Genomic DNA, 548989 nt, shown 5'->3' with positions numbered 1-548989 from the left:
TCAGGGGACCACCCCTGCAGTAGGTCAGAGGGGCCCCAAAGAGTCCATTCCCGGGGAGTACTTCTCTGGGAAAGTCCTACTTTGTAAGTCAGATTATTTAGTTACATATTACACTGTTTTTCCCCTTTTGTTTTTTGCTCTTCCTGGGCTTTTATTAAAGTCCTGTTTAAAGGTTCTAATCTTGACCTTGCCATGTTGACGGTGCCGGAGGAGGATCCAGGGTCCACCTTTGGACCAAGGTGGTACAGGAGAGCAGTTAAGTACCCAATGGGACCCACCTGGTGGCAGAAGGGAGACTCAGTGAGGGATTCCATAGGTGAATCTGGTGTAGCGCCCCGCCCCCCCAAATTTCCCCCACACATTGCCAACCTCAGAGAGTCAGGGTTTTATCTCATCAGGGTAGCTTTCCTTACTGATCCCCTGTCTGCATCTAGGACTCTAGCTGTCCTGTCACTTTACTTTGACAGAGCAGCCACCCCTGGCAACTTTCAGTCTGGGCCGCAGCTTCTTGGAGGAGAAAAAGAAATGGTCATGACTCGACACAAAAACCACAATCACCCCAAATTTCCCAGAGTGAAACCCCTACCTCTGTTAGGCCTCCCCGACTCCCACCCCAGCACCATGCCAGGAAAGACTCCCTACGAATTCGACATCATCCACCAAGTCAGAATTTAAAAATAATTATATTAATAATAAATATGTTAAATTACATTTAAAACAATAAATAGAAAAATAAACTGATAAATAAAATCAACAGGTACAAAATGTTTCCAAATTTCAACCAAAAAAACAGACGACAGACGAGACAGATGACATAACGAGGGTGCGAAATGCAATCACGGGGCCCTTCACAGTTTACGTCGCGTCTCCCTCCTCACCTGGTCACCCTCTTCTGTCCCCAACTCGGAGAGGAGACCGGGAGACTCAGTGGCTGATACCTTTGGGGACTCCGGCCAGTGCGGGAAGCATCTGGTCCCGCCTCAGGGCCCTTCTGCGAAGCAACCCCAACCCCGGGCGTGCGGGTTCAGGGCACAGGAGCGGGAGGCAGAGGCTGCCAGGCGGGTGGAGGGACGTCCCTACAGCGGCAGGTCGGTGCTGTTGTGCCGGGTTTTCCTGGCGGTGCCATCGTCTCGGGGCAGAGCCCTCTGCAGGTTGGACATGGCCACGGTCTTTTTGAGGTCAATCACAGCATAGGAGTCTGAGCTGCGGGCAGGGTGCGTGGTGGGCACAGGGGCTCGGGGGGCTGAGGGGTTCTGGGGCCCCTTGGGGCGGTCTCCACCCCAGCCCTTCAACTCCACCTGGATGTAGTTGAGCTGCCTGGGGGGCTCGGGGCCCGGCCGGCGGAAATCAAAGTTGAAGACCCTCGGGGAGCCTCGGTGGCGGGTCAGCGGCACAGGAAAGCTGCCGTGGCTGCGGAGGGCAGCCCGGGTGCTGGTGGGCTTCTGCAGTGGGGTCTCATCCTCCTCGCCTTCAGGGAAGCCGTTGGAAGAGGGTGTGAGCCCGTCCCTCGAGTCCCCGTCATCCCCAGCCTCCTCCCCCAGCTGCTGGGCCTGGCTCTCCCACACGGGGGGCAGGGAGGGCAGGTTCTCGTAGTGCAGCAGCGCGGCCCGGCGCTGGGCGAGGCCATTCCAGCCGGGCTCCTCCGGGCTCAGTCTCCAGCCTGCCCCAAGCCGCAGCCCCCCACTGACGTTCTCGTAGGTGCACTTGGGCCGGGCTGGGCACTCAGAAGGGCCCTCGTTGTTATTGTCGTGGTGGAGCGGGTGATGCAGGCTGGGGCAGAGGCCTTGGCACTTGGTCATGTGCCGCCGAGCCGGGGTGGGGCCCAACACGAACTTCACTTGGCCCGGCTGCAGGAACACCTGCGGGTCCCGCTGTTCGGGGCCCCAGGCCTGCGGGGCAAGGGGCGCCCGGCCCTCAGGCAGGGGCTGCAGGCAGTGCCGGCTCCTGCGGTGCTCATCCTCATTGGCTGGCGTGTTGACGTAGGTGTGGGACTGCGGGGGAAGAGTCCAAGGGCAGGAGGGTCCGAGGGCAGAGAGGAAGGAGAGAACAGGGGACAGGATGAGAGAAGAGAAGCACAGGGAAAAGGAGCTGCAGTCTCCTCCTCTTCCTTGTCCTCCTAACCTTCCAGGGAAGCTGCCTCCCTTTCTTGGGACAGGAAGGGACTCTATCAACTTTCTTCCCTCTCATGATCCTCACTGGGAGGAGGTGCCATATTTCCCGGTCCCCCACCCCCACCCAGACCCACAGGAAGACGCCGGGCAGCCACTTGCTCACCTGCTCATCAGGGGCAATGAGGGCATGGGTGGACTCCTCCCCAAGCGAGGGGTGTCGCAGGCTGCTTGTTGAGGGGCGCCGGGGCACTGAGAATCGCAGACCCTCTCCCGGGCAGCCAGGGAAGCCATTGGAGAAGCTGGAGACGGTGTAGCCTAGAGCTGGGCACACAGGAGACAAGGGGGTCCTTAAACCACCTGGCAACTACCTACAACCGTGCGTGTGGCATCCTGGGACTCCTCCAAGTGGAGGGGAGACACTCCCAAGACCCCCAGGGGGTCAGCCCCGCTGAACTGGCAGTCCCCCATTATCTTCACCTTGTATCTGTTCTCCAAACCCTGCCCTTTCCCTCACAGCTCAGCTTGAACCCCACTTCCCCATCACAGCCTTATCTGAAACACTTAAGGCACACTTTGTCGTCACTGGACCAACCCTTCACCTCATTCCAGCTCTGCCACTGAGCTCCAGGGAAGCTCCTCGAAATCAAGGACCGTGTTCCTATTTCTTCTGTCCCCCACGGGCCAGCCGATGGAGTGCCAGACACGGAGCAGGTGCTCAGTGTGATTCAGTGAATGAACAAGCAGAAATTGTGGGAACCTCTCCAGACAGCTGTGGGCAGAGATGCCTGCATAAGCCGTCAGGAAAGGTATATGGGTATGATCCAGTAGACAGAAGGAAGGAAGCAAAACAGCTCCAGACTGCCGTTTCCATGGAAACCCAATGTCTTCCTGTCTGTTCCCCGACCATCCATCAGTACAAGACCCTGGACTCCCCAGCCTCCACTTGAGTCACCTGACTGGCCCAGGCCAGGACTTATCCATCCCTAGGAGTCGTCAGATGATAGATGACGGTCCTGGAAGCCTGGCTCACCCAGCCATCCCCTCGCCTGCCTGCCTGACTCATGCCTCCAAGACTGGTGCTTCCTGGGGCTATGCTTGTACGTGCATGTGCGTGTGCACTGGGGTGCTGAGGCGGTGGGGGTTCTCCTCACCATTGGGAGGCTGGGGGGCCCGAGGGAGGTCGAGCTCAGCCGGGTGGCTGTTGCGGGTGATGATGACCGGTTCTTCCATCACATTGATGCTGTTGCACTGCATCAGATCCTGGAGGAGATTGAAGATTTCCTCGGCCCGGGAACACTTAAATGCAAATATTCCTGAAGAAGGAGAGGAAGAAATGAGGCTCCTCTGACCCTGTGTCCTATAGGGAAGGACTAGAGAGGCTGAACAGATGCACAGAGCTCAGGACAAGTCCCTGACCTCCAGTCCCAGGCCTGCAGAGGGGTGGGAGAGGCCCTCACACTGAGCATTCTCCCCAGCACCCTCCAAAGTCTAAGAGCCACAGGAGGAGCTGGCCCCAGGCCCCCGCGGCCCACCCTAACACACTCTATCCATTACCACCATCTTGAGATCTAATACTTCAGCTACATTCCTCCGAGGTTAAATCCTCTTCATAAGGATGTGTGTGCACCAGGGTGAAGGGAAGTGAAGTAAAAAACCAAAGTGGAAGGGACAGTGTCAGATGAGTGACCACTCCACCTCACATGCTGCCCCCATCTTCCTCTGCCTGCCACCCCTTACTCCCCGGAAAAATGAGCTCCGCCAGGGCACCAGCCCTCAGCTCTATGCCCAACAGCCTCTAAGCTCTTTGAGGGTGGGAGGGTCTGTCCTGTTCACTGCTTATTCACTGCATACTTAGCCCAGTGCCAGGCCAGAGAGTGACTGTCTACTGTGTATAGGCCCCTGGCCTTATGGAGCTTGAAGTCTGGTGCAGAAAGGAAGGATGGGCTGACTAGCTAAAGGACAAATATGGCAAGGCAACCATGTGGCTCCTCCATGCAGCCAGCCTTACAGCCCCTCAAACTCCAAGGCAGCAACTCACGGTCCTGGCACAGCAGGACTGGGCTGAGCACACATGACTCAGGGGATCCAAAGATGCTCTTGGGGTGTTGGGCCAGCCTGGGATTCTGCACTCCCCCTGTGTAACAGTGGGACCCAGGACTCAGGGGAAGCCACTTGGGATGTACATGTGCATGTTCCAAACAAAGACAAACTAGGTTGGGGTATGAGGTCTGCAGGAATGGGATGAGAAGGATAGAAAGGAGGGGAAGAAATAGGGCTATTCTTTCCTCATTCTATTCTATTTATTATAGCTCATTCCAAGATATGTCAAGAGCTTCGAAAAGGCTGGGAAAGCCTGGAGTTTTAGAAGAACCCTGTGTTGGGGCCTAGGGAGCTCCTCTGGGATCTCCAGTGTGGATTAATCACCACCGGGAGCAGAGAGGCCCCTTCCTCCCCTCTCTCTGCTCAGCCAGCGTTAACTGCTTCTGCCTCATGAGTTCCAAAGGTAAGGTGCACAGAGGGGCGGGCTCCCCCAGCCAGTACAACCTCAGAGACACACTGTTGTGTTGGTGCCTCATCAGAGGAGCTTGCTCATTCCACCCCTGCAGTCACACCTCCGCACTGCATTGAACACAATCCCTTGTGGGATTCCTTCTAGCAGAGCTTAGGCCTGTGTCCTCAAAGAAGGCCCAGACCATGCCACCCCTTCAAAGAGCCATGGCTGGCCCCAGCCTTGACTTCATGCAACAACCCACCCCTCCCTGACCTCTGGCTGCAGGGAGAAAGGGGAAGAAGGCAGAATACCTCACACTCCACCACCCACAGGTGACAGGAGACAAAGATTAACATCGCGAGGGTTACTCTGTATACCACAGACCTCCCCACATCTATCATTCCCATGCCACACAGCCCCAAGGCAGCCAGAGCCCTTGCCTGACCTTTCATTATACACAGGAACCAGGGTATATGACTTGGGGCTCAGTTTGTTCCTACTTAGGGGGCAAGAGGGACCCTGAAACTAGAGTAAGAGAGGGAGGAGGAATTGCTTGCTTTCCCAGGCCTGGGAGCACTAGCTCCTTCCCGTGGGCTGTGCAACAAATGACCTCACAGAGCCACCCAGGCCGGAGTTGCAATGATCGAAGAGAAAAAGCACTGGCCTGGGAGTCCACTTAGTTCTGTGTGCTCTTGGCCACAACCCTTCCCTTCTTTGGGCAACACCTGCCAAGTGGACCGACTTCCCCACTGTCCCTCAAGCTACGACTTCCAGCCCCAATACCTGTCCCAGGCACACAAGCCCCCATCCCAGCATGAGGCAGGGGCTGGTACTCACCCTGGCCAGTCTGACACCGGCGGCCACTCTCAAAAGAGAAGAGGTTGGAGTCATAGCCATAGCGCCGCAGGCAGAGGTAAGGCCAGCGGACAGCCTCGCGCCGATGCAGGTGCAGCACCAGCTCGCTCTGCGTCAGCTCCATCACTCCGGAGCCCAGCTCCACCCCCTCATCATCCACATTCGTCACCTGGCAGGGGCAGGGGACAGAAGGGTTAATGGGTGAGTCCAACAAGTGTGTCCAGGTCCGTGAGCCACTGGGAATGCCACACGATTACTGGGACACGGATGAAGCAGCACCGCTGACCCACTACGGTTCTCTAGGCCTTAGTTTTGTCATTTGGGCAGTGAGGGGAGGGGTGGTTAGTCGACCCCCAAGGTCAGATGGTTAGACGTGCAAAGTTAGATGACCCTAAATGGTCCATGGCTGGTATCCAAGGACCAGATGTTAATGGGAGAATAGGTTCTGTTGTAAGTTCAAAATCTTAAGACCCTGGGAGAGTCAAACCCAAGCAGAACAAATATAAAGGCCTCCACCACCTCCCCAACTGCAGGACCTTGCTGAGGGCTCCCTCTTCTGGTGAGCAAGAGAAACCTGGGCCTCAAGATGCCGGGGTGAGGAGGGGGCGCCCCCTACAGGGAGGTGGAAGGAGCAAGGCAGGGGTGCACCCAGGTCCACTGGGCCGGGCCTCAGCTTCCCAAAGCAAACAGCAAACACTAATACTGTGCTTAACATGTGTTAAGCACTGTTTGAAATACTCGACACATGTTAATTCACAAATACAGACTTTTGTTGTTTTCTCCGAAAAGTTACAACGTAAAGTTACAGAGATACACTGACAGGAGTGAACATTCTGAAAGCACAATCTTTGCTACTCTTATTACAGCATTTCTTCACTCTTAGTAATACCAAGAGCCACAAAAAAGGCAGTGGCCTGAGCCCGTTCTCCTTGGCACTGCTCAGAGGTCCTGAGCTTGCGAAGCCCACAACCTCAGCCAGTCATTTCACCTTCTCTAGGGAGGTTGAAGCAACTTGACAGCTCGGGCCGAGCCCAGGAGGCCGTGCTGGGAATGTGGGAGAGGAGGGGGCTGTGGGTACCTTGAACTTGCTGGGGTGGTTGTCTGGGACGCTGTCTCTGTTCAGGCAGCTGCAGCAGCTCCCCATGGTGTCAGAGCAGCCGGCCCGCCCTAGGGAAAAACACAAGGGACAGGAAGGTCATCGAGGTCAGCTCCCAAAGGGCCTGCTCTGGGGAACTCTGGCCAAACCACCTCGTTTTGATCACCTACTCTGTCTAAGACTCACAGTCCCTCCCTCAAGGAGTTCACATTCTCAATCCAGGGCCAGACACACACTGGATAAACATTAATTCAAGTTAGGACATGTTAAGGATTAATGCTGATGGAGGGATGGAGAGAGCTTCTTAGGGGCAACATTTGATCTGGACCTTAAGAAGTATGTAGGATTCTGACTGATGTAATGACAGGGAAGGGCAGTCTGGGCAGCAGGAAAAGCATGGTTAAAAGTAGGGACCCAGATGAAGTGATCTGCATCAGGAGTTGGGTGCCAGCCCAGTGCCCTCCTCCAGATTCAGTGAAGAAACTGTAGTTGGGAGTCCCAGACACTTTGGCCTGGACCTTTCTCCTTGTTCCTCCTTTTCCACCTCACTCCTCCCACATCATCCAAATCCTCTCTTTTCTTTCCTCACCACCATCCCAACATCCACCTCAAATTTATCTTTTTGATGTTCTCTTCAAATGAGATGTTACATTATGGTCAAGAGATAGACTCAGAAGATTGAACATTTAAAACAGAGCACTACTTATATAACCTTGAGTTGGTATTTCTTCATTAAAAAAATAAACGCTGGGTTTGCTCCCCTTTGTCCAAAGGGGAGAACAGAGGCCTTAGTATCTGTTTTTTTCCTCAAGGATTACGGCACTCGAATTAGACGCCACAACAGTTGGGCCTGTGCCTAGGATGGAGGTGATACCACCAGGCTACAGTGACCTAAGGGAGCAAGCAAACACATGGACCGATTCCAACCAGAAGTTATGGGTTTGCAACTTTCTGCAAGAAATGAATCAGCAGGATTAGGTATCTTTCTAGAATTCCCGCTGAAAGTGTAAAGCCTTGAACAATCCTGACTTGCACCCTCTACTCCTCCCAACTTGGAAAACTCCAGAAAAGTGGCTCCTATACACAGCTCTCACCTCACCCAGGCCATCGGGGAGCTGACCATGGGAGGGGCATGGGGAAGGATCCCCACTTTATTCCCCCTGTTCTTGGTGGGGTGTCATGGCAAGCAGTCTGCAGAGAAGTCACCTGGATCTCCCTGGGACACACCTGGGGCTCACCTAGCATAGGAGACAGAGACCACAGGTTAGTGGAAACCTTCCATTCTCACCCCCAATTGTTAATGAAACTGACTTGCCGTCAGTCCATCCCACCTGGATATCTATTCCAGCCCTAATGGGATAGAAACACCAATGAAGGAAGTGAGAGCAAGAGCAAAGGGACCACAAATTCTAAGCCCCATAGGCCCTGAGAGGGACAGACTCCCCTGGCATCAGTGACTTTGAAGTCTGAGGCAGCCCAGGACATTTTAAGTCACCTCTAGACCCCATCTGAATCCTGTTACAACCAATATCAAGATCTCCACCTTACCTTTGCTGAGAACTTGAACTCTACAGAGAGCTTTCTCAAAAGGACACTAAGATGTATTAGAAAGAGCAATGGCTTATGATTCAGGAAACCAGCAGTCTTTTTTGTTGCTACTAAGTATCTGGGAGAGTCTGCCAAGTAGATTCTCCATCACCACCCCCAACTCCCACCCCAAGGCCTTAGTTTTGAAGGGAAACATCTGTCAACTGTGGAACTTCTAGCTTCAATAACCTCTAGAGGTAAGTTTGTAGGACAAACATAGCTAAAATCAACATTTTCCTCTTCTAGGACAAGCTCCTTCAATCTCACATGTGGAAGCTTGATAGATTTTCTGTTCTCCAAACTCTGAAAGGCCTAAAAGTTAACATAAATGCTAACAATCAATCAAAATTTCAGTAATCTGAGCCCTAGGTGGACAAGTCGACAAGCCGGTACCCTGGAGATCCTTGAAATCCCACCCTCCTGCGCTGGAAAAACAATGTCATTTCCCAGGGCCCCTGGTGCTCTGCATCCTTGGACACTTCCCAGGTAAAAGGACGCCTACCCTCTTGGTCTGGCTTACTCTCTGGAAGAGGGCAGCAGGATGAGGAAGGTATGCACAGCCTAAAGGCAGACAGCTGGGTAAATATTGGGGCTTGAGCCACCAACAGGGAGTCTGGGGGTGAAGCCAAGAATTACAGGGTGCAAGATGGGGTAGGGCGCTGCACCTTTTCCTGTCCCCTTCACTTCTCTTTAAAATACCAGGACATATCATGACAGCCCAACGAGGGGGGTTACATCGGGTGGGACAGGAGGAGGGGTCGCTGGTCTGAGACAGGTGTAGATTGGGGGTGGGAGTTTGAGGTTATAGGGACTCAAAACGTATGAGAGGGATCAGGGAAATGTGGACAAATTTTTTGGATTTGAGCACGGTGCAAGGAGAATGGGGGACATGAAGACTCAGAGGAATTTCAGGGCGGTGGATGCATCTGGGGGCATCCAGGAGAGAATGGTGCTCTGTGAGCGTATCAGGGGAATTTGCAGGAGTGAGGGGTTCTGAGGGCTCCAGGACACATGAAGGTGTGTCCGGGGGTGGGGGTGGGGTGGTTCTGGGGGCTTAGAGACAGATTTAGGTAACAGGGTTGACAGGCGAATTTCTAGATACCGGGAAGGAATAGCGGAGGTCAGGGCCGCGCGTTGTCCCTGGTTCCCCGCCCCCAGCCCCGGGTTTCCACCGACCGCCCGCCCGGGGCTTCCTTGGGAGGGAGTGGAGACTGCGGCGCGGCGCGGTGCGGCCTCGGTGGAGCCGCCTCGCCCCCGCCCCGCCGCGCCCCGACTCACATCGCCCCGCGGCCCGGGCGGCGCCGGGCCCCGGTCCCGGGTCCCGCTTCAGCAGCCGCCACCCGCCCAGAGCTAAGGCCTCCCCTCCCCGTGGCGGCGGGGTCAGAGGTCACCGGTAGCACCAACGAGACGCTGCGGGCAGGCAGACCCGATCGGGGGCGACCGGCGCGCAGCCTAGAAGGTCCCTTTGGAGGACTTTGCAGTAGGGAGCAGGGAGCATGCGCAGACGCCAGAGGGCGCTCAGGGCCAGCGACTGAGAGAGCCCGGCGGGGGCGGGGCGGGGCGGAGCCTGGGGCGGGGGCGGCGGCGGGGCTCGGGGCGGGGCTGAGGGGGACCAGAGGTAGAACCAAAGGTTTCCACTCCCAGGATCAGAAAAAGGATCCGAGCGTCTGGCGGGGCGGGGGAGAAACACGAAAGATTGGGGGAGGAGCCTGAAGGGATGGAAGGGAGAAGGGCAGGACGAGGGGCCCCAGGAAGGGCCTGGGGACAAGGGGGAGGGAATTAGGTGGGGTGGGGACACACAGAGAGGCGCGGGGCTAGGAGACAAGAAGGAAGGTCTGGGGGGACCTGCAGGCTCTGAAAGGCGTTCTGTTCCGCGAGTGCTTGAGGACCCGGCATAACGATGGCTCCCGATGGTCTGCTCTGCGCCCGCCGGGACGCGGTCCCAGTGCTAAGCCCATGGGTACGGGGGCAGTGGAGCCTGCACACTTTCCACCCGAGATCCCTCAAATGCTTTCCTTCAGTCGGCAGCTCTAGGCCCCTCCCCCCGTCCGGCTCTACCAGCCCCGGAGGGGCTGGCAGGGCCCGCGTGGGGCGTGGGAGCGGAAGGCGCGCTCCCGGGGCGAGCAGAGGCGGGTGTCGAGGCCTGAGGGTGGGAACTGGGTGAAGGGCCCGACGGCAGGGTCTGTCCAGAACTGCCCGGACAACAGCGCGCAGCGAGGGTGAGACCCCGGCGGAGTCCCGTCCCTTCCCCTAAACTCCCAGCAGCCAGACTGGGAACCCCAGCTGACTCGGGAACCACACCGCGTCCCACTTCGGAGGTGGGCCCCGCATGCCCAAGAAAAAACTTTGGGGATCTGTCGAGAGGGCACTTGGCGGGACCAGACACTTCTCTTCCCCTTCTTCCTCTCACTGTCCCGGGAAACCTTCCATCCCTTACACCCTCCTCCTCCCCCGCCACTTCCCAATCCCTAGACTCTGCACTTCAGGGCAGGGGTGGGTTGGGAAGGTGGAACTCCTGAGACTGGTTACACCTGCGCGGGGGCGGGGAGGGGGTTCAGTCTTATCCCTTTTGTAAGGGGGGAGGGGAATTCTGGAAGGAATCCAGCACGTAAGTGGGGTCCAGTGCTAAGTGGACGTGGAGTTATGCCGCCCTGGGGGGATGAAGGGTGAGGGGTGAAGACTGATTTCTGAGTGTTGTTCCTGTGTGGGATGATTTCATGCAAACTAGAACTAATCTGGAAGAGAGGGTGCAACTTTCCTCTGGGGCCCGATACCCCGCTTCGATGCCCACCCCTCCCCCAAGCATCTCTTGTTGCCTGGAGCCCCAGGGGACATGGCTACTCCTGGCCCTGGGTGTGAACAGCCCATCCTGGCTGCCTTCCACAGGAAACCTGATCTGAGGGACAGAACAGGAAGGAAGCAGATGGGTGTGGAGCCAGGAAGCAGGGAAGGGTGGCACAGGGCGGGGGCTCCGGGCTGGGAAGCACTGTAATTGTCACAGTCCAAACCCTGTCCCCAGCCCCAAAGCTGGGTCTTATAGAGGCCAGGGATTTGGTGGTGCCCTCCTGTGCCCAGCTGCCGTTAGAATACAACCCAGCTCTCAAACGCAACCTCCTCCTCTAAAGCTTCCCTTAGCCTTCTAATGTGACCTCAGGCAAGTTTAACCTCAGTTTGTTTCAACCGTAAAATGGGATAATAGAAACTACCTCACAGGATTGTTGTGAGGATGGACTATATTATGTAACATGCTGGAAAAGTCCCTGGCACAGGGTAAACATTCTAGAAAAGTTTCCTGTTTTTTTTTTCTTCCTAGGGTGCTGTGTATATCTGCCCAGAACCCTGGCCCCATCCTGCCTGGTTTCATCTGTGCCTTACCCAGTAGACTATGAGCTCCTTGAGGGCAGGGGCCATCCCTTTTCTACTTCAGTAGTCACCTCCTATCCCCAAGATACTGTGGCCATACCAGGGCTTGCCCAGAGGAGGGCTGAAGAGATGCACTTTGAATTATCCAATGAAGTTGCCACTAGAGATAGAAGATAGAAGCACAGGATTTCGTCTGTCCTGGAGGAGCTGATAGACTAGATGAGGAGCTGAGAGAGACACAGGGAGCAAAGAGAAACATTAGGTGCTAAATCTTGTGGCACCCACTGTACTTATTTCTGGAGCTCGGGGAAAGGACAGCTGGTATGAGCTGGATAGGCTGAGAAGGGCCTCCCGGTGAAGTGGTCCTTTCACCCAGCCCAAGCCTACAGCGGGAAAAGCAGAGAGAGGTGAGGAAGTAGGCTCACTGGGTGCTGAGTGCACAGTGAGAAGTGGTGGGAGCTATGGCTGGGGAGGTGGGGAACAAGGGGCCAGTCTACCCAAAGGCTCACCAGAAAGGCAAAATGCCCTCTCCTTCCACTATGGGCCTCCTGTTTCCTCCATCCCAATCTTGGGAGACCCCAGAGTTTGAGCTTCAGAAACTCTGGAGGTGAAAGGTTTGGCCTCAAGATCCGGCTCTGCCATTTACTAGCTGTGTGACCTTGGGCAGACCATGTACACTTTGCAAGCCTCAGTTGGGCCATCTGTAAAATGGTGATAAGAATACCACCTGATTCACATAGCTGTTGGGAGGACTGAAGGAGATAACACCCATCAAGCATTTAGCCTGCCTAGCACACTGTCGTGGCCCAATAAATGGGAGGCGTCTTGTTGTTTTCTGTGCAGACTTTGCCACCAATGTCACTGCTGAACTCTGGCTGGCCCCACCGAGGGGAGAGGCTGACCCCTCCGGAGCCAAATCCACCAGTCAACTCAGACAGCAACCCAGGTCACGGGCCAGAGGAGGACCCTGAGGAAACCTCTGCTCAGGTGGTAGGGGTCCTGCCCTTCCCTCTGAGACCAACATCCCCTCCATCCTTTGGGCCTCTTCCCATTTCCACCAAGTGGGAGGTAGTTAGCCTTTGTGGCCAACTTCTTGCAGCCCTTTCTCTTTGCAGGAATCCCTGTCCCTACAGCCCTCTCAGGACACAGGGGTTCGACTTCTTTAAACTTATCCACATGAATACATGAATACTCTCCTAGGGGGTCTGTGCTGTCAAAGCAGAACCTAGGGACTTTGGCCCTAAGGCGTGAAAGGGGTGATTTCAGGCATAAGAAGGAAGCTGTTTTGGAGTGTGCCCCCCCTAACCTGCCTCAGTCAGACCACAAACATGGGAGTGGATCAGCTGTCTTTGTGATCTTGAAGGAGGATCCTCCAAATGGAGGGGGGTGCTTGGATGTTGTTCCAGATTGGCGAAGAGGTGGCAATGAAGAGGGAAGGAAAGAAGGGGAAGGAAGGAAAAGCCGAGCTCTGCTTCTCTCCTTTTGCTGCGTTTCCTCAGGATCCTGAAGTCCTGAGCTTGGGGAACCCTGGCCTGGACACCAACCAAGCCCCCAGCTGGCCTGGACTCCGGACCCTCCTGCAGCAGCTCCCTCCGCAGGACAGCGATGTGGGTCTCCCTCTCCCCAGCTTTCCTCTCTCTTGCCTCCCTTTCTTTACTTACCGTGGGAAGAAGTTTGGTCCAAAAGGCAGGGGACGTGCATTTAAGGCCTAGCTTTGCCACTAATTGGGGGAAGTCATCCCCCACCCCCAGCCTGAGCTTTCACAACTACATAATGGGTGCAGTAACATCTGCTCTGCCCACCACAATGCTTAGTTGAAGAGCAAATGAGAAAATGGACATGACCAGCTTTTGAAACTGATAATGGAATGTACAAATGTAGAGAGTATGGTGGTTAAGTATTTATTGAGGGCCTATGTGTGCCCAGTCTAAAGGCTTACAGTTCAGCTGGGGAGGCGAGGCAGGAGAATAGGGAATAAATAGGGAAAATACAGTGGGAAGTGATATTAAGCTACAGCTCATTGGGAGCCAGGATCTAAATATATGGAGATGGGCTAAGTGCTGTAGGGTTGTCAGGACCTGAGCAATCACCATTCTTGGGGTGGGGGCAGTGAGACGGAGGTGGACTTATGCCAGTTCTTTTCCCTCTTTCCCTCTCCTCAGTGCCCTCTGTGCTGTTATCTCCTGCACCTCCCTGAGGTTTCACAACCTTCCTTTGACCCAGCAGCTAAACCTCCCCTCTCCAGTCAAACTTCAACCTTCCCTGCTGGGGCTCTCCCGGTCACAGTGGACATCTGTTTCTGCAGGAGCGCTACTGCCTGGCCCTTGGGGAGGAGGAGCTGGCTGAGCTGCGGCTCTTCTGTGCCCAGCGGAGGCAGGAGGCCCTGGGACAGGGGGTGGCCCGCCGAGTACCTCCCAAGCTTGAAGAATGCACCTGTGAAAAGGTATGTAGCACCCTCCCCCCAACATTCCCCTTCCTCCTCTTTGCCCTCTCACTTCTTCAGAAGGGGCTGGCTTCTGGGACTCTGGAGGGGGAAAAGGGGTTTGGGGATTGACAGTTTGGCAAAGTTTAGGAAAAAGGGAAACCAAATTTAGGGGTTCTTCGTGGAGCCTGCAGTGGAGGTGGGCTTGCCAGAATATGGGGAGAACAGTTAGGTTGGGGTTGGGATGGAAGAGCCAGGAGAGAAGGTAGGAGGGTGGTGTGGCCTCTGACCAGCCCAGCACCCGCACCCCGCAGTGCAGGGAGCAGCTGAGGCCAGGGGAGTACGGAGTGTTCGCAGCTCGGGCAGGAGAGCAGCGCTGCTGGCACCGGGCTTGCTTTGCCTGCCAGGCCTGTGGCCAGGCCCTGATAAACCTCATCTACTTCTACCACGATGGGCGTCTCTACTGCGGCCGTCATCACGCAGAGCTGCTGCGGCCGCGCTGCCCGGCTTGTGACCAGGTACAGCCTCAAGGGGAGGGGCTGGAGGGGGTCTGCCCAGGGTCCAACGCGGCAGATGCAACGGGACACCTCTTCCAGTACCACGGAGTGGGGAACAGAGAACTAGGAACCAGCCTGGGAACTTTGTATTCCCTTTGCTCTGACTTGAGCTCTGGGCACCTGGGACTCGATGCCTTTGTGCCCTCCCTCACCGCAAGCAGAGTCTCCCAAATTTTCTTGGACTGAGAGAATTTCTCCAGAGCGGGAACTCTTAGACAGACGTTCATCTCAGTACGTCGGGTGCCCAGTGCTGGGCCTGCTCCTGCGAGGAACTCCCTCAATGTCCGCACAAGAGGCTGCACGGAACCCTGGGTTGGGCGTCCAGGAGACCCAGGTCGCACTTCTTCAGGCTGTGCCACCTGCTAGCTGGGAGATCCTGGCTAAGCCAATCAGCCCTCCCCGCATCCGAGAGTGGTTGAGTAGATCAAATGGGAATGTCTGTAGACGTGCTTTAGCGTCAACTGGGTATAAGGCGTGGTTACTGGATGAATGAATGAGTGAATGAATGAATGAGCCGTTCCCCTCTCCCTCTCCCAGCTGATCTTCTCCCGCCGCTGCACCGAGGCCGAGGGACGGCGCTGGCACGAGAACCACTTCTGCTGCCAGGACTGCGCCGGGCCCTTGGGCGGGGGACGTTATGCCCTGCCGGGCGGCGGCCCCTGCTGCCCCAGCTGCTTTGAGAGACGCTATTCGGATGTCGGCTCGAGTCCGGCCCCGACAGTGGAAGGCAGGGCGTCCCCGGGTAAGAGAGGAAGGTGTAGATCAAAGGGGAAGGGGGCAGCGGCTTGGGCTGGGCTGAGGAGGGGTTCTCCCGGGCTGGGACCCTCGTCCCGGTCCCACGCCGTCCCGCCCCTCCAGCAGCGCCCCCGTCCCCCCCACCGCACCCCCAGACCCGAGCCTCGGGGCCCGCAGCTCTCACCGCGCGTCCCTGGCCGGAGCGCTCCGAGGGCCTCCAGAACCCACCCCGCGCCGCGGTTGAGGCTGCGGCGCGGGACTCGCTCCTGGGCTGGGTCCGCGGCCGCCCTCTGCTGGGCGGAGGCGGGGAGGGGCGGGGATCCGGGAGAGGACTCACCGCGGCGGCGCGCAAGGCCCGGGGGCGGGGCGGGAGGCTGGGCCCCGACTGGGACTGGCTTCTGGCGGCCGTCCCGCCCGGGTCTGGGAGAGGGAGACTCGCGGCTCTGAGATGGGCGTTTCTGACCCGGCCCGGAACAGGGGAGGCGGAGCTCGGCGGAATTGAAGACGGGCACCGCGCCCCGCGGAATGCCGCGATCATCTCCCGGGCAGCCATTCTCTCTACTGCCGCCAGCTCCAGTCTGGAAACCCAGAGGGGGACGCTTGGATCCAGCCCGGAGCAGGAGTGTAGAGCTGGGGACCAGGCGGAGACACCCAAAGGGCAAGAGCAGGGCTGCCCAGAGACTCCCCTTGATCCCAAGGAGGACGCTTCCTGCGCCACCTGCTCCTCTTCCTCTGAATCGGAACCCGAAGGCTTTTTCTTAGGCCAGCGCCTTCCCCGGCCCTGGGAGACCCCCGGCAATCTCCAAGCTGGGGACAGCGACACCTCCAGGAAGCATTGCACCATTTGCTAGTGGCGCGGCCAGGAAAAAGGGTGGCGGGGGAGGTGATCTGTAAGGTGAGAGAGCAAAGCTCTCCTCCCCCTATAAAAATCCTAGACTGATCGCCATCAGGGCCATGGCTGGGAGAGGCGGCGAAATGATAAATTTGGAGTGCTTCCTTTTAGCCCGCACATTCTATGACTTTTCATGGAGACTCTTGGGGAGCCCCATTCCTCAGAGCTACGCATCCCCTTTTGAGTGAGACCCTACCCCACCCCCACAGGCTGGGCAGCCCCATCCTCAGCATCCTCCTCCTGAGCCAACGAAGTGATCACTCAGAGACCACCTGTGACTGACAGGGTGGGCCAGCCGAAGGCCAGGAGGGAGCCGGAGGTGGAACCCGACCAGGGGAGGTTGGAGCTGGACGGCGCTCCTCTCCCGGCAGAGGCCGCGGACTGGCAGCCCGGGTGTTCTCACTCCCGGCGTCTGACCGAGCTCAAGCCACTGCGCCCCCTGTCGGCGGGTAGCCAGCGGAAGTGCAAGACCGGAAGTTGCGTGATCTGCTGGCGCCGACAAGGGGCGTGGTGAGAGACCTTGCGGAGCGCTGTGGTGCTACTATGGCTTCCAGTGGGGCCGGCGTGATCGCTGCGGGCTCGGCAAATGAAGCTCCCGAAATTCCAGACAACATGGGAGACTGGCTTCGGGGCGTCTACCGCTTCGCCACCGATAGGAATGACTTCCGCAGGTAACCGAGGCACGGGAGCTTGGTCGCTCTCCTGCCCTTCGCGCACGTATACATACCTGCCAGGTTTCCTTCTTCGCCGAGGCTGGGCCCTCCGGATTTTTACACCGCCAATATCTCGGCCTTTTCGTGGCTCTGGCTGTGCTTTGCTGAGGTCCTTGACCGGGAGAGTTCCCGTGCGGCCAAAGCGCTCCTTTCAGTCACCGGGCTCTGTCTAGAGAATCTCACCCTGCCCGCGGAGACCCGGGGAGAGGAGGCGCCAACACGTAAACAGGCTTTTCGGCCCTGGACGAGTACTTAATTGGGTTTTGCATTTGACCCTACTCTTATTAGACGTAGAAACGAACCTTAAGTAACCATGTGGGTCTTGCGCAACCTATTATGTAACGATCGATGCTCTTGCGATTCTAAAGTGTTTTTGCCTTGGGAGGGGGTGGTTTCCAGGGTGGTGATGGGAAGCTTCCCCCCACCCCCCAGCCCATCTTTCACTGACCGAAGACACGTGACTCAGTGACCACAGGGTTAAAGGGAGGCATTTTTTTCCAGGAACTTGATCCTCAATTTGGGACTCTTTGCTGCCGGAGTTTGGCTGGCCAGGAATTTGAGTGACATTGACCTAATGGCACCTCAGCCTGGGGTGTAGCCGTAAAGGTAAGCATTAACCACTGTTCTGCCTGTTTTAGGGGTCCTAGAGACTGGGAGAAGAAATAATTTATATCAGCGATTCACAAAGTAATAGATAAGAGACTTGATGTAAAACCCTTGGCTATTCCTAGTTAGATGTGTCTCCAGATGTTCCAAGGGATTTGAGTCTCTTACCAATTTCCCTCTAGTAATTTTACATTTCTAATGCCACCTGTTGTCTGATTGTAGACACATGGAACCCCTGTGCTGTACTTGAACCTTCCAAAAACACAGCCTCCGATCTGTGACCGTCACAAGACTTGCCCTGATGGCGGCTGAAGTTTGATTCAGATGGACACCTTTCCTTCCCTGCTTGATTTCCTTTTCTTTGCTGAGTCCAGTCAGAACACCCTTCTCTGGTCAGCAGGTAGGGTTCAGCTAAAGTGTTGTCCTGTGTTCTGTAAAGTTCTGTACATAGTTCCAAAGTTTCTGCAGGGGATGATCTTTGCTCTTGTCCTGAGGAATATTCTAATGGTATTTTAACAAATAAAGACTGTACACAAAGACAGCCATTTTATTCTTTTAATAAGAAACTTCGGCTTACAAAAACAAGGTGTAAAAAGTCAAGATTTACAAAAATCATAAAAACATGATTTATATTTCACACTCGAGAGAGACAGGAACAAGCCCCAAACATGGATTGTAACAGAGATGGTTTGCTTCATATTAAAAAAGGAAACTGTAGCCACCGTTCATTGATGTTAGCATAGGATGAAGCATATTGTTGAGGAATTTCCATTTTTGAGCAGTACTAAGGGAAGAAGTCATTTGGTGTTGCATAGCATTTTAGTGCACCAGCTGGGTTTTCCAGGCACCAGGGAGGCATTGTTGCTGTAGTACACTGGGATTTGAGGGCAGTGAGGTGCAGGCAGAGGCAAGGTGTAAGTAAGCCTGGGCAGTGGGTACTGAAGTGACACTGCTTGAGGAAGCTGCTTCCTTCACAAGGAAATAGATTATTTTCTGACCGTAAAATTCATGGTAGTGCCACTGTCCAGGAGTTTGGGGTTCTTTGGAAATGGAATATGTAAGGAACTGGCATGGAAAGAATCACATAGGCTTAGAAAGGTGTGGACACAGTGACAGGCTCCCCTTGGCAATTTTTCTAGTTGATTTGCTCTACTAGGCATTTAAAAAAAATACATACTACTTTTCTGTGCCGAGTCTCTTACGGAACTGGTATGGGATTAAAGGACATGAATTGGAAAGGAGGGTCAGTATAAATGCACCATAGTGGCCTAATTGTTAGTTGACAGGTGTTGTCTCTAGCAATCTGTTCACTAAAGGTCAACAGAATAAAATGGTCCTTGATCCTGCTGGCATAAATGTGATTAAGAAAGCTGTTAGAGAATTAGATTTTTTATATCTTAAAGAAAAGCACCATTCTCTTATGAGCATTAATCAGGGAGGAGGTCTCATCTCTCAGGAGGAAGGAGTTTGAGCTTGTATGAATTCAGGTCTGTGGCTGGCTTAACATGAAGGCAGGATCCTTTTAAGAGTCTACATGGGGACCACAAATGCTCTGACAAGTTTATATCTGATGGGGAAAGGTAACATACATGAAGCAAGGCTTAGGTTTAAAGCCATCCCCCCGCAAATGGTGACCAGGAAGGAAACTTTTAAGAAGTCCCTTCAGCCTGCATCAGACCACTGCGCTAAGACTAGAAATACCAGCACCTCCTGTTCTTTATAGGAGTGAAACTTACATCCTTGAAGTCTGCTACCTGATCTAGTCATAATTGTGAACAGTTCTATTTGATAAAAATTTTCAAAGCTAAAAATCAAAATCTGGCCAAAATTAAAGACATGGCAGCTTCCAAAAGCATAATTCAAGTTTCATTTAATATTTAATGTTTTAGCTTCAAGTAACAGTGCCACTGTTGGTTTATAAAGTCATAAAGCTGGTAAGGTAACGTTTCATTTAAACTGGCTTAATTCCTGAAAGTGATAAGAATTTAGCAGATTAAAGCTACCAAATCTACAATTTCCTCAAATTTTGATGAATAATTATTAATTCCATAAATGAAAGTGCTGGCTTTCATCATTCCAACACAACATTTCTCCTCAAGGGAAGTCAGTTTCACATCCTGTCATACGGTGTTTAGCCCAGGCTAGTTAACACCATATGACAGGATATAAACACATAACATAGTATGACAGTACTATGAAACTCTCTTACACAACCTAGTTAGATTTGAAATAGAAACATGCCAGCAGAAGTTAGTATGGAGAAAGTCCACAAAAATGACCATTCACTTCAATGCTCTAGTGGCTGTGGTGTACTTAGAGCAGTGCTTGGGTTGAGTACACAGTGGTTAAAGTCAAAGCCCTAGACCAAGAAAATGGTGAATTTAAACGTGGAAGATATAAACTAAACTCACAGTCATATTTAGAAGGCGCTTTTCAGCTTTAGTGCTAACTTCAAAAAAGAATCTGAACCACCAGGGAGATTCATACTTACCTGGTAAAGAAACTAAGTGGCCACGGGAGGTTTTATTCCAAAGATACAACCTCCTCACCTAATTAGGCTGAGGGATCCAATTATTATATGTGCTTTGAGTGGTAAGCTTTTTAAACACCCTTTGGTGAAGTCTTGGAAACCTTAAGGTGGGAGTAAAAGGAACATGCTGTGTTTATAGCCCTGCAGGTGAGCAGGCTGGGTCTTTTCCCCTTCCACAGCCACTCAGCACCATCCCAGTCAGCAGCTGCCAGGGAATGGGGCTGGGGAGCTGGGACAGGTTCCTTGAGCCTTCTTTTTTGCATATTACACAGTGCACTGGCTTGCCTTACAATCTAAAGGTTCACATATAGGGGACTGTGTTCTACACTGCTTCCTGAAATTTTGTGCAAAAGAACTTCAGAACTAATGAAGGTACCACTTTAGGAGGAACCGTTTTTATTTGACTTCTACCATACGTTGCCCAGCATTAGAAAAACTAAAAGACCTTTTTCTGAATACTTGTGCTCTCCGAACCAGCTGGAAAAGCAACCCTTCCACTTATAAGATATAATCCCAGATAGGAATACAGTATATGCTTAGGAAGGGGTAGCCCTCCCAGCCTGATTTTAAAAAGGCCTGAGTTAATGTTTCGAACATAAAAGGGGTGGTAAAAAAGAATGGGGTACACAGTCTGCCTTGAAAAGGAGACATTGATGAATAATCAAACACAAAGATTTTGGATATTACAATAAAAATTTCAGAACTTGCTGGTAAGAATAATTTGCTTTCACACACACAAGATATGAAATGCTTTTAAAAAGTCTGACACCAAATGTCCTTTACACTATACAGACCCATTTGCCACTTGAAATGACAAGAAGGAATCCTTTCCCTTAATCTTTTCAATCCCATGCAAACCATAATTGGGTACAAGGCACCAAATTTTATGAATCGTATAAAATTAGTTCACAAAGCTTTATCAGTAAGTAAAACAAACTCCATTTCTCCCTCCCTGCCCACCCACATCCCAACCCCCAACACCCAACCAAGTTTTCATTCTGTACTACTGTTGACCTCTCTTGTGTTTATGCTGGGACCTGGCTAGGGCCATGCTCCACTTCCAGCCAACCCACCTCATTAGTTCTTGCACTTTGATGGAACTGTAAGCATAGCCTGAGCAGGGAACTCATACAATCACTGACTCTAGAAGCCTTGCCATTAAAAACAAAAATAAACTCTGCTATTGAGTCCATAGGACACATTAACACTTCTGTAGTTTCCAATTTTATTCATGACATTGTAAGAGACATCTGGAAATTCTTTACAGTGTGGCACTGCCCCCATCAGCCTGAGAGGGACTGGATGAAAGCAGGCAAGAGGTCTGCCCACCTTTAATTAAGAGCTTCAGTTCCTGGCCATTGAGGGCATTCCTAATCTTTTTTTTTTTTTTTTTTTTTAAAAAAAAACAAACACTAGCATGGATGCTGTCAGAGGCAACCACAAGTATGAGGGTCAAGCTAGACTGAGGTAAAATCCTTTTTTGAGGGGCCAGGGTGCATTCATCTTGGCTGGCTACAGCAAAAAGTAAACACACCAGCCAACTACAAAGGGTTCCTAGAACGGGACTCCAACTACTTGTCTGGGAAAGAAGCAGGCTCGTAAGGTTCAGTTAGGAGATCTTGGGTATGATTTGGCAGCATCTAGTCAACTTCTACCCGGTTCTTATTTTCTTCTCCTTACAATGTTTCGACTTAAAGTAAGATGCAACTAAGAAATTCATCTACTTCCAGTATGTAATAAATTAAAGGCAAAGGGACATTTCCCTCACAACAGCCATTGGCTTATGCAGCAGGAAACTCTTTTCTTTAATTAAAATCTCCATAAATACTAACTTCTCAACAGCGTCTAGTGCTGCTGCCTCTGGGTACCTGAGGTGTCTCACTGCAGGGGCACCTTCAAGTGTGTGCAGCTCACTGAGGACTCTGGTATTGGTTTCTATTCCAACTCATTTTAAATGATTTTGTTAATTTGATACAATGTGTGCTCAGCTAAGTTAAGCACTTATTTTACAAAGTCCTTTGCTTAATAATCCTTAATACTTGGTATAAAACTATTTTTAAGAATTAAATATGAAGATCTTTTAATTTTCTATTAGATGTTTGTTTTTCTTGTTTTCCCCTGGACAGCCTGAGGGATGAAGTAGATGCTCTATTAGTACTTCTCCATTTGTAAGTTCTCTTTTTCTAGAATAATAAATATAGCATTCAGTGAAAGATGAGGCACAATTTATATTTTCCTTCCCTTTTTACTTTCCTTGGGTTTTTTTGAGTTAATGCGCTTTTCTCTTGCCACAAAAAGTCATCACCAATCATGCCAACTTAAAAATGTGGATCTAGGGGATACAGCCTCACGTCAGAGCCTCTGACAGCATGGGCAGCTGTGACACTTTAAAACAGTGTCCAGGTGAGGGTAAGCCCGGGCCAAGCTTGTACAAAGAAGCCTGCAGTAGACAATACAAACCAAATAGCATAAAAAATGCCATACGCTATCGCTTCCAAATAAAAGCTAAATATTACAGAAACCTCACAGTGTTGGAAAAAGCAAGTTTAATTTAAAATATAGTCACTCCTCTTCCTTATCAGGGTGAGCCATTTTCTGTCTGATTTCCTCCAAGTCTCAGTGCTGTCTGGCTGGTCCTATGGGAGAATTCATCTCAAACGAGGTCAACAGCAAATGCTACAGATCTGCTCGGGAAATGTGGTTCCTCAACATCGCTAAACCTTTGGCTCTCATTCTTCAGCCTTTCTTTTCCCAACTTCCCATCCCTCCCCAAACTCCCTTCACATCTATCCTCTTCAGGTGGCAACTGTACTTCTACCTGAATTGAAATGTTAATATGACATACTCAGTCAAAAGATGAGCATTCAGAGTGACAGGCTGAGGCGGGCTGCAGCACTCCCACAGTGAGAGTTACAGTTTGCATTCACTTTTACTAGTGAGTCTAAGCGAAGGACTGAAAAGGGAAATTCAGTGGTGCCTGATAGGGCAGAGAGTTTCTATCTGGGCAATTTCATGCCACTTAGAAACTGACCCAGTTTAAAAAAGAAAGATATATTTTACTAGCACTGGAGTTAAGGACAGGGCACTCTTGCTTTTTTCTCTGATGGATTGAGTGTGGGTGGGTAAAGAAACAGTAGGGATTAGCAGATTTTGGAGGAAACAGGCCAGGGCTGTCAACAATAAACTGTTCAGACATACAGGAGGAGGATTCCTAAGCCTTAGAAAAGCAAAAGCTCCCACATCTTGTGAACAGGAAATAAGCTGCAGATTAAAAAAAGCTGCATGCTGCACCAAGGTGAAGTGGGTGACAGGCATTTAGATAAGCCCTGGACCACTGGCTATCCCCCCACCCCCACCCCCTAACTGAGTTCTGAGAAGGCCTCAGACAACTGACCCAAAGACCAATTTAAACCAAACTATGTGCTTGCCCTAGACCTGAACCAGGAATTTGCTACAGAACTAGGTAGCCAGGAGTGCCCTTAGGCTCAGTGTACCACAAAGAACATGTCATGTACCAGTTTCTTGCTTCCCCATGTGAACTGCTCCTTCTTTAGAATGAAGGGATGTTCATGCCATCTCAGAAGATGTGGTATGATTAAATGACAGCAGCAGCCAGGGAGAGTATGACACATGAAAAACCTCCCATTTCACATGGAGAAATTTCCTCCATGCATCTCATTCCACTCTTCAACTGCTATCCCCTAAAAAAGGAAGTCTGCAGACTTTCAACCCTTGAGGGCTACTTCCTTTGTAGGAAAAAATCCTTAGACTTCACCTCCTGCCTTGGAACCAATCCTATCCAGCAAGCTGCCAGCCCAGGGCCCCTCCTTGCGTGCTCTGTCGAGGGCTGCTCACATCAGGAGGGTTCTTCTGGTGCTGCAAGGAGTCCTGATTAGCAGGGGAATCATGTAATAGCAAGAACATGGCTGGATATGACCAATTTACTCCCTCTTTCCTCCACCCAGATCCCTCTATATTCAGAAGCAACTGATGAAAGAGTCTTCATAGAAGTTACTCCTTTTGATTTGTTTTAACGAAGGAGGGAATTTCTAAACCCATTTAAAAGAAAGTTGCTACAAATTTTATGATAGCACATGAGTCACCTGGCATCTTCTGCTCTAGACCCAGTGAGGCAAACCTAGTAATCTGTTCCTGCAGTAAACCTTATTTCCTATATGAGGAAAGATGTATAGAAACCAATAGTTTAAAAGCAAGCCAGTCTTTGATACGTGCCTCCCATTCAGGGGAAGGTCCGTGGTCTGCCCTCATCGTTGTTGCTGGACTGCACCTGAGTTTGGAGTTGGGTTTCTGAGATTCTTGCATTGCCCTGAACTGTTCTTTGAGTGTAAAAAAGGATGTAGGCTTGAGTTTTGCACACTTCCTCGACACTGCATACATTCAGCTTTGAGTCATTGCAGTGGACCCAAAAACCTAGGAAACCAAATGAAAGAAAGAGAGAAAATGACTACCCAACTTACATTTCAGTCACCAGGCAAACGAGGAGATGAGGAAAGGGATAGAGGAGTTCTGAATAGATCCAACCCTTGATTGTTGGTGGAGGAAGAGAAAAGTAAATGAAACCAACAGACTTCCCTGAAACCACTGGTTTTAACCCCACAAGCCCCACCACAATACTGCTTGTAGTATCGACCGACTATAATTTTTGTCCTCATTTCATTTCATTCAGGCTTCTTCACTGCCCATTAGGGTTTTCTACAAAGATAGGAGATGGGGGGCTAAGAGATGGGAAGAGGAGGAGGAGGAGGAGAGGGGAAGTGTAAATAGAGAGAAGTGATAAAGGAAAACTTAGAAGGAATAAAAAGTTATTTTTTACAGGCTCACTCTGGCCACCCCAAGGGCTGAGGGGTTCAGGATGGGTACACTACTGAAAACACATCTGCAGTCCACCTGCCTCAGCGCAGTAGCTGGGAGGCTCTGCTCTGAGGGCAAGGACTGAAAGCTCCTTGGGAAGGGCCCTTGTAGTAAGTGCTCAGTAAGTGTCCTCAGCTTTATTATGAGCTGAGGCTAGTGAGATTCCATGAAGTTAGATAGGTCATATTGTCTCTGCAAAACCAAGAATGAAACTGAAGTCTACAGCAGAAGTATTAATAACAACAATAACCTCTAGCATTAACTGACCATTACATACTAGACACCGTGCTCAGCACTTTTACATGTTAGTTCCTGTCAATTCTTAGAACAATGAAATGTTGTTACTTAGTGATATATCTAAAATTTGAATCCATCTTTCGTAATTCTTTCCACTGGATTTTAATGTATGTAATATCCCCCTATAGATTAAATAAAAGGAATGAAATGTGGACAAACCAACCCTTTTTTGTGTCCCCCACCCCACAGAGTAAAGCGCACGCACCTCCCTCTGTGTTGTAGCAATAGGCTGTGTAGTGTCCTGAGCCAAACCCTTTCCCGTGATGCATGACCACTGCGGAGAGATCATAGGCAAAGGTCTCTTTGTCAAGAGAGGAGAGCATGTCCCTGCAGCAGTAAGGTTCCATGGTTAATACCTGGTCAAAGACGACATGGACCCCAATCTTCTCTCGGTGATTACGGCCAGACCACCTAGAACATGGATATAAACTTCTTACTAGTAAGAAATGGCATGTGTGATCAGAGGTAGAGGTAGGTAAAACAGGGAACGGAGAAAATTTAACCTTCTGGATTTGGTTTTCTTTCACAAGACAGTGGTAATCAATGTTGACATATATTTCCTGTGAATATTGCATGTTCTCTGAAACTAGAAATCCCCGAACAAGCAGTTCAGGCAATACTCTTTTTGTACTTTACCTCCTGCCCTCCTTTTCACAGATTATCTCACACTTTATTCTGAAGATGAATCTATAAAAGCCCAAGCGAGGCTAGAAAATGTTCAAGCACAGACACCCAAGTGCAGGCTAGCTGATTAAATAGGACCATGACAGCAGAAGTCCAGTCCTGGCCCCCGACATCAGCTTGCTTCACTGGGCACGAACCATACACTCCATGGAAAGCGTGAGGCCTCTAGGGAACAGGCTTCTCCTCCCAACACCGAAGAAGACATTTGCCTTCGCCAAAGCCTTTGAAGTAGCTATTCCCACAGCTCACAGCCACCTGGGACGCCCCAGAGCAAGCTCACCTGAATCTTTTAAGGTGCAGCCGGAGGACCTGAGGTAGTCTGTAGATCATTAACTGCTTTCTAGCTTCACTCAGAACAAGGGGTTTTGGATTGGATTTTCGTCGTTTGCCTATATGGTTTGGGAAGGCATAAGACATAGATTGTGAGGAAACTCATTCTTTCTGAGCTATGGCAGAGACAGTGACTTGCCACTTGATATGCATTCTCCTTATTTCTCAGTATTAAACCTCAATTATATTTGGGGGAGCAATGTGACCCTCTCTAAGACTGCATTTCCCAGCCTCGCATGCCTGCATGGAGTGGCCATGGAAGTTCTGGTTGAGATGAAAGGAGTGATTGTGTGGCACTCTTGGGATGGCTGCTTAAAGAAGGCTGACTCAGTTGTAAGGTGCATCTTTTGTCCTTCCCACTGTCTGAAAGGAATCTCAGTTTCCTTTCCTGTGAAATGGGGGATAATGCATATATTTCAGGCTTAGGGAAAAGGTAAGAGGACACAGAATTACTAAAGGACAGTGTGTTTAAACAGACTTTTTCCCCATGTGAATTGCTTGTGGCCTATACAAATATTTAGAAAAGAAACTTTGCTGGTTTTATATTTTTAATTTTTTTAAAAAATATTTATTTATTTATTTGGCTGCACTGGGTCTTAGTTGTGGCATACATGTGGGATCTAGTTCCCTGACCAGGGATCGAACCTGGGCCCCCTGCATTGGGAGCATGGAGTCTTACCCACTGGACCACCAGGGAAGTCCCTGGTTTTATATTTTTATGCCGTACCTATTTTCTGAAACATGTTTCTTGGTAACAGCACACTGCTAGACATGCAGGACAAGGCTGACAGGCTGGCCAAATACACCCAGTCCAAAGCAGAACCAGTGCTTGAGACTCCAATTTTGTTTCTAAAGATACTGAATTGTGGGTGAAATGCATTTCTAAATTACCACAAGTAAACAGTGGAAATGAAGTTCTCTTAATTTCCATCAGAAGCCTTCTCTATAACCATTTACTGATGACTGCTCTGTTATTATATTAATTAAATCGGTGAATGGATGGGAATATAAAATTAGTGGTCCACTGTGGTGCCTGCTAATTGTCTTTGAGCTGTTGAAATCATGGTCTCAGTGTCTGAAGAGCTTGGCATCTGATTTCGAAGTCCTGTCTGTACCACTCGTGAAAGGTAGCAAGTCACAGCCAGATGACATATCAAGGAGCTTTCTGTGACAATAGGATGTGTAGCTGTTGCTTCTCATAATAGACTGCAGCTTTTACTAGGGCTGGTAGTCATGATATGTGAGAGCATGAGCGGAAAGAGAATTCAAAGAGGGGCCTGGCCTTATTTTCCATTCCTGTTCACCAGCAGATTTTTGAAAATTACTGCAGCTCTGCCAGGGAATCTTGGCAGTGACTGCTACTCTCAGCAGAGGGAGTAAGTGAGCTAAGATGAAGACAATAATAGAATATGGCTTTGTTTCCCTAAAATGAAATTCACAAAGAAAAAGATACTACTGATTCAGCTGAGATTGATCAGTTCTGTCTCCCATTTGATTAAGCTGGCCACACAGAAAGGTGGAAGACTGATAGGTTTGAAACTTTCACAAGCAACAGATCAATGCATCTCATCCCTTCACCATAGCTTTCCTTCCCTGCTATTTGAACCTGTCTATAGAAATACTGAAAAATGGGCACATACGGCAACCAGAAAAACAATCCTTTCTTGCAAAAATTAAAAAAAAAGTATTTCTTGCCTAATCTATCAAGTCCAAGAATGATAGAGTTAAGGCTGTTAACATCCTTCTGTTCCTTACAAGTATAAAGCTTTACGAATCACTATTTTAAAAAGAAAAAACAATGTTCTAATAAGATAATTTACGTCACTGCCTTTATATCTCAATATGGAACAGGAGAGGTGAGTTTATGGTTAACCAAATACAGCACTTCAAATTTTGTTTTAAAATGGCAAAATGATAGCACGTATGACTTGATTTTTATCCTGATTCTTCACAGAGAACAGGTTTCCCACGATGTACTACTTTAAAAAACCATGTGCAGAAGTATTAAAAGGGCTACTGTAAAATTATTGTTCCCAAAACTTGTAGTCCAGACTACAGTATGGTTGCAAATTGATTTCAGATCTCTACACAATCCATTCATCTTAGTTTCCAAATCTCTATATGCCAAAAACCCAAACATCAGCTTCAAAGTATTTGGTCTCCATTTCCTCTGTACATGCTGGGTTAGCAAAAGCAGTAAGTGTTAGTGTGGTAAGACATGGGGGTGGGGATGGGGGGTGCATAAGATACTCACAGAGCCATATGGAAAAAATTCCACTTTACAATTAAAGCCATGACAGAGAAATACTTCCTTATGACCCTTCTGAGATGTGAACCTTTCAGGCATGTGAAAATAACTATGAAGCTGCCATACAGCAATGCACCATACAACTTCCTTTCTTGGTTTCATTGTACTTTAAATCTACAAATTCAGGACAAAAGCACACTTTTCTGATACCATAGCCCTCAAACAGGCTATGCCACCTGAACTTTAAATAAGAACTGTCAGACTCTGTATTCATGAATTTAAGCAGGACCCCTGTGCACTATGAAGCTAAGTACTCACATTCTTGGAGTCCCCACTTCAGGATCCATACTTTCAAATGCCTCCCAAGATAACTAATGTCAATCACAGCAGGAGTCAAAGGAGGCCCAACTCCTAGGTTTTGTTTTGCTTTTTAACATATAATGTCCATATGCTTGTTTTCAGGAAAATAGGAGAAAGAAAATCTTTAAAAGATGCTTTAAAACCACTCAATATTACAGTGTTACTTTTGACTAAAGTGGCAAATGAAACACCTTAAACTGATATTCCAGTTACACACACCTCCCCCTCCCCCCAGCACTCACTGTTACATTGGTCACAAGCGTAGATTCTCCCTTCCAGGGCCTCTGTCTCTGTGAACTTGGCCAGCATCTCAGTGAGCAGGCACTGAGTCTGATTCAAAGGGATAAACCCCTTTTCTATGCAGTGATAGCGTTCAGGGAATTCCAGGGACAGATCCCAAAAGGGCTCGATGGTATTGGATTTGTAATTGCATGATACACATGTGACCTAGAATGAAAAGATTGGTTTACAGGTTATATAACTTCCATGCTTCCCACATACATTTTTGCTAGCACATAACAACCAAAACTAAGTGTATAGTTTTCCAAAAACATTTAACTGCAATATTAAAATAATAAACATAACTTTAAGAGAATTAGAGCATATTACTTCTGGTATGTATCTCTAACCATGATGCTAGCTGGAACTGGAAAACCACACAGCACAGTTATTACTACCTACCCCTTTCTCTCTTCTCTCATAAAGCATGCTTTGCCATTCAATGCTGCAGTATTACAGATGAAAGTTACCGTGGAGTCAAGGCATCATCAATCTGAGATGGAGAATTTGCAGATTCCTGTCTGCTTCTCTCATCCTCATACTCTTGTTCTCTCCAGACTTTGCTCCTTCCATCCAGTCCAACTTGCCTCTCTTTTTGCCCTTGTTTCTTGCAGCATCCCTACACTGATCCCTGTGTTCCAAGAGCCTCAAAGTACCTTGTGATTAGACCTCTTCCCTGGCTGTAACCTTCCCAGATGCACCTTTCTGCCTACAGACCCTCAGGGGGGTAGAGGAAGTGCCGAGAAACACTCCCCTTTCACATGCTGAAAAACAAAAGTCTAAATAAACTTCCTCTTCCCATCCTACTCATCATTCTTTTAAAACCCTAAATACCAGGACACAAAACCTCAGTAGTATAGTGTAGAGGTTTTACCTGAATTTCTCTTTTTTTTTTTTTTTTAATGTGTGTTTTTATTTATTTATGGCTGTGTTGGGTCTCTGTTTCTGTGCGAGGGCTTTCTCTAGTTGTGGCAAGCGGGGGCCACTCTTCATCACAGTGCGCGGGCCTCTCACTATTGCAGCCTCTCTTGTTGCGGAGCACAAGCTCCAGACGCGCAGGCTCAGTAATTGTGGCTCACGGGCCCAGTTGCTCCGCGGCATGTGGGATCTTCCCAGACCAGGGCTCGAACCCGTGTCCCCTGCATTGGCAGGCAGACTCTCAACCACTGTGCCACCAGGGAAGCCACCTGAATCTCTTTAAGTTGCCCACCTCTTTGCCTCTACAAATTCTTTCTGCATATTCTCACAAAGCCTTATCTATGAGTCTTCACTCATGTCCTTAGATGGCTAAGGAAATGAAAGGTAATGGGGAACAGGAGGGAGACTTGCTTACCCTTTGGCATCCTCCTAGCCACCTCCCTCCCTTGTATGTAAAGAATGCCTTGGAAAGTAGAGTGCTCTTTCAAACAACTATGGAACCAAGGTTATAGGCAAACTCTTCAATTTCCTAAAACTGATCAAAGGATGGCACGTCAACAATGGGTACTTGATTAGAACAATGGGAATATTATATTACTCGAATCATCATTAAAGATTACAGACATTTACTGAAAGTGAAATGATATGGCAAGTTAAACTAAAAATCTGCCTGTTAAGACAGGAGGCAAATTCACCAACAAGGCCGTCGCACAGTACAGTAAAAGGTGCAGTGGCTGCCCTCAGCTATGCATAGTTATGGCAAATGTCGGCTACCCTAGTTAGGCCAACAGCCTGGGGGAGTGATACGCACGGGAAGCCTAACTACTACACCAGCCCCGCTCCAGTGTGGTGGGCAGCTGGGGGTGGGCTGGGCACACACCTACCTGGCTGAGTAGCTGCCCGTGAAATATGGTGTTCACCACCTTTAAGACCTGTTTGGTGAGCTTCCTCTGGGAGAAGGGGATGAGGATCCGGCGCTTGGTGCCCTCGGACTCGAGTTCCTGCTGCACTTTGTGCAACAACTCGCAGAGAAACTCCTGCGCGTCCTGCTGGTCGTAGCCGCGGAAGGCGGGGATCAGGCTCCACACCGAGTGAAGCATGGCGAAGGGCGACACCAGGGCCCACTTCCCGGACCACATGACGCGGAAGAGGGTGTGCAGTTCGTGGCAGAGGGAGATGTGCTTCGAGCTGGGCTCCTTGTTCTGGATGAGTTCTAGGCTCCTGCTGAGGGAGGCCCCGCCATTCAAGCAGAGGCCCTCGAGCTCGCAGGCCTCGGCCCCGTGGCTCCTGGGCGACAGTTCGGTGGCCGAGCTGCCGGCCGGCCTGCCCGCGAGCGGGGCCTTGCCGTTGGCGGCCCTGGGAAACAGCTGCTCCGTCTTGGACGGGTCGAGGTTCAGAAAGCACTCACGGAACTTGCGCAGGTGGCTGAGCACCTGGAGGATGGAGTTCATGTAGCAGGTGTTGCCCAGGTTGCGCAGGCCCGTGACACCCGGCGCCATGGCGGGCGCGCGGCGCGGCGCGGGGCGGGGCCCAGCGGGCGCGCGCGGCGCGGCGGCGCGGGGCGCGTGCAGCAGCAGGCGCGCGCTCTTGCGCGGAGGGGAACTGGCCAGCTCCTCCAGCAACCGCCGCTTCACCTCGCGCCGCCGCTGCCGCGCTGCCTCCTTCTTGCGCTCCAGCGCCTCCTGCCGCCGCCGCTGCTCCAGCTTGGCCTGGCCAAGCGAGGTCTTCTCGAACCAGAGCCGCAGCGTCCGGGCCAGCAGGCGCTGGCGCCGATACCACAGAGCCGTGAGCATCTGCGGCTGTCCCTGAGGAGCGCGCTGCGGCGGGACGGCGTCCTCGCCCGAGGCCATGGACCGCAGCGTCCGCCCGCGCCTCAGCGGCGGGTCCTGCGTCTGGCCCCTGACCGCCAAGAGGGAGCTTCTCAGCAGCTTGAGGTCCCCTTCCGGGTTGTCGTTGAGCACGTAGTCCTTGCACAGGTAGCAGAACACGTAGAGATCCCGGACCTCCATGGCTAGCGGGTGTCCAGTCTTTTCGAAGTGTTTGAGGGCGTGATCTTCGATGTAGCGGCCGCAGGCCACGTGCGAGCACTTGAGACAAGCCCACACGGACTCGGTGGTGGCGCACTCCCGGCAGCACCACTTCTGTGGGTTCAGGATGGAGTGGTCCTGGGCTAGCCGCAACCGCCCTACATGTTTGCATCTATCCATGTCTTATGGAAGTCTTCACTCTTTCAACCTGTCACGATTAGGGCCCTCGAAGAGAGAGAGAGAGAGAAAGAGAAAGCTTTCAGCAAAATATTTTCCTAGAAAAAGGCTTGCAACCGGCATTTTCCACTCAATATTCATTAGTTTTCAATTCAAAACTGGTTCTTTTGGAAGGAAGTTTAAAAAAAGAAAAAGAAAAGCAATTTTGGCATAGACTGGGTATAACAGAAAGACAGTTAAGTTCCTTAAAAAGACAGAATCATAAAATACTAAACGACAGACCTTAGCCCTAATGTGTAAGTTTACATTTTCCAAGGCTGTTTTAATTCTTGAATATCAGCTAATTTTTACGTAAGGCTGATTTGGAAATGTCATTACCCTTATTTCACATTGCACCCAACTGGCCACCAGGGGAAAGAAACTTGTATTCTGAACCATCTCTGAATTGATGATGTCCTGGAAGTGAAAGCCTCTCTGTCTCATACTGACAAGATCCTGGCTGCATGCAAAAAGGGACAGGGCAGAGGAAAGGAGAGGAGAGACATAGACAGCGTTTCACATACCAGTAGGAGAGATGAAGACTCTCAAATAATTGCTACTCTCAAGTAGCAATCTCAGGTCGGTTTCACTGTATTTCAAAGTAGAGATAAGAAGATAGGGTAAAAAAGATAAATGGTAAGAAAGAGAAAGTCCTCTGCAGTACAAAGTATCATTTTTATTTTCTGGAGTCCAGAGATCCGGATAAGTAGGTAGACTGAGCCTCAATCTAACATTTTGTCCTCTGTGGTCTGAATGTTTGCACCCCATTCATATGCTAAAATCTTAACCCTGAAAGGTGATGGTATTAGGAGGTAGGGCCTTTGGGAGGTGCTTAGGTCAAGAATGGCTTGACCCTCATGGGATGAGCCTTCAAGAATGGGATTAGTGCCTTTATAAAAGAGCTCCCTCACCCCTTCCTCCATGTGAGGACACCGTGAAAAGCCAGCCATATGGCCATGAACCAGTTAGTCCTCACCAGATACGGAATCTGGTGCCATGATCTTGGACTTCCCAGCCTCCAGAACTGTGAGAAATAAATGTTTGTTATTCATAAGCCACCTAGTCTATGATATTTTTGTTACAGCAATCCTGAGGGACTAAGCCAAAGTGTCTTTTTGAAAAGAACATTTACATCTTGTAGAAAGGATGGGAAAACGTTTACCTTCCTTACTGAAAGAATAGTTAAGTACAGAACTAGACAAATCTGACTCGTAGGACAAGAGGTGTAGTGGCTACTGGTATTACAGTATTTAACCAAACTACCGAGACAAAAGGAAAAAAAAGCAAACCTTCTGGATGATATATGTAAAAATGCTTTTTATTTTTAAAAACATTGGTAACATACTGAGCTTTTTTTTTTTTTTTTTGTCTTTCTAACATTGCTTCTTCAACATTGTTCATCAGAGAAGCCGAATAAGCAATTTTTCCAAGGGAAAGAGGCTATTTTAAAAGAAAACCTTTTATTCTTTGGAAACTTGACTATTTCCCCCCCCAATACCAGCATTTAAATTCCCTAAAGGCAGATCCTCTTATAAACTGGATTTCCTTCACCCCATTTCTTGCCCACTTTCATTTCTGTGAGCAAATACAGTTCTATGACTATGGGGTCACCCAGAGAAGTTCTAAATCCAAAGCACTCTGAGTAGTTCCTTTAGCTGGTTTTCCAGATGCCTTTTTTGGCTTGGCCCTATTGCTAAACCCCACAAATATACCACAGGACCAAACCAGAGATCCTTCCCATTTTTAAATTGCCCATTCCAGTGGGCAGAGGCCATGTCCCTATATAAGAAATCCTTAAATCATACAAAGGAAAGTAACCTAGATTATCTTCCATCAAGTCAGATCATGCTTTTCCTTTGAGTACTGTCAGGATTTAGTTTCTACTATATTATTTTTCTAATTATTGACTTGTTGCTAAGTGCCCTTTAAGTCATTTCTGTGGATGTATTTCTCCATTTCCTAACCCTTCAGAGAGGAGATCATGTGTTATATTTCTTTCTTTCCTTTTTTTTTGGCCGCACTGTGCAGCTTGCGGGATCTTAGTTCCCTGACCAGGGATCGAACCCGGGCCCACAGCAGTGAAACCACTGTGTCCTAACCGCTGGACCGCCAGGGAATTCCCTATTCTTCTTTTTAAAAAAGAAAATTTTCTTTATAATTCTTTATAATTTCAAGACTTGTGGGTGCTCAACTCTTGAGTAGTCAAAGGTGTTCTGTCAGAATCACCTCTCCACACAGACCAGAACAGTATTGAAATAACCATTTCTGTTTACTTTTTGTAGGGCATAGCCAAATTAAAAAAGACATACATTTAAAAGATAAAATGGTAAATAAATGAATTGTCTTTTTGCTACTTATTACCAATCAAGAATTTAAGTTGGATACACATGATGCTTACAACCAATTACTGGGGACACAAAAGAAAGTCAGTAATAAAAGAATGAAAAGGGGAAAAAAAAATCAAAAGACTGGCAATTCCCAAGTTTGTCACTAACTTCCTATTTTTCAAAATGTAGTCTCTGAACCACCTACCAGCATCAGAATTCCTTAGGATACTTGTCATATGTACACATTTCTGGTCATGACTCCAAATGTGATGAATCAGATTTTGGGAGAGGGGTCTAAAATCTCCATTTTAAACAAGCTCTACAGATGATTCATTTGCACATTAAAACCTTAGAACCACTGTACTAATCCAGTAAATTATATAGGGATGAAGAACTCCTCATAGAAATCGAAGAAATCAAAGAATCAATCAAAAATTTTATTTCTCAAGATCTTTCACTTAGACATTGTTCAATAGAACTCTCTGCAACGATGGAAATATTCTTTATCTGCGTTGTCCAATACTGTACTAACTAGCCACATGTGCCTCCTGAGTACTTGAAATGTGGCTAGTGAAACTGAGGGACTGACTTTTAATTTTATTTAATTTTAATTAATTTAAATTTAAATAGCCACACGTGACTGGTGGCTGCAGTATTAGATAGCACAGATTTAAATACACCAGGACAGGGGCTTCCCTGGCGGCGCAGTGGTTGAGAATCTGCCTGCCAATGCAGGGGACACGGGTTCGAGCCCTGGTCTGGGAAGATCCCACATGCCGCGGAGCAACTAGGCCCGTGAGCCACAATTACTGAACCTGCGCGTCTGGAGCCTGTGCTCCGCAACAAGAGAGGCCACGATAGTGAGAGGCCCGCGCACCGCAATGAAGAGTGGCCCCCGCTCACCGCAACTAGAGAAAGCCCTCGCACAGAAACAGAGACCCAACAGAGCCATAAATAAATAAATAAAATAAACCCAAAGTTTAAAAAAAAACCTGTCATCTTTAAAAACAAAACAAAACAAAACACCAGGACATACTATCTTTAGCTCACTTGGGTTTTCTTTTTGTTTTCTTCCCTTTGGAAGATTCAATACTCACTGAATCATGTCTGAATAGCCTCTTCTAACTCAAAACCTGACAAATCCCCATTTTAGCCAAAAGGAACCTTGATGTGTCTTCAGAAATTTAATTGCTATTGAGATCTTATCACATGAAACATAGCACAGCTTCAAATCCTACAAAGAGAGAATATTTCTATTAACAGGAATACAGCAACACAACACCCAGGACACCGATACCTTATGAAATCAACTTCTGTGCTAGAAAAAACATGCTGGAACAACCAAAAGCCAAAATAGAAAAACACTAAAAAACCATTCCACACCCTCTTCATGGAATGCTGTCAAATGGAAAGGGCACTCTGGAAATTCTTTCTTCCAATTTCATTTTCTGATCTATAAATCTGCTGATCACGCACATCCTTTCCTGCACAGCCTTTTTCCCATTACAGATCTGTCGTGGCAACTCACTAACCTGCCATATGGCAGAGTAAATCCATTCAGGAAAACACAGGGCTACTCTGCACCTCACTACACTGATTTAACCTAGGCAGACTAGCTTCTCTAGAGGAAAAACATAGCTGATCATGAAATGGAAATCACTCAAAAGTGACACAAAAGTCAACGCACACAACAGAGAATAAAGAGAATACAATCTTGAGTGTACTCAGTTCAAGAAAGACCATGTATTTCACTCACCCCTCACACATCCTCTGACCACTTTATTTAAGAACAAGGCCTAACACTCACAGGCACAAAGAAGAAATCTATTCTACATTTTTCTGACATGGACCCCTTTTCCTTCATAATTGCTAAAGGTCATAAAAGTCCTAACACTTCCACTTAAAACATATATCATCCAGTGTGACAGGCACCCAGTATCCAAAAGAGAGAAACTTGCAGTGTAACTGGGAATGAACATGATGTGCCTAAATAGCTCTCCATCGTTAAGTAGATCAGTAACTGTAAATAAATGTCCTGCTCACCCTGGATCAATCTGCATACAGGGAAAGCAAACCTGACAAAATATTAGTGTTTGCTTCTTTAAGTAGTGTAGTTTTATTTTAAAAATCTGAATCAACTTGAGCTAAAAACCATAATTAATATTTAAAAGGATTCTACTATAGTTAATATCACCAAATAGTAAAAGAAGGTAATGGAATCTGTTCAATGTTTGCCTTTTGTTCTGATGAGAAACTTCTAGATTTATCACATCATTTTTTAAAGGTCTCTGTATGAGAGAGATGACTGAGCATTATAAAATCTTTCAAAAACCTATAGCTTGAAAACATGATTCATCTTTTAATTGGACTATTCCAATTATTCTCAAATAGCAGATTTCTTAGCTGATCCGAAATGGATAACAGCATCACCGGAAATAAAATTTCTGGGGAGAAATTCAACAAAAACAAAATAGGAAAAATTTAAGAGAATCTACTTTAGGGAGATTTGCATTTCTTCTCTCTCATCGTATTGATTTCTTCTCAGTTCTTGACTAAGGATAGTGGAAAAATCCTGCCTGATCTTGGTGAGACCAAGCGGCATAAATTCCAGCTTCAGAGAGAGTAGACACTATGGTAACATGCTGACAGCCTTCATTTACATAAAAGAATACTAATTACGTGGTATCATCAACATCTGCGATTCTGCTCACCGCCATATGCGACAGAGCAGGGTATTTTAACCCTTCAACCTGCTACACGTACCCTACATTACATGTCCCACAAAACCTGCAAAGGGTGCTTAAAGACACAATGAACACATTTTTACAAATAACAAGTGTTGAAAATGAATTTTATTTTCAGTTAACAGTTTATTTCTAAGAGATATGGGAAAATATAATTTAGTATCAATATCCAATTAAGAAAAACATTTTTTAAAACAAGGTAGAAATCACATTAAGATACAGTTAATAACCCAAAAGGGAAGAATGCTACATTTTAGAGTATTATATAGGGCTTTAAAAGGCTGTATTTTAAGTACAATGAAACTAGCCTTTTGAATTTTTGCATTATGGCTAAAATGGAAACAAAACAAAGAAATAGATACAAAATAACAAAAACAAAAACTAGGGGCAGAGACTGAGAAGGGTGAGGCTAGCCCTTGACTAAGGGCAGTGTGTAGGGGGGAGCACGCGGCGGGGTGGCGGGGGGGGGGAAGATGGCTGAAGGGGTGGAGGGTCCTCACAGCTGCTGCACTTTCCCTTGTTCCCCTTCGTTTCCGTTCTCCCTGAATGTGGGGGTGGGTGGGTGGATGGGTGACAGATAACCTGTAGGTCAGAGCATCCGTCCCTCAGAGACTCCTGCAGAGGCTGAATTCTCTGGGACGAGGTTGGAAGCTCTAACCAAATGTGTTCTTGAGCTCTTAAACCCAAGAGCGGAACGGCCACTTAAGCAGCGGCTCTTGGCCACAGGCAATGGTACGCTGATGCGCTGGGTGCGCCGGAGCCTTCCGAGGTTGGCCATCACTCGTCAGTAACCAAGCGCTGATGTTCGAGAATGAGCCTGTTTAATCACGAGTTACAGATTTAAGGTTATGTCTGCACAATAATGTCTCTCTCACTTGCATTAGGATCTGCTTTCCTCAGTGAGAAAGCAGTAGAGTTCATCTAGAGAGCCAGCCATCACACAACCCTGATTGCCACAGCGCAGGGAGATGACAAAGACAGAATGACCAGCACAGTACAGATGCTTTGCTCTGTGCCAAATACCAACTTATCTAACTGTATTAAGAGCCAGAATTGGGTGTAAGCCCTCTGTACCTTCAGTCTCTGCTCTCTTTTGTTTGCCTCCTTCCTCTCCAGCTGCAACATGCCCAAGTCTCTCCTGTCTAAAAAACAACGCAAACCCAACTTTGCCCTGCCTCTAGACTATCCTTGACACTATTTTTAGGCTCTTTCTCCTTCTGCCTACTTTATTTCTGGCAAGAATAATGTGCAGCTTCATCTTTCTCACAGCTCACTCCTTCGCACCTTCATTTCATAGCAACTGTTTTCTCAAAGGTCTCTGCAATTTCCTCAGAGCTGAGTTCATCAGCCCTTTCTCAGTCCCCATCCACATCTATTCTGCCCCTGACACTGAACACACACTCACTCCTGCATTTTAGGCTACTGTTCTCTTCCTATGTCTGTAAATACACCTTCTCTGTTTTCATGTGTGTCTCTCTTCCTTGAAATATATACTCTCCTTAAGATTCTGTCCTCAACTCTCTTCTTGATGATTTCGTCTGTTTCTAGAACATCAAGTATCATTTCTATTAACGTATTTTAATTCTCACAAACACTTTTTAAAAAACCACTTTATTGAGATATAGTTGACATACCATAAAATTCACTCATTTAAACCACACAACTCAATAATTTTTAGTACACTCACAGAGTCCCATAAATACTTTTGCATATAAAATCTGTCCATTTCCTTACAGAGGCTTGGTCTCAGGTTGGATCTTCCCATTCTGATACCTGCATTATGGTATACTACTGTTAATGCTATTTGCAGGATGAAGCTTCTGAATATGTTTTGCAGTTGTTTGTTTGGTAGCAGTGATGTACTGAGCTATACACACTGAGATCATGTACTGAGTTATACACACTGTTTCATCCAAGTCTCCTGATGATCAAGACATGGAAGATGACAGACAGGGGGTTAAGGAAATGCCATCTGTGGAACAAAGCTAGCTGGCCTTCAAAGGATCAGACTTTTTGATTCATTAACCTACTCTTGCCAAAGACGTCTGTGCCTAAAACTTAACCCCTTTTCCAGGAGGACAGTAGACTGGGCGCAAGGGGGCCAAGGAATACTGCTCATAAAAAATTCAGAGAAATTTTGAATACACTGGGAGCCTGTGCACGCGCATGTGTGCGTGCGCACACACACACACACACACACACAGAAATGTTACCTGTGACTCTGTGTGGAGAAGTGGCAGCCAAGAGTGGAGATAACTAGTTTGGCTGTGTAAGGATTAAACAGGTTTGCTTCAGAGCTTAGTAATTTGTGGCCCTTCCAGATCAAACCTGGTGATGCTTTTAGTATGATCTCCCTGACAAGCTAGTGTTAAGGCAAGGTCCAAACTAAAGGCTCCCTCTTCTACTCCACTGCCACAAGGAAAAATTCTACCGCTACCGCTGAGAGAATCAGGGTTTACCCTTTAAATATCTGACTGCAGGAATTATGGTTTGTCCCTGCAGTATGCCTCCAAAACACTGTTCTCTACAGCAGCTGGGCAGTCATCATAAGTGTGTACATATGTGTATACATATGTCAAAGTGTACATATATGTCAAACTTCTAGAATTGTGCCCTTTAAATACATGCAGTTTATTGTATGTAAATTACATCTCAATACATTTGTTTAAAATTGCATAGACACACACGCACAGACACATATACACACACAAGTGAATAATATACCCCTAATGAAATAATGGATCTAGTCAGTAGCTCCTTCAACCACTAGGTGAAAGCTGACAGGAAACTTTACAATGGATGGATAAGGCTGACAGCACCTGACTCCAGTGATCAATTTCACATTGAAAATAGGACAACCAGACATTATACGCTTCCCTGCTATGATGCAATAAGAGGTTCACAGCAGCATCACCTATAAAGTACTCTTGCTAAAAGAACTGAACCTGGGCTTCCCTGGTGGCGCAGTGGTTAAGAATCTGCCTGCCAATGCAGGGGACATGGGTTCGAGCCCTGGTCCAGGAAAATCCCACATGCCGCAGAGCAACTAAGCCCGTGCACCACAACTACTGAGCCTGCGCTCTAGAGCCCGCGAGCCACAACTACTGAGTCCACGTGCCACAACTACTGAAGCCTGCGCACCTAGGGCCTGTGCTATGCAACAAGAAAAGCCACTGCGATGAGAAGCCTGTGCACCGCAACAAAGAGTAGCTCCCGCTCGCCGCAACTAGAGAAAGCCCGCGTGCAGCAGCAAAGACCCAACACAGCCAAAAATAAATAATAAATAAATTTGAATAAAATGAATGAATAAGCATTTTCAGAACTCTAATTAAAAACGGATGAACTCATAAAAGTGCTAACAAAAGATCAAGATGAAAAAAAAATTAATTACATGGGACTGAGTGAACTGATGAGGATGATTATAATTTTTGTGACTTTTTGTTTGAATTAAAAACAAAAAATCCCACAAGGACTCAGAGGCAAAGAATATACAAATCAATTTTCACTGCAAAGTAAAGGAGCTGTTACAGTGGAGGATTACTGGACTGAATGTCTATACTATGACATAGTATGAGTGTGTTTCGTGTTTGGTAATTGCGATCATTGTTGCTTTTGTTGTGGTCATCCATTTACAATGCTTGGTGTCAGTCTATTTATCTCTTGTAAAAATAAAATACAGTGTGTGTGTGTGAAAAAAAAATAATAATGTGGTTAAAATGAGAGCAGTAATGCACAGTACGTTTCATCAACACACAACCTGATTCTCTTGAGAGAACAGATGAAAGGAGTCTTGCTCAGACTCCTGGACAACTTAAAGTGTTGCTGGCTTCTCTGTGGACCGATTATAGCAAGTTGTAATTCAGATAATGAACTTCCTAATGCAGGAAGTTCTTAATTCAGGAAACAGGAGTTGGTGAAATTGAAACCAATTTATTAAATAAAAGGAAAAGCATATACAGCCAAGTACTTAGAAGCTAGAATACTCAGTTTTTAAGGTCCGAAATAGAATAGTGTGGGACCTAAAATTCTTCAGTTTTTATACTGTACTATCACTCCGATAATTTGTTCTAATCCTCTGAAGTTGTTTAGAAAAATGCAACAGAGATCTGGAGAAATCTGTATTTTTAAACTTTAGCTCAATGTTTAGCTATACACACAAATATTTAATGGCATAAACTGGTAACAGCCTACATAATGGACAAGGCTTATATTTATCTGGAGAGCACCAAATTTTCCAGTCTTCTGGGACGAGCCTCCCCCACCTCCCTACAAGGAAAAACTGTGCCTCCCCCCATTTGAATGGGTCTATAAATCCCACCTGTCCCCTTGACCACAGGCAGGTCCATGACCAAGGCCAAGGCAATTGGAGTAATGCCTGCTGGCGCTAGCAATTGGTCCAAGAGTGAGCACCTGCCCAAAGGTGAGCCTTTCTGAGCCTTTCTGTTCCAGAGATTCCCCAACCTGAAGGTGAGAGAAAGAGCTCCCTCTCCTTTGGCATTGTTAAGCCTTCCCCAGGGACTGTCCTGTAACTCTGGAGCTGCCTGTGGTCAGCTCCATTCACGGAGCCATCTGAAGTGACAGAGAATGAGTGACTGTACCAAAGAAGCCAAGAGTTAAGGCAGAGAAATGGAAAGACAGTCATGATACTTCCAGTTCTGGATCCAGAGGACTCTGAGGCCAACCCTACCTCTTCCCTCCCTATATCAAGAGACACCAAGTTCCCCTTTTTGGATAAACTTTTTGGTATCAGTTTCCAACACTACAACTGAATGCATTCTGACCAATACACCTATATGTCCAACAGGATTGGTTAAGCAGACCACAGACTCAAAATTGTGTGGCCATTAAAATTATCTTACCAAAGTGTAACTCAGTAAAAATTAAATGAATAGATGGCATGCAAAGATGATCTGGTATATTAAGTGAAAAAAAGCTAGTTATAAAACAATATTCATAAAATAGGAAAAAAAAAAAAAAACAACTGAACCTGAGTCCAATGAAGCCTTTGGATCTAACACCAAGTTATAAGAAATGTGGGAGACAGGAACATACTACCACACGGCTGCAATTAGCCAACGCACCAAATCAGAGTGTGGCAAATGCTACAGGATCAGTGATCTGGAGTCTTTAAGAAATAAATGACATGAAGAAAAAAGGGGGGGGATAGATTTGCTACAGATTATAAGAAACCTAAAAACATATCAACCAACTGCAATGTGTGGTTCTTATTTAGATCCTGATTTGAACAAACCAAATATAAAAATATATTTTTGAGAAAACTGGGAGAAATGTTTTAAAATACTGTTTGCCTCTAGCTATACCACTATATTTTAACAGTTTCGTTGAGGTAGAATTGACATACAGTGAACTGCGCATATTTAAAGTGTACAACTTGATACATTTTGCATATACTTGTGAAATCACCACAACCAAAATAATGAACACATCGATCACCCCCAAAAGTTTCATGCCCCTTTGTAATCCTTTCCCCCAGCCTCCCTCCCTTAAACCCCCAGTCCAAAACTGGAGAAATTTAAACACAGACTAGGACTTCCCTGGTGGTGCAGTGGTTAAGAATCCGCCTGCCAATGCAGGGGACACGGGTTCAATCCCTGGTCCGCGAAGATCCCACATGCCACGGAGCAACTAAGCCCGTGCGCCACAACTACTGAGCCTACGCTCTAGAGCCCACAGCTATGAAGCCCAGGCGTCCTAGAGCCCACGCACCACAACTACTGAGCCCACGTGCTACAACTACTGAAGCCCGCACACCTAGAGCCCGTGCTCCGCAATGAGAAGCCACTGCAGTGAGAAGCCTGCGCACTGCAACAAAGAGTAGCCCTGCTCACTGCAACTAGAGAAAGTCCATGCACAGCAACAAAGACCCAACGCAGCCAAAACAATAAAAATAAACACAGACTAAGTATTAGCTAATATTAATAATTATTAGTTTGATGTGACAATAGTACTGTGGCTGTATTTTTTCAGTCTTCATATGTTAAGAGACACCTCTGAAGTATTTATAGGTGAAATATTACGATGCATGGAATTTGCTTTAAAATACTCTAGTGGCAGGAAGATAGATGAAACAAGATTGTCAAAACGTTCATAATTGTTGAAGCTGATTGATGGGCACATGGAGTTCATTATATTATTCCCTTTATATTTGTGTATGCTTGAAAAGTTCCAAAAAAATTTTTTTAAAGACAAAAAGCAAACAATATACTCTCTGATAGCAAAAGAAAACCTTGAGATATGAACCATTCACAAATTAGACAAATTATGAGACACCTTTCATCTCTGTCATCTTACCATCATATCTAGTCTTACCTTGAGATGCACCTTCCCCACCCCTCAAGACACACCCAACCAAAGCAGTGCAGTTTTTCTTGGCAGTGTTAGTCACAGAGATTGCTTGCATAGTCCTTTCGTCTGGGCCTCAAGTATACCCTTTAGACTTAGGTAGCAACTTCTTTGCAGCCCCCCAAACTTTGCTTCAAAAACTTCACCAGAATTTTGCCCACAAAAATTTCCTGAGGATGTTTCTCTTTTGGGGGCACAAAGCCACTTTAGTTGATCTGTTGAAATGTTCTTGCTTAGTGTAATGTTTTCTCTCTTTCTGAAACTTCCTCCTTTATTGGGAAGGAAAATCTCTTTAATTTTTTTTTTGAAATTCTGCTTCTTCCTCACTAACTCTGATTATCCAGGTGGCAAGGAGCTCATCCTATGCCTTTCTGAATTTCACTGTAGTCACAGCAAAAAACAGTAGCACAAAAATTATATTAAAAAAAATATTTCTGTTTTTCTGACTCCAGTCAGATAAAGGTTACTCCCAGTCCATGTGATGTCTGGGGAAGCGAAATTTGGCCACAAAGATCCAATACAATATTCACAAACATCAACCAACAGGTTGTTTTCAGCTGAGACTTTGGAATATATTTTCTCATAGAAGCAATGCTACAAATAGCACTTGGTCCAGTTAAAAAGCTTATTGAAAAAAAAAAAAAAAAAAAAGCTTATTGAGCCCATCATGTATCCTTGGTGTCGTACCGGAATACTAGCGCTACCACTACGGAAGCTAACTATCAAATGCATTATTCTGAGAAAATTAATTCAAAGTTTCAACTTAAAAATGCCAAGAACTGCTTTCCCAGCTGCAGCCCAGGCAGTGAAATTGGGAATCTCCCTCCTCCCACTTTCCCCACATGGCTAAAGAGGGCTTTCCACACATGGCCATTTGTATGAAAGACACATATATATGTTAGGAACTGCCTGCAGAGGAAAAGAAGGAACAATTTCTGTGAATAGAAAGTAAACCTGACTAGAATTTACAAATGGATCGTCAGGATTAGTTGGTGATTTCAGTGGCTGCTCTAAGGAAAGGAAACCCCATCTTCCTGATGTCCTGTTTCTTAAAAGGATAGTAGTATATTTAATCCTGTGCCTTCCCGAAGAATATACCAAAGCACATCTGTCAGGACGGAGGTCCATCATATTTTGCATAAATGGAGACACAACTTTTAAAAAAATGTATGTATGTATTTATTTTTGGCTGTGTTGGGTCTTTGATGCTGCGCCTGGGCTTTCTCTAGTTGCAGCGAGTGGGGGCTACTCTTCATTGTGGGGCGTGGGCTTCTCATTGCAGTGGCTTCTCTTGTTGCGGAGCTCAGGCTCTAGGCGCGTGGGCTTCAGTAGTTGTGGCACACGGGCTCAGTAGTTGTGGCTCGCAGGCTCTAGAGCTCAGGTTCAGCACAGGCTTAGTTGCTGTGCGGTATGTGGGATCTTCCCGGACCAGGGCTTGAACCCATGTCCCCTGCATTGGCAAGTGGATCCTTAACCACTGCGCCACCAGGGAAGTCCCGAGACACAACTTTTCAGCACTTTATTTCAAGAGCAAAGACAGATGTCCAAAGAGAAGGGGCCAAATACAAAGCGGTATTTGTTACATACATACAAAAGGAGAAAACTTGAAGCTACAAAGAAAACACTCAGGCACTTTAATTAAGAACAGGTTAAATAAATTATAAATTGGCCATATAACTGAAACCACCAGTAGTTTTTTGTTTTGTTTTCTAAAGAGGCAGGCCTATGGGTACAACAATTCAAAATACAGTATGTGAAAAAGAAAAGGGGTAGAATAGTGTATATAATATGCATCAAGACTAAAAAAACTACACATGCACAATCTCTCTCTCATATGCAATTAAGAAGATAAACAAGAAACTGGTAACACCACATGCCCTGTAGTGGCAAACGGGGGGTGGAGATGGAAAAGAGAGAGTCATCAACATTTGTACCTTTTGGGGGAAAAAAATCATGTATTACCTATTTTCAAAAAGGATACAGCACTGAGGAAACTGTTTCAATAATCTTAAAAATTCAGGCATCAGCAAGATGGCTGAATATAAGTGCGGGGCGTATATGATTTACTATGCTTTTATTAGAAAATAGGATTTAGGGACAGGCAGTCTGATGATATTTATGGCATATGGAGAACCCAAGGAATTATATTCTAGTAGCACTAATCACTGCAAAAAGAACCCCCCACTTCTTTTTTCACAAGCTTATGACCAGCAAAGTGCAGACCTCTTTGGCTTATTGCAGAGGGGCTTATATAGCACAGCCTCAGTCGGTCGTGTCAATCATTTGAAATTTCATATCAGCCAAGGTACCAAGGTAATTTCTACTCTGCTTCCCCAGAGGCCACTACAGAAAATTGTCAGTAGAAGGGAATCCTGTAAGCAGACCCTTCCAACTCTCAAGAGATCTTCATTTCCTTCATGGACAGCTCCTAACATTATTCCAGTGTACCGGGCAGCAAAATCTCTCTCTCAACACCCAGCCAACCTCTCTGAAGGAGCGTGGGTGTGAGAGTGTGGGTGTGTTTTGGGATGGTGAAGGCAATCAACTGAATGATGGAGGACCCCCCCCCCACACACACACACATACCATTCCAAGTATAAAAGTATACTATAAGCCTCAGTTTCTCAGGTCTATAAAACCGGGGAGCAATAATACCTACTTCAAAGAATTGTTCTGAGGGAGACTCAAATGAGATGGCCACGTAACTGCGTTCTGAAAGTGACTGACTCTAAACAAAGTATTGGCTGACTTGGCCACCTTGTCACTCATTCCCAAAAAGCTATTTTTGCTTCCACAGGGCTTAGAGTCAGGCTGGCTAATTGAGCAGCTTACAGTAACTGACTATCTGGTCTTGACTTTACCCAGATAGTTTCATCTAATAAGGTCTTCATACTAAAATATTCTTAAATGAGAAATTAGAGGATACTTTTATATTTAAAATGAGAAAAATCACTATCTTTCCAAAACAAATTAAAAGGCTTTATTATTTATTATCTATTTTTCTTAGGTCTTTAAAAATTGTGTTTAATAGCAACACAGAGCAAGGCTAGTAAAAGTCCAATTAAGATGTTAAAAACAAACCCAGAGCACCATAAAATGCTGTTGAATTAAAGAAGCAGAATCAGGCTCAGCTCACACTCTCCAACAGGGGTATGCCCATTGAATACTTACAGGTCCAACAGAATGTGCTGCGTGGCAAAAATATAAAAGGGGCCTTCTTTCAAATAAGGCATAGAAGGCATTTCAAAGACGTGAACTGTGCATGAACCCTCATCTCTCATTAAGAATAAAGCAGGAGTACTTCTGGGAACTCAACTATAGTGAGCTGGCACAAGAGAATAGAAAGCCAGTGCACACCCAGGCAGCAAGCTTCATGTAGTTTAAATCCCACAAGTCCCAGCCACTTCTCCTATTTTAAAGATATCAGCCTCCTGGCCTGCCAGTGAGTCCTACCACTTGGATTTGGGCACTGACACTCTCCTTAAAGGCAAACAGAGAATCTTATAAGGGAAACACATAAAGCCAATCAACTGCTAATAATTAAGCATAGATTAATTTACCATAGCAGGAAGCAGAAAGCTGGGTGCTAAGGGGCAGGATACTGCATAGCTAAATGCAGTGAGGAAGAAACTAAAGAGGGAAAGAAAAGTATGAATCACTGACTGATACCCTGTAGAAGGGAGACTTGAGCCTTAAGGAGTATTGGACAGCAAGGAGGGAGGTCCCTAAAAAACGGCATGAGAACAAAAAAATAAGCCTCACTGACTTCATCATTTTTTTCCCTGCATCCTTCCCATGTTGCCTGTGGTAACTGTGCTGAACGCTGTCCATACCTATCAAGTTATAATATCAGTGAGATGTAATGAAACAAGGTAAATACGTGATTCATTACGTGTAGCTTTAAATACATATGAATAACTAGGAAAGTAATTATTCTAAAGTTAAACCTTTCGTTTCTGAACCTGCGCTTCTGAGTCTGACATCTCAGTTTGTTATTTTTAAGTTACTGGTCACTAACAGCCTATAGCCAACGGTAAAGTCCCCATCAAATCACCCAACTCCACTACAGCCAATTTATCAAAACACATACATTATCACTATACCTATCACTCACACAAGAACTTAATAAGAATTAATAAGAACTAAACTGCTTTGATGGAACTATCAGTAAAAAAAATCATATCTAATATTGGCAGAAGCAAAATAATAAACATTACATATTCCAAGAGACCAATCAACAGACTTCTAAGGGACCACTTAATGCACTACTTATTCTAAGAGTCCAGCTTCTGAGTCTGCCAGTAAAGAAAATATCTCATAGAATTGTTCCAGATATGACCTAGACTTTAATGGAAAGTGGGGCAGGACCCATTAAGGTGCTGATGTCATTGAACAGGTTTAAGAAATAAGGAATCCTCACTTTGTGTTCATACATGTCAATGATATAGAATATCTCTAAAACTGCAGATAAGGCTTTATCTTCTGAGACTGAAGTTCAAAAGAAGAAAAATGTAGTGGACGCAATAATCCATCTGTTAAAAACACCAAAATCCTGAGGTCTGAGTGACTGCAGAGTTCTGGGGACCCCCAAACCCATTTATGAAAAGCCCATGGCTAACATCCTACTCAATGATGAAAACTGAAAGCTTTTCTTCTAAGATCAGGAACAAGGCAAGGATGCCTGCTCTCACCACTTCCGTTTAACATAGTATTAAAAGTCCTAGCCAGAGCAAGTAGGCAAGAAAAAAATCAAAAGGCATCTAAACCAGAAAATAAGTAAAATGACCTCTGTTCATAGATGACATGATCTTATATGTAGAAAACTCTAAAGGTTACAAACAGACACACACACATACACGCACACACACAGTTAGAACTAATAAATTCAGCAAAGTTGTAGTACACAAAAGCAACATACAAAAGTCAGTGTGTTCCTATACACTAACAATGAAATCTGAAAAGGAAATTAAGAAAACAATTCCATTTACAATGGAATAAAAAGGAATAAATACTTGGGAATAAACCTTACCAAGGAGGTAAAAGACTTGTATACTGAAAACTACAAAACATTGCTGAAAGAAATTAAAGAAAACACAAATACATGAAAAGACATCTCATGTTCATGTATTGGAAAACTTAACATTGTTAAGATGTCCATACTACCCCAAATGATCTACAGATTCAGTGAAATCCCTATCAAAATTCCAATGGCATTTTTTGCAGAAATAGGAAAATACATCCTAAAATTCATATGGAATCTCAAGGGACTCCAAAGAGCCAAAACAATTTGAAAAAAAACACAGTTGGAAGAACACACTCATACTTTCTGATTTCAAAACCTACCACAAAGCTACAATATAAAACAGTATGGTACTGGCATAAAGACAAATAGACAAATGGAATAGAACAGACAGTCCTGAAATAAACTCTTATATATATGGTCAGATGAACTTTAGCAAGGGTGCCAAGACCACTCAGTGAAGAAAGAACTGTCTCTTCAACAAATGGTGTTGGGAAAACTGATATCCACATGTACAGGAATGAAGCTGGACCCTTAACTTACACCATATACAAAAATTAACCCAAAATGGATTAAAGACCTGACCATAAGACCTAAAACTATATAATTCCTAGAAGAAAACATAGCGGAAAATCTTCATGACATTGGACTTTGCAATGATTTCTTGGATATTATACCAAAAACACAGGCAACAAAAGCAAAAATAGAGAGGTAGACTACATCAAATTTAAAAACTTTTGTGCATCAAAGGACACAATCAACAGAGTGAAAGGCAACCTACAGAGTAGGAAAAAACATTTTCAAATGTATCTCATAAGGGGTTAATATCCAGAATATATAAAGAACTTCTACAACTCAACAACAAATAAATCAAATAACCCAATTAAAAAATGGGCAAAGGGGCTTCCCTGGTGGCACAGTGGTTGAGAGTCTGCCTGCCAATGCGGGTTCGAGCCCTGGTCTGGGAAGATCCCACGTGCCGTGGAGCAACTAGGTCCGTGAGCCACAACTACTGAGCCTGCGCGTCTGGAGCTTGTGCTCCGCAACGAGAGAGGCCACGACTGTGAGAGGCCCGTGCACCGCGATGAAGAGTGGCCCCTGCTCACTGCAACTAGAGAAAGCCCTCCACAGAAACGAAGACCCAACACAGCCAAAAATAAATAAATAAAAAAAAAAAAAAAAAAAAAAAAGGGCAAAGGACCTGAATAGACATTTCTCCAAAGATGATGTATACAAATGGCCAACATGCACTGAAAAGATGCTCAACATCACTAATCATCAGAGAAATGCCCATCAATGGATGAATAAACAGACTGGTATACATACACACACACACACACACACACACACACAATGGAATATTATTCAGCCTTAAAAAGGAAGGAATTCTGATGCATGCTGTAACATGGATGAACCTTAAGGACATTATGCTAAATGAAATATGCCAGTCACAAAAAAAGACAAACACTGTATGATTCCATTTACATGAGGTATCTAAAATAGTCAAATTCCTAGAAACAGAAAGTATAATGGTGGTTACCAGGAACTGGGGAGAGGAGAAAAAGTGTATAGAGTTTTAGATTTACAAGATGAAAAAGTTCTGGAGATCTGTTTCACAACAATGTCAATATACTCAACACTACTGAATTGTACACTTAAAAATGGTTAAAATGGTATTTTTTTTACCACATTTTTACCAAAACTGGTTAAGATGTTAATTTTACATGTTTTTTCCTTTTTCTTTTTTTTAAAGAAAAAGCATTAAAACATTTGTTCAGCACAAATGAGACCTGTGATCTCAGCATTTTCAATCTCACATGGAAGATGAGAAATAAACACAGAGAACCTGAGTAGGTAATGGCCTCTTATTAGGCTGCCAAAGCAAACACACTAAAAGCTTTACTAAGAAGCAAGGTAAACTAGAGTTCAACTAGTATTTTCCTGAATGTGCTTCCAACTGATATGACTGATGCAATCACTTGGGAGTTCATTCTATCCCAAGGTAACTTCTCCTAACCCAAACAGGATCTAAACCCACCAGTCCATATGAAGGCATTCCCCAACTACTCTTCAGACCCATAATCCCACTGGCCAGGGTAAGATTCCTATCTGTTTTGTTCTTGGGAAACACTGTTCTTTGTTAAGATAGTGTATCTCTCCATGTTCTTGGTGTTAAGTGCCCTTTCTCTTATGGCGGTGATAACAGATGGTAGTTTGGGTTGGCATACACGTGTGCATGCAAGTGTGTATTTTATAGATCCATGAAATTAAAAAAAAAAATCTGGGAACCACTGTTTTAGATAAAGTCCTCTTGGACCAAAGCTTTGGAGAGTCTTTTAACCTTATGAATCTATGATTCTAAAGGTCACAGTCCTCAGGACTTCCCTGGTGGCACAGTGGATAAGACTCCGTGCTCCCAATGCAGGGGACCCGGGTTTGATCCCTGGTCAGGGAACTAGATCCCACATGCATGCTGCAACTAAGAGTTTGCATGCCACAACTAAGCAGCCCATGTGCCGCAACTAAGGAGCCCATGAGCCGCAAATAAGGAGCCCACCTGCTGCAACTAAGACCTGGCTCAACCACATAAATAAATAAATATTAAAAAAAAATAAAAATAAATGTCACAGTCCTCTAGAGAAGGGTTTCTCATGGTAATTGCCAACACTGGTGTTGGCTCTTGGCTATAGTTTTCTTTTGCATAGCATTATTTCCTTATTAAAAGTACTTTTATTATTTTATTTTCTGCTTCCTATAACTCTGTAAAATAGTTATGGTACATATTTTTAATGGGTCATTTACAAATAAACTGAGAGGCATTATAGCATAGTGTGATTAAAAGTTCAAGCCAAGCTGCTGGGTTTGGACTTCTAGCTCTGTCCTTATTAGTTATATATGGTCTTGGGAAAACAATCTCTCTGGGCCTCAGTTTCCTTATCTGTAATATGGGGACAATAATAGTTTTTACCTCATAGGGTTGTTGTGAAAACTAAATGAATTAACATATGTAAAATGCTTAGAGCAATGCCCGGCACAAGTCAGAGCTCAAGAAATGATAGTCATTATGTAAAGTGATACTGTGACTTGCTCCACATCACACACTGACACTGCCAACAAAGTTAGGACTATGACGAGGATTATGCTCTCTGCTGAGATCCTTCCACCTGACCCACACAAACTCTTCTTCCCATTGATCCAATATTATAAAGGTAATATACAGGTATTTCGGGGCAAATTATTACTCTGGACTCTTCTCAGTCACCTTACATTAGGTTCCTGGGCCCAATTCAACATGTGTGCGTATGGAGGCTTCCCCACACCAACAGGCAATTCCTGGACGCCATCAGGGTGCCTCAGAATTCAACTCAATTCTGACACTACCCAGAGATAGAATGAGATTCCACAGGCTCAGTCCTACAAAACCACCTCCGCTTCAGACACCAGTCGCAAGCCCAGTTTGTTACCTGTGCTTCTGACCAACTGGCTAAAAATTAGAGGTTCCCATGACTCCCCCTTTGGGTTCAATTAATTTGCTAGAATGGCTCACAGAACTTAGGAAAACCTGTTTACTAACTAGATTACCAATTTATCACAAAGAATATGAATCAACAACCAGACAAAGAGATACATAGGGTGAGGTCCCGAACAAAGGGACCTCTGTTCCCATGGAGCTGGGGGCCCAGCACAGTGGCACATGGAAGCATTCTGGTTCCCCAATGTGGAAGCTCTCTGAACCCCATCCTTTTGGGTTTTTATGGAGGCTTCATTACACAGGCACAGTTGATTAAATCATTGACCACTGGGGGTTGATTCAACCTCCAGCCCTACTCCCAACCCCAGAGGTCAGGGGGCGAAACTGAAGGTTCCCACCCTCTAATCACACGGTTGGCTTCATTGGCAACCAGCTGCCATCCTTAGGTGCTCTCCAAAAGTCACCTCATTAACATAACCAAAGACACCTTTATCATTCAGTACTTAGGAAAGTCCATGGGTTCTGGAGGCTGTGAGCCAGGAACTGTGGACAAAGACCAAATATATATGAGAAATATATTTTGGTCATCTGAATGATCAAATATATATTTCTTATAAAACACAATATGGCACACCTCTTCAAGTGGAATCCAACTGTTTAGTCCCTCACAATCTGATCCTGCCATTTTAACGCTGCAGGTTTGTTTACAACTTAAAACTACCTTCTTTCAGACATTTTTCAGATGGAAAACGTTTGCACAACTCGAAACTTGACGCACTTAACGCTTTAAGAACTTGTAATATTAATAAGCTCTATCACTTTCAGTAGCCTCTCTCTCAAGCATGCTTTCTGAAATGCTCAGCTTTGCATTCCTAAGTAGCTGCTGTGTGATGAGCTAAACAGAGATAACTCAAGCAGAATAGGAAAAAGAAACACTTTGAAGACACACTAAAGCAAGACTTAAAATGACACAGCACCACTGGGGACTCAGAGAAATCACAGCGGCAGATAAACCTAGGGAGCATTGATGAGCACCTGGAGTATTTCTTTCTTAAGAGAGGATGGCAGGTGCACACAGTGCCAAACTCAGCACATGGAGGCTGCAGCTGCAAATCACGGGCCAGCGTGGACAGCTGGTGGGGACCCGCTGGCTAGATGGTAATTACTGGTCAGTCATCTTCAGCTACAAAGGCTAAGGTGTAGCTCATTACATCTGTATTCTTCAACCAGTTATCTATCTCAGTGCTAAAGTGACAGTTAGCCTCGAGGCATGTTTACCCATCTGCCTAAAAAATAAAAATAGAATCATACACAAAGGGAAAACACACAAAGGGCTTAATAAAATTTGTATTGAGTCCTATGATAGATTATCTCTTCTCAATCATCTTTGTACCTTACCATAGAAAAGTCCCTTAAAATCTGAGAGCAAAGTTAGATAAGTTTTTATGAAGTCTGAAAGTAGGAGTTGGTCTTTTTGTTTGTTTGCTTTTACCCTGAGCAGCCACTCTTCCTCCATAGGGCCATGTGCTTCAGGAGAAGCACTAGCTCCAGGGGTGGGTCCTGTGAGGTCTCAGCCAGTTTGTGCATGGCACCCCCTGGCAATGGTCACAAGTCCAGCAGTGGGCATGTGGCCTAGGCTTGCCAATCAAACCGAAGGAAAGGGCATAATCCATGTGTAGGGCAGAGGTATTATCTTAGTGTTGGCATCTATTGGTTGTCTTTTTCCCATTAGTTGAGTTTTCCTTGTTAATTGTAGGTTGAATAATTTTGTACTGTTTTAATATTACGAGATTCTGACTCTTGCTTAAATCCTAAGGAAAATGTTAATATTTGTTTTGGCAAGCAATCAACCTGGTTGGATTCAGATCACAAGTCCCAACCAACCCTTCTGTGAGGTATGGTTTAAGTATCAGTTCCACAGTCAAGCCTTTGCAGAGGTATTAGGATCTGTCTGGCATGAGCGCTACCCAGTGGCCAGTCTAGGCCCTGGACAGAGATTTATCTCATAGTTGATTCTAATAGTTTTTGGTATGCTGTTCAGGATCAGATCCATGCATGTGCTGTTGAGGGGTGGACCCAGGAGTTCACAAATAATTCTACGGGGTTGCTTCCCTGAGCTCCTCCTTCTCCACTGTCTCCCAGGTACTTTTCAGTTCCTTGGAGCTTCCCTTTCTGTCTTCTAGCCAGAAAGCTGAGGCTTTTGTTATCCCATTCTGTCACATATTTTGAGGGCTAGGCAACAGGAAGACAAAGAGAAAGAAAAAAACTGAGGGGTCCTTTTTAGGACTATAGCTTCTCCAACTGGAGAGGAATGTTCCTCCCCCTTAAGAGTTTTAGGCATCTGTGGGTCCCAGCTGCTGTCACTGCCAGCACCAACATCACAAGATTGCCTGGCAGCTGGGGCCTGAGAGAAGGGAGGGAAATTTTTTAAAGGAGGAAGTTTCTACCCCTCTTTCTCTGAGTGTTAGAAGAGTGTTCTCCTCTCCCACTCAAGTCAAAACTGGAGGTTTTCTCCTGGAGCTCTCTCTGTCCATGCCTGGTGCCCACTTCCAGGTGTGGGCTGCACTCCGTCCAGGCCAGGGGACACTAATGGCAGTACTTCAAATCCTGGTCTTCTCTAATCCACCTGCTACTATTGACTTTTCAGAGTCCTCAAATTGCTGTTCCATGAGTTCTAACCAGGTTTTTAGCTGCATTCAGTGGGAGACACTGGGCTGAGTGTGCTTACTCTGTCTTATCCAGAAATGGAACTCTCCAGAGGCAAATATTTTTAAATGTAGTAGTCATATATGATTATAATGTGTCTTATAAAAGAATACAAAATCCATAACTCCATAGATATTTTTTAGGGTGAGATTCAAATAGGCTTTTAGGTTAAAAAAAAAAAGTAATATGGTTTACAGAAAAATATTAAGTAACTCTACAGGTGTTACTGGAATGTGGTAAAAATCATGCAGTGGTATACAAATGTCAGAAGTTTGAGAAATACTTATCTACAGGATAGAAGCCACTTCATTTTTAGAGCTACTTCTATATAGTTCTATTTTTATAATAGCATTATTATTTTTAATTATAAATAAATATAAACTACATATGAACCTGCTTATATTATTTGTTTTATTAACTGACCTTATAGTTTTGTCCTTCTGGCTATTATAGTCTACAGAATCCTGGGAAAGAACAAGGAAGGTCATTCAGGGACCTGTAAACAAAGTCTTCCTAGGGAAGATGGGTCTGAGGGATTCCCAAAGGACAGAAGGTAGAAGGGAGTGTTACACACAGATTAGGCAGTAAATGAAGAAGGCATGGATTCAGAAGTTACCTTCTTCTTTTAGAAGTTTGCGAGGGAGCAGGTGTTGCTCCTGGCCTGGCTTTGGGCCCCAAGCCTCTTAGCCTGGATCTTTGCACCTGAGCCCACCTGGCCAATGCCGTGGCCACAAGGATGTCTGGGCAATTCATGGGCATCAGGGAGGGCCATGGTTACAGATGATGGCAAGGAGCCATGCAATCTACCCCAGCTCTTTCACAGCTTGACTGTACATTAATTCAACCTCCCTAACAAAGTCTTCCAAAATATGAATGGACTCTCCTGAGACCACATTCTCCTTCAGTAATGTTTCACTTGACAAGGTCCTGCTAAGTGTTATCAGAAAATCTACCCAGTTTCACTATTACTGTGACATCTGAGGCTGAAGAAAGTGATAAAACTGTCTAGAATATCCTCAAGTTTACATACAGTGAAAAGTACCCAGATGAGGCACCCCTCTAGGAAATATTCTCCCAGGAACATCTAGAAGATAATGATGTCTCAGACATTAAAAAGAATTATTAGCATTACAGGCAGAAGAAAACCTTGGTATGGTGATGATCTCTACTTTAGTGACAGCTGTGCAAGAAAAATTAAGTGAAATGGCAGATCAAATAAAAACTATAAGAGAAGAAGAAAAGAAACAAAAAGAAAAAGAAGCAGAGGGGCTTCCCTGGTGGCGCAGTGGTTGAGAATCTGCCTGCTAATGCAGGGGACACGGGTTCAAGCCCTGGTCTGGGAAGATCCCACATGCCGCGGAGCAACTAGGCCCGTGAGCCACAACTACTGAGCCTGCGCGTCTGGAGCCTGTGCTCCGCAACAAGAGAGGCCACGATAGTGAGAGGCCCGCGCACCACGATGAAGAGTGGCCCCCACTTGCCGCAACTAGAGAAAGCCCTCGCACAGAAACGAAGACCCAACACAGCCAAAAATAAATAAATAAATAAATAAATAATTTAAAAAAAAATCTAAATGTTGAAAACATCAAGATTTTTCAAAATTATTTTAAAAAAAAAAAGAAGCAGAAGCAGCTGAAAAGCAATTATTTCGTGGCACTCTTGTTACAATTGAGAATTCCTTAAGCTGGAAGGCCAAGTTTGATGTAGAACTCTTGGAAATTAAAATTGTTAAAATAATCTTTAGGGACACTTTTTGGCCATTCACATTTGGCATGTCAGTTTCTTTTTCCATTAATATTCTAATGGTATTCCCAATCGTCTGCGTTTGGAAATGGCTGAAGTTGTGAGTGATACAAGAGACACCCAGCCGCTGAGCAGGAGTCTGATGGCCACATTAGTTAACCTTCCAGCCATTATTAAATGACTCAATCTAATGAGCCAAGTAATCTCTTTCTGTATAAAAGTCTATTAAACAAATTATAGGGTCTTGGGAGCAACTCACCAGGCAATGAAAATCTCACGCATATATGAACATTTTTCTTCAAATAATAAAAAACAATTAGAATAAACTTAACATCAGTTGGTATTGAATTTTTTTAAAAGTTAAACTTTTTGACAAAAGTGGCGCTAACTTTGAAAACAAAATAAGATTAAAACAACCACAACAAGGGTAACTGGATAGGCCCACCTTTATTGCTATATTGGGGTTCTAGGTAAGATTTGAAAAATCCCAGACCATTTGGTGCCCTTAAAAAACAAAATCACAAAATGTCAAGCAGTTTCCACTCTATCCTCAGCACTCAGCCACTGAGAGACAGCAGTCAGTGTTCAAGCTCCACAGCAGCTACGGTACCATGAGCTCAGACTCCCCTGAAGAGGGAGCTGTGACTATGGCAAAAGACTCAAAGGCTGGGATGGAAGCTCTGTGAGGGTAGAGGTTTTTTTGCTTTCATTTTTGTTCACTGACTTATTTCCAGCCCTAGCCCCTAGAATAGAACTGGAACATCGTAGGTGCTCAATTAACACTGAAAAATAAAAGGCTGTCCTGAAAGGTCCTTTTGGTCCTCCCAAAGTTGGGAGCAACCAATACAAAGAGAACATTCTGAATTTGGTATATATCAGTGGGGTCACTGATTGGCAAGGTTGGACAGTCTTCCTCCTTAAAACCAAACCCTCCTTTCACCTTTAAATGCATATTTCCACAGCTCCTTATAATCTGGGACATACCCTCTAGCACAATTATGAAAAAGGAACAGAATATTCACTTTTCTAGACTGGGAGACACAGCCGCAACCAATCAGGATGTCACTAGAACCTACGTGGAGGTGCTGTGTGGCAGGCACAGTCCGCCCAGTCACTAGAGACAGCACCGTGACTTTCTGCCCACGTTGGGGTCATTGTAATGTTCTAATGTAGAGGTAAACCTCAGTAATTCTCACTGTAAATCTAATGAGAAGAGTGGCCTTATTCTACATTTTTACAAATCTTTTTAGTGTCTGGAATAAGGAAGAGAGTCTGAATTCAGTTGATTGTACATCATGAAGTCTTTGGAAAACTCCACTGCATACTCATACGCAAGTATGTTTTAATATTGTTATGAAAACAGCTTTGACTCCCAAAAGGGTCTCAGGGGCTCCTGGGCCACAATTTAAGACATTGTTGTAAAAGACTTTGCCTTCCAATGCGGGTTCCATCCCTGGTCGGGGAGCTAAGACCCCACATGCCTCGCGGCCAACTCATGGTCAAAAAACCAAAACATAAAACAGAAGCAGTACTGTAATAAATTCAAAAAAGACTTTAAAAATGTTTCACATCAAAAAAAAAAAAGATATGTACACTAAGAGCCATAACTTTGATGAACATTCAGAAGGGATTCTCAAACAAGGAAAGAGAGTTCAAGAAGATGGAGAGAGGAAAACATAACTACTTGTAGCCACATTTACAGTAAAGCCAAAACATTTTATCAGCATACTCGTTGTTACTTTAAATGATGCTTACTCTTTGTACTTTACCATATTTCAACAGGAAATGAACTGTTATTTGAAGAAAAGAAAAGCCAGTATTTCTCTCTGACAAGACAAACCCCAGAACAAAAACCACCCAGTATAACTCCTTCCAGTTGCTATATAAATGTCGATTGTTAATTTACATTTACTTTTTAGACCATCACTTGTGACACTCTAATTATAAGACCCATAAGTCACCTTTCTCATGCCTTTTCTTCTCTTCAACAACTTCCTGCTAACTGTCATTCAAATATTATTTAACAGGACAAAAGAACAATTTCCAATTACCTATCAGTTCCAACCTGCTGCACAATTCAGTCTTCTGTCTGCATGTTTCTACGAATAGCAATTAAATGGTAATCTACAAATCAACTCAGTTCTAAAGATGTACTGTTCCTTAGCTAGATTCAGGTGATTTCTATCTACTACAAACAATTCATAAAGATGTAAAACAATTGTATTCATTTAAGTATGGTCAAGAAAAAAATAATTATTTATGAATCTCACCTCATCTCACACCATTACTTTTCCCAAATTTAAGAAGATACACAATTTCAAATTTTCCTTTCCACAAGTAAGCAGAAACAGATTAGTTATGGTGACTTTTTCAGGCAATATTTGGCTTTATTATCTTATTATTTAAATCCACACCCACCTTAGCAAACCTTCTAAGTTTATTACTAGGCCAGCACCCCACTGATCAACAGCACATGCTCTGGAGCAGAGGACCTGGGTTTGAATCCTGAAGCTGCACTAGCGACGTGACTGAGCAAGTTACTTAATCTGTGCCTCAGTTTTCTCAGCTTTTAAAATGAAGATAATAATAGCATCTGCCTCATAAGTGGATGACAGGATTAAATGAGATAATGAATAAATGAGTAAAGCACTTAAAACTCTGCCTGACACATAATAAATACTCAGTCAATGTTAACTTCTGTTTTTATATATTTGTCTTCTAAAATAGTCACAGCAGGGACTTCCCTGGTGGTCCAGTGGTTATGAACCCACCTTCCAATGCAGGGGACGCGGGTTTGATCCCTGGTCGGAGTACTAAGATCCCACATGCCGCGGGGCAACTAAGCCCGCGTGCTGCAACTACAGAGTCCAAGCGCTCTGGAGCTGGCGCACCACAACTAGAGAGAAGCCCGTGCACTGCAACAAAGAGCCCATATGCCGCAATGAAAGATCCCGCGTGTTGCAACTAAGACCTGGCGCAACCAAAAATAAATAAATGAATGAATAAATTTTTTTTTTAAAAAAAGAAAGAAAAAAACGTCACAGCAGACAGAATACTCCATAATAATCTAGAGCCCCAGAACAATACAGGAGGAAAATATTAAAAAGAGATGGCTGTTTTAGTGTCCTTCCTTTTTAAAATAAATAAATTTATTTATTTATTTATTTATTTATTTATTTATGTCTGTGTTGGGTCGTTACTGCACACAGGCTTTCTCTAGTTGCGGTGAGCAGGGGCTACTCTTCATTGCGGTGCATGGGCTTCTTATTGCGGTGGCTTCTCTTGTTGCGGAGCATGGGCTCTAGGTGCGTGGGCTTCAGTAGTTGTGGCATGCAGGCTCAGTAGTTGTGGCTCTCGGGCTTAGTTGTTCCATGGTATGTGGGATCTTCCCGGACCAGGGCTCGAACCCATGTCCCCTGCATTGGCAGGCGGTATCTTAACCACTGAGCCACCAGGGAAGTCCCTTTCCTTCTTAAAATAGGTAGTTGTCTGTATTACCTAAGAAAGTGCTGACAAGTCATGGAAAAGATAGCAAAGACATTTTCAAAACTATTATGATTCTATGAAAGAAGAAAAAAAGAAACTCAAGAAGACTTGTCCTTCAAAATAGATTAAAGGAATCTTTACAGAAAATGTGACATCACTATCTAGAAACAAGAGAACTGTGCATCCTTTTTGACATAGATATACTTTTATGGGTAAGATGAAACTATCATAGCCCGAAGACAGCTGTTTATTCATACATACCTGTAAGCATCATTTACACCGTAAGATATGTAGTAAGAGTTGAAGGTGTATAACCCTATTCTCACACATAATCTAGCAGCATACTCTGAGAGAAATGAAGCTCAAAGCCAAAAAGAAAACATTCATGAAAAAATTTAAAAATCCTTGCCATCAGGGTTGACCTTAATCAAGATGGTTTAACTCTTGCAGTGTATCAGAAAAAAATTCATCTGTGGAAGGCTGGTACATAAAAATGCTAACTGGGATACATAAGAAAATTATAGCTAACATTTACTGAACACTCACTATGCTCCGGGCATTATTCCAAGTTTTTTATATAGATTAACTAATTAATCTTCAACATCACTATGACACAGGCATTTTATTGTCCCCACTTATACCCAAGGAATTGAGGCACAGAGAAATTAACCTGCCCAAACGTCAAGTTAATAATGGCTAGTCAGGGACTTCCCTGGTGGCACAGTGGTTAAGAATCTGCCTGCCAATGCAGGGGACACAGGTTCGATCCCTGGTCTAGGAAGATTCCACATGCCACAGAGCAACTAAGCCCTTGCGCCACAACTACTGAGCCTGCACTCTAGAGCCCACGAGCCACAACTACTGAGCCCACGTGCCACAATTACTGAAGCCTGCTCACCTAGAGCCCGTGCTCTGCAACAAGAGAAGCCACTGCAATGAGAAGCCCGTGCACTGCAACAAAGAGTAGCCCCCACTCGCTGCAACTAGAGAAAGCCCACGCACGCAGCAACGAAGACCCAATGCAGCCAAGAATAAATAAATAAATAAATTTATTAAAAAAAGAAAAAATAATGCCTAGTCAAAAACAGTCTGGCTCCTAAGCCCAAGTTTTTAACCAGTAGGCAAAGAAGAAGACATATCATACACTTATATTATCTGGGAGGGGGGGCTAAATTTCAGATAGGTTTTGGTTATCTATAATGTTTGAATTATTGCCAATAAGCATGTATGGACTTATGTAATTTAAAATTTTTATATCTCATAAATTTAGTTACACCTTTTATTGGATTTTCTGTGGAATTCTATTTGATTATCACCTGACACACAATCTGCACTTGGCTAAATGAACAGGATCCCCAGGGTGAGCCTAACATCACAGCAGCTGGAAATATCTGGAGAGCGAGAAGGGGTTGCTAACACTCTTGAGAGGTCATGACAGACATAGTCTCTATCCAACCACCAGTTAGCTTCAAGACCTGCCCTAGACTTGTTTCAGTATGGGTGCTGGTCTCCAGGTCCCATCTTTATCTTCAAATACAGCTGTGTCCCCTCTTAGCTTAAGCAATTCATAGCATTCAGAAATTCACAAGGGTAAGAAAGGTGGTGAAAGCCTAGAATGGCAATAAAACAAAGATAGTGATGGATCACTGATCACTCACTCTAATAGTATACCAACCTTGGCCACCTATTACAGACTGGTCATACATAATACTATTGTGACATGAATAACTTTTTATTATAGTTTTACTTCTTACTCATTAAACAAGTTTTTTCCATCTTCTTCCATATTATTCCACAGTCATTGGTTAGGTTTCCTCTTCTCTATTACCTACAGGGGAAAAAAATTCTGTAAGGTTGGGCTGATATATAGTAAGAGAAAAGCAATTTCATGAATTTTATTTATAAATTCAAAAACAGGATCAGTGTATTACAATGCCATTTAGTGAAATCCCCACAAGTCCTCAAAATTGAGGTGAAAGAGTAAAAAAAAATAGCTGTGATCTTTTTTTCAGCTAAGAGCAACCAGACAGTCATTTATGAAGAGGCTGATGGAAGTACGAAAGGTTTACTTCCTGAGAAATGCACTTCTGCATTTGTTTTAGGTTTTAAAGATTATACACTGTCTTTGCATATAACTTGAAACTGTCAGAAAAACCAAAACAAATTCATGGCAACAAAAATAATCGTGTTTCAAAAGCCAAAATTCTTTTTGTATAAGTGAAATATGTAATAATGAAAGATGCCAGGAGGTGACATCTTTGTGTTAGATGGGTTCATGACTTTTAGGTAAGCAGCATGCATTCTATACGCAAGGACACTGTATTAGTCAAAGTTATCTAGAATGTAGAATTTGGACAAATTACATGCATAATCAATTTTTAGGTTTCTGACACTTTATTGAGAAGGCAGGACTCAATAAGCTTGAGATTAATACACTGTCTGCCACCATGTAACAAGATGAAAAATTCTCTATTTTGCTATCCTAATAACTAACACAAGAATTCCTCTTAGAAGAAGCTTTCTTTGTGAAAATATGTTCCCTCATTAGGGTCCCCCACCACTCATGTTCAGTCCCCTTAGGGTGGACGGTTCCCTGCAGAATGGCTGTCAAGATCCCAGAATGACTGTCAAGAAAGGGAAATTGCTTTACACTAGACAAGCGAAAGAACTTGTTATTTTATTTCTGAAAGAGAGAAGGATGATGAGGAGAGGGAAAGGAAGAGGAGAAAAGAATAGTTAGTATAGTGGAGCAAAGCTGGGGTTACGTGGGGGTGAAGTTCTCCAGTCAAGGGAAGTCTGGAACATTTTCAGAACAGGGATGCCTTAATAGAAGTTGCATTAATGCAATATAGGGCTCACCCACCTCTATTTTGCCTCCTTTCTTCAGTTAGGTGTACTAAAAATACAAATGCCCTCTATGAATAGGGCCTTTCTGAGAATCAGAGAAGGAGCCAAGTATCACATCTGAGGGCACCATGGTGCACATCAGAGGCACAAGGCAAGAAAAATAGGGGCCTAGGAGGCAGAAGCAATTGCAAGATGATAAAACCAAGGAAATGCACAAATATTTTCAGGAAGAGAAGAGCTTACAACTTCCACATTCTAGGTTGGGGGTTTGAGGCAACCTCATCCAGGAAGCTAAGCTGACATTGTATGGATGGGTGTTTTACATCCATAAAATTTCCCTCTTTACCTTTTTTTTGGGGGGGGGGGGCGCGCCACGTGGCTGTGGGATCTTAGTTCCCAACCAGGGATTGAACCTGCACCCTCGGCAGTGAAAGCACAGAGTCCTAACCACTGGACTGCCAGGGAATTCCCCATAAAATTTCCCTCTTTCCTATCCAAACAGCCTTACTTTCAATATGAGAACACCAAACCGTTAAAAGTTAACTTAATTACTTTTAAATCCAAGTTATTTGAATTAATTCTGGATGTTCTCCAAAAGCTGACCAAAATAATCAGTTCTATACTGAGCACCTAGAATACGTTAACTACACAGAGGTTAGGCTTAAAAGCCCTATGAAATAGCTATTAATTTGAGGAGTAATGACTTTGATCATTATGATGGTGATCTTGAAAACTGGGAAATTGTAACAGGTCAGCTTAATTCTGCAAACTTAATAAGACTACACACATTCAAATATTTTCCATCTAGGTCCCACTTATATTATTTATACTACTGTAATATACTTTTGAATGGGGGGGATGGAAATTCAGATATATAAAACAAATCACTGCAGTAGGAACTAAAAATGTGGATGACATCCCTTTAAACCATCATTAGAAATAAAGTCCCTAACAAGCACATTCCAAGTGTACCTATCATGAGTGAAACTTGCTGAACTCTCAGGCTTTGTGGCATGTGCAATGCAAGAGTACAGGATGTAGAGTAACAGAGACCAGTTATCATCACGGTGGCCGTACCAGACCTTTCGCAAGTAATTTAACTTCTCTGAGCCTGTTTTCTCATCTACTTCAGAGCACTGGTGTAAGGATTAAATGAAAATGCAGGTAAAATGCTAGCATGCTGCCTGGCACATAGCTGATGACTAAAAAATGTTTAGTTTCCTTCCTTTATCTTTCTACCTTTAGTTTAGAGTAATTTTCAGGGATTGAGGAGAAAATCCATTCCTGAAAACTTTACTCAACTTACTTTTATTCTGCCAAATAACAATAATCATGATGATGATGGCTGCTAACACTTATATAGCCTTTAATGTGCGCCAGACACTCATCTAAGCACTCTAACATATATTAACTCATTCAATTCTCACAATAACTATGAGGTAGGTATTATCTTTATTCCCATTTCACAGACACTGAAACAGAGGTACAAATAAGTTTGACAGCTAATAAGTGGCAGAGCTAGGATTCAAACCCAGGTTTCTGCTCTTAAGAAATACTAGCATTGGGACTTCCCTGGTGGCACAGTGGTTAAGAATCTGCCTGCCAATGCAGGGGACATGGGTTCGAGCCCTGGCCCGGGAAGATCCCACATGCCGCGGAGCAACTAAGCCGGTGCGCTGCAACTACTGAGCCCACGTGCCACAACTACTGTAGCCTGCACGCTCTAGGGCCTGCCTGCTGCAACTACTGAACCCACATGCCTAGAGCCTGTGCTCCACAACAAGAGAAGCCACCGCAATGAGAAGCCTGAGCACCGCAACAAAAAGTAGCCCCCGCTCGCCGCAACTAGAGAAAGCCTGCAAGCAGCAACAAAGACCCAACTCAGCCCCTACCCTCAAAAAAAGGAAAATCTAGCATCAGCGACTAACATCAAGGTGACAGCAGCAATGCCCTTTCTTTAAGAGATCTCTAATATTAATGTAGTCAGGTAGCAAATGTTCAGATGACTTACCAAGTAGAAAAGATCCATATTTTAGGTAATTAAGGTTATCTAAAATATATATATTTTATATATAGTTAAAATACAGATTTATATTATATACCTGAAAATATTTTAATATATTACAAACTTCATAGTTTTAAAAGTTTAAAAAGTTGAACAAGAGAATATTAATAAATTCAAATCAGATAAAAATTTAACCAAGGGACATCCCTGGTGGCCCAGTGGTTAAGGCTCTGCACTTCTCTGCAGCGGGCACAGGTTCGATCCCTGGTCAGGGAATTAAGATCCCGCATGCTGCACAGCAAAAAAAAAAAAAAGAAATTAACCAAGATTGTACCTTTTTCAGCAAGGTCAGCCATGTGGCACATTCCAAAATATAAACATTTATTATCCTATGTTGTATCTTGTCTGTAACTGCCTTCCCATAAGCTCCTGGAGGACAGCAGTAGCATCTTATCTTACTAATTGTGAACAACAGTGATGTCTAAAAAAGTGCCTAGTGCTCACTAGGCGCTCAGTAAATATTGATGAAAGAATGAAAACACTGGATATTAAACAAAGAAAAAGTTTTCAATTCCATCTGTTATTTCCATTTCCATTCTAAGGCACTAACACTCTAGGCTTATTTCCCACCACCCATTCACTCCTTAATTTTCCTATCATCAAGTCCTTGCTGGATTTAAGTGTTTCCCTTGACCCAGTCACATCTTTGCTCATATTCCAATTTATGAGCTCATGTAACAAAATGTCTTATGACAAAAGGTCTCAAGTATACAATTAATCAGAAGATTCGTGCATGAATGCACGCATGCAACATACTGTTATGGCACTTTATGCTTTTCAAAGTGCTTCCCCACATATCTCTCAGATGCCTCAAGACAACCCTGAGAGTAGACAAAGCAGGTGTGATAATCCAGGAAGCTACAGCTAATGCTGATTGTTTTGGAGTGAAAACATATTCTCATTGTCTCTGCCAAAGAGCCAGTGGCTCAGAACCTGAGTTAGATGCTTTCTCGGTAATTGGGCAGAAAGTCTATGAAATGACATATTTTTAAGTCATAATGTCATAAATAATTTTTTAAATCAAAAACGATCAGTCATATCTAATTAAAGTAAAAACGGGCCAAAAGGCTTGGAAGATACAAAGGCAGAGGAAACTCACACAACTAAATAAAGAAAAAGTTTACATGCATCCACAGCTAAATAAAGAGATCTCATATCGAATTTTAAGAAGAACACAATTAAATCTCTCTTGGCCGCTAAGTTAGGAAGCCCAGCATAGACTGGTGGGAAGACAGAGAGTGAGATTAGGTAGCAGGAAGTCTGGGTCTCAGTCCACACTCTGCCACTGAAGAGCTATGTGATCTCCAGTCCCACTCAAATTTAAAATTCTAAAATTGTGTACATATCACCAGGGTAAGGAATAAAGCAAAAAGAAACATAAAACATTGTGCAGTATGGACAGCACGAACAAGGGCTTAAGATCTGCTGACTTTACTGTTCTAAGATCTAAGTTATTAGTTTGCCACGGGTTTTACCCATTAACGGCTCTGAATAATGTTTTAAGTTCAAATTCAGGACCTCTGAACAGAAACTGCAAAACAGACAGATTTATGATTTTCTGTGAAACACAAAGTGTGCTAGGATTGCATTTATACACTTTGACCTTGGTTCAGAATAATCTAGGTGGTAAATTCTAAGTTCACTTGCCAAATGAATCTTATAAGCTATTTATTAAAATGCTTTTTCACCATTAGACAGAAATGTGGTCCATGGGTTTATTTTATTTTTTAAATATTTATTTATTTATTTGGTTGCGCCGGGTCTTAGTTGTGGCAGACAGGCTCCTTAGTTGCTGCTCACCAGCTCCTTAGTTGCAGCATGTGGGCTCCTTAGTTGCGGCTCCAGGGCTCCTTAGTTGCAGCTCACCGGCTCCTTAGCTGCGGCAGGCGGGCTCCTTAGTTGCTGCTTGCCAGCTCCCTAGTTGCAGCTCATCAGCTCCCTAGTTGCAGCACGTGGGCTCCTTAGTTGTGGTTCACCGACTCCTTAGTTGTAGCAGGCAGGCTCCTTAGTTGCAGCTCGCCGGCTCCTTAGCTGTGGCATGTGAACTCTTAGTTGCGACATGCATGTGGGATCTAGTTCCCTGACCAGGGATCGAACCCGGGCCCCCTGCATTGGGAGCGCAGAGTCTTATCTACTGTGCCACCAGGGAAGTTTTGGTCCATGGGCTTATGAAGCTGTGTTTTACAAGCGTAAAAGTTCCCTATGTGATCCTCCCTCATGTCCCACCCCAGGTTAACCACTGTCCTGACTATTATCAAGAAAGTTAGAAATTTGCTTCTCTTTATTATGTTTCAAATAACATTCTGGTCTTAATTAACTACTTAATAAGGAATAAAGAAAATACAACCTTAGCCAGATTGGGAATTCCTTCTCACCAAAAAATAAAATGACCTAAAAGCAATAGCATAATATGCTTGCATTCTCACTTATCCAAGATAAATATATACAAACAAAAGCAAGACCAAATCCCATTTAGTTTGTAGAGCAGCAGTGTCAGCCACAAAAATGACCTTCCATATAGCATGTGCTGGAGTTGCTATTTCATCACTGTGCTTAAATATAATCCTGTTTTTTATAATCTCCACATATGATAAATATTACTAATTGGTAGAGTTCAGTCTGCCAGCATTCATTCAAGCCATTTTTAAAGCATTAATTTGGTCATTACCAAGCACATTTTATAAATACCATACAACAATTTTGTCAGCACAGAGCAGCAATTTATAATGGGAAGAGAACACTTACAAACATTTATAATACTTTTACTAGATACCATGCTGTGTGAGGGGTTTTCATATATATTTGCTCAGTTAATTCTCACAATGAGGTAGACATCAGCGGCATTTTACAGATGAAGAATGGATACTCAAATGGTGATTAGATGACTAGTCCAATATCACACAGCAAGAAAACAGCAGCACCTAGGCCCAAGATAATTGCTTTAAGTTGCCAGTAACTCCACACCAGCGGCAAACAACATGAGGTTTATTTAAGTAAAGTTTTGTGCCATGGTAAAACTTAGCTGGCAGATAGCAATATTCTAGGGCAATTTATATGCCTTGTTCAGGAGCTACTGAGCTGTAAATCTGTACTCCTTCTACAGAAACAGTATCTAATTTTAAAATTGAAACATAAAGACTTGTCACTACAGCTAGCTGTTTTTAGAGAAAACACTGTAAAGGAAACATTAATTCACTAAATAGAGTCAGTAACTGTTGTATAAAGAAGTTATCTCTTGGTGACCATATCTAAACAAGTGCCAAAAATTACTTGTGTCTTACAAACATAAAACTATTTTTTAAAAGAATTTTGAAATATTACATTAGAAAATGCTTCCTATAATCAAAGCTCTTCTTTTAAAAGTTTAACTCTAAGTGAAATATCACTATTCACTACACTACAGATATAAGTGATATTGTTGGTTTTCCCTGAAAATTCCCATAAAAAATAACATTTATAAAATAAACATTTTAGGAGTGCTCTGAAATGGACAATACTAAACATATAATAAGATTTAGATAACTTGATGGACTGTATATCTGTGTCAAGCAATGAGAAGATATTTGATCAAGATCTAACGCCTGCAGAGCTTTCCAACTCTGTATTGTTCTAGCTTGTGATCTGGTTAGAGTATTCAAAGATACAAAACAGATGCAGATATTAAAAATATAAAATTGCATCAAATTATAAGACAATACCCTAATTAGGTGTAGTTAAGAGAGCAGGTTTAGGACTCAGATTGGCTGGATTAGAATCCCAGTGGGATCAAATTCCTAGCTCCATGACTCAGTTTCCTCACCTATCTCATGCAATTATTAGGGAGTTACAATGTGTCCAGAGTTCAGAAAACTCAGTGGCATGAGGTAAGTGATCAATAAATATTACCTATTATTTTTCTAGTATTACATTGTGTAAAACATAAAATATACGGGCTTCCCTGGTGGCTCAGTGGTTAAGAATCTGCCTGCCAATGCAGGGGACATGGGTTCGAGCCCTGGTCTGGGAAGATCCCACATGCCATGGAGCAACTAAGCCCGTGTGCCACAACTACTGAGCCTGCGCTCTAGAGCCCGTGAGCCACAACTACTGAGCCCGCGAGCCTAGAGCCCGTGTTCTGCAACAAGAGAAACCACCACAATGAGAAGCTCGCTTGCCGCAACTAGAGAAAGCCCGCGCGCAGCAACGAAGACCCAATGAAGCCAAAAATAAAAATAAATAAAATAAATAAATTTTAAAAATATATATATATATACATGTAAAAAGACTGAAGGCCTTTCATTACTGGGCTATTTTTCAAGTTTAGAAATTTAAAACATAATAAAGAGAAGCAAATTCCTAACTTCCTTGATAATAGTCAGGACAGTGGTTAACCTGGGATGGGACATGAGGGAGGATCACATAGGGAACTTTTACACTTGTAGGATGTTACTCCAGCTTTTGTTTTACTAGTCTTTAAAATGTACATATGTTTTAAAATGTATTTCACGTATGTCATATTTCACAATTTTAAAAAATTGGAAAAAGTAAAAGTTAATACATTTCCAAAGAATAATAATGAGAAAGCATTATTTAACCTTAGAAGAGGATGAGAGGAAAACAACAACAACAAGAAAACAATGCTTAATCATTCTAAGTGTTCCAGGTACTTCAGATTATGTATGCAACAGCTTAGCTCAGTCAAGGAAAGATTTCCATTGGATTCCACTCAATCCTAAGAGACATTTTTCTCTGTGGGTCAGTTGTTTTAAAGGGTGTCATTGATTCACTAGGAGCACCTCTTTATGATCATGAAATCTGGAGAGTGTAAGGAAGCTCAGAGGGCTTCTATTCCAACATGTTCACTTTCCAGTTAAGGAAACATCAGACTCCTTAGCTTCCAAACAACAGGCTTTTCCCGCTCTGCTCCCAGCTGTTATTACTAGTCACCAACGTGACACAAAGGAAGGGGCAAAGCCCATTCTTTCAATCGTCTCCTAATAGTGACTGGAGAAAAGGTGAGTTTTCCCAACCATCAGCACCTGTCAGTGTCCTAACATGTACCCCAAAGATGCTGGGACCTACAGAGGAACCCAATGCTTCAAAGAAGGCACTCCATAAATATGTGTAGAAGTGAATCTATTCAAAAGTATAAAGCAGGGTTTCTGCCCACAAGAATTTTACATATAAATGAAAATCACCAAAGAATCCTAGTCAACATACAACAAATTCGGTAGTGTTCTGGGGCAAATGGTACAAAGTACAAAATATAGGAGGGAAAGGGAAATAAGACAAAAGATTTATGTCATGGGGTAAAATGCAGGAAGGGGTCCTGGAAGAGGAGAATTGAGAACTGAGTTTTGAAAAATTGATAGAGAAAGCATTCTAGGATTTCTCCAAAGAAACTTGACATTTTTACAACATGTTTCCTTTTTCCACATTTTTTAAACATTTTAACAGGCATACTAATTTGTTCTAAATAATTTTATCTGCTATAATTACATTCAGGAAAGAGTTTCTGCCCTCCCTGACAAAGAACTTTTGGAGGCCACTGAAAAGGGAATAGTAGGAAGAAAAAAGAAACCTTTTAAATGCTCAATATAAATTCTTCAAAACAGAAACATCTTTAAAAGGGTAAGACACAAATTTTCTTGAGTTTTAAAGTTCACCCCAATAAAACCAGACCCCAATCTTTAACAGGAAGAAGAACATTAAAAAAAAAAAAAATTCCATGACTGCAACCTAAAGCCGACACTAAATTAACAGGACATTTGGGTGACATAAGCCATGATAAAAGGCTCCTATTTCCAGCTACTTTAATGAGAGAAGACAGAACCACATTGGCAAGGAAAAGAACACTGGGGAAGAGACTCAGTTCTAGTTCTAGACAGATAAGTGACCATAGGTAAGCCACCTCTGCTCTCTGGGTCTCAGTTTCCACATCTGAAAAGGGAATATTTAAGTTACTTAATGACCTAATTTCTATTATACTATCTGCAAACTTCCCGAAGTCGTTTAGATGTCATTTTCTTATAGCAAGCTATAGGCTAGGCATTAACCCAAAAGGGTAGCAAAGACCAAATGAATTTATATCTTGTACAATTCTGTTACTGTAGCAAAATTTTTCAACCGCTATAAACCATCTTCCTATTAAGTAGTGTTGAAACAGGGCATCAAAGAAATAAATTTGGATCTTCAATGAAAAATGATGCATTGAACACCTTCACATACCTCTGCTCTCTCCCTAAATCCATTAAAATGGCATTAAAAACATAAAATTCATAAGGACAAAGACTAGGAAAGGAAACAACTACAACAAAGTTTTTGGAAGCTGAAAAGCAGATTGATTAGCTATTTGATTTAGCACAATAAAGAAAGCAAAAACTAAGAGCATGTTAAGGGGAAGCTCAGAGCAAACTGAATTGTGCTGGGAAACACCAGAAAAGCTCAGAATGATCTGAAAGTGGGAACAGCAGGCAGGGCTGAATAAAGGAGCACAGGGTGAAAGTTCTACCCCAAGGTTCCCACCCTGACTCCAAGCAGCCACTGGTCACAGGAAGGGAATTTACTCTCTGGAAACTAAAGAGACTCTGGACTTAGGCACAACTAGGGGCAGGCCGACCAGTCTAAAAAGATGGGGATTCAAGGAAGGCTGAGATCCTGAAAGGTAGATATCCCCAGCTCTTTCCCCGTTCAGCTCCCCAAATGCTGAAGGCAGGTGTGTAAGCCGATGGTTGGAGCATTCTCTCTGGGGAAAACCTGGCTAAGAGAATAGAAAAACACCTACAAATACTGACTGCTGGAGGTGACCCCCCACCCCCAACACACACAAAATTGGGTTCCTGGCTAATCACTTTATAATGAAGACCACCATTTAACTTTTAGAAGCCCCCACTCAGGCAAATTCAGCTTTCAGTTTTTCAGTAGCTCAGTCTGGAATATGAGTAAGATGGCCAAGGCCATACATTTAAGGAAATTCCCTAAAAGAAAGACCAAAACAAGCGATCAAGTAAAGGTACTTTAAGGAAAACAGAGATGATACTGGAGGCTGCAGAAAATTTTTTAAAATTGTAACTAATATAAACAGAGAAGAGTTATTCCATCCATGAAACAAAAATAGAAAACAATAAAAAGCAGCATTCAGAGAAAAACCTCTTGAAAATTAAAAATGATAAAGAAAATATAAAACTAATTAGAAGAGTCTGAAGATGAAGTTCAAGACACATCCCAGAAAGTAGAACAGAGACCAAAAACATGAGAAATAGAAAAGATGGTAAAATTAAAGAACTCATCAGTCCACAAGTTCCAAACACAAATAAGTGTTCCAGAGAGAAAGAATAGGAAAACGGGGGGCAAAGGGGAGAAGGGGGAGGTTGGTTATAATTTAAGAATTCAAGGGACTTGCCTGGTGGTCAAGTGGTAAAGAATTCACCTGGCAATGCAGGGGACACAGGTTCAAGCCCTGGTCGGGGCAACTAAGCCCACGTGCCACAACTACTGAGCTGGCGCGCCTCAACGAGAGAGCCCGCGTGCCGCAAACTACAGAGCCCATGTGCCCTGGAGCCCGTGTGCCACAACTAGAGAGAGAAAACCCACACGCCACAACTAGAGAGAAGCCCGCGCGCTGCAACGAAGAGCCCATGCCACAAGGAAAAGATCCCGCATGCTGCAACTAAGACCCGACGCAGCCAAAAAAAAAAGAAAAAGAAAAAAGAATGCAAGGAAATCTCCCAGAACTGAAAAAAAATCTATGTTTCCAAACTGAAAAGGCTCTCAGTGTGCCCGGCACAACAGATAAAACAAGTGAGGCAGATTATCATAAAATTTTAGAACATCAGGGACAAAGATCAGATCCTAAAACCAACCAAGGAGGGGGAAAAAAATCAAGAATCAGAACACCACCAGCCTTCTCACAGCAATAATAGAAGCTAGAAATCAATACAGCAATGCCTCTTAAACTCACAGAAAATATTCTCCAATCTAGAATTCTAGAGCCAGGTAAACTATAAATCAGCTATGAGAGAAAATGAAGACATTTTCATACATGCAGATTTACATCCCATGTACCCTTTTCTTAGAAACCTTCTGGAGGAACTGCTTAATTAAAATATAAACAATGAAGGGGGAAGATATGGGGTCCAGGAAACAGGGAGTTCCAACACAGGGAGGTGAAGAAAATACCTAGGCTATTCAGGAAGGTAGATCCCAGGATGAGAGCTGTTCAGGTCTAGAGAAAACCCTATACAGATTTTTAAAAACAGCAGCTTAACCTACTGTTTAGAGAAAATGGCATTAAATACCAAAAGAACTGCTGGAGTAGAAAATGGAGGTCTCTGGAGAGGCAGAATGTTGGGGAGGAGAAAAGCAGGTAGTACACTTTTTATGCTATATTCAGACTTAGCATTGATAAATATTAAATTTTAAAAGATTCTTGAAAAGGTTAAAAAGAACATTTTAAAATCACATCTAAAAATATAATTTTCCAAGCAAGATTTCTGAGGAAAAAAATAATGAAAGAAGGGCTTCCCTGCTGGCGCAGTGGTTAAGAATCTGCCTGCCAATGCAGGGCACACAGGTTCGAGCCCTGGTCTGGGAAGATCCCACATGCCACGGAGCAACTAAGCCCGTGAGCCACAGCTACTCAGCCTGCGCGTCTGGAGCCTGTGCTCCACAACGGGAGAGGCCGCAACAGGGAGAGGCCTGCGCACCGTGATGAAGAGTGGCCCCCACTCTCCGCAACTGGAGAAAGCCCTCGCACAGAAACGAAGACCCAACACAGCCAAAAATAAATAAATAAATTTATTTAAAAAAAAACAATAATAATGAAAGAAGAACAGTAATTTTCAAGGCAGAGCAAAATCAAAGCACTTGGAAAACTCTCATCTTAGCATACAGTGTGGCTTAGTTTGAAAAAAATTAAGAGCAGGAAAAAATGTTTTGCTGATAGAAACTTACTCAAAAGACATAACCACAAAACCAGCAAAAAGAGAAAAAGGAGTAATTTGTTTTAACATATTATGGTATTATTGGGAAAAGTTCATGGTTTATGGCTACGTCAATCATGTCACAAATTAAAATTCCTTTTCCACTCAGCCAGGCAGATGCTAAACCAAAGTCAACATAACGATTTGATTGTATCACATCTTGGTCAGAAATGAAAACACTTAAAAACTGCATTGCTTCCTCAGGAAAGGAAAGTACAAATACTGCGAACCTGTTTGAACAAGGAAAGGGCATTTTAAATCAGTCACTCCTTTCTTGAGACCTGAAATGAACAGGAGTGAGATTCACATGCAAATCTGAAACTGCTGCCCAACTTTCTGGAAGACCCTGAGAAGTGGCATCTCAATTAGGAAATATGCCTTTCTCTATCCACAAACACTTTAAAAACCAAAACATCCATATTTTCTATTGCCCTTTCATAGAAAAATGAAGAGTATAATATGGTATCTGTTCATCATTTTTGATATTATCTGCTTATATTCAATGAGTGCTAAGACGGTTCTCCTCGATCAAATGCTGGGCTCTTCATGGAAAGGCAAGTTAGAGAAGGTGCTGCCTGCTATTTACTCAGTTTCCTGACATCTAGGGAGACTGTAAACAGGGAGAAGCAGCTGGATCTGATTTTTTTGATAATTGTCTACTGATTTTTGACCAGGGGAGATTTTCTTTTTTAAACTAACACAATGAAGCACTTTCCCACCAAATCTACTCTGGCAAAAACACTTGCTCTCAATGTTTAGCATACATGAAGACACTGAGAATAGATTAGCAAGATGCTTTAACTGTAGCATACTTTATAGCTTTTAAGTTGAATACTTAGAAAAAAGTTTGTTTCATCATCTCTTGGGATCAGGAAGAAAAACAATACTTTAAGATTCTGCATAAGGATGATATTCTTCCCTTTTTAAAGTTTGAGAAAATATATTAATAGCTTACAAAATACAATGCATAACCAAAAGTTCCTCCAGCTTGAAAAAAATTAATAAAATACTACGTTCAATCTTTCATGCTTATTTCACAGAAAGGAAATTGCTAACTAGAATACGAAGAAATGCTCAAACTTACTAGTAATTAGAAAATACAAATTAAAATGAGACATTATTAAATGGCCAAAATTAGAAATGTGAACAATACCACGTATTGGGGAGGTTGGGAATGCAACGCCTGTGGGGTGTAAAGGGATACAACCATTCAGCAGCCTGACAATACTTATGCCACAATGCCACTCCTGAGTCTGTATCCCAAAGAAATTCTCAAACGTGTCCATAATGGACATGGACAAGACTGTTTATTGGTAGCATTGTTTGCGGTAGCCTAGGCATCCATCACTATGGGAATGATACACACCACAGAATACCATGCTGAAGTTAGGAGCAATTAGCTAAAAGTACATCCCAATATGCACACACAGATCTTAAAACAGTGCTGACCAAAGAAGTAAAAACTAGAGTAAGATCTACAGCATTTTTACAGGGAGAATTCTATAGCCAAATTCTACACCAGCGTGGTATAATGAGCAATTTCAGAATTAAAGATACACACACACACAAAAATCACTAAGTATCTTATAAAGATGCATATAGAATCAAGGACATATGTCAAACACATTTGAGAGGGTGCTTGTGGGGTGGGAGAGGAAAATGGGCATGAAAACGGGAGCTGAACAGAAGGCCTTTATACAGCAACGCTAGGCTGTGCCCAAATCACAGAGTATAAAGTCCAAATTCAGAATATTTTTCATTCATGCATACATTAATTTATTCAATAAAAACTTATTGAACACCTCTTAAGTGCCAAGTGCTGTGCTTAAATATAAACTTTTGTTATTTCAGCTGAAGATTTTTTTAAAAACAACAAAAAGACATGTTTTAAGATACGTTTTAACTGAAAGTGGAAGGGGAAAATAATTTACATTAGAATATATACTATAAAATGAGAAATTCACCATTCTTAAAATAGTTTTATCAATATTTTTCATCAAATGTAAATATACCTTGAAGTTCTTTAAATAACAAACTTAAATGAAAAATTGAAATACGAAAAGAACTCACTTTAAAGCCGTAAAAAATTATGTCGTCACATCTTAGCCCACAGGTAAAACAACTTTTCTCATGGTTCGTAGTAGTGAAACAATTTCTTTTTGGTAGAAAATTTTCTTCTACTTTATTTTCCTCCCAAAGATATTTCCACTGCTCAGGAATACTTCTCGCCAGATTTCTGTTTTCTAAAAGATTTCACAAGCAGACTGCTGGCTGCCAATGAAGGTGCTGTAGCTAATATGCTCATTACATTGCACTGCTAACAAAAACTGATTAACACGTTCGGTGCAAAGTGACTTATCTATTCCATATCCCATGGGCACAGAAAATGATGTTTTCCCCCCAAATTACCTGTTCCCCTCTTTTTATAAGCCCCAAATGTTAGCTAGTATACATGATAATATTGGTAAACAAACCCAATAGCAACTGGTAGGACATCATATGTCTAAAGCTCTAAAATGTATTCAGATTTCAGTTTTCAGATTTTGATACTAAGTGTTAGTAGGTGGGAGGATCAAAGCTGAAGACTAGGAATGGTTAGGCCAACCATCAATACTACTGGAAAAAAACCCAAACTACATGTCTGTCAGTGGGGTTAGCAGAATCATCACCGCACACGATAAAAGACAACGCATTAATTTATTCTGGCTTACAAAAGATAATGTATTTTCATTCAATAATAATAGCTAACATTGAGCACTTACTATGTGTCACTGTTCTAAATATTTTATATGCGTTATTTACTTCGGTCCTCACAACAACCCAGTGGACTAGGTATTATTATCATCTCCATTTTATAGATCATTTTTCAAATCAAAGGCAAGCTCTTTATCACTGTCTTTAAAATCTCCACCAAATGTTCTCAACTTCCACTATATCCCCTCTTCTTGCCATTCCAGTCCTCATTTCTTACTTAAAAACTTGACTGATGTATCTCATATATCCTTTCTCATATGAAAGGAGCAGTTCTCTTCTCTAGCCAGCTTCTTTCTCCTCCCTTACTACCACGGAAGTTTCCTTCATGAAGATGTTCCCACTTAACCCCTTCTTCACGTGCTTATTAAAAGTGACCAGTATAGGAGTACATAGAGTAAAAAGTGAATACCTACCCCCAAAAAAGAGAACACCTCAACAGCACTCCTTAACATTTTACAAAAATAGGAATATTCTATACTTATTGTCCTATAACGTGACTTTAAAAAAAAAAAAGTTAACAATGGACATCTTTCTACATCAGCAAATAAAGATTCATTGCATTCCTTATTAGCTTAGTGGTATTCCGTTGTATGGACCCACCATACATTACTTAACCAGTCCCTAACTGACAGACATCATTTTTTTGCAGGAACAAACAATGCTATAAAGAAACACTTTGTACTCATATTTTTCATGCACATGTATAAATATATCTATAGGACAAATTTCTAGAAGTGGAATCTCTGGGTCACAGGGTACGCACATTTAAAATTCCAACAGAGGGCTTCCCTGGTGGCGCAGTGGTTGAGAATCTGCCTGCCAATGCAGGGGACACGGGTTCGAGCCCTGGTCTGGGAAGATCCCACATGCCGCAGAGCGGCTGGGCCCGTGAGCCACAATTGCTGAGCCTGCGCGTCTGGAGCCTGTGCTCCGCAACAAGAGAGGCCATGATAATGAGAGGCCTGCGCACCGTGATGAAGAGTGGCCCCCACTTGCCGCAACTAGAGAAAGCCCTTGCACAGAAACGAAGACCCAACACAGCCATAAATAAATAAATTTAAAAAAAAATTTATAAAATTCCAACAGACATTGCAAATTTACCTTCAAGGGAACTTACGTTCCCATCAGTAGTGTGTGAGAATTCCAATTTCCCCACATCCTCATCACTACTAGCTATCATCAACTTGTTTAATCTCTTCATCTAATAGGTAAAAACGTGGTACTTATGCTTTATGTTATGTTTATTTAAATGAGTAGAATTAGAATTTATAGCTTAAATAGGTTTGGAACTTATTATTAGCTGTAGGCTAAGCTGAACGGCCTATGGAGAAAAAAAATAATTCAAGAAGCACATTAACAGTATAACTAGGGAGACTGGTAATATTTAACCGATTTGGGATTTTAGCGTGGAGTGGACAATGACGCCACCACAAATGAGTTTGATCTCTTCACTAAAGCACAATACTTACCTTTCACTTGAAATTCATTGCTATCAGTTCTTCACATTATGCCATATATTTTAGAAATGTTTCTTTTAAAAGAGTATATTCAACTTCCTAGTGATACATTCACTTTCTTATTTTTACTTTCTCACAACATCCCTGAGTGATCAGGCCACTTTGATATTTTACTTTTTCATATGTTGTTTATTAATCTGACCTTTGACCTCTTTTGAATGTTAAAGCACAAGAGTGTAATCAATATCTAACCATGAACATCCAATATAATTAAGACAACTGATATAGGTGGTTATATTAGAACATAGAAAAAGGAGAGTAAAAAAAGTAAATGTTAGCAATGGCCAACCATAGAAACATTCTACATTCTGGATTATGAAAACAAAACACTAACAGAGCCCCACATACTCAGTGAATGCTAACATAAACGAGATGCCCTCTGTTCATGAACGCTGATTCACTGTCAAAGGCTAGGTGTCTATGATTATAATGCTATTAGCGACGATGGTTGAACTGAGCTATTCACACATTTTCTCACCTGATTTTCTTTGTGGCCACCTCCAGGTAACAATTTTTGTCAGGGAGACTCTAATTAGCTCTAACAGGGATTTTGACCTTATTATCCCGATAAATTAGTATCCATAACTGAAAAAATAAGCACCACAAATTATCTAGCATTCTAGAAAGGTTTTGGCTCAGAACTGACAAATCAGTAAACCCCTCTCTGCCCTTCCTTTCTCAATTTAAATTTATATTCTTCACAGAACAAACTGATACTTAAGACTTTATTTCAAAGTCAAAAGCTCGTGCTACATTAACATGCCCACATGGCCTATCTGAGTGAACACATGACAGATACTACACATCATCTTTTCCATGTCAGAGACTGAAAGACAGAGACAGAGTGGGGGCAGGAGAGAGCAGAACACCAGTGTGACAAAGTGCTAAAGGCAAGCTGTAAATTGTCTTTTGGTCACTCACGGCTGCATTTTGAAAAAGCTGACGGAAAAGTAGGGCCTATCTTTCCTTTGGAGAGAATCAACTGTCATATAAAAGCACCTTCCTAACTCACTAGCAACAGTGCTGCCCTCCCACCCCTCACATAACTCGCCCAGCAAGAGAAGCACTGCTGGTTTCTAAAGACAATGACAAAAAAGCTCTGTATTCTGTTGATGGGAGGGAGCAGTGAAGACCAGCTTCCTGGGCTCTAAACTATGCCAGACTGCCCTGCTAATCCCCCCTAAATCCCACAACGTTGGGGTGGGGGTGGGGGTGAGGGTGGGAGACAGAATAGAAAACAATCCAAAGTTGAATCAAGGGCAGTAGCTCTGGATTATAGGAGGTCATAACATTTCTGTTTGAATGGGGGAGGGAGCGGGGGACGGTGTGGCAGGGGAAGGGCAGATACAAAAGCCTGTATGTTTATAAAAATACAACACAAAAATAAATTTTATCCCTGATCCTTCTGATATGCTAACCAACATCTGCCCCTGATCATTTGCCAGCCCAGGCTGCATAGAAGGCACAGAGTAGCAGGCATTTTCACACAGCGAGGCTGAAAGAGATGTTACTAGAGTGTAAATTACTAATTAGCTCAATAGAAGAAAAGAGAGAAAATACCTGTCACAGAATGCTGTTTACAACTTGACACATAATAAAAACAACCCTGAAAATTTCAGGAGAGTGTCTTACTTTTCAGACTTCTATTAACATGTAAATGGCAAAGGAACAGTATTATAGTCTTTAAAAACTGCCCATGTCTCAGGGACAATAACACACGACTGGAAAGAATGCTTTCCAAATAATTTGTAATTTTCTCATCCTTATGAGAGCAAAGTGTTTTTCATTATTACAATCAGCTTTAATACAGAGCGATATTTCATAGCTTTGATTATCACCTAACGGAGGAGGGGAGGTGGCTTCAACTGCTGTATTTTACATTTGTCGGAATCCGGTTAATAATCCTTTCACTGAAATCAGACAGGCCTCATTCTGCAGGTCATGCCTTTATCAAACAGACAGGCCACCATTTTAATAAAGACCGAGGATGAGCTGGAGGGGCAATGGGAATGGGGGTCAGTGAAATCTCCTTATATCACGACAACTGAAAAGACTCTGCAAATTTCTGTTAATTTTGGGGGGAGGTAACAGAATGTTAAGATATTTATATTCCTCTCCTTACCATAAGGCAAACCTACTTGTATTAATTGCAATCAATATTCCTCAGGCAGTCTACTTTACACTTAGATCTCTTCTAGTTCCTTGAAGCAACATAAGGATCTTTAGGTAAAATATGTATTTTACCTACATATGTCTCAGTCACGGTGTTGAACAGCGCTGTGGCTCCTGTTTTCACATAATAATCACCCGTACATCATCAACAGCTAGCATATACTGAGGACCCACTGTGTGTGACCACATCATGCCAGGTGCTAAGGAGGTCCCCTACAAAAGGGCAGACCACGACAGTTTTTGCTAATGAGGGATGTTTTTCAAAATACAGTGAAGACAACAAACCATAAAACGACAAAATCCACTTCAAATCCAACCTTGAGATTCTTTTGCTTCACATGCTTGACTAAAATCAAACACATACCAACTTGCTGATATACTCAAAACATTCTTCCCTTTTCTTTTTAAAAGTAAGGCCTGGATATCCATTTTTTTTTTCAAATTTACTTGTTTAAATATACGCACATGACAGAAAATGATAAAGCAAATGGGGCAAAATAAAAAACAATTCGTGAATCTGAATAAGGGTATATAGAAGTTCCTTGTATCATTTTTGCAACTTTTCTATAAGGTTTGAAACATTGTAAAAAAATCCAAAGTCAGAAAAAAATTGAGTAGTAATAGAAAAGCTTTCTCCTAGGGTTGTTTTGAGTTTCAAACAATTTACCTACTTAGCTCATGCTGGGCACTTAGAAAACACTAATTATTAGTTATTTTTAAAAATGAGTGGGTCGGGGCTTCCTTGGTGGCACAGTGGTTAAGAACCCACCTGCCAATGCAGGGGACACGGGTTCAAGCCCTGGTCCGGGAAGATCCCACATGTCGTGGAGCAACTAAGCCCATGCGCCACAACTACTGACCCCGCATGCCACAACTACTGAAGCCTGTGCACCTAGAGTCTGTGCTCTGCAACAAGAGAAGCCACCGTAGTGACAAGCCCGCCCACCGCAACGAAGAGTAGCCCCCACTCTCCGCAACTAGAGAAAGCTTGCGCGCAGCAACGACAACCCAATGCAGCCAAAAATAAATTAATTAAATAAATTTTTAAAAAAGAGTAGGTCAATTGTAACAAATGAACCACTTCGATGAGGGATGTTGATAATGGGGGGAGACTATGCATGTGTTGGGGCAGGGAAATCTCTGTACCTTCCCTTCAATTTTACTGTGAATCTAAAACTGCTTTAAAAAAATTAAAGTCTTAAAAAAAAAAGTGAATCAATTATCTAAGCAAATTAAAGCACGAATAAATAGTATTTAGTATGTTGCTTGCATAGGCACACATAAAGAGAAGATAGAAAAAATCAGCAAGAGTCTGAACAGATTTTGCTTATGGACAGCCACACTGAAATCTGAGTTCCATTTTTTCCTCAATGGGCAATAATCTCTTATCTGCAAACCTGTATGGACTTGTTATATATCATACAGGTTTGCAGATGAGAGACTGTTGCCCACTGAGGAAAAGTCCAGGGCCTTTTTCTAGCTAAAAAGGTAATTCATTAATCTGCGATGCAATTAGGCATTTTATTGATTTGGGGTTGTTTTGTTTTATAAATACAATTTTGCAACAAAAAAAAATACGAACATGTAAGAACCGTGATGTAATCTTTGCATGAAATATGGCCCTTATTGGTATCTGTCCCAGGTTCCCATCTAGGAAGGAACTGAGAAACAGTTAATAACAGAACCATAGGGCTAATTTAAGGATTGGCAAACAAAACTGGTTAGGGTTAAAATAATGTGGAGAAGAGCATGGTGGGGGATCATTTCACAACAGTCAAGCAGAGGTAATACAGAAGCAGACTGCCCACAAAATGCCAAGGTTCAAATCCCATCCGCACCTTATTCTACTTTATAAACTAAAAAGAAAGATTAAATGTATCATTTAGTTACTACTTGACAAAAAAACAGCAGTATCCGTATTACAAGATTATCAACTATCAAACAAGTAGCTGTAGAAAGGTCTGAATATAACCTCCAGCAAGTCATTTAATCTCAAGGAGCCTGTATTTCAACACATATAAAATGGGAACACTAATAGTGCTGACCTCATTGGACTGCTGTAAGGAGTAAGTGAGTTACAATCTGCAAAGAGCTTACAACAGTGTCTGGCACAAAAGCACTATACATGGGTAGCTACTATTACTGAGTTTACAAAGAAATGGGGTCTTCTTAATACTATAGTAAAATAGTATTTTTACTCAAAAATCAAGAATGGGGCAAGAGAGAACAAACACAAATATTGTATTGTGTTCTGCTTAGACAGAAGACACTGTCCTTATAGAGAAAATAATTAAATGCTGGAAAACAGTACCTACAAAGGTTGCCACATTACCTCTGAAGATTTACACAAATAGGATACATTTTTATCTACCTGGAAAGATTTAAGTGGGATATTGACTGAAGTTGAAGGATAAACTAGAAGTCCTTTCAAGGTCTCTTCCCATCCAAAGAATCTACAATTAACCAGAAAAACATTTACTTATGTACAACCTACTTGTTGAATATATAAACTTAAAAGTTTTTGGCTTAGGGACTTCTCTGGTGGCGCAGTGGTTGAGAATCTGCCTGCCAATGCAGGGGACACAGGTTCAACCCTGGCCCTGGAAGATCCCACATGCCGCGGAGCAACTAAACCCGTGTGCCACAACTACTAAGCCTGCGCTCTAGAGCCCGGGAGTCACAACTACTGAGCCTGCTTGCCACAACTACTGAAGCCTACGAGCCCTAGGGCCCGTGTGCCGCAACTACTGAGCCTGTGTGCTGCAACTACTGAAGCCCATGCGCCTAGAGCCCATGCTCTGCAACAAGAGAAGCCACTGCAATGAGAAGCCCGCGCACCACAACAAAGAGTAGGCCCCGCTCGCCACAACTTGGGAAAGCCCACGGTCAGCAACCAGGACCCAGTGCAGTCAAAAAAAAAGTTTTCGGCTTAGCAAATAATATTGTAGCCAAAATAAAGTAAATTGAGTAGAATTCTACTTGATGAACAAATGAAGATAAAGCTTAAATTTATCACTGGATTCCTTATTGATAAATAGTATTATTTGTACTAAAAGATTATCCATTTTCAGTTTTAGAAATATCAGCTGAGGGACTTCCCTGGTGGTGCAGTGGTTAAGACTCCGCGCTCCCGGGGCTTCCCTGGTGGCGCAGTGGTTAAGAATCCGCCTGCCAATGCAGGGGACACGGGTTCGAGCCCTGGTCAGGAACGATCCCACATGCTGCGGAGCAACTGAGCCCGTGTGCCACAGCTACTGAGCCAGCACTCTAGAGACCGCGTGCCACAACTACTGAAGCCCGCATGCCTAGAGCCCGTGCTCCGCAACAAGAGAAGCCACCGCAATGAGAAGCCCACGCACCGCAACGAAGAGTAGCCCCTACTCACTGCAACTAGAGAAAGCCCGCGTGCAGCAACGAACACCCAACGCAGCCAAAAGTAAATAAATAAATTTATAAAAAAACAAAAACAAAAACTCCGCGCTCCCAATGCAGGGGACCCGGGTTCAATCCCTGGTCAGGGAACTAGATCCCACATGCACACTGCAACTAAGGAGCCCATGAGCCGCAACTAAGGAGCCCACCTGCCGCAACTAAAGACCCAGCCCAACAAAATAAATAAATACATGAATAAATAAATAAATATTTTTTTTTAAAAAAAGAAATATCAACTTAGAAATAACCACTCACAACGAGAAGTGGTGATTTAACACACTATGGCAGCATACAGAAACAATAGATAAGACCCAAACGGACTTTCCCTTTGTTTAGTTTATAGTTTATACGTTCTTCTTCATCATTATGAAATAAGTCTAAAATAATTTATGTAAAGATATCAGATACAAAACAATTACATTATAAAAATGGCGGGACTTCCCTGGTGGTCCAGTGGGTAAGACTCCGTGCTCTCAGTGCAGAGGGCCCGGGTTCAATCCCTGGTTGGGGAACTAGATCCCACATGCATGCCACAACTAAGAAGCCTGCATGCCACAACTAAGAGTCTGCATGCTGCAACGAAGACCCAGTGCAGCCAAAATAAATAAATATTTAAGTATTTATAAATAAATAAATATGGCAATACCACACACAGAGTACAACCTACCAGCAATGCCAGACACATCTAGAAACTAAGGGAACACACGCACATATCTCACAGAAACAGGTGCCTCATACCAAAGTTACTCTTCAGCTTGAAAGTTAACATTTCAGACTAATCCTCTTGAAACTTAGCAGGAAAAATAGTAATTTTTAAAAACCCTGTTAAACTGCTAAATCAATCTAGTCACCCTGAACACCTCTCAACAGCATCTAGAATCCATGAATAGCAGCTGCATCCAGAAAGATTTAAGATCCTAAATTATTCACATACATTAATAACCAATGTCTCTGATATCCACTAATCAAAATCTAATCTTTGCTAACTATCACAGATGCTATCAACCATTTGATCTTTGTCATTTATACAAATACCCACAAAACAGCAGCAATCCAAAATTTACACAACTTTGAAGAAAAAGCATCTTTGTGTAACTGAATGTACACTAACGAAATAACCTCAAATAAGTCTCGAGAATAGTTTGCATTTTTTTCTTAAGTAAATTATATACTATCTTTGGCACCATCAAATGCAAATAATCATTCATATTCTTAGCTAAACGTAAAAGCTTCAGAATAAAAATCATCAAAACAAAATACTTGATTAAGAATAACTTAAGGGCTTCCCTGGTGGCGCAGTGGTTGAGAATCTGCCTGCCAATGCAGGGGACACGGGTTCGAGCCCTGGTCTGGGAAGATCCCACATGCCACGGAGCAACTGGGCCCGTGAGCCACAATTACTGAGCATGCGCGTCTGGAGCCTGTGCTCCGCAACAAGAGAGGCCGCGATAGTGAGAGGCCCGCGCACCGCGATGAAGAGTGGCCCCCGCTTGCCACAACTGGAGAAAGCCCTCGCACAGAAACGAAGACCCAACACAGCCATAAATAAATCAATAAAAGAACGTGAATTTCTAAAAAAAAAAAAAGAATAACCAAAATTTTGTCCCAAATTTCTTATCTTCCTTTTAATTTCCAAAAGGGTCTTAAAAATCAAAAGCTTCTTCTAGAAAATATTAATCTTTTTTATTCACAACTACAAAACAGGAGAGGCAGTGGAGCTGTCCAAGGCTCCAGCGTGCATTATCTTAGAGGTTTTTTCATGATAAAAATTACCGATAAACCCATTATTTAACCTAAAATCCTCTACTATTCTAAACCTCCCTTTCTTTATTCCATTTTTGTTAACTGCGTGAGTTCCCTACTACAGTATAAAAAGTCCCACACAAAGCTAAAGGTAGCTTAGGAACTGGCTGTCCTCCTGCCCCAATTTAAATGTCATCCCCGGCAAACTTCCCTGGTTGGCTATTCGCCTTTCTCTGAAATGATTTCTCAATATTCTCCAGCCACCAAAAACAATTAGGCAGAAATCTGGTTGATCAAACAAAACAAAAAGATTTTCATCTTTCTCTATCTCAACAACAGTGTGTTCCCCATTGAAAATGAAAAGGCTGTCGATAAAGCACTGCCCAGCGCTTGTCATTTATCACACTGCTACAACACAACACTGTCACACCAGACAGGCACAGCCACACTGGAAATACAACCCATTTTCCCATTATCACAACACCGGTGAAATGCAGAGCTTCTCAGCACCCAGTTGATGCTTCATCATTCATACAAGAACAAAATCAAATCACAATGGGTCTCATCTTTTCAAAGTGGACATGAAAAGTCGATTTAAAAAGCCATGAAAGGTGGAAGCAGATTCAAGATTCCCTGAAGAGAGAAAGAGGTTTCTGGAATATCCTACTTTCATGGACAAAAGGACTCACAGTTTCAACACACTCACAGTTCTCTTCTCAACAAAGAATTCCTTTCCTTCACCCCCTACCTCCACTGTTACTTTTTGGTTTTTGCCCCTATCTCTAGGTCTCTTTGCACTCACCATGGTTCCTCCTCTTCTGCACCAAAGGCTCCCTACACTTGATCCTTCACTACAGCGTCTCTGCCCTGATCCACGAGGACCTTCTGGAGCATCTCCCCCAACTGCACACTTAATTCCCACCCCTGTGCAGTCTACCCCAGCTCTACATCCATCAGGCTTCCCCAAGCTGCCCTTAACCCTGTTCTCTTCCCTCACTCCCCATCTCATCCTTTAAATCCTGGGGCCCACCTCTTCCTTGCTCCTCTGGTGGTCCGCTTTACACCCTGTCTCTTAACCTCCCTGTTTGTACCTCGGATCTTGCTGAACCTCGTCAGTTAACACAACTCCCCAGTTACCCTGTCCCAGACCTTCATCACTTCTCACACCCTCACCCTCTTCTCCTTTCAGCTTTCTGGTCTCCGAATTGTCCTACAAACGCCCCATCTCTCATCTCTATTTCCTTTCACCCTTCCACTCCCACCGCACTTATTCCTAACTCCACCTGGTTCTAGCCCAGTGTCTCATTCCCCCTCCCTCACTTTCAAGAATTTACACCCACTGCCCACCCACTAACCCATACCTTTCTCAGAACCTCGCAGTTCCCACCCACCGCCGGTCCTAGACCTTCAGCTCATCTCGCTCTGCACTAGTTCACACCCTTGTCACGTCTGGCTCTTAATCACTCTCTCTCCTCTACTCCCAACTACTACCCCAGCTCTGCCCCTCCTTGCCTTCCACTTCCAACTCTTACCCCAGTAACCCTCACCCCACTACCATCCCCTTCAGAGCTTTCCCCTCCAAACCCCTGCTCTCACACCTAAGCCGAGGAGCCGTCTTCCTAGGCTCGGTCTTCCTAACCTCATTCCCGGCCCGGCTTCCTCATCACCCACCCTGGGTTTTGCCTCCTTCCAACCTCCTTGGCTGGCTTTTTCTCATTCCTCTCCCTGCCTTCTAACCCTTTCTCCCCTTAATCCTTCTCGTCTCATTCACAGACCCGTTCCCCGCAACCGCCCCCAAGCCTTCCTTCCCTTCTCCCCTCAAGGCTTTTACCCCAAACCCAGCGGTCGCCCACCCCGCCAAAATAAAGGGCCGGCGCTGTCGGACAGCCGGCGCTCGCCTCCCGCCAGCCCTCGCCCCGGGCGCCCCCAGCCCGCCGGCGCCGCGGTCCCGCCCCCTGCCGCCGCTCCTCCCGCCCGTGAGGCGCGCGCCGCCTTTGTCGCCCCTCACCCGGTGTGTGAGGTTTTGCTTCTTTAAAGGGGAGGGCCAGTGTGCCGGAGACTCCTGTCCCCGCCTCCGAGTCTCAGAATGGGATCCCTGGCCGTCGCGCCCTCCCCGGTCCTCGTCCCCCCACCTCCTGGAGCTATCCCCTTTGCTGCCTCCCCACCTCCTCCGCCCCCTCCCCTGACCCCCCCTCTATTTACCGCCATCATCAGCACGCGCGAGCTGTCACCAGGGCGCGAGACAACCGAACACGGCCACGCCCCCTGCCCACCCATTGGCCCGCCCGCCGGAGCCCCGCCCCCCTGGCCCCGCATTGCGCCAACGGCGCAGCGCCGGGCCCTGACCCGACACAGACATGCCCTCCGAGGGTTCGCGCCGCGGCTGCCAAGTTTAGGGTTAGCCACCGACGCGCGGCCGATTTGAGCCTGCCGTAAGGGGCGGCGGCGTAGAGGGGCGTTGTGAATCGCGGGTCGAAGTTTGGTTGAAGCACAGGAGGGTAAATAAGGAGGTTTCCAGACAAAGAGACTCTTAAAGGTACAGAGTCTTACGCCTGTCCCTCCTCCTTAAAGGGCCAGAGACTCACCCGAGCCCATCTCCGCCCCCTTCTCCCCAGCCCATTAGCCCGCGGAACTGTAAAGGAATTTTACGATAGCTCCCCGCACTCCTTTTGGATGGAGCGTCTTTGACATCGCTTCCCAATGCCAAGGGGAAAAGCCTTTCTCATTATCCCGTCTAGGTTTTTGTTTTGTTCTGTTAAAAGACTATTATTTTTCAGTGTCCGAAGGATGCAGCTTCCGAACTGTGGGGTTTCCTGAGGCAGCTTTTGCAAAAGTTACTATTGGCTCCCAGGCGAGTGAGCACGTGTCTGACTTTTGTCACTGATGACCCAGTCGGAATTCAGCTGTTTTACGGAAATCCCCCTAAGAGTTTCGCTGCTGTAAACTGAAGTTCGGCACATCGTGGGGATGGAGACCCCAGGGAAATAGAACAGCGGTTATTTCTACAAATCTTCTAAGAAAAGGCTTCCTTCCCGAGCAGCCTCTTGGGTGCACTGCCCTGACATAGCTTGGGATGGGGGGGGGGGCCTCCTCCAAATAAGACCAACAGTTACATCACCCAACGCAAGGCTAATAAAACAGGTAAAGGCTTACGTTTAAGTACAAGGGCAAGGAAAAGAAATAAACGCATGTGTTACCACCTACACTGACTCAAAGCTACACACCTGTAAATATGAAATAGAGACGCAACAAAAGCCAAAGAACAACAAATAAAATAAGCAGGGGGAAAGAGCATGTGCATGTGTAAGCAAGAATCTACAATGCCCGGAGCCAAACCTGTGAAAACATTTCCAAAGGTAGCTAACTTAGGCTTTTTAGACGTTTGATGAAAGGAGAAGACCTAGTAGTTGACTGACTGATTTGGTGAGGATTTGCCATGTGGTTCAAGAGCTCAGAGTTAGACCTAAAATTCAGCATTCCCTTTGCTGTCTAACACCTTTAACATAATTTTCTTTAAGGAATTCTTATCTTACATTATAACTCATCTATTTTCTCCTCTTAACTCCCCAGCCCCTCAAGAAAATTCTTGGAGAATAAAGATTGGATCTTATTCAATGTTATTTCCCTAACAAAGTACGTGACACCATTATAGGTGCTTTTTTGAGCTAAGTATTTTGGAGCCACTTAAGACTTCTGAAGGAAGGGGTGCTCTCAAAATAGCAATGGGGGCGGTGATTCTCAGTGCTGTGAGTATGTATTAGACCAGCGGTTCTCAAAGTGTGGCCTGCGGAGCCCTGGTGACTACAGACTTTTTTCAGGAGGGTCCCTGAAATCAAAACTATTTTCATAGTAATAAGATATTACTTGCCTTTGTCACTGTGATGACATTTGCACTAATGATACAAAAGTCACAATGGGTAAAATTGCTGCTGCCTTAACACAAATCAAGCCAATGGCACTAAATTGTACTAGCAGTCAAGGTATTCTTCACTGCCACCCATTCACAGGAAAAAAATAATATCTGTGTCACTTTAAGGAAGTCCTTGATGAAGCACTAAAATAAAAACTATTTGTTTTATGTAAGAACAAATTTTTTCAATAATACTGTTCTATGTGATTAAGTGGATGTAGGCATAAAGCACTTTTGTTCCTTACAATGTTTTTCTTGAGGAAAAGAACTTGTGCAATTTCTCTGAATTTTGAGCTGAATTAGCAATTCATGCAATACCATTTTTACTTGGAAGAACAGCTAACAGATAAACTATAGTCATTCAGCCTTGGGTATCTGAAAGATAGTTTCTCAAAAATAAACAAATTGAGCCTGACAGCATTGATCAAACTCAAGCTCTCAGGCAAAACTTCCCAAGACTTTTCTGATGAGATTGGTGGTGATATTAACAAATATGATTTTTTGATATTGCAAAATGAAATGTGTCAACATTAAAAGATCTGCAGTATTTCCCAGATGACCAATGCATGATGCTACAAAATTGTGTACGGGTAAAAGATCCCTTCAAAGTGCAAAATAAACCAATGAATGTTAATATAATAGAGTACAAAAAGTTCACTGATAGAATTTGAGATTCCACATTGCAACTAACCTTTAGCGGAGCTGTGATGTAGTATCAAAAAACATCCACAATTATCGGAAGACGGTATCACTATACTTCTCCCTTTTTCCAACTACACATCTGTGTAAGGTTGGATTTTCTTCATATTCTTCAACCAAACAACAAATTTCAACACACTGACTGCAGAAGCAGATATTAGAATCCACTGTCTTCTATTATGTCAGACATTCAAGAGATTTGCAAAAATATAAAACAATGCCACTCTTCTAAATTTTTTCTTTGAAAAAAAAGTTATTTTTCATTAAAATATTTTCCTTATGTTAACATGTGATGTGTTTATTGTTACTTTTAAGTGAATTAATACTTTCATTTTTCATTATAAATAAGTTTTAATAAGGTAAGTACCAATAGATATAACCTACATAAACAAAAGCTCTTTGGGGTACTCAGTAATTTTGAAGAGCATCAAGGAATCTTGATACCAAAAAGTTTGAGAATTGTGTATCAGATGGAAGCAGAAAGAATAAGAAGGCTATTTTAGATAATTCAAATATGAAAAGGCTGTGCAAGATAGCTAACAAAAAGGTTTTATTGTAGCTTCAGAGTTAAGAGCTTAGGAGGTTCATCAATGAGGAATGGAAAACAGAATCAGGAACACTGAACTTTCTTTAGACACAACTTTCTTCAGTCACCATATACACTGGCACCTAAAAAGCAGTTCAGAAGCAGGCACAACTAAGGCTTGGGAGTTGAGGGGAAATAGGATGGATGTGTTACACAAAGAAAATATAGTCATTTCTACCCCACTTTTTTTTTTTTTTTTTTTTTTTTTTAAAGCTCAGCTTCTTTTCCTTTAGGTTGTAGGAGAACAAGTAAAATCCCAACATTATGAGTAAATATTAAAAATATATTTCCATGCTCTACAAATGGTCCCTACAACTGTGCTCACTGATCTCAATGATTACAAAAATACACCTGTATGATAGATACTTTCTCTGGACTCTCTCTCCACATTGCTTGTTCTCTATTACAACTATTTCCTTTGCACTGGAGGAGAATTTTAACCTGCTACCAAGCAGTAATAACCCTATAGCTTCCCATCTCAAACATCCTAACTGTACACAATACCTTTAGCACCATGAAAAAGATGCAAGAGCAGAGACAGCATCACCTTGCCTCCAAAGCACTCTTTACATCTATTCTCCCTTGAGCCTCTCAACAAGCCTATGAAATACGGAAAAAGGGCATCATTACTCCCACTACACAGATGAGATCCAGAAAGGCCAACGTGATTGAAGTTACCTGGCAAGTTAGGGACAGTACTATGGCTAGCACCCAGACATCTGTCTCCTAAAGCAGTGTTCTCTTCCATTTAGTAGGCTGCCTCGGAACACCTGTCACCTCCACATTCCTAGCCTTGCCTTTCCCACACAACAGATGTCCAATATTGACTTCTGCCTTTGGGACAATCTAGGATATATAAATGTGGTCCCTAAATTCTTTTTTAAAGCCTCTAAAGAAAACTCAGTAGAATTCATATTAACCTTAAAAACAGGTCTATGCCATCTGATGGGGCAGGGATATGTTGGGGAATAAAACAGAGACTACAAGAGAATTAGGAATCTTTGCTCCGAGAGTTCCAAGAATCTTTTTTTTTAACTTGCTAATTTCATCACAGAGGCAAGGAACTATTTCCCTGCCTCATCAATCACACCATCCTGAAAAATGAAAATACGCTCATTAAGCAAAATGCCATTACAACAGGATGATTTTCAGATCCCATGGAATGTGTCATAATGGAAGAGTAACTCCTGGGGCCACAAAGAGTACTATAAAGATTGCTTCACACATATTTGCTCCTACTCATTTCTGAGAGGTTGTGTGTATGTATACGTAGTGACAAGATGAGAAGCAGGAACCTATAGGAAAGAAAAGAGCAGGAACACAGTCCAGCTTCCCAGAAACTGACTGAAAGGCCTGAAGACCTATAAAATGAAGGCGGGAAATCCCTAGATGGGACCCGAGGTGAGGGTTCAAAAGTCAGTGGAAGGTCTCGCTTGCAGTAAGTCAGCCGGATGTATGTCACACCTGCTTTATCTTTGTCTTCCTGCTCTTTCCCTTCACGATGTACTCCCTTTAGAGATTCTTTTTTTTGGACCACGGATCTTTGAAATACTCTAATGAACCCTATAAATCCTATTCCCAGAAAACTGCACGTATACACAAAGCCGTGTCCACTTTCAAGGCATCTTAGGCCTCCTGAGGCTGCCCTCCAGGGTTGAGAACCCACAGTGCATTTAAGAGTCACGGCTTGCTCATACTCTAGCCCCAACTAATGGTCTACTCCCTCATTAAGTACCACACAGTCTCCACAACCTGCAAGAGAAAGGACAGCTAGCAAAATGCTTTGCTTTGCTTTTTGTCTCAGAGGTAATGACAAAAATGAAATACACAGGGAACAGATTTCCCTAGATGAGGCCAAGTTAATGCTGCATGATCTCTGGGAGGGATGGTGTAAAGATGTGAATACTGAATGATGGTCAAACTGTGTGACCTCAAGGGTCCCTTCTAACCCAAGAGACTGATTTTGGAATGCTCTACACAATGGCAGAGTTCTCACCTTGGGGGAGAATCCCCCCTACAAGTGACTGTTTGAAGGCCAAAGACACCAGCCCCCCAGGAGAGGACCAAACTTGTAACCCAGCCGGTCTCAGCCATTCCACACAGCAACTGTGACCGGGGACTGCAGCCCAAGGCTCCCAGACAGCAGCAGATATGGAGAGGGAGGCTGTGGCGAGGGAAAGGCCACACATCAGTCCTGCCTGGCTCTAAATCCACTGTGAATGTCCTCAAAATGTTCAGCCTAGAGCCCTTCCCATATTTTAAGTCTCAACTTTTGACACCTGGAGGACACGCTTCTAACTGCTCCCCTCACCCTCCCTCCAGGATTCGGAGAGAAAACTTTTCACTCATCCTGAAGCCTGAGGAATGAACACTGGACACAGTGGGTTGGGGCAGACCTGGTGGAGGGGAGGAGTGGCCAGTCCCTAGGTATTCCCTCAGTGGAGCAGTGACACCAATACACAGTGGGGGACATGTGATGACTTGGTACTCAAGACCTGAGGAAAGCAAGCGGGAGGCAGCATGGAAACAGGTACAGAGAATCAGAACAGCAGAGGAGGAAAGAGCAGGAACTATCAATGGATACACGAAGTGGATGAAACTTAGTGTTTCCCCAAATGCTAGCATCCTCCTTCCTCCTCCAGATTTTGCCTTTTGCAGGTATCACCTGCACTATAACTTAACAGTTCCCTTTAAGTGGACTCTTCTTAAAAAACTTATTTACCCTCATCCTAAGACATAAAGTGCCAGTTATACTTTTCTCTAATGTACATTAGAATAAGGCATAAGTACGAAAATAAAGATGTATTCCACATTCCACCTAAAATCACCTGGCACCACACAGAGGTCCAGGTGCCACCCTTTGTCACATGCTGGGAGCCATGAGTCCTGAGTCTGAAGTTTGGTCCTGACTCCAGCCTCACCTCTCAGCATGACCCCCCTGGGAGCCACCACCTCCCCATCTTACAGTGAAGGAGAACCAGGTAAAAGTTAAAGCTGCCCTGCATGGTTCTGACAGTCAAGGTTGGCAGATTTCTATGTGACTCTGGCAAAGGTACCCACCAAGGTGACATGTTAGCAGAATCCCAGAAATGTCCTAGTTTCTGCTCTTTCAGGGTAGCTACAGACAGGGAGAGGGGTAAAGCATCCGAAAGCAAAGGAAGGAGTGACAGGAAGACAGACTAGTGTAAAAGGAGGTATGTCAGATTTGAACCCAAAATACAGCATCTCCATTTACTAGCTGAGTTTAAGTTTTTTTCATTTTTAAAATGAGGATAACCGTGCCTCTTTCCCCTTTATACAAATGCTCCTCAACTTTCATTCAACCTGAACTTTTAAAAACTATACACCGACAATCCTAAACTACTCTTGAAAGCCCCATTCAGACTTACATACAAAAGCTGTATGACATTTGGGCCCTTCCCTCTAGTTACCAGTTCAGTTTTGGCAACTTTGCTAGTGGAGTTGAATTTGTTAAATTAAGAAGTGTATTGCATTACTCGCCTTTTTTAGTAATAAGCTTTTTTTAACTGACGCAAAGGACAAAGATGGACAAAAAGTGGCAATTCTTAAAGCTTGATCTGATGTTTACTGGACTTAAATCTTGGTCAAATGTGTGCTCAAAATAAAGGAAAAGAACAAAAGTGAAGAATGCTGGAAATTTATGAGTCAAGATTATGTCTAAAAGGCATAGTTAGTTAGGGAGTTTATACTATTTTTTTAGTTTTTAAGGAACCCCTCCTTATAATGCATAAGTCTGGAGTTATATTTACCACACTCAATTTCTATATATTTTCGGGAACACATTATGTTCAAAATGCTATCTCATCTCATAGAAGATTTGAGGCAGCCTACAGAAAAATACAAATAGATAAATCTAGACAAAAGCAAACATAAATCAGAAGGCCAAAAACATAAAAAAAACTCTGCATTTTATTATGTGTAAATAATATCTAAAACATACCTCCATTTAAAAAAGTAAAAACAAAGCAAAGAAACAAACAAGAAGCCGGGGGAGGTGAGAACAAGAAACACAGATGACAGGTCCTACAGTTAGAAAGTTGAATTGAGCTTCCTGCCAGCCAAAGCTAAAAGGGAAACATGACGACTGCCTGATTCTTCTTACAGAGGCTTTAGATCTGACCACTTAGATCTGAAAACAATTTCTCTTTAGGTGCCTTCAATGAGGGACAGTATCCTTGAGGACAGTACTACAGTATATACATTAATACATTTCCTAAGACCATCTCTGTGTATCTCAATGCTAGCTGGACTGAACATTTCTGCATCAGGAGTGGGGTAGGCAGACAATGTAGGTCAAATGAGCAGCTGGGAGGCTCAAATGAGATGAGGAGAAAGAGCTCAGGAAACCATGAAGCACAGTGTGAGTACGAGGTCAACTGTCTAACCCTAAGCTCTCGGCGCATGAGAACTGGAGAGGTCTTGATGCTGAGACTTAGGCAAGGGGTGTGGAAGTGACTTCCCGTGCGACTAATCCAGCTAAAGTGGCTCTGGCATCAGCCCTATCACAATCCAACTCATAAACGAATGGCTTGCTTACAGGGGTACTTCTCTGCAAAGTAATAGCCAAGAACATTCCTGGGTACATCCATTGAGCTCCGTGTAGCAGAGGCTACTAACTGGGTCCCCACATCCATTTTCTCCTTCATCTTTTAGTCACAGAATCCCCAGCATTTTAACTGGGCACATGACCACCCAAATAAGAGGCTCTATGTCCCAGAGTTCCTTTCAGCAAGATGTGGCCAGAGTGATTTAAGCAACTCCAGGTCACGTCCTTTAAAAAAGGAACTGCTTTCTCTCTCTCTTTCCCCAGTGGAATGTGGACATGGAGCCAATGTCTACTTTGACTCACCCAAGGACAACACCCTAGGGGTGGCTGAACAAGACAGAAGGAAACCAAGTTCCTGATGACCCTGTGGAGTTCAATCTGCCCTGGACCATTTGATTACCTCTGTACTATTAGAAAAGAGAAGAATAAACTTCTAAGAGCCACTGTACTTTAGGTTCTCCTTGTTATAGCACCTTAGCCTGTGCCTTAATATAATTCACAACAGAATGGAAAGATGTCCAGAGGAAGACTTCAAAGGACTCAGGCAACACCCTAGAAAAGTGAACTCACAATTCGCTTCAGCAAACAGGTCAGAAAATCATAGCCATCAAATAAGCTGTGCCTCTTACTCCTTTTCCAGGAGGGGCCCAGCTACATCCTTTGAGCAGAGGGAGAGGCCTTTATTACAGCCGAGCCCAAACACAACCTGCAGCCTGTCCACTGTGGGCCTGGACCAAATCCCCAGTAGTTAGCAATACAGACTGCCTTCCCCATCCTCACTAGGCAGGGACACTCCCATCCTATCTTTTCCCCTAAAGCAGGAAAGCTCCAAACTTCTCTACTCTTCATAATTACTGTTCTTGAGGACAGGCCAAGTCCAGCTGAAACAGCTGTCGGGGGGGGCTGTGTGTGAGGGTCAGGGGAGGGGAGTCCAGAGCCCCAGAACAAAAGCCACAGCTGGGAACTAGAGAGGGAGGGAAACCTTCCCGTCTGCCCTGGGTTTCTGGGGTGCAGAGGCCTGAGGGTGCAGCACCTGCTCCTCCTGTGGAGTCCCCCTGGCGACAGCTCAGCCGGGCAGCTGCCAGTCACTAACGAATCCCCGCCACCGGCACCTGCTGCTGCTTGCGGATCTTGTTGAAGAGTTCCATGTACTGGACCATGGTGTCTGCTGGGCTGTAGACGGCGTCGTGCCTGTTCCCAAACACAGCGGGAGCCCCTGGGGTGTGGCTGCCTAGAAAGCTCTGCAGGAACTCGAGCAGCAGGCTCCAGCAGTCGCTAGCTACCACACAGGGGCCATACTCCACCTGGGGACCAGAAGAACAGAGATGGAGGGTAAGCGAGGGCCAGGACAGGTCGTCTGCTTCTCGCGCGCCTCTTGCCCCCTGTGCCCTCTTCCCCAACCCTGAGGCAAAGACACACACCTTCTAGCACAGTGCTGCCCCACAGGAAATATCCAACCCAAACACCAGGGATTCGACACACCCAGCATGGTTCCCTTTAGGCTCAGATAGTCTCATCTTGGGGTCATCAACCCACAGTCCTACGCACAAGACCCAGAAGCAGATTTAGGACCCTTTGAATTATCTCAGAACTATATAGTCCCAGCTATGCTGGATGCAGATTCATGGGGAGCTCAGGAAAATTCTGAGAGAGAAAATGAAGAGCAAGAGACAGAGTGAGTGTGTGTGAGTGCGTGTGTGTGTGTGTGTTGGGGGGATCAGTAGAGGGTAAAGTAGACACATGCGCTCATAAGTCACTTCAAGACCAAACATTACTCCCTAAGTAGATAAAACCTGGGCTCTGACCCTAAGAAATAATTTCCCAACCCATGTGACAGGGGCCAAAGGATACATATCTTAGGCTTTCTCATTTTCCTCTCCTAATTTTTCACTGGAGAGATGGCAGGGGAAATTACTGGTAACCATAAGGAGAAACAAGTAAAGAAACAGCCAGGGTGTGTTTGTACTAAAAAGTTGGAAACGTGAAGGATAAACAAACTGGGTTTCCAGTGGGTCTCAGCAAATGCAAGGTGTATCACAAATGAAAAGGGTCAGGAAATCTTGGCTCTAGAGGTCCTTGGAGTGTCATAGCAGTAATGACCACTAACGCCCTTTTCTTCACTTGTGGTGCTTCTTAGGACTGACCTATCTCCGGTTTCTATATTTTAAGTCCCTCCTTAAATGCCACTCCTGCAGGAAGCATCACAATCCCCAAAGTCAGCAGTGCTCTCTTTGGTCTGAACCCCCAGAGCAATCTGTGCCTCTTTTATGGCATTTCTTATAGACTAACTTCAAAAACAGTTTGTGTGTTTGGGCCTTGCTCTCTTACTAAATCATCAATTTTCAAAAGGTAGGCCCTGTAGCTTACTTATTATTTTTTGGGGGACCGTGGTAGATTGCAGATTCTCACTGGTCCCAAAGCCAGCTACTGTCACACTCCGTCTTTGTCATTTTCAGTGTATACATCAAAGATGAAGTCATCACACACACCATGAGAGTAGACAGCATGTCAAAAGGAAAGGCACATCTTTGCTTCACAACTTTTTTGGCCGTGGCGGCTTATGGGATCTTAGTTCCCTGACCGAGGATTGAACCCAGGTCCCAGCAGTAAAAGCACCGAGTCCTAACCACTGGACCACCAGGGAATTCCCATGCTGCACAACTTTTCCACCTCCCAAAAGTTAACTGCACTGAAAGTTGCCCTGGTCTGCTCCAGTCCTTGTGATGGGTGACTGGTCCCTCCACATCAGAATTCACCTGCTCCCACCACCGCCCCCCCCGACTATCCCTCCCCTTCTCCAGCAAGTCAGCCTTCCTAAGCTCTCTACCTGCTGTGAACCCAGCTTCCCATTCCTATCTTGGGCTAGAGAGTCCCTGAGTGATTAAAGAAAGGGTAAAAGATGCAGGGAGAGGAAGCGCAGCGGCTCTGTGGACAGGAATCAGGTAGGCAGAAACATCTGTTTGCATTCAGGGGCCGTGGAAATCTGCAGAGCCAGCCCCTTCAGCACATATGCTCCTATTTCACCGAGGTCTTACCTCCACGGAGATGCCTCGGGCACTGGGCCCCATTGTAACCGTGCCCACCTTCACTAGGAAGTCACAGTACTGGTAGCGGGTGCCCCGGGTCTCAATCTTGCTGGCCTTGGCACTCTGGAAAAAGCCCTTGAGCTTCACCATGAGCACATCAAAGTTGGTGTCGGCAACAAGGCAAGGGCCATTCTCAAAGAGGGCGAAGCAGCTCAAAGGGTACTCGGAATTGTGCATCACATACATCAGCTTCCCGGCCTGACCTGCAAGGGACGGAGATGCTACTCAGCATCAAGACCTTTGTCAGCAAACCGCGGAGTAGAGTCCAATGCACTGAACGAAGCCAGGTAGCGATCCAGCATCACCTCAACGGTCCTGGAGGGCGGTGGAGGGAAGCCCCTCGCCAACAGCCTTTTCCAGAGAGGAAGGGAGAGGAAAAGGTGGCATGTGGTATAACCCACCCGCTCTACAGAAAAAGGTGAGGGGCACGTGGAACTTCGACAGTGGCTAATGGTTTAATTCTTAAGTTGAGTGATGGGCTCACACGTGGATGATTAAGGATGATGACTAATAACTCAGAGAGGATTTACATATGGTCTTTTGTATAGTCATGTATCACATATTAAGGAAAATAAAAGTACCAGCATTTGAGCACACCAAACGAAGCAGCTGCTCTCTTTTCTGTCCATCCCTACCTTCCTTGGCCTCCTCCCTCTTTGAAACATAGGAAGTGGCCCCACAGAAGAGTATCTGAGCACGAGGCTGGAAAGGGAGGCCAGAGCCTTCTCTTCCATGCCCAAGTTCATTTAAAAAAAAATTTTTTTAAAGATTTTAAAAAATATATTTACTTATTTGTTTTTATTTATTTATTTATTTAGGCTGTGCTGGGTCTTAGTTGAGGCACACGGGATCCAGGATGCAGACTTCTTAGTTGCGGCATGTGGGATCTAGTTGCCCAACCAGGGATCCAACCCACAGCCCCTGCATTGGAAGGCAAAGTCTCAACCACTGGACTGCCAGGGAAGTCCCCGTGCCCAAGTTCAGACTTCATCCTGAAGGCAATGGGGAGCCTTTAGAGAATTTTAAGACATCTAGCCGACTTGGGAAGCAAGCAGCACAACTACAGCACGAAGAACTCAGGATCTAGAATCACAAGATCCAGTTTCAAATCCCAGCTCACCCATTCCAGTTTCTGAGAAATGAGTTTTCTCACTGATTACTATAGGTTTCCTGCAAGAAGGAAGGAAAGCTGTATAGATTTTTAGTTATGTAGAAAATGGAAGAAGGCAAAAAATGGAAAGCAAGGTTTGTTCACTACAAGAGTTAACGGACAGACTGCCACAACCCCAAATATTTATTAAGTACTTAAACTATCCCCAACACTGTGTCAGGGTTTAAGAGGCACACAAGCAGAGGGCTTGGCCCCTGGCCTCAAGAAGCTGACAATCTCACTAAAGACAGGTGGAAAACTCTTTAGAAGACAATAAAACAAAAGTGCTTGCCTGGGAGAGATCAGAAGTCTTGGGAAGGAAGGAAAGACTTCAGGGAAGGAAGTGATCAAAGTGGGCAAGAGTCAGCAGGAAAAACTTTCATGGAAAAAACAGGTTATGAAGAGAGGGTGGGATTCAGGCAGGGATGAGAGCGCAGCGATAGGAAAGAGTGAGGAGACAGGTGGGGGGCGGTGTGACCTCTACACAGGCCTCCACTGTGCTGCCGCTTCCTGAACACACCAGGCTCCACACCAACCTCCCCCCATGCCCTCCCCACTGCCTGCTGCAAATTCATACCTTTCACCTGAGAAATCCAGTTCGAAACATTTCAACCCTCCAGTAAAAAGACATCCAAAGCCAATCTGGCATTCTGTTCCTGTGCAGACTCACTGTGATTACATGCTTAATTCATACTACGGGAGTCTGCAGGTGTTCTCACTGTCTCGAAAACAGTCTGAAAGGCAACTAAAGATTTGGGTCCCAGATCAGCAGCACCAACCACCATCTGGGAACCTGTTAGAAATGCAAATTCTCCGCCCCACCCCATACCTACTGGGTCAGAAACTCGTGAGGGGTGGGGGGGTCGATCTGAGGGATAACAAGCCCGCCCTCCCACCCTCCAGGTGATGCTAATGCTAGTCAGTGTGAGAACTTCTGACCTAAAGGCACGGAGCCAGTAAAGCAGCAGAACCGGATCTCCAATCCAGGCCTTCTGAGCTCCTTCCATTCTACCCCACTGCCTGCTGAGAATGTGCTGTTTCTCCACCTAGACTGTAGTTCCTTGAAAGTAAAGGTCTGATCAGGAAAACAGAGCCCAGGCCAAAGAGCTTCTCAGAAGTAGCATGCTATCTTATGTCTATATACAAGTGTTTTGTTTTACAAATGCTTTCATAACCGTTCTCTCTTTTGATTCTTTGTGTTCTTCCTATTGCAGTCAAAACAAATGTTAACACTGCAATTTTACTGATGATGAAATTCAGTTCAGTTCTTAGCTACCATTTACTAGACATTTATTCCATGACAATCTTTGTTCTAAGTGCTTTGCATGTATTAACTTATTTAATTAGCACAACAAGACTAGGAGGTAAATACTGTGATTATCTTCATTTTGCAGATAAGAGAACTGTATTGGGAAGGGTGCAAAAAAACATAGCCCACACCAGACAGTTTCATTAGAGGGGATTTAATACAGGGAATGAAGTACAGGGGTTGGAAGAACTGAAAAATCGAATGGAATGGTGAAGCCACCCAAAGATTAGCAACACAGGGAGCCACTACCATCCCTAAGGCTGGAAGGAAAAAGAGAAGATGTGCTGTTATGAGAGCCAGGAACAAGGGCTGCTGAACAGGAGCTAGAACCAAGGAAGAAGCAACAGCCAGAGACACAGCCCAAGGCAGAGGGAGAGGGAGAGAGAGAGACTGGGGACTCTCTTTCTTCCATCCTTGAATCTTCCCCCGTGCCTCTCACTGGTCAAAGATAACTTACAGGGGGGCCTTGCAAATGTAGTTTGCAAGAGAAGTGCAGGTAATGGATTCCTGGGGAAACAGGCAAGTGACCAGCATAAGAACAGTCACAGGTTGCAGGAATGACCTAAAGTTGCAGTTAGTTGTGGCAGAGCCAGGACTCAGTTATCTGGTTCCACGACCTAGGCTCTTAGTCACTGTGCTATGGAACCATCCAAAATCAAGTTACTACAGAGCCAAGACTAAGAGAACCCAGGTTCTCTAATTCCTATTCAAAAATCCTCTTTACCTCCCTAACACCACCATCCACAGCCCATCTCACCTTGAAATGCATTTAAAACAAAAGCTGTTTTGCTGATCAAGGTTATGCTAAGGAGGTAGCCAAGGCCACTGGCTAGGTGTGGGAAACAGGAAGCCTTTCTACAAAAGTTCCCAAAACTCTAAAGCTCCAAAAGAATCATATGCAAAGACTTCTGAGCCTCAAAGGAGTCTTTCTCAACTTTAAGGGTGCATGAAGACCATCTGTGGAGCTTATTATAAGGTAGATTATGACTGATTACCAGTCAGTCGGTAAGCAGTGGGGGGTGGGGGTGGGGGCCAGGAACCTGCACCTTTAACAAGTAACCCAGAGGATTTTGAGGCAATTAGTTGGTGACCAACACTCTGAGAAACACTGCTTTAAAAGTGCAAAGTGCAAAAAGACTACAACACAGGCCCAGTCTAAGAGATGAAGTCAAAAATGAACGAATTCAGAAACTCATCTGCCGCATGTCCACGAATACCACCCTCAGCAGAAGAGCAGAAAGGTTTCAATGAACATGAATGTCTATTAACTCCAAGCCAGGTTCCAGCCATCCCATAGACCCATCTCTCACTGACCTTGGCTGCCAAGGGTAGAGGCAGCCGTGTGGTAGGTCTCACAGTCCACACAAAATGTTCCTTGCTTCTCTGCTCCAAGCATCTCCAATTTCCGGGTGAGGAGCTCCACGGTCTGCTGGACACTCTTGCCCTCGGCCACGGGCATCTGGGACACACTGGAAGGGAGAGGACCAAAATCATCACACATGTGTACTCATTGAGTCACTCACTCACCTGCAGAATCACAGCTCATCAGGGCCAGTAGTTACCTTAGACACCATCAACCCGGACCTCCTCATTTTAAAAACAGGGAAACAGAGGCCCACAGTCCCTGAGAGCTTTGCTAAGAACCAGAGCAGGTCTCAGGACTCAGGTCTATGGCAACAGCATTTCCCGAGTGTGGTATGTGTGCCAATGTTCAAGAGAAGATTTTAGGTGGCATACAGACTGAGCATGCAGTAACACTGAATTATACGATGAGAAAGGGATTTCCTCTGCATTTCTTTCAGTTCTGACTACATCAAGGAGAAAGCCTCAACTTGGGGTTATTGTTTTTACCAACTCTCTAACACTTTGAACGTGAGCTGTCCAGCACAGTAGCCACAAGCCACATGCGGCTATTTACACTTAAGTGAATAAAACAAATTAAAACTTCAACTCCTCAGCTGCACACTACCCACATTTCAAGGGCTCGACAGCCACACATGGCTGGGGGCTAGTGTACTGGGTAGTGCTGACACAGAACATTTCCATTGATGCAGAAAGTTCTAAGGATCCTGGGATCAAAGAGAAAGCAAGCCTCAAGTTTCTAATCTTTGGGAGTGAGAGGCAACAGTATGTACAAGAATTTAACCAGGGGCTTCCCTGGTGGCGCAGTGGTTAAGAATCCGCTTGCCAATGCAGGGGACACGGGTTCAAGCCCTGGTCCGGGAAGATCCCACATGCCACTGAGCAACTGAGCCCGTGCACCACAACTACTGAGCCTGCGCTCTAGAGCCTGCGTGCCACAACTACTGAGCCCGTGAGCCACAACTACTGAGCCCGTGTGCCTAGAGCCCATGCTCTGCAACGAGAAGCCACCGCAATGAGAAGCCCGCACACCGCAACGAAGAGTAGCCCCCGCTCACTGCAACTAGAGAAAGCCCGCGCGCAGCAACGAAGACCCAACGCAGCCAAAAATAAATAAATAAATTTTAGAAATGTATTTAAAAAAAAAAAAAAGAATTTAACCAAAACAACGAAACAAAAAGTTATTTCCAAGATTTCCTTCTATGGTGAGTGAAACTGGCTTCCCCTTTAGAGTGGTAGGAAACAATCGCCAAGCACCAACTATGTGCCAGGCAGTGTCCAAAGGCCTTTGGATAAATTAACTCTTTGAATCTTCACATCAACCTTATAAGATATAATATTATTATCTCTTCATTACCAATGAGGAAACTGAAGTACAGAGGGGTTGAATAACTCACACAAGGTCACAAAGCTTGGTGTGGTGTGGCGTGACCGAATTTCAAAGCCAGGCGAGCTGGCTCCATATCCGTGCTCTTAACCACTCTGCCAGAATGCTTCCCCAGGAATACAGTTGTCTGTTAAAATACTTTTAAGGAAAAGAAACAGAATCCAAAGAAGACATTAATAAATAATAGTTCAGGGGATTTCCCTGGTGGCACAGTGGTTGAGAATCCACCTGCCAATGCAGGGGACACGGGTTCGAGCCCTGGTCCAGGCAGATCCCACATGCCACGGAGCAACTAAGCCCGGGCACCACAACTACTGAGCCTGCGCTCTAGAGCCTGCGAGCCACAGTTACTGAGCCCGCGTGCCACAACTACTGAAGCCCGCGTGCCTACTGACGCCCATGTGCCTAGAGCCCATGCTCTGCAACAAGAGAAGCCACCACAATGAGAAGCCCGCACAAGGCAATGAAGAGCAGACCCCGCTCACGGCAACTAGAGAAAGCCCGCGCGCAGCAACGAAGACCCAACGCAGCCAAAAAATAAATAAAATAAACAAATAAATAGTTCAAGTGCTATATGACTATATAAAAATCATAAATACAGTCATATGTGGCTGAATTTGGGGAGACACTGCATTGCTTTATGATCAATCATAGTCAACTAAATGAAGCTATAAAAATAGAGTCCTACTGTTGCTAAAAAATTGTCACTATTCTCCATCAGAAAAAGCACTAACAAGCAATGATGATGATGCTGATGTGCCTGATTTTGAAATAAAAGAGAACCTCTGGGACTTCCCTGGCAGTCCAATGGTTAAGACTCTGCACTTCCAATGCAGGGGGCGAGGGTTCGATCCCTGGCAGGGGAACTAAGATCCCACAAGGCACAGAGAAGGCCAAAAAAAAAAAAAAGAGAGAGAGAGAGAATCCCTAAGGTAATGCTACTGGGGTCAGAAGTCCTAGAAGCCTGAAAAAGTTGAGAAGCATCCCAACCGACAGAGAGCCCTTTCCCTCTGTCTGCCTTCTGCACTGAAAGAACAGGGTTCCATGCCTCTGTGCAGCAAACTTTTTTTTTTGGCTGCGCCCCGCGGCATACCAGATCTTAGTTCCGTGACCAGGGAGGCGTGGAACTCTTAGTTCCCTGCAGTGCAAGCGTGGAGTCTTAACCACTGGACCGCCAGGGAAGTCCTCAGAAAACTTTTCATTCCCATTCCTCACATCCTTCTTACACTAAAGGACTTCGAAGGAAACTCATGATGTCAACTGCAGGAAGCAAATGTGCAGTCACTGACAAACCTGCAAGACCTGGGCTACCAGGAGGACGAGTTCCCACAGGCTCTTATATGAGAAGCCTAGAGCCATTGACTTCAGATACCCTGGTGTCTAGCCCTCTCTGACCAGAAAGATGCTCAAGATATATATATCTTTAAAGCCCTGAAATCTAGCATTTTGGAACTAATGCCTCCAAGAAAATTAGGCCCATATCTTTCCCTGCCACACTGACTTATAACATGTTAGAGATAATAAGTCCATAGAAACTAAACCAACCATGTAATTAAACATAGTAAGAAACAGGTCCTGAAGAGGTGATGTGCCTGGAATGCCAATCTCCTAATTCCCAATAGCTTCTTTTTTTCCTCTAGACCCAAGATCTTAAAATGGCCAAACTAGGACCAGACACAGGCTGGTGTAACCGCATTTAGTGGCTGTAGGGAGGGGCAGGCGAAAACCTTAAAAAGATACTGGCTCCCTGTTGCCTATCACCCCACCCATCCAGCCCTGCCTGCAAATGGGTCCTAGTCCCGATATCCTACTTCCGACCCTAAAGTTCCACCCCAGGCAGTACTATGGCCTCACGGGCAGGAAAACGTACCAAGAAAAAGGGAAGGAGGTACACGACAATTGATGGGTTCTTAAGATAAAACCTTTTACCTGCCGCCTTCCAGGAGGAAGGGGCGCATCTCCGAGGGAAAAGTCACGCAGATTCCGCAGCCCTCACGGTGGCCCCCTCACCCACACAACCCGAGGACATCTTGCTCAGCTCCCGGGGGGCGGCGGACCCTGGTCCCGATCCTCCTCCCGGGTACACTGGAGGCTCCGAGGGCCTTCAAGACCCCAAGCCCCGCCCCCACAAAATCCCTTGAAGTCCTACCAAGTCACTCCCATGGTGTCGGGCCAGGATGATGGGAGGATCAAACAACTGAAATGCAGTGTTCTCCGGCAACCCACACTAGGTGAAGCAGCCCAGCTAATGCAAGCTCCAGTGGAGGGAGACGCTCCGGAAATAACGTAAAAACAGAACGCCCAGTCTTCGAGCCCACGAGGAAAAGGGGCGTGTCTAGGCGCCCCCAGTGACGTCACTGCCCGACACCACCACTCCCATCCCCCCCGCCCCCCGGCTTCCCGTTCGGGGAATTTCCGTTCGACTGGGAGTGCTGGGCCTAGATCCGTGAAGCTAGGAAAGCGTGGCTCGGACTGCCACCACTTAGAGAAGCCAACATTAAATGCAATGAGTTTATTCGGGAGTCCAGCTCCAAGACCCGTGAGCTCTTTTAGGCGATGGGGCGGCGCTGGTGGCAGTCCCGGCCTCCCAACGCGAGGGGGCGCTGTGAGCCTCCGTGAGGCATCTTGGGCGCTGGGAGTTTACTGCGCAAGCGCATTCAGGGCTTTGCCTCCATCCACACGTGTGAAACTTTCCGGCCAGGCTTTCGAGAAAAATGCCCAAATTGAAGGCGGCCCGCGGGGCCGGGGGTCAGGAAAAGCATGCGCCCTTGGCCGAGCAAATCCTGGCTGGGGACGCGGTGCGGGCAGGGGCCCGGGAAAAGCGACGGGGTCGCGGAACCGGAGAAGAGGAGGAAGAGTACGTGGGGCCCCGGCTGACCCGACGGATTTTGCAGCAAGCGCGGCAACAGCAAGAGGAGCTCGAGGCCGAGCATGGGACCGGGGGCAGGCCCGCGGCGCCGCGGGAGCGCACCACGCGGCTGGGTGAGTGGCCGGGGTGGGTACGAGGAAGAGGATGGGTAGTTGGGGTGGATGGCTGAAAGGTTCCGGAAGGGGAATAGCTTGGAATAAAAAAACGGGGGGCCGTATTACACTCTTGCAAAGGTAATGGAATGGGACACCCAACCCTGAGGCGGAATGAGGGTGGCCAGTGCCCTCCACTCCCACTCCTAGTTTTAGGCACCCCCAAGGTTAGGCCAACGGGATGTGGTTGCTCACGCCACTAAGTTCTGCTGGTATGTATCCATTTGTTCTGTAAATACTTACGGGATGTCTACTATGTAAATTCCACCGTGCTAGGAGTTTAGATGGTTTAGGTAAAAAAATAAACAAGATAGACGCATACCTGACTTCAGGATCTTAAAATCTAGACCAGGAGAGAGACGATGAAATAGACAATTAGAATAATGCACTCCGTGATAAAGTGTAGTTTCTCTGATAACAATAGCATTAGTCTTGGGGGTCAGGCTTCCCAGATTGCTTGGCCTTTGTGCTAAGACCTGAGAAGTGGGGAGTGCTCTGAGCACAAAGAACAATATTGTTTAGGGGCTAAAGAAGGAGAGAGATTAATTAAAAGGTGGTCAATTTTTTTCTTATTAGGCTGGGAGTGTTGACCTCCAAGTTGCTTAATCTGTTTCTCAGCTCTCATCTTTCATTTGTCCTGTGAGCAGTGTTCACAGTGGAACACTAGCGTCCTGGCTACAGTACCTTTACTTGGCTTCTAAGACATCACATACCTGTTTTACAACTTCCTCACCTCTCAGTAGCCTTTGCAGGCTCCTCTTTTGCCGCCAACCTCTTGCAGTGGCATAGGGTTCCATCCTTGGACCTCTTCTCTTCACTTCTGTTCACTGCTCTGGTGCTGTCATCAGTTTCAAGGTTTAAATACCATCTGTTTGGTAACTGCTTCCCAGTTCATATTCTAGCCCTGATCTTTTCCATGAAACCCAGATTCTTATATTTCAGCTACCTCTCCAGCCTCTCCAGTTTGAAATCTGAGACATCTCAAATTTCACACGTCCAGAACAGAAATCTTGACCATCTTGCTAAACCTCCACCCGCAGTCTACTTCATCTCAGTTAATGGCATGATGTCCTTCCATTTGCTCCAGACAGAAACCTTGGACTGCTCTCTTCCTCACTTCACGTCTGATCTATTAGGAAGTCCTGTTGACTCTACCTTAAAAATATATCCAGAATCAGATCACTTCTCACCATCTGGGAACACCATCCTGTTCAAACCACCATGATCTCTTACCTGGATGATTGCAGTAGCCTGCTAATTAGTATCCCATACCCGCTACAGTCCACTCTCAGCTGCACAGCTCGAGGATTACAGGGGTTTACAAAGACCTGTGTGATCTGCGCCTTTTGACAGTCTGACCTTTTCTGCTTCCCCTAGGCCTGCTCTGACTACTCCATTAAAAATTGCAACACCCCTACCCCTGTCTCCACACTCCAGCTTCTCTACTCTGCTACGTTTCTTTTGTCGTGGCATTTGTCTTTTTTTAACGTAATATATGTCATATTAGTTCATCGTCTGTTTCCCCCATTAGAACGTAAGCTCTATAAGGGCAGAATGTTTTTGTTTCTCTTGTTCGCTTATATTCCAGCACCCAGAACAGTGCCTCACGTATAGTAGGCACTTGTTGTTTGCTGAATGAATGATGGTGAGGTAGGTCAGAGCGAGAGCTACAAATGACTTGTAGGCTGCCCTAAAGACAATGGGGAGCTATTGGAGACTATGGGGACCAGTTAGGGGATTGTGGAATTAATCCAGGCAACAGGTGATACTGACCTAGGCTTTGACAGGGGTGTGAAGGCTTTAAGAGGGATTCTGTGAGGTACAGTGGAATAGGACTTGGTAATTGATTGGATGTTGGGTGTGAGGGCAGGGGACAAGGCAGGCCTGCTGCCCAGGCTCTGGCTTAGTATTGGCTGGCTGGTGGGGCTATTTCCTTAGATGTGGAACACAGTGAGTAGTGTAGACCTAGGAGGGAAAGGGAGTGAATGTGGTTGATGACAGGTGAAGGTTGAAGTGCCTGTTGACCCAGCTCTACAGAAGGCAGCTGGAGTTAGGGTCTGGAGCAAAGGGAGGTCCACCTACAGGTACAGATTTGGGAGTTGTTAGCATGTGGAGACAAAAGATCTGGCACGTGTTCCCCTCCCCCCTGTTTAGCTTTTATCGCACACTGTCTCTGTTCTTAATGACCTGTTCATGTGTAGCGTTTTATCTCCCTACTTAGATTATTACCTCCCTTTTCAGACGCCCAGCCAGCTGTAGTCTTCCAATAATCAGTTATTCAGATGGGTTGGTCTGTTGAAATCTGAACTCACTGCCCAGCCTCACTTTACCCATCTAGCCTTATTTCTTGCAACTGTTTACTCTCTTGGGTTGTTTTTTAAAAAAAAAACCCATTGATTATAATTGGCCACACCATGCAGCTTGCAAGATCTTACTTCCCTGATCAGGGATTGAACCCTCGCCCTCGGCAGTGAAAGCGCAGAGTGCTAACCACTGGACCACCAGGGAATTCCCAACAGAATTGATTACTCTTGTAACCAAGCCCTCTTGCCAGTGTTGTTACCCAGGTCTGGAAAACACTCCTTCATTTCCCATATTGCCTGTCCAGAGCCTTACCGTCTTGTGCACTCATCATCTTCTGGGTGCCTGTGGTATATACCATTGCTGCCACTCATTTTGGCACATAATCAAGCCCTACCATGCGTGTAAAAGAGGTGAAGAATGCACAGTCTAGACATAGATTTCCTGCCTTAGGCAAGTCACTTAATTTTCCTGTGCTTCAGCATCCCCATCTGAAACTGGGTGTAATCATAGTACCTATTTCTTGGGTTTATGATGGTTACGTACAGTGTTTAGAAGAGTTCGTGCTATATAACTGAGTATAGTGTGTTAACTGTTATTTACTACTATCACTGTCTCATTGGTTCGTATGTGTACATTTTGTTTCTCAAGCAAGATTGTGCGCCCCCGGGGACTGGAAGGTAGCATTTGCATCACCTGTTTCACTTTGCACGTCTGTGTCTATTACAAGCCAGCCCTGGACCATATACATGATGGTTAACCTCTGAATTCCTAAGCCATCGCTTACCTTGCTCACCCACTTCATCTCCCCTCTTCCGCGTCCAGGAGTGCCACAAGATGGATCAGATGACGAGGAGTGGCCCACTCTGGAGAAGGCTGCCACCATGACAGGACCAGGCTACCACGCGGAGGTGGTTGTGGACCCCGAGGATGAGCGGGCCATTGAGATGTTCATGAACAAGAACCCTCCTGCCAGGTAGGGCTGGCATGGCCTGGGATTTGGGAGAACGGGTCCTGGTAGCAACTTTATAGAGAAGAAGGTTTATATGCAGAGAAGCGTATGTCCTGGCAGGGTTTTGATTCCGCACCTTTGGGAAGGGCCTGATCATTGCGAGTTGTGGGGAACCGCCTTGACAAAAGTGGCCCATCCTCAAAGGACTGTTCTTAATGAGGATGACCCAGACTCAAAATACCTCCTCCCCGCTCTGTCTGCCTGCCTTAGAACTGCCTGGATTACCTGGGCAGACAGTTGCAGGCCTTGTTCTTTCTCTGGGTGATCTGTCCCATTGCATTTGGTCTTGGTATGCTCAGTTTTCTTAGTGGTGAGCTCAGTTTCCTTGGCCACATCTTTTTCATACCCTAAGCTTCATTTTATCCAGGGTTTTTCAGCCCCAGCACTACTGCATTTTGGGCTGGATAATTCTCTTCTGTGGAGGCTGTCCTGTGCAGTTTAGGATGTCTAGCAGCATCCCTGACCTGTATCCACTAAATACCAGTAGTGACCTTCCCCCCAGCTGTAATAACCAAAAATTGTCTCCAGACATTGCCAAATGTCCCCCAGGGGGCAAAAGCACCCCCCAGTTAGAACCACTAATTCATTCTCATCTGTAGTAAATGCTGTGTCCAAAACATGCAGGCTTTTAAGCTCCTGTGTTCAAACTCCGGAGCCCGTGGATTTTGGCCCAGGAGAGGGGAGTCTAGGATAAGGGCCCTCGACCAGTTCATTCTGACCATGTGATGTTAATGTGACATTGCTCTTGGTTCTTCAGGCTCTTGGGTTCATGCATGTGTCATTGCTAGTAATACTGTGGGAAGGCAGGGAGGCTGAACGACAAGTTCCATGGCCGAGTATTTGAGGGGCAGAATGAAGCCATGAGCCCCTTTCCCAGTGTGATGCCAGCAGCTGAGGTGGATGTTACAAAGTGCGTGCTGGTCCCACCAGAGAGCCTCTCAGGTTCCCGCCCAGCGCCTGTAACTCCTCTTTCGCAGCCCATTCTGACAAGCTTGGCAGGATGGTTTTCCAGCTTGTTGTCAACAGAAAAGTAAAGCTACTAGGGACAGGGGCTCCTGACAGTCTTGAGGGGTGACAGCTGGCATCTTCAGAGAGCAGGCTAGACCCATGTGAGCTCAGCAGTCAGAGGCCATTTAGTTCGGGGGCACATATGTACTGTAAGGTGCCTGACCTTCAGAACCTGAAAGACCAGGCTTTGACTCCCCTACTCGTGAGCTGTGAGACCTTGGGTGAGTTACTAACCCCTCTGCGTATCGGTTCCCATGTCTGAGTAATGGGAATAACAGTACCTCACGTGGGTGTCACACGGACAGTGTGAGGGTACATCTGGAAAGTCCTGCCCTTGGAAGACAGGAGCCATGTTTGTTTTGTTTTGTTTTAATTAATTTTTATTGGAGTTGCTTTACAATGTGTTAGTTTTTACTGTACAGCAAAGTGAATCAGCTATATGTGTACATATATCCCCTCTTTTTTGGATTTCTTTCCCATTTAGGTCACCACAGAGCATTGAGTAGAGTTCTGTGTGCTATACAGTAGGTTCTCATTAGTTATCTATTTTAAGGAGCCATTTTAAATAGACTTCAGCAGACCCTGAAGACACCTTTATTGCACCAAAGCCCAATGTAATGATAATTTTGAATCATCATGGTCTGATTGTGCTTAAGGAGGCTGGGAAAAAAAGATCATTCATCTTGGTCCTCTTTCCATAAACTTTAATAAATTAAAAGGGGGGTAAGTGTGTGCCATCGTCTCTCCCTAATGATCCCAGCTACCAGAAATCTTGGTTTATAATTGAGGTGTGTCTGGTACTCTGGAGAGGTCAGACCAGGCTTTTGTAACTGGAGAGTCCTCAGCACACTGGCAGCATGTGATGGATGTGTTTGAAATAGGAACACTTGTCACAAACTTATTACTACTATCACTAATAGTTCCAAGTAGAGTACGTACACTAATTCTTTTACTCCTCACGTTAACTTTATGAGGGTAGGTACTGTTATTATCCCTGTTTTACAGGGGAGGGAGCTGAGGCATAGAGAGGCAGAGTAGCATGCCCAAGGTCATGCAGGGAGCAGAGGAGCCAGGACCTGAACCCAGGCAGGTTGACTTCAGAGGCTAGGTTCCTCACCTCCACACACGACTGTCAGCTCCCTCCTGAGCTGAATGACTGCCAGGTCCTCTGTGCTCTGCAGGGATTCTGTACTGGGTGGTTGGGCCCAGAGGGGACTGAGGTCATGTGTCCCAGCAAGATCGCAAGTTTATCGGGGCTCTCAAGGGACTGCGTGGGGAGTCAAGAGCTTCCTGGACTGAGAGCACGGCACTCCCACCCCTTCCCTCCCTTTCTCCCAGGCGCACCCTAGCTGACATCATCATGGAGAAGTTAACTGAGAAGCAGACGGAAGTCGAGACAGTCATGTCCGAGGCGTCAGGCTTCCCTGTGCCCCAGCTGGACCCCCGGGTCCTGGAGGTCTACAGAGGGGTCCGGGAGGTAAGAGCTGAGAGGAGAGCTGTGATGGGACACCCTCACAGGGGCTCTGGGTGCCCACATCTCTCGTAGAAATAAGGCGTGGTGGCCGAGAGCGGGCTCGGGTCAGAGTGCGCGGCTCCAGGGTCCTGCTCTCTTGCTTACTGACTCTCTGGTCTCAGTTTCCCCACTGGAAAATGAGAATGATAATAGCACCTCCTTACAGGGTGGTTGTGAGGATTAAGTGAGTTAATGTATGAAAGGCACCCAGACAAGTACCTGGCACCCGGCACCTGGTAAACATTGTGTATGTTAATGACTATGATGATTTTATTCTCTCATCATCAGGTGTTGTCTAAGTACCGCAGTGGCAAACTGCCCAAGGCATTTAAGATCATCCCTGCCCTCTCCAACTGGGAGCAAATCCTCTATGTCACAGAGCCTGAGGCCTGGACCGCTGCTGCCATGTACCAAGCCACGAGGTAGAGCAGATGGGGGTCAGGACTGCTTTGGGTCTGTAGGGAAGAGCTGGGTGTGTGGGAAGGACAGGCTTTCCTTCCCTTTGCCATTATATCTTAGCTTTGCCCGCACAGCACTCTCTTGTGCTTCTTTATGTCATCATTTTCCCAGCTTTTTCTGTTTCCTGTTTTGGGGCCGAGACCCTGTTAAGAATGTCCTGTGATGAGTTTCCAGGGGAGAGGCTCAAAACTACGAGGATACAACCCTAGGGTGTCAGGGTGGCCTCAAAAGTCTCTGGCTCCCCAGGCATGCACAAGTCCCTGGTGACAGCAGGTTAGAGGGGACCCATGATGGAGAGGGGAAGGTGAACAGCTGGGTACCTGTCTGCCTGGGAGAGCTCTGGCTCACCCAAAGACGGACACTGTTCACCCTGTTTGGGTACATCTCGTAGCCCCTCCTCGTCGTAGTTCCCTCTCTCACCTGACCTGGGTGTTGCATGCACCCAGCTCGCTTCACACACGCTCCGATCTCTTGCATGTACCATCCACATTGATATTTAAAAGGCCAGCTCCAGACTATCAAGTGACCTGGGATCTCCCCCCTTTCCTCCAAAAACACTAGGATTTTCGCCTCTAACCTAAAGGAACGTATGGCCCAGCGCTTCTATAACCTGGTCCTGCTCCCCCGGGTACGGGATGACATCGCTGAGTACAAACGACTCAACTTCCATCTTTACATGGCACTGAAGAAGGCTCTGTTCAAGCCTGGAGCCTGGTTTAAAGGTGGGAACCCAGGAGGCAGTTACGAAAGGGAGGGGTTGGAGCTCCTGCAGTACCTCCTTTCTCTCAGTCTCTCAGTCTGGGCTTAGAGTGACTGCCCCCTGCCCCTCCCCAGGCATCCTGATCCCGCTGTGCGAGTCGGGCACCTGCACCCTCCGGGAAGCCATCATCGTGGGCAGCATCATCACCAAGTGCTCCATCCCTGTGTTGCACTCCAGGTAGTGTCGGTGGGGGTGGAGGACCACTGGTTGGTGGATCTCCAGACGGCAGAGTCCCAGGACTGGGGATGGAGGGCGGGGGGCAGAGTGGGGAAGGAGCTAAGCATAGCCCTGGGTTTGCAGCTCATTTAAGCCAGTGGGTGTATCGTTACTCCACAAGAATGTCAGTTCCACAGGAACAAGGTCCCAGGGCCTGGCACATGGTAGGTGCTCAGTAAATAGTTGAATGAATGAAAGAATGGGGAACATGGGAAGAAAGTAAGTTAGGGGTGGAGATCTCAGGACTTTTGGACCTATTCTAGTTGAATACTGAGACAAGCAGTCTGAGCCAGACTTGGGGATTTGGCATGAGTCAGTGTAGTGCTGGTAACTGGAGTCGAGGGAGTTAGATAGGGGAGGTGAAAAGAATGCCGGAGAGTCCCCCTTTAGGGATAGCACAGTGTAAGGGCCAGCAGAGGAGAAGCCTTCCTCCAGTGTTTCCCTACCTCCCTTCCCCACTAGTGCAGCCATGCTGAAAATCGCAGAGATGGAGTACAGCGGTGCCACCAGCATCTTCCTGCGGCTGCTGCTGGATAAGAAGTACGCACTGCCCTACCGGGTGCTGGACGCCTTGGTCTTCCACTTCCTGGGTTTCCGGACAGAGAAGCGTGAGCTGCCCGTGCTCTGGCACCAGTGCCTCCTGACTTTGGTCCAGCGCTACAAGGCTGACCTGGCCACAGAGCAGAAGGAGGCCCTCCTGGAACTGCTCCGGCTGCAGCCCCATCCCCTGCTGTCCCCCGAGATCAGGCGTGAGCTTCAGAGTGCCATCCCCCGAGATGTAGAAGATGTTCCCGTCACCATGGAGTGAGGAAGCAGTGCTCGTCCTGGTCTGCAGGGCATGGGAGGACACCAGGATCCCTGCTGCCGACTAAAGGTGACACTGAGCCTTTATAGCTGAAGACCCAGTTCAGGGCCACGAGAGGTCACGGGCCTCTGATTCCCCAGTTCCTGACAGGGAGAACTGAGTCTGGCCGGCTCTTTCTTCCATTCTAGGCCTGCATCCCTGTTCAGTTCTGGGACCTTGAGACTCCACAGCCCAACAGTCCCACTTCCCAGCTGGGGGTTGGAATGGGTACTTTCTCTCAGGCTGTTTTGTCAGTTCACTGGGAGGTAGATAAAAACAAAAGGCAGGTATTTATTGAACTTCAGTGTTTTGATGTGGTGGATGGAGATCTTTCTGCTTTCCCTCTTTTGTGGAGGTGGGCGCTGCATCCCTGCTCCTGTGTAGCAGTGGATTCTTCCCCAGCTTACATGGGAGCCGTGCCCCCCTCAAACAGACAAGTTTGTTTCTCTAGGCTGTACCCACCCTGCCAGCCCCTAGAGGGCACAGCCTTTGCCTTCCCCTGACACAGGCTACTTTGGGAGAATGCCAGCAACCAGGAGGTTGTTCACAAGATGATCTCAGCTGTGGTTGGAAGAGCTAGGAGAAAGCACCTAGAGGAAAGTGGAGATACAGAGGCGAGAAAGGTCAGGCCCAGGGTCAACCACCAGACCAGTTCCCTAACTTTCTTAGCTAATGAAAGCTTTAGACCAAGGGTTGGCAAACCAGGGTCATGTGCCTGTTTCCTTATGGCCCGTGAGCTAAGAATTTTTACATTTTTGAATGGCTAGGGAAAAAATTGAAAGAAGGGTACTTTGTGATAGGTGAAGATTATATGAAATTCAGATTTCAGTGTCCATAAATAAAGTTTTATTAAGATGCAGCCACACTCATCCATTTCCATGTTCTGTCTGGCTGCTTTCATGCCACAGCGGCAGAGGCGAGTACAGTCTGGCTAGAACCCTTGTTATTTGCTTTGGAGAATGTGAATTTGTTCCAGCCTAATTACTGTATTTGGGAGGAATTTGATCATAAAGCAAATTTCACATTTATATGCAGTTTTGTCTTTGAGAAACACTAGGTGAGAGCAGAAAACTGTAGCCAGCTGAGCTGAGCCAGATGATACACAAAATGCACATACCTCAGACATGTGCTAGCGACACCAGTTCACCTTGCGGGTTGGCACCACACCCACATCTGGTGTTACAACCCGCCTTCCACATCCTTCCGACCTCCACTTCCACAGCACACTTCAGGTGTTTGTTTTTCAAGATAAAGGGCCGTGTTTATTGCAGTATATGTTTCTTAACCATTTAATGTGTAAAAGCACTATCTTTCCTTTTTTAAAAAAGTGTCCCTCATTGAGTATTGTGCCTCAAGCCCCATTTTCCCCATAAGCCCTGTGGTTTTTATTGTGCAATTTTGCATGGTGCAGTGATTTTTAGGAATGCGTAGATCACGTTATGAAGCAAAACTGACTATATCTGGGGCAGAGACCATATGGTCCACAAAACCTGAAGTATTTACTCTGGTCCTTTACAGAAAAGGCTTGATGACCCCTACTTGAGACCACTGATTTGCACCCTCTAGAAATAGGCTTTTGCCCACACTGCCATCCAATCCAAGAAGCCAAAGACAGTTTTATTTCAGAATCTTTATTAAGGTAGCATGATGGTCCTGGGCCACCAGCCTGGACCTTGTGGCCTCGGGAAAGACCTGTGTCAACAGGGCTTGCCTCCCTCTCCAGACAGGGGGCTTGGTCACCTCCAGGTCATCCCTGCTTCATCCCCCAGAGCCTTGCAGGATGGGGCAGAGGGCCAGAGGGAGAGGAGGGCGTGGCCCCACCCCAGGCTGTAGCAGCTCCTCGGCCACGGCCATGAAGATTCTCTAGCGGTAGGAGAGGGGAGGAATGCAGCAACCACCAGGGTCACCACCACTCAGGGTAGATGGGCCCCACCACACCCTCTTACAGCTGTACTCAAAGCAATTAATAAATTAAAACAACCTCTTCCTTCAGCACTGCCCCTCCACCCCCCAATCACACAGGAGAAGCTGAGCAGAAAGCAAAGCGAGGAGGTTGGTTCCTGCCCCTCGGACAGAGGCCAGGGCCCCTCCCTCTAGGAGCAGCTGAGAGCATGGATTATGCAGGGGCCTCCAAGTGCATTGAGAGGAGATGTCCACTCTTCCTTCTCACATGTGTCTAGAACATGTGAGGGTTCTTCAGAAAGACCCCAATCCAAATGCAGTAACTAGGGAATTCCCTGGCAGTCCAGTGGTTAGGACTCCGCGCTTTCACTGCCAAGGGCCCGGGTTCAACTTTGGCAGTTGAGAACACGAGAGCCCCAGAGATAAGGGGGCCCCCAAAAGGAATGCTGGTACATGTATTTTACAGACTTCAATTTCATCTCTGGCCAGCCTGGCCCACCCCCAGCTAGGACCGGGATGGAGCTGAGCTGGTCAGATGCAGGGAGGAGGAGCCTGACTGGCCACCAGCCGCAGCTGGCCAGGCCCCTTAGTGCACACTGCAGGGATAGGTAGGACCCGACCCCTTCGGCTCGCGACAGGCAAGTAGGAAGGAGCCCCCTCGGGCTTCAGCTGTGGCATGGTTCGTTCCTGCAGGCAGGGAGGGGGGTGGCAGTGTCCCCTCCTCTGCTGTCGGTGGCCACTCGAGGGGGCCTCGCCAGGGCTACAGGTGGATGGCTGTGACATCTGTGGGAGTGCTGGTCTGGCTGGGCCCCTGGCTGCTGGAGCCCCTGGGGGCTTTGGGCGCTGGGCTGGGGGAGGTCTGGGCGGCTTCCCTGAGGCTCTCCCTGAGGGCAGCTTCAATCTGCTCCTGACAGGCCCGCAGGCAGTCCTGCGAACAAGGGGGAACCGTGAGGAAGGTCCACGTCCCTCCCCCCATAGCATGTGGCAGCAGGTGCTGGAGGACACCTCCCAGCACACAGGGAAGTCTGGGGAGGTTAGGCCACAGCCCAACCCCAGGAATCAGCTTTCAATTCTCAGAAACTGGCAAGAGGATGTGGCAAGAGGGTGTGAGAGCAGCCCAGCACCTGACACCAAATCCCCCACCCCCACTCCTGCACACCCTTTGGCAAGAAAAGGGTACCCAGGGACAGTGCCCTTCAGCCCGCCCAAGACACTTGCTCTTCTCCAGACCAAGGAAGGAGATAAAAGGCCACAGAAGCCCCAAAAGCAGGGCACTTGAAACCAGGAGTGGAGACCAGGGTGGGGGGGCGACAGCTCCCTCTGCTGGAGGCTCAGGGAATAGCGCTGCCTCGTGAACTGAGGCCACTTGCCCAGCTGCCCAGCACTCACCACTTCAGTGCCTGTGATCCCTGCCAGCAGCTCTGTGAGCTCATCCCCAGATGTGGAGCAGGCACCCAGGCCTTGCACTGCAGCTCCAATGCTTCCCGTGGCAATCATGGATGGCGGGTACATGGCAAAGGTGTAATCTTGGAAAGAAAGGGGGGACCATGAGGCAAGGGTGGTTTCAAGGATAACAACCAGCACGCACCGTCTATTACCCAGAAAGTGCCAGGCCGTATGAATAGAGCAGGGGTCTTCTTGAAAACCCCAGCAGCGAGTGGTGTCAGATAGCTGCAGGGGAGAAAGGCAGGAAAGGGGCTCTTTCCTGGAGAGGGTCAGGTCCAGGGTGGTCTGTAAGTGATCCTGGCCAGGGACCAGGGAGTGAATGAGTCTCTTCCTGGTGTGGACACAAAATTAGGGTTAAGAGACCTGGTTTCTGCTCTCAGCTTAGTCACTGTAAGACCCTGGGCAAGTCACTTCTCTCTAAGCTCTCAGTGACCCACCTACATACTTGGGGGGTGGGGGGGTGGTCTCTTGAGATCCCATACAGCTTTGCTGCTTTTCTGTATTGAGACTGGGGGCTCAGAGGGAATAGAATTTTCACAAATAAATTTTGAGAAGAAATTTAAGAAACCAGAAATCTGTTCAGGATTTCAGTTCAAGAAACCAGAATCTCCTGCTTACCGCTCACCCTTCCAAGTCTTCTGATTTCCTTGGCTTGGTAAAAATGTGTGTAGGACTCTTACCTGTAGCACAGAGGGCCAAAAAAGTCTGGGCGTGCTTTTTGACCAAGGCCTGTCGGTCACGGGGCAGAGAGAGCCGGTGCAGAATCAGGGCCAGGAAATCATGGGCAATCACGGCGGCCAGGTCCCACTTGAGCTTTCCCAGGACCAGCACCTCCCAGTCCTGGAGGTTGAGGAAGAGGGTAGGGTCAGTGGCTAAAGAAAGGAAGGGGAGGGACTAAAGCAGAGGTCTCACAGGGAGGGAAGCCCATCACACTTGAAGGTCAGGACCCCAGTTCTGCTTTTGAATTTAAGGACTGGCACCGTGGCAGGAAAGAGGTGGGGGCACTTGCTTTGAGCCCTATTGATCACTTCCTAGATGCCAGAACTCCATGCTTTATTTACATGAATTCTCTCTTTTAATCCTGCCGGGTTATCTTTTGGGATCCAGTAATCCAGGCCTTCTCCTGACTTCCTGCAAGGCTCTGAGCACTTCTCCAGCCAGGGTTGAAAGAAAAGACTGCAGCAGCAGATACCACCACCATCACCATGAACTTGAGGCTCCTCTGGCATGAAGCAGAAAGAATCTCCATAATCCCAAGGATCTGTGAAAGGGGAGATCACTAGCCTGCCGCCAACTCAGCATCCCAGCCAAGTCCACACCTCTTGAAGCAACTGGGGTGAGCATGAGGCCACACCTCCTGTGACACAGCCACTGAGCCAACCCTGAGGTTCCTCAAAGTGGAGGTTGCCCAACCCAACCCACATCCCCTTGGTGGGACATTGGGGTGTGGGGCTGAGATAGAGCACCCCACTCCACCTCTTTGGCTGGAAGCCGTAGTGCCTAGTGCCATTTGAGTCTTAGGAAGAGAAGTGGAGGCCAAGCCAAACAGGATGGGTCCAGATGATCCCTGAGGGATCAAACCATCTCTCTGCCTGCCCTAGCCTCTATACCGCTGCTAGGTCCTGGAGGGAGGCTGGGAGCCTCACCCCAATCCACTCTTCTGGGGTTCCCAGCCCTGGCCCCGTTTCTGAGTTGCACACATGAGGATTTCTTCATTGTTTTATCTCAGGAAGGAACTCATGGGTTTGACCCCTTACTGAGGTAGAAATGGCAACCCCATCCAACCTCTTTTAGGTCCCCCAGTCACAGCTGTCCCTCTCCTGGCCCCCACCTAGGTGTCATCCTCTTGAACCTCTCACAGAGCCCCATAGAAAACAGCCTGGCCTGGAGTGGGAAGAAGTTGGGCAGAGAAGCTAGCATTCTACTCCTGGTGCTTGTCCCAGTGGTCAAACTCCTAACTCAGAAGTGAACAGAGGGACTTGCCTGGTGGCGCAGTGGTTAAGAATCCGCCTGCCAATGCAGGGGACACAGGTTCGAGCCCTGGTCCGGGAAGATCCCACATGCCGCGGAGCAACTAAGCCCGTGCACCACAACTACTGAGCCTGCGCTCTAGAGCCCGTGAGCCACAACTACTGAGCCCGCGTGCCTAGAGCCCGTGCTCCGCAACAAGAGAAGCCACCGCAATGAGAAGCCTGTGCACCGCAAGGAAGAGTAACTCCTGCTCGCCACAACTAGAGAAAGCCCACATGCAGCAACGAAGACCCAATGCAGTCTAATTAATTAATTAATTAATTTTAAGAAAAGAAAAAAACCTTTAGGAAAAAAAAAGTGAACAGAAAGCACCTAGCATCCAAGGAAACATCTAGAAGGCAACTTGGAGAGGGGCTTTCCCTGTGGGGAGGCATAGGGTCCTGCGTGAGCGAGGGCAGCCACCTTACCCTGTATCAGGGCAGCCCCTGAGAACCTCAGCCCTCAGTTGGCCGAGAACACACCCCTGGCAGCTTCCATCACATCCCTAACCTCTTAGGCCACCTGAGTGCTAGAACATCCAAATTCTCCTCAGCCTCAGTGCAATGCTGAGGCAGGACCTTTCCTTCCTTCTCTGGGCCCCAACCTTCTCTGTGGCACGAGGATTTGGACTGACTGGAGCTCTCTGAGGTCCCTTCCAACTCTGACCTTCTAGGAAGTCATTGATCGGCACACTCCACCCCCCAGCTCAGGCATGGGGAGGACTTTTGGCCTGTTCTGAAAAACTCTCCTCACATAAAGGCACACACCCCATCCTAATCTTTTCACAGAAAGGAAGTCCCCTTCTACCTTCTAGCCTAAACCCCTCCAAAAACATCTTGCTCATTAGCCCTGAAAACCAGCTCCACCTTTAGACTTGCCAAAAACTACCAGATTCATCACAAAGAGCTGTGGGGCCTCCCGGATTCCCAACTCCGGCCTCCTACTCCCATCTCCGAGAGCTACTTGGCAGGAAGAGGAATCCTGTTCCTCGACAAGCAGCACTCGGGGGCCCCAGTACCCTGGCTTCTTGGCCAGCCAATCACAGCAGCCTGCACGCTGCCCTCCTCCCCGGGAGATGGGGCCCAGAGACTCCTCTCCGGGTCAAGAGAAGACTGGGCCGCTGTAGAGCAAGGTGGAGGAAGGTGCCAGCTCACCCCTCTCCCCCCACCCCCGCCCCTCGGGAGATGATCTGCACGCCCTAAATAACCTCTTCCAGATCCAAGCAGCTCCCCCACCTCCTCTCCAGGGTCAGTGGGGAAAGAGAACTGGTGTCTCCCCTGTCCTGCCTCGGGAAGAGCCCAGCCCAAGTTCCCAGCAAGAGGCCCAGGGAGCCACTTCCCAAACCACAGGAGTGACAGCAGCTCCCCACAGTGTTATGAAAGACCTTGGTCAGAGTGGGTGGGCCAGGGGACAGGGCATCATTATCACATCGGAAGCAGCTGCAGCTCAGCCCCAGTCTGTGCCTCAGCTCTGGCCTTTGGCTAAAGAGGAAAAGAAGAGATGATTCCACAGGCCTGAAGCAGCTGCTCAAGTTTCCCAGAGTGAGGCTAGCGAATGGAGAATTAGGAAGGAGCTGTTTCTCCTGGGATATAAAAGGAAGGAAAGAAGGTGGGATGAAACTCCTTGGCCCTTCCTTACAGCAACCCTGGCTATAATCTGCTCTGGGAGGCTTTTCGATCACAAAGTCCACACACTGGGATACAGACTCAACCAGGGCGGCCCCCCTCCCCCACATGAAGCACATTCCACTCCCCCACTCCAGGGGGGGTGCGTAGGCATGTCCTGCTGCTGCCAATAAATAACTCATGGTGGCTGTGTAAACCCAGAGGCAAAGTACTAGTGAGTGTAGACATGCAGTTTGACTTGTTGCTATCTGGGGGAAAGACCAGGAAGGAGTGGCACCCGCTGGAGGTCAGGAGAAGGGGTTTGGTTCATGCTGGCAGCGCAAGCCTGGGCTGGGGGCTACCCTGACCATCACACCACACTGTCCCATCTCTTATCAAAAAAAAAAAAAAAAGCCTCTGCTACCCTCCCCAGGGACAGAAAGCTCTTGAGGGTCTTAGCTTTCCTTTTCCTGGTAAGTGAGAAGGCAGTGTGTGTTGGGGGGTGGGGAGGATTATGCACGCACCCGCAGCTGGCGGGGAGAGACAGAGTGGTCGGTGTAGATGCACAGTTTTTCGATGGTCAGGGGCGTAGTCTCGCGCAGCTTGGAGGCCAGCAGCATGCAGACCGCACCCAGGAGCTGCAACTGCGCCTTGCGGGTGGGGACGCAGGACAGGTAGCGATCCAGGTAGTTCATGGCCAGGGGGAAGACTTCCTCCTCACAGCGCTGCTCCTCACACACCTGGGGGAGGGCGCACAGTCACTTCTGGGGCAGAGGCAAAGGAAACGCAGCAGCACTAAAGGAGGGGGGGGGGTGCGCTGAAGGGAAGTGGAATAGGGAGCAAGAATCGGGAGGGGGTAGGTGTACTTACAGTGACAAGGACTAATACGCAGGATGCGCCTTCCCCAAGGTGTCGTCCCCCCTCCACTTCCTCTGCGGTGCCTCCTTCCCCCCGGGGGTGGGGGGAAGCGGGGTACGCCAGAGGCGCCCTCCCTTAAGGATTCCAAACTGAGACTGCCCCCCCCCACCAATACCGAGGGTGAGAGGGGACGGAAGAGTCCCCCACGGGAGCCAGAGAACTGGGACCTTAAACCCCATTACCGCCACCCAGTGCACACACCCAAAGGGAAGGGAGGAGACGCCAGCGGCTGCCTCCCGCACTTTTCATTTCCCTGACTGCCGGAACAGCGCGCCACCCCACCGCCTTCCCCGCCAGAACCCCGCGACACACAGGAACCGGCTCTTTGGCGGGGGCGGCCGAGCCCAGGGTTTTCCAGGCGCGCTCTCCCTAGAAGACCGGGCGGGGGAGCGAGGCGGGAGACGCTGAGAGAAGCCGGAGGGGAGAGAGTGGCCCTTGTCCCGCTTTCCCGGCCCGAAGAGAGGGTTACTTGGGGTGCCAAACAACTGGCAGTCAAAGTCAGGGTTGGAGAAGGGAAAGAAAGGGACACCAGGGAGGTAGCCGGGTAGGGTGCTCGAGTGAAAGGAGTGAAAGGCCAGGCCCCGGGGATCTGCGCCACAGAAACATCTTGCTGATTGTTGTTGGGACCAGGATGTCCCGACAGGGCGGCCCCGGGATGTCCGGAGCCGGGGACGCCGGGGTGGCGGGGGAGGGGAGACCCTCCGGGCGGTACCTCCAGCATCCAGTACGCCAGCATCTTCCGCATGTGCGGCTTGATCTCCCTCTGCACACACTGGAAGTAAGAGGCGCGGGGCACGTAGCGCTCTTCCAGGCGGAGCAAGCTCTGCAGGACACGCTGGTCCCCCAGCAGCCGCGGGTCCGGCCCGGCCCGGGGCGCGTGCCGGGTGCCCTCGCAGCACAGCAGCTCCATACTCGGGCAGCGCACGGGCAGGGCGGGAGTGCGGGCTCGCGAGCCAGAACGCAGGCGGCGGGCCGGAGAGCGCGGGGCGCGGGTCTAGTGCTGGCGCTGGCACTGCGCGGCGGAGCCTCAGCCCGCCCCCGCCGCCGCGCGCGCCGCTTCCCTGACAGGCGCCCCGCCCCTCGCGACCGAGTAGCAACCGTGGAATGCTCGGACGTCGCGACGTTCCAGGGGGCGGGGCCTCCGGCGCCCAGACGGAAAGGGCTGGCGGGCGCTCCCCCTCCCCCCGGGCGGCCGCATTGGTCCGCGGGGCGCGGGCCGGCCGGCTTCCGGGCGCTCCGGGTTCTTCTGACCACCCGGTGGAGAGAAGTTCTTTCGAGGTGGGCCTCTTCCCCACCTCCGAGCCCTCCCATTTTGCTTCTCTGACTCCAGTCGCCCAGGGAGAACTTTTCTCCAAAGTTTATTCATTCATTCGTCAAACCGTACCTCGCCCTTCGCTGCTTGCTCTAGGGAATATAAATAATAATAAAATAGCTAGTTCTTAGTGAAGAGTGTTCTAAGCACTTATTATATCTTCACGAAAAAGCTATGAGTTAAGTCATACTGATTCTGCAGTTGAGAAAACTGAAGTACAGTAACTATAATAATAGTTCGTCTGCGGCAGAGCTAGGATTGGGAAGCTGACGATCTGGCTCTAGAATCTGTCCTCTACACCATTGCTACTTAAACTGATCCCCAGGCCAGCAACATCTTCATCGCCTGAGGGCTGGTTAGAAATGCAGACCCTTAGGCCCATCCCTGGCCTGCTGGATCAAAATCTGCATTTCAACAAGGTCCCTGGTGATTCCTGTGCATATTAAAGTGTGAGAAGAGATAGTCTAAATCAGCACATTTTAGAAATACAACAGGGCGGAAAGGCCATGGCTTCAAGGCCTCACCTTGTCATTTAAGTTGGCCGTGTGGCCTTGGACAAACCCTGATGTCGGCCTTAGTTTCTGTCTGAGGAAAACATGGGCAGAGAAACTAGCTCCTTTTTTTTTTTAATCAATATATTATTTTTTTTATCAGTTTCTTTTTTAAAAAATAAATTTATCTATTTTTGGCTGTGTTGGATCTTTGTTGCTGCGCACGGGCTTTCTCTAGTTGCAGTGAGAGGAGGCTGGCTTCTCACTGCGGTGGCTTCTCTTGTTGCGGAGCACAGGCTCTAGGCACGCGGGCTCAGTAGTTGTGCCTCGCGGGCTGAGTTGTTCCACAGCATGTGGGATCTTCCTGGACCAGGGCTCGAACCTGTGTCCCCTGCATTGGCAGGTGGATCCTTAACAACTGCGCCACTATGGAAGTCCAAAACTAGCTCCTTTTTGGAGGAGTTTCTTGCTCAGACTCTATATAAAATCTTCCAGTTGCCATTTCTTCTACCTCCCAAACTCTGGGGCTTTGCAGCTTGTCCAAAGCTGGATTCCACATGACCAGGAGGCAAACCACAAGCCTCCAGTAATGCTCCAAATGGGAGGAGGCCTTGGGGATCCCTGCCTCTCCTGGGGTCCTCCAAGGAGAGGAGACGCTAAGGAAGCGAGTTACTAGAGAAATGACACCCTATAGAAGAGGCAAGCTCTGCGTTAAGCATTTTCTCAATGAATTGTTCTTTTTTATATAATAATTTTTTGTTGTTTTCTTATCATGGAAATATTCATCTGCATTGTAGAAAACTTAGAAAATACTGATAAGTCACACAAAAAAGGAAATAATAATTACAATTGCACCATCCAGATAACCCTTTAAAATGTCAATGTTTATTTTTCTAAAATTATTCTCTGAATAAACACATATATTTTTAAAAATGAGATCATTCTGCAGTTTTGTAAGCTGTTTTTTTCACTAAAAAGTATACTGTCAACACATTTTCCATCCCATTAAATATTCTACAACATATTTTTAATGACTTCCTAGTATGCCATTGAGTGAATATATCATAATGTATTTCACCAAACCTGTATTGTTGGCAATTTAGATAGTTTCTAGTTCTTCTCTATTAGAAATAATACTGTAAAATATTTTTGTGGTAATATCTTTGTGCACACTCATGATTATTTCTAGAAGTGAATTAATTTCTAGAAGTGGAATTTCTCAATCTGAGGTTATGAAACATTCTAAGGCTTTTGATACAGTTCTTATTACCAAATTTCCCTGCTGAAAGGCTGAACCAATCTAATGAACAAACATTAGATATCTACTTAAAAAAAAAAAAAAAGCACCTCTACCAACTGGCGAGAAGAAAAGTGGTTTATTAGTAATCTGCATAAATTTTTTAATTCAACAGCTCTTGTTGTGTCAGCGTGAATGTGTGCTGTGTACCTTGTCTGATCTTGCAAGTCGTCTACTCTCTTCAAAAATACAAACAAGAAGTTCCTTTAGTTAACTAATCATTGCATTGCACTCTTTTGTTAAGGAGAACAGTGAATCTAAAATTATAAAGATTAGATATGAAGTTATGGGGAGGCAAAGATGTTGAAGTGTAAAGGGCTTTTAGGGGGACTAAAAAATTTAGCTTTTGAAGTTAAGTACATAACCAGAAACCAGATCTGTCCTGAAGGAAGATGTTTCTTTACTTTCAGAATTATTGAGTAGGACTGTTAAGAAGATTGTGCATCTTTGATGAGACAGTAAATCACCAGTATTTTTTATTTTTTTCAGAAGTATATTATTATTTCCCCCCATTTTACAGAAAGGGAAACCTGTACTCAGAGTGGCTAAATAATTTGCCCAAGGTCACAAAGCTAATAAGTGGTAGAGGCATGATTCAACCTAGGGAGTCTGGCTGCAGAATTCATGCTCTTAACTACTTTATTCTACTGCCTCTTGTGCTCCTTTAGGAGTGCGAATAGACTTATTAGTTGTTGATTTACTGAGGAAGGGGAACACCTGCACCCTGGGGAAGGTGGCTCCTGGTGAGCAGGGCCTTTTGAAGGATACCTCTGCCTCGTCCCTGGCTGGGACTGCCATGCCCAGAGCAGAGTCGTCCTGGGCCTCCAGGCCAAGGTCAGCTACAAGCCGGCTGTCCTCCAAGGAGGCAGGTGAGCTCAACATAGCGCCAAGGCAGAAGAGTTTCTGGAGGGTTGGCTTATCTGCTTGGGAACTTCACCAAGCAGCTCCACCTCAAAGAAATAGGGGCTCCCCTTGTTTTTTTCATAAAAGAAGAAAAAAAAGCCAAAGCACACTGACCAGGGCCAATATGGGGAGGAGTTTCTGCCCAGGTGCATTCAATTAGAAAAAGTTGCTCAATGAAATGGCAAATTAGAGGGGTGGGAATGGAATGTCACAGGCCAGATGAAAAGCCCCAAGGAGGAAGGATGCAATGCTTTCTTCCTCTTCTTCCTTCTCCCACTCCTCCTCCTCTTCAGCATTGAAATGTCCCCATTTGAGAACTGAGGGGGTGAACAAGGTGATGGGTGAGGCCCATCACCCCACAGGCTACATTCTGTAGCTGTTACCGTCAGACCCATTGAGATGGCAGGTAGAGGCAAGGCAGCCTGGGTGGGGGGCTGGGGCAAGGCTGCACGGGGTCAGGCTGCTTGTGTTCAAAGCCTGGCTCCACCCTTTCCTCTTTTGTCCAATGAAGATAATAATAGTTCTACCCCGCAGAGGGGTTCTGAGGACTAACCAGGCAGAAAGCATCTTGCCTGTGCCTGGCCCATATGAGCATTCAAAGATGGTAGTTTTGCTGTTGTTGTTGTTCCCTCTCTCAAGGAGTACCCTTTCTCCTATGAACATACACCCGGAACCCCTCAGAGAAAAGCAAAATTTGAGGACCAGAAGCCCTCCTTCTGGAATGGCAGCTCCAGCAAACTTAGGTGATCCAGCTCACAGTGTGAAGTACATGGTCAGGGGGTTGGTGGTGAACACTGCAGGGCCCGGGGCCACACTGCTCTGTCACTCCACCCTCCCTGGCTGTGTGACTTTGGGCAAATTATACCACCTCTCTGTGCCTCAGTTTCCTTTTCTGAAAATGAGAATGATAGTAATGAAACCGTGCTTATGTTGCAGGGTTTTGCTGCTAAGCAAGGCTGCTCGGTTTTGCAACCCTGCTCTCTTGAGTGATTATTAACTTACAGGGGTCTCCCATACTTTTTTCTTTACTTACAATCCCCTAGTGGAATTAACTATCAGTAATACCACCCCTAAGAGTGGTTGGGAGGATGAAATGCACTCATTCGTGTCAAACACACAGAACAGTGCCTGGCATATGGTGAGCCATTAAAAAAAAAAAGTTCATCGTGATTGTGGAATTTACAGGCACAAATTTCTTCATCTATAGGGACTATTTATGATAATAAATGTAATATGATGGATGTGGAGGCACCTGGAAAATAAATGCCAGGGATTACTGTAGTGGTGGGAAAGATTTGGCAAATTCTTTGCTTCAGAAAGGATGAAGACAACAAGTGTTCTGGTTAATGAAACAATCCAGTATATGAAAAGCGGTCTGACATGCCTTTATCGGATTCCTAGTTTTCCGAGAACTGGAGAAACTTATATGAATACTATTTCCCCCCAAATTTTTACTTGGAAATATTTCAAAACTACAGGAAAGCTTCAAGAATAGCACAGTGACCACTAACACACCCTTCACCTAAATTCCTATGTGTATTTTGCTGAACTATTTGAGACCTAATTACAGACATCATGACTCCTTACCCCTACGTTTTTCAGCCTGTGTCTCCTAAGAATGCAACAGTCTCCCAGTAACCATGAAACAATGATCCCAATTAGAAATTGCATACTAATACAATACCACAAACAATCTACATACAAAGGTCCCCAGTTGTTCCAGTAATAGCCTTTCATAGCTTTTTGCTTTCTCAACCGGAGATCCATTCGAGGATCGTGTTTGCATTGTTACCTCTTTAATCTCCTTTACTCTAGAATAGTTCCTCACCCTTTTTTAAAAAATTCTTTGATGGACTTCCCTGGTGGTCCAATGGTTAAGACTTGGTGCTTCCACTGCAGGGGACACGGGTTTGATCCCTGATGAGGGAACTAAGATCCCACATGCCGTGCGGTGTGGCCAAAAAAAAAAAAAAAAAGTCTCTGATAACACTGGCATTTTGGAAAGCCAATTGTTTTAATTAAGCATTAAACCAAACTGAACAACATTTTTTTTTTTTAGGATTCAGGAGACACTTCAGGGCTTACAGTAATCCAGGTCACTATTTTCAGCATCTGTTGTAAAATATTTCAGATCAGTAATCTCCAAAAGTGTTTGTTCATCCATTCCTCAGTAAAAACTGAGCATACTCTTCCAATGGATACAGAATACTTAATTTATAAACTATGTCCAAACCTGCTACTCTAACATATTATGTACATTATAGAACATACGAAGAAAATGTAAAGTGTAGGACAAAAATACATAGAATAGAATTTTTCACATTTTCTTCCCACTCTACAGTGGAATGTCTTACACCCAATGTTTGCCACTATTTGTCTATCCAGCTCCCAAGACAGGCTTCACTATTGATCAAGAAACTCTTTCCCACTGAGCCTGAGTGGGCCTTAAAAATGTTAACACCGGGGACTTCCCTGGTGGTGAAGTGGTTAAGAATCCGCCTGCCAATGCAGGGGACACGGGTTCGAGCCCTGGTCCGGGAAGATCCCACATGCCGTGGAGCAACTAAGCCCATGCGCCACAACGACTGAGGCTGTGCTTTAGAGCCTGCGAGCCACTACTGAGGCCGTGTGCTGCAACTACTGAAGCCGGCGCACCTAGAGCCCGTGTTCCGCAACAAGAGAAGCCACCGCAATGAGAAACCCATGCACCGCAACAAAGAGTAGCCCCCGCTGGACGCAGCCAGAGAAAACCTGCACGCAGCAACAAAGACCCAACGCAGCCAAAAACAAACAAACAAATAAATAAATTTATTAAAAAAAAAATGTTAACACCGGGACTTCCCTGGTGGCGCAGTGGTTAAGACTCAGCACTCCAATGCGTGGGGCTCAGGTTCGATCCCTGGCCGGGAACTAGATCCCACATGCATGCCGCAACTAAGGAGCCCATGTGTCACAACTAAGGAGCCCGCCTGCCGCAACTAAGACCCAGTGCAACCAAATAAATAAATAAATAATTTTAAAAACAATTTTTTAAAAATGTCAGCACAGCACTCTGGACAGGGCTACCAAATCAGAGCGGGCACGTGAGTTGACCTGTCTTCTGTTTCTGTTTTACACAGGAGGATGCCTTCTCGGCAACTCCACACGGATGTCCAATAGGCACCTTCAGACTCAACTTCTCCAAAATGGAGATCCTAAGCTTTCCCTCAACAAACCTGCTCCTCCCACCAGCTTCCCCATATCAGCACATGGCAACTCCACCCTTCCAACTGCTCAGGCCAAAACACTTGGTGTCATTCTTGACTCTGCTCTTTCAAATCCGACATCCATCCATCAGCAGAACATGGAACATCTACTTTCAAAATATCTCCAGAATCCACCCTCTTTTCTTCTCTTCCTCTGCTACCTCCCTGGTCCAAATTCAATTCTTCTTTATCCTGACTGGTCTCCCACATCCAACACATCACCCATTTCTGATTGGTTCTATGTCCAAAACACATCTCCAATCTTTGCCTTTTCTCTATTTCTACTGCTACCACCCTGGCCTAAGCGGCATCATCTGTTGCTTGGATTGGGCTGGTGGCCTCCTGATGGGCATCACTGGTCCACCGTTGCCCCATCCAGTCTAGTCTCAACCCCCCAGGGCTCTCCATTCACTCATGTGATTATCTCTCACTCACTCTGCTCTGGCCACACTGGTCTCCTTGTTACTCTTGGAACATACCAGGTGTACATGTCCCCTTTGTATTTGCTGTTCCATCTGCCTGCAATGTTCTGCCCCCCCATGTCCCCAAAGCCCCTCCTTCACTGCCTTTGGGCTTTAACTCAGTCACATTTCTCATATAGCCTTTTCTGGCCATCCTACCCCAACCCTGATTCTCCCTGGGCCCTTTCACCGCTTTATTTTTCTGCTTACCACTAATCACTAACATACACTATACTCTACCTCCATGTTCTGCTTATAGTTTGTCCGCTCTCTCACCACCTCACCGAAACCAAATGGTGCCTGGTACATAGTAAGTGTTCAAAACATCTTTTTTGCATGAATGAATGAATGCATGAATGAGACAAACTGGATGTGAGAAAAACACCAGCACAAGTTGCATCATAAATGGCAACTCACTCGTGGTCAGTGAGGAGCTCTAGAGCACAGGGCCAGTGGGGAGGGGTGGGGCTGGGCACAGTGGACAGCATGTGTTTCCCCCACAAAGCCAGGAGGCTCTGCTTAGCCCCAGCCTTTTGCTACACCGTGGTAAGGAGCCATCCAATTCCTTTAGTTTCCAAGGCACACACATGCTCTATGGGCTGGATCTGATGGGCAGGGAGCAGTTTGCAATCTCTAGTCCATACGTTGCTTGTGAACAGAAACCTCAGGTACTGGCTTGAACCTGTCAAGTCTCTCCTTATCATAAAATTAGAAAACAGCCTATATATTCACACATGTGCTTTTTCTCCCTTGTTCTGGCTGCCAGAGTTCTGAATAAATGAGACCTTCCTGTTTTATATTCCTGTTCCACAGCTAAGGGTGAGGTGAGATCTGGGCCTCAGGTTTGGATGGGTAACTTGCTACAGCAAAACAGCTGGCAAAGAGAGACTGTTCTTTGGACTTTCAGCTGGGAAGCAAGAAAGCCAGTATTCTTCATTCTAGGCACGAGATAGCCCTGCACCAGCTGCATCATGAAGAGTAAGAGAGGCTCTGGAGTTAGGTTGCCGTTTGCCAGTTGTGTGATCTTGGCCAGGTTACTTAACTTCTCTGTCCTAGGCTTCTCATCTGCAAAATGGGGATAGTAACAGCACATACCTCATAGGGTGGGTGCAAGGATTAATACAGAGAAAGTACCTACAACAGCCCCAGGCTCATAGTAAGTGCTCAATAAAGGTAGCAGTGATCATTAACAATCCACACTTACTGGAACATGCTGGACCCGAGTCAGAGATGAGAAGCCTCCGTTCTAAGAGCTTCCAGTCTGGACTGGATGACTATGGTGATCCTGCATCGTGGAGAATCCCAAGATGCCATTAGGACAGAAGACTTATTTACCTGGGCATCTGCAACCCCCATCAGAGGCGGGCAGGGTGATCTGTGTGTGATGGGAAGGGTGGGCTGCAGTGGGAGTGCTGGTGGTGGGGTGGTCCTGGGCACCTGAATTCCATGAGGCAGCCTACGGTGGAAGAAGTGGGACTGAAGGAGCTCAGAGGGTACGTGGGGGCATCAGAGGGGAGAGGCAGGAAGGGGGCACCCAGAGAAAGTTTAGCTCCCAACTGTGGGGCACCTACGCACAGTTGGGAATTTTAGGTAGTAGTAATAGTAGCAGATCCCACTTGCTAAGCATCTTCTCTTAGCCAGGCACTGAGAGCTTTACCAATTCACTCTAAGAGGCACAGGTGCTATTATTACCCTCCTATAACAGATGGGAACAGAGAGACACAGGGAAGTTAGGTAACACCCAATACCAGACAGCGAGCAAGTGGTTGTCTTAGTTTGGGCTCCCCAGAATCCGACTCTGAGACAAGGATTCAAGTGAAGTAATGTACCTGGGAGGTGATTCCAGGAAGCACCTGGAAGAGTGGGGAAATGAGACCCGAGAGGAAGGAAGCCGGTAAAGAATGCATCATTGGGTCAGTTACCACTGTGGGGTGGTGGCACTCAGTCCTTCTGGGAACTCTGGTAGATGATGAAAAGCCCATGCCTTGGGGGACCTGCTCCTGAGGGGCGGGGCGAGGGAACAGGGACACCTGTCCATCAACTCCTAACAGCCATGGTTGAGGGCTGCTGGGGATGGAGGTGGGTCTGGAATTAAGCACCAGCACTTCCAGCTTTCCTAGGTGGCGGTGGGCATGGCACCGGGGGCCGACAGCCAGAACAGCCATCAGGCAAAGTCGCAAGGCTGGAGCTTGGAAGGGGGCTGCTGCACCCTAAAATGTGAGGTCCACGGGCATCTGGGTAGAGAGCGTGTGGTACCTCGTCAGAGGTGGGATTCGAACGCTGGCGCCAGGGCAGGAGTTCTAATCCTGAATAAAAATATTTTAAACAGTTTTGTGCTCATTTGAAAGTTGTATGTGTACCAGAACATCAAACCTGGGGCTTTACCAAGCTTCCTTTTTAATTTTTTTAAATTTATTTATGTTATTTATTTGTTTTTGGCTGTGTTCAGTCTTCGCTGCTGTGCATGGGCTTTCTCTAGTTGCGGTGAGCGGGGGCTACTCTTCGTTGCAGTGCGCGGGCTTCTCATTGCAGTGGTTTCTCTTGTTGCGGAGCATGGGTGCCGGGCGTGCGGGCTTCTGTAGTTGCAGCACGTGGGCTCAGTACTTGTGGCACGTGGGCTCAGTAGTTGTGGCTCGCAGGCTTTAGAGCGCAGGCTCAGTAGTTGTGGCTCACGGGTTTAGTTGCTCCGCGGCACGTGGGATCTTCCCAGACCAGGGCTCGAACCCCTGTCCCCTGCATTGGCAGGTGGATTCTTAACCAGTGCGCCACGAGGGAAGTCCTATCAAGCTTCCTTTTAAGATACATTATTTAATGAAAAACTGTTAATTTTGAAAATATGAAGTAGACAATAGCAGAGGAGGCACATGGATGTGGCAGTTGTGAGGACAGCATGTAAATGACAGACAGTTGGGAATTCATGGAAGAGGAATAAAAGGGCAGAGTTTTGGGACTTCCCTGGCGGTCCAGTGGTTAGGACTCCATGCTTCCACTGCAGGGGGCATGCGTTTGATCCCTGGTCAGGGACTAAGATCCCGCATGCCTCGTGATGTGGCCAAAAACAACCCAAAAGGCAGAGTTTTGAATCTGAAGACCTCAGTTTAAGTCCCAGGACCCGGCTCTGTACCAGCTATAAACACAGAACCAAGCAAGTACCTCAACTCTGGGAGCCTGTTTCCTCATCTATAAAAGAGGATAAGGCTTCCCTGGTGGCGCAGTAGTTGAGAATCTGCCTGCCAATGCAGGGGACACGGGTTCGAGCCCTGGTCTGGGAGGATCCCACATGCCGCGGAGCAACTAGGCCCGTGAGCCACAACTACTGAACCTGCGCGTCTGGAGCCTGTGCTCCGCAACAGGAGAGGCCGCGATAGTGAGAGGCCCACGCACCGCGATGAAGAGTGGCCCCCGCTCGCCGCAACTAGAGAAAGCCCTCACACAGAAACGAAGACCCAACACAGGCAAAAATAAATAAATAAATAAAATTAAAAAATAAAAAAAAGTACAAGGAATGGTGGTTAAAAAAAAAAAAAAAAAAAAGAGGATAACAAGAGCCCAAACTGCTTAGAGAATGGTTCTGAGACCAGATGTGATAATGCACGAGTTAAAAAGCATGAAGGAAACTGTGAAGTGCTAGGCAAATCTAAGGAGTGATTCCAAGGAATACTGTGGAAAACAAGTCGGGATGGGGAATCCTACTCTGCCCCTCTTTGTGCCACCCCCAAAGTCCCCACTATCACCACCCCAACTTCAGCCTTGCAAACAGAACCCAGATTTTGTTGTGGTATCAGATGGCTGTTTCAGGGGAGGCCCGACACTCCCCTGTCTCAGAGGTTGAACTTAAATTCTTCCAAACCAAATCATGATAATTCCACAGCTGGTTTAGGAATGGGCAGTTGTCATATTCTAGCCATAAGGTGTGAAGTAAGTCTACTAAGGGGGCTTCAGTAAGTGGGGTGCAAGAGAAAAATAGATTCATTTCTGCCTCAGGTGAGAATGGAGTAAGATGTGCTAATATTTATTGGATGCTTACTATGTGCACTATTCTAAGAGTTAAAAAAACTAATTCATTTAATCCATATAACATTAAACTTCTGAGGTAAAGCACTACTGTCATTCCATCTGACAGAGAGGTTAAGCAATTTACCTAACGTCAGATAGCTATGGGATCTGAAACCAGGTTTGGCTACAGAACCCACACTCTTAACCATCTTGCTGTGATGCCCAGAGTAGCTGCACCCATCTTGCAATAATGAGAGAAGGAGCTGACACCTGAGAATGACAGCTGAAAGATCAGAACAAATTTCCCTCCCTGATGTTGTTGAGCGGCTGAATTAACCAATCTTGGAACCACCTACCTCTGGGCTTTTTGTGATGTGTGAGATAGTATATTTTCCTTATCGTTTAAGCTACTTTCACTCCCCAAATAAAAGTTCCTTTCTCTACTATCACCCACGTGATAGGACAGCCTTCAATAGCAAACAGGCAAAGAACTCCACCAGACATTCAAGAAAACAGTAATTTCAATCTTATACAAACTCTTGCAGAGAATGTAAGTTGAGGGTTCACATCTCAACTCATTTTTAGTGTAACTTTGATTCCAAAACCCAACGAGTACAAAATGAGAAAAGAAAATTACACTTATGAACATGAATGTAAAATCCTAAGCAAGATATTAGCAAACTGACTCCAGCAATATATAAAAAGGGCAATATGTTATTGACTTTATACCAAAAATGCATGGTAGGGGCTTCCCTGGTGGTGCAGTGGTTGAGAATCCCCCTGCCAATGCAGGGGACATGGGTTCGTGCCCTGGTCTGGGAATATCCCACATGCCGCGGAGCAACTAAGCCCATGTGCCACAACTACTGAGCCTGTGCTCTAGAGCCCTCAAGCCACAACTACTGAGCCCGTGAGCTGCAGCTACTGAAGCCTGCGCACCTAGAGCCCGTGCTCCACAACAAGAGAAGCCACCGCGATGAGAAGCCTGCGCACCTCAACGAAGAGTAGCCCCCGCTCGCCGCAACTAGAGAAAGCCCTTGTGCAGCAACGAAGACCCAACACAGCCAAAATAAATAAATAAGGTAAATAAAGAAATAGAAAAAAAAATTTTTTTAATGCACGGTAGTTTATTTTGAAAACATCGATATAATTCATCACACTAAAAGATTAAAGGAGAAAAAAATCATATGATCACATCAACAAAAGCCAAAAAAGTTTTTGATAAAATTCAACATCCATTTACAATATGAAAAAACTCTTGTCAAAGAAGGGATAGATGGAAACTTTCTTAGTCTGATAGGGCATCTAATAAAATCCTACAGTAAACATCTTATTTAGTAGTGATACACTGAAAATAAACCAGGCAAAGTGCCAAGCATGCCAGGCCACTGGACAGAGCTTTGAGGGCCTTAGCAAAGGCAGGGAAAGACCAAGGGTTACTGCTTCCTCCTCCATGGCCATCCTAACCAGTCCTTTGTTCTCAAGGTCACCTGTGCCCAATGTTCTCAAGGCAGACCATCATTTCCCACCCCTCTCTTAACTTGTACATTTTTTAATGAATAGCATCATCTTTCTTCAGAGTCCTCAGATTTTAAGCCATCTTGGATTTCTTCCTTTCTTGGGTTTCCTATATCCAATTAGTTACCTGGCCCAACAAAACCATTCTCTGAAGCTCACTTAGATCCCACTCTTCCTATTCCTCCAGTAGGCTTTTAGTAAATTTCTCAAAATTTTCCACCAAAGTAAACCGCTTTGATAGCAGAGAGAATTCATCTCTCTGAGGAATCTGGTTGCATAATTTAAAATTGCCTTCTGCAAACCTGAAAGTCTAATATTCTGCCTTAAAAATATATATACATTTGGCATGTGGTCCATAATACAGTCATAACTGTTATATTATAAAAAGAATGGTTTAAATTACTTATGGTTAGGAAAATGAAACTCCATGGAACCCATGTGTATCATAAGACTAACCGAAGGAGTCTCAAACCCTCTTTTGAAAGGCTGGGCCTACATTACTATTGCAGAAGCCTCCCTGACAGGCCCTAGGTCTTCACCCTGTTTCCAGATAGATCCAGGATCCGTGGCCCAGAGCCATCAGATTAATCTCTCACAGACATGCCTTTCATCTCCAGTCCAAGGACCTGCTTATCAGGTCAAATTTAAAAATCAACCAGCCTGGCTTTTAAAGTTCTCCTTCAAGAGGGCCAAGGCATCCCATCCCATTTTATCTTAGCTGGAGCACTCCAGCCCACCTCAGGACCTTATCACCCACCACTGGCATCCTTTCTCCAAATCTAGCTCCTTCCTTCAAGGCCTAGCTCCTGGCCCACCAATTTCAGGAAACTTGCAGGGTTGTAAGATTGAAAGATTCAGGGAAATTTTGAGACAAAAGGATTTTTGATGCCCAGAGAGGGGAACTGACTTGCCCAAGGGCACACAACCAGTTAAAGGTTGTTACAAACTGTTTTCATTGTTTCCCCAAAAGACTGAAAACTCCTGGGGGTGGGTACCACATCTTTTTATTCCCCAAATTTGTTAACCTCCTGTAGGATAAAGACATGGATGTGGTTCTAGACTCCCTGCTCAGGCAACTCCCCTGCTTGGAAGGCCTTTCCTCCACCTCTGTTCAGTCATTCACACCTGCAAAATCCAGTTTAAGATCCCTCTAATTGTAGGTTATTTACTTTTTCCTTTTTAAATTGTCATTAGTGTTGTTAAAACACTGAGCAAAATAATACATTTTTAGAAAAGATCCATATTTCCCCCAAACTCACAAATCCAAGCCAGGTGACTTTTTCTTTTCTTTTTTTTTTTTAACATTCCCTCCAAGAGTGTTTGTATCATTTATTCTCTCATTCATTCATTTATTCCACAGATCTTCACTGACACGCTATCAAATGCCAAGATCCTCCTGGGGCCATGAATACAAGGACAAATAAGACAGTTCTTTTCTCTTAAAGAAAATACAGTCGGGCTTCCCTGGTGGCGCAGTGGTTGAGAATCCGCCTGCCAATGCAGGGGACACGGGTTCGAGCCCTGGTCCGGGAAGATCCCACATGCCGCGGAGCAACTAAGCCCATGCGCCACAACCACTGAGCCTGCGCTCTAGAGCAACAAGAGAAGCCACCGCAATGAGAAGCACACACACGGCAAGAAAGAGTAGCCCCCTCTCTCCGCAACTAGAGAAAGCCCGTGCACAGCAACGAAGACCCAATGCAGGCAAAAATAAATAAATAAATAAATAAAATTAAATTTAAAAAAAACAACATTTAAAAAAAAAAGAAAATACAGTCGCCTGGGGGAAACAAAATGTACTTTGCTTTCCTTTTTTCTTTTTCTTTTTTTTTTTTGCTTTCCTTCTTAATAATTTACCTTTGCTTGATTCTTCAATTGACTCAAGTATGTGGGTTTTGGGGCTTTGACTCATCCTGTGGCCAGAAAGTTCCCTGAAATCAGGAATTGAATCTTCTAATCTTTTTGTATCTAAGTAGAATATGTTCCAGTTAGTACTGGTTGTCCTGATATAATTATTAATGGTGCACCCTTTCACTCTCCAAAGTGCCCAGTTTGGAATAACAAGTGTTGGTGAGGATGTGGAGAAATTGGAGCCCTCCTACACTGCTGATGGGAATGTAAAATGGTGCGGCCACTTTGGAAAACAATTTGGCAGTTCCTCCAAATGTTAAACAGAGGGACTTCCCCGATGGCACAGTGGTTAAGAATCCACCTGCCAATGCAGGGGATACGGGTTCGATCCCTGGTCCGAGAAGATCCCACATGCTGCGGAGCAATGAAGCCCGTGAGCCACAACTACTGAGCCTGTCTGCCACAACTACTGAAGCCCGCACGCTTAGAGCCCGTGCTCCGCAACAAGAGAAGCCACTGCAGTGAGAAGCCCGCACACCACAAAGAGGAGTAGCCCCAGCTCGCCGCAACTGAAGAAAGCCCACGCGCAGCAATGAAGGCCCAATGCAGCCAAAAATAAATAAATAAATTTAAAAAAGCATTCCAGATTGGATTAGTAAATTATATGATCACCTTTTACGTAGGGTGGCCTTAGCATGAATGATTGAGAGCGTAGGGGCTTTTGAGTTAGACCTGGGCTGAATCCTACCTCTGCCACTGACTTCTTATGTGACCTGGGAGAAATTATCTGATTCCTCGTCTGCAAAATAGGGTAGTAATATCTGCCTCAGAGGCCTGTTGTAATATAAGTAAGCTCATGCGTGAAAAGTGCTGGGAGCCCCCCAGTCCCATATTCAAAGTACTCAACTTTTAGTAGATATTTACACTGGAAAAGTCTGATCCAGAACAGATGGATGGACCAATGGATGGAGCAAGACTGAAGCAACTCAAGATTCAGGGAGCAGGTTATACCCACTCCACAAAACGCTATGTTCTCCTTAAAAAGGTACTCAAGGAGAAGCAGCAGACCAAGTTCCCCGCTGTCATCCATTCTGCTTGGTCATTCAGCACTCACATCCGGTGCCCTACAGGGTGCAAAGCCCTAGGCTGAGCTTCCCGGAGAATAACGGGGAGAGATCAGGATACCCGCCTTCAGGAGTTTCCCCTCAACAGCAGGAGGCTGGGCGTAAGCAGAGGAAGAAGGCAGCCGGCACAAAGGCCACGTAAACAAGTCCAGGCTGACCAGAAGCACCCCTGGTCTGAGTGCCTCTGAGCAGATAACCCAGACTAGGTCAACCGTGTGCTCTCCCTGAGATGTGCCCTCCATCACCTACCATCGGATGCTGAGGTGTGTCAAACAGTCCCAGTGATGCCTTAATCAAAACCCTCATCCACAGCTCCCCTGGCTCCTCCATCCTCCATCTGCCTCTAGAACTACAAAAACATCTTCCAGGGCTTAAGCCCAGGCCCTGGTTTTCTCCTCTCACGTACACCTCTGAGACCTCACTCTATTCCTTGAACCTCAGCTTTCATGTTTCTCCAGCTCTAACCTTCATCCCGAACTCCCAGCCCACACCCCCACCTGGATGTCACACAGACACCTCGAACACAAGATGCTCAAAACCTATCTCTCCTTTTTTTTGCACTCTGTGTTGGCTAACCATGATCCACTGGGTCACCCAAGACGAAAACGTGGACATTAGTCTTTCTCAGCTCCTCTGGCTCCGAGTTTCCACATCAACCTATAAGCAGATCCTGTCACCTCTACTTCCAAAATGTCTCTGGAATCTGGCCCTTCCATTCAAGGCTCCGGTGCTCCCAGCTAAGTCTAGCACTGCTGCAATACTCTCTTCCCATGGTCTCTCTACCTCCATTCACCCTCTCCAGCCTGTGTTCCCCAGGATTGCCCAACCACTCTTTCAAAACTTCAGGAATGCACACGTGCTCCCTTTGCTTCTTTAAACCTTAAAATCTCTATGTCTACAGGGCAAAATCCAGACCACTTATCTGAAACGGACATGCAAAGTCGGCCATTAAAAAAAAAGGCTGCCATGATCTACCCTAAATTCTCCCTCCAGCTTTATCTCCCCTCCAATCCCCCCACCCCTTCCGACCTATACTCCAGGGCCACTGAGTGTCCAACACGGATCTCCTGCTCAGCTCACACACTGCTTTCTGCCTAAACCCCACACCCCCACCGCTCTTGAAATGCTCCACGTCCTTCAAGGCCAGCTCATATATCACCTCTGCAGAGACGCTCGCCTCAGTTTCTCTGCTGAAGTCTGAAGGGAGCTGTGGGGTGAGATACAGGGTCCACAGAGGCCACTCTGACTACTGACCAGCCAGGAGAAGTGTGCCTTTGCGAAGTCATCGTAATTTGGGGTCAGGTGCTCAGCTTTGCAGGAGAAAGTGTGTTTCTTGAGGCTGCCTGTGGAGTAGACACAATCTAATTGTCTCCAATAAAGGCCATGGAAAGAAACGGAGAGACAAAACAGAACAACAGAGTCACAGGTGAACCTCAATACCAGCTGATCTGCCCATGCTGTCATTGACACGGGAAGTCAAAGTCCAACCAGAGTGTGGCACGGTGAATAGAGCAGCCTGTCCTCAGCCAAGGCGCCCACTGTTCCCACAAAAGACCGTGTAGGGACTTCCCTGGTGGCGCAGTGGTTAAGACTCCACGCTCCCAATGCAGGGGGCCTGGGTTCGATCCCTGGCCAGGGAACTAGATCCCACATGCATGCTGCAGCTAAGAATTTGCATGCCACAACTAAGACCTGGCATGCATAAATAAATAAATAAACAAACAAACAAACAAATAAATAAAAAGACCGTGTAGAGCAATGGTCGACATTGTGAGTCAAGAGTTACAGAACTGGGGTTTGAAACCCAGCGTGGCCACTTACTCTGTGACTTTGGATGACTTAACCTCGACTCTTGCCTACTTCATCTGTCAAATGGGGCTAGTGATCCCCTTTGTCCTGGCTGTTCCATCTGCCTGGACCACTCTTCCCCTAGATTCCCACACAGCACCCTTCCCCCTTCTCTCATGCCTCTGTTCACTGTTCACCTTCTCAGAGAGGCTTTCCTGACCTTTTTAGATAAAATGGGAGCCACTTCCCCTACCTCTAGAATTCCCATCCTCCTAACCCTGCCACATCCCCAGTGCCTGGACCGGGGCTTGAGGGAAGTGTTCAACAAATACAGCAGAATGGATGAATGAAGCAAACGGACCCCACAGAGGTGGGAGGCTGTAAATTGTACAGAATTGTGCATGGCCCACCCCATGCAATGTTACGCTTTATTAGGAGAGCCCCCTACTGAGAGCCTGCCACATACCAGGCACCCAGAGATGCCCAAGGGGAGCTGGGGGCTCAGAGTCCTGTTGGAAAAACAGATGGAAACCTCGGGAGAAGGGCACCTGCTCCAGGCTGTATGTGTGTATGTGTGTGCATGTGTGTGTATGTGGTTTTTCTCCTAGTGAAGACTTAGTGATACTTAGTGAGGTGTGAGGACCAGGAATATTTGGTGTGTGGTTCAGCACCGCCAGCAGGTAGGGCCCAAGACAGGATGGTGGCAAGAACGGAGGCCGGACAGAAGGCAGGGCAGATCATGAAGGATTTTTTTATGGCTGCAGCAGAATCTGAGTTGTGCCCCAAAGGCAATGGAGAGCTATTAAAGGGTTTTCATCTGCACCAGAACCTGAGTACATAAGCATTTGGAGTTTCAGGAAGAGTAAACTAAGTGAGCAGTTAAGAGGTTCTTGTAATAACTTAGTGAGAAATTCCAAGGGCAGCTTATGATAATAGAAGAAATGCAGGAGACAGAATCACTGGAACTCGGTGGCCATTTGGATGGTGGTGGGGAGAATAGTCCAGGCTGACTCTTGGGAGTCTGGCTTCGGCAATTGGAAGGAAGGTGTTTCTATTTCCTAGGATTAGGAATCTATCTAAGTGGAAGAACAGATTTAGGGGAAAAGATTCTCTATTTCACAGGTTGCTGTTGAAGTGTCCACATTCAAGTGAAGTCCCACACCGGCTGGACATAATAAATAGGTGTCATTTATAGAGTTCTTACTGTGCGCTTGGAATGCCGAGTCTATTTTCATTCTCACAACAATCATTTAAGGTAGGCATTACTATCCCATTTCACAGGTAAAGAGACTGAGACTAAAAAAATAACTTTTAAGGTCCACAGCCAACATGGGCCCAGCTGGAGCGTGAACTCTGGCCCTGGCTGCAGACACCCTCCCCTTTCTCCGACCTTGACCTTGATGCCTTGAGCCTGGACATCAGGGGTATGCATGCACCTCTGAAGTCCTCAGCACAGGCAACCCAGCCCCGGACTGGATACTACCACCTAGGAAATGTGGGAGAGCAGAATACAGAGATCACCCACATTCAAGGGGTAAGTGGAGAAAGAGGAGACTCAGAAGGAAACAACAGCCAGAGAGGTGGGGACAGAAGGGAGAAAGCTGAAGCAAAGAGCTGATGCCAGATCACGATGCTGCCAGAGGTCAGCAGGGCCAGGACCCCTCTCTCAGCCCAAGCACCCCCCAGCCCCACTGACGCATTCTTTCTTCAGATACGTTAACAGAGGCCAAGGGTTAAGGTCGAGCCCTCCTTGGCTCTAGAAGCCTCTGTGTCTCTTTAGATCAGTTTGCCTATTTTTGCTCTGACCCATTATGTATCGATTTTAGAGTTTACCTCAGAGCAGAGGATCTTAATTTCAATTTCTGGGAAGTTTCTTCCAGGCTGACCTCCTGCAGTGTGGAATGTAACAAAAATATTATCTATTAGGCCTGTAGACTCAGATCTAGATTAAAATACAGGCTCTGCTGTGTGACCTTGAGCCTCAGTGTTCTCACCTATAAAATGGGGATCATATAAGCTGCTTGTAGGGGTGGTTCTGAGGGAGAGAAATGCACCTCCAATGTCCAGTTTATGGTATGTGTTGTAATTATTACGTTGTCTCCATTTACTGCTTGGTTTCATTCCTGATCACCTGGTGAGCTGGTGAAGAATCCTTTTTTTTTTAGCCGCGCCACGTGGCTTGCGGGATCTCAGTTCCCCAACCAGGGATTGAACCCGGGCCATGGCAGTGAAAGCCTGGAATCCTGACCACTAAGCCCACTAGGCTACCAGGGAACCGCCGAGCTTATGAAGAATTCTGATGCCCCTACTCCACTCCCAGACCGGGAGACCAGAATCACTAGGCCTGGGGCCCAGGTTCTGTATGTTTATCCCCAGGTGGTTATGAAACACATCCAGGGCTGAGCCACAAGTCCCGCTCCAGCAAGGAATTACTCTCTCCTTCCTATATATCTTCATGCTGAATTTCTCAGTCTATCCGTAAACTACCTCTTAGAAGGAAGGTCTATCTCTCCTAGGATCGTACATTCTCAGAGGGCCACCCCCTCCCAGGATGAATGTGGTTATTCCCAAACCAACAATCTATTTAGTCATGCCTCCTATCCATTTACAAGAATTTCATTGTCAAAGGGCAACCGGGAGCTTTCTACTTTATTCATATATTCCCTCATTTGCAGTTGCCCCTTTAAGCTCTCTACAACATGGATAATTGAGAATTCACACACATTCTGAGGTTGGAACAAATGGAACGAGAAGAAGTTTAGCACAAGTTCATCCAAGTCTCCTCCAGGTATGAATATCTGCTTCATAATTAATGATAACAAGAACAACAGAAACAGTTATATATACTGTGTGTCAGGCACGGTTCTAAATGTGTTACATAAATTAATTATTTTAATCCTCAAATTTATTGTTATCCCCGCTTTACAGAGGAGGAAACTGAGAGGTCCAGGATCTGGATTTAATGATTTAAGGACAAGCTAAGGAGACATGGATTGGGCAAGCCCCCGGCGGCCTCAAACCAGAGACCACTGAAGAAGAAAAACTGACCTTGTCCCCAGGCCTGGTGAGGATGCAGGAGGAGGAGGGCTGAGTCCCAGGAAACCAGACTGGGGGTCACAGCTGACCACAGGCCAAAGGCTTCCTGGATTCCCTAGCAGAGGAATGAGAGACATGAAAGGGAAATTCCTCCAGAAAAAGACAGCATTTTTGAGGGTTTTTTGCCCTCATCTCTGATTTCAGACCCATGGTTTCTTTGCTGAGTCATGGAGGACATTTTGAAAGGGGTGGGGCGGTGGTGGAGTATCAAGTCCCCGCTCCCAAGGCCGGACTCGCTGGGGGCCTCCTGGGCAGCCCAGCTCCCTGCCCCTGGAAGGCTGACACCACCCAGCACCTGTTCTAAAAATAGTTCACCAGGAGGAAGTATATTCTACGCTCTTCTTCCTCATCTTCCCCTGAGTCTCTTCAGTGAATAAATTAAAACACGAATGAATGCTTGAATGAATAATCAAGTCAATAAGTGATGGGACAAACATTTACTAATCCCCTACTGAAGGCTTTGCAATCAGATACCCCTTGGATTCCAGCTCTGCCACTCATGACACTAGGCAGGCAACGGAGCCTCAGTTTCTTCACGTGTAAAATGGGGGTATTTGTTTCAGTCTACAAGCTTGAGGGGAGGGCCAAGGGAGGTAAGAGAGGCAAAACTCTTGGCACCCGGTGGCATTCCACAAATGGTACCTCCTGTGTGCCAGGCACCGAGAGGGGTTGGAAATCAAAGTGGAATACACCTGGTCCTTTAGTTCACAGCCCAGTGGGAGGGGAAATAGAGATACAATGAATCAACACAATGGATGAGTGCTAGAAGACAGGCCAGGTCCCAAGGCAAAGGACACAGAGGGGAAAAAGACCAGCTTCCAAGTTGGGATGGGGCACATCTGGAAGTTTCTGCTGAAGTCTCTGGTCCAGGGCTTCTCAGACAATCACCTGCACAGAACCACCCGGGACTTTGTGAAAATGCAGACTACGATTCAGCAGTTCTGGGTGGGGCCTGAGAGTCTGCATTTCTAACCAGCTCCCCCAGCAATTCTGAACCAGGGATCACACTCTGAGTCCACAGCAAGGCAGCTGTCAGCTCTCCTCACACTCACAAATTTCTCTATTACTCTTTGTATCCATTTTAGGACACTTGCTCAAAGTGATTTGCAGAAACTGGTAACTGGGCAGCTACCTGAGCCTCTCCCCAGATCCCAGAATCAAAGTCTCAGATACACCCTGGTGACTCTGTTGCCCACTAAGCTTCATGTCCTTGAAGGTGGTTATTTATTTGCTTCCTCCAGCCTTCCCCTTTCTAGGCCAGATCATCCAAATGCTTCAAATATTTTCACATCCGGTATTTTGTAATGAATTCCCTTTAAAAGGTCATAGATTTAGGAGAAAGGAGTTTAATTATGAGTCTTTTATTAATGTAAACCATCTTCATTCCATATCAAGGGGTAGGAGAGGGGAAACGATTGGAAAAGATTAGAATTTTTTGCTGATTTTGATAAAACAGTGGTTATCAACGAAGATAACATTTAGCTGACAGCAAACAGGGTAAGATGTGTCACCAATTCAAAGATTATTTTAGATAAATCACTGCACCAGAAAACATAACTTGCCCTAAAATCTTATGGCTCACATATGGCAGGAACTTTGATGGAGTTTTCCCCAAATTTGACAACTATCCTAATATTTATATGATATCACCAGTCACTTGTGAAGCTGGAATAAACTTTTCTAAACCATCGATAATTTAAAAATCCTCCAATCAACCATGCTAGATAACACTGGGTTATCTTTTTTATTTTCTCTATGGAAACTATCATAAGAAGATACGAAGAGGATGCGGCCAAAAGATGTAGGAAAAAAGTATTATAGAGGAGAATCAAGTAGATAACACAAATATTCTGTTATTTTTCTGGATTTTGTGACATTTGTGATATTTTTCATCTTTAACATTTTTCTAATATGTCGTGATTTCATTTCAAAATCTAAATAAATATTCACTTTTGTACCTTTTATATTTGGGATTTTGCATTGTTTTTCTTAAAGAGGGACCCCTAAAATTGCATAAGCTTTAGAACCAACAAAATCTGAATCTACCCTGGGGCAGAGTGGAAAGCACATGGGCTTTGGTGTCAGTCCTGGGCTTAAATCACAGATATATCCCTTGCTGGCTGTGTGCTGTGTGGCCTTAGACAAGTAACTTAACTTCCCCTGAACCACAGTTTTCTCCTTTATCTAAAATGGGATGGTAATATCTATCTCACAGGCTTGTCTCAAGGATTAAACAAGATGCTGCATGTAAAGTGGCTATTATGTGGCCATCTCAATGACCTTGTGGTAAAGAGAGAATTGAGACAGTGAGAGGTTCATTTGAGGTCACACAGCTGAGGACATGTACTTTAGAAAAAAAAATCTGGATTTCAAGTTTATATTAACAATCCTCCTTCCTCTCTATCTCCCCCACCCCTTTCAAGACAGGAAGTAAAAAGCAATCCCATGTTATTTGTGAGCCCAACTAACTCTAACCCATTCCTCTTCACCAAAGAGAGGTCACAGAGCCATTTCCCACCACCAGCACAACCCGCCTCCATGTGGGGAATATGAAACGAGCACCCGCCCTGACAGCGCCTGTGAGAAATCATGAATCAGATGAAATTAAGAAATACTTGGCCTTTTGTTGAAATCATATATTTGGTTACCAGTTTTATGTTCTCTTTTTTCCACCAACTCAGACAACCCCAAGTTTCTTCTCTTCTTTCCACAAACTTGTGCCAGTTTCTTTACAAGCATTGTCTCATTTCTTTCTCACCGTGGCTCCACACGATAAGTAATTACCCCCATTTTGTGGATAAAGAAACTGAGGCTCAGAGAGGTGAAGCACCTTGCCTGGATATGAATCCCAGTCTGTCTAATGTCAGAGCCCAGGCTCCTAATCATCAGACAACATTGTCTTCCTGCCAACTGCCCCCTCCCGTATTTCTCAGGACAGTGGAATTGGAACTCAAGTGTGTGCTGGAGTCAAGAGTGGACAATTACAGGACCCTTGTGCCTCCATAGCTCCCCTGAACCCCAGCATTGCCCAGCGGTGCCAAACTACTCCTACCTCCCCTCTACCTGCCTACTGACTCATCCTTTTGCTCCCAATCCTCCCTGCAGAGTAGAGCTAAGAGCTGCCTGCCTCTTGAGGAGCTATAGGGTGGGCATCAGAAGACTCTGGTTCCAATCTGGTTGGGCCATCACCTCACCCTTAGGCAAGCTGGTGGATCTCTCTAGACCTCATTTGCCACAATTTAAAAATAAGGTAGGAAAACAGACTCCCAGGATCCTTTGCAGTTCTGACATTCTCCAAGTGAGCCCATCTGGAGTACATATACGCAGGTTACTGAACGTGTTCTTGCTGATTTTCTGAAGATTGCCCCCACCCAGAGCTAGAGTGTTCTCTGTTTATAGTGCATCATGAAGGCCGCAAGGTAGATATGGTGGTTAACACGAGGTGGCTGTGGAGTTTAGATTAGCCTTGGCTCTGAATCCTGGCTCCCCCAGGTCCTGGCTACATGGTCTCGGGCAAGTCCTTAACCTCTTGAAGCTTCCTTTTCCTCCTCTACAAAATGGTGGTCCCACAGTGATCCCCATCCCATAAAGCTGTTGTGAGGATAAAAGAGATGGGGCCTGGAAAGCACTTAGTGCCAGGCGGAGGACACAACAAAGAACGCCATTTACCATCATTACCATGTGTGATGTCCTCAGGCCTCCTCGTCTATTTTTTTTTTGGCTGCACTGGGTCTTCGTTGCTGCGGGCAGGCTTTCTCTAGTTGCAGCGAGCGGGGGCTACTCTTCATTGTGGTGTGCAGTGGCTTCTCTTGTTAAGGAGCACAGGCTCTAGGAGCACAGGCTCTAGGCGCACGGGCTTCAGTAGTTGTGGCTCACAGGCTCTACAGTGCAGGCTCAGTAGTTGTGGTGCACGGGCTTAGTTGCTCTGCGGCATGTGGTCTCTTCCTGGACCAGGGCTCGAACCCGTGCCCCCTGCATTGGCAGGCGGATTCTTAACCACTGTGCCACCAGGGAATCTCTCATTGTCTATTTTTGACCTGGGATATAGACACTGAAAGGGGTACCCTGGAAGGAAGACTGAGTTGGAGAGGTGCAGAAGGAGTAAGAGACATGGGATGGACAGATGGTGTGACTCCGGATGGCTGCACCTGGCTGATCTGGGGAGGAGAAGGGCCTCACCCTCTGTCCAGCCCCACCCACGTGTGTCTGGGCAACGTCAATGAGATGTTGGGCTGGAAAATGCTGGAGAACATGAAAATATCCAAAGTGGGAATGACAGATATTTCTGAAATGCATTCCAAATTTTCTATCTCAGCAGGCAATGCCAAATCTCTGGGCTCAAGCATAGAATCTGTTCTTTCCTTCTCTCCACATTGGCACCATTCCTAATCAGAATTTCATTCTCCATTCAAGCAGTCAGCTCGAAGCCTCCAACACTTCCAGCCTCAGAGAGCTCAGCCCATCTGCTCTAAATCCTTTAAAACAAACAAGTAAACTGGTAAAACAAACAACATTCCTACCATTTCTCTCTCTTCAAAAAAAAAAAGTCTTGGCATTTATTTAAAATACTAAAAAATGGAAACAACCTAAATGTCCAACAATAGAGGATTCATTAAATAAATTATAACCTTACAATAAAATATTATACTATAATAGAATATTATACTATATTATATATTATGGTTGAATACCATAATATCAACCATGGATGTAGAATAGAGTGGTAGTTATCAGTGTGACCCCTGGAGGTGGACTGACTCCATGTCTGCCACGTACCAGCTGTGTGGCCTTGACAAGTCTCTCTCTGCCTTAGGTGTGCATCCGAAAAATGACAATAATAATAAAAAGAGCTCTAGACTCTGCAGCCAGACTTCCTCCCTGGTTTAAATCCCAATTCTGTCACATTCTAATAGCTGTACAATCTTGGACAGGTGAATTAAGCCTTCTGTGCCTCAGTTTCTTCTACTGTAAATGAAATCTACCACGGGGATTTTGGGAGGTGCGAATTAAATGAGCTAACACATGTAAAACCCTTAGAACAGCTAATCTGATATTATCTTTCCCCACCGCCACCCTGCCTCTAACCCCCCCCCCAAGTGATTTCTAAATACAAATGCACATCCAAGTCGCTTAGAACGCGCCACCTCGAAAAGGAACACCTGAGCTACTCCAGCTGTGCCTGCATCCAGCTCAGGTGGGCGCTTTGGCAGGGGCGTCCACCATCTGTAAGAGCTGGCTGAGCAGGCGCTAACCCTCGTCCCCTCTCCTCTAACGCGAGCAGCTGGGGGTGGTTGGGGCCCACTTTGGTCCGGAAAAACAACAGCCCGAGCTCAGGGTCTGGTGAGCCACGTGATGGGGCGCACTGCCCTTGAGCTGAACTGGAAGCTCGACGGCTGTCTGCAGCCGGCTCCTGATGGAGGGTCCCAAGCGCCCTCGTTACCCTCAACAACAGCCCAACTCGGCCGGCCGGGGTCACAGGGAGGCAGCCACCTGCTGAACCACAGCACGGTTCAGTTCCCACCTTGGCTCTTCCTCTGCGTAAACCCGGGCCCTGTCATCAAGTTAACCCTGAAAAGGGGGCAGGGAGGTGGGGGCCAATCTGCTATTTCTCTGGAGCTTAACTGTCAATTCCCCACGGTTCTGGGCTTCCAGCAGAATGACGGTAATTCATATGGCACATTATACTTTTTCAGAGTTTACACACACACGATCCCATTTAAAAATGATCGTCGTTTATGTGTGTACAAGGCTTAACCATGTTAGAAAGTGCTCTCTCCTCCACTAACTGATTTCACCCTTTTTTTTTTTTTCTGGCCGTGCAGCTTGGCTTGGGGGATCTTAGTTCCTCCACCAGGGATCCAACCCGTACCCCCTGCAGTGGAAGCGCAGAGTCTTAACCACTGGACCGCCAGGGAAGTCTTGATTTCATCTTCACAGGAACACTGGGAGCTGAACTGGAGAAACTAGAGCGGGGGAAGGGACAGGGCATTGCCTGGGGAGGTGGCTTCAGGGCCACCCGGGCAGCGTGACCTTAGCGAAGGCACCTCATGCCGGACCTACCTCCTCAGCCTCTAAAATCGGACCTGCCAACATGTTCAGAGGGGCCCCCACTCCCGGGGGGACTCCAAGTAACCAGCACCCTAAGACAGCTGCGCACCCCACACAGCCAAGTATTAACCGACAGTGCGAGACACAGCTGCTGAGTGGACAGGACAGAGGCACCCAGGGGCCTCCGGTCAGCACATTCTCTCCCCGTAGGCCCTTCCCCAGGGGGGACCAGAGGGGAATCAGAAGGGGGCTAGGCGGGTATGGGGTTGAACTAAGGGAGGGGCCACAGGGTTCCAGTGTTGGAGGCACAGCCCGAGTGGTGACTCTTTCCACAATAGGGAATAATCGCTAGGTCAGGCCCCCTCTCCACTCAGTGACCTCCTTCCTCTTTTAAAAAGTATCCAGGACTGGGAATTCCCCGGCAGTCCAGTGGTTAGGACTCTGTGCTTTCAGTGCTGCCCCGGGTTCGATCCCCGGTCAGGGAACTAAGATCCCACAAGCTGCGCAGCATGACCAAAAAAAAAAAAAAAAAAAAGTATCCAGGGCTAATGGACCTTTCTTAGAAAGTAGATGGATATGTTAGTTTCCTGGTCCAATGACAATTAGGCCTTGTTGGTCTGCAAGCCATTCTGTCTCTTTAAGGTAACTCTGCACTCCTGTGCTCCATCCATTCTCTTTTGACCCCATGTCTATCTCTCAGAGTCTGATTCTGCTTTCCAGCTCTGGATGGAGGTGAGGGAAGTAGGGAGAGATACATCACTGAAGCTGTTAGATTGTATTATTATTACTCTTATTCTGATTTTATATATGAGGAAATGGAGGCTCTGAGAAGTTGTGAAAACAAAGCTGTCTTTTGCACGTGAAAGGTATCAGACTATCAGCTCCTTGGGGTGGAGATCCTACTGGACTGACCTGGACAACACCTCCTGGCACCACAGCACAGCACAGAGCCTCCCCGCCAGGAGCCTTCCTCTTCCACTTGCCAGCTCAAATGCGAGGCTGTGTGCGGCTGTTCTTTGCTCAGGGGCCACAGGGCAGCTGTCCCTAAAATAGTCTGACTCTCTGCCAGGAGGGTATATTCGAAGAACTAGATGACAGTTGTAGCGGCAGAGCTGTGTGGCTCCAATCGCATCTTTACCCAATCCCCCCATCTCAAAGCTCACATTTGCAGAATGACTCACTGACATGAGGGGTCCAGCCTGGGCCCTGAAATGAGAGAATCTTAGGGTCAGAAGGGGAGTCAGGGGCACCTCATTGAGCCTAACCAAATTATTCACTTTCCCCACAACTCTAGTTCCCAGAAATTTACATTTCAGAGACCAATAAAATTTCCCCCAAAATTTTGGAGACCAAAAAGTAAGACTGTTGTCAAGTAAGGTTATCAGGGAAAAAACCTAGTCTATATATACCGTATTTCATAAAATAAAGAATACCTGAACACCAAACCCTTTAAGAGGGCTCAGAATAAAGGACAACACCTTTAATGGAATGAGTCTAGTTATGTAAAAAACCCAGTACATCCTCTGATGAAAACTAGTTTGCAGTCACAGGCCTGTACCCGCCCCCTACGATCTATGCAGCACTTGTGGGAACTTCTTCAATGATGGGAACTCACAAATTCTGAGACAGCCCAATCTATTTTCAAAAAAACTTTACTAAGATTTTTTTTAAACTGTATAATGTACAAATATATTCTTATAAAAATTATATTCTTGGGACTTCCCTGGTGGTGCAGTGGTTGAGAATCTGCCTGCCAACGCAAGGGACACGGGTTCGATCCCTGGTCCGGGAAGATCCCACATGCCATGGAGCAACTAAGCCTGTGTGCCACAGTTACTGAAGCCCGCGCGCCTAGAGCCTGTGCTCTGCAACAAGAGAAGCCACCGCAATGAGAAGCCTGAACACTGCAACGAAGAGTAGCCCCCGCTCGCAGCAACTAGAGAAAGCCCGCATGCAGTAACGAAGACCCAGTGCAGCCAAAAAATAAATTTAAAAAGTTTTTTAAAAAGTGTAAAAAAGAATTAGATCTAAACTATTAGGAATAATGCTTCAGTAACCTTTGTCTACCCACTCCACTCCAATACATATTCTGCACCCACCTTCAGCACCAATTCCACTGAGGCCAGGTCCCTGGGAGTAACAAGAATAATAGCTAATATATTGAGTGCCTACTATGAGCTGAACACTGCTCTCTTTAAGTGGCTAATACGTATTCACTCAATTACTTCCTAGAACAACCTCATGTGGTAGGTACAATTGTTATTCCTATTTACAGATTGTAAAAAAGCACAGAGAGTAATTTGCCCAAGTAAGTGGCCAAGTTCAGATTCAAACCCCAGCAGCCTGGCCCCAGGGCCCATCCTCTTAACCACAACACTCGTTTGTGGTAAGGCTTCCTTATGTATCCAATTCAAAGGCAAAAAAATACATTTTCCACTTCCCTCCTCTTCCCATGGCCCCTGCTCCAGTTCATCCTCTCCTATCCCTACCTCCATTCTCTCCATCCAAAATACTCCTCCAATCCTGGACACATTTAAGTTGTTAGTTTAAACTTATTCTCACTATAAAATTAGTTATGCTCAATTAAAGAAAATTGGAAAATATAAAGAAGTAGAAAGAAAAGGAAAGAAAACCAATCTATTTATAGTCTTACCAACCACTGAAACCATCTCTATTAAACATTTTGATAATGTTCCTTCCAGTTTCTTTTTTTTAATACATGAGCCTTTTTTTTCAGACATGAGATTAAAAAAAAAAACTTGGCTCTAATCATCCTATACCTAAAATTTTAGTGAAAATTATCTCATGGGCATTTTTCATGTTGTTAAACATAGAATTGTCAGTGTAAAGTTAAGCTCTGATCCTATCAGTTATTGCTCAAAAATTTCCAATAGTTCCCCCCATGCCTATCAAATAAGTTTCAAATTCCTTAGTTTGGCATTCAAGGCCCTCTATGATCTATTGCAGTGTGTTTTATCTCCTATTTCTTCCATACCCTGGCCCCTGCCCCAACACATATTCTTGCCTTTTGGGATCTCCATTGCTTGAACACTTCCTGCACTTTTTCATACCCCCTGGGTCTTTGCTGACACACACCGTTCTAGATTTTAGAGGACACCACCCAATGTTGATTGGTCTATGCTTAAATTCAACTCTTGTTTGTTTTGTTTTCAGCTTATAACAATACACATTTATTATCTCATAGTTTCAAATGAGTCAGGAGTTTAGCTGGGCTTTCTGAGCAGGGTTTCACAAGACTGCAGCCAAGGTTTTGGCTGGGCTGCATTCTCATGTGGAGACTCCACTGGGGAAGAATTTGCTTCCAAGCTCATTCAAGTTGGCAGAATTCATGTCTTTGGTGATGTATTAGGCCCTGGCTTCTTACTGGCTGTTGGTTAAATTCAACTCTTATTTTCCTCCCAAACTTATTTCCACTCCCTACCGCAAACCCAGCCCCACATCATTTGCTCAGGACAAAACTCTTGTAGTCATCTTTGACTTTTCTCTTTCTCACGTATCATATCTAGCCCATCAGCAACTCCAAAGGGCTTTGCCTTGGAATATCTGCTGGGAATCCTAAAACTTTTCAGTACCTGCTCCATGACATCTCAAATCCAAGCTGCCTGTATCTGTCACCCATGCTAATGTAATAGCCTATATCTAGACCTTTCTGTTGCGCTCTGGCCACCATGCAGACTGTTTCCAATGCAGCAGCCAAACTGTCTTTTAAAAAAGTAAATTAAAGCAAACCATTTCTGGCCTTAAAAGTCACCAATGGCTTTCCATCACATTTAGAATAAAATCCAAAATGCTAGGCCCTGACTATCTCTTGGACCTCATCTATTACCACTCCCCCCATCTTTTACTCCCCTCCAGCCACACCTGCCTCCTAGTTGCACCTCAGACTCAAGAATTTTTTGGGTCTTTTGCTCAGAAAGCTCTTCCTCTGTGCTGGCTGATACGGCGGCCACAAGTTTCTATTGAGCACTTGCAATGTGGTTGGTCTAAACTGAGATGCGCTTCTGAATGTAAAATACACACTGGATCTCAAAGACTTAGTACAAAAGATGTAAAATATTACACTAGTAATGTTTTATGTTGGTTACATGATGAAATAATATTTTCGATGTATTAAATTAAAATGTTATTAAAATTAATGTCACCTGTTTCTTTTTATTTCTTAAATGAAGCTACTAGAATTTTTAAAATTATATATGTGGTTTGAAATGCATTTCTATTGGACAGAGCTTCCTTAAACCACTGGTTCTCTACCCTGGCTGCACACTGGAATCACCCAAGGCACTTAAAAATACTGGTGCCTGGGTTCCATCTCCAGAGATTCATGTTCAAATGGCCTGGAGTGTGGACTGGAATTCTTTTTTTAAACCTCTCCCAGGTGATTCTTATGTCCAGCCAGGACTGAGACTCAGAATGGCTCTAGATTTTCCTGTAGCTCCTCACTCAGGTCTCAACTTTAATATTACTGCCCTCCCTGACCAGCCCAATTCAAACGGCACCAACATGCCCAGGCAGGCACTCTCCATGCCCAGACTCTGCTTTCTTTTTCTTAATTCTTTCACTGTCAGACATATTACATATTCATTTGTTTAGATGCTTATGGTCTGACTGCCCCATCAGAATGTAAGCTCTCCAAGGGCAGGAAGTTTGCCTTCTCCATGCAGTATGTTCAGCACCTAGAACAATGCAGAGCAAGAGAAGGCGCTCAATCATATTTGTTGAATGAATAAATGAATGTTCAGGCCACGGACCCATAAAGCTGAGGGCGCCAACCTGCTGGACGGAGCCACCAGCCATCAAGCTGGCCACGTCTCAGCAAAGTCACCATGAATAATGGCCATGTGCTGGGCATCCCCTAGCTTTCCCCCTCCCTCCTTCCCTCTCACACTCCCTCCCCGTTAAAATATTACCTTTAGAGTGTAAACTTGATATGTTTCTGGAAGACAGTTAGACAATAAGTACCAAACATTTTTTTTTTTTTTTTGGTTGCACCGTGTGGCTTGTGGGATCTTACTTCCCCGACCAGGGATCGAACCCTGAGCCCTCGGCAATGAAAGCTCCGAGTCTTAACCACCAGACCGCCAGGGAATTCCCCCAGATGTTTTTAAAACACTCATATTCTTCTAGGAATTTGGTCTAAGAAAGCCAGAGAAGGATATAAATATTTACATATACTTGGATAATCATCCCAAGATTATGCAGAATTTTTAAAGATATGGAAAAATATTCACTATATTAAGTCAGAAAAAAATTGAGTAAAGAAAGAATGTTAAGATGGTTAAAAAACAAAAACGAATATACAAACTTGGCTAGAGAAGATGATTCTGACTATACTAAAGTTATCAATGCATGATTGGCGGGGGGAACTAACATGTTCTATCTCTTGATCTGGTGCATTGTGCTTGTCACATGACATCTGTGATTTGTGCTCCTGTTTTATGCCCAGAGAGGTACATTCTAAAAATTACTATTGGGACTTCCCAGGTGGCACAGTGGTTAAGAATCTGCCTGCTGATGCAGGGGACTCGGGTTCAATCCCTGGTCCGGGAAGATCCCACATGCCGTGGAGCAGAGCAACTAAGCCCGGGCGCCACAACTACTGAAGCCCTTGCGCCTAGAGCCCATGCTCTGCAACAAGAGAAGCCACCGCAATGAGAACCCTGCGCACCGAAAGGAAGAGTAGCCCCTGCTCGCCGCAACTAGAGAAAGCCCACGCGCAGCAACAAAGACCCAAAATGCAGCCAAAAATAAATAAAATTAAAACATTACTATTGGTCATCCTACATAGCGGAACTATGGGTGATCTAAATTTTTTCTTTTAAAAATGTTCTTTATTGTCTATAGTAACATGCTCTATTTCTGTACTTAAAAAAAATGAAAAAAAAATTAAACCTCACTCCTATTAGAAATGATCACGCCTTATTACAGGTCTTTTAGAAAGCAATTTATCAATAGGTATCAAGGCCTTTCAAAATATTCAAACCGGGCATAGAAAATGTTTGGAAAAATCCACAGCAAACAATTAATAGTGATCACTTCTGTGGAGTCTGTCTGGTGAAAGGGGTTGTTGGGAAACTTTTACTTCTTTATTTGGTATATTTCTATCCAGTTTATTTATTTAACAATGAGCATGTACTACTTCCAGAATCACACACACACACACACACACACACACACACACACACACACACACACACATCAAACCCATGACCAGGAATCCTACCTTTAGAAATATATCCTTAAAAAAATTACTAAAGGACAATCTAAATAGGCCTATGTATATTAAAGAAACTGAATCAATAATTAATAACCTTCCAAAACAGAACACACCAAGCCCAGATGGGTGTTAATTTCTTCTTTCTACCATTTAAAGAAGAAATTAAATTCTCTATAATCTCTTTCAGAAGATAGATACAGAAGGAGTATGTCCTAACTTATTCTATGAGGCCAGTATTACCCTAATACCAAAACCAGACAAAAACATTATAAGAAAAGAAAACCACAGCCCAACTCTCTCATGAAGATAGATGCAAAAATCCTCAACAAAATATTAGCAAATTGAATCCAATAATACAGAATTATACAAAAATTATACACCACGACCAAGTGAGATTTATCACAGGTATGCAAGGCTGGTTCACCATTCAAAAATCAATTAATATAATCCATCACATCAACAGGCTAAAGAAGAAAAATCACATAATGACATCAATAGATGCAGAAAAAGCACTTGACAAAATCCAAAACCCATTCATGATTTTTAAAAATCTCCCAGTAAACTAGGGATAGAGGGGAACTTGATAAAGAACATCTACCAAAAACCTACAGCTAACATCATATTTAATGGTGAGAAGCTTGAAGTTTTCCCCCTAAGATCAAGAACAAGGCAAGGATGTCCCCTCTCACCACTGTTTTCAACATTGTACTGGAAGTCCTAGCTAATGAAACAAAACAAGAAAATAAAATAAAAGGTATACAGATTGAGAAAGAGGAAATAAAACTATATTTGTTCACAGATGACATAATTGTCTATATAGAAAATCTGAACAAATCAACAACAACAACAAAAACCTCTGGAACTAATAAGTGATTATAGCAAGGCTGCAAGACACAAGGTTAATATACCAAAGCCAACTCCTTTCCCATAAACTAGCAATGAACAAATGGAATTTGAAATTACCATTTACATTAGCACCCCCCAAAAAACAAAATATTTATTTATTTTGTTAGATGTATACCTAAGTACAAATCTAAATGAGGAAAACTACAAAACTCTGATGAAAGATATCAAAGAAGAACTAAATAGCCAGAGAGATATTCCATGTTTATGGACAGGAATACTCAAGATTATCAAGATGTCCGTTCTTCCCAACTTGATCTAAAGATTCAACACAATTCCAATAAAAATCCCAGCAACTTATTTTGTGGATATTGACAAACTGCTTCTAAAGTTTATATGAAGAGACAAAAGACCCCAAATAGTCAATTCAATATTAAGGAGAAGAACAAAGTCAGAGGACTGACACTACCCAACTTCAAGACACTGTCATATTCACAAAAGAATAGACAAATAGGTCAATGAAACAGAATAGAGAGCCCAGAAATAGACTCAACATAAATATAATCAACTGATTTGTGACAAAAAAGGAAAGGCACTGCAATGGAGCAAAGATATTTTTTTCAATAAATGGTGCTGGTACAAATGGACATCCATATGCAAATCAATCAATCTAGACATAGACCTACACCCTTCACAAAAATTAACTCAAAATGGATCATAGACCTAAATGTAAAACACAAAACTATAAAACTCCTAGAAGAGAATATAGGAGAGGGACTTCCCTGGTGGCGCGGTGGTTAAGAATCCGCCTGCCAATGCAGGTGACACGGGTTTGAGCCCTGGTCCGGGAAGATCCCACATGCCGCGGAGCAACTAAGCCTGTGCGCCACAACTACTGAGCCTGAGCCTGCGCTCTAGAGCCCACGAGCCACAACTACTGAGCCCGTGTGCTGCAACTACTGAAGCCCACGAGCCTAAGAATCTGCCTGCCAATGCAGGGGACATGGGTTCAATACCTGGTCCGAGAAGATCCCACATGCTGCGGAGCAACTAAGCCGGTGTGCCACAACTACTGAGCCTCTGCTCTAGATCCCACGTGCCACAACTACTGAGCCCACATGCCTAGAGACCGTGCTCCACAACAAGAGAAGCCACGGCAATGAGAAGCCTGTGCACCACAATGAAGAGTAGTCCCCGCTCGCCACAACTAGAGAATGCCCATGCGCAGCAATGAAGACCCAAAGCAGCCAAAAATAAATAAATAAATTTATTTTTAAAAATTAAAAAAAAAAGAGAGAGAATACAGGAGAAAACCTAAATGATCTTGGGTATGGTGATGGCTTTGCAGATACAACACCAAAAGCACGATCCATGAAAGAAATGATTGATAAGCTAGACTTCTTTAAAATTAAAACTTCTGCTCCGTGAAAGACAATATGAAGAGAATGAGAAGACAATCTACAGACTGAGGTAAAATATTTGCAAAAGATACATCTGATAAAGGACTGTTATCCAAAGTATACAAAGAACTCTTAAAACTCAACAATATGAAAGTTAACAATTTGATTAAAAAGTGGGCAAAAGTCCTGATACCTTACCATGAGAAGACATACAGACGGCATATAAATATATGAAAAGATGCTCAACATCATATGTCCTTAGGGAATGCAAATTAAAACAAAAATGAGATACCACTTGTATACGAAAAACCTCACAGTCCTCCTCCTGTATGTCTTTCTCCTTTACTCTCACACTATTACCACATCACAACACTTCTGACATGAGATGTGTGTGTTTTTTCCCCTAACCCAAGCAATTCTCTGACACCAGCTGGGTGTCCTACAATTCAACTCAACTCTGACACCATCTACCTGGAGGTAGCGTCAGATCCCACAGATTAAGGGCTCAGTCTCACGAGACTGCCCCACACTTAAATGCCAGTTGCAAGTAGTAGGTCTCCAGGTTACCCACAACTTCTGTCCAATGTGGCTACAAATCAGAGGTTCCCATGACCTCCTCCCTCCTTGGATTCAATTCATTCATTAGAGCAGCTCACAGAACCCAGGGAAACATTTACTTAAGTTTACCAGTTTATTAAAGGATATGATAAAGGATAACAAATGAACAGCCAGATGAAGAGATACATAGGGTAAGGTCTGGGAGGGTCCCAAGTGGAGGTGGTGTTCATCACCTTCCTGGTATGTGAACATGTTCACCCTCCTGGAAACTCCCCACCCCATGCTACTGAGATTTTTAATGGAGGTTTCCTCATGTAGGCATGATCAATTATTAACTGATTTCCAGCCACTCTCTCCTCTCTAGAGAATGGGGGAACGGGGCTGACAATTCCAAGCTTCTAATCATGGCGTGATCTTTCTGGTGGCCAACCCATATCCTGAGGCCATCCAGGAGCCCACTCAGAGTTGCCTTATTAGAACAAAAGACTCTCCTATCACCCAGGAAATTCCAAGGGATTTAGGAGCCCTGCATCAGGAACTGGGGTCAAAGACCAAATATTAGAACAAAAGATGCTCCTAGTGTTCTTATCACTTAGGAAATTACAAGGGTTTCCTCTGTGCCAGGAACCCAAGGCAGAAACCAATGTACATTTTTTCTATTACTTCACACCACTATATACATATTGGATATCCAGAACACTGACAACACCAAATGCTGGTGAGGATGTGAAGCAACAGGAACTCTCATTCACTGTTGTTGGAAATGCAAAATGGTACAGCTACATTGAGGACAGTTTGGTGGTTTCTTACAAAACTAAACATACTCTTACCATATGATCTAGCAATTGTGCTCCTTGGTATTTACCTAAATGAACTGAAAACTTATGTCCACATAAAAGTCTGCACATTGGGCTTCCCTGGTGGCGCAGTGGTTGAGAATCTGCCTGCCAATGCAGGGCACACGGGTTCGAGCCCTGGTCCGGGAAGATCCCACGTGCCGCGGAGCAACTAGGCCTGTGAGCCACAATTAACTGAGCCTGCGCGTCTGGAGCCTGTGCTCGGCAACAAGAGAGGCCGCGATAGTGAGAGGCCCGCGCACCGCGATGAAGAGTGGCCCCCACTTGCCGCAACTAGAGAAAGCCCTCACACAGAAACGAAGACCCAGCACAGCCATAAATAAATAAATTAATTAAATTTAAAAAAAAAGAAAATTAGGGCAGCTCTTTGAATCCAGGAGACTTAACATTCAAAAAAAAAAAAAAAAAAAAGTCTGCACATGGATGTGTACAGCAGCTTTATTCATAATTGCCCAAACCTAAAACCAACCAAGATGTCCTTCAGTAGGTGGACAGATAAATAAACTGTGGTACATGGTGGTACATGCAGACAATGGAATATTATTCAGTGCAAAAAAAAAAGGAATTATTAGGTCATGGAAAGACATAGAGGAATCTTAGATACATATTACTAAGTGAAAGAAGCCAATCTGAAAAGGCTACATACTGTGTAATTCCAACTATAAGACATTTTGGAAAATGCAAAACTATGGGGACAGTAAAAAGATCAGTGGTCGCTAGGGTTCAGCAGGGAGGAAGGGATGAACAGGCAGAGCACGGAGAACTTTCAGGGCAGTGAAACTACTGTGTATGATACTACAGAGGTGGACACACGTCAAAACCCACAGAATGTACACCACCAAGAGTGAACCCTGATGTAAACTGGACTTTGGGTGAAAATGATGTGACACTGTAGGTTCATTGATGATGACAAATGTACCCTCTGGGGGGGATGTCAAGAGTGGGGTCGGTAGTGGAGGAGGTTGTATATGTGTGAGGACAGGGGTTATACGAGAACTCTGTGCACTTTCCGTTCAGCTTTGCTGTCAACCTAAAAAATAGTTTATTGATTTAAAAAAAGGACTTATGCATAGGAATGTACAAGGACTATTTAGAATAGCAAATTTTTGTAAACAAGCTTACAGCCCAATGGAAGGAAATGACCATATGAATTACATTCACAATCACTCAGTTATATTTACGAAGCATTTATAACAGCAGGGCAAATGCTGAGAAGTTGAAAAGAGCAGGTATGTATCATTGTATGAATGGAATGAAAAAATTGTATATTGCAAATAACTAAGAGGATAACACACTGAAAGGTTAGCCTGAGTTGTCTTTGCGTTTTAATTTTTTTGTTTTTATGAATGTATATTTTTAAATTGTAAAACTCATGATAGAAAACTTAAAAATACAGAAATGTAGAGCAAACAAAAATCACCTATAACCCCATTATCTGGAGATAACAGAGGTCGCCTTGAATAGTGAGATCGTGGATGATTTTCTTTTCTTTCTGTGCTCTAGTATTTGTAGATTTTCTAGTACTGGTAAAAAATTAAATATACTTAAAAAAAATCCTCTTCATGACTCAGTTCTAAGGCTACCATCAGCCTTTTCATGGAATCATCAGGAACCTACGGTTTGAATGTTATCTCTCATCCTTGTCTATACTCTGATTTGTATCTGTGTTAGCATGTGACATAGTTTACTTTGTATGCTTATTAAATGGGTACTTGCATTTGCCTAACTCCTGGAAGGCAGGGACAAGTCTAACCTATTTTTATATCCTGCCCCACCCCCTCCAGCACGTAGCTCTGTGTCTAGAAATCTTGATTAAAGGTCCCTGCCATGTTCCCCTGCCAAGTGTCTGCCAGTATCTTCATCTATCCCCTCCCCAGCCAACAGGATGGAAGCTCAGAGATGATCTGTCTTCTTTCAGGGAAGGTTGATGGCCTTAAATCTCTCCAACTTCCCAGCTGGAAAGCTGTTCCATCTCTCCCTCCCACCAACCAGGACACAAAGGGTGGGGCATTTTCTCGAGAAGGGCCCCAGTCATAATGCACCTTTGTATGAAGCAGCAACCTTTGCACCATCCCCAATTAGTACTTTCAGAGCAATCCTTTTATCAGATTAACTAGTTGGCACTGATGTGCAGAATGCGATCCTGGGACAGAGATCCAGCAGAACTAAGGTGGGGTGGTGAGGGGGTGGCTGAGGGAAGATCTGGGTGGTGGGGAACAGTGTGAGTGTTCTGGGGTAGAAAAGGCAGACTGGGGGCAAAACAGGCAAGGCGGGGCAGGGATTGGGCTGGGGCAGCCTGGATTTAGGAAGCCATTAAAATAAATTTCACCTATTTTACCAAATAGCTTAGAGCCATCATGTGAGCTGAAAACCAGAGGCAGCACAAGAATCCAACTGGACACCAAGAATAGCCCATGGTGCTGGGGATTAGACACGGTCCCCACTAAGGGCTCTTCCAATCTATCATTTTAGGATTTCTTACGACCACTTCTTTTCTGTCTCTAATGATGACAACATCCACAGTTACATAGCACTTACATTGGGCCAGTCACTGGTCTATGCTTTTTATTACATTAACCTGCTTAATCTAAAAACCAGGGGAGGTAGGTATTATTATCTTCATAGTACAGATGAGGAAACTGGCACAAAAAGATTAAGTAACTTGTCCAGGTTCCCACGGATAGAGGTGGCCAAACTAGACTGTGAACCCATCAGAGTCTGTGCTTGGCCACGCTCTGCGGGCTCCCTAAGTGCCAAGAGGGCACAGTGAAAGCTTCCCTTCCAGCTCGAGTCCCTTGGGGCCTCTGCTCAGCCTTGTCACTTTTCCTTTCTGATTCTACGGAAGGAAGCAGCCACGCTGGAAAGCCTCTAGCACTGAGTTGTTTTCATTTGCCTTCAGGAGCAGTTCAGCTGTGACCAATAAACAAGCTCTTAAAAAAAAAAAAAAAAAAAAGAGGTCCTCCCAGCCCTGATTATGAAGCATTCAAAAGCTCCCTCCTCCTTCCCCTCCCCTGTCCCCCTCACTCCCTCTCTCTCTCCCTTTCTCTCTCTCTCTCTCTTAGCCCACCCAAGTGCTCAGTTTAATTTACACTTTTAAGTAACCTCTAAGCAATTCCTAGAGCTGAGAGAATTCACACATTTCAAAAATACTTCTTGTATACCTACTATGTGCCAAACACTGGTCCGGGTGCCAAAATAACTTTTTCTCAGCTGGAAGGATTACTAAAGTGAACAAGATGGCAGAAAAAAAGTTGTGGGTCTTATCAAGCTGGGACTGAACACCTGGGATTACTGAGGTGATGGCCCTCTGCTCTGTGGCCCAGGCTTTCACAAGAGCAGCAAAGGGAGCAAGTCAGGAGAGGGTGCTGTCAAAGATGTCTCTGAGGCAGCTATGGCTAAGACCGGTTAGAAGCCCACCAATCCCTTTTCCTCTTCCTGGGTACACAGGGAAACTACAACTCCCAGCTTCCCATGCAGTTAGGCTGCGGCCAGCCACTGGGTCTGACCAATTAATGTGGGCAGCGATGATGATGCCTCTTCAGGCACATAGCACGCCTAGCACAGCCCTCACACTCTCTCACTTAGAGTAGGATGCAGAAGCAGCTAATAAAGGACTTCCAGAACATGAACCCTGTGTCACCAAAAGAAGTAAGAGCCTGGATGCCTGAGTCGCTGCTTGGAAGTTATGAAGTGAAAAGAGCTGTTTAATTTTATGAAACTCAGTCTGTTATATGTTGGCAGAATGATAGACAATGGTTCTGGTATGTTTGGTGGAAATGGGGAAATGGGCTTCCCCTGGTCTGGGAAGCTTTCCCCGACTTGGCCACCCTTGTCCCCACAGGGCTCATCTCTTCTGTAGAGTCTCCTGAAGCACTCTGTATGGATTTCCACAATGGCATTTCTAGCACATGTTTTAGGGTCAGTCTTCTATTAGGTGGTGAGCTCCTGAAGGATAGGGTTTGACATAAGCCCATCACTTTGGTGCTCAAGAAGCTGAGATGATTTGGTGGGGATAAAGGATGGAGAATTTAGCTTTAGACAGAATGCTTTAAAAACACAGGTTTGAGCCCTGTTCTGGGAAGATCCCACATGCCGCGGAGCAACTAAGCCCGTGTGCCGCAACTACTGAGCCTGCACTCTGTAGAGCCCTCGAGCCACAACTACTGAGCCCACATGCCACAACTACTGAAGCCCGTGCACCTAGAGCCCGTGCTCCACAACAAGAGAAGCCACTGCAATGAGAAGCCCACGCACTGCAACGAAGAGTAGCCCCTGCTCACTGCAACTAGAGAAAGCCCACACGCCCAGCAACGAAGACCCAACACAGCCAAAAATAAATAAATAAATTAATTAATTAATTAAAAAAAAAAAAAGAACTCTAAATAGCAGAAGAGATCCTCAAGATCACGGTAACCAGGCACAGTGCCAAGCTCTTTTCATCATCATTTTACATCATTGTCAGAACAACACTATGAAGTAGTTATTATTATCCTAGCTTCAAAGATGAGGAAGCTGAGGCTTAGAGAGGTTAAGGAATTTGCGTATGGTCATACACTGGTAAGCTGAGGAGCTAGAATTCAGGCAAAAGCAACATAATAATCATAATCATAAAAATATTGAGTTACTATTTATTGAACACTCGCTATGCCCCACATAATTTAGTACTTTTAATACATTTAATCTTTTTTTGAATTTTATTTTATTTTTTTATACAGTAGGTTCTTATTAGTTATCTATTTTATACATATTAGTGTATATATGTCAATCCCAATCTCCCAATTCATCCCACCACCACCCCCCCAATACATTTAATCTTGCAACTGCCCTATGAAATAGTATTTGCAAATGCAAAAGCATGACTCTGTTAACCAACTAAGCTCTTAACCACTATGGCTTTAAGCAAGCTTTTGAGGATGCTCATTGTTAGGTGGCTAGGACAATAATTTGCAGAATACTTTAAAGTTTGCAAAGTGATTTCACATAACTTATCTCATTTGAATCTCACAACACTGGTGAAGGGGAGTGTGCAATGCAAGTATTCTTACACCCAACTGAACGATGAGACTAGAACAGAGGTCTTCTGACTTCTAATCTAGGCCTCATTAAAAGCATTGATAGAAAAGAAATAATATACAGAGAGGCTGAAAATTAAATGATGGAAAAAATATACTAAATAAATACTAACTGAAAGGAAGCTGACGCCAATAGTAACATGAGATAAAATAGGTGCTAAGGCAAAAAGCATTGTAAGAGATAGCCACTATAGGATGACTTGAAAATTTGCTACAATAATATTGTTTACTAGAATTATATATAATAATTCTAAACCTGTACATCCCCAATAACAAAGGTTCAAAATATATAAAGCCAAATTTGACAAAACTATAAGGAGAAATTGATAAATCCACCGTTTATCAATCGGGGTAGGAGATTTTAATATCGATAACATCTTTTTTAGTAATTGATAGACAAGACAGACAAAAATCAGAAAGGATTTGGAAGATTTCAACAATGCCATTAACAAGCTTGAGACCTATATCTGTATGTATGTATCTATATATTTGTATATCTATTTATATATGTGTATGTGTGTGTATATATATCAAACTTGTTAAATAAATGTATATATTTGTGTATGTGTGAGTTGAAAAATACATATTCTTTTTTTAATAGTTATTTATTTATTTGCACTGGGTCTTAGTTGTGGCACACGGGATCTTCATTGTGGCATGCGGGATCTTTAGTTGCAGTGTGTGGGCTCTTAGTTACAGCATGCAAACTCTTAGTTGTGCCATGTGGGCTCTTAGTTGCAGCATGCATGTGGGATCTAGTACCCTGATCAGGGATCAAACTCAGGCCCCCTGCATTGAGACCATGGAGCCTTAACCACTGGACCATCAGGGAAGTTCCCATATTCTTTTTAAGCACTGAAATTTACACCATAAGTCATAAAGCAAGTCTCAAAACACTTCAAAAAATGAGTGTTATAAATGCAAAATGCAGTTAAGTTAGAAATCATCATCAACAACAGCAAAAAGTCCCACATGTGGAAACTTAAAAACACACTTCCAAATAACTTAAAAGTCAAAGAAAAAAATCTTAATGGAAACTTGTTAAGAACTGGAACTAAATGATAATGAAAATATCACACGGTAGAACTTATGGGATGCCTACACTAAGACTCAGCTTCTCTACTTGTAGGTACCTACCCAAGAGAAAGGAAAGCTTTCTCAGATGAGGGAAATATCCTATATCTTGATTTGGATGATTGTAACGTGCGTGTTTACTGTGCCCAAACTCATAAAACTGTATACTTAAGATCTGGGCTTTTTTTTTTTTTTTTTAAACGTATTTTTATTTTATTTATTTATTTATGGCTGTGTTGGGTCTTCGTTTCTGTGCGAGGGCTTTCTCTAGTTGCGGTGAGCGGGGGCCACTCTTCATCGCGGTGTGCGGGCCTCTCACTATCGCGGCCTTTCTTGTTGCGGAGCACAGGCTCTAGACGCGCAGGCTCAGTAATTGTGGCTCACGGGCCTAGTCGCTCCGCGGCATGTGGGATCTTCCCAGACCAGGGCTTGAACCCGTGTCCCCTGCATTAGCAGGCAGATTCTCAACCACTGCGCCACCAGGGAAGCCCCAAGATCTGTGCATTTTATGACAGGTATCGTTAATAAAGAAAAAAACTTACAGGATGCAACTTAACACTTATAGGGAAATATAAAGCCTTAGCCTTTTCATATATTAGAAAAGAAAAAAGAATTCAAAATTGATAAATCAAGGATAGAAGTTAGGAAGTTAAACAAAGAGTAGCAGAATAAATCCTAAGATTTATTAGCCCAGGCAAACCAGAATGCATATGGTCACTTTACATATAGCCATAAACAAAATTTGAATCAGTAAGATCTTCCTACAACCCAGAAGGCTTTATAGGAATGCTCTACCAAACACTGAAAAAAACAATTCCAATTTTATACCACCTTTTCTTAGAAATTTAAAAAGGAAGAGATATTTTCAACTTATTCAATGAAGTTAGTAAAACCTTAATTCCAAGCTAGACAAATATAGTATGAGAAAGAAAAATTACAGCTTAATATCATGTATGAGCATAGATGCTGATACCTTGTTCAAAATATAAGCAAATCAAACCCAGCGGTATATAGAAAAGATAATATATCATGTTCTGATTGAATTTATCCTGGAAATGCAAAGAAAGTTTAACATAAAAATATTAATGTAGTTTATAGTATTTATAGATGAAAAAGAAAGCCCATAAGATCATTTCAATAGATGTAGAAAAAGTATTTCATAAAAACTTTTTTTAAAATTTATTTATTTTTGGCTGCGTTGGGTCTTCGTTGCTGCGCGTGGGCTTTCTCTAGTTGTGGCGAGCGGGGGCTCCTCTTCATTGCGGTGCACGGGCTTCTCATTGCGGTGGCTTCTCTTGTGGAGCACGGACTCTAGGAACGCGGGCTTCAGTAGTTGCATTACGCGGGCTCAGTAGTTGTAGCTCGCAGGCTCTAGAGCGCAGACTCAGTAGTTGTGGCACACAGGCTTATTTGCTCCACGGCATGTGGGATCTTCCTGGACCAGGGCTCGAACCCATGTCCCCTGCATTGGCAGGTGGATTCTTAACCACTGCGCCACCAGGGAAGCCCTCATAAAATTTAACAATAAACTAGAGATAAAAAGAAACTTCCTTAATCTGTTAAAGAGCATCTGCCAAAAACCTATAGCAATCCTTATTATTAGTGGGAAAACATTAGAAGCATTTCCTTTAAATTCAGGAACAAGTCAAGGATGTCTGCTATTCCTGCTTCTAGTTGACAGTGAATTGGATGTCCTAGCAAAAGCAGACACCAAAGGAAAAGAAAGGTATAGAATTGGAAGGAAACAATGTTATTATAGATAGATGATACGTTTGCCTATCTATAACCCCTTCAAATTTACAACTTATTAAAATTAATTAGGAGAATGATAAAATAAACAAAATTTGGAGTATCTCAGTGGGGTTTATTAGATGGATGATGCAAAAAGGGGGACACAGGAAGCATCCATGGAATTGGTGACGTTGTATTTCTGCTTTATAATTTATATATATACACACACATATATTCATATATATGCATTCATGTTCTTTCAAATCATATAATTCATAATTCAATGAAGAAATTTAAAATAAAATGTATTTTTACTTTCTATATTACCCATTTATTAGTGATGTTATTTTTTTTACAATGAAAATGTAAAAATGTCTGTATTTGAAAGAAAAAAAGATTAAAGAAAGAAAAAAACAAAAGCCAATGAAGGGAGGCTGGAATTTCACGAAGGGTTTGATGGATGGGCTGGTGGGTGGCAGTGAGGATGGTTAACAAGGCCAACTTCAATTAAAGTCAGGACAAGGGCTTAGTCAAGGACTGAGAAGAGGCTGGTAGATCTGGAGGGAAGACCGACAGCAGTGACCTTTAAGAGGGCAGTTTTTATAGGTTTGCAGGAGGCGGGGCCCAAAAGAAGGGGGTTAAATCATGAATGAATAAATAGCAAAAAACTGGAAACCACCCAAAGGCCTAACAATCAGGGCCTGGTTAAACAACCATAGTACCATTCAGAGAAGAAATGATGCTGTGTCCATACTCAGACAGGCTTACAAAATTAGGTGACGTAAAACAATTTCAGGACACAAAATAGCATTTGTGCAGATTACAATGATGAAAGGACATGCGGGTGCAGTGAGAAGCAGATAGGACTGGACCAGATCGAGTCCTGTTTGTGGATGCTGTTTTAAGGCTATGAGATTTTTTTTTTTTCTTCTTTGGAATGCTGGCCATCGGCAAACAAAAACATGTAATGTTTCTTTAAAATCAAAAGAATGGCTCTTGAAGAAATGGAGGCAGCAAGTGCAGGCCACTCAGTGGAGAAATCTGACGGTGACAGGAAGGAATGAGATGGCACAGCAGCTGGAGGAGTGCGGAGGGCTTGGGGCAGCAGCTGGCGCGGGCGAGCCAGGGGCTGCCAGGGAAAGGGTGGAGGAGAAGGGGAGGCCATCTATTTCCTTTAATGCCTATGTTTCCTCTTTTAATTAAAAAACTAATAATCCTCCTTTTAACAAATTCGAACAGTCCAATGTGTGTTTGCATGTGCAGTGAAAGACCCCTCAGCCCTACCTCCTACTTCCTACTATTAATAGTTCACAGTACAGCTTTCCAGAGCTGTGCCATTTTCTATTATTTGCAGTTCACTGGCTTTTTAAAAAATATTTTAATTTGATTGGAGTATAGTTGATTTACAATGTTGTGTTAGTTTCAGGTGTACAGTCAAGTGATTCAGTTATACATATACATATATCCATTCTTTTTTAGATTCTTTTCTCATATAGGTTATCACAGAATATTGGGTAGAGTTCCCTGTGCTATACAGTAGGTCACTGGCTTTAAATTAGAGTGAGATAGGCTTGTTAAAATACAGGATTAGAGAACATAAACAGTGAAATCTCGCATCTTCCTGAGCTAATTTCTGTTGGCAGTCTGGAAAGGGTCCTTCCAGACTTTATTTTTGTCTGAATGCATGTAAATACTTATGTATATATTCATTTATAACTTTATGGTTGGTGGTTTTTTACAAAAGCAGGAATATTTTCTACCTAGAGTTGAGCAGTTTCACTCTACACTGTGTAATGGTAGATCACTCCTAAGTCACCACATAGAAATTAAATTCATGATTTGAACAGCTGCCTAATATTCCATAGCAGATAGTTGAAGGGTAAGCTTCAGAGAACACACGGGCATCTCCTTCCCTACAATTGGCAGGGAAGAAGATATGGAAACAAAAGATTCAAGATGGCAGGAGGCATCACTTAGAGGAGGGCTGGCCATGGTAGTGAGGAGAAAGCAGACAGACAGGGTCTTCCTTCTGTCCTCTTCTCTTAAGCCACAGTCCCATCCAAACTGAGCTAAATCACACAGAACTGCAAGCGGGGAGGGTTGTGATTTGAGCCTCAGTGATAAGGCCACCGCTGGGGGCCCAACTTCCTTGAGTGACCTGTTCTTCTCCCAGCGGTGGCTAGGCAGAGCCCACTTATCAGACATCTTAAGGGGAGCCCTAGAACACTGGTTCTCTAAGTGCGGTCCCTGAGCCGGCAGGAGCAGCATCAACTGGGAAACAAATCAGAAATGCAAATTCTCCGGCCCCATCTCAGTCCTGCTGAATTAGAATCTCAGTTTAACTAGCCCTCCAGGGGATGCGGATGTACACTCGACTTCGAGTACCTTTGTTCTAGAATGTGGATATGAGTCTGATTCCCCATCACTACCAGTCTCATTCTTTTAGGAGACAGGGAGGGGGAGTTGGCCCTGAAGGGGACAGGTTGGCCAACTTCAACATCAGGCTTCTTCAATGCCTTCGAGGCCATAGGTAAAGTCAGCAACCCAGGCCCGGGAACAGCCCTCCCCTCCTTTCCTAAGATACCACTTCCCTCCCTCCACCTTGCCTTCTTAAAAAAACAAAACAAACCCCACCAGAACAGAAAGGGAGGTGGCAGTGCAAACCTACTGCTTTCCACTTTCCCTTAACCATGTCCCCTGCCAGTTAAAGCAACCCCTCCCCAGGGGGTGCTGCCCTTTGATGGATGGAGGGTGGATGCATAGGGGGAGAAAAGCTTTTGAATGTTGGGGAGGAAACTGGATGTGGCTTCAGGGTGCCTGGGTTGGAGGAGGGAGTTGGGGGGAGAGGAGAAAGGAAAGGAGAGGAAGGCTGTCCTCATTTCACCCAGCTGCTTCTGCCTGCACCTGTTCAGCTAAGGCCGGAGGAAAGACACCAGTAAATGAAACACAGCCCCACCCCATCTAGAGGGGCCCCTTCCCACACTGCCCTGCGGCCGGGTTAACTGACAGGAAAACTGTGAATGGGTTCAGGTGGCTAAACAGAGGGGCGAGGAAACAGCTGGGCTCCTCTGGGGGTGTGGAGCAACTGTCTCCTGTTACCCCCAGGCTCTTAGAGTTTTGGGCAAGGGGTCGGGGGGGCCGGGACGGGGGGTTGGAACCAGGTCAGGACCTGCCGAGTCCCCTCTGATTCTGATGGGACACGCTGCAGAGAGGGAGGTTTGAGTAGAAATAGTCCCTGCCCACCATACACCCTGTTTTTCAGTCCTACAACATTCCACAACACTCTTTAGTTACTCTGTGGGCAATAACGTTCATTAAAAAAAAAAAAAAAAAAAAGAATAGACTTTATTTTTAGAGTAGTTTTAGGTGACAGAAAAATAGATCTGTGAAAATTGGCAGGAAAATCTTAAACTTTCCTCTTGGTCTGTCCCCCATGGAAACACACCTCCGTTTTTCATCCAAGCAGTCAACGGGTCAGTCAATCCATCATTTTATAATCATCCGATGAGGGCTTTCAACAGCAATTCTCAAACTTGTAAGAATCACTGGGAAGTTTATTAAAGAGGCAGGCTCTGGGTCTCCCCACCAAAGATTTTGATTCAGGAGGTCTGGAGGGGGGTCCTGGCTTGTGTATTTTTGACGCACCCCGCAGGAGATATTGATAAATTTCGTACAATTTCACACACTGGGCCCCACTCTGAGAAACTCAGGCTTGTTTAAGGTACAAGGGGCCAGAGGCTCCGGTGGGAAGGGAGGAAACAGTGAACATAAAAGACCCGAATCCCATCCCCCACCCCCCACCAGAGGACTGAGGACCCACAGTATGGATTAGTATATACTGAGGCGGCGGGGGAAGATGGGCGCTCTCAGGCCCTGACCATCTCAGAGAGGGAGGCCACTAACTACCTATCAAAAACGCTGACGTCATGAAAGACAAAGAAAAATTAAGGAACCATTTCAGGTTAAAGGAAACTTACAGAGACATGACGACTGAATACAACATGTGATCTGGGACTTTTTTCTTTTTCGGCTATAAGCTTATCATTGGGACCGTTGTGACATTTGAATAAGGTCTGTAGATTAGATACTAGTATTGTATCAGTGTTACTTTCCTGGTTTTTATCATTCCATTTGGGTTATGTAAGAGAAGACCTTGTTTTAAGAATACACACTAAAGTGTTTAGGAGTAAAGGGACATTATGTCTTCAGTTTACAGTCAACGCGCACGTGTGTGTGTGTGTGTGTGTGTGTGTGTGTGTGTGTGTGTGTGTATGAGTTAGAGACATAGAATGACAAAACAAATGTAATAAAATGTTAACATCTGGGGAATCTGAGTGGACTATATGAGGATCTTCTGTACAATTCTTGCAACTTTTCTTTATCTGAAATTATCAAAATAAAAAGGTGAGGAGGGAAAAGTCCACTGACCAGCCCAAGGCCTTCCTGTTGAACTTTTTTTTTTTTTTTTTAACCCTCTGAAGCTTCTGGAGCCCAGATCTGGACACCAAACTAAAGTGATGAGTGAAAGCGTTCTCAGAACTTCTGATTCCTACATGTTGAGATTCTACTTATGCCCTTGGTGGTTGTTGGCTATTGTGGAAATTACTGTGGAAATAATATGTGGCTGATATGGAATTCTCTATGTTACAAGTTATATGCAGAAAATCTTTTCTTCTTCTCGTGGACAGTATGACCTGGAACTTGAAGGAGCCATACAGATTAAATCCAAGCTTCTACCAGATTCGTTATATCCTCACATATATCCTGAGACAGGTGGATCCAGGCTCTTTTTGAACACTTTTGGAAAAAGGACTCTCATCCTCTCTCACAGCCCATTCCATTACTGGTCAGTTCTGACCACTAGAAAATTCCTCAACCTGCTGAGTTGAAACCTACCCTCTGGAACCTCTACCCACTGATTCTGGTTCTGTCTTCTGGATGGTGTTATAGCACCTCTATCCTCACCGCCCCCCCACCATGATCTTAGCTATTCTACCCTGAATAAGTTCACGTCTGTCAGTGTCCTTCTAGAATGTAAATGCAACACTCCAGGTCCAGCTTGACAATCAGAAGCAGGGGGAACACAACCTCTCTAGTGCTGGGCATTCTGTTCACACAGCCGCGGATGAAATTAGGCTTTCTGGCAACTGCATCACACAGTTGACTCAATGAATTTAGACTCAACTTAAACCACAGTTCTCTTGTGAACCATGGTTCACTGCTCTTGGTTTCAGCAGTTTTCACCACCCAGTATCACCTTACGTCTCTGAGTTTGCTCAGTGTCAGTCTCTACCCACTAGAATGTAAGCTTCATGAAGGCAGGGGCTTTGTCTTGTTCTGAATCCCCAACACCTAGGACAAGTCCAGGCCCATAGCAGACATTCAATAAATACATGCTGAATAAATGAATATTTATAACATATAAGCCATATCTCACTTATCCTGTACTTGTGTAATTTATCGTTCACACCCAGTCTACTGACAAGAGGGATTTGAGATAACTTGCTTTGCAGAGGCCTTTTTAACTTCAGAGCCAACTTTGTTCTTGTTTATATTTTATTAAATTTGTATCATTAGTTACAGCCTGTTGAGATCTAATTCCTGGCTCTCGAAACCAACATATTGGTTATCCCTCCCAGTGTCCAGCCATTCATTCAAGAATGACTCGCCACTGCGGCCACACTGGTCTTACTGTACCTCAAACACTCTAAGAGGCTCTAGTGCCAGGGTCTTTGCATTGGCTGTTCCCTCTGCTGTTATACGCCCTCCCCCACCCCAGATAGCTACATTGCCAGTTCTTCACCTTCAAGTCTCTGTTTTTTTGTTTTGTTTTGCTTTTGGCCATGCCACTCGGCATGCGGGATCTTAGTTCCCTGACCAGGGATTGAAACCTTGCCCCCTGCAGTGGAAGCATGGAGTCTTAAGCACTGGACCGCCAGGGAAGTCCCTTCAATCACTGTTTGAATGCTTCCTTCTCAGTGAGACTGACACTGTCATCCTATATAAAACTGCAAAATGTCCCCCTCTCCAATACTATCCTCCTTACCCAGCTCCATATTTTTGTTTTGTCCATAATGCTTATCACCTTTTAACGAGCTTTGTAATCTAGCTTATTTATTGCATGTACTGTTTGCTGTCTGCCCTACCAGTCCCACCCCTTGCTATACAAGGGAAGGAATTCTTGCCCGTTTTATTCACTGATGTATCCCAAGTACACAGAACAATGCCTGGCACATAATGGACATGTAATAAATATGTGTGGAATGAATGAATGGACAACTGCTCTGGACCCAGGAATGTATGTGACACCAAGATGAACAAGACACAAAGAGGTCAGCTGATCACATGCCATCTGTGTTATCTCCCAAGTCACTGGTGAAAATATGCAATGGGATGGACCTCCCTGCCTCCAGAACAGTATCAATTTATTAATCAACCTCCTCAGTGCGTCGTCTTTCCATCAGTAAAAAAAATGAAACAAAATACCATTAATAACCCTATTTCAAAAAATATTTTAATGGCATTTGGAAACGCTCATCTTATATACAACCAGGTCAGTGGAGGATATAGTATAGCACGTGGTCACTAATATAGCCCATGGTTCCAATTATAGGAAGATAGCTGTCTACATAGAAACAAGACTGAGGGACTTCCCTGGCGGTCCAGTGGTTAAGAATCCGCCTTCCAATGCAGGGGACGCAGGTTCCATTCCTGGTCGGGGAACTAAGCTCCCACATGCCGAGGGGCAGCTAAGCCCGCGTGCTCTAGAGCCCTCGCGCCACGACTAGAGAGCCCACGCACCACGACTAGAGAGAAGCCCGTGCACCACGATGCAAGATCCTGCATGCCGCAACTAAGACCTGATGCAGCCAAATAAATAAATAAATAGATTAATTAATTAATTTTTAGAAAAAGAAACAAGACTGAGAAGAAATATACCAAAATGTTAACAATGATTATTTGTGAGTAGTGGGATCATGGTTCATTTTCATTTTTTCCTTATATTTTTCAAAGTTTCTACAATAAGCAAGTACTTCTTTTATATGGAGGATACTGACATATGGCTACCTGTTGTCCTGTTGTCGTACCATTATCTGGACTACTCAGCCACACGTATCCTCATCAAGGCAGTGACAACTCAGGTGACACCTTCCTGAAATTGACCCAGCCCTCAGAAAGTTTCCAGTCTAGTTAATATCAGTACACACACACACACACGGTACCATTATCATTTCCATATTATAGATGAAGAAACTGTGGATCAAAGAGGTTAAAGCGACTTGCTCAATGTCACTTACTGGAGTCCGGTCATGGATCTGAGCCTAGATTTTGAACCCATGCCGTCCAGCTCCAGAATGGATGTTCTTAACCACTCTACCATGTTATATAAACTCAAACTAGCACGAACCAAGGAATGATGGTACAGAATGATAGTGGTGAAGGCTCTAATGGGGAGGGTGGGAGTCAACATTCATTGAATGTACCAGGTGCTTGATATGCATTAACCTCATCTCGTTCTTGCACCTACTCTGGGAAGAAGATATTATTTTCATCTCCGTGTTATAAAGGAGGAAACTGAGACTCAGACAGGGGTGTGAATTTCTGCTGTGACACCTCGAGCTTATTAACCCCTTTAGCCTTCAGTTTCTTCCTCTACTACATGGGGATAATAATTCCCACCTCACTGACTGTTGGCAAGTATTAAATGAGAAAATAGAGTCAAAACACTCATCACAGTGCTCTTTAAAGTTAAATGCTTCATACATGGTAGCTGCTGCTGCTATGATTCTTGATTCCAAAGTTCACACTCTTTCCACTGCAACAGGCTGACTTGCTAAATGAGCAAAGGAGAGGAATCAATTCTGAGCGCTGTCATCAGGAAATGTGTGATGAATGAATGAAGACAGAGGAGGTGCCATCTGAAGGGGCCTTGATGGAGTAGGGTCTCTCCAAGGGGAGGAGGGCAGGGGCACGCCCTGGAAGCACAGAGGGGCATGGTTTGTTCGTTCCTGTCCTTCGCCCTGGCTATCCCCTGCCCTACACCCTCTCCTCTCTGGCGTCCTTCCTCCCAGTTCTCCCTCCCCCTCTGCCCTGGGTCCCTTGCCTCAGCTGTTTCCATAATCAGGGCCCTGCAGCCTCTGCAGCAGGGAGTGGGAGCCCCTGGCCCTGGGATGGCCCCTGATAAACAGCTGGAGCCCTTGTTTGCAGAATCTGTGGTGTCCAAGGGAAAAGTAGGAAGAAACCACCGGGGCTGGGAGGATGGCTGATAATAAGTCACATCACTGCTGGGGCCCCTCCACTCTGTCCTCCAGCCTCTGCATCTGGGACCTCCCACTTGTCCTTCAAGACCCAGTAAAGCCATGTCTCTTCTCCACAAAGCCTTCCTTGACTGCACCCCCAGCCCCCCACCTCTTGTAAGCTTCTATTGCAAGCAGCACAGAATCCAGTCCAGCCATGTATTCATTAAGTGGAAACTGCTCAGGTATTAGGGACCCAACCAGCCTGGGAGCTCCAGAGGGCAGACAGTTTGTCTCATGGGCCTAGCACAGAACTTAGGAAAGGTCTGCAAGAATTCTGCGATGACTGAGTAAAATATGGATGAACTGTTATACAGGTATTCAAAAATTTACATATTGACATAGAAAAAACTGTTTCTTAAAATGGTATGTAGGTAGAAGTCAAGGTCTGGGAATTTTTTATTTTTCCAAAATAATAATTAACGTTTTATATTTTAGCCATAAAATGTTCACTTGAGAGGCCATTTTCATTTGAGAGATTTTAGAATAATAACTTTTTCCTTTAGTTTTATATACTCAAAACAAAATTTAAAAGGTATCTCCCCTTCCTTTTATTTATTTATTTATTTATTCCTGGCCACGCCGCCTGGCATGCGGGATCCTAGTTCCCCGACCAGGGATCGAACCCGCACCCCCTTCACTGGAAGTGCGGAGTCTTAACCACTGGACCACCAGGGAAGTTCCTCCCCTTCCTTTTAAAAAATAGTTTAACTAGATATAAATGTTAAGTTTTAAAAATCATTTTGGGGAATTCCCTGGTGGTCCAGTGGTTAGGACTCTGCACTTTCACTGCGCAGGGCTCGGGTTCAATCCCTAGTGGGCGAACTAAGATCCCACAAGCCTCGTGGTGCGGCCAAAACAAAACAAAACAACAAAAAAATCATTTTGATTAACCAATGGGATATTTCGGTCATGTTCTAAAATGTACAAAGTAGATATTCCTGTGTTTTCAGGCAAACTACTCCATATTTTCAAACAGTTGTAAATTACAATCTATAACTGTATCATATGTAATGCATTCAATAGTATGGATTCATTTTGCATAATGTCAGATACGTAAATTTAGATAGCATAAAAAAATGCTGTTAAAAAAAGGATATGCAACATTGGGCATGCAAAATTACCTTAACTTTGTAAAAAGAAAAACAATTGCATATGAACAGTATTCTATGATCTTATTTTAAAAGAATAAAACTGAGTGTATATGCACAGAAAAAAAGGTTCAGAAGGACACATACCAGCTCTTAACACTGGTTTTCCCCAGGAGGATGGCACTTGGAGGGTGGGGCAGAATTTGCACCTTTATTTTCTTCCCATCTATAATATGTTTTTACAATGATAAAGTTTGTTTTACTTTCATAATTACATTTCTTACTATTCAATTGAATGAATTTCCCTTAAAAATTAAATATAAAAATTAACAATTATTTAAATAGCTGTTTAAATAATTGCATGACAATTATTTAAATAATAAAGAGAGAAGGCTAGAAGGAGACACACAAAATGTAAACTAAGGCTGTCTTTGGGCGGTAAGAACTATGAACAATTTTTCTAGCTTTTTCCTGTTTTTCTATATTGTCCAAATTTCCTATATTGAGCAAGTATTCATTTTATAATTTTTTTAAACCTTAAAAGTAAAGGCTGAATGAATGAATGCATGACTTTCCCAGGCCCTGCTCTGTACCTGCATCTGACCCAACATGCAGGAGATTCTTGGCTGTCTCTCTGTCCTCCCTTGCTTCACTCTATGGATCAGGTCCTCAGAAGGACCTTGTCCACGGATGTGCATGGTTCAAACCTCTATCCTCACTGCCCTCCTCAGATCTGGACACCTGCATGATCGTGAGGGCCTGGAGCAAGAATCCCGGGCTCAGGTCAAGAGGCTCCTGCCCTGCCCTTGCTTCCATCTCCCAACCCTCCAAACTCTACCTGTTCACTCCAGAGACTGCTCAGCTCTCCCAGAAGCCCTCCCCTCACCCCCAGCCTTCCCTGGTCTCCCTCACCTCCGAATGCCCACAGCATAGAGAACTTGTACCCCAAGACTTCATTTGTTGGACCAGCATTTATCGAGAAGGTAGCGTATGCAGGGATGGGTACCATTAGAGAAACAAGGACAGGAGCCCAGAGTCATCAGGCACAGCACCCTTCATATGGGCTAAATGAATGAATGAAAGAAGATGGAAGCCAACTAAGATGCAGACCCTGTCCTCAAGGAGCTCACGGTCTGGTAAGGACAAGAAGCTGCACCCACCCACACCCAACATACACTAGGATGTGCTACCCAGGAGGTGGGATATGTGGCGGGGGAGCAGCTGAGTAGATTTAAACCGGGCCTTAAAGAATGGCCAAGTTTGGACAGACAGGGGTGGATGAGAGGAGGACTAAGTACATCCCAAGAAAGGGGGACAGTGTGAGCCAAGTGATGGAAGCAGGGACACCCCAGGATGTATCAGCACCCTTGTTGGCAGGAATAGAGTGATAGAGGTTGATTGTGGGTAAAAGGGCTGGAAAGGTGGGTTGAGCCCAGATGCTAGGAGAACCAGAGCACCATGACAAGTCGAATGTGATTTCACAGGCCCTGGGAAGGAAGCCCCTAATGGTCTTTGAGCAGTGATGTCATGGAAACACCCAGTAATCCAGGCAAGTCTCACGGAGGCCTGGGGTAAGCAGGCAGCCACAGGAGCAGAGAAGAGGCACACTGGGGATATTGCAACCCTTGTTCCCAAGTGGAGAGCATGTCCTTAAAGGAAGAAAGTCACACCCACAAGCCGAAGGGCCCTTTCCCCACCTCACTTTCTTCTACACTGTCTTCTACATTTGCCAGCCTCTGGCACTATGTTGCTTCAGTACACACCGGAATGAGTGAATGAAGAAATGGATGAACATGTGATTGGATCCCAGGCTGGCAAAGAATGCCTCTGGGCACACATTAAAAGGGTGGAGGTGAGGAAGGGATGGGTGTGTAAATGGAACATAAAACAAACAATCGTTTTGTTACCACTTCCTCTGGGGCCGGGCCATGGTTTTTAACGGTGTGCAGCAGGCACACACAGTCTGGCACGCGCACATCCACAGAGACACACAAAGAGCTATTAATTTACTTCCTTTGTGAGGAGTAAATAAAGATCAGGCCAAAACAGGCTCCCCCAAACCGCCAGGGGGTCTTCCCCAGGTGTTGGTGCAGCACTTGGCTTAGAGGAGTCACAGGTGGCTGCCTGCTCGTGTCACCCCACCTCCCTTTATGCACGTGTGGGTCTGGTTCACCAGGGAGGCCTCATGTGCAGTGAGGAAGTAGCGGAAGGGGGAGGGTGGCAGGGCAAGGCTTCCTCACCCCTCCTCCAGTGCAGGCCAGGGCAGCAAGATTCATCCACCCACCCAAGAGAGGCAGCAGTGGTACAGCACGGACGCTGGAGGGCCATGCTGGGCCCAGCAACCCAGCCTTAGATGCTGAACGCTGCGGGGGAGGGCCGGGGCCGGGGGCATCAGGTATATACCAACCTGTGTGGAGGTACAGTCATCCTCATTATTCGTGGATTCTCTATTTGCGAATTTGCCTACTCACTAACATTTTTCTGGAACTCCCAAATCAACGCTCCTGCCGCTTTTGCGGTCATTCGAGGACATGCACAGAGCTGTGAAAAATTCAAGTCACCTGACGTGCATGTTCTCAGCTGAGGTCGAACAAGGCGACGCTCTGCCCTCTTGTTTCAGCTCTTGTGCAGTAAACAAGTGTCTTTCTCAGTCTATTCAGTGCCACCTTTTCAGCATTTTTGGCTTTTTTGTTGATTTCACTGTTTAAAATGGCCCCCAAGCATAGTGCTGATGTGCCAATGATCCTGAGTGCAACAAGGCTGTGATGGGCATTAGCTCAGCTTCCTTCAGGCGTGAGTTACCGTGCCCCGGGCTGTGAGTTCAAATCAACAACAGATATTAAATAAGGTGTCTTTAAACAGAAACACACGTAGAACAAGTACATTGGTTGGCTGATGAAAATGTCGGGACCACAGGCTGGAAGGAACCCAACCCTGTGTTCCCCTAGGAGCAATGGCTCAGGATTCACTAATTCAGTGATCACGGCGACTTCATAGAACATAACTCTATGAATAATGGAAATCGACTGTATTTCAATATTACAATAATCGGGCAGCCATATCTCTGGCTTCCTGTGAATGCCAGTCTGCATCTACTCATCCATTCACCACCCACCACCTACTGAACACCTCCTAAGTGCAAATCCTACATTAAAAGCCAAAAATATGGAATGTAGACAGGACCCCTGCCCTCCTACTGACCATCTTAACTGCACAGATGGGGGCACGTGACGCTGAAGGTTTTATTTATTTATTTGGCCTAAATCCCTAGGTTTATATACCAGTGTTGGGGCCTCAAACTTTTGCCAAGTAGTAAGAGCGCATGAAGTGACACTGGGAGTCCCCTCAGGGTCCAGGCAGAGCCTGAGCAAGGCCATGCCTTAGGGAATAAAATGAGAGAGGCCAACGTGAGCAGGCGGACGGCAGGTCTGGGATGCACTAGGAGAGGAAGCAGGGGGTCAGCCAGCCCTCTGCAGAGGCGAGGGCCTGCGGCCTCTCTTCCTGGACTAGCCGGGAGGACTACAGGGCCAAGGGGGCCCAGAGAGGAGCTCAGAGACCAAAGGCCCTACAGAGGAAGTGTCCCCACATAGATTTCCACTTCCCATGCCGCCCTCTTTCCTGGGATCATAGGTAATGGGAGGAAGGATCCCACCCACACTGGAGCACTGGAGGAGGGGCTGAGAGGAGACATGTCCCCCAGGCACAAGAAGAGAAGTCCCCAACCTCACCAACTGAGAAAAAGCAATTCCACGCCTAGTATGTGAGAGGGAAGTGGAACCGCCACTCCAATGCCTGCTCTGCCCCCACCCACCCCCTGCCCAGCCGCCCCAGGACGGCACCCAGGTGAGGCCTGCCATGTGCTTTCAGGGGCTCCCTTTGGGCCTTTCGAGCTCTGAGCCACAGGGGTGGCTCTCAGAGCTGCAATGGCCTGGCCTGTGCTCTATGGGGAGGCAGAAAGGGGACAGGGAACACTGAGGGCTTGTAAGCTCCATGAGGTCAGAGGCTTTGCCTGTCTTGTTCTTTTCTCTTTCACCTGCACTGAACACAGCGCCTGGGGCATTCGAGGCAGGTGCTCACTACAGAGACACTGAATGATGAACGAACGAATGAATGAATGAATGAGCAAGCAAACAATGGGCCCAGAAGACTGTCCGTCAGCATCTAGAGATTCACATCTCCAGAGAGGAGAACCATTTCCCTTGTTTTGGACAAAGCTCAACCTCCTGCCTCAACTCTGCGTACTTTCTGTCTCTGAGACTGAAACATGGCCCTGAGAGCCCTGGAACTCTCCATCTCCTGATGCTTAAGATGATCACATCTGATCACTGAGGTGAGGGGACATGATGCTTCTCTACCCCATCTGAGAACAGCAGGGCCACCCAAAGGGGCAAGAGTGGTGTCCTTCAATGAGCTTCACCCCATCCTACAGTGCTCCTGGGACAAGGGCTCTGAGGACCTCCAGGGGGCTTCTGGTCAGGGCGAGGGAGAGTCAAACCCTCTACCTTTGACTAGAGATAAGGTGGGGGTGCTGGCCCCTCTGCCCTAGGCCTCCCCCAGAGAGAAGTCCATCTGAGAACCTTTCTCGCACAGGTTCCATGTAGAAAAGCCATCCTCACACATGTGACACAGGCTCTCTTGGTCCCTGCCTATCTAGATCCTGGCGCAAAGGTTCCTAATTGTCCCGCAGCATCCGTTTACCCTTCTTATACCTTTCATACTAGAAGCTCCACTATGTATGATCCCCAAACTCCCTTGCAGCTAAATGTGGTGGGTGACCAACTTTTGGCTACAGGGATAAGGGATCTGCCAATTTGGGTGTCATGTCCTGAAAAGGAAGGGTCGTGCCCCCTCCTTCCCTTCTCTCCTTTCCCACTGGCTGGGTCATGGACCCAGGGGATGTGGTTGTGCGCTGTCTTCAACATCGAAGGGCCTGGACAAGCAACAGCCTGGGAGGAGTGTGGGTCCCCAACACGCAAGGGGTCCGATCGCCTACCCAGGCTTGTAGTGAGAAATTTCCATTTTGTTTAGGCGCCTGGTTTGGGGGGGTCTCTATTACAGCGGTCTAACCTCTCCCAATGCCTGTAACAGTCCATTCGTTGGTGCCAGGTGCCAATGGGTAAAATGTGTAAGAGGGACCTTCCTCCTCGTCAGCATCCTCAGCCCTTCAGCTCCGCATCACCTCACTCCATCAGGTCTGCTTTCCCAAGTGTCAGAGAGGACCTTCCAGGTAGACAGAACACCTCCGGGAATGCCACCCCAGCTAACACAAAGGAGGTGAATGTCTCCCTCCCTCACAGTACATAATCCATTCCTCCCTCAGACTGACCATTTCTCAAACTCTCTCCTTGGTGAGAAAAGACTCTTCTATGCTCAGGGACCACTGTACCTTATCAGGCCAACTCCATCCTATGGGGAAGGCAGTGAGGAAGGGCAGCAAACCTGTGTAACCTTGGACAAATCTCTTAGCCCCTCTGAGCCTCGGTGTCTTCCTTTATAAAATGTGGATAATAATCATTGTTTCCAGGTTTGTGGAGAGAATTCAAGTCTATGTGTCTACAAAGTGCCTAGCAGCGTGGCTGGCACATAGTGGGTGTTCACTAAACCACGGTTGTTACTGCTGTGGAGCTAAATACGGAGGACACAGCTGGAGGAGAGCCCTGAGTGACCTCCCCAGTGGAGGGTGGCTGGAAAGGGAGTGAAGGAGAGAGTTGGGGAGAAGAGACCACGGCCGTAAAGAGGAAGAGAGAGGCAGAGCTGGAGGTGCTATCAGCGGAGGGGAGGGGAAAGGGCTCAGTGATGCCCACGTTGGACGAGAGGGTGGAGGGCACAGCTGTGGTGTCTATCAGCCGCCTCTAGCTCACACAACCCCTGGGCCCATCTCACACGGTCTCTACCCAGCACTTCTGTCTGGGTTGGCCACCCTCACTGCCACTGCCATTGTTGCCGCACTGTCAGCTGCTGTTTCTTGCCTCATCTTCCTTCCTGTCCCTGATAGGACAGAAGAAGGGGACGGGAAGCAGCTGCCTTGCCCAGCAACCACCCAAGCCCTGTGGGCTGGAGCGGCCCAGGGTGGTTAAGAGCCCAGGCTCCGTAGACAGACAGGCTGGGTTCTGTCCCCCACTCTAGCCCTTAAGAGCTGATGACCTCAGCAAGTTATGTGGCTTGTCTAATCCTTCAATTTCCTCGTCTGCACAAAAGGGATAATAGGGCTGCTGAGAGGAAGGAATGAGATCATGCGTGGTGAGCACGCAGCACAGGGTCTGGCACCATAGCAAGTGTTTGATTAATGGTAGCGACCCTCAGGGCTGGCTTCATGGGCATGTAACCCACGCAGGCACACAGAGCCCTGCGCTCAGAAAGGTTCCACCTTTGGTTTAATGCTCTGTTGCCACCATCTTGAAATTCTGAATAATTTTTGAACAAGGGGCTCTACAAATTATGTAGTGGGTCCTGGCTAGTATTAGCATGCATACACTGAGTCTGCTGGCTGGGGGTGACTATGCAAGGCGGGGGTTGCCCAGCAATCTGCTGGAGATGTGGGACATTAGAGGGCTTTGGTGACCTCAAGGGAGTCATTTAAGTGGAGTGATGTGGGACTCTGCCAGGTTGCCTGCAGTTAGGGACTGAGAGGGCGGTGCAACCCCTACGCACGCCCTCCCTGGGCATTGTGGTGGGTAGGGGTGCCCTCCCCTCAGGCAGCCAGGCCAATGGGCAGCCTGGGGAGCCCCCCACTACCTTCCTCTTTCAATCATCCTCCCACCAAGTGCAAAGGTGCCCGATGAACGTCAGGGCCAACACCCACCCATCTGGCCCCCTTGGTTTTATCCTTTGTAGGTGAGGACAGAGGTCACGTACAAGCTCAGGAGGATAGGAGTTATGTCCAGAGTCCCTACATCTTTGGGACATGGAAGTACTAGGTGGTGGGAACCAGCGCTACCCTGAAGCCCCTCAGCGCCCAGGTCCAGCTGAGTCTCACTGTGCAGGTTGGAACTGGAATGGGGGTGACATAGAAGAAGGGTGTTGATGACTCCTGGTGGCCCGAGGGGTTAGCCCAGCCCCAGGAGAGAGAAATATCTGCTCCTTCTAGCTCCTTGATTTTAAATCCCAGGTTAGCACATCTAGAAAGTGGTCTGGGGTAGTAACTTGAAACCTCAGGAGACAGGGAGACTTGCAGGGGGTTCCGTGGAGTTGGGAGTCCCCCTGGGCACTATGGTGAGGAATGACCCCCTCAGGCGGCACATCTTGTACTTGCTGTCTGTCTCCCCTACTGGACTGTGAGCTCCTGGAGGGTCGGGCTCACCCACAGTGAGAACCAGATGTTTGCAGACCCGGCCATCAGGACCACTGCACGCCCTCCTCCCATCCACCCCACGCTGCCCCAGGTCCTGCCTCAGCTTCCCCAGGCTCGCCAGCACTACCACCACCACCCTCTTCTGTTCCTGGGCCTTCCTGGAGTAGCCCACGTGTGAGTCTGAGGGTGGCCCAGTCTGGCAGGTGGAGCCCGGCCCTGGATGAGGCCTCTCTCCATCCGCCTCCGGCCACCTGTCCGGAGCACTCACCCCCTTCCAGACAGCTGGAGAGCGGCCCTGGAGCCTCTGGTTAAGGGAGGGGAGTGAGTGTGGGAAGGTCTAAGGGACCTAAGCCAAGGCTGGGGGGAGGCCCTTCTAGCCGATGGGGATGCTGAGTGTGCATGTGCGGGGTGGGGTGGGCGAAGGCACTCGGGAGAAGTGAGGATTGGGGGTGGGGTCAGAGAACGGAATGTGGAGTTCATTCTCCTGGGGGCACAGCTGTGTATTTTGATCTTCCCCGTCAGCTGCAGCATATTCCTTATCTTGGGGCTCAATCCAGACTCCACCTCCTTCTCTGTTGCTGAGCTGCAGAAGGCAGATACTGTGGGATACAGCCTGCACCCTGCTCACTACCTTAGCTCCCCGCTGCTCCAAGCTGCTAATAAAAGGGACAAGGAGCGAGCAGCGCCCCCGCCCCAAAGAAAGACCTGCTGCCTACTTCAGATCCATCCTGTGCCCATCCATGGGTAAGTGGATCTTGAAAGTCAGTCATCTCCCATTAAGACCCACCCCCAAGTGCCATGACAACCCAAGCTGTCACCCCAGAGTTGCCTGGTATTTCAGCTTTATTGGTGCCATAGAACTTGAAGGGTCGGCAGATAGTGCCGCTCAGTTGGGAACTTGAAGCAGAGGCAGCTGTCACCTCCCAGGCCACACCAGGCTGTCCTCCGGGCCATCACACTGCATTCCATGTGCCAACTTTTTACGTGGCACCTAATGTCTCCAATGAGATGCTGTGAAAATAATAAGACTGATTTTCTATATACTTATGGAAACACAACTCATGACTTTTTTTGCATTTCTCTTGTTATTTGCAGAACTGGAACATTTAGAAAAGGGGAAAAAGTAGAAAAGAAATCACCCATAGTTCTACTGCCCCCAAAAAACAACTGCTGTTCACATTTTGGTATATTTTCTTCCAGTCTTTTCTCTATGTGTGTATATATGTGTATGTGTATAAAACATACAGTTGTAAATGTATTGTATGTACACTTTTGCACCCTGATTTTTTTCCTTAACATTAACATATAGGTAATTTCTGTGATACCACATATTTTTGCAATTTGACGTTTTTAATGGCTACCTAATATTACATTTACTGGATATAGTATACCTTGCTTAACCATGCTCTGTTGGGAGGCATTTCAGTTGTTCCAATTTTTTGTCACTGTACATAATAACACCCTGATGAACATCATCATGGACAAAATTTTTTCCTATATTTAGAATTACTTAAATTAGGATAGAGCCTGGAAAGTAGGATTACCAAAGCAGAGGGTCAGAATATTCTGGAGGCATTTGATTTCATACCTTTAGCCAAACTGCTTTCTGAAGGGAGAATTTACCACATGGCAAGGTCACCAACAGGCAAGAACACAGCCATTTAGATCTACCATCGTGTAGGGACACCACTCACTGTTAGGTATCTTTTTATGTGCCTAAGTCGTGTTCCCTTTTGTAAACTATTCTTTTTTGGCTGCTAAATACACGGTCCCCTTTCCAACAGCACTGTCACTTCCTTTCAGGAGGTTACCTCTCCCCTAGTGCAAATCCAGGAGCCAGCCCGCCTGACCTGCAGCTCAGAAACTGGAGGGGCCGGCCCGTCCATTCCCACCATGCTGTCTGTCCTTCTGCCCAGCCCTCAGGCACTTTGTCATTTTCTGCTCATTCCCAGTTTTCCAGCCTTTCTGGTGAGTCTATGGGTTCCCAACCTTATTCTAATAAATTCCCTTTGCCTTACATTGGACAATCTGTTTCTGTTGCTAACAGAACCTTGAAAATACTGATACTTGGCCAACTTAGCGTTTTTCAAATTGCAAGTCAGGATGCTTTACTGGGTCATGAAGTCATAAAGCTAATCTTGACCAGCATTTTAAAAAAATGAAACAACAGAATAAAAAAGAAAATATCAAAAGTACATCATCTGGAGTCAGGGGAAGTATTGCTTAGTGAATGAAACTTGTTTTACGTATGTGTGTTTGTGTGCGTTCGTATGAAATAGGTTAAAATGAAGACATTTCTGATTTTGAGAAACATTGCTCTAATTGAACTTGAGTTACTTGAAAATAAAGAACAATCAAGACCAATCTGTCCTAGATGTTTTTTATATTTCTCCCCAAATCTTTAGTACCTAGGAAAATGGACTTCTTTGCCAAGAGAACAGTATATTTCAAGGTCCACCCACTATTTTCTCTCTATTAATAGCTTGACATCTCCTCCCACTCTTTACTTGATGATACTTAATGATAATGGACATCTTTTCCTCTTGGTCTTTAAATTTCTTTTAATAGCACCAATATTCTGCCAGCCCCGCAGGCTGAAATATCCTGGGGTAGTCCCTGAATTCTCCTCCATTCATTTACTCACCACCTACTGTAGCCCAGTAGGAGAGAAGGCGAGCTAGCAGCAGACTACAATACACGGCAACATACTTCATCTTAGAAGTACACATGGTACCTAACAGGGGAAGGGCAGAGCCATTTCACAGGGCAGATGACTCTTCATACCTTCCTACCAAATAATTACTAAGTTCTGTTGCTTCTACCTTCAAAATATTTTGCCAAATCGCCCCCTTGTTTCCATTTCTACTGCGTCACCCTAGTTTCAATCTTCTTTATTTTATGTAGACTCTCTCTTGCCTACTGCCCTAGAAATCAGTTCTGATCATGTCGCTTCTTTGCTCAAAAGTCTTCAATGGCTCCCATTACCTCCTAAATAAATCCAAACTCCCCAACCCAACACTGTTGATTTCGCTTCTCCACCATCGCCCCAAAATTTCTTTCCAGCTCCATGTCCCACTAAGCCCCTGGAACAGGTCCACAAGGTCCTCTCTTCCCAATCACGTATCTGTGTGAGGCCCGATTTTCTTCATACAAATTGACCAAAACAACATATTGCAACAGACTGAAGTAGAAGCAGATACGAGAATCCAGCTGTCTTCTATTAAGCCAGGCATTAAAGAGATTTGCGAAAAATGTAAAACAAGGCCACACTTCAAATTTTTTTTGTTGTTTTGGAAAATATAGTTATTATCTTATAAAAAATATGCTGCTGTGTTAACATGCAATGATTTTTTTTATTGTTACTTTAAAGGAATTAATAAATATTTTTTAAATTTCTCATTTAACATATTTTTATTAGAAATCAAATGTCAACAGCTACAACTTTGAAAAGCAAAAGCTCTTTGGGATCTTCAATAATTTTTAAGGGTGTAAAGTGTTCCTGAGACCAGAAAGTTTGAGAACTACTGCCTGAGATCTAACATGTCAGTTAAAGCAGACACAGGGTCTCTGAAATGCCCCTGCCCTCTCCCCTTTCTCATGTTTTACTTCCCTGCCCCAGTGTGTTGCTGGAGATTTTAAACCATTAAAGAAACAAGAAGTGGTCATATGAAGAATAATTATTCTTATAGAAATAATAGTGATTATAGAAACAGCCGCTAGTTATTTTAGAATCAATAATAATATAAAGAATAAATAAACCTAGGGACTTCCCTGGCGTTCCAGTGGTTAAGACTCCACGCTTCCACTGCAGGGGGCACAGGTTCAATCCCTGGTTGGGGAGCTAAGATCCCACAAGCCATGCAGCACGGTTAAAAAAAACCAGAATAAATAAGCCAAATAATTGCCATAGAATTAAGAATAGAAAAATGATTATTTCTATAATATGGCTTTCAGTTAAAAAAAAAAAAAAAACCTCAGATATTCAGAAAAGTAAAAAGATACAAAAGCAACCACCATTTTAAATTGCTCCTGAATATTCTCCCATCAAATCCACTCCTTTTTCATTTTCTCAAATGGCACCTCCGGGACTTCCCTGGTGGCGCAGTGGTTAAGAATCTGCCTGCCAATGCAGGGGACACAGGTTCGATCCCTGGTCTGGGAAGATCCCACATGCCGCAGAGCAACTGAGCCCGTGTGCCACAACTACTGAGCCTGCACTCTAGAGTCCGCAAGCCACAACTACTGAGCCCACGCACCGCAACTCCTGAAGCCCACGCACCCTAGAGCCGGTGCTCCATAACAAGAGAAGCCACCGCACTGCAACGAAGAGTAGCCCCCGCTCGCCACAACTAGAGAAAGCCCGCGTGCAGCAACGAAGACCCAATTCGGCCATAAATAAGTAAAAATGGCACCTCTGAGGAGAAATTCCTGGTTCCATCCACAAGCAACTGCTCCTTCCTCCAGATTCCCACAGTACCGTCACTCAAACCTTTCTTGCAACCCAGGGAGCCCATAAGAGCCCATAAGTGAATGCATACTGAATTCCTAAATGTGCACATTTAACTACCACAAATCTAGTATTATCTACTGGAGGAGATACCAACCAGCCTCAGAAACTCACGTATTGTTCATACAACGTGGGCCCTTCCCCAAGCTCAGCATAATCTTCCACCAAAGACTCTGCCATCTGTCCCAATGAAAACTGGCTGTGCTGGAGATTCTTAGAGATGGGAGAGAATGCCCAAGCCATGCATACTGTGTTTTAGGAGAGGTTTAAGGAGACTTAAATAGTAATGTGGACATGTGTTTTGTTTTTACACTGACTGTGAACCCAACACAGCATAAAATGTGGCTCTACTGTAAATGAGGAATGAACAAAACCTCTGAGGCTTATAGATGTTGTTGGAGGGATATGCCAGGTGGGTGAACTCACGAGTCCTACATCTACACAGCCCTGTCCTCTGGGCAGGGTATGTGGCCTCCACCCCGGGCTGGAGCTGCTGCCCGTTTTGGGATGGAGTATCTAGAAGGTAAAGGTTGCAGGTCCAGCACCAGGACCCAGCTTAACCACCAACTCAAGAGGTGTGCCCGCAGCCACTGTCCTGGTGGCACACCCCTGCCAAGGAGAGAAAGGAGAGGAAAATGACCATGGAGGGGGGAGGGGAGGAAGCTGGAGGAAAAGCTTGTTTGCACCATGTCACAGTTAAGGCAGCTGTGGTCGGGCTGATTCATCCAGGGTGCCCCAGAAAGGTCAGGGCCCCAGCCCCACCTAGCAAAGCTCACATCGCCACCACCCACTCCTGCTTCCTGGGTAGTGTGCAACACCTGACCTGCCTGCTGGGGCAGGGCAGGGCCCTCGTTGCTCCTTCCCTGCCGTCTTGATTGGCTTAGGAGACAAGCCTGCAGCTCCAGCCAGGAGCACTGAGGGATAGAGGAGGCCCTGGGCTTGCCTGGGGGATGCGTATCCACACCATCACGCCTCCACACAGATGTGCAGATCATACACAAATACACTGTCACACACAGGCAGTTCAGGGGCCTACTAGCCTGCTCTCCCCGGTCCTGATGCTGTGTTCAGGACATCTCAACAGGGAACCTGGGGTCCCCTCACACTGCCCCTGGTGGATGGGCACTCCCAGGTGCACGCGCACACACACACACACACACGCACACACACACACGCACACTTACAGTGTGCCTGAAAAGCCTGACTCCGGTCAGGGTTATTTCAGCACTGGGCTCTCAACACTGACTGGCTGTATGACCTTGGTCAAGTTACTTAACCTCTTTGCCTCAGTTTCTCCATCTGCAAAGTGAGGAAACCTCAGAGGATTCTTGTGAGGAGTAAATGAGAAATGAGTTAATAAATATGCATATTTATTATAAACTTATTTACACATGGTACATATTATACGTAGGCACTTTCCACAGTCACCGGCACATGGAAGTATTGTGCAAACATATGCGCTTATTACCCCCAAAGTCTTCACTGCCACCTGCCTGTGAAGAAATGAGGGTTCAGAGAAAATCCACACAATAGATTCCTACAAGGAATACCAGAAATGACTCCTAGAAGCTGCGACAGAGGAGAAGCAGGGGAGATGCAAGACTTCTGAGGACCACCCAGGAAGCACCAAGCTCATGTCCAATGGCTGGAAAGAGTTTTTAGTTAGAATCCAAGAGGCTGGGCCCCGGGCAGAAAAAGACTTGGAGACCAAGAGACCAAAGAGGAAAAACTCAGCCTGGTCCTCAAGGCAGAATTCTAAGAAAAGGTGGTGGTTGCCCCTAAGACCAGCAGGTACCAGCTGACTGGAAAGAAAAAGAGAGAGGGCCTGGGAAAACTACTAGAATGTTCTACACCCTGGCCTACGCTCAGTCATCCAGTACATCTGAGAGTTTATAACCCCAAGATCCTCACTCACTGGGATGAAAATAGATTCCACCTCTGAACAGTCTCCAAGTTTGTGGTTCTGTAGTAGATCCTGCTTAGAGAAAAGGGAATAGGGCTGGAAGGAAAGGAAAAAGCAGCCCTGACTCTCGGGGGCCTGGTGTTGGGAGGAAACAGCACTCTTCCCCTCCATAATCCAAAGACAGCTTGTGATATCCACTTGCCAGAGAAGAGTAAATGCTCTCTGGCGTCTTATTCCAAGCTGATTCCTCAGCACCCAGCAGAGTGAGCTTAATAAACCAGAGCTCAGGAAGAAGAGTCTGTGAAGAACAGACAGGGGAAGGCAGCCTCGGGGTCCTCTGTGCCCCATCCTCCCATCCCCTGGCCAGTCCTCTCCTCCTCCCACAGCCTCTAACACCTCCAGCTGGAGCCCAAGTTGGAGCCCAAGGTCTGCATCTGTCAGAGGCCCTGCTCCGGCTTCCTTTCCCAGAGCTCGGGGCCCCCAGAGGAGGGGCCAGGAGACGCAGCCTGGAGGGAAGAGAACAGAGAACAGAAGGCAGGGCGAGCTGGAGCAGACAGCACTGGGGCCAGAACTGGGAGTTTCTGTCCCAATTTCAACTATTCTGTCCAATTGTCTGACCACAGGCCAGAACTGGTGGGCCGATTTTTATTCTAGAAAAGAGGATGAGATGAAGTCGTTGGTGGGATGGTGAGGAAAGAAACCAGGGTTGCCCCCTTGTTTCTGGACAGCCCTCCATGCCCAGCCCCAGGAGCTCAGTCTGGGAGATGATTGTGATGATGATATGATGGTGACAGAGGTATCACGTATAAGGGTTTATGACCTGTTTGGCACTTGGCGGGGCTTTGAGTGTATTACCTCCTAAGCCTGGTGCAGAGCGTGGGCCCTGAAGCCTCGGCTCCTTGCTCTGTGTATCCACTCTGTGCCTCAGCTTCCTTGTCTGTAAAGACATAATGATAGTACCTCTCTCACAGAGCTGCTGTGAGGACACAAAAATTTCACACTTGGCAAGGGAATTTCCCTGGCAGTCCAATGGTTGGGACTCCACACTTTCATTGCCGAAGGCACGGGTTCAATCCCTGGTCAGGGAACTAAGATCCCACAAGCCACACGGTGCAGCCAAAAAACAAGAAAAAAAAAAAATTTACAGTGAAAAAAGATCACACCTGGCATATTGTAAGCACTCGACGAATATCAGTACGATTAATCCTCACAATGAGCCAGTGAGGTAGGGACTACAGTTACACCCACTTGACAGGTAAGGAAACTGAGTTTCACACAGCCAGGAAGAAGCCAAGCTAGGACTCAAACCTGGGTGGTTTCTGCACTGAGCACAGGCCCCTCTGAGCCACTCCATGAGAGAAAGCACGGATTAGTGGTTATGCGCACAAACTTTACAGCCATACGGCCACGTCAGACTTCCAGCTCGGCCACTGTCCTGCTGTGTACATGGAAGCCAGCTGCTTAACCCTCGGTGCCTTGGTTTGCTCTTCTATAAAACGGGCCTCCTGCCTGACAGGGTGGTGGGTAGTGAGTTCCTAAGTGCTTGAAACATACTGGTTATGGCCTTGCTCTCTGGGCCTGGCCCCTATGGCGCCCTCTGGCCACAGGGCTTGGAACTGCACCCTCTGTCCTGGCACATGCAGGGCCCTGCCTGCTGTGCCCCTGGGGCCCCAGTGGCCCTGGGCCTTTCTAAGGGGCGGCGAGGGTTGGGGGGGGCAGAGAACAGCAAGCAGATCTGGGTCAACAAACGAGGCACCAGGCAAGCCCTCTGCTGCCCCTCCTTCCTAGGGATAACGTCTGGGCCCCTGCTGTCTCTCCTTAGGAGTGGCTGTCCTGGGGTTGTTCTAAGCAGGGTGGGAGAACTGGTCAGGCTGCTGAGGGCAAATAGTTTCCGAGAGGTGCGGCTTTCGAGTATCTTAAAAGAGATGACATGACATGGGTGTCATGCCCTCGAATGCTAGGAAAGGCCATGCCCAGGAGGGCTGCTGGTCTTGCCCTCTGCTCCTGACACAGATCCTTCTACCTCCAGGGCAAAGGAAGGTCAAGGAGGGGCAAGAGAAGGAAGGGAGGGAGGGGAATCCCTGACTTGGGGAAGGGAGACTGCCCCAGGGGCAGAGGCTTGCTTGTTCTGGCCTGAGCCCAGAGGAAACCTGAGAGCGCATTTTACAGGGGCTGTGCTGGGTCAAAAGTGGCTCTCTGGCCCCTGGCGTGTAGATTGCTGAGGAAGGGGTGGGGGATAGGCCCCAGGAAACCAGCTGGTGGCTGAAGGACCAGGTGGCGCTCTTGACCCCATCCAGCAGCCCTGGAGCCACACACTGGGCAACAGCTCCACCTGGTGGACAGATGGGGAGGGAAGCAGGTCAATAATCACATGGGAGGCTTAGAGGTGGAAGGGGCTCTGAGGCCTTCTTGCTCACAAAAGCCCCTCCCAGGCATGTGCTCTAGACTCCCCTAGATGACGAACTCACTTCTGCAGAAGGGGATTAGGCAATTATCTGTTAGAAAATGCTTATGTTTTTTGGAAATCTGTCTCCACCAGTCCCCTACTTGGGGGCTACCACAGGCAACCTTTCAAATGTTTGAACACAGCTACAATATCCCTCCCAAATCTTCTCCCCATCTGCTTCAAAATTCCAGAGTTTGGCCTTAACCTTTCACCCACTACATCTTCCTTTCCCTCGGGTATCTTTTTTTAATATATTAACTTCCAGAGAATCTCTCTTCCAATTCTATATCCAAACCACCCCCTCCCCACACTAGCAGCACCATTTTAAAACATCTTTGGATCTCAACCTCCTATTGTGCAGGGTCTGATATGCTGGGGAAGTTGATGCTCTAATTTGAGGATTAAATAGACGTCAAGAGCACAGGCTCTGAAGTCAGATAGACCAGTGTTCAAATCTGGGCTCTGCCGCTTACCAGCCGTGTGAACTCAGGCAAGCTTCTAAGCCTTTCTGAGCTTCAGTTTCCTCATCTGTAAATTGGGAATAGAGGCATTTACTACCTGGAGTTACGGTGAATATCAAATGAGATAAGGCAGGTAGAACACTTAGGACAGCTCCTGGCAACATCATTCAGCTCCTAAGTGGCCATTATAACCACATTTTTCTCGTGTTTGGGGCTGTAGGGAGCGCTTTGGGGAATAAGGTGAAAGGGCAGAGAGGAGAAAAGAAGACTTTGTGCAGTTAGTTAGCCTTTCCCATCCAGCACAAATCCCAGGTGAAATCCAACAAATGAGTACCTTGTTGCAATCCCATTTCCAGGGGTGTCTGACCACCTCCACACCCCCACCGACCCACACATAAACACACACACACACGCATAAACACACACACGCATAAACACACACACGCATAAACACACACACACACCGTAATGCGGCAGGCCTTGACAGTTCTTTGACACTCAGAGGGTTTAAAATTTAAATGTCTTTGAGGGCAAGAGAAACACACCAAAATAAACACACCTCCGGCTCAGCAGAGAAAGGGAAACTTGGCAGGGGCCCCAGAACTTTCCCCACCCCCAGCCCTCCCTAAACTTCCTCTTGTGGTTTCTCAAGAGTACAACCTGTTCTCAACCTAGAGAACAGCGCCTGGGGCAGGGGGCTGGGGCATGCGGAGGCTTCCATCGCACCCCACCCTACGATGAGGAGGAAGGAGGGTGTCTGTGTAGAGGAGTGGCCTAGAGGTCCACATAGTTCTGACCTTCACATCCTGCTTACCAGTGATCTCGGTGTGGCCACCCTCTACCCTCAACTCCCAGCATCAACAACCATCCCCCCAACCCACACCCCTCCCTCAAAGACAGAGGCCAGAGGTAGTTTGACTGCAGGCCGAGAGGGACAGCCTCTGGGCCTCCCCAGATCTGTTTAGAGGGCTCATGTGAGAAATCTAGAGTTTCAGAAAAGTAGTGGAAAAATGGCTGGAATCCATGGAACCTCTGCCCTGTGGCCCAGCTGGCATCATGGGCAAGTCCCAGTCTGCCTAGAGGGATGGGGTCAGATGCGTGGACGCAGCTTTGGGATGCAGCTTTGGGATGCAACAGCTATGAGGAAGTAAGGTGCGCATCTTAAGATTGCTTCTACTCCCTGACCATCTACCTTACTCAGCTACAAAGCTGGATTGTTCCCCTTGGAATCTAGAATCTGAGGGTCTCTGCTCTTAAAGATTCCCAGCAAAAGAGGTATCTTGGTTTCCCATCTCCCCAGATTCTGGCACATCACCTCCATGCATCTTTCTTGCATCAAACCTTGGTTTGTTCCTCTTGGTGACTGAGGCTTACTCAGGAGAAAACACACACACACACACACACACACACACACACACACACACACACACGGCCATTAGGAAAGGATACCAGCTCTGTGTAGTCCCCACAACCCTACTCCAGGCCTGCGGGGGCTCCCTGTAAACAGCACCAGCGCCCACACTCAGCTAACAGATTGCTCTCCTCTGTATCACCCGAGACACGGGACCATAGACTCCCTTTTGGAAACTCCTAAGCCCCTGGCTCAAGGGCACATTCCATGTGGTCAGTCAAGGAGGCAGGCTAGCCAAATGGTTAAGAACAGGGTCTCCCAAGTCAAGTGACCCGGGTTTAAATCCCAACCCTGTCCTCTTTAGGAAAATTATCTCCTCCATGCCTGAGTTTCCTCATCTATAAGATGGAGATAAGCCTAGTGCTTACCTCATAGAACTGTTAGGAGGATTAAATGAGACATTACACCTAAAACATTTAGAAGAGTACCTGACAGTGTTATATAAGCCTTAGCTAGTATTCTGAACCCTTGAAGGAAGGAAATGGGAAAGAAAAGGCACTTGGGATCATGGAGGTCATGGTCTCAAGGACAGATCCTGCTGGAATTCTCAGATATACTTTTGCTCCTAAATTCCAGGGGAGTAGAAGCTCTGACTTGTTTACCATTATATCCCCAATATTTAGCCTGTGCAGATAGTGCAGCCACAGCAAACAGGGGTTGAAAGAATTCACCGTGTCAGCCATCTCTCAAATGAGCCTGGGAATTGAAAGAGCAGAAGAATCTTCAGGAAAGCAATGGTAGATCCAGTTCTTTTCACTCAGGTCTAGTTCCAAAGAGAATTGAGGTGGGGGGCATAGAGCAAGGATTTGTTAGAAGAAACAGTCCTAGCAACCAGGGCTGGGTGGTGGGTGCCCCAGGATTGTATGACTGTTACATCACCCTGGGGTAGACTCTCCCAGCTGCACCTAGCTGGGAATTTCTGGGGTCTTAGGGACCAGCCCAGAAACATGTCTTTCACCGAATTCATCCTGTTCATTCCTATCTCTTCTTCAGGTCTAGACAGTGGGTTAAAGAGAGCAAGAACTGTTTCTGGGTCCCTATTGTTTCCCAATGCCCAACACCACAGTCAGGGTTCAGTCCAGCTCTGCAGAATAAGTTCCCACAAAGACTTCCCCCCACTTCTCTGCCTGGTGACTATTCATCATTCAGAACCCAACTCAAATGTCCTCTTCTCTCTGAAGCCTTCCCAGCCACCCCAACTTGACACTTTGTCTCTGTTGTTCTATGACTCAGGCGAGATCACTGTGGATGAATAACATCACCGCACGCTCTGCATCCCATCCAATCCCACACACAGTAGGTGCTCAATCAATGTTTGCAAATGAATACATTAAGGCTCCCTCAGTAACAGCAACCAATTTCTTCAGTTATTCCTCTTGTTGACACATTAGAAGACACAGAAGAGGGTAAGGCCATCACTTGTGTACCCATCAGACACCAGAGGGACCGCCACTGAGAGGTCCCTCTTTCCAGTCCCGTCCTCTGGCCTCCTCCCTCGGCCCTGGCTGGCAGGATGACCCCAAGGCTCCCTGCCCACACGGCTTCTGCCCTCCTTCCGCCTCCCACCCCGTCTCTGAGGTATGAAGAACGACAACAGACAGCCCAGTGAGGTCACTGGGCTTCCAGATCAGCTTGGAGGGTGGCTGTGCAGACACAGAGAAAGCTCAGGGCTTTGGGGGGCTTCTCCGCCCTTCAGCCACGTGCAACTCAGAAAGAAACTGACCCGAGCTTTGAGAGACAACCGGGAGGTGATGAGGACACCATGACCTCCTTAACCCCCCCACCTCAGACCCACCGCCCAGGTGTCCAGCCTCAGCTTGGAGGCCCCAGCGAAGAGGGCAGACGCTGCCTCCCATCTATCTTGGCTTCTCCAGCCCTCGAGCTTACCTCCTCGGCAGGTGAGCCCCCCGGAGCACCGACTGTGGCTGCTCACACTCTCTCCCGCCGCCTCTCGCTTCTGTCTTTGGGGAGATGGGGAGGGGGTCGCCACCTCCAGCCACGGCGAGGGGCGTGCACCCCTCCCCCAGGCGCCCAAACAGAACCAGTTTCCACCGCCGCAGGCGCGGCGTGTTTACAAAGTCGCCGCCGCGCCGCCAATCCCGAGTTTAAAGCTGGGCAGGAAGTGGGGAAGAGGGGGCGGGGGAGACAAAGGGGCTGGGTGCTCCGCTCAGCTAAAGTTTGGGCCCCGACTCCTCCCGGCGGCTCAGCCTGCGCAGCGACCCCAGCCCGCACATCACGCTGCATGTTCCCCCGGTGAGGGGCGGGGGTGCACTCCAGCCGCAGGTGAGCGCCGCGGGCAGGCGCGGCGCAGGTTTCCAGACATCTGCCTGTGAGCGTTTTCCACTCATCCACTCGCCGCTCAGGAAATAACATTAGGCGCTGCTTCTTGGCCTCTTACTCTACGTCTGCACAGTGATAGACCCTTTGAGTGTATTAGCTCATTTCCCCCCCTGCTATCCATCCCATCCCAGTTTCGCAAAAGAGGAAACCGAGGCACAGTGAGGTTAGGTAATGTGCCCGAAATCCCACAGCTGCTGAGTGCTGTAATTCAAACCCAGACCCTGCGTCCTGCCAGACACCCGCAAACGGAGACGAATGAGGCGTGGTGCACGACGGACTCCCATCCGGAGAGGCTGACCCGCGATGGAACCGCAGAAAACCACATGCACCACGTTGACGCAACGGCCTGGGAGTAAGGCAGGCAAGGGGCAGCCTCCTGCCGCCGGCGCTTCCCGGCTCGCCCGGCAAATACCTACGGATTAATACACGGCGAGAAGGCAGCGGGATGCGTTGGAACACCTGGACTGGGTGGCTGTTGGGATCTAGTTCCAAGTAGGCTGCGGGGCCGCCAGCACAAAACAAGGTTTCCCGAAATTTCCCGCTCAGAAGAATCACCTGGAGGTTTTAAGAATACAGAATCCCAGACCCCTCCCCTAGAGAGTAAATGATGGGGACCCAGCGGGACCCAGGCAGAGGTTGCTATCAGGCAACTTTGGAGTGTTCCAGGGATGTGCTTTTTACGAAAAGCGATTTCATTTCAAAATAGGTGTAAAACCGAGAGCTCATTTTCCTGGCCACTTCCGGGGCTTACTGAACGCACCGCTCACATAAGGCCAAGTGAGCGGGGTCACCCAACACACCCTCCCGACCCCGCTGGGCCTAGGAAAGCCCAGAGGGGCGCGTGTCGCCCCGCCCCCTCGCCGCTCCTCCCCGCCCCGTGACTACAAGCCCCATCCTGCCCTGCGCTCAGGCACATTACGCCAGAGCAAGATGGCCGACGCGGCGGCCACTGCCGGGGCTGGCAGCTCCGGAACGGTAAGGGCGGGAGGCGCGGGGCCGAAGCCGAGAGAGTCGGGGCATTCTGTAACTTTCCCCTAGCCTGGGCTACAATCTTATACCCAGAAATCCAGCCCCACCATGAGCTCTGAGTGGAGGAGGGTCTTCCAGGTCGTACGTGACCCCCTTCTCGAGACTCGGCGGTTACCTCCTGAGTTGGTGGACCTGTATACTGATTGGCCCGTTCTCTGTTGGGGGTTGGGAGCCCGGAACACCTCCTGATTGGGGCAACGAGGCCGCGTTCGCCTTCTTATTGGCTCGCCAAAGTTGGGAGGGATTCCCGTTTCAAAATACTTCCTACTTGTAGGTCCTCTACTTAGCCTCATGTGTTTGTTGTTTTAATTTTCCTCGTTAGCAAAGTGGTGTGGAGATGGGAGGAACAAGAGAGAGGTCACTTTTTTCTGGGAGATGGATATGAGTTCAATCCCATCGTGTGTGTTTCTTCAGCTATATATTCTGATAATCTGCTAAAATAGAAAGTAGAAAACAGCCGTTTTGTTATTGGAATTGTAAGTATTAGGTAGGCAGAAAGGCTGTCTCCGAATTTAGAGCCCCCTGGGGTGCTCAGTTATTATTCATTTGGCCAAGAGCTGTAAGTCTAAACATCAGGGACTACCACATCTTATTAAGCACTAGTAAGTATTTAGCAGAAGAACCTTTGCTTGCCATTGGCAGTATGTGAACTCTGTGATTGCATCCTTGTCCTCTGGATGAAAATGTTTTCTCTTTCTGGGCTGCTGATTCACAGAGATCAGGAAGTAAACAGTCCACTAACCCTGCTGATAACTACCATCTGGCCCGAAGGCGAACCCTGCAAGTGGTTGTGAGCTCCCTGCTGACAGAGGCAGGGTTTGAGAGCGCTGAGAAAGCATCTGTGGAAACATTGACAGAGATGCTGCAGAGCTGTAAGTACCAGGAAACAATAGGCCTTCTTCGAGTCAACCAAACATCTGTTCTGTGTCCTGCATTGTGATAGTGTTAGAGAGGATTTAAGAAAAAGAAGAACATTGTTAAGTGACTTACAGGCTTTAGAATCAGATAGACCTGGGTGTAGGTCATCACTCTGCCACCTAATAGCTTGGGTAAACCACTAAACCTCCTGAACCTCAATTGCCTCCTTTGTGAAAAGGGATAATAATTTGTACCTCCTGGAGTTTTGAGTATAAGTGAGATGTATATGTAAAACAGTCAAAGCTGGGAACGTTGTAAGCTCTCGATGACTTGTAGGTGCTGTTATTATTTGCTGTTTGTTCTCTATGCTCGAAGAACTTACAGTTTCATTGGAGAGTCAGGATTAATTCCTGTGAAATAGATGCCACACATTATATAATCAAGTGCTATATTATGTGATACAAAGAGTGAGAGTGAATAAGTTTTAGAAAATGGAAAAAAGAAAAAAACCCACTTTTAAAAGGAAGTATCTTGAGGTTTAGGAGCCTGGAACGGTCTCACATAGGCTTGTGCATGTACACTGTATTTCCCTCTTTGGGCCCTTGGAGGGGAGGGGAGGGGAGGATGGAATGAGGGTTGTGGGTATTTAAGGTGTTTGAGGGCGGAATCAACCCTATGAATGGAAGTTAGAGAAAGGTTTAGGCAGAGAGAGAAGTTGAACTGCAGTACAGGCCAAACAAAGAATTGGCCAACTCAGTGGGGCGCTCTGGAGCAATTATTGCCCATCAGAGTATCTGACATCAGTCCCCCAAAGCCCTGCCTTTGTAGTCTGGTCTTGATCAGTCATGAGATGTGGGCTGCCCCAGGAAGGCCGTGTTCTGGGTTGACGTGACTGTCTGCAGCTGATGTTTGGAACTTCAAAATACCAAATATTTTCCTAAAGCAGCCATCTCCAACCCCATTAGACTCTTAAATTGAGGACCCCAAGGAATTTTGTATACATGGGCTTTATATAGAGAGATTTTTGTCACATTAGAAAATAAAACTGAGAACATTTTAAAACATAAGAATGCACAAGCACACATTCCATTGTCCAGCAGAGCCATGATGTCATCACAGGTGACATAGCCTCTGGAAAACTGCATGAGAGAATGAGACTAAAAAAATCAAAGAATGTCTCGTTTTATTATGAAAATGGTTTTGACCTGTGGACCCGTCCCAGAAAAAGGCTTTTTTGTATGTAAAATTCAGCACAATTTCAGAATTTTCATGGAGCTGCCCATCCACCTCTGAAACCCACTCATGGAGCCCAGCTTCATGCTTCCCCTTTCCCCTGAAGGAGTTTAGCATGACTGAAAAGAGGTTCAGCTTCAGGTAGAAGAAACAAAAACTTGACAACCAGATAATAAGACTTTTTTTTTTTTTTTTTTGGTGGCACAATGTACATATCATAAAATTACCATTTTAATTATTTTTCGGTGTACAATTCAGTAGTGTTAAATATACTCACAGTTTTGTACAACCATCAACACTATCCATTTCCAGAACTTTTCATCATTCTAAACAGAAACTCTGTATCCATAAACAGTAACTCCTCATTCCTCGTTCCTCCCAGCTCCTGGTAACCCCTAATCAATTTTTTTGTCTCTATGAATTTTTTTTTCTAGATACCTCATATAAGTGGAATCTTAAAATATTTGACTGTCTGGCTTATTTCATTAGCATGATGTTTTCAACGTTTATTCATGTTGTAGCTTGTATCAGAGTGTCATTCCTTTTGAAGGCTGAATAATATTCCATTATATGGATAGACCACATTTTATGTATCCATTCATCTGTGGATGGACACTGGGTTGTTTCTACCTTTTGTCTACTGTGAATAGTGCTGCTGTGAACATGGATGCACAAGTAGTGCTGCTATGAACATCATGCACTCTGAGTCCCTGTTTTCCCTTCACTTGGGTGGATACCTAGGAGTGGAATTGCTGGCTCATATGGCAATTCTTTGTTTAACTGTTTGGGAACTGAGAGTAAGACTTTCTGCCTTTGATCCTTTCCTAGACATTTCAGAAATTGGGAGGAGTGCCAAGTCTTACTGTGAGCACACAGCCAGGACGCAGCCCACACTGTCAGATATTGTGGTCACCCTTGTCGAGATGGGTGAGTACACCTCCAGTTTCCGTTTCTTCAGTGCAGCTGAGTTGGAGGCATGAGAGAGAGAGAGAGAGAGGAGTCCCCAGGAGGCAGCCCCCTCTGCTGAGCGTTCTTAAATCCCCTCGTGAGTCTCCTGGTTTGCTTTTAGCTTGAGAGAGTTATCAAAAGAGGGTTCCTCTGAACCCCTTTAAGAGGCCTCCTAACTCCCTCTTCAGGGATTCTGCTGGAGCTTCTTTTGAGTGGCAGCAAAGCTCTTGAGTTGGGAGTTTAAACTATTTCACCACAGTATTACTTCCCCTTCCACGTTCAGTATCCAGTGGTCTGGGCGGTGATTTCTGTTCTCCTGTTTCTTAGGTTTCAATGTGGACACTCTCCCTGCTTATGCAAAGCGGTCTCAGAGGATGGTCATCACTGCCCGTAAGTGAGTCTGAACTGAGGTACTCAGGAGTGCTCAGCTAATGCTGGTGGAATGAATTGATCGAGTAGGGCAGGGACTGGTGTGTAGCTACTGCCTCGTTGCAGGCTCCCTTCCATTATTTGGGGCTACCTACCATGTAATCGTTATTTGGGCTAGTCGGATTAGGATGTGAAGTTCAGTCACCAGAAAGGTAAACCATCTCGATGCTACTTGAAAAATGTGAGAATGCTTGTTCTTCCTTAGGTCAAGGGTCAGTAAACTATGGCCTATAGGCCTAACATGGTCCACCTCCTGTTTTTGTAAATAAACTTTTATTGGTACACAGCCATGTTTACTTATTATCTATGGTTGTTTTCATGCAATAATGGCAGAGTTAAGTAGTTGTGACAGGCTGCACAGCTTGCAAAACCTAAAATATTTACTTCCTGTCCCTTTATACAAAAAGTCTGATGATCTCTGCCTTAGATACACTGAGTGCCATAAACTGAGTTGATTGGAGTAACTAGTTTGGGTTTGCAGGACCTGGGGAGAATTCACTAGATTTTTTTTTCATCACTCTTTTCAGGCTGGCATCTTTTTTTTTTTGGCTGCGTTGGGTCTTCGTTACTGTGCACGGGCTTTCTCTAGTTGCGGCGAGCGGGGGCTACTCTTCGTTGTGGTGCACGGGCTTCTCATTGCGGTGGCTTCTCTTGCTGCGGAGCACGGGCTCTACGTGCGCGCGGGCTTCAATAGTTGCAGCACGACACGGGCTCAGTCGTTGTGGCTCGCGGGCTCTAGAGCGCAGCCTCAGTAGTTGTGGTGCCCGGGCTTAGTTGCTCCGCGGCATGTGGGATCTTCCCGGACCAGGGATAGAACCTGCGTCCCCTGCATTGGCAGGTGGATTCTTAACCACTGCACCACCAGGGGAGTCCGGCTGACATCGTTTTAAGATGCTCCTCTCAAAGTGGCAGTGAAAGGTGCCATTTTCAACCCCTCTTGCTTTCAGTGGCCCTCACTTAACTTACCCTGGCTCAGTGTCTGTCTTTGTTACCTGGGTTCTTGAAAGGAGTTAGCAGCCCACCTAACTTCCCTAGGTCCTCAGCCTGCTCTTTATGTAGTTAGCTTGTCTCAGCCCCCCACTCACCGACCTAAGAGGCGTGCAGGCAAGATTGTTGTAGATGGGAATGTCACCCCAGCTCATGCCGCGCCGGGCGTTGTTGGGGGGCGGAGGTACCTTTTCGGGTCCTCAAGCCATTAAAGGCCTTTTATTGGTAGAAGTACAAAGTGCCTGTTGCATAGAACATTGGGGTCCAGCATTTACTTTGAGAAAAGGAGGGTGTGGGTAGAGGCGCAAGGCCTTGGGTGGAAGAGTAACAGCCGGTGACTCTGTTGCAGCTCCAGTGACCAATCAGCCGGTGACCCCCAAGGCCCTCACTGCAGGACAGAACCGACCCCACCCGCCACACATCCCCAGCCATTTTCCCGAGTTCCCCGACCCCCACACCTACATCAAAACTCCGGTGAGTGACAAGGCCACCCTGGGGGCTGTGACTGATGCAAAAGCAGACTCCATTCTACTGGCTGTCAGACTGGAGTCCAGAAGTTTGTTGGTCACAGGGTAGTTCAGAACTCAGAATGTCTTTCCTCACTGGAAAACAATTTGGCAAAGGAGAATTATCTTCTCCAGTTTGCTGGCAAAAATATAGTTAATAAAGAAACTGAAGCTGGCACAGTTTTGCTTGTCCCACCCAAACACAGAAGTACCTAGCCACGTAGCGAAAAGACACATTCCACAAAATGCTGGTAGTAATTCTTGGTGGGATTATAGGTAACTGTTGTTTTGTGTGTGCTTTTCTGGGTTTTCCAAATTTTCCATAATAGGTGAGAGTTATTTTTGAAATCAGGGAAAGAGTTACTTAAAACATACTTGGGGGAATTCCCTGGCATTCCAGTGGTTAGGACTCCGTGCTTTCACTGCTGAGGGCCTGGGTTCAATCCCTGGTCTGGGAACTAAGATCCCACAAGCTGCATGGTGTGGCCCCCCAAAAAAAACCCAAAAAATAAAACTTGGTAATATGAAATGGAACTTATCATAACTGTGAGCTCTGGGTCTGTATGGGGCAAGTCTAGTTGTCCTCCTTAGTTCAGATGTCCTCCGAACATGTCCTCCGTGTTCCAATTTGCCTTCTAGCAATTTCACCTTCCGTCGGGAAGGTACAGTGTGCATAGGAGTCCCCAGAGGCTCTTCTACTCGCTTCCTGTGTCCCCGCCTCCCCACTGCATCCTGGTGCAAATATGGCCACGATGCAGGGTTGGGGCAAGTCCTCCAGGAGATTTTTCCACACCTCAGGATACGGGGGGAAAGGAGCAGGTGGTCATCCACCATTGCAACGCAGCCATTGCTCTTGACCAGGATTTTCTGTATTAGTGTCCTAGGGCTGCTGTAACAAAGTGCCACAAACTCGGTGCCTTAGAACAACAGAAATGTATTGTCTTGTAGTTCCAGAGGCTAGAAGTCCAAAATCAAGGTGTCGGCAGGCTCCCTGTGAAACCTGTGCCCAGCCTCAGGTGGTTTCTAGGCAGTTCGTGGCGCCCCTTGGCTTGTAGATTCATCACTCCAGTCTTCCTCTTCACACGGCCCTCTCTCTGTATCTCCGTCTTCACGTGGCCATTTCTTATAAGGACACCAGTCATATCGGATTCTTACCACCCTACTCATATGACCTCATGTTAACTGATTACATCTTGCAATGACCCTATTTCCAAATGAGATCATATTCTGGGGTCCTGGGGGTTAGGCCTTCCACACGTCTTTTTTTTAGGGGGCTATAATTCAACCCACAGCAGTCTCTAACTCTTTTGTAGCATATCTCTGTCAGTACAGGATTAAGCACTTGCTTCAGTATTTGTTTGCTCATTTACGTGAATATTGTAATGTAACACAGTACTAAAACGATGTACATTGAAAGATCATCTGACCCTTATTAAAGGTTCAGGAAACTGGTGCTCCTTTTTAGTGGCAGCCACGTCATAGCCTCAGCTTTTGTATTTTTTGAAATCTTGGTTTAATACTTGGTGGAATACGAAGTAGGAGGTCTGGTTCTAAGTTCAGTTTATTTTGATACTTTAACAGCTCTCATAGTTGAAAAAGGTACAGTACAAAGATAGGTGGGATCTTAGGCTGCCCTTAATAAATCATAAAACTAATTTGTTTCATTCTCATCTACCAATTATTTGAAGACTTATGTTAAAATTTTCCTATTAAATTTCCAACTTTTTAAATGTCAAGCAATTGTCTTAAAAATAATTGTAAGATCTTGCATTTTCATGTTTTGAACCAGTGTATTCAGAATCCTGTTAAATTCTTCATCTTGGGAAGATTTTAAACATGTCAGAAAATTCTGTTGTCATGTTACACTGAGGGCCCCTGGGTGGTCTCCGGCAGGGCTTCCCTGGCAGGTGTGTGAGGGTGCAATTCCCACTCTCCCTTCAGGATGTGTCTCTTATGCCTGAGTCCAGCTGTCGCTGGAGCTAAATGAAGGCCCGGGATCAATCACGTAAATGTAAATGTCTGTATGTTTCTTAACTTTTAAGATTCAAAGTAAATGTTAATCATAGTTATATTGTTTCTTTCTGCCCTTCCACCGCCCTTGGGGATCTCTGCTCTCAGTGACGGTAGGGGTCATTTAAAGGATGGGAGGACAGAGCAACAGCAAGGCAGGAACCCGAGGAGAGCAGTGTAGTCATTGGTATTTCTCTAGTGTCTTTGCTGTTCTCCCTTTAGACGTACCGTGAGCCCGTGTCAGACTATCAGGTCCTGCGGGAGAAGGCCGCATCCCAGAGACGAGACGTGGAGCGGGCACTCACCCGTTTTATGGCCAAGACCGGCGAGACCCAGAGTCTTTTCAAAGATGACGTCAGCACGTTTCCCTGTGAGTGTCTTCCCTCTGTGGACCCTGGCTTGTCCTCTGAGATCATCGCCCCATCTTCCCTCTCTCTCAGTGTCGTTGGAAGAAACGAATAAGCTTTGTCCTTGTCTTGGGTGGAACTTGTTCTTCATTTCTGGCTCCTTTTTCTAGGTCTTAAGGGCCTGTCCCTAACTGATGACTCCAAAACAGTAATGGCCTCTGTTGGGATTGGGCACTTGAAGTGCATTGAGTTGAGGTTACCTCGAGGGTGACTGAGCCCCAGGCATCAGAGAGGCTCATTTAGCAGAAGGGGCAGCCCTGGTGGTAGAAGGACCCTGGTGTCAGGGGGCAGGGCAGTTAAAGAACCTCTGCCAGGCTTTGCCTTCACGACGTCCTCTCACAGGGCTACCATATAATTCCTCATCTCAGCACTATCATTTCATCATGTGACCAAGTTCCTTCCTCTCCACAGGCCTCAGTGTTTCCAAAGGGGAGTGAGGGAGATTGGTTTAGATGATTCATTCAGTCAGCAAGCTCCTGTTGGATTCTCGCTGTGTGCCTCGCCCCGGAACCACAGCAGCTAAGTTAATAAGTCCAGACACTGTGCTACTCACTTTCCCTCCGTTATCTCATGAACTCCTTGAGTGAGCCTCTGAGTTAGGAACTGTTACTTCCACCATTCCAGGAGCCAAGGCTTATAGAGAAGAGAAATGAAATAATTTGCCCAAGGTCACACGGAGAGTAGATAGCATTCAAACCCAGCTCTTTCTGTCTGCAGGACCCCACATCTGAGCCACGTTAAAAATAATCTTCGAGTGTCTCCTGATAATGACATTCTACCATGGAAGTATGCACAGAGACTTTCTTTCTATTTATTTATTTATTTATTTATTTATTTATTTATTTATTTATTTAACCAGTGATTTCTCCTACTCAGCCTCAGTGCTTTTTGGAGCAATTGGGTCACTCATTTACCTGAAGTGCCCTCTAGCTCAGTGGATATACTTCCATGCAGAGAGTTCTCAAGTCCGCCATCGGGACTTGAGTCCTTCAGGTAAAGGGATCCATATCCCTGCTCTAGTAATGAGGCTGGGGAGTTAACTGACCTTGGGTATAAGAACACTAAGCTGATGCTTTGCTAGGATTCAGCCCCAGTTCTCTCTGATTTTAGTGGTACTTGGTAAAAGTAGGCTGTGAAGTCACATTGCCTGAGTTCAAATCCCACTCCACCACTTCCGGTGTGCTTGAGGAGGTCACGTAACCTCTCCGGGCCTTAGGTTCCCCATCTGTAAAATGGGGTTGATAATTGTACTTACTTAATAGGGAGGAGGCGAGAATTAAAGATAACATGTAACGCCTGTAGGACACTGCCTGGCCTGTGGTAAGTGCTCGCGCGTGTTAGCCATCACTGTCATTCGGTGCTGCTCGCTGATCTGTCATAAGGCTCTCGGCCTCTCTTCCAATCCCCCAGTGATTGCTGCCAGGCCTTTCACCATCCCCTACCTGACCGCTCTTCTTCCGTCTGAGCTGGAGATGCAACAAATGGAGGAGACGGATTCCTCGGAGCAGGATGAGCAGACAGACACAGAGAACCTCCCTCTTCACATCAACACGGTGGGTCCTGCCTTCTGCCCGCTTCAGCATACCCCCGCCGTAGCCCGTGCTGCTCTCTGCCTATCACCCTGGGGATTGGACAGGACCTACCTCAGGTCTCTGGCCCCATGTTAGGGACTTGCATGATGGGCCCACGGTGATCCAGTTGCGACACGATCTCTAGCTCGAGGGATAAGTCTGTGTCCTGGGGATCCATTCATTCATTCAACAAATATTGAATGAGCACCTGCCAGAGTCAGGCAGGTACCAGGTGCTAGGGAATTAGCAGGAGGCAAAATAGACAAAATGTCCTGCCCTCATGCAGCTAAGGAAAAGTGAGAAATTAGGAGATGGGAGTAGGTATGGGCCTGGGGGATGTGGTATTAGATTGGGTGACTGAGACGGTGACAGGTGAGTAAAGACCTGAGGGGAACAAGGCTCGCACGTATCTGGGAGTAGAGCATTCCCCACAGAGGGAACAGCACATGCGAAGGCCCTGAGGTGGGCGCTGTAGTGCTGAGGAACGGCGAGGCCATCAGGGTGGCCAGGGTGGCATGAGCAAAAGTGGGGAGGACAGCAGGGGACGAGGTCAGAGAGCTCCTGGGAAAGTCAGGTCTTAACGGTACCTAAGCACTTGGGCTTTTTGTCAGTGTGATGGGAGCCCCTGGACGTGCTGAGCAGAGGAGGGTCTCAGGATCGGAGAGGTTGCTGGGTCGAGGGTGGACTACAGAGGGTGAGGGCAGAAGCAGACCGGTCGGGAGGCTGGTGCAAGAAGCTGAGAGATGGTGGTAGAGGTGAAGACACAGGTAGATTATTTGGTCAGATTCTAGATTATTTTCGGAGCAGAAGTGACTGATGGAGTGGATGTGAGAGAAAGAGAGTCAAAGATAAATGCAAGGGTTTTTTCCTGAACAGCAGGCAAGATGGAAGTGCCCTCAGCCAAGACAGGTGAGACAGTTGGGTGGAACAGGTGTAGGGGGGAAGCCAGGAGTAGAGGTTTACACGAGGTAAGTTTGAGGTGCTTATTAGACATACAGGTGGTGGGGTCAGGTAGGAAGGTGCATAGGCGTATTGGAGTTCAAGGAGCTCTTGGGCTCAGGAGATGCAAACCTGGGAGTCCTCGGCGTGTAGATAGTGTTTAAACCACAGACCAGGTGAGTGCCTAGTGGGTGAGTGAGGATAAAATAGAGAAGAGGTGCCAGGACTGAGCCCTGGGGCTCTGCGCTGTTCAGAGGGTGAGGATATGAGGAACCGGCCAAGGAGATGGAGAAGGCACAGCGGGAAAGGTGGCAGAACCGGGGTTGGGGGTGCGGGGGCGGGGGGCTGCGGCGTCCCGGAGGCCAAGGGAAGAAGGTGTTTCAGGGAGAAGAGAGTGATCAGCTGTGTCTGAAGCTGCAGTTAGTTCCAGTCATGTGAGGACTGAGATGTTGCCCGTTAGATTTGGCAACGGGAATGTAGTTTGTGACCTTGACAATGGCAATTTCAAGAAGAATGAGAGCAAGTGAATTCAAAGAGAAAGAGAAGAGAGGAACTGGAGTCGGTGAGTGTGGACTTGTGTTGTCCGTTACAGTGGCCAGTAGCCACTTGTGGCTGTTTAAGTCTAAATTGATGTAAATTAAATAAAACAAAAAAATTCAGTTCCTTGGTCACACCAGCCACATTTCAGTGGCCACCTGTGGCTCGTGGCTACCCTACTGGGCAGCGCAGATATGAACAGTTAAATCATCACAGAAAGTTCCATTAATGTAGACCATGGTTTCAAGGAATTCTGCTGTGAAGGGAAGGAGAGAAAATGGAGCGGTAACTAAAGGGGAAGAATTAAGGAGGTCAGAGAGGTGTTTTGTTTTTTATTTTTATTTTTAAATTTTATATATTGATTTTTTTTAGCCGCACCTTGCAGCTTGCGGGATCTTAGTTCCCCAACCAGGGATCGAACGTGGACCCCCCACGGTGGAAACGTGGAGTCCTAACCACCGGACCGCCAGGGATGGCCCTCATTTGTTTTTTAAGATAAAAGAAATAACAGGATGTTTGTATGCTGATGAAAATGATCTGGTAAAGTTGATGCAGGAGGGAAAGAAACATTTTGGAATGATGATCTTTGGTAAGGGAGAGGGCATGGGATCTAGTGCCCAAAAGGAGGGGTTAGCCTTATTGTGGACATTTCAGAGCCAGGATAGGAGATAAAACGTGTGGGCACAGAGACAAAGGTCGGCGGGGGGAGGTGTGCTCGTCGAAACTTGTGGGTGTTCTTTTCTGGTTACGATGTATTGTACTCGGCAAGTAAGAGGATAAGACCCACTCTTGTTCATGCATCAGGGGAGAAAGTGCCAAGTAGAGTCACAGGCCTGCTGAAGCTCTAATGCCTTTAAAGCTTACAGGACCCTAAGAGTCAGGTTACCACATTCATCCATCTTTTAAGGTTGGCCCTGGCTTTTAAGCAAGGGATGGCCCAGTGGTTGTAGCTGGACTGAGGGGTCCTCGTGTTCTCTGAGGTGTGAGGCCCCAGGATGCAGGTGGAGAGTGCCAGTGCTGACTCGAGTATTTGCTGAAGGTTTCCCTTGCCTGAACACACATTTCTTTAATGTTGAATTATTCCTTTCAGAATTAGGGCTGGGAGCCCATGGCTCTACATAGAGCAGAGGAGCTTTGTTATTCTACACTTCTGTTCTGGACTCAGTTAATTTGGTCTGAGATATGGTGATTGTGTCACGGACTAAGATGAGGTTCACCTTGTGAGAAGGCAGAGTCTTCTAAACAAACATCACCGTCCCTTTATAAGTACAAAGCAGCTAAAGGGCTTGCAGATGTGTTATCTAAAACTCCGGGTAATGTAATGACATAGGTGAGGTCATGGCGGTGAGTGAACCGAGGCTGAAAGGATGCCAGGAACTGCCTGAGGACTCCTGGATACCCAGAGGCCAAGCCAGACAGCAAAGAGTAGAAAGACCTGAGCCTTGGAGTCAGACTGACCTGGCCTCAGATCCAGACCAGGGTACTTTCCAGCTAAGTGACTTTGGCTGCATGACCCAGCATCTGAGTCTGTTTCCTCACAAATACAAATAGGAGTAGGAACACCTACCTCAAGGGGAAGTGAGGAGCCTGAGATAAAATGAGCTCATCCATATCAGGTGCCTGGCACATGGCAGCTCATGGCACCCACTGCCCCCCTGCCCCTGCTGTATGACCATGTGCTCTTCTGTACAAAATAAGTAAATAAAAAGACTTCAAGAAAAGGATTCCAGCAACAGTTTATGACAGTCAGTTGGGCTTGTTATTTCGTTGGACTGGCAAATACAATCATATGTTTAAGACTCAGAATGTACGGAAAGATGTATCGTGACAGTCTTTCACCTGTCCTTGTTCCCTGTCGTCCATTTTCCCTCCTCCGAAGCAACCAGTGTCACCAGTCTCTTGTGAATCCTTCTAGAGATGTTTTCTCGTTGTTATTTTAAGCACCAACAGTCCTTTCCCCTCGCTTGCTTTCTTTGTGGCGCTCTCGGTGGTCGTTGCTCGCTGTATGTGAGGAGCTGCCTCGTCCCTCCCATAGCTTCCTCCTGCTCCATTGTGTGGATTCAGCGAGCCAGTCCCCTGTGGATGTTTAGGTGGTTTTCTGTCTTTAGCATTTACAGACATTGTTACGGTAAGTTCAGTAACTGGTGTTTTAAATTGTTCTTTTATCTATCAAGGTCACAGCTGTCAAGGACTGTTGCTAGGTAGTTACTTTGTTTAACTTGGTTCTGGTTACTCCATCTAGGAACATGAAGGGGCTATTCATTTAATTAATTAATTTATTTATTTTTTGGCCACACTGCGCAGCATGCAGGATCTTAGTTCCCTGACCAAGGATCAAACCTGCGCCCCCGGCAGTGGAAACGCAGAGTTTTAACCACTGGACCGCCAGGGAAGTCCCAGGGCTATTCATTTTAAATTGGTGTATCAGAGGATTATTTTCTCATACATTTGAACTTCTGCAGGCAATCCCAGTGTCTCAGCTTTTACTCTTTTCTGAACATTGTACCATTCATTTACTCAGCAAGTATTTGTTTAGTACCTGGTAAGTACCGGATACTGTTGTGGGTGCTTGGGACACATCAGTGACCAGAACAAAGACAACAGCTGCATCTCGGGAGCCTGTGTGTTGGCAGTGGGGGAATGACCATAGACGTAATACGTAAATACATCATTATATAGTATGTTAAAGATGAAAGTGCTACGGGGGGGAAACTGAGTAGGGGAGGGTCCAGGGTAAAGGGTGGAGGTTTCAGTTTTAAATAGGGTGCTCGGGGTACACATCACAAGGTGACGTCTGAGCAGAGTCTTAAAGGAGGTGAGGGAGCGAGCCATGTGGATATCTGGGGAAGAGTGTCCTGGAAAGGGAACAGCCAGTGCAAAGGCCCTGGGGAATAGCACAAAGGAGAGTGGAGGTGTGACTGAGGAAGGTGGGGCCGGGGGAGGGGAGGGAGAGGTCAGATCAGGCGGGGCCTTGTGAGCAGTTTTAAGAACTGTCTTTTCATTGGATGAAGTGGGAGTCCTGGGAGGGTGTGGAGCAGAGGAGAGGCAGGTCTGAACTTCTCCAAGGAGCCCTGGCTGTGCTGGTGAGAATGGGGCAGGCAGAGGAGGGACTGTGGCGGGAGGCCAGTTAGGAGGCCGTTGTCCATCCGGGTAAGAGACACTAGTGGGTCGTACCAGGGGGGTCGCGGTAGAGATAGTGGAAGTGGTCAGATTCTGCCTGTATTTGGAAGATAACGCCAAGAAGTTTTCCCAGCAGATTGGCTGTGGGATGCCAGAGAAAGAAAGAAAGCAGGAGTGACTGCAGAGTTTTGGGCTTGGACAGCTGGGAGGACAGGACGGGAAGACAGTGGGAGAAGCTGTTTGTGCTCGGGGTTCAGTTTTAGGCATGTTGAATTCGAGATGCCTGCTTGACCGCCAGGTGGAGATGGCAGGTGGTTGAGCGACTGGCCGTGCAGGCCTGGAGGTCAAGGGAGAGGTGAGGGCTGGGGAGGTTCAAGTGGGGGATGCTGCCGTGGAAGTGGTGGTAGAAGCTGTGAGGCTGGATGCAGTCACCCAGGGCGCATGGGGTACATGAGGCGGGTGCATGAGGGGCGTGCACGCATGCCCTGAGTCTGGCCTTTCCAGGCCCAGGTCGCTCCTGACAGACCTTTCTACTCCCACCTTTTTTTTTACAAATCTCAGTCGTTTTAGTACTTTACTTCTTTTGTCTACTCCTCCTGTCCCTCCCCATCTCAAGGCTGCCTGTCCCCAAAGACAGCAAAGAAAGTGGCATTTCCAGAAGCTCTCCTTGGGAGAAGAGAATCCTGTTGTCCCATGACTCGTGCCCCAAGTCCTGGCCTCATGAGGCATAGCAAGCTGAGTGGGGGGAGCCTCCAGCAGTGATCCCAGGGCACCCCTGACTGGGTCCCCTCCACCCTAATCATCTCAGGAAACACTTAAGGCACAGTTGAACTTCCAGTAACTTTGAAGGTCGGGCGTTTCCTGTAGAGAGATGAGAGGAGGGAGGTAGGGGTGAGCTACTAAACCGAGCCATTAAGAACTTCAGAAAGGTCAGAGCGCAGTATCCAAGGCAGGTCTGGGTGTGGTCAGACATTGTGTCCGGCACCTAGTCTGACACGAGCCAGCCAGGCTGATCTTGGGGTACTCGCTTTCAAGGGAGCCTCCAGGAGGTCCAGAATGACTCTAGTGCCACCGGACTGGGTGTTGGAGAGGGAAGGCACAGGGGCCCTGAATGAACTGGGTCTCTGGGGAGAACAGGGCTGATGGACAGTGAGAGGGCACGCAGCCGAACCTCAGAGTCATGCTTTCTTCAGTGTCATTGAGCCCAGACTGGCGCCGCCGTCCTAGGCCAGTGGTCCCTATGGGAGACCCTGCCATCTGTCCACTGTCCCGCTGTCTTCTGACAGCATAATCTCCTGGTTAAGGTCAAGTCCTCTTTTGCCTCAAGTTACAGAACGGGAATCCCAGTGACAGAACCGTTGGCCTGTCACCAGGGGGCGCAGCCCAACCAGCTGCTTCTGGTCCCTTACAGCCCCTTGGGCCTGCGCTGCTTCGTGTGATTTTTACCCCCTTCGCCTGCAGCTTCTGCTCATTTTAAAGAACTTGGAAAATAGAAGAGAGTGTAAAAAAGGAAAGGAGAATCAATCACCCATATTTCCAGAAGCCGTTTGTAAAACTTCAACATATTACTGTTTTCTATGTCTACATCCCATTGTGATTTTTAAAAAATCTTTAACTGAGCTCATATTGAATATATTCAAACTTATAAGCTTTTCTCCAAAATCACTTTCCTCAAAAAACGAACAGCAAAAGGCCTGATCCACGGGCTGCTGACGGAGATTTTGGAGGATGCTCTGTGTTGGTGCCTGCATGTGCTGCTTTGCCTTCATGGGAGCTCTCGGGGCTTGAGCAGCGTCTGGCCTCTGCTGGGATATGTTGCAAGTACCAGATATTTGAGAATATGCAGGAAAATCGATTACGATTTACATGAGCTTTGGTCCAGGGGGTGCCCTATGCACATGATCTGTTTCAGTCCTGTACCTCTCAGTCCTGCAGGGCATCGGGAGCCACTTCTCTTTTTCTTTGTCTCCGCACAGGCTGGGCTTCCTCCCTGGAGCGTCTAAATTGTAGCCCCTGACTCTGCCCCTCCCAGCTCTCTGTTCCTTCTAACTCCTGTTCCTGCCTTCTGAAGAGGTTCAGGGTCTGGTGTTCTGTGCTCCACTGTGTCAAAGCTGGTGCTCTCGCCTTCCTCTGATAGCAGCCGCTGCCTGGCCTCCTTTCGTCTGGGGCAGAGAGAGGCACATTAGCCAAAAGGTGGTGCTTGGGCTTCTAATTTCTCAATGGAAGGGATGCTAACAGTAGTTCTTACCGTGGGCATGATCTCTTTCCTTATGCCATTTGGTATTTTGCTTTATTTCGGCTTTTGCTCAAAGGATGATTCTGGAGCTGAGAAGGAGAACACCTCTGTCCTGCAGCAGAACCCTTCCTTGTCGGGGAGCCGGAACGGGGAGGAGAACATCATCGATAACCCCTATCTGCGGCCTGTGAAGAAACCCAAGATCCGCAGGAAGAAGTGAGTTGGAGGCCAGGGTGCAGAGAGGCCTCCCTGGCCGACCGAGGTGGTCTTCTTTGCTCCTTGGCAGAAAAGAGAGGCTCACCAGTGGTTCTGAACCTTGGGGAGAGCTACTCTGGTGAGAGGGGAATATTTTCCCCTTTCCTCTCCGTCCTCATCTCCCGCATGTACCTTTTGTTGCATGGAGGTTGAGCATCCTGCAGCCCAGGGACCAACCCTCACAGCCCAGCAGTTGTTCCCCTGCAAGAAGGAGAGCAGCTGGGGCCCCCACCAGGCGGGCTCCATGGATTCCTCTTCTTTCTAGGTCCCTCTCGTGAGCTGAGAAGGAAGCCTGCCTTGTAGAGAGACGTGGATGCCACCCTCCTGGGGGAGTTAAAGCCACTCGAGGGAAGAAGAGGGTGGCTGCCTCGGGGTCGAGCTGAGGCTCTAGGGTGTGACCGGGCATGATTTTAATAGCAAACTCTCTATTAAGATTACCTGTTTTCACTGGATGTTTGGGTTGATGAAGATACGATGGTAACAATGAGGCTTTTTAAATCAACCGGGCCATACCGTGGGGCACAGGAGCAGCCAGTGACTTCGTTTATAATCATGGAACTTGATTCCTTGAAACCTGGGAGACCAGGGAAGGTGGCAGGAAAGAAAGGGCTCTTTGCCTACTTTGCTCACTGCCAGAAAGACTGTTTGCTTAGTTTGTGTTTCAGGATATCTTGACCCCTTTTATTGACTGACAATTTGTGGCACCTATTTTATCGTCCTAGAACCACCTTACTTCTCACCTCACCTGGGCTCCACGTGCCCTGTCGGGCTGATCGAAGGTGACTTTCCCTCCTTTAACATGTTGGAAACAGGAGGCCCACCCATCACAGCCTTGATCTGGGGCCGGCAGGAGTCAGGAGGCATAAGCAGATGCGTGTGGAGTAGAATGAAAGGCAGTACTGACTCTCATCAGCATCTGATGAAAGCTCCCTAAAGCAGGGCAGCGCCCTCTCCTGAGGGGTTTATCATTTACTGTCCCTCTGTGGAGCGTGTGCTTGGGAACAACCAAGTTCTGCCCCATCCTGGGAAAAGAGATTTTCTTTGACAAGAGCCTACATCAGTGGATATATTACGCTGTGATTTGATGGAGGAATCACTGGTTTTATGCAGTAGGAAAAGGATTTGCTGGGGGTGGGAGGTGGCGGGGATGAGATTTTGAAGGCCGGGCTTAGCCTTATGTTCTGAAAGCTGAGAAACCTGTTCGGTCTGCTGGAAGTTGGCGTGGATGGAAGGCCATGTGCCCACCTTATGGCCGAAGTGGGCCAAGAAGAGCCTGCAGGTCTGAATCTGTCCACCCTCTTTGCCTCTTTATCCTTGATGTCACCTACAAACCAAAAAAGAAAGATGCTGGGCAAGCTGATACCTTTTGACTGTTCTCCAAAGGAAGAGGTTTTAAAACCAAGTTGGAGGAAGAGAAATGCCAGTGACACCTGGAGGTTAACACAGGGTAAGGGAGGAGATCCTGGGTTAGTGTCCTAAGGTCCATGCTGAGCTCTCCTGATACTCGGCTTCCACAGTCATCTCTTAACCTTCTGTCCTCTTGGTGAATTTGAAAACTCGAAAAACCTGGTGACTTGACAGCAGGCTCCATGTTCCTCTGGCCTCACTGTTCTCTAAGCATTTCATCCCGCTGGCTGGAAGGAAAGTGCTGCTCGTCAGCAACTGAAGAGAGGATACTGAGTGAGAAAATCGGATTCCCCAGCTCTGGACCAAATAAGAGTTTTTCCGGTTTGTAGTGACCTGAAACTCTTCCAGTTGAAAGTAGTCAGATCGGGCCTGTGCTGACCCCCTCTGAACTTGCCATTTGGCTCTTGGTGGTTCTTGGCCTGTTAAGTTTAAATATAGTTCCAGGTTTGAGCCATGGCAGATGCAGGGCTGAAACTTTCCCGGCTTGCTGTTCTCACCCACTTCCGGGAGCAGTCATCCCAGCAATTCCTCCTGCTACTATCCCAAACAAGCACCTGTTGAGTGCTGTAACACTAAGGGATGAGGTGGGATTTGGAAAAGAATTGCCCTTTCTGCTGTTGAGATTTCAGAGGCCTTGCTGCTGTAATTCTGTTCTGCATGAGACACTGGGAGATGGTCGGACAACCTGAAACATTGACCTGACTATCGTGTAAAAACTGTGCATAATCCTCAATGGATATTTATAAGTTTTTATTTTTTATAACTTTGGGGGAATCATGGAGGGAAAAAGTAGTCAACAGAGCCAGATTAAGCATGTGATTTATGAGCTCTTAATAAAAGGTCATAATAAAAACTTTGTAAATGAAACAGAATTATAAGCTTTGAACTTAATTTGTATGCAAATGTTATAGCAGTGAGTAAAGCTGTATACCAATAAGTAAGGCTTAGCCCTTATGTTGGACAGAGTACCCTTTTTCAACTGTCTAAAACTTTTTTTATTTGGGAAGTCTGCAAACACAAAACTAGAGAGGAAAGTATATATACTTTCCCTATGTATTCTTCACCCAACTTCAACACTTATCAACATCTTTTGTTTCATCTATTTCTTCTACTTTTTTTCTTTTATTTTTTATTCCTAGAGTATATTTTAAAACAAATCTAAGAGCTATGTCATGTAATCTGTAAGTATGTTGTTATGCATCTGATAGACTTTTTAAAGTTTTTTTTGAGGTAATTATAGATTGAGGATGTTGAAAAAAAAAAAAATATGTTCAGGGAGGTCCCATGTACCCTTCACCAGTTCCTTCATTGGTAGCATCTTGAATAACTGTAGTATAATATGAAAGCCAGGAAAACGACATTGGTACAATCCACAGGGCTTATTCAGATTCCACCATTTCGTGTGTGTGTGTGTGTGTAGTTCTATGCAATTTTGTCATGTGTAGATTCACAATCAAGATATAGAACATTGTGAGGGGGAGGGATAAATTGGGAGATTGAGACATATACACACTATACTGTATATAAAATAGGTAACTAATAAAGGCCTACTGTATAGCACAGGGAACTCTACTCATTACTCTGTAATGACCTATATGGAAAAGAATCTAAAAAAGAGTGCATATATGTATATGTATAACTGATTCACTTTACAGAAGAAACTAACACAACATTGTAGGGACTTCCCTGGTGGTCCAGTGGTTAAGAATCCGCCTTCCAATGCAGGGGATGCGGGTTTGATCCCTGGTCGGGGAACTAGGATCACACATGCTGCAGGGCAACTAAGCCCGCGCGCCACAACTACTGAGCTCGCATGCCTCAATGAGAGAGCCTGCGTGCCGCAAACTACAGAGCCCATGAGCCCTGGAGCCTGCACACCACAACTAGAGAGAAGCCTGCACACCACGACGAAGAGCCCACACCGCAATGAAAGATCCCATGTGCTGCAACTAAGACCCGACGCAGTCAAAAAAACAAAGAAAATATTTTTAAAAAAGAACAATGTAGCAGATAAAATAAACTTATTTAAAAAAACAAACAACATTGTAAATCAACTATACTCCAATAAAAATTAAAATATATATAGAACATTTCCATAACCACAAGGTTCCTTCATGCTGTCTCCTTATAACCACATCCACCTCTCACCTCTTCCCCATCCCTACCCCCGGCAGCCACTGCTCTGTTCTCCATCTCTATAATTTTATTTAAAAAATATATAAATGGAATCAAAGTTTGTGACCTTTTGAAGTTGGCTTTTTTCACTTAGCATAAGCGAGTGAGAGCCATCCAGGTGGTTGTGTGTGTCAGTAGTTCCTTTCTTTTTATTGCTGAGTAGTATCCCAGGTATGGATGTACCATGTCTGTTGAACCATTCATACAAGGAGGGACATCTAGGCTGTTTCCAGTTTGGGGCTATTAAGAGTAAAGCAGCTATAGACATCTGTGTATAGGTTTTTATGTAAACATAAGTTTTCATTTCTCTGGAATAAATGCCCAAGAATGCAACTGCTGGGTCCTGTGGTAACTGTATGTTTCATTTTAAAAGAAACTGAAACTCTTTTCCAGAGTGGCTGTATCATTTTGCGTTCCTGCCAGCAGTGTACGAGTGAGCCAGTTTCTCCACATCTTCGCCAGCATTTGGTGTTACCGTTTTTTTAAATTTTAGCCATGCTGATAGGTGTGCGGTAATACTCACTGTGATCTTAATTTGCGTTTCCCTAGTGGCTAGATGTTAAACATCTTTTTTTCTTTTTTTTTTTTTTTTTGGCTGTGTTGGGTTTTTGTTGGGCTTTCTCTAATTGCAGCGAGCGGGGGCTACTCTCCCATGAGGTGCGTGGGCTTCTCATTGTAGTGGCTTCTCATTGTGGTGGCTTCTCGTTGCGGAGCATGGGCCCTAGAGCACACAGGCTTCAGTAGTTGTGGTGCACGGGCTTAGCTGCTCTGCAGCATGTGGGATCTTCCCCAGCCAGGGATGGAACCCATGTCCATTGCACTGGCAGGCAAATTCTTAACCATTGCGCCACCAGTGAAGTCCCTAGATGTTGAACTTCTTTTCATGTGCTTTTTTGCTGTCTGTGTATCCTCTTTGGTTAATTATCCATTTAAATCTTTTGTCCATTTTCTAACTGGATTGCTTCTTTGTTTTTAGATTTCTTTATATATTCTAGATACAAGAACTTTGTCAGACATGTGGTTTGCAAATACTTTCTCTACAAGCTGGTCTTTTCATTATCTTCACAGGGATCTTTTGCAGAGCAGTAGTTTCTAATTTTGATGAAATCCAATTTATTTTTTCTTTTATGGATTGTGTTTTTGGGTTGAGCCCTACGTCCTGCAGATCTTTTTCTGTATTTTTTCTAATATTTTTATAGATGTATGTTTTATGTTTTAGGCCTTGATCTATTTTGAGTACTTTTTTTTTAAGGTTTTTGGGGTTTTTTTGTTTGGTTTGGTTTTTTTTGGCCGAGCTGCTTGAGGGATCTTAGTTCCCTGACCAGGGATCAAACCCGGGCCCCTGCAGTGGAAGCATGGAGTCCAGGACCACCAGGGAATTCCCTTGAGTACATTTTTTTATAAGGTTGGGGTTTAGGTTGAGTTCACTATTTTGCCTGAGGATGTCGAATTGATCCAGCACCCTTGATCAATAGTTACCCTTCTTCCATTGAACGGATGTTTGTACCTTTGTCAAAAATTAGGTTTTTGTATGGAGGGCATATTTGTGTGGGTTGATTAAGACTTTCTTTTTTTAACATAATCACCATATCAATATCACACTTAACAAATGAACAGTGTTTTGTTTTTTTTTAATTCAGAGAGCTCAGCTTATTTATTTATTTATTTATTTTTTATTTTTGGCTGTGTTGGGTCTTCGTTTCTGCGTGAGGGCTTTCTCTAGTTGTGGCAAGCGGGGGCCACTCTTCATCGTGGTGCGCGGGCCTCTCACTATCGCGGCCTCTCTTGTTGCGGAGCACAAGCTCCAGACGCGCAGGCTCAGTAGTTGTGGCTCACGGGCCTAGTTGCTCCGCGGCATGTGGGATCTTCCCAGACCAGGGCTTGAACCCGTGTCCCCTGCATTAGCAGGCAGATTCTCAACCACTGCGCCACCAGGGAAGCCCCTGAACAGTGATTTTATAACATCCCCTAGTATCCAGTTCATATTCGGATTTTTCCAGTTGTCTCAAAGATGTTTTTATTTTTTAATAATTGGCTGGTTTGAATCAGGATTAAAGTAAGATCCACACATTGCACTGGGTTTTCACATCTCCTAAGTGTACAGCAGTCCCTCCCAGCTCCGGCATGGGGATGAGGATGCCCCTTTCCTTTGTTTCTAACCACGAGGCGGTTAAAAGGTGATGAGTGCATTTAACTGAAACACCAGTAACAAAGTGGCCTGGCTTTGGGGGCAGGGGGCCGGGGGTGGGGGGACAAGTGTAAAAGGAACTGGCTTTCCTGGGCTTTGTTTTTGTGGAATCCTGAAGTCGCTCAACTTAGAGGCATGTGGTTCAATAAAACAGGACTCGGTGACATTTGTACTTATGGCCCGACCACAGCCTACCAGCTGTTGAGATCTAGGGCAAATCCTTAAGCGTCCAAACCAGTTTCCATAAAATGAATAGTGATGATACCTCATCAGGAGGATTTAATGAGAACGTCTGTACCTGTGCCTTATAAACAACAACGTTATTCCATTGCCAGACTTCTCTTTTTTCTTTTGTGTTGTTTTTAAAATTATACACAAGCTAATACTAATTGAGAACTTAACCCATGCCAGTCACTGTTCTAAGTGTCTTACACATACTGACTCATTTAATCCTCACAATTACCTCAATGTTCTTACTGTCCCCACTTGCAGTTGAGGACCTGGAGACCCAGGCGTTCAGAAACACCTCAGTCCGCTTGGCTGCTGAGGAGCAGAGCTGCGGTCCTGCCCCCAGGCATCCTGCTCAAGTCCATGCTTTTTACCTGTCACACTCTTGCTTCGAGACCGCATGATTCTGTTCCTCAAAGGCATTGACACTACTGTGTGCAGAGTGGCTTCCACCGCACACCCACACGGTCTCTGGGAAGGGAGGTAGAAAAGGAACCAGTTACGGAGAGCGTGACGGTGAGGCTGCTAATCACTGTTATTCATTCCTTGAAGAGTTTTGCGTGGTGTATGAATAATGACTCTGTAACAATGGCTCGTCTTCCTATAAGCTCCGCCTTTGTCCCCCGACCCCCAGCCCCGCACTAGGACTTGTAGTTCATCCCTACTGCTCTCCACGCGACTTCCAAACTGCCCAACCCGGCTTTCCAGGTCCTCTGCCAATTCACCATTTCTTTTGGATAACTCATATATCTTTCCTTCATCTGACAAGTATGGATCTAGTGCCTTCTATGTATGTCAGGAACTGTGCCAAGCTCTAAGGATACCATAGTGAACGAGACAGACATGGCCCCTGCCCCCAGGGAATCCATTCTGGTGGGAAGACATACAGAGAAAACAAAGACCAAAATCATCAGACTGTGAAGCGCTAAGAAGGACAGAAACAGAGGTCTTTATGCCTTGAGGGGAGGTGGCGTCCTCATCACCACTGCCTCCTGTGCCTTCATTTGTGCTCTTCCTCCCCATCGCCTCCTAAAATCTTGCCTGTCCTTCCAGCCTCTACATCCTCTCTCCAGATGACCTCAATCCCTCCCTTCTTCATTCACTCATTCGACAAATACTTATTGAGCTACTGTGCGCAGGCGCCGAGTCAGACGTTGGGATGCAGCAGAGGATAACTAAGCCACTGTATTCTCTGACCTTCTGGTCTATCTGGGGGCCAGACAGCTCACAAACCATAGGCATGTAATGGGTGGTGAATTGGGGGCCTGAAAGAAAAGCCACAGTATATTCAAGCTGGGTAATTTGAGGAAAGTTTAATAAAGGGATCACCTCCAAAGGTGTGGGCAAGGTATAGGGGAGCACAGCATAGGTACCAGACCTGGGTGAGTGACAGGGAGGGGAGGGAGCAGTTACTAGAACCTGGAGAGAAGCCGAGGTGAGACCCTTCTGCTAAGAGCTGAGGCTGTGGCCGTTGAGGGGCCAGTGGGCGGCAGCCACCCTGCAAGGAGAGAGCCGGTCCAGGGATTAATGGCCTGGCCTCCTGCCCCCTCCCACCTTCCGGGATCCTGCCTGTTCTCTGCTGAACGGAAGCCAGAGGGTGTGTGGGGCCTGTCCCTGCAGGCAGAGCGGCCAGCCTCCCAGGGCCCTGTGCAGGGTGGAGAAGTGGTGAGCGAACGGATCTGGAGGGGCAGGTGAAAGGGGCTGGGTACTGAAAGGGTGCCATTTTAGAAAGGGTGGGGAAGGAGAGCTGTTGGAGCAGGGCCCCGCGTGCATCGATGGGACCAGCTGCATGGAAAAGCATTCCAGGGAGAGGGAAGAGCCAGCACAGGAGCTCTGAGGCAGGGTGTGGGCTCCTCGACCCCGGAGAGCGGTGGGAGAGGGGGCCGGGGAGGAGCAGGGCCCAGTTGGTGCAGAGCCTCCCGGGCCTGAGTCAGGGCTCTAGGTGCTATTCAGAGAGAGATGGGTAGCCAGGGAGTGACAGCAGTTGACTTAGCTTATCAAAGGGTCATTCGGGCTCCTGGGTGGCATTCTGGCCGGAGGGACATGAGAGACACCATTTCTCTTCAGTAATTTTCACGTAGTCTGGCACTTAGCAAACATGATGGAACTGGGGGGAAGTGAGTTTCCTTCTCTCCCCTCAGGAGAGCCAACAAGGCCGAGAGTGACTACTCCCTGCAGACTGAGCCCTGTATCGGTACCAAGGGGAGAGGAGGAAACACAAACACACGGATAACTCCCTCCCCCTGGGGTGTTCGCACTGTAGTCAGGGAGACAAACACTGGAACCTGTTGAACACCACTTACCAAGACAGAGGAACCACTGTCAACAGAGGGTCAGAGTTGAGGACTTGAGGACTTGAAGGATAGAGGCTATGCTGAGGTCTGAATGGGGGGTGGTGAGCAAGTGAAACTTCTGAAAGAGGTGAGTGAGGACAGGGGAGGGCGGAGATGGCTTGAGGGAAGGTGGGAGGGCAGGTGACCAGCGGCTGCCCCAGCACAGCCCCTGAGGCCCCTGTGCCCTCCTGTTGTGGTCTTCTCTTGTGAGGCTACTTTGGTGTCAGCGGTCACCAGCCTTCTCCTTGTAAAGCTGGCGGAAGTCCCCTCCGTGGCATTGGCCCTCAGTTTGAACCCCCTCTGGGCAGGTTGGGTTTTGGAGTGCGTCTGCCGGCTCTGTACCAGGGTTGCCCCAGGAAAGGGGTCATTTGAATTGGTGGGGTCCAGGGCTGGAAGGGGCCCTGCCCCAGCTCCTTTACCCAGGCGAGTTGCTGATGATGTGAGAAGCTTTTAAATAGAAGGGCCGGGATCCTCAGAGGCTCTTAGAAGTGTTTGTACGGGGACAGGAGGAATGACCTGAGCCTTGTCAGTTATTTGTCATCACGAAAGAACCCTGGGGCCCCAAATTTTAATGGTATTTCTTTGGGATTTTGTTAGGCATTCATTTATGAATTTTCTTCAGCCACTGATAGTGGGTCTGTCATTCTTCTGTTTTACTCAGGCTCTTACTGAAACAAGTTTCTGATTCTCTGAGCATCACCTGACAGTGCCTGGGTACAAGTGGGCAGCAGCTGGCCTGAGGGTAAAGATTTCCCATGGCACTCTCACTCCTGGAATCCAGTTCAAGGTATTTTCTTCCTCTTGGAGCAGGGGGCTCACCGTCATCTCCATTTTATTACTTTTTTTTTTCTACTTTACTAAAAAGTTATTTAATTTTGAATAGATAATATATGTACACAGTATAACATTTAAAAAACAGAAAAATATATAAGTAATAACTAAGCATCCCCCTCCTCCCCTCTCTCCCAGACTCTCAGTTCTCTTCATTGGAGGCCTCCAGTATGTTGATATTGATATTATCTTATGTATTTTTCCAGAAATAGTCTATACATTAAACACAAATGCCCGTATATACTTTCTTCCATTTTTATATAATGGTAGATACTATCCATGTTTAACTATCCATGTATAAACTATCCATGTTTTTTTATTTCCCACTTCTCAGAGTATATTTGGTGATAGTTCCACGCTAATAATAAAAACAAACACACTTCTTCTTTCTGTTTTTTGGCTGCATCGTGTCCCATTGTATGGCTTTACTGTAGCTTATTTATTTAACCTGCTCCCAGTGGATGGACACTTAGGTAGTTTCCAGCCTTCTGTTCTTTCAAGTGTCGATGCGATGAGTGGTTTTGTGCCTCTGTGATTTCACTGCATGTGCCTACTAACTGGACAGATGTGCAAGTAGGAGGTGTGCCTTCCAGAGCCTCTTTCCACCCCCATGCTGAGACATCTCTGACCACCTTCACCAAAGCCTGCTCCCTAGTAGTCATCACGCTGGGAGTCCTTCAAAGTAAAAGCAGCTGAGGGACCAGGCTTTAAAGCCAGATTACAGGGTTTCTCAACCTCAGTACTACTGACATTTTGGGCTGGCTTTGCTTGTTGTAGGACATTTGGTAGTAATTGTGACCTCCACCTGCTAAATGCCCTTAGGAGCCCCCAGGTCTGACAAAAAAATGTCTCCAGACATTGCCAAAGGTCCCCACCTCCATAAGAACCACTGAGTTAAAATTAGGCACCAGGGCTGCGTGTTGAGACACCAGTGAGAGGCCTGTGGAAAAGAATTGGGAATAGTAGAGATTATTTTTCCCTCTCAAATCAGAATATATCTTCTTCAACTGTTTCCTTTGCTTAATTTCTTCGCGACTAGACCACAGGAATGTTCTAGAAGACAGTGTGTGTAACACTTCAGAGCTTGCATAGGAATCCTGGCTGTGCAGCTTGCTAGCTCTGTGACCTTGGGCAAGTTACTTAGCCTTTCCCTCTGTTTTCTCATCCATAAACTGGGGATAATAAAAATACCTACATCCTGGGGATGTTGGGAGGGTTCCTTGAAATAATATGAGTAAATGCTCAGAACAGTGCCTGGTACATAACAAGCTGTGGCAGGATAGGTTCCCGGGAGACTGAGATTTGTGTGCAGGACGTGTGTGGGGAGAGCCTTCAGGATGCACACCTGCGGGGTAAGGAGGGGAGGCGGCAGGACAGAGGGAGAAGCTGGGCCGCCCTGGGGAGCCCTGGAGCTATGAGGCATCTTCAGAGTTGTCCTGAGTTGGAAGAAGGGACCGTCAGTGACTGTGGGCCACCCCCAGGGATCAGGCATGACCTTGGGTGAGCTGGCTCTCTTGTGGAAAGAGCAGCTGCATGGGGGGTGGTGGTGTGATTGGGAGATTGGGATCGACGTATATACACTAATATGTATAAAATGGATAACTAATAAGAACCTGCTGTATAAAAAAATAAATAAAATTAAAAAAAAAAAAAAAAGCAGTTGCATGGAAAGGACAGTCCAGGAAAGGACCCAGCTGAGCGCAGTCAGCCGCTGGGGGAGCCACAGCTTTGGTCCTGAAAAGGGAGGGGTGTCAGGGCGGCAGCACGGCATCCGCGGTGTGAGTGCTCATTGGCCAGTATTATGAGGCTAGATTTCAATAGAAGCAATAGTGCTTCTACACTGTGGACACCAGGAATGACTGCCAGCCTAACAGCGCCCCGTGCCTCCTTTCAGTACCCTGCTTAGCCCTACCCTGCTCTCTCCTCTTACTGCCCTCGCAGGAGAGGGGCTCATACCCACCCCAGCCACAGTGCCCTTGAGGCAGAGGGCAGAGCAGCCCGTGCTGGTTGGCTCTTCCCCATTCTCCAGCTCTGTGGCCTAGGCCAGGTCGCTTGGCCTGTCGGGAATTTAGCTTCTTCACTGGTACCTGGATGCTGCCTGCCCAGAGAGGGGTGGGATGATTAAATGGGATACTGCACAGCAGCAGTTCTCAAAGTTCGGTCCTTGAGTCATCAGGACTGGCAGCCGCATCTGGGGACTTGTTAGAAATGTGAATTCTCAGGACCCACTGCAAACTCATTGAATCAGGAGCTCTGGGAACGAGACCCAGGGATCTGTGTTTTCACGAAAGTCCTCCAGTGTTTCTGATGCACGGTCTATTCTGAGAAATACTGGCAGACGGGGCAGCACTTAGCTCCGTGCCAGGATCCTAAGGGGACCCCTGTCAACCTCAGCGGAATCTAAACCTGAACTCCATCTCCTGGGCTTGAGGTCAGGCACCTGTGAGTAGAGTGCCACCTGCTGGTTACAACCTGCCTTGCATGCACTCACGAGATTCACACAAGGGATTCAGGCTAGACCCATGGGGCAAGGACAGCAGTGCTCGACACAAAGGCAAGTGACACAGACGTCCTTTCCTCACTCTCTTCCACTCTCCCTGGAGAAATCAGGTTAAAGTGAATGTCAAGAGCAGCTTTAAATGGCCAAGAGGTCACCAAAGATATCAGCAGTGTGTGTGTTTGTGTCAGCAATAACAGGTACCCTTTCCCAAGGGTTTGTCAGAGACTGTAGGAGAAACAGGCAAACAGACGGCAGCCCTCCTTCCTCTGCACGCTTGTGCATGCACTCCCTCCGGGGTCACAGGGCTGAGGGCAGCCTTGATGACCTGGTCACAGGCCAGCAAGGAGGGCCAACCACAGTGCTGAGCCAACAAACGGTGTGTCCCATGTGGTCACCTGCTCTGTTTGACCACCCGGCTCCCCTGGGTGGGAGAACTTTGAATTCTCCTGCTTTATATTCCAGTTACGTGTGTGTGTGTGTGTGTGTGTGTGTGTGTGTGTGTGTGTGTGTCTCCTGCACTTGACTGTGAGCCTCTTGCCTGCCTCCTGGCCTTGTACTGGGTGTGCCCCACCTCACCGAACTGTGGGATTGAATTGATAGAGGTTTGTGCTACCTCAGGTATTTGGAACAAATGCTGGAAAGTTTTGAGCCAAAGGGCAGGAAGATCACAGCTAGGGTAGGAAAGAGAGAGACAGAGAGAGAGGAAGCAGGAGACTACCAAACCCTCTTTGAGTGGCTCAGAAAACAAATGACAGTGACAAGAAGTAGCAGGAGATAGACCACTGCTGTGAGGAAATCTTAAAGGAGACCGGAGGCTCAGTCTGTAGAAGACAAGATTGAAGAAATACAGTTTTCAGGAATGAGAAGGGAGCATCCCGCAGTTGGGGTGCCTGTGGCATCCCACCCCTGAGAGCAGCACTGGACACGTGATCCCTAAAGTGGGAGAAATGGAAAACAGCAAGTCTGCTGGGTCCCCACTCTGTGCATAGATCCCTCCTAGGCTCTGAGAACCCTGTGCAGGGAGCTCGCTGTTTAACAACAACAAAAAAAAAACCAGGGACTTCCCTGGTGGCGCAGTGGTTAAGAATCCACCTGCCAATGCAGGGGACATGGGTTCGAGCCCTGGTCCAGGAAGATCCCACATGCCGCGGAGCAACTAAGCCCGTGCACCACAACTACTGAGCCTGAGCCTGCACTGTAGAGCCCATGAGCCACAACTACTGAGCCCGTGTGCCACTACTACTGAAGCCTGCGCGCCTAGAGCCTGTGCTCCGCAACAAGAGAAGCCACCGCAATGAGAAGCCAGCACACCACAACGAAGAGTAGCCCCCGCTCTCCAAAACTAGAGAAAGCCCGTGGGCAGCAACAAAGACCCAATGCAGCCAAAAAAAATAATTAATTTTTAAAACCCCTAGAACCATAAGGCTTTCTCCTGAGGGAGGGCTCTCCAGGTGGGCGGGACAGTGAACAAGTTGGTCCTGACTGGCTTCTGCCACCCTGGCCCCCAGCGGTGCTGTTCCTTCTCGTTGTGTGATCCATGTTTGGCAGAAACATTTCCAGTGGCCCCAGTAGCACAGGAACAGGCTGGAGAGCCCAAGCAGGGTGCTGAGGATGGAAGGAGATCAGAAGAGGAGCAAATGTGGAGTGCAGGTCGCTGGGCTGCCCGGCACTGGCAGCTCCAGGTGGCACAGGGGGCAGTGGACCTAACCTGATGATACGAGGGCTGCCCGAGGCCCCCAGGCCTCATCCTATAAGGACCAGATGGGCCGCACCTAGTATCATCACTGCCCAGCTCCTTGTGTCTCCCCTTATTATCTTTTTTTGGCCGCACCGAATGGCTTGTGGGATCTTAGTTCCCCGACCAGGGATTGAACCCGGGTCTATGCCAGTGATAGCACCGAGTCCAAACCACTGGACCGCCAGGGAAGTCCCTCGTGTCTCCCCTTAGAGGGCATCGAGTCTCAGCCCATCAGGCAGGAGCCTCTTCAAGGCATCTTGACGCCTTTATGATGAAATGCAAGAGGCCCATCCCTAATACCATAACTCTGTGTCACACAGGAACCTCAGCGTTAGGTTAGGTCACACACATCTAGAAACAAGAGGGTTATGTGGTCACGCGTCCAAGGGAGACATGGCCTTTGCCCTCAAGGAACTTAAATAGTGCGTGACAGCATTTGATTAAATACTAACAGGTGGTCATTCAGCAGACACATATTAGTACCTGCTGGTGCCAGGAGCAGCACTAGATGCTGGGGATACTGGGATGAATAAGACAGGCAGCCCATGAGTTGTGGAGCATACAAGCTGCTGGGGGAGGGAGATGGGGAGCAAGTAACACCATGCGAGGGGGACTGGGGGCCTTTAACAGGAGCTGATGTGGCAGAGGGGGTGAGGGATGTCCGGCTGGGCCTGAAGGATGAGGAAGAGCCAGCCAAGGTAAGTGGCTGCAGCGGTGTGGAGGAGGGAGGGGTCTTCAAGCAGCGCAGGGCTGGGGCGGGCTTCCCGCAGGAGCTGATTTGTGCTGGGCTTGAAGAGCGAGTCAGCCTTGAGGAAGCAGAGGGGGCAGAGTAGTGAGGCCATCAGTCTGGCTGCTCTGGCCTCAGGATCCTGTGAGAGGGAAGTAAGGGGAGAGGCGAGGCTGAATCTGAGTGGCTGGCAGGGATCCACATGGAAATGGCCGGGAGGGCACTTTCAAGTTAGAAATGGGGAGCTCAGGTGCAGGTGAGACAGGGGCAAAACTCAGTCTCCTGAAAAGGAAACTATGGAGATGGAAGACTGGGAGGAGGAGAGGTGCTGGGACACCTGGGCGGAGGAAGGGAGCCGGGCTGGAGGACAGGAGACAGCAGAGCACGTTCTGTAGAAGCTCAGAGAATGGTTCTCAAGGAGGGGAGGGAGGAGTGGCTCTTCTGTGCCAAGTGTTAACGAAGCTTCTAGAGCTCTGAGCATTGGGCAGGGAGCACAGGATCATCCAGGTAAAGAGGGAGCATTCGCAATGCGTTGCCTTGGTCACCGCCCCTCTCCCAGAAGCTCACCTTTTCTCACCTTCCTGGCCAAAAACATCCCGAGGCCCCAACAGCGGGTCTGCAGCAGCCGGCCATCCCTGTGCCGTCAGAGGGAAGAAGCCCAGCTCCTCTGCCTGGAATCAGTGGCCGCCCATCCTGGGCAGCTGACTCATGGTGGGAAGCCAGCATCGCCTTCGAGCTGCAGAGATGAAAGCGGCCACAGGCCACTGAGGGTAGGCAGGTGGTGGGTGAGCAGGCAGGGGCAGGCCCGCCTGACATCTGAGCACTTAGGAAGCTCCTCCCTTATGCCTCCCGGGTGGGAGGCACCTCTCCCCTGCAGCTTCCTGCAGGAGTGGGAGGAAGCCTCTCTGTTTCAATGAAGTCCAGCCCTGGAGAAAGCTGTGCTCCCTTTGGGAGAAGAGGACCCTTCAAGTATTGCTGACTGCAGGCCCCAGGACCTGCCCCCGCTGCTGCTTTGGGCTGGGCCTCAGAGAGGGGTTCTAGCCCCTGGGGCTTGGGCCACGTCCAGGGAGCAGTGAGGAGGCTCCAGAAACCAAGGTGCAACCAACTCGATCCAGGAACGAACACCTGTGCCACCTACACCCATTAACTTTTTATACTAGCTTTTCCCTCCTCAGGCCCTCCTGCATCCCTGCTCTGATAGAAAGGTATAAAGTTCGGGGAAGGTGTGATTGGGAGAGGGATGAATGGGTGGGAATGGATACAGCCAGAAGGAAGGCGGCTGTGAGGAAGCAGACAGAGTTTGGAGTCAGGTGGGCTATTCTGAGCAATTCACCTTTCTTCTTGGAGCCTTAATTTTCTCATCAGCAACATGGAATTAAGAGTATTACGAGGCCAACACATTTCAGAGGACTGTGGTGAGTAAATGAGGGAAGGAATGAACTTTCCAAACTGTCAAAATTAAGCGTTGGTGGTTACCATGACCATCATTGCATCAGGAGTGCTCAGCGTGAAGTCCACGGAGCCCAGTTTGAGGGGGTGGGGGGCGTCTGTGGAGTGCCTGAAATAATGTGTAAACATGCATGTGGGGTATCTTTCTGGGGTGAGGATCCATGGCTCTCATCGGCTTTTTGAAGACGTCTGGGCCCAACAAAGCTTAAGACCCAGACACAGCACGAGCCCATCCCCATCACTTTTGAGATGAGTTAGCCGAGACCCAAGGTCACACAGCTTGTCAGAGGCAAGGCCAGATGTGGGACCCTGATGCCCCAACCCTCCGCTCCCGCTGCCCCTTCCTTGTCAGGGGAGGGGAAAGAAGAGTTAGGAGGGAGCAGGGGTGGGGCTGGGGGCGGAGGAGCAGCCAGAGGCAGGGCCCCTGTCCTCACTCTGTTACCAGATGAGGGCCTCGCGGTACAGGGCAGGGGACGGTGAGAGACAGAACAAGGGAGCCCCAGGATGCGAGAGGGAGGCCCTTCCTGGAAGCACAAGTTGCTGAATAAGTGAGTCGTCCTCCTAGCCTCCGTTTCCCAACAACCCCCCACAAAAGGCTCAGACACAGGAAACACAAGAAACACACTCTCTCCCTCACACTGTCTTGAGATGACCTCTGGTTCTCAGTTTCCTCTTCTGGGAAATTTAAAGATGCCATGTCAAAGCTTTACGGAAAACCATGAAGGGCCACATGCAAACGTTAAGGTAGTCATGACCCAAAGATGCAGTTTCCTGAGCGGCTCCTGAGTACCAGACACGTGCTGGATGCTTGGCCTAAATCGGCATAAACGTCACCCCTTCAAGAGGCCTCCCCTGACCAGCCAAAGTAAATCCACTTCTCTCTCCCACCCTCCAGTTATTCTCATAGTCCTGTTCCTTGCCTTCCTACCACTTATTATAATAGAGGCTGTTTCTGTGCGTTCCTTCCATCCTCTCTCCTCCACGAGACTACATACAGTCTTGCCATGGGCAGGAGGCGTGTCAGTGTGTTGATGGCTGTGTATCCGTGCTAAGCACAGTGCCTGCCATCTAGTAGTCACTCAAATCCTTGTTCAATGAACGCATGACTGTCTCTAGTCTTCACAACAGCCTTATGAGGTAGGTTATCACGCTCACTGTACAGAAGAAGAAACGGAGGTTCAGAGAGTCAGAGACTTGCTGAAGGGCACAGTTTGTTATCACCAGACTTCAGCTCTGCTCCTTCCCCTTGAAGGACTTGGAGAATGAGGAAACCTAAGGGTCAGAGAGAGAGTTTGGTCCAGCATAATGTCTCCAGTTCGGCCACCACCCTGCGCTCAGCCTTCCCCAGCTGCACTCCCCCAACCTCTGATCATACCCCAGTAGCTCCCAGTCATCAATCCACAGCCACAGAGCTGGAGGCCATCCAAACTGGCCTGTTTATTTCCCAAGCCAAGTGAGAATCAGTCCTTCCCTGCCCACCCCAGAGCAAGATACAGTTGGGAATCCACACCCCACCCCTCAAGCCTTAACACAGCAGATAAATTAGTGAACTCTTTTATAAAACATTCTACAGGGAAAATACATATATATATATAGAGCCAGTGCTGGCACTGGGGTGGGGTTCGTTTCTTAGACACAGGTAACCAGATCCTGCCCCATCAGGGCGCCCACCCACCCCTGCACTCTCTTTCCCTGAAGTGGTCATCTGCTATCCCCACACCCTGTTACCTTGGCTGGTTAGCACAAATCATAGAGGTCCATGATCGTGCCCCCAAAGGGAACTGCTTCCTGGCTGCCCCTACCAGCCTGCTCCTCTGAGGTGGGCACCCCCTGCCCTTCCTCCTTACCCAGGTAGCCTTCCTTGGCCTGGCCCCAGGAATTTAGCCCACCAAGACCTGAAGACAGAAGATTGACCAAAGAATATTGTTTCCTGATATGTTTGGTGACCATATATTATCTAAACCAGGACTTTTTTGAAAGTGGAAGGGGTTCTCACTCACTGGAAAACAGGCATAAACCCAGACTTCCCAGCAAAGTACAAATGGTCACCCTACTGATAGGGCTCCCCTGCTCTGAACTGGCCCAGTCCTGCCACTCTTGACTTTCCAAAACACGTTGCATACTTGCAGCAAACTCCTCTCAGAACTCTATTCCCATCTCTGTCACCTTCTACTCTACAAGGCCTTCTGACATCTTGGTTACACATTCTAAGGCCTCAGTAATATTGGAGACCTGTAGTATTGGGGTTGGGAGGGGTGGTTGGGAATGATGCCCCTCCAAATCCCATATAGGACCTGGCCATGTAAGGCCTTTGGTGTCAAGCCCCAGGCTTTCTGGCTCCTTGGGCCCGATGCCCCAAATCATGGCTGCCTGGGTCTGAATAGAAAAGCAAGCTTTAATCCTCTGTCTTCCATCCCAAACCTGCCACGTCTTCTCTCTCTAGGCCTTCCTGTAGCTCAGGGCCAGGGAGAAATGAACCACCAGTACCCCTATCACCACCCTTGGTCAATGCAAAGCACTTTGTTCCAGTACCTTCTCTACATGTTGTGCATGCATATTCCTGCTCACACCTCAATGTGGCTTCTATGCTAGGAACCCCAGGTGTCGCCCCTGGGAGTGGCAACTGGAGGACTGGTGGAGGCTGAGGAGGTCAACCTGCAGCACCCTGCACCCTCAACCCAGACAGGGCTGGGCCTCAGCCCCTCATGAGGGCCTGACCAGCAATCACAGCCATCCCGATGGGTTCCCATTCTAAGCGAGCGCTCCAGCCCTTGCTTTTAGAACCTGCTCAGTAGGCCTGCTTGGAAAACTGCTTTCAATAAGCCTTGCTAAAGCAAATAGTACCGGACAGTGAAAACTCAGGCTCCAGCTCCTTAAAGGTCCCTCCTCTCCTCCCTCCTTCCCCCTCCCACCCCCATCTGCAGACAGTCCACAGCCACACCAGTGCTTTGGGAAACAGAAGTTCAATCTTACTCTTCCTGGGGCCACTGCTTCACTTGTTGTCCCCCTGTCTGTCTTTGGGAAACAGACTTCTCTGTGTCTGAGTGAGGCTACTTAACACCTGCTGCGTCCCTCCCACCCCCCACAAAAACAAGTGCCTGGATCCGACCCCTTGGAGAGGAACTGAGAAAACCCTGGGCTCAGGATGGGGCCTTCCTATGGGCCCCCGAGTAGGCATAGGAGATGGGATGCCGGGTCCCGGGCCTCACGGTGAATGTGTTGATGGAGCTTCCATAGTGGGGGTTGCTGTGGGGAGACCTGGTGGGGAGCAGGAGAGAGATGAGGTTAATATCTGGTTAACCAACACCGCTTCCATCTCCCCCAGGGCTCAGCGCAATGGAGCTGCCCCACAAGCTCAGGGCTTACCACCCCCAGAGTGGGACCCCAGTATTGACTCACCAGACACAGGGCTTCCCTCCTGTCTAGGCCCTGATGCCAGAGTACATGCCTCATACCCTTCTGCTCAGAACCCTTCCCTCCTAGCCTGGCTCTGGACGCATCTCTGTGACGGGAAATCCCAGCACCCAAGGACCACTCAGGTCTCCCCCCACCCCACACTGGGACTCCAGGGAGTGGGAGAGAGGAGAGAGAAGAGGGAGCTGGTGGGGAAAGCAGGAGGAGGGGGAAAGAGAAAACAAAGGAGATAACGCGAAATAAGGAAGCAGATAAAGGAAGCGCCAAAGGCGCCCTCTCCAGGTGAAGTGTGCCTCCCTCCTCCTTCTCTCTGCCCTGAGAGCCAGAGGGGAGAAAACCAAATGTCCCAGACTGATGGCCGTGGCCTGGCCAGCTTCCCCGTGGTCCAGGGGAGAGCCTCCCTCTCCCCTGGCTTCCGAGCCCAGGCTCCCGCCATCACCCTCGCCCGCAACTCACCTGCGGGTAGCCGGGGCGCAGCCGCAGTCGCCGCAGTTGCCGCCGCCGCCGCCGCCGCAGGGCGCTTTGTACTTGGCCTCTCCGCGGGGGGCGCCCTCCAGGGACATCTTCCGCATGTGCAGGCCGGCGGGGGGCGCGCGACCCGTCGAGTTGACGCGCCGCATCTCCGGGCGTCCGGGCGCTGCGAAGGGCCCTCTGGGCTGCGGCCCGAAGCAGTTGGGGGACGTCGGGCTGCGGCCAGTGCCGCCCCGGGGCAGCCTGGGGCTGCGGTGGGGCTCCCCGACGACGTACAGGCGCTTCTTGATAAGCGAACGGCCCCCGCCCGAGAAATGGTCCAGGCCCCTGGCGGCCCCGGAGGGGCCCGCACTGGCGGAAAAGAGCGAGAAGCCGCAAGCGGGGCCCGCGTCCGCGAGCTGCCCCAAGTCTGAGAAGTTGTTCCGGGGAGGGGAGCCCCGGCGCCCCAGATACTGCAGGGCGCGGGGCGGGGGCGCGGGGTCATTGCTGAATTCTGGCGGCGGTGGGATGACCTCAAAGTTGAACTCCACCTCCTCCCTCTTGTGGGAAGGAGGAGGGGAAGAGGAGGACTTGGGCAGCAGGCGGCCCCGGGGGAGGCTGGAGGGCGCTGGTCTTTCCCAGGCCACGGGGGCCTGCGGCTCCGTCTTTGTCCAGCTGTACCCGCGGCTGGGCTCCATGCCCTCTGGGTCTCTGCGGGGCTGGGGCTTCCACTGACTGGTTACCTTGGGCTGTCCTGGCGAGGTTAGCTGGGGGTCCTTCTCAGTCTCCTTGGGTACCTTGGGGACCACTGTGAAGGAGTTGGGCTGGCCGTCGTTGTAGAAGATGCTGTCAGAGCCTGCCCTGGGCTGGCTGTGGCCACGGAGACTCCCTGGCAGGGAGGACTGGCCCAGGGCAGCCCCTCTGGACCTCCCCTTCTGTGCCCTCTGCCTGGCTGCAAGGAGCAGAGCCATCGCGGAGCCCCGCTCCACCACCTCCCCTGTCACTGGATGCCTGAGGAGTTCCTCAGCGGGCGGGGCTGAGGCAGGGGGCTTGGCTGGCAGCCCCTGGGGCTCCTTCACCTCCACAGGCTCCCCTGACCCTACAGCCTCTCCTCTGGACAGGGTGGGCATCACCACGGCCACATCTCTGCTGGGGCTGTTCTGGCTGCGATGGGGCTTATAGAGAAATGGCACCTCTTCTCGGCCAGGGGATATCTTTGGGGGGAGGGCTGGAGATGAGAGGGCTCCCTGTGTAGGCTTACTGGTCTCTGAGGAGCGCCCTTCTGCCTCTGACTTGGAGGGCACTGCAAGTTCTTGATGTTCTGGCTTCTCCCACTGCCCAGCTGGGACTAGGTTCTTCTCTGCTATCAGTTGGGATGATGTGGTGGGCAGAGGTGTGGCCTTGGGTGGTGTGGCTGGTCCAGGTGTGGCCTTGGGTGGTATGGCTGATCCAGGTGTGGCTGGCTTAGGTGTGGCCTTGGGTGGTGTGGCTGGCTCAGGTGTGGCCTTGGGTGGTATGGCTGGTCCAGGTGTGGCTGGCTCAGGTGTGGCCTTGGGTGGTATGGCTGGTCCAGGTGTGGCTGGTCCAGGCGTGGCCTTGGACTGGAGTGGTGTGGTTGGCAGAGGGGTGGTGGATAGAGGTGGCAGATTCTTGGCCACGGGCTTGGAGAATTTGCCGTTATCAGCCCTGTTTTCAAAGATTCTTCCCCCTTCTAGCTGAGGTTTGGGAGGCAGAGACCCTCTGCTGGGCTTGGCTTCCTTCTCTGCTGATGAGGAAAGCTGGGCCTCCAACTTATTCCGGATCTGCCAGATGCTAGGAGTTGGCGAGTCTTGGGGGATGTAGTCCACAGGCGGGAGGGTCAGGCTGGTGGCAGCCTTCCTCTCTGGCTGGCTGCAAGGACTCTCCTCAGGAACACTTGGGCGCGCCTCCTTCTCTGGCAGGCTTGGGGGCGCCTCCTTCTCTGGCAGGCTTGGGCGCGCCTCCTTCTCTGGCAGGCTTGGGGGCGCCTCCTTCTCTGGCAGGCTTGGGGGCGCCTCCTTCTCTGGCAGGCTTGGGGGCGCCTCCTTCTCTGGCAGGCTTGGGGGCGCCTCTTTCTCTGGCAGGCTTGGGGGCGCCTCTTTCTCTGGCAGGCTGGGGCCCTTCTGGCTCTCCTTTCCCTGAGAGGCTGCAATTGGGCCTGGTCTATGACTGGCAAACCGGTCCTCTCTCCTAGAGCCACAGAGATAGGCTGACAGCTCGTTCCGCAGCTTTGCCATCTGGCTGGGATCCCGCCAGTCCACGGACTCTGAAGAGGCTGTGTCCTCCGGGCTGGGGGGGTCAAGTTTGGGTTTGGGAGCAGGAGAGCTGGACTTGGGTCTTTTCATAACCCCAGCCGGTGGAGGGGCTGCCTTCTCAGCAGATGGCAAAGGAGGGGCAGCTGGGGGCAGGGGGGGTGCTGGGGGAGGGAGTGGGGGTGGAGGAGGGGGCAGGGGAGGGGCTGGAGGTGGAGTCTCGGCTTGTTCACTTGACCAGGCCTGGGACTGGCTCGGCCTCGGACTGGCTGGTGCCGTAGCCCTGGGCTCCTCGGGATGGTCTGGCTCAGTGGCCCTGTCGGGGTAGACCTGGGACGCGGGGCGGATGTGGAAGCTGGGAGGCAGTGGGAGTCGACTGGGGGCCTTCTTGGTGGCCTTTCCTTCCTCAGGAAGAGCCTCTTGTGCTTCCTGACTGGAGATGGATGAAATCCTGACTGGGGTTGGGGGAGGCACCTTGAGCGAGCTGGGGAAGGTGAGGTGGATCTCCGGTCCTAGGAGGCTCCCCTTGGGCTCAGTAGGGCTCCTGGGGGGGCTGCCTCTGGGGGCCTCTGGCTGCCCGTCACTCAGCACTACCTCTGATTTCCACTTGGTGACACCCGCAGCGGGGAAGGGGTGAGTCCCCGGTGTATGAGGAGACACTGGAGCTGGGGGAGCCGGGGCTGGCAAAAGGGGTGGGGGTGGGGCAGGGGGAATGAAGTCCGGAGGGGTGGGTGTGGATGGGGAGGGAAGGGGGGGTGCGGCGGATAGGGCCCCCATTACTGGGGGCAGAGGTGGGGCCACGCTGGGCGGGGATGGGGGTTCCAGCAGCAGCGGGGGAGGCGGGGGAGCTGTGGAAGGTGGAGGTGGTGGTGAGGGCTCCTCTTGAGGCTGTGGAGTGTCTGAGGGTGGTGCCGGGGCTGGGCCCGGGGGTGGCGGGGGGATGAGCAAGTCCTGGCCATAGTGCCTGGGCCTTAGGTCCCCCACAGAGCTGTATAATCGGAGGTTGCCGTTGATGAGCTTGCTGGTGCCTGGAAGGAGGGAGAGGCAGAGATGAGAAGGGCGAGAAGGCAGCCGGGCTTGCCCATCTCTGAGTGCCCAGGGCAGGGCGGGGTGGGCTCCTGAGAGAGTAGCTGGCCGGTTTCGTGCCTTTCCTTTTGAACACTGCGTGAGGAGCAGCCATGTCTCGAGTCTCCTGAGCTCTCCTGGGAGTGACCCTCTTCTTTCTAGGGAGGGGCCCCTGCCTGTCCCTGACACAGCCTCTGGAGCCTGTGCTAAATCTTCTCCATAGGCTCCCGAGGCTCACCCTTCTCTGCCCCGCTCACAGTCCTGTATATAATCCCTTTACTAAACTCTCTTCAGTTAGGTCCTTCAAGTGCACCAAGTGTTTCTTACAGGTGCCTTGGCTGGTACAAAGCCAGAAAGGCCAGGGTTCAAATCCCGGCTCTTCCACTTACTAAATGTGTAACTTGAGACACACTCATTAACCTTGCTGAGCCTCAGTTTCATCATCTGAAAAATGGGAACGATGTCAGCACTTACCTCATAAAGCTGTTGTGAGGATTAAGCAAGAGAATTCATGTAAATGCATGGCAAGAGCTTATCAGGTGCTAGGCCCATAGTAGGTGCTTAACGAACGGTAATCACTTTGACCACTACCACCTGTGCTTACCTTTTCGTTCAGCGTAAGACAGACAGGGAAGGTGGCAGAGATAGGAAGTCATGGATGGGGGCAGGGGCCTGGAGACCTCAGTAAGGAAGTCTGGGTGAAAGTTTGGGAGGGAGAAATTTGCATGAGCAACTCTTGCTTTCTAAAGATCCTGAATCTACCAAGAACCCAGCTTTCCACCTCATAGAGAACTTCTGGAACAGATTCTGGACTGCAGGATGGATGGGGGTCTGTGGAAACGAGGTGACCTGGACGACCAAGGCGCCAGAGGGATGCTGAGCCCCCCGGCCCCAGCGGCTCACATCCCTCCCTTCTTGGCCCCAGTCCCTGCCCCCTCCCTATTGTCTGCAGGCCACCAGGATGCCCTGATTACTTCTCTCTGAGGGGCACCCGTCCTTCACCTCTCCTCTTCCCAATTTCTAGCACAGAGAGAAACAAACCTGGGAATGGGCAGCTCTGAAGGGCTCCTCCCAGCTGTCTGACTTCAAAACAAACGCCAGACCGAGAGTGGGGAGGGGGAAAACCAACACCCCTTGAGCACCCAAGTGTTAGGAGCTGGGACACAGCGGTAAAAGACAAACCAAGAAGTAGTCAAAATACTGGCTCTCGTGGAGCTTGTGTTTTAATGGGACAATGAGACAGGCAATAAACATAATATATTAGTAAATTACTACCACATTAGGTGATGAGTAATATGGGGGAAACCCAGGAGGGGCGGTAGGGGTGCAATGTGAATAGGGTGGTCAGGGAAGACCTGGCTGAGAAGGTGACACTGGAACAAAGAGGGAAAGAGGGAGGCGAGAGCTGTGCACACGTGCAGGGGAAGAGCAGTCAGGGCAGTGGGAACTGCAGCGCAAAGACCTGAGAGTGGAAATGTGCCTGGATATTGAAGGAGCAGCAAGGAGACCGGGATGGCGGAGCAGCGTGAGACGGGAAAGCCAGCAGGAGATGAGGCCTGATTCTGGTGGTCCTGGCAAGAACCCTTCCACTGGGTGACAAGGGAAGTCACTGGCAGGTTTTGAGCAGGGTATGACAAGAAGTGACTTGCATCCCATCCAGTACTTAGTTTACTCTTCCAGAACTGGAATTGTCTTGCCCGTGGCTCATTGGAAGATATGGAGGTGCAAGGGGTTAAGTGATTTGCCCCAGGGAGCGAAGCTAGTATGCAGGGGAGCTGGGACTCGAAGCCAAGTCTGCCTGACTCCAGGGTTCTCTCTACCACTCACGGTGAACTTGTTCCTGCTCTGGCCTCGGCCCTCACCATCCTTCCCCTACTGGGCCTTAGCCAACCGTGGCTCTCCTCATCTCCCACGCACAACAGCCAGCAGCCAAGAGACCTGGGGACTCCAGCTTTCTCACCAGCTGGGGAGGGGGGACCAGACGCTTGGGCTTAAGGAGGAAAAAAAAAAAGATGGACAAGCCCCAAGCCTAGGGTCCTCTTACCTGTCATTTGTTTGTCTGCAAAGCTGTCTGGGACAGAGGGGGTGGGCACAGCCAGTCCATGGTTCTCCTGGGCATCCTGAAAGAGAGCAGAACAGTTAGGGGACAGGGAAAGACAGATGGTTCTTAAATCGCTGCTCCGTGGCCATTTTATTGCTGGAAAATCCACAGTGATGGTTGCACAACCTTGTGAGTATACTAAAATATAAAAGGGCTCATTTAAAAGGGTGAATTTTATGATATAGTCGAGTCTTGTTATTCGCGGTAGTTAGGGTCTGTAAAGTTGCTGCGAACACTCAATTAGCAAAAACTGGATCAAAATGCCCGAGGGAAATACAGGGTTAGGTTCCTGTAAACCTTGGTCAAGGCACTTACATCAGCTGATCAATACATAACTTTGTTTTATGCGTGTTTCTGTTTAAAGAGACCTTATTTAATATCTATCGTTGACTCACTGACACTGAACTCATGGCCAACAGCACCATAACTCACACCTTCGGAGCTTACCTAACGCATGTATTTTCTCTGTAAGGCACCTCACCTAGCCTCCTTGCATGTAGGGATGTCAGACAGCACATCAGCCCTATGTTTGGGGACCGTTTTAAATAGCAAAATCACCAACAAAAAGCAAAGAAATATGAAAAAACATGGCACTAAATAGAAAAGGATGCTTATTTACAGCATGAGGGCTGAAACAAGAAAGCAAAGTGTCTTGTTCGACCTCAGCAGGGCCCGTGTGCATCAGGTGACTCAAATTTTTCACTACTCTGCGTAGGTCCAAAGCATCTTGAGTACTGATTTGGGGGGGTTACAAATAAATTTTAGCAAGCAGGCGAATCTGCAGATACAGAATCCGCAAATAATGAGCATCAACTGTATATAAATTGTATCTCAGTTAGAACAGAACAAACAAAAAAATTCTGCGTGACTCCCCAGGGATGGCCACAAGATAAAAAGCCAAACCCCTCAGCCTGGCCTCCTGTTCACTCTTAGTTTTCATTAGGTATTTACAGAAAAGTACCTAAGTAAAAAGTGGTGAACTGGAGTATCGACAGCACTGCAGATGCCCTTCTGATCTCTAAGCTGGGCAGACCATAATGCGTTTACACAGCTGTCGGTATGTACATACTGTTTTACATTCTTTTTTTTTTTTCCCCCAAACACACATTTCCATATGTCAACAACGTCCACACACCTGTCCTTTGGAGGAGCTGTGGAGCATTTTATGGTCACTTTCAAGGTCCTCAACACCCTGTTCTCATCCTTCCCAGCCAATGTTTATTTCCACTCACCTGTTACAGCCATCCTGCATTCTAGCTGGACCAACTCCCTCTCCAGGATCCTTCCAACCCACACATCTGGTTCACGTTCATCTCTGACGCTGGGTGTTGGTCAGGCTGTGCTCCTCTTCCCACCCTCCGTTTCTAACAATACCACCCATTGCTCTGTGCTCTAAACATATGATCGCCATCACACCACTCTGTGAAGAAGCTATCCCCATTTGTCAGAGACCACGGAGGCTCAGAAACGTTTGGTAAGTTGTCTATAGTCACATGACCAGTGCTGTCAAACACAGGTCTGTGGAGCTCCCACCCCTGGGTATTTTGCTTCTCTAAAGTCTAAGTCTCTCATCCTGCGAGGATTCACTGAGCGCCTCTAGAAAGAGGGTAGCAGGGAAGGGGAAGCTCTGGAGCCAGACTGTCTGGATTTGAATTCTGGCTCTGCCACCTACTAGCTGTATTGACTGTGCCAGTGACGTAAGCTCTCAGTTTCCCTGACTATGAAACTGTGATGAAAATAGAATTTACCTATTCTAGGGAAGCTGTGAGGATTAAGTGATGCAATACACAAAAAGCACTTAGCTCCTGGCACGCAGTGAAAGCCCAATAAATGTTAGTTCTTGTTGTTATTCCTAAGGAGCCATCCCTTGTCTGCACCAGCCCACACTGACCTACCCTGTTCAGAGCAACCCACAGCCAAGCCCCATAGGGAGGACTTCTGTTTGCTCTCTAGATATTCCCCCAGTTCCTCCAATAAGATGTGGTTGCTCCTTGGAGCCCAGGGACATGTTTTACACGAATCCCCCAAAGTGGGACACATAGTAAGCCAAGTTGTTACTCGCTGATGGGCTGATGGTGCCAACTCTCTAGACTTAATGGTTTAATATATAAGAAGGGGGATTCAAGGTAGATGTTTCAGAAATATCCACAAGACCCTGGGTTACCAAGGGCAATCTCAGAATTACTCTCTGGCCATTTGAGGGCAACAAACAACCCATCTTCTTGTTCTTAAAGAATTCTGGGGACTTCCCTGGTGTCGCAGTGGTTAAGAATCCGCCTGCCAATGCAGGGGACATAGGTTCAAGCCCTGGTCCGGGAAGATCCCACATGCCGCAGAGCAACTAAGCCTGTGTGCCACAACTACTGAGCCTGAGCTCTAGAGCCTGCGAGCCACAACTACTGAGCCCGCACACCATAACTACTGAAGCCCACACACCTAGAGCCCGTGCTCCACAACAAGAGAAGCCACTGCAATGAGAAGCCCGCACATGGCAACGAAGAGTAGCCCCCGCTCACCGCAACTAGAGAAAGCCCGTGAGCAGCAACAAAGACTCAACGCAGCCATAAATAAATAAATAAGTAAAAAGAATTCTGAAGCTGGAATGGCCTTGTTCCATCATCTACTCTTTTTTTCTGCCTCTATTTGATTCACACCTGTTCTTAACATCTGTCAAACCCAGTGATCCTGCATTCTGAGATGCAGCACACACACACACACACACACACACACACACACACGACTGATTCTCTAATAACCCCCATCAAGTATGTATACTCTGATTTTGATAAGATGTAGGCCAGGCCTTTAAAAGCCAGGGTTGAGATCCCTCGATTACTCTTTTGCATGTAGTTGGAAAGTCGAAAGACCTGGGGACTTATCATCAAAAGTCTTTGGATGCCATTCGTGCTCTGGATTTTGCCAGTGCACACGTGTGGTGGTGTGGTGTGACCACCAGTCACACCAGTGGTGTGACCTTGGATGAGGTGTGACCTTGTTCCTTGCCAGTGGCGTGACCTTGGATGAGCCATAGCGACGATGATGTTAATCTATCATCTATGCACCAACTGTGTGCCAGCACTGTGTTATCTCAAATCCCTTAACAGAGCCAGGGTGCACACCTAGGCCTCCCGACTTACCCTTTCTACAAATCACTGAGACCCGTTTTCTTCACGTACAAAATGGAGATATTTCCTGCCTTGCAGGGCCATTATGAGGACCAAATGAGATAACAGGAAACCCAGGAAACCAGTGCTCGTTGAAGGAGTATGTCTTCTAAATCTTCTCCCCCACAAAGGTGAAAACATTGTGAACAATCAAAGTTGCCTGGAATCCTAGAAGCACCTTCTGGGTCACCCTGAGTGCTTAACTATAATTACATGTGGACGAGGAAGACGGACGAACTTTATGGGCTGGAGGTAACACTGTCCACCCCACCTTTGATCTCAGCTCTGAAAACGCATTAGACCCCAAAAGACCACAGGATGGAAGTTTGTCTCCTGAGTGGCCTTGGAACAGCAGCTCAGGCTTTTTAGGTCCCCCATCCCACGCCCCCACACACACACATACATGGGCGTCCCAGGACACACCTACAACCTTGCCGCAGTGTTTGAGGTGCTGTGGCATTCCATGCCCCACCACCCTTGGGCCAGGTCCCAAAACCCAGCCTCACCCCTTCGGGAGCCCCCTGCACTGAACTGAACACAGCCCCGCATCCCCAAGCCCCAGCTGGCCCTGCTCCTTCCCCACACGCCCGCCTGGCCTCTGGTGGTTCACCTAGCTGTCCCTTCCACTGGTGTGGATTCGGGGAAGGCAAATACAAACTCATTTTAATGCTAGTCCTAGGAAAACAGACCCGGAAGGCACACCCCTCCGCTCACTCACCACAGGGACCCAGGCAGCTGGCATCGAGTGACAGAGTTCAGTGTGAATGGCATCCATCTCCACGGGAGCTGAACTCCCTCACCTGTCTCCCTTAGCCTCAGAGAACTAAGGTAAAGCCTCCTTAAGAAGAGGGCCTGGAGGTTACATCTAAATGCACTGTGTGATCCTGGGATGGAGTAAGGCTGTGCCACAAAGGACCTTAGTGGACAACTGGCGATGACTGAATATAAAAGGTGTATCAGATAACAGTATCGTACCAATATTAAATTCCTGGATTTGCTAATTGTGCAGAGAACATCTCTGTTCTTACGTAATGCACACGTAATATGTAAGCTTTTGTTTTGTTTTTGTTTTTAGTGAAGTATAGTTGATTTACAATGTTGTGAATACGTAAGTATTTAGGAGTAAAGGGACTGGGTGTCTCAACTTACTCTTTAATGATTCAGGAGGAAACAATGTATAAATATCAAGAGAGGGAGAGAGCAAATAAAGCAAATGGGGGCAAAACGCGGTGAATGGGGGTGGAGGTTCTAGGGAGTTCTTTGTACTATTCCTGCAACTTCTCTGCACATTAGGATTGGTTAAAAAGAAAAAGTTGGGTTTCCCTGCTGGCACAGTGGTTAAGAATCCGCCTGCCAACGCAGGGGACACGGGTTCGAGCCCTGGTCCGGGAAGATCCCACATGCTGCAGAGTAACTAAGCCCGTGCGCCACAACTACTGAGCCCGCGTGCTACAACTACTGAAGCCTGCGCGCCTAGAGCCCATGCTCGGCGACAAGAGAAGCCACCGCAATGAGAAGCCCACGCACCGCAACAAAGAGTAGCCCCCGCTCACCGCAACTAGAGAAAGCCTGTGTGCAGCAACGAAGGCCCAATGCAGACAAAAATAAATAAATAAAAGAAAAAAGAAAAAAGTTACTCAAAAGTATGGACATCAAGGAGGGAAAGTAGCGGGGGAGGGGGTGGTGGGATGAACTGGGAGATTGAGATTGACATATATACACTAATACGTATAAAATAGATAAGTAATAAGAACCTGCTGTATAAAAAATAAATAAATAAAATTCAAAGAAAATAAGTTACTGAATGCCACTGAATGGTCCATTTTACAATGGTTAAAATGGTAAATTTTATGTTACGTGTGTATCTCACAATTTAAAAAGTTAAACAAAGCATAGCAAACAAAAGGCAAGAACATCAAAAGAGAAGGTGTTGAGGGAGACTTAGAGTTTGTTGGTCCACTGGACAGACAGCACCTCACATCACCTCTTTCTCTCATCCCCAGTACTCCCAACCTTAACAACAATAATAACAGCTGCTACTTACTTAGCACTTACTCAGTACCATGTGCTCTTTCTGTGTTTTCCATCTCTTAACTCATTTACTTTTCACAACGTGAGATGAGATAGGTGTTACTGCTACCTCCAATTTACAGATGAGAAAACCAAGGCGCACAGAGGTTACGTGACTTGCCCAAGTTAGATATCACTGTTTTTCCAGGCATCTGATCATCACCAGCACCCCTAGCTTTTCACCCGGCTCTGCCAGGCACTTCCTGAGTCCCTCCCTTCCTGCCACCCCGCAAGCTCGGCCCTACTTCAGTCCTCACTGTCTCTTACCTAGACAGACAAACAGACAGACAGACTACTGCCCTGGCCTCTGCCTCACCCCTGATTCTTCAAACCTGATGCCAGGATGTTCTTTCTAAAATGCATCTCAGAGTAGGTCCCTTCCCTGCTCAGAATCCTTCCATTGGTCCAGAGGATGAAATTCAAACACCTTCACATGGCGTTCAAGACCTTTCATAAGCTGTCCTGTCTGCAGCTCCTGCCACCTTCTCCCACCCACTCCACAAACTCTGGGCTCCAGCTAGTGGTTCTTGTCTGTTTCCCACCAGTGTCCCTGGAGACTTGACTCACTCATGAGCAAATGGGCTCCTTGCAGCAGGGTTCTTCAGTATGGCAGAAAGACCACTCCCAGGGGGTGTGGGTTCGATCCCTGGTCAGGGAACTAAGATCCCACATGCCACACGGTGCGGCCAAAAAAAAAAAAAGAAAAAGAAAAAGCCCCTAGATGATTTGACTACGCCCCCCTCTTCTACCCATGGAGAACCACTGCAGCTGCTTGGGATTCATTCCCACATCCTCTCAGGCCTCCCCAGCCTTGCTTTTGCTCTTTTTTTTTTTTTTTAATTGGAGTATAGTTGATTTAAAATGTTGTGTTAGTTTTTGCTGAACAGCAAAGTGAATCAGTTATACATATACATATATCCACTCTTTTTAAAATTCTTTTCCCATATAGGTCATTACAGAGTATTGAGAAGAGTTCCCTGTGCTATACAGTAGGTCCTTATTAGTTATCTATTTTAGCTTTTGCTCTTATTCTGCCTCGGATGCCCTTTTCCACCCAGCAAACTCCTGGTTATCCTTTAAACCCCATATTAAATGCCCCTCCTCCATGAAGCCCTCCTTGGCAACCTCAGCCCAAGTTAATTTCTCTTCCTAGTGTGTTCCTCACCCTGTGTGCATTATTACTACAGCTGACATTTATTAGGTGCCTACTATGTGCTAGGCACTGTTCTGAGTACTTCACATGTAGCAGCCTAGTTAATCCTCATAGTAACCCTAAGAGGCAGGTTATTGTTTTTATTTTATAGAAGATGAAACTGAGGCACCGAGATGCTAAGTACACTGCCCGAGGGCACACGGCTAGTAAGTAGCAGGGCCGATATTGGAACCTCGGAGCCTGCCCTCTTTGCCACTACAGTATTCATCTTCACACTCTTCCTCCAGTACAAATTGAGGCCATTGCAGGTGACTGTGGTCTCTGCTGCCCCAGCCCAGCCTACCTGTGGGTAGGGGGATGGCTGATCCTTTATACAAGCCTGGCACAGATGGGGCAATTCAATGAGTGTTCAATGAGTGAAAAAATTCCTAGAAGAGTGAATGAGAGGTAGAAAGAACACAGGACAGAGAGGTGTAAAACCTGTGTTCCGGTGCCAGGCCCCCACCCCCCCGCCCCAGAACAAAGGGCCTCCCTCCCTCTTCTGTGAACGCTCTTTAAGGATCACCTCAAGCAAGGTGTTCCATGAGCCCAGGCCCATAAGGTGTCCCGTCTGTGCTCGGCTCACCTATGCCATGTGGGTGGCAGCCTGGACACTTGGGGCTACCCCTTCATGACAAGGTGTTGGGAAAGACCTCCATCGTTGTCTCCAGAGAGTTCTCTGGGGGACAGGGGCAAGAGGGGGTAGAGGAGGAGGAGGGGGGAGGGAGGAGTTTGTGAAGCTGCTTTTCCAGGAGCCACAGGGTGAGGCCAAGTGTGCAGGGCTGGGCCTGAGGTCACTGGTGGCCTCAGACGTGGGCCTGTGACTGTCACAGTCAGCTGGGGGCTGCCCCACACTCAGCGAGCTTGCCCTGGGAAAATCACAGATTTTCACCCCCTCCCCAGGGTGCTGTCTGCAGGGGTTGGCATGCGCCTCAAGTATACTCAGGAGAGAGAAGTGTGGGGCCCTTGGACGATGGCAGCCCCACATCGAGAGGGGTGCGCCAACCTGTGGGCAATGTAAATGACAGAGAACATGCAAATGAGCATCTAAGCACCTCTGCTGGGCCAGCCCACTGGAGCCTCCTTCCTCAGCCACAGGCAGCCGACCACGGCCACGGCCACTCCCGGCACTGCTGCCACAGAGCAGCCCTTGCTCAATGCCTGGGGTAGAGTCCAGCCCTGGTCCTGCCAGATGGGGCATTCCCCATGGAACTGGGCCTCAGGCCTTCTGCGTCCCCATACCCGGACAACACCCAGAAGCTAAGATCACTGGTCACCTCACCCACCTCACAGAGGGATGCAAGCCAGCTCCCCAGCTCAGTCAAGCAGCCCTTTAAAATCCATCACAGCCTCGTATATTGAAAAGTCACCCAGCAATGATTAGCTGGCAGGGAGGCTGGGGGCGGAATTGCCATTCCAAGAATATTTAGATATATTTTCTTCCTTATACTTGTCTCTATTTTCAGTTCTTCACAATGAACTTCTGTTTCCTTCATAATTTAAAAAAGCACACAGTACATAGTTTGGGGGTTTTTTTAAATTCTTGTAATCAAGAAGAAAGAGCATGGATTTTATAGGCAGGCAGACCAGATTGGCAATTTTTTTTTTTTTTTGACCACACCGCGCGTCATGTGGGATCTTAGTTCCCACACAGGGGATCAAACCTGTGCCCCCTGAACTGGAAATGTAGAGTCTTAACCACTGGACAGCCAGGGAAGTCCCCAGATTGGCAATCTTAATTCAACTCCATCATCTCAAAGACAGAATCGGACACAAGGTCAGTGGTCAGGAAGTGTGCCCCTCTCTCGCCTTTTGAGGCTCAGTTTTCTCATCTGTAAGATGGGGTTGATCCCACCTCCCTTAGGTTTGTTGTGACACCCCACACCTAAAGAGATCCTGCAGAGAAGCACTCAAGGAAGGGCATTTCCCCGGGCTCCTGGCCCTCAGGTCCTAACAAGGCTCAGTAGGTGAGCAGTGGCCTGAGTCCATGGACACTCTGCCCGGGCACAGCTCCCGGGATGTGTCTGCCCGGCTGGACCTTAAGAGATACATGGGTGCTTCCCCGTAGTCAGGGTCAGGTAGCCGGGAATCTCCTATTGCCCTTTCAACCACAGACATTTCAGAGTTGAGGAGAAGGAGGAAGGAAAGAAGGAAGGAGGAAGGGAGGAAAGCATTCACTATTCAGGATGAGGTTGTCTCCCCTTTAATGCTACAGGCCGTCAGAGCCCATTGCTAGCCTCCTGCTGCACCACCAAGGGCTCAGGGGACAGCCTTACCCACCGATGGGCCCAGCCCCACCCCCTTGGCCTCCCTTGGCCTGGGACATACACATCCTCATGCCTGGGATTCCTTAGAACCCAGGCAACCCCCAAGGGTGGGTCACCAGGGGCTTGGCCAATGGGTCACACACGGTTGACCTTGGACACAGGCCAGCTCAGTGCCTTAGTGACACATTGTGGAATGCAAACTTCCTCACCAGATTCCTCCAGTAGCCTTGCTGGGGCACCTCAGGGTGAGGTGTGGAGCTGCAGGGGGTGAGGGAGATGACTCTGAGTCAGAGTCAGAGCCAGGCACGGCTGGGGACACTGCTGTAGGCTGGGGGAGCAGGGGGACAGGCCCCCAGAGTGAGAGCTACAGGAAACCCTTCCAGGCACCCAACGTCCCCAGCTGGGTGAAGCCCAGCCGGTTAGTTGTTTCCTGGCTTTGCGGGGCAGCGTGAGGGTGCGGGGTGTGTTCCCCACACAGCAGCTTCTCTGAAGCTGGGAACCAGTGAGCATTAAAGAAAAGAGCCCCATTACTTCCCCGCCCTGCCCTCCACCCTCTGCCACAGTTCACACCCCCTTCCTGGGGAACAGAGAATTCCACCAACAAGGCCGTCTTCCTCTGGACCAGCCTGCCATCCCAGAATTGCTCTTAGACCCTCGTTTCAGGGTCCTGCCCTGGACTCTGAGCTACAGAGGGCCCTGCTCTGGTTCCCTTTAGGGCAAGGAGTCCATGGGATCAAAGAAAGGGACATGCCCTAAGAGCCCACAACACCCCGTTCTTGACCCTGCTCCAGGCACCAAGGTCCCTAGAATCCCCCATTTAAATGGCCCTGAGCCCATTTCGAGAGCTTCCTTCCCGGTCAGTCCTTCTGAGGGCAGCCCAAGCTGGGGGTGCACATCCCTGAGCCCAAGGGGTGGCCATGTGTGGATAAGGATAAGGGTGTGGGTGGAGCTTTGGAGGTTCAGGCTGAGCCGGCCACCGTGGAGGAGGAGCCAGCTGGGCAGAGGCGGGGGTGGCTACAGCGGGGAGAGGGCGCTCCATCCGTACACTGGCTGCCAGCTTCTGACACCCACCCCCCAGGAACGCACGGAGCTCCCCCCACCTGACAGCCCTCCCAGCTAACGTCAGCCACGTGAATCACTCGAAAGCCAGTAAGGACTGCCCCTCCCAGCTCACCCTAAGGCGCTCAAACCCCAGCCCCAAAGGGAGCCTGGGCCTTGAGTTCAGAGATGAGCTCCCACGGCGGGGGATGGAGTGGAAAAGTGGGAAGGAGAAATCCGGCTGACTCGGGCTGCGTTTCTGCGTTTCACAGAGGGCAGGGTCCAGAACAGTCAGGATTCCTGCCCAGAACCCAGGCTGACACCTCCCCAGGCACCGCCAGGCCTGCCTGACTCAGAGGGTGGGGTGACCCAGGGAGCTCTCACCGCCTGGGGCAGCCCAGGGGACCTGTCCAGCCAGTTTCCCCATATTCGCCACGTTGGCATTTAATTTTTAATTCCTCATATGCATCGCCCTGGAGATGGCTGGGTTCAGAGTAGGGTAGGGCAAGAGGCGGCCCCAGAGAAAAGTACGACCTTTCCTCCACCAGTCGTTCCACCAGCTCAGCTCTCAAAAGCTAGGGACAGGCTCTGGCTTGAGCTCTGGGCCGAGCTTCCCCTTGGAGGTAGAAGGAAGTGGGGAGAAAGGAGCCTTCCCCGACTCAGCCCAGGCCCACGTGGTGTAGACAGGACTGGATCGAGAGAAGGAGACCTGGGCTTGGGTCCTGTCTCCACCTCCATTGAGCTGTGTGGCCTGGGCAGGACCGTCACCTCCCTGGGCCTCAGTTTTCTCATCCTGATGAGCACCAAGGTCCGCCCCTACCCCAGCTCTGAAGTTTGCGATTCTAATCCAGTTCCTCGGAGCTTGCAGAGCAGGAAGTGGGGTGGCCCTGGTGACTGAAGCACGTCCTTTTCAGAGGGCCTGGAGTCTCTGGGGGGCTCCAAGGAGCTGACCCCGCCTCCTGCCCCTCCGTTAGCAAGTTATTTTAACACAGAAAGTCACAGCTGAGGAGACCCTAGTGGACCATCCAGTATAACCCCCGCTGGTGGGTGAGGAACCAGAGGCCCTGGGAGAGGAAGGGCCTGGCCCTCAGCCACCCTGCAGCTCAGTGGCAGAGCAGGCACTGGTGCCAGTTACCTGAGGATCAATCCAGATCCCATCCCAGTCACTGAGGGATCCCAAGGTCCTTTTCATAATTGGCCTTTGGCTGCTGGCTGCCTGCAAAAGTATTTCTTCGTTCTCTGCACTTTCACCTCAAACAGAGCAAGGAAGCTCCAGGAAGGGGCCAGAAGCACTTGCTGTGGCCCTTCTCTGCCTCATCTTGCCCTCCCCTCTCGCACCAGTCCCTCTGCGGGCTCCTGAGAGGTACTGACAGCGACAGTGCTCCCAGAAGACGGCCTGGCCCGGACGGCGCTCAAGGAAGAGCATGGGCCTGTCACGGGCATCGCCGCCTTGAGCCTCGCCTGCCCCAGCATGGCCTGGCCTGGGAGGTGCCCCCTGAGTGTGGGAAGGGAGGAGAGGGAGGGGCAAGGCCCAGCTGGTTAGGACAGTGTCAGGCAGGGCTTGGCCTCGACCCAGCTCCCCACCCCTGCCCCAACTCGGTGGGGCTGGGGGTCACGGTGTGCGCACGTGTGTCTGTGTGTGAACCCACAGTTCTGTCCTCCTGTCTTTCATTCTCCCGGCCTCCTGCCCCAGCTAGAAGAAAGCAAAGGACCCAGCCCAGAGCCTAAGGGAGAGGAGTCGGACTCCCCTCAACCCAGGAGCCGGTGATGAAGGATATTGGGGCTGCTTTGTATCTTACGACCTGAGTCAGGAGTAAAACATGTCCCCGGGATATGGGCCACCATGCCCAGGGTTCCTAATCTTAAGGTGCATCATAGGTGGGCTTCCAGGGGCCTGAGATCCCTCCGCTGGAATTGTAAGCAAAATTACGTGTACGTGCCTCATAGCCTCATCATGCTCTCAAAGGGGTCTATGACCCTACAGAGGCAAAAGCCCTGGTGCCCAGAAAGCCCTGGCTGCCAGGCAGGGGTTCAGAGAGGCAGACACGGGAGATGCAGGCGGTGCTGCGGGCTGGTGCTGGGAGGGAAGAAAAAAAGCTTCTAGGCCGTGGGTGGAGGGGAAGATAGGACGGCCTGAATAGAACTCGGACCCTGGAGCCTGGCTACAAATCCCTGCTCTGCCACTTATGAGCTGCCTGTCCTTAAGCAAGTTACTGGCCCGTCCTGTGCTTCAGTTTCTCTACCTGTAAAATGGGGATTCACAGCAGCATCTTCCCAAGAGGGTGGCTCCAATGACTCTGTTAACACATGCGAGGCACTTGGGATGGTGCCTGACACACAGGAAGTGCCCCCCACGTGTTAGCCACGATCTCACGGCCCTGCCACTGGCTAGTACCACACAAGCCACCCAGCCGCCACCGACGGCATGGAATGACCTTCCCTTTCTGGGTTCAGTTCCTGCCAATGTAAAGTGAGGCTGGTGTGGACCCGACGAGGCCCCTTTAAGTTGTGGGTTCACAGTGCGTTCATTCCCTCGCCCTCACCAGTGAGGGGCCGTGAGTTTGGTGGCGAGAAGCCCCATCTCCTGGGACTGGGTCTGAGGCTTGCCCGGAAGGACTGCTCCCAAGCCAGTACCAGCCAGCAGTCCCTAACCCTGTGCAGCCCCCCAAGTCATGCTCTGCTTGGCCCAGACCAGATCCAAACCAGAGGACCCAAGCCAGAAAGGAGGAGAGCAGAAAGGCAGGGACCTGCACTGATTACTGAAGGGGCCAAAGTGGGTGGGTGGGTGGGTGGGTGGGAGCAGGGATACAGGATGCCGGCCCATCAGAACAAACTCAGCTGTGCCGCATTAACCCTTTACTTGCTGGTGCAGATCTGAGGGAGGAGCCAGGACAGCAAGAGCAACTCAAGGGGAAACAGCCATTTATTTAAATATTTTAACAACCAGAACAGGCACTGGTGTGTCAGCCCTGGGCGCCCACCACTGTAGTTCTTAGTATGTGTGCTGGGAGTAGGTGAAGGGAGAGAATCGAATTCACCTCCAGCGATAGAAAATCTCAAAATTATTTCATCTGCATGTATGGGTGCGATAACCCTGTAACAGTTTTATGCATCTCTGGAAACAAAGTTAGGGGTGGACTCATTTGCTTTATACCTTTTTGTTGGTGGTGGTGTACCCTCTCTATTCATCTGTGATGTCCGTGAATTGCTTTTGTAAGCAGAAAATCAATTACTTAAAGTTGTATTCCCAGAGGTCTGTGTGCTCAGCCCTCCACATACAGGCCTTGGGGTCGCAGCAAGGAGACTGTAAAACTCAGTCTCTCTCACAAAGAATCTCGGGGTCTGGTTGGTGAGCTTGGACAACCCAGAAAAAATCAGTGATGGTGAGAGGGAGATGGTTGTGCTAGGCAGTGCTGGACAGAACTTGTGGGTGCCCTGGACTGAGGCATGGGGTGCCGTGAGGTCTAACGGGCCCCTGAGAACTCAGACCAGGATTAGGTGCCTTGTCAGTCGAGGCAGAACAGAGCCCCATGGAGGTATGGGATGCTGTGACCCCAGTGACTGTATTGTCTCAACTGGGACCCAGGTCTCACAGACAGTAGTGAACCTGGAATTTATGAGGCTGACAGTTTAGGCTCTAAATCTGGGCTGTCGCATACGGTAGCCACTGGCCACAAGTGGCTATTGAGCCCTTGAAATGTTGCTAGTCAGAAGTGGGATGTGTGCTCTAAATGTGGCACACCAGATTTTGAAGACTTAGTATGAAAGAAAGAATGTAAAATATCTCAGTATTTTCTACATTGATTAAATGTTGAAATGATCATCTTTGGACTAATTTTACCTATTTCTTTATCATGTAGCTACTAGAAATTATAAAATTACACATGAGGCTCACATTATATTTCTATTGGATGGCGCTGGTCTAGGCTGTCCCTGAAAACCCAGTCACAGAGCAGTTGTTTTGAGTGTCTTTCCCTTTAGAGAACAAAAGCCCAACCACAGGTTCCAGAAGGGAGTTTTTGGTTTCTGGCAGTTTCAGACCCACAAACAAATCAGTCCCAAATGCCCTTCTCCCAAGGGTCACTGCTATTTGACCTTCGAGACAGTTCAGGTGCCACCTCTTCTAGGAAGCTTTCCTTGATCACTGCCCTGTAGCTGGATTGGATACTCCTGCTCTGGCCTATGTTCTAATAGTCTGTTTACTGATTCATCCCCTGCACTGAGCAGGGAGTTCCTTGAGCAATGCTGGCTCAATCATCTCTGAATCCCAGCATCCAGTGCAGGGCCTGGCACAGAGCAGTCAGCCATCGGTGATTGTGGAATATGAATCCTGCTGAGCTGGAGGTACCCACTGCTGCATTGCCTCTGCACGCAACTTCCCCATAACCTCTCCTTAGGTTTCGACTCAGAGGAACTGACACCCCTAATCCCAGCTGCCATGAGCCATGCCTCCTCCCAGTAGCCACCCTGGGTTGGCATTAGGAAGGAAGGGAATGGACAGAGGGTGAGGCTGATGACCACTCGGGCCAGGGCAGGTGGGGCTCCCTCCTCTATGGCAGCCAAAGTGGCCCATCCAGAGCAGACCCACAGACCTCAGGGCAGAACCGTACTCACCAGTGGAAGAAAGGTCAGCAGGGGCCGGACTCTTGGCCGAGCTTTCAGCGTGGCGGTTCCTGACTCACTCACTGTGTCAAATCGGTTGTCTCCATAATAGATGCCGTCTAGAGGAGACAAGTGAGGGGAGACCATGAGCTGGAGATCAAAGGCACAGGGGCCAATGGAGTTTAATCAGGAAAACTGAGTTTAATCAGGCCACGCAGTGGCCCCTGCTGGACCCAGCCCAGCACCTCTTATATAACAAGATCCTACGGGTGGGGCGTGTGCTTTTGGGACCAAGTGAAGCAGGATTGGGAGGGACGCCAGGGGCGGTTTCTTAGGGTCTCCTGAGGCTTTCAGCCGCCAGCAGTCCTCTTTCTCCTCATCCACCCCATATAGGTCCTGAGCCTTCACTCCCACAACAAGTCCCTCCTTTTGGGGCCCTGAGAGCTTGATCAAGGCCCCAGCTAAAGCTTATCTCTGAGAGAGGGAGGAAAACAAGCTGGCTTTTCTCTTCAGTGTTTGAATTTCTAATCTGGAACAAGCAGAGCAGATGAGGCCGCCCAGTGGCCCAGCACCCACCTTCTGGACTCCTCTAACCCAAGATTTCTTTAGCTCCCAAACCATCAATGGTTGGGGGCATGGCTCCATCTGATGCGCCCTTGAGGACAGAGCAGAAATAGGACGGTAGGCTCCACCTGACTTAGTACAAATCCCAGCTCTGCCAATGACTCGCCATGTGGCTTAACCTCTCTGGGCCTCAGTTTTCCCATCTGTACAATGGGAACAATGACAGTGCCAGTAAATGTGGTCCCATCCTCTGCAGGAAGACAGTACAGGACCTTTCTCTTCCTCTAGTTGCTGGACCTGTGCTCTGGGCTGTTTCTACAGTAGTGGGAACTATTGTAGATCATTTTCTCAACCAATCTCCCTCATGACTCTTAACACACATTGATGAGAATTTCACACACTGTCACCTCCGAGAGGCAGGGGTCACTGTGGACCTCCTACTACATGGGCCATGAGCAAGGAGGGCTTTCTCCATTTACCGGGGCCGAGGGACTTCCTCTTCCTCTATAGCCAGAGGGGAAAGAGGAGAAAGGTCAAAATTCCAACTAACCAGAATCCTACTAACTGGAACATTGGATGAATGGCGGTTACTTTGCCTCTTGCACATGACTTTAGGAGAAAAGTGCAAGAGTTTAAAGATTCCCACATAGAGGGCCTTGACTGTGACATGGAGGCTTCGGGGAGGACTCCAGAAACGGGACACAGAGTCCTTTATGCGCTGCCCTACCTGGCAGAGAGTCGGCTGGCACATTCCAGATTCTCCACCTCTCAAAGGGGCCAAAATGGCGAGTTTTCCCCATGTCCCCGGAAATTCTAGTTCCCAGCGCTGCCCCGTCCCGTCCCGTCCACTCTGGGCAAACACGATTCCCCAGTGGTGGCTGCCAGGCTGCATGCCTAAGGCTGGAGACCAAGATGCCAGAGGGTGGGTGGGGAGGGAGAGGGGGGTTGTAAGAGTGCCGATTTGGCACAATCAGAAACAAGAAAAGTAGAAATAACTGGACACCCCCAACAGCTACCACTAAAACCCACCCAATTCTCACTGGCTTCTAAGCGTCTGTGTGTTGACACCAGGATTTCCTGGGACATTCTCTAGATAGTGCTGTTTTGATCACCAAGACGTTATACTGGGGGTGGGGTGGGGACTAACACAGGCATGCTTCCAAGCAGACCTTCCCTCTCATTATTTTATTTAATCTCTGCACCTGTGTTGGGGTCTAGGGAGCATCCTTTCTGCAGCTGAGTTACCACAATATGAATAGTTACTCTTATTGTGTGCCTAGGAGTTTTAGAAGCAAGTAATCTGGCAAGTTGATCACTATAATAGCAGTAATAATATAAGACTAGGTAGAATTTATTGAACACTTGTAATGGGCCAGGCACCCTTCTAAGCATCTTATACATTATTAATTCATCTAATTCTCAAAACAGCCCCTTGCAATTGGTATGATCACCATCCCCGTTTTACAGATGAGAAAACTGAGGCACAGAGAGAGATCTAATAACTTGCCCAAAGCCTCAGAGTAAGTGGTGAAGCCAGGGTCTCTGCTCCAGGGCTGACCTCTGAACCACTATACTGTACACACTGCTCCCAAAGTGGGGAATCCTGATCCCACCATTTATAGGATGTGGATGGGAGGATGGGGGTGTGAGGGGCAGGGGTGCTACTGGAGGGTATGGGAGGCTTGGCTGTAGCCAAGAAGCAGTGCTGGGGAGGGGTGGGAGGTGAAGCAGCTTGCCCAAGGCCCACACCGGTTAGGGCAGAGCCAGATCTGAGCCGGGGCCATCCGACCCCCACATGCACCCACTCTACACACCTCACAGATTCCATGACTCAGCCCTGATTCTGAGCCACTGTTGTCTCAGTTGGTTTGTGGTTGTCTTGAGCAGGGGAGCCCTTTCTAAGAATACGACTGTTCTCTGGAATACCTGTGTAAGGCGAGCAGCTGTGGTAGAGACAGAAGTGGAAGGCCTGGGTGGCTCCCTCCCAAGGGGGCACCTCTTGGAAATGCAATTTGATTTCCCCATTCTAAGAGGTGTGGCTGGGAGTCGGGGAAGGAAATGTGATGAGAGAAGCAGAGTCAAAGTGGTGTGATGTGAGAAAGACTCGGCTGGCCACTGCCGGCTTTGAAGATGGAAGGGGCCACGAGCCAGGGAGCGCAGGCAGCCTCTAGAAGCTGGAAAAGGCGAGAAAACATTCTTCCCTAGAACCTCCAGAAAAGAACACAGTGTTGCCGACACTTTCGTTTTAGCCCAGTGAGATCAGTGTCAGACTTCTGACCTACAGAACTGTAAGATAATAAACGTATGTTATTTCAAGAAAAAAAAAAAAAAGAGGTGTGTCTAGAACCTGACAGACTTTCCCTGGGCCCCTCATACCTGGGCTCAGTTCCCAGTTGGTCAAGGCACACCAGCAGGTGAGGCAAGTGTGGCCACTACCATAAGCCGGGTCCCCCAAGAGTTCAAGGTCAGGGCTGGGGCTTTCTGAGCCTCACGGTCAAGGTCCAAAACTAAACAGAAAGACAACAGTCCAACCTTGGGGATTTTCCTGTGGAAGTAAATGAATGCTGCTAGGATCAGTGTCAGGGATACTAGAATGGGCCTTCCTGGGAAGCAGCCCCCTCCTCAATTGAAGAGATTAAAGGAGGGCCTCTTGAAGAAGGAATGGACAGTGAGGAGGTGAAGCCGGAGACAGACAGGAGGCTGGACAACTCTACCCACGGTGGGGAAGCCACTGGGGGGCGGGTGGCCCTTTGCCCTCTTGTCAGGGAGAGATCTGAGTCTGGACCCTTGGAGCTGCCCTCTTTGCTGATGGGGAGACTGAGGCCCAGAACAGATGGGGCTGGTCCAAGGTCTCAGAGCAGTGGTGGTGGTGCCAGGGCTCAAACGGGGTCCCCAACTTGCAGTGCTGGGCTCCAGGCACAAATAATGGGGTGCCTTACACATGGCGCGTGGCTTGCTGCCTCTCCCCGAACAGGCTGACCTGGTTCTCTCAGTCTGGGGCAGGGCGTGTGTGTGTGTGTGTGTGTGTGTGTGTGTGTGTGTGTGTGTGTGTGTGTGTGTGTGTGTTAAGTGGAGGGGAGAACAGCCAGCTTTAGGGGAGCTGAGGGCTGGGCACAAGTGGCTGCCTCACTTCCAGCCCTCCTTTCTCCTTCTCCCCAAAAGGAGGAACCTCTCATTGGGTCTTTGGCATTCGTTTACTTACAAAGGTCAGGGTTGAAAGTCTGATAAAATGCTCTTCTTTCCCCAGCCCGAAAGCTGCCCATGGATCTCCATGGAGGCTGAGCTCTGGGACAGTTGTTTAGCTCTTTCCCCAGATCCTAGACAGGCCCAAACTAGAGAGGAAATGAATGATAAAAATGTAACTGTCTGACACCTGATACGCCATATTACGAGCTGGGCACCATTCTAAGTGCTCTTTACATCCTCCTTCACAAACCTGCGCAGGGCTTCCCTGGTGGCGCAGTGGTTAAGAATTCGCCTGCCAATGCAGGGCACACGGGTTCGAACCCTGGTCTGGGAAGATCCCACATGCTGCGGAGCAACTAAGCCCATGAGCCACAACTACTGAGCCCACGCGCCGCATCTACTGAAGCCCGCGTGCTCTAGAGCCCGTGCTCCACAACAAGCCACCACAATGAGAAGCCTGTGCACCGCAATGAAGACCTAACACAGCCAATAAATAAATAAATAAAATTGTTTTTAAAAAAACCTGTGCGGGAGGTACTCTTATTATCCTCATTCGGCAGATGAGGAAGCTGAGGCTCAGAGAGGTTAAGTCCCCTGCCCAAGGTCCCACAGCTGGTGAGTAAAAGGGGCCAGGATTCAAGCCCAGGCAACCTGACTCTAGAATCCAGTTCCCTCTGGTCACAGCCAGGACAGCAAGGAAATCACACAGGGATTCAGCATCTCTTTCCTTGGTCTCCTGTTCTTCCAGAGTGAGACTGGAAAGTTGGTGAGGTCTAGAGGAGACAAATGCATCTCGGAATCAGATCTGGGGTCACACCCCAGCTCCTCCATGTAGCACCTGAGGACTCAGCCTGGGTTTCCCCACCTGTCAAATGGGGATCATTTTGGGAGAAACCTCCCAAAATCAAGGGAGACAAAAAAGCTAGCAGAGGTGAGAGGAAGGCTGGGGTAATGGTGTGGGGTCCCAAATTGCCAGGAGCCCCCAAATGGCCCCAGGAGCACTGGCCACAGGTCTCTTCGAATTCCAGGTGCTTAAAAGCGGTGGTGTTCTAGCTTGGGAGAGTTTGCTACCTTGACCAGTGTAACCCAGAACCCAAAAACAGACCCTCACCTCTACCCCACTGAAGTGCGGTATCTGATCCTTGGCCGCTAGGGGAAGGCCAGCCTTTCAGGGGCGCAGCAGGGGCCCCAGGTGAATGTAACCCACAGATGGCTGATGAGGCCCGTCCTTGCTAATTAACAGGGCCACATGGCAGGAACCTGAAAAGGCTGGTCTGTCCCAGCAAGCTCCAGCAGGTCTGACCTGGTGCGCCAGAGAGAGGCCTTTGTCCAAGCGCAGAGGGGACTCCGAAGGTGGCACTGGGCTGGGCTGGGCTGGAGCCACAGAGTGTGGGGGGCGGGCACAACGGGAGGAGCCTTGGGGTTGGGGACTGGAGGGGGGAGGAGTGCAGCAAATAGGTCCTCTGCTTCCAGGCTAGGACACGCTACCCAAAGTATGGCCTGTAGACCTGCCGGACTTCACCTGGGAACTTCTCAAAGTGCATCTGAATCTGATCTTAACAAGGTCCCGGGTGATTGGATGCACTTTAATTTTTGAGCTGCCTTTGAGTCATTCAACCTATCTGAGCCTCTGAGTGTTTCCTCAATTGAGAAAACATAGTTTTTAGTATAGTGCCTGTTTCAATAAATAACTGATAATAATCATGATGATGTTATTATTGTTATTAATTTATTGGCTGGGAGAGAAAGGGCACCCTGTAGCCAGTCTGCAGTGGTCAAGGGAGGGCCTGGCTTTCTGAGCTGAACTACAGGAACAAGAGGAGCTTATATAATGGGGCAGTAGAGAGGGTGTGGGTGTGTGTGTGTGTGTGTGTGTGTGTGTGTGTGTGTGTGTGTACTGAGCTGCAAGCAAACCACAGCACACCTCCAGGGGACAGGAGTAAACAAAAATCTCCTTCACACCCCTGCCACGGACAGGTCAGCTTTCCTTTCGGTAGGCTGGTGCCAGCCTGTCCCTGGCCAGAAATATGTGCTCAGCCCCTGGGGTTCATGGCTTCCTACCTGTTAGCCTGGCCTGAGACACCAGGTCAGGGGACCCCAGGAGCAGGAATACCAGAACCAGCAGCCACCTTAGGGAGCACTGGGGTTCTCCTGGATAAGGAGCTGGGACAGTCCCTATACATTTATTTAGAACTGCAAAAAGTCCTCAGGGGAAAGAGAATGGCCCAGCTCCATCTGGGGAAGGAAACCCCAGGATTCTCAAATACTCCCATATAAAAGAATCACCCAGGAGCTGGTGAAAAGTCCAGAATCTGGGTCCTAGTCCAGTGATTCTGACTTCATGTACCCCAGGTGGGCCCCCTGGAATCTGCATTTTAAATAAGTGTTCTAGGTGGTTGGGAGGAAGGTGATTTACATTTTGGAGGAACAAGAAAGAAGGGCCCCCAGCAATCAGGGCATCCTATTGGTGGGGTGGGGTGGTGGCAGATAAAGAAGCTTGGCTCAACTAATCCAAGAGGCAAGGGAGGAGTCCTGAGTGACTGGCAGCCTTGTCTCAGGCTGCAGCAAGTCCCTTATCGTGAGATTTGCAAAGATCTACATCTCTGCTTTCTCACGTACTTTAAAAGCGATTGTGCAGCCTTTTAAGACCCTTGTGTGGGCTTGCAGGAGGCTTAATTAGGATTTCAATCGCATTAAGTGAAGCCCTTCTAATAGTTACTGGATAAATGTTAGGGAAATCCTGTAAAGAAAAATTTACCTGTCACCACCTTCACATGACTGTTTGCATTTTACCTGCTGCACCCAGCCTACCCTTGTGCAAACAGATTTTTACATGACTGTAGCCACAGAGCAAGTGGTTACTCCTTAATTCCCTTACACACTCCCACACTGATTCTTCCCCCTCCATCCTACCGGCTATTCTCAAAGGGCTGGATACCGCCAGCATCTCAGAGAATGTCACAGACTCAGGGACCCTATGAAACTCTAATCCCAACCCCTCTGAGATCTTATCATGGCCTCTACATGCCTCAGCTACAGGAACTGAAGCAGGAAGTGCTCAGAGTTGGAAATGCCCTGATAATAATAAATCATGCAGGAGTTGACAGATTTGTTCTGTAAAGGGCCAGCTAGTAAATATTTTTGGCTTTGTGAACCATACTGTCTCTGCTGCCGTGACTCAACTCTGCCCTTAGTAGCATGAAAGCAACCACAGATGATATGCAAATGATGGGCATGGCTGGCTGTGTTCTAATAAAACTTTATTTACAAAAACAGGCCATGGGCTATAATTTGCCAATCCTTGTTTTAGTGTTCTTCCTTTTAATGCTCTTCAAAGCACTGCCATGTACCAACCTCAAGCAGTCATTCTGTAAGCAGTCTGGACACCAGCCCCATTTAACAGAAGAAAAAAACTGAGGCCCAGAGAGTGGCTAGGCCCCCACTTATTGACAGAGGTGGACTCCAAAACAGGTCTGGGATCTTCATCACATCCCAGAATCCCCAACACTGGTCCTTCCCCTCCCCAACTCCGAGCACATGTCCTGTTCAGCAGGAAGACCTCTGCTACCCCCACTGGCGCCCTGAGGAACACCCCAGAAACACTGGAGAGCCATCCTGCTGGGTGCACATTGCTTCCCACCCCTCCATGTGGTGCAACCAGGCTGAGTCAGATGGAGACCCAGCCCTGCCCCGGGGAACGGGAGGAGGTGCCTCCCTGGGCTCCAGCCCTGCTGGTGGAGACAGCAGTTGGCTAGAGGTGACAGGGCACCATGCCTGCATTTCTCTACTGGAGGGACTGAACCCCACCTGCAGTCTGTTCAGTGCAGGCAAAAATGTAGAGAAGTATGTAAGGCAAAAATGTACAGAAGTGTGTAAGGCATTCCCCTTGGGGAAGGAGTTGGGGGGGGTGAGGGGGAGGTGTTCTCAAGCAGATGCCCCTCCAGTCAAATTCACCCTTGATTACCTTCCACAAAGTCCACTCTGCAAGCCGGCTAAGAGTGTGGTCTCTGGAGCCACACTGCCTGGGTTCAAATATTGGCTGTGCCTCATGAGGCAAACTGTGGCGTAATGGCAATGTCCCAAAACTGAATTGCACTGACGGTTACACAACTTCATAAGTCTACTAAAAAAATCAGTGAACTGTACACTTGAGAAAACCCTGGCTCTTTCATTTAAAGCTGTGTGATCTTGGGCATGTTACTTAACCTCGCTGTGCCTTGGTTGCCTCATCTGTCAAACAGGATCATAGGCTAGGAGTCAACAAGTCAACAACACAAGGACTTTAGAACGGTACCTTGCACCTAAGAAGGGGTCAATAAATGTTTGGGACCCAGGCGAGGAGAGGCGTTTAGGCCTCACAGAGTTGTACTTGGCAGGACGTGTGTGTTTGTTAAGTTCCTAAACCCTGCCTCCAAGCCACCCTGGCCCTCGTAGGCTTTGCTCCTGCTGTTTGCTCTCGAAATGCTGGATGCCCTTCCCTCTCAGCTTACATGCTAGTTCCAATCAGAGGTCATCTCTCTCTGTTCCTTTTGCACTTACTCTTTTATAGCAAAGACTCAGAAAGGGCTAAACAGCATTCGGTCAGCTCTGTTCACCAGCTGGTCTGAGATCCTTGGGCCAGAGAGAGGCAACGTCTTGTTTGCCCTGCTCCTGTCATGATGCCTTGTGTCCCAACTGTGACAACTTGGGTGCTGAAGTGAATCCAATAGCAGGGGTTGAGGCTGTAACATCCTCTGTGGGTCCCCACACAGTGGCCATAAAGGTTAGTGAAGGTAATGGGGTGACAATGAAAGCAGGTGAGGTAAAGCAGTGATGGGTGACCCTCCTTGGGCCCAGAAGCTCAGATCATACACAAGAAGTGAATTCCTGTCCCCACCCCCTGGATTCCCCCTCAGTTATATAGGGTACAAACTGCAGAAAGATGCAGTGATAAGGTGACCCACAGGCAGAACCCAAAGGCAGGGTGGGCATGGTGTTTACAGATGCCTGCAGACACACCACCCTGATTCAGGGGCCAGGGGCAGCTGGCAGTCAGGAGGGGCTTCCTCAGCCTCCCCTGTCGGGTCTGGGGCTTCTTCCTCTGAGCTCATAGGCAACCCAGGCCCCAGCTTGACCTGGTGAGAGCCTGTGACCCCAGTCAGTGACTTGGTGTCTGGCACAGGCTGGTATCCTGCTAGCAGTGGCTCCTGTGGATTTTTCCTGGGCCTCCCCAGGGCAGAGCCAAGTGTGTGGGCACGCAGATAGCAGCTCCCTCTCTGCCTGTGACCCCGGGCCAGGAGAAATGCGGCTGGGAACTGGGGGTGGGGGGACGGAGGAAGCGGAAAGAGTGGGGGGTTGAAAGGACCACCCCCAAGTCCTCAGATCCAGGGGAACACTCTGTACTCAACAGTACTTCTGGGGGAAGGGTGAGGGAGGGCACTGCAAACCGCGGGAAGCCTTTCTGGCAACAATAACGCAAACATAACTTCCACAGAGAAGGGAAAATAAACACCTCGGAAGAGGGACTAAGATAAGATGCGGGGACCCCCGCAAAGGCCTCCGACCTCACTGTGGAGAGGGGCCCCTCCTTCCCTTTCCCGGAGACACTTCTCTCGCCGGAGGCTCCTGCCCGGCCAGCACGCAGGTTCAAACGCGTTCCTTCCCCTCTGCGCTGCCGCGTCTCCCGCCCTCGAGGCCGCCGATCGCCCGGAGTCCCGGGAGGGAGGCCGCCCCCGGGGTGGGGGAACCGCCCGGCAGCCCTGCGCCCTCCGGCTCCCGGGCGCACTCACCGAAGTGCCGGGTCCCCTCCTCCGGGGCCTCCTGGGTGAAAATCCAGGGGGGGTTGGTGGCGTAGAGGGAGGTGGCGGGAGGGTTGGCGTGCTTCTTGCCGAAGAGTTTGCTGAAGGTGCCCTGCACCGTCTGGTTCTTTTTCATGCTGCCGCCGGCCGAGCAGGCGCCGGGGAGGACCGTCCCTCCGCCTCCTGCCCTGCTCCGGACTGGACTCCTTACCGTCTCCCCAGGGGCCTCTACCAGGCCATGCCCCGCGCCGTCCTCCCCGCCCGCGCACCGGGAGACAGGTGCTGCGGGCACCGCCGCTCGCCGGGAAATGCGAGCTACCTGGACAGGTAAGAGGCTGCGGCTGCGACCTGGCCCCGCCCCGCGGCCGCCGCCGCCGCCGCCGCCGCCGCCGTCGCCGCCCCGCCGCCTCGCCGCCCCGCCGCCCGACTCCCCCGGCCGCATTCCTGCCGCCTCCTTCCACAACTGGCCATTGTTGGCGGGGCCCGGTGGGCCCGGGACCTCGCCCAGCCCACGCCCAGCCGCGGAGACGACCCGCCCCCTCCCTCGGGTCGCCTCCCGGCCCCCCTCCTCCACCCCTCGTTCCCCCAGGAAGGGAGGGCGCAGGCCAGTTCTCAGCTTCTCAGGAGGTGCGTGAGCAGGTCGATCCGGAACTTTGGAAACGACTCTTGCGCCCAGCACTGGGGAAGTGGCCGGCAACAGCGCGCGCGCTGAAGGGTTCTAGGGGCCCTCAGAAATGCGGGCCAGGAATCTTCCATGCCTGTAAGGCAATGACCATAAGAAAAAAAGGTAAAAGCAATAAATAAAAAAACTAAAAAAGCAAAAACTAGTGTCCCGATCTGATGACTAGGGCGGAAAATATCCTCATTGACAGAGCTCCAAAGAACATGTAGGATGACTAAATCCTGGAATTTTTTTTTAAACACCAAATTCCTTTTCATTTTCTTTTTTCTGTGAAGCTAAGTGAATATATATTTTTAATTGAAATATAGTTGAATTACAACATTATATTAGTTTCAGGTGTACAACATAGTGATTTAATATTTTTATAGATTATATACCATTTATAGTTATCATAAAATATTGGCTATATTCCCTGTGCTGTACAATATGTCCTTGTAGCTTATTTATTTTATACATAGTAGTTTGTGCCTCTTAATTCTCTACCCCTATTTTGTCCTTCTTTCCTTCCTTCTCCCCACCTCCACTAGTTTGTTCTCTATATCTGTGAGTCTGTTTCTGTTGTTTTATATTCATTCGGTTTATTTTTTAGATTCCACAAATAAATGATAGCATTCAGTATTTGCTTTCTCTGTCTGACTTATTTTAATAAGAATAATACCCTCTAGGTCCATCCATGTTGTTGCAGATGGTAGGATTTCATTCTTTTTATGGCCTAGTAGTATTCCATTGGGGTATGTGTGTGTGTGTGTGTGTATACACATTTATCTGTATACATATAAATGAAATATCTTCTGTATCCATTCATCTGTTGATAGACACTTAGCTTGCCTCCATATCTTGGCTATTGTAAATAATGCTGCTGTGAACATTGGGGTGCATGTATATTTTGAATTAGTTTTTTCATTTTCTTCGGATATATACCCAGGAGTGGAATTGCTGGATCATATAGCAGTTCTATTTTTATTTTTTTGAGGACCCTCCATACTGTTTTCCATAGTGGCTGCACCAGTTTACATTCCCACCAACAGCGTATAAGGGGTCCCTTTCATCCTCTAAGTGAATGTAATTTCTAAAAACTCCAGGTGGGTCAAGCCCACAGAGGTTCAGTTCATTCTCCAGGGAGACGAGCTGTGAACCTTTAAGTTGCTTCAAGTTCTATACTAGCTAGGCTGGGGGTGGCTGTCCACCAGGGGAGGTCCCATCAGATGAGGACCCGGGAGACTGTGTGAAAGATGCAGAGAGTAGGGGAGAGTCAGTCCAAGGGGTTAGATTTGGATGCTTTCTGGGCAGCCGGGGTGGAAGGCTGGGTGGGGGGTGATCAAGTCACAGATAGAGTGTTTCCCCTGAGCTACCCAATCAGAACCCCTGCTGCATTTCTCCTCCTCTTTCTCCCAGACAGTTGAGGTGGCACTGCTCTTTGTACCAGATATTTTCCCTTCAACTTTTCATCTTGAAAAATCTGAAAGACTAGTAAAATGACCACCTGTACTCACACACACACACACACACATTTTTCATTTTCTTTTTACTGACAGTTGAAAGGTGTGGATATCATGGCACATCTCCCCACACCCACCACTACTTCAGTATCCATTGCCTAAGCATAAGGACATTCTCCTAAATGACCTCAATACAGTTACCACACTCAAGAGATTTAAGATCGATAGACTATTAACATCTGAAATATACTCCACATTAAAAATTTCCCAATTATCCCCCCAAGATGTCATTTTAGTTTTTGATTTTTTTCCAGTCCACAGTCTAATCAAGGTTCACACATTGCATTTGCTCGTCATGTTCCTTTAATCTCTTAATTTAGGGCAGTCCCCTGCTTTTGTTTGTTTTTCATGACAGTGACATTTTTGAAAAGTCCCCCCAGTGTCAAGGGACAGGATGAGAAGGGCCCTCAAGGCTGTGAGGTCATTGTTTTCCCACCAGGAGGGGAGGGACTGAGGAACAGATTGGGGGACAGAGCATCTTTAAAAACACTCGTGTTTCCCAAATGTTCTTGGGTGGTGACACACCTGTGCTCAACCTTGTCCTATCCCACCCACTCCCATGGCACTCCTGGAACCAATTCCTGTTCATTCAAGGAGTATTTGTGGAGGCTGTCCCAGTTGCCTGGTGCTGTGCTCAGGGTTTGTGATAACTGGGGATAGAAGAGAATTATAGAAGTCTTATTTCTACCATGGAGGATCTTGGGGTCTAATCAGGAAGCTGGGTTTACATGATTCAAGGTGGCAGAGCATGATGACCAAGTACAGAACAGTGACTGCTGTCACTAATACATACACAACAGGAATTCAGAGGAGGGGAGGTCAACGTGGGCTGGAGAAGTCCAGGAAGGCTTCTTGGAAGAATTGAGATGTGAGCTGGCCTGGGAAGGATGACAAAGATGTTAATAGAGACCAGAAGGAGCCCATTCTAGGGCATCCACACATACCCACATGATCTGTCCCTCCACGCCCCATCTCCACATCATGGCTCCTCCCACTGTCCACACAGGAAGGGCACAAGGGGACCCCAGATGCCCCATCACACCCTGGACATCATCACAACCCACCCAAGTGCTCTAGACACTCAGGCATGAGATAGGGGCTTCCTTCTTGGAGACCTCTGAGGTACGAGGCCCCTCCAACCTTGGGTTGCTCCTGGGCTCTTACACCCTGAACCATCCCCAGCAGAGCCACCATCCATTGGCTCCATTCATGTACAACTTCCACCATATAACTAATATTCTTGAGAACCGCTGTGTGCTCAGCTCTGGGCTGTGAAGGATCCAGAGAAATCAAAGACATGGTTCCTGAGTTCAAGTTGCTTTAGTCTATTTGGGGAGACAGGGAGAGACACATGGAGAGATGAAGGGTGGGGAGGTAAATGATGAGGGGGAGACTAACAATGGAATTAACAGAGGCTCAGAGGAGGAGCAATCAGGGTGGTCTGGAGGATCGGGGCGTGGGGGGGGGCATGTAGGAGGAGCAAAGACCTTTGCAGGGGCTTAGGATGGTGGAGCTGGGAATTGGGGGTTGGAAGGGAGGTCACAGCAAGATTGGCCAGGGTATGATGGGCTTAAAAAGGCCAGCTGGTAACATTGGAAACAACCCAGATTGTCCAGCTAACAATGACTGGTTAAATGAATTATGGCATATTCACACAATGGAATAATAATGCAACTCTAAAAATGAATGAGTCAGCCGACTGTGTCCAGTTATCTACAAGATAAACTGATAAACTGTTGACAAAACCGTGTGTGTGTGTGTGTGTGTGTGTTACCATTTGGGGCAGGATAAGTATGATCATATTTGCTTGTATTGGCACAGAGAAACTATGGAAAGACACATAAGAAACTAGTAAAAGTAGTTACTGGGGGGAAGTGGGGGGAACTGGGCAAATGGAGTGGGAGGGAGAATTTTCACTGAACACCTTTTTATAGTTTCTAATTTTCAAACCATGGTAAATATATTTGCTGTTTAAAAATTAAAGATAAAAATAACTCAGCAGGAGAGTTTAGTCTAGAAGTGTGGACCACCACGAACCAGCAGCCTCTACATCATCTGGGATCTTACTAGAAATGTAGGATCTCTGGCTCCATTCCAGACGTTGGGCAACCTCTCTGGGTCTCCGCTTGTTCTTCTGTAAAACCGGCTATTAATTTAAGGCCATTGTGAGATTCAGTGAGCTGTTGCATTAAGGTACACAGCAGAGGATCTGTATTTTAACAAGACCCCCAGGTGATTCAGGAGCATGTTAAGGTTTGAGAAGCTCAGGCCTAGAGTCAGTGGTTACCAGGCAACGGAGCAGGCAAGGGTGACTGGTGGTAACAGCTGTGTATAAGGATCATCTAGCAGCTGGATGAAGGGCCAGGAGAAGGAGAAAGTGTAGGCTGAGGGGCTAAGAGAGGCTGCGTAATTGATTGGTTCATTGGTTAAACAGTTGGTATTGATACAAGCAGGAGGGGATATGGACACGCGTGCTGGTGGTAGAAAGAAAAAGTAAAGTTGTTAGTTTGTGAGACATTTCTTAGGAAGAAAGGAAGGGCTTGGTAAACAGCTTGCATATAGGGAAGTAGAAAAAACGACAACAGCAAGAACTCTGAGCCCGTTTCCTCGTCTGTAACATGGGAGTAATAACAGTACCCCCGCCTGAGGGTTGTTAAGAAGATTAAATAAGATAAAGGATGTGAAGTGCCAGCACAGGGCCTGGCACCCAGGGGCCACTCCTCAAGTGTTTGTTCATTTCTCCTCCTTCTGGTCCCCTTGCTTCTGGCATTAGTTTTGGTTGGGGATGGAGGAAAGGGGGGAACGAGAGTGACCCATGAACACCAGAAGGGTTTGAGGCTGCTGAGTCTGGACAGCAGGGCTCTCTCTGCCCTTACACCACCCATTTCACCCACATTCCACTCCCATGTTGGTGCGTGAGGGGTGGGCAGTTTCTGGCAGCTTTGGAGGCTGAATTCTCTGGAGCAGGCTTGGGGCCTGATTCTCTGTCCAGCTCAGCCCCCCAGACCATTGTAGCCCCGCTCCATCTAATGACAACACCTCACACCTGCTCCCCCAGGAAAAGAAACAGCCAAATAACAGGCTCCCGTTGAAACAGCCAAAAGCCCAATCCTGTAATTAAATCTCGGCTCAGTAATGACTTAGTCACCTCCAAGAACCAACTTTACTGGCCGGTTCTGGAATGTGGGGTGGGATGAGGGCCTGGCAGGTGCAGTCTCCCCAGAGACCCAGCCAGGTCTTTGTCAGAGCTGTCAGGTCTCTCCTCCAACAAAGCCAAACACTCCTGTCTGGGGGAGTGCACTCTGAGCGGGTGGGGGGAAGGCAGGCTGAGAGAACCTGAGAGTCACCTCATTCCCCGACCCAGGTCTCTGTGGCTAGCTCTGCAGGGGCAAAAGTCAAAACTCCCGTCATGCCAACTCCCACAAGCCACTGAGCTGCAGCTCACCTTGTCCAGCCCCGTGTTCCAGGCTGGAGACACCTTCTGCCAGACCAGCCCCTGAAAATGTTCCCTTCAGCCTGCAGGGCAGGGTGGGCTTCAATCCCCCCAACCTTGGCCTTCCTCTGGGCTGGGCAGGTGCCAGGAGATGTGATCAGGCTGAGAGAAAGTCTGGCTGGTGTGGAATCCTACATCCTGAGAAGGGGGTCAGGGTCATTACCTGGTGCCTAAGAGTGTGAGGATCCAAGGCCCAGCCCTGGGTAGGGAGTGGTGTGTTCGGGGTGCTGGGGAGAGACTCATTTCCCTTTGTAACTGTGGGCTCTGTGGATGGGACCATGGCATAGTGGGAAAGACCCTTGCTGGGGAATAGGTTTGAATCCTGACCGTGCTGTTTAGCAAGGGTGTGACCTTGGCTGAGTTACCACCTCCCTCTCTGAGCCTCAGTTTGTTCATCTGTAAAACGGGCTATCAATGTAGGTTTTTATGAGATTCAACGAGATAAAGGGTTAAGATACCCAGCAGAGAGTCTTGACTCATGATGATTACTTAGTACCTACGTGCTCCTGCCCCGGTTCCCTACCCTGACTTTGGGCATGGAGGTGCTAAACAGAGAATAGCAAAGACAGAACAGAGGCCCTGAGAGGCTGCACAAGAGCAGTACCAATTCTACAAAGAACTTCAAGAAGGAAAATTACACTGAGGCCCAGGAGACAGGGTGGGGCAGGTGTCTACAAGGTTACCTCGAAGGCCAGACAAAAACATCCCATTGTAAAACAGATCCCACCATCTGAAATCATGTGTCTATGTTAAAAAAAAAGATTGTTAAGTACAAAAGCAAAAAACAAAATTTCGTGTAGATTGTGACTACAGGTAGATAAAGTGTATTTGTGAATGGCCAGGGGTTAGCAGGAAACAAGACTGTGGAGATGGCTCAGGGGGAATGCCAGGACTACATGTGGGATTTTTACTTTTCAGTAATGTGCTCTGTTGGTAGATCATTTGTTTTAACTTAAAATTCTACAAATAATAAAGAACATAATTTAGCACGGAATACATGTTCTTTTTTAAAAGAACACTGGATGGGGGTGGTGGTGGTGTGTGGAGATGTGGAGTCTAGTGGCTCTTCTGCCACTAACCTCCCGTGAGACCATGGAGCCTTCCTGAGCCTCAGTCTCTCCATCTGTAAAATGGGATGGCAGACTCCAATGCTCAGGTGTAGTTTCTCATCTCGTTAAAGTGCTCATTGGCTTGCAGAGCAGAGGCAGAACAGCATATGAGGCTGTCTGGCCCTCCTGTACAGGGGGTCTCTGAGGAAAGCGAGGTGAGCACTGGGATACAGGAAGCATTTCCTAGGCATGGCCATCTCCTCTGCACCAGACCTGTGCTCTGGTGTGGGAGGTCTAGCCTTCAAGATCAGTCCCTACCCTCTAGGAATCAGCACAGCCCCGCAACACTTCTCACGTGTTCTGGACACCAACACTTGAACGGGGACTTTGAGCCCTGGGTGCGTTTCCATGCAACCTCTCCTGGGTCCAGCTTGTCTCTCTCTCTCTCTCTGTGTCTCTCTCTCTCTCTGTGTGTGTGTCTCTCTCTCTCCCTGAGACCTGGAAGGAACAGCAGCTGCATCTGCCATTCACTGAGCATCTTTTCTGTGTCAGACACAGGGGCCGAGTGGATTATGTGCATTAACCCACTACCATCAAGTCAACCCTGCAAGGAAGGGGCAATACACCCATTTTATGGATGGAGAAAAGAAGATTTCAAATGACATCTACTCATACTCTGTGACCAGTCAATTCTGTCTTAGGAGTAGGCCCCAAAGAAACCTTCACCCTGGTCCATAAGGGGACGTGGATGTAATGTCATTGCAGTGCTGTTTGTGGGGATGGGAAATTGGAGACACCTGGGTGGAGAAGGGATATACAGCATTTGGAAGCAAGGAACTAGATGCTCATATAGCAACACAGATGGATCTTAAAAAACAGAACGTAGCGATCAAAGTAAACAACAGAATGAGATCTAAAACACACAAAACCACTTATGTAAATGAACACTACTTGCACACAAAACAACAATATATATTTTGCAAACACATATGAACAAGAAGATACTCATTAAGCACATTGAATGGTTGCCTCTGGTGGGGGTGGGTGGAGAGCATGGCTGGAGACTGGAGATAAAGAGGGGAAATTAATACAACAAGAGTGGAGGACTTCATGGACCAGTGGTGATAATGCACCATGAAGTGAGCTGTAGGAATAACTCAGACACCTGTACTTGAAGTCCAACAAGGGAAACTCAAGTAAGGATCAGAGAGGTTAAGTAATTTGTCCAAATCACACAGCAGGTAAGGAGGAGTGGAGAGGATGTTTAAATAAGCAGGCTACCTCTAAGTAGCCTGCAAGGCAGTAGCAGGACCCTGAAAGCCACATGCCTGCACCTCAACAGAGGTGTGTATGTGGCAAGGGGTGGGGGTGGTCTCTGGATCTTCCTGGGCTCCACAAGTCAGCCCTGAGTCTCACTAGCTCTCCCCATCCTTCCCAAACACCCACTGAGCACTGTGGGGTACAGATCACCGTCCTTACCTTCCGGGAATTTTGATGAGGAATAAAATGAACTCACGCTGGGAATGTGGCAGAGAAGTCAGAAAGGGTGGACTTCCTGGAGACAGGACTGATTCAGTGCTGTCTGGAGCTTAGAAATGATAATAACAATATAACTCAGCGCCTACCATGCAGCAGGCCCTGCTCCAAGCTCCCGTTCCCTCTTCCCCACCCTCTCCCAAGCAAGATATCATCTGCCCAGAGCCTTGGAGATCCCTGAACAGAGGCTCCGGCAGGGCTGCTCCTCCTCCCCTTCCTCCCTGCCTGCCTCCCCTCCTGGCCTCTCCCAGCCTCCTCAGAAATTAGGGGTCATTACCATCAGGGCTCACACCTGATGGTCATTACCTCCGATCTCACAATCTGAGCAGAGCGTCCAAGTCATCCACACCTCAACCCCCAATCTGCCTGTGGGCCCCAAAATCTACCCCATGCCCAACAGTCAGTGCTGACACAGTTCCAGGAAGGAAACAAGTCCTGGGTCCAGCCCAAGCCAGTGGGCTGAGGGCAGGAAATCACCAGCTTGCTTTGCCTCCGCCACCCTGGGCCTCCGCCTTTCCTCCCCCACTGACCCAGGGAGAAGCCCAGGGCACTCCTACATGTGGCATTTCTGACACATTCCTGGAAGGCGCTCACCAAGTCTGGTGTTGGGGAGATGGGACCCTAAGGAGGTGTGTGTGGGGAGGGGTCAGGTTTTGAAGATGGGGAGAGGACAGCCCATTCAGCCACCTACCCCTCAAAGCAATTACCCACCCAAACATAATAAAAGCTAACAGTTATTGAGTGCTCACTCTGTGCCAGGTACTGTCCTAAGTGTTTTGCCCAACTCTATTAGTTAGGGACCTTTAGCCCAACCATTTTACAGATGAGCAAACAGAAGTACAGAGAGGTCAATTACTTGCCCAATGTCACACAACTGATAAAATGGTAGAGCCAGGATTCAAGCTCAGAAAGTCTGGCTCCTGGGCCTGCAATCCCATCCTCTATACCACAACAACCCACCATCGATCCGCTCATTGACAATCTGCCCATCCACTCAACCATGGCCACCCCACCCAGACACCTGTCTACTCACCTATCCATCCATCCCTTCATCTCCTAACCCCCTGTTTGAAGTGGTCCAGGAAAGGGAACAGCAACTATTGAATACAAAGGCTTAGAGGGGAGAGAGCAGGACATTTTTAAAAAATATTTATTTATATATTTATTTAGGCTGCACCAGGTCTTAGTTGTGGCACGTGGGATCTTCATTGCGGCGTGCGGGATCTTTAGTTGCCATGCAGGATCTTCTGGTTGCGGCATGTGAACTCTTAGTTGTGGCATGCATGCGGGATCTAGTTCCCCCACCAGGGATCAAACCTGGGCCCCCTGCATTGGGATCACAGACTCTTACCCACTGGACCACCAGGGAAGTCCCAGGGCATGTTTAAGAAAGTAGTTACTGCATAGAGTGAGGGAAAAGATAGCAAGAGATGAGACTAAGAAGGTGACCAGGGCTCAAATCAGGAGGGTCTGCCCATCCACCATCTATCCACCTGCCCACATCCATCCACCTGCCCATCCACCATCTATCCACCTGCCCACATCCATCCACCTGCCCATCCACCCTCCCACTCCTTTGTCTGTCCATCCATGGGTTCATGTGTCCATCCATCATCCATCCATCCATCCATCCATCCATCCATCCATCCATCCATCCATCCATTCATCCACCCATCCTTCATCTCTGTACTTTAGAAGGCAGATAGAAAGAGAGGAAGAAAGAGAATGGAGAGTTGGCTGGGTACATTTATTCCCTGCCAGTGAAATCACGAGAAACATGAGGGTGCCTGGAGGAGTATTAGGACTGCTGGAGGCACCTGAATAACTAGGATGCTTTCCTCCTCTCTCCACTCACCCCACTACCCACAGCTCAAAGGTCCTGGGAATTGTGGGAAGAAGGAAGTGCAGAGTGAGTCAGTATCAAGGTTGTAAGACCCATCCAGACTTTGAAACTTCAGCCCTCAGCCCTGCCCCTGTATCTCCTTAGGAAGATAGAAGGAATTGTGTTGTCAAAGAGGTGTCACAATGCCCCCAGCCCCATACAATTCTCCCTACCTTGGCATCCCAGTACCCTCCCAAGAGTCCCTGAAAACCTCTGGAGCCCCTGGCCACCAGAAGTTCCATCTCATCACCAAGGAAGGCCCTGGTCAAGGATGTCCCAGGTAGGATGACATCACAGTGTTGGATCAGGGCAGCCCAAGGTCACAAGAAGTTTGACTGGCAGAAAGGAGCATGAAGGCCCCAGCCAGGCCCACCTGTGCTGGGAGCTGAAGGCCTCTTACAAAAGGCTTAGGTGCCGGTGACACTGCCTGACTCTTGTTCCCCAACTGTGGAGCTGTCATTGTCTCCCGGGAGGCGGGGAAGGCAGGCAGGAAGTGGGCCACCATCAATTCCTCTGGTTCCTGACCCTTCACTTCCCCGAGAGGCTTCCTGGACTGTTAGTTTGCATGGCCTCACCTCCTAGGCAAACTTGTGACAAGTAATAATACTGGCAAACGTTTACCGAGTGCTGAAGAGGTCTATGTACCTTGCCAAGAATATCTCATTAACTCATGGTAACCCTATGAGATAAATTCTCTTGTTATTCCCACTTCATAGATGGGAAAACAGACACAGCGTATGATAAATTACCAGGGGGAATGCCCTGGTGGTCCAGTGGTTAAGACTCCATGCTTCCACTGCAGGGGGAACGGATTCGATCCCTGGTTGGGGAACTAAGATCCTGCACGTTGTGCGGTGTGGCCAAAAAAAAAAAAAAAAAAAAAAATTCACAGCAGAGCAGGTACCCAGTGGGTGGTGGAGCTGGAATTTAAATTCCAGGCCGTCCTGCTACATGGCCTCCTGAGGGAGCTGAGGTCCCCACTAGGCCTTCCCATTGACTCCCTTCAAAGTCCCCCTTGTCCCCACCGCGGGCAAATATGTGCTCATAAAGGTTTAGGGGAGTGTGTCGACACCTCGGTGTAGGAGCTGGACGAGGCTGATGATAATTACCATTTGCTTTTACAGCTCCCGCGACTCACCACCCCCCCCCCCACCATCACAAGCTGGTGCAGTAGATAGCCTTATTAGCCCCATTTTGCAGATTAGGCAAGTAAAGCTCAAAGAGGTTCAGCGACTTGCCCAAGGATGCCTGACCTGTAAGGGCAGAGTCCGGTCCTGAGCTCAGCCTTCAAACTCCAAAGGCCAGGCACATTTCCAGTACCAGGTGCCCGGGGAGCCTTCGCCAGCAGCCTCACCCAATGCTATTTGCATTTTCACAGGGCACAGGCACTCCGTGAAAAAGCGAGGTACTAATGGTGGAGTGTCAGGCATGGGCTAGGCCAGCAGGTGGGCAGGGGGCCTGAAGTATTTGGGAGGACATACATATCACAATGAGGTCTTCTTGCCCTACTCAGAAAGTGCCACGCTTGAGTCTCTCTCTTCCCCATTCTACATCCTGGTATAAGGGGAAAACGTATACATTGTATATCTAAAAGGCCTTGATGGAAGTCATAGAGGGAGGGAGTCAGATTCCTTCTTTTGGCTCTAACTCAAAACCCAATTGAAACAGGGTAGTGAGATTCAGAAGGGAGGGAAGGGGCTGGTGGGACCCTCTCCTTGCCCTTTAAGCTTCATTGCCCCACCCCCCATCCCCCATAGAACAGGAGGAATGGGAGGCTTAAGGCTGCAGGAAGCAGATAGGGGAGATGGGGATCTTCCTTCAACCTCTAAACCAGTTTTCTCAACCTTGGCACTACCCTGTGAGCCAATCATTCTTTGCGGGGGCGGGGGTGGGGATGTGTGGCTGTGTGCTGACCTGTGCAGTGTGGGATGTTTAGCAGCATCCTGGCCTCTAGACACTAGTAGCACCCCCCAGTAGTGACCACCAAAAATGTCTCCCGGCATTGCCAAATGTCCCCTGGGAGGGGGGAATACACCCAGTTGTGAACCATTTCTCTAAAGTCACACACACACACACACACACACACACACACACACACACACACACACACACGCTGTGCATTTGACTGGGAGGACCTCCTGAGAGGGGAGGAGTTGGTTAAATGAAACCAGATGTTAACCTGGAAAATATGCAGTCGGCCCCACCCTCCCGCCAGAGCTGGCCAGATGGGGTGTTCTCAGCCCTCTGAGCTTAGTTGCCTGGAGCCTGGCTGGGCCCCCGGAAGGGGCAGGGCAAGGCTGGGACTGCCCGGGCCTCCTCCTCCTCCTCCTTCTCCTTCTCCCCCTCCCCTTCCCCCTCCTCCCCCTCCCCATCCACCTCCTCCTCCTCCTCCCCCATCCACCTCCTCTTCCTCCTCCTCCCCCTCCCCTTCCCCTCCTCCCCCTCCCCATCCACCTCCTCTTCCTCCTCCCCCCATCCACCTCCTCTTCCTCCTCCTCCCCATCCCTCCTCCTCCTCCTCCTCTTCCCCCCATCCACCTCCTCTTCCTCCTCCTCCCCCATCCCTCCTCCTCCTCCTCCTCTTCCCCCCCATCCACCTCCTATTCCACTCCCCCTCCTCCTCCTTTCTCTCTACCTCCTCCCTTCTCTCTACCTCCTCCCTCTCCCCTTCCCCGGGGCTGTCCCTCTGCCCCAGTTTCTGTGTGGGTCTCGTCCCTGGATGTCCTGGGGTCCTGGGTCCCCCTAACCAGGGTCCCAAGCGTAGGGGCAGCAGCAGCAGCTGGGGCATAACTGACGGGAGACCCAGGGCCTGGGCTGGGGTGGAGAGGGAGGGGAGGATTCAAATCCTGGTTCCAGCACTAACTGGTCACTAGTCGTGCGACTTCTTCAAGGTTCTTACACGCCACTCACTAACCATGTGAACTTAGGCAAAGCTTAGGTTCCTCTGAGCCTCAGTTTCTGCATTTGGAAGATGGGAGTAACATCTCAAAATGGCTCTTCGGGGTTTTTGCAAAGCTGAGTGGTTAGCACTTGCTGGATTCTCAATCCTGTTAGCAAAGAGCATTGCCCTTCCCCCTGTAGGAAGATCCCCCCCGACCAACTCTTCTGAAAGCACATGCCTCTGTCACCCTTCACACCAGCTCCCGAGCCTGAGGTGCAGGGTCCAGGTGGCCAAGACTGCTGGGGAGCAGGGGCTGGTAGGAGGTGGGGCCTCTGCAGTTCCTTCACCACTATGGCCACAGGATGAGCCTTCCCGTGGTGTCAGGAGGACCAGAACCTCAGAATCATGCTTTTTTTTTTGGGTGGGAGCTGTGTTGGGTCCTTGTTGCTGCACGCGGGCTTTCTCTAGTTGTGGCGAGCGGGAGCGACCCTTCATTCCGGTGCACGGGGTTCTCATTGCGGTGGCTTCTCTTGCTTCGGAGTATGGGCTCTAGGGCATGCAGGCTTCAGTAGTTGTGGCGCAGGGGCTTAGTTGCTCCACGACATGTGGGATCTTCCTGGATCAGGGCTCGAACCCATGTCCCCTGCATTGGCAGGTGGATTCTTAACCACTGCGCCACCAGGGAAGTCCCCAGAATCATGCTTAACATGGAAAAAACCCAAGCCACTTCTGTGGCCCAGGAAAGGAAAATTCTGCAGGGCCAGGCCGTCAGCCTCAACACTGAGGATAAAGAAATTGTCATGGACTCTATAGCAGTGATTCTCACTGCCCTCAGGAGACACTGGCAATGTGAGAGACATTCTTGGCTGTCACAATTGGGAGGGGGGGCTACTGGCATCTAGTGGGCAGAGGCCAGAGCTGATGCTAAGCATACTTCATTGAAGGACAACCCCACAGCAAAGATTTATCCAGCCCAAAGTGTCAATGGTGCCGAGACCTAGGAACCCTGCTCCCCAGGGCTTCATATTTGTGTTCATATGTGCAGTGTCTCTGTTACTTCCACACCCAGAGCCTGGTGTACAAGAGGAGCTCAGGAATAGTTTTGCACGAAAGGACGGAGCAACCGATGTCACATCTTCAGCTGCACTAAGAGATAATTCATAGAGTAAACCTCATACTCGCGGTGTGTCATCCTGTCTGTGCAGGGTCCACAGACCCAGAACCAAAATCCAGCATTCAAAACCCCAGAGTGTCCTTGCCAAACTGAGGCATTGGGCTGCCCTCCCTCACCAGTGAGCCTGAGGGCTGGGGAGGGGCCGCCTTGACTGCTCGCCTGCCACCAAGCACCCCTGGCAAGGGCTCAGCAAGGTGACAGAATGAGGACAGAAAGGAATCGGCAGGCCCTGCCCCACAGTGCTGTGGATATGGCAGTACACCCTGTGGAGTACAGGGTGTGGTCCCTGGGGTCAGCCAGGCCTGGGTTCCCATCGCAGCCTGGCTCCTTACCAGCCACGTGACCCAAAACATGGGAATAACCTCCTTACTTCAGTTTTCTCAATTATAAATGGGGCTAATAGTATACCTTCCTTAAAGGGTTAATGTGAGGATTCACAGAGAAAATCCACTTAAAGAGTTTGGCGCCGTGCTCATAAATGGTGGTGAAAAACGAGCGTTGATTATCACTGTCATACCTCATTTCCGGTGCTTGCCCCTCTGCTTGTAATCCTGCGTCCCAAGGCTGAGCCTGGATGAGTCTGGGAAGGCTGCTGATGGCTCGTTCACCCCTCCCTCTCTCCAGCTTGGCTCTGTGCCAGCACTGGGTTAAGCCCTAGGGACACAGGTGAATAGGATGTGGTCCTGACCGCTGGGAGCAGTTTACGGGCTGTTGGGACATTAGCAAGAGCCCGGAAGGACCACAATTTGGGATTAAGATAAGGCAAGCACAGCACCTAGGGCGCAAAATATTGTAAGGAAGCACTCACCATGCCCTTGCACGAGTCTGAGTGTGAGTACCTCCTTAAAATGTACACCCTTGCCTCACCCTGGTCCCAGCCCAGCAAAGGACCACATCCCAAGAGGAGGGCCTGAAGGCACAGAGGAGGGTGAGATGGGGGCAGAGACTGCAGCATCTGAGGCTCCCTGGAGGAGGTGTCATGAGGGCTGCTGGCTTGGAAGGATAGGGAGAATTTTGAAGTGTAAAGCTGAGGGCACATATACTGCTGGGTAGGAAACTATGGGAGCAGAGACTGCCTTGGAGAAAAGCCCTGGGCAAGTTTGAGTTGGGCAAATAGTTTGTAAATTAAATGCAAAAGAATGTACAGTACGACTTGGGTATAGGGGGTTTCTTTTGTAAGAAGGCAGGGGTTCAATTTCTAGTAGCTCTGCAGCTAGGGATTCCCTCCCAGTTCCCTGGGGCCTCAGCAGAGAGAAGATGGGTTCCCCTGAGATTTGTAGCCTGGGGGAGTGGCTCCAGGGCCAGCAGAGCTCCAGGGCGGCTCTGTGGGCTTCTGACCAGTGCCCCTGTCCCCTCCCTCCTGCCTCTGACCCTCGAGGTCAAAGTCCCGGTGTCCGATACGCCAGCTCTCCCCTTCTTTCCTTCTTCCCAGGACTCACAGAAACCCTCAGTACCCAGCCATGGGCCAAAGACGCCATCAGGCAAAAAGGTGAAGGCTCCACGCTGTCCCCTGTCCCGGTCGTGGAAGCAGGACCATGCGCAGACTCTGGCGGCGGCCTATGTGCCGGTGGTGGTGGACCCCAGGGGGCAGAACCCGGACAAGTTCAGGCTCAATTTCTACACCTCCCAGTACTCCAACACCCTGAACCCCTTCTACACTTTGCAGAAGCCTACCTGCGGCTACCTGTACCGCCGGGACACCGACCACACCCGCAAGCGCTTCGACGTGCCTCCTGCCAACCTGGTCTCGTGGTGCTCGTAGGCCTGTGCCAGTCAGAAGCCTCCTACCCTGCACCTTCACCCCCATGATCCCGGGTCCCAGAGGGGAAGGGCTGCTCCCTCCTGGAGGAGCAGAAAGTGCCTGGGCTAGGACGGCTGTGCCCTGCCCACTGTCAACAATGGCAAAGGGAGGTCTCACTTCTCAGCAGCAATTAAAATTTGTCCTTCGTTTCCCTGGCATCTGAATGGGTGGCCGTGGGTGGGTAGACTGAGGCCACAGGGGTGTTGTAAGCAACGTTATGTCCAGAGGTGCCTGAAGACTTGGAAAGACTTGATTCTCATCACCTCACCCCAAGAGTAATCCCAATTCCCCTCCAGAGCCTGAGTCCCAAGCAAAGTCCATAATGGCCATGCCCTCCCAGTGACCCAGGCTTGGCAAGCCATCCAACAACAAGAAAGAGATACATCAACTGACCGTGACCTGGGGTTGGAGCAGCCACTGGAGAATGGGGAAGTCCTGTAGGGAGCGAACCCGGTCTCCAGGGGGCCTCCTCTCTAGCCCTAGTTTTACATAAAACCGCCTCTTCTGACTTGTAGTTTGTTGGCGAGGGATGGATTTCCCATCTCAAGTCTTACCTCTGGTCCAGCAGAACTGACGCTGAGGTTAGTTAGGCTCATGGGCCGTGGTTCATGGAGAAGGGAGATGAAGGCAGAGGGCACTTGACTCATGGCCTGACTGAGTTCTGGTCACTGCCACCCAGGCCTGGATCCAATGGCCTGCTGGCACCAGCTCAGACCGGCCTGTGACAGCTGACTGTGGACATCTCCCAACTCCTCAACCAGTGACTTCCTGCTGGTAGCTTGAAATCAGCCGTGGTGGAAGTATTTACACCACGGAAACCAGCAAACACCTATAAACTGGGGTTTCTTTTTTTCCAGAGAGCCAGTGGTTAAATTCGCCACTGGGTGAATCCAACTGGTTTCATTTCTAGGAATCACACCTCATTCCAGGTAGAGTGGCGTATTCAGTGGAGCATCCTTCTAGAGCACAAGAGGCTGGGGCTGGTGTGGGATGAAGGGACAGGATGCTGAGGACACAGACCAGCGGCCAGTGCTTGGCCAGGCTCCCCTGGATACCGTCTCTGAAGAGAAGATGCTAAGTGGAGAGAAAGGACGAGAGGGCCTCCTAAATACCACCTGACAGCGAAGAATCCAGGTTCTTCCAGGTTGAGGTAGGCTGTCTTTCAAGGTAGAAGCTTTCCTCGAATGCCTGGTGATCCTAGGCTGGAAGCAGGACATTCGGCATCTGTACCAAGTCTCTCCTGCCTGCTTGTCATTCAAGGAACCAGTGTGAGAAGGAGCTTGTGGTGGTGGTGGCGGGGGCGAGGGGTGTCTCACTTTTCATAAGCAGACTTTCCCTTAAGGTCCCGGTTTCCAGAGCAGCTCTTCTCTCTTCCTGAACTGGCCTCTCCAGTTCAAAACTCCAGAATAATCTTCCACCAGGGTCAGGAGGGGATAGACGCCTGGAGATGTCAGTTCCGCTGCCTTGAGGAGGGCATCCGGGAAGCCAGTCGCTCCTGACACAAGCTTCCCACTCGTCCTCCTATTTCCGCCCCACCTGTCCTGCACCCCAGCCCCCAGGCACCTTCTGCGCCCACCTCGCGGAGCCCGCGGAGCCCTGCGGCAGAAATAGGCTTTGTGTCTGGGCCAGCCTCCACATCCTCCTGCTCTATTTTTTTTAAATTTTTGACTGTGTTGGGTCTTCGTTTCTGTGCGAGGGCTTTCTCTAGTTGCAGCAAGTGGGGGCCACTCTTCATCGCGGTGCGCGGGCCTCTCACCATCGCGGCCTCTCTTGTTGCGGAGCACAAGCTCCAGACGCGCAGGCTCAGTAGTTTGTGGCTCACGGGCCCAGTTGCTCCGCGGCACGTGGGATCCTCCCAGACCAGGGCTCGAACCCGTGTCCCCTGCATTAGCAGGCAGATTCTCAACCACTGCGCCACCAGGGAAGCCCCCAGGGAAGCCCCCTCCTGCTCTTTGACAGCACTCGGCTTTCAACTTACCAGCTGTCACAGGCCGGTCTGACCTGGGGTTGGGGCAGCCACTGGAGAATGGGGAAGTCCGCACTCTGGTAAGACACCGCTTGTCCATCTGCCTTCTCTTGTCCAAAATTTTATTAGAACCTCTCATCTACTGTCTTCTTTTTCTTGGTCTCTGTGGATTTGTATTGATAGCTTTTAGAAATGTATTGCCATTTCAGGGCGCTTTTGAAAAGAGGCAGAGATAACATGCAAGTTTTCAGTCTACATACAACCAAAAGTTATACCTCCTATCAATCATCCAACAGACACTGGGTGAACACCTAGTGCGGGCTGGGTCCTTGGGCTACAAAGCTAAACAAGAATCACCTCTGCCCTCCCAGACCCGACAGCCACGCTGGGCGGGGGCGGGGCCAGCATCTTCACTCCCCCAGCTGACGCCTCCTCCTCTCTCCTGGAGAAGGTCGCCGCCTTGAGGTTCACCTTGGTAGAGCAGCCTCCATGGACGCTTCCCGGAAACCTTCAGAGAAGCCGGCCCAGGTCCCAGGTCGGTCTGGGTGGGATAGTCCCAGGAGGCCAAGAACCTGTGCTCAGGGTTCTGTTGTGTTTCTGTGGAGGTGGCTAGTGGGCAGACGGGCAGCCTTGGAGGGGGTCAGTCAGGCCTGGGATTGCCACCCCTCCCATCCCTTCTGGGCACGGCTTCCGCCTCTGTGCCCCTGCCCCACCTGCTCCCTCTCCTTGGCATCATTCAGCCCGGTGGATCCTCTGACTCTGGTATGACATCTGTCCCGGGAAGGAGTCCTGTGGACAGAGCAGCCAGGGGAGGCCACAGACCTCTCTCACGGGGCCACCGCATGAGCTGTCCACTCTGCCCCTCTGTGCCCCTCTTGTGTATTCACCTCTTCCTGGATGCCTCGCTGTGGATTCCAATCCTCCATGTCTTTGGGGGAAGGATGGAGAGCAGGATTGCTAAAGCCACCGAGCTCTGGGGTTGGGAAGCTGTGGGATTCCATTCCCATCCTGGGCTGGAGTCCGGGATGGCACCCCACACCCAATGGGAGTGAGCTCCCTGTCGATGGGATTGCTCAGGCAGAGGGGTCACAGGGGAAGGTGCTGGACTAACGGGCTTACAGGGTCCTCTAGCTCCATTCAGGCTTTCCCCAGAGATTTAAAAACTTAGGCTAAAAGCAAGATGATGAGGTGGAAAAACTTTGGTACCACCACTTAAAATGTTCGTGAACCTCAGAATGTGATTTTTCTGCCTCTGATTTCTCTTGTCTCCCGTGGAAATAACAACACCCACCCCACAGGGCTGTCATGAGCCTATTCATCGAGCTTAGCATGGTGTCTTACACCTAATAGCTCCATCCTACGTTAGCTCTCTTTAATCCTTTCTTTAATCATGCATACATTCATTCATTCAGTAATGTTTTATTGAGCTCAAGCCCCTGTCAGTCAAATGTTATCTCAAAAAGGTAACTGGGGAGAGTTTAATGAGGGGGCTATTCGCAGAGAAGCGGGCACAATTAAGGGACTGGTGGTATGCCCAGAGGGTGGCAACAGAAGGAGGCCCTTCTTACCCCTAAGCCTGAGGGGTAGAGGGAGGGGGTTTTGTCACAGGAGCTTGGAGAGGGTTCTGGCAGGAGCTGTAGCTGAAGGTCAAAGAAGACAACTGGGGCCCAAACTGTGACCCAGCAGGGAGGGAGGGGAACAGATACCCAGCTTCTGTCTCTTTCCATCCTCCAATCTCCTTCCAGTGCTTCTCAATGGACGAATCCAGACTGAAGCCAGAGGGCTGGGGAGCCCAGGTGATCCAGTCCACAGGGGTCAGCCTCCTGGGGCTCAGAGCAGACCCAGAAAGGTGGAGAAGGAGTGGGGAGGGGCAAACCGAATAACCAGCACACGACCATGTGGAATCCGTGGTACTAGGTGCTGGGAGGTTTTGAGAAATGAGTAAGACAGTAGTCTCTACCCGGGGAACTTGCTGGATTCCTGAGGGCAGGCTGGCAGTAAACAGCTGCTTATAATTCCAGAAAGAAATGAGTGTTGTGTCTATGTTATCGTAGAAGTGTGACTGTCATAGACCCTAAGGTGACGTTCAATGGTTTCCACCTCCTGTTGTTCCTGCCTTTGTACAATCCCCTCCCTCTGTGACTTGCTTCTACTCCACAGAATATGGCAAAGGTGATGGGTGTCACTCCCTTGATTAGGTTCCATTATATAAAATTCCATTTTAGCAGATTAGAGGGAGATTCCCCTCGCTGGCTTGACAAAATAAGCATCTGTGTTGAGGAGCCCATGCAACAAGGAAATGTGGGCAGCTTCTAGAAACTTTAGGCAGCCTCTAGGACCTGAGAGTTTCCTCCAGACAATATCTAGCAGGAAGCCAGGGCCCTCAGTCCTAGAGCCACAGGGAATGAATTCCGCCAACGACCTGAATGAGGTGGGAGTGGATTCTTCCCCAGTCAAGCCTTCAGGTGAAAACATAGCCCAGACAACACCTTGATTCCAGCCTTGTGAGATCCTGGACAGAGGACCCCAATGAGCCAGGCTTGGACTCCTGGTCCTCAGAAACTATGAGGTAATATAGGTACATATGTTGAAGCTGCTGACTTTGTGGTAATTTGTTATGTGACATAGAAAACTAATATAACACATAAGCAAGATGTTAGTGTGCTGAGGCAGGAAAGATGAATCCTGCAGAGATTCAGAAGGCTTCACAGAGGAGGTGGCTTTTGTGCTCACACATAAAGAATGAGGAGGAAACCTCATAGGGGAGGTTTGGAAAGGAGAGATGGAAAGATGAGCTTCCATCTCCTCCTTGACCTCTTCGTTTCAAACCCTGGGCCTGAGACGACTCTTCAAGGACACAGATTCCAGCCTGGGCTCCAAGCAAGTTCAGTGGAGGAGCCCTCCTGCCCCCAAGCCCCCCCCACAAAAAAAAACATGTTCTGGAAAACTCCATCAAAGCAGGCAGATCCAAGCCCTCCCCTCCCCCCGCAATGCACCATAAATTGATCACTTTAGGTAGAAGAGAAGTAAAACAGTCCCATTTGATTCTTTTTTCAAAAATAACTATCCTCTGGTTATGTGAGCAACATATATTCATTATGAACCACTTTTAAAACTACAGATTTTTTTTTGAAAAAGCAAAGATTAAAAAATCACTGGTGAGACTTCCCTGGTGGTCCAGTGGGTGAGTCTCCATGCTCCCAATGCAGGGGGCCTGGGTTCAATCCCTTGTCGGGGAAACTAGATCCCACATGTGTGCCGCCGCAACTAAGAGTCCACGTGCTGCAATGAAGATTCCGCGTGCTGCAACTAAGACCCGGAGCAGCCTAAATAAATAAATAAAAAGAAATCTTTAAAAAAAATAAAATCAAAAATCAAAAATCACTGGTGATCCCATGACTCAGAAATGAGCCTGTTAACATTTGGTGGTTTCCTTCTTGTCACAGGTGTCATGTACACAACAGTGACAGGGACAACAGTATTAACGTCACTCTTGCTCTGGTCTTCTAAGGAGCATTCTTAGCTCTGTGCCCTTTAGATGAACTTTCTCAGGATAATGGGCAAAAAGAGTGGTAAAACTGGAAAGGAGGCCACCCAGTGGTTTCTATGATGGAAAGGAAGAGAACTGCTCCTGGGGGAAGACCAGGTCTGAGAAGGCAGACCCTGCCCAGAGCACATAGCCCCCACCCGCACCTCCAGTTATACCTGGCAGATGCCACATAAGCAGCCAGAGAAGCAGCCCTCCCAGGCTCCTCTAGTTCTCAGGGAGCTTTGTCGCATTCCATCCGGAGCACCTTGGTCAAAGAGGGAGATCCCTTTCCAGGTGTCCAGGGTCCTGCTTCCAGTGGTTCCTCTGTGCCCTGAGCTGTTGGAAGGGGGTGTCCACTTGAGGAAGAGCTGCTGGAGCTGAGGAGTATCTAGGCACACTGACCCCATCACTCCGGGCTCCTCCCTCTGCCCAGCCAGTGGTCACAGCTCGTGGATACAGAGGACTGAGCCCTGATGGCTGGAAGGCTGTGACTGCCCTTCCTCTACAGAGCTGGGCCATCTCTCTGAGCTGACCTTCTCCAGGCCCTGGTCCTCCTTCTGTCCAGTTCTCAGGAAATGCTCCTAAGATCAAGAGCCTGATACTCTTCTCACAAAATTGCATAAGAACCACCATCTTCCTGGTGCCTCCATCCCCAAACTGTCTCTGAGGGTTCTAATTTGCTTTTTATTTAAATAAAGATGGGGTGGTCCACATAGCAGAGGAGGGAGGGAAACAGGGAAGGGTCAGGACAGAGCAAGTGCTGGCTCTGAGCTTTCCCAGTAGCATCCAGCTTAAGTGCACTTAAATGTTGACTCCAGAAAAGAACAAGCTTTAAATTCTATGGCCGGAGAGCATCCCACTAGGGGTCAGAGAAAGATATTGCTGCATAGAGGGGCCCCTAGGCTTGGCCTGGGAGCTTTCTAGGACCAGCAGGTAGGAGCACACCCATGCAACTGTGTGCCTGCACTCACACACACACACACACACACACACACAACCAGGCCGTTGGACACATACTCAATGTCCCCTATCCCCATGCCCCTGGGTGGTGATGGTATCAGGTTTAGGGTCAGATGGAGGGCTGAATTCAAGCATCCCAGGATGGGAAAGATGCAACCTCCAGGAATATGAGAGTGTGGTCAGAACAGGATGTGTGTGTGTGTGTGTGTGTGTGTGTGTGTGTGTGTGTATGTGTGTGTGTGTGTGGCTATGGATATTTGTGCAGTTTTATGGAGGAGGGGGGTCCCTTTGGCTGCTTAGGACTCATCTTGGAAGCCCACAAACTCTGCATCACCCAGACACTCTCATATGTTAGCCATCCATGGTGTGATTTGAACCCCTCGGTTGTGACAGCCAAGTGCAGGGCACAGCCTGAATAACTATACACAGCAGCCCTATCAAGAGCCTAAAGTTGGCCCAGCTCTGGAAGAAAAACCAGCTCTTTCCCAAAGGTACCTCAATGCCGTGTCTGAGGGCAGGAACCGGAAACATTGAGAACCCATTCAAAACAGGAGGAGAAGGCAGAGGAAGTGACAGGATCAGAACAGCTGCTGGCTGGCCACCCACTCTGTCCTGGTGAGAAGGGATAAGGAGATTGCAAACTGGGTAAGAAAATCCTCTCACCTCCAGCTCAGGGCTGTAATCCTGGGCCTCTGCTCCTCTAAGCTTTGTTCTATTTTCACTCCTCTTCCCAGGGAGTAGGTCTCCATTGGCTGCAAGGATTTAGTGGGGACTTTTAACGCGAGTTCTCCGGCAGCCCCTGGATTTGGGTGTAGGCTTGCACAGCCCCCATTACCTTCTCTCTTCTGCTCGTTTCCTCCTATCATTTCCCTGCACTTTTTGATTCACCACGCCCTCCCTCGCTCAGATCTGCGGGACTCAGGCCTGTGGGAGAGGAGGGCCCAGTGTTAGGAAGCCCGGCGGCCCAGGTGCGAGGAGCAGCAGGGAAAAGAACCAGTCCGTCTGGGGCATCTGCCTCCCGTGGGCCTGAGCAATGGGGAACGTCATGGACGGTAAGTCGGTGGAGGAGCTGAGCAGCACCGAGTGCCACCAGTGGTACAAGAAGTTCATGACCGAGTGCCCCTCCGGCCAGCTCACCTTCTACGAGTTCCGCCAGTTCTTCGGCCTCAAGAACCTGAGCCCGTGGGCCAGCCAGTACGTGGAGCAGATGTTTGAGACCTTTGACTTCAACAAAGTGAGCAGGGGTCTGGGTGGGGAGTGCTGGAGGGACGCCCCCCCGGCCAGCATGGGGGGTGGGGAGGAGAAGGTGTGAGAATGGCCGGAGGAGTGACTTCATTTATCTGGGAGGTCGAATGTCGACATCAGGGATTCCAGTTTTCTAACGTTCATTGAGCGCCTACTGTGCACCAGGCACTGGGGGTTCAGAAATGAATCAGCCATCGCCCCTGCCCTCACGCTCCAGGGGAAGACAGAGGCCCCCGACCACTGCGCCCAGAGGCCAAACCTATTGGCTTCCTCTGCCTCTTCCACATGCACAGTTTATTCCAGAACAAATATGAACACTTACAAGACAGTCGTTGAGCACCTACTAAGTGCTTGGCACTGTATGTGGTGCTTCTGCACAGGCCATTAGATGCTCATGGGATGCAGCAGGAGGAGGGGTGGAGAGCAGAGAGCAGGGTGATGGGCTTCAGCCCGGCTGGTCTGGGATGGGCAGGCCCATGTTGCTTGGGTCACCCATCCCATGATGGCCTGTGGACACTAGAACTGGGGACAGTCAGGGCTGCCTGGTCACTGGGGAACCCAGGCTACTCCAACTCCCAAACACCTGGTGACCTCAGTTCATCCTAAAAGGGATTAAAGGTCTGCACAGTGGTCAAATTATATGTCTCCCCAAGGAATCACCTGGGTGCATTGGCTAAGGACTTCCTGATAAGATAGAGGGGGCACTGTGAGTTTGGGCCCCTAGTTTTCATCAGCTGGGTGGCCTGGAGCCCATATCCTCCCCTCTCTGCCTCAGCTTATTCACCTATATCTGTCATGGAGGTTGTTGGGAGCATTAGTTAAGATGTTTCTTGGTGTTTCATAGCAAATCTTCCATTTATCTGGAGTAATTAAGTCAAGATGTAGTGGTAGAAAAACGTAAATCTACACACCCATCTCCCCACCCCTGCTGGTCCCCACCCCGGCTGGTGCTCCCTTGAAGGTGGGGATGTGATGCTGCCATATGTCCACTGCACACCAGGGAGAGGTCACCCAGAGCTTTCCCGGCTCCACTCACTGCCCATAGGGTCCCAACATCATTGTAGGCAGGGCTCCTAGGGAAAGCTGGGGTTCAGAGGCTATTTAAAACTCACTAATGTTTAGGATCAAGGGGCCAAAGCAGATTATGGGCTTTGAGTCCCAGCCTCAAGGGCAGCACCATGGTGCCCAAGGGCTTTCCTGAAAGGGATGCAGGGTCAGAGTACTGGAGCCCAAGTTATGGAGACCAAGAGGGATGGCATCATCAGGCTAGTCCCCCAAGATGCTCCAGAAGAAGTGATCTTTCCCGAAAAGGAGGGGGCAGAGTTCATGGTTGAGCCTCAACACCTTATACCCAAATGCACTGAAATAGCTCAGCTTCTTGCCTGTTAAGGAAACCTTCAGAAGGACCCCCTAAGATTACATGTATGACACCAGGGAGGGGCAACCCATCAACCCTGTATTTGCCTAACCTGAGTCATTCATATGCCATCTCTTGTCACATGTAAGCACCACCTATACTGTCCCAAACCTGACCTCCTCAATTCCACACACATCCCCACCTTCGGGCCTGGGTGCTGCCTGGGACTCTCTTCCTCCAGAATTCTGCTTGGCTCACACCTTCCCCTGCTGCAAGACTCTGTTCAAATATCTCCTTCCCACTGACACCTGCCCTGATCTCCTGGTTTCAACCCCATTTAACTAGGACTAGCCCCCACCGTAGCATTTCCTACTCCTCCCCTTTCCCCCAGAGCACGTCTCATCTTCTAATACATGATACTGAATAACATTTAGTTGCTATGTTTACTGTCAATTTCTCCTGCTGGAATGGGAGCTCCATGAAGGCAGGGATTTCTGTCTTTCTTGTTCATTGCTGTAGCCTTTGCACCTAGAACAGTGCCTGGAACACAGGAGGTGCTCAATCAATATCTTAATTTGAGTGAATGACTATGTGAGAAATTATGAATTTTATGAAATAGTTATATATTATATAATATACACTAATTTAAATACATACCTGCTAATTGTTAAACTGAACAGCATCTTTGTAACATCTAAAGTGCCCTGTACACACCAATGGGATAAATCACACTTCAGGCAACATTGCTTCCAACCATTGTCGCCAGCATAAAGCAGTAGGGCAGGTTAGCTACGAGATGGGACACAAGACTGGGAAGTTTTGATACAGAGAGAAGTTAAACAGGGGAGTGCAAACAATAGCCCATGGGTCTATTTTTGTAAATGAATTTTTATTATAACACACCACACCCATTATTTTACTGATTGTCAAAACTGAAATATGTGCTATTTGGCCCTTTATAGAAAAAGTTTGCCAGCCCCTGAATTAGAATAGAGCTGTATCCTAGGGTACTGCACTGGGTGCGCAGGGTTTGGGGGTATAGCTGTGAGTGGGGAGTGTGACCTGGGTAACTGCCATATGCTTTGTTTACTTCAAAGTTTTGCCTGGGCTTGGCTGTACCCGGCAATCTCACAGGTGCACACAAATCAATATACATCTTCCATCCCTGCATCTGAGCGCTGGGTGGCATTCAGGAGACTTCAGTTTCTAGGAAAGGCTTTGTCATTCACTCGTGTGTGGCCTAACCTCTCTCAACTTTAGCTTTTCATCTGAAAATGCAGACAAAAATACCCGGGGGTGGTTGCGAGATTAAAAGAGTAAAGTGAGTAAAACATCATATGAAGCATGAAAAAAAAGTATCGCTGTAGTCTTATTACTGAATCTAACCCAGACCACAATCTTGAAAAGCGCATACTGTCATTCCCATCACAGAGCTGAGGAACTGAGACTCACAGAGGTTACGTGACTTGTCCAAGTTCACACCTCTCCTAAGACATGGTTTAGGTCTTTCTGGCACCAGTGCACATACCTTTCCATTGCCCCCTTTTAGCCATTTTTTTTTAATTACAAAAAATTACAAAATTAAAAACTATTTTAATTACCAAAAAACTACAGCTCATTGTAAAAGTTTCCAACAATATAGAAAGATAAAAAATGAAAAGCAAAAGTACCCTCACCCTGTGTCCCCTTGCCCAGAGGAAACTTCGATAGCGGTCTTCTTGCTTCTCTGAGCGAGGCTGCAGGGGCGCCTGGCTCCATCCTGACAATGATCCTGAAAGGAGGGTTGGGCAAGGACTGATTGAGCTAAGGCATATGGGAAAGCCCTTAAACACGGGGAAGCACTACGCAAATGTTCACTATGAGTGTGATGCCTACCACGGGGCTCAGGTGCTTAAGGTCTCACCTAAGGCCAAAGGCCAGCACACAATCGGGAGATCTCAGAGGCCTTCATACCCAACCTCTGCCACATCCCTAATAACTTTACCCCGGCCTCTGCTTGCACACTTTCAGTGACGGAGAGGTCATTACTGCACGAGGCTCATTCCACCACGGGCAACCCTGCCTGTTAAAGAGTTCTTGATACTGACCCCAAATCTGCCTCTCAGTAACTTCCTGGTTCCAGAGTCATGGTTGTAAGTGGAGGAACAGGGACTGGACTCCAAGTCACGTGCTCTGAGTCCAGTGCTCCTTTCCTTACAGTACCCAGCCTCTCTGCATGACAAGGCTTCCCTCTCCCAGCTTCACTTGGCTTGCGGGAGGTGGGCAGAAGCAGGCCTGTGCTCCCTGCTTCTCTGACCCTATTGGTAGGGCTGGCAGGGCCAGGCAGAGGGTCAGCTGCTGAACATTTGGAGGGTCCTGGGGAAATATCCCGCAGGAATGTCTTGCACCACCTTCCCCCTTGGCCAATCCCTCCAAGACTCAATGAGGGCAGCGCCTCCTCCAGGAAGCCTCCCTGCTGCCCTTGCCTGGGTGCTCCCCTATTCTGTGAGTCCATAATGTCCTGTCCAGATGTGCTGTCACTGAATATACATCATGATGGCACAATGATCTCTTGATAATAATAATAGTAATAATAATAATAGTAATAGTATAGTGGTAATAACAATAGCTAACATTTACTGAGTGATTACTATGTGCCAGGCAGTGTTGAGTGCCTTACACACATGCACTCATTTAAGCCCACAACAATCCCATGGAGGTGGCAGCTGTTATAACTATTACTGATGAGGAAATCGAGGGCCAGAGACATACTAAATCCTTTGTCCCAGATCCCACATATTTGAGAGGGTGAGGCCAGGATTCAAACCTGCATCCTCAACATTGCGCTCCCATCAGGACAGGGTTCTATCTTACGGAGTTCTGAATCCTCAGCCTATCACAGCACGTAGTAGGTGCTCGGTAAGTTTCGAAGAATAAAGGGAAGAATGAGAAAGGCGCTCGGTGCCTCCCCATCTACCTGTACCCCTTATCTCGGTTAGTTAGAGCTCATCCAAACCACGCCCCCATCCCTGGGGAGTCCTTGTCTCTCCTCCCACCTACACACTCTTACACCCCACCCCCCAAACTGGAAGGCTGAAGTTTGAGGATCACAGGGAAGCAGCCAGTGACGGCTGGAACCAAAATACCTGTGAAGGGACAGCATAAGCCATTCATACTCTAGAGGGGACTGGTTTATCAAATTTGGTAAACCATCCTGGGGCAGGTAGGGTGAGCTATAACGGGCGTCCAGTAGGGCGTAACCTGGTGGGCGCCAAGGGGGCGGGGCGCGGGTCCGGGCCTGGGCTCAGCGTATCCTGGGGCCCCGGGGGCTCCGAGGGCGGGGCCGGGGCGGGGCCCAGGCAGAGGGGGCTCAGGCGACCATGCCCCTCACCCAGGACGGCTACATCGACTTCATGGAGTACGTGGCGGCGCTGAGTCTTGTCCTCAAGGGGAAGGTGGAACAGAAGCTGCGCTGGTACTTCAAGCTCTACGACGTGGACGGCAACGGATGCATCGACCGCGATGAGCTGCTCACCATCATCCGGGTAACTCCAGGTGCAGAGGGCCGGGCAGGGGCGGAGCCAGAGCTGAGAGCTTGGGGCTGGGTCTTAAGCTGGCGGAACAGTGTGCTAGGAAGCGGACAGGATTGGGACTGACTTCCCCTGGGCGGCTCGGCCCTCACCAGCTGCGTGACCCGGGCCAGGTTTCCTCTGCTCTCTGGGCTTCAGTTTCCTCATCTGTACCAAGATCTGTTGAAGCGCAGTCCCAGCTCTGCCTGAGGCCTCAGGCACCTTGATCTGTACTCACCTTACACACACACGCTGTTGGGAGCCTGACGTGCTCGCTCTGCCCCGCTCCTACCGCTGAGACTAATTAGGACGGGTCATCTCACTTCTTCCCTCCCAGGCCATCCGAACCATTAACCCCTGCAGCGACTCGACCATGACCGCAGAGGAGTTCACCGATACAGTGTTCTCCAAGATTGACGTCAATGGGGATGGTGAGGCCGCGCTGGGGGTCCCCAGGGGAGGGGTCACTGGGGGTGTCACCAGGGTCCCCAGAGGAGAGGGCAGAAGGGGAGAGGGAGGCACAAAAGGGCCGTTGCTGGCCACCTCCTCTGCCTGCCTCCGCCCCGGCCACAGAGCTGGCTTTTGGGGATGCCTGCACCAGACTTTGGTCTCTGGCTCTTTGGCCAGCTCCGTTCACAGCCACTTCCTCCAGCCTTGGTTCTGTCCCCCTTACAAGACTGCAGCTCTGGGTCTCGGACAGCAGATGTGAACACCTCCTGCCCATGATGCCCTTTCTCTCTACCCCAGGGGAACTCTCCCTGGAGGAGTTCATGGAGGGCGTCCAGAAGGACCAGATGCTCTTGGACACGCTAACCCGAAGCCTGGACCTTACCCGCATTGTGCGCAGGCTCCAGAATGGAGAGCAGGATGAGGAGGGAGCTGGTGGCAGGGAAAGTGAGGCAGCGGAAGCAGCCGGCTGAGCCCACCGCCCTACTCTTTCTGTATTGGGGAGGGGTGTGTGGTGGTGCCTGGTGTCTCGTTGTTTTAATACTAGATGGAGTCTTCTGAACTCAAAGGCTCAGCTCACCTGCTCGGGGCACATGGTGGCAGCAGAGGGGCAGGGGTGGGGATTCAGAGCAGGGGACAGTGAAGGACGGTTCCTGAACCCTCTGTGCGACTCAGCTGGTGGTGACCGCTCCCTGCTGGGGGAAGCCTTCAACATCCCTCAGGCTCCTCCCCAGCCCCTTCTGGCCCCTCCCCCAGCTTTTACCAGCTCTTCCACTGAGCTTCTCCAGTTCCACGCTCTTCTGGACAGAGAAGCTCTGAGGCAGAGGTGGGTTTTCCCGGGACTCTAATGGGATCACACAGATCTGGTGGCTGCGGCCTCCATCTGGGTGCTGTATCACACACCCATCCTGCCCCCAGCATCCCAGAGTGTACTTGTGTGGTCTGTGTTGATTCGTTCCTCCCTTCAACAAGCATTTATCGAACACCTACTTTGTATTAATGCTAGATGTTAGACGTGCAAAGAAGAGGACAATTCTCATCCTCAAAGATCTCACAGGCCAAGCATCATTATAATAAAATATGATACTATAGACAGTGCTCCTTTATCCAGAGGAAATCCATATTTATTCAGAAGTGACTGCACAACACCCTCATTCTTCCTCTGCTGGCCCCTCGGTGGCACATGGTGCCACGTGGTTCCCCACAGGATTGTGACTCATTGTTTATGGCAAGTGTCCTGACCATCCCTGATCTAGCCTAAATCCCTCTTGCTGCAGTGACACCTGACAGCCAGTTGGGAAGTAGAACAGTCTGTTATAGGTGGGCTCTATCCCCATTCTTTGCACACCCCAACTTTAGGAACACCTGTCCAAGAACCTGGGGAGAGACATAGGCTGGAGCAGTTATGACCATGTTTTCAAAGATGCTCTTTCCTTCTGAACTTTGAGTCTTCGCTTCAGTGGGGTGTGAGGGAAGTTCAGGGAGTAAAAAAAAAAATCCAGGGTTGGGATGGAGCAAACAAGTGGAAAGGGGGGTAAACCCCCAGCTTGCAGAGAGCCCCCTTGGGCGGGGAGGAGAGGATGTGTTTTGCTCACACCGTCCTGTCCGTCACGTGAACCACTTCAGACTGGGAAGTCAGCCAGGGCCTGAGCACAGACATGGAGGAAAGATGGAGCTCAATGCCTGGGGAAACCCGGAAAAAAAGGGAGTTGACATTTCTGCTTCTTCTCTTGGTGGCTGCCTCTTGGGAAATCCTGGAGGTCAAAGCTGGGAGGGTATTTGGATAGAACTGGGACATTTCCCCAACCTCATTCACATACCATCTTCATGATCTGGGGCATATCTGTGTCCCAGCTGGATTACTATTATTTTTTAATCAACTATTTTTTTACCTTACATTTGTTTCTAAAGGAAACTTTATATGAATATAATGCCCATGAAATCAAATCACAGGCTCCACAAGTTAGTTTTATTCTTCATACATCAACACAGAAACATATCTAGTCACATGAGTTCCTTTTCTGAGTTCCTCGGCACCCCATGCAACCAGAGTGACTGCCTTTTATTTATTTTTGGCTGCGTTGAGTCTTCGTTGCTGCGTGCGGGCTTTCTCTAGCTGCAGCAAGAGGAGGCTACTCTTCGCTGCTCAGTAGTTGTGGCGCATGGGCTTAGTTGCTCCGCAGCATGTGGGGTCTTCCCGGACCAGGGCTTGAACCCGTGTCCCCTGCATTGGCAGGCGGATTCTTTTTTAAATAAATTTATTTATTTATTTATGGCTGCGTTGGCTCTTCATTGCTGTGCGCGGGCTTCCTCTCGTTGCGGCGAGTGGGGGCCACTCTTCACTGCGTGTGGTGGGCTGGCTTCTCATTGCAGTGGCTTCTCTTGTTGCGGAGCACAGGCTCTAGGCGCGCGGGCTTCAGCAGTTGTGGCGTGTGGGCTCAGTAGATGTGGCTCGCGGGCTCTAGAGCGCAGGCTCAGTAGTTGTGGTGCACGGGCTTAGTTGCTCCACAGCATGTGGGATCTTCCCGGACCAGGGCTCAAACCCGTGTCCCCTGCATTGGCAGGCGGATTCTTAATCACTGCGCCACCAGGGAAGCCCCAGAGTGACTGCCTTTTAATCTAGTTTATGTACTGGGGTTGCACATAGAGTTTGTATAACAAAAGTAATTCCACGTCTAGAGAATTCCCTGGCGGTCCAGTTGTTAGGACTCCGCGCTCTCATTGCCAAGGGCCTGGGTTCAATCCCCGGTCGGGGAACTAAGATCCTACAAGCTGTGCAGTGTGGCCAAAAAAAAAAAAAAAAAGAATTCCACATCTAAAAAAGTAATAATCTGAAAACTGCTTGTCTAGTCCAACCTGCTCACCGTGCAGATGAGACACCAAGGTTAGGGAAAAGAAATGGCCGTCTTGGGTCACACAGCAGTTGGAGGCAAAGCCTGGCCTAGAACCCAGGTTGGCAGGCCCCAGTTCTCCCCAGAGACAGAGGAAAGTTTTCTCCATCCTTTAAGAAGACACATTTTGGCTTGTGGGCTTGTGACGGGGAATTGTGGAGGGTCCACTCTGGGGGCGGGGGTTGGAGAGGAGAGTGTGAGGGATGAGGGGTAGGGAGGGGGAGGGGAGGGTGGGGAGGGGTTGGCAGCAGGGGCTGGGGGAGCAGCACCAGGGCAGAGCTGAAAGAGCCCCTTTAAGCACAGCTGACCCCCTCCAAGGGCAGGAAGACCACAGCCTTACTTGTTGCAAGTTTCCCTCCTGACACCCCTGGCAAGGACAACTTGGAGAGGAAGAGGCAAGAGTCCTCCCATGAACATTCCTCAGGATCCTGGGGGGATGTAATTATTATCCATCCCTTCTCCCCAATTCCTACCTTTCTTCAGAGTCAACAACACCTGCCAGCCCCACCCTTCTACTAGTCAGTTTCACACTGTGTAGGCATTCTCATTGCTAATTTCATCTATGGAACCCCTACCCCTCAGTTTTCCCTGCTTCCAGCTATGAACCATGTTAAGAATTTGTGGAAACCCCACAACCACCTAGCCAAGGCATAGCTTGAAACCAGGAGCAGCTGAAGGGGGAGAGGAAGCCTGTTCCCTTCACCACCCTGTGAATCCTCCCAATGAGCCGGGTCCTGTTGGCCACTTCAGACCAACGGCCCCTCCCCACCCCACTCAGCCCCACAGGGGATGCCAGGAAGTCCTGCACAGGGGATGCCAGGAAGTCCTTCACAGGGGATGCCAGGAAGTCCAAGCCAGGATAAGAGTGGGCATAAGCAGGCTGAGCCAGGGGCCCTCCCACTGCTCTGGAAACCTGGTGAGCCTGGAGTCTTGGAGGGCTCCCAGGACCCCGGAGCCCTCAGAACATGGCACTTTTCCGCCTTTGCTGAGAGATCCAGCAACCGGGATTCACGTCCATCTGCAGCATCTTCAACACCCACTTGTCACGACGGGCACCTTCAATGAACTCATTCAGGGACAGCTGGCCTGCACAAGGGGTAGGAGAGACGGTCACAGGGGGAATGGAAGAAATGGGGTGGGGGTGAGAGGTGAGGCCTTCTCTCCTTGGGTGCGCCTACACCTTGTACACAGATGAGCCTGCGGCCTCAGGGCCTAAGCTTGGGCCTTGTCGATTCCCTGATTCTCCAGGAGTCACGTGGAACCTTCAAGGGTTTCTTTAAGGGACTTTATTTGCAAGTGAGTTTAAATTTTACTTCTGCCCGCGGTACCCTCAGAATGCTCTTGAGGGCTCTTCTGGGTGTGTTGCCAGCCAGCTGCCTCCCTGTACAGCCTGGGGCTGGGGCTCTGAGCTACAGCGAGGAGAGCCCAAGTAGCCGGCTCTTAAGTACATGACCCCATTTTTTCCTTTCAACCGTTCTTAGCCCCATTTTCCAGGTGAGGAAACTGAGACCAGGCTGAGAGGGTAAATGTAGCACCCTGGTCTGCCCGACTCCAAAGCTCCTCTTCTTCCACTGTGCTTGCCTGGCCTCCATCAGCAACTCCCACAGGAGTTTTAATCACTCTTACAAACCTCACATGCTAGTGACACCCTTGTTATTTTATGTATTCCCCTCCACACCCATCTCACTGTCAGGAGGTGAAGGGCCTTGCCTAAGGTCACGTGGATAGAAAGTTGGGTGATCCAGGATGGGTGCCGTGCCCCCCCACCCGCCCCACCATCCTCTCTGCCCGTTACCATCTCCGTTCTCATCCACCAGAAGGAAGATCCTGTCCACGACCTCCTCAGGTGTGAGCAGCTCGCCTTGCTGCTCAGCCTCCATCTCCACCCTGCAGGCTTTCTTCAGCCTGTAGATGGACTGTGGGAGAGAACCCGGTGGTATCCACAAGACCCTGCACGCCCTGCCCTCTCCCCAGGACCCACATCCCTCGGCAGCTCGTCCCCAGCACTGCCCCCCAGTCTGTGCATCTGAGGACCATGGGACCAAATTAAAAGTGACCCGTGGGTCCCATTGTTCCCTCAGGGTCCCATTGGCCTAATTCCAACCGAGGAGTTTTCGGCTTCACACACCGCCTCAGCCCCACGCCTTTGGCATTTCCACTGTGAGTGTCAGAGCTGACACCCAAAACCTTTAAGGAGGGATGTGGACGGCACAGTGATGGTCTGAACTCCACACTACAGAGGAAGAAATGGAGATTCAGAGAGGAAAAGAGAATTTAGTGTATTTATAGATGTGTGTGTATGTGTGTGAAATAGGATGACGGGAGAGGGAAAAGCACAGGTGTCTCCCTTGCCCTGTTTCTGGCAATGAGGCAACGTTTGGAAGTGAAACAGGGAAGAGACAGACAAATGTGAGGATTATCCTTAGTCCTTGGTTGGGGCTCTCTGAGGACAGAGGTGTGCCTTCTGGGTCCCCACAGCCCAATGCAGCGCCTGGCACAAAGCAGGCCCCACTAATGGTGCTGGGAGGCTCAGGGGTTACAGGCAGCCCAGCACCTCCTGGTGGATGAACTTGGGCAAACCACACAACCTCCACGGGCCGATTTCCTTATCTGTGAAATGGACCAACAATCCCCTCCTCGGAGTGCAGTTCTGGGGCGTAATAGGCTAATGCAGGTTTTGTGCAGAGTCTTGAGCTGTAGTACTTTTTTTTACCCCTTGCTCGTTCTTGCTAGTAGTCAATCAGCTTTGTTAAGTCTTTTCAAAGAACCAACTTTTGCTTTTGTTGACTTTCCTTATGCATTTGTGTTCTGTTTCATTAATTTCTGCTCTTTATTAGTTCTTTTCTTCTGCTTTCTTTGGCCTTAATTTACTCTTTTTTCTAATTTCTTGAGAAGACTTCTTGGATCATTGAATTTTCAGCCTATTTTCTAGTATATACATTTTAAGGCTACCAATATTTCTGCAAGTCCAGCTTTAGCTGCATTCCACAAGTTTTGTTATGTTTGCATTATTATTCAGTTCACAATACTTTGTGTGTATGTGTGATATTATTGTTTTGATTCATGGAGTATTAGGAAGTGGATTGCCTAATTTCCAAACAGAGGGGGATTTTCTCATTCTCTTTTTGTAATTGATCTCTAGCTTAATTTCACTGTGGTCAGAAAGCACACTCTGAATGATTCCAATGCCCCTTCCCACCCCCAGCCCCAGGGGCCCCCACTTCAGCACCCAGCACTCACAGCCCAGCGGGGCCACATGCCCAGGTGCCTGCCCTGTCCCCCCGCCCTGAGCAGACACTGACCTCCACGATGTCCAGCAGCTCCAGGCGGTCAATGAAGCCATTGCGGTCCTTGTCATAGATCTTGAAGGTCCACTTCAGCTTGTGCTCCAGGGTGCCCCTCAGCACAAGGTTCAGGGCTGCCACATACTCCAGGAAGTCGATGGTCTCGTCCTGCATTGGGAGTGGGAGCTGTGAGGCTCCCTCCCGCCCACTGCCGTATCTCCCTGGAGCGCAGGTGTGAGCCCTAATCTAGGCCACCATCCCTGTAAACTCAGGGCTTTGCCTCCTCCTTGCATTCTGTGTGCCTCTGCATCTGTGCTTGTGCTGTTCTCTGCCCTGGGATCTATTCCCAGTCTCCATGCTCACCCACTCCTATCTGTCCTTCAAGGCTCAACTCAAGGGTCCCCTCCTCCAGGAAGCCTTCCTTCTCACACCACTTCAGCCACAATGATCTCCCTCTCCCCCTTCCGACACTCCCAGCACCTACCATCTATTCTACCCTTAAGTGTTTCGTGTGTCTCATTCTCTAGCTACATTCTATGCTACGGGAGAAAGGAGAGGGGTTTACGTTGCTTTTGTCCCTCCTCCATGCCTAGCACAATGCCACTTCCACCCAGAGTCTCATATTTATGAATCAATGAAGAAATGATTAAGTCTGAATTTGAGACTAACATAGTTTTGACAGGAAATTAGAAAGCAGGACCTCACGTATTTCAGGGTCAGGATCTCAGCCCTCCAAATCAAAAATTGGAATTATCATCTCTCCCAGGAGTGTCTGTCATTCCCATGACTTTTTTTTTAATATAAATTTTTAAAAAAATTTATTTATTTTATTTATTTTTGGCTGCGTTGGGTCTTCATTGCTGCACGTGGGCTTTCTCTAGTTGCGGCAAGCGGGGGCTACTCTTCGTTGCAGTGTGTGGGCTTCTCATTGCGGTGGCTTCTCTTGTTGCGGAGCATGGGCTTTAGGCATGCGGGCTTCAGTAGTTGTGGCACGTGGGTTCAGTAGTTGTGGCTTGCGGGCTCTAGAGCACAGGGTCAGTAGTTGTGGTGCACGGGCTTAGTAGCTCTGCAGCATGTGGGATCTTCCCGTACCAGGGCCCGAACCTGCATCCCCTGCATTGGCAGGCGGATTCTTAACTACTGCGCCACCAGGGAAGCCCATTCCCATGACTTTGTAATCAGAAATGGCATTGCTGGCCCAGAGTCCCACTGTCCCACTGGGTCAGGTCACTCAGCCCCGGTTCAAGGGGTGCCTGGGTGGGCAAGGTTTGAGCAACAGAAGAACACGGCCACAAATGAGGGAAACAGCAAAAGCCTAATGAAAAACCAAGAAAATAAGATGAGCCTACCTGAAGAGTTTTATTCAACATCCTTTATATAATTCCTTCTGGTCCTCCACACTCCTCACAATGTATTTACCTAATTGAGGTTAGACTGTAGCTATAATTTTAGTTCCTGGATTTTTATTTTAAAATTTCCTTCAAAATTATTTAAAATCATACCTTTTCTTCTTTTTCAGAGGAATACTGGGAAGTCCCTCTTGCTGAACATGGTTTTGATATTTTATGTGACACAATGAACATCTTTGTGCATATGTATTTTTTCTTATGTCTCTGGTAATTTCTGTAGGGTAGATTCTTAGCAGTTGCTCGTTGTTCCTCGCACCCCACCAGTAGCCTTTTTTTTTTTGGCTGTGTTGAGTCTTCGTTGCTGCGCGCGGGCTTTCTCTAGTTGTGGTGAGCAGGGGCTACTGTGGTGGCTTCTCTTGTTGCAGAGCACGGGCTATAGGCGCGCGGCTTCAATAGTTGCAGCACGTGGGCTCAGTAGTTGTGGCGCACAGGCTTCGTTGCTCCACGGCATGTGGGATCTTCCTGGACCAGGGCTCGAACCCGTGTCCCCTGCATTGGCAGGCGAATTCTTAACCACTGCGCCACCAGGGAAGCCCCTCTATGAATTTTTTAATTGAAATATAGTTGATGTACAATAGTATATAAATTCCAGGTGTACAATACAGTGATTCATAATTTTTAAAGATTATGCTCCATTTATTGGAGCATACAATATTGGCTATATTCCCTGTACTATGTATATTTCCTGTACTATACTGTTGTACAGTATATCCTTGTAGCTTATTTCATATGTGATAGTTTGTTCCTCTTAATCCCCTACCTATGAATTGCCCCTCCCCACTCGTTCTACAAAATTTTATCACGTGTAGATACGAGTAACTCTCAACACAAAGAAACTCTCTTGTGTTACCTCTTAAGGGTCACATCTTTCCCCCAACCGTAACACTTGACAACCACTGATCTGTTCCCCATCACAAAAATATTTTCACTTTGAGAATGGTATATAAATAGAATCATATAATGTGTAACCCTTTTTTTCACTCAGCACAATGCCCTGGAGATTCAGCTGTCACTGCATGCATCAACAGTTCCTTTCTTTTTATTACTGTATGGTGCGCCATTGTATGAATGGTCCCTAGTTTGCTTTCTGTTTGCTCATTGAAGGTTATTTGGCTTGTTCCCAGTTTTTCTTCCCCAGCTCTACTGAGGTAATAATTGCAAAATAGCCTTTTAAAGAACACTGTGTAAGTTTAAGGTGTACAATGTGATAACTGGTTGTTCTTTAAAAGGCTATTTTCATTAGTAATTATTATTTTTTAAGCTTACTAAAAATAGATGTTAGGTTTCTTTTAAAATAAGAATTGGGTAGGAAAATGTGTGCAGAATGGCTGGTAGGGATCATCTGTTTTACATACATCATCTCCCTCAGGTCTGTCACCACCATGTTATGGATGAGGAAACAGAGACTCAGAGGTTGAATAAGTTGCCCAAGAAATTCCCACCCAGCAAGTGGCAGAGCCTTTCAAGCTACATGCCTTCTCCAGTTCATCAGGTTGGGAGAAATGTCTTACTCCATGCAAGGTCTATTACTGTCTAAAAAATGAACCTGGTGTCTAGCACCAAGGGGAGAAAAACAAACAAACAAAAAACCACGGACAAATCCCTACTCTCCAGATCTCTAGATTCCCCCACATTCTTTGTCTAGAACCTTCTGTTCTCATAACATCCTGTCTCACCATGATACGGTTTCCACAAAGACCCCTCACCTTACCTGAGGCCCACTGTAGAGCAGCCTCTTCCTGAAAAGTGATCTCGCCTTCGAGTTTACTTCAAACCCCCCCACCCATCCGGATCAGCTCTGGAAAGCTTCCAGCTGGGGCTGATCTCATCCATTGCACACGAGCTCTCATCAGCTTCAATTACCCACAGGGGCCCAAGATGATGGAAATGCCTGTCTACTCGAGAGCTGGAGCAGAAGTGACAGGAACATGATCTGCTCTGTGGGATTACCTGCCTCGTTTCTCCCTGAATGCGCTGCACTGGTGAACCAACCCTGACCCTCAACACTCCTTACATAAGGATCCCGAAGGACATTTGAGCTTCATCCTCCCTTTTCTTCCATCCAGTGCATCACAGGCAAGTACCAGAGACGAGTGTTACTACCACCACCAGGAGGGGGCGTAGCAGGAGCACAGACCAGGCACTCCTACCTCCTTGCCTCCACCAAAACCCTGTTTCCACCACCTCAGATTTTGACGTGTGAGCAAGATCTATGAGCTCTTTTGATTTTATTTGCCCCAGAAATCTCAGACCAACTGCCTAGAAACAAGACTTGCTGATACAAAGATTGTGCCAAGGTGGAAAGTGGAGTCGGGTGGAGGTTTGGAGACACAAAGTGGGAAAAGAAAAGAAAGAAGGCTCAGTCCCTGACAGAGGAGCTGCAAACACCTGCCTGGAATGCTCTTCCTTACAGCAGGAGGCCAAGTAATAAATAGACGGTGGAGTTAGAAAATTATCAGCTGAGGCCAAACCCAGGGGATGAGCATTTGATGAGCAACAGGAAATTTACTTAGTCTCAAAGTATCGCCCTATAAGATGCTTATAAATTACAAAGGAAAAATAGTCACTTTACAGTGGTGGACCCTGGCAGAACACCATGTATGCAAGTGATCGAAGTGAACCACTCCACTAATGGGACAAACCAACATCATGTGCCCCCTGACATGATGCACTCAGGAGGACACAGCATCTCTTCTGGGGCATTTCTGCCAGAAGTGTAACCTGAATCTCATCACGAGGCAGCATGGGACAAACCCAAATCATTGGTCTGCAGTCTTCGAAAATGTCAGAGTCAAATAAGATAAAGAAAAGCTGAGATTAAAGTTTCCAAATTAAAGGCTAAGAAAGAGACAGGACAAGTAAATGCAATGTTTGATCAAACGAAAAAAAAAAAAAAAAAAGGTTATAATGGATGTCATCAGGACAATTGACCAAACTTGAATATGGATTGTCGATTAGATAACAGAATTTATTACTGTTGAATTTCCTGATTTGATCACTTATTAGGTTAAGAGAATGCCCTTGGTCTTAGAAAATACACACTAGAATACTTGGGTAAAAGCTTGTGATGTCTATAATTTTCTCTAAAAAATATGTATGTATATTTATATGCACAATATACACATATATGTATATATTATATGTATGCATATACACATAAATACATAATACATTACACAGAGAGAATGGTAAAGCAAATGAGGCAAAATGTAAACAGTTGGGGAATTTGGATAAATTGTACATGGGAATTAATTGTACTATTATAATTTTTCTGTAAATTTAAAATCATACCAAAATTAAAAGGTTGTTTTAAAAACAATTGATGAATATTATATGCTGATTTATAGGAGGAGATTAGGTATAAGAGGTCAGCCATATTATTCCCAGGGGCTTCATAATCCCTTTGAGATCTTGAATTGTTATTATACTGAATTTTAAACGAATTTGAGGAAGATTGATAAATCTATGATAGTGACTCTTGCTATATATGATCTATTTATTTACTTTTCTTATGACATTCAACACTTAGAAAAATCATTTTCTCTCTGAAAAAAACCCAACAAACTGCCTTCTGGGCAGGAGCACTTGCCTGGGACTCAGGACCCCTGAGTATATGATCTTGGTCAATCAATTCACTCAATTTGGAATAACAACCTCTGCCTGTTCCCTCCCAGGGCTGCTGCTGCCTCAGAGGCGCGTGTGGAGAGGAGCTTTGGGAAGGCTGAAGCTCACTCTGGGCCCCGAGATAGGGTTCATCTCCAAGGAGGTTTCTGTTGCAGGGAATGACGCTGACCCCGCCCTCCCGCCCCCTACAGGCGATGAGGAGATGTGCACTGACCGGTACCAGGGTCAGGTTGGGACCTGAAGAAGCGTTCCCAGTGACTCTCTCTGGAAAGTGAAGCTCTCCCCCTACAAAGAAGTGGGGTACCCACCGATTTCTCCAGATTAATTATCTAGGTCCAACACCACCCCCTCAATTTGGGGGACTGAAATAGGTATTTGAGGCAAACCTAATGGTTTAAAGTACTGCAGAGGCACTGGACTGGATGGCCTTAAATAATGAAGGGATTTCAATGTTTGAATTCAATTCCCAGGTGCGCATTTACGAAATATATTATCTTCTTAGCTCCTGGTGCCATCCAAGGGCTGGAAGAAACCCTGTGGATGGATGATTTCATGGAATCTTTTATGGCTTGAAGAGTAGAAAGGGGCTTTTGCAATAATCCGTCCAACCTCCAAGTCCAGGAAGGAGCCTCCTCCAGCTTTCTGGGTGGGAAGAGCTGGCCGGTCTCAATTCAAAGGACCCCAACAAGGGGGCGCTCACGACCTGTTCCAAGATAGCTCCGCCCATTTAGGGCAGCTCTGGAGCCCCTTATCTTTACAGCCAGGGGTGCTCTGGTGGGTGCAAAAAACCAGGTCCTCCGGCTACGGAGCCCTGTCCATAAATACACGCAGAGAGGGCTGGACCGTGCGCCTTTCTGCAGAGTCTCCCCTCAGCTGTCAGGAAGAGGGCCAGTCACATGAGAGCGGTGAGGTGGAGGGGAGGAAGAGAAGAAGGAAAGAGGAATGATGGGGAGAAGAGTTTGGGGGAGCAGTGAGACAGAAAAGGCGAGAGGGGATGGAGAGAAACGAAGCGCAGAGGAAGAGCAGGAGGACTGGGGAACGGAGCTCCCACTGAGGACGCTCCTTTAGCACCGGGATGAGACCTGAGCCATCGGTCCTCCCCCTCAGGGCGCCTTACCCCGTTCTTGTCGAAAGCTCGGAACATGCCCTCTACATACTGGGTGGCCTCCTCGTTGCCCGCGACCTTGAAGAAGCGCTTAAACTCGTGCAGGAAGAGCGTGCCACTGGGGCACTCCTCCACGAACTTCTTGTACCACTCCTGCAGCTCCGCCACGTCCATCCCGCCGTTCTCCTTTGCCTCCTCCCAGCTGAACTGCTGCCCCATCCTGGCCCCCGGGGACGTCAGGGAGCAAGGGTCTGTGCTTCCTCCCGGGCTTCTGCCAATGGATTCCTTAGGCGAGGGCCCTCTTCCTCCCTTTCCTCCTCTTAGCCAGGCTCTTCATCACCTCCTAGCCAACAGAACAGGATGGGCAGTGCAGGGGGCTGGCAGCGAGGGGGCGGGGCCAGGCCAGCTAAGCGCCCTAAGATCATTAGAAGATTCCCCTGGAAGGTCTGACCTCCAGTCAGCTAAGCTCCCCCAGCCCCACCCCTCCCTTTAGTCTCATCAACCACTCAACTAAGCTGCCGGGCAGATTCTGAAGAGGGAGAAGGGGAGGACACTGAGAGGTCGGCAGATGGAGGGGGAGTTGGGAAGACAGGCTGAGACCCTCCCATCACACACGTGCTCCCTGTCCCTTTCCGTTGGGCACCATGCTGCTCCAGGGAGGCCCATCTTGGAGATACAGCAGACTCTGAAGTCCAGAGAGGAAGCAAGGACAACTCCTAGCCCATAAAACAGAATCACTGGTGAGCTGGGGCTCGCCCTTCACTTGGCCTAATGAGAAGCAGCAGGATCTATGATGCAAAGGGCTCTGGGTGAGCACCTCTGTCCCCAGGCTAACTCAGTCCCCAGCATGATATCTGAAGCTCCTTTACAGATCACACCCCTGAGTCTTGGAAGTTCTCCATCTCCCAGTTTAAAGTACAAATACTTCCCTCCTACACCCTTCATCCAAGACCTATCAGCCGGGCTCTTCCCACTTTTTCTCCAACGTATGAACACATGAGAAGGATCTGGGAGCGTGGCTTAACTTATCTCTGAAGGTTCTTACTTTTAAAGGTTCATGCGAATTTGGTTTTGAAAATTATTTTTATTTATTTATTTATTTTGGCCGCGCCGCTCGGCATGCAGGATCCTAGCTCCCCAACCATGGATCGAACCTGCATCCCCTGCGTTAGAAGTGTGGAGTCTTAACCACTGGACCACCAGGAAAGTCCTGCGAATTTGTTTTTGAATCAGTTATATACTCATGCTTATGTTAATGGCATATAAAAATGACACCTCCAAGAAATCAGAAAACCTGGAGCACTAATTTTTTTGAGATTTTAGGGGCAGTCCTTCCAGTGTGTCTCATAATCTCAGGGGCAGCAGTGCCTGCCTCCCACTGGATGTTCATTCCTGAATTGCTTGTACATTCCAGTCTCAACCTCTCTCTCTCTCGCTCGTTCTTGCTCGCTCTCGCTCTCAGCTCCCTGCCTCCAGACGTCCCTAATCTCTCAAAGTTCTTCTAATTTCCTTGCCATCCCTGAAGGTGGAACCCCGCTTCCTCTGTCATCCTTTCAAGTGCCGATGGGTTTTTCTCCCAAATCCCACGTGCCTCCGGGTCTGGAGGTTAAGGCTGGTCTCCTCCTTGTTCAGTTGTTGCCTCTACCTTTCCTCTTTCCTCCCTCAGAAATGCCAGTGCCTTCGAGAACACGTCTGACCCTCCCATCTTGTATTTGTCCTTATTGTCATCATTCACTGGTGACGTCACCATTTGTCCCAAAGCATCAGGTGGACAGCTGGTCCCTCCCACTCTGGCCTCAAAGCTTATCTCCCCAGTTCCCAAGAGCTTTTCTTCCACCCCACCTTGGCCCCCATTCACTGTGGTCCCTGGGCCAGCAGCTGCAACATCTGGGAGTCTGTTAGAAATGCAGATTCTCAGGCCCCTCCTCCCCTAGTGAATCTGGAACTTGGGGTTGCGGGGCCACAGTCTGTGTTTTAAAAAGCTCTCCAGGTGCTTCCACGGCACGTGAAGTCTGAGAATGTCTACAGGAGGCCTTGCTACCATGAATTTCTCTACTGATGGTCTGAAACGTTCAAACACCGTCATCACCTCTCCTTCCACTCACTTACACTAACAGCTTCACTCCAGCAACTCACCAGCCCTGTTGAGACTTCCAACCCGTCTATCACTATGCTTTTTAACATCTGTCACATTCTCACTTTCCTCCTTATCCTTACACATGGCCCAGAACTCTTGTCATTTCCTTGCCATGACCTTGACCTTTGTGCCCCTCTCTCCCTCTAACTACTCGCTTGGCAAAACCTGACCCTGGCTACAGCTATCCCCGTAACTATGCGCTAACACCTCATCTGCACCCGAGGCTAAACACAGCTGGAAAAAGTCAGAAAATCGCACTGGCCACACACACTTCAAATAATGCCAGACAGTTGTACTGCACGCTCTCCTCTGCTGGCTTGAATCCCTTCTCCCCGAGATGACTCTTCCACCATGCTTCCTGCCCTCAAAACTTCCCCTCGCTCCCACGTTCAACTGATGACCTTGTCACATCCTTCACTTCACAGAGAAGCAGATGCATCTGACAACCACCTCATCCTCCCATAGCAGACACACCTCTCTGCACCTGTGCTCACATACCCGGCCCCTCTTCCTGGTTCGATGGACACAGCGTCCCTTTCCCACTTCTCCCCCCGTCAGCTCCTCCACTTGGTTTCTAGATGTCACCTCCCTTTGCCTACTCAAGCACTTCATGTCCACAGTAATCCCTTTCTCTTCTGCACCCTCCATTTATCCTTCTCTAATGGATCATTCCCGTTTGCAGATGTGCTTTAATATCACCTTTATGAAAACAAGATTAAACAAAACAAAAATTCTTCCTTGATCCCACATTCAGGATCCCACTGTGACTTTTTTGGGCCTACCCACGTTTGCCTTCATGGGTCACAAGATTAATATTGATAATTAAAGATTAAATAAGGAAATATTAAAAGTGCTATTTTATCATTCATTGGTAAAAAGATGAATATAATCCAGTCCAGTCCAGGTTGCATTATATTAATTCTTTCTTCTGGTTTTGAAAATTAAAACATTTAAAAGAAATTAAAAATACTGTGGGCCCGGGGACTTCGCTGGTGGCGCAGTGGTTAAGAATCCGCCTGCCGATGCAGGGGACATGGGTTCGAGCCCCGGTCCAGGAAGATCCCACATGCCACGGAGCAACTAAGCCCATGCACCGCAACTACTGAGCCTGCACTCTAGAGCCTGCGAGCCACAACTACTGAGCCCATGTGCCACAACTACTGAAGCCCACGCACCTAGAGCCTGTGCTCTGCAACAAGAGAAGCCACTGCAATGAGAAGCCCACACACCGCAATGAAGAGTAGCCCCCGCTCACTGCAACTAGATAAAGCCCGTGTGCAGCAACGAAGACCCAACGCAGCCAAAAAGAAAATAAAGAAAAATAAATATTGTGGGCCCTAGGTACTGTGCCTACTGGATCTACTGGCCCTGCCCTACTCCCCTCCAGCCACTGTCCTAACTTTGGCTCCCGTGACAACAAAACCCCTTGTGGAAGATGTTATTTTCCGAAACTGGCACAGCAGTAGGTCTGGTCTCCCATGTTCCTTCCATCAAGGGGAAGAGTCTATTTCTCCCTCTCTTCAAGCTGGATGGGTCTTTATGGTACTCAACGAAGAGAATGGGCAGAAGTGACACTATGTGACTTCCAAGACTAGGTCATCAAAGGCGACAGGGTTTGTGCCTGGCTGTCCCTCAGGACTTGCCCGGGGAACACAGCCACCATGTTGTGGGGAAGCCCAGAGCACACGCAGGGCTTCCAGCTGACAGTCAGCCTCAACCACCAGGCTGAGGGAGTCAGTGAACCTGTAGATGCCTCCAGGCCTGGCCTTCCAGCACCTCAGCTGATACCAAACGGAGCAGACAGTGTTCCCAAACTGCAGATCTGCATGCAAAGTAGAGGTTGTCATGAAGCCATGAAGTGTCGGGCATTTTTTAAGGTAGCAGTAGATAACTGAACCTGTTTTGCATCCTCTCCATTTCTTATTCTCTCCTCAACTTACTCCAATTGGATACTCATCCCCATCACTCCATGGAGAAGGCTTTACAGTGGTCACCAATGACCTACTTTTCTTACTCAACCTGCCAGCAGATTCAGCACAGCTCACCAAGTGAGTTCTTCCTTCAAACACCTTAGGTTTCAAGGACCCACATGTGTCTGATTTCACTCCAATCTCACTGACTGTACATCTCCTTTGCCAGCACCTCCTCCTTTTAAACAAATCTCTTCATGCTTGGGCTTCCCAGGCTTGTCCTCAGTACCATTCGCCCGTCTACCCACATGCTCTCCCCAGAGAGCTCATTCACCCTCAACATTACATACCATTTGTAGATTCCAGATTCATGAGCCCAGCTGTCTACTGGACAGCTCAACTCGGATCACAAACTTAGCAAGGCCAAAGCCAAAGTACGGATTTCCTTCCCAAATCCCTCCTCAACCCTTCTCAACCTCAGTCACGGCATCGCCATTTACCTAGCTGCCTAGGCCAAAAATGAGGAGTCACCCCTGAGTCCTCTCTTTCTCTTAGATCTCATTTCAGTCTGTTAGTAGGTCATTCCATCAGCTCCACCTCCAAACTTATCCTGAATCCAACCACTTCCCATGCCCTCCATCTCTGCAGCTCTGGTCCAGGCCACGTCCTCTCACTGGTCCACTGCAGCGGTCCTAACTGGCCTTCCTGCCCCCATCTTCCCATCACCTCCCTCCTTCCAGTCCACACCCAGCAGCCAGAGAAGTGTGTTCTAAAGCGTAAATCAGACCCTAGCACTGTCCTGCCCCAAACCCTCCCACGGCTTCCCACTGAAACTCAGGATAAAATCCACACTCCTTCCCCCAGCCGTGATGCACTATAGGATCCTCCTACTTCACCTGCGTGTTGCTCTGCCCTATCCACAGATACACCGCACTCACTGGGCCTTAGCACTGATGGGTCCTGCTGCTTGGAATGCTCTTCCCCAGACCCTCACATGGCTGCCTCCTTCTTGACATTCTCCCCTCCTCAGAGAGAACTTTCCCAACCTCACCTCAAATAGCTACTGAAGTAATTCTGACATTATCCTACTTTATTTGCTTCACAGTGCTTAAATGCTTATGAAATGATCTTATTATTATTTTTTCCCCTAGCATGTCTTCCTCACTAGAATCTAAGATCCTTGAGGAGAGGGACTTCAACATACACACTGCAGAATTTCCAAAGCCTAAAACAGTGCTTGGTACAAACAAGGAATTCTTGGCAGAAACAAGACTTGTTGAGTAACTGAGCAAAGTGCTTGACACACGGTCAGAGCTGAATTCACGTGTACTACTCTTAATTTTACAAGACAACAGCTCTTGATTCCTTTGAGAATGCCTGGGTTAGCAGATTTTTTTTCCTGTTTGTTTTTTTTTTCCTTGGCCGCACTATGCAGCATGTGGGATCTTAGTTCCCCGACCAGGGATGGAACCTGTGCCCCCTGCAGTGGAAGCGCAGAGTCCTAACCACTGGACCACCAGGGAATTCCCTAGCAGATATTTGTCAATGGGAAAAGATAGTGGGATTTTAGCACTGGAAGAGGCCTCCAGTGATTTTTCGAACTTGTCCCCATCTCATCACACCTGAAGACAGCATATGCAATCCACTGCTGTGGGTACCTGTGCTCAAGAGACTGTATGAATGAAACAGAACTCGATTTAGCCTCTGGCAGAGTAATCTAAAATTCAATTGGCTTTTCATGTGGGTCAGTTGCCCATGACCTGCCCTTAAATACCGCTGAGCTGTTGAGGTATAAATATATCGTTTTAAAGAGGATTAGGACCCCACAGAGAACGAGAGCCTGAAGTGAGTAACAATAGTAAGGCTTTAAGGAGGACAGGGTTAGGAATTGAGCAGGGATTTGCGAAGAGAACCCTGGGGATCGCAGGCATTCAGCCATAAGCCTGGCTCCAGGGGTAAAGAAATGCGTGTGAGCGACAAACCAGCGTCTGCAGAGCCTGAGATGGGCCTGGCGCAAAGCCCCAGGGTTAACTGTCTCCATGCCAGGGTTCCTATAACCCAGTAGGCCCCTCCTTGCTGGAGCTTAAACTCTCCTGTTGTTGCCTCAGACAGTCAGGACCAACGTCAGCCTTGAGACCACAGGGATCGCGCTGTGGGTTATGCTTCTTGCCTTTATTCATACACATTTACAACTTTTATTCTTTTTTTTTTTTAAACTTTGGGTTTATTTATTTATTTAAGGCTGTGTTGGGTCTTCGTTTCTGTGCGAGGGCTTTCTCTAGTTGCGGCAAGTGGAGGCCACTCTTCATCGCGGTGCGCAGGCCTCTCATTATCGTGGCCTCTCTTGTTGCGGAGCACAGGCTCCAGACGCGCAGGCTCAGTAATTGTGGCTCACAGGCCTAGTTGTGCCGCGGCATGTGGGATCCTCCCAGACCAGGGCTCGAACCCGTGTCCCCTGCATTGGCAGGCAGATTCTCAACCACTGCGCCACCAGGGAAGCCCCCATACAACTTTTATTCTTTATTTTCCCCCAGTCAATCTCTTTACTTCTAAGCCTTAGGGGGAATGAGTAAGCACACTTTGCTAATGTGCAACGGGAAATAAATCTGGATTTCAGGTTTGAATAGTCTGGATTTAATGTGAGGGCATTTGAGTACATCCTAGCCTTTAAAAATTAGGTTCTGAGGCTCTGTCTTCACTAACCTGAACTCAGACAAATCAGTTTCACCTTTTTCGTCTCAGTTTCATCTGTCAACTGAAAGGGCAATTGAGTGGGCAAGTCAAACTCAGTTTTCTCTCCTATAAAATGGGGATAACAGTAACTACTTTATTGGGTTGTTATAAAGATTAAATAAGATAATACCTGTAAATGCTTGGCATAATGTATGGTGGTGATTATAATAAGCATGCTACATGTTTTCTCATCTAAATTAAATTTTGCAACCACTGTAAGGTGTTATCCTCACCTTAGAGATACTCTGAAGTCCTTTCCAGCTGGTTTTTAAACAGCACAGCACACAAGCATCTGCAGTATCATCGAATTTGTTCTGCCATCTGGTAATAGCTGTCAACTGAAAAAAAAAAGCACAATCTAGAAGTCGAGAGTTATGTTTTATTTAGTGGACAAAACTGAGGACTTAAGCTCAGGACACAGCACCTCAGATAACTCTGAGAGACTGCTCCGAAGAGGCAAGGGGGAGAGCCAGGATATACAGAGGTTTTTGCAATAAAGACCAGGTATTCGGAACATCAAAAGATTACCATTAATTAAAGAAAACGAGGCGTCTCGAGTTAAGGAATTCTGCACTTTTCTAAGTATGGGGAGATTTAAGTCTGGGCTCACTGAAATCATTCCTTTGATATGCACCTCAGCTATCTGGGGGCAGTATCCTGTGCTTCTCATCCTGAGTCTCCTCAGGGTGCACCGTCAGGGTGGCTGTAATGTGATGGCTTGATGGCTGCAACATCATTTGTTCACTGATATGGCAGGCAATATTCTTCATTCACATAGCTAGTATTTATTGAATGTCTATTATCTGCCTGGTACCGTGTGAGGTGCTTTACAAGTTACCTAATTCAATACTCCAACCTTCATAAGTTTTATTTCCTACATTTTACTAATGAGTAAACTGAGGCTCTGAGAGGGTTAAACACCTTGCCTAAGTTTATAGCAGTTAGTGGGTTTGAACTCTTATCTGACTCAGGCCTGTTTTCTCTACTCGGCTACTCATGAATGTTGCAGTAAAGCTAATTTAATAGTGTAAGAAAGGAGGAAGGGTAGCTGACAAACAGAAACGTTACAAAAATAGACTGATTTAAAATAATTGCTTTATGTATTTACTGTGGTATATCTAAGTGGCCAAAGGACATATAATTCTCTTTGAAAGCATCAAAACTAGGCACTGAACGAGTTTAATCTGTAGAGTCTACCAATAATTTAAAACAGACCTTAACACTATTTTATTTAATATGAAAAGAAACTATACTTCAGATCAGAGAAAATAACAATGAACTCAGGGCTTCACCTCAATAAAAAACCGTCTCACTTCCTACCTGCCCTCTGGTCCATCCCGAAATCAGGTCTACTTTTCTCACTACCTCCCGTCACCACCATGAACAGAAAGTTGAGACTTGGGCATTAATTCTAATTTTCAGAACATACATTTTACTCAGGAGACCCAATTAAAAACAAACAAAAAGACCCTTCTCAGTCTATCAGAATAAAGAAATTACTTAGTTTATATCAAGTGGGCTTCAAATATGCCAAGTACTTATGTCAAGGAAATACCATTAATTTTTGTTGGGTGTGTAGTTTATCTCTGTATTTATCTTAAAACAAGATTTTAATATATAATTTGAAGTGCTAAATAATCTGGTTTAGAGGCTACTTTAGTCTAAAAACAGCTGGAAGTGGATGTACACCTTTAAAAGAGAGCCACTGGAGGCAAGTATGCAGAAGTCATCCTATTATAATAAAGTGATTGATACTGTCTGTAAAAAAAGCACAAAAAAGGATTAGATGTGGGTCTACATTTATTTTTAAAGAATTATTTCTTTCAAAATGAAAATGAGTCACAATGGCTGCTTTGCTAGATACAGTTACTATTATACTGCTCTTGTTTTACTGACTAGTTCTTAATCCTGAGGCTTATACCTGGCATAAACATGCTTTAGGCATTTGTGAATGACACAGTTGACAACTGAGCTGCAAAAAGAATGAGGTCATGGGGCACAAGGCTGTAATTCTTTTCATGTTAATGACAGTAATGTAAGTCTGATACATGAGCAGTGTGCATTCAGAACACGCATACCTGATAGCAGGTCGGGAAAAGAGAACAGGGACTCCAGTTTAAGGGTGGAAAACTGAGAAGTCATAACTACCCCAAAGATGTGAAGGAAACCACAAAAGACATGGGCCGGATTCTGCTGTAAAAAGGAAACGTATCACTCCCTTGGGGTTGATACACCAACAGCCTCAGCCCACTGTCATCTTGCCTCTTTCAGAGCTTTAACTACTATTTAATTTTATGGAAAATTAGACATCCGCAAACAAAAAGAGTGCTATTCACCAAAAGAAAGAGGTCTTATCAGCATGGAACTTAATAAGGAAAAGTATTTATTTGTGCCTTGTACAATTTTTGAAAGCTGTTATTGCTATTCAATTTTTGGTATTTACTATAGTGCTGGGTGCAAAGTCAACAAAAGAAAAGCTTATTGAATAAATGCATTACAGGATGAATGAAACGATACAGTAATTTCTTGAGAGCTCAAATTCCGTTATAGTGACCCTTCTAGGCAGCCCTGAAAAGGTTCGGGCTACAGAAGAGTTCAGCGCATGCCACAAATGTGCTTGATCTGCTATAAAGTATATCAATTTTCAAGAATGTAATGCTTACATGAGGTAAAACCTGGAGGTCACCACCCCCAAACTAGCATATGCCAGCCCGCACTAAGGTAAATATCAAAAACTTTAACTGCTCAGTGTTAAATTAACCAAAGTTTCCTTCTAGGTCCCTCAAAAGAAAGAAATGTGTGTGAGGAATATTTGAAACACTCACTTGTAGATGAATGAAATGATACAAATCACAATCAGTACAAACTAATAATTGAACAACAGTGGAATAACAAAATATGAATTTGACTGTTTTGGTACAGAGTGGTCCAAATGGTTTGCTCACATTTGTTAAAATCCGAACTGAAACAATGACATGTATGAAAGAATAGATAAAGTGGTTCCTGCACAATAGTCTGGTGTATCGTAAACTTCCAATCCCTGTTTTCTACTGATCAAGCCATGCGGCCTCAGGAGAGCAGTCACGGTGACTTGAAACTGTCTTCCCTGGAGACTCCCTCCACTTGACATGCTCACTTCACATCCCAGCACAGGTGGTCACGCTGAGACTTTATGACTTACTTTCTTCTTCCTCTGGTATTGTTTCCCAGATTGGTTTCTTGATGTGTTCTGGTAACTGTTCTAATTTTGTCTAAAGAGAGAAAAACAAAATTTTAATATAATGTGGACTTAACTCTTCAGCCACAAATTGAATTTATTCATTCTGTTCCCTCAAGTCCTCTTGACTTTTTTCTTTTACCCTCTCATCTTGTTGTAGGGCTTTGAAACAGAGAAAAGAAAACTCGATGGTAGGTTAACACTCTCACATACATAATCTATTTGCTCCTCAGTGATCTCCAGGGACCACCAATTAACGTGGAACCCGTGTCTAGACAACTGCTAAGAGGGAGGGAGGCGTCAGAGGTGGCTCCAGGAGGACATGGGCTGTGGCGGCAGCATTCTGTTGAGCCGCGCCCTGCACAGCAGGTGTAGACCCCCAACCACTGTGGCAACTCTGCCTCCAGGTCCTCCCCTCCACCCAGTGGGCTGGAATCAGGCGGCAATGTATCAATACAACAATACACATCTCCCTCCAACAGAGGCAGAAATTCAAGTCATACCTTTGTAACTTCCATGGCAACTCCTTCAGGTAAGTTTCGCTGAATATATTCCAAGTAGACATCCGCTGTACTCCCAGTGAGATGTTCTAACTAAAATTTCAAACATGAAATTGATTCATGCCATGCTGGTTAAAGCAGAAATTTTGCGGGTTTTTTTTTTTTTTTCTGGTAAAAGCAGTAGAGTCTTTTCTTCATCTGTGAAATCTTACAGAATCCCAATTTAAAAGGAAAAAAGTGCAGATCCTCTGGTTGAACTGAACGAGGGGAGCAGAGCCGCAATGTCCCCTTTCCTCCCAAATGCCTTAAAGCCAGGGCTCCATGGAACCCAGCTGGCAAGCATGGTACCAAAACAGTGTAAACGTTTCACAAAACAACTCAAACCAAAAGGAAACAAAAGACTAAATTATAAAATACAGTTAGTATAAGATTTTGCGTGTTCCATGGCAAGGTGGATAAAATTTTGGATTTTTCATTTAAGGGTAGGACTATGTCTTAATATTTGTACTCTCAATGCCTAGTACAGAGCTTCTCATATAAAACATGCACAAGCACTTGTTTTAGTAACATTTACCAATCATTCACTATAAGATGAAATATTCTAAGTGCTTTAGATAAATATCTCATTTAATCCTCACACTAACTGTATGAAATTGGTACTGTTATTATTTCCAACTTAAAGATGAAGGACTTGAGGCACAGGTCACACAGCTAGTAAATGCCAGTACTTGGACCTGGCTGTCCAACTCCAAAGCCCATGCTTTCCCTTAACCACAAGACTGTGCTGACCTGGGTGGCTGCACAAATGAATGATAATCGACGAATGAAAAACCTTAATGCTGCCCATCATGGACATGGAGAATTCAGTGAGCCCGTGAGAAGAATTATTAGAGCTGTGTGAAAATGTAGCTAGAATTTTTGAAATATAAGCAAAATTATTCCAATGCTAGCTTACTATACAAAAATTAGTCAACATAATGTGCACTACTGAGTTAAAGTATGAACTACTCTGAAGGATGGCTTTACTTGACTTTGATTTTCCTATCATGCTGCTTCTATAAACACAAAAAGACACTTACCTTCTCTACCACCATCTGGCATGGGCTGACTGAAAGGAAGTCTACTGGGCAACGTTAAAGGAAAGTTATGATGTGCTAGTGTGAAATTTGGGGCATTTCAAAAAAATGCCTGAATGTCTGAAATAAACTCACCTCTAAACATCTGTAAAGTGTTCTCATTTCATACTGAACCCTGTGCTTCTTGAAAATATGCACTGATTTGAGAAGAGTAAATCGCTCTATTTTCTTTGGAGGTTCATGTCTGGAAAATTAATGGGCGAAGCAACATACTTAAGCTAAGTGATGTTAAAACCTGAGTCACTGATATCAAAGCATGATTCCACGATTTTGCAGGTCAGGCTCATGCCCAATTATAGGCGTTAACTACTATTTTACAGACTTCCATTTGTCAAGACTGTCATCTCTAACAACGGCTGTCATGAAGCTCCGGCTAAAATAAACCTGCCGACGGCAACAGGAACATTTGCCATCGACCCAAAAACAAGCCTTGGCACGCAAGTGCACACACACATGCCTCCGGCTTTCACACCCTTGAGGTCTCGCACTGACCAAACATATGAACTGTGAGGAGCAGCACCGTGTGCTGGACATGGTTGTACTGTCTGCCGTGTATTACAGATACAGTGAAAAGCACAAAACCACGGTCTGTTACGGGAAATGTGTGAGTTCCTTCAGTTTTGCTAGAAAGCAAGACTGGCAAAGCTCCATATGGGCCTCGTTGAACATCAGAAAGAGCAGGTGACAAAACACAGGAGGTGGTTATACTTGACCTTGCAGTGACTTCAAGGCCATACGAAGCTCGCCTTGCTCATGCATGCAAGTATTGGGTGAATGGAGTTTCTTAAGGCAGTTTTGAAACAATGAATATAATAGCAAAGATACCAAATCCAAGAGGCCTGGAAGAATTGCTTGTTCACCTAATCCACCTCCCTGCCCCATGGAGATCCCAGACACGAGGGCTTCTTGGGCCTCCTAAGTTTATGCAATTTCTAGACAAAGGATTCCTTCATTTTCCTTGTTCACTCATTCTAGTATTTAAAAATTCTGGTAGACAGGAAAGGATGATCCTGCTTAGAATAATATAACAAACCTTATCTCTCCCCATCATGAGTTTCTATCCCATTTTAAGAGCTCAGACCTAGCTGGGACTGGCAGCATTTTTTTTTTTTTTTTTTTTTTTTTTAAATTTTATTTATTTATTTATTTATGGCTGTGTTGGGTCTTCGTTTCTGTGCGAGGGCTTTCTCTAGAATTTTATTTATTTATTTATTTATGGCTGTGTTGGGTCTTCGTTTCTGTGCGAGGGCTTTCTCTAGTTGCGGCAAGTGGGGGCCACTCTTCATCGCGGTGCGCGGGCCTCTCACTATCGCGGCCTCTCTTGTTGCGGAGCACAGGCTCCAGACGCGCAGGCTCAGCAATTGTGGCTCACGGGCTTAGTCGCTCCGCGGCATGTGGGATCTTCCCAGACCAGGGCTCGAACCCGTGTCCCCTGCATTGGCAGGCAGATTCTCAACCACTGCGCCACCAGGGAAGCCCCCCTGGCAGCATTTTTGACTGATTGTGTTATAGCAGCTAACAGGTCAGATTAAGAAAGATCATACTTACACTTTAACAGAGATACCAAGTTCTTTAGCAGCAAGCACCGCAAAATATTCATAACTGTCCAATACAGCCTTATCATGGCCTTTTACTAAAACTGATAGGCGCTTATATAACGTGTCTGGTTCATCAGAAACGGTTATCTGCAATTTTAAAATCAAAAAGAAAAGCTTCAGTCATGGTTCCTCTAATATTTACAATTGGAAAATTTAACGTATTACCCTCACCTGAACAACTTCAGAGTTTACGAATAAGTGGGGAGAAAAATGCTGAGTAACATCTTAACACAGCTTAAATATCTAGATACAACCACATTCAGACTCCACAATGACCCTTAAGAATCAGTTAAAATACAGTTTGAATCAAAAGGATTTTCAAGCAACCTACAAAATCACCAATGGAAACTTCGAGCTTAATAGTTATTAAACCCCAAATATACAACAGAAAAGGATTTGGGGTTCTGTTAATAAAAGTAGCCCGGTCAGAAGACCTGGATTGAGAATTAAACTCTGCCACTTAAAGCTGAATAACAACGGGCAAGTAATATAATCTCACTGAACTTAAGTTTTCTCACATATAAATAGGACAATACTTGTGCTACAGCTCATGGCATTTCTGTCGGGAACAAATAAGAGAGCACGGATTTAAGTGATTATAAGTTATAAAACATTGTTAAACAAAGGCGAGCTATTTCTATTCATATTCTTTTTCTTAGGTTTGTCCATGTTTATCTTGCCCGCTCTAATAGAAAAATTACTCATTTCTAACTAAAATGTCATGACACTGACTGTACAAATAACTTCTACCTCTTCCACTCTAATACTTAAAGATCTTAGAAATGATGGGTTTGACATTTCTGACTTTCTTCCAAGAGGTGAATTACCTTCACTTCAGTCATCCATCAAACCAGTAATTTATATTACTAATCCAATGTTTCAGAGTTAAATTACTTTGCCCTTGAAAGGAGATCTACTTACTAACCAGGAAGCTAGATATTCACTCTCAATTACCCCAAATAGGGTTGTTGGAAGAAGAGAATATACTGATATCTTATCTCTTAAGTTGAGGGACAAGAGAAGGGGAATATAGCCCTAAAATGTATAATGACTGGTCTCTACAGGGTTTTAAAGATAATTCTGAATCTGTTACAAATATTAAAAATCAAAAGATTTTGCACAAATATTTGAATTTCATTTAGTTTGGAAAATTCAGACAATCTGACATCACTAGGTCTAATTTCCCACATGGCAACAACTGGCTACAGTAAGTAGCAGCTGTCTTGCTTATAAAGGGTACAGCCTGCCACTGTGCCCACCCTGTTACCGTTCCTTACAGGCCTGGCCTACGCAGGCATCTGACCTGGAGACCCGGGGTTTATATATGCTATGAAGTGAAAACACGGAACCAGCAGGCCATTAGGTATAACACAATTCCATTTTGGTGCTCATGGTGTGCACAGATGATTATATACAGACAAAGGTCTAGAAGGATACGTACCAAACTGTTAAAGGGGATTATTTTTGAGGGGTGGGGCTGGAAGCATTTGGAATTTAAAAAACTACAAATTATAGTTTGTAGTTTTAGGATTTAAAAAAACTACAAATAATACAAAAACTGGGTTGATGAAATCATGGCTTTCACTTAAAGGAAACAAGGTAACACAGCTGCTCCTGGATTTTCTCTACTTGTGATAATGCTCTCTCTCACAATAAAGCACTGTTCACTGTTCAATAAAGACTTGAAGCCTACAAAAAAAAAAAAAAATTCCATAATATAATACAAAGTATTCAGCATCATTAATTATGACAACTCCATACACTATGCTGAGCTAAAACCAAAAGACTACTCATTCCCACAGTTATTTGGGGTAAATACTTTATTCGATTAGCTCTTACCTTAATAGCCTGAAAGTGACCATAAGCACTCAGGGACATCAGTGAATACTTTCCTCAGGTGCACTGTGCACCTGCCAGTATTCCAGAACAAATTTTTTTATTCATAAAGTGTTTGGGAAACAGCCCCAAATGAAATAATGAGGAAAATTTACTGCTAATGTAGCTTCTTATGCCAAGAAATAGGGAGTGCATACCGTAGGCTTGGTCAAATCCTTGGGAACATCAACGTGTAGGTTTGAAAACTGTACCCACTTCATATTGGTGCTGCTATGTGCGGAAACAAAGAGAAACCTAAGTAAAACAGCACAAGTGCCCATTTTCTTATTCAATTTAGCACATCCAATTATATACTTACAGAAGAAGGCCACCATTTTTGGCTGTACTGCTCCTGGAACTCCATACAGAAAAATTCCTCGAACCCTTAAAAAGAGGGGGATGTGTGTTAGAATTAAAATCAATTCCCAAACCATTCATAGTTTCCATTAAAAACCAAAAGGTGCAGCATGCTTCAAATAACAGGCTATCTCATTATTTTAGATGAAGATATTGGGGTAACTAAATTGCCAAATTAGATTTCATTTAAAAAAAAGAGGACAGTGGTAGAGTTGATAATCAAAAAGGACTCTCAAAATACTAGAGACTGTATATCTTATAGCTCAGGAGCAAGAACTTTTTTTTTTTTAATTTATTTAATTTATTTATTTTTGGCTGCGTTGGGTCTTCGTTGCTGCGTGCGGGCTTCCTCTAGTTGTGGCGAGCGGGGGCTACTCTTCGTTGCGGTGCGCGGGCTTCTCATTGTGGTGGCTCCTCTTGTTGCGGAGCACGGGCTCTAGGCACGCGGGCTCAGTAGTTGTGGCTCGCGGGCTCTAGAGCGCAGGCTCAGTAGTTGTGGCACATGGGCTTAGCTGCTGCGGGGCATGTGGGATCTTCCCAGACCAGGGGTCGAACTCGTGTCCCCTGCACTGGCAGGCAGATTCTTAACCACTGCACTACCAGGGAAGCCCAGGAACAAGAACTTTTTTAAAAAACAATTCTCACATTAACAGCTATGAATTAAATATGCAGACATCAAGGAAGAAAACATATGACTTCATTTTCCCATTTTTTTTTTTTACAGATTAAATATATTTCAACATAATACTTCTTTTACTTAAATATTTTTGAGCATTAAAAAAAAGCGTCTTTATAATTTAATTTATGGAGCTGGAATAAGAATTCTAAAGTACCCTTCTTTGAAGCTTTCATACACCTTTTCCAGCATATTTATTTCTTGGCTTGGCTGAGACAACTAGCTTATAAACGTCTAATTTTATAAGTAAGTTGAAATACACATTGGAATTTACACCCATCTTATATACCACTACTGTGCCTCATACTGCAACAATACAGCGTTTCCAAATCCTTACTGTCAGCTCCCCCTGGTGGAACAAAATTTCTTGTTGTAGGAAACCTATGGTACTGTATGTAATACACATTTGCCACCCGTTTTTTTCTTAAGCTTTCCCAAGATTTAAAGTGTAACCTGAGAAACTGGAAGCTCAACAGGATCCTGAAAAATACTTTAAAGATGAGAATAACAGTTTAGTACAAATGAAACTTAATTAGAACAGCAGAGGGTCACCTATGTTAAAAAAAAAAAAAACCTATTCTTAGCTAATTATCCTTCTTCCACTCTTCACCCAAGATGGAGGCAAATCAAAACTTTCACAGTCTCTCTTGGATCAAGGGAGAAAAGCAAAAAGAAGAAAGGAAATCAAGCACAATACAAGGTAGTAAGAGGTACGTGCCATTTTCCACACATAACCACAGAGAAAATTCCCTCCCCACATTTATACCCCTAAGCCCACAATCCAGTTGTGTAGAAGGCCCACAGGTCTAAGGAATATGACACTTCCCAGGCATCTTTTCCCAGTATAAACCCCCTGCTTTTAAAAAGTTGGAGCCTAAAGTGCTGTTACACCCACAAACTAACCTTAAGAAGTTCTTAAGCTTTCCTTCCTTTTTTTCTTTTCTTTCTTTTTTTTGAGGGGGTGGAGCCTGTTCTGGGTAAGTGGGTCTTAAAATAGTTCAAAATTTCAACCTCTAACAGCACCTGATTTAATAACGGTGGTTCTCAAAGTGTGGTCTAAGGACTTCTGAGGGGCTCCTGAGACACCTTCAGAAGGGGCCCGGGAGACTAAACTTATTTTCATAATAACAGTAAGATGTAATTTGCAACTTTCCCACTCTATTCTCTCACCAGTGTACAGTGAAGTTTTCCAGAGGCTGCAGGACGTGTGATATAGCAACAGATTGCAGAAGCAGCTATGAGAGCCAAGCTGTCTTCTATTAAGCCAGGCATTAAAGAGATTTGCAAAAACATAAAACGTTGCTACACTTCTCTCTCAATTTGTTTGGGAAAATACAGTTGTTTTCCATAAAAACGTTAATTATGTTAACATGTAATGAGTTTATTAGTGTTATTTTTAAATGAACAAGCATTTTTAAGATTCTCGGTTGTATTTTCTAATAAGCTAAAAATCGATAGCTAAAACCCACAAAACCCAAAGCTCTTCGGAGTCCTCAACCATTTTTAGAGTGTAAAGAAAGGGGTGCTGAGGCCAAATAACTTAAGAACCGCCGCTTAAATTCTTGCTTTTTCTCCAAAGAACCGAGCAGAGGATATCTAACCCACTCCTCTGACTTCAGCGATTCTCATCTAAATCTCAGAAACCCGGGTATCCAGAAGGTATCTCAATCTGGTTCCGTGGGAAGCGTCTAAGATCTCGTGCCACCTAATTTTCGCGAGGTGAACCTTCTTGACTTCTCTGAGCCTCAGTTTATTTCGCAAACGTGAAAGGCGGGGTCTGGAACGTGCGCTGTTCAACATCCTTTCCAGCCCTGACAGTCTACGATTTTTCTAGTTCCTGTCTTTGCCCTGACTCATTAACTTATGTTTTATCCTATGAGAGAATTCGAGATAAAATCAGCCCTTTTCTCGCCACCTTCCTGCAAACAACGGGCCGTGCGTAATAAATATCGCGGAAAGCTCCAGATGTTAAGAATGACAGGGCTTCCCTGGTGGCGCAGTGGTTGAGAGTCGGCTTGCCAAGGCAGGGGAGGCGGGTTCGAGCCCTGGTCTGGGAAGATCCCACATGACGCGGGAGCAACTGGGCCCGTGAGCCACAACTACTGAGCCTGCTCATCTGGAGCCTGTGCTCCGCAACAACAGAGGCCGCGATAGTGAGAGGCCCGCGCACCGTGATGAAGAGTGGTCCCCGCTTGCCGCAACTAGAGAAAGCCCTTGCACAGAAACGAAGACCCAACACAGCTAAAAATAAATAAATAAATAAATAATAAAAATAAAGGAATTCCTTTTAAAAAAAAATGACAGGTGGCAGCCAGACGTAATGGTTACCGTCCTTGTTGGGCCGCCTAGTCCCCCCAGCGCACCCCGTACCTGCCAGAGACGCCGTCCCAGTGGCCCAAACGCCGCTCGCACCGCCATCTTGCCGTTCCCGCTTCCCGGGATCGCTTCCGGGGTCACGGAGGAGTCCTCTGACCATAGAGTTCTGAAAAAGGAGAGAGTGTGTCCTTTGTGTTCCGGCACCGGAACAACCATAGAGACGCGATTCCACGCTCTCTGAGGGTGGGACTGTGAATGTAGCCGGCCTCCTTCCGGTCGCAACCTGACCCCTACGCCGTCCTGTAATAGTTTCAGCTCGTATCTGGTTACCGAGTTCTGTCCGCACTTTCCTTTTCAAGTCGTGTTTGTCCTTTGCGGTTCCTGTTTTGTTGGAGGCAAACACAACAAACACATGCTTGGAAAAAATATGAGTAATATATTAACGCTGGTTATCTCTGAGCAGTGGATGAATGGTTGATTTTTTTTCCTATTATAACGGAGCAAAGGGCTTGTGTGCCCGTGGCTCGCAGAAAGCCAAACTGACAGCGGGAGTTCGTAGCCGAGTAAGGATTTATTACAGGGCGCCAAGCAAGGGAGTAGGAGACAAGCCTCAGATCCACTCCAACTTGGTATTTGAGTTAGGGGTTTTTTGTTTGTTTTTTAAAGGAGAAGATCAAAGAGACTGGGATTAATCACCTTGTGACATTTCTGAATTGTAGTTTTGGGAGTCACAGTGTCTCTGTTTAAGATTCCCTGGCCAGGTGGTCCATGACTCGGGATCTGTTACCTCATCTTGCCCTGGAGAAACAACCTGAGTTTGTACTTAAATGGTGATAGCTATAACAACAGTAGCCTTGGCAGGCTGCCCAGTGTCCTTTTCAGAATCAGGCTCCCTCTGTCAATTGTGACATTCAGAGTTGGCTAGTCTCTCTTAGCCAGTGGAGTTTTCCTATAGCTCTCCAACTCTGTTGCTGCTTTTGAAGCATCAGTCTCTCCTCTGGGATGGCTCCTCGGCCTGCCTCTGCCCCCTTGAGCAGCCTTATCTGGGTGAGGGTTCTGCAGCTGCCAGTGATGGTGACCTTACAGCTTGCAAACAACTTTTCCCTATGTCACCTAATCTGATCCTCACAAGAAGACGTGCATCTTGTCCTAATTTAATAGGTGAGGAAACTGAGGCTCAGAGATGAAATGACTCATTCAAAGTCATATGGGTGAGTTAGTTACAGCTGAACCAATAACCATCTTCAAAATCCTAGTTCAGTGCCTTTTCCACCCCTGCAGCACCCCTGGTGCTGACTTTGTAATAAGGTCCAGTTCTACTAAGTAGAACTCTTAGTAGTCTCTTTTGGATGTGAGGCATAGAGATCCCCATTTCCCCATGCTCCTGCAAGAAAAGGAGTTTATTTTTTATTTTTAAAGACATGTATGGCCTGAACTGCTCCTGCAATTGGAAAAGTGGGCTCAAAGCAGCCTTAGGGACTGGATGCCCTCTCCACCCCTAAGGCCAAACATGGTCTCTTTATTGATGGGCTTTCTCTGCTTACAAATAGTTGGTGCTCCCTCAGAATTCTGCTTGCTGCCTTTGGCTCACCAAGTTTCTCCATTCATACTCTCAAATGTGGGAATTGGATTTGGTCCCCTCATTTTCCGGGGCTAAATCATGTCATGTGTCATCAAATGGACTATGGGCCTAATAGCTTGGGGTCAGGTGCTGGCCCTGGTCCAATTAGCTGGGGGTAAGGTGGGAGTCATTGTGAGGGGCAAACTCGGGTTTTGCCAACAGTGGGGCTGTGGATAGAGCCCTTTGGTATGGTGTGTGGGCATGGACAGTGTGGAGGTTTTTGTTAACATGTAAAAGTTCTTAGTTTATTAGCGTGGACAGTGTTCTAAAGCTTGGCCAGTCCATTATGGGTCTTTTCCCTACGACCTAAGCCTTCAAACCTCTGAACTAGTGTAAATGAGCAGGAGATCAAGTTGATGCAAGTCCACCTTGCTTTATATCCAGGAAAAATAAAAGTGTGTGCATCAAACATTTCTAAGTTATATCATACTCTGATTGCACCGGTTGTTCTGTTTTAAAAGACAGATCTTCTCACTTGATTGTGATGGTTTCATGGTTATACACTTATCTCCAAACTCATCAAGTTGTATACAATAAATATGTATAGCTTTTTATGTGTCAACCATACCTTAATAAAGTGGTTGGGGAAAAAAAAAAAAAAAAGAAATAGCAAGACTGCCAAAAATAAAATTACATAAGCAGAGGAAGTAAGGAAGTAATGACCCCAAACAGCCCAAAGAGAGATCCGTGTTGTATGTTAAGGATATGTGTGCTGGAATGCAAATCAAGCATGTATGGCTGCTTGGAAGCATGTATGGCTGCTTGGCCTTTAAGACTCAAACAGAAACATTAAACACTTCCCTTGGGGGGCTTGTGGGAGGAGGACAGCTCTTTTCAAAAGATTCTCTCTCATATAAAGAAATAATCAGCCCTTTGGCTCTTTTATACAGGGATATCTGAGACCCAAAGATCACTATGGTTCACTTAGGAATATATTATTCAATTTCCTAACATGCCTTCCTAATTATGTTTTGTTTATACCAACATTAAAACTCAGCCTCAGTCCACAGCTGGCTGGCTGTGGCTGAGGAAGGTAGACTGGTAGTCTGTGGAATTCAGAATTGAATTTAGGTAAAGTCAAAAGAGGTTTTATGTACACACACAAACACACACACACACACACACACATAAGCATACCTGGAAGATTAGAGAGATAATTAACAAATAGTTGCTGAGCACCTGTTATAAATTGCTGTGAATATGTGGGTGATGGTGAGATGTTTCAGTAATAATAATAAAGCATGACCTTTGCTCTTCCCAGTGATGGAACTGGATCTGTTCCCAGGTCCCTATATGTTTTTTCTAAGTATTAAATTCCTTGGCAGGCAGGCAGGAATGATGTCACAGTCATCTTTAGCTACTCAACTGCCCCGTGTATAATACAGCATGGAATAGTGCTTGGTACGTGAGTAATGAATGAGACTAAAACAGTAGGAAAAAGTCTTCAGATTGGACACCTGAGCCCCTGGAAGCAGAATTTAAATTTCCAACACTGGCTAAATGCAGTGTTTGTAAAGGAAGAGCTATTTTCTTTGGCACATGACTAACATTGCCCAAATTAAAAGTATAAAACCCCAAAAGAACGTAGAAGATCAAGGTCTTGAACAGGTATGCCCTACTTAAATTCTGTATGAAATCTAGAATTTCAGATTTCTCCTGAACTTTGCTGTTGACCATTAAAAAGTAAACACACTTTGTAGAATTTGGAAATCCAGATTAGCAATGCCTATAGACCAGGGTGGACTGGATTTTGTTGGTGGTTCCCTGTGAGATAACCCATGTGTAATACTGAGCTCCCCCAAACTGCATTGTGAGTAGTACGGGTTAGAGGCCATCAACCCTTCAAGTGGCTCATCCACAGCTTGAGAAGCAGAAATATTCATCTTGGCCTCCAGGGTAGGGGTGGGGGCATTTATATGAGTATTAAATCTGATCAACATGGGCTTCCCTGGTGGCGCAGTGGTTAAGAATCTGCCTGCCAATTCAGGGGACACGGGTTCGAGCCCTGGACTGCGAAGATCCCACATGCCACGGAGCAACTAAGCCCGTGTGCCACAACTACTGAGCCTGTGCTCTAGAGCCCGTGTGCCACAACTACTGAAGCCCGCGTACCACAACTACTGAAGCCCACACACCTAGCGCCTGTGCTCTGCAACAAGAGAAGCCGCCGCAATGAGAAGCCCGTGCACCGCAACGAAGAGTAGCCCCCTCCTCGCCGCAACTAGAGAAAGCCCGCGCGCAGCAATGAAGACCCAACGCAGCCAAAAATAAATAAATAAAATAAATAAATTTATATATATTAAAAAAATCTAATCAGCAGCCCTCTAAACCTGTCTCCAGAAACAAACTAACAGTAAATTAGCATTGAGAAGTCATTTCAGCAGCTAGAAAGAAGGAATGTTTAAGCCAAATGAAACTCAAAAAGATAACATTTTATTTTCAGAGCAGCTGATGCAATATTGAATCAGGTTTTCACAAATAAATATGACAGTGTCTACTTGGTTACATCTCTGTTTTATGAATGCCTATCTGTAAGAACTGTAATAAATTTCTGAGGAGGCTAATGACCGGAACTTTTTAAGTAAAATTCTCCTGGCTTGCTTTCTGAAAAAAAAGTATTGTGGCAATTAAAATAAAATGCTCATCGCTCAGGGGGAAAACCAACCTAGAATGCCCCAGTTGTTTTTGTTTTTAAGGAATGCACCTTTTGAGGACAAGTCTATAAAACATCTTTATTTATTTGTTACATATGATGTTTAAATATAACTTTGCTTTCAAGCTTCAAACTTTTTTTTTAAACCCCTGGGAAAATAAGACTTTTGGTTCGCCTTAACAAAAACTGACCTAGGAAGAAACACTTTTAGCAAAATGTATTATAAAATTCACTAGAAAATACTGTCCTCTTTTTGCCAAAATGTTACATAAAATCCTTATTAAAAATACACACGTTACAAAAGAAAAAAGTATGAATATGCTATACATAGTGCTTTTGATATGGACCAAGGGACCTGCATTCTGGGGAAAATACAGTGAAGCACATTAGATATTATGATGTCAACTTAAAATAGTGCAAACCAGAATAAATTACATCCTAAAATGGGAAGGCATGCAAGTCATTTCCTACGAATAGAACACAATGAAGCCAGAACAGGAAGCAATCACAACCACTATTTAAAAATGTTTTCCTTTTTATTACATTAATTTTTTTCAAAAATACTTTTCTTTACAATAGAACTCCTAGAAAATATTTACAACCTTCCTCTAATAAAATAGAACAGCAGTTAAATATATTTGAAAATAAGATGGGTTTTTCCATAAAATATATCTTTTAACTTTTTATATACAAGCTTTCTCAAAGAGGTCTAAGTTCACTAATGAAAAACTATCTGATAGTAAACAGTAACTGTGTTGAAGACAAACCATTGGGAAGAAAAGTTCTTTAGGGTGGGGGGGGGGGAGCCAAAACACAACAAATACATGCAGGCAGAATCATTTCAGGAAAAAAATAAGTGCAGTATTTTACTATGAAGTCAATTCTTTAAGTTGATATTGTGAAGAAAAATACTAACTCAGGAAAGTGAACTGTCTCATCAAGGAGGAGTTCTTTGGTTATTTCAAGTCAAAAATGCAAATGCTATACTGCATGGAAAATCAAAATTAAATTGTGCATTATATTTTTGCCTTGGCAACTCAGTTTATTTTAATGTTTTAAACTGGAACAGCCGGGCAAGTCTCCAAACAGAACGAGTACATTTGCTTTATAAACATTTTTCCGGGTGTTTGCTCCTTTGCTAGATAAGCTTTCATAGACCCAATAGCAGAACCATTCCAGAATCCCTCTCAGACACCCACAAGTGGAGGGAAGTAGTCACTGGGACAGATGGGATCAGCCGATACTACAGTTGGAATGGTTCTGGAATAGTTCTGCCACAAGGCTGATGCCCTCCCCAGGCAGTTCTGAACTCAGAACATTGAATAATTTGTCAGAAATGGCAGCAAATGACACACTTTTTTTTTTCCCCTAAAAAAGGATAAAGGAAATCTTCAAGACCTCTTTTTCTGAAAACCGAATGGTGGCAATGAATAGAACCTTTGTATTGATCTTCTGTCCATGGCTTTCCTGAGATTCAGAGGACACTGCCTGCGTGGGGCTGCTGTGGGTCTTCAGTGTGTGCTAGAAGCTTTTGCTGAGACAACTTAAAGATGCTCCAGTCCTATCCTCGTGCTTCCGCTGACATCCTCTTGTAACATCAAGCTATTACTGTGCCAGCAAAGTGCCCTGGCAGGATTGCCACACCTTCAGGAGCTGGGGCATCAGAAGCGTCAGCTCTGTGCTGGGGCCGCATCCCAGCCTGAAGGCGCACGCACTCATTTGCCCTGACAGAGGCCATGGAGGAGTCTGACTCAGCTCAAAAGCCTGAGCTCGATGCCATTTTTGAAGGATTACAGGTTTATTACCTTCAAGTACAAACAGCAACCCTGCCGGCAGGGACAGGAGGAGACAGAGCAGGGGTATGTAGCTTGGAGAATTCTAGAAGGGCTTTGGTAAATGACTTTAATGAATACATTCATTGTTTGAATGCAAACACTGTAGCTGAAGTGGTATCTGAAACCATTTTTGTTGGCCTTTAATGCTATTTCCCTTGTATTTGCCATCAGATTTGTTAGACAACCCTTTTCCTCAGAGTTAGCGTCAAGGTAAACTTCGGTCCAGCACAGGCGAATGACAGCAGAATCCTAGTGAATGAGGTTTCACAGTACTTCCAAGTGGCACAGAGTAATTTCAGAACTCCACTGACCTTTAACAGTGTGGCAAAAAAGAATCAGCTCTTCTGATCTAGTTTTTGGGCCTCTTGGCATTCCAGGGACTTTAATCTGTGCTCCTCCACCAACCTCCCTGAAAACAGCCCTGGCAACTTAATAGTTGGGGTTATTTTCCTCCAGACGGATTTCCAGTCGGCTCAGGCCAACTGGAAAAGAAGCATGTGAAATTTAGAAGATCTGAGTTCTTGGAAATCCAAGGGATCCTGCTAACCCACGAATTGGAGTCAACCGGTCTTCAGGGAACTGGGAAGAGGACGCACTTGCTCCATGAATCACCTTCTTAGTAAATCACGGCCAGGGAGGGAAAGCCTGAAATGACACAGCACTCAGTTTTCAGAAACAGGCCGAGTGACAGGCAGGGCAGGGAGAAAAACGACTTTCACGTTTGGTCAACTCTTCAAATGACGTGTGTGCTAGAAGAAAGCTGTGGAACACAGGGCTGCCTTTGCTCACTGGAAAGCTACTTCCTAGCATGGTCTCCCGGCAAAGACGCCAAGTTCACTGCAAACTGCGGAATGAGGTCAGCACAAAAATGACTTTTGGTGGGAAAGGATGGCCCAAGACCCCAGCACAAAGAAAGTAGCCTGCTTTACACACACACACATGCACACACACACACACACACACACACAGACTCTCTCACTCACTCGCTCACGCAAGCTTTGGGATAAAAGGCAACCAGGATGGTTGGCATCTGAAAGCAAAAGAACATGAACGTCAGGTTCATTCCCAACCAGGAATGAGTTCATTCCTGGGAATGTAGCCCAGATGAAACACATCTTAAAGTAGGATTGTGCCAATTATTTATTCCCCCCCAACCTCCCACAAAACAGTTATTTTTAAATAAAAGGAAAAAAGCCCGATTTTTTTTCTAAACCTGAAAAAAACGACCACTTTTTAAACAGGTAGTTTAAAATGGTTACAAAACAAGCAGGCAGTCCAGCTTTCCTGATGAATGAGGATGGAGACCGTGGGTTTTCGCTGTCTCCAAGCGACACACAGGGCTTTAGAGTTCCGTGTCACCCTGAAGCAAAACTGAATCTTGATCATCCAAGAGGAGACCGGTGTCCACGACCTCGGCCTCTTCCATGACGCCTCCTAACTGCTGGACGACGTCGTCGTCGAGGATGTCCACGTCCTTGATGGGTTTGATCAGACTCAGCTGGTCCAGGGGCAGCAGCCCCGGCGGCCCCACCGGCCCCGTAGTCCTCTCAATCGTGGCTGCCATTTCAGCTGCAAAAGCCGCCTTCTGGGCTTTCTGCCTCTGCTGTTCCTCCTGCTGCCTGTGAGTTTTCATGTGTGCATTTCGGCTTTTGATCTTGAAGAAGACTCTATAAAAATGAAGAAAAAGAAGCATGTGAAATTTAGAAGATCTGAGTTCTTGGAAATCCAAGGGATCCTATAGGGAAGAGCAGGTGCATGGTCTGCTGTCTGGTTTGGGGTGGCTCTGACAGAGTTCCCATCTCCTTAGCTCCCAAGACCTCCTCCCCTGGTGACCTGTTACCTCTCTTCTCTCCAAGTGTTCCAAGGAAAGGGGATGCGGACAGGAACACGTTTACAGTGTGTTGGGCTTTCTCTCTGTGACAAGCTTCTCTCTGTGGAAGCTTTCCTGTCCATCTGTGGCCTGGGGCACAAGCATTTCTTTCCTCCTTATCTTCCCCGTTTCCTCTCCATCACTGACCAAGCCCTCTCGACCAACCTGAGAATCCCCGTATCATGCTGCCAAGCTCTGTCGGTTCCCTCCGTAAAACAACCTGTCCTCTGCCTCTGGCCTCCTGTCCCTGTCGTTCCCGTCAAAATTCTAGAGGGTCTGCCCGCACACACGTACAGCTCCTCTTTCCTCCACACTCTCCAACTGCACTGTCGTCCCCTCCACTTCAGTCCAAGTGCTTGAGATCGCTAGTGGCTGTGTGGCCAAATCCAACAGCCCCTCTTCTGTCTTCATCGTACTGGACTTCTGAGCTGCACTGACCATTCCTCTTCGCCCAAGATCCCGTCTCGTTTTGGCCATCATATATCATAGTTCCCTCCTGTTTGCTTTAGAATGAAATAGTGGTTCTCAGCTAGGGGGGATTCTGCCTCCACAGGGAATATCTGGCAACGTCTGGAGACATTTTTGATGGTCACAGCTGGGTGGTGGTAGTGGTACTTCTGGCAGCGAGTGGGTAGATGCCGGGGATGCTGCTGAACACCCTACAATACAGAGGGCAGGCCCTCTGCCCCAAATAAGGAATCATCAGGCCCAAAATATCAGTGCCAAGGCTGAGAAATCCTGGGCTAAGGGGTCTGCCAACTACGGTCAGTGGGCCAAATCCTGCCCACTGCCTGCTTTTGTAAATAAAGTTTTATCAGAACGCAGCCATGTTTAATTGTTTATGTATCGTCCATGGCTGCTTTTGCACTAACATGGCACAGCTGAGTAGTTGTGACAGAGACAGAATGACCTGCAAAGCCTAAAATATTTCTTTTTTTTTTTTAAGTTGAGAATTATGTTTTTGTTGTTGTTGTTGTTGTTTTGGCTGCGTTGGGTCTTTGTTGCTGCACGTGGGCTTTCTCTAGTTGCGGCGAGCAGAGGCTACTCTTCGATGCAGTGCGCGGGCTTCTCATTGCAATGGCTTCTCTTGTTGTGGCTCGCGGGCTCTAGAGTGCAGGCTCAGTAGTTGTGGCGCACGGGCTTAGTTGCTCCGCGGCATGTGGGATCTTCCCGGACCAGGGATCGAACCTGTGTCCCCTGCATTGGCAGGCAGATTCTTAACCACTGTGCCGCCAGGGAAACCCAGCCTAAAATATTTCTATCTGGACCTTTTTCAGAGCAAGTTTGTCCAGATGTTAGACGGCCTGTTTTTAGAGAGGGAGGGTGGCATAAATATTTATTCCTGAGCTCATAAATGGAAAAAAAAACCTGATTTCTAAGACCCGTGTCTTAGAACAGAGTTGATGAATCACCACTGGACATACTGAAAACTGTCTAATGTAATGAACATAATTTCAGCAGCTAAAAAAAGTATTCTGCAAACATGTGCCTGATGTTATTCCTCATCTGGAAAACCATAGAAAATATTTCTGTTTTCCATAAAAATCTTAACTGGAGTTATGGTAGAAAAAGGTCCCAAGCAACATAAAAACAAGACAAGAAAAACATTTAATGGAAATCACCAAAAGACAACCAGAGCTTGAAATACTTATTTCTGGTTGTTAAAATGTCCTTTGTCGCCACCTAGTGGAATAAGGAGTTGTCGCCTGTTGGAGGGGAGTGAGTGAAGGGAAGATGCTGGTTCCTGAGAAGAAACTGGTGAGACGCCCCCTTCCCTGCCTCTCCCACCCCAGGGCAAGTAGTGGGGAGTCCGACTGAGAAGGTTTCACTATTTCAAGTAAGTAAACCCGATGATCAATCCAGGGGCTCACTTATTCCTTGCTGACATGAAGATGATATCATGTCCTGGCTCTGAAGGACATTAGAGCCCAGAGGAGGGGACCCACGCCTAAGTCTGTCTCCCCATCTCTGCAGGAAGAGAGTTGCTAGTTCCAACTCACTTTGGCAGGTGCCACTGACCTATGGCTAACAGTACCTACCTCATCGGGCTTAAGATTAAATTAATCAATACACGTAAACATCCTTTAAAACAGTGCCAGGCAAATACTGAGTAACTGATAAATGACAGAATTATTAAGATGCCTGAAATACGCCTGAAATATTCCATGAGGATGAAGATTATAAACAGAGGTCCCAGTTGGCCTCATTCATACAACTAGGGATGTTCCCTTGGTAGTTTCAGCAGCTACCTCGTGGGCATCTCTCCAGGTAACACTGCACGTTTGAGACATTGGAGGTTACAGGAAGAGAAACTCGGCAAGGCTCCTAAAAGAAGTTACTTATGACAACCCTTCTTGGAGGCAGACTCACTGAGAAGTAAACTGGAATTCTATACTGGATGCTGTGGGAGGGAACTGTGTGCATCTCACCATCAGTGATAAATAAATAAGCAAACAAAGGAAACCACTAGGCTGGAACAGTGGTCAGAAGCCCAGGCTCTGTATTTGAACACATAGGGTTTCAAATCTCAGTTCTGCTCTTACTGGGGGAATGACTTGGGGCAAGTAAATTTACCTAATGTTCAGTCCTTATTCGTAAAAACAAGGATAAAACAGTATCTGCGCCACATGGAGTTTCTGTGTGGGAATTAAATGATCTCATGCACATGAAGTATGTAACAAAATTAGGTGCTTAGTAAACGTTATTTAATGCTGTTATTACCACCTACTGTCAATTCCCCCTTTTCATTGTTTTAAATTACACTTAAAACGGCCAAGATGACAGATAGACTTTACCTCATGAGTCAACTCTGATCAATTGGTTGTGCCAGCTTGAAGCATTAGGATTTAAAGGATTTGAAAGGATTTGAGTCTTATCTTAATGTGGTAGCAAAAAGTATAGCAATTGATTAGTGATGTCTGCCCTGGGTGCAGGAACGAGCAGTATTGGTAGGAAAGCCATCTCTGCCACAGAGAGTTCCTGATTAGATGTTTTAGCGCCATTCTCAAATCACTCGGCAGGGATGCAAAGAGAGCAGTCAGTACTAGTGAATATGGTTTGGGTGTGAAGGGAAGAGGTGGGAATCAGAGTCCCATCCATCATTTCTGGAAAAGAGTGAAGTTATGTCACTAGAGATTTGCTCTCTGATGATGTCCATCCTTATTAGGCTTTAGGACATCAGAATGACCATATTCTGAGTCAGAGACAAGGTCCAGCCACCATGAGGCACCATGTAGACCCCAAGGACGATATGAGGAAAAACTGGAGAGTCTGGGTTCTTTTTCTGCCTGGAGACACCTCAAACCACCTTGGTCCAGCCCCTACAGAGGCATTATTCATCACACACTTAGATTCAGTCCCTGGCCCATTTCTACCTACTTGCCACACTCCTTGCAGGGGAAGATGGTGGTGGGGTCTGTCTCGCCGCTGGTGGTGCTGTGAGAGGGTGAGCTCTTCACTGAGCAGTACCCGCTCTGGGCACTGCCAGGCTTCTGCTTTCCAGAGGGTACAGCACCCCGAGCTTTGGTCACCTGGTTGGTGCCACCGTGGATGCGGGCGTGGCCGTTCAGTGCCTGTCGGGAGCTGAACACCTGGGGAAGAAAGGGAGTGACATGACATCTACAGTCCTGAAAAGGAAATTAGGGTTATTAGTTACTCATTGGTAGAACATGTGATACTCGAAACACTGGTTTTACATAAGCAAACTCTGGACAAATGCCACAGAAAGTAGAGATCAAATACCACAATCACAAGTGCTGTGCCAGTAAAAAACCCATCACTGTTATAACCAAAGACTAGTGCTCAATCCAGTGCCTCCGTCTCACAGGGAGGCCATTGGGCCATTTCCCCTCTGAACACCTTATTGTTTCCATCTGTAAAATGAGAGGGTTTGGACCAGCTTTCAAACTTTTTAACAGCCAGAAGCTACCTTCCACCCCTTTTTTCTTTTCTTTCTTTTTTCCTTTCCTTTCCTTTCTTTACTTAAAAAAATCAGGTCTTATTCAAAAGTTCAAAGCAGAGGTACTCTGGCTGAAATAGACAGCCCCCCAAAATTGAATCTATTTGCTCAGCTCTATCTCTCTGCTAGGAATCCCTCGAACCCCAAGAGACACAGCTTGGAAGACACTGACTAGCTGCTCTGATATAGTCTATATGTTATTTCTAAGCCCCAATCAGTAGCCCAGTGTTGAAGCAACGTTTCAGACCCCGACATTGTACTGCAGGATGAAAAACAGGGGAACGGCCTGGTCTTTTGAAGGTTGGCATAATGCACGGTTTCCCAACCTCAGTATTACTGACATTTGGGACTGGATGATTCTTTGCTGTGGGGCTGTCCTGGGCATCACAGGATGTTCAGCAGCAACCCTGGCCTCTCTACCCACCAGATGCCAGGAGCACCTCCCTAGATGTGATAAAAATGTCTCTGGACGTTGCCAAATGTTCACGGGAACAAAACCATTCCCAGCAGAGATCCACTGCTGTAAAGGGATGTAATCCAGACCCCTGAATTCCAAGAGCCCTGACTTCCAGATTGCTAAATGCATCAGCTAATGGGAGTACCCACTGAACTGTCCAGCCACAGATGGTCACTCTGTGTTAAGTTCATGAGTTCTGTTTATAGTCTTGCAGGGAAGAAAAATCATTCGCTGATTTAGCAACCAAAACCTCCATGTTTAGGCACTGAATAAAACCAACATGCTTTTTTCCCTGTTGTTTTTTAAAGTCACGAAAAAATATTCACCTTGCTGAGCATTTTTGATTGGGTAAAGTAAAAGATTTCCCACTCAGGAAAGAATTTACTGTACACCCAAACTATGAATTGAGGAAGCATCCAATTTCTAAACAAATACACCAAGGATACTGTCATTTAAAGTCACATCTTATAGCTAGTGGGAAGCAGCCACATAACACAGGGAGATCAGCTCGGTGCTTTGTGACCACCTAGAGGGGTGGGATAGGGAGGGTAGGAGGGAGATGCAAGAGGGAGGAGATATGGGAACATATGTATATGTATAGCTGATTCACTTTGTTATAAAGCAGAAACTAACACACCATTGTAAAGCAATTATACTCCAATAAAGATGTGTAAAAAATAAATAAATAAAGTCACAGCTTAATCATCCCCTAACGGAAGTGCTCTATACAACATGGCAATGATGGAGTGAAGCGTCCAGCTCATTAAACATCAAAGATAGAAACAAGCTAGCAATTTCTTATGTTCTCTTCAAAGCTAATGCAAAATGTATGTATCATTTTAAAAATTTTTTTCATTTTTTCTTAAATGTAAATCAAGTGAATTTCTGCTTTAGGATCTAAATATTTTAAAGACTGTTGCTTTCTTCATCTAAGTGACGGACTGAATAAGCAGCATTCAATGCACTCTGGAAAACAGTATTATCCTATATAACACACAAGCAAAGATAAGCACTAACTTGGGGAAAACAGGGCTTCATATGAAAGGAGCAACATTCTAATTTTTTGCATAATACCTCTAGAACTTGCCTGCACAGGTGTGCCCAGCTTTAAGAAACTTGATTTGGGAAAAGCTCAACAATTCAGACGAGTGGGGTACCGGGTGGACTGAGAGTCCAAAGTTAACAATTAAAAAAATATATCCATTAAAATACACAGAGAGCCTTAGATCAGGCCAGTACAGATTCTGTAAGGCCATCCTTTAGTGCTAAGAATGATCAAATGGTGAACTGGTTTTATTTTAGCTAAATGATGCTTCTAATGTACTTGAAAAGTACTAGGTTAGGTAATTACACAGACACCTTTTTAGCCTGTTTACATGAATAATTTGCTTAGCAAATCTTGTTTGCTTCCCCCAAAGAGTACAAAGATAAACTTTAGCTAAATCTTTGTAACTGTGCCATAAAAGGACACTCCTTCTCTGTGGGCTCTCCCACTGCATTTAAATGCATGTCTCCAGGACATGACCTGTGTGACACAGCCCAGGAGGAGTGGGGAGGCACCAAGTAACAGGAGTGTAAGTTCTGGAGGCCAAGGTCCATTGCAGAGCCTGAATCACATGCTCCCTGAGGGCAGGGACGGACCTGTGTCCTCCAAGCACGTGGCACAGTGCTTAACAGAGAACACACACTCCAGAAATATCTACGGGCTGAATGAATAAGTAAATGGAGAAGGAAAGAAAAGCATGGCCACATGGACTTCCCTCTGCCAAACGTTCACTGCTGAAAGTACACCTTTTGCAAAGTGCATCATCTCTTAAAGCCGGGCACAGCTGTATGTAGGGCTCTCAAGAGTCCCAGATCCCTAGAGGGCGCAGAGACACTTACAGCTCCACAGTTGGGCATTTCACAGATGAAGGAGCCTGAGGGCTGGCCCAGGGCCTGCAGGGGCGGCCCCTCTGCGGAAGCCAGGACCGGGCCTGGTGGTGGCTCTGGAGACTTGGGCAATTCACTCTCCTCTTCTCTTGTGGATTTCCTGTCTTCTTCTGGGTCCTCCTCCTCCTCCTGTACCTCTTCATCTTCTTCACTCGTCTGGTGTTAAGGCAATAAAAGCAAAAGGGGGAAAATCCCCAAATGGCATTTTTAGTGATGAACAGAACCCAGGGGCTAGGAGAGGAGAGAGGGGCTGGACGCTGGGGCTGCATCGGCTTCTTTGTGCATAAGGAAGGGCTGGCAGAGGCCTCTGGGGAGGGATACGGTTTCTACAAGGTTGGTCACTGGACACTTGGAATTCTGAGGGCAAGGAAGTCCCCCCAGCCCACTTTGGGTCCCCTCATCACTTATAAAAAAATATCCTAAGGCAGAGAGGAGAGATTTCTGTATGTAGAGTTTCTCCCCCTTGTTTGAGACCCGCAGACCTTGACACTGACTAAAACTCAGGCAGGATACCCCACTTGCAGCAGCTCTGCCTCCCCAGAGCAGTGAGGAGGGTTTTCAAGCAGTAATGACACTGTGGAGCCCCTCTGGACAGAGACTAAAGACCTATCAGGCTTTGTTTTTAAAGGTCTTCTAACACACTTCCTTGCAAGATGCCCGAGATATTGATTTGACCTGTGGAAGGCACATGACCCATGGCATTCTGATGCACTTCTTCTCTGTTCTTGTCAGAAAATAGGATCAGAGACTGAACCACAGTGGCTCTGAAAAGGAGCAGAAATGGAAGGGGACATTCCCTTTTATTTATCATGTGCTATTTTTTTTTTTTTTTTTTTTTTGGTCTCTGATCATGGGCACTCTACGAAAAAAAATAAGAAAAATATTTCTATGAATAATTATCCTCTTTGTGACTGTGTCCCCTCCCTCTGCTTCAGAACAGCAACGAGGTGGAGAATTAAGCAGAAGGTCCTGACCTTCCTCAAGGTTAACAAGACAGTTAATGGAATAGCCTGGAGGAGGTACCTGGGCTGGGTGGGGATGGGGGCCAGAGATCTAGGAGGCCCTTTTATTGAACTAACTACCTTACTCTGCAATCTCAGTCCTCACGGGGGTAGGGTGGGGGGAGGGTGTGTGTGTAAGGGATGCTTGCTCCTCCGGGCCTAGAAGGACTGAGGACCAGGGATGGGAATTCTGTGTTACATCAACCTCATTTTAGCTTCTATTTTACAGCACTTTACGGTGTACAAAGTGCGTTTGCTATGTCACTGAATAGGCTGTAAAAAGTCCTGCTATTTTACAAATGAAGAAACAAAAGGGATATCCGGCTGCCTTCCACCCTGATGGGTCATTTGTCTCTGCTGGGCTCTCTGCACACCCACTGCTTAAAGCATGTGGGCTGGGGGACTTCCCTGGTGGCCCAGTGCTTAAGAGTCTGCCTGCCAATGCAGGGGACACGGGTTCGATCCCTGGTCCGGGAAGATCCCACGTGCTGCGGAGCAACTAAGCCCGTGAGCCACAACTACTGAGCCTGCGCTCTAGAGTCCACGAGCCACAACTAGAGCCCGTGTGCCACAACTACTGAAACCCGCGCGCCTAGAGCCCGTGCTCTGCAACGAGAGAAGCCACCGCGATGAGGGTCCCACGCACCACGGCGAGGGGTGGCCCCCGCTCGCCGCAACTAGACAAAGCCCGCGCACAGCAACGAAGACCCAACGCAGCCAAAAAAAAAAAAAAAAAAGCACATGGGCTGCAGTTTGGTTTACCCCAGACAGCGATGTAACTCTGGGTAAGCCTACAATTCTTAGAACCTGGAAGCCAGAATTTCCAAGAAGAATAAAGATTTCTGAGAGTAGCAGTACCCCGGGATCCAGAAACCACCAGCTTTCTCTCTCCAGTTTGGATTGGGGGTGGGAGAGAAAGATAATCCCAGTAAATACGGGCATTTAGCACACTCTTCACTGTTTCAGTATTATCCTTATTTAAAATGGTATATATGCATATTTGAGACCATGTATTAATAGGGTATACTTAAGAAATGGTCCCAGTTTCCAGTGGGTAAATTAGAATTAATCAGTAATGATTACATTTGCTGAAAGACTTCAATGAATACAGATGTAGGCTTAATACATTTTACAGAGTGATTTATGATATAAGCTTACAGATCTCTTACTAGTATAGAATATACAGGTTGATATCACTTAAATGGCCTTATTCTCATATGAATCAGCCACCTTCCAATCTCAGAGAATTTCAGGTAAAATCATGTTACGTCTAACTCCACGGGTTCGCTCCATTCCTTTACAGAACTGGAACTCTGTGGTCTCAGGTATCAGGTTATTAAGCAGACGCAGGCCTACAGCTCACCATTTAAAGTAAATTACATGGTAACTTTCAATGACAATGGCACTTATTTCACAGCAGTTGTTATACAATTTTCAAGTTGTTATACAAATTTATACAATTTTCTCACCAGCTATTGTTTGAAAACTCTTAAAAGTTCCATAGAGCCATTAAATTACAGATTAAATTATACTGTCCTGTGATTATATATGTCTCATGAACGTAGACAGGTTTACTTCAAATGGCAATCTACGCATGTTCACAAAATGATTTATCATCAAGCGAAAGCGCTCACCAATGTGACTAGAGATGCAAAGACAGAGGACAAAACCCTAACATGTAGCACTCTGTATCAACAAGTTGGCCATTTCATGATGTATCGTGAAAGGAAACATTTGGTATTATTCAAAAATTGGCAGAAAAGTGGGCAAGTACAGAGCAGGAAGATGGTTATGTATTATACAAAGTGCTCAAAACCCTGAGTCCAAATAACAGTTTCTTGAGGAGATTTTTATTTCTCAGGCCTGAAAATGGCATTTGTATTATGAGAAATTTATAAGTTAAAACACAAATGCTCAACAACCCAAATGTCTTCAACGACACAAATTTGAGTGTTACAGTCACTGATGAATGATGATGGTGATGACAACATACTGAAGGACTTCTGTGAATCAGGGACTACACACACACACACACACACACAGCTAGTTCTCACAAAAGCCCTGCACAATTTTTTTTTTCATTAAAAAATTTTTTAAAATTTATTTATTTAGGCCACACCATGCAGCTTGCTGGATCTTAGTTCCCTGACCAAGGATTGAACCTGGGCCCTCAGCACCTCGGCAGTGAAAGCACGGAGTCCTAACCACTGGACCGCCAGGGAATTCCCTACAAATTTTTATTTTTTAAACAAATGAGAAATTGGCCAGAGAACTAATTTTCCCCAGAGCACATAGCTGGTAAAGAAGTTGAATTGAGATTTAAAACCTGCACCGTCTGATTCTAAAGCCTCAGCCTTCGCTCCCTGCCTGCCTGCACATGTCCACAGATGCACATCTGTCCATCTGGACATGGCTTAGGTTTTCAGCTCAAACACAGAGCTAAACCTCTCAAAACCATTGAGAACCAGCCGCCTTTCCGTGTCAGAGGGAAGGAGGATGTTTCCCAGGACCCTTGTCAGTGGATCGCACTGCAGGCAACTCAGGTCTGGGACCATGGAGGAGCTGTGCCCTCGGAGCCCTGACCGCTGTCTTCCAAAGTCAGTTAACTGCCTCAGCTGGTTTCTTCAACTGTGCTGAATTTTGCTCACAGCCAGACCCACAGATTCGCCCTGAGTGGAAGCAGGAGCCTGGGCAGGGAACAGGAAGCTGTGGCCAGCACTTCCCTCTCGCCGCCTCAGCAGAGCCCATCTTGGCCTCCTCTTCGGCCTGCAAGGGTGGAAGGGCCTGTGACAGTCTCAGGCCAGAAGTCAAGTCACCTGCTGGATGAGCTTGTGCTATGCTGACCTCCTGGCCCCTAAAGAGCAGTCTCTCCTCACCCTCCTTCCTCTCCCCTCTCCCTTGAAAAGTCCCTGAGCTACCTGACTGTGCTCCATCTGGGGGGAATATACTCCCTTTAATAAAATATTGAGGAGAGCTACCCAGGTGTCCCAGGCAGGCCCAGAGGACAGAGAGCAGGACCCCCTCCTAGGACTGTGCCTCCTGCACCTTCCCCGTCCTTGCATGGTCCCAGTTTTTCATCTCCACTTGGCAAACTATCCTCAGAAGGTTGACTGTGTCTTCACAGTGCCCCAAAGGGAGCTGTGAGCTACCACGCTGGCCTTGAATCAAGATTTTCTTGTTTTTTGGGGGGCCTGAGTCATCTCTGCACATTAAGTTCACAGGTCACAAGGTGTGGTTGCACCTGACCCAGCCTAATACCGGCTCCTGGCAAATAAGTCCAAGGAGGTGTGGTGCCTGGGGTGACGTCTTAACCTTTCCTCCTCAGTCTGAGGCTACACGCTGGCTCGGGCCTTTCCACCCACCTGCAAAGCGCTGCTGGCCCAAGATGGCGCCTGTGCCTAACGTGGTCACACCTTCCGTAGCAGCCCTCCTCTGCTCAGAATCTCCTGGTTCACCCCCTCTCCTCCCAGGGAGTTCATAGAGGGATTGTTACCATGACCCAGAGTGACTCCTACCTGGGAAAAACGTTCACTCATTCATTCAACAAACGTTTACTGAGCGCTGATACTGTGTCAGGCACTGTCCTAGGCACTTGGTAACAGCCAAGTTGAAGAGACATCAACTTGCTTTGGGAAACCATATCCTCTGATTTTGCTCTCTTCCAAAACATGACTCTGACAGAGCCCAGAACATTCCAGAATTGGAAGGGACTTCCCAAATCATCTAAACCATCGGCCCCCTTTTACTGGTCAGTAAGCTTAGGGGCCAGGTCCTAGGTCTCCCAGGCCAGGATTCTTTGAGCTTCCTCATTTACTGTCTATTCTGCTCATTCAGAAAGCAATGCTCTGTGTGACCTTGGGCAAGCCCCGTCCCCTCGCTGGGCCTCAACCTTCTGCCTGAGGACTGGTGGAGCTGGATGAGAGAGAGTCCCCAAAGGCCATATCTAAGACTTTCTGGACCTCATCTCATACTACTTTTAAAGACTCTTGGGGTTCACGGTAAACTTTCTCCTTGTGTATGCCACATCTTCCCACCTATAATATATGCTACTGGGGCAGGGGGCAGAGGCCGGTTAACAGCCCCGGGTCACCCGTGGCACTACAGACATAGTGGGAATTCAATTGCTTTTAGTTGATTGAACCAGAAGAGGCCACATTGCTTTTTTTTTTTTTAAATAGTGAATACGTACTGCTGGCCTTCTTGTATAAGGGCAATCTGCTTTTTTTTGGGGGGGGGTTTAAATTTTATTTATTTATTTATTTATTTTGGCTGTGTTGGGTCTTCGCTTCTGTGCGAGGGCTTTCTCTAGTTGCAGCAAGTGGGGGCCACTCTTCATCGTGGTGCGTGGGCCTCTCATTATCGCGGCCTCTCTTGTTGCGGAGCACAGGCTCCAGACGCGCAGGCTCAGTAATTGCGGCTCACGGGCCTAGTTGCTCCGCGGCATGTGGGATCCTCCCAGACCAGGGCTCGAACCTGTGGCCCCTGCATTGGCAGGCAGATTCTCAACCACTGCGCCACCAGGGAAGCCCCCACGTTGCTTTTTTAAACGTTAGCCACAGGTGAGAAAAAGGCTATTCAGGTATACGACATCACTACTTAAGGCAGTCAAACAAAACTCCTGATCATAGGAAACCCTGAATATAGAATACTGCCATCTCTAATCAAAAGAATGGCAATACCATTCTATTCTACAGATGTCTATTTTTTTTCTGATATTTGGGTCCAAATATAAATTTATATATGTGTATATATTTCTTAGCTAGGATCAATTCTTAGTTAGGAACTTAGGCTTTGAAGCATTAATGAGTCCAAGTGTTTTTACGCTTCTCTAAGAGGATTTGCATTTGCTTGCTCTTAAGTGTTACACCAGGGAATCAGGCTCAGACAACACACTCACCAGGCTTTTGACCATGGCTAAGTTACCTAGGCTCTGTGCCTCAGTTTCCTACCTCATAGAATTGGTATGAGGAGTAAAAAAGTCAATATGTGTAAAGTGCCTCCTAGTACAATGCCTGGAATGTATGAAGCACTATGTAAATGTCTGTGAAAGAGATTAACCCACATATGTGCTAGTAACACTTACATGGGGGACACAATTGGGAATGAAAGTATAATTACAAATATTCACGATATTTATGAATTCCAAACACATTCCCTGATGGTTGCAGACGAGAGTTTAGTAATCTGTTGTAAGACGTAATTTTTACACACACATACGTGTTTTCCACAACATGTGAGAAGATTTCCCTTTGGCTGCAGATGCAGAGAAGAGAGTTAACCGCAAGGACAAAAGTGGTAGTAATTTCCAAAGCCACACATAAGGGGTTCAGAGAAGATTTCGATCTAGTGATGTCTTTTTTTAAAACTTCTTTCTTTCTTTTTTTTTTTTAAATTAATTAACATTTATTTTTGGCTGCTTTGGGTCTTCGTTGCTGTGCGGGCTTTCTCTAGTTGCGGCGAGCGGGGGCTACTCTTCGTTGCAGTGTGGGGGCTTCTCATTGCAGTGGCTTCTCTTGTTTCGGAGCACAGGCTCTAGGCGTGCGGGCTTCAGTAGTTGTGGCTCGGGGGCTCTAGAGCGCAGGCTCAGTAGTTGTGGTGCATGGGCGTAGTTGCTCCGCAGCATATGGGATCTTCCCGGACCAGGGCTCAAACCTGTGTCCCCTGCACTGGCGGGCAGGTTCTTAACCACTGTGCCACCAGGGAGGTCCCTAGTGATGTCTTTAGTAGGTTCGTCATCTTAATATACAGACAACTTTGGATTGTCTGCTAATGAAGGTAATCAGTATCAAGGATAAATGGTGATGTGAGGATGAGAATAATCTACACACTGCTAACCAGTTTCCCAATAACTGAGAGTTCCTGGCGCCATCTAGAGGTCAAAGTTGCTCCTTGGGCATGCTTCACAGAAGCTGTGTAAAATCCGAGTGCACTTAGGTCTTTCTAAGGCATGTTAGTTCTCTGGTCAGGAGCATCTGTGACTGTGGAAGCATCAGGAAGTGCTATCCCAGAATGTTGGGGTGCCTCTTATAAATCACCCACATCAAGGCTGGAACCACCACGGTTTAACTCCCCTGGTGCCTACCTGCCCTGGAACGCAAGCCAGCCCTCACCTCCGTAACTGATCACTGGGCTGCGGGTCAAACCTCAAACTGCCTTCCCTCTGTCGAGTTATCCCAGGAAATCAAGGCCTGAATCTCACCTGGGAACTGGCCTGTCACCCACCAGTGCCAGCCACTTAGGGACCTGGGCGTGGGGCAGGAGCAGGGCCTGAATAAGCAGCACCTGGGCAGCTTCACTCACCACACAATCGTCGATGATTTCCGAGAGCCGTGTCCGGTGTTTCCTCCCCAACCTCATGATTTTTTTCCACGTGTAGTAGTACTCCACACACTGAGCCACCGTCTTGGACTTCACCTGCCGGGAAAGCCACCTCAAGATCAGCTCCAACAGTGGGCAGGGTGCAAAGCAGCAAGCTTTTGTGCAATTTTAAGTTTGTAATAGGTATTAGGTTTATGCAGTTGAATAAAAACATATACATGGTGAAAAATCTCCTCCCCACACCCGTTCTCCATCCATCCATCCATCTGTTCCCCCCCTACCCCTGCAACACAGCTGGCCCCTCTTATTCATATCTTGGGTGTCATTCCAGAATTTCTTTACATATATACCAACAAACACGAAAATATATTCCTCCCCACCATTCTGCCTCACAAAAGGTAGCACACTCTATGTACTGCTTTGCATCTTGACTTTTTTCACAAGATAGCTTGGAGATTTTTTTCACATTTGTCCATAGAGAGCTCATTCCTTTTTTTAACCCATAAAGCAGCATGCTTTTTCAAATGCTTGAATGTATTTGGCTCTCCAACTTGTTGACCTTCAAAATCTATTTATGAAAAATGTTCCTTAGTAATCGAACAGGAATATAAGACAAAAGTTATGATGACAAGAGCTTAGTGTTTGCAGAAAACAAGGCTTGCCCTGTTCTCCCCCAAAGGGGCAAAGATAAATGTGTTTTAAAAAGAAAAAAATTCCTTTGTTTAGTTCATAGTGCTCTAAGCTCAAAGTGGGGTTCAATAATGTGGGTTTTCTGGAGGTAGATAAAAAGGCTGGCTGTCCCCTTGGGGGCAGGAACATGGCCACCTGCATAATGAGAATGAAAAGAGTACCTTCAGAAGTCTGGTCTCCTCAAAGGTGGCCCCTCCACGTCCACCTGATATCATGAATTTCTACATTTGAATCACCCAGGGAGGGAGGATAGAGTCCCAGAGAACCCTTGTTTTAAATCCTGCATTGCCTGGCGAGCACGACACATGAATCCATCATCAGTCAACAAGGTGCGGGGCCTTTAAGGAATGAGGCTGAGGACAGACCAGTCCCGGGGAAGGTGACCCAGGAGAGATGGGAGCCTGGGAGCTGCTGGGATAGAGGGCAGCAAAGAGTCCAGTGGCCTCCAGGGCAGAGTAAGGCGGGTGTGAATTCAGATCTGAAGACGGAGGCAAGTTGGAGAAAAAGTCCACCTATTCTGATTCTCATCCAGTCAAGGCCCAGGATTAAGGACAGGAGACACGAACCCGGGACAACACTGAGGCCCAGCCCAGAGCCAGTGGCAGCTGTCATCTGGGACCCTGTTCTCTGTGGACCTGAGCATCTTAATAACTCAGTATGGCTCCATCATTCATCAGTTTGCTGAAACACTCTGAATCACTGTAACTTTTAGCCTAAACCATCCCTCAGCCAATTAAGGCCTATTACGTTTATTATGTGCTGGATAAAGCGCTATTTCATCTTGGTTAAAGAGCTCTACTTTGCTGTGAAATGCTATATATGTAACATGTTATTGTTGTTATGATTATTATTATTATTATGTGGCCACACCACACAGCTTTCGGGATCTTAGTTCCCTGGCCAGGGATCGAACCTGTGCCCCCTGCAGTGGAAGCTCGGAGTCTTAACCACTGGACCGCCAGGGAAGTCCCTGTAACATATTGTTTTTATTAACACTGTCCTTATGATCAGGGTCCCAACACCAGAAACTCTGCTAGGGGGACGGCTCATATTCTCCCTTCTCCAATCCCCCCTCCCCAAATTCTGTCAGAAACACTATAGATCTGTCAAATACACATGAAATAATTTATATAAATTGTGAACCAGAAGCCTCAGGTCTATTTATTCTGACAGAATGTGTGAATTACACATTTTAATTAAGATAAGAATACCCCTCCCCCCCCACTGCCACATCCAAATAATCTATATTCTCCTCCCCCCACATCCCTAACACCAGGGCCAAGCCATCCATAACAAATAGCATCCTTTACCAGCAAGAGATGGAAGACATTCTTTTGGTGAGAGTCTTAAGCCAGTAACCAAATAATTCTATATATCTTTAGGTGTACAACTTCCCAAATTTGGTTTCAAGTGAGCAATGGGAAAAAGAATACTTACCATCTTCTGTACAAAAATAAAGTCTTTGTTGTAAGTGGCTAGTGCTTTATTAAACAGTTTTCTTTCTAGGGAGGTCCACTTGTCCGAACCTACAACAAAACACACATTTCATAAAAAACAGCTCAGTTCTTCTCACTTGTGGTTGCTGGTTCACTTAGTTAAGTTACAAACTACAACTGTTCAGCATGTGATAGAATACATATCACACTCCTTTCTGAACAGGAAGTGCAGTGTAATGGTTAGGAGCCCTGACACCTGGGTTCAGATCTCAGCCGTGGCCTTGACCTTGGCAAGTTATTGAGCCTAAGACTCAGTTTTATTACCTACAAATGGGAATAATTCTGATTGTCTCCACCTCTTAAGATTTCTGTGAAGGTTAAAGAAGGTAATGCCCAAAGAGTGTCTAGCTTAGTAACTGGAAAATCATGAATGCTTAATGGAGTTTAGCTACAGTTTTTATGTAATTAGGATGAGCGCAAGCATTCACGTAGCAAGTGATCCTCACATGTGCTGGATTCAGCAATCTTCACCCTCAAGATGTTCTCAGTCTAGTGGGGAGAAAACCAGGAGGCCCTGCATTCAAGGTGATGATTACGAGGATGAAGGGAGGGGTCGGGTGCCGATGGGAACCCCACTGTGGGAACACCACACTCAGGTTAGGGCAGCCGGGAAGGCTTCCAGGTGGAGAGAACACCTGAGCGGGGTTTAAAAAGACACAGAAGCAAGTCAGGCAAGAAGGAGATGGAAGGGAATTCTGGGGAGAGAAAGTGGCATGTGCAAAGTCAGAAGCAAGCAGCGAGAGGACACATGTCATTCATTCGTTCATCCATTCGGCAGATACTTATTAGGTATTTGCTACATGCAAGACACAAGGGGAAAAAAAGCTAATACTTATAAGTGCTTACTATGTGCCAGGCTCTAAAGTACTTCACAGATAGTAGTCATTTGGTTCTACAGACAATCTGTAAGGTTGGTATTACTGCTACCCATTTTACAGATGAGGAAATGGAGGTGTTCAAGAAATAAGCAGTAATCCAGTACGGCTCAACTACAGGGTTCCAGCAGAGGGAAAGCAGATGAGGCTGGGAGGTGAGAGGGACCGGTTCCTGACAAATCTGCAGACCAATGAAGAAGAGGCCCTGCAGTGCCGGGCTGGTGCATCTTGCCTTGCTGGCTGAACTTGACATTCATGTCAAAGCAGGATATGCAGATGTTTACAGAGAATGGTACTGGCCTATTTCCAAGGCAAGTCCTATTTCTGGGGGCTCAATCACTGTGGCTGGTTTGCAGAAACTCAGGCTCATTCTAATTTTTTGAATTCCCTGTATCTCTGATTCTTTGGATGGTACATGGCTGGGCTTTTGATAAGCCTCTACTTTTCAGAGCTGTAATCCCCCAAACTATAGCATTTTTCCTTCCAACCAGAACAAGCCCAAGATTTCCATTTTGCTATGGTTGACGGAGGGGCTAAAGTAAGAAAACCTGAATTGCTTCTTCCCTCAAAAGGCTGAGCCCAAATCACTCAAACAAGTGAAACCACGCCTGGCAGGCAGGCAGGAGGCAGACAGCCTTGGATCCTTGAGAAAATATGTGACTCAGTGATGTCAGCTCAGATTTCTGAAATAAACACCTTCTCTGTGTGACTCCCTGATGGGTCCTTAAGCCAAGAGCTCTGGCTCCAGATGCAGGATATGCTCTCCACAGCTGGGCTGCTTCAGGCCTCTATAAAAGTAGGGCCACCACCTGATTTCTTTGGTTTGTGAGTTTCTCTCTTTACTTCTAGAAGGAAAGCAGCTTTCTGATTAACCCTCGGAAGAAGGAAGCCTCTTCCACAGGTTCTGGAGACCAGGACATCTCTGGTTGCGCAAACCATCATAACAGGGAGAAGTGGGGCCAGAGGTTTGGAGAGGCTTTGCTAGAGTGGATGTGAGCAGAGCAGGTCGGTGGGGTTTGGAGCTCTGGAGCACTTGCATCATCATTCCTCAACTTCTGTCCAACACTCAAGGGCTTGGGGGTCCCAGCTCCCATTTGCTCCCATTGCCCAGAGGCAGAGACAGAAAGAGCAAAACAGAAAGGCTGAACCAACAACTGAAAGACCAAAGAGGAGTCACGGCTCCTTTTAGGTATCCATTAAAACAGCAAAGAGAGATCAGAGAGGCAGTGGTGTAAGAGGAACATGATGGGGACATGTCACACTAGCTGAGCCCCAGGACAAGCATATAGGGAGGTTGCTGTGCTGCCCTGATGCAGGTCTAGTCTGTGCAGCTCTGGGTTGCACCTCACATAGGAAGTTAGGGAATATTTTGCTGATGAAAACCCCCAATTAGATGAATGAGAATCCTTTCCACCCTCAGCCAGATCCTATGTTTCCCAAGTCAGAGTGCAGCTCTAAGCCCCCATGAGACACTCACAGGGCCACGCAACCTTCTCAGGCCAGCACCCAGCCTCTATGGTGGACACACTTTCTTCCACCCCACTCCAAGCTTGTCATCTGATTACTGCCCAAACCGTAGTGTTAAATCCCCAGGTCTGTCTACTTGTGAGAGGTATGTCCCTACACGTCCCCAGATGGCCTTCCAGCTGTAACCCCACAGAAGGTGAAGTGACCTCCTGGACCATCTGGTATGGGGGATCCTCAAGCCTCACAGGGGAAGGAGGCCTCCTCCCCATCAACTCTTTGGTGGTTTTTAGGGCTGCTGCTCTGTGATGGGGTCTTCAGTCTTCCCAATCCCAGAGTGTCCACTCCACACCACCAGTCCTGGATTGGAAGTGGGCTGCACCCTCGCACTTTCCTCTCTGTGCTGCCCCCCACCTGAGGGCCGGGGTGGGGAGCATGTGCTCAGACGGTGAGAGATGGCTCCTCTACGTAGTCCTAGGGTCTGCACTTTAGCACACGTGACTGTGCTATGTGTGCGTGTCTGTCCAACAAGGGTGCCCACAAACTGAGAGGCAGAGGCGGGGCCAGACAAGCCCATCGGTTCTCACGCTCCATCTTCACCGCACCCTGATCATGGGATCGCCCACAGGACTGAGAATCCACTCCTGGGCTCTTGGGCTGAATTCCCAGGCTGAAGCTGGGTATATAGACATAGTATCTGAATGTGCTTGCCCCAAATAATAAAGTCACTGTGCTGTGATAAAAGGGGTGACTTTAATCAGGAGACCACAGGCTGCGAACCTGGTTCTCCCACTCACTCCTTCTGGGGCCCCTGCAAGTTTACTTCTCTGAGTCTCAGTTTCCTCTTTTGTGACTTGGGGATCCTGACAGTCATGCTGTGACTGGCAGCGTTTAGTCCTAAGTATGTGCACAGAGAATGTTTTAGATCTGGCCACTCGGACGGCAAATTCCAAATCAGCCTGCAGCCGTGGGACACACGCTGTCCCCTGCTGACGTCTGTGGGCACTCATGAAGCCTGCCGGTCCCTGCAGCGTTCCCTGTCGTGTGTGTGCTCACCCACAGCCTTACTCTGGGCCACCTGTAACTTGCAGCCTTCTCCTCCCTGCCCCGAAATCCTCCTGTAATCCCGACAAGGCTCAGCGTCTCTCCTCCTGGGGTCTGTCTGGCAGGAGCATTTTCCTCATTCTTGGACAAGGTTTTCTAAGCCAGCTCTCCTTGGATTCTATTTCTTGAACAAAGTCCAGGATAAAATGCAAAACCGAGGCAGGGGGCTGCCCCAACTCCTCACCTGCCCTCCCCCTCTGAGATCCCTGCTGTCCACTCAGCATGTCCCTGGGGTCGATGGGCTGATGACACACCCTCCCCCGCCCACTCATCCATTCTCCCTAGGGATTCCTGGCTAGTGGGCTATTATCAGCAGGGGTCCCTAACAAGACGATTAAGGCTAATTACAAAGAGCCTAATTAACTGGAGGAAACTGGTGCTGGAACAGTATCCAGAGGAAAAATGTTCTGAGCTTCGGTTGCTGGGAAACAGGCTCCGGATGGTGGCGAAATTTGGGGCAATCTATAGCGAATGCAGGCAATTAAAAAGAGACATGGAGGGGTGAGAGAAAGTTTGGGCACAGTATGTTTTAAAGAGGGCCTTTCTGTCTTCCTTTCAAGCTTTTAAAAACTGTTCTTGATGCTGTTGTTATAGCAGTTACATAAGAAAGACACGTTCATTGTAGAAAAAGGAGGACCTGTTTTTACACCAGATCTTCATTTCCGTGAAAGGTTTTCCATGATGGGTGAAGGCTGAGTAATTTTTTTAGGGGTGCAGGAGAACTGGGTAATACCAAAGTTCCCTCCGGAGGCCAAAGGCAGGGAGGCCTTGATCTGAATCCAGAACCTGAGCTTGTCCACTAAGCCTCTTCTCCACAAGTGCCATGTCAGGCAAACCAGCAGAGTGAGTATTAACTCCGTTCCTGCCCTTCAGGGGATCACTCCCCAGCTAGCGACATGGGCTAAGAATGCCTGTGAGATGATTTCACAGCTGCGTTTCTTGCAAAGGATTCTCTGGAGAACGTAATTCTGTCTCTTCACCAAACTGGGGCAGCTTCCAAGACAGAGACCAGGCCTCCCCCCGACTGAACGGGTATATTCCCTTCAGGTCTCTCCCATCTCCGGAGTCAGGTCAGGGCTCAGGACCCAGTGAGCGCTTGGGCTGTGGTGGGGGCCCATAGTAGCCTCCGCTGAACCCTTGCCAAGACTCCCAGGGCCAGGTGTGACACCCCTCCACTCCACGCCCATCTGCAGGAACGACCGGCTCAACGGAAAAACCAAGGACTCCGGAAGCCCTCTGATCACAGCCAGGCATCCTTGTCACCCTGACAGCCCCACACTCAAGCCTTCCCCACCCAACCCAACGGCTGACCGGGAGCCACTGCAAACAACCGCTGCCACTCATGGGCGGAGGGTGCGGAGAGAGGGCTGGACCGGGCACCTTGGTGTGAATTAGAGAGCCTGGGAGCCACTGCGACAGCCCCCTTCCTCTGAGGATCTTAACAGGGCTCTTCTGGGCTTGCCAAGCTGCCCCCAGATCTGGGCAAGCTGCCCACCTACACTGATGTCTGTCTTGGGCCCCAGCACTGGTCGCTCTTTCTTTTTCTCACTGAACTGCTTGGGATGGGATGGGATGGGATGGGATGGGGTGGAAGGGCAGGTCAGGAGGGAAGTGATTTTCACAGGCTCCTGTCTCTGTCTCCCCCCAATTCACAGTCTGCACCCCTGAACCCAGACTTGCCACCTTCCCTCCAGGGCACAGGCCGGGGAGGTCTGACCTCTCTCTAGACAACTGGGAGCCTGGGGTGCAATTCCACGGCTGGAGTCGGGCGGGAGTGACACTGGCCACAGCCGCAGAGCTGGAAGCAAAGGAGATTTCAGAAGACAGTGTCCCGGCGAGGCTGGACCTGAGCTGACAGTCCTGCTGGACAGCAACCCAACAGGGCTTGGCACAAAGGCCAAGGCAGGATGGGGCCACGGGGGTGGGATTCACAGACACCCGGAACCAATCAGAGGGTGGGGCAGTGAAAAGGAGGGCAGAAGGGGGTCGCGGCTGGTAGCTGGGACACGTGACGGGGGTAGACTCTGTGGCCTCCTCTGTGGTCTGGAAGGGAACCGCCAAGGGGATGGAGTCAGGCCAGACTTCAGAGATCTGTGACCTTTGTCCTTTGTGCTCATAATTCTAGAAGATTCTCTGGGGCCCAGTCTGTGATCACTTCCTGGAGAAGACAGATGACTGGCAGACCTGGGCGAGCACGCTTTTCTTGGGGACACACAGCTAACGGGACACCACCCCTTCACACCTGACAGCCCCACCTCTCTTGTCTCCAAGGGTCAAAAGGATTCTGGAAGCAACAAGAGTGCTTCCTGGTCTGCTTGTAGGGGAAGGGTGCAAGGGATGGGCAAAGGATTTCCCAGGAACCCCCAACCTCCAAAGATCAATGAATTTTAGCAGAGTTTAGGGCCTTCTAGTTTCAAAGCTTTTAGTACTATTTTAAGGTTGTTGTTTGGTGTTGTTTGGGGTGGAAGTGGTTTCTAGCCCATAGCTTTCCCATCTTTTTTATGTCATGACACACACTAAAAAGATCACAATACCTGCTTGGCATGCTGGGAAGAACTGGAGGGGATTTGGGGACCAGACGAGGCTGCTCACAGCTGGAGCTGAGCAGCCCAGAGGCGCCGGCCACCCCAGTCACCCCGGGGGCCGAGGGCAGCCACAGCAGATGCTAGGGAAGTCTCCCCGCTAAGCAGAGAAGCCTGACCCAGGCTCCAGGAGGCTGGACGGCCCGTCAGGGTTTAATGGGCAGCAGATGACGCTGGGAATTAAGAGGATTGAATTGTTTCCATGGCAGATTAGAGAGAACTCCCACATCTTCTACCCACACTTGGGGCAGACACCAAGCAGGAAATGATGGAGACAATATTAAGAAACTGGCTCCTTGAGGCCACGGGGTTACGTGATGGATTTCTTATCCAATGTGTCCATTCTGTGCTTGCCTAGTGCCAGCAGCAGCCTGTGTGCCGGGAGCGATCCACAGGCAGGCATCCCGGGCTTGCTGTGCTCGGGTGAGTGGCTTCTGAGGCCTTTCCACCCTGTGATGACAGGCAAGAGGGCCAACTCGGGAGAGGAGCCCGTTCTGCAAGGCAGACGGTGGTGGGGTCACAGGGAGCCCCTGAGAACACGCCGGAACCTGCAGAACAGCCCTCACCTGAGGCCACATCTGGCCGCCTGGACCGAGGACTGGAAAAGGTATTTACTGGGTCCCCAAGGCCACTGAAGTACTTAGCACCCATCTACGCAGGGTCCCCCCAGGCACCAGAGACACCTTCAAATGATTAACAACCAAGGGGCATTGGAGGAGCCAGCCCTCTCTGAAACAGAGAACCCAGGCAGGTTCGTGGAGACCCCCAGAACGGACAGGGCTACTAGTTAACGGAAATACAAACGTTGACTTCAACTTCATTGTCACCGCAGGCTCCCCAGCCTGTTTCATTCTCTCTTCACGATTCTCACTACATTCAACTCTCCAAGGTGTGTCCTCCTTCCCTCGTATTGGTGATGCCATTGTCAATCCACCCCCTCCTAAGAGAGACTCGTATGTATATGTACGTGTATGTGTACGTGTACATGTATCTGTGTATGCACACGTATACATGTGCACGTACACGTCTTTCTCCTGCCATTAGTGATCTGTCATTTAATAACTGCCTACCCCTCAGACTCCAAACTGCACAGGACAGGACCCTGTCTACGTCTGTCACCGTCACTTCCTCATCTTAGTGCTCAGCGCAGTTTCCCGTACATACGAAGTGCTCACTAATTGTTCAACCAATGAATAATAAAGCTACTAGACTGTGCCAGGCATTGGGTTCCATATACTCTCTCCAATTGTCACAAACTCCTGCAAGGGATGGAGTATGAGCCCCATTTTACAGGTGAGGAAACCAAGGCTGCAGAAGGCCACGGGGTGCAGGCAAGATGTGAACCCACGTCTACTGATCCCAAAGCCCAGGGGCCGCTGCGTGCTGTTGCCTCTGTGGTCTACCCTCTGTGGCTCTTCCTCCGGGTGCACCGATCTCACTGCTGTACGTGCGGGCCTTGTCCCCTGTCGCCCAGCTCTTGGCACACCCATGAGGGGCAGGAGCCCAGACAGACAAATGCCCAATAGAGACCAGCCAGCGGACACAGCTGCCCCACCACCTACGCCCCAGAGGCCTTGAGAGCACAAGCGGCGCTGAGGACAGAACGGGTGCTATCTGTTATTAAAAGGGGACACAACCAACACGCAGACAGCCCGCTCTCAGGAAGCAAGGGGGGCACAGGGCTCCGGGCAACCTACCGGCATAGTGGTAATTTGCTAAAGGGTGACATTTTAACCTGACTGGCTTCCGCAGCAGCAGCATTTCCAGAGCAGCCTGCAGACCCATGGGAGAGAAAAGGCAAGAGTCAGTCACGGGGCTTGTGTCCTCAGAAGACCATCTGCCTAACAGGGAAAACAAGCCAGCATTGCAGGGCCCGGGGTTGGGGGGCTGGAAGGAAAATCAGAGGAGACTCCCCGATTTGGGGGTCTTCCTTCTGGTCAGCACCCAACAGGACTCGTCATTCTAATACCTCCTCCGCCCATGCCTGCAGCCAGCTGGTCTTGTCAGAAAAACACAGGTGGCAGCCAAAACCCCACTCCTTCCTTGGTGAGGGCCCCAGCTTCAGAGATATGGTGGAGCCTCCTCTGTTTGGAGGCTGAGTCTCTGAGGAAATGAGTGGGTGATTTGGAACTGTTTTTTGCAGAAAAATCACATGTTTCATTACAACTGAACATCAACAGCTGTATTAGTAATAACTGTACTACACATTGTCCTTCCAGGGAGCCTTGCTAAATAACCCTTTCAAATCTACGTCCTTCAGCCTCACTGACTTTGTTAAAAAAGTGGTGCAGGTGGAGTTGAGCTGTGGATGGTTTGGGGATCCCAAATCTTGCTACTCCAAGTGTCGCCCATGGGCCAGCAGCACGGGTATCCCCTGGGAGCAGGTTAGAAATGCAGCACCCTGGGCCCCACCTCCAGAATGGCTGAATAAGAGCCTGCATTTTAACAAGACTCCCTAGGTGATGTGCGTGCACGTTAACAGTTTGAGAAGCACGGCTCTGCAGCACTGATCTTAAAAGGTCAAGGAGAGTTCTCCAATGTTCTAGAGAACCCTTGAAGGGTATCAGTAATCTCATGAGAAGGTAGTATTGGGACATTTGTTTACTTTCACATTCATAAAATCAAAAAAGCAGGAGGTTAGCTCTGGTATAAGAATCATGTATTTACTAAAGGGGAAGCTGAGGCTAGTGACGAAGTGCTCCAGCCAGGGGTCCAGGTTGAGCAGGCAAATGGTCAGCTCTGATTCTGGGAAAAGGGCACCAAAGTTCTGGTTTGGGGATGCCAGGGAACTGTGCCAAAAGTGGAAGAATGACACCAGATGGTGCACAGCGAACATTTCACTTTGGTTAGGGGAGCAAACAGTTCTATGAAAGTCAAACTGTGGCTGATTTCCAGGTAGGGAGGAATGACGAGCAGAGTATGACAGGCTATTTTAGGCCAAGTCTTGCTTCGGGAAGGCCTTCTACTTCCATCACTGCAGACCTGTTTCCTGATGTGAATTACAAGACTGCTGAAAAGAAATTCTAGTTTCCCAAAACAGATGTTGCCATCATTATTACTTAGGAACAGATGTGTAAACAGAAATCCAACTGGAGGTTTTCTGCAGGCTTTCAAATCCTGGCCTACTCTTTGAGATAAGGAACATGGGAGGCACACCAACTGGTCATCACCTTAAGAGTTGGTTGTGGGGGGCATGAAACAACACAGAAACTTGGTAAAATACTTTTCAGAATTCCGACATGAAGCATATGAACTGGGAAGCCTCCTTTTCACAGTTCCTTACCATCACATCACCTTTGGCCTCGAAGAGAGAGTGCAAAGCAAATTCAGAATTGGTCCCTCCACCTGGCAACGCACTTGAACAGCACAAATTCAGGAGATTCTCCACTGTTGGGAACAAAGAGAGGCCACTGCATCAGAGAGAGCTCAGGGTCACCAGGAAGACAAACTGATCCTGGAGCCAGAGGCCCCGGGGAGAGAATCCAGCCCTTCCTGCCCAGTTCTTCCCGTGCTGCCAATACCTCTTTGCTGGAAGTCGTGGTTTTCCAGCTCTGGCCAGGGCTTCCATACCAGTGTGGCCTTGTGTGTGTCCTGGGCCAGGGCAGAGACATCCTGGAGTTCTGGGATCTCCGCTTGGAATCTCAAGCCAATGTTGATGCGTCTTTAATCACAAGAAGAAAAACAACAGTGTGGTCTTCAATTTGAGACCAAGGGCAACTGTCAGGGACTTGAAAAAGAAGGAAACCAGTTCCTTCTGCAAGAAGAATGCAGGGGCATTTCCTCACAGTGTGATCTGAAGATTCCAGGCATGGCCTTTCCACTGGGATAAGGAACAGCTTTAAGATTGGGGAGAGATGCTGTGGGGAGCAAGGGAGAAGCCTGCCTGGGGCTTCAAAGCTCCCTATAACTGGGAGAGGGAGGGTCCTAATTCCAAGGGAACAGCTGCCCAGAGCACGGCTGAGGGTACCACTTAACCCAATGGGACAAATGCAAAGTGCTTATTCCATTTTTTAGCCCTTTCAAACCACTTTCACATAAATGATCCCATCTGAAACTCACCAAGACCTGTGATGTAAGCAAGGCGGTGATAATTATTCCTACTCAATAGGTGAGTTAACTAAAGCTTAGAAAGGTTAACTTGATCAAGATCAAATAACAAAACGGTGCTGGAACCAGGTTTCCCGATTCCTGACTCAATCTACTCACCACTCTACCATCTGGCCTCTTCTGTGCTTATCCATGAAAATAACCAGCTTTCCTTTCCATTATACCCCCCAACTCAAGTACTCAACAAGGCCACTTGGAGGATCAGCCAAGAATCTTAGGGAGGGGTTGGGGGATCAAGGGCATTTGGATGGAGCCTCGTGGAGAGATAGGCACCCTGAGACAGGTGTCTCAATGTCACTGGGGATGTGAAGGCATGTGGCCCCAACCAAACTGGCTCATGGAGCCACAGATGGGGACGCCTGGTTCTCCAAACACAGGGTCCTTGCTTTTAATGTGTTTAGTCTTTAGAAAAAGCCTTGAAATACTGGCAGTTACAGGGAAACAACAGTACTTGAGAAATACCACGATCCTACATTTTCTACAACTTCTTGCCCAGTGGCCACTCTGATGCCAGAAGCACTAGCTACACTTCTCAGAGCTCCCCATCTCTTTTCTAGGCTGAGCCTTCTGTTCTAAAGAATAATTGGCTTTTCCTTACGGTTCGACATCAACGGTCTGCTCTCCAGGCCCTGGGGTGACTGTCACGTTGCTGCCATCGATGCTATCTGAAGCACAAAAACCAGGGGTCACTGGTCAACAAAGAAGGGTACTGAAGAAACTAAATGAGCAGTTACCTAAACAGTCATGACAGGGCCCCTCTCCTACCCAACCCATGCCGGAGTTACCCCAGCAGTCTCTGAGGAGTTGGATGGAATGTGGAGCAATGTGGCTTAGCATTTCTCCACTTCTCACACAGGGTAAGGAGTGGCCAGCTGCCCCACTCTGGTCTGCTAAGCTTTTATTTATTTATTTTTAAAATTATTTAAAAATAATTTTTGGCTGTGTGCACAGGGCCCGTGGGAGCCTAGTTCCTCGACCGGGGATTGAACTCAGGCCCTCCGCAGTGAAAGTGTGGAGTCCTAAGCGCTGGGCCACTAGGGAATTCCCCTATTAATTTGTCTTATTTCTATGAAACTATTCTTGCTCCAGAAAGAGATCCTGGCTACAGGCCTCTCCTGCTTGATCTTTTTTTTTTTTTTTAATAAATTTATTATATATTTATTTTTATTTTTAGCTGCATTGGATCTTCCCTGTGGTGCACGGGCTTTCCTAGTTGCGGTGAGCTGGGGCCATTCTTCGATGAAGTGCGCAGGCGGTGGCTTCTCTTGTTGCGGAGCACAGGCTCTAGGCCCGCGGGCTTCAGTAGTTGTGGCACACGGGCTCAGCAGTTGTGGGTCGCAGGCTCTAGAGCACAGGCTCAGTAGTTGTGGCGCACGGGCTTAGACGCTCCGCGGCATGTGGGATCTTCCCGGACCTCGGCTCGAACCCGTGTGCCCTGCATTGGCAGGCGGATTCTTAAGCACTGCGCCACCAGAGCAGCCCTCCTGCTTGATCTTTACACAGCATGCTAAAATGTGAAGGTGTGGCCTTGCATATAATCCCATTTGTACATCTACTTAGTACATTTATTTTGGGTGTCTTACACCCAAAATATCCACAGCACACTTCAACTGTTTTTCCTTATCCCAAAGAAACTCTGATTATCGCTCTACGCGTTACTCTCCGCGGCTAGACTGTGTTTCCCCTGAGAAGTATTCTTTCTAGCACCTAGCCCACTGCCTGGTATACAGAGTCGAGCCACCGCCAAGGTCTGTGGAAAACGAGACGACAGAATGGGAGGCCTCCTGGGGCAGCACCCGGCACAGTCGGGGTGCCGCCCCCCGAGGTTGCGGAGGCGGGGACAGGGGCGACTCACTGGGGCGGCAGAGCAGCACGCGAGGCGTGGGCGTCAGGGGCGTGAGGGGCAGCTGCGGATGCGCACCGGCGCCATGGCCGGAGATGAGCACGTTGCTGAAGAGCCCCGAACCCTGGCGCACCGGGCTGAGCATGGGCGGGGGCGTGTAGGGGGGCAGCTCGTGGGAGGGGTCGAGGAGCAGGTGGTCGCCCAGGACGCGCGGGGAGCGCAGCTGGCTCTGGTACAGGGTAGCGCCGGAGTGTGAGGCGGCGAGGTTGGGGGTGTAGGAGGGCGGCGGCGGGATGAAGAGCGGCTCCGGCCGGTGCCGGAACTTCTTCTTCTCCGGCGGCGCGGTCTTGAGGGCTTCCTCGGCTTTGGCCAAGCCTGGCTGAGGCTTCTTGGGAATTTCCTACAACGGGAAGAATGATCCGATTCAAATACTTGGGCTTTTCCCACAGGCCCTTTCCACAGGTTGAGGGAAGCGGGACTGCTGTCCTAACGGGGACCCCTCCTCCCTTCCACTTGTCTGACCCCAGCATCCTCCGCCTTCAGAAACGGCCACATCCACCTCAGACGAGGCGAGATCTGGTGGCTTGATTAGGGAGAAAACTTTGGTTTTGGAGGAAATCCCTCATGTCTGGAGAGGGATGGGGGTGGTAGGAATAGTGGGTGGGCAAGAAAGAATAAATTCACATTCTTTATTGCTTATCACTGCATTCCCATCTGGTGAGTGGAATCCAGCTGAGTGGGCCCTTTAATTCTCCACTGCTCCCCGGGGACAGACATCGGGGACAGATAACACATGTTCTGAGAAGGCGACAGAAGAATCTATTCAGGGAAGCTGGGCAGAGGCTGTGGGGCAGGAAGAGGGGGTCAGGCCTTGGCCAAGGCTCCCAGGGCCAGTGACCCACACTGGGCTCTTCTTCAAGGTAACCTTAGGGTTGAGGAGAGCCATCCCGGATCTTTGAGGCCCGTCTCATGTGCTCTCCTAGAAGTGGATCTGGTGAACCGCCCCGCCCTCACCACCCCTCATTACTGCTCCCAGCACTGGTGGCTTATCTGTGGCAAACCCTTCTCATAGGTTGGTTTCCTGTCAGCAGTGTTAGTTTATTTTATTCCAGCAGAACCAAGCATCTTCTGGAAGGAAGATCTGCCACATGGATACAGATATACTAATAAGTAAACACACGCACGGAAAGAGATAAGCAGGGCATGCCAAAGCCAAACACAAACAGACTTGGTTGTGTGCCAGCATCAGCCCAGAAAAACCGAGAGCTGGGTGTGGCTCGAGCGGCAGCCGTGCGGTTGGGAGGGGCTGTGAGGATACCTGCAGAAAAGTTCTGGGCAGTCTGTGGTCCCCTCCCAGGCCCTGCAGGCCAGTGCTTGTCACAGCTGTGGTCCCTGGCTATCCCTGTGCCCAGGGTGGCGCCTGAGTAGGAGGCAGCAGGGGGTGATGGGAAGGGTTGGCCATGGTCATGTGACCAGCCTCCTCCAGGCCATGTGACCTGCCCCAGTCACCCCTCAGCTGTGGGCTCCTCTCCCTCAGGGCCCCTTCTGCTGCCTTCAGCACTTCAGGCTGCCCCTCCTGTCTCTCCCTCAGCTTCATCGGCTTCTGGGGTGCCGTCCCGGCCCCTAGGAGGGGAGTCTAGGGAAGCAGAAAGGTGAGGAAAGGGGAAGGGGCAGCGGGGTCCTCCAGGCCCCCAGGGGGCTCTCCTTAGGTCAGAGAGCCCCAACCTGCTTTCTTTCCCCACCAGAGGGCTCCTCACCACCTGAGGCTGAGGTGGAGAGAGGGGGCTGAGGAATGGGAAGAAGGTGCACGTGCCCCCCAACTTGGGGAGCAATCCTGACACTTCACACCCGGTTCTTGGGTAACTGATGGGGTCACCTGAGGACCCCGAGTGACTTCAACCCTGCACTGGAATCCAGACCTCTGACCACAGGGCCAAAGGTCCCTTTCGGGCATTCTCTACTTGAGCCTCTGGGTTCTGTTACAACAGCTCTAAACTGGGACTTTCCAATCCTCCAGGCAAGGCTCTGAGACCCTGGGCCAGGGAAGGCCCCCGGAATATCAGACCTGGATGTCACTTGGGAGGAAGCATTTACAGAGTTCCAGCCAAGCTGGAGACAGGGCCAAGCGGTGAGAGGTTTTAAAAGCTCCCCAGAGAGGTGACAGTCACTGAGGAGGCCAACACCACCCCTGCCCCCCAACCCCAGATCAGGGAGAAACTGAAGTTCTGAGAGGGGAAGGGTCTCGGCTGTCTGCATCCCAGATGGCTAGGAGCAGAGTGGGAACTAAAACACAGGGCTCCTACTTGGACATTTTGATTTCTTTATATTAAGTGTCAGGACCTTGCTCACACTTAACTCAAGTCCTACCTACATGCTTCCATTTCGGCTTATCTCCTCACAGTATCTCTCTCACCCTTCCCACAAAACCAAGTTCACCTCTGCCTTCAGAACCCTACTTGGAACTCCCCTCGTGATGATCTTCTAAGCAAACTCACATCAAACTTCCCTTGCCTCATCCCAGTCCCTAATGACCTTAGCTCCCCAGGTGTATTCCCCACCAGCCACACGCAGGGCATTGCTGCCTTGCTCTATCTTGAATTTGGGCGGGGCTGCTGCCTGGGGCTCTGACCCCTGTGTGACTACAACCTTACTTTCTCCAGCTTCAGGCTGAGAGTTTCCAAAGGGTAGAAACAGCATCCCTCCCGCCAAATGAGGAACTTCCCTGGGCAAAGAGGGGGCTTGGCTGTGTCATTTCATCTCTCTGCCTGTTGCTGGCCCCCAAGACCTGCCAGCTGATGAGAATCCTTACCTCCAGAGGTTCTCCATCTGTCTTTCCTCTTCTGAGCCCTGATATTACATAGAAAACCAAAAAAGCTCTTTCTGGATTTTTCTAGTTCTCTTAATTATCCTGCCTATCCCTATTCTGGCCCAACCCCACTCGTGCCTCCTGGAATCCCAGCAGCCACCTATTCTGTGAGGACAAATGTGACTCAGCACACTACTCTGTGGGAAGGGGACAAATCTGATGTAGTGAATCACATGGGTTACAGACTCCCCAGGGGAGGGGAGGAGGGAGGGAGAGAGGGGGAGAGGGAGAGAGAGAGACAGAGACAGAGAGAGAGAGCGAGGGAGAGAGAGGGAAGGAGAGTGAGAGAGATCTCTGTCCCAGAGCCAAGCTAAGCTGCTTGGGTGAAGCACTCGGAACTTGAGAAAGAGAAGAACAGTGAATAAGAAACACAAATCTCTTTGCTTTCTTGAGACTGGGGGTCGGGTGTCTCAGGGGAATTACTTTGGGAATCTTAATGAATCCGGTCCTCTGAGGGTATTTATTTACACAGGAGTGATACTGAAAATATTAAGCATCTGGTAAGGCTGACTGACCATTAGAATGGATGCCAGCGCTACTGCCTGGAGGACCTGCTGTGCCAGGGGTTGCCTCTTTGGTTGCTGGATTTGGGGAGGTCTGGAGATCCTGGGGGAGGGGCCAGGACCCTGGGCAGTAGCTATTTATTATCTGGGACAGTACTTCCATATTTTAATAACTGTGATCACCAGCTGAGTTATCACCTCTGTTTAATCTAGGAACATCTTCGGGTCTCTCAGAATCTAACCCAGACCATTAGCCTGGTAGAGTGCCAGGTGTTTACTGGGTGGCACGCAGTGCGGACACGGATGGGATTCCCAAGGTGGCCGCGGGGGGCTCAGCGCGGAGAGGCCAAGCCACGTCTGAGCTCAGGCCAGTGGCCCTGGCAGAGCTGTCCCCATCTCCAAGAAAGCAAAGGGATGTCCCCACCCCAGGCAGGCAGGGCAGAGCAGCAACTCACAGCAGGCGGGTGGGGGGCAGCCCCTTGGGGTGAGTGTGGGGGAGAGAGGGTCATCCTCACGAGCACGGGCATCTCGTCGTCCGACATCGAGCTGGCTGGCTTGTCTCTGGCTGAGGGGGCGGCAGCGACGCTGTTGGCGAAGCCCTGAGAGCTGGGCTTGGGCGGGAGAAGCTTGACAGGGACAGACACGGGCATGACCATAGGCGTGAGGCTTTCCGCCTCGGGTGGGAGCTGCGGTGGTGGCGGAGGCGGAGGCGGCAGTGGCGGCTGAGGCGGAGGCGCCGGGGCCTTCTCTCCTTCCTCCTACACAGACAATAAAGGCTTTGATCCTGGGCTGAGAGCAGCTCTCATGGGGGGGGTGGGGGATGCACTTTGCTCTTCCTGAAATGTTCCTGGACATCATGCGTGGGTGACAGAGAACCGCTGCAGGGTGGTTTCCTTCCTGCCAGCCTGAGTCCCTCGGCTCCAGTGATGCCCGTCGGCAATGGACAAGGCACTTGATTTTCTACATTAAAAAATCTTGACCGTGTATCACTTGTATATTAAAGCAAATAGTGAAGAAAAATTTTTGTGTGGCTGTCATTGCTTTTAAAGAAAAGGACATGGACTTATAACCAGACCAAAAAAAAAAAAAAAAACCACATAAGCTCTTATGCAGGACCTTTTAATTCTATGGGCCTCAGTTTACTCATCTGTCAAATGGAGGAAAAGCTCTTTTAACTGGCATGGTTGGGAGACGGAGTGACCTGGGTCACATCAAAGTTTTTGGTGAACAGAGAGTTAATCCCATAGACTTAAATTAAGATTAACAGCATTCAAAGAATTGAGAAAGTTCTTTGAATTTTAATCTAACTCTAAAACTGCATGGGTAGTTCACCACAAGGGTATCCTACCTGGATAATCCTAAGGGCATTTAAAGGTCTTCGGATGCTCGAGTCTACCACTAGTGCCCTGGTGAACAGAAAATGCTGGCTGGGAGCCCGATGGTCACACTAGCTTTCCCTGGCCATTGACTATGGATCTGGAAGGCCCAAGGGACCCTGGTCTTGAGTACTTCAAGCAGCAGAAGTTAAAAACAATATTGCATCTACATGTTTTCTTTGCTGTCTTCTCCAGGAGCTGGAGAGGCTGGGATCCCCTAAAAGGATTTCTACCACCTCAGTTCTGGACTCTTGTTCATGAAGCCAGTGGAAGCGGAGACTGTGTGACCTGGCTGGCTCCCAGCGTCAAAACTTGAGTACTTCCGTTAGGGAACGACTATGCCTCCTCAGGTTCCCCGAGTGGGGCTCACATCACTCTCTGATGGCAGCAAAGCAAAGCAAGCAGCACATGGCCTGGGAAGGACCGGGGGCTGACTCCTGCTCACCTGTTTGAGGCTGGGGGAGGCCCTCATCCCCCCGTGGGACCGCATGTGGCCGTTCAGGGCAGGCAGACTCTTGAACTCCTTCAGGCAGATGGAGCATGTCAGCTTGTTCTTGGCATCAAACTGCTCCCCAAACACTCCTTTTGGTTGGCCACTGCTCAAGGGTAGGACCAAGTGGAGAGGACACACACATTGATGAAGGGAAACAGTGACTCATCACAAGACCTCACACCCCACAATGAACCCATTTCATTCATCCAGAGCTCCCATGGCCATGGCCCTACTTGTATCACCCCAATTCCCTTCAGAGAACTAAGCCCAATTTGCAGATGGAAAACTGAGGCTCAAGAGTAGGAAAGGGCGTGCTCAAGATCATGCAAGAGTTGAACCAAACGTCTTTCTTCATTCCAGGCCTTCAGATGCTGGGTTTTTTCCCACCTCTGGCTTATGACCCTTCTAGAATCAGCTTCAGCTCTCCTCTTCCAGAAGTCTTCCCTTAGAGACATGGGTCTCGGTCTTCTGGTTCAGCCTCCAGGTTGCATGTCTTAGTTTGTAAGGTTCTGGCTAAGTCTTTATTTACCAAACCCATGAGGGGAGGAAACAAGACTGTACTATTCACTGGGGCATCCTCATAGCTTAGTTCCATGCCTAGCACACAGTAGGTACTAAATAAATACTCACTGAATGGACAGAGGGCAGAACATGGGCTTTGGAGTCCATCCCAGCATCCCTACTTTCTTGATGTGCAACCTTAAGCTCTCTGAGCCTCAGTTTTCTCATTTGTAAAATAATAATGATAATAATAGTTAACAGTGGTTGAGTGCTTACTATGTGCTAGGCACATGGTAATCATACCAACCCTCATTGAGCTACTTTTATTACATATGATATAGAGTAATAATAAGCACTCAAAAACAATAGCTGCTATTATTATTCTTACAAATTTCTTTGAGGAATTGACTTTGAATTTGGAAATGAATCATGAGACAATTCAGGGAAACCTTCCAGTCTCCCAAAATGCCAACAAGCCTCCATGCATCCATCCTACCTTGAGTCAGGGGACCCTGGCTGGGCTCTGCCATCAGGTAGGTGCATCTGTTTTGAGCCATGCAGGGCACCGGAAGAAAGAAGAAAAAAAAACAAATGTGTTTCTGATGGGAGGAGTCTTGAGCAGCGGGAACCCCAGCGCCTGCACACTTCTAGGATTCTTTCTGCTCTCTGCCTCACGCTGACTGGGCTCACAGATACGCACGCCCTTGCCCTTCCACACCTGAGGCTTCCAGACTTCTTTCCCCTGATGTTCCCTGGCTTGGGGCCACGCCCCCTCATGGAGCCCCGCCAGCCACAAGCCCACCGGGACTCAATCCCCCACCTCCTTCCTTCCTGTTCTCCCTCTCCACCAAGTCTGTACACAGACAGGTCCATTCCCGAATGGAGGGCTGGACGACACAGCCTCACGCTGGGAGACCTCAGCTTTGGCCATGTCATCTTATTCTTATATTCACAAAGTCTCTCAGTTACTACAGGCCTGAGTCCTAAACAAAACAGCGTCAAGGGGACTTCATGCCTAGTCTTCAACCTTCATCGGAGCCCTCTCTCCATCTACCCCAATCCTATTCAAGGTGCCCTCCTCCCCCGACCCTGTTGTCACTTGAGTGTAGCACTTGGGACACGCCAAGGCCTGAACGGTGCCCAGGACACAGGCAGTTTTGTGATGAAATACATTTTGGAAATAATCAAGGGTTAATGACCGTCACCCTCAGGCTGAATCTGGCCTGCAGACATGGTTTGCTTGGCTGGACTGTTTTAAAAAATCCTAAGAATGTCATTAGATGGGACATCTGCTCTCTAGCCCACACAGTCCTTATTATCTCATCCCAGGCCGTTTTGCTTATTGACTTTACCTGCCTGGATCCTGTGGGCAGCTAAGGTTTTCACCTCTGCAACTACACAAGGTATCCCCTTGGGGAGATGTGCAGTGCACATGAGCATATTAAAGGCTCTGAGAAGCCCAGCAGCACTGCAACCTGTTTCACTTTAAGAAACCCCAAATTCGTTTATCCAGAGAACCCATTCCCCTCCTCCCAGCAATATCCATTCAACATTCTATGGAACTCCTATTCTGGGCATTAGAACTTGAGAAATGCTATCATAATGTGGTCTCCCTCCCAAAGGGGGAACGATTTCATAGGAAATTCTCTAAGGATACAGACTTAAGGGGCACCAGACACGGTGGTGGTCCCTGGGCACCTGATCAGGCCTTGACCGTTACATGCATCATTCAGGACCTGATATGGTGTATTGGCCATCTCCTTAGTGAGACTGTAAGCTCTATGGGCAAAGGACTGAGTCAAAATTGCTTTTGTATTCCACAGCATCTGGTTAACGTTTGTGGAATAAATAAAGAACAGAAGTGTTGGAGGGGTTTGGAGAGCGGACTGGGCACTGCATAGACTCAGCTCTGGCTGGCCCATGGGCACACTGAGACACCAGGAGAAACAGCCACTGTGAGAATACCTGGGGCCACACGGCACTGGGGGACGGCTGCTGGTGCTGAGGCCCCATGTTGTTGAGGTGGATGCCACTGGGGGACAGGAGCGGCCGGTGGGCGAGCGCACTGCTGACCCTGTTCAGGTCCGAGCTTGCCGGGTCACCCATTCCTGTATCTGGAGGCCCCAGGTCCCCGTGGGAGCTCAGCATGGCCTGGGCCTGCCTGTCGCTTGGATAAGTCTTTGGCTGACCGTCCTCAGGCTGCTGGTGCTGGGGCAGGTGGCTCTGCTGGTACATGGGGTGGCCGTAGGGCTGCTGGGGCTCCTGGTAGTAGTACTGGGGCACGGAGCCCAGCTGAATCAGCTGGACAGCGTGCGCCTGCTCCGGGGTGTACTGGTGGGGGTCCCTGTGATAAGAAGGGGGCTGCAGGTGCATCTGTGGCTGCCGCGACTCTGGCAAATGCTGCATCATGGGGGAGGACTGGTAATACTGAGGTATCTGCATCGAACCCTGCCGCTGCTGCAGCTGCTGGGGCTGCGCTGGGCGAATCTGCTGCTGCTGCTGCGGCTGCATTTCTTGCACTGACATCCGCGGCTGCCCGGCTTGCTGCTGTTGCTGCTGCGGGTAATACTGGTGCTGCTGCAGCTGCTGCATGTGCTGGGACAGCATCTGGGGGGCCTGCAGTGACTGTCCTCCCTGCACTGGCATCTGGGCCAGTGGCTGCTGGTAGTCATAATACGGGTGCCCTTGGCTTGGGTGCGGCCCAACCTGAAGAGCTGGTTTGGACAGCCCGCCAGTGAAACCAGGGTGAGGCTGCTGGGGCACCTGCTGGTAGCGGGAAGGGAGAGCCGGTGCTGGGGTCTCCATGGGCTTCTGGGACAGCAACTGGCGGAGGGCGCTTTCAGGGGCTCCGTCCATCACCGCTGACTGGGTGTGCAGCACCTGGGCCATGTTGTTGACCTGAATTCGCAGGTTTTGGTTGGCAAACACCTGGGTGAAAGAGTCTAGCTTGTGCAGGACACCGCTGGTGAGCTTCTGGGTCCGGATCTCGCTGGCCTGGGAGTAGGTGTACTGGTAGCCATCGGTGGGCTCCGCCTGGGCTGGAGACCCCCACATCATGTTCGAGTTGGTCAGGTTGCCACGTAGCTGGACATGGTTTCCAGGCCCTGCATGGCCTGCCCACCCTCCCTGCCTTGAGGAGTCCACTTGGCCAAGCGTTTTGGAGCCAACAGGCAAGCCCAGACCATCCCGAGTGTCTTGAGGGAAGTGGGGGGAGATGGGTGATGCCTGAGGGGCATCCATTCCAGCCCCGGGGACTGTATTCCCATAGTTGTGGTTCAGCCCACCGTGGACGCCAAGTGGTGGCTGTTGGTAGAAAAGGTTCTCACCACCGTGGGCCACGTGATTGGTCTTGTACAGTTGCTGATCCCCCATGGTGCCTGCCTTGATCGTGAACGTCCAGCCACAAAACCATAAAAAAAGATCAGTGACACAAACCCGAAAGGACTGAAACCCTGAGAAGCAGAGAGAAAGCGTCCACACTACTCCACGGCTGACATGTCCATGACTGTGGCTGGAGCCAGGTGTTCCTGTTGGCCTCTACCACGCATGTGCAGGGCGGGGGGTTTTACATCCTCACCCGGGCTGAGGTACGGACCAAACACCACCGTGGTGAAGAGATACTGCTCACACCTGCAAGACGAGATGCAAAGGACAGGAAAGGATTTACTTGGATGTTTTGCAATGAGCAACTGTATCTACCACAACCCATTATGGAAATAAGCACAAAACAGGAGCCTGGATTAGAAATGGCCAGTTTCATACATGTGACTCTTTTACACTGATTCTGCAGATCCTGACCCCCATGTGAGATATGAACTCTCTTACTTTCAAGCCATTGCTCAACGGCTCATTAGTTCATTGATATGTTAATTCATTGTTTTGCTCACTGATTAATTCATCCATTCTTCTGGAACCCTGCTACTGAAAGCCCAGCACTATTCTAGGTCCTGTAGGGGATATAAAGAAGTTTAAGACATTCATTAATCAATTCATCTGGTCAAAAAATTCTTATTAGACATAGACATCTACCAAGTGTTAAGGCACAACGCTAGGAAATCATTAAGACATGGGCCATCTCTCAAGGAGCTTACAGTTAGAAAAGGCAATTGGCCACATGAATAACTACAGTACAAGGAGGAAAGAGACGCATGTAATAAAATGGTAAAAAATAACAGATAAGGAACTCATAGTCTGGAGAGTGTATTTCTAGCAGAAGAACAGAACCGGAAACAGTTTCAAGGAAAAGCAGTACACGTGTCAGTACACAGCTACCTGCTTCCTTGGGGTCCCTGCTCAGGGAAACATCTGTGCACAGTGCTGACCAGCTGGTCGGAAGCCTATGATGTGGCCTGACTCAAAATAATAGGCTGGGCCAATCAGATTCCCTCTCTTAGAAACATGAACTAGGAAATTTTGAGTGACTGGTCTAGTCTGATTTGAAGCCATACAGGTTCCTCTGTGAACTTCAAACTGGGGTATGTCAACCCCAGGGAGTACACGAAGACTTTCCAAGCACTATACACACACATTCAAAGCTTTAAGAGAATCAATTTCCAGATCCTCAACTTCCATAAAAACCCTTTTCTAGAACTGATGGGTGACAGAATTGCAGGACATTTGGTCCTGTCCAAAACATCCATAAGACATTGGGTCCATAAGATATTTGGTCCACGTCAAGAGGTCCCTGAAATTTGGTCTTATCCAAAGTTGTCCATAAAGCATATTTGGTCCATGCCAAATGGTTTTGGACAGGACCAGATGTCTGCTAACCAGTGACAGAGGTGCTACACCTGCTCTTTCACAACAGCCCTCCTCCTTTACAAAAGAAAGACAAACTTCTTACTCATCCCATCCCAAATCTTAACTGGGCTTATGCCCCAGGGATAACTCCCCCAGCCGCCACACGAGAGGGCACAGAACATTGAAAGTGAGCAACATTAATAAATAAGTAGTAAATCTTCTTTGCAAGCTGGGTGGTTTCCAATTCTTTTTTTCATTAGGAAGGCCTAATAGAAGTAATTAAAATATAATTGTTAGTGATATATCACTATGTGATTTCTGGTACATAACTCAGAAGCAGATCAAGAACTGAGTAGACCCTGCTTTAATAAAACTTGTATTTTTATCTATTAGTTTATGTGAATGAGGGTTTTTCAGTGTTTACATCTATATAAATGAAAAATGGAAATACAATTGACACTGATCCTTGTCTCATATCTCATGCAACAAATAGTATTCTTCCATGGATAAATAAAAAAACAGAAGAGATAACCTGGCACCAGCAAGATTCTATCTCTGGACCTGGGTGATAACTGCACGGGTGTGCTCCCTCTGTAATAACCTGAGCTGTACACTCAGACCTCGTCACATACATGCATGTATGTTATATGTCAATAAAAAAATTACTTAGGGGCTTCCCTGGTGGCGCAGTGGTTGAGAATCTGCCTGCCAATGCAGGGGACACGGGTTCGAGCCCTGGTCCGGGAAGATCCCACATGTCGTGGAGCAACTAAGCCCGTGTGCCACAACTACTGAGCCTGTGCTCCACAACAAGAGAGGCTGCGATAGTGAGGGGCCCGCGCACCGCGATGAAGAGTGGCCCCCGCTTGCCGCAACTAGAGAAAGCCCTCACACAGAAACGAAGACCCAACACAGCCAAAAATAAATTAAATAAATTAATTAATTAAAAAAAAAAATTACTTAGCCAAAACACGGAAACAGCCTAAATGCCCATCAACAGATGAATGGATAAAGAAGATGTGGTACATATATACAATGGAATATTACTCAGCCATAAAAAGCACAACATAATGCCATTTGCAGCAACATGGATACAACTAGGGATTATCATACTTAGTGAAGGAAGTCAGAAAGAGAAAGACAAACACCATATGATATCCCTTATATGTGGAATCTAAAATATGGCACAAATGAACCTATCTACAAAACAGAAACAGACTCACAGACATAGAGATCAGACTTGTGGTTGCCAAGGGGGGAGGCGGGGAGAGAGAGGGATGGACTGGGAATTTGGGGTTGGTAGATGCAAACTATTACATTGAGAGTGGATAAACAGCAAGGTCCTACTGTATAGCCCAGGGAACTATATCCAATCTCCTGGGATAAACCATAATGGAAAAGAATATTTTAAAAAGAATGTCTATGTGTGTAAAACTGAGTCACTCTGCTGTACAGCAGAGATTGGCAAAACACTGTAAATCAACTATACTTCAAACAAACAAACAACCCAAAAAACTCCAAAAAGCAAACAAAAGAACAATGTATTTACGTGAAAAAAAATTACTTTGAAAAGTTGCCAGCATCACCACCTAACGTATATTTTCAACATAATTTTAGTTTTTATGTTTATTAATTATTTATCCAAATTAGAATATATTTTATGTTGTTTTGATTGCCTGCATACTATTAATAATCATAATTATATATCAAACACGAAGAAAATTTTAGTATTTAGAACTTTCTGATTTCAGGAAATTTAAAAAGTTTTAACTTCATATGAAATTGTTACAGAGAAATGTGACAGGGAAACAAACGACAGAGCTTTAAGCACAAAAACATATTACATATATTACATTAGGGTAAAATTCCACAGGGGAAGTGAAACAGAAGTAAAATTTCAAGGAGAAAAAGGAACACTGACTATTAACGAAGCGTGTGCTCATGCGTTTTTAAAATGGACGATGGTGGGTGTCAAATTCCTATGGTGTTTAGATTCCACTGGATACATTTAAAACAGTGATGTAATCGTTTTACTTAAAAATATCAATGTTTACAATGTACTGGAAATTGCATCTTTGGCAGACGTATGATAAAAAATGTAGATGTAAACTTAAAAATGTGTGAGAGGGTAAATGGTTTTACAAAATCCTTTTATGGGGGATTTTAAGCAGAAAGTTTGAAGACCCCTGCAGTAGGCCCCCTCCAACTGGGAGCAAGCCTGAGTTGGTCTCCGTCCCTTTTGGAATGACAAGAGAAGGAAATGGACAAATTCAGGGTGGGGGGTTTGGTTTGGTGGAATGAATGCTGGAACAAGGGAAGCAGTGGGACGGGACAAAGGTTGGCCAAAGATGGCTGGGGACAAAGGCTGGCCAAAGATGGCTGGAGCAGATCCTGAAGGTGAAGTGATGTGGTGAGCCTTGAGGACTCCCAGTGACCACTCCCAGCTCAGAGGGTCTGAGCTCCTGATCGGCTGCCTACTCCACAGCTGCACTTTCAGGTTCAAAGCAAAGTCATTATCACATCCCCTAAACGGATGCTCCTCCACAGTCTCGCCCTCGATTCTTCCCTGTCTCTTAACCAACCACCACAACCCAGCAATTCACTTCCTAACGTTTTCTTAACTCCACCCATTTTTCTCTGGTTCCACTACTATCACCCTAGTCCAAGACACCGTATCTACCTTCTGCACTCTTCTGATTGGTCTCCCTGATTTCAGTCTTGTTCATTCTCCAGACAGCAGCAGCAGAAAAAACTTGTCCAAACATAACTCTGCCCCCATCAACCCACTGTTTAAAACCCTTTCATGGCATCTTAGCAATCTTAGGTTAAAGACCAAAATCATTAACAAGGCCGACAGGGCTCCGCGGGGTTTGTTCCCAGCCTCACGATGTACCCCTCTTCTCCTTGCTCTCCAACACCTCCCCATCCCCACCCCCAGCCACTGTGGTCTCTCAGTTCCTTGAACCTGCCAAGCTGCCTCCTACAACAGGACCTTTGCACATGCTGGTCCCCCAATTTGGAGAGCGTTCCCCTTCCCCACTCCAACTCCTCATCCAGCCAAGTCCTGGGCAACCTTCAGCTCTCAGCCCAAACTATACTTTCTTGGAAAGTCTATCCTGACACCCACTCCTAAGGCTACATCAGGGTCATTTCTTTTATGTTCTCATAAAACCATATTTCTTTCCTTCAGACCACTCTTCTCAGCCTGTAATTGTACTTCCACCAGTGCAATTATTTGATAAACGGATCTTTCTTTTACTAGGGCAGGGACCAAGTCTGTTTTGACCTATGATTCTATTCTCCAAATCTACCATAATTCCCAGTATATGGTAGGCCCTTTGATAAGAATTTGTTGATGGAGTGGTAATATTGTTGAATGAATGAATCAATAAATGAAACATATAATAATGATCAAGTGTCCCAATGAATTGATATACAGAAAAAATATTAAGTGTAGGTTGAGCAGATATTAAATTCTCATGAAGAATAGCTTGATTTTACCTGGGTCCTGATGGACAAATAGGGTTTACAGAGGTGAGGGGACCAGGAAGGGTATTTCAGCTGAGGGAACAGCATGCACTAAGGCATGGAGTCAGGTGCAGGGGTCCATGCTGGGGACCATGTCCTTGTCAGGAACTCACTGATGGTCAGGCTGAATTTGTATGGTCAGGGATAAATTGTGAGGCCTTAAAATGATGTCCAGCAGTGTTATCCTGTGGGTATTAGGCCAGGCCGCCTGGCTTAAACCTCGCCACTTAACCTTCCTCGAAAGCTTTGCACCAAGTCACTTCCCCCAGGAAGAATTACTTGTTGAAACTCATCAAACTCTGACCATGATCTGATTCTGTGTTCCTCCATCATGCCCCTGTGGGGGGAATGGAAGCTAGATAACTTTACTTCTGTTGACCTGTCTGCTTTGTTGTGTTCCCAAACTGCAGGGTGAGAGGGATTACTTTGTGTTCTGAGCTACAGGAATCTATTCTTTATTTGTTCATATTTTCAGAACTGGGAATGTAGTTTATTTATGAAGAACCCTAGAAAGTCAGAGGGGGGCTCCCAAAGTGTGGTTCCCAGGCCAGCAGCATATAACATCACCTGGGAACTTGTTGTAAATGCTGATTCTTGAGGCTCACCCAAACCCACTGAATCTTGGGGGTGGGGACCAGCAGTCTGTGTTTTAATGAGCCCTCCTGTTGAGTTTGATGCCCTCTCAAGTTGAAGGCTGCCTTAGAGGTCAACTCCCCACATTCAGAGGAACAAGCTGAGGCCCAGAGCTGTAACTGCTGGACCTAGAACAGTACCTGACTCACAGTAGTAGGCAATCAAGAGTCATATACTCCTGCCCTGCCACAGAGAACGGACTTGAGGACACAGCGGGGGAGTGGGACACCGGGACAAAGTGAGAATAGCATCAATATATATACACTACCGAATGTAAAACAGCTAGTGGGAAGCAGCAGCACAGCACAGGGAGATCAGCTCGGTGCTTTGTGACCACCTAGAGGGGTGGGATAGGGAGGGTGGGAGGGAGGCTCAACAGGGAGGGGATATGGGGACATGTGTATGCATATGGCTGATTCACTTTGGTGTACAACAGAAACTAACACAGTATTGTGAAGCAATTATACTCCAATAAAGATTTATTAAAAAAAAAAAAAGAATCATATACTGAATGAAAGAGAGGGAAAACGACCTCCCTAGGAAGATGTACGAAGGTAATAGCAAGACCATGTGCTACTTATTTTACATTAAATTTATGTATTTTTTGAATAGGTACTATATTCACATGGTTCAAAATTCAAAAGGTATAAAAGAGCATACAAAAGACTGAAAATCATCCTAAATAAATACTTGAAAATAAAGTGAAAAGTTAGAGCAAAAATTTTAAAACGGGTATCTGCCCAAAGTCTTCCTCTCAGCCTTGTCCCCAGATACCCAGCCCCCATCCTGGGACAGTCGCTCAGGTTCCTGTATATTCTAAAGATATTTTATGCTCATACAAGAATGCTTGTACATACCCCCACCCCTACCCCCTTTACACAGGCAGTAGCACACAGTTCAGCATCTTGTCAAAAGGCTGTTTTAAACATATCATTTAAAACCTGAAAACTGTTCTTCTTGGTGGATTAGTCAACCCCACAGGACTGTTATAATACCAACTCAAGATTCATGTCTTTGTTATTTTTCTAATAAGGTAACTGCTTTGCTCATTATGTACAACACTTCCCATTGGGTAATTGGCACCAGGAGCTTTTTCATTCATGAACAACTTAACAGAACGACTGCTTTCACATTTCTTTGGTCAAGTCCTTCCTTATTAGAGCAAGACTTCAGGATTCTGGATTCAGTTCGACAAAAAAATTGTCTGCTCAGAATCTGAGATGCTCTCTCTGATCCCCCTGAAGCATTAGAGTCAAACGACCTGCTTCGGAGCCCATCTCCCCACTGTCTGTCCAGTCATTCCAAGGCAGGGACAGCATCTTACCCATCTTGGGTCCCCAGTGATTGAGACACAGCAGATGCTCAATAAACACTCATTGAGCTGAAATGCCAAGCCAGACAAATGAGACCCAAAGCACTTCACCCCTAGATTTCCATGCTTCTGACATGGACCAAGGGCCAGAATTTACTATTTCCACAGGGCCCTACAGTGCCAGGTTCATGGAATGCTGTACATAATAATAAGGCTCTACAAAGATGTTTTAGCAAGGGGCTTTTCTGTACAGGGCCAGCTAGTAAATATTTTCAGCTTTGCGGGCCATACGATGTCTGTCATAACTCTGTAGTTGCAGAGTGAAAGCAGCCATAAACAATATATAAATGAATGGGTGTGGTCGTGTCCTAATAGAACTTTATTTATGGATACTGAAATTTGAATTTTATATAATTTTCACATGTCAAGAAATAGTGTTCTTTGTTTGATTTTTCTTCAACCATTTAAAGATGTAAAAAACCCTTCTGGGCTCACAGGCTGTACAAGGACAGTCGGGGGCTGGATTTGGTCCCAGCCATAGTATGTTGACCCCTGTTCTAGTGCATCAAAATTCCTCTCCCCTCTCTCCGCACCCCCAGGGGCACCAGGAGACGGGGCACAGTCTGCAAGGAAGATATCTGTCCAAAAGGACCATCCTTTGAACCAGAGAGAGACGGGTGGCGGGAAGAGAGGAAGTTGACTTTGGCCAACGGCTCGGCAAGACTTGTTTGCTTATAATTCAGAAGGGTTAACACCCTGCTCCCGCCAGACCACCACTGCTTGTTTGGGGAAGAAAAACCAAAAAGATTTTCCTTTTTCTGACACTGGGCCGTCCTTCAGAGACTATATACACAATTCCCCAAGTGACTTGGCTTCGGTTTTCGTCAAGACTTCCTCTCAGGTCTGTCAAAGGAGTTTAACTTGGATTCTCCTGGGATTCTGCTCCCCAAAAGAGGCTGAAGCCAAGGGCAGTTCTCCAAGACATGGGTTCATGATTCATGGTCTCCTTTATAGCAACGTTGTTGTTCTAAATGTTCTCTGATTAGTCTTCTAAATAAAGCCAGTGGGTGTTCTATAATCCAGTAACCCAATTACCGTGGACCAGTTCTGCCAATGCCGGCGATTAGCGCCGAAATCTTCCTCCACGTAGAGTGACTGGCGCATCCTTGTTCCTTCCTGCCCCACTGCTCCCTGCCCCGGGTCTCACGCTGACTCTCAGCCCCGGGCGGATTCCCAAGGCTTCCTTTGGACACCAAGAGACATTTATTTCTCCATCTTTCAGTAGCACCCTGTAGCATCAATTGCTTCCTCCGAGCCCCAGGAACCAGGAAGAAGCCTGGCTCACAAATGGAGAGTTTGGACTTTGCTTCCTGGGGACAGCTCTCCACCAGGACAGGGAGATGGGAGCTATTTCACTTTCTGGTGTGCGGATCCTCAGTGACAGCGCTCTCTCCTCTGGGCCAGCAGTAGTTCTCTACCAGTGAATTAATTAACATCATCTTCCCCCCGTGACTGCCACACACCGCTTCCCTCCCGCCCTAGCTGGCATGGAGCAGTGTGAATGATGCTGAGGACACAGGGGGAAGAGTAGGGGACTCAGGAGTCTAGGGTGGCTTCCTGGAGGAATGGTCTGCGTGGGCCCTATTGATATATTCCTGGATACAGTTTTTCAAAGCACCCGCCTTGACAAATGGCTAGGCCTGGGTGGGGAGATTAAGAATATGGGAGTAGCCAGAGGTTGACAAGAGGTCTGCAGAAAGAAGGGAGGACAACGGAGACACCTGAAGAAGTCTCACGTGAGTCCCTGGGTGACCCGAACGCTGACTACTTCATAATCACAAGTTTCTCCTATGGAGTTGCTGCCAGGAGAATTTCAGGAGCAATGTGACCGTATTCTGAAGACCTACTTTGTGCCAGGAGATCTGACTAAGTCATGACGTCTGGCTTCAAAGCCCAGAGACTGGCAACTGTACCCGACCTTATCCTCTTTCCTGCAAACTCACAAGGAGGACCTACTGTGCCAGGACTCTGCTAGGGGAGATGAAGACCCACAAACGTGTGTCTTGAGGCCTACAGTCTTGGGGGGCAGGTGCCAGGCTTCCTAAAGATCCATGAAATTTCACAAGGAGGAGGCGGAAGAAGGCCTGGCAGGGGGGTGAGGTCACACCAGCCAGGACTCAGGAGGCACCGTGGGCAAATCCTTGCTGCTGGGGACTCGGGGAGGGTCTCGGCGGGGTGGCCAGCTGGAGTGGTTTGGGCCAGGGTTGCAGGGAGGATCCTCCGCTCCTGCCCCCAAGGACTTGAGGCTCAGGCTTTGTGAATCAGCACTTGGAACCAAGGAAAGGATCGCCCTCCCCACAGCTGTCCTGGGCAGGGTAGGGCAGGGCAGGGCAGGGCTGGGAGATTGGGAGGCTTCCCTCTGACACAGCCCCAGGGAGTGTGGGGTGAAGACGGACGGGAAGGGGGTGGCTGGCGGGTAGATCTGGCCTCACTGGCTCCAGCCCCAGCATCAGGGCAAATTATAAACCTAAGAAAACACAAGTCAAGCACCTGAGGGCTCTGCTCCTATCACTCAAGCCCCACACCCAGCACCCTGGGCCGAGCTGCCGGGAGGGCCTCCAGCAGGTCAGCAGCACAGACTGGCTTCCTCTGCAGGGGACGGGAGTGGGGCGGCCAGCACTGTGCCCTGGGACTGCATCCCCAGTGCTGCCCAGGATTCCAGGTAGGCTGTGTGGTTAGAGGATCAATTCCCAAATGCAGCAGCTGGCTTGGCTTTGGTCTGTGACCTTGAAGACATTAGACTGTACAAAAAACAAATGCCCCTTCTTTCTGGAAAGCAGCTCACAGTTCACTGGGTAACAAAGTCTGTGATGCTCCCTTGTGTGTGAAATAACTGCATGAAGGTTCCGTGCTCGGGTGTCTGTCAGTCTCTCTCGGCCCTTCTGTCTGCGGTTCAGATGGGAGGTACCCCGGGTTATGATGTCAGTGCCACACTTGGACATCCTGTCAACACAGGGCCCCATCCTGGGGCGATGCCATGGCCCTTCTGGCTCAGGGTTCTAAGACTTTGGGGGGGAATTCTGGGAGTCAAGAAATAAGACAGGAAGGAGGACCTCTGATGTCTGGGGCTGGAGGCCTTCCCACCGGCACTTCCCGAGTCACTCCCTCCTCCAGGCCCCTGTGGACCAGGTTCTGGCAGATCATCCTCACTCAGCCCCCACCTTCCCAGCGGGGGTGAACTCGCCAAGGGCAGCTGGAGGTCCCTCTTGCTCATCTCTGGGACCCAGCCTGTGCCTCACATCTGGCACTACGCTAAGCAAGCGTTTGCTGGAGGGAGCCAGAGGACCTCACAGCTCCCCTCACATCCCCCGTCGCCCTGGAGCCCCTGGACTGAGGTTTGACTCAGTGACTTGGCTGCCCCTGGCGATGTCTCCTTTGTCCTTGTGCCAAGTGAGGGAGGCCGGCCTTCTCAATCAGATGAGAGGGGCACCCTGAGTGAGCTCCCAGGGCCCGTGGGAAGTTGCTGAGGGAGGGGAAGCAAAGGGTGAACAGACCCAGGGATCGAATGGGAAGACATGTTGCAGGAGACAAGCTGATGGGAGCTGCCGAGACCAGTTTTGTCAGGAGGGTCTTGTTCCAAATGATAGCAAGCACCAAGATTGAGGAAGAATGCCTGCTTTAATTTACGGATGCTTCTGGGAATTCAAGTATTATTACAGAAAAAAGTTGGAAGTGAACATTCACCTGAGATTCCCGCTGTTGAAGTTCTGTGTGCGATGGTGGGAGGACCACAGAGCTTGGCTTCCGTCTACCCAACAGCTACTGAGAAGCCTCAGGGAATCAAGAGGGTGTCTTGCCCTTTTCTGGGTTTGCTCCCTCCTCTGGTGATCCTTTATATCCCTCCTGGGAAGCCCCCAAGCCTGTCTGGACTCGCTCAAGACAGATATCCCATTGGTCATTGGCCCTCATCATCTCACTGCCTCAATTTCTTGCCAAAATAGCCTCCCTTGGCTGCTATAAGACAAGAGGGCTGAAGTGATGCATCCACCAGGAGCCCCGGCAGCTGAAGTGAACGGGCAGACATGGGGCCCCTGGAGCCTGGGGGCCTCAGGGAAAGTGAGGACCAAGCCCTGGATGAAGGATCTGCAGGCCCAGACACGCGTCCTTCTGTTTGTGTGAAACGTCACTCCTCCAGGCCAATCCTCAGACCAGAACCAGACCAGAACATTGGGTGTTCTATTTTTCAACCAATGCTAGATTTTAAGCTCTATAGGAGCAGGACTGTCTTCATACCTCTGCTTTTACATCTCTCTCTCCCTTCTCCACTGTGCCACGAGCAGTGTTTGACTCAAAGCAGACCCACTCAGTGTTTATGGAATGCAGCCGACAAGTTTGTCAAACTTCTCTTTCTCTTTTGCATTCACAGGTCACATCTAATTAACTGATGTATCTACAGTAACAAGGACAACGGGCACAAGTAGGTTTGGGAACATAGCTGATGCTCGCTCAGCCCCCGACCTCATTTGGGGAGTGGGTGCTACGTGTGTGGGTGTCTGGGAGAAGGTGGTGAGGTAGGAGTTGGTTAAAGACCCCTGCGTCTGCATGTGAATGTGCCTTGGGAGCTTTAATACACTACAAAAAAGCATGATGTCAAAAAATCTAAAAACAATAAATGCTGGAGAGGGTGTGGAGAAAAAGGAACCCTCTTGCACTGTTGGTGGGAATGTAAATTGATACAGCCACTATGGAGAACAGTATGGAGGTTCCTTAAAAAACTAAAAATAGAACTACCATATGACCCAGCAATCCCACTCCTGGGCATATACCCAGAGAAAACCATAATTCAAAAAGAGTCATGTACCACAATGTTCACTGCAGCTCTATTTATAATAGCCAGGACATGGAAGCAACCTAAGTGTCCATTGACAGATGAATGGATAAAGAAGATGTGGCACATATATACAATGGAATATTACTCAGCCCTAAAAAGGAACAAAATTGAGTCATTTGATGAGACGTGGATGGATCTAGAGACTGTCATACAGAGTGAAGTAAGTCAGAAAGAGAAAAACAAATATCGTATATTAACGCATGTATGTGGAACCTAGAATAATGGTACAGATGAACCGGTTTGCAGGGCAGAAGTTGAGACACAGATGTAGAGAACAAATGTATGGACACTAAGGGGGGAAAACCGCGGTGGGGTGGGGATGGTGGTGTGCTGAATTGGGCGATTGGGATTGACATGTATACACTGATGTGTATAAAACTGATGACTAATAAGAACCTGCAGTATAAAAAAACAAACAAACAAAAAAAACAACTAATACTAAACTTTCTTTGGGTTATTTGTATGGAAATATGTTAATATAAATGTTTCAGACATTACATGAAATTTCTAAAAATCTCATATGTTCTGGTATAATGTTATGTCATAATTCTAGTATTACTTTAAAATGTATATCTCAGAAAAAACTAAATTTCCTTGTCAGTTGCATTATTATGAACTTTCATCAAATCTTTAACCGTGGTCATTTTTAACTCTTTTGTCATTTACAGACAGTTCTGGGTGTACTCTGATGCTTTTGCAAAAATGTTCCTATAAAAGGGTTTCATCTTCAAGGAATTCATGGAAAAGACTCTGACAAGTACAGGTTTCTGGTAACTGACTGTACTGTTGAACTAAATGAATAAGCATTTTCAGAACTCTAATGGAAAACTGAAGAATTCATAAAAGTGCTAACAAAAGATCAAGATAAAAAAAATTAATTACATGGGACTGAGTGAACTGATGAGGATGATTATAATTTTTGTGACTTTCTGCTTGAATAAAAAAAAAATCCCACAAGGACTCAGAGGCAAAAAATATACAAATCAATTTTCACTGCAAAGTAAAGGAGCTGTTACAGTGGAGGATTACTGGACTGAATGTCAATATTATGACATAGTATAAGTGTGTTTCATGTTTGGTAATTGCAATCATTGTTGTTTTTGTTGTGGTCATCCATTTACAATGCTTGGTGTCAGTTTATTTATCTCTTGTAAAAATAAAATACAGTGTGTGTGTGTGAAAAAAAAAAAAGATGTGGCACATATATACAATGGAATATTACTCAGCCATAAAAAGAAACGAAACTGAGTTATTTGTAGTGAGGTGGATGGACCTAGAGTCTGTCATACAGAGTGAAGTAAGTCAGAAAGAGAAAAACAAATACCGTATGCTAACACATATATATGGAATCTAAAAAAAAAAAAATTGTTATGAAGAACCTAGGGGCAGGACGGGAATACAGACACAGATCTACTACAGAATGGACTTGAGGACACGGGAACGGGGAAGGGTAAGCTGGGACAAAGTGAGAGAGTGGCATGGACATATATACACTACCAAATGTAAAACAGATAGCTAGTGTAGATAGAGCAGCCGCATAGCACAGGGATATCAGCTCGGTGCTTTGTGACCACCTAGAGGGGTGGGATAGGGAGGGAGGGAGGGAGGGAGATGCAAGAGGGACGAGATATAGGGATATATGTATATGTATAGCTGATTCACTTTGTTATAAAGCAGAAACTAACACACCATTGTAAAGCAATTATACTCCAATAAAGATGTTAAAATAAAAAGAAAACAAAATGCATGATGCCGCTGAATGACACCTTCCTGCACTATTCTCTGTGCATTTCTTCTTCTTTTTTTTTTTTTTTGGCCGCGCCGCATCACTTGTGGGATCTTACTTCCCCGAACAGGGATTGAACCCGGGTCCACAGAAGTGAAAGCACTGAGTCCTAACCACTGGACCGCCAGGGAATTCCGTCTCTGTGCATTTCATGTGTTAGTTATGTGTCTTCAGGTCAGGCACAGACCCTCTGGGGGCCAAGAGCTGGATTCCCCACGGTGCTCAGAGCAGAGCTGGGTGGTGTAGGGCCTCGGTGAACATTTTCGGACATGAGTGGAACTCTTTTTTCCAAAGGCCTTCGAGGTAGGATTTCTGACAAAGCTGACATCTAGACATCACATTTTAGGAAAAGAATGAGGAAAGGCAGGTCTCTAAGATCTCCTTTAAGTGCCTGTTTAACCCCCGGAGGAGCTGTTTGGGATAGAAACCGCCAGCCTGAGCCCCCAGCTGCTCCTGGCTGAGCTGAACCCCCCGACAGTTTAGGGGGCATGTGGCACCCACTACTTGCAAACGGGGGAAGAGGCCAAAGCCTATGACTTGAACCCAGAAAGCCTCTGTCTCAGCAGATAACTCTAATCTCCTTCATAGAGAACACCGGGGGACTATAGGTATTTACCACCTCCACTTCCTGACCCTCAAACAAACGTCCATCCCTCCACCTGTGCTCTAACTCCTCTCTCTTCACTCATCTTAAATACTGGAGAAACATGGGACCCCCAAGAGCTCACCTCCCACACTTCCAGTAGGCTATCGATTCCTGTTGCCCTCTCCTCTATAGCATTCCATGACCATCTCCTCTCATCCCCACTGTGCGATCCATGGAACAGTCCTTTACAGCTGGTCCTGCCCCCTCCAGCCTACTGTCCACCCAGCAGCTCTGTCCACGCCACCCTTCTGCTTCCTTCTGTGCCCTCTGCCCACAGGAGAAGCATCCAAAGAGCTCAGGCTGGCACAGGGGGCCCCTCATGATGTGGCCTCACCTCCCTTTCCAATGATTTACCCAACCATTCACCCATATACACCCCGAGCGCCCTCCCTCCTACCCATGGAGCCACACAGAGTCTCCAGAATACTGGTCCCTCTGCCTAAAACCCCCTTTTTCCCATTCTCCATCTTCTCAACCTACTAGTTCCTGTTCAAACTTATCTTTTATGAAGGCTTCCTTGATTCTCAGCCATTCAATGTAACGAGGTATTTACTGAGTGCCAACTATGTACCAGGGGACACCATGAGGGGGTTGTATGACATGGTGTCAGCTCTCATGGTGTCAGGGGCTTGCCGTCTGGGGTGGGGGGAGTGTCAGAAAACGACAAATCTATGACTGCGATGAGTGGTTATGATAGAGGGCTGTGACCTCAGCAGAAAGGTCAGGGAAGGATCCTCTGCGGAAGTCATGGTGATACTGCAATCTGCAGGATGAGAAGCACTTAAATAGGGAAAATAGAGTGTGGAAAGCTGCCTCCCAGATAAAGTCAAGGATAGCACAGGCAAAGGCCCTGTGGCAGGTGGGAACACAGTGGACATAGGAACTAAGAGAAGGCCAGACTGGCCAGGATAGGAGCATGGCAATGAAAATGGAGAGGGGGCAGGGGCCAGACCACCCCAGGTTCTTGAAGGTAAGGAGTTTTATCTTTATACCAAGAGCAATGGGGAACGATTAAAGTGTTTGGATGTGTGTATGTGATGTATGATGTATGTATGTGTGTGTGTGTGCATGTACAAGCATGTGTGTGTGTGCATGTACAAGCATGTGTGACTGATCAGATTTCCATTTTGAAAAGGCCACAGGATAGACCAGAGGTCAGCAAATGTTTTCCGTAAAAGGCCAGAAAGTATATGTTGCAGGGTTCACAGCCAGGAAGCAAAATCGAGGCTATGATGTAGATGCTTATATAATAAGAGAAAAAACAAATTTCTACAAACTTTTTGAGGAAACTCAAAATATAATAGTAATCGAGTACAATTTAATGTAAATAGATCTACTAATGAGAAGAATGGACTTATTTTTTTAGAGGGATAACGTTTTGCTTAATTGGGTTCAAAGTCAGTGCCCCGTATCATCAAATGTTTACATGCACAAACCATTTTTAGCTCACGGGCTGTACAAAATCAGGCAGTGGCTGGATTTGGCCCATGGGCCATAGTTTGTGGACCCCTGGTCAGAACAACGGACTGGAGGAGGGTGAGTGAGGACATGGGGAGCGGGACTCAACTTAGCGATGGTCCAGGCCAGGCAGCTTGGATGTGGGTGGTGATGGAGGGGCATGTGGGGGTGAAGCTGATAGGACTTAGTGATGAGATGGGCAGGGGGATGTGGGAGGGAGGAGTGTCAAGATGATGCCTAGATTCGCATCTGCGAAGACGGAGCACCACGAAAGCTGTTTCACTTTGAGACCTACGACAGGAGCTGTCACAGAGGCAGCTGGACCGAGGGCTCCAAGGCTCAAGAGAGGTTGGTGAGTCCCCTGACACAGGCAGTAAGTGAAGGCAGGGATGGGAGGAAGAATGCCTGGAGGGCAAGTGAGAATGGCAGGACTCAGGCTGCGTGTCTTTTTTACACCACTTAGAGCACTGGTCCCAGCTGCTTTATCTGCATCCACCATCAAACTGGGACCTCTTCCAAGGAGTGCCTCATCAACTCTGTCTACTGCGGTCAGCATAATACAGGGCACCCACTGGGTGCTAAGGACACAAAAGAGGGAGAGAAAGAGAGGGGAAGGGGAGACCTTTTGCTTCCACAGGCTCACATGCAGAAGACCCCCCCCCTCAATTCACAATGGAAGCCCACTTCCCATTCCTACCCTAAGGGCTGACCATCTCCCTGGCTAACCTTCCACAGGAGCTGCTTTCCACAGGGGTCATGGGACCTTCCCCAAACACTTAAAATCATTCGAGTGTGTGCGCGCACACACACGTACACACAAATCTCCTCCCCGCCAACCTTTGCCACATGATTTGTGGTGATGATGTACTGACAACACGCTCATCAGCTGTCAGTTCAACATGTCTAAATATTATGTTCCCTCACCCAGAACATCATTTTTTTTTTAATTAAAAAAAAGTTAAGTGGCAATCCCACTCATAGCAAGGAGGGGAGAAAGGGAAAAAAAGCCACAGGTTAAAGAAAATCAATTTTTCTTTTTTTTCCCCTTTCTTTTTTTTCTCTTTCCTTTTCCTGAGCAGAAGAGTGAGAAGCTCATGGCTCCTTCTCTCCAGCAGCCCTGGCACGAGGAAGTCAGTGCTGACATGGAGGGTGACCCGCCCTGGCGGCCGTGGGTGTGTTTGCCTGACGTCAGTGGAGCTCAGAGCAGACCCGTCCCCCGGGGCCACAGCCACGAATCCTCTGGCCCACGTGGAGTCTCTGGTAGGGACATTGAGGAGTTCAAGGGAGGGCGTGCTTGTCCTCATGGCCAACACTAACATTCTGGAAAGCACTGGACAAAGCACCGACACCCACTATCTTACTCTGTCCCCACAACAAGCTGGTGAGGTCAGAATTGTTTTCTCCATTTGAAAGATGAGGAAATTCACATGCAGGGGAAGATGCACTCAAGGCCACACAATTGTGACAAAGGGTTAAACCTCCAGCCCTCTGATGCCAGGATGAGGCTTCTCTGATACCGTGTGGTGTCCTTCATTCACCCGTCGCAGATCTGAGTAGCATGAAGCTACTTCCCCCTAGTTGGACCCCTGCAGCGCTCTCCGCGTTCTGAAGGGTCAAGGAGAGCTGGCTTATACCCTGGTATAGACACGTCCTGGCCATCAGCTGCAGGCAGCCTTCAACCCTCTACATATAGCCGTGAACTTGGAAGTATGAGAAAGAATCTGATGCACTTTACACCAAAAACCCTTTCTCGTTCCAGGTTTAAAGGGCTAGCTTCAGCTCTCTGGAAACTTTTTTTTTTTTTTAACTCATCAGGAACTTTTCTCACTTGAGAGAAACACATGGATTATGTGGCAGGCGTTTTCCTCACAGAAACACCCAAAGTACTGGGCTCTGGAGTCAGAAGACCAGAGTTCAAATCATAATGTTCCACCGGCAAAGTGAGAACCGGGCAGGCTGATCTAATCTTTTTTGGAGCCTCAGTATTGACATCTGTCAAAGAGGAATAACAACACCTAATTATTCCAGGTTTTTGGTGAAAATTAAACAGGAGAATGTTCAGGACATGCGTGGTGCCCAGGGAGAACTCACAAAGTCTCACCGCCTGGGTGGGGTTTCTGTTGTTTTGTTTTGACTTAAGTACAGTTGACATCAAGGCTCAATGACTCAGTCATGATTGAATACATTTGGTTATTTGTTTCCTGGGCAACCTTCAGCCCTCCCTTTGTTTCAGTGAGCAGCACGGCGCTCAGGGGCAGAAATGGCTAGAAGTGGACACAGGAAGGAAGAGAGAAAACCCACAGTCGTGTGGGCCCTCCCGTGTAGGGACAGGTAACCTCACTTACCTTGACACCCTCCTGAAAGCACCACTGCATCAGAGGACATTCCCCTTTATCCCTAAAGATCCAGCGTCACCGTGGAAAGGCTAATGTGCGTTTAGCATACTGTTCACCAGGCAGAGAAAGAAGCAGGAGGATACAGATGCCCATGTGACTTGCTGATGGGGCAGACTTGCTTTCTGGGGCAGGTGGGTCCCTGCGAGAGAGGCCTGTGGATCTCCATGGGTCAGTGAGACTCGGAGGTGCCTAAGAGGGACTCAGTGTGGCCATGAGTCAGGCCAAGCTCTCTAGTGTGGTTACCGGTAACGAAGCGGGTGTTCTGCTCTCTGGGGTCTGGCTCTCAAGCTGCTCAAGACCCCAGGAGAGGGAAAGAGATGTAATTCTTGAGTGGCCACCTAAAGCTTAGGAGTATTTGTGGTTATCATTAAAGCAAGAAGTTGAAAGGTGCTGCCCCAGTTACCCGGAAAGAGACATTTCATTCCCTCCATGATACCAGATAAGGAAATAATCTACTTCCCTTCCTGTTTCAAGGGGGCCCCAGCTCTCAGACTCCAGGAAATTGGCAGTAACTCTGTCTATATCTGCCGTTTCCTTACTTTCAGTTACAGCCTCCTGGCCTGCTTACACAACGGCTCCCTTTAAGGAACGTGGGACACACTGTCTGGCAAGGCTGGCCCAAAGCAGGCCTGGGGCGGCCTTGGTGCCCACATCTGCCACCTGATCTGACGGGCAAACGAGACCCTTCCTGGTGGAAGCTCCGAATCACTCAGTGTCCGTGCCAGCCTCCCAGAAGTTAGGGAGAAAATGAAGCCAACCCTTAACATCTCGGGGGTACCCTCATACCCACTGTCTTTCTGTGAGGCAGCCCGGCAGGAGGCTGTACTCCCATTTTGAGCTAAGCTATGGACGCTCTGAGGGGGGAAGAGATTTCCAAAGGACCACATGTGCCAGGAAGAAGCCAACCTGAGGGAGACAAGAGCAGAGGTCCTCGGCCAAAGATACCCCCCAGAACCACAAAGGACCACCACTAAAACAAGAGCCTCCACGTGACTTGAGTGTTCTCCAAAAACGCAAACAAGAAGGCAACAAGGAAATGCAAAGAAACAAACCTCTATTTCTATCTCACCTATAAACACGTCACAGCCTCTCTGAATTGCTCCCATGTGTCCTCCTCCTTCTCCCCTCCACTCTCCGTCTTCTGGACCTAAACCAAGCCTCCCCCTCTCCTCTGGATCATGTGCACATAGATTATCTCCCTCTTCATGGGACACTCACAGGAAATTTAAACATTCTCAGACGGGGTTCTTCTAAGCCCACTTCCCCTGCCCTCCACCCCCTACCCAGTTGCTGCGTATTCAGGAAATGCAAACCCAATATAAAGATAACCCGGGCCAAACAGAAAAGGAGACTGGCCCTGTGACCTTGTTGGGCAAATGACTTCCTCTCCCTGCATCTCAGACTCAGCTTCTGCAGAATGAGGAGGCTGGACCTGACGCACTGCAAGGAGGTCCCACCGGCTCTGACCAGCGAGGGCTTAGCTCGGTGAACCTCCCAGACCCTGCCTGTCTCAGGGACACCCAGCAACCTTGAGGCAGGATATTGAGGCAGTAGGGTTTTCCACCACTGACAGCCGATCCCTAAGGACCCTGGCCCCCTGGGGAGAAAGAACACTGGGAATCAGGACACCTGGATGTCCATCTCGGTTCTGCGGTATTTTGGAAAAGGAACTGAGTGAGTGGGGGAGGTTATCAGGGCAGACTTAAGCTCAGTTAGAGTGTTTTAATTTTTAAAAAATAGAATAATCTATATGACTAGTATAATAAAGATTATGAAAATGTTTTAAGGACCAAAACCCCCTAACAGCAAGAAGGAGCAGATAGTCAGTCTCCAGAGAAGCACCTAAAGACTCAGCTTAGAACCTATTTCTGTTGGCTTTTATGAGGCCATGGCAGTATATGAGTCCCGTGCCTGAGGCACCTCCTTGTTTCTCTATTCACAGTAACCCCGGCTCCCCAAACTCCTCACATACTCCCCAACATGATGTGTCCCGACTCCCTAGTTCTGGAAACCATTTCCACATCTGTATCTGGGACAACCCCTTGTTTCACTGCGCAGGACTCAGCTGACAAGGAGAACTCAACCTGGGGTGTCGCCCATGAAGAATATTTAATCTACCAGTTGAGCTCCCCATGGGCGAGGCCAGTTGGATGGTGTAAGTAATCAATCTTGGCTCACAGCTCTGAGTAACTAGAAAGGAGGAGGGACAGGAAGCATGAATCATTATCTGGAGAGAGGCCGTTAATAGACTTTGAGGTTTGCAGGCAGGGTGGGGATGGGGTGGGGTTGGGCCTGGCCCCTCAGCTAGGTCGAGAAGTTGGTGGACATCGTCTTGGGAGTCAGCTCCCTCCCTAGTGCAGCAACATCAATGCTCAGGCTCCTGCAAAACCCCACCCTTCTAAGTATTTGAGCCATACTTGGAAAAGGAAGGCAAGTGGTTGACTTGTCTTTGAAAATTATTTGGAAATAATTTTTTGATCCTCACAGACTGAATTTTTAAAGAAAGTTGTCAATCCCTGTTTTACAAAAGTGAGTTGGTAGCATTTGCAGAGAGATAAAAAGGCAAATGCAAATCCATTCAAGACCACCATGTTCATTGGCCATGCATGATCAGACACAGTTGGGAAACCTGGTGAAGCACAGTCAAACACTCATTGCAGGACTTGTCAGGGCACTTGATATGCCAGTGGAGGTGGCTCTCTAAGAGATGCCACAGAGGCCATCTGTGGGGCTAGAAGCACTGCACTGGGTCTCACTAGCTCAAGAGAATGCCCATCTCTAAACCTCAGTACACACCACTTCGACACCCCCAACGTACAAGGTTCCTTTTCCAGCCACCTCACCCTACCTGCCCCATGGGGCCAGCCCCAATCTTCTTCCTAGCCTTCCCCAGGAAGACTTCCCTGAGCACTCGAAGGCACAGTGCTGTCCCCCCTGGAAACCTATTCTGAATACCTGGCACTTAATCTTATGAAGGTGTTTTATCCTTTATGCATATTTTGGTCATAAAGTCTTTTTAAATGAATAGACTATTTTTCAGAGTAGTTTTAGGGTCATAGCAACTCTATGCATTTTTCGTAACACTTGCCCACTGTACAAAGCCCAGAGTCACTACAAATAGCAGGTGCTAAAAAAGTTGTTGCCTGATAGATATCAAATCAGGAAGTGACACAAATCTGAGTGTAATACAAAGTCACTTATTTATGAGCAGGGAGTGTGTGTTTATAAGCCGTCATGTCAGCTTTAAGAATGGAAGTCAAATGGACAGTGGAGACCACCCATCCTGCCCCTTCTGGACATGTGTCCAGCAGAGTCGGTGTGCCACCCACTGACCGGGGTGGGGGCACCACAGGGACAACTCCCCAGCGAGTGGTGTCATGAGGCTCCAGAGCTCTCATGGTTCTAAGACAGAAGGAACAGCTTGGAGGGAGGGCTGAGATGCTGAGAGGCCCCATCTCTAGAGATGAACATTTCTAGAACCCATGGTTTATAGCCCGTGCAAACACTGGCCAGACCAGTGTGTTCTGCTTTCCCTCCGATTATTTTAAAAAACACCCCAGCGAGGCTGGGAATCCCACATTGACCCTAGACTCCTGCCTCCATTTCCATCACATATCATAAACCAGCTCTGCCAACATGAGAGCGTCACTGAACAAGGGCGCGAGTCTTGAAGGGGTCTGTTCTTAGTCATGATGATATTGACTACCACGGACTGGGTGCTTGTGATGCTCCAAGCTCCTGTTACAAGCTCTACATACATACATCATCTCATTTCATCCTTGAACAGCTCTGCCTGTGGTCCCCATGTTGCAGATGCAGAAATGGAAGCTCTGAGAGACGAAGCTAGTGAGAGGCAGAGCAAGGTTCAAACTCAGCTCTTTCTCCTGTCCCCAAGCCCAAAAAGTCTAACCACTGTGCTCTGTGGCCTCCCCTCCGATGAAAGGCACACAAACAGGAGACAGGAAAACTAACAGCAGGAAGGATGGGGTTGGTGGGTGTGGAAAAGAGGCACAAGGAAAGGGAGAAGAAGGAGAGAGAGCACGAGGACAAGAGGAAGTTGAGGTCTTGTCCTCAACCTTGAGGTGCACATGGGATCTGGCTGCAGGTCCAGAGGTCTTTGCCAAGTGGGAATGAAGCAGGAAAGTTGCTGGGGACCACGGGAGAAACAAACCACAAAATATGCAGAAGCCATTTCCTCTCTCGAGGAAGATAAACAATAGATTCATAAACAAATTTTACAAAGCTGCCCAACTATTTATAGCATTCTGGTAGGAACTTATATCCTTTGTGAGCATAAAGCTAATCCCCCCAAAAATGGTTAAGTTATTCTGAGGAGAGCAAAGGTAGGAAAAGGGGAGAGGGGAGGAATATACTCCTTGCCGGTCCATCACCTGCTAGCCCTGTGACTGCAGTCAGTTACGTGTCCTTTCTGAGCCTTGGTTCATTCTTCTGTGAACAAGGAATAGTAATTCCTGTCCCACGAGGCTATGGTAGAAAAGAAAGAAAACAGACCTTCTGGCAATATGGCAGATCAGATACCCTACTTGACCTTCCCAACTGAAACAACTAACATGCTGTTTAAAATTTGAAATATAAAGATTATATACACACTGCTGAACTGGTATAAATGGAAGGATTCTTCAAAGACCAAAACCAAAACCAAAAGCAGGAACTTTGGGATGTAAGCTAGCAGCAAAGCTGGCTTTTGCCCTGAGGGTTCCTGCCAAACCCTACAGATTCTAAGTTTCCCATGAGAGCTGCACAGTGTTCAGGAAAGAGGAGAAAAAGCTTAGTTCCTTCATAAAATTGGGACTTCAAAAGGCTCCACCCTCAATGAATGAGAAATAGACCCCCAACACAAAAGGAGACCACAAGGAAACCTGACCTTGGGCTGGGTAGAAATCTGAACCCATAAGCTGGATCTCACACAGATTTGCAGTTTGAATTCATGCTACTTATGTAGCCAGAAAAGCTTTGGGTAGAAAATGAATTTAAAGTGATTTGTGATTGGGAGTGCCCCCAGTCAACTAGCAGAAGTTAATGCAAAACGTCTCTGGAAAAATTAACTTCAAGCCATACCTCAAATAGTTGACAAAGGTAAAGTTCTAAGGAAAATGAACAGCTCAAAGAAAATAACAACAACAAGGAAACAAGGCATTATGAGTACTAGCCAGCAGAAGCAACAGACGGCAGAATCAGACCTGCAAAGATTTCAGATTCTCAATTACCAGACATGAAATTCTACAATTTCTAAATAGCAACTTCAATATGTTAAAGAAATTAAGAAGTTTGCAAATATAAGCAAGAAATAGGAGAAAATCACCAAGCAGATTTAAAAAATAATGGACCAGAACTTCTAGAAATGATAAATAAAGAAGCTGAAAGGAAAAAATTTCAGTGGATGGATTAAACAGCATTTGAAACACAGAATAAATTAAATGGAAGACAGGTTTGAAGAAATTATTCAGAGTTCAGCACAGAGGGACAAAGAGGTGAGGAATATGGAATAGAGGTTACGAGATACAGAGAACAGAATGAGAAGATCCACCATACATCTAACTGGAGTTCCAAAAGGAGCTATTAGAAAGAATGGGAAAGAGTCAATGTTCAAAGAATGAAGGGTGAGAATCCTCCAGAACTGTTGAAAGACACTCATCTTTAGCTCTAGGAATCCCAATGAAACCCAAACAGGATAAAGACAGAGAAACTGACAACTAGTTACATGAGAGAGAAGTGGCAGAACACCAAAGAAAGCAGCAACATCTTTAATGTAACTAGAGGGAAATGCCAGGTCACTTATAAAGGAAGACCGACAGCCAACTTCTCAACAGCAACATTCAGAGCCAGAGGTAGTGGAATAATGGTTTCAGTGACTGAAGAGAAAATATCCAGTAAAGCTACCTTTCAAAATTGAGAGCAAAATACAGTTTCAAGCCAACAAAAACCAAACCAAACCAAAGCAAAAACAACTTGAAAGTTTACCACCAACAGACTCTCACTAAAGGATAATGCTAAAGGGGTTTATTTTAGGCAGAAGGAAAATGATCTCCAATTCGTGAAAGAATGGTGAGAAAAGATATTGATAAGAATGTGGATACAAACACATCATATAAAACAATGATGTCTAAATTGTAGGGAAAAAAACAGGATAGAATGAAAACACAAGATAGCAATTGTATATAAAGTGGGAGAGGTAGTGGTTAGAATTAAACCAGTTTATGGTTCTTGTATTTTGGGGGAGGCAGGTAAACACATTGATTAATTTTAGACTTTGTTAAGTATGCCTGTTAAAATAGATGGGCTAAACATTGAAAGAACAGATACAGAGCACATAACTTCCAAATAAGAAGATAGAAGATGGAATGAGGAGGGAAAAACATCTCAACCAAAAAGAAGGAGCAGAAAAAAAACAAATATAAAGATGGTTGAAATGAATCCCAATTCATCAGTAAGATACACCTGTTCTAACCAAACAGCATTGACTTAAAATATACAAAATTTTATACATAAGCAAAATTTTTGGCACTACAAGGAGAAATGCACAAATCCAATGGGAGATTTTTAACATGTCTCTCAATAATGTGTTATTGAGAAGATTAGTCAGACAAAAACAGACAAGGACATATTATAGATGATTTGAACAGCACAATGAACTAGCTTATTTTAATGATCATATATAGAAAACTACTATATATCTAATAATTAGAGAGTAACACTTTTTCAAGCACTCATGAAACATTTAAGAAAAAAGTTGAAAAGATAAAATATTTAAAAGGAGCACACAGAAATGGTTCAATGCTTATTTCAAACTCTCTCCAAGGATCCATACTTATTTTATCTTAAAAAAGATAAAGATCCTGTCTTTCTTGTTCACTGATGTATCTCCAGAGTCTAGTACAGTGACTGTCACAAAGGGGGCTCTTAATATGTCCTGAAGAATGAGTGGCGAACGAAGGATTCTCTATTGAGGATGGTACAGGCTGAGTGAGCACTGAGGACCAACACTGGAGGTGATGAAGCCCTTTCCAACATGGAGGGGACAAGAGGACAAGGTGAGTGGTGCCAGTCTCCAGGGAGAATTTATACAAAAAAGAAAAACAGAGTCACGACAGCCATCTCCAAATCCAAAGAGAGGGTCATGTGGAAGAGTCTTTGAAAGCCCAGTCTTTGCGGGTCCATGTGGCAGAGCAGAGGAGAGAAGATAGAAATTGCAGGGAGGAAGAATTTGTCCCAATATTAGGAAGAATCTTCTAACAATTCATTGCTCAGCATTGGCCGGGAATTGGCCTGGCTTATCCTCTAAGGCCCTTTATGACCCTGTGTGGGACAGGAGACTGTCCAGGACGTCCTGAGAGTCCCAGACCATGAGTGGACCATCCTTCCAATTCTATCCCGTCCCAGAGATTCCTTCACCCAAAATTCCCTGGATACCCGATCCCTAAAAGATCTGCCCAAGGTCCCAGATTCAGGAGGTGGTGGAGGAATAATGAGAGCTTCAGTCCCCAGAAACTCAATCCAATGTCCTTTCTGCTCCACCATCGGCCTCTCCATTAGCCGAAATGAGCACGTTTTGCCCCATTAGGCTGACATGTACTTTTTCAGTCTACCCATGTCCCAGTAAACCCCATTTTTCCAGCATATGGCAAGGGATTACAAAAGCATAGAGAATTAGTTCAAATGAAAATGCCGAAACTTTCCAGGAAAAGGGAAGCAAGCTCACCTTGGCCTCCGCAGCAGATGGTTGAGTTGGGGGCCTGGCTCTGGGGGCTTCTCCTGCGGCTGGCCAGTCATGCTGCTCTCATGCTGCTGGGCAGGTGGGAAGAGGAGGCCTAGTTCTGTGGGAAAAAGAGAAAGAAAGGTCACTTCTTCATCGTTTGCTCCCAGCTCTCCATCACCAGCCTGCCAAGGACACTATCCAGAAGCCGCGGGAGCTCGCGAGGCTGGCCTCAGCCACTCTCATGTCATTGGGGAGCAGACAGGCACAGGACGAATGTTTCCCACGCCTTCCAATGTGCCAGGCAGGGCTCTAAGGAACGGGGCTACAAAGATGAATCAGATGCAGTCCCTGCTCTCAAGCAACAGCCTAGCAAGAGAGAGAGAGAGAGACATACACATGTTTCACTACAAGATAATTTGGTAAGTGCTGTGATTTCCCCAAGTTCATTCAACAGCCTACCTGTCCCACAGGGAGCAGAGGCAGCTTACAAGTGCTACAGCACAGGGCTTCTCAAGCTCTTTGTTATGAAGGACCAGTTCTTTGTTTTTGTTTTAATTTCCGATCCATCACGGATGAATACTTTTATAAAATATAAGAAAAGGAACTGGTAGAAAAATGAAATGACAAAAATATTCATACAGAGTACAAGCCTACTTCTTAATGATTCAACAGCTTAGTCTGTCAAATCGGCATGAGAGTTTCTAAGCACTTCCTCTCAATTTCTGTACTGATCTCGTGGACCGGTAAACAGCTTGCAGACCAGCACCATTCCACAAACCACAGCTGAGAAGCATTGCTATAGGAAACGTTTGTAAAGAGTGCAACCTTCCTGAGATGTCTGGCTGAGCTCTTGGTTCAGAGAGGGTGGCTGGAAATAAAAATGATGTCAAATTCACCCTCTGGACTATAGTTCAGACTGTTCAGAGAGTCTCTCTCCAAGAAGGAGAGTTACAGCAGGGACTTTGGGAAAGTGTGGCGGTGGGGTGTCTGAGGTGGTGGCACCAACACACTGGGTTCACGGGAACCTGGTCAGAAGTTGTGCCTGGAGCCCTGTCCTGCTCTACCTTGAACTTCCAACTGTAACTATGGCAACTCCAGCCGAAGCTACTGCCTGGAATGGGAAGAACAAAAGTGTCATCTATTAAAATGGACTGGGACGTTTCAAAAAATAAATCATTTCTAAAATGTCAAGAGGGCTGCTGGTGTTCATTCCTACCATTTAATGTTATAAAAATGATGTTTTTTAAATTGAGAAATCTTTTGTCTGTGACAGCCAGCTCCCAAAAAAGCCTTTAAATGCCTATTGCCTTAATACTTGAGGGAGAGATTACAAGTCATTTTCCCCCATTTGAATGCTTAAGAGAAAGTGCTCATTCCTCTAAACTCTCAGCTTTTATGTAGTTCTTATTTTAAACTTTAGAAGAAGATATCTCTGTAGAAGAAAAACTTCCCTTTTCAAAGTCTTTTTTTTTTTTTTTTTAATGCGTACACACATACACTCTCACTCGCTGCTTCAAATGCTAAGTCATTTGCAATTTGGGAGTTTGTTGCTCATGAAATTCTAGCGATAAGCACATCATAAACATTCCTATAGCAAGGGAATGCTTTGGAAGCGATGTCTGTGATGTTACAAAGATTGTCTATCATTATCTCTGAATGTTGGCGAAGTGAAGGTTATGGGAATAACTATTTATGTATAAATAAGTCAACAGAGTAACTGACAACTTCAATAGCAGATCTTACCAAGAAGCTAAACCATGGCACGAGGTGGGAAGCAGGAATGGACTTCCCTCAGTTTCCATGAGTGTTTCATCCTTATTCTCAACATGGGAAAATAACTCTCCAGGCTCCCCGACAGGAGCAATAGTCCTTGGAATCACTCATGGGCAAGATTAAGCTTAGACCACACAGCCAACTTTTATATATCAGGTGCTGGGCTAGATTCTAGTGTTCTCAATATGGGTTCTTCTTCAAAGAGACCCAAGGGAGACATATAAACAGGCAATTACAATCCCCCTTTCCTGCAAGAAGAGTATACTGGCTGGAGTTAAGGTAAAGGAAATGAAGTTAACTAGCTCAATCCATCTATCCAACCATCCATTGGTCCATCCATTGTTGACTGAGTGCCTAGTATATAGCAGGCAAGTGCAAAGCACTAGGCATACAACAGTTGAGACCAATGTGGTCCCTGCCTTCATGGAGCTTATCCTCTAGTGGGGAAACCAACATTAATAAATTAGAAATAACTATAATAGCGGTGCTCTGAAGAAGTATGATTACTGCCATAACAGCATATGTCAGGGGTAGATCTAGCGCAGGAAAGGGTCAGTGGTGCTTTCCTAAAGAATTAGTCTTTAATCTGAGCCCTAAGAATAAATTAGTGAAACAAAATAGGGTGGGGGCAGGAGGGAAAAGACAGAAAGAAAAGGTGTTGCCAGCACAATGAATAGGCTGTGCAAAGTTCCTGTGACGGAAGGAACATGGCACATTCTAGCTATGAAAGGAGGCTCTTAATAAGGACCGAATCGGTTCTTGACTCACATCATGCTTCCATTGTGATGGTATTCAGACCATGCATTATAGATGTGCAGGTTTTTCCAAAAGTGCCCAAGAAGTTACTCAAGGCGAGCCAGGAAAGTAAGGTGCATGTCAGCTAATTCTCCCTCTTCCTAAGCTGGCACGAGGCATCCAACACAGGGGCCACCTTATCCTCCCTCCCATTTTATAGCAAGTTTTGGGACTCATCTATTTTTCTCTTCAACAGTGGTAACTTGGCCAAATCCAATTTGACCAGTGGTGAAAATTAGTTGGTCAGGGCTGACACAGACTGACAGTGGATGTGGGTTTGGGGATGTGAACAAGCGTTCTATTATTAAATGATTGCTGGAGAAGCCTCGTGGTGAATGTTACTCGACGGAAGCTCACACAATTTCATGCACAGAACATGAGCTTTGGGGGCCAAGCAGACCTGGGTTCAAATCTGGTTCCGCCCCTCACTGGCCATTTGGCCTGGTTCTTTGATAAAATGGAGTTAGCAGTGCCTTCCTTGCTGCGAGATCAGCAAGAGCACAGGTCCTACACTGAGCACATTTCCTGGCTCCCAACTGGCCCTGGATAAGTGTCAGCATTACTATCACACAGCAGCGTGTGGGGACAGCCATGATCCTCCCTCAACGTGAAAGTCAACAGGAATCCATGAAACAATTTCCCAGCTGGTACTGGGGCTGCAGGGCAGCTTTGCAGGGGTGCAGGGGTCCCGATGACTCAGTTTCTTGGTGTGTGACCTCATGGGTCCCCTGCCACTGTGCTGAGAGTTCTCAGCGGGAAGTCCCACTGCACCAGGGCTAACAGGCACTGAGTCTCACCTCAGCGGCCCTAGGCCCACCCTCTCCGGATGCCACCCCGGGACTTACAGGGAGCTCCACCCAGGGGCTCTGGGCCGGCAGCCAGCAGACTTGGGTTCTAGTTCCACCACTAACGGCTGGGGTTCCCTTGGACAAACAGCGGAGTTCCAGAAGGGAGAGGAGATGGAATAGCTACCACATCCTGAAGGCTTAAACACAGGCCAGGCCTGGTGCTGGGCCTTCCCAAGAAGCACCCGAATAGTCACAACAGTCCTGCGGGGTCACTGTTGGTATCACCATGTTACAAGTGAGGAAACTGAGGCCTGCTGGTTTGTCCCAGACCGCAGAACTAAGTGACGGAACCAGAACGGGAAGCCGGAAAGCCCTTCCTCTCTACCACGGCACTGCCTTACGGGGATGGATATCTTACTTAGGTCTTTCCCACACGACCAGTGAAGACGCAGCCCTGGAAGGCTCTGTGATTTTCCAGGGACCCACAGGCAGCAAGCCACCAGGCAAGGCCGGACTCTGCCCCATGCCCCACACGGCTGTCTGGGTCTCAGTTTCCCTTCTGCACACAGTGGTGACTAATGATGCCTTACAGACCACACTGCTGTTAGAGTTAAGGGGAGAATGAAGATTTAAGAGTCTTGGGAGGGAAAAATTAATATAGAGACATGAACACTTTAAATGGGTATTGAGAGGCTCAAACCAAGGAGGAAGGGTTCCTGTCAGCCACAGAGCAGTTGAAATGAAAACTGGACCAGGAGCAGGGCAGACAGGGGAGGGGAAGAGACACAGGAGACAAACTGTGGAGCTTCTGAAATGGGAAGCAGGACCCAATGAAGTGTAAAGAATTCCCTCCATGCCACCCACAATAAATTAGAAATTGGCACAGATTTTTAAAAGAAGGAAAAGCAGGAGGGGGAGGAGAAGAAATTGAGGAGGAGGAGGAGGAATTAAATCTGTAGATTTAATCTAAGAACACCTAAGAAACAGGGTGGAGAGTAATCAATGCCATGAGAAATCTTAGACTCCAGTCACGTGGGGGCCACTCATTCTGTCAAACAAGTTCTCCTGCACAGAGATGATGGTGACACGGAAGAAGATCTAATTTTCAAGTGAGACACATTCTATCAACAGATGGGGAGGCCTGGCAGCTTTTCCAATGTGGTGAAAACTGCCATTCTCTCTCCAACCATCTCTCCTCTTCTGTAGATGCCCCACTCTTACCTCCATGGAGGTTGAGAAAAGAATAATTTATAGGCACTAGAAGAGGGCATTCCTGCTCAGACCATTATGAGAGATGGGTGGCCACTTCATCAGGTCTTCATGCACCTGGTTATTCCAGAACACAGAAGCTGGGGTATTCGCCCAATATCACAGCAGCTCAAACACTGAGAGCATATCAGACAGACTTATCATAGGCTGACAATGGATGGCAGACCACCATCCACTGTCCAACCTCCTCAGGCCTCCTATTCCCTTGCTCACAGCTCCAGTCAGCTTGTCTTTCAGGTCTTCACACACTGCAAGCTCTTTCTTAGCCCAGAACTTTTGCACATGCTGGTCCCTCTGACTGGGATGCTCTTCTCCTAGCTCCGCCCTCAATTAACGTCTAGTTAGCTTTCAAATACAGCTTCAGTGAGACTTCTTTGACTCTCCAGAAACGCAAGTGTGCAACAGCACTTATCACAGTTGCAATTAATTAATTACGTGATTAGCAAGGGGGCCTCCCCAGTCAGACCGTAAGCTCTCTGAGGGCATGAGCAAGTGTCTGCTTTTTGCACCGTCGTGTCCCATGCGTGAGCACAGCACTTATCAGTCTTGTTTGCACATCAAAGTCACCTGGGGAGCTTTAAAAAACACAGACGCTTGGGGTTCACCAAAACCCATTAGACAATAGTGCTTAAAGCTGGCCAGGTGTTGTGACATGTGGCCAAGGCTGAGAACCTAAGGAGGCCATGGTTGCTGGGCTTCTGTCCTAGAGCAATCTTGAAGTGGCCCAGGGAGTTACAGTGGGACCTTGCTCCCTTTGCTTGTGGATACAATGCATCGTTTAAACGTTGTTTTCCACCCCAGAGATTAAATTTGAGGAAATTCCGGAAGAGGGAAACAAAATCCTCATTGTTAGCGAGGAATACTATTCCTTTCATGAAGCACTCCCAGGATAACCCCCTCCCCGACACTCCTCTGCCCGCTAACCCTGGTTTATCACCTTTACCCTCAGAGCCACAGGATTAACCTGATGTGTTCCTGAAATACACTTAAATATTTGGGGGGATAACCCCTAATTTTAAAAATTAAATCAGGCCCAGCTATACTATCCTGTAGAGTGCAAAACTTCACATTAAATTTTATTATAACAGAAGAAGTCAAAGCCAGTTCGTGCCGGGACAGGCCCCCCAGGCCAGCCCCAAGCCGCAGGTAGAGGTGCTTTGCAGTAACTTGCCCATGGGGGCACTGGGGTGGGGGAGCTCCCATGGGTCATCTGCGCTGATCTGGCCTTTCCAGGGCAAGCTGAGAACAAGCTGTCCCTATCCTCTCAGTTCCCCTTACTAAAGGGGAGGGAGTAAGTGCTATGTGCTAAATGTTCTGGCCCTCCCCCACCAATTCATATGTTGAAATCCTAACCCCCAAAGGTGATGTTATTAGTAGGTGGGGGCTCTGGGAGGTGCTTAGGTCGTGAGGGTGGAGGTCTCATGAAAGGGATTAGTGCCCTTATCAAAGAGATCCCGCTAGCTCCCTCACCCCTTCTGCCACGTGAGGACACAGTGAGAAAGTACACAGCAATGCACCGGGAAGAAACGGCCCTCACAGAATGCGACCATGCCGGCATGTTGATCTGGGACATCCAGCCTCCAGAACGGTGTGAAATAAATTTCTGTTGTTTATAAGCCATCCTCTGTGGTTTTTCGTTATGGGCTGAGACAGTAAGATGTGTGAAAAAAATCCAACCTCTTAAACACACTCAAAGTAACAACTCCAATCCTCTGATGGGTTTCACCAGCCCAACAAAAGCACTGTTTGACCGAGTCCTAAGTCCCATGTCCCTGTGAGAAGTAGACCATCACTTAACCCAGTGCAGGGCAAGCTCTCCTGAATATAGCTCTAGTGCCCATAGGGACCACCTGGGGAAGTTAAGAATGAAGCTTCACCTTGCACCCACTACGTTGGTAATAATAAAATAATAGCAAGTGTTGGTGAGGATGTGGAGAAATTGGAACCCTTCTGCACTGCTGGCAGGAATGGAAAATGGTGCAGCTGCTTTAGAAAATAGTGTGGCAGTTCCTTAGAGTTATCAATGACCCAGTAACCCTACTCCTAGGTGTAAACCCAAAAGAACTGAAAACAGGTACTCCAACAAAAATGCGTTCACACATGTTCAAAGAAGCTCTATGAACAATAGCCACAAAAGTGGAAACGACCCAAACGTCCATCAGCTGGCTAACAGATAAATCTGGTATCTACATACAATGGCATATTATTCAGCCATAAAAAGAATGAAGTTCTGATACATGCGACAACATGGATGACCCTCGAAAACATTAAGTGAAAAGAGTCAGACACAAAAGGTCACATATGGAATGATTCCTTTTATCTGAAATACCCAGAAGGTAGGTAAGTCCATGGAGATATCAAGCAGACCAGTGGTTGCCAGGGGCTGGGGCTGGTAGGAGAACGAGGGGTGACTGCTTAATGGGTATGGGGTTTCCTTTTGGGGTGATGAAAATGCCTTGGAACTAGACAGAGGCGATGGCTGCACAACATTGAGAATGCACCAAATGCCACTGACCTCTATACTTTAAAATGGTCAGTGGTTAATTTTATGCTATGTGAATTTTACCTCAATTAAAAACAACAATAAACAAAGCTTCCAGGGCCCCACCGTGAGAGGCTCTGACTCAGTAGGTGTGGGCTGGGCCCAGGGATCTGCTTTTCCAAAGAACATCTGAGTGATTCTGACATGGGGGTCTCAGGCATGGCCTAAACGTAAGGGCTGATGTGTGTAAATGATGCCTTTACTTTAGATGAATCAGTAACACCTGCTGCTATTTCCTGAGTGCCCAGTATGGGCCAGGCAGGCACTAGGCTTGGTGCTTTCAAATACAGTGTCTCAGAATCACACTGCAAGTTGGGAATGATCACTGTTTTGTTTTATAGTTGAGGAGACTGAGGCTCAGAGAGGTTAAGTAAGTTGCCCAGGGCACACAGCTGAGTAACAGTGGATTCATACCAATATCTGTCTGATTCCACAGACCATATTTTCCCCATCACCCCATACTACACCACTGTCTTTTAACAAGCCCTTCCAGGCAGCAGAAATGTCATTTTTGTGTTTATATGCTCTTTAAGTTAGAGACTTAGGTCATCTTACTAAAATTGTGGTCCTTGGTATCTCCTGGGAATTCACTAGCAATGCAGACTCTCAGTCCTCACCCCAGGTTTGCTGAATCAGACTCTGCTCTCCCCAGATGACTTGTGTGACACTAAAGTGTGAGCCGCACAGGTTTCTCTAGAGCTGTGCTATCCAATATGGTAGCCACTAGCCTATTTAAGTGGCTATTTAAATTAAAACTAATGGGGATGTCCCTGGCAGTCCAGTGGTTAAGACTTCGCCTTCCAATGCAGGGGGTGTGGGTTTGATCCCTGGTCGGGGAGCTAAGATCCCACATGCCTCGGGGCCAAAAAACCAAAACATAAAACAGAGGCAATATTGTAACAAATTCAATAAAGACTAAAAAAATGGTCCACATAAAAACAATCTTAAAAAAAATTAAAATTAATTAAAATGAAATAAACTTAAAAACTCAGTTCTTCAGTTGTACCAGCCACATCTAAAGTGCGCCACAGCCATATGTGGCAAGTGGCTACCACTGGGCAGCACAAAATAGAACATTTCCATCAGTGCTGTGCTAGAGCGGGCTATCTTGAACTTGGCACCACTGACATTTGGGGCTAGATAATTCTTTGTTGCGGGGGGTGGGTGTGGCGAGGCTTCCAGCACATGGTAGAGTAGTAGTTTGCAACCTGGGATGATTTTGTCCCTCAAGGGAATGGCAATGTCTGTAGACATTTTTTGGTTGTCATAGCTGGGAGGTTCTACTGGCATCATATGGGTAGAGGCCAGGGATGCAGCTAAACATCTTACATCCTACAGTGCACAGGACAGCACAACAAAGAATTATCCGGTCCAAAGTGTCAGTGGTGCCAATGTGAGAAGCGCCCAGCTAGAGTAACCAAAAATACATGGCCATTCTCAGTAAAACTGGAGGCAGGAGACTCACGACACCAAAGTGCCCACCCCCCTCCTTTGCCAAATTCAGAACCGGAGAAGAGTATCTATTTTTGCCAAGAATGCAGAGTAAGAAGTCCTGGTTTCCAGAAAAATCGACGAACTCATTACTAAAATGAGGTCCCTACACTTCAAATCCCAAGGGCTGGGAAATGAAGAGGTTAATTTTTGATGTTTGGAATGTGTGATAAATTCCACAAGAAACCACAATCTGCCTATCGGTCAGGTGTGGACACATCATTCGTTTGTTCACGTATCTATTTACTTAAAAGTATTTATTGAGCACCTACCATATGTCAGGTACTCTTCCAGCATTCAAAGCAGAGCAGCCAATAAAACAAACCAGGTCCTTGCCCTTGTGGAGCTGGCATCCTAGTGGAGGAGACCAACAGGACCCAAGTAAACAAATACACCAGCAGTGAAATGGGTATGATCAGTGCTACGAAGGGGAGGGGTGCAGAGGAGTGATGGGGGATAGGTATCTGAGGTCACCTATCTGAAGTGTCCTGGGGCAACTGAAGAGGTGTCATCTGGCAGAGACCTGAATGAACTGGTAATTCGAGGAGGGACCAGAGTTCCAAGCAGAGGAAACAGCGGCTGCTGACCCCTTTGGCAAAACAAGCTTTCTGGAGCTGGAAAAGGCTGGCATGTGAGGTTGGCAAGGCAGGAACGGGCCAGGTCACGGGGATAGGAACCCACTGGAGGGCTCTGAGCAGAGGAGAGATGGGGCTTGATCAGCTTTTCACATAGAGAACAAACTATAGGAGGATAAGAGTGGAAAAGGCCAGACCTGGTACGAGGCTGCTACAGTCTTCCAGGCAAGAGATGGTGATGGCTTATTATTAGTTAATTAATTAATGAAATCATTAATATTAATACTAGCTCTCTACTTGGCCAATGTTATTAATACTCTATCTCAGATATATTACAGGTAGACTCAGCATCATGTTCAAGCTACTTCTATGGAGAAATGCATTCTGAGTTCCAAATGACCAACTTGAAACCTTTTCGATCCACCTGGGTTTTAAGTCGGGGACTGTGTGACCTGGGAGAAGACAGCAAGAAAGGGAGTTGGGGGGGTTAGGAGATTTTAGCAGGAGGAAAAAGGGTGTATGCCCCCAAATCCCCCTTTCTCTAGAACCATCAGAGGTGTCTGAGAGGGGCCTTCCAATTCTCCCAAGGGTTGTTGGGTAGCAGATGGGTGAGAACCAGCAATTCCACTACAGGCAGAACAGAAGGGAAAGGACCAGATCTTCCAGAAGGACAGCACTGCAGCTGTGAGCGAAGGAGGGTGTGGAGTCTTTTCCAAAAGCAAGGGAGTCTCTACTTCTGGGGTTTCTGAGGTTCTAGGGCATCACAGGGTCAGGACAACAGTCACAGAATCGGCAGATTTAGGGCAGAAGAACCCAGCTGTGCCGGTTACTAACTGCACAGCGCTGAGAGTGCTGCCGTTGATCCCCGTGAGCCTCTGTAAAAGGAAACGACACCCCTGCCTCTCAGAGTGGTATTGAGGGGTCAAGTCAGATGGTGCCCGCGCCGAGAGTGATGACCACTTCCGGTCCACGTGCCGAGGTCTGGGCACGCCCATCTTCTGGAGCAGGTGCAGAACCCACCATCCTCCACGGCATGAGGTTCTGTGCTATACACATGCCCAGGTAGTTCAGCTTTACACATAAAAAGGTGCTTCCCTTTCATTAATTCCTTTATTCAACACACATTCACTGGGTCTTAGCGCCGGGCATGGAAGACATAGAGCGTAAGATGCAGCCTTTACACCCCAAGAACATGGGCAGCGGGGGTGGTTGGAGACAGGAGAACAGGTTTCTCTGATTCTCCTTTTCCCTCAGGGCCTGGTGACCACTGTCCAGGTAGTTTTCATGCCTTTAGACTAGAGCCACCAGCCTGCTGGGGCCTTGTCTACCAGCAGCCTGCAGTGCCAACCTTGGGTGGCAGTGCCCTCTCTCTTCTCCAGACTGGCAGGCCGTCCTGGTCGTTTCTGCTGGAGCAGAAAAGGATGGTGAGGAAAAGGCAGGGCTGGCTAGGCAGAGAGAAACCGGGAGAAGCGCCGGCCTTCAGCAAGGCCTTCCTTCCAGCCCCACTTCCTGCCCCCAGTGGACATGGCTCCAGATGGGTCAGGGGCCTCTCTGACCCCCAGCTCACCTAGGGCGCAGCATCTCTCTGGCGTTTCCCAAGAAACGTCTTCAAGAGAAGGCCCCAGCTCTGAGTCATCTGCAGCAGAGATGAGACCTTGTAAAAATAACTCCAAGTATGAGGCTCCTCCTGTATTCACATTATTCACGATACAAAGAACAAAAAAGCAGGGCAGGAAGCAGAGGAGGAAAAGTGTCGTTCCCATCAGTTTTCTTCACATGACAAGCAGCCAGGGACTCACTTGCTGAGCCCCACTGCGCTCTCTCTCCGCGGAGCGAATTACATAAGCCGGCGAGAGGGGCTTCTTGGCAGCCTTCTGACTCTGCCACCCACCCGTCTTCATCTCTCAACTCCAAATCCGAGGCTGGCTGCCTCGGATAGTTCTCATGTCAACATGATGGAGCAACTAGGTTTGCTCCCATAGGGCACTCAGGAAAGGCCTTGGGGAGGTGAAAGTTGAGCTGAGGCCCAGATGACCAACAAGTGAAAATCTGAGTGGGAGGACACTGGACATTCAACAGGGACAGTTGAAGCAATGGCCCCGAGGCAGGGATCGGTGTGCACACGGCAGGCACAGTGGGTGGGACAGAGCAGAGGAGTGGTGGTGGGGGGGCAGGGGGTTCCCGACATGTAGGGTAGTGGTTCTCAGCCTGCAGTGATTTCGTCCTCCAGAGGATAGCTGACAATGTCCGGAGACATAGCTGGTTGTCACAGCTGGGGACGTGCTATTGGCATCCGGTGGGTAGAGGCCAGGGATGCCGCTAAACATTTTTGAATGCACAGGTCAGCCCCCCTCAACAGAGAATTATCGGGCTCAAACGTCAATAGTGCTGAGGTCAAGAAGCCCTGGTATAGGGTCTCTCAAGTCACCGTAAGGAGTCCATGTGCACACAGATGCACACACAGGACTAACCGGTGCCTGTGGCTGCCGGACTGTGGTCCTTACACGTGCGCATCCATCACGTGCACGTCCAGGGTATGTGTGTTGAGATGAAAGAGAGGATGCTAGGACCAGCTCTCAGAACACAGGAGCCAGGGCGGAGGCAAAGAGCTGGGATAAGGTTCCTCCAACCTAATTGGGAGCTAAGAGGGAGGTCCTGGAACAAGGACAGAGGAGGTCAAATACAGGGAGGCATGGAGGCTATGGGCAAGCAGACGGAGGCCACAGGGAGCTGTTTTCAAGCAGATGATGTCCCTTGAGAGTCAAGACAGGGCCCTGGGTGAGGGGAGAGGGGCCACCCTGTCCTAGTGAAGGGGCTAAGAGCTGGAGAATGCAACGGGTCTGATGAGTGCAGAGGGCACAGGCTGAGCCAGTGTGTAGACAGCCCAGGACTCAAGAACAAAATCACCAGAAGAAACAGCCAAGGGCTGAAGAGAAGGGACTCAGGTGGGCAGGACATGGGTGGAGGGTCCCCAAACCCAACCACTCAATACCTGGAAGAGGCAAATGAGGAACCCAGAGGGGCCTGGACAATTAGGGGCATTTGGGTATGATCTTGAATTTGGTTACAACTACAGAATGGGTTGTTCTCTGCTCCGTTGGGGGCAGGGGCACCTGGAGGTCAGGCCACCGGGCTGGTGGTCCAACACAGAGAGCACTTTAGGGTGCAAGTGATTTCATTTCTCCCCAAAGTCAAGTAAGCCCACCGGGGAGAGGCCGAGATGACCAATGCCTGTGACACGCAGTTAACCCCAGGCGCGCCTCTCCTCCTCACCCTATTGATAATCTGGATGATTCATTCGGAGAGGCTGGTCCCGCCTCAGCGGAAAGAGAATCTAGATGAGGTTCTCATTACTTAGAAATGAGAAGAATTTCTCAGTGGAGAAGCAGGCTGGAACCCTTCCATAGTCGCTATGTAAAGAAGCCTTTCTAATTTGGGGGAGGGTGAGCAGGACAGGCTGCCTCAGAGGGACTTGTTCCGACAGAATTGCTGGTGGCATCCCTGGGTCCGTGTCTATGCCCACAAGCGGGCAGATGCCCTCATTACCACTCTCACTCAGCGCTGACTCCCTTCCTCTATAGTTTTAAAATAACATTTATTCTTCTCCACCTAGAAAGCATGCTCACTGTAAAGGTTTTAAACATACACAAGAGAAAAAGAAAAGCCACTCATAATCCCATCGTTTTGTGAGAATATTTCCTTTTTTTTTGCTAAACTTTTAAAATACGATGGTTGAGATCATATTGTATATGTAGTTTTCTATTCCGTTTCTAATGTAAGCATATGGCCATGTTATTAAACTATTAGCTTTAATCATTGAACTAATCCACTGAAAATATGGTATAGTCTCTAATGTTATGAGAGGCAGAGCCCAGATCCTCTGAGGACTTATTTCACCTAATGCAGGTATTTTAAGGGACCCCTGAGCATTGAATACAGGAGTTGTCCCCATATTCTGAGCACTTACTACATGTGCCAGGTACTCGGCCTCCTACCGTGTCAGGTGGCAGTGGAGATTAGATGTGGGGATGGCTTAATACCATACTGTCACATGCAATATGCATTCCCTTCCTCCAGACTTGGGACCTGTACACTTCACTTGGTTGAGGGTCATACCCCATCCCACTCTTCTCACAGAAAAACTACGGACTCCTCACTCAGTTAAGGGGCAGCTGTAGGTCCCGTCTCGGCACAGGGAATGGAGAAGAACCTGGGTTAGGTCCTGAGACGCAAGGAAAAATAGGCAATGGAAAAGCTCTGGAATGGTCATCAGGTGTAGGGATCGGTAGTGGTTGGTCAACCACAGCCTGCAGGCCAGCCAACCACCTGTTTATGTAAATAAAGCTTTACTGAAACACAGCCACACCTATTCATGTCAATAGTGTCTATGGCTGCTTTTGGCCACAATAAGCAGAGTTGAGCAGTTGTGACAGAGACCACATGGCCCGCAAGCCTAAAATATTTACTACTTGGCTCTTTAAGACAAAGTTTGCTGACCCCTGTGTTTGGAGGCCAGCCGTCCTCCAAAATCTGTGTTCCCCCTCATTTAGCTGAGAGTTGTCACTGAGAGGCAGCTGCCTAGCCCAGAGCTACACCTCCCAACTCCTCCCGTGGCAAAGTGGGACCCGTGACTAGAGCTCACCAATAAAATGTGGGCTAAGAGGTCTCTGTCATTTTGGGGCCAAGATTGTTAAGAAGTGGGTGAGCCTTCACCATCTTGTTTTTTCCCTTCCACCTGAACACAGGGAACTCCTAGGCCCTGTAGCAGTGTTTCTCAACCTTCTTTCATCACTGTTGCCCTTGTAAGGAGCATTTTCAGATACTTTTTTCCTAGGTGCTTTCTTCCACCTAGGAAATTTTAATACACTGTATATCTGTTTATGTACCAAATGTTTATCTGTGATTTATGTATTAAAATGAGACTTTTTTTGGCCCCAAGAACTAATTTTGCCCCCCTAAGCGTGATACTGCCCCAGTTGAGAATGTATCCTCTAAGGTAGAGCACAGTCACAAGATGGAAGGTGCCTGGGTCCCTGAATTACTTTGTGGAAGAACGCCAGTCATGCCAGGACAGCTGCATTTGACTGTTAGAGCTGCAAGAAATAACTTTAATCATGGTAAGCCCCTGAGAACGGGGAGATGATTATGGCAGCTACCATTGCCTTAACAGTGTTAGAACAAGATCTAAATTTGATAGTTAAAAAAAAAGTATGAATTGGATAGACATGTTTATAATACAAGGAACTTCTAAATCGTAAAAGAGGTAAGTTTAGGATTAAAAACACCTACTTTAGATGGTGGACAACAAAGTAACTGCATTCACTTATATTCTTTCCATCTAGACACATCATCACCAAGATGAGTGAAATAATTTTTTTAAAGATATAATTTCAAACAACAAAGGGAACAGGTAAGGGCTACTGGAAAAGAGGTTGGGACAACTTTGTGGAAAAGAGACAGAGTATGAAAGATTAGAAACTGATGAGGCAGCCACAGGGAGCCTGACCCTGGAGTAGGCACAGATATTATGAGAGTCCATCAGCCTGGCAGAATGGCCAAGAGGCTCATGACTCAGAGCTGCCAAGGCAGCGGAAGGCAGGAATCAAATGTGAGGCTGAAAAGGTGGAGGGGCGGGGGAGGCGGGGATTATATAAAATCTGAAGTCAGAAGAGTTGAGCCATTGGTACTCATGGGGCAGCCAGGTATCTACTCTCCCAAGCATTAAAAACAAAAAGGAATTTCCTTCTCTGGAGAAACTGAATGGACCCAAAGAAAAGATGAGATCCAGAAAGCAGCAGAACTAACCTAGTATAACAGTACAGGAAAATCCCAAATGTCAATTGTGTAGCAGGCCTAGACAGCAACCAGGTCAAATTTGAGGAGGATAGAGAACTCTGGGGGGAAGGGAGAACATATAAAATACCCAATTGGCTAGAGAGTTTGGGAGGAAAAAAAATGAGGATATGATAATAGCAATTGGCGGGGGGGGGAAAAGGAAGGCAATGACATACTCTTGGAAAAATATAAAGCCACATATAAAGGAAATACATATTATGGACTCCAAAGAGGACAACAGATCAGGCATCAGGGTCACACACTTAAACGCCTTCAGGGTCAGGTAAATAAGTATATGAACACAGCAGGCGAGGAGTTTGAGCACATGCATACACTGTATGAGTAGTAGGGACTGCAGCAAACTGGAGTAGGAAAGCCCATTCTAAAGCGGGGCAGCCTCCAGCAGAGTGCTGCCATATGGAACATCAGACCAGATCTTACAGCCTTTAAAACAATGTCCCAAACTCTGAATCTGTTAGGAAAACTCTCCCTATTTTAAAATGTTGGCTGAAACTTTTTTTTAAAATCACTAGGCAAACCAAACAAGTATGTCCGAGGGTAGACTGTCAATTCACAACTTGTTTCTACATTCACAGTCACATAAGCCCTATCTGCTGATTTTTCAGTCTTTAGAGTCAACCTACAGACACAGCACAGGTTTTACTGGCAGTTACAAAATAAAAATGTTAAGTGTTATCACCCTCAACAATGTAAAAGTAAAAATAGAGATGACAGAAATTGGAAAGTTGGAAGGCAGTTGGGGTAAGGGCACTAACACCTTCATCTTACTGATCAAGGGAGTCGAGATACTGTTGTTAACAAGCAAGAAATATGATAGTAAAAATATTACTTATAAAGCTAACCAAGGAGAGGAACTATAAATAACAATACAACTATACTGTGAGGATGTGGGGAGGGGAGGTAGGAGGGTGGTATAAGTGAGCTAAATCGTCATCTATCATAACAGGAAGTAAGCAGATAATTTCTAAAATAGGAGTAAAACAAAAGCACATTATTTTTAAATATGGAGGTAAATGTCAGAAAAAAATAATTGAAAGAGTTAAGAGAGGTTGCCTCAAGGGAGAGTGACAAGTTAGGGAGGGAAGAGGCCAAGAGACTGTTATATTTATCATAGATTCTTCTGAATGTGTGCTCCCCGTCAAAAAAAAACAAAACCCCAAAACCCTTTTGTAAGAAAATGAAACAGATCAATTCATGGGCTGATAACTAAGCCTGCAAGGTTGACTCCGGGTAATACTATAGATGGCACTCAAAAAGGTTTAAATGGAAATAATTTAATGAATGGACCAGTTACAGAAGTGTAGGAAGGGTTAAGGGAACCAACAAGATATGGTGTGGCACCCAGAGGCTGAAACCAGCAAGAAGCCTTGATCACCCCTAAGATAGAAGGGAAAGGGGAGGGAACAACTGTTCCTGGAGCCCAGTGATTCTCTAGCACTGGGAGAGGGGCTGCAGATGGAAAAGAAGCCATTGCCAGAAATCAGGGGGATTAATACTCCAACCTCTCTCTCCTCCTGTTCTTGTATCTCCTGCTGGTGTCTCCTACTGGCCAAACCCAGTGAAACCCAGAAGGTAAAATAAAGGAGCCCACCTGATGTAATCCATAGGGGCCAGCCTCCCCAGACACAGGGTGGCAGAAATAGATCTGGGAGGAGGGGGGCAGATGGAGAATAAATAGCACACATTCTCATACTCTCCATTACCTGAGAGTTAAAAAATGAATTAGATAAACCACATATTTGTCCCAGAGTGGTAATTTCAACCTTGTCTAGTTCAGCAGCAGAACTAAGGGACTGCCAGGAAGAGGTGATAAAAAATGTATAATTTCCCCCAATTTTAATTAGCAAATAGAGATGGATGACTTCCATATGTAGGCCCTTTAGTCACTGAGGAAAACCAAGATATATGAAACAAGAATGCCATTCACGCGACAAAAGGAAAGTGAGCCAGACACACACAGAAAGGTAACCATACAATGTGGTAGGATGGGCACACAATGAAAATAGCCACACTTGCCTCCAGGGCCCAAACCAGGAGGCAACACACCTTCCCAGGCTTTCCTTGAAGGGTGAGTGGAATTAGACGGGAGATGGCAGCGTGCAAGACATGTTTGGGGGCAGTGAGTAGGTCTGCTGGTCACAGGACGAGTGAGACACAGGCTGGTCAGCAGGCTGGGGCAGCACAGTGGAGGGATCCAAAATGCCAAGCTCAGGAGCTGGAACTTTACCTTTAGAACAGGATGCTGCCCCAAATTTCAGATCACGTGACATGCCTGAAGCAGTAAGGGAATTACATGGGTGGGAAATGAACCAACGTCAAAGCGAGGGAAGGTGGGGATACACACAAGGAAGGGACTTGCTCCTAGTAGGTGTTAATATCTGTGGAAGGATGAGAGGCCGGTAGGGATGGAAGGAGGGTGGATGTATATAGGTAAGCACCTAGCTTGTCTTTTAAGACTTGACTACATAGTCATCTCCTCTGTAAAATTTTTCTTGACCAAACCCTGCCTTTTCTTGGTAGTGGGAATATTAAGCCCCAACTATGCTAGCGTGAAACACTTCACTGAACTCTCATATGTCCTGCTATTACTGTATGAATCACTTGAATGCAAGGATGGTGACCTACTCATCTTTACATCCCCAGGCCCTAGCTCAGGGCCTGACCCATAATAAGTGCTCAAAAATAAGTGATCCACTGGATGGGACAGGTGGTTGGATGGATGGATGGATGGAAGGATGGATGGATGGATGGATGGATGGATGGATGGGTGGGTGGGTGGATGGATGGATGGGTGGATGGATGGATGGATGGATGGAAGGATGGATGGATGGATGGATGGATGGATGGGTGGGTGGGTGGATGGATGGATGGGTGGATGGATGGATGGATGGATGGATGGATGGACGGACGGGTGGGGGATGGATGGGGTGATAGGGGCCTACAGTTGGATGGCAACAGTACAAATGAATGAAAGAACAGAATCAATAGGCTCTGGCACCTGGATGCTTCCCAGAGTGTGCAGTCCTGATGCCTGCCTCTTTTGGAAAGTGGGAGATTATAACATAATTGCTTTATCACTCTGCAAATATTCCCCAGCTTGTGAGGGCATGTTTGGTTATTAACAGATCATGCAACAAATTAGACACAGGAAACAAACCATGACGATAGAAAGGCGGGTGAGGCCCAGGGCAAGAACCAGCGACCAAAGCGCCCTCTCACATACTATTTAGGAGGATGGGGTCAGACATGTTGGCCTGCTTTACTTGAAAGGTCTGGTCACCCATTCTTTAAAGTCCATCTCAAGAGGATGACAAGGAGCAAGCATCCCTTTCCACAGGGCTGTTTCCCCATCACATACCAACATCCCATCCATTATCACGAGCTTGTTTTTAATTAATGGCCTTGGCAAAACCCACAGAAACCAAAACAGTGCTCTTGCATTGGTTTCAGAATAACACCAGCTGTTGGAATTAAACAGCCAGGCTGGTAGCCTAATGATGAATAAGAACAACTTCCTTCAAAAAAGTACCATCAGTAGGCAAGGGATTTTGGGGTCCCTGGAAAATAAAACTCACCACTTTCAATCAGATGGGACAGCTGCCCTAAATACCATAATCCTATTGACCAGTTATATAAGTACAACATCTCTTACATCAATGGACCAAAAACTGATTTTGAGATTCTAGCTAGACTCTTTTAGACATTTAAGATTGCTTGATACCACAAAATGACTGCAAGTAAGGGAAGGGGGTGAAATGTGATAAGGACTTGGTACCACCAAGACAGAGATGAGTGGTGGCTAATTATCTACCTTTCCCTCATCCAGGTAGGAAGAGAGAATATGTTTGCTGTTTCCTAGTCCCAGAGTGAGGATGCCCAATGGCTCCCTGCATCCGTACCACCCTATGCACATCCCAAAGTGATTTCACCAACAAATCTTCCAAGAATGCAGAGGACTAGCTGGGGCAGGTTCCTTTATTCCTATTTTACAGATGGGAAAATTAAAACACATACATCTGTGTAAGCAACTTGCTCCAGGGTCTCAGAGAGGAGTCACTGGCCCAGCCTGGTCTAGAACACTGGTCTCCTGATGACTTGAATGCAAGGACAGTGACTTACTCATTTTTGGATCCCCTAATCCTAGCAGAGAGCCTGGTCCTGGCCCATAATATGTGTTTAATAAATGTTTACTGAATAGAAGACTCCCAGCGCCAAACTATTACATTAACTTCTCTCTGGACTTGATTTCTTTATGTGTAAAATGGGAATAATAATATTCTTCTCATACGCTTAATGTGAGGATCAAATGTATTCATACAAGTAAAGCTTTTATAGCACTGTCTGGCACGTGGTTGGTACTCTTTAATATTAGCTATTACTATTATTGTCGATATTGTAACTGCTATGAAGAAAAGAAAATAAAGCAATATGAGAGAGAATAGCACGATGGGGCGGGGGTGTGCTACCTTAACTAGGGTTGTGGGGAAGGGCTTTCTGAGAATGCCACATTGGAGCAAGACCTAAATGAAGACAAGGAGTCAACTGTACCAGATCTGGGGGAGGGCAGGTCAGGCGGAGGGCATGGCAGGGGCAAAGGCTTGGAGATGGGAGTGAACTTGGTGTGTCTGAGGAGCAGAAGGAAGTAGCAGTTTTGTAATGACCACAATCCAGCTTGTTACGGTTTTTACATCCCAATTCCTATCCCTAATTTTTAGGAGTCAATGTAGAATTATACATCTGAATAGCCATCCCATAGTAGAGAGCGTCTTAAAGGCCTATCCCTAATTTTTAGGAGTCAATGTAGAATTATACATCTGAATAGCCATCCCATAGTAGACAGCGTCTTAAAGGCCTATCCCTAATTTTTAGGAGTCAATGTAGAATTATACATCTGAATAGCCACCCCATAGTAGACAGACAGCATCTTAAAGGCCACTCTGAAGGTTTGGTCAAAGTATCTCAAATAGGTCTGAAGAACTCACTTTGCTGAAAGTTTAAGAAAATCCCTTCAGCACCGTTCACACATTTCTGAAACAGATCTTATTTCTAGCCCATGGACTAATGGCTGGGAAAAATGAGGCTCCAAGTCCCCTCAATCCTGGAAGTCCCCAGCTTACGCTCTGAATGCAATTTACCAGCATCCGCCCCCCTCGGCCTCCTCCCCAAGCACGTCTCACCATGGGTAAATCTGGAGAATGCAGAGGAAGGAGGCAAGTTGGTAAGGTAAGCACTGGGGAGAAACACAAATTGGAAGTAAAGCCATCGAAGCAACATTGTCCTGTGTCATTTGAGGCTGTTCTATGCTTTTATCACAGAAAGCCTGAGTTGAACCAAATTAATGTGGGCCCTTTAAAGCCCTGGTCCCACTTGTCTTGTCCTGACTTCCTCTTAGGCTCAATCAGAACAGATTTGGACAGGAAGAGCCCCTCCTCTTAATCACTGTTCCCAGCGAGCAACACCTCTGCCCTGAGGCCAGCTGTTAGTGGCAGGAGGGGCTTACTGAGATTAGCAGCCATGTTTGTCCACATCACGTCCATACCCCTCATGACATTCACCCTCTGCCTCTGGATCACCCCAATGTGAGGTGGGTCCTGGAACACTCCTGCCAGCCACATCCCAGGTCAATAACGTTGGGTCTCAGGCGGGGCTGCCTCTTCCCCAGGACCAACCTCCCACGCCCACTGCGGCTAAGCAGCTCCCGGAGAACTGTCCATGGTGACCTTGCCCTCCTTCTGCAGGACCTGAGGACCACGCTGGAACTCAGTCATATTCACATGTGCAGCCAGCCCATCCCTCAGGTGTGGTCAAATGAAGAAATAAAGGACACCCCAGAAGCCCAAGGTTCAGGTAATTCTGGAAGCACACCACAGAGGCAAAAGGCTGATAAACTTTACTGTTTAAAACTTATCAGTTGGATGGACTTCCCTGGTGGTGCAGTGGTTAAGAATCTGCCTGCCAATGCAGGGGACACGGGTTCGAGCCCTGGTCTAGGAAGATCCCACATGCCACAGAGCAACAAGCCTGCAACTACTGAAGCCCATGTGCCTAGAGCCTGTGCTCCACAACAAGAGAAGCCACAACAATGAGAAGCCCGCGCACCTGCTCACCGCAACTAGAGAAAAGCCTGCACGCAGCAATGAAGACCCAGTGCATCCAAAAATAAATAAAAATTTTAAAAAATTTAATAATAAAACTTATCAGTTGGATGTGTAAACAAACAAAAAAGGCAAATGAAATGAAATGTCAACAAAATTTAAAAAACAATTTGTCATATGCATATTAATATCCTTAATATATAAAGAGAGCTTAAAATCAAGAAAATGATAAACACACAAAGAAAAAGATGGGTTACAAGCAGTCCATGAAAGAAGAAATACAAATGGCATAAATATATGAAAAATCCTCAACCTCGGGAGAAATCAATAAAATCAACCTATTAAACTGGAAAAGATTTTTATATCATAGTGCAGTGTTGGTAAAAATGTGGAGGAAGCAAGCATGCTCATACACCGATGGTAAGTTGACTAATGTCTATCCAAACTTTGATGTGCAGGCATTTTGAGCCAGGGATCTATCCCACAGAATGTTCACATTATATACCCAAATATACATGCTCAAAGACACCCAGTATCAACAAGAGTGTGGAGAAACAAGCACATTCATCTATGGCTAGTGGGAATGCAAATTAATGTCATATTTATGAAGAGAAATTTAGCAATATGCACCAGTAACACCTTAAAGTTTTACATATCCTTTGACCCAGAAGTTCTACTTACAGAAATTCACCCTTAGGAGATCATAATACACCTAAAGATTTAGCTACAAAGATGCTCATACGCTGTTTTTAATGGACAGGTAGGGGGGGCAGGCAAAACATAAATTTGTAAAATGCCAAGACCGGGTAAATAGCAGATATAGAAATAGAGTGGAATTCTAGGAAGTGATTCCAAATTATGCCACGGTCTTCTGGTTAAAAAAACGGTAGATTGAAAACATGTGTTGATCTCCTTTTCCTTCTAAGGCTCCGCTAAAATGATAGTAAAGGAATTTTTTAAATTATATAAACTTACAACATTGAAAAGAACAGAAAAGAGGCAATTAGCAACCCATTACAGGACGACAGCAAATGGACAAGAGGCATAACTGAGATATAGCAAGACAAATGCTCAGAGAAAGATGTGGACAAGAAGGGTGTGATCTGCTCTGTAAACTCCAGAGGGTGAGAGAAGCAAGGATGCCAGGCTGTGGGGAAGGGTGGGGAGTGAGGCTGAAAATGGGGACTAACTGGAAGTAAGAAAACAGAAGACTGACACTTACACACACCCTCTCTCATTCACTCCCTCTCTCCCACGCACATGAACCTTGCAGGTAGGAGACTGCAGGTCCCCCCCTCAGATTAACTGAATGACAAACGGGCCACCCCGACTAGTAACCAGTTCCCCGAGGGTCACTCAGAAAAGCTCCCCAGCTGCTAACCACTAAGCCAGAAGGGGCAAAGGCACAGATGCAGAATGAAGGGCCACTGGGTGCTGTAGGTCCCTGAGCAGAGGAGAGGAAGGGATTCAGAGCCCAGCGTAGGGTCTGACCTCCAGGCCACTCTGAGTCCCAGGTAAAGCCAGACTAGCAGCGCTGCCAGAGGCATGTGCTCTCCCAACCCACACATCCGCGTGGACAGTCCCTTCTGCCCTCAGTCTCCCCACTTCCCTTGAGCTCTGCCAGAGAGCTGGGAATGGAGAATTTGTTTCCAAAGGAGTCAAATGTGCGTCACTAGCCATCCTTTCCCTGAAAAAGTCAAGGGATGGTCTAAACCAGGTGTGACATCTTTGAAAGAAGAGGTCCAGTGAGGTACAGGGTGAGGTGTAATGTAGGGGCTGAGCCCAAGGAAGCTTTGCTCACTCTGAATTTTCCTGGGATTTCTACACAGAGAGAACAACAGCTCAGAAAACAGGCGATCTGTGACTGGATTCTCTCAGACGGTCAAGGTGAAGCTCACAGCAGAGCCCCCTTACCTCCTTGGGCTGCAGGTGATACTGAAAAGGGAGCGAGACCTCATGGGGTGGGGGTGGGGGGCAGGAGCATCCCTCCTCAGCCTGGTAGGCAGGTGACAGTCCCAACTCCCCACTGGGTGGGACAGTCCCGTCTAAAGGCAAGGAGACAGCTCTCGCTCCTTTTCTAGGCCTCCCTCTCCATCACTGTGAACTTGACCTCTGTAAATGTGCTCAAAGGGCTCTCACTTTACTTAGGGCCTGAGGAAGCCCTTTCCACTGGTTTTTAAAGACAGTCAATATTTACTTGCCTGTCACAGTGTCTACTTTCTAAGAATTCCAGAAGGCTGTGTTCTGGCCTTTAAGATCCAGGTCATGCTGGAAAAATACTTCCAGTTGGGTAAGAAGAGGATCTTCCATGGAGCCCCTGGCTCAGTGATGCCACGGAGCACTTGGCACACCTTTGTGCCAACCTGAGAGCAAAGGACAGGAAACTGGTCTGCTTTTATGGATCTGGACCTCTGTCGTGTTTCCAACAAAGATATACACATAGAAAGAGAGCATCCCTGATGTTCCAGGGACTGTTGGAAGGCAAATGAACCAATCCTTGCCCCCAAGGAGATCCTAGTACGAGATGGGCTTGGAGGTTCACATAAAAGTCAGGTGTGCGAGTGGCAAAATGAACCGAGCTCTCACAGCCCAGCACAGAAGCGTGCACTCATCGCTTAGGGGCTTGTTCCTTAATAGTAATCAATCATTCATTGGCTGGTGCTAACTCAGATGGGTCCTGACTCAAATCATCAGCAAAGGAAAATGTGTCAATTTCCACAAGCTTATTTCACGTCTTGCTTTTATCACCCTTGGGGTCCATATAAACTGGGGAGCGAGGTTCAGGCAATATTTTGGGGTGCTCATGACTGCAGTCAAGGTTTAAGGTCTTACTTACATGAGCAAGTTATCATCCTCCTCCTGAGAAGTGAATGGGGCGCCCGAGGGGATGTTTTCCGAAGGTCCTGTAACGTGGTTCTGTCAGGCACCCAACTCCTTCCCTGCTGCCGCTCACCTGGCCTGACACAAACCTGCAGCAGCCACGTCAGAGCCAGCAGCCGCCCTCCACCCTGTGGAGCTAGATAAAGGTTCTTCTCGCCCGAGAACGGACCTGGGTCCCTGGGCAAGGATGCAGGGTTCCCACCACTGTTAAGTAAAAGTACATCCCCATTCCAACTGGCACAAGGGATGGAAAAAAATCACAAGATCCAAAGGGGGCCCTGCTACTGACTTTAGCCTCCATGGGAGGAAAATATAGGAGCCTCCAAGGGCCACATGGGCCCCTCCAGTGCTTACTTAACGTGAGGAGGAAATTGCCCCACAGACACCCACCAACGGATGCAGAGACACAGAGGCCAAGGGCAGTGACGAATCCCAACGGCCACATCCGACCACCTCCTGGCCATAAGGAAATGGAAAATTTCAAGGATACAGCAAAGATATTTTTTCTTTGGAGTTGGTAGTCCTAGATGGGCTTTCAGCTGGGACCACTAAAAAGACAAACAAAACAAAACAACTATACAGACACATGTAGCTCAAAGAGATGTGTGTGTGTGTGTGTGTGTGTGAGCTCAAAGGGGTGCACACACACACACACACATATGAACGTGTGTGTGATACACAAGCCAAGAAGCCCCGAATGCATAAATGTGGAAATCTAAAAATAAAACGAAGAAACCTTCGGGAAAGCAAGTGGAACCCAACGATTTGGAAGGTGCTTGAGTCATGGGGGGTTACAGCAAGCCTCAGACAGAGAGCCCAGAAGACCTGCCGGCAGCAACCACTAACACACTCATTCCTTCCAGGACAGTGATCTCAGCAACTTCCACCATTACTACCCCCTTTCAACTTTTAAAGCAACTCAAGTCCCAACTCTAATGTTCTCAACAATTATATTATCTAACGATATTATACAGGCCCATCTCATGCATCAAATCTCATTTCAAAAAAGAATTGCTTGGATGGGCCAAGTCATGGTGATGTCTTGACCTGGTTAGAAAAAAACGTCTCTTTGGGAATGCATCCTGTGCAGCAAATCCTCTATCTAGGCCCAAGCATTTAGAGTGGTCACTCTCTGTGCTAAAAATCGCTGGCTCTGCGCTGGCAGCAGGACAGATCTGAGACAGGCCGGTGAAGAAGGTCATGGCTCTGATAATGGCCTCAACTCCCTCACAGGAAAAGAGATTAAACCCTGAGACCCCACCCAGATAAGGGCCACCACACACCACAGGCCCAGCGGCACCGGAACCAAAAAGGTAAAATGGGAGGGCAGGAGTGCTCCCTATGATATCTCAAAGCTGTGAGTGATCGATCCGGCCGTGGTAGCTGCACGGCATCAAGACACCCCATATATGCCTGAGTGACACATCGTGGGGGACAGGAATGGGCACTGGGGTTCCAGCCTGATAGAAGTCAGCGAGATGCTTCCACCTCTAGAGTCCTAACATCCATAATGATGTGAATCTGACTTATTAGTGTCGGGACTGACCTTGCTGGATTGTTACTAGGCTACATGGCTCACAGGCCACGGAAATGACTACAACTGCTGTGCCTTCTGCATAGCCAAGCCAAGCATTTATGGGATCAGTTGGGAGGATTAAAAGCAGAGAGGACAGGATTGGGCAGGGTGGGGAGGGGGGGGGCACCAGGATTCAGAACTCTTGGCTCACTTGGAAGTGGGAGCCCAGAGCCCAGAAGCCCTGCTCCCAAGTGCTGGGGCCAGCACCAAGTAGATACTCCTTGATTCTACCAGGAGCTCGAGGTAGGGCAGCCCCCTGCTCACAAGTCATGGGCATGGGGAACAACAATAATAACAGCCAACAACTCAATAGCATTTACAGTATACCAGGCACTCCTAGGTGCTTTACGGGTACTGACTCAATTCTCACCACGGCTCTACTGTGTACATATTATTTTGTCCATTTTACAGATGAGAAAACTGAGGCACTAAGAGTTTAAGCAAGCAGATTTGAACCCAGGAAATGTGGCTCCAGAGCCTGTGCTCACCAGGGATAGCCAGGGTCTGTGCTTCCACACAGTTCTGGATTAAACAGTCAACATGAGTGTGCATGGGGAATGACATTTATCGAATGCCAGCGAGCGTGAGTGCAATCTTGAGGCATTTTCACGTGCTTGAACCCTGGGATTCTCTCTCCTCCACTCTCCTCCCCAACTTCCCTGCAAGCCTGGTTACCACCTGATCCAACTCCAACTCAACCATCACTTCCTCAAGGAAACTCTGGCTCCCTCTCCACTAGGTTATTCGTTGACAAGACTCCCTCTACTAAATCTTTTATCGCTGTCCATGGCTCCACATTATTTGGTTGTCTGTTTACTTAACAAAGGCTTCTCTCCCTGGCTAGACTCTAAGCCAACACTGTCCAGTAGAACTTTCTACAATAGTGGAAATATTTAATATTTGTGCTGTCCAATGTGGTAGCCATAGCCATGTGTGGCTGTTGAGCACTTGAAATCTGGTTGAGGGGTGAGATCCCTGCTTCCTGGACCAGCATCATCATCATCACCTGGCAGCTAAGAAGAAGTGCAGACACTTTGCTGCACAGCAGAAACTAACACAACATTGTGAGGCAACTACACTCCAATAAAACTTAATAAAAAAATTTTTCCACTCCGCCCTGAAAAAAGAAGTACAGTCTCAGGCCCCACCCCAGACCTCCTGAATCAGAATCTGCCCTTTAACAAGATCCCCAGGTGATTCATGTGCACGTGAAAGTCTGAGAGGCCCTGCTCTAGAGTACTAGAGGGAGAGCGAGGAGTTGCATTTAAACAAGCCGGCTTCCATTTTTTTGATCAAAGGCATCTGACTCACTGTTATGGGTGAGTGGCAGGCCCCTCAACGATAACCAAATGACCAAAAGCAGCAAGAGCCACAGATCAGAGAGCTGGCCTCTACTGAGCACCATGGGGAAAGGAGCATCACCGTATGGCACCGATACAGGAAAGAGGGAAGAAACTGGGGGGTGGGGGGCAGGGGAACCAGTCCTCTGACAAGACTGGGATTCTGTGAGGCAATGAGAAAAACTGATCTGGGCCACAGGGATGTGAATAGAGGGTGCAGCCACGCACACACGTGTGCACACATGCACATGCACAGAGGTGTGGAATTCAAAATGGTGCTGAAGGGGTATCAGTCTTTGAGCTACTACCAGAAGCTCAGTGTCCTAAGTTAAATGCATCTATTCATTAAAATGGAATTTACAAAGAAATTAGCAAGCTCTACCATTAACCTCTGAAAAGCAGCTGTCTTGCTTCTGAGAATCATGGGCTGGAAACTGGAGCAAAGGTAGATCCACAATGGTGCTACCTTGCCTCTTCCCTCCCTACGCTCCATTCCCGCCGAGCAGGACTTCAGACGGCTTCCCCTGAATCCAGCCTGCAGTGTTGCACACAGACTTTGGTGGTGATCAGCCACGTTGCTGGAATGGGACCTACAAGATGCCCTTCCACACCATAACACGCTTGTACTGAACACCATTCACGCGTAGGAAACTCCTAGGAGCATCTGTTTTTTTTGTGGTGATGATTCAACATATATTTGTTTTTATTTTTATTTGTTCACAGCTGGTCTATGCCCAACGGCTGGCTGGATACCCTCCAGCCGTTCCTAACCCCTCTTGCCCACCTCCACTACCAAGGCTGGAAAAGCTTACTAATCCCTTCGCAGCCTCCCTTGCAGCTTGGGGCGACCACATCTTACTCCCAGAACTGACAAGACAAGAAGCCAAAACACTAAGGAGGGCAAAGCAGAGAAACTGAAAAAACTCTTGTCCTTGACGTCATTGTTGAACTGCCAGATCGACACCAGACAAACACTGTGTTCACCCCAACTTCTTGTTTCATGAGAGGATGTGTTACTCAGACCACGATTCATTTGCTTTTCGGTTACTCACAGCCAAAAGCATGCCTGTGGTCTTTTCCTATCCCCAACTCCTCTCCCCCCCATATGCTTCACCTCTTTGCCCACTTATTATTTCCATCTAGTTTCTGCACCAGCCTCCAGACTGCTCCATTTTCCCTTATTCTTTTCCTATTCACATCCTCCACTCCCAGCCCATAATATAACAGGCTCAGATGCCCAACCCCCATTTTTGAAAGGTCAAGTCTGAATGTCCAGTCGTTGGTCCTCACGCAGCAACCTCTTCTGATCTCTGGCAACTTTAGCCTAGCTACAGATTTTACCCAAAGCTGAAAGAACAATGAGCAAATTCCATTATTATGTTTCTTTACTTCTTGGATTACTGATACGAGCTAATAAAAGTACGTAAGGATATTTCTCAAGTGCATTTATCTTGAACAAATCTTGAATTTCATAGCAGGTACGCAGACTCGGCCAGCTCATCCAGGCTGACACACCAACTAAGACAGAAGGCCTTGAATAAGGAACATCTGACAGCAGATGTGTAAACAGAAACACAATTTATGAACTAGCCCAGTGCTCTTCCTAACACAGACTGATGTAATCTGGACGCTACTTGGCTGGGCCCTGCAGCCTCCCTCCAGCACTTATTTGGATATATGATTAGGAAAAATATATTTTAATTTTCATTAAGCTTAAGATTTCCGTCTTTCAGTTTACCACTTAATACACATTCAAACCGACATGTTTTCTGCAACTATGGACATGCCTCAGCCTCCTTCAGGTGGCGAAGTGCTGAAAGGCAGGAACCGGGTCCAAATGGCACTGTGTCCTTCCACGCTGCACCCACCCGGGGCCAGGTCTGATCCCATCCCCCAAAACAACAGCAACCAAGTCAAAATTAGAAATTATATGGCAGTTGCCAGTCACAACCGAACAGCCATTTCTTACCTGTACATGCTACAGAAATGAGTCACATTTTCAGGGCTCCCTCATCTCAAGAATGATTCACAATTTTTTGTGACTCAGACACACCACCCCATTCCTGCTCTAGTTCATAAGGAGTGTGGAGTGAAAGCTTCAAGGGATGGACAAGTACCCCAAGAGTAACCTGGGTGGGGGGCAGGCAGGCAGACCAGAGAGGGATGGGGGTTCACCAGGACCATCACACAAGGTTGAGCATATTCTCCAACTGCAATGCTTGATTTGCCCAAACAGGAATCTTGCTGCCATGTTCAGATCTATTCATCAGCATGCAGACTGTTCTGTTTGTTCTTTTACAGCTGGTATTTTCCCCCTTCCTTAGCTTTGTTTCTTCTTCACATACCACACAAAAAGCTTCAGAAGGGTCACCTTTCCCCAACCATGAATATGAGCAAGAAAGAAAACTCTCTTATCAGATCACATTAAATTAACATTCTGAAGATTCTTCTGAAATGATCAGTTTCTTTCTGGAACTTTCTCTGATGAGTACATCACTCTGTCATAACATAGCCAGCTGACTGGTGTTTAAAGCAGAATCTTTATGCACTGAGCACTTGACTATGGGTGCTGGGAAATTGCTCAGAACTGATCACCCCCAAGGCCCCTGAGGGTTCTAAGGTGCTGAGGGCCCATGGGCGGTGACTGGCTCCCAAGCAGTGCCCCGCTTGTGTGCAGGAGTGAGCCCAGCCCAGTGGCTTCCCATCACATCCTTCCAGATTTGGCTACGGGACTTTCATGACCCCAAATCATTTACCAGCAGAGCAGGGGGTGGAAAGAACAAGAGGCTTTATAGATAGAAAGCTCTGGGTATGAACCCAGCTTTGTGTGACCCCAGGCATCTTACTTAACTTCTCCAAGCCTCATTTTCTCATCTGTAAGTTAACACCTGCCCTGCAGGGCTGTTTTAAGAAACACAGAGAGTGCTGGAAGTTTCTGGCCCAGCGGGGATGCTCAACACTCGTCGATTATCAATAATCCTTGTCCTCATCACCATAGTGAGGATACTCCAGAAACACACTCACTCACCTATGTGATGCAGAATCACTTAAGTACAGGTACTGCCTGGTCCGTGTGTGTAGCCGGTCAGGGTTCTCATTCTCTGGCACGTCCGTGGGTCTGCCTTAGATTCTAAGGCCCCAGGGATGGGAGCGGAGTGAGGGCAGGGCAAGGTCTGGATACCATAGCAGAAGAAGGCACGTTCCCTTTGGAGATGAGGTGCCTGTTATTCTTCCGGGAGATGTGGTTTACGATCACAATTCAGTGGGTTAGCCAGCTATCTGAACGATGCAGAGGCCCCAGATCTAACCCTGACTCAGCTGCTTCTTCCAAAGCCATGGAGCCCACACCCCTTCCACAGCCAGCTGTTTGATGAAGAAAATGATCACCAGTCACAAAGAGCAAGTTACCACAACCTACTGGCACTACCAGAAGCAAATTAAAAATCTGTTCCTCAATCCATCTTGGACGTAATGGGGATAGGAGTTTCAACTCTATTTGTAGGAAGGATGGCATTGAAGTGTTCAATATCAATTCATATGCCAACACCCCTCTTTCCTGCAACCCCAGGCTTTCATAATTATTAGTGGAGCCATCTGCTCAGCCAAATGAAATGTGCAATCTCCTGTACATATAATTAGTGAAGTCATTTTAATTAATTAAACAAATTAATTAATTGCAAGGAGAGTGCAACCATATCCTAGGAACTGCATCCAACTCATTTATTCTGCATGCATCTAGTGGGCTCCTACTGAGGGCAGAGCCCCACACTCACGCTCTGAGAAGATGAAGATGCTCCTGGCATCTTCACCATCAGCAGAAATGGAACCCAATATGTAGTCGCCGATGACCACCCATTCTGCTTAGGGTGACCAGTTCATCCTGGTTTTACCGGGATTGTCTTGGAGTCAAAGTTCAGGTCGGGAGAACCCCGCTGATCCCAAACAAACCAGGTCATCCTGGCTTCTACTTGACCTGAGTCCAAGTTCATCACTAGACACTTCACTTACCACTGGAAAGGCGATGGCTAATATTGGGCCTCCTGCAACATGGCCCCCTGTCATAGCAGACACTGCTAATCGATTAACGAGCTCCTACTTGTTCCCAGACTGAGCCAGCTCCAAAGCCATCTCACCTTTGCTCCATGCAGCCACTATTAATCACCCTGAATAGGAGGGTCAGAAAATTAATTTTCCATCTATGCCCTAGAATCATAGAAGCTCTAGGCTAGCAAAGACTTTTGAAGTCTAGTAATCACTCATCCAGAGCTTAAATCCCCTCTAGAGTATCCTCCACAAGTAACCAGCCAGCCTCTCCTTATATACTTCTAATGATGAGGAACTCACTATTTCTTAAAGCAACTCTTCCTATCTTCAATAGTTTTGGCTGTCAAACTCCTTCTTTAAATTACTAAAGTGTCTCTCTTATCAGTCTCTTTTTGGGGACCACATTATGGTGCTTCAAATAACGAAACACAGTTACTAAATTCCTCCCAAGTCTTCCCTTTTCCAGGCCCAATTTCTTTATATGTAACACACATGACTTGGTTTAAAGTTGGAGTGCTGTCCCAGTCTTACAACAACCCATCTAAGTGCCTCTTGGGGTGCGGTACCCAAGGATGCCCCCCATGCCAGTTACCTTGCTCCTGGCAGATTCTCTACTCTGCTATAGCATCTGGTGGCTCCAGCAGGCACTGGCTCATACCAACACCCTGACGCCGTTTCTGAACATGCTACTGTTGAGCCACAGCTCCATTCATCTGCCACAGGACTTCCTGGGAGCTTAGCAGTCCCGCGATAGGAGAAACCCCATGAGATGGTAAGAAAATATCGTATAAATTACCGACTGACAATTTCCCTGTTACAAACAACTTGCTCTAAAGGTTTGCTTAAAAGTAATTGTTCAGAATCTTGACAGCATGTAGCCACAGAAACCATATTTTAAATGATGGTTAGACTCCCAGGCCAGCCCACAAAAGCCTTCTGAACTCATAATGTACCTGCAGCATAAAACTAACAGTGCTATTTTAACTACACGCAGCCACCATTTATATTATGGTTTCCACGGTAACACACTCTGTGCTCCATTTCAGAGAACCAGACACAAAGTAAACCTGGTGCTGCATTTACTCTAGGTTGTCCCTGTGGGTGGCGAGGTGGATGGGGGTGTTGACCTCAGGGGAGAAATGACCCTAGTCACTGGCCCCCCCAGCTCCGTTCAGACCCACAGGTCCTTTAAAGTATGTGGTCCTAAAGGTCCAACGGCCTACACACATGAAGGCCTGTCAGGGCCAGGTGAGCTGTGAGGCTGCTGCCCGGAGGCCATCGGGAAGGAGGCCAGTGATCATGGTTATGGGGTTTGGTTGTGTTTGTGGTGCTGGTGCTTTTCAACCATCTCCTGCAGACACAAGAACGGGGATGGTTCTCAAAATCAGAAATTTAAAACTAGCAAAGTCACTAATTATCGTGTCCCTCTCTAAGTCCTTAAGAGGGATAGTTACAAGTTGGTGTTTACGGCGATTGGAGGGGAGGGAGAAGAAGATGCATTGACACCGAATGGACAGCAGTGGGGATGCCGAGCAGAGCTTCTGAGTCTTAGTTCTTCCTTGTGGAAGTTCCACACCCTTCCTTCTTTCTGCCTTGACCAACCAGGCCACCCTCCCTCCCCGCCCCCCGGCGACCCCGAGAGCTGCTTCTCTTCTGAGGAGACTATGGAACAATCAGGAAGGTCGTGGCCATGTCTCCGGGGCATCCGCCTGAAACAGGAGCAGCTGCACCCACCTGGAGGAGGGCAGGTGTTTGCATGGACAGAGCTGGGCCTGGACCTGGAGACCCCGCCACCCACTAGTGCCCTGGACTTGTTAACTATGGAGGCCAACCTCCTCCAGCCTCAGCTTCCTCATCTCTACACTGAGCACAATGCCCTCCTCGCAGGACTGTTGCGACTAATAAATGAAAGGCAATAATAACAACAACTGAACTATTTGGTAATAGGTCTTACCAGTACCGCTCTATATGCACTTGGATGAACTCATTTAAACTGTACCAGAACCCTATTATTTCACAAAGGAGGAAACTGAGGCCCAGACAGCGTGGGTTATTTGCCCCAAATTGGGCAGCTAATAAGCAGCAGGACCAGGATAACAGATAAAAAGCTGCTTTGAAACTCTGTCATGTTACCTACACGGTGGTCATTCTTATCGTTAATGACCGGCATAGGGCCCTGCCTGAATGCTCAAGTCTGGATTTTCTACCACAGGGGACCTGAGTGCGACCTGCCCTGAGCTCCCAAGGCTCAGCTGGTGTCTCCTCCAGCCCCAACTATGGACCTCACCCTGGCAGCCTCTCAGTAGTGCACGCTGTTCGCTAAACATTATAGCCCCCGTGCTGGTTCAAAGGCCTCCCCCCTCACCTGACCACCCTGTTTAAAACCGCGAAATGCACCTTACCCCCCTCACTCCCTCTCACCTTCCTTATCTCATTTTTTCCCATAGCACTTATCACCTACTAACCTACTACGTATTGTATATTTATTTATTGCTGGTCTCCCCAACGAGACCATAGGTTCCAGGAGGGCAAGGAATTTGATCTCTTTTGTTCCATGCTTTACCCCCAACACTCAGAACAGTGCTAGACACGTGGGCAGGCACTCGGTAAGTATCTGCTGAATGAATGACAAATTCATCTTTACTGACATAGCAAAAATGTCCATAACATCTTGTTAAGCAAAAGAGAGCAGGCCCCTAAATTTTATATAAAACGATCCCACTTCTGTAAATATATCATGTGTGTGTCTGAGCACATGAGTGAAGACACAGAAAAAAAATCTAGAAAGATACACATGAAAATGTTCATTGTGACTGTTTCTAAGGAGTAGGAGTAAAAACAGTTTTAACTTCCTTCCAAATGTTTTACAAAGACCATGCATTATTCCTATACGTTTCTAAACCTATTTATAGTTGAAAATGAACACACTTGTGCATGCTTGTGGGCAGACACACAGCAGAAGCATGCAACTGGTTATTAGCGACTGAAGCAGGAGGTCAGGACTGGTGGCAGCACAGAGTACCCACCTCCCAGGTGGTGGGCCACACAGCATCCCTACTCATCCATCAGCAACGCCGAGAGAAATCACAGGATTAGGTCTACAGGGTCTGGCACTCAGCAGCACCCCCCTCAGAACGCCTCCCAGATCCAACCCCACTTTCCTGCCTCTCTGGAGCAGTCTCAGAATTGTTTAATCCTGTGATTATTTGTAAATTACACCCGAAGGTTCCGGAACATGTAAAGCAAATCTAAGACATCAAGTGAGGTATTTTGCAACAAAAAAACTCACTTTGCAGTAAAAAAAAAAAAAAAAGCCTCATTCTCTCATGCCTGTGTTAAAGAGGAAGTCGGGAGGACTGAATTCCACCCAAGCCCCTGGGCCTGGCTCGGGCACAGCCTCCGACGTGTTCTGCATACAGGGGCTCACAGGGCACCCACCCACGGACTCACACGTCCTCCGTCACCCACAAATCACCAAGGCACTGACCACAACGACACGTGCAAAGTGAGGGCCAGCTGTGGGCCCGGCGCAAGGCCAGGTGCTGTGAGGTGGAAGGAAAGGCAACCTAAGATGAGACGGCTGCCTTCAAGGAAGGGCTAACACACGAGAAAGACGGAAGAAAACAATCACCCTTAGTGGAGCAGCACTTACTAGCCCAGTAGTAAGAGTTCTGAGAACAAAGAGGTAAGTGCGGGAAAGGAGGCTTCGGGGAAGAGGGCAGGCTGCACCCAGGCCTCGCTGAGAGCCGGGACCGTGGTGCGCCCACAAGAGAGGGGCTGAGGGCTGAGGCCAGGCAGAGGCAGGTGGGCCTCAGGGCCCGCCACACGCCCTGCCGCCTCCCCTGCCCTACCTTCCAGGCAGAGCCTGCCGCTCTGAGCGCCGCATGTGTGCGGAGAGCCGCCCCCAGAGAGGGCACACGCTCCCCGAGCCAGATGAGTTTTACCTCGAAGTGACAGAAGTTTTCACAGCTCGGTTGATTTCAGGAGCCCAGTGGAGCCAGAGAGGAAGAGAAGGCAACACTTGCAACTGTGTCCTGAGCCAGGGACTCTGGTCAACCCACAGTGATTCAGAAAACGGTCTGAAAGGCCTCTAAGAGCAGAGATGCAGGCAAGTCTCATGGCTTAGCTTGAAAGAGCTGGGGTACAAATAGCAGAGGTGGAAAGACAGAAAGGAAGGAGGAAAAAGGCCAAATCAAGGACCTCAAAAAGGGAAAAGAAATCAAGAGAGCTGGCCAGGGCAGGGAACGGAGCAAGTGGCATCTAAAGAGACCATCTGTCCTGGTTTGCCAAGGACGGAGGGGTGGCCCAGGACTCAGGACTTCCGGGACGAACACCAGGACAGCCCCAGGCAAACCGGGACGAGTTGGTCAGCCCAGTGGTAGCATGTCACTCTGGGATGCTGAGGGGTTGCTGACCCCTTGGTGCTCTCCCTCCCTCCTTCGTGGACCTGTCACTGCCCACTGGCACCCCCAGGGCAATGGGAAGGATAAGGAGGTCAACATACGGACGTGGCCATGTGCCTCTCCTCCTAGCTTGAGTCCCCTCATCTCAACCATGCAGACGTCTGAAAGGGTTCAGGCAGCAGAGAAAATTCTTTACTGTTGTTGTTAAAATAACACCTAGAATCACAGCCACTATCCTTTACTCAACTGTTTCTCAGGCATTGGGCTCACCAGCTGCCCAGCTGGGAGAGGACGTGGCGCTCCGCCCTTAGGGAAGTGCCATATCTGTACATGGAAATCAGAAGCAGCAGAGGGGCTGTCACACCAGCTCCTGAACCCCTCCCTGTCCAGTCTCCATCCCCCTCTGCCCTCTCAGAGCTTCATTTCCCATCTGCCTCTCCCCAAGGCAGGTCCTGAGAGGGTAAAATCCACTCACTCAACAAGGACTCACTGAGCATTTACTGTGTGGCAGACACTGGTAGGGACCGTGGAGAACACAAAGAAGTTACGGTTCAGTGGTTGGGGGCGGGGTGGGGTGGCAGGGTGGGGCTGGTGTAGAGAAGGGGAGAATCATTCAATAGTCAACACTTAGTCACACTGCCCTTAACAGACGCCAAGAACTGTACTGGAGGAATAGAGACAAGTAACCAGACAACTGCAAAACCATTCTAAGTACAATGATGGTGATGTGGGGGCACCTATCCCAGTTACTGAACCAAATACCAACCCACCTCACTTTAGCCTGGAGGTAAGTGCTATGGAGAAGGAAGGGAGGGAGGGAGGGTGGGGAGAGGGGGAGGGAGGGAGGGAGGGGGAGGAAGAAGGAAAAGAAAGGAAAGAAAGAAAAGAAAGGAAGGAAGGAAGGGGGGGAGGGAGGGGGGAGGGAGGAAGGGAAGGGGGGAGGAAGAAAGGAAAGGAAGGAAGGAAGGAGGGGAGAAAAGAAGGAAGGAAAAGAAAGGAAAAAAAGAAGAAAGGAAGGAAGGAAGAAAGGAAGAGAGGGCGGGAAGACCAAGCACTGACCTGAAAGAGTGAACCAAATGATTCAGGAGATAAAACCCATACATAAGACACAATTAGTGTACCACAGAATACAGGACAAAGTGCTAACCTGGAATACAGACTTTCAGCACAAAGAGACACAGAGCTGGAGAAAGTCCACGACTTCCCAGAGGAAGTGCAAATAAAACCTGAGATGAAAAACTGATGAGGGATAGTTTGCCAGGCAGGGAGAAGACAATAGGCACTTGTGATTTTTCCCAAAAAATGAAAAAGCAAGTGTATAGTCGTTACTCAAAATGTTTCAAAATGGCACACCTACTCACAGGTCTTTGGTTTAAGTATGTGGGGATCTTGCCAATGCTGACTTTCACAAATGTAAGTTACATTTAAGTGGAAAGACAGGCATCAAATCTAATTTCAGCCGTCCGGGCTAAAGAGGCAGGGGATAGAAACATACTTAATTTTGTAATGCAGATCCATGTGCATGCTCCTACACACGCACACACCCCTCAGCCCCTCTCTATATGTCTATCCTCAAGTGATCCAAACTCCATCTTTCTGTTAGAAGAACTCCATAATTCAGGGAAAGGGAAACTGAATTATTAGGGACCATCTACAAATTAATAACTGGGAATCGACCACATTGTTGGTTTGCTGTAATGATATTCACACAGTATGAATAGAAAGGCCACGTGTGGTCTGATGGTACACTGGTCGGTCAATAAGAAGTTAACAACTATTGACTGACTGTCTATTTAATGAAGAGCCCTGAGTTGGTATTGGGTGGGTGGGGGGGGGCGAGGAGGAGCCCGTGCACAGGATCAGTAGGAAGAAGGCAGGATAGGGTGAAAACAAATGGAAGACTCATAGACACTGAGCCTGGTCCTAGCTCCACCACTGACAAGGCCCTGGGTGAGTTGATCCCACGGTGAACTTCACTTCCTCATCCACAAACATGTGCTCTACCTACCTACTTCTCATTTACTGAAGTGAGAAAACATAAGCCTGAGTGCTGGGAAAAGCAGAAGGCTATGTACAGTGCCTCTATAGTGTCGTGGGATTTGGAGGTGCCTCCCCAGCTTCCTTACCCTACTTTCCCAACAGTCCCCTGAGTCCCCCAGGCAGTCATTCATCCCATCCCCTCCACACGGTGCTGGTTCGGGAAAGCACAGGATCTAAGTCGAGCCAACCAGGGGCAGCTAGACTCAATTACAAGCCTTTGGCTGACCCATCAAGGAAGATTTTTCTCCCACTGGATGAGAACAGGAGCCTGGGCTGACATCTTGGGGGCAGAAGGGGAGGTCATGCCTGAGAAAGGAACCAGCAATGAAGGCGAGAAACTGTGTCTGAGGCACCGCATTCGAGCCTTTGATGAAGCCTCACCTGATGCCAGGATAGGTGCTCCATCACATAAGCCAAAGCATTTTCTGTTTTTGCTTAAACCAGTTTGGATTGGCTTTCAGTTAATCTGTCACCTAACTGACATAAGATGAGAGAAAATACGGCGAATCAATGTTATAAACCTCTCTAGTCCCTCACCAAATCCATAAACTACCCAGGGATTCGCTTCCTACCTAGTGTCCTCTGTCCTCCTGAGGGGCTGAACACATTAAGGGGGTCACTCAAGGAACAAAAAGAAGAAAGGCAGTCATAAGCAGTTAAGTCTTCAGTGATTACCGGGCCTGCCTTTGTTTGCTTCCTGTCCTCCGAGACCAGTGAGGGTCCTAGTGATGGAAGAGACAGAAGGGGGAAAAAAACCCTCCATGATAAGCTGAAGAATCAGTTTCCATCTCAGCTCTACTTTTGCAGGTTTCTTCCAGATGTTTACTTATTCTCTTTCATGGTAACCACTGAAGAGCCCAGAGGAACAATACGGGTATCCCATTGATTTATTTTATATCTTAAAAAATTACACAGGGCCTGCAGTACTGAGCTCATGTTCAGATTAAGTTTGCTGGAAATCTAATTTGGGATGAGTAATTTAATTTGGCTACTACAATTAAAAGTGGCGCAGTATTTGTGTTTTAGAGGAAAACCGTATTAGATTCATCTAATCTTATTAGGTGAATATCACATTTAGATCACATTACATCTGGAACAGACATATACTGGATTGATTTCTTTCATAAATCACTCGGAAGACCAAAAGAGACTAACCTTCTCCCTGCTCCCCGCCCACCCACCTGACACAGGTCAGAGCAGGTGGTAAATGTAAAAGAGACCTCGTGGAGAACTCCGCTGCAAAGTCCTGGAATTCATGCACCCAAAACACCACCTACAACAAACTCTTGCATTTTGCGGTGGAATAAACTGAGGCATTGATGGACAAGAGACTTGCACAGGGTCGCAGTCAGTGAGTGGCAGAGCTGGTACTACAGCTCAGCTCCCTGATCCCTAGTTTGGGTCCCTGCCACTCTACTACATGTGTTTTTAATAAGATCTAACACGAAAAACAGCCAGAGGTCCTCTGAGACTCCACTGCTACTCACTTAGCTAAAACCACGGAGTCGTCAGATACCATCTGACGTCTTCCTGCCTCTCCTAAGTATCCTGGGAAGATACAGAAGTAGGTCTCAGTATCTCCATGGGTGACTTAGACCAGCGCCCCAAAGCCTTCTTGTCAAGTCCATTTTCTTGATGACTACCTTCAACCCCCTGACTCCCAGATAACTAAAATTCACATTAAGAACATTCAAACCATATGATGGGTCAGAAAAAAAAGAATCTGCGTTGCTTTTTTTAAATGGTATTAATCTCAGGAGTACTGCTAACTGGGCATATTCAGCGGGTGTGATATCACACATCAGGGTTCCAAGTATAGAGTTTAATCTAAAAAAATTAGGTTATGAAGCAAAATCGAGGCAAGGAGAAGTTAGATAAAAATATTTGTAACGTATGACAAGTTAACACATACTGCATAAAAATCTCTTATCAGTGACTGAAAAAAGATGGAACACTGCAAAATAAAAATGAAAAAGGATGCAAAGAGGCAATTCACATACTCACACACAAAGATTACCAATGGCCTCATGAAAAAATGTTCAAACCTATAACTAAGCAAAGCTTTCAAATTCAAACAATGCAATACTGTTCTCAAGAAATTGGCAAAAACCAAAACCCAATTATAATGCCCAGGACAGTCAAGGGTGATCTGAAATAAGAATCCTCAAACACCACTGATGAGAGTGTGAATTAGTCCACATTTCTGAAGGCCCATCTGGTAAGATGTATCACCAGCCTTAACACTAAGCAAGGATCTTCCCTGAGGAAACGATCAGAGGAACATTCAGAGATTTATGTACAAGGGCAGTTATAGCAGCACTATTCATAATAACAAAAATCTAGAAAAACCTAACTGTACTATAATAGAAAAATGGCAAAATGAATTATGATATTATCAATACAAGGAATAATATGTAGACATTAAAACTTATGTTTTTGAAAAATTTAAAGACACAGGGAAACACTCACAAAATGATGCTAAAATTCAACACCCTTAATAGGATAATTCCATTTTGTAAAGAAAATATATATCACATATTTTATATGCATTATAAATGCAATATATATTTATATATGTATAATATATACTTATATGCATTATAAATGCAAATTTATTGCACTATAAGTGCAATAAATGGTGGCATATTCAGCTAAATATCCAACAAATATTCACACTCCTTTTCAGAGTGTAGGGTTTTCACTGGAAAGTGGCTGCCCAGCAGGGACTTCACTTCCCAGCATCCCTTGTATCTCCATGGCACCATGTGACTATTCCCACCAATGGAGTACAGGCAGAAGTGATGTGCAGCACCTCCAGGCTAAGGTGGTTAGAAAGTGATGTGCCTTCTCCATGCTTTCTTCCTCCATCTGCCAACTAGATGCAGAGGACCCCAAAGCCCTAGGGAATGAAAGAGCCATAAGATGGAATGAGCCTGGGCCTCTGAATCACTCATCGGAGGGCTGACCACCAAACAGGAGCACCTATGTTGGACGAGTCAAAAATAAGCCTCTACTGTGTGAAGTTATAATTTGGAGTTTTAATTGTTTCTTCAGCAAGTGTTACTCTAACTAATACACATATACAGAAAAATTACTGAAAGGTAAACTACCAAATTTAATCTGATGCACTGTACGACAAAGTATAAGGTAAATTATTTTCAAAAGTGCACTCTTTCCACCACAAACGTGTCTTATTTTATAACCAATAAAGATATTAAAAAATAGGGACTTCCCTGACGGTCCAGCAGTTAAGACTCCATGCTTCCACTGCAGGGGGCAAAGGTTCTATCCCTGGTCAGGGAACTAAGATCCTGCATGCCGTGAGGTGTGGCCCCCCCAAAAAAAGAAATTAAAATAAAAAATCAAACTTTAGAGGGCAATGCTATGTAATGAAATCTCTCAATGAAGTACTGAATAAGGTTACAAAAATTAAAATGTAGAAAATTATAAAGACTCAAAGAAAAAAAATCTAGATGTATAACATTTAAAAGTCTACTAAAACAATTCCAGACAAATGATTGTTCAAAAATGATCCAAAGTTAAATGAAAACAAACTAGGAAATACTGCAATTTATACAATATATGAACTATCAGTAACCTTTAATATGTAAAGAGCACTTATGAAACAAGTGAGGGATACATACAATAACTGGGGGAAAAGATAAAAACACCTAGTCACAAAATAAAAATACTAACATACACTTATAAAAAGACTTTCAAGCTCACTAATAATCAAATAAATGCAAATTAAGATCATCTTTATCCTTCTATCAGATTGGCAAACATTTAAAATATTGTGAATATAGCATTCAATGTGGCTGAAATTATGATGAAATGGAGGGAGTTCAAAATGGTATCATATTTTCAACAAATAGTTTGGCATGATAGGGAAAAAAAGCCTTTAAAAAAGACTTTGACCTTCTAAATATGTGTCAAAAGAAATAAACAAGTATGCAGAATTGCCTCAATGGGGATAAAAGATGAAACAACTTAGATACCCATCTGTGAGGTACCTGTTAGATAAATAAATCATGGCATGTGTGTGTATATTCACATATTAGAATTAATAGACAGACATAATTTTAAATTATGATGAATATCTAAATGTACTAAAGTACAACAGTGCCCACAATATAAAAAAGCAGGATACAAAACAATACAGATAGTATAATTTCTTAATTGCTTAAAAGTGTATATGTATAAGAACTTATGTTTTAAGTACATAAGGAAAAGTATAGAAGGATTTTTATCAAAATGTTGTTCTCTCCAAGGGGTGGGACTATGGGTGACTTTCATTTCCTTCTTTATACTTTTCTATATTTTATACGTTTTCAACTATGAAAATATATAAATTTTATTTTTATGTTTTATTATGAAAAATAATAATAAACATATACAAAAGTAGCAAGAATATATTTACCCATTGCCCAGCTCCTATTATCACACATGGCTGACTTTATTTCATCCATACCACTCTATGCCCCCTACCCCTGGATTATTTTTTTTTTTTTAGAGTATTAGTCATTTTATTTTTATTTATTTATTTATTTATGGCTGTGCTGGGTCTTCGTTTCTGTGCGAGGGCTTTCTCTAGTTGTGGCAAGCGGAGGGCCACTCTTCATCGCGGTGCGCGGGCCTCTCACTATCGCGGCCTCTCTTGTTGGGGAGCACAGGCTCCAGACGCGCAGGCTCAGTAATTGTGGCTCACGGGCCCAGTTGCTCCGCGGCATGTGGGATCCTCCCAGACCAGGGCTCGAACCCGTGTCCCCTGCATTGGCAGGCAGATTCTCAACCACTGCGCCACCAGGGAAGCCCCCCCCCCTGGATTATTTTAATGTAAATCCTGGATATGTCATATATACATGAGACATAAGGACTCTTTATAGTTAACATACTCAAACTCTCCACTGTATTATTTTAGAGTAAATATCTGATATTTCATTTGCAAATAAATACTTTAGCATGTATCTTTAAAACATACCCATAATAACAAATCACACTTAAAAATTAGTAATTTCTTAATATCAAATATCCAGTCAGTGTCCCAATTTCCCCAATTATCTTATAAATGCCTTTTTACAGTTGGTTTATTTAAATCAGGATCCAAACAAGATTTACATTTGCACCTGGTTGGTATGTCTTTTGTCTCTTTTAAAGTTTATTACATAGTGCCCCGCCATCCTTTTCCAGGCCATTTTATTTATTGAGAAACACATGGGTCATAGGCCCAAGAACTTCCTGATTGCATCCCCATGGTGTCTTTTACCAGGCTTCTCTATTCCCTGTATTTCATTTCAACTGAGATTTAGTTTTACTGTCTAATCAACTTCAGGTTCTATTATATTTTTTATAAGACTATTTCAAATCAACTGTATTATTTTTATAAGCAGACAAAACAATAAAGCTTAAAAAAAAATTTTAAGGAACTCAAAGAAACACCAGTCTTTCTAATTCATCCATTTTAGCAATTCATTAAAACGCAGTATCCAAAAGTTTTTTTGGAAGGCAGGCTAAACCAAAGCTTTTTCACAGCAAGGATGCTCAGTGACTATTGATGGTCTGATTTATTTTCCAAACACGCTGCTTTTACAGTTTAAATCCATCTCCCCTTCTGCCTCAGTGCTGAAGTCCACCATCCTCTGAGCAACGGCACACCCTCCACTGGAAGCTTACATCATCCTATAATTGCAATTGTCTTCAATTTTCCTTTCTTTCTTTTTTTTTCTTTCAATGTAAGCACATAATTGAAAATTTGGAAATGAGAGAAAATGAAAGAAGGAACCACTCTTAATTTCACCCCTCTAACAGAGTCATTGTTACCTATACACTCTGTACCATCTTTATTAGGGATAATATTTTGTACCAAACTGTAATCCGTGAATACTGCTTTTAATAACCCTTTCATTAACATTAAATACATTTAAAATATCTGTAGCTTATGTTAAGGGTATAAAAAATAGCAATAATAAATATAGTGTGTCCATAGCCCAGCTTGAGGAAGAGAACTTTACTAATCCCCTACACAGCCTCTGTGGCTGCTCCCTCTTCCTCGCCTCGCCTCCCGTCACTATCCTGAATCTTTGTCTATGCTCACTTGGTCTTATAGGTATTGCCACATGCACGCGGATGTCTAAAAACTATATCATTGGTTTTGCATGCATCTGAACCTTATGTAATTGGAACCACACTGCAGTTATTCTACAACTTGCTTTTTTACTTAACGTTATATTCCTGAGAGCCTTCTGTGTTGTCATAGCTGCTATGGTTCATTCATTTTAACAGCACAGCTAATATAGCTACATTCCACAGTAAGACTATGCCACAGTGTGTACTGCAATTTCTGCACATAAAATTATACTGTAAATATCTTGTCACAATGCTATGTATCTTCAAAATAATTATTCATTATAGTAGAGTATTATGCTGAGAGAAGAACTATTTAATTTTATAGTTACCCAACTGTTGGACATTAATGGTGTGTGTGTGTGTGTGTGTGTGTGTGTGTGTGTGTGTGTGTGAGTTTGCTTTGCAAATAATGCATCAGGGAAGCATCATTGTCTAAACAGCATATTAAATATTTTGTATTATTTTCTTCATGGAAGGATGTGGGAAGATGGCCCACAGAAGTGGTATTACTGGATCAAATGTATGAATGAATAACATGATTCGTTAATACATTGTAAAACTGTTTCATAATATTGTAATGACATCAGAATTGGGGATTATCATTAAAAACGGGTTCTTTTGCTAATATGTTAAAATAGTACTTTACTGCTGTTTTAATCTACATATCTCTTATTACAAAATTGAACATTTGCCATACATTTGTTTAGTGTTATATTTAGTTATTCAAGTGCTCTACCAAGGTTTTAGTACCTTTCTTTTTAATTTGTTGAGCATTTCACATAACAAAGATTAATTCCATCATGTTACTGCAAATTTTTTCCCAGGCTATTGTTTCCCCACTGGTTTTTTACGTGAAGAAATCTTTGATTATCCTGTAACTTGATGGACTATTCTTTCCCTTTTTGAGTGTTTTTCTTTTGTTTCCAAGCAATATTCAATTCTACTGCTTTCCTATGCATCTACATTTTGCACTTAATTGTTTGATCTATCTGCAATTCATTTTGATGAAGTCAAATGATTTTTTCCAAATTGTTAGACATCAAAATTATTTACTGAATAATTTTCCTTTCCCCATTGATTTGCGATGCCTTCTTTATGATTTATTACATTATTTCTGCGAGAGTCTATTTCTGAACTGTCCTAGTTCACTTATCTACTTCCTCCTCTTCTGCCGGCCCCACAGTGTTTTAATTACAAAGGCTTCATAATGCATTTTAATATCTGGTAGGGCTACATATTTTAATATCCAATAGATCTAATTCCCTTCCCTCCAAAACCATTTTCATAATTCCCCTTGAGGTTCTCATCTACTTATTTTTCCAAACAGACTTAAAACCATCTGGTGAAATTTTTAAAAATCTTGATGGGACTTTGAGAGGAATGGCATTAGACTCATGAACTAATTCCAGAAGTATCCAAATCCTGAATTTTAATCTCACCATTTAGAAATAAGGTCTTTAGTTAATCTCTTTAACTCTTCTTGGTTTACAACTAAGCAATCTGTAGTTAATGATTATTTTATTCTTTTCTTTACAGTATTTATTCTCTAAAGTTACTATTTTTATAACTTTCTGCATTGGCTTTTTGCTTTGATCTCAGTCATATGTACGTTTATGAGGCTCCAATAAAGTATAATGCCAGTGGACTGTATGAACTCAATCTTCCTTATCAGGTTCAGGAATGGTCATTTTATATATTCCTTTTTAAGTGGTTTGTAGAAGTTAGAAGTTGAATTGATTGAACACACTTTTGAAATTAATGAGATTATAACATATTTTCACTAAAACCATTTAAAATATTTCATTTGATTCATTATGTGAATCAAATGAAAGTATATGTATATGAAGCCATTCCTACATTCCCGGAATATAACCCACTTGGGTATGGTGGAACATTCACATACTCTAGTGTTGAAATCTACTCACTAGAATTTTATCTAATATTTTTACATTCCTAAGCAAAACTGGTATAGAGCCTCCCTTTGGGGACTTGCCAGATTTGTTATCAGGGTCATGTTTGCTTGAAAGTAGGATCTGGAAGTTTTCCATCTTTTTTCTAAATCCTGGAACACTTTACATAACACAGGAATCACTGGTTCTTTGAAAGGTTAAAAAAAATTTTCAAAGGCCTTTTTATATTTTAAAATATGCCACCTGGCACCTATGTCCATGTGGACATTACCGTGTTTGTATACATGACACTGTAAGATATTGATCTCTAATGGAACGGGGAGTAGTTTTATTGTAATTTACTGCCTTTTCTTCCCCAGCTGAAAAGGGAGTAAATGTCCAAGATGATGAAGACCTAGGGAATAACCCATTTTCCCAGGCTTTGGTTCCAAGAGCCTCCTTTTTAGAGGCCCATCAAGGAAGCTATACAAAGTGGTCAGAGAATATTGAATGCTAAACCATCCAAATTTCATTGAGGCTGACCAAGTTTGGCAACCACAACTTTACCACTGACATATGGAACTAAGAAACCTAAGATCTGAAAAGACAAGGGGATCACCAGTCTACCCCAGGTCACCTCTAGTTCTGTGGTAAAGGTATTCCAAATTTCTAGTCCACAGAACCATCTGTTCCAGCTATAGAACACTGCATCTCTTCCACAGCAATAAAAGCTTGTAACTCTAAGGCTTTCTCTGCTTACTGCAAGGCTCCTGGACCAAAGACCCTGCAAGCACTTCCAGGGGACCATAAATAAAAGATTTAGCATTGCTATGGGCTGAATGTTTGTCCTCACCCCCCAAATTCATATGTTAAAGCCCTAGCCCCCAATCTGATGGTATTAGGAGGTGGGGCCTTTGGGAGTCAATTAGGTTAAAATGAGTCACAAGGGTGGAACCCCCATGATGGGATTAGTGTCCTTATAAGATGAGGAAGAGACACCAGAGCTTCCTCTCTCCACAAAGAAGAGGTCATGTGAGCACACAAGATGGTGGACACCTACAAGCCAAGAGAAGAGGTCTCAGAATAAAACTTACCTTGCCAGCACCTTGATCTTGGACTTCCTAGCCTCTAGAACCGTGAGAAATAAATTTCTATTATTTAAGCCACCCAGTCTATGGTATTTTGTTATGGCAGCCCAAGCTAAGACAAGAGGGTTGTGGTAATGTCTGCCCAAAAGAACGCTGAGCTGTAGCTATACAGACTGCGTAGCCTGTTGTAGAGTGAGATACACCTTAGGAGAAACAAGTGGTACGGAGTCTGAACCAATTACGATTGAGTGTCTACTAGAACATGCAAGGACGGTGCTGTATGAACATATGTGACAATATAAATAGCACTCAAACAGTGACACTGCCCAGGAGTGAGGCTGTGAACAGGGCAGTAACTGCAGATGTAAGTGTGCACAGAACAGTCTGCTCTTTCTTGACGAAGACACATTTCAGTTCATGTCCACATTCACAGAGGATCCATGAAAACTTAGAGATCGATGAAATGTTAGGATTGTCAATCAAGGTGATGAGTGTTAGGATAGTCTGACAGGAAGACAGGGACCTCAAAACCCTCTTTGGCACTAGGATTCCATGATTCCATTCAGGATTTCATATATGCAGGCAGTCTTTTTCTCCCCTCAACAAGGGCAGAGATGTTGCTTTCACACCAGTCATGGCCTCACACAGACGCTTAATCCCTGGCTGGAAGGCAAAACATCTTTGTGGCAAAGCCAAGCAGGAATGTGAAGTGAAGCAGAATGAGAAACATTTTGTTGCTGTTTTGGATGCCAGGGGTGGTTCGGTGTATGATTGGGGGTTTTTTTTATTTTGCTTTAAATTTATTAATTTATTAATTAATTTATTTATGGCTGCATTGGGTCTTCGTTGCTGTGTGCGGGCTTTCTCTAGTTGTGGCGAGCAGGGGCTACTCTTTGTTGCAGTGCACGGGCTTCTCATTGTGGTTGTTTCTCTTCTTGCGGAGCATGGGCTCTAGGTGCACAGGCTTCAGTAGCTGTGGCACGTGGGCTCAGTATTTGTGGCTCGCAGGATCTAGAGTGCAGGTTCAGTAGTTGTGGCGCACGGGCTTAGCTGCTCTGCGGCACATGGGATCTTCCCAGACCAGGGCTCAAACCCGTGTCCCCTGCATTGGCAGGCGGATTCTTAACCACTGCGCCACCAGGGAAGTCCCTGGTTTGGAGGTTTTTTTTAATGACTTCAAAGGGCATCTTAAGAAGTCATACTCTTTTGGCAGTTCCAAGATGCAACTGCTGCTACAAGTACTAACACTTACCAGCAACTGACTGATGGACACACTGCTTTTCTCAAAAGTACCCTTTCCCTTCTGGGGCTTTTCAGACCCAACTAAGTTTTCTCTGTGTGTGTGTGTGTGTGTGTGTGTGTGTGTGTGTGTGTGTGTGTGTGAGTGTGTGCCCATGCACATGCAGAGACGTAGCACACAACTGAAAGCCAAATGAAATTCAACAAATTTACCATTTTTAGGGTTAAATTGTGGAAAAAGAAAAAACTATTGACATGCCTTTTCATTTGAACTATTAAGTTACTGCAAAATTTTCTTCCTACCGGTGGAAAATTAAACTAACAATTCTAAGTTAATGACTTGAGGGTAAACAGTTCCTTCTTTTATAAAATGAATTGGGTTTACGAAGACTTGCGTTTAAGTGAATTTCTCCTGTCCCTTTAAATCAAGAAAAGGCATGACTTCAGCGAATTCCTAGGCTTCATGAGACGCTTCAAAGAAATACGATTTTTCCCCCTACAGTTGCACATTAACTCCACATCTCCCCAACACCTGTTATGCATAGATGCAGGGAAGCATCCACCCTTAATGTTGTTTTCACAGGTGATGTCAGAAAAATAAGAAGAGTGCAATAAATTATTCCTAAAGCTGAACATTTTCAATGTAAAGATTTTATTCCTTAGACTGTCTCCTTCCTACTATTTTAGGATCAAGATGGTCCTTTCTTTTATAAGAACTGTAGTGATAGATGTTAGGTTTTTAAAAACATCCTTCCTTGGCAAAATAAAAACTTGGTAGCCCTAAGCCAATCCCCCCAATTCTTTTTTTGGTAGTTTCTTGGTCCAGACAAACTACATTTGAGAACCACTTGTCTACAGCACCCTCTGAACCAAGGAATTCAGGGTCAGTTGTCCAGTTATCACTAGTTCTCATCTACTTATCACAACTGTGACCAGACAGCCTTGGGGGCAACAAACAACCTACAGAAAATTTAAGTCTAATTTTAGTCAGTATTCAGGGGAGAGGGGATGAAAAATTTTATGGTTTATAAATTTGTGGTCTGTAAGTTCCTGGTCACTCTGGAACTTTATCCTCCGTCCACAGGCCCCTCGCTGCACCCTATCCACCCCTTATCCTCAAAGTTATCGCCTCCCAGTTTTGAAATCAGCTTCAGGGTGCTGCGCCCACCTTTGCTCTTCCCACCACTAATCTGGGAACCCCAAGTCAAGACAATTCACCCTCCTGGGATTTTGAGAAGTCAGCCTTATGGCACCCAAGGCTTTTGAGAACGATTCACAGCATTTTGTCAGCTAAAATCCCACTGAAATAAATGCCCAAGGCTAGCTTCTCACTACTGCAGCATCTCACCCAATCCAGGTGATTCTAAAATCCATCCGCCCAGAAAAGCCCCACTAAGTGGCTGGCTTGGGAAACCAAAGCTGAGGAGGGTCACTTGCCCCTCCAGAGCCTCCAGACGGAGAACAATGGCAAGAAAATCAGCTAGGATAAGTCATGACAGGCTTTCAACTATTTACAAGACTTTTTCAACCAAGAATACATTAATATGTTACCGTAAAGTTAAAATTCCCTATTTTCCAGGGATTATAACTACTTTTAATTTAAAACTGTGTGCTACTTAAATTTTTCTTTATTTAGGTTTTCCCCAAAATGAATTTTTTTTAAAAAACCATTCCAGTAAAAAAAAAAATCCATAAACACTAAATATTTTAATATCTTTATTTACCTTGTCTCTAGCTGAGCTAACCAGTGACATATATTTGTTGTGAAGAGTTAATTTCCTAGAATAAACATGCACATAAACATACAAATGTGATAATATTTAGAGTTATATGAAGCTAATAAAGGTAACATTTATTGGGCCAGCCACTGGGCCACTGGGCACTTTACTTGGATTACCCCAGTTAGTCCTTACAACAGACCTATAAAGCAGGTATTATTCTTATTCCCATTTTATAGATGAGGTTATAAATGAGGAACTTCATTACTGTAATTTAATCTTCAATAACCCAGAATTTGAGTTCAGTGTTTACTCTGGTTATAGAAAGGTTGAATACGCATATTAGAAATAAAACAGCATTGTAGAAGGCATAGTTAACCTCCTAGAAGGTCCTACATCTTAAGACATACTGAAAAGCAGATGCTAATTGCAAGCCTTCCAACAGGAACTGTTTGGGAAGGTTCTGTCTGAAACTATGCTATGTTAAAGCACTTTAAAATTCAGACTTTCACTAGTTAAGAGTGAGTTTTCTCTCACTGTTACCCCAACAATTAGTCCAAATTTGTAAGGTCTCTATAGATGATACAGTACAGTGGATGTCCACTGTCACTCTCCCCATGTCCATTTCCCTCCTCCCTCAACAGTACCCAGAGCTCTGCTTCCCCCACCCTGCTGCTTTGAGGAAAGCTACACTCCCCAGTGTAGGGATAGGCCAATCAGGAAAATCTCCCATCCCTGCCAATCAACAGAAGGCGTTCACCTGGCCAATGTGATGGGCTAAGGAATGAGCACATGACTCAGTTCAAGCCAATGAAATGCAGGGTTGGTTTGCTGGGGAGGGGCTTCTGGGAAAGACACTTTCTCAGTCTTTTGAAGAGTTACGGCAAGGGATGCTTCTTTCTTTCTGGCCAGAGGGATGTGCAACAATAAGCCCAGGAACTTCTGTGGCCATTCTGCCTCCAGGAGAGAGGCCAGCCTGAGGATGGACTGATACCATGGAAGAGCGGCACAGAGATGGGAAGAAACTGGACTCCTGATGACAAGCTGAGCTGTTATCTCACATGCACCCTGTAGTCTGTCCCATCCCTGCTTTTTGCTAGTACAAGCCACTTAATTAATTCCCTGTGCTGTGGGAGCCCCTTTGAGTTCAGTTTTATGATATTCACAACCCCCAAGTAATCCAAACTGATAAATTGGAAATAAGCACTCATCCAGAGCTTTTTCCTAGCACTTGCTCAGATTTTGCTTGGTCCTGTTTCAAGTGGTTTTGTGTTGTTTTTCTTGAGGAAATATAATGGGCTTTCAAGAAACACTTTCATGAATTAATGAGTGGCCTTGGGCAAGTCACTTGATCTCCTTGGGTCTTTTCAACTATAAGAAGGATGAAGTTTGATTAGAGGGTTTCTGGTGCTCCTTCCAGCCCTCACAGCCAATGGTTCTATGTAGCTGACCCAATACTGCAAAGTTTCACACTCAAACAAACGAAAAACCCTCTTTTGGTCCTAAAGTAGAAACATCCCTTTTAATATATTCCAAGCGAGCTGCATCTCTTGGTCGGTCAGATATTTTCCATTTGTGCCCTGATACCCATCCCCGATCTGTCTCCACTCAGCTTGCACCCCTAGAGGTTCTGATCTCTGCACAGCTTCAATATGCTCCCTGCCTCCTGGCTTCTGGCTGAGTATGCCTAGTGGGAGGCACCATCAGGAGACGGGAGAACTGACAGGGAATTCAATGAGGATATCCATTTTCTTGGCTCTTTCCCGGCCATGTTGCTGTAGGTTGACTGCCTCCTACCAGATAGCCTTTCTGTACAGCTTCTCTTTCCAGTTCTGATAACCAATCTCTCCCTCTTCTTTTCAGGCCCAGGTATGGAACAGCTCCCTGACATTGCTAACCCTGGGATGCTTCAACATCCCGTGCTGGTTTCTCTTAACCCTGCTGATGCCACTATAAGCAGTTCCTTCAGTAGAGACTCTTGGACTACTCCATTTGAGTGAACCATCTGTTTCCTACTGGAACCCCAAGACACAGTGGCTTAAAAATTAAATCAAAATCAGGCACAATAAAAAAGAAACAGAAGCAATCAACTATGAGTCTCACAGAAGAAACAGGAAAAGTGTGGAACTTGCCAAGAAAAAAAACCTGTGCGCACCGAAAGAATCAAATTAGATACCACCACCCTGCTTCCCCACCATCACTAAGAATTTGTGGGAAATAGTCATCTCTTGCTAGACCAGGGTTTAAAACTGAAGAAAAAAAAAAAATTCTGTTTATACACAAACCTATTGACCGTCCAGACAGCTTCTGTGTGAGATCTGGCAGAGGAATCATAGCTATGTGCCCATTTTCTAGAGGGACAAACTGAGCCTGGAAAGAGAACACAGGGCTAGAGCTGACAAAAACACTAGAAATGCCCCAGGGCCAGTTCAAAGGCTCCTTGGTCCAGGAATCTGCCTCTGACAGGCTCTGTGGAGTTTCTCAGAGTGGCCTTCTGTACCAATTCTCCAGAGATGTTTAATTCCCACTTCTAGAAGCTACCATTCATGAACATCTTTTGGATCCTTCACTATCTGCAACAACTCTGCAAAGTCAAGAGACAGGATGCCCTCAGCCCCATGCCAAGTGATGCTGAATTCCAATACGTGAAACCACAAGCGCCGACCGTTTCCCGGACACCTATGGGTGTCCAGGCCCAGAGCAGCCGACCTCCCCTCTGTGGGGCATTTTCCACACCATATGGATCAAAGAAACGATTTTATGACCCCTTCATCATAAAGCATTCAAACACCCAGAATGTCAGAGAAGCTACCTGTTTCACGATTAAGAGGCTTAATCTCTCAGGGTCGTCCTGCTTCCATGTCTTCCTCTTTCAGCATCCTCCAGAGCCGGGGCCTGTAGGGGTGACCCAGAAAGCACATTCAGGATATCTGGCTTCAACATGGGGACAGATCATATCAATCAGGGAGGGACTAGAGAGGTAGCCAAGGATGGAGCCCTGAAGAACCCAGCAGTGGATGGACCTGCCCGGGAGGAGGGCCCTGAAAGGTCCCTGAGGGTGGAGAGGACTTAGGAGAGAAAGACACTCAATTCCAGTCTTCTAGTCACTCAGGCCCCAAACCAGGAGTCATTGTGACTCCCCTGTTTCCTTCACACCCCACGTCCAATCCATCAGCAAATGATGCCAGCTTTATCTGCAAAATGTATCCACCTCCACTGCTACCACTTTGGTCCAAGCAGCTTCTCTCATTAGAATACTGCAATAACCTCCTAGCTGGTCCCCCTACTTCCATCCTTGCCTGTCTATAATCCACGTATCATGCAGGTTGAACTGTGTTATGGGTCAAATTGTGTCTCCCCGCAATTCCTATGTTGAAGTCCTAACCCCAGGACCTCAGAATATGACCTTATTTGGAAATAGGGTTGAAGCTGATGTAATGAACTGTTAAGATGAGCTCACACATCATACACTGAGTAGGGTGGGTCCCTAATCCAATATGACTGGTGTCCTTATAAAAAGGGGAAATTTGGACACAGACACCTACACAGGGAGAGCACCATGTGAAGACTGGACTCATGCTGCCCCAAGCCAAGAAACTACTAGAAGCTAAGAGAGAGCTCTGGAACAGATCCTTCCCTAGCGCCTTCAGAGGGAGCATGGCCCTGCAGACACCTTGGTCTTGGACTTCTGGCCTCCAGAACTGTGAGACGGTAAATTTTTATTGTCTAAGCCACCCAGTCTGTGGTACTTTTTTATGGCAGCCCTAGAAGACCAAAACACCATGCTCCCCACACCAGCCTAAAAATCACTCTTCTGCTCAAAACATTCCTATAGCATCTTACATCTCTCAGAGTAAAAGACAAAGTCCTTGAAATGTCCTACATGGCTCCATGACCTGCCCCAGCCTCTTCTCTGACCTCTTCTCCTACTCTGCCCTTCTTCAATTTCCTCCAGCCACAATGGCTTCCTCAAGCATCCCAAGCAGGCTCCTGCCTCAGGGCCTTTGCACATGCTCTTCCCTCTGCCTGGAACACTGTTCCACTAGGCTTCCTTCACTTCCTTCAGGTTTCTGTGATAATGTCACCTTCTCAGTGAGACCCTCCTGACAACCCCAGCACCCTTTCCATCCTCCTTCCCTGTTGTATTTTTCTTTGTAGTGCTCATCACCACCTGACATTTGTTTATATTTTTATCCCTCTTTCCTCACACTAGACTAGAAACTCCCTGAAAGCAGGGACATGGAATTATGGTATGCCCCAGAGCAGAGCACATAGTAGGTGCTTAAGTAATAGTGGCTGAGAGATTTATTTGCGGACTGAAAGAAGCCAAGAGAAAAGAGAGTTGCAAGAAGGAGGAAGTTGTCCACGGTGTCAAAAGTAGCAAAGGGTCCAGAAAGATAAGGACCGAAGTGTCCGTTGGGTGTGCTAATATGGAGGCCACAGGTGACCTGAGAGGGGACAGCTCGTGTGGAAGCAGGAGCCCCTCACAGCAAACCCACCAGGTCCCTCCCCTGCGCCAGTCACACCTCCCACGGGCAGAAGCCAACCTGAGCGGGCTGCCTCAGCGAAGGAGCAAAAAACCCGAGGGCAGATTCTTTCCAGGCATCTTGTGAGGGAAGGAGAAAAGGGAATGAGAAAAAGAGGGGGTGAAGGTTTGAGGAAAGACTACAGCAGAATGACTGGAGCGGGTGAGGTCCCAGGAGCTGCACGGGCACCCGGGTGCAGGAGGAAGGTTCCCTCTGGCCAGGAAGAGGAGGAGGGGTGTGTCCTCCTCTGAGGGGAAGGAAACCAAGCTGGGATGAGCCCAGATGGGGATAACTGCACGAGGCGGGGAGGCAAGAACCTGAGTGAGCTCGCTGCTGAGCGAGGGGACCTTGTCAGAGTAATCAGTGAAGGCAGGAGGTCTCCTGAGTGACGAAGGGAAGACAGGGAGGGGGGCTGGATGGAGTGGGGACCGTGGGGAACATCCTGCAGGGTCAGCCCTGAAACCGAGTACCTCCTCAAATTCTGTGCCCCACGTACCTCCCTCGCCTTGTGAAGTGCCAACCCTGACGGGAGAGAGAGCCAGCCGCCGGCCAGCATCGCTGAGGGCCCAGCTGAAACGAGAGGCCGTGGGCTCAGACACACACAGTGCACGTGGCTCTGGGTTTCTGGGACAGGCCCTTGGCAGCACGGATTTAGGAGAAGGGTCTTCCTCCAACTGAAGAATTCCGCGACCCCAAACAGCTCCATCCCTTTTTTGTCAGGGCCGCATCACTCACCCAGGCCCCCAGATTCAGCCCTTTGAGCCCCTCTGAGTCCTCACTCTCCACTCCCCTAATTCCTCCCAGTCAGTCACAAATCCTGCCTATTACACTTGTGTGCTGGGTGCGACCCAAGTTAAAACCCTCACACACCAGTCCTGTGAGGTGTTCTGAGTGTCTATTTACAGTTGATGAAACTGAGGTTTGATGAAGTCACCTGCTCAAAGTCACACAGGTAGCAAGTGGCAGAGCTGGGGTTTGAAATCTTCCATCTCTCTTCCCTCTTGTCCATATTCATGCCACCACCCTGGTCCAAGGCCTCAACGTCTCATTCCTAAAATTCAACGCGATAAATGTCTTCTAACTCACCTCCCAGCATTCCCCTGTTACAGGGCACACATCCGAATGAAGCTTCTTACAACACTGTTTTGTTTTCCTGTTCCAATAAAACTTTATTTACAAAAATAGGCACCAGGCCATAGTTGGCCTGTAAGTCACAGTTTTCCAACCACTGATTTATAGTCTTCATGGAATCACGAAAAATTTTGTCCATTATTTGTTCAAATATTTTTCCCTCTCCCCTTCCCCTCCCACTGGGACTTCAATCACACATACGTTAGACCACTTAATATTGTCCCACAAGTTGTCAATGCTATGTTTTTGTTTTAAATATCTCTGTGCTTCTTTTTGGATAGTTTCTGTTGCTATGTCTTCAAGTTGGCGTCTAATCTGCTTTAATCTCATGCAGTGTGTTTTTTATTTCGAATGTTATATCTTTCAGCTCTAAACGTTCCATTGGAATCTTCTACTTCTCTCCTCTTTTACTATCTCCTCTCCTTGTTGAACATGTGGAGTGTATTTATAATAGTTCACAGCACTGTTTTCACCTATCCCCGTCCCATGCAATTGGAAGGGCTCCTTCTTCAATCTTGCTTCCCACACGCACACTCCACTGCACCCCATCCAGGATGCTCCTCCCCTTTCCATGCACCCCTCAAGGCCCCAATGCCAGGACATTCCTCCCCACCCCATCCCCATAGCTCCACCCCTCTGAGCGCCCTGCTCATGCCCCAGCTTGCTGAGCAATCCCTGCTCTTCTGAGTTCACTGCACTTAGCTTCTCTTGGCAACTGTTCCATTTGCTAAGTTTCCGTGTAGATGGCACACCCCTTGAAGGTAATTAATATATGCGTTGAATGCTTGGAATTGCCCACTGCTCAACACAGAGTCTACAATGGTAAATGTTACTTGATCTACAAAACAATTCTGATGAAACACAGATGATATACTTCTAGAAGTTTTTCAGAAAATACAAAAGAACTGGGATGGTAACTGGAAGGGACACAGGGCCTTCTTGAAGTTTTGGAAGTGTAACTATTCTTCCTTTGCAGGCGCACCCAGAGTCTGACACCCTATAACAGTCACCCTAATAAGAGGGAGGGTGGCTGGATGTAGCTCTCCCCTCCTTCCTGCTCCTACATACTCAGGGTCTTGGGAACCCTCCTTAGGTACATGCTTTCACACACAGAGATATCCTATCTTCCTCCCTCTTCAAGGGAAGAGCTTAAAATGTGAGCAGTCCAAATCTGGCTGAGTGGAGTTCATGGTGACTAGCAGAATGGCAGAAGGAAGAGAAAGGATACTCCATTTCTGGAAAACTGGGAGTTGGCTCTAATCTACTTTGACTGTCAGCCAGGGACCATACAATTCTGGGATTCTTGGGGTCACAGAAGGAGGATGGTTGAGAATGGTGAAAGTCAACAAGGCACTCAAGGGTCATCAAATCACACCCCATGCAGATAGAATGGGCAGCACCTGAATAACAAGGGTCTGGGAGGAATCTATGGGGGGGAAGGTGACGCTGCCCACCAGATGCCCAATAAGAAATCAAGATCTCCCCCAAACCAGTGGAACCAAAGGCACAGTGTGGGCCTCGTGACACAGTGGAAATACCAAGAGCTCTGGAGTCAAGCCTGGGATCACATCCTGACCTCATCACCCAGTGGCTGTCCAAACTTAGGCTGGTCACTTCCCCTCTCTGAGCCTGGCTCTGCGTGAGCTAATGCGAGGCCTAAATAAAACAAGAAATGTAGGAAAACATCCAGCGCAGTGCCTGGCATTATACAAGGGGCCCAGTAAGCGTGGCTCCCCTCCCTCCTTCAGATCTCACGACTCTCAACCCTCCCTAAGGGGAACAAGTGCAGAAGCTACAGAGCATTTCCCAGGGGGAAGGTCTGCAAAGAAGGATGGCCAAAGTCAGCTAAAGGGAGGAGGACAAAAGGGCCACCCCATGGCCATGAAGAGAGAAGCACTGGACCTCTGTAAATGCCAGGGTTTCAAAACACACAAAGCTTCGAGCCTCAGACCAGACCCAAACAGGAAGTTTGTGACAAACTTAGAAAACATGCAGGCACAACTGCAGGAGGTTGACACCATTCAGAAAAGATGAAAATGAGCACTCCTGGGGGCGGGAGGCAGCGTGGAATAAAGGGAGTGTGCTTGGCCGACATTCCAAACACATACAACTGCTCCCGGTGTTGGGAGCACCTGCCCTGTGCTCCTCTCCTCACCCCAAGCACGTGGGCCGATCCCATGTGGCTGCCCTGGTTTTCTGGTTTCCACATGGAGCCTGTCAGCACCTCCCCACTCTCTGTCCCTCCCCTCCCTCCCCAGGCATCAAGGGCAGCGGACGTTTTGAACAGCTCTCAGGGGCCTGGGGGACTCAGGTGTGTGAGATCATTTTTCAGCTGGGAGCACTTAGCACAGAAAGAGGCAGTGATGTGCGGAGATCCCACAGGGCTCTCGACCAATGTCTTGTTGAACCCAGTGTATGTTTCACGAGGCCCCCTGGTGCTCCACAGTGGGGTCTCCAGGTTGCCATGTTTTCTCCTCTGAAATCCTGCCTGGGACTAACATTTTCATTTGTACTGTTCACACTGGTATGGGGCACCATAACCTCAGTTCACTTACCTGTAATGGCAGGGAAATACAGACACGCCTGACCTCCATGATTTGTGTCCCCAACTGGAGTGAAAACTAGAAGGTTCCTTCCCTTTTGTTCTTAATCTCCTAGCACATGTGGACTGAGCCTTGATACCAGGCTGAATGTTTGGTGGGTGTGCTCCAGAAAATACTTGGTAAATTAATAAACAATATCAATGCCATTTCTACTACCCCACCCCCCACCAGACTGTGTCCCACTGGTCCTGATCCACCCTCCGCAGGCGGGTCCCTGGTTCCACCCCTCCCAGGTGAACCGCCCAACTGTAAACTCAGTCCCCTGATTATCAGCCTCAGTGCCCGCCCCTCCTCAGCACCTCCGGCAGTGGTTTCCCCACCTCCCCAAGTTAGGTTCCTTTTTAAAAAAATGACTCATTTAGGAAGAGACAAAACCCAAAACTTCAATAGTGAAGATAAAACAGCACTGAGTCTCTTTAAACACCTCCTACTCCATGTAGAATTTACATCCAATAAAGACTCCCTAAACTGGACCGCCTAATTTGGAACTTTACAGTATACCCAATTCTTCTAGCAAAAAACATTTCCAGTAACGTCTTCTCTCTGAACTTTTCAGGGTCTTCCTTAAGAATGCAGGTGGCTTCAGGCCTGCAGTCAGTACCTTTTTTAAAATGTGGGAATGAGAAATTAGAGTCCACACTTGCAAGTCCTGGGTCAAAAATTAATTATTTCATGTTTTACTACATTTATGATTCTGACTTACTGGACGAAGGACACTGACATTATACCATTGGCCTAATGAGAATTATGGGGAGTTTTTTTTTTTTTTTTGTAAAAAGTAAAATTTCTTCATATGTAAGAAGTTTACAACATTTTGTGCACGGTATTTGAAAGGAACAAAACTGTATGATATAATACATAGAATCATAACATTTTAGGGCTCAAATGTGCAAATAGGATGATCCTAATCCAGGGGTTCTCAACGTTGGCTGCATTAAAAAATTCCCAGGCTCCACCCCCAGAGATTTGGATACATTTGGACTGTAGTGGGGTTCTGACGTTGGTTTCTTTCTTTCCTTTTTTTTTTTTGTAAGTTTCCTGGTGATTTTAATGTGCATCCAGGGTTGAGGACCACTGATCTACTGCAGATAAGAAAACGGGGAGGTCTAAAGAAATTAAGGTGCAGCCCAAGACCACACAGCCAGACACAAAACCAGAACCAAATGTGACATTTACAACTCCCCGTCTAGATCAGCAGTCTCGTTCAGATTTTCAATATTCACTGAATTGTTAAAACCTTTTTTTTTTTAACTTGGAGGACCAACACAGAGTTGCCGACTTTTTGTTGTGTCAAGCAAGGGTATTTTTATAAATATCTATCAATTACTGTCACTGCTTCCTGTCAAGTCTCATGTTCATGTGCACACCTGCCACCCTCTCCACCCCAACCCCGCCTAGGAGGTAAGATTGGACCGTATCTGACCCCTGCCCACAGTCTCACTCACCTCTACTCACCCTGCCCCTCACCAACATCCACAGGACAAATCCAAACAAAACCCAGGCTTCCAAAATTCTCCATCTCCCCCTTTCCTGAACCTCCACAATACCGATTTCTGAAAGTCCCTTCCCTGACCACAAACTACTTCCTAGTCCCTCCAAACCCACCCTTGGCCTTTCTGCTGACCAACACATGACACCTAATATTTGTACAAGTCACAGCATCCAATGTTTACAATTTGTTCTTCCACACACATGATCCCTTCCAAATTTCTCCCTAATCAAGGATGTACAGGAAACTTTTTTTAAATTGAAGTATAGTTGCTGTACAATATTATATAAGTTACAGGTATGCAATATAGTGATTCACAATTTTTAAAGGTTATACTCCACTTATAGTTATTATAAAATATTGGCTATAACCCCTGTGTTGTACAATATATCCTTGCAGCTTATTTTATACCTAGTAGTTTGTACCTCTTACTCCCCTAACCCTATCTTGCCCATCCCACCTTCCTTCTCCTCACTGGTAACCACTAGTTTGTTACCTGTACATCTGCTTCCTTTTTGTTATATTCAGTAGCTTGTTATATTTTTTTAGATTCCACATATAAGTGATATCATACAGTATTTGTCTTTGTCTGACTTACTTCACTGAGCATAATGCCTTCCAAGATTTACTGGAAACTTTTAAAGAGGGCTACCTCTGAGGAGTAGAATTAGGGGATGGGGTGGGGAGGTGAGAAGGAGGGGTTCTCTTTATACCCTTCAGTTTGAGTTTTGGGCAAGCATATATTTTTTAAATGGAACAAAAATCACACATACAGGGACATCCCTGGTGGCACAGTGGTTAAGAATCCGCCTGCCAATGCAGGGGACACGGGTTTGATCCCTGGTCCGGGAAGATGCCACATGCCACAGAGCAACTAAGCCCGTGTGCCACAACTACTGAGCCCACATGCCGCAACTACTGAAGCCCGTGTGCCTAGAGCCCGTGCTCCACAACAAGAGAAGCCACCGCAATGAGAAGCCCGCGCACCGCAACGAAGAGCAGCCCCCGCTCGTCACAACTAGACAGAAAGCCTGCGCGCAGCAACGAAGACCCAGATCAGCCAAAAATAAATAAATCAAAAAAAAAATCACACATACATACACACACATAATAAAACAAAGCAGGTTACAAAATACACCTACGGTTTGTTTCCACTTTGTAAAATACAGAAAATCGTTGGGGAAGTCTCCATACCCAAGTTTTCAATGTAAATGATATCTAGGTGGTGGGATTACGGGTGAGGTTAATTTCACTTCCCTTTCCTCTTTGCTTATCTTTATTATGTTTTATTTATGAAATAAAGGAATAATGAAAGTTTAAAACCTGAACCAAAGCATTATCTGATCTCTGAAACGTACACAGTATCAGGAAGCCAAGGCACCAGAGCAGGACCCAGTCTGGTGTGTAGAAACATCTCCTTTTTTGTAAAATGCAAGATTTCTCCCCAGTCAGGCAGGCCCTGGCTTCTACAGCCTGCCTAAGTGTCGAATCTACCACTACAACTGACCTTAGCCACACCCAGGCCCTGGCAGTTCCCAGGAATAGATGTAGAAAAGATGCCCTAGCACAGCGGTCAAGTCCCTTATGGGACCCATCTGGCCTCCTCAGCTTCACCTCCTCTTGCTCCCTGAGTTTTAGCCACATGGAGCAGTAGTCCTCTCCCGAGTGTCTCCTCTGGTCCCCCCTGCCTCTAAGTTTCTACCCAGGCTGTGTCACCCACCCCTACTTGTTTCCTTCCTGAGTCTCTGCCAAGGCAAGCAGCCACGCCTACTCCAAGTAACATTCAGACCCACAAGTTGAAGATCAGGAGCCCAGAAACTCTTGCAATGGAGCATAAACTGTGGAATTCTCCACAGTCCCCACTGCTCCCCAAGCCTAACAAGGCAAAGCAGAGGGGTGAGAGCGTCTTCCAGGCAGCAAGAACCACAAGCTCAAAGGCCCGGGGCTCGCAGGGTGTGTGATGAGTTCGGGGGAGGAAAAGGCACTTGGGATGTCTGGAGCATCTCCTAGCACATCCAAGGCTCAGCAGAAAGAAAAATCCAAAGACACTTAGCAACATTTACAAGGGCCAGCACAGAGAGGCCCAAAAGGGAAGGGATCTCAGCCTCTCATCTGCTACTCATCCTTCCAACTGCTTCCCCACAATTCACAATTGAAAGCCCTTCCAGTGTCTAGTTGGGTCGAGGCCAACAGGAGTGGGTGGAAAAATAGGAATAGAGAAAAAAGAAATGAGATTAAGCAACACCACACTGAGAGAGGCTGAGGTCCTCCCTGTGCAACACCAAGTGGCCTTGGGTGATGCTTGAGGGGGGGCGGGGACACGGTGCATAGCCCTGTCCTTGATGTCAGCCCCAAAGGTGAAGGACGTTTGCCAATTATCCAAACTTCCGGGACCCTCCAGAGACATTTCAAAAGAACTGTGAGACTTCAAAACTGCCGAGACACAGACTGGCCGTGCTCCACTCCGATGCCTCTGTGGCCTGCGTGAGGCCTTTGGGGAAGTCCTCCAGGAGGCCATTGGACTAGCAACACCTCCTGTCCTGTAAGAAGGAAGCCTGAGACAATTCTTTTTTCTTTTTTTTTAAATTTATTTATTTTATTTATTTATTTTTGGCTGTGCTGGGTCTTCGTTGCTGTGTGCGGGCTTTCTCTAGCTGCGGCGAGCGGAGGCTACTCTTCGTTGCAGTGCGTGGGCTTCTCACTGTGGTGGCTTCTCTTGTTGTGGAGCACAGCCTCTAGGCACACAGGCTTCAGTAGTTGTGGCGCATGGGCTCGGTAGTTGTTGCTCGCGGGGCTTAGTTGCTCCGCGGCATGTGGTATCTTCCCGGACCCGGGCTCAAACCCGTGTCCCCTGCAATGGCAGGCGGATTCTCTTTTTTTTTTTTAACATCTTTATTGGAGGATAATTGCTTTATAATGGTGTGCTAGTTTCTGCTTTATAACAAAGTGAATCAATTATACATATACATATATCCCCGTATCTCTTCCCTCTTGCATCTCCCTCCCTCCCACCCTCTGGCAGGCGGATTCTTGACCACTGCGCCACCAGGGAAGCCCGCCTGCGACAATTCTGGCTCCTCACACGTCCACCTCCATCGGGTTCGACCACCCGGCTGATGGCGCGTGCATCTGACCGGGGGAGATATATAGCTCTGTGAAAGCACCGTGCTGTTTCAGGCAGGGCTACATGCCCATCATCTCTCCTGCAGACACTCAACGAGACCATATGCTCCTGTGACTTCATCTCCAGCTTACTCTCTTTCCTTTTAAAAAACCCTCCCTATTGGGTCTCAGTGGGCATTTACTAACCAAGTAGAAAACTAATCCTCCAATCCATCATCTCCTATCACATGGCCCCTCTCCCAGGGCTACAGCCCTCCATGGGCTCCACGGCAGCTCCCTCTGAAGAAGTTCCCTCAGGCTCTGGAGTGGTAACGGCATCTCCCCTATGTTGTTGGTCCATAGGCACCATTGCTGTTGGTTCCCTGAACCCTGGAATAATTACTGAAGTCTCTTCGATTAAAACTTTGGAGTGAGGGAAGAGTTCCAAGAAAACTCAGGACCTAAGATCTGTACGGAAGAAAGTTGGAGTCTTCGTGGAGACTGAGGAGATGTACACACTCAGAACAGCCGAGAACACACCCTGAGGGCATGGTGGGCAGTTCCCTGCCACTGCCTGCGACGGGGAGGCATGGGGGCTGGAATGGCTGGAGAAGGGCTCACGGAGGAAGTGAGATCTGAGTTGGGTCTCGAAAATGGATTCAATTGGGTCAAGTGCAGAGGAAGTGGGAAGACCATCCCAGGCAGTGGGACCAGCACACGTGTGGCACTGACCACAGGGTGGGTAGGGCCCCGCTGCGGAGGAAGGAGAATCAGAGGCAGTGGGGGGTACATGTATGCATTCAGGACTCAGACAGAATCACTGTGAGCCCACCTGCGCCTCTTGTTAGCTGTGCGACAGGGCAACTTACTAACTCTCTCAGTACTGGGATGAAGATAAGGATAATACCGGTACCTACCTGCTGGGGCTATTGTGAAGACTAAACTAGAGGATGCATGGAAAATGCTTAGGATGCTGGGTGACTGCCGTCAATGAATGTTATCTGTTACTCTTGCTACAGTCAAAACTACCCAGTGCCCATCCTGCTGATGCAGACAGCATACTTTCTTCTTTAACCTAAGAGATGCAAGAGCCAGCAGGGCACTGGAATGCCCAGGCGGCCAGGGGGTAGTGGGTATTCTCAACCACACATACACACACACACACACACACAGAGGCACACACACACAGAGGCACATACAGTTCTCTGCCCTTATTGGACCACCTACTGTAGCAACTGGGCTCCCTAAGCTTCCAGCTGGAGTGGGCAAAGCATTTATTCCCCTCTTCCTTCTGTTTCACCACAATTTGGAGGCAGTTGTGTCCCTTCAGCATCATGGCTATTGTCAGGGGCCCCATCTCGCCAACTCTGGAGCTCCGCCCTCCTGACTAAGGGGAGGGAACAGCTTCCCACTGTTGCCAATCCCGGCGGTGCCTCCCTTTGGTTTCCCTAACCCTGACCACACTTCTCTAAATACCTCCCCCTCACTAAAGTGTCCCCAATAAACCCTTTGCATGTGCCAGCCATCTCATGCTGGGACCCTAACGGACAGAGCCAAGGCCGCATCCATCCACCAGATGCACGGGGTGGAAAGGGCAGCCCTGTCTTACTCTCACTCCCTTCCTCCTCTCAGAGGCAGGACGTGAATGGCAGTGTTTAAGACAGAAGCACCAATGCGTTTTTCCTATGAGCGATCATTTGGGACTTTAACATCCCTAGGAATTCGGGGAAAACCCAAGAGGCTCAGGGAAAAGCAACTCTCCCAGCCCAGGCAGGGCATATTCAAAAGCCCTGTGCTCCTCCAAATCCACACCCAACAGAGCTCCAACCAAGTGGCAGAATCTAGATGAGTGCCTGGCACACAGTAGACACGATAAACATTTGTTCGTGCAGGTCCTTCTGGCTAAGGGTGGAAGCCTGAAATCCAAGAGATCTTTCAGGAAAGGATACTCCATGGAAGCAGCTCCTCCACCGGTGGCTCCTGAGATGCCCTGAGCTCATGACGTGAGGCTCTGAGGTGCCCCCATCTCCAGCCCTTCGTATCACAAATGCGCTTTTCTTGTCTCTCATCAATTCATTCCTGAGGCTTATAATTTCCTCAGCACCTCCCTCTCTGACTTCATTGTTCCCCATTTCCCTACAGGGCCAAACACAGTCTTGGTTTAGTGAAATCCAGAAGCATTTATTAAGTGCTTACTGTATACAAGTACCGTATCAGGCACTGAAGATCCAAATATGATTAAGATAAAGGTCTCAGGAATCCAAGAGCCGCAGAAAATACGAAGGAAGAGGGCTTAACACTGACTAAAGGGGATTCTAAGAAAGATTGAACTTGGACCACATTAGGTCTTGGAGGACGGGGCTGTGACCGTAGGGAAGGCGGGGGAAGGCAGCAGGAGATGTAAAGAGGGAAGTGGGGGGGTGGAGGAGCACTGGGTAAGGACAAGTAGTGCTGAACTGTCAGGGACAAGAGCAGAAAAGAGCCAGGCAAAGGGTCTGTCTCAAATCGGGCCCACCTGATTCAAGAACCAAGCACATCCACAGAGCAGAAATGAAACCTGACCGGAAGGGTGTTTCCTCCCAGCAGCACCCCAAAGTCAAAATGCTCCCCTCTCTGGAAAAATGTTAGAGGAATTCTGGGTGGGTCTGGGCAAAGATGATCATCCTGAAGGGATGTTTCTAAGCCTGCCACTCACCACCAACCTGGCCCTGCCTTGGGGTCAGCCGGATCCATGGGTGGAAAGGGGACCTGCCACCCCGGAGCTCCAGAACCACCGAGAGCACTCCACCCTGTGAAAAGTAATAACCTTTCACACACACTTGCTCTTACTTGGAATTCTAAAATTAAACGTTTGTTCCTCTCACCGAAAAGCTTTCTCCCTTTAGAAGCTAATATGCAAATGCCTCGGGAGAGCAGCCGCATATCTGCTCAGCATGAATACTTCCAAAAGATCTTTCCTGGAAAACAGGCTTCGCGGGAGGGATGCTGGAAAGATTATCTGTGACCAAGGGTGAGGCAGGAAGAAAAGGGATGGGGTTTGTGGAAGGAGAGAACGGCCGCTCCTGCACTGAATCAGCTACATCCTCCAAGGGCAGAGGGGTAGAGAGTTAAATGCTGAGCCCTCGAAAGACCTTTTTTTTCCTTCTAGTTTTAAAAAATTGAGGTATAGTTCACAAACCATAAAATTTACCCTTTAAACTGACCAATTCGGTGGTTTTTAGCATATTCACCAAGTTGTATTCCTATCACTGCCACATCATTTCGGAATATTTTCATCATCCTCCCAAAAAGCCATATCCATTAGCAGTCAGTCCTTCTCCTCTTCCCTGGGCAACCAATTTCTATCTTATGGACTTGCCCGCTCTCGATATTTCACATAAACGGAACCATACAGTACGTGGCCTTTTGTGTCTGGCTTCTTTCACTTAACATAATGTTTTCAGAGTTCATCCCTGTTGTAGCATGTGTCAGTACTTCACACCCTTTTATGGCTGAATAATATTCCAATGTAGAGATAAACCACGTTTTGTTTATCCATCAAAAGACTTTTTAAAAGGCAAACAAATGGTGCTCCTACAAGAAGGGGGCCCCCGATATCCTCGGGGCTGCTTGGGCAATGCAACCACTTGTAAACCATCCTTCTCTGCGCCTCCCATCAGCACCCATGGACACTGTCCAAACCCTCCCCACTGGGCTGGCATGATTTTCCAAACACACAGTGGCTCAGGACAGCAGCCCTGAATCAGACAGGCCATGACAGAAACAACTCAAATTCCTTCTGAGGGAATTTATAATGACACTTAAAATGTGTTTTATAAATCTCCATGGCCCTGGTAATGGAAGACGGGAGAGCAGAGCCAGCTTCACAGGCTCACAGGGCCCCCAGCTTGGTTTAATGCTCTGTTGTCCCCATCTTGAAATTCTTAGTAATTTTTAAACAAGGGGCCTCCCATTTCCATTTTGCACTGGGCCCAGCAAATGTAGCCGGTCCTGGGCAAGAGGCAAGGGTTTGGGACGGGGCTGGAACTCAGACAATCTTCCCAAGCAGATCGCTGCATAACAAACAGCTCACTGAGTCAGGCTGGGGGGCAGGGGGTGGGGTCTGCAGATAAGTGGAGAGAGGGGCCAGGTCTATAGCGATGCTGAAAACCCAGCTTCCAAACTGCCCGAAACCACGTCTTCCTACCTTGAGGCCTGAACAGTTGGCTGATAAGGCCTCCCCGGAACAGCCAGACTAGTTGAAAGTAAATGTGATAAGTCAACGTGATACAAGCTCAGACTGTAAAGCAGGAGAGACTCAAACTGAAACTTGTTTGATCTTGTAATCGCTTACAGGTTAAGACCAAGAAGAAGAAAGAAAAAAAACCCCACACTTACTAAAGTAACCGGCACTGAGAAAATTTTTTAAACATTTGCTTTTCTTAAAAAACTGTCACCTTCATTTCCAGCATATCAAGGAAGCCATGGTTTCACCAAATATCTGGTATTTGATCCAAAGACAGCAGTGAACTTAAATGCAGCCATCTATGCTGATGTCAGTAACTAGAAGGGACCATGGAGACCACGTACACATGGATCCCCAGGAGCCTTAAACACACCCCTCCCGCCCCCCGCCCAGGGTTTTGGTCCAAGTCTCAGTTTATAGATGAGGAAGCTAGGCTGTGAGAGGGGAAGTAAGCCACCAAGGCCACCCACAAAAAGGGGCAGGACCAGAACCCGGGAGCTTGCAGCTTCCCCTTCCTACCTCCCAATTTCATAAGTCCAACCAAAATTCATATACGGGGTGTATGCCCCCCACACCCAATATTCTGCTGGATCCTCAACTCAAATCTTCTAGTGCTTGTCTTTGTCCCTCAGAAGAGGGAGTCTGGTCGTGCAGATAAACGTAAGATTTATACGCCCTAAAGAAGAAGATGCAGCTTCCTTCCACCGATGCAATCTCTAGCCCATCACTTGGCGAAGGGCCAGAGAGCTCCAATGCAGCATTCAGAGCCTTTCCATATCCAGGACTTTCATAAAACACTCTTTTTCTGGGAAGAGTGAAGTTTAACCTAGTTTTTTGCAGTTATAGGTACAAGGATCGCGCAGGGTGGATGGAGCCTGGGGGCAGACAGGAAATGCTGCCAGCCTACCACACCAAACAGAAAGGTCCAGATGGCCACTGGAAAGTGATGGATCGCTGCCACCCCAATACATATTACCCTTTTTCTAAATCGAAAACTAATCCAAGGACCTCCCTGGTGGTGCAGTGGTTAAGAATCCGCCTGCCAATGCAGGGGACACGGGTTTGAGCCCTGGTCTGGGAAGATCCCACATGCCACGGAGCAACTAAGCCTGTGCACCACAACTACTGAGCCTGCACTCTAGAGCCCGCGAGCCACAACTACTGAGCCTGCGTGCCACAACTACTGAAGCCCGCACGCCTAGAGCCCGTGCTCCGCAACAAGAGAAGCCACCACAATGAGAAGCCGGCGCCCCGCAACGAAGAGTAGCCCCCGCTCACCACAACTAGAGAAAGCCAGCATGCAGCAACGAAGAACCAACGCAGCCAAAAAAACAAAAACAAAAAATTAAATTAATAAATTTTTTAAAAAAAGAAAGAAAGAAAGAAAGAAAACTAACCCAATCTAACCATCCGTAACACCAAGTGCCTGGATTTCAATTTGTGTTTTATCCTCTGCCCGCCACCCCCCGCAACCTTTACTCTTCTTTTCTTTCCTTGAACAAATAGATACTGAGCACTTACTACGTGCCAGGCATGTTCTGGTTGCTGAGGACACAGCAGCAAACAAAACAGACCATGTTTTGGTGTTTATAATCTAAAGGGAGGAGACTAAGAGTTAATAAGTAAATGAATATATACCATGTAAGATGGTGACAAATGCTCTGGAGTAAAGATAAAGCAGGATAAGTGGGATAGAGAAGGGCAGAGAAGGAAAGCATTTTATCTAGGATGGACAGGTAAGGACTCTCTGAAAAAGGTGAAGGAGTGAGCCATACAGATATCTAAGGGAAGATATTCCAGGCAAAAGAATCAGCAAGTGCAAAGGCCCTGAGGTAGGCATGTCCTAGTGCATTCAAGGAACAACCAGAAGTCTAGAGTAGCATGAATGAGGAAGAAAGTGGCAGGTTACAGAGGCAAGGGGTGGGGAGCCAGATCTGGCTGGCCCTGAAGCCACGATAAGGCCTTTGGTTTTTAACTCCAAGCAGGATGGGAGCATACAGGGCTCTGAGCAGGGGAATCACTGACCTGCCATAAGGTTTAGCAGGACTTGCCTGAAACTATTGTTACCAGGCCTGTGCTGGGGACCAGATTCAGGAACCAGGCCATAAGCCCAATATAGCTACTAAGCAGCACTGAGAAAAACACTTCCCTTCTCCTGGCCTCCACATTCTCCTCTGTGAAATGTGAAGGTAAGACTAGATGATGCCTTGGGAATTCCCTGGCGGTCCAGTGGTTAGGACTCAGTGCTTTCAACTGCCGGGGCCCGGGTTCGATCCCTAGTCAGGGAACTAAGGTCTCACATGCCGTGCGGTGAAGCCAAATTAAAAAAAAAATTTTTTTTAATTAGAAGAAGAAGACTACATGATGCCTAATGATATTTCTTTCTACAATACTCTTATTTTCTGACCCTAAGATGGATAGCTCGAAGGGTCTAAAAGTCTCACCCTCTGACTCGGGAGAAGGCAAAGAATGCAGCCCAGTTTTAGAGGTCCCCAACTACTCCCCACTGCCTCCCCTGCCCCAAAACAAATTCTCGCCCTGCAAAAGGCAGGGCTCTCTAGGGAGAAAGGTCCAGCCCAGGAAGCAGCCACGTCAGCAACGTCCTCTAAAGATTACGAAGGGTGACCACTAAAGATAGCACAGCCCCACACAATGTTTCAGGCAGGTGCTCCGCCAGCAGAGGCCGGTGAAAGTGGCTTCTGCAGCCAAATCAAAGGCCATTAGCAGACTTTGTCTCTCCCGCATCAGACTGAGAGCTCGCCTAGAATACCAACAACTTCACCCGTCAGTCGGACTGTGAATTCATCCTATGTCTCCTCCATCAGCCTGGGGGTTCCATGAGGGCTGAGGCTCTATCTCCCCCAACAGATTGGGAGCACCTGACGTGAGGGGCTGTACCACCCCCATTGGACGGAAGCTTCTTGGAGAGAGGGTTTACCTGCTCCTTTCCCTCACTGCATCCCATGAGGCTTCTGTATATTTAGTGATGTCTTAAAACAAGGTGCTGATTGAAGCCCTCAAGTTAAACCACCCACCCAGGGATGAGACCCTTGTGATCCCCGGCCATTAAATGATCCATGAAAACTATCTGAATACGGGCCTCCACGTTGAATGAAAAGAAAACAAAATTAAAAGTTGGCTTCACCCAAACAACTTTTGGGTAGACTGTTTATAGGTTCCGGCCAAAGGCTGTCCCCATTTTATAAATAACCCTTTCTGGTGACGGTGGTGGAGGCCAAGCTGAAATGCCCCTTGGGGACTGAGGGCAGGGAGCCCACCAGCCCAGGCCTGACCAAAGCCAAGTACTACGTGGGAGGGCGGCCCATGGCCCAGATATGACCGTCCTCTCACCTTCCAACTTGGGCTTTTCCAAGGCAGTCACACCAAATGATGTGGTGGGAAATGGGAAACTGGAATCAGGAGAGTGGGATGAAGAGGAGACCCATCTCAGAGAGGCAGGCCCAGGGGAGATGGAGGAGGTCAGGGTGGGTGGGCGGAGCTGGGGACAGAGAGTACAGGGCTGGTGCCTCCTGGGGGAAGCAGAGGCCACCCCAGACTCGGGGAGGGGCACTCCCGTACATGGGGACTCAGGGAAGCCCCCAGGCTCCCCCTGGAATCTAGAATGCTGGCTCATCTGGGCAAAGGGTTTCCACAGAACTGCAGAGGAGGGGCAAGAAGGCTGGAACTTCCTAGGGCTGAAACGAATAATAATAATGGCTAGCACTTACAAGCACTGTGCTAAGTACTTTCCATATACTAACTCAGTTAATCTTCATAACAATGCTAATACTACTCCCCTTTTACAGAAGTGGCGACTGAGGCCCGCCCAAAGTTATGCATAGGTGAGGAATAAAGATTTCAACTGGGTTGTCTGGCTCCCCACCCCACGATCTCAGCCACCTCCCTCTCTGAAAACAAAAAAAGGGGAAAATCCAAGGGTATTTCTGCTGCTTCCTCTGAACTTCTGGGGTTGAAGGCCACCCGCAGCAGGTATCCTGCTTGGGAGAAGGGGGTGCTGGAGACTCAAGCAGAGTCCAGCGGGGTCCCAGCACTGTCTTCCCACTGTGCTCAGAGCCTGGATACCCAGAAAATGCCACCCTGCTGGGGCACTGCTGGCCCTCTCCTTTCGGGAGTCTCAGGTTAAGAAAATCCTACCCTTTCTGTATCTAGTGTGTGCACAGGGCAAAGAGCGAAAGCAGTAAGGAGGGGCAGGTGGCAGTGACAGGTCCCTGCTCCCACTGGAAGCCCACAGGGGGTCCCCAGACTCAGCAAACATAGGATAGACTTCCTTTAAAACAGTGCGCTAGTTAGGTTTCCAAATAAAACTCTCAGTATATTTTTCTTCAACCTCCATACCTTTTCAGGTGAAGTTCATCTAACTGTAATAAATCAGTGAGTTCAACTGTGACACTACAGAGTGTCCAAACTGTCTGAAAACTGAAGGAAATAGTGGATCTGTTGTGCTTTCCCCCGCCGCCCAGATTAACAACTGGACCCCATTGCTTTATATAAGGGTTTTTCATGTATTGACACTTGGCATTTGGGGCTGAAAATTCTTTATTGTGGGGCTGTCCTGTGCGTTGTAGGATGTTCAGCAGCTTCCCTGGCCTCTACCCACCAGACGCCAGTGGCATTCTCCTTCCCCTCCCCTGTGAATGTGACAACCAAAAATGTCTCCGGGCTTTGCCAAATGCCCTGGAGCTGGGGGGGGTGGGGGGGGGGAGGGGGAGGGCTCACTCTAGGTTAAGAACCAACACTTTACATTTAGATAAACTTCAACTGAGGTTGAAATAAACACATTGAGCATCGTACTGAAAATGGAACTGACATACTACTTAAAAATAAGCGTATCCGATTTTTCCTGACTTCCCAGACACCACGTATTTGAAAAATTTCAGCGTGGCTGCCGTCCTTCTTTCCTGTGAATCTGCTAAATGCAAATACTCAGTGCCCCATCCCCATGCCCCGTTCCTCCTCCCAACCTCGGCTTCCCCAGTCTCATTCACGTCCATCCCCCAAACCAATCCATCCTCACGTGTTCAACACACCAGCAGGCACTCACTGTCTGCCTGAGTCCGACTGCTGCCAGCTCTGAAGGAGCACAGCCGGGGTGAGACCAGAAACCACTAGGCTCAGGGACCCCAGCTGCCTCAGAGGCAGCAATGGCCACACCCAAGATAATGGACCCATTTCATCATCCATCTCACTCTCCAAAGCCTCATTTGAACGCACAGTCTGCCTCAGCCTGCAGGAGTGAGCTCTGCCAAATACAGAAATGGGCCAAAGAGATACCGAAGCTAATAGACTTGGGAAAGACCAACAACCTGATAGAAAAATGGGTAAAGAATATGAATCGCAAGAAAGGGAAATACAAATGGATCTTAACCTTGTGAAAAAATGCTCAACCGCACTCATAAAAGAAATGCAAATTAAAACAAACTGAGATACCAATTTTCAACTATCAGACTGGCAGAGATCAAAAAGTTTGATAACTCACTGTGTTGGCGAGGATGTCTCATTCATTGAGGGTGTAAATCGCTACAACCTCCTTGAAAGGATACTTGCAATGTCTACCAATACCACTGATGCATATATGCTTTTACCAGCAATTCCACTTCTAAGAATTTATTCTGCAGACATACTCCTACATGTGCAAAATGGTGTGTATACAAGGATACTCCCTGCAGTATGATTTGTAATGACAAAAGACTGGAAAGAGCCTCAATAATATCCACTGTCAGGGGATTCTTTAATAAATTATGGTTCAACCATAAAATGGAATGCTATGTAGCTGTAAAAAAACAATAAGGGCACTCTGTATGTCATGATATGGGACAATTTTCCATGTATACTGTTAGGTAAGATAAGTGAGGCACAGATGACATGAATAGTACGCCAGCAGTTGTTCAAAAATACTACGAGTTCATATATGCATTTATATGCATAGATTAACTTTGAAAAAGATAACCCAAAAGCTAATAACAGTAGTTACCTCTGGAGAGGGGAATTGGGAGACTGGGGCAAGAAGGAGAGGAAGAATTGCTATCCACCACTTTTGACTCTTTGTGACCTCCAACTTTTATACCCTGTGTACACATTATTCAATAAACAAATAGGAAGAGATCATGAGTAACTGATCTAGCTCTACCATCATGAGGCACCTATACATGCAACAGATATTACAGGTCAGTTTTAATGATAAATTCTCTTCTATTCCTCTAAGCATCCATATTTGTCTGCTCAAATGTCCCAGTTTTTTTAATTCAAAAGTAGGATGATCAGAAAGAGACTCACAGAGGTAGAAAACAAACTTATGGTTACCAAAGGGGAAAGGTGGGAGGGGAGGGATAATTAGGAATTTGGGAGTAACATATACACACTACTATATATAAAATAGAAAAACAACAAGGACCTACTGTATAGCACAGGGAACTATACTCAATATTTTGTAATAACCTATATGGGAAAAGAATCTGAAAAAGAATATATATATACACACACATACGTATATATGTATAACTGAATCACTTTGCTGTACACCTGAAATTAATACAACATTGTAAATCAACTACACTTCAATTTAAAAAAAAAAAAAAAAGTAAGGATCTGAGGGAAAAAAAAAAAAGTAGGACGACCACCACATCCAGAACACGAAACTGGCTTCCCTCCTCAATTAGGTTTTGAAAGCATTCATCCTGAAAGCTGCCTTCCTTACCTGAAAAATGTACTGTCATTGACCACCGCTACCCTGAAATTCCATACGCAGGCAAGTGGAATCCTTCAGAAGGTGCGCTGCAGCATCAACTGCTAGGGACCCGGGGGCACCCACATTTTTAATAGTGCTTCCAAGTGCTATCAGCTGGGACTGTGCATCACAAAGTGACTTGGACCCCGATTCCCACCAGCAGTGGCAGGAACCCCCAGAAGCCACCAAGAATCCTCCCAGCAGCTCTGCCTGCAGCAATGTTTTAATGGCATATTACTCAAAGGTGCCACAGCCATCACTTTAACCCTGCCCCCCACCACTGCCACTTCATCATAAAACAACCCTTATATATTTTAAGCCATAAATCAGTATTCGTCAAGTTCTAAATTGGGTTACAGCAATATTTATTCATCGAAGGATAAATCTTCCCTGCACAGTCATAAAACTGCCTAATAATTTAATATGCTATCATTCTTACCTGAAACTTGTCAAAAAGTGGCCTGAAAGAGGCATGTGTTTTACAGTTGACTGCTGGTAGGTCTATAGTTTATTAAATAGTTCATATTTTTAATTCTCTACGGGGGAGGGAGAAAATGGCACATGGGACACATCTTATGCAGAAAAAGCAATCTGGAGACTCATTAACCTGTTTTAGGGTAGAGAAAAACAGATTCCCCAAAGAGGACCAAGGACTCGTCCAATACAGCTTTAAGATGGGTGGTAGAGATAGAAAAGAACGAAAAATTCCAATTGTAGCATTTTGTATGGGGCAGGGGCAGAACGCACTAAGCTAGAGAACTAATGTTGGGGGACAGGTTCATGGAGCAGCAAGATAAGATGGAGAATTGTCAGAAGAAAAGTGTGGGAAAAAAATGGCTCTAAGCTGCAAAATTATTACAGTTGGGCCAAGATGCCAATTCCTCGGGACTCTCTCAGATCTTGGGAGCAGTATGCCTTCCGGACCTGGCGGTTCCACTCCAGTAGAAGTGTGCACTTCCCACAGCCCAGGGCCAAGACACTGCTGTGTTGAAGGATGAATGGACAACTACCAAGTCCCGAGATGAGGTTTCTCAGCCTCGGCACTACTGACACTTTGGGCTGATGATTCTTCGTCGTGCGGGCTGTCCTGTGCAGCGTGGGATGTTCAGCCGCACCCCAGGCCTCTACCCTTTAGCTGCCAGTAAGACTCCCCCCTGCTCCCCAAACAGTTGTGACAACCAAAAATGTCTCCAGACATTTTCTTTTCTTTCTTTCCTTTTTTTTTCTTTTGACCACCCTGTGGGGTCTTGCGGGATCTTAGGCCCCCCGACCAGGGATTGAACCCAGGCCACGGGGGACCACCAGGGAACTTCCGGACATTTTCAAATATCCCCTGGGGGCAACACCACCCCTAACTGAGAACCAGTCTCCTAGATGCCTTAAGTCTAACCTGACAGAGGTGGGCTGGTGGAGCTAAAACCACTCCAACAAAAGTAAACCGTGTCCTTCGTGCTGCCTGTTCTATGAAGTTTGAAAATACAAATCTAAGGAAATGCAGAAGGTAGCACATCAGTGTTTAGTTCACACACTGTGAACCTTCTCTCTCTAGCAAAGTCCAAGCCTGCCTAAGGCCAAAGACCCCACAGACTGCATTCCTTTCTCCTCCATCTGTTCTGCAGCCTCTCCCTCCCCCAGCCCACAACCAGCCTTCACCTTTTACTACTAACTTACCCCCCATTTCCTTTACGTTTTTCCACAACCTTGCGGTTTACTCTGGCACAAGAACACGTTTCAGGCTGGCATTCACTGGTGGTTAATGACAGAAAAGGTGGGTTTCTAAACCACAAGCACTCTTAATTCTAAACTGTTCAAATATATTCTCCCTGCTCATGGGCGAGCTGGGGAGGCAACCCCTCCCCAGTGCTGAACACTGAACTCCTTACAGAGCTTAAACAAATAATCAAGGATAGAGAACCACTTTTTAATTAAAAAAAAAAAAAAAAAAAGCCCAGTTCCCATGTTCACATTCCGGGCCACACTTCCCGCAAGAATTTTACAATCAACAGACCAAGATGCTACATTTAATTTGCAGGATTCCACCGGGGAGCTGTCTGGCTCGTAGGGTATTAAACCCAACTGAGAGATAACAGAACATGGGCTGAACTCCAATAAATGTTGAAATATTCCGCTTTGATTTCATCATGGATTTTCTTTTAAAAAGTTAACTTTATTAAGGTACTATTGGAACAGGATGGGAAACATTAAAATGAAGCTGGACCGGAAGTTGAGAATGACTTTTCATCTGTTTATACTCTTCTTTCAGTTGGATGGTGCCCAACCCCCAGTGGCAGAAGAATGAGAAAGACTTGAGCAGGGCCCACCTACACGACCCTCCACTGACCACAGCCAAGTGGTACAGCTCCCAGTCACACAAACCAACCTCTCTGCCTGTTTGATTCATAAAACACTAAACACGAGACTGCCACGAGAGCCCTACCTTCCTTCCTCAAGTCTCACCAACTTCAAAACTACCAGCTATTACCACCCCTCCTAGCTCGCCTCTACACAGCTTGGTGGCATCACCAGAGCCAGAGACACCATAGGCTTGGGCTCTTCAGAAGGTGGGGACTCCACTAGCAATTTGCTTATTAGGCCTCCCCAAACTAGCCCATGAATGCCAAGTTTCCACTGGAGGCGATCCTGCTCGGGGTTTTAAAAAACTGTTTCAGCCCCACGTCCTATTCGTTCCACGCACTACGTACAAGTTCTCTGAATTAGCAGACCGTCCAGCTCGCTATGCCTTCCATACCTCTACTCCAACAAGACTGAAAAACAGACAAACAAAGCAGAAATGAAGCCACAAGAAAGTAGGAAGGTGCCCAAAATCATGTGAAAAGAGCCTGTACCACACAGCCCTTCCAGCAAGACTTGAGCTCAGACACTCAGAGCAGGCCTTACTACAATCTGATCGCGGCAAAGCCAAAATGCCATAGACACTGAATAGAACTGGGGATACGGGTACCTTAAAAAAGAAAAAAAAACTTCAACTTTTCTTTGGAATAACCTTCACCCTGGCGCATTTCCAATGAAATACGGTTGACACATGAATCTACAAGGCTGCGGAGGGTAGCAAGGTACACCTGTATCCATGGCAAGGCAGCCTATCCATCAACAAAGCTCGTGGAGTCAGGGTCAGGACGTCGCCTGGATCAGCAAAATTCCCCCAAAGAGACATTCTATGGCCAGGCCACAGATCACACCCTAAACCCAGCCATTTCAGAAACCAATTGCAGTGAACACAGAGGGCGACACGGGAGACACAAGCTCTGACCCAAGTGAACTTTGGGACAGGACACCTGCTTCATCATTTCGGGTCACTAAGCTTACTGTTCCCAGGCCTCCACTGCCCATCAGTGGAGTTCCCTCAGCATTAAATAAGATGATACCTATGACCTGGTATCCAAAAATGTGCCAAGAAAGTGGTGGCTTACCATTCCTGTTTCATTATTTCATTATTAATATTACCCAGCCATCACTGAGAGCCTATACTATCTTCCCTCCCAAATTTGTAAGCGTAGGAGGAGGGTAATTTGTGGAAAGGCAGGTGAAGCGTCTACAAACACACAGCTCTTATCACACAGCACCGTTATTGCTGGCTGCACCCCACTCAAAGCCCCAACGTAGCTAATTCAACCTGAGCTAATTGGGCTCCAATATCCAAAGAGGGAACACCTACCCGTGGCTTCCATCCTCAGGACTGTATTTGCTCTTCAAATGAAAAGCTATTTGTCTAAACTAACAATCGCTCTCTCCATCTGGCCAGCCAGCAATTTGCCCCTGTTCTGTCCCCGCCTGTGTGAAGTGTGCCCTCTCCAGCGGGAGGCACCCTAGGCAGTGACAGCTTGACAGGGTCTTGTTAAAGTCAACAGATGGGGCCCTCCCGATACCAGAAACAAACTACTGAATTTGCTTTCTCTCCTTCTTCAATCATTGGTAGAAAATAAGAAACTGAGGGGGAGGCAGAAAAGGAAAAACCATGGGGGCAGAATTCCACTTTCCCCACTGCGTCTTCAATCAAGGTCAAGAAGAGTCCTACAGACGGAGGTCTAAAAGAAGAGCAATCTAAATAACTTTCCCCAACCCTTAGTAAAGAAAAGTGGAGTGAAAGGATCAAACAGCCTCGAGAACACCAACCTGACATGAATTTGCATACCTTTTGCCAAGCACGGTGGGGAGAGGGTGGTTTGCATCTTCCCTAAACTTGTTTTACCCCCGCCATGTGCTCTCTCCTTAGGCCTCTAGGGAGGCTGAACCTTTTAAAACAAACAAGAACTTCTACCTCAACCATTTAAGAGAACTATATGATTTTTAAAAGGGGGAGAAAAAAAAAGGTCAACAGCATTCTGAGCACACATCACAAGCTTTGCTCTGCTCACTTCCCCACTTCCTGTTGCTACCTCACCCCGTCACATTTTAGTTTTGAAGCGTATGTGTTTGCTCTGGTATCACTGTAAAGTTTCGGTGGGAGGCCACCGGCGGTACCAGGATGAGGACAGTACGGTTCTGAGACACGAAATCCCAACCGCCCGACGGTGAGGAAAGTACACCCAACTTCTCACCCCTGCCCGCCCGCCAGCAGTGCACCCACTGCTAGGAAAGCATTTGTGGGCGAGTTTTACTTTGTGGGGAACGTTCTATGTGGGCAATGGCCACCTAACCACCAGCCAATACCAGGTGGCTTAGAACTGGGAACCACGCGGGAAAATACTGGGCACCCACAGACCAAGAAATGCCCTGGAGGAGTGCAAGCCAACCCTGAAATCCTTCCCCAAACCCTGTGCTCCAGGGAGTGGGCGTCACCTGGGAAAGGAACTGAAAGACTGAAACGCTTTGGAAGTGGGACTCTGTCTAATCTCCGGCTTAGAAAAAGGGTCAGAGCAAAAAGAGACATTAAACCATTTGGCCAGGCACCCCCTGTTACAGAGGAAGAAACCAGACCAAGACCTGTCTCTCCCAGCTGACTTAGTAACAGCAGAGCGGACTCTAGATCCCAGCTCTCCATCTCCCAGGGCGGGGATTTTCAATATCTTATCAAATGAATGTGGAGCAGATGCTGAATAAGTGTTGGCTCAGCCACACTGGACACTGGCTTATCCGTAACGCATGGGGGTGGGGACAGGGAGGGCAGCCTAAAATACTTTTTGTCTCTTACACACCAGGAGGGCCCATCTTCTAGCAGCATGTTTTGGGAGGTACTGTAGCCCATCCTCGTAACCCACTCTGGCTCCTGAATGCCTGAGATTAGGGGTTGCCCTTCAGCAGGTCCCTAAACTAGCTTACTGCACCCATTTGCCATTATTCCCCAACCAGGAATAAAAAAACCCAAAATCTGGGAGACGGTGGTGTTGCACAAGGCACAGGACTGGGAATGGAACACTGGGCTTCATCCCTTGGTGAACACAAGGGTGGCCTCGGGGGAGCCATCCTGCCCTCCATGCCTTCCTGGGTCTGTGTGTGCCATGAGAACATTGGCCTCCAAGAAGCCGCTAACCCCGTGGGTCTCTGATTCTAAACCCTCGTATCCTCTCCCACCCCCTGAGCCCCACAGAGCTCCCCCTCCCCCTCCTGCATTCACTGCTCAGCCCTCCTGCTCACTCCACCAGCCCAGCACATCCTGGGAGCCCTCAGAACGGAGATCAGTACGCTGGAGGGTGCAGTGCGCATGTGTGCCTGATTTGAGCTGACCGTGCGCTCTCCATGTGCCTTCCTGTATCATCTCCGTGGAGGAAGGCTTTGCTCCCAATCACCCAACCAACAACAAGGTGACGAGGGGCTACAGCACACAGGGTGCTTGGCTGGCTACGGGGTAGGCTGTGTTTCAAGGGCAGAGAGTCAGACGTCCCCCAGCCCTGCCCCATCAGCCTCTATCTCCTTCCCCTGACTGATTTTCTTCAGAACCTTTGGGGACAACTGACACTGTAGTATTTGTTTGCATATTTATGTATTATCTGTCTTGCTCACTAGAAGGACTGCTCCATGAGGGCAGGAGCTGCCTCTTCATCCTGGTAGCTAGGCGGCACTCAGCACGTGGCAGGGGTTAGATGTCTGCTGAATGAATGAAGGATCTTCCTCAATCAAGACCAAGTTACTTAACGTCTCTAAGTTAACATGTGTTCTTCATTTATAAAATGAGGATCATATTAATGTATTCTTTATATGACTGGAGTGAGGATTAAACAAGAAAATGATTGCAAAAGCATTGAGGAGGTACCTGGCACACAGCAAATGATCAATAAACGTTAGCTATTACTTGCTAGCTATTATTATCACAGTCGCTGATGGAAACACAGGGAAATAAAGCCTCTTTATTATACCCTGGGCAGTTTTTAGGCTAAATAACTAAAATTCTGTGTAAGACCCGTCTATAAAGGGTCATTAAGAGAGGACTGGGCCACGGGCCTGCGTAGGTACTATGAATCCCACAGAGCATAAGTCTTAGCATAAAATCTTTTCATGTAGTTTAAAGTCATGAGCTCATTTGTGCAAATGCTGCTTTATAGGTCCCAATCATTAAAATCTTAAAATATCTAATGCCTGCACTCAAGAGTTTAGAGTCCAGCTGGGGAAGATGAGACAATAATATATGAAAAAACTACAAACTCAAAACAATGTATGTCAAATGTCAAATAAGCACAGTGGGCACTGGGGCTGTGAAGTGCTGGTAAATGTCTAACAGTCAGCTCTCAAAAAAAAAAAAAAAAAAAGCCTCGATTGTAGCATTTGTCAATTTCCATGGTGTAAATACTCTCAGTATGGCCAACTTCAAGCTACTAACACGAGGGCCAGCGGTCATAGAGTTGGGACGAGATGGGCAGAATCAACTCGCAAGAGCCGGTGCAAGCCAGCTGCGGCACTGCTGGACCAGGCCCTTTGATTACTCTTCAAGGTCAAGTGCCAAGTGATCTTCACTAACAACCGACATCTTTATGGAACTTCAGGTTACAAAGCGGATCTGAGGCCATGACTGTATTCCACCTTCATCCTCTGGTCAGAAAGGTATTATCACCCTCATTTTGCAGATAAAGAAACAGAGGGTTAAAAAGCTCCCACATTTTTCAGGGGCACTCTGCTAGCGAATGACGTGGTCAGAGCTTGAACTAGGATCTTCTGGGGCAGTCGTGAGCTCTCATTGTTCCCGCTCCCCTAATAACCAGAGGAGAAATAGTTGAAGGGTGAGCAGTATGTGGAGGACGGGGTGGAAATGCAGAAGAGGTACAGTGCTTACCCAGATGGCGAATTCACTACAAAGCCCAAAGATCTAGGGAGCATGGAAGGCGTGAAAACAAACTTGAAACTAATGAAACCGTTTCGTTCAGTGTGCTTCGCCAGAAAATTGCTTTCCTAAAACAGTGATGCAGTTATTAAAATCTGCATTCCCCAATTCACTGCACCATGAGGTGAAGGAGCAAAAGGAACGGAAAGCAATTTAAATGACGAACAATAGGGAGGCTGGTTGAATAAGTTATGGAATATCCGCATAGCGGAATGCTGTGCCTCCACCCAAAGCCGTGTTTTAAAAGAACAGTTTACAACTAGGAAACGCTCACAGAATATTGTTTGAAAAGCATGTTACATAACAATATGTGCAATATGATTCCAGTTTTGTAAAAATGAACTAGCAGGAAACACACCCTATGTATACAGGCACAGAAAAAAAACTGGACGCACAGACTTCAGAATCCTCATGCTGGTTTCTCCCAGAAGGGTGGGATTATGGACGATTTTTATTTTCTTCTCTATGATTTTCTGTCTGCTCCCACTTTTCTATAACATGTTGCTTTTCTAACCAGAGACACAATAAATAGACCATATTTATACATCTGGATTTTCAAAGGTTGAGAAAACTAATTACAAAAATCAGTGAGGTGGGGGGCTTCCCTGGTGGCGCAGTGGTTGAGAATCTGTCTGCCAACGCAGGGGACACGTGTTCGAGCCCTGGTCTGGGAAGATCCCACATGCCGCGGAGCAACTAGGCCTGTGAGCCACAATTACTGAGCCTGCGCGTCTGGAGCCTGTGCTCCGCAAAGGGAGAGGCTGCGACAGTGACAGGCCCGTGCACCGCGATGAAGAGTGGCCCCCGCTTGCCGCAACTAGAGAAAGCCCTCGCACAGAAACGAAGACCCAACACAGCTAAAAATTAATTAATTAATTTTTTTTTAAGTGAATATTTATTAAAAAAAAAAAAAAATCAGTGAGGTGAACCCCAGGAAGGCAACCCTCTGGGGCAAAGGTCCAGATGTTCAGATCTCTAATATTCCCCCAAGGAGACAAGCCAGGTTCCCCCCAAATGCCAAGTCCTCTACAGACACACACACACTCCAGCACATGCCTCCACACCACCCCCTCGCCCCTCCTTCAGGAGGCCATCCTCTCAACCTCACCCCCTGATCCAGTCCCACCTTGCTGGGGCCAAGGCATGGAAGGCACAGCAGAGGATGGACAACCAGTAATAATTCACGAGTATCCTCCATGTGGCACGCAGCTATGTTGTGGCACAGCTTCCAACATGTGAACTCAGATACATGGCAATTCTAAAACATAGGTATTGATACCAACAATTTACCAAGAGGAAAGTCAAGTTTAGAAATTATATCCAGGGTCACGCAGCCAGCGAGTGCCCAGAATTGGGAATGAAACCCAAGTCTAACCAGAGTTCATCTACAGATGTTTAAGAGGCCCAACAACTGTACCTGATCATCACGAAATGCAAAATAATAATATTCCAGTTCAACCTACTTTAATTTATACTCAGTCTGAAAGCGAAATGCACCACCAGTCCCGATTCGAGAATATAAAGATTTAATAATTTAAAAAAGAAAGAAAGAAAAGGAAAGGGGAAAAAAGACCCACAGCTCTGTGCTCATTCCTCATTCAGTGAAGTAAAAATAAAAATCGAACCTTCCCCCAACACATTGTGCTTTAATGAAAGCACCAAGCCAATCTTCTTCACTACCACCCACCCCAGCCCACTTCGTTTAAATTTAGGCAACCACCAGGCAAACTGTACCCAACTGCATTATCTGAAATGAAGTCATAAAGTCCTCATCTGAAACACCAGCCCTTGTTCCAAGGAAAGCGGGGCAGGGCACATAGGGCCAGCATCCTGGGGGAGTCTGGGGCTGTGCCTCGGAGGACCCCTTTGCAAAGAGAGTTTCTGTGACCTGGTTCTCTGCGTGGAGCTGTGGGGCCTTGTGGCAGCAGCTTCCCCTCTCTGGGTCTCAGCCACCCCTCTACAAAGTCAGGGATGGAATAACAAAAGGGATCTTGAAGGCCCATCTCAACGTACAGCTCTATCGTTCCTGGGATCCTGATGTGCAGAGGGCAGCCACTGGGCAAGGCCCAGACACCCCACTTCCACAGAATGAATGAACGGCAACCCAAGCTGTGGCTGATCAGGGCGAAATGAGTCAGCCCGTCCTGGAGCTGCTGTAGCTCTTAAGCTCCAGCTTTGGAGTATTCAGTTCTCAGTAAATAAATATTTGGCAACAGGAGGGAGAGCGAGGGCTGAGCCTCCTGGATGGCTCTGGGGCTCGTCACCTTCTGTCCTGTCCAGGGGAGGTATTCTGCCCACCAGGACTCAACAAACTCGGAGTCCCTGATCCCTTCTCCCCACACTTGACTTTTTAAACGTGATTGCACCAGAGAAAGGGCTAGCTAATGAAAAACTCTCCCCAGTTTTCTGGATGAATCTGAGGCTTTGGAGGCCTACAAGCTAGCTGGAGTTTTCTTCCAGCAACCTAGTCCTTGGATTTCTTTTCCAAGTTTCCTTCCAGTGTTTCATGAGTGCGTCTAAGCCCTTACGGTAGGTCTGTATCCACTCCCTCAAGTGGAGACATGGGGCACCCTGGAAAAGGGGAATAAAATTAATATTCACAACTTGAGGAGAAGCATGGCCTTAACAATAGCATAACTCACAGCTCCATACTGGAGACACCATTAAACAACTTTGTGCCCGATGGGACCCACGGATTGGCTGCACTGTCTCACCAACCTGGGGCTCCAATCTCTACAGTCAGTGGACAGCAATCCAGAGCTGATCAACGGTCCCACACACACTCAATTCCAGTCCTCCTCAAGCCCTGCCCCCATTCACATCTGGAACCTTCCAAGCAGGTTGTTCCCAGTTCCTCATGGCTGAGCCACGCTCTAAGGACTCCATCAGAAATCCAGGGGAAGACCAGAAAGCATCAGAGAAAGATTTAGAGAAAGAGGAGGGCAACCAGTGGCCAAAGTGCTCTGAAGCTCTCAGATGTTGACTTTACTGTCCAGTTTCAGGAGCTGGGAGGTAAGCCTCCCAGACCTCTCCCCTGACCCTGACATTGATGGAACTGAGGACCCCGAGCCTGGGCCCCCAACTCTCCCACCTCAGCCAGACATCCAAAAGCAGTACTTCCAAGGTGAATAAAATTGGGATATATATATTATACTACTTTACACAGTGCTAAATTTACCCAGCCCACCTCCCCAGGAGGGGGAAATGACAGAGAATAATAAATATTTTTGATTGTAGGTAAAAGCATGGCTGATGCATACTGTAGTAAAAAAAATGATGAATTCTAGAATCAGATCTGGATTCAAATCTAAGCCATTTCACTTACAAACTGGGTAACCTCAAGCAAGTTACTCAACCCCTCTGAGCTTCCTAGTCTGTGAAATGAGTATTATAGGAGAGAGTATATATAACTTGGGACTTACTCGTTGAACCCCAAGTTGTTTTCCTCAGCGGGGTGGGATGAAAGGAGGAGAATCATGAGTCCCCAAAGAACCAGAAGGACCCAGACTCCCGAAGCAGACTAAGAGCAACAGACAGGTGCATCGGTCCACGCACCTCCCAACCCCCGCAATACACACAGCAGGAGGTGTGGCCGTCACTCACAAACCCCTTGGGCCGCCCCTTGCAGACCATGAACACTGCAGAAATACTCTAGACATCTGGTTTTCAAATTTTTTTTAGCAGCAGAATCCCAGACCCCAATATAGAGAACAGAGATAAAAAGCAAGATGCTCTTGGAGAAGCGGATTCTAAGATTAACTGCTCTGCAGCCCTGAAAGAATCTTGCAAACTAAAACTGCACTGTAATGGAGAAGGGGGGGAAAGAAGGAAAGGAAGGAGGCAGAGGGAGTCATCGGAGAAGAGTGGCTACAAGAAATTAGCTGTGGAACAGGACTGGGATCTCATGGGGACAGCACCTTCCTCCTGTGACAAAACTGACAGCCTCAGGCACCTTCCTCAGACAGTATTTATGGCACAAACCCCTAGTTAGAGGGATCAAGACAGAGGACCATTGAGATATACTCTAGAATTACAATATTTTTTCACAATTACTAAATATTTACTAAGATTCAAGCACCCACCCTACCCCCAATGACTATCACCTACCTTACACTCCCATCCCCCGCCATGTCTCAAGACATCCCTTGGAAAATTGGGTCCAACGCCCAGTCTACTGCCTCTGCCCCAGGAAGTCCACCTCGTACTAAGTTGCTGCTCCTCAACCCCCTCACTCTCCTTGTTTCTCTCTTAGATTTCATGGGACAGCATTGTCTGTCCAATAAAAACACCATCCCACCAAACAGAAGGATATCGGGCGGATTCTGCCAGGTCAAATGCTTGTATCCATCAGGAAGGCCATTAACAACCCATTCAAGCACAGAATGTGACTTGTCAGCTTGGGCAGGTGAAAGACCCGAAGATACCTGCTCATCAGAAAGTAATATAAATGGCGATTGTCTGACAAACCAGCCAAATAGCAGCATCACAAAAGAATGGCACCACAGAGGGTCCTCCAGAAAGCATGACTGACGCAGAAATACTCCTTCCACTAACCACAGGAAGTTTGAATGACGTGAGTTAAGACGACAAAATATTTTCACAAGCATTCCCACCAGCTACTCTACTTTGCAACCTGAATCCTGCTGTTTGGGAATGACTGTTTAGCATTAGCGACTTCCCAGGAGAAGGTGATAAGGCAGTACTATGGGAAGAGTAGGGGCCCTGGAGTCAGAGATTTCTGAGTTCAAATCTCAGCTCTAGCTCTTGCTAGCTATGTGCCCCTGATTAGACGATGTATGTCAATTGGATAAATGTAAGTAAAACACTCAATAAATACTAGCCCTCTCCTAATGCCAACTTTCCACCTCCAGTCTTAATCCCAAAGTGAAGGAGGTCCAAGCCATTTTGCAAAACCATTATTAGGCAAGTACCACTTAAACCCAGGACCGGATCACCTCTCTATTTGTGCAGTGTGGTATTAAGGAAACGAGAGTGTGGCCATAGCATCATGCCTTTGGTCCTTATTTCTCCAAGTCTGCCCAGCACCAAAATTCTATTCATCCTTCAAAACTCAGCTCCAATGCCATCTTTGCATCTCTCGGCAAAACTTAACCGCTCTTCCACTACTCCATTTGGCTTGATGCTTATCAGAGTACTTACTTTGTTGTGCCTGGTATTACAGTTATGGTTCTGTGCCCCAACTCCAAAGAAAAGCCTCTTCAGAAGTGGAGGTTTGACTCTCTCATTCCTCCAACCTTCCAGGACTGGCACATTGCCTCATGCAGAGCAGGTCAAGAAATACTTTGATGGATAGATGGATGGATGGATGGGGAAGGAATCCACTGAAGATTGTCCGGATACCATATAAATGCATGATCTTGACAATTCTTTAGTGAGAGCTCACATTCAGTAAGCCAATGAAACCACAGGAGGAAGGGCTGAGGATACACACTGACAAGGAGAATATCTCGCATCTAATACCAGTGCTCTGGGTAGAAGCATAAGCATTGGCCTGGAACCTAAGCAGTACAGCCCCGATTCTAATCCTACTCCAGTGTGGCCTTCAATCCACTCCCAGCCTCTCCGTGGGCCTCAGCTTCTCCATGTCAACTACTGCTTGCTCCCCCATCAGACACATGGAGAGGCTCAACCAGATGGTGGGAAGAAGGTGCCGTGGAGGGTAGGTGCTGTGTATTCCCCAGGGTCCAGTTTTATTTTCTAAATGGTTTTGGTTTGTATAGTATGTTGTTTGTGACTTTTCTAAAAGAAAAGTCCAGAGGAAGAGAAATGAAACAGCATGTACAGAATTTTTAAAAATAAAACAAAAATCAAGAGGAAGTGGGTCCCTCTCAGGTTTCTCATTAAACCAAGAGTCAAATTTTACTAATCAGCTTATGTTATGGTTTCCATTACAGCGGAGAGCGTATTAAACTTAAAACGATCAAAGAGAAGGTATAGGCCCCACTGCAACTAGATTCCACATCCAGAGCTCCCCTGACAGTGAGGTCTTATCTTTCCCAATTACCAGCTGGGGCCTCTGGGTACCTCAGTACCTCAGATACCTGCTTGCATGAAAAGAAGGGAAGAAGCACTGCTGAATGGAAGCCGATCCCCAAATGTCAATGCTTAACCAGAAAAGGACCCACACCTTCTGAGTGGCTGCAGTGCTGGGTGCCCGGGAAATGCAAACCTGAATTATACTAGAAACACTGGGACAAGAGAGCTCTTCCAGATGGAAGGCTTTAGAAAAGTAATGTGCATTGCTGTAGACAGTGCCAGGCCTAATGCTGATTGGAAGTAACCAGAAATTGACAATGGGGTCAGAGGGGCAGTGGGGGGAAGAAGAGAGCTCCAGGGGTTGCTGAGACCAGAGCCACAGAGTTCCAGACACATTCAGTAGAACTCAGGGCAATGAGAACAGTGGCCAGCTTCTGTGTCCTGATTTCTGATTCCCATCCCTGGTGGTCAGATACTCTGCAGTGCGGCAGTGAGTGGAGAAAGCCACTGTTGGTGACCACCGTTTATCACACTCTTTCAGTTCTCCAAGCAGGTAACACAGGACCCAGGGTGGATGGGAATTCCGGTGTTAAGAGCCTTCTAGCATTTTAGAAGTCAGGCTGATGCTGCAGAAGAAACACTGTCTTTGGACTCAGAACGGCATTAGAATCCTGATAATTACATACAAAAGGTCACTCAACCTCTCTGGCCCACCCGACATGAGTGGGCTTCCCTCCTCCCATTGGATCCAGTTATGATGAAACAGAGGTCATAGGACCCGCATCTTTTGTGCAGAGAAAAATACTCCTGGTCCCAGCCGTGGACTGTCCCCCTTGTCCCAGCCAGCCGCCTCAGAGATGCCACATCATTACTACACCAGGAACAACCAAGCAAAGGGATTTGTGGATCAACGTGATACAACCCAAGTGCCGGCTACACAACCCAGCACACAAACACACACAGAGAAGAAAGAATAACAAATTATAACCACCCTCTTCCTGCAGGGGTGGGGGCAGCACTTTCACCCTGTCTGAATTTTTTTCTCGTTGTGCGGGGCTTTCATCTGGCCCTTCATTCATTCACTCCCTCTCTCAACACTGGCTTATTGAGGGCATGTCCTAGGGATATGCCGCTGCAAACAAGACACAAAGCCTCCCTTACCGCAAGGACTGTACCGTGGGAGAGGGCAGTAGACACCGGGCTAAAAGAGGCAACCATATCACGGTGAGACTGGCAAATTCAGGAAGAAAGTGTGCTCTGCTCTAAGTGAAGAATCTTCCCCTCCAGAAGCTGGGGAGGGGAGAAGGGAGGGACTCAGGAGACACCACCAACGAGGAAGGAGGCGGAAGCCAAGCACAGCCCCTTTATCCTTCACCACAGATAATGTCCAGCTACAGCTACCACTATCCTGAATGTCCCCAAGTTCTCATTTCAAACAGTCCATCACCACTGTCCCCATAAACCTCAGCTATTCCCAAAGCACCCCGAATTTCAGAATCCAAAATAGATGTCCTCAACAGCCTCCTGCTTCCAGGGGAGGCACAAAAATCTCTGGGAGACCCCGGGGGGTCTGACTGGGGCCTTGGGACCACCTCCTCTGACTGGCCAGAGTAAGGTGGGAGGGTGTGAACTACACGGCAGGGGCTCATGGCCATCCTCTAAATACAGCAGGGAAGCATGGTGTGACCAATCACAGGAGAAGCCCAAGAGGAGGGGACGGGCCCTGGAGGATGGGAAAGGGGGTTTTCCACACGGGCCAACAGCAAATCCAAGGTGGAGAGGCAGAAACTAGTCAAATGAACACAGAGGCCAACTTAAGATACTGAATTAATTACCACCAAAAACCAGGGAGTTGACCACTACTTACCTAGAAGGAACACCTTAACTCCCCTCTTCTCACCAAAAGGCTCCCTCCACCATCCACGCTCTCAAAATAAGAGATTCACAGCACTTCTCGTAATTACGACGATCATTTTTTGAGCCCTACAATGTACCAGGCCTGTACCAGGTGCCTTAAATATCTCATCGAATCCTTAAAACCACCTGATTGAGAAAAGGGTCAGTATGCCCATTTTACAGAGGAGGAAACTGAGGCTGAGAGGTTACATAACTTGCACAAGGCCCTGTGGCACAGATCTGCACACAGACACGCACAAAAAGGCTGCATCTGTTCAATCAGATTTGAAATTCCATGAGAGCCCCAGGCCCTGGCCACACAGCCCGCTTGCAGGGAAGCTGGTTCCTAGCATGGAGCCAGGCACGTACAGGGCACTCTGTGGGTGCCTTTCCAGCCACTCACCGCTCCCCACACCCTGCCCCACCCGGCCCCACCTGCAAGAGGGAACGCGCTGCGCCTGCCAGTCTTTTCGGTTCTTCACAACCAAGTTCATCCTCAAAGACTGAAATTCCCAAGCCCTGTCTACCACTGGAGACCAAATGGAATTTCACAGGTTCATCTCTTGAAAGGAAAAGAGAACCATCACCTGCAGGCAAAGAGGAGCCAAAGACAGTTCTACTTAAAAGAAAAAAAAAAAAGGTCTTAGGCTTTGAACCACTGCGCTCAGTGGCCGATAATCAAGAAACGGGAGTAGGTCGCTTTAAAAAAAAATTAATATTCCACGTAAAACCAAAACCAGACAGAAGCATAAACCTCTAGCTTAGAAGCAAGCAGACACAAATTTGCACAGACTTATTTAAGTGACTGCAAAAATATGCCTACAGATCACAATAAAAGTCCAGCAGGAAATGTGGGAAGGAGGGCTACGGATCCTCCCCCAAGACCTTCCTAACACTTCTCCCTTTTTAGATGCTCGTGGCTGGGGTGCCTGGTCGCAGAAGGCACTGTCACTCCTGACTGGCATATGTCTGCCGGGCATCTGAAAGCTTTACAGTAAATGGTGACTCATCTATTGCAGCCACCATAGGTACCGCTAATGTAAAAAGCCAGAGTTTGTTCCATCCACATGAAAGAGAAACGTCGGGTACAGGGCTGTGAGCCTGACTCAAACTGCGACCCCCGTTCACTGCCACTCGTCAGCATTTAGCTGAAACTCAAACTGTAATTACCCAGCTCTTGGAGACCGAGGGCAGGAGGAAGGGGGGCTTCTAAGGGGGTCACATCCATAAACACAGCAGAGTGCCTTTTCATCAAGCAACGTCTCCTCATGCAATCACTTATTCAACAAATATTTTATACAGCACCTACCAAGTCAGACACTGGACCAAGTGCCAGATACACAAGGTGAATTACAAAAACACGGCAACCACCCTCAAGGAGACCCTAAGTCCCCCACTAGCTGCTTTACATACTTTTTCTCATTTAATTTATTAAATTCTCATTTAATAGCTCCATCTGACAGATGGGGAAACTGAGGCTGAGGTCACATGGTTGATTAAGTGGAGCCAGGACTCAAATCCACTTCTAGCGCACTCTGGGGCTGGGCTCTCAAATGCCAACTTACCTTGCAGTGAGGAGGGACACCTAAGGCCTGGTCCCCGTGCCAAGGGGCTCAAGCCCGGTGGAGGACATGCGCAATGAAGGGAGTGCTGGGGTGCCCGCAGAGCCCACCTCCAGCCAGGACGTTGTTCTGACCAGACGCCTGCACCTTCCATTCTCGCAGGTTCTCAAACTCAACATGTCCCACATCAGCTCTGCATCTTTCCCTTCCACCTTGCTTCTGCTGGGCTCCTCTCAGTCGTTGCCCTAAAACTGGGGCTCCCCCTACACTCCCCTGCTCTCCTCCACATCCAGGGAGTCACCAACTGGCTGTCCATCCCAGGCCCTCTTTTTCACCCCATGACAGGAGCACAGGCGCACCTCTTCTCCCTCCTGGATTTCTCTGTGGCTGCATCATGGGTTTCCATCCCCCTAAGGGGACTCCCTTTTCCTTTCCACCCTCCACCCCAATCCAGCTGTCCCGAATACCACAGCCAAGGCTAACCCCAAGAAGCTCAGCTCTCAGAACACCTGACCTCTGGCCCCCCTGCCCCCAGCCTGGAGGCCTCTGGCTGATCCACGGGCCTCTAGTCGGTCAGGGGCCCCACCCAGCCTCATTTCCCTGTCCTCCCAGCCCAGCGATCCACTCTCCTCCCTCCTCTTGATCCCACTCTCTAACTGCTCTCCCTGCCAACTCCTCCTTCCTGTCCTAGCTAAGCAACCACAGAACCCAAGGCCCCAAGAAGTCAAGACCTCAGGACTGCCTGCTTTCTCGTACTAGGAAAGGCTCACACCAAGTTTGCTTTGGATTCATCCAAAGTGGAGATAAGTTCACACTTGCAACGCTCAGCAAACTCCTCTTGCTAAGGGCACAAACACAGAGATTTGGAGTTGTCCCTAAAGCATTTACATATTTGGTCAAGGCTGTTATATACCCATTCCCCAGGCTAAAGGCAGCAAATAGGCTCCTTTCCCAAGGGGCTGGAGAGAGTCTGAGGCTGCAGACCGGGTGACAGCGGCCACCACTTGCAGCTGTGCTCCGGAGCTTTTGGTATTATCTTATTTAATCTTTACAATCACCTTCCAATTAATTGCTGTTATCACTGTCATGTAACCACAGAAGAGTGAGCACTGAGGTGTTAAATACCTTGATTCAAAGTTACAATTTGGAGGGGAAAAGGCAGCAATAACGGACACCCCCTGCCCCCACCCACTTTGTCCCAGTTCACTGACTAGGAAGGGGCAGGCCACTGGGCTCACTAGGGCCCTAAGATACCAGGCCCTGCACCCAGTGCCCATCGGATGTTTGCTCAGAGATTGAGACAGAGTTTGGATCCCCTCCTGTGGACTCTATAAGCCTCTGTTTCCTTATCTGAAAAACAAGAATAATTAATCCCCCCTCAAAGAATTATTGGGAGGATTTAAATGAGATAATGTATGTAAAATTACAGAACAAAATGTCTGACACATAGAAGGTGTTTAATAAAGGTTAGTTGCTTTAAACTGAAAATAAATAGGGGCAGAGAGAGAGAAGCATCTGCCTGCCCATGTGAAGTAAAAAGTTACTGACCCACTAGGCATCAAAACCAACTATTCATTTCCAAGAGGCACCAATCCTTCATAATTACAAAAAAATGAAATAAAATAATAATAACAATCATCATCATCATCATAATGGCAGCTATCGTGTATGGAAGACGTACTAAGTGCCAAACACTTTCTGCACATAACTCTAAATGAGTTAGTCCTCCCACACCCAGGAGGTAAGCTGAATGGCCCCATTTTACAGAGGGAGGAACTGAGGCTCAGAAGGCTTGATTTACTCAGTCACAGTCATGGCAGTTGTAAAGCTGGGACTGACTCCAGGTCCCACATCCTATCACTGCCTCCCGAAAATCAGTCAGACCCCTTTCATCACCTTCACCTTCTTCTCCACCTCAAAAACCTCCTACCCTGCATCCCCTTCTCCTCAGCCCCTCTCCTCACTCAGAGGGAGAAGTGCCTGGGGCTGCTCTTCTTGAGAGGGTGTGTGGTTCAGATGCAAGAGCAGGACAGCGGGCAAGAGGACTCTGCCCTGGGCCCAGTCAGCCCAGGAAGGAGCTCGGATCCCTCAGTCCCTGCAAACCTCAGCGCCCTCACCTCACAGGTTGCTATAAGGCCCACACGAGGTTAACAGCCCCAGATATGTTCAGGACATCCTATAGGGCTGTTAAATCCATCTCAGGCCTTCTGGAACCTTCTCCCACCAAATACCACCTCTCTCTCGAGCATCCCCACACTCTGCCTCTTAACTAGTCCCTCATCCCTCACCCTGAATGGCCCGATTTCCCTCATCCTAAAAACACCATCCCTGACCTTGCTGCCTTCTCATGACATACTTTTGTAGGGGTTCATGTAATCTCCCCCCGACCCCCAGGCTATACAAGCTCCCCAAAGGCAGGGATGATAATTCAGACGGCTCTGTATTCCCTACGGGATCCAGAGTCGTGCCATTTTTGGCATGCATCCAGGAAAAACCTTGACGAATAGTCACTGAAAGCACAGAGAATAGTTAGGCACAACATCCTAAGTCATTCTCACAACAAACTCGGGAGAGGTTATCCTCATTTTTCACAATGAGGAATCCGGGGCTCAGGTTACGAAGTTCACGGTCACCCAGCTCCCAAGGAGAGGAGCTCGACACTAGAATTTGTTAGGCCCCAAAGTGCCCCAAACAAACCAGATAAGTGGCTGGCCTCCTTCCCTTCTTGCCCTGTCCACAAGTGAGTCTTCTAAAAAAAAGTTCGACAGCATGGTAAATCTGAATCTGCTTACCAGAATGTTCTCTTTTAAGGCTCTGTCTTTTCCCCTTGGGCCACATCACCAGTTCTGAAACAGAAGGGGCCCTTATTTCTTTGCTTAATTTTCCTGGGGGCTGCAGTACCTTCGCAGGGCTATTTGCAACGGTTCTGTTGCCTGCCTAGTTCTGGGGTGTGTTTGTCTGCCTCCCCCTCTCTACTGCCGCCCTAGAAGTGGAGACGGGCACAAAACAAAGGACTGCAGCCAGGGGCCCCAGCATGCTGCAAAGCTGTTTAATGAAAGAGTGTTTGCCTGGAAGGCAAGAACTCCCGGGATCTCATTGGTGGGTGTCACCATTACCTCCTTCTAGGGTGAAGACAAGGGAAGCTGGAGAAGATGTGTGACTTGCCCCAAACCACATGGCAACGCAGTGACTCAAATCCAGCCCACGTGGACGCCCTGCCCAGGGCTGTCTTCCATCATATGCTGCCCACGTTTCCCCTTTTTACTACCAGAATTATTTCCTCCCCTCCTGTCTTCTTTGAAAAACCTGCATTATACATTAACAATATTACCAGTGGTGGTGGGGGGGCGGGGCACCTGATCGAAAACACATCAAATAAACTCTGCTCTTTTCCAGATTCTTTTCAATGTGTGTGTATAGATTTTTACCAGCTTGCCATGAGCACGGATGAGCTACCCCATGCTGTTCTGGATACACATAACTGTAGTCCCCAGTCTCTACGTGGGTAAGTATTCCTCCAAATTGTTGTCACAGAGTTAACCTTTCCTGGATTACCTACAATTGGATGATTTCCAATTTTTTCCCATCTTTGGACAAGTTGGTGTTCTGCCCCTTTGGGATTACTTCTGTGGGACTTATTCCCAGAAGTAAAAATACTGGTCAAAAGGTATAAACAGTGTCACTGCTACTATAGTCCAAAGTCGCCATGCTCTCTGTCTCAGTAATGACGGTGGTACCCTGTCTTCTTTCCCACGGACCTCAACAGTAGGTTTTATAAATTTGATCAATTTGTCACTAATATGATAGGCCAACTGGAGTACTACCTCAGAGTAGTACATATCTTTCGTGTTTAGGAAATTGAACTGTTCTCTACATCTCACTCAACTGGGCCTTATATGAAATGATCTGTTCCTATGTCTTGGTTATTTTACCAATACAACCTGAATATTTACCTTAAAGATCCTGATCAGTTCTGGGCATACTTTTGACAACATGTTCTCATCCATCAGTTTATCACAGTTGTTTCCCTCTTCTATACCGTCCCCTTTATCACAATTACTATGGGGTTATTTTGGGGAAAAAAATCCACTTTACTGAGTCACCCCAGCTGTAAACATGTCACTGTGAGAGCACTACCCCAACCCCAGGCCACATAAGCCCACCATGAAATGACTGGGTATATGGTTATTATCTTTGCTTTATAGATTTTATGCCCTTACAGTTGAACACATCCCATTTCATCAATGATCATTTTTATGGAATTTTCACAAACACATTTGCTCTCCATAGCAAGGATAAATATTCCATCTACTTTCTCTGAGTTTTAAAGAGTTTTTATTTTTATTTTTTTGGCTGCGTTGGGTCTTCGCCGCTGCGCACGTGGGCTTTCTCTAGTTGCGGCGAGCGGGGGCTACTCTGTTGCGGTGCGCGGGCTTCTCATTGCGGTGGCTTCTCGTTGCGGAGCACAGGCTCTAGGCGCGCGGGCTCAGTTGTTGTGGCTCACGGGCTCTAGAGCGCGCTCAGTAGTTGTGGTGCACGGGCTTAGTTGCTCCACGGCATGTGGGAACTTCCCGCACCAGGGCTTGAACCCGTGTCCCCTGCATTGGCAGACGGATTCTTTTTCTTTGTTGTTTTTTAGCTTTTTTAAAAAAATATCTTTATTGGAGTATAATTGCTTTACAATGGTGTGTTAGTTTCTGCTTTATAACAAAGTGAATCAGCTATACATATACATATATCCCTATATCTTGTCCCTCTTGCATCTCCCTCCCTCCCACCCTCCTTACCCCACCCCTCTAGGTGGTCACAAAGCACCGAGCTGATCTCCCTGTGCTATGCGGCTGCTTCCCACTAGGTATTTTACATTTGGTAGTGTATATATGTCAATGCCACACTCTCACTTCATCCCAGCTTACCCTTCCCCCTCCCTGTCTCCTCAAGTCTATTCTCTACATCTGGCAGGTGGATTCTTAACCACTGCGCCACCAGGGAAGCCCTTTAAAGAGTTTTTAAAACTAAGTTTTAAATACATCTAGAATTTATAAATATAAGACACATGTCTGAGTTCATTTTCTTCATATTGTGATCTAGTTCTTCCCAAGAGCCATTTACTTTAAATAATTTCTTTCACTATTTTCTGCCTTTCCAAATTTGCCATATAGAAGAGCCTTCTATTTATTTAGATCTATTTTATTGTACCCATCTCTCATTTTTCTGTTTTATCCTAATGCTGTACAGTTTTAATAACTACTGCTTACCTGCCTAGTTTGCTTAAAGGAGCCCACTGCTAAAAGATTTTCAAAACATCCTTTAGTATGCTTGCCCACCAATTTTTCCTGATTATTATTATGATCATTTCCCATGCTTTATGAAGCATTTCATTGGAATTTTAACTGCCAGAGCATGAAATCGAGGCAAAAACCTGGGATACTGACCCTCCAGTACTGTAACTTCTGAACAAAAGCATCCATGTAGGATTTTGTAATTTTCTTTGAATAGAAATTGTGTCACTTGCAAACAGTGATATTTTTATCTCTTCCTTCCCTATACCAATCCCTCTAGTTTCTTTTTGTTCCTATATTGTTATGACAAGCATCTGTTAAACTATGTTAAATAAGAGTAGCGATAAGCGACATTTTGGTTTAGTTCCTGTTTTGCAGAGCATGCTTCTAGAATTTCTCCACTCCGTACCTGCAGCACCCATGAAAGGCTTGGTATGTCATTATACACAGGCAGGCTCTTTATCATATTTAGGAGTAAATCCTCTAACACACCTATTTTTAGTTTTATGATGCTTTCTAATGCACATACAATTATTTCCAGTATATTTCTGCATCTACTGAGACTAAATTCATTCATTCATCAGATATCTGTTGAGTATCGATTATATTCTAGGCACTATGTTAAATATTGGGTGTTCTGATTTTTGTGGTTTATTTCTATTAAAATTAGTCTCTTTGTATTGAACCAGGCATATATTCCTGTGATGAGCTATGCTTGGTAATTTTTCAAAACTCATTTTTCAAGGCCCTGTTAAGTGACTATAAAATTTATCTGAAAAAATTAAGAGACAAGGATATGGAGATATCAACCTCCAAGGACCAATTCAAACGTCACCTACCCAGTGAAGCCTTCCCAATCCTTACTTTTTTGAAATAGACTTCCCAGCTCCCCACCTCTGGGCTCCCACAGTCCTCCCGCCCTCCACTACCACATGTATCACAGGGACGGTAACGCAATCAAATGTCCACAGGTCTGCTCCACCCCTCCCCCTAACCCCCACGGGCCTCATGACTACATCACGGCCCCAGGACAGAAGAATCACCAGTGCTAAGTACCATGACTAGTGGATGGGAGTTACACAATAAATATTTCCCAAAGTGGTGAGGCCATTCGTCTGTTAATTTATTCCACTGATGATTTTTGCAGCTGTATTTTTAAGTGAAATTGATCGGTAATTTCCTTCTTGGGTTCAGTAGGGCATGGACAAGCCAGCCCAATTCCATGCACACACAAAGGAGCTGTGGTCTGTTGGGTAGGCCTCCTGTCCAAGGAGATACTGGGGAACTCCAGCTAGAGTTTGACCTCACAGTGACTTTGAGGAAGGGAACAGCATAAGATGAGGTTTGAACTGTCCCAACAAGTGGGCAAAGCCCTGTGACGGGGAGTGGTGGGGGGAACAGATAAGCCTCGGCAACACAGGCATCGGGACATCTCTGAAGATTACCAAGGCCCCAGCTAGCTGGATCCAGCAGATTCAACCCCCGGGAGTAGGACTAGTCATGTCAGTTACTGGTTAGCAACACATACTATGCACCAGACACCGCACACAATCTTTCCAACTCCTCTTTAAAGGTAGATTCTATAGTTCCCGTCACCCACGTAAGGAAACCGAGGCCAGTCGGGTTATGTAATATACCACAGCCACACAGCCAGTAAGTGGATGAGCTGGAATCCAGACGGATGCCTTCCCACCGCACCTTGCTGTCTCTAGCAAAGCCCACGACAGGGTCTCGGTCCCAGCACAGGACCTGGATATCAGGCATGTCAGCAGAACAGGAACCAACACAGAAGCCTCTCAGAAGAACTGAGACTTAGAGAAGGAAACAGGACACAGGAACAAGGCAGGAGGCCCTGCCATGTCAAAGCCAGAACAGCGTCTGAGCCCAGAATCCTGGCCGGAAGGGATCTGAGTCTCCGCTTCCTCAGGCCAGACGTGACTCTGCGAGCTGAGGGCAAGGTTGAGCCGCAGGAAGTAACGTGTGGGCTGCCCTCCCACAAGGCGATACCGGCTGAGTCTGGGTGGGTCTGCCCCGGCTCAGCTCAACAGGCCACAACAAGGGGAACCAGCATCCAGCCAAGCAGGCCCCCCCCACCACAGGGAGCACGGGAGCTGTGAACCGTGTTCCTCATCTTGGGATTCTTCCCCTTAGCAGCACCATTTAAATAAGGGGTCCTATGGTTTACAGACAGGCTTCTGGATGCTTGAAGCCCACATAAGTGAAAGAAAAATTGGGGTTTCAGTGTGCATAAATGGGGGTGGCATATTTCTGGAAGGGAAGTACATAGCTTCCATCATATTCCCACAAAGGTCCATGGACCACCAAAAAGGTTCAGAACAACCGCTCCAAATGTACCTAAAAAGTCAGCTAAATCAGTAGAGTCTAGACAGCTGTGCTGAGCGAAGGCAGTCAGCTCAACCAACCAAATATGCCCTGAGAAATTCTGCAGCCACAAACTCTCTTCTGTCCTTTCAGATCACAGTGAGTGAGTCTGTGGCTGGTCACTCATGAAGCCAGAGAAAGTAACTGGGTGAGTCAGGGCATCCCACCTTCACTGCTTTAAAGGAGAGCACTATGAATTTTTTTTTGGACATACTTAGAAGCATCATGTTTATACAGTTGGTGGGTTGGATACTGGACACTTGGATACTTGGTGCCCTAAGGTCAGAGGAGAAGCAGGTGCCACTGTTTCCACTTTCTCACTCCTCAGACATCAGCCCCACCTGGAGCTGGTTGGAAATGTGGAATCTGGGGCCTCACTCCCAGCCTGCTGGATCAGGATCTGCATTTAACAGGGGCTCTAGGTCCCAGGTGATTCGTGGGCACCTTAAAATTTGAGAAGCACTGCTATACTTGTGTTGAAGGAAATTTGTGGAAGGCAAAAAGGAAGGAGAAAAAGGAACAGTGAAAATAGAATTAACAAACAAGAATATGAGCAAATGTCAGGGAAAAGAATGAAAGCCGAAGTTGGCTCTTAGAAAAAATATGAGATTATTGAACCACAGGCCCAATTAATTCCAAAAGAATAAGCTGGAAAAGTTAGAAAAGACATACAAAGACCCAATAAATGAGCCACTGACACACCGTTTAAGGAATTTTATATGCAATCTTAAACTAATAGCTGAAAAACAAAGTTAACAAGCTGATACAAATTTATAAGATACTGAAATTAAAGCTAAAGGAAAGACACAAACTGATCAGTAAAAGAAGATGAGCTGGAAAAACGCAAATCAACAAAGGGAAAAGCACCTGGGTTTAATGGATTCCTTGCAAAGTCCTTCCATATAATGTGTAAACATTTTTTTGCTCACTTAAATATACAAGTAAAACACTCATGCTTTCCTTTTTACAAATTAAAGGATGTAATTTAAAGCTGAGGCCTCTCTCAATACCACTCCAGTCCCCAGATGGCTTCTCTGATATGAGCCTGGTGCACATATTTCAGGCCTGTTTTGTACGAATACATGATTCCACCAAAAATATACTTTTTCAAAAATGGCATCACATTGTACATATCATTCTGCAGCTTGCTTTTTTTACTCAACATTGCATTTCTGAGATCTATTCTTATCATAAGGTATCAACCTAATATATTCCTTTCAACTACTCTGGCAGTGTTTTTCCAACTTTGTTGACTGAGTCCCACAGTAAGAAATATGTGATCCAGTTTGCACTTGTGAATATGCAAAACTGAAACAAAAATCTCACCCAGTATTTACCCACTCTGTGCAATGCACTCTGTTATTTTCTATTCCTTTTTTCACACTGTGTCACAACCCACTAAGTTGATTTATTGACCCACTAATGGTCTGAACGGTCTGTTATATTTTGCCCTTACTAAATAAATGAATATTTATTTATCCATCCTACTGATGGAGTTACATTGTTGTCTCTAATTTTCCACTCTGAGAACAATGTTCCATGAACACTGTGCATGTACGTGAATGTTTCTCTAGAGCAGATCCCTAGGAAGAGAACCGATACCTAGGAAGAGAACCACCGGGCCCTAAGATATGGGCATTAACAATTCAGATAAAAATCACAAATCGCTTTCCAAAGCAGTTGTATCCATTTATTTTCACCAGTAATGTACAAAAGTACCTTTTCTTTACACCCTCACCAACCCAGTTTATTATCAAAAGTTTTGATCTTTTCTAATCTAATAGGTTACAAGTGCCATCTTACTGTAGTTCTGATTTGTATGTTTTATTATAAAAGAGTTTGTGCATCTTTTCTTTTTAAGATTCATTTACCCTTCTTTTCCTGTGAATTCCTCTTCCTGTCCTTTGCCCATTCTTCAATTAAGTTAATGCTCCTTTATTTCTAAGAGCTCTTTGCATATTAAGAGAATTAGCTCCTTTTATCATATATGCTACAAATATTTTTTTCCTCAGAGTATCACATATCTTTTGACTTTGTTGATGCTGTTTTTCTCATACAGAAGTTCTCATTTCTATGTTGTCAAATTTATCAATAGTTTATTTTATGTCTTCTGGGATTTGTGTCAAACTTAGAAATGTCTCTCTCTTCCGAGACTGTAGAAAAATTCTTCTAGTACTTCTATACTTTCATTCTTCATTTGAATCTTTGATCTATCTTTGATAGATTTATTTGATCTAAGGCACAAAGTAGGGAGCCTGCCTAATGTACTTCCCACAAGGTGGGAATTGGTATGAAGTTACTATCTTTCCCCACAAATTTGAAATACTGCCTTTATCACAAATTATACACACACACACACACACACACACAACACCACTATTTATTTCAGGGTTCTCTATTCTGTCTCATCATTTGTTCAATCTATTCAGTACCAAGTTATCCTAATCACTATAGCTTTTAAAATATTTAATATCTGTTAGAGCTACCCCCTCCTCTTTTTCTTTTTTATATTTTCAGGTATGCTAATTTTCCCATGTGAATTCAGAATCAGTCTTCTACTACCAAAATAATCCTATTGGTAATTTTATTGTGATCACATCTTAAATGTATAGGATTTTTGTAACACTGACTCCTTCTAGCCAGGGTTATATTATCTTCCTGTTTAAGCCTTTTATGTCCCTTAGTAGCATTGAAGTAACATATAAATATATTTTTTATTAAGCTTATAGCTAGTTTTTCCTCTCTTTTGTTGCTTACATAAATGGAATTTTTTTTCTTCCATCATATTTTCTAGTTGAATATTGTTTATGCGGAAGAGTTACTGATTTTTGTGCATTAATTATGCACTCAACTACCTTACTGAATTCTCTTATTGTTTTTTAGTTTGGGCCCCCTTCCTTCTAGTTTTTATACCTCTTATTTCTTTCTCTTATCTAATTATACCAGCTTATCCCTCCAAAACAAGGTTATATAATTATGGTACTTAATCAAGATTTTAATGGGAATGCATCAACTATGCACTATTTCAGTACTAAGCAAAATTTGGCTACCAGCTTGATAAAGATATATTTTCTCACGATGAGGAGGTATCTAATTATTCCTATATTATGAGTTTTTATTAGAAACAGATGCTTAACTTTTCATAAACCTTTTCAGCATCTTATTTTCTCCTTGGATCCTTTAATATGGGGAGTTTATTAATAGGAATCCTAAAATTTACCTATCCTTGCATTCCTGTTCTGAAACCCACGTGCCCATGGAGTTCTTCCAATGGGTTGCTGGATTCTATTTGCTAATTATGTTAATAGGATTTTGCATCGATATTCAAAACTAAGATCATTTTGTAGTTTTGTGTGTGCCCATACTGCTCTTTTGTCACGTTTTGTTACACTAGCTTCATAAAAAGAATTTACTCCTTCCTTATTTCTTTGCTCTAGAACGATTTAAATAGCATTAGAATCACCTGCACCTTCAATATTTGAAAAAATTTACCTGTGAAACCGTCTGGTCCTACAACTATTTTAAGGAACAGCTCTTTGATAAGTTTCTCAATTTCTTCTATGGTAATTGGTCTGTTTAAATTTTATTCTATTCTAGTTTCAGGGTTTCTTTTTTTTTAAAGAACACATATTCTCATATTACATAAACTATTTCTAAACATAGAAAAAGATCTTACCAGCATCGCTGTAAGAAGTAAATATAGCCTCTACCACAAACCTTACCAGGACAACACCCAAACGGCCTGGTTCCTAATTTCTCCACCCCCTGTTCCTCATCCCTCCTCGCCCCTCTTCTCTCACCACCAGATTCACATAAAATGAGAACGGACAGGTTTGCAATAAAACAGACACACGCTGGCACTCCTCCTTCACCTCCAGTATCATCAGGGAAGGACTGGAAGTGAATGGCCCAATTCCCTTCACCTCCCCTCAGTGGAGTCCCTTTCACTCTCCCCTGGGCTTCTTTTTGGAGCCCTCACCAGCCCCTACCCCATCACTGAAGCCAGCAGCCCACCTCACCCAACTCACACCAAATCCTCGGCCTCCTGATGGCTGGCACCAAGCAATCCACAGGTGTTCATTCATCAGGCACCTGCCAGATGCCCGGAGTTCCTGGCATACAAGGGTCTTCCTGCCATCTAAAAGCGTGGATCCTAAGAGTTCCCATCACAAGGAATAAATATTTTTTTCTTTTTCTTTTTTTATCTATATGAGATGATGGAGGTTCACCAAACTTACTGCAGTAATCATTTCATGATGTATGTAAGTCAAATCATTATGCTGCCCGTATGTCAATTATATCCCAATACAACCAGAAGAAAAAAAAAGTGTGTTATCTGAATGAGGGGTTAAGACCTGCCCACAAGTAACCACAAGGCCTCAGTAAGCAGCCCAGTACAGCAGAGCAAATCAGGAGGGCCGAGAACAGAGGAATCACTGACCATCAGGAAAGCAGTGGGAAAGACACTTCAAGCAAGGGACTCAAAGCCAGTCTGGGGGAGGATCAGCCCAGTGTGCTAGTGGTGTAGAAAAGGGGGCAGATAAGCCTGGGAGCCCCAGCGAGAGGTCTGGCCATGACACAGCAGGCAGCGGGAGCCACCATGGGCTCCTGTGCAGGGGAGTAACAGGAAGAAAGTGGTGTTTTGGTCACATCGCCCACATTCTAGGATGCCAGACTTGCATTCAAAGAAATGACTAGCTGTGCCAAGAACTTGGCGAGCTGTGGGGGGCACTGTAAACCACAACCCTATTCTGATGCCACGGTGACAATGGACACACACAAGTCCAGGCTCTAATTAAAGACGCAGACTGGGAATCATACCGCCGCACTAGGGTTTAAACAGTTTATTGCACTACACGATAAAAACCACACTGCCACAAATCTCTAACCTCAGGGGGCATATGTGCTAGCCCAGCACTTCTCAAACGTAAAGGGCACCCAGATCACCTGAGGATCTTAATGCAGATCCTGATTCTGCAACCATGGGTTCTGCATTTATTTCTAAGAAGCTCCTGAGTGATGCCTGATGCCACTGGTCCTGGGGCTATGCTTTGAGTAGCAAAGGACTAGATGATACAGAGGGCTCCCAGGCAGCAGATTAAGGGCATTAACCACAGGCAGAGAAAACACTGAGGGTTGTCTGGGGTCAACAGCAGAGCACCCAAACTAACAAATTCATTTTCTCGAAAAATTCACCACGGGGGGTTCAGTAACTGGCAGGGCTCCCGCAAGGCCATTGGTAAATAGAAACCACCCCTGCATTTCACAACTACCATTTAATTACTCTCCCATAACTTTTAACAGCAGCCCTAAGCCAGCTCTTTCAAGGGCGGATGCCACTAATCAAGTCATAAAGCCTTAAAGTGTCATATTATTAGCTTTGATAACAGAGCGTAAAACAAACCCCAGCAACAATCGCATTTGCCTTCCCTCTCAGCTGAGGCCGTCAGGCAGGGTAACGTTTGCATTACATGCTGGGTCAAGGGAACAATGCCTTTGTGAGAATCTCGTACCCAAGATGGGCCACACAAGAGAAATTTATCAGCTCTCTTATGACCCATCTGAGACGAATCTGGAAACCGATCACGATCTGCCACAATCCTAGTGACTTCCTTACTGTACCCATCTCCTGGGGTAACTTGGAAGCCTAGAAGAAGCTTCTGCCTCTCCCTACCACCTGCTCCTGAGCCCCCTCCCTCGGGTCGCCTACTTAGGCACAGAGTGACCCACTTCAAATCAACCCCATCACAAACCACAGAGCTCCTCGACATGGCTTGATTCTGAAATCAGACAGCCTGTGTTTAAGCTTCACGCGGGTGGTCCATCAGCAGAGCGACAATCAGACTGTTTGAATGTAGACCTAGACCCCACTCCCATGTGACCCACAAACCACCCACACAACACACATCATCAATTCAGTGACTCAGGCGTCTAAAGTATGCAGCACGCTACCACACACTGTGGGACTGTGGGGATTCAGAAAACACAATCCCTGAATTTGAGGAGTTGGTCAAAGAGTTGAGATTGCACCTCATGCTCAGGCAACTACCATACTCTTAAGTTCCCTGATGGCTAGCACCCACCAATCTGAAGAATTTCCTATACCTGTGGCCTAAAGTTCTACAGAACATGGCTAAGGGGAACTCCTCTGTGAAGATTAGGCCGTTGGCTCTGAAAGGAAATAAGCCCGAGGACATCCTCTGCTGCAGGTGAGTACTCCTGCTGTATGCCGACTAAGCAATACATGAGGAAAAAGAATTAATCTGTCCTCCAGCAGTGAGTAAATGATTCACCCAAGATTACACAGTGAGTTTTAAAGCTGGGAACAGAACTTGGGTCACTCAACTCCCAGGCTGAGGTTCTTCCAACTAAATCACATTCCCCTCACCTCCATTTTGGAACTCACCTATGAAATTGGAAGGTTTGCCACTTCTTTGCTCTTTATTCCCCCCACAAGCTCAACCAATTTTCAGGACTCCCTTTCTCTTGGGGGAAGCAACATAATATAACCCATCTGAGAGCTGGTCCAGTTCTGCTCCCCATGCAGTGGGTCAAGGGCAAAGCAAAGTCCCACCCCCTAAGAAAAGGACTGAGTTTTCTCTTCTCTAAAACAAAGAGGTTAGTGGAGATGGCTTCTAAGATCCTTTCCAGCTTTAAACAGAATCAATGGAAGCTTTACTTTATAGTTGAGAGGGAAAAGGGGCTCCCCCAAGCCATGGTCCCTGCCTCATCCTGCTCTGTGAAGGGAGGGTGGGCTGGTCCAGGCAATTGATGAGAAGCTGCAGTCCATAGAGAACCTATCCACCAGTGGCCTCCTGTGGTCCACACACAGCTTCCCCAGCCCACACAAGAGGAGGAGCAGCAAGCTGCCAGCTGTCTTCACAAACTTGCCAGCAAGAATTCTTAATTAAAGTCTTCTGTTGCACTGTAGTATTATTTTCTTTTCAATGACTTTTTTAAATTATAAAATTGATTTGTGTTCACTCCAGAAAACATTTCATTTTTAATGACTTTTTACAATCATAAAATAAATGTACATTCATTACAGAAAAATGAGAAAACTTGTTAAAAGAAAAATCTCACCTAAACAAATCTAAATCTATTTATTAATTAAATCACATTCCAATTGATAATCAAAGAAACCCCAGAGTTGGAATTGACCTTAGAGAGGGACAGGTGGCATCCTGGGCTATGCCATAGAATGTCAGGGGGGATTATTATGATCCAGTACAATCCCCCTGTCTCCACTGTCCCTGACAGGTGGCCACCCAGCAGAGGCTCCAACAATTCTCACTTTTCCAGCCCTTTTCAAGGCAGCCTGGGCCATTTGAGGGAAGCTCCAGTGGTTCTTCTTACAGTGGAGGATGGTCATAATTATATGCACAGGCTTTTTTTTTTAATCAGGTAGGGTTTTATGTCACACTTTTTTTTTTTTAATTAACGTATAGTTGATTTACAATATTGTGTTAGTTTCTGGCGTATGGCAAAGCAATTCAGTAATATATATATATATATATATATATATATATTCCCTTTCATATTCTTTTCCATGATTATTTATTATAGGATATTGAATATAGTTCTCTGTGCTACACAGTAGGACCCTGTTGTTCACATTCCATATACAATAGTTTGCATTTGCCACACTCAATCCATCCCTCCCCACCCCTCCTCCCACTTGGCAACCACAAGTCTGTTCTCTATGTCTGTGAGTCTGTTTCTGTTTCGTAGATAAGTTTGTGTCCTATGTCAGTTTCCACATACAAGTGATATCATATGGTATTTGTCTTTCTCTTTCTGACATACGCACAGGCTTTTAAGAGACCCAGACTCTGGTTCAATTCCAAGCTCAGCCTCTTACGTGCTCCTTGACACTGGGAAAGTCACTTAGCCTCTGTGAACTTGAATTTCCTCATCTCTAAGACTAGAACAATAATATCTGCTTAAAAGGGTCATTGTAAAATTGAAATGAGAAAATGTATATAAAGCACTTAGCAAAGTGCCTGCACAGTGTACGTGCTCAATAAACGTAAGTATTATTATTAATTGTAGCTCATAACAATGGCCTTCAAACTTTTCCACCTTACCCCTAGTAAGATATTATACCATAACTCAGAACATAAAATATCGATATATACATATAAATAAATATTTATACAAATATTTTCAAGAAACAATGCTGACCTGTACACAGCTAATCCACTCAAGATTTTTTTCCTATTCTATTCTTTCCTTTCTATTCTATTTCTTTTTTTTTTTTAATTGCTGGTTTAATCCCTAAATTGACTGCACAACCCACTAATGGAAATTGCAGTTTGAAAAACCCTGACCTATACAAAGACCAAATACCTCCTCCTATAGCTTCCACCTGTCACTTCTAGCTTTACCTTCTGGAACCACACAGAACAACTCTGCTCCATCTTCCACATGTTAAATGTTCAAGCATGTGCAGCATCCCCTGTTCTCTCGAGCAGTCACTGTGTGTGATCCGGCTTCCCAATCCCTCTTCGTCCACATCCCCTCCTCTGGACTCCTTCCTCCCTCTGCAAGTTTTCCTCCTTCAATTACCGCTGCCCAGGATGCCATGCTCATTTAGCAGCCGTTCTGCTCCTCTGGTGGTTTCTGTGTCTCCTCAGATCAAGCAGCCTGATAAGAGCATCTTTTTGAACCTTCCCAACAGATGCGCTCGCTCTTCATCCAGAGGAACTCAGCTTGGTCTCCTCCAGCCCATCCCCACCTCCTCTCTGAAAGCTGGTTCTTTCATACAAAGGTGTTCCCTCCTCTGTCCTTCCACAAATGAAGATTAGGATGCCTCAAGGCCCATCGACAAGAAGAGGGAAAGTTAGGAAGAGTTTCAATATGCCTATTTAAGCCCAAATCTACAGGCAGAAAGTGCTCCCTTCTTACTTACCTCCGAACTAGCTCTGCCTGCAAACCCTGGAACCAAATCGAGAAGGCCTCATCACCCAGCCACATCTGTCCCTTCACGGTAAAAGCAGCCCTGCGACAAGGAGTCTCACACCTGGCTGCAAACACAGCCCTTCAGAGCTGAGATCTCCCAGCACCACCTTGCACACGCAAGAAACGATAGATATTAGATACGGCCACAGCTTCCCATATCCTATCTGCATTTGTGGTCATCAAAAAAATGCATTCGTGGTGATAAAAAAGGAAATTAAATGCACACGCATGCACCTAGTGTCACTACTTTGATGGGTAACATTTTGTAATTTAGGCTTAAAAAAGTTTACAAAGCAATACGTTAAAAAAGTCTACTGTGCCTTCAAAACGAGAGCTGGCTTCTCCTGGCTCTTACCTCTATCCCTGCACTTAGGGATCTCAACACAAACACATTCAAAACAGTCTCTCCCATAGGACGAAGCTTCATGAACCCACCGCCCAACATTTATGGCTTTATTATATATATCTGTACCCTTAAATAATGTGTTTTAAAATATTTGTTGACTTTAAAATTTATTTCAAAAGTATTATGCCGTATGGAATACTCAGGGTCTTGCTTTTATAAATCCAACCTTAGAAGACTAAGATTCACTCAAATCGTTGCATGGAGATGTTGTGCATTCATGTTGCTGCCAGATAACAGCCCATCGTGTGACCACAGTGTTTTGACCCATTCTCCCGCTGATAAGCATCTGGGTTTCCAGTTTTTTTGCTAGTATCCACTGTGCCAAAAAGAACATTCTTAGTACACCTCACCTGTGCCCACATGAATGAGTTTCTCATGACGATTTTACACCCAGAAGTAGAAATGCCAGGTCACACAGTAGGTGCACTTACAACTTTACAAGATAATACCAACTTGTTTTCCAAAGGGGTTGCATCTGTTTACACACCTACCCGCAGCACATAAGAGGCCACAGGGATCTATATTCTCTCCAATGCTTGCTACTGCACAGCTTCTTAATGTCTGACAATCAAATGGGGATAAAATGGAATCTCACTGTGATTTGTATTCCCTGATTAGTAATGAAATTAAGTGTCTCATAAAAAGAGACAGAGATCCCAACCTAGAGGCCTTGTATTTTTCTTTCACAGCTCTTATCACAGTCTATAATTAAACATTTGTGAGATTACTTGATTAAAGCCCATCACCATGCCTGTTTTCTTCACCACTGCACACTGTACCAAGGCACAAAGTAGGGCCCCTATGTGTATGGCAAATGAATGAATGAACGCATGAATGGATGAATGGACGCATGAATGAATGAATGCATAAAGAGCTGAGTAAATGAGACTATCCAGTTCGTTTTCAAGCTCTGATCTGATTTTGTTAAAAGCCTGGGCTCACCAGTTGGGGTCTGACCTCCCCAACTGAGTTATTCAGAGGGGTAGAGGTGATGAGGTGGTACCTCTGAACCTGGACTGAAGGGAGGGAAAGGTCCACCCAGGGCAGAGTCAAGTCCAGTCTCCACCCAGGGCAATTAGTGCCTCCTCAATAACAATAATAGTAAAATAACATCTACTGTTGTGAATTGCGGGCCTAACATGGGCCACACGCTTCACACCAAATAACAACGATCACACACATAGCGTGCTTATTAGACTCCAGTCACTGTATTATGTGCCTACTAGACTATTCTGATCCTCCCAACATCTCCATGGAATGGATATGACAGCCCCATCTTACAACACAGAAAACCGAGGTTCAGAGAGGCTACGAAAGTGCCCAGTCATAGCATATAAGGGACAAGAGTCAGAGTCAAATCAAGGGCAGTCTGGCCCCAGAACCCATGCCTTTTCCACACACCTGCTGCCAACCTCCCCCCACCCCCCGGGCTTTCTACCTTCTCTGCATGGGCTTCTTTTCCTCCCCTTCAGCCCCCACAAAGCTCCTCAGACTCCAAGTTTTGCTCTGCAGCCCACAAATGCTTTCCCTGCACTTGTGGAGCGGTGCTCAAGTAAAAGGTCACTGTGCTATCTGTCACTCAAATGTCTGCTGATGACACACTTACCTAGCAGGTCCCTGGCTGAAAGAGGCTGGGTGTCACCCAGCAGGCCGGCACGAGGACATCACCCACACCCGGCTCTCCCAGAGTCGCCCAAATTCACAGTTCTCACCAGTGGAGCTTCTGCAGAAACCAGCTCCTTTTCAACTCTGAAAGGGTTTTTGCTGCAACTGGAAACAAACATCTAACAAATGCCTACCATACACCCCACCCCCAACCCCCCACCCCTCCCCCCCCCAACACATGACATGCCTTAACTCAGCAAGAAATACTATGGAGCCACTAAAATTATACAATCCAGGCCAATGCATAGAAATACGCAGGCAAAATTACATTAAGTGGGAAAAAGAGCAACTCAAAAATAGGATCTACATGCCAAATTAGGTACACACAGTACCCCCAGACAAGGAGTGGATAATATAAATAGAACTGAGTGTTCACTAGAAACTTTCTTCAGTATAGTTACTTCGGTTTCCAATGCCCCCCAAAAGCTACTTGTCAACTATTTATAACAGGTGTGGTTCCAAAGCAATGTTATTAACAGTAGCAAAGAATTATTCCCACGTGGAATGAAAGCTCCATGAGGGTCATGATCAGGTCTGGTTTCTTCATAGCTGTGTCTCTAACAAAGGGGTTGAAAGGGACAGACTAGGGGTCAGCAACTGTGGCCTGCTATTAAATCCCACCATCTGGTTTTGTAAACACAGTTTGATGGGAACACAGCCACTCACCCACTTACGTGTTGTCTGTAGCTGCTTTTATGCTACAGTGGCAGAGCTGAGTACTCAGGACAGAGACATGGCCCACAGAGCTGAAATATTAACTCTCTGGCTTTTTTTTTTTTTTTTTTTTCACTCTCTGGCTTTTTATAGAAAGTTTGCCAATCCTTGATGTAATGCTTAGACTGGTATTCTGCATACAGTGAGGATTCAATCATCTTTATTGAATTAATTATTTCAAATAAGCCTAAGTCAAGCTAATACATAAGAACGAAGACCTTACTGACCCAGGGCACACATCAACAAATGCCTAGCAAATGGGAGATATGTTCTTTTGTATTACAAAAAAAAAGGGGGAGGGTGCCTGACATCCTCAGTAGGAGGAATGCCTTGAAGCTGGATCACACCAAGTCATGCACACTGTACAGCTACAGTGAGAGACAGCTGGCAAGGGCTTGGCAGGCCATCTGAGGGCAGAAGTAGGCGTCAAGTCCAGGTAACCAGTCAAGATGCTGTCATAATCTCCAAGTGGGGCTCAAAGCAGGATTTTGGCCTCCTTAGCCTTACATTCTAAATAAGTAAGCTACGGGCCCAGAACCAACTAGGGTGAAATTATTTATTTCCTATGTAACTTCTGGTTGGGACAACGCATCAGTAGACAACTGTAGCCTCAATAATTTCCCCCTTAATTTATCAGTACATCTGCATTATAATGCAACCGTGTATTTTTAGTTCTGTAGGCTTGATTATTCCGAGGCTGATGGTTAGGCTGGTGGCTTTTTGATGGTTAGGCTGGTTCATTATGGCCCCAGAACCAGAAGACAGGAGAGAGGAAATGAAAGGAGGTGAAACTCAAATCAGTTGGTGTTGCTACTTTATTAGCAGATAAGATGCTAAGATTGGGGTGGAGGGGTGGTAGAGGGTGAAAGCCCCGCCTGGAGAGCAGAGGCTCCCCGCATCCTTCACCAGATCTCCACATCTTACATCACTGCATGGTGACAGCCTATCAGTAACACTGGCCTATCCTTATCAGGATCCAAGAGTGAGTATTACTCCCTAAGCTCCCTTCCTTTGTTCATATGGAAAACGCAAAAGTCACAAGGAGATTCACAGCTGAATGAAGCTCCAAGGCCTAGAACAAACCCTTGCCCCCCTGAAGTCAGAGGACAGGCCTGCCCGGACTCTGAAAAGCCCAAGGATGGATTCATTTAGGGAAATGTTTAGAAAAGAATGCTGGGAGGAGTCGAAGCCACTTCCTCATCAACCGCTGCGGCCTCCTCCCTCCCTTCCACACACATTAATTACTGCCAGCGGGCCTTCCCACTTCCCAGGGACCCACAGATCCAGGAGAAGTTCAACACACTGGCTCTGAGCCACTGGGTTCACCCAAGGTCCCCTGGTAGCACCTCTCCTGCAGCCGCTGAGCCGTGATGGGAGAGCTGACTCCAGCCCAGACCCACAGACCCTTCTAGCCTATCTGTATGCCAGCAGCCTCTCCATGACTACTGATGAACAAATGTATGACATCCATCTGTTACTTTAAGTGAAAACTAACAATCACTCCAGGAGGACCACACTCCTAATTTCTCCTTGTGATGTTATTCCTCCAACTGAACCGAACAAAACATGCCTCACTTCCCCCTTCTTTCTCCTCTCCTCTCCAGCCTGCCTCCTTCTTCCTTCCGCCCTGGGTACTGGTGACTGAAGAAAAGCCTTCACTGCAGGAAGGCAGGCTTCTCCTCTCTGGCTGACCACAGACTCTCCCTCGGATGCACCCTGGGAGGTCTGGGACCCCTGCTCCCCTCGACCCTGTGGGCTTCAGGCCGTCCTAAGTGAACCAACCACACGAGAAAACCAAGGACAGAAGGGAATGGAGGAAGCTGCCACCTCCCCCTCTCACTTTCCCCAGGGCCTGAGCTCTGTCAGATTTTGAAGGATAATGAGTTTTGTTTCATAACAGTCTTAAATGAACTGGAAGGGGGAAGGGGATGACAATGATAAAAATCTTAATTAAAAAAAATTCCTACAGGCAAAGAGACTTACCAGATCATAAGATGTGATGAAAGTCTCTTGAGCTGGGGGCCCTACAGAGCCCCCCGAGGACCCAGCATTCAACACACACCTACTGAGGGCCTACTATGTGCCTGGCAGGATTCTGGGTGCTTAGGATGCTTCAGGGAACACACACACAGAGATCCCTGGCTTCTTGGGGCTCCTATTCTAGGAGGAAGGAGACAGGCAATAAAGATAATTAGCAGGTAAGCTATAATGGAATGTTAGAAAGTTAAAGGGTTTGGGAAAAAAGAAAAAGTTGAGCAGATAAAGGGGATGCGAAATTCAGGGTGTGGTGTTAAATACAGCGGTGAGGAAAGCCTCAGTGAGAAAGATAGACATTTGAGTAAACACTTGCCGGAGGAGACAGTGAGCAATGCAGACGGGTATCTGGGTTATAGAAGAGCAATCCAAGCAGAGAGGACAACCTGGGCAAAGGTCCTGAGGCAGGAACATGGCAGGTGTGTCCAAGGAAGAGCCAGGGGGTCAATGTGGCTGGAGCGAGTGAGCAGGCAGAGAACAGTAGAAGATAATGTCACAAAAGCGAGGTGGGGGAGAGGGCAGGGTGTCACCAGACCATTCTAAGGACTCGGGCTTTCACTGACTGAGGTGGGGGACCACGGAAGGATGATGAGCAAGGGAGGAACAGATCCCCTGCAATTCTCTGCCACTCTGTCATTCTTTCCCAGTGACCTCCTTGGATACATCTAATAAATACGGCTCAAAACCATCTCTCGTGCAAAGCCCTCTCTGGGGACTTCCCTGGTGGCACAGTGGTTAATAGTCCACGCTCCCAATGCAGGGGGGCCAGGTTCAATCCCTGGTCAGGGAACTAGATCCCACATGCCTGCCGCAACTGAGAGTTTGCATGCCACAACTAAGGAGCCCGCCTGCCACAACTAAGGAGCCCTCGAGCCACAACTAAGGAGCCCACGTGCTGCAAATGCGGAGCCGGCGAGCCACAACTGAGGAGCCCGCCTGCCACAACTAAGACCCAGCACAAGCAAATAAAAATAAATAAATAAATAAATATTTTTTAAAAAAGTTTAAACTAAAATAGCAATATATTAAAAAAAAAAAAGAGCCCTCTCTGATTAATCACTGTAAATTACAAACTCAAACAACTCTAAGAAAACCAGCAAGCCCCACACTTACCTCTCCCTCAAATCAATATTAGACCCAAAGGGAAGGAAGGTAGGAAGGTAACAGAGGGGAACGGGTACCAGGAAAATACAACAACAAACAGAGAGAGACAGGGCAACACGTGGGAATGAACGGAAGGCTCCAAAGAGAGGCAGAAAGACAAAGGAACAGGAGCCCAACTGCTTCTAGGGTCCCTTATTCTCCATCTACTCCATCCAGTTTACTAGGTCCAAAGCACTTAAGCTTTCCAATCCCTGCTGCCCTGTGGCTGCCCTGATGCTCCAATCAGTGGAGAGCCCTCTCTTTATACCTCTTTACTCTTTATCCTGATGTCAAGGGAGGAAAGAGACAGATTCCTTTACTCTTACTCTAAACTACAAAGGCCCAGCGAACACTAGCCTGTCAGGTGGAAGCAGAAACTCCCTTGTCATTAAAGCCACACCAGATCTCCAAGAGATTCACTATAAGCCACCGGGCAACCTCACCTGGCCAATCTATAAAGTAAGCTGCCCCCACACTGCCCAGGCCCAATAGCAACTTCTGTCCATGGCACCTCCTCCTCCAAATTGTCCCCACATTCACACTCATCCCCCAGCAACCACATGGAGAAAAAAAATAAATGCCCAATTAAGAAAAAGCTCGGGGGGACTTCCCTGGCGGTCCACTGGTTAAGACTCTGTGCTTCCAATGCAGGGGGCGTGGTTCGATCCCTGGTCGGGGAACTAAGATCCCACATGCTGCGTGGCACAGCCAAAAAGTTAAAAACTAAGTAAATAAATAAAAATTTTTAAAAAGAAAAGGCTGGGGAAGCCCTGGAATAAGCTAAAATTGGTAGAATTATAACAATTAGCTCAAGATGGTATAGCTAAAAGCGCAAGATCTAGAGCCAGAATGCACGGTCCAGTCCTGCCACTGAAGAGTGCATGACCTTAGACAAGTTACCTGTGTGAATTTGGGTAAGTTACTTACCCTCCCTTGCCCCAGATTCCTCATCATTATTTAGTTCCTGTGTCCTAGGGCTTTAATTAGGAAAATTAAAGTTAGTATTATAAAGCATGTAAAAGAATGTCTGGCACATGGTAAACATTAAATGAATACTTTTAAAGAAGGAAAAACAGGGAATTCCCTGGCGGTCCAGTGGTTAGGACTTGGCACTTTCACTGCAGAGGGCCGGGGTTCAACCCCTGGTCGGGGAATTAAGATCCCACGAGCAGTGCAGCAAGGCCAAAAAAAAAAAAAAAGAAGGAAAAACACTCTTTAAAAAGGATAGCATCTTTCTAAAACATCTGAGAGAAAAAGTCTATATTTTATTTTTGTGCATGACACGTGCATGAAAACAATCACTACTGATAAATATTTTCAACTCTGATAATTCCTATTCCATACTTTTAAAATAGTAATAAAGTATTATGGCACAAAGATTGCAGCATTACTTACATAAGAATATTATGGTAAATGACCTAAGTATCTGACAGTAGAATGGTTGAGTAGATTATAAAAGCCATAAGAAGGGGTTTTGTGCAGATATTAAAAATCACCTAATGAAGATTTTCTTAAAGACATGGAAAATACTTATAATGTCAAATAATAAAGGATACAAAAAAATTAGACTTCACTTTCAGCTATTATGACATAACTGCTAATAAACTAACCCTCCTGTATAGAACAACCATAAAAAGTAAATAAAATACAAAATAATAACAATAATAATAACTGTTGGCAGGTATAGGAATACAATAAAGCAGCTAGGACCAGAGAGGCCAAGGTCTCAGAGGAAAGGGAAGCTTGTGAGATATATATTAGTACTAATGCTTCCCCTCAGGACATTTGCCGATTTGGTAGAAAGAACATTAAGGTGAAACAAAAGGCAGCAAATTAAAGCTTGTAGCAGCTTCCTCCCTGGACTGAGAAGACAAAAACTGGAGCTCAGGGCTATGACAATATCCAGGATTTAAGAGGCCAAGATCCGAGAGAAAAGGAACCACACATAAGTGAGCTCAATATTGGGCAGCAATTTCCGCTGAAGGCGTCTGCTGACACCTAAGCCATGTGTGTACAAGGCTAGACTCTGGGAATCTAGCAGCAAGAAGCTATTAAAAGACTTAAAAGGTATCTAGAGATTTTAGTAGTTTCACAGGGGCAGGGAGACAAAATTTGGATATCAGGGCCTATCAAGAAAGGGGGATCCTAATAAACACCCATCCTACAAGTAAGGACAAACCAGAGAAACCAGCCTTGACTGAATCAAGGTGATGGATACAACATACGAGCCTCTACATTCTCCATGTAAAATGCCCAACATTCAGACAAAAATGACCAAGCATGTCAGGAAAAGGACCAAACCAAGAGAAAAATACAATCATTAAAAACGGTCAAAGATATATTTTATTATAAATAAAATATTTACAAACAATAAAAACAAACAAATTAAGAATCAAATAGATGAAACAGTAGAAGAGATGGTGGGTGAATTGGAAGACAGGACAGTAGGAAAAAATATTCATATTAAAGCACAGAAATTACAAAAACAAGCTTCAGGGAAACACAGGCTACCATGAAAGGGTCTAACACATGTGCAGAGGTCTAAGGAGATGAGAGAAATAGTAGAGCAAAGCAGCCTTTGAAGAGAACTGCCCAAGACTTTTCTAAAACTGACAAAAAACACCAGGCCATGAATTCTAGAAGCTCTCCAAACTCCAAGGGGTTTACATACAAAGAGAACCATACTTATGCACCTCATAGTAAAACTGCTAAAAACACAGAGCCGAAGGAAAAAAAATATGTTAATTTCAAAGCAATCATAATAAAATTGACAGATGACTTTTAACAGAAATGAAGGAAGGCAGAAGACAATGGAATGATATCTTTAAAGGATTATTAAAAAACAAAAAACAAGCTAGAATTCTATACCCGGTGAAAATATCCTCCAAATATAGAGGTGAAAAAGACATTTTCAGACACAAGAACTGAGAGAATTGTGACACCAGCAGACACATTACACACACACACACACACACACACACACACACAATAAGGAGAGACAAAAGAAAATTAATCTGAAAGCATGTACATGGTTATATAGGGAGAAATGAAGAACACCAAAAAGAGTAAATATGTGGATTAATCTAAAATATTGTTAATTTTTAAAAACAATATCTTATGGGATTAAATTCTTATGATAATTTTATATTCTTATAGTCTCTTATATTTGAATTATATTTTATATTGTATTATGATAATTTTATGGGATAAAATCTTTATGAGAATTAAAATCACAACAAGACCTCAAAAGACAATATGAAGGTATAGGAGGTATAGAAGTCTAAGTGCTCTAAGGAGCTTGCAATGCCCAGGAAATGGTTAAAATACTACTTTAGGGTAGACTCTACAACAACAAAAATACAAAATCACAGACAAAGCATCCAACTATGCAAAGGTATATATATTGAAAAAAACACTAGAAAGAAACCCCATTTTTTAAAACTGAGGTTCTATCAAGATGATGGAATACTGACTGGTTTTCATTATCTTTATACTTTTTGGCATTTTCAGTAGAAAAACTTTTTTCTCAATATTTGGTTTCATATAACACTAGACACTATTTTCTTATACTTGCAGGAGGTGAAAGTAGCCTTCATTTTCTTATAAAGGTTCAAAAAGAACAAATTCCTAGAAAATTGAACCAAGACCCTGTATTTCTGCAGTCAATTATTAGCAACATTTATTCTAAAACTACTGTTTGTCTACCGATTACAGACCAGCTATCTGACATATCCTGTGCCCTGGGCACGGAATGACTGCTCACTCACACTGGGTTTCGTGATAGAAAGAGCTCTCCTAAAGTCTTCCTTCTCAATAAGCATGAGGAATTTCTAACTCGGCAGAAAGAGTCGCTTTTGAGAGTAATTCAAGTCATCTGCATGGCCTTTCCACAACAGAAATCCAAAGAGCTTGCTAAATTAATAACAGTCATCAAGGGGCTTCCCTGGTGGCACAGTGCTTAAGAACCCGCTTGCCAATGCAGGAGACACGGGTTCGAGCCCAGGTCCGGGAAGATTCCACATGCCACGGAGCAACTAAGCCTGTGCGCCGCAACTACGGAGCCTGCATGCCACAACTACTGAAGCCCGTATGCCTAGAGCTCGTGCTCCGCCACAAGAGGAGCCACCACAATGAGAAGCCCATGCACTGCAACAAAGAGTAGCCCCTGCTCGTCACAACTAGAGAGAAAGCCTGCGCACAGCAACGAAGACCCAATACAGCCAAAAATAAATAAATAAATAAATTTTAAAAATAAATAAATAATAACAGTCATCAAGCAAGAGACATTTGTACTCCACCTTGCAGCAAGAAAAAAACTGCGCCCCAGAAAAGGAATGTATATTGCTTAGAGAGTAATCCACGCTCACAAGAATGACCATTTTTTGAAAAACAATAATATTAGGGCAGATGGGGTGAGGTGGGTACTCTCATATGCCGGTAGTGCAAATGAAAATTAATTTTAAAACTGTGTGAAGAACAATTAGGAAATCTTATCAAGAACCTTAAAAACGCCCACTCTCTTTAACACAGTAATTCTCCTTTCCAGGAATTTAGCCTAAGAAAATAATCTGAGATGTGATCAAACATCTATGTACATCTATGTTCTATGATCTATGTTCATCAAAGCACTATTTATAATAATCAAAAATGATAAACAAGCTAAATTTCTTTTTTTTAATTAATTAATTTAATTATCTGTTTTTGGCTGTGTTGGGTCTTCGTTGCTGTGCGTGGGCTTTCTCTAGTTGCGGCGAGTGGGGGCTACTCTTCACTGCAGTGCACAGGCTTCTCATTGTGGTGGCTTCTCTTGTTGTGGAGCACAGGCTCTAGGTGCACCGGCTTCAGCAGTTGTGGCACGTGGGCTCGGTAGTTGTGGCGCACGGGCTTAGTTGCTCCATGGCATGTGGGATCTTCCTGCACCAGGGCTCAAACCCGTGCCCCCTGCATTGGCAGGTGGATTCTTAACCACTGCGTCACCAGGGAAGTCCTAAATTTCTAATAATAATGACTAGTTAAATTAGGGGACCCAGTGCCTGGTACACAGTAGGTGCTACATAAATATTTACTGAACACAGAATCTAAATAAGAGGATACTAAACAACTATTTTAGAAAAAATATTTCCCAAGAACATTTAATGAGCTACATATTAAAGCATATGCAGGATAACCCCCATACTATTTTTAAAGCACAATATATAGCTAATGTTTCTTGAGAATTTACTGTCTGCCAGGCACAGCCCCAAATGTTTTACATGTATCACCTCATCTCATCTCACCCAGTCCTAACAAGTCGTCGTTATTATTTCCAGTAAGTGAAGGATCCTGGATTCAAACCCAAGCAGTCTGATTTCAGAACTTATACTTTTAATCACTAGACTACACTGCCTCAAAAAAATACTGGATGGAAATTATTAAAATGTTAACAGGAAGGAATATAAGACTTTTTTTATATAAATTTATTTTATTTATTTTTATTTTTGGCTGTGTTGGGTCTTCGTCGCTGCGGCGAGCAGGGGCTACTCTTCGTTGCAGTGTGCAGGCTTCTCGTTGCAGTGGCTTCTCTTGTTGCAGAGCATGGGCTCTAGGCTCGCGGACTCAGTAGCTGTGGCTTGCGGGCTCTAGAGCACAGGCTCAGTAGTTGTGGCGCACGGGCTTAGTTGCTCCGCGGCATGTGGGATCTTCCCGGACCAGGGCTCGAACCCGTGTGCCCTGCAATGGCAGGCGGATTCTTAACCACTGCGCCACCAGGGAAGCCCGGCAGGCGGATCCTTAACCAGTGCGCCACCAGGGAAGCCCACAGGAAGAAATTAAAGACAATTTTTATTTTCTTCCTTAGAACTGTCGATATTTTCTGGATTCCCTATGATCACCATGTACTATTTATAGTCTCCTTCTCCAAAAGAAAGTTTTATGTACTCTTTTCACTTACCATTTACACGATTTCAGTGAAAAAGTCTTAGCTCTAAAGAAGCTTTGAATCATGTCTTCTCCAGGCTTTACAAGCAGGAGAACATTTGCAAATCTGAGCATGACATTCTGACCAGGGAAAGGGGATGAGCCAAGACTATGGACTCTTCCATTCCACAAATACGTGTTACGTTCTGGCTGACGAGGTGCTAATTTTTACGTATATTCTGCCCTTAATCTTCCCAATGACCCATTCAAGTAGATGTGACTATCTCAGGAAATAGAAGTTTAGGAAGGTGAAGTGACTTTCCCGAGGTCATGAACGCCACTCCAGCTCTGGTCAAAGGTCTGCCCACCAACCGTTCCCTCAAATCACGTAGAACAATTGGGGCAGAGCTGAGAGCGTGTTCAGGCCCAAGCACTACATCCCTCGGTGCCGCCATTTCCTCACTTGTATAATGGGGATAATAATGCCTTCCTCATGGAGTTGCTTTGAGGATTAAATGAGGTAACATATGTAAAATGATGGCATGCTTTTGCACTTATTAGGTAGCTGTTACGCTTTGAAATGCATCCTATCCCCAAACATGCACAATGCGAGGTCACCACCGCCAGAGCACACAGCCTCACCTTCCGAAAGAAAAGAATCCTCTTATGCTTCTCTAAACTCCACCATCCTGGTTCCTTCTTAACTGTCTCAGAGACACTGGATTGATCTCAGTTACATCCTAGACTCCTTTTCAAAACTCTCTACAGGCTTCTTAAATTTAAGCCCCCAAAAGTGTCCTCGGAGAAGAACCTGGCATGGGTTGTCAAAGACAGAAGGCTGAAACCCCAGCCTCTGTGCTCTGCGCTTCTGCTCAGATTTGATCATAAATTCAGACATGGGACGACCCAGAGTGAGACATTCCCTGGAGGGAAATGAACAGGTGGGCACAGGGCGGAAGGGGAGGTCGAAAGAGGGCAGCCACCAACAAAGTGGAGAGTGGACAGGGAAGGTTTCCGAGTACGTGGCCGGGGGCCTCAAAAGGGAAAGGGATTGGGGACCCAGAAGAAGTGAAAGGGAATTCTTTTTGCAGTTTCCCTCAGAAATGGAAAAGAGCAGCTAATATGGAAAGAGAAATGGTAGGAGGCCCTGACTTGGCAAGATGGTGATGCTATTCTTTCAACATCACTGCCACAGCCTACGAAGTCCAGACCCTTAGCCCTCTTGCCCTTGTGCTTCTAACACTTTCCTAACTGATCTCTTGGCCTGCAGGCTCAGCCAAGCCAGCCTGCCCTCCACACCTCTCAGAGTAATCTTTCTAATATATAACTCTGACGTGACCCCATTGCTCCCACACCCCAAACCCTTCAGTGACTCCCCCACGGCCTACAGGGTCAAGACCAAGCTCCATAACGTGGCACTGGGTCCCCCCTGCCCAATCCCTTGCTTGCTCCTCCAGCCTCATCACCTGCAAATGCCACTGAGAACTCCCTAGGTGCCAGGCCCCAGCTGGGTGCTGGGGACACAATGATAAACAAGACATGACACAGATGAACAAGATCTAGTTCATGCCTTTAAGAAGCTGAAAGTCATGCTGGGGAGACAGACACAGAAAGGGAGCATTGCAGTCGAGATGGACAGTGGGATGGAAGCCCAGCCGGGCTGTTTAGGGAAGGCCTCTGGAGGATGTGGGAGTGAGCCAGGTGAGGGGCAATGCAGGGAACATTCCATGCTGAAAAACACCTCAGAGCAAAGTTTGTGAGCAGTGCTATCTGACAGAACTTCTGCACTAATGGAAATGTTCTACATTTACGCTCTCCAATATGGCAGCCACTAGTGGTGTGTGGCTATTGAGCACTTGACACATGGCTAGTGCAACTGGGGAACTGAATTTTTAATTTTATTTATTTTTGATTTAAATTTAACTCGCCATGAATAGTTAATGGCTACCATGCTGGACGGCACCGTTCTAGAGCATTCAACTGAGGGCGATGGAAAATGAAACTAGACAGGTAAGCCCTGAAGTTGAAGTGGTGCTGCACTAAGGCCAGACTGTATGTGGTTTCCTATACTCATCAGGCCATCAGCTGTCTCCTCTCCCTTGTCTACCTGTAAGCCCCCGCTGGACCCACACAACCCACCCAAGTACCACCTCTCTCTGAAGACTTCCCTCCTACTTACTATTTCTGAAGTTTTGTCTTTTTCTAGGCAGGCATCACTGGGTATCTTACTTATGTGTCCTCGTAACAGTCCTCCACTAGACTCTGAGCACCTTCTCTTATTTGTCCTAGTATTTCTAGCCACCGGTAAAATCCCAGCACATGGGAGGCAGTCAGTAAATGCCTAATGAACAAGTGAGTTGTCAGCAAAGGGACCACAGCCTGGCAGGGATGGGGGGGAGGGCATTCACCTCTTCTAACAAAGATGTGAGCCCCTAAACTTGACCTTCCTTAGAATGACGGCTCTGTCCAGGAGCTCGGGAAAGGTTCTCATGACTGTCCTGAGCACTGTACCCTTAACTGTCATTGGCAGGCCTTGGGGTGGCTCTATTTTCCCCAAGTTCCTAGAATCTAGAGACCTATACAAGGAAGGTGACTAGCCAATTTTTAAAGGCAGCATAGCCTAGTGATCAGGAGCCAGTCTTTGGAGTCAGTCCTAGGTCTGGAGACCAGCTGGGCAACGTAGCCCCTGAATGTCCTTAAACACGTTGCTGAAATGCTCGAAGCCTCGGTTTCCTCAAGTGTAAAGTAGGCATCACATCTGCCTCTTACAATTGTTGTGCAGATGAAATGCCTGACACATCTGCACGAGGCCAGCCACACAGTAAGCTGTCTATAAGCAGTAGCTACCGCTCCTAAAGCGATGTGGAACCCTCACTTTGGTACCCCACGGCATATGCAAATTCCTGAGCCCCTAAGTCGGCTCTTCGTGATGCTCCCTGGGATGCAAGGGGTATAAATCCAATCTCTGACTCACAATGTGTTGCCAAAAATCTCCTCGAGTCCCCAAGGGAAAATGTATTTTAATTCCCTCTAACTTTAAAAATTAAACAGTTCTCACGGCATTTTGGGGTGGCAGGGGTGAGGAAGGAGACCATGAAATCCAACAAGCGGCCTTTAAAAGGTTACAAACTGACTGGAGAAAGAAAGGGGAAGGCAGCTGGAGGGGGTGAGCGCTGGGGGATGGGGACAATCCCCTGAGTCTCCGCTATTACTGAATACCCCAACCCTCAAAGCAGCCAGGCAGCCCCTCCTCCACGTGGGCTAAGCTCCGTTAATGAGAGAGCAGAGCTCTGCCTACATTACCACAATAATGATTTCCCGGTTGCATTTTTACATGCCTGCTGCTTTATCACAGCAGAAGTAGACATATATTTTCAATAAATCCCTTCTCTCCTTCCTCCTCCCCAACTTGAGCTCTCCCAGTAAATGTTGTTCCCTCTGCGCCCTCCCCCAACGCAATCCCAACCCCGGAGCACAATGAGTTCCACTAATCAAAACAGAAAGAAAAAGAAAAATGGAAAAATCACAGCTGCTGAAAAACAGCATTCGCTACAAGTCAAAGCCCTCCACATTTTTTCTGCAGGCAGCTTTTACTACTTCAAGGACACATCACCCCTCCCCTATCAGGAATCTTACGTAGAGTTGCTTAAAGGGGAGGGAGGAGGGGATGGGCGAAGGAATCTAATATTCACTCTTTCCTATTTTGACTAAGCCAGCACAGACAGAAATATAGATAAGGCCTTGAATAAGTGATTCAACAAAATGTCACTTATTAAAAGAGATGGGGGATGGGGCCACATTTGCATCTGAGTTAAACCACCCCAGCTAAAGGCTGCCAGGCCAGAAAGGCAAGGGGGAAGGAAACATTTCTCCAGTCTGGTCTCCTTCAGCGGCTGCAAGAGCTGACCCTGGTGGCAGAGAGGCCCGGATTTCTCCCTCCAACGAGAACCGATGGGGAGAGAACCAGAGAGGCAAAACCAAAGCAACAAAGGAGCTGTAAGCATTTATACTGTACTAACTAGCGCCAGGCTCTGTACTAGGTGATGGGGGTGCAAAATTGAGTGATGACCCAGTTCTGCCCTCCCAGGGCAGTCTAGAAAGAGTCAAGGACACGCCCAGTGGTCAGGATGACAACAGCCCTGTGAGCCAAGGGCTGCAGGAGCCCAAGGGCATCCCCCCTCTAGCCCACTCCCCAGTCTGGCCCCTGACCAGGCACACAGAGCCCTCAAGAAAGACTTAAGGAATGAGTATGTGCACAGTGAAATTGCTGGAATTCCATGCTGGTCTCTAAAGAAGCTCAGACTCTTCAAAAGGAAAGAGGCCACTGAATGTCCTTACCTACACCCGCTCCCCTTGAAAACCCCTCAGCTCACGTGTGTTCACCCAACTAAAACAGAGAAGTGAACAAGTCCCAGCACTTGAGAATCAGTTCATTACGGGTAGCCTTCAGTTGAATTTTAAGAGAGTTTGGTATCTTCCCTTGTGATGACCACAGAGGGAACTCAAATGACACTCCTATTAAAACTCCTTGGATATGGGGATATATGTATAAGTATAGCTGATCACTTTGTTATGCAGCAGAAACTAACACACCATTGTAAAGCAATTATACTCCAATAAAGATGTTTAAAAAAAAAAAGATTAAAAAAAAAACCCCCAAAAAACCCAACTCCTTGGGCATCAACTCCATTCTTTTTTGTTTTTCTTTTTTTAAAAATGTTCCAAAGAAGCTGGGTTGGAGGCGGTTTCCCAAAGATGAGGAGAGGCTCTCAGAGAAGCCTCTGTTATAGCCTCTGTAACGACAAAGAACCCTAGGGGACCCTCAGGAAGCCTCACCCAGGTGGCAACCTGCTCTAGGCCCCGTGTGTTCAAAGCCAGAGCCTGCAGACTAAAGGCCACAATCTCCAGAAATGACCACGGAGGGGCTCCACAGAGGGGACAGGGCTGAGAGTAGGAGGCTAATGAAGAATAGCCACTAGATCTGTTAAAGTCAAGTTTGGGCTTTCATTTTGAAGCAGCCTTAAAGCTGTGTGCTCCAGCACGAGCCAGACAATTCAATTTTTTGACAAATGTAATGCCCAAAACATGCTTAAAGCATCTGAGTATTTCCAGCTAAGGTCGCTGAGTTCTAAGCCCCAAATTCCCAGATGCTCTTCTTGGTCTCCATGATCCTTTGCATATATTCTGTACCACATCTCTTATTGAATACCATACAGCATTATCTGAGAGTGCACAAAATTTGGAGACCATTCAAATTCTGGCATTAAACTAGGGCTCTGAATGCTGGCTGGACATGTGACTCTGGGTTAATCACTTACTTATATTTTTTCAATTCTACTTCTTGAGCCTCACTTTCCTCAGCTGTAAAATGAAAATAATATCTACCTCCTATGGTTGTTGCAAGACAGTTAAAATAAGACATGCCAAAGAGGCTTTGGACCCATAACATGCTACGTAAACACTGGTTATTACAATGACGTCACCCATTTCCTCTCTCACTCTCTGATTTTTCGTTATTTTCCCTCTCTATGAAACCAAATTGATATCAGTTCCACTGATCTCTCAAAACTGATAACTTGTGTTTATTTTACAAATACAGGAAGAAGTCCTCTTATCCACAGGTGTGCAAAATCTCACTAACTGCTGAATCTAGGTGATGGGCACAACAGAGTTCATTATACTAGTCTGTCTGCTTTTGTGTGTGTTTAACGTTTTTTCATAGTAAAAATTAATTTTAATAAATAAATAAAGCATCACCCTCCTAGGCAGAAGCCAGAGTCCAATTAGTAAAAAGCATTGGTTGCTTTTTAAAACTAGAAATGACTTTCCAGCATACACAGTAAGACTAAAGGCTAAGGACTGTAAGGTAGACTCAGCTTTATAGAAGAGTTCTCATTTGCAAAACAAACTTGGAAGGCAAATGAATCACTGCTAAGACCACTGGACCACAGTTGGGATTCTTGGGTGGGTTCAAGGTTCCCCTGCACCAAGCTCACAAACCAAGTTCATTTGGACCTTTGAGTGGGCAGGTCTCAAATTCTATATATGGAATCAGAGTGTGAACCTATACAGACTGGCATTTCACAGCCAGCTTTTCTGATGCCAGCCTTCCAGCAGTAAGACCAGTTTCGCTGAAAGAAATCACAGACGACTTGAAAACCCCAAACAGAAAGTGCCTACAAGGAGGGAACAAGAGTGAGAGTAGACACGGTGAACGGGGTTTTTAGCAGAAGCTTTAGGGAACTCACGGCAGTTTTTCATTGGTTGTCAGGTTTCACATCTAAAAGGAGATCCGGCTGAAGATCACTGCACCTCGCTGCCGCCTGTGTGCGATGCCTCTTACAGTTTACATCGCACTTTGCGTACATTATCTGATTCAGTCCTCACAACTCTCGGAGAAGAGGCAACAGATGGTATCACCCTCTTTTTACAGATGCGGAGACAGACTCGGAGGCTGACTTGTCCAGAGCCATACGACGGGGCTGGACCCCAACCCAGGTCTTCCGACTCTCTGCTCACCCACTCACCTGCCATACAGACCCCATCGTTGGGGCCACCAGGGCAAGCAGGGCAGTCTATGGCCTATTTTTGTGAAAGGCCGCCTGAAGTAGAAGCAGCCCTTTCGCCTTTTTTTTTTTTTCCTTGCTCAAAACGTACAACACAGTGGCCACCAACTTTTGAACAGGGCTGCAAATCACAGATGTCTCTCCCAATCATAGTTTTCAAATAAATCTAATGTAAGGCCCAAATCACTTTAACTGAAGACTCTTTTCCCCAAGCGAAAGAATCCGGTCTTTCCTTTGTACTGCTCAGTAATGCAGTCAAATGTTCAGAAAAATGCAGTACAATTTTCTGATGCAGTCTCAACCCTTGTCGTCTCTGGCTGGTGTCAAAGCCCGAGCCCAAACCCCTGCCCAAGGCTAGCGCGGCCTCAGCCTGTAGAGACAGAGCGCCTGTGCCCCAGCACCGTTCCCCACCCTTCCCTCACCTGCACCTTCACTCTTCTTGGATCTTCCCTCCAGTCATCATGAAGGAAGTGTTCCTCCCCCAGCCAAGGCCAGATCTTCCCCACAGACTTTCTCAATGGCTTTTGCTCAGGTGACCCAACCCATTGCTCTTGAACAATCCCTCCCTCTCCACTAGTCTTTCCCATCATCACACACACAGACCAGCAGCACCGCCCCCAAAACCCTTCCCTCTACACACATGTGCTTCCAAGCTCCCCCTCCATTTCTCTGCCCCCCTTTCACAGCCAAATTTTGCCCCAAAGTTGTCTACACATGCTACTCCCAGTTCTTCACTTCCTATTCCCCTCCCAACCCCTCCGATCTTGCTCTCACCCAATCTATTGCTCCACTCAAACTGTTCTTTGCAAAGTCGATAATGGCTTCCATTTTGCCACATCCAGTGACCTTAAACTCATGAAACATTTAACACTCACCCTGACCCAACACATACACACACACACACACACACACACACACACACACACACACAGCCTTTTCTTCTCTCAACAGACTCCTTAGAGCACCTCATCCAGTCTCCTGGATTTAAATACCACCCCTTAGTTGATGGTTCCCACATTTTTATCTCCTGCCTGGCCATACCTCTGGCGCTGGACATTATATCAGACTGCAAGCTTAACTTCTCGACCTTGAGTCTAACAGGCATCTCAAACTTAGCGGTGTCCAAACTGAAATCGCTTGATTCTGCTCCCCGAGACTCTCCCTCGCCCCCATCTCAGCAAAGAGCACCACCCATATCTACCCAACTGCTCAGTCAGAAACCTCAGTTATTAGATTCCTCCTCCCCAACCTCCACCAAATCCATCAGCAAGCCCTGCCCATTCTACCTCTAATAAGCATCTCACACCCACCTGCTCCCCTGCATTCACCTCCTGTCACCTCCCCACCTGGCCTGCTCCAAATGCCTTTTTATTGCATTCCCCAATTCCACACCTGCCCTCTCCACCAATGCCACCCCCTTTAAACACGAGTTAGGGGGTGTCACTTCCCACTGCAAACTTCCAGTGGCTTCCCACTACCCTTCAAATGAAAGCCAAACCTTTCCAAGGCCCCGAAACCTGCACGATCATCTCATGCTGCCCTCTCCACCTGCCCCCTTGTCCACCTGTGCCTCTTTTTAGTCCCCCCTACCCCAAGGCCAAAGTCCTTCCACACAGGCCCTCCTCTCTCTGCCTGATGCTCTCTGTCTTCCCCCACCCCCAATCCTCAGAGAGGCTTTTCTAGGCTACTTTAACTAAGTAACTGCAGGTCACTGCTCCCTGTGGTTTCATCTGAGCATTTACCACATTTTGCAAGATATATTTCTTTACATGTCTGCCTCCCCTCTGGACTATAGGCTAGGCGGTGGATGGGTAGAGGAAGATGATTATTATGTCTTTTCTTTTTCTTTTTTTGATTATTATGTCTTTTAATTATCAGTGTATACCCAGAGCGGTAACACAGTGCTTAGCAAATAGTAGGTGTTCAATAAGTAGCTGCCAAATGTACGCATGAATAAACCAGATCCAGTCACAGCATGAAAGTAACCGTTAACCTCCTACAAGCCCTTGGTTACCATTTAGGTACACAAGTTCTTTTTCCTCTTCCTCTCTGTCAAAAAAGTATGTTTTTAATGTTGCTAAACCAACAGCCCAATAGCTCAGTATACTCCACTCATCCCCAGCTTGTTGTCTTCCATGAGGAAAAAGTAAAAATCATGTTTCTTCAGTAAACCCCAATTAACCAGAAGACCCTATAAGCAGCTGCCTTGAGAAATTAAACATCTTTAGAAAATACCACAGAAGCTTTTTGGTGTGTATTTTCTTTAACCCAGAAGAGAGCCATGGGATCAAACTCATGTTACCAGGACTCTGCTATTCCTTAAAATGCCACAGTATCCTTGCTGAAAAACATGCCAATATCTGGACTCCAGCTGCTCTTGTCTCCCTCTCCCCGCAAAGGAAATCAACTATGTTTTAGTTTCCCTTTTATTTCATTGGTTCCCCTCCAACATGCAAATTCAGAAATATTATTAATCCACAAGATTCCAGCTGATTCTCCTCCCTAAATCACACAGTTTTATGAAGTCAGAAATAAAACAAGCTGAAGTCAACTGCTTTTAGAGCAATCAGCACCCATCTCTACTGCCTGGGGTCTGAGCCACTTGTCTGGATCCTTACTTCTCATGTCAATGCTCAAAGTCAATAAAAACATCAGGAGCTTTTCCTCCAAAAGTGCCCGTGGTGAAATATATGATATCCCAGAAGTGACAGTAATACAATATCACTATTTTGAACCTTATCACAAATATACGACCAAATCCCAACTACCCACATGTGAATTCTCCACAGAAAAGTGGGTAAAGCCACACTAGGCTTTCTGGTCTCCCACTCCTCCCAAGACTACCTCCCCCTGCTGCCTGGGATTAACAGCTCAATTAACCTTAGACTTGACCAGGCATAATTAGGCAGGTGAACCAACTGGCTGGAGGGGAAAACTTCCAAGATGAACTGAAATTATTTTTGGTGCCTGGGATTATATGCCCCACTCTCTATTAGCACGTATAATTGGGACTCAACCATGCACTCTTTTTTTTTTTCCCAAGACGGTGGCAGACTTTCATAAGCATTTTCTTGCATTTGACGGTCAAGATTACCAGGCCGCTCAAGAGTCCTTTTTGGAATGCCAAGGTGTAAATCCACTCTCTCCATGAGAAGACAAAAAGAGAAGTTAATCAACTCACCCAAGTCCATGAGGCAATTTGGCCGTTGGCCCAGGAAGAGACAGACTGTGGAGATCTCTTGAGACTTTTCTTCACAAGACTGAGTCACAGAATTTCAGACATGGATGGAACTCACGGATCAAACCATGCGTTTTTAAGATAAAAACTCTGAAGTGCAGAAATGGCTAGACACTGATACCCTCCCCACTTTTTCTTCCAGTGACGCTGTGCTCCTGCCTTGAGAATAAAACCACCTTAAAAGTTCTTTGTCATTTTACAAATACTGTAAACTGAGCCAACTGCTGAACACAATTTTAACATGTTCTGATTAATCAACTTTACGGAGAATCCTCAGACTTTCCCAAAAAAAAACCTCTGATGCTTTCAATTATTATGACCAATCCACCCATCAGAGTAGGAGACAAAGAATTTTAAGTAAGCTTGTTTCTGTGACCACACATTTTATTATATAAGCAGCAAAGAACACTACAGTCTGTCCCCTCTCTTACAGTGAAAGCTCCCATCTCGACAAAAACCACAGGCCCAAGTGGGTTAATGGAGGCAAAACTGAGTACTTTCCACACAGTTCATAGAACAAGTGTTTTCACAGCAAGCTCACATAAATGCTATGTGATATTACCACATGCCTGCTATGTGGAAGCCTGCTTACCAAGCTGTGAAAAGACCCATGCTTACTATGGAACCTGCAAAATTAATCTTCTCAGTGCCCATAAAGCAGAAGGGAAATGCTCTTTTTTGACATGTTAAGCTGGCTTCTTAAACAATTCTTTGGCGAAAATGGACATGCCTAAAAGGGCGGAGCCCAAAGAGGTGTGTCACTCCCGGTATCAATTCCTATAAATCAAATCCTGACAATATTTTTAAAAGAATGAATTATGATTCATGGGCCTTCAAACCTTTATTACCACAGAACATTCTCAGCAGAAGAGGAAAAAAAAAGCTACTGTGACTTGATTAATGGCCAAAGAAAGACAATAAAATAAATCTCATAAATTAAAAAAAAAAAACTGAATGACTACTCTTGGCTTGGAGGGTAGACATGTAAACAGTTCCCTTACCTTGGGATAAACACACATAAAGATTCTGTTTACCTTCCCAGCATAGATATCAACCAGAAGCGGATTTTCAGCAGGGGAAAAATAATAGCTGATTTGTTTAACGAATGCCTAGTTAGGAACATTTGATAAGTGGCAATAATATTGAATTCCCAACTAACTCAACTCTCAAGTTGCCAAAAATCAAATTCTCAATCTGGAAATCTGATGACAGAAAGGAAAGAAAAAAAAAAAACAAACCACTGTCCATCAGTGACATGTAAAGAGATCATTTTTTTTAAAACCCATTTTCTCCCCTGCTAGTATTGAGCCTGTCTATAGCACTGCAGAAAGCTTAACTAACTTTAGTTTACCACACTGCCTAGTGTTCACTCCCTGACTCTACTAAACTTGTCTGGGTTTGAATCCCTGGTGCTAAAATTATCCTGGCCAAGTTAAAACTCCTAGCATACTTATGGTGGCGATCATTTCATAATGTATAAAAATATCAAATCACTATGTTATGCAACTGAAATTAACACAATGCTGTTAAGTCAATTATACTTCAATTAAAGAAAAAAAAAAGAAAAAGAAGGAAATAAATAAAGCTCCCAGCCTAATGAAGGTACCTGACAGCCAAGACCTACAACTCATCTGCAGAAACCAGTAGGCTGAGGACCAGGAAAAGAGGCATAGAGAAGCAAAGAGGGCTGGTTAACTAGTTAAGGGCTGAATACTCCTGGTTGTTATCCTTCCAGCAAGCACCAAAACCACATTTTCCATCACCAGACTGCTTTCTTGAGACAGTCTATGATGCAGAAGGTTGGTACCAATTGAGACAACTTAAAACTCCTTTCTTAAAGCTCTGCTCCATGGCCTGCAAAAAAGTGCAAACAGCCAGCATTTTTTTAAAAGAACTCTTCAGCCATCCCTGGATCCGTCATTCTTAAACATCACTTCCATGCACTTCACAAGACAGCCGGGGCCATGCTGTTAGCAACCCGCTTCAACACGTTCACTTGCCAAAGCCGCGTCTAGTGTGGGGAAGAGTTTCCACAAAGCTGGCTCTAACGGGCCAGTCGAAGGCACACGCAGGAACCAGAAGTCATTTTCTTTTAACCTAAGGATGGCAGGCACACATGCTCCAGCCCAGTGCTGGCCAGAGGCTGCCCGCCAGGTGCTCTCGGCCTCTGCCAGTGAATGGGTGGTTTTATGCTGTTTTTTTAACATCTATTTCTTTAGACCACCGGCAGTAACTTCACAGTCTCCCGAACTGAAGTTGGGGAGTCAAGGGGCAGGTTTACTCCCTTACACATTTCTCCCATCTGGGTGGCCACTTTAACTTCTGGGGAGTACCCAGCCCCCGAAGAGCCCTCAGGAGCGTATACGTACACATATGCATCATGTCAAAAACCCCAAAAGGCACATCCCTAGGGTCCTGCGGTTTCTTGGCTGGAATAATGAAGGCTTTATAACAACACAATCTTCAGTTGCAAGCCCCCCCCCCCTTTAAGCCGGGTCTGCCAATTAGAGCGCCCACCTCACCCCTCCCCCCTCTGCTGGGCTGCTCTGCAGCGCAGAGAGGGAAGAGGGAAGAAGGCAAGCAGACAAGGCCCTGCTAACATACTGAAAGTAAAGAAGTGGGGGGACACTTCTCCTAATCCGTCCCCCTACTTTTCTCTTCCCCTCCCCCGTCTTCTCACGGAGCATCCCCCAACTAATTTTTTAAAAATGAAACTTAATAAGCTTCTTGCCTACCTTGGCTGTTTCTGCAACAAGTGCATGGGCAATCCGACAAGAAGACCAGTCTTCGCTTGGGGGGTGAGATGGGGGGGCGAGCAGAGCTGATGGAGTAATTTCAATATTAATTTATGTCAGAGCCGCCTTCTCGAAGCGCTACTCACTTACAGTACTGCCCTCAGCCTGTAAACAAATATCGCTCCGCCAGGAAACATACTCCCCAGATGCAAGCCCCTCTCCCCAGCAGGGAACCTGGCCCTTCACGGCCCCCCCCCCCCCGCGAACAGCGTGCTCCCCCACCCAGGGTAGGAAGCTCCGGGTTTCCAGAGCACCAACCCACCACCTCCGCCACCACCCCAGCAAGAAACTTACTCGGTCCGTCTACGCCTCCACCCTCCCTTCAGGAAATCTACTCTCCATATGCATTCAGCCTCCCCGCAGGAAATCTGCTCCCCCCTCCCCCCCTTCTATATACATGCACCCCTCCCTCTCCTCCTCCCCACGCGCCCTCCCCAGCCAGAAACTTACTAGCGAGAAAGCGTGCAGGCTCTCCTGATCCTGGAAACTTACTCCCAGATATAGCGCCCGCCAGCCCCCTTTCCCGGCCCTGCTCCCCTTCCTGCCCTCCGCCGCAAGCAACTCCAAACTCTCTGCATCCAGCCACTCTCCCTCCCCGGTGGAAATTTGCAGCGCGGGGCCGCGCGCGTGCATCCACCCTCCCCTTCAGGAAACTTACTCCCCATCTGCATGCACCGCCTCTCAGCCATCGCTTAGAGGGAAGGGGGTGTGCTAGGGAGACAGAAATACATATGTATCTCTCGCCCCTCCCCCGGCCGCAGCCCACTCGGGGCCAAGCCGCTGTAACCTGGCCTTACCTTTTGCATTGCTCCCCACCCTCGCCCCCTCCCTTAACCCTCCTTATCCGCTCCCCGGAGCCCCCTTTTTTCACCCATTACCCACCCCTAGCAACCGTTCCCAAGCTCCTCTCGGCCTTTTTTTTTTTTTAATCCAGGATGCAAATTCCTCCCCTGTCAGCAAATCGACTGTCAAATTATTTTCTTGCAAAAGGAGAAAGGCGGGGTGGTGCGGGGGGAGCAGAAGCAAAAAGGAGGGGAGGCGGGGGAAGGGAGAGAGAGGGACAGAGGAGGGGAGAGATATCCCTCCGCAGAGCTGGGTCTGGCCGCGGGCGGGGAAGCAGGAAGTAAGGTGTCCAGCGCCGCGGCCGGCGGGTCCTCCGCCGCGGCCCCCGCCCGCGCCCCCTGTCCCCCGGGGCGCCGCGCTTTGGCCGGCGCGGGCCGCCCGGCGCATTGTTCGCAGCCTCCCTGGCGTGCGCTGCCGACCTTATCTGTGTGCTCTGCCTGTACGTGAGGTTGCACCTTTTGTAGGCTGGCGAGACTCTGGACGTGGATGGGGCAGGGGGTGCTGACCAAGTTGCGGCCCCGCGAGGGACCTGTCAGCCCCGGGGTGTGGCAGACTCTCTGGCGAGGCCGGAAAATCGAGGCCCGGGAGAAGGTGGCGTGGCCGGGAAGCTGCCGCCTGAGACCCGGACCAGTGCAGGATTGTTTCCTGCGTAGCCGTCCCGGTTATTGTAACGCGCTTTGCAGTCTAACGATTGGGGTTTGGGTTTTATGTTTATTTTTTAAGGGGTTGCAAAGATGCCAAGGTCTAGGTGGGCTTAGGGGAAACGGTCTGCGCCTACCCCCCGCTGCATCCCGGCTTCGGTGGGGCTGGGAGAGAGGCTGAGGCTCCCGGGAAGGGGCTTGGAGGTTCGCGAAGCGCGCGGCTCCATCCCTCCGCCCCGATGGGGGCGGGGAGGGGGTGCTGCAAACGGCGCTGGAACTGCATCCCTCTGGGGAGGGGTCTCCATCTCCGCGGCGCTGAAGGCCGGGGAGGGAGGTTGCCTAGGAGAGGGGCCGGAACCGGGCGGCGGAGGGGAGGGGAAGGGGCGCGGGTGCCGCCGCGGCGCGCGCTCGCCCCTCCTCGTGCGCCATGACTGTGGAACGTGGTGCTGGGGAGGAGGGCCTGCCGCCGGGGGCCGCCTGGGGCCGCTCGGCATTGGTGCGGAAACCCGAGCAGGGAGTCGCTCCTCGTGCAGTCTCCTCCTCCTCCTCTGCGGGGGAAACCGCTGCACCCAAACCGAGAGCAGCTGCGAGCAGGGGGCAGGGCGCGGGCTGAAAGGCAAGCCAAGGGTTCAAACCTCTGCGGCGCCAGGGGGGCGAGAGCCCGACAGCCCCCTGGTCCCTCGAAGGCGCGGTCCCCCTTCGGTCCAGCCCGGGACGCCAGCACTTCCAGGCGGCTTCTCTGGTCCAAGGAGACGTGAACCAAAGATGGTTGGGCTTAAATAGACTACCTCGGGCCGGGTACGGGGCATCTGTCTCGGGGAGGTCCCACAAAACAGCGAGTGTTTTTTGCTCAGGAGAAAGTTAAACCATGCTTTTTTCGGTATGGGAAAATCGTTGTGCCCCTTACCCCAAATCTTCGCGCAGTATAGATAAGGTGTTCCCTCTACCCAGACCTTCGCCACTGTCCCCTCACCCCACCCCCACTCGGGCACCGGGTGTGGACAGGGCGGGGGAAGGCTATATGGGAGCTTAAAGCATGAGGTCATGGGCGGAGGAGGCTGCTGCCAAAAGCGGCCGAGGTTTTTGTGTATTTTGAGGGGTAACGGTTCTCCATCTTAAGCAGTGTTAAGTTCTCCCGCAAAGCCCTACCAATTCTGGGGCACCTGGACCAGAGAGCCCCCGAAAGAAGAGGGGGCTCTGCGCTGTTTCGCTCTTTGAGCTTTTGGCCGGTGCCCTGCCCTTTATGGGGCCCTTCCACATAAGCAAAGAAAGTCGAGGGACAGCGCACAGTGTCGTGGGGTTTGAGAAAGGCTCAGATGCTCGGCTCCGCCCCCCCAGCGCCACTTTCCTCAGTCCTCGGTCATTTTCCAACCCGACTGGTTTCTACGATAGCCTCCTGCCGCTCTCCGACCCATTCTTCCCAAATGGCTAGAAGAGTCTTTCTAAAACTCCGGAGTACCCTCCTTCAAACCCCTCCCAATTGCTCTTAGAATAAAGCTTTGAAGCCCCCGCGCGATTTCGCCCCTACAGACCTCTCCACTCTCACAGCTCCTCCTCCCATACTGTAAGCCGGGTAGTGCTTCTTTGTTCTGTTGTTTGGGCCGGGGGTAACCCTTCCCCCTCCACCTCTTCTTACTAACTCCTGCTAGACCTTCAGGACTTGACTCAACTGTCACTACCTCCAAGAAGCCTTCCTAAGGATACAATCTCAGCTCTAACTCCCTCAGGGAAAAAAGACCCACCCTCGACCTCCGGGCAGCCGGGCTTTGGCCGGAGCTGGCCGCAGTGGCGGCCCTTTTCCAAGCGGAGGAGGCATAGCCAAGCTTGCGCGCCATCACTGACTGGGGGCCCGACCTCCTGGGAGGGAGTTGACTAGGACAAAACCTCCAAACACCCTGTTTCCTCAAGAGACCTAGGAAAAGAAGCGCAGTACCGCCCAGAAACCTCAGCCCCTACACCTCCCACCCCCAGCACACACCCACACTCTTAATGCAAGGAGAGGTCTTTTCATCTAAAACTCCTCCCTGGGGCAGATAAGAAACCTGAGGCTGGAAGGGAGTAAGTGACTTGCCCAAGGGTCAATGAGGAAATTGACACCCTGGTCTTTCTTGGTCCTAAACTAGAAGGAAGGATTTGGGACCTGAAGTATTGCTGCTGCACAGCCAAGGACGCCTGCATCACCTTCAAAGGACCCCTACATGCTTGGCCCACCGCCAACAGAGAGATAGTAAGCCTAGTGGTTAGCCGTGCAGGCTCTGACCTTAGGCAAGTTACTTCACCTCACTTGGTTCAGTTTCTTTGCCTGTAAAATCAGAATAATGGTGCCTGCAGTGTAGTGTTACTGTGAGGTTTTAATGAGTTCGTGTATGTAAAGGCCTTAGAACAGAGTCTAGGCAAGTTCTTGATTATTTGTGAGTGGGGTTATGTGTCCCCTCCCTTCCCAAGGACTCTAGAAAATCAGAGCCCCAGAGTCTTTACTTAGCATCAAAAACAACTTAGGGCCTAATAAACCGGGAAAACACCCATAAATGCACAGACAGTACATGCAAAGACCTTACTTAGCCAATGGATTCAGCCCTTGACGATGCATATGCTTGAAGACAACTGCACATCTGGGAGCACTGGTTCTGGACTCTTAGAATGAGTGTCAGAGGGAGGATAGCTAAAGTTAAAATATTACCTTAGATCTTTGAAATCAGAGTCAAGCTGAAATAGTCCCATCCTGGTGCAAAACCTGACTTAGATGACCGAAGCCCTCCTAGGGCTGCAAAAATTGTAAGGGGATTATTATTATTACTATTATTATTGTCATTAAATCCTAGTTTTCCCATTCTCAGCACTCACCCCATGGTAAAAGAGGGTTTTTTTTTTTTAAATGCAATTCATTTTATTGGAATTGGTTTAATGCATTTACATGGTTCCAAATTCGAATAAACATTGAGAAGTCTCCCTCCCACCATGTCTGCTCCCCACTGGTTTTCCCTCTGTGGAAGGTCAGAAGACATGTTCAACTGTTTTCTAGCTGAGGTCTCAGGAGAATTCCTTGGATGCCTACTTAAATTTTTATGTCCAGGGCTTCCTTCTCCAATCCAGGCAGAATCAACACCCTACTCCCAACCGCCCCACCCCTTCAGCCTCAATCCTAAACAAGTTGTAGTAACAATGATGAACCACAATTCCTGAACTACTGACAAAAGCAAACAACCATTTTGTGATTCTTTCTCCTCCTTTATGTTAGGAATAATAGCTAAGGTTTACTGAGTGCTTTCTATGTGCCAGTCACTGTGCTAAGTACTAGACATGCTTTCTCCTATTTAATCAGCCCCAAACCATCATCATTAACCTTATTTTACAGACGCAGACAGAAGTGGAGGATCAGAGAGATTATGTAACTTGCTCCAATTTGCATCCAGGCCAACCTGAGCCCAAACCCTCTCTCTTAACCACTAGGCCTCTTGCCTCTCTGCAACACAGGGAAAATTCTGGTAGCCTGAAGGGGAAGTAGAATGGAGTCTTTGGACTTAGGCAGACCTTAATTCAAGTCCTGGGTCTGGCCCCTACCAGCAATGAGAACTCGGGGAGGTTTCTTAACCTCTCTGGGCCCCAGTTCACCCACCTGTGAACTGGGACCATACATTCTTCATTGGTCAAATGAAGTGAAAGTCAAATGTGTGTAAATAATGGCTTTTAAAAGGCGTAGTAAACCAAATGCAATGTTTAGATCCTGTGTGGCTCTGATTTGAATAAACCAATTGTTTAAAAGACTTTGAGATAATCAGGGAAATAAAATGTGGACTTGATATAGATGTTAAGAAATGGGACTTCCCTGGTGGTGCAGTGGTTAAGAATCTGCCTGCCAATGCAGGGGACACAGGTTAGATCCCTGGTCTGGGAAGATCCCACATGCCACGGAGCAACTAAGCCCGTGCGCCACAACTACTGAGCCTGCGCTCTAGAGCCTGCGTGCCACAACTACTGAAGCCCGCGCACCTAGAGCCCGTGCTCCGCAACAAAAGTCTTGTTGTGTAATGAGAGGCCTGCGCACCGCAACAAAAGAGTAGCCCCCGCTTGCCACAACTAGAGAAAGCCCGTGCACAGCAACGAAGACCCAATGCAGCCAAAAGTAAAATTAATTAGTTAATTTTTTAAAAATTAAAAAATAAAAGAAATTATTAATTTTGTTACATGTGATAATGGTATTGTGCTTAAATTTTTTCTTGAGTTCTTATCTATTAGAATGCATAATGAGGAATCTGGGGTGAAAGTATGTTTAGGATTTATTTTCAAATAATCCAGCCCCCTCCCAAAAAACCAAAAGATAAATAAAACAAGATTAGCAAAGTACGGATAATTGGTGGAGCTGTCTGTTATACTGTTCACCCTACTTCTGCTGAATGTTTGAAATGTTTCAAATAAGTCTGAAATAAATTTAAAAGTAAAATAATTCTATTTTAAAGCACTGAAATTTAGAATGATAAGACTTATTCAATTACTATGAAATGTTATCAGTAACTATGAAATTTTTTTTTAAAGTAGTTTGTTTTTATTGTAATTAGTCTTCATTTTTGATTTCTTAGTTTACACTCTTTCAGTACTGTTAACTAATGAAGACAAACAATTGATTTTATACATTTCAGTGATAACAAACATATATGCATAGATACATGTATGTCTGTATACACATTTTTAGACAGATACATATGGATATATGTATGTGTACACACATAAAACTTGCTTGTGATCTAATTTGTGACAAATATGTACTATGAAATTTTTTAAGTTGTTGAAATACAGTACTGGCTTATAGTAGAGATGCAAAAATGGCAATTTTGTTACTGTGAGACATTCAGAGCAACACTTATGTCTGGCAGGTAAATCAGGGAGGGGGCAGAAATGAACACTGCAGAGAGCAAGGTGGACAGGTGATTGTTAAGGACGCCCCTCAACCACTCAGAGGACAATGTACAGGAAGGAAAATGGCAGGACTGGGTGATGGAGGAAGAGGCAAATTAAAATTGGGAGCCAATTTTCCCTGAAAATGTGTCTCCACAGAGCCACTTCAAAATGGCATGGATTAGGAATCTGATGCACTGGGCAAAATTCTCAACTCTGTGCTTACCAGTTCTGTCACCCAGTCCAGAACTGCTCTGAGTTTCCTCATTTGTAGTTTGGCTATAAGACCTCTCAGGCCCCTTCCAGCCATCCAGGCTAGAAGTCTAAACAATGTTGTTGGCTTTCACAAGAGAAGGATCATTTCTGAGGCCACACTGGTTATTTGCCTAACTCAAGAACAGATCAAAACTGAATGGAAATGGAACTGTAGCCAATTCACAACCAAATGAAATGTTTCAGGCCCAGTGAACTATCTGTGTATTGTTCTAGGAATAATTTTTCTGTGCTCTGGATTTAAACAGCTGGAATTATTTTTTTCATATGACCCCCTTTTGAAATGCAAGTTTGTCCTCCTTGAGAGAAAATTTGCATTTCAGAGAAAAGATGAGACAGTATATTTGGTAACTTTTCAAAGAAGTGAACCCTTCCGTATAGTACTTTACATTAAAGGTGACTCTTCAGGAGCGCTTCTTAAAAACAGGGAAAACTGGAGGCATGGAGAAATGGGGGAGAAAAGGCATGGAAAGAAAATCCCAACTTTGCTTCCTGCTCTATCCAAGACTCTGAGAGGCAACGTGACCAAATCAAGGGACTGTGAGGGTAGAAAAAGTCAGTGGGTGCTTTAGAAATGAGTGATGGACGTAAACTAATGCAGTTGTTGAAGAAGGCTCAGTGGTCAAGCGCAAATAAGTCTGTGGCAAATGCAAGCAGTGAAACACTATAGTTGTAGAGTATTTCTCAGACTCATGTTTCTTTGCCATCCCTGAATCTGTAACAACCAAAGCAATGAAAGCAAAAAGTCCTGGCACAGAAGGGCTTATGGGACTCCCATTTTGAAACCAATAAGATAGCATAATTTGTTGACTGTCACCTCAACCCCCAAGTCTGTTAAGGATGGTGTTGAGAGAGCAGGCCTTACTCAAGACAGGAGGCCTAACTGGTGTTTGTTTAGTAATACTAAGAGATCACTATCTCAGGCAAGTTTCTAGCCAGAGAGAGAAAGGCTATGAGAAAGCTCTCGGTTTAAGTCTTATTTTGAAGAGAGGGAAAAAAAACAAACTAGGATAGTAGATTCTGTATCCAGTACAAAAATCAAAAAGCAACTCAATGGTTGAAATCACTGCTAAAAATGCCTGCACCTGCCCAGAAGCCATGCTTGGGAGTCACTCATTTCAACTACGGTACCAGCACATGGTGGGTAGTGCTCAAGGGCTGCGGTGGCCCCCACTGGTTCCCAAATGAGTGGCTTTGTTCCATGTAAGGGTGAGGAAGAGAGAGAATAAGTGAATTTCCTACTGCAGATGCAAATCTATTAAAAAGTTTTAAATTGCAGAGTGTTTAAATCTAAGTATAGATAACAGCTACTTTTCCAGAACCCCTAATGGAGTCACATTTTTTTTAAATGGGAAAGAGAACCATTAAGACCTTGCATTAGAAAAGATCCTGGCAGGAAATGGGTGGCACACTCAACAGGTAACTGAGGAGCATTTATGGTAAGTACTGTTTACAATAGTGTGCAGTCAGGGCAGGCTTCGTGAATGTGCAGCTTGTGTGGTCACACAGGACCCTGCACTTAGAAGGTCCTGCACTGCTTAATGCCTTGTGGTCGCCATCTTGAAATCCATTGTGGTTTTTGAACAAAAAGTTCTGCATTTTCATTTTGCACTGGACCCCACAAACTATGTAGTTAGTCCTTTGTGCAGGGCTAAGGGAAACCAGCAAGGGATGGTATAGAACCAAAGAACTAAAAACAGTGTGGAACCTTTACCACCCATAAGTCAGAAAGGGCAAGAAAGAGAAATATCTGGAATGGAGGAAACGCTGTCTCTGAAGTTATGGCTGTGACTGTAGCTGTAGGAGAGGGTCACACAGCACAAGTGACGGCCTTCTGTAAGAACACAACACAGAACACAGCCATAGTCAACCCACAGCCTGCAGAGAGCACAGGCAGGTGAATAGCTACCCCAGCTTCTCTCTGCCCCTGCCCTCTGACCTCCTACATGTGCCTCCCATTGGCTGAACCCTAAAGGAAGCCAGGGGCTCTGGGAGCCTGTTGATGAAATCAGTGGAGGGCAGCCTGCCAGGGCATAGGGTACAGTGGAAAAAGGTAAGAGTGAATCTGGAAAGGGCAGAGAATAGCCAGCTCAGGACTTTTACCTGAAATTTTCAGGATCATGGTTAAGAGTAAATAACATGAAAATGGAAAATTCAAACAATGAATTTCAGTAAAGGACTCTGTATTGATTATTAAAGGGTAATCATTTGGTATGCATCATGCACAAGGTTTTACATACTTTCAAAGGAAAAACAAGATGATCCAAGAATTTTCAAGAAAATTAGATGTTTGAAAGAGCCATCATTAAGTGAAGAGAGAAGCCTGGGATTTCAAAATTTTTAGAAACATTCCAGGCCCCAAAGTCAAATTTTGTAGGTAACACCCCACTCCCCTTCACCCTTAGGCCAACATCACAACAAAACAGTACCTTCGACAGGCACAGCATCCCAAGAATTGCAAGGACCACTAGGGCAATAGCAGCTTAATAGAATGTATTCCAACCGAGGATTTTGGTATAATTAAATATTTGTAGATAACTTTCACACATGAGGAGCATTGAAAAGCTTGTACAAAGGGAGTTCATTATGCTGCTTTGTAACCATTCTGACTACTCAATTCCTCTGAACATTTTAAGACTATTCAGATCACTTTCCAAAAAGTGCATATCACTTATTAATTCACATGCCACTCAGAGTTCTTAACTGTGTAGATACGGGCTAAACTATATTTATCCTTTATAATTTCCCTGAAAAATAAAGATTTTTGCTGCAAATGTGAATAAGATTGCAGGGACACACTTCATCTTTTTAAAAAAATTGAGGTAAAAGTCACAGAACACAAAATTAATCATTTTAAAGTGCATAATTCAGTGACATTTAATACATTCACAATGTTGTATAATCATCACGTCTATTTAGTTACAAAACATTTTTATCACCCCAAAGGGAAACACCATACCCATTAAGCAGTCATTCCCCATTCTTCTCTCCCCCTAGCACCTCACAACCACTTATCTGCCTTCTGTTTTTAGGTTTACCTATTCTGAATATTTCATATAAATAGAATCATAAAATACATGACCTTTTCTGTCTGGCTGCTTTCACTTAGCATAATGTTTTCAAGGTTCATTCATGCTGTAGCATGTGTCAGTACTTCACTCTTTTTTATGGCTGGATAATATCCCCTTGTGTGGATATACAACATTTTTTTAATCAATTCATCAGTTGATGGACATATGGGTTGTTTCCAGCTTTTGACAATTATAAATAACGCTGCTATGAACATGAGTGTACAGGTACTTATTTGAATACCTATTTTCAGTTCTTTTGGGTATACACATAGGAGTGGAATTGCTGGGTCATATGGTAATTCTATGTTTAACTTTTTGAGGAACTGCCAAATTGTTTACACAACCTTTTTAAGGGAACTCTGAAATCCTTTTAGAAGCACCCATTTTACAACCACTAGATATCATACCTAGAGTAACTAAGCCCATTCTTGCCTACAAAATAAAACATATTCCAAAAAATTTTCTATGTGGGAGACACTCTAGTTAGCAATTGAGTTGAGTTCTTATAATTTATTTAGGTTATTGGTTTATAAAGTAATACATGCTCATTAAAGAAATTTTTTAAAAAACACTAAGAGGCAAAAAGAAAATACAGATCACTCGTAACCCACTGTGAACTCTTACACACACACACTTCTTTTATTTTTTTTTTTACAAAAATAGTTTATCAGAGTGCTTATCAATAAATCCAGCCTGAAATAGAAAATGAAATTAAGTCAAAGAAGAAAAACAACACAGTAAACCTGTGAATGGTAACAATTTCACATCAGAAAGCACACTTACCTAGTTTTTTCAGTTCAGCCTGTTGCTGTAATAACCTGAAGCATGATTGTATGGTTGCGTAGGATAATTACCTAGTAAATCAACTCTGACTTTGAGTTACTGAGACTGCATATAGAAGGTGTGGTTTTGGTTTGTTTATTCTTGTTGTTTTTTTAAAACTTATTTATTTGACTTAATAATATTTGTTTTCTCCTTTGGAATTGAGTTGAGGAACACAGAATCTTGACAAACTATCTCTTTCAGATGGATTCAGAGGTCCTACCTAGATATAGGCTTTCTTTTTTTTTCTTTTCTTTTCATAAATTTATTTATTTTATTCATTCATTCTTGGCTGCGTTGGGTCCTCATTGCTGCACGCAGTAGGCTTTCTTTTCTTAAATCAACATATAGTAAGTAAAATTGACGTGCGTGTGTGTACAGTCCTATGTGTAAACATCATCACAACCAAGATACAGATGGTTCTATCACCTTCACCCTAAAAAATCCCTTTAGAGTTCCGCTCTCCCCCCATTGTAACCCCTGGAAACCACTGGTCTGTTCTCCATTACTCCTTCACTTGGTCTTCTTCCTGAATGTCATAGAAATGGAATCATAAAGTATACAGTCTTTTGAGACTGGCTTCTTTGACTCCACATAATGTCTTTGAGACTCATTCATGTTGCTACATGTAATGACAGTATTTCATTCCTTTTTATTGCTCAACAGTGTTCATACTCTACTAGCAATAATATTTATTGCTAAATAGTATCTTAATGCTAAAGAGTATGAATGTACTCAGTTTATCTGTTCACCCATTGAAGGATTTTGGGGTGGTCTCCACTGTTAGTTGATGATTAGAATAGAGCAGATATAAACATTCACATGCAGGTTTTAGGGCGAACATAAAATTCATTTCTCTAAGGTAAATACTTAGGAGGGGGATCATACCATATCATATGGTAAGTATGTGTTTAACTTTATAAGAAACAGGCAAATTGTTTACCTGAGTACCATTTTATATTCCAAGCAACAAATGAGAGTTCCAGTTGCTCCACAACGTCGCCATCAGTAGATGCTGTCAGGCTTTTGTTGCTATTGATTTTATTTTCATCCTAATAGCTGTGTAGTAGTATCTCATCGTGATTTTAATTTGCATTTTCCTAATAGCTGATTGTATTGACCATCTTTTCATGTGCTATTTCCTCTTTGGTGAACATACATAGACGTTTAAGTCTTTTGCCCCTCGCCTTTTTTTTTCCATCTAGCAAACTACATATTTCACCTATTTATTTTACTTATTGTTTGTCTCTCCTATTAAAATGTAAATTCCATGAGGGCGAGGGTTTTGGTCTGTGTTGTTTTTGCTCTAATGGCTATAACCAAAAATGCATGTAATTTACCTATCAACTAGAACAGTGCTTCATACATTGTAGGAAAACTACAATAATATTTGTTGAATAAATGAGCATTTATTGCATACTTACTATGTGTCAGGGACCATTCTAAAAGCATCCTAATATTATCAGATTTTATTAGTGTTGTTGTTATTTTATTATTTCATCAATAATTTTTATTTATTCTTTACAAGTCTTTAATTGTTCAACAAACACACTGAGTGGTTACTACCTTCCAGTTACTGTGCTAGGGCTTAGGAATAAAGTGAAACCTTAGGAGGTTTAACCTTAGGAGACAGGTTAATATTGTAACATAAGAAAGGTGCTGTGATAAAGATATGCACAGGAACCTGGCAAAGCACAGTGGGGGAATACGGAATTCATACTTAAGGGTCAAGGAAAGCTTTCTAGAAGAGGTGATCACTTAAATCAAACTGAAGGGAATAAAATGCTTAGTTTATACTTTTCCTATAATATTAAACAGAATTAATTTTAAACCTCGATTACTTTGTTCCCATCTACAGTAATGTAAATTATCCAGAAAGCACTATATTTTAAAATGGCATTGAAAACAAACAAACAAAAGGCATTGGTCTTTGTTTCCTATCAGGATAGGTACCTTTGTTTTAAGGATTATAAGAATTAAACTATAACAAGATGTTCTCCTCATTTTTTATTGGGTTGTTTATTTTCCTACTATTGAGTTTTAAGAGTTTTTCTAGATACAAGTCCTTTGTTGAATATGTGATTTGAAAATATTTTTCCCTAGTCTATAGCTTTCCTTTCTCTTAGTGTCTTTCACAAAGCAAAAGGTTTTCATTTTAATAAAGTCCGATTTGTCAATTTTTTTCTTTTATGAGTTGTGCTTTTGATATCAAGTCTAAGAAAACTCCCTGATCCCAAGTCATAAACATTTCTACTATATCTTCTTCTAAAAGTTTTATAGTTTTACGTTTTACATCTATGATCCATTTTTGAGTTAATTTTTGTATAAAATGTGAGACTGAGGTCAAGTTTTTTTTGTCTTTAGCTTTTTGTGGCATACTTTTGCATATGGATGTTCAGTTATTCCAACATCATATATTGAAAAGGCTATCCTTTTTCCATTGAATTGCTTTCTTACCTTTGTCGACAGTTGACATTTTGTGACTCAATTGCTTGATATATTCTGATCCATTGGTCTATGTCTCTATCCCTCCACCAGTACCACAGTGCCTTGATTATTGTTCCTTTACAGTAAGTTTTAAAATCAGGTAGACTGATTTCTCCCACTTTATCCTTCTTTTTCAAAATTGTTATGGCTATTCTGGTCCCTTCGTCTTTCCAAATAAATTTTAGAATCAGCTTGTCTATATCTGCAGAAATCTTATTGGACTTTTGATTGGAATTGTATTAAATCTATAGATTTCTTCAGAGAAAATTGACATGTTCAACTAAATTGGATCTTCCAACCCATGAATCCAGTATGTCTCTCCATTTATTTATGTCCTTTGATTTCTCTCCTCGGTGTTTATAGTTGTCAGCATACAGATCCTGCACAAGCTTTGTTAAATTTATACCTAAGTATTTCTCTTTTAAAAATTTCAAATGAAATATATATTTTAATTTTGATTTCCAAATTGTTTAAGCATGTAGAAATATAATCTTCTTTGTGAGTTAGCCTTATCTCTTGTAGTTGTGCTAAACTCATTTATTAATTTAAGACTTTTTCGGTAAATTCCTTGGGATTTTCTATGTAGAAAATAATGTCACCTGCAGATAGCTACAGTATTCTTTCTTTCTAATCTGTATGTCTTTACTTTCTTTCTCTGCCTTACTGCACTGACTAGGACTTCCTGTACTATACTGAATAGGAGTGTTGATAGAGGACATCTTTGCTTTGTTCCTGATCTTAGGAGAAAGCATTCAGTATTTCACCATTAAACATTACATTAGCTGTAGGTATTTTGTAGATGGCCTTTATCAAATTAAGGACATTTCCTTCTATTTCTATATTGCTGAGAGTTTTTATCATGAATCGATGCTGGATGTTTTCAAATGCTTTTTCTGCATTGTTTGATATGCTCATGTCATTTTTCCCTTTTAGTTTTTTAATATGGTGAATTACATTGATTGATTTTTGAATTTGGAGCTAGTCATGCATTTCTAGGATAAACCCCACTTGGTCACGGAGTAGTATTCTATTTATATATTGCTGGATTTGATTTCCTAGTATTTTTTTTGTGAAGATTTTTGTGTACTGTTCATGAGGGATAGTGGTCTATAGTTTTCTCTCCTTGTACTGTCTTTGCCTAGTTTTTTGGTATCAAGGCAATTCTAGCCTCATAAAATGAGTTGGGAAGTGCTCTCTTCCCTTCTATTCTCTGGAGGAGATTGTGTAAAATTGGTGCTGTTTGTTCTTTAAAAGTTTGGTAGAATTTACCAGTGAAACCATTTGGGCCTGGAGGCTTGTGGAGTTTTTTTAAGGTTTTTACCTATGGATTCCATTTCTTTAATATATATGTTGTCTATTTCTTCTTTGCGTGAGTTTTGGAAGTTTGTGGCTTTTAAAGACTTGGTCCATTTCATCTAAGTTATTGAATTTATGTGCATAGAGCTGTTCAGAGCACTGCCTTTTAATATCTGTGGGGTCTTTAATGACGTTGGTAATTTGTGTCTCTTCTATTTTTTTAAATTGTTAGTATGGCTAGAGTTTATTGATTTCATTGATGTTTTCGGAGAATCAGCTTTTGATTTTATTGATTTTCTTTATTGTTTTTCAGTTTTCAAGGTCATTTATTCTGCTCTTTATTATTTCTTTCTTTCTGCTTGCATTTGGTTTATTTTGCTTTCCTTGGTTTCTTAAGATGGACGCTTAGTTGTTGATTTGAGACCTTTCTTCTTCTCTAAGATAAGCTACTTTATAATGCTATAAATTTTGCTTTAAGAACTGCTTTAATTCACCCCACAAATTTTTATGTGTTGTGCTTCATTTTTGTCCAGGCAAAAATATTTTCTAAGATACATGTATCCAATGTTCATTGCAGCGCTATTTACAATAGCCAAGACATGGAAGCAACCTAGATGTCTGTCAATAGATGAATGGATAAAGAAGATGTGGTACATATATACAATGGAATATTACTCAGCCATAAAAAAGAATGAAATAATGCCATTTGTAGCAACATGGATGACCTAGAGAGTATCGTACTAAGTGAAGTAAGCCAGACAACGACATATATCATATGATATCACTTATATGTGGAATCTAAAAAAAAAAATGATAGAAATGAACTTATTTACAAAACAGAAACAGACTCACAGACATAGAGAAAAAACTTATGGAAAGTGGGGGAAGGGATAAATTAGGAGGTTGGGAGTAACATATACACATTACTATGTATAAAATAGATAACCAACAAGGACTTACTCTATAGCACGGGGAACTATACTCAATATCTTGTAATAACCTATAAGGGAAGAGAATCTGAAAAAGAATATAGTCCCTAGCCCCCTGAGTCTCTTTCCATTAGACCCCCATTACTTTAGTTTCTCCTTCAGGAAACCCCAAACCTTCCTTTAATTTAGCAACTAAAGAGTTAATGTCTGACCCCACAGGGAGTTTACTGGACTGAGCTCCAGTGTTGTGATTGAAACTGTTCAGATTGGTCAAGGCCAGTGCGTACCGGTCATTAAATATTTGGAATATCACCTCTGCCGGTACCTTATGTTTGTACAGTATTTTATAGTTTACAAAAGATATTTACATATATTATCTTAGTTAAGCTTCATGCCAGCTCCGTGACATCAGTACGAATTGTTATTGCCATCATAAAACATTTTAATTATAAAATTAACACACATTAGTGTGGAAAATGAATTATTACTGGGGACTCTCTGCTCAGAAAAATTATCACTTACCCAAGATCACATGGTTATAGGAGTCGGGGTCTAAACTCCTAACAGCTTCAAAAATTGTCATATCTTAAGTGCTCGGTTTAGGGAAGGAAGATTTCACTCTGCACTGGATAGATCTGGGAAGGCAATTCCAGGAGGAAGGCACTGAGCTTGTACTGAGGAACTAGTGGGATCTGGTTGACAGAGAGGAAGAGCAAGGATATTCTACTCAGGAACAGTGTGAAATGTGGCCCAAAAGTAGTAAAAGAGCCTATTTCCATGATCATTTCAAGACACCTTCTCTGGAGGTGTTGGATCTGAAATTCCCCAATGTTGAGTCACAAAGAGCACCTGAGGCAAAGCTCTCCTCTCCTACCTTGCTTGTTCAATTCTGGAGTGTGGATGGAAGAGACAGGGAATGGGCATTCTGAAGCTGCTGAAGCTGAATTGTATTTATTGGGTCATTTTTCTCCTTCACACTTGGGTCCCTCCAGATAGAGCAATTGATGAAAAAGAAAGTAAGGAAGTTTGAAGTATTATTCACAGCCCCTCAGCTGCTGTTACCAAGTCCACACAAAGGCTTATCCAAGGAGAGAATGGTGCTCTAGGCCACCATAGTCCTAAAGTTCTTTGGGTGTTTGTGTTCTGTCTGCAATAGCAATGGGAACCATTTGCTCACATCACACTCCTTAGGTCATTTAACAGCAGCACTGGGCCAATCCTTAAGGTGCTGCCAGGTGGCAAGATGGCAGTGTCAATTTCCAACCTTGATGGCGTCCTCAAGGTTGAATTGAACAAGTGTCTCACTCGGGTGCTGGCCAAAGATGACTACTCTAGAGTTGAATTCCGATTTACACCAACCAGGACGGAAATCATTATCTTGGCCTCCAGGACGCACAATGTTCTGGTGAGAGGGACTGGCGGATCCAGGAATTGACCGCTGTGCTTCAGAAGAGATTTGGCTTCCCTGAGGGCAGTGTAGAGCTTTAGGAGGAAAAGGAATATACGAGAGCTCTGTGCACATCACCCAGGCGGGATCTGCAGTACACATTTCTAGGAGGGCTTGCTGTGGTGTGCTGCAGGTCATCATGGAGAGTGGGGACAAGGGCTGCTAGGTCGTAATGCCCGGGCAACTCCAAGGACAGAGGGTTAAATCCATGAAGTTGTGGATGGCCTGATGACCCACAGTGAGGACCTTGTTAGCTCCTACACAGACACCACCGGTTGCCATATGCTGTTCAGACAGGGTGTGCTGGGCATCAAAGTGAAGATCATGCTGCCTTGGGACCCAAGTGGAAAGATGGGCCCTTAAGAAGCCCCTGCCTGACCACTGAGCATGGTGGAACCCATAGATGAGACACTGCCCACTGTCACCTTCCCCATCCCTGAACAGAAGGGAGGGAAGCCATAGATGCCTGCCATGCCAGCAAGTACCCACTGCATAACACAGTCTCCTTGGCAGCTGGATTTGGAGTCTGATGTAGCTCTATAAAGATCTTTAATACAATTTTTTTTTAAATAGTAGGGTTGCATCCAGGTTTCATGGAGCCTGAATCTTATACAATCTGGGGCCTTTTTTTTTTTTTTAATTTATTTATATTTTTGGCTGCTTTGGGTCTTCGTTGCTGTTCGCAGACTTTCTCTAGTTGCGGCGAGCGGGGACTACTCTTCGTTGTGTTGCGCAGGCTTCTCATTGCAGTGGCTTCTCTTGTTGCAGAGCACAGGTTCTAGGTGCACGGGCTTCAGTAATTGTGGCACACGGGCTTAGTTGCTCCGCAGCATGTGGGATCTTCCCTGACCAGAATCAAACCCATGTCCCCTGCATTGGCAGGCGGATTCTTAACCATTGTGCCACCAGGGAAGTCTGGGGCCTCTTTTTTTAAAAAAGAAAACAAAAAGAAAACAAACAAAAAAAATTTTTTAAATTACAAACAGAAAATCAGCTATAGAACTTTGGAAAGAACTTGTGAGGGTCCAGAAGCTTTAACTTCATTAGCAACCCAGTTGCTTAACATGAATAACAGATCTGATAAAAAGAAGGGAAATTATTCAATTAAATAACATAGGATTATTTTTCTCTGTATATTCACCTCTGCTTAACAGTAATTTTTAAAATCTGCTAAAAGAAAGGGAAACTATCCAACTAATAATAGCACGGGAGTATTTTTTTTGATGGTACCTGTGCTCCCAAGCTTTTTTTTTCTCTCTCTCCAGTACTTTTAAAAAGTTTTATCGAGATATAATTGACATACAAAAACTGCTCATATTTGAAGTATACAGTCTAAGTTTTGAAATATGTATACCCCTGCGAAAGAATCACCATAATCAAGATAATGAATATATTCATCAGTCTCAAAAGTTTCCTCATGCACCTTTGTAATTCTTCCGTCCAGCCCCTGCTTATACCTCCGCCCCCATTTTTTCATATATTTTAATCTGCTTTTCTAGTTGTTTAAGGCAAAAGGATAAATTTGGACCCTGTTGTTTCATCTTGTCCAGAAGTAGATGCCTCCAGGCTTTTTTAACACAGAGAAAAATATAATCAATCCAAACATAAAGAGGTGAAGAGATGCTCTTTTAGGGTGAGTATGGTTTTGAACAGAGGAACTAGAAGACCAGTAAGGTTTTGAACAGAGGATCTAGAAGACCAGTAAGAACTCCCCCATCTTAATTAAGGGCAAAAGGGGAGGAGAACACACCTAAGAGGTGTCCAGTCCAGATGGGTCTTTCTTTGCAAACCCACAGATGCACTTTTGAGATGTAATCATCAAAGCAGAAATCACGTAAAAGAAGATGACATTCTCTCCCATTCTTGACTTGTCATAAACCCACAATGAAATTAATTTTGGTTTCAATTTATGCGTCTTGGGTACGAGCCACTATTATGCTGAATGTACTTGTTTGTGCCTGAATGAAGTTTCTATATGAATTCAATAAGTGTTCAATTCTTCAGTGTTCACTGAGCACCTATACGTATACTGGGGATTTGCAGAGACCCTTGCATCCTCCCTCGCCCTCTGCTTAGTCTCTGGCAGGTTTATCATCCAAGGCTGGGCCCAAATGCTCCTTCTAGGGCCACTCAGCCTAGTCATTTTTTCCTTCCAAAGTCTTGCCAACTGTACATTTAGTTCTCAGTGAACACTTTCCTGAATAGCTTGTTTTATTGCTAAATGTTTTTCCAATGTATGTATGAATGAGATCATATACCTCTTAAAGGCAAGTCCATATCCGTACTACTTCTTAGCACCTCCGCCCGCATCACAGAGCCTATCACAATTTGATATATATTTATTTTACTTTAATATCCTTATTATATAATTAACTCTTGTTCATAATGAAAATGTTCATTATGGAAATGTTAGATGATGCAGACAAGCAAAAAGATTTTAAAATTAACCATAATTCCAATATCAGAGAAAACCTGCTGTTGACATTTTGTATAGGGTGTACACCAAATAGGATGTATAGAGGAGCTAAAGTTTTAATAGAATAAATTGAAAGATACACAACCACAAGTTAGAAGGGGTAAGAGGAGGCAGTGACATTTCTTGAGACGCCAGGAAGATGATGTGCTGTTTGTGGCCCAGGGCGGGCAGCATAAGTGTGCTTTAGAGACTTGGCTGAGCATGCTGTCCAGAAAATATACTTCTCCCATCAGTTCTTGGAATCCTTATAGCAGGAATAAAGTCCTTCCACAATAGTGTTAAAACAACTTCAGGAGACATGTGGTCCCCGAACCAGCAACATCAGCATCACCTGGGAACTTGTCAGAAATGCAAATTCTCAAGCCTGATCCTAGACTTAACTGAATCAGAAACTCTGGGGGGTGAGCCCAGCAGTCTGTGTTTTAACAAGCCTTCCAGGTGATCCTGATGCACAATAAAGTTTAAGAACCACCATCTAAGACTGGGAGCATATCTTGTTCATTGTTGAGTTCTCTGTCTCAGCACCTGGTGCCTAGAAGGTCGTGAAGAATCTGCTAAATCAAGAATACAAATACCCCTTAACGATGCATCACTTTTAAAAATCTCAAGTAAACAATCTAACCTTACACCTAAAGAAACTAGAGAAAGAAGAACAAACAAAACCCAAAGTTAGCAGAAGGAAAGAAATCATAAAGATCAGAGCAGAAATAAATGAAATAGAAACAAAGAAAACAATAGCAAAGATCAATAAAACTAAAAGTTGGTTCTTTGAGAAGATAAACAAAATTGATAAGCCATTAGCCAGACTCATCAAGAAAAAGAGGGAGAGGACTCAAATCAATAAAATCAGAAATGAAAAAGGAGAAGTTACAACAGACACTGCAGAAATACAAAACATCCTAAGAGACTACTATAAGCAACTTTATGCCAATAAAATGGACAACCTGGAAGAAATGGACAAATTCTTAGAAAGGTATAACCTTCCAAGACTGAATCAGGAAGAAACAGAAAATATGAACAGACCAATCACAAGTAATGAAATTGAAACTGTGATTAAAAATCTTCCAACAAACAAAAGTCCAGGACCAGATGGCTTCACAGGTGAATTCTATCAAACATTTAGAGAAGAGCTAACACCCATCCTTCTCAAACTCTTCCAAAAAATTGCAGAGGAAGGAACACTCCCAAACTCATTCTATGAGGCCACCATCACCCTGATACCAAAACCAGACAAAGACACTCCAAAAAAAGAAAATTACAGACCAATATCACTGATGAATATAGATGCAAAAATCCTCAACAAAATACTAGCAAACAGAATCCAACAACACATTAAAAGGATCATACACCACGATCAAGTGGGATTTATCCCAGGGATGCAAGGATTCTTCAATATACGCAAATCAATCAATGTGATACACCATATTAACAAATTGAAGAATAAAAACCATATGATCATCTCAATAGATGCAGAAAAAGCTTTTGACAAAATTCAGCACCCATTTCTGATAAAAACTCTCCAGAAAGTGGGCATAGAGGGAACCTACCTCAACATAATAAAGGCCATATATGACAAACCCACAGCAAACATCGTTCTCAATGGTGAAAAACTGAAAGCATTTCCTCTAAGATCAGGAACGAGACAAGGATGTCCACTCTCACCACTATTATTCAACATAGTTCTGGAAGTCCTAGCCACGGCAATCAGAGAAGAAAAAGAAATAAAAGGAATACAAATTGGAAAAGAGGAAGTAAAACTGTCACTGTTTGCGGATGACATGATACTATACATAGAGAATCCTAAAACTGCCACCAGAAAACTGCTAGAGCTAATTAACGAATATGGTAAAGTTGCAGGATACAAAATTAATGCACAGAAATCTCTTGCATTCCTATACACTAATGATGAAAAATCTGAAAGAGAAATTATGGAAACACTCCCATTTACCATTGCAACAAAAAGAATAAAATACCTAGGAATAAACCTACCTAGGGAGACAAAAGACCTGTATGCAGAAAACTATAGGACACTGATGAAAGAAATTAAAGATGATACCAACAGATGGAGAGATATACCATGTTCTTGGATTGGAAGAATCAACATTGTGAAAATGAGTATACTACCCAAAGCAATCTACAGATTCAATGCAATCCCTATCAAATTACCAATGGCATTTTTTACGGAGCTAGAACAAATCATCTTAAAATTTGTATGGAGACACAAAAGACCCCGAATAGCCAAAGCAGTCTTGAGGCAAAAAAATGGAGCTGGAGGAATCAGACTCCCTGACTTCAGACTATACTACAAAGCTACAGTAATCAAGACAATATGGTACTGGCACAAAAACAGAAACATAGATCAATGGAACAAGATAGAAAGCCCAGAGATTAACCCACGCACCTATGGTCAACTAATCTATGACAAAGGAGGCAAAGATATACAATGGAGAAAAGATAGTCTCTTCAATAAGTGGTGCTGGGAAAACTGGACAGCTACATGTAAAAGAATGAAATTAGAATACTCCCTAACACCATACACAAAAATAAACTCAAAATGGATTAGAGACCTAAATATAAGACTGGACACTATAAAACTCTTAGAGGAAAACATAGGAAGAACACTCTTTGACATAAATCACAGCAAGATCTTTTTTGATCCACCTCCTAGAGTAATGGAAATAAAAACAAAAATAAACAAGTGGGACCTAATGAAACTTCAAAGCTTTTGCACAGCAAAGGAGACCATAAACAAGACGAAAAGACAACCCTCAGAATGGGAGAAAATATTTGCAAATGAATCAACGGACAAAGGATTAATCTCCAAAATATATAAACAGCTCATTCAGCTCAATATCAAAGAAACAAACACCCCAATCCAAAAATGGGCAGAAGACCTAAATAGACATTTCTCCAAAGAAGACATACAGACGGTCATGAAGCACATGAAAAGATGCTCAACATCACTAATTATTAGAGAAATGCAAATCAAAACTACAATGAGGTATCACCTCACTCCTGTTAGAATGGGCATCATCAGAAAATCTACAAACAACAAATGCTGGAGAGGGTGTGGCGAAAAGGGAACCCTCTTGCACTGTTGGTGGGAATGTAAATTGATACAGCCACTATGGAGAACAATATGGAGGTTCCTTAAAAAACTAAAAATAGAATTACCATATGACCCAGCAATCCCACTACTGGGCATATACCCAGAGAAAACCGTAATTCAAAAAGACACATGCACCCGAATGTTCATTGCAGCACTATTTACAATAGCCAGGTCATGGAAGCAACCTAAATGCCCCTCAACAGACGAATGGATAAAGAAGGTGTGGTACATATATACAATGGAATATTACTCAGCCATAAAAAGGAACGAAATTGAGTCATTTGTTGAGACGTGGATGGATCTAGAGACTGTCATACAGAGTGAAGTAAGTCAGAAAGAGAAAAACAAATATCATATATTAATGCATGTATGTGGAACCTAGAAAAATGGTACAGATGAGCCAGTTTGCAGGGCAGAAGTTGAGACACAGATGTAGAGAATGGACATATGGACACCAAGGGGGGAAAACTGCGGTGAGGTGGGGATGGTGGTGTGCTGAATTGGGCGATTGGGATTGACATGTATACACTGATGTGTACAAAATTGATGCCTAATAAGAACCTGCAGTATAAAAAAACAAACAAAACAACTAATACTAAACTTTCATTGGGTTATTTGTATGGAAATATGTTAATATAAATGTTTCAGACATTACATGAAATTTCTAAAAATCTTATATTTGTATTTGTATGGAAATATGTATGGAAATATGTTAATAAAAATGTTTCAGACATTAAAAAAAAAATTATTTTTTTATGGTATTATTTCTCATCAAAATATGTAAAAGATATAATGAGTACCTAGTATATCCAGCACTATCTATAGCAAATTAAATCTTAACAGTTGGCCACATTTCCTTTAGATATTTTTCTGGAGAACAAAAACATTGCAGATACAACTGAGAGCTTTCTGTGTGTCCTCTTCCCAATCTCATTCTTTCTCCTTCTTCAGAAATAACCAAGATCATGAATAATTAATCATTCTTATACATGTTTTATGCTTTTACTGCATACTCATGTATCTATAAACAGTATATGGCATTGTTTTGCAGGTTTTTAAACTATTTAAATGGTGTCACACTCTACATACCCTGCAATTAGCTTTTCTTCATTGTTTTTGAGATTTATCATTGTGCAGACACAAAGCTGTGATTCATCATTGTAATTGCTGTATAATATTCCCTTGTATGAATACACAATGATATATGAATCTGATCTTCCATTAATGGCATTTAAATGTTTCCAGTTGATTTAGTTTTTCACTATTAAAAGTAATGCTGCCACAAACATATATATCTTCCGGTACAATCAAATAGTTTTCCTCTAAGGTACAGACCTAAGAGTCGGTTTCCTGTGATGTAGGATTAATAGCATTTCCAATCTTAATAGATAAAATCAAATTGCTCCCCAAAGTGGCTGTACCAATTTCCCCACTCTTTTCCAACATTTGGTATTGTTAGAGTTTTAGACTTTTGCCAACCTGATGAGTATGAAATATCAATAGTATCTCATTTTTATTATAAATTTCTCACTACCTTAATTTCTGGTGAGGCTGAGCACCTTTTTATATGCTCATAAGCCATTTGGATTTAAGAGACGTACAATTAACACATATTCACACGGAAGTATAAATCGCTAACATATCTCTACTTCTGAAAGTGATTTTTGATAGGGAGAAAGCCTGAGAGGGAAGAATAAGTGGGAAAATCCCTGTGGGGACGGGAGGAGATGGAGTGGGGAGAAGGTAGAGGTATCATTTGCCTTCGTCAAGGTCCTTTCAGGGCTGGTCCTGGCCAATTGTCGCATCAGCTGTGTTCCCTTCCCCTAAGAGCTGGAATCCCTGGGAGAGGCTGAAGGAAAGTGGAAGTTGTAGTAAAATCTTCACTGAGGAAGGCCTTTTCTGGTCCTGAGTTTTTCAGGCTTCTTGGATTCAAGACTAGTTAATCCAGTGGTTGTCAATAAGAGAATTACATCCCTACTAGGGTATGTTGTGGAAATTTGGGGGGATTTTTTATTATCA

At 46.7% G+C, this 548989-nt stretch overlaps 13 protein-coding genes, 4 long non-coding RNA genes and 1 pseudogene across 68 annotated transcripts; 9 read left to right on the top strand and 9 right to left on the bottom strand.

Moving 5' to 3' along the window:
• Positions 1 to 6: 6 nt before the first annotated feature.
• FRS3 (fibroblast growth factor receptor substrate 3) lies at positions 7 to 15696 on the bottom strand. Of its 5 annotated transcripts, none has more exons than XM_082414783.1 (7): positions 15402 to 15503; positions 7648 to 7791; positions 6536 to 6624; positions 5440 to 5626; positions 3263 to 3424; positions 2275 to 2432; positions 7 to 1991 (listed from the first exon to the last, which is right to left on the bottom strand). In XM_082414783.1, the coding sequence occupies exons 3-7, from the start codon at positions 6599 to 6601 to the stop codon at positions 1077 to 1079; spliced, it is 1488 nt and encodes a 495-aa protein (XP_082270909.1). In that variant the 5' UTR covers positions 6602 to 6624; positions 7648 to 7791; positions 15402 to 15503; the 3' UTR covers positions 7 to 1076. The 5 variants fall into 5 exon arrangements, with proteins under 5 accessions (XP_082270909.1, XP_082270908.1, XP_082270910.1 ...); XM_082414782.1 differs by lacking the exon at positions 15402 to 15503 and adding an exon at positions 9419 to 9627; XM_082414784.1 differs by lacking the exon at positions 15402 to 15503 and adding an exon at positions 9419 to 9627 and having other exon boundaries at positions 7653 to 7791.
• On the top strand, positions 9963 to 16068 carry PRICKLE4 (prickle planar cell polarity protein 4; the record flags this gene model as incomplete). 8 transcript variants are annotated; one of them, XM_082414790.1, is made up of 8 exons in its annotated part: positions 9964 to 10359; positions 11454 to 11910; positions 12347 to 12493; positions 13003 to 13110; positions 13809 to 13946; positions 14240 to 14443; positions 15020 to 15224; positions 15695 to 16068. In XM_082414790.1, the coding sequence occupies exons 3-8, from the start codon at positions 12359 to 12361 to the stop codon at positions 16066 to 16068; spliced, it is 1164 nt and encodes a 387-aa protein (XP_082270916.1). In that variant the 5' UTR covers positions 9964 to 10359; positions 11454 to 11910; positions 12347 to 12358. The 8 variants fall into 8 exon arrangements, with proteins under 8 accessions (XP_082270918.1, XP_082270917.1, XP_082270916.1 ...); XM_082414789.1 differs by having other exon boundaries at positions 9964 to 10458; XM_082414792.1 differs by lacking the exon at positions 11454 to 11910 and having other exon boundaries at positions 9963 to 10359.
• A 578-nt stretch (positions 16069 to 16646) lies between these two features.
• On the top strand, positions 16647 to 17969 carry TOMM6 (translocase of outer mitochondrial membrane 6). Its single transcript, XM_082414814.1, has 3 exons — positions 16647 to 16780; positions 17324 to 17428; positions 17651 to 17969. Exons 1-2 carry the CDS (start codon positions 16653 to 16655, stop codon positions 17418 to 17420), a joined length of 225 nt encoding a protein of 74 aa, XP_082270940.1. The 5' UTR covers positions 16647 to 16652; the 3' UTR covers positions 17421 to 17428; positions 17651 to 17969.
• A 3389-nt stretch (positions 17970 to 21358) lies between these two features.
• On the bottom strand, positions 21359 to 32153 carry USP49 (ubiquitin specific peptidase 49; the record flags this gene model as incomplete). The annotated part of the gene is made up of 5 exons (XM_082414781.1): positions 21359 to 24389; positions 25333 to 25538; positions 26092 to 26200; positions 28992 to 29196; positions 30831 to 32153. The coding sequence occupies 5 exons, from the start codon at positions 32151 to 32153 to the stop codon at positions 24199 to 24201; spliced, it is 2034 nt and encodes a 677-aa protein (XP_082270907.1). The 3' UTR covers positions 21359 to 24198.
• Positions 32154 to 61805: 29652 nt separating this feature from the next.
• Positions 61806 to 105903, bottom strand: MED20 (mediator complex subunit 20). Of its 4 annotated transcripts, none has more exons than XM_082414809.1 (5): positions 105746 to 105903; positions 102162 to 102316; positions 98338 to 98591; positions 96415 to 96606; positions 61806 to 61878 (listed from the first exon to the last, which is right to left on the bottom strand). In XM_082414809.1, the coding sequence occupies exons 1-5, from the start codon at positions 105757 to 105759 to the stop codon at positions 61849 to 61851; spliced, it is 645 nt and encodes a 214-aa protein (XP_082270935.1). In that variant the 5' UTR covers positions 105760 to 105903; the 3' UTR covers positions 61806 to 61848. The 4 variants fall into 4 exon arrangements, with proteins under 4 accessions (XP_082270935.1, XP_082270934.1, XP_082270932.1 ...); XM_082414808.1 differs by lacking the exon at positions 105746 to 105903 and adding an exon at positions 105526 to 105724 and having other exon boundaries at positions 98386 to 98591; XM_082414806.1 differs by lacking the exon at positions 105746 to 105903 and adding an exon at positions 105526 to 105717.
• A 112-nt stretch (positions 105904 to 106015) lies between these two features.
• BYSL (bystin like) lies at positions 106016 to 115758 on the top strand. Its single transcript, XM_082414787.1, has 7 exons — positions 106016 to 106578; positions 109744 to 109894; positions 112277 to 112415; positions 112740 to 112873; positions 113472 to 113632; positions 113745 to 113847; positions 114349 to 115758. The coding sequence occupies exons 1-7, from the start codon at positions 106311 to 106313 to the stop codon at positions 114692 to 114694; spliced, it is 1302 nt and encodes a 433-aa protein (XP_082270913.1). The 5' UTR covers positions 106016 to 106310; the 3' UTR covers positions 114695 to 115758.
• Positions 115759 to 116345: 587 nt separating this feature from the next.
• Positions 116346 to 197137, bottom strand: CCND3 (cyclin D3). Of its 3 annotated transcripts, XM_082414801.1 has the most exons (6): positions 196805 to 196983; positions 140063 to 140151; positions 122217 to 122432; positions 118759 to 118918; positions 118022 to 118158; positions 116346 to 117560 (listed from the first exon to the last, which is right to left on the bottom strand). In XM_082414801.1, exons 3-6 carry the CDS (start codon positions 122385 to 122387, stop codon positions 117393 to 117395), a joined length of 636 nt encoding a protein of 211 aa, XP_082270927.1. In that variant the 5' UTR covers positions 122388 to 122432; positions 140063 to 140151; positions 196805 to 196983; the 3' UTR covers positions 116346 to 117392. The 3 variants fall into 3 exon arrangements, with proteins under 3 accessions (XP_082270927.1, XP_082270926.1, XP_082270925.1); XM_082414800.1 differs by lacking the exon at positions 140063 to 140151 and having other exon boundaries at positions 196805 to 197137; XM_082414799.1 differs by lacking the exons at positions 140063 to 140151; positions 196805 to 196983 and adding an exon at positions 123323 to 123693.
• LOC309638627 lies at positions 118927 to 120364 on the top strand. Its single transcript, XR_014251221.1, has 2 exons — positions 118927 to 119414; positions 119914 to 120364. It is a non-coding gene; the product is annotated as an uncharacterized lncRNA (long non-coding RNA).
• A 552-nt stretch (positions 197138 to 197689) lies between the features above and the next one.
• Positions 197690 to 225140, top strand: TAF8 (TATA-box binding protein associated factor 8). Of its 3 annotated transcripts, none has more exons than XM_082414796.1 (9): positions 198095 to 198232; positions 199002 to 199158; positions 201206 to 201304; positions 201653 to 201715; positions 203091 to 203215; positions 205480 to 205627; positions 207075 to 207217; positions 214144 to 214283; positions 215045 to 218290. In XM_082414796.1, exons 1-9 carry the CDS (start codon positions 198188 to 198190, stop codon positions 215103 to 215105), a joined length of 981 nt encoding a protein of 326 aa, XP_082270922.1. In that variant the 5' UTR covers positions 198095 to 198187; the 3' UTR covers positions 215106 to 218290. The 3 variants fall into 3 exon arrangements, with proteins under 3 accessions (XP_082270924.1, XP_082270922.1, XP_082270923.1); XM_082414797.1 differs by having other exon boundaries at positions 214588 to 218290; XM_082414798.1 differs by lacking the exons at positions 214144 to 214283; positions 215045 to 218290 and adding an exon at positions 223315 to 225140 and having other exon boundaries at positions 197690 to 198232.
• Positions 213403 to 214177, bottom strand: LOC309638626. The gene is made up of 2 exons (XR_014251220.1): positions 214080 to 214177; positions 213403 to 213993 (listed from the first exon to the last, which is right to left on the bottom strand). It is a non-coding gene; the product is annotated as an uncharacterized lncRNA (long non-coding RNA).
• LOC309638614 (uncharacterized protein C6orf132) lies at positions 219524 to 263437 on the bottom strand. Of its 13 annotated transcripts, XR_014251218.1 has the most exons (7): positions 263050 to 263435; positions 253544 to 253650; positions 239142 to 239217; positions 233769 to 237060; positions 233108 to 233156; positions 231054 to 231170; positions 229091 to 229185 (listed from the first exon to the last, which is right to left on the bottom strand). XR_014251218.1 is itself a non-coding variant. In XM_082414774.1 (6 exons), the coding sequence occupies exons 1-6, from the start codon at positions 263192 to 263194 to the stop codon at positions 221546 to 221548; spliced, it is 3819 nt and encodes a 1272-aa protein (XP_082270900.1). In that variant the 5' UTR covers positions 263195 to 263436; the 3' UTR covers positions 219524 to 221545. The 13 variants fall into 13 exon arrangements, 11 of the variants coding, with proteins under 11 accessions (XP_082270900.1, XP_082270905.1, XP_082270896.1 ...); XM_082414774.1 differs by lacking the exons at positions 231054 to 231170; positions 233108 to 233156 and adding an exon at positions 219524 to 221585 and having other exon boundaries at positions 229027 to 229185; positions 263050 to 263436; XM_082414779.1 differs by lacking the exons at positions 231054 to 231170; positions 233108 to 233156 and adding an exon at positions 219524 to 221585 and having other exon boundaries at positions 229017 to 229185.
• A 23105-nt stretch (positions 263438 to 286542) lies between these two features.
• LOC309638623 (guanylyl cyclase-activating protein 1) lies at positions 286543 to 304439 on the top strand (the record flags this gene model as incomplete). 3 transcript variants are annotated; one of them, XM_082414811.1, is made up of 4 exons in its annotated part: positions 286543 to 286743; positions 291486 to 291635; positions 291997 to 292090; positions 301560 to 304439. In XM_082414811.1, 4 exons carry the CDS (start codon positions 286543 to 286545, stop codon positions 301685 to 301687), a joined length of 573 nt encoding a protein of 190 aa, XP_082270937.1. In that variant the 3' UTR covers positions 301688 to 304439. The 3 variants fall into 3 exon arrangements, with proteins under 3 accessions (XP_082270937.1, XP_082270936.1, XP_082270938.1); XM_082414810.1 differs by lacking the exon at positions 301560 to 304439 and adding an exon at positions 292407 to 294379; XM_082414812.1 differs by lacking the exon at positions 301560 to 304439 and adding an exon at positions 292336 to 292424.
• Positions 295060 to 311474, bottom strand: GUCA1B (guanylate cyclase activator 1B). The gene is made up of 5 exons (XM_082414813.1): positions 311433 to 311474; positions 304432 to 304762; positions 298300 to 298449; positions 296793 to 296913; positions 295060 to 296083 (listed from the first exon to the last, which is right to left on the bottom strand). The coding sequence occupies exons 2-5, from the start codon at positions 304636 to 304638 to the stop codon at positions 295956 to 295958; spliced, it is 606 nt and encodes a 201-aa protein (XP_082270939.1). The 5' UTR covers positions 304639 to 304762; positions 311433 to 311474; the 3' UTR covers positions 295060 to 295955.
• MRPS10 (mitochondrial ribosomal protein S10) lies at positions 310990 to 323086 on the bottom strand. Of its 4 annotated transcripts, none has more exons than XM_082414802.1 (7): positions 322929 to 323086; positions 319845 to 319909; positions 319684 to 319756; positions 317601 to 317737; positions 316128 to 316236; positions 314920 to 315009; positions 312995 to 314450 (listed from the first exon to the last, which is right to left on the bottom strand). In XM_082414802.1, the coding sequence occupies exons 1-7, from the start codon at positions 322974 to 322976 to the stop codon at positions 314370 to 314372; spliced, it is 603 nt and encodes a 200-aa protein (XP_082270928.1). In that variant the 5' UTR covers positions 322977 to 323086; the 3' UTR covers positions 312995 to 314369. The 4 variants fall into 4 exon arrangements, with proteins under 4 accessions (XP_082270930.1, XP_082270928.1, XP_082270929.1 ...); XM_082414803.1 differs by having other exon boundaries at positions 319684 to 319753; XM_082414805.1 differs by lacking the exon at positions 322929 to 323086 and adding an exon at positions 321729 to 322182.
• A 7019-nt stretch (positions 323087 to 330105) lies between these two features.
• TRERF1 (transcriptional regulating factor 1) lies at positions 330106 to 525664 on the bottom strand. Of its 16 annotated transcripts, XM_082414718.1 has the most exons (19): positions 525134 to 525322; positions 524624 to 524709; positions 445866 to 445948; positions 393530 to 393644; positions 390201 to 390294; positions 366385 to 368049; positions 364916 to 364962; positions 363871 to 364021; positions 362505 to 362807; positions 358693 to 359080; positions 357436 to 357502; positions 356252 to 356391; positions 356014 to 356117; positions 354428 to 354503; positions 346647 to 346735; positions 344502 to 344615; positions 337153 to 337356; positions 334232 to 334479; positions 330106 to 330650 (listed from the first exon to the last, which is right to left on the bottom strand). In XM_082414718.1, exons 6-19 carry the CDS (start codon positions 367789 to 367791, stop codon positions 330326 to 330328), a joined length of 3663 nt encoding a protein of 1220 aa, XP_082270844.1. In that variant the 5' UTR covers positions 367792 to 368049; positions 390201 to 390294; positions 393530 to 393644; positions 445866 to 445948; positions 524624 to 524709; positions 525134 to 525322; the 3' UTR covers positions 330106 to 330325. The 16 variants fall into 16 exon arrangements, with proteins under 16 accessions (XP_082270844.1, XP_082270841.1, XP_082270842.1 ...); XM_082414715.1 differs by lacking the exons at positions 390201 to 390294; positions 525134 to 525322 and adding an exon at positions 525566 to 525664; XM_082414716.1 differs by lacking the exons at positions 390201 to 390294; positions 525134 to 525322 and adding an exon at positions 525342 to 525494.
• On the top strand, positions 373195 to 380714 carry LOC309638594. The gene is made up of 2 exons (XR_014251207.1): positions 373195 to 377354; positions 379059 to 380714. It is a non-coding gene; the product is annotated as an uncharacterized lncRNA (long non-coding RNA).
• Positions 426255 to 435489, top strand: LOC309638595. The gene is made up of 3 exons (XR_014251208.1): positions 426255 to 428235; positions 429603 to 429740; positions 433873 to 435489. It is a non-coding gene; the product is annotated as an uncharacterized lncRNA (long non-coding RNA).
• A 245-nt stretch (positions 525665 to 525909) lies between the features above and the next one.
• Positions 525910 to 542327, top strand: LOC309638593 (small ribosomal subunit protein uS3 pseudogene; annotated as a pseudogene). Its single transcript, XR_014268554.1, has 2 exons — positions 525910 to 525965; positions 529523 to 542327. The product of XR_014268554.1 is annotated as a small ribosomal subunit protein uS3 pseudogene (transcript).
• The last annotated feature ends 6662 nt before the right edge of the window (positions 542328 to 548989 follow it).

The sequence above is a fragment of the Balaenoptera physalus genome, assembly GCF_965194825.1.
Source record: "Balaenoptera physalus genome assembly, chromosome: 11".
NCBI classification, from domain to species: Eukaryota; Metazoa; Chordata; class Mammalia; order Artiodactyla; family Balaenopteridae; genus Balaenoptera; species Balaenoptera physalus.
The sequence above is the reverse complement of the archived record's forward strand: the minus strand, read 5'-3'. Positions and strand labels throughout refer to the sequence as shown.

Coding starts and splice junctions, on each gene's coding strand:
- MED20 (XM_082414806.1), bottom strand. CDS start 105,554: ATGCGCCCCTTCCTCCTGGAAGGCGGCAG. Junction 98,592..102,161: donor CTCTACCCTTGGCAGCCAAG/GTCAGTGAGAGA, acceptor CGTCCCTTGCAG/GTCAGGCCGGGAAGCTGATG. Junction 96,607..98,337: donor CCCGAGGCATCTCCGTGGAG/GTAAGACCTCGG, acceptor TCTGGTCCCCAG/GTGGAGTATGGCCCCTGTGT.
- MRPS10 (XM_082414805.1), bottom strand. CDS start 321,851: ATGTTTTTGCAAATCTCTTTAATGCCTGGCTTAATAGAAGACAGCTTG. Junction 316,237..317,600: donor CTTGGTATCTCTGTTAAAGT/GTAAGTATGATC, acceptor TTAATTTTCCAG/ACATGAACCTCCAAAGAAAA. Junction 314,451..314,919: donor TTGCCATGGAAGTTACAAAG/GTATGACTTGAA, acceptor TTCTCTCTTTAG/ACAAAATTAGAACAGTTACC.
- LOC309638614 (XM_082414770.1), bottom strand. CDS start 263,194: ATGAAAAAGAACCAGACGGTGCAGGGCACCTTCAGCAAACTCTTCGGC. Junction 237,061..239,141: donor TGCAGACAAACAAATGACAG/GTAAGAGGACCC, acceptor CCCTCCTTCCAG/GCACCAGCAAGCTCATCAAC. Junction 227,590..229,026: donor GGATGTTTTTGGCCAGGAAG/GTGAGAAAAGGT, acceptor TTCCATCCTCAG/CACCCTGCTTGGGCTCTCCA.
- FRS3 (XM_082414786.1), bottom strand. CDS start 6,601: ATGGGGAGCTGCTGCAGCTGCCTGAACAGAGACAGCGTCCCAGACAAC. Junction 5,627..6,535: donor ACCACCCCAGCAAGTTCAAG/GTACCCACAGCC, acceptor TGCCCCTGCCAG/GTGACGAATGTGGATGATGA. Junction 1,992..2,274: donor TCATTGCCCCTGATGAGCAG/GTGAGCAAGTGG, acceptor CTTCCCCCGCAG/TCCCACACCTACGTCAACAC.
- TAF8 (XM_082414796.1), top strand. CDS start 198,188: ATGGCCGACGCGGCGGCCACTGCCGGGGCTGGCAGCTCCGGAACG. Junction 201,305..201,652: donor GGTCACCCTTGTCGAGATGG/GTGAGTACACCT, acceptor CCTGTTTCTTAG/GTTTCAATGTGGACACTCTC. Junction 203,216..205,479: donor ACACCTACATCAAAACTCCG/GTGAGTGACAAG, acceptor TTCTCCCTTTAG/ACGTACCGTGAGCCCGTGTC.
- TRERF1 (XM_082414715.1), bottom strand. CDS start 367,791: ATGGGGGATCAGCAACTGTACAAGACCAATCACGTGGCCCACGGTGGT. Junction 362,808..363,870: donor CCTCCCCCAGCCTCAAACAG/GTGAGCAGGAGT, acceptor TTGTCTGTGTAG/GAGGAAGGAGAGAAGGCCCC. Junction 346,736..354,427: donor AGCAAATTACCACTATGCCG/GTAGGTTGCCCG, acceptor GTTTTGTTGTAG/GTTCGGACAAGTGGACCTCC.
- BYSL (XM_082414787.1), top strand. CDS start 106,311: ATGCCCAAATTGAAGGCGGCCCGCGGGGCCGGGGGTCAGGAAAAGCAT. Junction 109,895..112,276: donor AACAAGAACCCTCCTGCCAG/GTAGGGCTGGCA, acceptor CCTTTCTCCCAG/GCGCACCCTAGCTGACATCA. Junction 113,633..113,744: donor GCCTGGAGCCTGGTTTAAAG/GTGGGAACCCAG, acceptor GCCCCTCCCCAG/GCATCCTGATCCCGCTGTGC.
- TOMM6 (XM_082414814.1), top strand. CDS start 16,653: ATGGCTTCCAGTGGGGCCGGCGTGATCGCTGCGGGCTCGGCAAATGAA. Junction 16,781..17,323: donor GATAGGAATGACTTCCGCAG/GTAACCGAGGCA, acceptor ATTTTTTTCCAG/GAACTTGATCCTCAATTTGG.
- CCND3 (XM_082414799.1), bottom strand. CDS start 123,520: ATGGAGCTGCTGTGCTGCGAGGGCACCCGGCACGCGCCCCGGGCCGGG. Junction 122,433..123,322: donor TGGCGTACTGGATGCTGGAG/GTACCGCCCGGA, acceptor GCCCTCCCCCAG/GTGTGTGAGGAGCAGCGCTG. Junction 118,919..122,216: donor TCTCTCCCCGCCAGCTGCGG/GTGCGTGCATAA, acceptor CTCAACCTCCAG/GACTGGGAGGTGCTGGTCCT.
- GUCA1B (XM_082414813.1), bottom strand. CDS start 304,638: ATGGGGCAGCAGTTCAGCTGGGAGGAGGCAAAGGAGAACGGCGGGATG. Junction 298,450..304,431: donor GAGCTTTCGACAAGAACGGG/GTAAGGCGCCCT, acceptor CTCCCAATGCAG/GACGAGACCATCGACTTCCT. Junction 296,084..296,792: donor GGTGGATGAGAACGGAGATG/GTAACGGGCAGA, acceptor CCCCTTGTGCAG/GCCAGCTGTCCCTGAATGAG.